We start from the raw sequence: 552,197 nt of genomic DNA on the forward strand, positions 1-552,197 counted from the left end.
TTAAATGCCTGCTGACCGAAATAAACTGTCCTGTGCATGACAATTCAGTTTTTCTGTAACCGAAATTTAGTGGACGGCCTGCTGTTCATAAAATCATTTGAATTGCCTTGACCCACCAGTCCTGTGGAGGCAATTGATGCCTGAGAATGGCCTCCATTGTTTCCTCTGCCTCTGTGTATTTGAAGAAGTTGGGAGCTGTATCAAACAAGTGTGCGATTTCATTCATTATAAAAAATAGATTTTCTATTTTACTGTAGAAAACCTGTCCTGTAATTGGCCCTGTATCTTCTGAAGTGCTGACCTTCTCATTGATCTGAGTTGAAGCAAAAGCATTCACTCTTTTGGCATATTGTTCATGGGTGAATAGCTTCCCTCCGCTGTTCAGTAAGCTAGGGAGTCCTCTGTTCTGCAATACCTGAAATCTCTCCATGAACCTGTTTACCTCAGTGTGCATATCCTGAGCTCTTCTGTCCAATGTTTGCACCAAGTTTCTCAAAGTAAGCACCCTCTTGATTATTTGAATAGTCTCAGTTCTGTTTGTGATTCCAATGGTAGCTAACTGAGAACTTGTCCTATTATTGAGTACATTGATCATTCTGGTGGCCACTTCAGGCATATTGCTCAATGCAGCTCTTGCTCTATGGACCTCCTTTTGTGCTTTTGGGATGAGCTCTAATTGCTCATGGATTGTCTCAATGTATTGCCATTGATTTGTAATAGATTGGCCAATATTGGCCCATATCATTGCTCTGACTTCAGATACAATCTTATCCAATCTGAGCTCTTTTTCCAGCTCTTTGATCCTGTCGTTAAGGGCCTTGATCTCCCTGCCCTTTTCTGCCACTTCTCTTTTTGATTTATCATGTTTATCATTGATCTTGGCCAGCTTTTCCCTGGTCTCATGCAGCTCTGCCATTTGAGCTTCCAGGACTTGTATCTCATTCTTCAGTTTCTGCATGTCTAGGCTTTGTGCCTGTTCTGTATTTGTTGGTGCTGCTGAAGTGGATGTAGCTGTTTGTTCAGTTTGTTGAGATGGAGGCACAGTAGTAGGAGTAGTGTCCTCAAGATTGATGACCGGGGGAGGCTGAGAGGTCTGGCCCTCTTCCCTTTGCTTTAGTGCTGCTTGCAGTGCCGCTTGTGCAGCCTCAGACTCTCCTAATTTCTCTTGGGCCTGCAGAAGTTGTTTATAAATAGAAATCAATAAATCTGTGGTGTCCTTCTCCTGTCTTTGTTTGGCTACCTCATCTGTCTGAGGGTGCATGGTGGCTGGGAGTTTGATTTTCTTCCTCATGGCGGCCAAGTCAGCATCCCTTAATTTCAAGAGTTCCTGTACCCCTGACAGATCTTTGGGATCATGCCCAATTTCAATGATTATGTCTTCCAGGGACCTTATTCTGTTGTCCTTTGCCTGGGATGATGCCTTCTCCAATTCTAGTTGAGAGGCTGTGGCATTGAGACTGCTTTTTAGCTTATAATTTTCCAATGTTTCATCTGCTAATGAGGCATACACCATCTCGCCAGTTTGTTTATGCAGCTCAATTTTATCCATTGGGTGTATGTCTTTGGCCATGACCTCCAGGTTGGTCCTGAGGTAGTCTGAGGCAGATTGAGGGTACAATGATGTGGGCATAAAATGACTCATGATCATTTTTCCTTCACTTACATCAAAGGCAGACATGAGTCTTTGCTGATTGGTGGGAGCCAAGTTTAGCAGATGATTGTACAGCTGTATTTTGATAGGATCACTCCTCCTTTTGATGTCTATAAATTGCTGTTTGATGCTTACTTGTCCTTCTTTCTGCTGGCTGGAGGAGCTAACCTCTCCTCCCATAGTCCTGTCCTGTTCCTGCTGGAAGGAACTTGCTGAAGCTTCTCTGCTGGGTGGGCCCATTCCCAATGCTTGTCCTATTGCTATGTCTTCCTCTGAGAAATCATTTAATCTTTGTCTCTTTTCTCCTTGGTCGATAGATGAAGTGAGGGGAGTTTCTCTATCCCTTTTTCTGCTTAAGTCCTCCTTTTGGGGAGTTTGGAGGACCGAGGTATCAACTGTAGTTTCAGTCCTAGGAGGTACTCTTTGTTGAGCCTGTTGCTCGGTGGTTGTTGGAGTATCAACTATTCTTTCCTGCTGTAAGTTCTGCTGTCTGCCATGTTGCCCTTCTCCTTGCTGCAGATCTTGTTGCTGTTGTTGCTCTGCCTGCTGCTGTTCTTCTTTGTCTGTCTGCTCTTGAGTCACTGGAGGTGACTGCTTTTTCTCTTGATGTGTCTGCTCTGTCTCCATCTCCTTTTCTTTGCCTCTGCTGGATATATTCTCAGTGGCCTTGGCAGTTTGTTGCTTGGCAGTTGAGGAGGATTCAGCTGCTCCCGTTTGTGTGGTTGGAAGTGTGAATACCTGTGGACAAAGCTCAAGGTCAGCCAACTTCTTTAGATTCCTTAGTGCCCTCTCGTTCAGCTCTTCTTGTGACAAGGGCTCTTCTAAGGTTCCTCTCCTCCATTTGTCTTGGTTTGCATATTTTTCAATGTGAGGGATGCTATGGTGATCATAGGCAGATAACTTATATTTGAGCCTCCTCATGGATATGAAATGATTAGGGTCATAGGGTACCCATACGAAACTGGTTTGCAGGCCAAGGGCCTCAAGCATTCTCTCTGCTTCCCTCCATCCTTGCTCCCTCTCATTATAGATAATATGGCCAAGTTGGCTTTTGACCTTCAACTGTGCCTTTTTGCCTTTTCCTGAAAAATGAAGCACATCAACTCTGCCAAATTGTCTAAAGTACTCTAGGGCAAATAGCCTCATAGGCACATACTTGGGTAATTTGAAAGGAGGTAGATCACACCCATATATCCTGATGACAGTGTGGTTTTGGTAGAAGTACCAGTCCCCAATGCTATAAGATTTGGACAGCTGAAGAATTCTCTGCATGTCATCAGTGAGTTTGGGAGGAGGTGAGCTCATCAGCATTGCCATAGTTGGATGGATGAACAGATCCATGAATTCACAGTAAGTATATGGAGACTCAGGTCTAATGTGGAAGACAGATGACCAGTAGACCACTGATCTGGGATTTCCTTGGGCATCCATTCTTTTGATTGAAAAGTGAAACTTCTCATGTTGATGGTACAAGATCAAATGGTAAATGTAGGAGGTGTATCTGAACATCCTATCTCTCCTTAAATTCATCAATTGCTCATGAATCTTGTCTGATATGTAGGTGGCATAGTCATAACAGATTGGTGATTTGCCAGGAGCAAACATAAGCATCAATACTAGCACAGTTGCATCAATATGCTCAATTGAACTATACCCCAAGATGGGAGAAATCATATCTGCAAGGTCTCTGCCCAGCTCATTGAGGTATACATGAAGAATTGGAGGGCCCATCACAATGTTAGTTTTGATGTATAATTGATTAAATTTGACAATTTGAGCATCTGTGAGTTTATCCCCTTGTTTTATCAGGTTTACCAGTGATAAAGGAACCAACTTCTTCTGAGGGTTGAAGCAAAGCATGTCTCTGATTGCTTGAGGGGTAACATAGAAAAGTACTGCACCAGATGGGTCAACAACAGCTCTCTGAGAAACATCATATTGTTCAGCACAGAGGTGGATTAGCTCAGGGAATTGGTCGACCTGAGGGAGCTTAAAAATAGGGAGGAAAGAGTCCCATAAGCCCAATACATCTGTCCCATTTTCATGCTTGGCCTTCAACTCATTCAACAGATGAATGTGGAACTTGCTGCTCATAAGCTTTTCTTCTGAAATTTGGTAATCCATATCTGCCAGGGCTTGCCATTTCAAGTCCTTTTGAGGAGCATTCAGAGGTTGAACATTTAGCACTACAGGTGTCTCCATTGCACAGGAGGATTTTGAATCAAGTGTAAAGTGATTTTGTTTTGAGCAGGACAGCACAGGGGAATGCCTCTGTACCAGGGAGGTTAGATTATCACGAATAGAGAGGGATTCTAGAAAATAGCAGTTGAAATACTATTTATGGCAACTAGGACCAATGTTTGGCTTTTCCTTGTCTCTCTCAATGGTGAAATTTGGTTTAAATGAGCCTGCCGCGATTGCGCAGACAGAACTTAGTTTTTCAACAGAATGTAGGTAGAACAAAGCTCAGCTGGTGTTTTTCGAGGTGGTAGTTGGAAATTGGAAGCTCTGCAGAGGAATCCACTGGTGAATTTATAAGTTTTAACGTCTTTTAAGCTTTCAGAGTGATTTATAGAGAATTGCAGGCGCACGGAGGATAAATGATGAAGAATACCTGGTAAAACAGTGAGCAGAGGTCGTATATGCAGGCTGGACTCGTACGCTGGAGGTCTCCTGGTCGATTTAGCAGGTTGACAGTAAGCTCGGACGTAAACCGCATGCAGCAGAGAGAACGAAAAATGAATGAAAAGAACGTAAAAAATGCGATTTTTGGCCATAATATAGACCTTTAGCAATTTGGCGCCTTTTTGCGATGACGTCAGCATGACGTCATTGGTGGGGTCAAGGTCGGATGACGTCATGCTGACGTCATTGGGTGACGTGGCGAGCTCTGATTGGTCCACGGGGATGATGAGGTGGCAGGACAGATCGGCCAATGGCTGGAGCGAAAGTTGACGTGGCGGCATAGGTGGCGGTGACGTAAGGCGATGGGGAGCTGACGCGGCGAGGACGTAATGCAAGCGGAATGGGGAAACCGGAAACCGGCAGCGGTTTCGTATCGCACCGCTTACGGTACAGTGGCGGTAAACATCAGTTGTACCTCCGACGCACTGTGGCGAGGGCGCGTGGCAGCGGAGTGACGTACCCAAAATACGGCCGTCGGAAGGTATCGCCCGGACAGAGGATCTGCTCCGATATGGATGCTGACCGTCGGATCTGGAGGGCCGGATCCAACGGCCATCGGGGAGGTGACATGACCAGTGTATACGGCAGCGGGCGGAGGCATAAATACGTGTTTTGAATGATTTTTCCAATGTATTTCAAAAATCAAATTATATGCGCAAACTTTGGTTAGGGAATAGAAAGTGGGTTTTTCGGGAATTTTGGCAGTTTCAAAGGGTTTTCATGGGTAAAAGGGTTTTTATAAGGTTTCTCTTGGCAAATAATGGTTTGGTGATTGGAATGACTTGAGGAAAGGGAGGGAAGATGAGTTGTAGGTTCATCCAAGTGGCCAGATGCCACTTTGATCCCTGATATAGGACTTATTGGCTATATTGCCAAGGGGAGGGGTATTTATATAATGCTTGGGGTTTATACACAATGGTGTTAGTACTAATAGGGGAAAGGTAATATAGGGGATTTACATAGTAGAATTAGAGTTAATATGGATGAGAGGGTAAGTGGAGGGGAAACCATTAAGTTTATGTGAAACAAACTTGGTTTTAAGAGTAGATCAAAATGAAAAGATTTTTAGACAAGAAATGTGGCTTCTAAAGATTAAGAACCACCATGAAACCATAGTCTCTTTCATGAATTTTAGCTGATGAGGGGATGTTAGAAATGAAATTGGAGGGGAACGAGGGAAATTAGTCATGCTTCCTGCTGCAATTTGATGAAGAAGAACACCTTTGTCAATTAATTGACTTTGCTTTGATGCACACAGTTACCATCTCTGCAATGGTAGGGATAACCTTTCTGCAATCCCAACTACTTACCCAGCTACTTGCCTAGCATTTTTTATTTCTTCTTGGAGGGTGCACTTGGACTTGCAGACCCTTACTTGCCTTTTCTTTTCTTTGGCTTTTCTTTTTGTTTTTGCTATCTACTTCTACCCTTATTTCTTCCAAGGTCCCAGATTAAGCTGTTGGGAGCCTTTCCTTCTCTACCTGAACTACTTGTCTGCCAAGATTAAACAGTTTGGACAGACTCCTTTCTCTATTCTACAACTGTAAATTTAAACCATGGAATGATCCAGATTAAGCTGTTGAATCATCCATCAAAATTTGAAGCTCATACCATGCTATAAACATAGATTGGGTTCTCTTGGAAATATGTGACCTTTGAGTCATCAAAGCAGAACAAATTTGGACCTTCCATAGCCAATCATGAAATATGAAACCTATTGGTATAGGTATCTAACACACCTATTCAGTTTCCACAACAGTTGAATCCAATGCCTCAAGAATACTTAAAAATTCTTCCTTGTTTCTCAAGGGAGGATACACAAACAACAAAGAAACATGTAGCAGTGTTTTGTAATTTTGCAGAAAAACTCATTGTTGAACACCTGGATGTTGTTTTAAGACTTTTTGTGCAATCCTTGGATGGTGAAGCAAGAAAGTGGTTTAAAGGGCTTCCTAATAACTCTATTCCTACATGGGAAGAGATGGAGCACCAGTTCACCCAGAGATGGGGAGAGAAACGAGACCATGGGTATTCACTTATAGAGTTTAATGCTATTAAAAAGAAATCTGATGAAAGTGTTGTTGAGTTCATCAAAAGGTTCAATAAACTTTACAACAGTCTTCCAGTGGAGATCAAGCCCCCTCCTATTGGTGCAAAAATAACTTTTGCAAGGGCATTTGAATCAGATTTTGGGTTCACATTGAGGGAGAGAAGATCCAAAACCCTTGATCAGATCCAAACTGATGCTTTAGAAATAGAAGAAAATCTGGTGGCTGCAGGTAAAGCACCAGAGGCACAACCTACCCAAGATAAGGGAAAGGCTAAAGTGGAATCCTCTCAAAGTCAAACATTAGAGGATATGAATAATGTGATTAAAAATTTGTCTAATAAATTGATTAAATTGGAATTGGAGAGTAAGAATTCTCAGAGGCAAGTACAACAAAACAGAAACTTTAATCCTCAATATAGAAGACAACCTCTGCAAATTTTGCAGAAGGAGAGAAAAGACCAAGATCAGGTTCAAGCACCACTTTACTTAGAGGTAGATCCTGATGAAGTACTAGAGCATTCCAAGGATCATGATGATCATATTTCCACATTGTATGTAGGAGATGAAGATGAACTAGGTGTTGAGGGAGAAGAATATATTGAAATAGATGCCATTTATGATGAGAATGAAATTGATGAATATTGGAAGCAGTTACTGATTTTATGCAGGCAGAATTACATAAGAAATATGACTTGAGATCAAGAAAAAGATCTAGAATTCAAGAAAATGAAGGTGAGCAGCAAGTTCCAGCTCCCCTACAAAAGGCGACTCCACAAGAACCACAGCCTGCAAAACAATTAAATAAAGGAAAGCAACAGTAGAATACAAATAACAAAACTCAAATACTTCAAGGTGAGTCTTCTCAAGATAAAAGTGATAAAATTACTTTAGAAAAAATTGTTTCCATTCCACAAGAGATTTCAGTGATGAAGAAAAGTGAAGATGAAAATGAAAGGAATACTAAATAGGTTCATGTATTTAGTCTCACTAAAGAGTTAGAAAAAATCAGAATTCAAGTGCCCCTCACAGAGTTGGTTAAAACACCAGTTTACCAAAGAGAGATTGCTAAGTTTATCAACCTATCTCAGAATGTGAATATAAATGACACCGCGAATGTGCAAGAAGATAAACCAGTAGTGGTTTTTGGTCCACATGTCGAGGAGGTAGATTCTTCAACACCTCCTTTCTACATTTCTTTATTGATTCATTATTTCCTCTTGCATAATTGTATGTTTGATTCAAAAGCTTCACATAACCTTATGGCACTATCAGTAATGAAACAACTAAACCTACAAGTTACTAAACCTTATAGAGACTTGTATTCTTTTGTTTCAAATAAAGTCAAGTGTCTCGGGGTCATGAAAGATATGGTGGTGTCATTAGCGCAGATCCCAACTAGAAGCTTAGTAATGAATGTAGTGGTAGCAGATATCCCTGCTAGGTTTCGAATGTTGCTATCTAGGTCATGGGGGGTTAAATTGGGTGGTGTTTTGAAATTGGATTTTACTTATGCTATCATACCAATTTTTGGTGGAGAAGAAAGAAGGTTGTACAAAGAAAAAATATTTGTTAAAACAATCACAAAGAACGGAGCAAGTCATTCACCTGTGTATAGCCAAGAAAAAAATGACTTTTCTTGCTTCATGCTACATGAAAATGAAGAGTTGGCTGAAGATAACCAGAGGCAACTTACTTCAGCCTGTGTAAATACAGAGCTGCAAACAGAAGGGGTGTGGAAGTGCTTCTTTGATGGAGCCTATTCTAAAGAAGGAACATGTGCTAGTTTCCTTTTAATTACACCTGGAGGTAATATGATCCCATTTTCTTTTAAATTGGAGTTCGAAGCAACTAATAATGTGGCAGAATATGAATCCTTGATCATTTCCCTTCAAACAACAAAACAAATGGGAGTCCAATCAATTTCCGTTTTTGGAGATTCAGAGCTGATTATAAAGCAAATAAAGAACCATTGTCAAACAAAACACCCTAGGCTCAGGGCATATAGAAATGAAGTGTGGGATTTAGTTGAGAATTTCTTTGAGGCTTTTAACATACAATTCATTCCAAGAGATGAGAATAGATTAGCAGACTCCTTGGCTGTGGCTGCCAGTACTTTTAGGCCTCCTATAAATCCAAAGCTAAGATATGAGGTTGAAATGAGGCATAGGCCTTCTGTTCCGGATAATATAAAAAATTGGTAGGTTTTTGAGGATGATAAACAGATTAAGGAATTCTTGACTATGATTGAAGATTTTCAGGGCACTAAGATTGATCAAGATGGAGATGAAACAACAGAAGGTGCAGAAGTAAGTGGTTTTAAAAATTCCATAGTTAATCAAAAAATTATTCAATTGAAAGATAATATTCTGCCAAGGGGGCTTGTCCCTCTTGAAATACTTTTTAACTCCAATGATGTAGTTGTTAGTTCAAAGAAAATTCCACAGGATGAGCAGATTCAAGATCACAATATTGGAACCCAGAACGAGCCCAAGTTAGTCAAATTATTTAATGGAGTTCCACTTAATTATAAGGAGAGATATATTGAGATTTCCAGAAAGTACACTGATGTTTTTGCTTGGTCCTATGAGGATCTCAAGACATATGATGTAAGCATTATTCAACACAAGATTCCCTTGAAAGAAGGGATTAAACCATTTAAGCAGAAACTCAGGAAAATCAATCCTTTACTTTTACCATTGATTGAGAAAGAAGTCAAAGAGGTACTTGATGCCAAGTTAATATTTCCACTCTGATACTCTAACTAGGTGGCCAATTTAGTACCTGGAAGGAAGAAAAATGGAGAAATAAGGTTATGTGTGGATTTTAGAAATCTAAATAGGGCTTCCTTAAAAGATAACTATCCATTACCTAAAATGGATCATGTACTGCAGAAGGTAACTGGATCATTCAGAATGTCAATGCTGGATGGGTTCTCTGGGTATAACCAGGTAGCTGTTGATAAAGAAGATCAGAAAAAGATTGCTTTCGCTACTCCTTGGGGAACCTTCATGTATGCTCGAATGCCTTTTGGGTTGATGAATGCAGGTGCAACATTTCAGAGGGCTATGGACATTGCATTTTTGGGTGATAAGTTTGTAGTGATATACTTGGATGACATCACTGTTTTCTCTAAGTCAGATGAGGAGCATCTGGACCATCTTAAAAAGACTTTTGAGAAATGTAGAAAATTTGGGCTTTCTTTGAATCCTAAGAAGTCTATTTTTTCTCTAGAAGAAGGAAAACTGCTGGGGCACATTGTTTCTAGAGATGGAGTGAAGATAGATCCAGCAAGGGTGCAAGCTGTGCAGAAAATACCCCTGCCCAGAAGTAAGAAAGACATTCAATTTTTTTTTGGGAAAAATAATTTTTCTAAGGAGGTTTGTGTCCATGTTATGAAACCAGCTCAAGAAAAGATAGATCAACGCCTTAGAATTCAGCCTCTTCGAGGGGGAAACCTCCTTTACATTACATAAATGAACAATTCTTCGATGATACAAATGAAAAAACCTCCTTTCTATATATAGGAGTCTAAGGAGTCACAATATAATCTAGCCGACCTAACAATAATAATATAAAGCCACAAAAATAACAATAGAGGGATTCTATGGGGCACAGAAATAACAACATGGGGGTAATAGGGGCACAACAATATAAATAAGGGGTATAACTTATCTTTAATAGTGAGCTTGTTGAGCTCCCTATAATCCGGACACATGCGCCATGATCCATCCTTCTTGTGCACCAATACTACTGGAGCAGAGAAAGAACTTTGACTTGGTTGAATTATACCAGCCTCTAGCATTTCTGCAACCTTACGTTCAATTTCACTTTTTTGGACATAGGGATATCTGTACGGCCTGATGTTTGGAGGAACACTTCCTGGAATCAGATGAATAGCATGATCATGATCATGCATAGGTGGGAGACCTTTGGGAGTCTCAAATACCTTGGAATGATTGTCCAGGACTTTTTGGAGATATGGAGAAATAGATGATTCCGATGTGGAAACATCTAGCGAACATAATTGTGCAATTACACCTCTTTGCTCCTTTTTTAGAAGCTTTGTCATACCATTAGAGCTGATTATCTTTTCTGGTTTCCCTGTAATACCCCTTAATTCAACTTCCTTTCCTTCCGTAGAAAATTTGATGAAAAGTTCTTGAAAATTAAAAGCTATTGTACCCAAGGATTGTAGCCATTGGACTCCTAGTACAACATCAGCACCTCCCATTGGAATGGAAAGCATTGGGCTAGTCAATACATATTCTCCTATGGATAGCTTGATATTATGGCACCTTCCAGAGCAATTTATTGTTCCTCCATTTGCAATCATCACTTGACACTCTGGTGCTGGATATAGGAAGCAATTCAATTCTTTTGCTACCCTACAATGAATAAAATTGTGGGTGCTTCCTGAATCAATCAACACTATTACCTTTTTCTTCTTGATTTGTCCTTCTATCTTGATGGTTTGAGGAGTGGTAATTCCCACCAATGCATTACAAGATATGGTCGGATTTATTTGTTCTTCATCTAGGCTTTGTTCTTGGAGTATATCTTCTTCTTTTGACCTTTCTTGCTCCTTTTCTTCTTCCTCTTCACAATCTATGTAGAATAATTTCTTCTCAGCACACTTATGACCTTTAGTGTATTTGCTATCACAACTGTAACAAAGCCCTTTTGCTCTTTTTTCTTTCAAATGTTGTGGTGTCAACCTTATAGGTTGTGGAAGACTAGGGGCAACAACACTTCCGTCTTTATAGTTGTGAGTGGTATGCTTCCTGGTTGCCATAATTTTGCTTTCCATTTTTCTTGCTAACCTGAATGCCTTCTCTAATGAATCAGGTTCCCAAAGGTGAACATCATGTTGGATATTATCCTTTAAAGACCCTATGAACACATCAATCCTATGCTTCTCTGGAATATCTTTTACCATTATGTTCAATTTTTGGAACTCCTCAATGTGCTCCATTAAAGAACCCTTTTGTTTGAGACTTATCAATTGGCTAAAAAAAGTGTTGCTTTTTGTATCTTCATAATGTGCTATCAGTTCTTCCGTAAAAATTGCCCAAGTGATAAATTGTTTACGAGAGCAAAGCCATTGATACCATACAAACTGATTTGGTTCCAAATATACAGTTGTCATACGTACCTTTTGTGTGTTTTGCACATTATTGAGATCGAAGAACTGCTCCATCTGTAATATCCATGTGGCGGGATCCTTGCCATCAAACTTCCTCATATCGATTTTTGGAATATGGTGGGTCTTCGATCCAATATTAGGGTCTATGGAATCATGATTAACATTACTTTTGTTCACATCATGAGTTTCCTTTACAACCTTTTCACCATTAGTAAGTATTTCTTGTAGAAAATTTGTCAAATCTGTCTTCAAATCTGCCATGTCTGTCTTCAAATCTGTCTTCAAATCTGCCATGTCTCTCTTCAAATCTGTCTTCGAATCATCCGTCTTAGCTTCCATGACCTTTATCTTAGATTCCACACCATTTATCTTAGATTCCACGCCATTTATCTTAGCTTCTGTTAGCTTTTGTGAGCGTGAAATTTGTTGCACTTGTTCTTGTAATTTTGATATATCATGTAGCATTTCTTCCTCTTCTTCATGAGTCATGCTAGAGCTTTCAGGTTCCTTACTAGGTGTTTGCATTTTCTTTCATCGGGGCATCAGTTACCGATAATAATGCTTTACTATGCCCTTTGAATTCCGTTAAACCAAGCTTACACAAAAATTTTAAAAAAAACTACACACCTTTTTTTACTTTATAGAAGCCTAATATTGAATCTGATGTATCTCTGTAATTTCGGATCATCCAGTTCTGAAATTGCGACCTGTAGTAGCCTTCTGCGTCCTCTTTCCAATGCCATAAGTCTGACCCAAATTGGATTCTCCAAGGAAGAGTTATGTGAAATCTCCCACAATGACTTGATTTTAGACCAGTTCAGTAGAGCGAACTTGTACGACGTGCCACGAGTCACTGTTTCAACCTTTGGATCTGAAACATGCATACAAGAAACTACAGTCCGTCCTCTTTCTGTACCTTCTTATGAAATTTCAATCCAATCTCCATAGATAAAGTTATGACGATTTTCCCCAGGTCACCTGTTTTGAATGTAATTCAGGAGTCTACAAAAAGACCAACTTCCTCAGATCATATCTCCGCAAATATCGCGCGAAAAGCTGTGAAAGTCAGACCCAAGGTTCAGCGCGATTTCTTCTCAAATGGGTTTTTTTTGCGACTTCGGAAACGTCACAGAAAAAAGTTATAGCGAAAATGCCACGATGACCTGTTTGGAGCAACGAAACCCTAGAATCCAAAGCTCTGATACCAAATGTTATGAAACCAGCTCAAGAAAAGATAGAAAAGATAGATCAACGCCTTAAAATTCAGCCTCTTCGAGGGGGCAACCTCCTTTACATTACATAAATGAACAATTCTTAGATGATACAAATGACAAAACCTCCTTTCTATATATAGGAGTCTAAGGAGTCACAATATAATCCAGCCGACCTAACAATAATAATATAAAGCCACAAAAATAACAATAGAGGGATTCTATGGGGCACAGAAATAACAACATGGGGGTAATAGGGGCACAACAATATAAATAATGGGTATAACTACAATAGTAATGGGGTAATCACTAGTATTATAGGGACCCAACAGTCCAATTATGCTGAAATTGTAAAAGAGATTACCAATATGTTGAAGAAGGAAAATGAAGTGCATTGGACCAAGGAAGCCAGAGAGTCATTCTCCAGGATCAAGGAAGCATTACAAGTAGTTCCAGTTTTAATTAGCCCTAATTATCAAAAGCCCTTTCAAATTTTTTCATTTGCATCATTTAATTCAATAGCTGTTGTTTTGTTACAGAAAAATAATGAAGGAAAAGAGTAGCCAATTGCTTTCTTTAGCAAGATTCTCATATATGCTGAACTCAAGTACAATATCCTTGAAAAATAGGTATATGCTTTGGTAAAAGCCCTAAAGGCCTTCAGGACTTATGTGCTGCAGTCACAGATCATTGCTTATGTGCCAAATGCTGCAGTAAAGGATGTCTTAGTCCAAAGTGATGTGGAAGGAAAAAAAGGAAAATGGATAGCCAAAATCCAAGAGTATGATCTAGACATAAAGCCCACAAAGCTGGTGAAAGGGCAGGGACTGGAAAAGATGTTGACAGAGTCAAATTTTCAGGCATTGGGAATCAACTTGCTAACACCTATAAATGAGGAAATAATTGAAGAAGGTGAAGAAAAATCAAACCCAGGTATGAAGATCCGATATAAATTTTTATGTTCAGAATGGTACAAGCACATAGTTCATTATTTATGTTTTCTCTCTTATCCCCAGTCATTGGATAGAACAAGATATAGAGCATTAAAAATCAAAGCACAACCATATGTGATTGTAGAGGGCAAATTGTATTGGAAGGATCCTGTGGGAATTTTATTGTTATGTTTAATAGAAGATGAATCTATAGAGACCATTAAAGATTATCATGAGAAGTTATGTGGTGGACATTATAGTTGGAAAGCTACTGCACACAAAATCCTCTAGGCAGGATTTTATTGGCCCACCCTATTTGGTGATATATATAAGTTTGTCAGAAGCTGTCAGAAGTGTCAACTTTTTGTTGAGAAGAAGAGGTTAGCTCCCTTTCCATTGATCCCAGTCTTCATAGAAGAACCATTCAGACAATGGGGACTAAACTTTGTTGGAAAAATTAACCCACCTTCAAGTGGACAACACAAGTGGATTCTCACAGCTATTGATTATTTCTCCAAGTGGGTAGAATCTATATCCTACCAAAAAGGCAAATGACCAGGTGGTGATGAAGTTTTCAGAGGAAAACATTTTCAGTAGATTTGGATGCCCTGTCAAAATCATAATTGACAATGCTTAAGTGTTTAGTTCAATTAAGTTTGTTGCTTTTTGTCAGAAGTATAATGTCATTTTATCTCATTCAACAGCTTATTATCCTTAGGGAAATGTATTGGCTGAATCCACTAACAAAACATTGATGAAGATTCTTAAGAAAACTATTGCAGAGAATCAGAAATGCTGGGATTCGAAATTAAATTTTGCTCTTTGGGATGTCCGAGTGACTACAAAAAGGTCTACATGCAAATCACCTTTTGAGTTGGTGTATGGAACTCAAGCTCTTTTCCCTAGTCAACTTGTGAAGCCTGTGATTGCAATGATTCAGGAGGCAAAAGAAGAGCCCAATGCTCTAATAAGAAGGATGCATAAGGTAGTGGAGTTGAGTGAAAGCAGGGATAAGGTAAGAGATAATTTGATTATGTATCAATCAAAAATGAAGGGGATTTTTGACAAAAAAGCCAAAGAAATTGATTTTAAAATTGGAGACCTAGTATTAAGGTGGGATACTAGAAGAGAAGATAAGGGCAAACATGGGAAGTTTGATCCTCTCTGGTATGGCCCATTCAAGATCATAGAAGCAAGGGCAAATAATACATTCTTCCTGGAGAATCTTGATGGTGAAACTTTACAGCTGCCTGTCAATGGGTAGTACCTCAAACATTATTTCCAATTCTGAAGCACAAGCATCCTGTCATTGTAAATACTGGAGTGAATTCATTATAAAAATTCCATAGAATTAAAATTGGCTAAGAAATATGTGACTCCATGCCCGAGGTGAAGGCACTGATCTGCAGTTCTTAGTGCTTCTGTGGCAAAAACACTATCCCCAGGTGGAGCTAGATGTTGTAGCATCCATCGTCATTTAAATTTCATTTTCAATTTTATCACAAAAAATAAAAAATCAAATATTATGTTCTAGAAACAAAATTAAAAGAGAATGTGAAAGTCCGAAAGTAGTGATTTGTTTTATATTATTGATGGCTTTCGAATCTGATATAAGGTGGGGCCCCGACCCATATGTTAAAGTTCGGGTGGTATCTCAAGATTTAAGAAAGTGTGGGTTCGAGAAGCAGGTAAAGTGCTCTATGGGGGAGCAACGAGCACGAGTTATAACTCAGGCTCAACCCCCGCAGTTGACCATGATGTCAAGGCATTTGACCGAGATCTACAGCCTGAGATTGTTGCGAGGGTTCAAGCCCGATGAACATCTCGTACACTCCTTGCCCCCGCAGCAGGCCACCCCCCATCGCTCCACTCCATCTCATCCCCTCCACGTCATCCGCCACCCTCATTCATTACCGTCCACCTCATTCATCGTACCTCGTCACCTCATCTGCCATTTCATTGATTAGTTGCATTAATTACAGGTTTTTCCCCCCGTTTGATTATTATATGTATAAAAGACAAGCAAAACCCCGTCACATTAGTCTTTTGTTCAGTACTAAGCAACCTTGCAGCCAGTTCAACAAACCCGAGTCAGCAACCATCCCGGCAACTGTCATCAACAACAACAGCAATCACCAATCATACTCTCTGTTACTTCTTGTTATCTTATTTTCTTGAGAAGAATGAGGTGTCTTTTACCCTCTAATGTAATATTTTGTAATGACTTTTACTTTAGACAGTTAGAAGGTAGTTAAGCAATTTTGACAGTTTTGGTAGTTACCAACTGTCCCATGATGTATAAAAAGAGGCAAAATTATAGAAAAAAGGTCCGAATTTTGAAGAACCTAGAGACTATGCTATTGTATTTTTGATAAACTGATGATTAATGAAAGAATCAAGAGTTTTCCACACATTGTTGGGTATGATTTTGTAATTTCTCTGTTATGTGTCATCATGTGTCTTCCTTTCTTTAAGTATGGTAATGAAGCTGCAGGTCTTTGTTTACTTATGTGAATGAAGTTAAAATTCCTTAAAAGAGCGCTCCTATATTTAAAGTCCCTACTTCTACATTTCTTCTAAGTTACAGATAATAGTTTCTGTGAAAAACAACATATTGTCTCTAACTTCTAACTTTTCAAAGCATTCTTCACTTAGCATTTATATTCAACTTCATATGTCATTCTGAGACTTTTATATCAGCTAAATATTAAGGATTAAAGTCCAGGTCCTTTAGGCTCTTCACTTGAGGATACATCATACAAATATGTGGCATGAATAATAAAAATTAATGTCTTAAGCACAATTTCTACGCAGACAAGAAATTGGTTTCTTAAGGGACAACAGGTTATAATAATAGGAAGTCAGCTAGATATTCCCAAGAGTCTACTAAAATGACTATATCTTCTAGAATTCATTTACAATGAATTTTAGATCTATCAGCCAGTTCTAGTACAACACGGGTTGGTCTCAAATTGGTATATCTAAGTAACTCAAAGGTTTCCCTGATCATTAGATTTATTGAAGTGCTTAGATCAACCAATGTGTTTGGAATAGTTGTTTCTATAACATGGACAATTACTATCAGATTTCACAGGTCATCATACTTGGTAGGTGGAGTTTCACCCAACATCAATTTTGGAAATATTTCCATGACATGGATAGTGGGAGGATCTCAGGGCTTCCTACCAGGTTTCTTGACACAAAGTTCCCTTACCATTTTTTGTAGAAATTGGGGCATCTCTAATTTCTTGGAGCAACAAATACAGATACACACATTTTTCAATTCCTTCAAAAAATCAGACTCAGATTGTGGAGTAGACTTAGCTACAAATAATTACTCTGGGTAAGGTGGATTCAAAGGAATCTCAATATTAACAAAAACCTTGACTACTTTAGGTCCAATAGTAACAATGGAACCAAATGTTACAAAAGTTCCAGTAGTAACAACAACATCAACTACTACAATGGTCTCAACAGTAACAATGTCATTAGTTGTTACAAAGGCTTCATTCTGTTGTCTATGTAATCATATTTGGTTTGTAATTTTTTCCCTAACTGAGTTATATTATTTATTTCTTGTAATAACAAGGGAAGATCTCAGATTTACTATTCTCCCTAACCACAAATGTACTTCATTACATGCAATACAGGAAATATAATAAGTGGGAAAAAGGGTATTTCAACTTGCCACGTCACCTTATTATTTAGATTTGGGTTAGTTCGTATAGGTAATATAGGAAATAGAGGAGGGTTACTTACTGCTGTATTAGGAGGAAGTTGCAGTTGTTGTTGCTGCACAAGTAACTATATAAGAAATTGTCCTTGAAAAGAGATTTCGTGACATCCTTAAGGCCATGGAAATGGTTGATTTAGAGGAGAAGGCCACTAGGGCCAATGCTTTGAGTACTGAACCATAGGAGGGCTAGGGAAACACCAAGGAACTATGCCGAGGAAACTCCTGAGGATTATACATATTAGGCCAGGTATTAAAAGAATATGAGGGATCTTGAGCCATACCTAGTAGTCGATCTTGCCATGGTTTCTTGGAGCCGATGAAGTATTTTGACTCAACCTCTTCACCTGATTTATTGGATACTTCTTTTAGCCCTAGCAATGATGGGCATTGTATTGTAGAACACTCTTAATCATAGATGTTACAAACTTCCACATTATTAAGTGGGCACTCTCTGAGGGGGTTCTTCTTTCTACAATTAGTTCAGAATATAGACATGGATTTCTCAGCCTTAATCTGTTTCTGTTTTACCTGTAATATGTAAAATTGGGAAGATAGAGAACTGATAATATCGGTTTTAAAATTTTCAAATAGATTACTGATTTTTCCCTTGTTACCCCTCCATTAGTTGATTTCTATATTCTAGTAGAAACATCTAGTGCCAAAAATTTTGTTTCTTGTTCATCCTCTTAAGCTCCTTAAGTAAAGTGCAACTATGTCATCATAAAGTTCTTTTAATATATCTCCCTTTCCCACGAGGTTCAACATATCCAATCATTCATCATTCATTCCATGGATTATAATTGTCTTCAAAATGTCCTTATCCAAATCACTATGCTTGGACCTCTATAAGTTGTATTGAAGGCACTCAATATAGTCTTCCAATCTCTCTTCCTCCCTTTGGGACATTCTGAATAATTATTCCCTTTAATCTCTAGTTTGAAAATAATCCTTATACTTTTCCAAAAAGGTTCTCTTCATGACATTCCGTGAAGAAATGGATGAATCAACAAGTCCCATGAACCATCTCAATGAAACTCCCTTTAGAGTAGCATTAATAATTTTAATTTCTGGGTATTTGAGGTGTAATCATAACTTTGACACAAAATGTTGAATTCAAAGAAACGTGTTTGGATATTCATTGCATGTTCCCTGGAAGTTTGGGAAGGATGATAAAGGAATGTTCTTCAATGGGGCTTGTCTCGGGATGTTCCCAATAGGGAATTCAAAGGCCATAACTAAGTCATCTGCCGTCTTATTCTTCCACAATATTTGATGGTTTTGCAAGACTATTTCAGGTACCTGCTATTCTTTTAGCCGTGAAAGGTTTTTTTATGTGTGCTCAGATCATTTACAACACTTCCTAAGTTTGGGATAGAATTATCAGGAGGCTACTTATTTTCGAGACTTAATTCTTGGTATTCCAAATTATGTCTGTCTATACTTCCCTGTCTTTCCAACAAGTCTTGATATTCTCCCTCCGCTGATACAAACAATTCAAAATTTCTTGGACTGCCTTTGAGGTATAGGGTTCACGATATTTTTCCTCTAAAATATTTTCTCCTAACACAAATGACCCTTGATATTTCATCCTCTGAGGAATATTTTCAGCAACGGATAATTTATGGGATCCTGTTTTCTGGGAATTTGTCTTTGGGGAAAATGATTCCACCTCTACTTTTGAGACCAATCCTTGAATAAATGTTACTCATCCCAGGTCTTGATTTTTCCTTCTTCCATGTCCTCTTTTTCCTACACAATTAGTATTTTTTGGGGCACTATGTTTTTATTCTTCTCTTTTCATGCAACCTATGTGTCCTGACTCCTTATGAGGCCGAGCCCGCTTCATTCTGTCAAAAAGGGATTCGTAGGTTCTTACCTCTCGTCTAATCACCTTGTCACCCCAGGGTCAAGAAGACTTCTAATGTACTCTATTCAACAATGCATCTAGAAAAGAAATAATGCTAGTTATTTTTATGTGCCTTTAATAACCTCCCCGACATTGATGCCAAAATGTTGGGAAAATTATTTGTCTTTTAATAAAATAAATTAATTGCACACACATAATTTTCGACCAGGACGGGTATATGTATTTCAAGGTTATTACACACAATATATGCAATAAACAACTAATAACTAAGATTGATCAATACCTAATTGTTACCAAACTTCTATAATATCATGGCATTCAATCAAACCAAAAGTCGTTGTAACTCTTTACTCTTAGAAAATAGAAGCATCATAGTCAAACCCTTATGCAATTAATCACTCTGCACATGGTAATGGGAATGAAATCACTCTTACATAATAAAATATCACTCATTTATTCTAGATCACTCTTTGCAAGAAAAAGAAATAACACTCCTAGAAATAAATTACATAAACCATTCAATCACAACCACACAACCAACATGCCAATCAAATCAACCCAACCATTGGTTATGTAACACACTGTAACATATAAAACATCAATCAATCTAACATTTTGTTTTAGTAGCAATTCATAAGATTGCAACAATAATTTAATAGTAGCAACACATGATTAGGAAGGAACAATCCAATATCTAAATTGTTACATGAGCAATCTATTTTAGGTGTTTTATGATCTAGTTTTAATAATAAGTAATTGTAATGTATCAATAAGAGTTTGTAACAGTGATAAGTGAAATTACAACAACATTAAACATAGCCTACAAATAAATTAAAATATAACCGTTACACTACCCCTATAACACAACAATCCCTGCTAAAGAGGAGGGCCCTTCCTCCTTAGCATGGAGTTGGTTATTCACCACTCATAGGATAACCCAACAAATGAAAATTAAAACACAAACCCATAAAATATTGCATTAACTTCTGAGAAATTACAAGAAACATATTTATGGAAAATAATGGTGCCACCCCCACACGAGGCAAAGGGTTTCTGTCTTTATATATTTTCATCCAATCTAATCTTGGTGCCAAAATTAGCCATGAGAATCTCTTGATTCTCAAGTTGTCCAAACTAAGAGTCTTTGTTTAACAAATTACAATAGTTTATTGAAAATAAAAGTATTGTTGCAACAATATCTCATTTTAGTGAGAGACCAAAATGGGGAATTATTACTATCACAACTGAGTTGGCTGGATTGTCAAAAGCAGTCCAATCGTGGCTAACACAACAATATTGATTGAATTGGCTAAGTAGCAACACTCCTATTGATACTTGAAAATGGTGCCGAGTGAAACATAGTGTTCATCAATACAAAATAGAGTAGCAACATCATAATAACAACAATAGAGCTTGGCCCAATGTGATGACGCTACAAAATCTTGGAGGATCAACATTGCATCGCCTAGGAATTCATCATAAAGGATTGTATATTAGTTTGCATGTAAAGTGCTTGAAGAAATGGCTAAATGGTTTAATGATTCATGGTATACAAATTGTTTGATGAATTTCCCTAATGAAAATTTTGTTTTGTGGACATCGCGGTCCTGCAATTTCTCCGCCTTAGTGCTTAAGGCAACATAATCTTCCACATCTAGCTTATACATGTTCTTTACACAAATCTCAATCCGCTTCACTTGTCTCGTGCCTATGTGTCTCAAGAATGCTTTTCCTTTGCTGAAGATCATATCATAACCACAGTCTTTCAAAATTGTAACAAAGGTGAGATTTTTCTTTAGGTCCAAAACAAACATGATGAGATGGATAATTTTGTATGCTAGTATGCTAGAGGATAATGATGAGATGTAGGGGCATATGTGCCCCCCATTGTTTTATGTATGGTTATAACATTCTATGGACATGCCGCATGTATTTATAATATTGTACTCTAAACACATTTTGATGATGTGGTTCACCATTTGTTTATTTTATGGATGTCTTCTTATGGGAAGAATAGATAGATACAGTTGGAGAAAGCTAATGGTGGATTGTCGATCTCACTTGGTACCATATATACGAATCAAATGGATTGAATTTCTAGGTTCACATACATGGTGTCACCATACCAAAGAGTGGCTTCAGATATAATGAACTAATGCTCACCGAAATGATAGTGTGGTTGACTAAGAACAATGTCTAAGGGACTAGGTTATTGATGTGAGATGGAGGAATGATTAAATGGATCACCCCTAGAGTGATCTGAAGTGATATGAGACTATAGAGGTTCTTCTAAATGGGGAAGAATAATGTTACTAGAGTCGGCACTACTAGATGCACTAGGAGGGTTGGGGAGAATTGCTTCTCCTGGACTCTCGAAAGTGGATTCCCCTTTACCCAAACATTGAGTGGAAATGTAGTGGCCACAAGGTGGATGTGGTTTGAATTCGTGGGTTCGAAGTAAGGGTTGGTGGGACCAATCATTATAGTGGGAGATAAGGTTCACATATGCATCCTCTGCTATGGGAGACAAATGGCTAGTATATGTGACATTTATCGACGTTGAGACTGAAGTGTCTTCCGAAGAATGTTCGAAAGAAGCACTATAGGAAATTCCTAAAGAGTCTGAATAAATCGATCCCATGGATGATGACAAGTAGAGAATGGGGGTTTATCTATTCACCATCTCGACATCGGGAGGAGGGATCATGATGGTGGGTTGGGAGACCTCCTTTCCTGGCAATTTAGTAGTGCTAGGACCCATAGGTAGAGGGGAAGTGGAATCACTACGAGCGACATATAAATTACGAAGGATTTGAAGTGTATCACGAAAATCTTCGAGATGGGGATGGTGATAAGAATAAGGCCATATTTATCACACAAAGCACAAGGGTGATTTGTGCGCAAGGATTTTCTCTTCTTTATGGACTCAGGTAAGGTGACATGGACCTTAGGAATGTTAGATTCTTGGAAAGTACCAGATACCACATTATTAATATGAGGGAGTTCGGGAAAATTATTGGTGGCATGCCTAACGAAATCACAAAAAGCACATGGAGAAGTAGGCTTTGGCGGTTTAGGAGCAGTGGGAGTTGGTTGGGGTGCCTTGTCTTTGATTCCATTTTTTCTGGGATTTCCCCTCCTCACTAGATGCTTTCGCAATAGGAGTGGCTTCTTGTTGAGGTTTATGTGGAACTGAAGCAAAGGAAGGAGTGGGAACAACTGGTTGAACTAGTGTCAACTATGTGTAATGTTTGAGTTGAGTAGGAGGAGTGTTTGCGGGAGGATCAATGTACCATATTGGGATCCCCAAAGTGATGTTAGGAAGACTCAACGTAGCCATAACAAGGGTATAAAATATTCCTGGTAGCGGGAATAAGAAAGGTATATGACTAGAATGGTAATGACCTTAGGGAAAATATTTGGGATGGTTAAGGCCCAGGGGAATGGTTCTTGGTTGAAAAGGACAAGGAGAGATACTAGTGGAAGGAAACTGGCCAGAAGGAAGTGTACTTGAAGGCTGAGTTGAGTTTGGAGCATGAGGTTGCGGAGGGGCTGGATGTTGTGAAGGCATGCTAGACCACTTATTGTCATCCCGTGACGCTTGGAGCATGAAAACACTTGAAAATATAGGCTCAGAAGGGGTAGGTGGTGGGCCATAATAGGTCCTAAATAACGTGGAATCTTTGTAGACTCCAGGAGAAACATTGGTTAAGGAAGGGATAATATTATTTCCAGTCATCGATGAGATAATTGTTTGAGGAGTGGTCTGAGGCTAAGGGTCATAATAAGTCAACTAAGCAAAGCACATATTTTGAAAGAAAGCAAATGCGAAAGCGGACATGGCATAGATGTAACTATGACCCAACAAGATGTTATAATCTAATGGGGCATCGATGACTTCGATATCAATCAAGACTGTCTTTCCAGCAACAGTGATGGGGTAGTTGCAATATAAACAGAGGGGTTGTGAGGGGTGGCCATCCCAAGCATTAAGAGTGCTAGTGGATGGGGACAGGTTAGGGGAACCCTGTTGCTTCCAAACACTAGAGGCCATCACACAGGTGGATGCACCTTCGCCTATTATACACCACTGGACAATGGAATTTTTTATGGAGACTAGTATTTGAAAGGCAACAGATGAAGGAAGGGGGGATATTCCGCTTTATCAACATCAAATACAATTATACGATTGTTAGAGGGATCCATAATGCCCAAAGTAGATAGTAGATCTTTCCGTTGGGATGGGCACATCTGGAGGAATTCCAACATTGACATGGAAGTAGGAGACTGTGCCAAGTCATCTACTATGTTATAGGTATGGGAGGATTTAGATGAAGCAACATTTCAATGTAATGGACCTTTGGGGATCTTGGAGGGAACCATGACTTTAGGTGTAGGGATCTATAAGGTACCATTTGGTGATGAAAAAGGCTCATTGGAAACTTTGGGTTGGGAATTAGTCGCTGACTTTGTAGGAGGCTTGTCATATTAACGCAACTGAGTCTAGAGGTTGACTTGTTTGGTGTTGACTTCTTCAGAATTCATCATGAGAATCTGGTAATTGTTTTGGCCAGATTTTGAAGGTTGGGAGGTTGCATTACTTTGTGTGGGTTGGGCAGCCACATGTCCTTGATGAAGAAAAGGATTTGTAAGCACAACCGGCTGCGATGAAGCAAGAGGTGGAGCAATGAGTTGAGGTCCTCGAGAATTAGTTGCTTGAGCTTCTCATACTTAGTGTATATGAGGTAAAGGGATCATTCATGAGTATAATGGCCAAAAACTCTGCAACAGGCGTAAGGTTTATTGGTTCTAAGAGCCTTTTTTTTCTTGGGATGTCCACCATATTGATTAGTTGCGGGATTAGGTTGGTCACCCTTAGGGGAATTAGGTTGTTGACCTTGGTTTCCCTGGTCACCTTGAGGTTTCTAATTCTGATAAACTTTCCCCTTGTTCCTTCTCTTGGGGTTAGGGGGATTGGTAGTAATATGATAAGCATACACTTGATTATATGGAGGTGGTTGCTGTTGGGGTAGAGGAGGCCGAGGCGCTGATGGGGGTGGGATTGGAATGTTAGGTGGTGCATAAGGATAGTAAGGATTAATGACAACATTTTGATAACTAGGTCGAGCAACGGCTCGCCCTGACATTGACTGGTGCAGATGACGTTCTTGTACCTTGGTAAGAGTTCACACGCAAAGGATTGGGAGGGGCATAGATGTAAGTGGAACTAGTCCCCCCCCTGGAGTTGACCATAAATCATAGAAGGCTGAGGATATGGTAATGGTTGAAGGTGGGAAAGGGATCCAACGATACCGTAAGCGACATGAGATTCCCCAGTGCATTAGAAACACCAGGTCAAGGGAGATCAGGGAGGATAGTATAAAGATAACCTGACTGAGCATAGATCCGATCATATTTCAAGGCTATCTGGAGAGATTCTTCCTCAGTCTGAGGGAAGTGAGAGGTGACATATTTACCTATGGGGGCTAAGAGAGTTCTTAGAAACCAATCCATATATACATGGTATTAAAACTCAGTGGCTCTACACATGCTCCTCCTTCTGTGCCATTCTTGAACATGGTCAAAAAGGTGGGTGGCATAAGTTTGACGAAAAGAGGTTAAAAGTTCAGTACTTGTGTTGTATCAGAGAGGTATGTAGAAATAGGAAAGAAAAACTTTTGTGAGAGTCGCAAAGGTGGAAAGGGAGGAATGGGGTTGGTCCACATATCATTTGGAAACAACTCCAGTTAGGGTGCGTTGGAAAAGGCGAAGGCGAATGGAGTCTTCAGTAATGAATTAGATTAAAATCACATATGAAAAGAGCAAACATGATTTGTGGGGTATTCTCCAGGATTACCTTCAAACTTAAGAATGTTGGAAGGAATCTTGGTAGGCATAGGAGGAAAATTTGGGTTATAGAGTAGAGGGTCGTTGATGAGCTGGCTGAAATGAGGGAGGCTTAAACCAACCATATAAGGAAGCAAGGGAGGGTTAGTGGCCATACTAGTAGAGGTTTCACCTGTGGGGTTATATTGGTTACCACTTGGGTTTCCACTGCACACATTGGTTCCTGTCATGGTGGTGGTACAGGGTTGGGAAGATGCAGAATCAGAGGAAGAACTGAAAGAATTAGAAGAACTAGAGTCAGTATGGGGACTCAATGGAGGACTAGGAGGATGAACTCTAACTTGATGGGGAGGAGTAAGATGTCCTAAAGGAAACTGAGGGTGAAGGCCACGAAGTCTCCACGACAGATGCTTAGGAGGAACAATGGTCTCAAGAAAAAGATGAATCAATAGACTAAAGGGTGATGATAGGAGAAAAGAATAACAAACAACAAACAAACACTAGTGCAGTGGTGCAAGTGCAAACTAACTATAATGATATGCTACTCTAATTCAAGAAAACACGTCCTATCAAAGAAAAAATGACCTCTAGCCTAAAGGTGATCTAAATCCTCAAACAATTCCTAATTCTACTATTTCATATGACCTTCCAAAATACTTTTTACTTGACGAAATTTGATCCTTGCAAGTAGAGTTGTCTAGAGGAAGGTGGGGTAGAGGACCAACTGCTTGCCCACAACCAGTCCTATAGGGAATTTTCCTAAGATTGGCCACTAAGGTTACCTTTGTCCCATGAGGTGGTCAAGTATTGATCTTCTTGGTGATCAACCACGACTCGTAATTCCCTACCATGGGTTGGGTAGCCCCGAGGAGGACTGCTTGCACCATGATCTAGCCTAATCCCCTCTGAATCAGGTTTTTGACGCACTCCGAATTTGGGCCACGGGATGATGAAGTATCTTAATCTCCAAAATATGTCAACTTCTACGTCTCAATGTAAGTGATTAATGGGTGTTATTAGCAGCATATCCCACTGATACTACACCTAACTACAAAGATTGCTTTGGCCTCGTGCCCAAGTGGGCTTAATCTGTGTGAGTTGGACTATTTAGGTGTAGTGTTTCAAGTCTTGGCTTGGAGGTGTTAACCAAGCTCACGTTCACTTAGGGTGTGTGTATGTGAAAATGATGACTCAAGTGGATGAGTTAATTGAGCATGTTTTATGATGCCATGTGCTGCTAAAAATAATGCGGTGAAAAACTGTAAATAATGCTAAAAATGGACAGTAAAATAAACAACAAATTCAAGCATGCAACCCCCCACCCAAGAAGGAAATCAAGCATCTAATAAAGAGATGGAAAACAAGCAACTCAAAGACACATAAAATGCCCAAAATATCTAATGTCTAAGGGACTGTGATCTAAAGGAAAAGGGATGTTGAAAATGGTGCAAAAAACTAGCAAAAATCAGAGGTGAAAAATTTGGAAAAGGATAGGCAAGAAGCTCCAAAAGCCAGGATACACAAGGGGATCCTAAGGGGAAAGGCAACACTAAAATATAAGGGGAGTAAAATAATGAAGTAACCTATCCATAAGGGTTGTAAAATAGTGGACAAAACCCTAAAAATTAGTGGTTGAAAATGCTACCCTAAACTCCTCAACTCAACAAATCTCTTCCTAAATGGGGTGTAATTTAAACCCTATGGGGATTTTTCCTTCCGCAATGAGAAACTACTAAGTGGATCTAGGCGTAGAGGTGGCTAAGGAAATATTATGAACCCTTGACACATGCAACATTGTCAACAAAACTAGTAAATTATAAGAAATTTTCTGAAAAATGACATAATGCAAAAACTGACCTGAAAAATGCGCTGGCACAGTTTTTATGCAGAAAAGTGTGTCCTGGGCGCATTTATTGGGCTAAAAAGTGTGCTCTTCTCTCTCTTCTCCTGTGCGACAAATTTGAACCAAAATATGTTATTTCCTACTCGGTTGGTACTTGTGACCTACGAAAAGATGCGAAACCCTGACATAAACATAAAATTTTCCAAAAAACAAAAGAGATCTAAAAATAGAAATTGAGAGGGCTAAAAATAGATGGAAAAACATTGAAGACAGTTGAAACAACAATCACAAAGGTTTTGAATTACTACACCACCGGAGTCGCCATTTGTTGATGACTATGTAGCTAATTCCCCAGTGGAGTCGCAATTCTTTAGTATGAACATTATTAGTAAGTGTACCAAAAATACTTCACTTTAGTTGCTAGTGACAAGTAACCCTAACAACAAAAAATGACTGCTTCTATGCTTCAGATATGCAATAAAATGTGATAAAATCTTGCAAGAAAATATATGATGCAAGCTGAAAACATATAATAGTAGTAAATGAAAGTGCAATAACCCAATGGAGGACTTCAAATGAATAATAATTTTATTAAAACACCTTGTGAGGAATATTTACAACATGGGTCTGTAGATCCCCCTCTGTGGGATGGTTCCTTTTGATGTCCTTGTGCTTCAACGATCTGTTCCTCTCTCAATATGTAGATAACCCAAAGCAAGATGGAACTCAAGTGGAATCTCAAATGTTGTGAGATGATAATGGCGACAATGAGAATGATCATGGTGAAGAATGAATGGAAAACCCCTATATTTATAACAAAGTGTTGAGCTAAATTAAGAAATAGAAAATAATAAAATATTATTGACCAAATAAAAATTTAGCCATTGGGAATACTTTATTATATTTTTTGGAGAGGGAAAAGATATTCAAAATGGTCAAATATATTTATTTAGAAAGTGGTTGAAGTAATTAACAAATAAAAATGATTTTATTTATATATATATATATATATATATATATATATATATATATTTATTATTTATTTATTTATTTTATTTATTATTTATTATTTATTTTATTTATTTATTTATTTATTTATTATTATTATTTATTATTTATTTTATTCGTGTGGTTCACGTATACCCATGGTCACTGGGTAGCCGCTACGTCCACGGTTCAACACTGAGTGGACCCCACTCGAAGGGGGTCACACCCCTCGGCCTATTTACTGAACTGACCCCAAGAGCTTCGGGAATTGACCCTGTGACCTCCCGATTGGCGAGGCACTGATTTGACTGATTGAGCTAACTCCTGGGGCTCAACAAATAAAAATGATTTATTAATCACTTTGTGAGAATTAAGAAATAAATAATTATTAAATAATGGTTTAATAATGATCTCATAAGGAAAACATGGAATAAATAAGGAATACAAAATAAATAGTGATTTATTTAAATATTCCAAGGTGATCAAGTTAAAATTAATTAAGCAATAATTATTAAATAATGATTTAATAATTATTTCTAGAGAAAATGAAATAAATAACGGTTTATTCAATTATTCTCACGGGGTTTTTGAATTTTAATGAGAAATAATTTAATAAAAGTGGTTTACTCAATTATTTTCTATGGTGAAAGTGAATTTACCATAGTAAAATTGACCCTACATGGTGTATTTCTATTCACCTAGTATGAAATGGCTAGGTGATCATTTTTTGGGTGATAACACTTCCAACCTTAATGAAGATAATATTTTCTTCCTTAAGAGAAGAAAGACTTTAATTCTGCCTTTCAAATTGCCATTTGACCATCTACATACCTTCATCTTGCAAGACTATTGTTTCAATACTAGATGGAATATATACCAGCCTTAATGCTTCTTCCAAGAACCTTCCTAAATGATGGTTCTTATTGGAAGATCTTAATGATCCTTCTTTGCAATATGACTACCTCTAACATTATGTTAGAAAATGCTTGGATGAACTATAATGTGCAATATGGTCAATCTTCTCATTCTTGTAAGCTAGATGACTTCTTTCAAAGAAATCTGATCATGTAGATTCTAATTCCTCTATTATCATATGCTTCTTTATATGATGCCATGCTTTTACCAAAACCAAGACTCTTTTAGAGAATGCAATGGTTTATTCTACTATACTTTCTACTTTCTAATAAAATAAAGACAAATTGCAAATGAACCTACTAGAGAGGGAGCTCCCTTCAATAGTAAATATCCTTGGGATCTTCTCCTTTTGACTTCTTCTCTTGTTCTCCATTTTCTTTAGCTATGTGAGCTTCACTCATTTCCTTCCTTTTGTTGTTTTTCTTGTTTGGACAATCCCACTTGAAATTTCCATACTCATTGCATCCAAAGTATTGTATCTTGGACATATCTTGTTTTCCTTTGGAGTTTCCAAACTTCCCTTTCTTCTTCTTCTTCTTGTATTTTACAACAAAAGCTTGAGACTTTTCATTTGATTTGGTGTCATACTTTGCCTTTATCCTAGTTTCATATAAGATACATTGATCCCATAATTCATCAAAAGGATTAGTATCCTTTCTTGAGTAGACACTAGTTGCAAAACTGCTCCAATCAGGTGGCAAAGCATTTAATACACAAGTAGTCATTTATGAATCAGGAACGTCTTCTCCAAGCCCTTGTAATTGGTCACTTATTTATGAGCTGTTCATAAGATAAGTGGCCATGTATTCATCATTTACCTTGCTTATTCTATATTGTTGATTCCTCAAGGATATATTTTGACCTGATGTACTTATAGAGTACAACTTTACCAACTTATCATAGATTTCTTTAGATGACTTCAAATTAGCAACAAAGGGAATTAGACGATATTTTATGGATAATAAGAATCCTCAGTGCCCTTACTTCTCCCTTTTTGTATTTTTCTAATTCTTGAGTCTTCTCTTTGTCAGATTGAGTCACTTCACTAAGAACATATGACCTCATTTTTTGTGAGTATCAAATCAATCCTCTTCTTCCATGCTAGGAATTTTTTAACCCAACGAGATTGTTACTTTCCTTTTAAAATGTAGCCATTTGATCTGTAGTATTGTTATAGCTGACTTGTTTGGTGTTAAATTGATCCTTCCGAATCAATTGTTGAGGGCCTTCAAAATATATTTAAAAAAAATCAAAGGAGCTTGATGAAATGTCAATGAATTTCAAATATGGTACAAGTGAAAGTTAAAAAATTTCCTAATTAGACTTTGGGATCCTTAAAAATATGTAAATCATTGATCTTTTGGGAAGGTTGAACAAAATATTGAGATCTTTTTGAAAGAATGACTAGAAAAACACAAAAAAATTCAATATAATTCAAAAAAAGTCTTTTTAAAGTTGTCACCATTTAACATACATGAAATCTCCAATACATGATGATTAAGGAACCAATTTTTTTGAAATGAAAAATCCAAAGGATCTAAAATTAAATTAAAAAAAAAAGAGATTGAATCCTTTTAGAGAGATATCCATTATCCATCATCTTTGTAAGAGATTTAAAGCTTCAAACATAGGCAACCTCCCATGAAATAAAAGGGAAAAAAATTAAAATAGAATGTCCCCCTATTAGATTTTAAGTGCAAGCATAGTATCCAATTGTGATAAGAATACTACACTAGCTACTGTAAGATAGAAAGAGAGAATAAAATAACACTCAAATAAACTACATAGCTAAAGAACCAATTTGAATTCACTTGATAAATCTTGTGTGCATTATTTCTTGACATGAATACATATTTATTGTTGGGTTGTGTTATATTCTTTCCACGACTAGCTACCCTAGTTAACCGAGGGGTTAAAGGGGGGGCAGAGGCCCCCATTTGTTGCGCTGATTGCACAACGAGGGTTTTAGGGGGGCGGTTAGCCCCCCTCTACGGGGTCCAGGGCAGCGCCTCAGGGAAATTTTTTTTTGGACCCCATATTAGGTGGGCGGACCTACTTATGGTTTTGTCCATGGTTTTGGGCGCGATGGTTTTCGGTCCATGGTATTGGATGCTTCGGCATGTATATATATGTATTGTAACATTGAAAGGAACATAATTAAAAATCAATTTGGTAGTCTCGATTTTGGGATCCAGGGGAAAATATCTGTGTATATCTGTTTTATGTGTTATGCTCTCTCTATTGTTTATTTTTTGTGTTTTAGAATTCGTATGCAGGTAATTTTTGTATGGGGTTAAAACCTACATTTATAACACTCCCTTTAGAGGGAACCTACACACACTAAGTTGGGGTTTCATATTGCATGCATGCTAGAAAACATAAAAGCATTTTCCCTATGTAGCAACTAGCCCAAAAATGGAGTTAAGGGTCCTAAAATAGAGTAAAAGTTCATAATATGGTTGATTAAGTATAAAATGAGTCAAAAATAGGTTTGAACTGAATTAATAACTCCCTCATGCAACTCCTAATTCAAACATAGCAATAAAACTTCAAAAATAAGACTAGAAGTCAAAGGACAAGGTGATAAAGTGAGTGGATAAGGTTGTGGACAAGGCAATTTCGAAAAAGAACAGACGAAGTGCATATTCATGGATAAGGAAGTTAGAGAATAGGGAATTAATAATAATGGATGGGAAATAGCCATGTAATTTCCTAGTCAATGCTCAATCACTGCCACAGGTCATCCTAGGTGGCACCCCCATTAAAAATATACTTACAAATAACAGAAAATACTAAAAATAGAAAGTAACCATAAAGGGTAGGGAATGTCAATTAGGTGATGAAAAATGATCAAAAGGGGTTGTAATGTGCATATACCCCCATCCATAAGTGCATGGATTGGAGCTACTTGAGGCTTCAAGAAATGGTGATACACTAGGTAAAGCCATTAACTTATGTAATATATTGCTCAATCATGATCTAAGGAAGAAAAATTGATAACGTGCTTTAAAAAAAGATGCCATTACTTTTAAAGCGTGAACATCTATAAAACCATTCCTTATGAGGGGAACCCTAATTAGTCCAATCTTATGTTTATAGCAATACACCAATTGGATTAAAAGGAAAACAAATGGAGTTTATTTCCTTTCAACATGATCCAATGTTCCATGTTAAATCATAGTCACAAGGTTTATTTATTTAAATTGTGTTTTAAATTTTTTCTATATCATTTATTTGAATATCCATATGGTGTTGCTCCATTACCTACAAGTGTCCACAAAACTAATGGAATCACCTTAGCATCAAGTTTTTTCTCCACTACCAATGATCATTAATATCCTTAGTAGAGATATTTGCATGCCTTCAATATCAGCTAAATTTCATTTCTTGGTCATTTTCCTTTAGTATAATAGTTACTTTAGCAAATGAAAGATAAGAGAAAAGTTGGCCCTTTACAGGCGATTAGGGATGATCCCTATATTGAGGGATTTGATTAGGTTATAATCATATCCCCTTCAGATATTTATCCTTCGATGATTTTTTTGTCACCTTTTACATAGTAATTGTTGCAAATATTCTTATCATTGATGTCAAATATAGGGGTAAACTACAAATGTCCAAAATAAATATTGCAAGATGAATATTGTTTGGATACCTTGATTTTTGGATGCCCGATTTGGATACCCTTTTACTCTAAATACGAGGCTTAAATGGAGCATAGGATATGTGGCTTAAAATCTTATTTTGATACCTTTTCCAATAGTGTATGGTACTACCTCTAACTCCATAGGAATAAGGAGATATAAAATATTTTGTCAGGTCGACCTAGTTAGAAAGTATAGGTCGATCCAACGAGATTTAAAAGTCAACCCCATAAGTGAACATAGAAACACTATAAATAAAGGATGGATGAGTGCATTTTAATATCATCCAAGATATAAGAGATGTGAGGTGTGCAAGAGAAACTTGGGAATACTCTTGGGGTTTTAAAGGTGGAGAAAAAATGTGATTTGTGTAGTGAATGAGTTATCTTGGAAATTTCACTATAACTTTTCTTCTGGGATGTTTTAGATAGTAAAATTTTGAAGAGATAGAGATGATATATTCATTTACATGTTAAAATTTTTAGGCATTGGTTCACTATACTTGCAAATATATGCTTTGAGGAAGTTAGGGTTCCTTAATGCTCTTGAAATATGCTTCAAACAAGTTAATTTGGAATTTTCGTTATAACTTATTTTCTTAGATGTTTCAAAATGTGAAATCTCGACGAGATGGAGGTGATAGAGGTACCTATGGTAGAAGTTTTAGACTTGGTTCTATATCATTCTAGATATATGCCCTATGAAAGTTAGCGTTTCTGAATAGTCCTAAAATCAACTTCAAATAGTTTAGTTTGGAATTTTCGCTATAACTTATTTTTTGGGTTGTTTTAGACTGTGAAATTTTCAGAGATCTATGGAGACATATAACAATACTTTAGGTAAAAAATTTATACTTCTTCGCTATACTTTCAGAGATATTGCTTGTGGAGGTTACAATTTATGAATGATCCTGAAATCAATTTCAATGAGGTTAGCTTAGAATTTTTGTTGTAATTTCTTTTTTGGGACTTTTCAAACAATGAAATTTTAAAAATTTTGAGGATTCATATAGAAGTGTCTAAGGTAAAAATTTTAGAATCAAATTTGAAAAATTGGATATGGGATATGATGTACAAGTTTGTTCTTTGGAAGAGGCCAAAAACAACAAGTTTTGGGAGAAGTAGACCTAGTGAAGGTAGAAAAAACAAGCATACATGGTTAAGAAGAAGCAATAGGTAGACCTAGTGAAGGCATAAGTAGCATGAATACTTAGTGGAATAGGTTGGTTCCTATGAATATTTAGCAGTGGTTTAGTGTCTCTAGTAAGTCGTTACCTATGAATATTTGCAGCGATAGAGATTGGTGTCTCCAGTGTTGGAAAATCAAGAGACTTGTAGATTGTAGATGATTTTCCTTATATTAATAATTACTTGTGATATTTGTTGGTGTCTTATTATTTATTCTAACTTGCTCATCAAGCATATATGAAGATCACAACGACACAAAGTACACAAGATACAAGCTCCAAGCCAGGGAAAAACCCCTCTAAGGGGAAAAACCCATAAATAATGCTTCTATTCTTATAAAATATTCTTACAATGAGACTTCTAATACCCAAATAACAAAGCCCAAAATCCTCCCAAGAACCAAGTCATCCCACCATCAAGATATTCTTCAAGGTAGCTTCAAAAATTCGACCTTGCAACATCACATCCATAATTTTAGCCCCTGTAGCTTCACTTCATCATTTCGACCCTACAATTTCGACCTCCTGCAACTGACAACTACACAAAAACCTTAGTAGTTTCGTACATGTGGAATATGTGCGAGATTATCCCAAGAGACTTTGAATTCTCCTTTTCTTCATCCTTCTAACTCTTTTCCTCCTTTGCTATTGCATATCGAACTTGTGGTAAGTGAGTGCTTCAAATAAATCGAGATCCTTCTATTTATAACCTTCAGTTGACAGTGTTGGAAATCCATCAACCAAGGGGGCCTGCCTAATATGAAGTCCCAATTATACCTCACACCTTTTGGAGAAGGAGGCACAACCTAAAATACGATGGGTTGCCATTATACTTAGAATTTGCCTTAGCTACAATTATCAACATAGGAGATTATGCAAACAAACTTTGAAACAAGAAAGTTGAAACTGTGAGGCATACAATTGCAATGTAATAAGGTGCTTTCACAACAAGGAAATAAGGCGTGAGCCTTTAGAAGAAAATTAATAGTATTATCCTAAAAGAGACATTCAAGAGCATAAGAGGATTGTTATTTAACCTGAAAATAGGTTCACAAGACAACAACAATCTTAAAATCAAGTAACAATTCACGTTCAACATGAACATACCAAAGCCAATGAAATAATTCATTTTCATTAGTATGTGTTAACATAAACATACAATGCAAACAATGAAAGAATAGTCTCACAATCATTCACAACATATGCATGAAAGTGTGATGGATTTGAGAGCTTCAATATCAAATGAAAGTTCCAATATAATTACAATGTTGCCACACTAGTCCCAATAGTGGAACATTAAGTCACCACTTTCTCCTCAAAAGAAATATATTCTCTCCCATGCCAAGATAGGGAAGCCAAGGTGAAAAGTTCAAATCCCAAAAGTCATTTTGCTTGAGTTATGAGGGTGTATTTATAACAAATGAGGTGAATCTCCACCTCCCATGTGAATCTTGACCTTCCTCATGGCTCTTGAGCCTCTATTCTGACTTTTAAAATTCTTATGTGACCTTTAGGATTCTACATGACTTCAAAACTTTTTAGTGACTCTTCATATTCCATGCGGGACCCTTGGTCTTCCACACACTTTAAATTTCCTGATTTTAGCAAATACAATAATTACATTCCACAAATGATGTGGTAAGACATATTGACACATATGACATTGTGTTGACACTTGTACATGCCATGACTTGGCAATGATGACATGGAACTCCATGATGATGTGGTAATGCCAAGCTCTTCTCTTTGATATTATGAATTTGAATTATTCATGATAAATATTTTCTTGTTCTTCATCTACATCCTCCAAAGAATCTGAATGAATATCGAAACCTTCCAAGCCAAAATCTTTTTCTTGATCAAAGATCCCTTTGTGTTCTTCATGATGGTTCTTCCTTGCTTCATAAGTGTTCTATTGTAGCCTCTCCTTGATGGCCTATATTGAGCATTAGTCTGTCATGTTGTAATGATGATACATGCAGATGGATACTACTCATGAAAAGCCAACATTAGTCCAAAAACCACCTATTCTACCTCTTCTTACTCATGGAAGATGCTGATTGAGATGAGGTAACATGTAAGGTTTTTGAGGGGAGGAGGCTGAGAATTGCATAGTTGAGGGCTATAATAACTTAGTGATGCCTCAACTAACTAGAACTGTGAAATGTGTAGTAAAGAAGGGAATGACAAGTCTTGCACAGTGAGGAGGTTCGGGAGGCAAGGTATTGAGCTTATCGAATGTTGATATACAATGAGGAGTGTCCAAGAAGGAAGGGACATAGATTTCATAGTTGGGCATTATAGGGATTGAGGGAAGGCCTCACTGTCCACTGGGACTGCATAATTCATGGTAGGGAGCAAGCCAGGACAAAGGAATGTGTAGTGAGGGATCTCAGTCAGTAGGAGGAGCATAACTAGTCATTGTAAATGCACAATGGACAATTATTGAGAGACATGCTTAGTGAATTGCACATTTGAGGACTTTAGTGACCTAGAAGTGACCTCTTGCTCACTTGAACTAAGAAATGTGAAATAACAGGCATACCTGATGAAGAGATTTGCATAGTTGATCATCTCATAGAGACATGGAGAAAGTGTTGCTCACTGAAACTACACAATGCACAGTAACTGAAGGGTAGGCTTAGGAAACTACGCAATTGGGAAAGTTAGTGACATAATGATGCCTCACTTCCCACTACAGCTATCCAATCTAAAATTCAGGGAAAGAGAGAACATGAATTGCGTAATTGTTAAGGTTAGTCAGCTAGATTGGTGGCCTAGGAATCAAGGTTGCTGAGTGTGATGGTGGAGGGATACTGTCCTGTAAGACTGCACAATTTCAAGAGAAAAGGGTGCCTCATTGTGGCTTAGGATTGCACAATGCATATTTATAGGATGGAGTTAGCTGAAGATTGAGAAAGTTGCGAAGACAATGAAATCTCCAAAATGACTAAGTGTGGGATCAGTAAGACATGAGAGAAGAAGACATGCAAACATGTTTTGAAATGATGATATCACACTCATATAACATCAAAACACATAAAAAGGGTACATAGAACTCAAAATCCACATGCATACCTTGAAGCAACAACAAAGCGACACTTATTTTTAAGCGTGACAGTTAAAACGTCACATTGCAACACTTAGAATATAAGTTACGATAGGAGTGTCAACTGCAACTAGAAAGTGCACTGAGTGGGAGAGTATCTAACACATATTCTGATGATATATAAGATCAAATAATGCAAGAGAGTGTGCTAGAGATGCCTTTACTGATTTTCTAAAATGAAACACATGTAGAAGTATAAACACTTAAAGCAATAGTCGCAACAATAAGAAAATGTGAAAACGACACTTGCAAAAGCTAAAGAAAGTGAAAGTGACAAATTCCAAAGCAAATAAAAATCAAAAGAGACACTTGTTAAAGTGAAATCAAGCAAAAGCACCATTCGTGAAAGTGAAAGTGACACTTGAAAGTAAAGGTGTGGAAAAGCGATAATTGAGAAAACTCACTGAAATGAAGATACACTGTAACCAAGAGAAAGAGGGAGATTGTCAAGTGATATTGCGCACTAACTATCGACATAGATTGCGTAATGCATTTTCTTTGAAGACTACACAGGCAGTGTTATCAAGGAATGTGTAATGCACCACTTCCAGGGATTGTGCAAGCACTATTTTGGAGAATTGCATAATGCCTATTTGCAAGGAAGGGCATTAAATTTCAAGCTTGCTAGAAAATATGCACTTGGGAGTGCATCACAAGGCTAAGGATGTGTAATCGAGTGGATTTTACATGTAGGTTCTCAAAAGAAGACTGGATCACTTGGAAAAACATCAACCAATCATGAAGTGACTAGGAACAATCAAGGAATGACTGATCATATGATCATAAGTAGGCTCCTAAATTCAAGTGTAGGAAATTTTTTGGAGGGTGTTTGTACAATGAAAACACATTATTTAGGGGTCAAATAATCATCCTTTAGGTCGACTTCATCTTTCCTGGGCTGACTTGGTATTGGAGGAATAAATGGCTTTTCTTGACTCAAAATAAATATTTTCTTTTGTTACAAAGAGTCTAAATGGGAATATAAAACACGACGTAAATTCTTCTTTGTCCTAGAAAGACCTAGAAGCACGAAGAATATGCTTTTGACCTAGACTTGATCATGAAACCCATGCTTTGAATAAAATAAAATGTCTTTTCTTTCTTTATACAAAAATATACAATGTCATGATTAGAAAGACCGAAGCTAGTTACAATTTCCAACACCCCCTCTTAACTAGGGAGGTATTCATAATCCCATCATAAAGTAAAAGGAATCTCAATCTTGAAGCATTCTCATAAGAAGAGTTAGATTGATAAGCCATCTGTCAAGCATTTATATCATAACCAACACTGTAATTAAAGGCCTTAACTAGACAAGCTATACTTTGTTCAAGACCATTATGCTAAAAGGTTTTACGTGAGCTACCACATTATCTCTAAGGAATGTACCCCATCCAAATGTTCATCGGGTTTTTGATTTTAAGACTATTATTATCTTGCATTTCTAGTCTTAAATACTCAAAGAATATCAATTCTCTTTTAATACTCTTATCTTGGATACCCTACCCCATCCTCAAAGAGTATTAGTCGACAACTTCTTTCGTTGATTCTACAATCCATAAGAAGTTCCAATCCAAGATGCTTATCCAATCCTTTGGACTCCATTCTTTCCTTATGGGCTTCACTAAAACTTACGACTACTATTCCTTATCTAGTGCATGGCACATAAAGATGAGAACTATCCAACATCACTCCCTCTCAATTAGGGAAGAGATGTCTACCAAACCAAGCTTGTCTCTCAAATACTCAAGATTCTTGTTTGGTAACACTTTAGTTAGAATATCCGCTACTTCATCTGTAGGTAAATAATACAACTCCACGACCTCATCTCATACTAGGATTTTGATGTAGTGGTACTTATTATTTATATGCTTTGTCCTAGCATGAAACATTGGGTATTCTGTCAATCTTATGCAGCTTTCATTGTCACAATGTATGCGAGTAGGGCTAAGTGATCCTTCAAATAATTATGATAATAACTTCTTGAGCCAAATAATTTCCTAACATACTTCACTTGCAACAACATACTCAACTTCAACACTACTCAAAGCAACTGTATCTTTCTTTTTGCGCATTCATGAGACGATGGAAGATCCTAAGTTGAAGCATCCACCTATTGTGCTTCTTCCATCTCTCTAACTACCACCCCAATCAAAATTTGTATATTCCATGAGTTGGATCTCATTACCATTATATCGAAGGTAGCGATGTAAGGTTCCACGCAAATATCGTAGGATATGTTTGGTTGCAATCCAATGATCATGTTTTGGCTCCTTCTACAATTGACTAAGGAAATTTACTGCAAAAAAAATGCTAGGTCTCGTATTTACTAGATATATCAAGGACCCAATCAACTATCTATAGAAATCAAGATCCAACAGACTTGAATTTGAACTCCTTAATTTCTTCATATTGGTAATCATAAGAGTCATCATAGGCTCGCCGTCCATCATGCCAAATTTCTATAGAATCTTGATCATATATTTCCTTTGACCAAGATATATTTCACCTAGATTTTGCCAAACTTCTAGTCCCAAGTAATAATGCATAATCCCTAGATCCTTCTTATCAAATTTGGCTGTTAAATTCTTCTTGCATTCCTGAATTTGATGTTCTACACCTGTAACAAGTAGATCATACACATACAATAGTATGATGATTGGTTCATCCTAGACCACCCTGATGTAGAGGTTAGGATATGCAAAACTCTTGGAAAAACCAAGTCTCAATAGATATGCATCCATTCTTGCATACAAAGCTCTAGGTGCTTGATTTAAGCCATATAGAGCTTTCTTCAGTTTATAGGCATGAGTCTCTAAATGTAAACCTATTCATCAATAGTTCCATTCATAAAAGTTGTCTTAACATCCATTTGATGGATGTTCCATCCCATTGTAGCAGCCAAAGAGATAAGAGATCTGGTTGTTGTATATCTAGCCGTAGGATCAAATGTTTCTTTGTTATCAATATCTTCTTTCTATGAGAAGCCCCTTGCCACAACCCTTGCTCTGGATTTATTAATGCTCCCATCTACAACATTCTTTATTTTATATATTTGTTTTAAAGTGATTATTGATTTGTCGCTTGGTCTAGGAACAATTTCATAGAAATCATTCTTCATAATTAACTGGTATTCTTCCTGCATTGCATTCCTCCACTCTTGATGTTTAGCTCCATCTTCATAGGAGGATGGTTTAGCTTCAATGAACTTCGTCATATATGCTGCATATCCAGAATACCTATTAGGTATTTTACTTTCTTTGACTGTTCCTTTTGTTGTATGTCCTTCTGCTTCTTATAGAGTTGTCCTCAACCAAGAAGGTATCTTACATATTGCAGGAATAACAACTTGTTGAATAGGTTCACTAGGTCCTTCAACATCTTCTTGATTTGATGTAGAATCTTGACCATTATTGTCCCTATATATATCCTAAAAAATGGGTATGTATTCTTCATCAAAATCAATTGGAACATCTTTTGATTTCTTGTAAGCCATATTTTCATCAAAGATGACATCCCAACTTACTTCAATACAAGGTCCTCCTTAATGTAGATTTTGTATGCTTTAGATGAAGCACTATACCCAACAAAGATGCCCTTCAGAATAGTAGGATCCAACTTCTCTCTTTTTTCCATTGGAATATGCATATAAACATGACATCCAAATATTTGAAGATGATCCACACTCAACTTCTTTCTTGTAAATGCTTATTTCGGTGTCATGTTGTTGACAATATTGTGAGGGTTCTGCAAGTAGGTAGTTGTTACACATGCTTCTCCCCATAAAAATTGATGGAGATCTTGATCATGAAGCATGGCCCTGACATATTCTCCAATTGTTCTATTCTTCCTTTCATCCACACCATTCTGTTCAATATTATAAGGAAATATGAGCTCCCTCTTAATCCCCACTTCCTTGCAAAACACTATAAGTTCTTTGTAGGTATATTCTCCACCATTGTTAGATCTCAGAGTCTTGATCTTTCTTTTATCCAGATTCTCCACTTCATTCTTAAATTCTTGAAACTTCTCGAATACCTCATCTCTATTCTTGAGGATATATAACCATGTTTTCCTTAATAAATCACCAACGAAGGTCACATAATATTGATTCCCACCAAGAGATTTTACTACCATAGGACCACATACATCTGAGTGTATGAGATCTAAAACTTCCTTATATCTGGTATAACTTTTTGCAAATGGATTTTTCACATTATTTCTTAGAGCACAACCCTTGCAGGTCCCTTCATGTTCTTCCTTTAATTTGGGGATGCCATTGACCATTGGATTTAGAGATGACAAAATATTGTAATGCAGGTGTCCATACCTTTTATGCCATAGTTCAGAAGGGCTCACATTTAAGTTAACGAGGGCTTGAGATAAAGGTGTAAAAAGTATATATAATTTTCCCTGACGAATCCCAATTACCCTAGCACAATCAATACTAGATTCCTTACCCCAAACCAAAACCTTCCCATCAACAAAAGCAATTCTATCACCCTTATCCTCTAGAAAATAAATATAAAGTAAGTTTTTCTTCAAACCTGGAACATATAAAATATTAGATATCATTTTTTGGGATATAATTGCGTTAAGTAAGTCATTCATCTAAAATATTGTTGAGGTGAATACTTCCACTAGACTCAAGCTCCAACGAAGTTGATCCAATCCCTTTCACTATATAACTCTTCTTATCTCCAAGTTTGATCAAATGAGATAAGGTTCATTTTGACAAAGTCTAGTGTTGACTGCATTCACGTGTCATATGTATAGAAGCACCAATGTCAATAACCCATACATTCTTGTCCTTGAAAGTACTAGACAAATCAGAAAATAAACTTCCATCCGTCATTTCTTTTGTAGCTTGGAGATGATTTAAATATGAAACCCTTGATGGATATAGCGAGATTCCCAAAAAACTTGAAACCATTCTCCATAACCCTTGTCATAGTGCAAAGTAGGATGTGATCTTCAGTATCCTTCTTGCACCTTAGCGTTGATAACATGTTGGAAAATCAAGAGACTGTATATTATAGATGATTTTCCTTATCTTGATAATTATTTGTGATATTTGTTAGCTTCTTATTATTTATTATATCTTGTTCATAAAGCAATTGCCAAACAATGAATATCACAACAAGACAAAGTACACAAGATATAGGATCCAAGCTAGGGAAAAACCACTCGAAGGGGAAAACCTAGGAAGAATGCTTCTCTTCTTATAGAATCTTCTTACAATGAGAATTCTAAGACCCAAGGACCAAATCCCAAAATCATCCCAAGCACCAAGTCAACCCACCAACAAGATCTTCTTCAAGTCAACTTGAAAAATTTGACCCTACAACTTCACATCCAGAATTTCCCCCTTACAACTTCACTTCATAATTTCAATCCTACAATTTCAGCCTCGTGCAACTGGTAGCTACACAAAAACCCTAGCAACCTTGTATGTGTGGACAGAGACATAGATTATCCCAAGAGACTTTGACTTCTCCTTATTTTCTTCATCCTTCCACCTCTTTTCCTCTTTCTCTACTGCAGATCGAACTTGTGATGAGTGAGTGCCTAATAGGAGTAGATATCCTTCTATTTATAGCCTTCTTGAGGAGTCGAATAACCCTCCTTTAGGTTGACTTCATCTTGTCTGGGCCGAATTCGTAGAGGGGATTGGTGTCTCTAGTAGATTCGTGAATACAAATAACTATAATAATAGGTTTGTGCCTACAAATAATTGTAGTAGTGGGGATTGGTGGCTCTAATAGTTTGGTGACTAAAAATATTTGTAATAGTAGGTTGGTGCTTACAAAAATTTATAAAAGGAATTTTCGTGGTCAAGGTTTCCACATAAATATTGTGTTCCATGTTCTACAACTAATAAATTTTATATGTGATTGTTCTCTTATGGTTCATGAATGTTTGAATAACTAAAAAATGTCTTATATTGATTTATCCCCCCTTTTAATATAAGTGTTTTCTCAACAATTGGTATTAGAGTAGAATCATTAAAAAATAATCTAACCACTAGAAGGTATATTTTGGGAGCACATATGGGCAATCTATTTTGGGAGCACATATGGGCAATCTATTTTGGGAGCACATATGGGCAATCAAGAAGGTTTATCCACAAACAAAGACCCATTTTTTGACAGAACAAACTATGTGTTTTTAGTATAAAGATGTGGATTTATCTAATGGCTCTTAAGTTTGATATTTTCCAGTCATTCATGACTGATTATACAATCCCAAAAACTCTTCCAATAGATATGGGTGGGAAGAAGGTTAGTGAACATAATGCAAAATCCATTAACATTATTTTGGGTTGTATATTAGAGTTAGAATTTATCTAGTTGATGCATTGTGAATTGAGTGCATGAGATTTTCACCACATATGAAATGAGGAAATAAAAAGAAAAGCCAACATAGAAGGAAGAAACTTTCAAAGCATCAAAGAAGAAAAAATGACACAAATCCTATGATTGTTCCAACCATGAATCAAATATAGAAGAAGCACAATTTGTGAGAAAGCCAAAAAGAGGATATGGAAAATACAAACATAAGCTACCCTTCAAATGTTTTAATTTTGGTAGAGTAGAAAGTTTTGCTGCTAAATATACATATGTAAAAAGGGAAGATAGTGATGATAAGAATACCATCGTAATAAAACCAAACATTATAGACACAAAAGAGGAAATATACTAAGAAGAAGAGTTTTTACTCTAGAGAGGAGAATAACTTGTTTGAAGAAAGTGATGGATATGTTTTTGGTATTGACAAAGAAGAATTCATATTCATAGACATGGATATAAGTCTAGTGATAAAGAAAATGAAGAAAAAACCAGATTCAAAAGAAGAAAGCATTGATAGGGAAGTGAATCTTGAAGCAGAACCTGTTCATTCCTTAAAAGAAATAGACATGCTCAAGGGAAAGAATACAAAGCAAAAGGAGCAATTTCAAAAATATGAAAAGAAGGATCATGATCTTGATGAAAAAAATTAATATTTATCATCTTAAAGGCTCGATTAGAAGAGCCAAAAAGGATAGAAGAAATGGCGAGAAGCTAACTTAAAGAAAAAGAAGAAAATTGTGAGAATCTAGAAGATGAAATCATTTCCTTAAGAAAGGAACTAGAAAAAACAACTGATCAGTTGAATATAATCTTGAATTTTGGAAATTGTGAAGAAATATTAGATAATTTTCTTATTTTCCAAAGGTCACCATTCATTAAGACATGTCTTGGCTATGACGAAAAACAAAATACCCCCAAGGGAGATGCAAGCATTAAGGTCACAAAGCCTTCAAAAAAGGAAAATGAATAAATCTTAAAAGCTATGTGAATATTCCTAAAGGCTCCATCAACAATGAAAGTAGCAATAGCAAAGGAAATGAGGACCAACATAAACTTGATTCTCCTTGTTGTAACTTTTTTTGACACCCTGGAAGTTACAATTTTTTTCTTTTGAAATTTGCTAATTAATTTCCTTGCCAAACAGAGGGGGCATATGCAAATTTTGGAAAATATGATTATATGTTTTTATAAATTAATTATTTATAATATAAAATTATTATTAAAAATTTAAAATTAATATGGGCTAAGCCCCAACCTCCAAGACTGATATCAAAGTCTACTTTACAAGTAACCAAGTCGCAGACCAATAACAAAAGTCAAATTAAGCCTATTTCCCACTTCACACATTAAACCACGGTAATTTAAATACCTCGAGATGTGTGAAATACTATAGATGTGTGAAATAATAATGGTTGGCGGGGGGTTGCATATTCGACTTTTAACCTACCCCCAGCCTCTCCTTCGAAAAGTTGTATTTCTCATCGATTTCGGACGCCCCTCCAAAACCACCGTTGTAAAACCATTTTTACGTTGGTTTAAATTTAAAAATGTAAGGCGGGAAGTCTATGAGGTATGCAAGCAAATGTCTATATTATAAAGTATGTATCAAGGCAAATAAATGGAGAGAGCATTTTTACAGCGATATTTTTCTTAAATGAGCTTATGGGTGAGAGATTTGAGGTAAGAGGAGGCTGAGTGAAATGAGGTAAAATAAGGATACATATTCTATAAATACGCTTCAATAAAAAACACATGGAGTTTACAATGATAGAAAATGTACCAGAAGAGAGAATTTGGATAAATTCTTATCCAAATATTTTATAGAAGTAAAAAAGGAAAGTAAAATATATTTTACCAATGATGGAAAAACCAGACATGGTTTTCAAAAATGTGGGGAAGCAAAACAACAAATGGTTTTGGGTAAACATTTGTAAATTTCATTTATGATATTCAAAAACAAATAAATGCTACAATGGAGAAGTATTGCAAGACATGGTTTTCAAAACCATGGATGGGTTTAGAGAGCAATATCTTGAGATTTGATTTATGAAATTCATGAGGAAAGGAACATAATACACAGGTTTATGGGTTTTTCAAAACCGCAGGAAGGAATTATTTTTATGGAAATATGAAAATATGATTTTATAGGTGTTGGGAAATATTTTTATTAAAATGTTTTATTCCCAAAAACTTAAAATTAATACTTTTAAAACTAAAGAGTGACAAAAAACCAATGATTTCCAAATAATTTTCTAAATTGTCAACAATGGTTAAGCACTCGAAGGATAATTCAGATAAATTGAATCATCAAATGATTTTATCAAAGGACAAGGAATTAATCAATTTTTATAAAAAGGACTAGTCAACCAGATTATGGCAGAGTTGACTAAGAGTTGTGGACAATTGATAGGTTCTTGGGGAACAAATCCAACAAAGTCAGATTTGAAGGAGTAAAATCAATAGTTGGAGGTTTTTAGCAGATTTCGAGGATCATCTTCAAATTTTCAAGAGGAGAACCCAACAGTCAAGGGATCACATCATATTTTAGAAGCAACATTTTGGGCATCTAAATCAACAGTCAAAGGATTATTTCTGGAATGGGAGGCAAATGGTTTTCCAGAAGTTCAAAATTTCCTGCAGTTTTTCAGAGATTCTTTTTTTTTTGGTTTATTGTTTAGATATTTATTCCAAAAAGCTAGAAACAGTTAGCTTGATGTAATGTTTTATATATTATTTGATTTGTAATGAATAATGGTTGGCTTTTGATGCTAGAACCCTGCCATTTTTGTAAAGACTTTTATTACAAGAATTTAATTAAAGTATTCTAGCTCCAGTTCATGACAAAATTTGTTTTTCCTCTGTATGTTTTTCTAGTGCTTTCATACTTTATTTCTGCATATGTTCAGAGTAACATAGGAGCTAAGGCAAGGATAGGTTAGAGTATCGACCTCCTTGATAGCCTACTGTGAAGTTATTATCATTAGAGATATTAGCTTATTGAATTGTCTGTTTGAAATAAGCTCCTCTGCATCTTTAATTGTCGCCTTCTGTCATCTCTTGAATGTATATTTGTTTGGATGTAGAAGTCTTCTACACACATCTACATATTTGATTGATTAAGTATTCAATATGAATACTTAATTACCTGATTTCTATTATTTTCCTCCACCAAACTCTTTAAGATATGTTTTCTGTCGGAATTAGATGTTGGCACTTTGATTAAGTTTCAACAAGAGAGGGCTTTATTTATGAGCAGAGATTGGATAATTATCAGCAACCACCTACAAAAAATATTTGATCTGGCCCTTATGCTTCAAAGGGTGTTGTCTAGTGACAGTGAACAACATTAAAAAAGGCCTCATAACACCTGAGGGAGACCCATTTGGTTCAACGACCATCTTGAACCTAAAGGCTGGTCGAGTTGGTTTCTCGACATAGTTTCGCATCCAAGAACTGCCTACCAGAAATATGTACATCAGATTGGCGCTGTTGCTGGGGAACTAAGATTGAAACTTTTTTCCTGGGACAAAGACTATACTTGTCCCTTAACGGTGAATAAGAGGTCAGTAGGCTAAATTTTTTCACCTGACGACTCTACATATTAAATCTGGCTTCATACAGGCATACCAAGTCCCAATCATATCCAAAGATTTTCTCTCCTTTATCAGATCCAGAGAGATTAGTTAGAATTGCATCAATTAGACGTAGGTTAAAATCCTCTCTAGATACTTCTGCCTTTGTTCTATCTCAAACACATTCACAATTTGACCCTTTACAGTCAACTCCAACACCTGTTGAATTATCAGATCTTCCTCCAAAAGTTTTAGAACTCCTTTCTAAAGGAGTAGATCTTCAAACTGCACTTCTAGTCCATCAACTTGAAGCTTTTGAAGTTCCTTATTCACATTTCGAACCTATTGATAGTGAAGAAGATCCTAAACTTTCTCTTTCTAAGTATAAACCATTGGATTCTAAATCTTCTTTTGTACATAATTATCCATCTATTTCTACTAAATCTAAAGAGGAATTAAGTATTTATACTAATCCACTAGCTTTTGAGGATCCTGAAAAGGTTCTTCCTAAACTTCAGAAGTTACTTATTAATCTTCAATTCTTTCAGAAACCCAAACCTTCATCTCCTCCTTCTTCTAGTAAATTTATTTCTCCAAAAAAGACAACTCCATCTCATCAAATGGCTAGTATTCCACTAATTGTAGTAGCACATTATGCTACTTTAGTTTTTCCACCTGCAACGCAACTCCATCCTTTTCCTGATGGGTATTTAAAACACTTACCTAGATTTAATCGAGAAACTGTGCCATCTGCTAAAGATCACTTAGTTGCATTCTTAGACTTTGCTGCTAACATGAATATTGAGCATGAGGATGTCTACACTATACTTTTTGTTCAATCCCTTGAAGGAAATGTTAGAATATGGTTCAGACAACTTCAAGTTAATTCAATTAATTCATGGGCTGAACTAGTTAATATTTTCAAAAATCAATGGGGAGTAAAAAAGGATGTTGTTTATTACTTAACATAATTTGAAGACTTAAAAATAAACCTTGGTGAACGCGTCACTGATTTCATTAAGAGATTCAATAAACTCTATAATAAAATGCCCCTTGATTGCAAACCTCTAGTAACTGCTGCTAAGGTTATATTTTCCAAAGATTTTGAAGATGAATTTGTTGTAATGCTTAGGGAGAGGAAATATGGAAATCTAGCAGACATGCAAACAAACACAATCGAAGTTGAGGTTAATAGATCAACATCTGCTAAACTGAAAGCTAAGGTAGAAAAGGTTGAAAAGAGGATGAAAGCTAGAGAAGAAGGTACCTCATCAAAGACTAAAGATGAAGATCATAAAATTGATGAAATAACTTCTCTACTTAGAAATATCTCTAACATAATATCTAGAATGGAAACTCAACCTAGAGCAACCCAACAAGTTGCAAATAGACCACAAGTTCAATATAGAAGACCTTTTCAACCTCAAATTCTGCAAAGGCCAAACAATGATCAACAAATTCAACCTCCCCTAATGATTGATGATCAAGATCCTAAAGAAACTATTCCTGTAAATACAAATGATATCAATTATTTTGAAGATCCATCATCATAGAATGTTATTGTCCCAATTACTCAAGATCAGTCTTTAATTCAAAATCAAGAAAATTCTCAAATTTCCAAGTATCAAGCTTTTTCTGAATTCCTCATTGCTGAATTAAATAGAAGGTATGACCTTAGACCAAGGCCTAGACCTAGTAGACTAGTCAAAAAGGTTACCTTTGATGAACCTCAAGTAAAATAAGCTAAAACACAAACACCATTAATTCAACCACAAAATCAGTCACAAGAACAAAATATTGCTGAAAAATCTGTTCCAACTGTTTTTAATGTTGAAAAAGAGTTAGAGAGAGTTAAAATTCCAATCCCATTATCTGAACTCTCTAAAAATCTAGGTTATAGAAATCAGTCTCTAAATGGATTCAATCTTCAAGTGTTGATGCAGAGGGGGATGTCATTAATTTATAGGATGAAAAACCTCAAGTTGTTTTTGGTCCTAGTTCTGATATGATTGATGAAAGTGTACCTCCCTTTTATGTCACCTTGAAAATTCATGATTACATTTTATATAATTACATGTTATATTATGGTGCTTCCCATAATCTAGTGCCTAAAGTAATCATGGATCAACTTCAATTGAAAATCACTAGACCATATCATGATCTATATACTTTTGATTCTAAGAAAGTACCATGTCTCGGATTAATTAAGGATTTAGTAGTAACACTTGCTAAGATCCTCGTCAAGAGTATAGTCTTAGACATTGTTGTTACATATATTCCCCCAAAATTTGAAATGTTATTACCCAAATCTTGTTGTGCAAAGTTAGGGGGAAGTTTGCAAATGGACATGTCTTATGCTACAATCCTAGTTTATGGAGGTGAACATTTAAGATTATACAAAGAAGTTAGATTCATTAATACAGTTTGTAAAGAAAATCAAGCAATTAATCATCCTATTTATGCATTTGATCAAGATTTTGGATGCTTTACAATAACTCCTAATGATATTCCAAATCCTTAAACCAATATTCAAGAAACTGTCAATACCCCTCAAATTATAAAAATTGACATTTGGAAAATGTACTTTGATGGAGCATTTTCCAAATATGGGGCAGGGGATGGAATTGTACTCATTTTTCTTGATAAGGAAAATATAACCCAATATTTTAAATTAGATTTTGAGGTCACAAACAATGTGGCAAAATATGAAGACCTAATTTTAGGATTGGAGTTAGCCAATAGTCTAAAAGTTAAAAACTTAGCTATATTTGGTGATTTTGAATTAATTGTAAAAAAAATCAGAAACCTCTGTCAAACCAAACATCCTAGGCTTAGAGATGATAGAAATGAAGTTTGGATTGTGCAGATAATTATTTTCAAGCACTTAATATTACATCAATCCCAAGAGAAGAAAATATTCATGCTGATGCTTTGGCTATTTCTATCAGTTATTTTAAAATTCCCAATCCTTTACAATTGCATTATCAAATTGAGGTAAAATACAGACCTTCCATTCCTGACAATCTCAAACACTGGCAGGTTTTTGAAGATGATGAACAGTTAAAAAATTTCTTACAAGTAATAGATGAATTTTCTGCTTTACATGTGGAAGAAGAACACATTAATGAAATCAAATCAAATGAGGGTGATCAAAATTTACATTTAGAACAGAAAATTTCTGATCATGATATCATTTAGTTATCAAATAATTACATTCCAAAAGGATTAGTTCCCCTTGAAAAGCTGTTTGATCATAATGATGTGTCAAAAACTTCATTATTAAATTCACAACAAGAAAATGTTCAGGACTGTAATATTGGTACATATGAAGAAATCATAAATGTTAAAATCTCAGCATGATTGCCTTAAGAAATAAAAGACAAATATATCAATCTTTTTAAAAATGATAAAGATGTACTTGCATGGTCATATAAATAATTGAAAACCTATGACACAATGATTATAGAACATAAAATTCCTCTCAAACCTGAAGCTAAACCATTTCAACAGAAATTAAGAAGAATAAACCTAGTCTTGCTTCCAATCATTGAGAAAGAAATTAAAAATTTATTGGATGCAAAAATAATTGTTCCCTTAAGATACTCTGAATGGATAGCAAACCTAGTACCCATTAGGAAGAAAAATGGTGAAATAAGATTGTGTGTTGACTTTAGGAATATGAACAAATTGTCTTTAAAGGATAATTATCCATTACCAAAAATGGATCAATTACTTCAGAGAGTTTTAGGTTCAAATAGGATTTCAATGTTAGATGACTTTTCTAGATATAACTAGATTTTGGTTAGTCCAGAAGATAGAGAAAAGATGGCATTTACAACTCCTTGGGGTACATTTATGTATGCCAAAATGCCATTTGGTTTAATTAACGTTGGAGAAACATTTCAAAGAGCAATGGATATTGCATTTGTTGGTAAGATCAATAAATTCATTGTCATTTATCTTGATGATTTAACTGTATTTTCTAATTCTGATGAGAAACACTTGAAACACTTGAGAAAAGTTTTTGAAAGATGCAAGAAATATGGGATTTCTCTTAATCCCAAAAAGTCACTTTTTTCCATGAAAGAAGAAAAGCTATTGGGACATATAATTTCGAAGGAAGGACGTGTAATTGACTCAAAAAGAGTCTCAACAATTAAGGTAATCACTTTACCTAGAAACAAAAAGGAAATTCAAACATTTTTAGGAAAAATAATTTTCTTAAGAAGATTTATACCTAATTATGTTGAGATTATGAAAGATAGTACTGACATGCTTAAAAAGGATCATGAATTCAAATGGATAGTACAGGATAAATATTTTTTTTCACAAATCAAGAAATCCATTTCAGAAGCCCCAGTACTAGCTGGTCCAGACTACTCAAAACCCTTTAGTATCTTTTCCTTTGCCTCTAACACTACCTTAGCTGTTGTTTTACTATAAAGAAATGATGAAAAATATGAGAAACTAATTTCCTTTTTCATTAAAGTGATGAGAGATGCTGAGTTGAGCTATGACACCATAGAGAAGCAAGGCTATGCCCTTGTCCAAGCCTTAAAAGCATCCAAGACCTATGTTTTACATTCTCCTGTTATTGCTTATGTCTCCAATAATGCAGTGAAAACAATTTAACACAACCCGATATGGATGGAAAGAGAGGAAGATGGATAACCAAGATACTTTAGTTTGATCTGGATATCATACCCATCAAACTCGTGAAAGGACATGATTTAGCCAAACTTTTGGCCTAATCAAATTGTAAGATTCTTGGTATCAACACTATTTTGCAGATCTCAAATGAGAAGAATCCACAAGAACCTTATCAAATATGAAATGAGGAGAATCCACAAGAACCTTCTCAAATCTCAAATGAGAAGAATCCACAAAAACCTTCTTACAGTTCAGATCCACTATTTTTAGTTCTTTTGTTGTAATATCCCAAATATTTTGGATGATATTATATTTTGTAATAAATTTTTATTTCAGTTTAGATATGTTAGAAATTCGAATTCTATAAATATTTTGTATTTCAAAGAAGAAAGGTGCAACCCTTGTGATCAACCAACAAGCATGCTTGTAATTTTTTGAACTATTTCCGAAGATTAATAGAAGGATTAAGGATTCATTCTGATCAACTTGTGTATCTTTGTGATTTTTTCTGGTATTCAATTATGTTATCATTTTATATTTTCTCTACACATGTTTAAGGTAACACAAAATTCTGGGTAAGATTAGATTGAATATCAATCTATCTAAAATCTCCTGCAAATTTATCATTAATTAAGAAACTATTTGTCTTAGTTAATTACTCTAAATCAATAAATTGTTACCTTCTGTCATCTCTTGCACATGTACTGTTTGGCTATAGAAAATTTCTATAGACATGTGCTATATATAAGAAATTAAACATTCAGTTTGAATATTTGAGGAATTAAATATCTTCTTTACTTCTGCTTGTCATATCATTTTAAATCTTAATTATGTGAAGAATGAAGAATCAACCCTTCTGTTTTCTCAGAAATAATTAAGATTTACATATGTTTAAAAGTTTAAGCATTGGTCATCCATTTAAAATCAAAAACATTATTTTAGATGCTTTGGAATAGTACCATAGCCTAAGACTATCTACAAAGGACAACAGTCCTCACAAGAACAACAACAATGAGTTTAAATGAGTTGTTTCACTAGGAAGGCCTTTAACATCTAGATACCAAAATCTCTTCCTTTGATATTGTTTTTATTGCAATAATTTTGGTCATAAAGCAATAGATTTTAGAAGTAATAATGTGATAGATAGAAATAGAGGATATTGTAAGTACTCAAAGAATGATTATGTGATTAAAAAACTAGAAGTTCTCATGTGTTTGTTGATAGAAACTACAACTCATTTGCTACCCTACTTGATTACAATATTGAATGTTATAAGTGCAATAACATTTGGAATATAACACGTACAATAGAATAAATATAATAAAGTCTCCTAAACAAAACAAGGAAGAAGATGTTATTACCAGACATAGAGAAGAATACACAAAGGTGTGTAAAAGGAAGTGTTATCTCAAAATCAGTTCCTGATAGACTGCTGATCAGGTAGACCTTAAGTAACTATTTCAAACCTACTTTTGGCTGAGGCTTAGCCTCCTCAACCTGAGAGGGCTCTCTCAAAGGATTAATGATTTTTGATTATGAGTAAGATGGCTAACTCTTGTGAAACAAATGTAAAAATGTGAGTGGTGGAAACACAATTAGAAAGTATCCATTGGGCTTATGGAGTCAGATATGCTTCAGTATTGACAGTAAGGTTAGCTCTACATAGAAGTCAGGGCATTTAGAACTCAATGCATGTAGAAAACACCAGAAATACAAAGGACCAACACAGTTTACAAATGCATGAAGGAAATTAGAGCACTGTTAGTGATTTCTAAGTAATCACACATTCATACCACTGTATATAATAGGAAGAGAACAATATAAGACATTCCAAGCATCGAATTCCTTCTGATTCCTGAGAATCAAAGCCAAAGTACTGTATTACTAAAAACAGAGTCTTTACATAAAGCCAAATATGAGAGCTTTTCTGAATAATTTTCCAACCCTAGGTACATTGCTCTCTCTCCTATATATAGAATTCTTTACATAGCTGAGATTCCTCCTCCAGCATGAGGGGAACTCAAATTCTTCTTGCTATGACACCTACTCAAACTTTAACTAACTATTAAATGCAACAAACTGCTAACTAGAAGTTTTAGAGACCTAAGACAATTAGGAGTCTAACTCCACATCATGCTGGTAATAGCATTTATTACAATCAAATCTCGTTCTCTGACAAGTGGTCTCCTTCAGTTTAGCTTTGGTGGATGTTTAAAACTCCTTGCTGGCCCTTAATGTCTCATCTCTTTACTGCTCCTGGAAAGTAGGAAACTGCCCCTGTTTTTCTGCTTTTGGTCTCCTCAAGGATTTTCGAAATCAATTATCCATGCTGTTCTTCTTTGATTACACAGAAATGTATTGGACTGCCATGTTCTTCATGTGTTGTAGACCCTTCCCATATACTCGTATGAAGACAAAACCTCTTCAAAGCTATTTGAAATATCATGGACAATACTAGTTGTGATCATTTGTATAACAAAAAGATTAAAGTTCCTCCGCTTGTTTTGCCCTTGCTGGATGCTTGCATATTGTAAATGATCATTTTCTAAGATTTCTTTTCAAAAATTTTCCCTTTGGTCACTCAGAATTGGTCTATCGAGTTATGATATGCAGCTACAGCAGTTTCGTAGCGCGCTACGAAACTATTGTGCATTATGCATCACCTATAGCAGTTTCATAGCGTGCTACAAAACTGCTGTGTAATCACGAAAACACAATTTTAATATCAAAATTTGACTGTCTTGAGCCTCTTTATATTGAAATGTCCTTTTCAACTGCCCTGAAGCTATTCAAAACTGAATGGAGATGCATCATTCTTCAAGAAAAACTGCAACAAGGTAAATCATCAAAATTTGGGACATAACCTTACTTGCTGTGTGATTTCCTTAAGGAAATCTTTCCCGCTGGCTTAGTTGTATCTTCAAATCCTCAATTTTCCTCTTCATAACTCTAATCCCAGCTCTCAGTCTCGTATTAACTCTTCTGATGAATTTTGCTTCCTTTATTGCAGGGACTGTCCAAGTATAGTATTGGGCATGACAGTCGACCACCTCGGGTATTTGAATTGTTTTGTCTTCCCACAGAGCCTCCATTTTGTTAAAATGAGCTTCCTTGATTGCATGTTTCCTTGAGGCTTTCTTCAGTTTAGCAATTTCCAGGTTTGCTAATTTCAACTTATTTTTTAACTCTTCAACACTATATTCCTCTTGAGGGATAACTGCCTTACCTTTATCTTTTTTATGCAGCTGAGATGATATTTTTGATGAAGTCACGAGTCCTTCATGAGACTGTGCTATCTCCTCTGTTTCACTTGCTTCTAGCAGTGTCTCTTGTACCTGTCTTGAATGCCTCGTCACAGGTCTTCTTGGCTTAAAGACAAATTTAGCAACCGGATCATCAAACTTGAGCTTTTTTGAGGCTTTGATCTTTTTGGTCTTGTCCTTTCCTGATTCTATCAAATCTGCTCGAACCAAGGGAGATTCTTCAATATCAATAGCTTGCAGTAAGTCATTAAGACTTCCCTTTGAAACCGGGCTTTCCTCAGTAACCACTGTCTTGCCTTTTTCCTTAGCTAACTGGCTCCTTGTCATTCTTCTCTGGACTACTTCACCTGTAGATGATTCATGTACACCCTCTCTGATCTGAGTTTTCTCTTTCTGGGACTGTTGGGGTGTGTCTTGGATTATCAGTGGTTTGGTGGGTTCCTTTACCTATTTCCTAGCCTTCAATTTTACAAATCTCCTGGATCTTGTTTCTGCACGATGGCCAGTTGCTGTTGGAGAATCTTTTGCAGCTTGAGGACTGAGACTAGTCTCATTCTTGAAACCAGACATAAACATGAACGTGGGCCAGTCCCTACCTACTTTCTGGAGCTCATGCAAAATGATTAATTTAACTAAGCCGTGATGAAACAATGAGGTCTCACAGGCTTCCCTTTTTAACTGCACCTTGTCACACATTTTGCCTATGCTACGAAACAAGTAGAAAGGTAAATCAAGAGATACCTTTCCTGTGAAATGCAGTAGAAGCTTGAAGTGATATGAATACACCTTATGATACCTCCCCTCACAGGTAAAGTACCTCTGTATGCAGGTAAGTAAATTGGCATATGAGTCCTTGACAAAATTCCTGGGCACAGACTTGTTTAAATCTGAATCAATAAACTCCGGTTTCAAAAATTCCTTGCAGGGGGTCATGTCAAACTTGAAATTTTTAAACCATTTCTCCTGTCCCCTCGGAATCTCAGTGACTGTAGATATGACCTCTGGAGTGATTGGCAATTCAAGCACCCCAACTTTTGAATTCAGTCCTGTGAAATTCAAAGCAAACTCCTTGGTGATTTGCATATGGCCTCCTTGAAGCTTTTCGCAGAAATTCCAACAGCCAACCTGCTTGAATGCGCGTTCAACTTCTCTGTTCTTTAAGATAATGTCTAAACCTTCAGGTTCGCTCCTCAAGCACCTGCCTGACCTGTGCTCCTTTCTTTCTGTAGCCCTCTCCATGGGATTCCAACGGAATAAAAATTTGAAATACTGGCACTGCCTTAATCTTCGATCACTGCCTCTCTTGAAAGCTGCCTCGCTTGAAAACGGCCTCGCTTGATCTTCAGGGAATTCAAATTGAAGGCTTAACAATTTATTTCTCATGCATGAACCCAAACACAAATCATGACTGTGAATACTTGGCTCTTCTTGAAACTTGAAATCTGAGCATACCAAGGTACCTAACGACTCTAATGATGAGGATAAGTGGTTGGACATGATAGGTGAAGTGTATAAGCTGACAAATGATGATGTAAACATAACGGATTTTGATAGATATGATAGCTGAGCAAGATTTGGTACGAATCCGCACGAATCCCCGATTTCGTAGCGCAGCCAGTGCAAAATCTGGGTTTTGCGCTACGAAAACACCTAAACAGAGTTTATGCGCTACGAAAACTCCTAAACAGTTTCGTAACACATAATAACCTTAGAACAAAGCTGATACATGGAAACTAAGGGAGTTATGAGACCAGTGATGAATGAGAATGGATAGTTGACCTTTATTTAACCATACCATCAAGACTCCTAGGACTTAGACACTAAAGAAAACAAAAAATTAAACCTAGACTAGCACCTAACCTTTACAATCAAACTGATGTGAACAATTTGGAAATTGTTTCTTAAGTGATAACAGGAAGGAAGAAGAATAGAAGAAGGAAGAATGCAGACTTGCATTGTATGATAAAAACATAGTAAGCCTATACTACATTTATAGTGGATGTTCAAAACACATGACAAGAGATCAAAGAAAAAAATCATATTAAAGGAATAAAAAGGAGGCAATGTTACATTTATAATGCTTCTGCAAGGATAGTTGGAAAAGGTATGGTCAGTGTTGATGATGGAAATAATAAAACACTCAACGCCACTTGTATGTTGAAGCGTTAAAACAGGATATTCTAAATGTCAGTCAAATGTGTGATCAATATTAAAACCTCATATTTTATTTTAAAGGATGTAAGATAAGGAAATACGGTTAATAATATTGGTGGACAATGCAAACAAAGCCCTAGGAAATGTATATGTCCTCAATGAAGTAAAACGAGAAAATTGTATTATGGGACAAGTAGATGAAAGTTGGTTATGGAATAGAAGGATGGATCACATAAACAATGATAATATAGTAAAACATAGAAAGACACAAGCAATAAGAGATATTCCAAGTATCTCAAAACTTACAAAATTATTTACGAGCCATGTCAGCATGGGAAGCAAACAAGAGTTAGTTTAAAAAAAGGGGTACTCAAAATCAAAGCAATTGGAACTTGTACTCACATACCTCTGTGTGCTAGAAAACACACAAACATTAAAAGGTGGGAGTTATTTTATGTTTCTTATTTATGATTACACAAGAATGATAAGGGTTACATTTCTCAAAGAAAAACTTGAAGCATTTGAGAAGTTTAAAGCTTTCAAATCCCTAGTTGTAAAGGAGATTGATTTAAAAATCAAATGCTTAAGATTAGATAGAGGAGGTGAGTTTACCTCTAATGAATCTTATGAATTATGTGAGAATTGTTAACACCCCAAGAAACTCACCTAGGTTGTATATCAGTGATGCTCGGGAACATTAAAAATTCAACAGTTTTGTTGGATAAAATGATGGATAAATGGAAGATGTGCAGCACCTCTAAGCCAGATAACCACTCCTACTATGATTTACCCCAGGCATGGGTGAAGACCCCCAAACTACAAGGCTTTCAACCACCAACTACTCACGGTTTAAGGTAAAAGTGATAATGAAGAAGACTGATTGCACCAGCAGATGCACAGAGCTCTGTGATGGCCAGCTGCAATCAGTTAGAGGATCTGCACGCCTATTATTCAATAGACAGTGAGGATGATAGCTCTCTGCTATTTGAATAACAACAACCTGCAAACAATTTCAATGAGCCACTAAAGCATAATACAGAGGTGGGATGACAGCCCCTCTGATATCAAACATTTACAACACGTCAATAAATGCAAACAAGCACAACCTAGAACAAGAAGCAGAAGTGAAAAGTGAGCAGGTGACAGCAAAAGAAGCTTGTATTAATGGAAATCAAGACCAGAAGCTGCAGGTCTCATAGTATTAACAGTCTCCAGAAGTTAAAAGGCTACCATAAGCTCTCATTCATCAAACACTCATCAATCCATTACATCTCTGTTCTGAGTATATATACTGCTACAATACAAAATATCTCTACTGAACAATACGTGGAGGAGCCCATAAATGGCCACCAACCACATTTACATTCAAGAATGGGCCCCTGGTATAAATCTGGCCATGCATTGAATAAATTTGTCCTTGTCTGGTGTTCTGCGATCCTTCTAGGGTAGGTGAGACGAAGTATGGGCGAATCCCATAACCACTGAATGCTATGACTGGATCTGTGGAGTCCTATCTCTTCCTCGGCCATACTGTCAATTGAAGGCAGCTGCCTACTGCGCTGTACTGTTGTATGCTTACATTAATGATTTCCGCGCCACTGCAAAACTGCCGCAAAACCTGAAAAATTGGCTTTCGAGGACTTGAAATATATATATTTGGCCTTTTAGAACCCTATCGGGCCCGAACCCCGTCAGCGATCGGCGCTTGCCATAAGCTTCTTTTTGTATTTTCTTTATATAAAGAAAATACACAAAATATATTTAAAACACTATGGGCGCGGACTTTACAGAATATAAAATGGAGTGTTATGGTCATCGGGTTCAGCCCATCGGGTCGGAACACAGCCTATGTGAAGACCTTGTCCACTTTGACAGTCCCGACAGCGAAATGCCGATGCGATATGAGTGAATGCTCCGGACTCGAAATACTATAGCACACAACATTGTATGGCCGTCGGGTCCGGCCCATCGACGGTCATTTATATAAGAAAAGGCCATGCTCCTATTGAAACGCCCGATAGCGATACGCCGACGCGATATCGGCGATCGCTCATCGGTGATGCCACATCATTGTCATTGCCATTGCCACTACCATTCTGCCGATGCGATATGCCGACGCGATATCACCCGCCGATCTGCCTCCTCCAATTTCGACCCGCCGATGCGATCTGGACCGATGATCGGCCAGATCAAACGGCTGTCGCTCATTTGAACTGCTAGGCCTGCGATTTTGAATTTTGCTTGTTTTGGAGTGCTTTAGGCCTCCCGATAGATCATTTCCGCCTTCCCAAGGGCTTTCCTCTCGCAAAATTTTATCGGTGGAAGACCTTTTAGCCCAACATGAGGGTTTTGACAGCATGAATGGATCTTGAGCATGACTATACGTATATTCGTTGCCTTTAAAAGCATTTTGAACCCATTCTTGACCCTTTTACACAACAGCGCTAACACTGGCTCCTTCTGGGGATGAGATCCTCCCTGTGAGGTCTCAAGAACCTGCAGATCAATGCCTTTCCAACAACAACAAATTAGCCAAAATTCCTAGTGTTCCATTGGGCATGGAGTCTACTATGGCTACACTAAAAACTGATAAAAGCGGACTATTTACAGCTTTTAAGGCCAGAAGACCTTAAATCACATAGTTCTTTAGAAACCGCCCATTAACTGGGCCATCAAAAACTGGTTCCCCTCCCATACTTTTCAGTATGAAAGTGTTGTTTCTTTGAATCTGTGCAATGCTGAAAGGGCCTGTCCATAAAGCATCAAACTTACCATGATTGCCTTTCTTCTCTTTAAAAGCATCCCATTTCATGACCAAATCCCCAACCTGGAAATTGTTTCTTTTTGTTTTCTTGTCAAAGGCTTCCTTGACCTTTTGTTGATGTGCTGTAGCTTTTTCAATCAGCTGTTCTCTGATCTGATATAATTCTGTTAAATCAGTGATTCTGTTGGCCATATCATCCTCTTCAATTTGCGCTGTTTGGAGCAACTTTGCCACGGGCAGGGTAAGTTGAATGGGAAAAATAGCATCAGTACCATATACCAACTTGAAAGGAGAGCAGCCTGTAGATCTCTTAATGGTCACTCTGTCCGCCCAAAGTGCATACTTCAGCTTGGCATCCCAATTCTTCTTATTTTCCTCTAACAGCTTCTTTATAATCCTGATCAGACTTTTATTGGAGGACTCTGCTAAACCATTCCCTTGGGGGTAATAGGAGGTGGAATGAACAAGTTTAATGCCCATTGAATCACACATTTCCACCAACTCCTTAGCCTTGAAGGCTGCTGCATTATCTGTTATAAGCTTATGTGGGCAACCAAATCTACTGAAAATGTTTTCTGATAAAAATTTCATTACCACATTATGATCAGCCTTCCTTGTTGGGATTGCTTCAATCCATTTTGTAAAATAATCAGTGGCAACTAATATCCACCTGTGCTGGCCACTGGAATGCGGGTTGATTTCACCAATGAAATCCAAGCCCCACTGCTGAAAAGGTCCTTTAGCAATAATTGGCTTTAGGGGCAGGGATTTCAAATGCTGCTTACCTTCAAATCTCTGGCATCTGTCACAAGATTTAACAAAAGCAAATACATCAGAAAATAAAGAGGGCCAATAATACCCGGCTCTGAGAATCTTTTGGGCTGTGGTTCTCCAATAATGATGTCCTCCACACATGCTGTCATGGAACTGCTGCATAACTTCTATTGACTGCTGTTTATCCAGGCATCTTAAAAGCACTCCAGATGGATCCCTCCAATAAAGCAAGCTACCATTGATGCAATATTTCGTTGCCTTGAGCTTTAACGCTCTTGCTTGACTTTGAGAAAATTCTAAAGGAACTTCTAGCTTTAGCAGGAAATTAATTATTGCAGCATACCAGCTACATGAGGCTAGGTTCTCGGCCACTGACTGTCCTTTCTGCGTTTCAGCTGTTTCATGTTCTTCCATTATACCACTTTCTGTTATATTGAACAAGAAATCAATGTCCAAAGAGCTGCAATTTTCTTAAGCCAATAGTTTAGCAAGTCCCTGACCTCTTACCAGTTTGGTGGGCTTCAGCTCTATGCTGAATTCTATCATTTTTGCAATCCACTTTGCTCTCTTTCCATCAGCATCAGGCTGTGTTAAAACATCCTTTATTGCAGCAGTAGGCACATATGCCACTATTTTGGAATGCAAGATGTATACTCTGAAAGCCTTCAAAGATTTGATAAGAGCATAAGCCTGCTTTTCAATAATATCATACCTTAGTTCAACATCCCTCAGATTCTTGCTGAAAAAGGCAACTGGATGCTCTTGGCCTGCTTCATCTTGCTGCAACAGGACAGCTGCAATGGTATCCTTAGAGGCAAATGAGAAGAGATGAAACTCCTTGCTATAGTCAGGACTCTTTAAAGTCGGAGCTTCTACAATAGCCCTCTTAATGGACTCAAAAGATTTTCTGGCCGCATCAGTCCACTTTACCTCTGCTCCCTTTCTTAACATGGAGGTTATGTGCTTAACCAGCTCTGCAAAATTGGGGATGAACCTCCTCACAAAGTTGATTTTGCCAAGAAATGACTGTATATCCTTCTTTGATCTTGGAAGGGTCAAGGCTCGAATCGCTTTGACTCTTTCTGGGTCGATCTGAACACCTGCAGCAGATACTACGTGTCCCAACAATTTCCCTTCTTCCAAAGCGAATTGGGATTTTTTGGGATTGAGTGAAATCCCAAACCTTCTGCACTTCAAAAACACCTTTCTTAAATGCTGTAAATGATCACGGTGGCTGCCAGAATAAACAGTTATGTCATCAAGATATATCAGCACGAATTTATCCTTTTCACCCACAAAAGCAATATCCATAGCGCGCTGAAAGGTGGCTCCAGCATTCATTAGCCCAAATGGCATTTTTGCATACATGAATGTGCCCCAAGGAGTGGTAAATGCTGTCTTTTCTTGATCATCTGGATGCACAGCGATTTGATTGAAGCCTGAAAACCCATCTATGAAAGACATCACTTTGGCACCTGAGACTTGCTGCAACAAATGCTCCATTTTTGGCAAGGGATAATTATCTTTTTTGGAGCATTTATTTAGATTCCTGAAATCAATGCATAGTCTAATTTCTCCATTCTTCTTCCTCACAACAACCAGATTGGCCACCCATTTAGAATATCTGAGAGGCACTATAATTTTAGCAGCCAACAACTTTTTAATTTCTTTCTCGACCAGAGGAAGGAGCATAGGGTTCATCGGCCTCAGCTTTTGTTTGAAAGGAGTAGTGCCTTTTTCAAGTGGAATTTTATGCTGTATTATACTCCTGTCATATGTTTTCAGATCACTGTACTCCCAAGCGAACACATCAGCAAATTGCCTCATTAATTTGCAATATTCAGCTCTCTGATCAGCAGATAGATTAGTGGAGAGATTTATGAATTTGGGCTGACCTGGACCTCCTATATCATGCTTGCAAACTTGAGACTGATCTTCTTTCTGGGCAGCTTTGTAAGGCACATCATTGTGGTCAAACAATCTTTCAAGAGGAATTAGATCCTTAGGAATATGGTTACTAGGAAGCTGGACTATGCTATTCTTGCCGATTTTATTTCTAAGCTCGGACTTGGGATCTTCTAACAAAGCATCATTGTTTTGGTCAATTTGCATTTCATAGAACTCATCAATGACTTGAAGGAACCTACTTAACTCATCGTCATCATCAAAAACCTTCCAATGGTGGACATTATCAGGCACAGAAAGTCTATACTTCATTTGTACCTGATAAACTAGTTTGGGAGGCGATGGAGGGATGAACAAACTAGCAGAGACAACAAGGGAATCAACAAGCTGATTTTGGGCTCTCGGAATATATGAAATGCAGAAAAAATCAAAGAAGTCTTTGACTCTCCATACCTCATCTCTATAAGCTTTCAGCCTCGGATGCCTTGCTTGGAACATTCTGTTTACTTGCTGAATTATCAGATCAACATCTCCAAATACCTTCAGATTTTTTATTCCTCTATCTTTGGCTTCATGAAGGCCCAACAGTAGTGCTTCATATTCTGCTATGTTGTTTGTCACCTGAAAAACCAGCTTTAGAGATAACTGAACTGTTTCTTGCTGTGGAGACACTAGCACCACCCCTGCTCCTGCAGTCTCCTTGGTACATGCTCCATCAAAGAACATCTCCCAAATCTGACCACCTGTATCATGTTCAGCCTGAGCTGCTGGTTTCCGGATATGCAATGCAGCCTTCTGAGATTCTTCTATTTGGAGGATGCAAGCTCCAAAATCAGTATCCACTGCATATATGGGATGGTTTGTAGGATTCTTCTCATCACTAATAACATATGCCAGCTGTGCTTCTCTATATAACCTCCTGCTTTCTCCTCCAAACACTGGAACAGTTGCATAAGATAGATCATTCTGCAATGTCCCTCCTAGTCTCTTAATCCACCCTCTAGATAACAGCATACCAAACTTAGGAGGAACATCGGCCACCACTATATCCATCATCATACTTTTCATGGGCAGCTGGGTTAGGGTAATGGCCAGATCCTTAATTAATCCAAGGCATTTTACCTTCCTTGAATCAAAAGAGAACAAATCATGATAAGGTCTAGTGATATCAAGGCCTAACTCTTTCATGACAGTTTTAGGCATTAAATTGTGACTGGCCCCTGTGTCTAGCAGGCAGTTGTGGAGGATTTTATCATGGATGGTTAATGAAACATAGAAAGATGGAGAACTATCATCAGCAGGTTCAACCATGGGGCTGAGCACGATAGCAGGCTTGTCATCTTGCAAATTGACAGAGTCAATGGAGGATTGGTTAGGTTCTAGCTCAAGGGCCTGAAGGATGGGCTTCCTAAACATTTCACTCTTGACCAACTCAGCCAGAGGGACAACTATTTTCAGCTTCTAAACTTCTGACTCAAAAATGAAAGATGAGAACAATTTATCCGCAGTTTTCATCTCTTGAACAGGGGCTTTAAGGGTGACAGAATCAGCTGCTGGTCTCCTTTGCCTGGTTTTCTGTGGCACTGTTCCAGCGGCTGCTTCTTGCGCAGTATTTTCTTTGACATTCTTTGCATTGGATCTTAGATTATATCTTTGCTGCTGCTCACCAGATTGCAGAATGGCACCACTGTCCCACCTCTGGCTATTTTGCTCTTGCAGCAATGACTCTTCATATTCGGCCAATGTTAAAAATGCAGCATTACCTTTATCCTCCAAGCAGTGAATTTCATCTTCATCTTCTTCAGATTGTTCCCCCTCCATGACTGCATTCTGAAAGGGAGCTTTTACTTTATGATCTTCTCTTGCTTCTTCACCCCTTTGCATAATCTGTAGCTGCTCATTTGCTTTTCTGAATGGGTTTGGATTTCTTGGGACAAATGTGTTTTGTTGCCTTGTTTTGCCCAAAGACTGATCAACTTTTAACTTAGAAATTTCGGCAGCCAATGACTCTATCATTTTGGTCATTTTGTCTAACTTAGGCTCGGAAGTTGATGCAGTAGAAGAAGAAGCCTCACCTCTCAGCCTTCTTCTGTCACCTTGACTCTTTAACTTTTCTGCTGCCATAATATTTGATTCCACCTCCAAGGCTGCCTCTTGCATATCACCCAGCGTAGCACATCGTCTTTCTCTCAACAATAAGCAAAAGTCAGAATCAAAAGCATTGGCATATGTGAGTTTGGCAGCAGTAGGGGTAGGCTTTACCTCAGCTGGTATTTTACTATACATTCTATTAAATCTTTTATTGAAGTCAGGTAAAGACTCACCCTTTTCTCTTTTCAAGTTTCCAAACTCTGTATGATAATATAGCAAGTCCTTCTTATCTCCCCATTGCTTCAAAAATGCCTCATCTAATGCTTCTATATCTGTTATAAATCTCTGGGGTAATTCTCTAAACCACTTCCTAGCCTCTCCATCAAGACTCTGGACAAAAACTCTCATCCATACATCATTCTCACTTATGTCTAAATTATCAGCATAACTGTAAAAAGCTTCAAGATGTTCTTCTGCTGTGACTCCCTCTGTTCCAGTGAATTTGGGCATATATTTTTGATATTCTCCTGTAGGCATGGCATTTAAAGGTGTAGGCAATATCAAAGGTCCATATCTAGCAGCAACAATCCTTTCAATCCTTGTAGGTGCTTGCTGTCCTGCCATGTTTGGAATATGCGGAAGAATACTAATAGATGGAGCAGTGGGAGATAATGTAATGGATGGGAAAGATATTGGGATGTTTTGGACAGTATGGGAAACTTTCTTCGGACTCAGATTCAAAGGGGAACTAAAGGGAGAAGGAGCTTTATGAGTCTCTGCAGGTATTTCTTCCTTAGCAATACTAGGCTCTAAATCTTCAAATTGTGTATCCTCAACTAAAAACTCCTCATGCAGAGACAAATAAGATTTCTTGGGCTTACCTGATCCTGATGCTCCTTTCTGCGATGTTTTCTTCGGGTTAACAATCTTTTCAGGGTCAGGCACTGGAACAGCTGGAGACTTCTGCGGATTTCTTCTAGTATGCCTCACAAACTGCGCCAGAACTTCAATGTGGAGTCGCCAAAGGATGGCCTTCCTCCAGTGGAGTCGCCAGACAGATGATTACAACCGAACTATGTGTTCAAACCTTGTCTGTCGTCAAAGCTTGAAGCTGTGTCGTCTCCCAGGGAAGTTGAGCTTCGATTCTCCTCTCCCCGGCAACGACGCCAATTAATGTTAACACCCAAGAAACTCACCTAGGTTGTATATCAGTGATGCTCGGGAACATTAAAAATTCAACAGTTTTGTTGGATAAAATGATGGATAAATGGAAGATGTGCAGCACCTCTAAGCCAGATAACCACTCCTACTATGATTTACCCCAGGCATGGGTGAAGACCCCCAAACTACAAGGTTTTCAACCACCAACTACTCACGGTTTAAGGTAAAAGTGATAATGAAGAAGACTGATTGCACCAGCAGATGCACATAGCTCTGTGATGGCCAGCTGCAATCAGTTAGAGGATCTGCACGCCTATTATTCAATAGACAGTGAGGATGACAACTCTCTGCTATTTGAATAACAAAAACCTGCAAACAATTTCAATGAGCCACTAAAGCATAATACAGAGGTGGGATGACAGCCCCTCTGATATCAAACATTTACAGCACATCAATAAATGCAAACAAGCACAGCCTAGAACAAGAAGCAGAAGTGAAAAGTGAGCAGGTGACAGCAAAAGAAGCTTGTATTAATGGAAATCAAGACCAGAAGCTGTAGGTCGCATAGTATTAACAGTCTCCAGAAGTTAAAAGGCTACCATAAGCTCTCATTCATCAAACACTCATCAATCCATTACATCTCTGTTCTGAGTATATATACTGCTACAATACAAAATGTCTCTACTGAACAATACGTGGAGGAGCCCATAAATGGCCACCAACCACATTTACATTCAAGAATGGGCCCCTGGTATAAATCTGGCCATGCATTGAATAAATTTGTCCCTGTCTGGTGCTCTGCGATCCTTCTAGGGTAGGTGAGACGAAGTATGGGCGAATCCCATAACCACTGAATGCTATGACTGGATCTGTGGCGTCCTATCTCTTCCTCGGCCATACTGTCAATTGAAGGCAGCTGCCTACTGCGCTGTACTGTTGTATGCTTACATTAATGATTTCCGCGCCACTGCAAAACTGCCGCAAAACCTGAAAAATTGGCTTTGGAGGACTTGAAATATATATATTTGGCCTTTTAGAACCCTATCGGGCCCGAACCCCGTCAGCGATCGACGCTTGCCATAAGCTTCTTTTTGTATTTTCTTTATATAAAGAAAATACACAAAATATATTTAAAACACTATGGGCGCGGACTTTACAGAATATAAAATGGAGTGTTATGGTCATCGGGTCCGGCCCATCGGGTCGGAACACAGCCTATGTGAAGACCTTGTCCACTTTGACAGTCCCGACAGCGAAATGCCGATGCGATATGAGTGAATGCTCCGGACCCGAAATACTATAGCACACAACGTTGTATGGCCGTCGGGTCCGGCCCATCGGCGGTCATTTATATAAGCAAAGGCCATGCTCCTATTGAAACGCCCGATAGCGATACGCCGACGCGATATCGGCGATCGCTCATCGGTGATGCCACATCATTGTCACTGCCATTGCCACTACCATTCTGTCGATGCGATATGCCGACGCGATATCACCCGCCGATCTGCCTCCTCCAATTTCGATCCGCCGATGCGATCTGGACCGATGATCGGCCAGATCAAATGGCTGTCGCTCATTTGAACTGTTAGGCCTGCGATTTTGAATTTTGCTTGTTTTGGAGTGCTTTAGGCCTCCCGATAGATCATTTCCGCCTTCCCAAGGGCTTTCCCCTCGCAAAATTTTATCGGTGGAAGACCTTTTAGCCCAACATGAGGGTTTTGACAGCATGAATGGATCTTGAGCATGACTATACGTATATTCGTTGCCTTTAAAAGCATTTTGAACCCATTCTTGACCCTTTTGCACAGCAGCGCTAACAAGAATCATGGAATCAAGAGACATTTTATGGCAACAAGGACTCCCAAGAAAAATTGAGTTGTATAAAGGAAGAGCATAATTGTATAGGAAATGGCCAGAATAATGTTGAGTGAAGCTAAACTACCAAACGCCTTTTGGGGAGAAGGAGTCCACATGGTAGCCTACCTTTTGAATAGAGGAAAAATTAGAGTGAACAACAACAAGACACCTTATGAATTATGGAAATGTAGATTACTACAGTGAAATACTTCAAATTATTTGGGAGCAAGTGCTATATAAAGATAAGTGAAGATAATTTAGGAAAAGTTTGATTCCAATAGATGAAAGATATTTCTTGGCTATGCATTTGGAAGCGAGAAATAGAAATGTTACAACAAAATACTGCATAAGGTGGTAGACAATATTGAAGCAAGAGTGGATGAAGCAATGCCTCAAAAATAAAAGTCATAAACAAATGAAAATATAGATGATACAATCTATAGAGAATGAGAAAAGGAAGAAGAAGAGGAATAAGAAAGGAAAGAACAAGAAGAAATAGAATGCCAACATCCAAAGACATGATCCATAGTTGTTAAAAGTATCATCCATAAAATCATATTTTTGGTGATATATATACAAGAGCTCAAACTAGATGAAGATTGGTAAGTACACCAAAACAAGAAAAAATTTCTTTTGTATCCAAAATAAAGCCCAAGAAATTTAAACAAGCTAGTGAATATATGCATTAGGTTAATGCTATGAAATAATAATTAAATTAGATTAAGAATAATTAGACATGGGAACTTGTGCCTATACCAAAAGACAAGAATGATATTGGCACCAAATGGGTCCTCATAAACAAGTTGAAATAAGATGGAAAAATAGTAAGAAATAAATAAATATTGGTTTGTAAAGGATATGATCAAGTTAAGGGTATTAAATTTAAAGAAACCTTTGCTTTAGGTACAATATTATAAGTAATCATAATGTTTTTGGCATTTGCATTTTTCAATAATTTCAAATTTTATCACCTGGATGTCAAGTTAGCGTTTCTAAGTGGAAATATAGAAGAATAAGTATATATTGAAAATCCAAAAGAATTTTAATTGTTAGAAAATGAAGATCAGGTATATAGATAGAAGAAGCACCTTGTAGACTAAAGCAATCTCCCACAACTTGTATTCAAGACTTTACAAGTACCTACAACAAAAGGTTTCAAAAGAGAAGTTGCAGAAAACAATATTTACATCAAAACCAAAAATGAAAATCTATTAATCTTTGTGGTTTATGTGGATGATATCATTTTTGGAAGTAACACTGACATAATGAGTTGAAATTTCGGAGAAAAAAGGAAAAAAAATTGAGATGTCCATGCTTGGAGAGTTGTCATTCTTTCTATGTTTGAATATTCCTCAATCCAACAAAGGCATATTCATTTCTCAGACCAAATACATCAAGCATATGTTTAATAAATTTGGAATGGAATATTGTGCACTAATTAGTACACCCATGATCACAAGATGTAAATTGAGCAAGGATGATGAATCCCCAAAAGAAAATCAAACATTGTACATGTCAGTGATTGGAAACCTACTATATGTGACAACATCAAGGCCGAATATCATGGAAGCAATAGGGTTTGTTGCAATGTTTATATCTGCACCAAAGGACACACATGTGCAAGTAGCAAACATAACATTTAGATATTTGAAGGGACTATTGGACTTTGGCTTGTGGTATTCAATAAGTAAGGAATTCACACTAACAACACATACACACACACATGCATAATGGAAGGATCTATTGATGACAAGAAAAGTACAAGTGGAGGAGCATTCTTTCTAGGAAAATTTCTAGTCTCATGGTTGAGTAAGAAGCAAACTTCAAACTTTCTATCCACAATAGAAGCTGAATTTATTGTAGTAGTAGCATGTTACACACATGTTCTATGGATGAAGTAGACACTAAAGGATATCAAGGTAGCATATGATAAACTAATGTTAATTATCTACAACAACACAAGTGAAATAAACATTTCAATGAATCTTGTTATGCACTTAAAGACAAAGCATTTTCCAATTAAGTACCACTCCCTAAGAAAATAGGTAGCCAAACAAAGTGTCAAGTTGGAGTACATTTCCACAAAGGAATGAGTTGTAGATGTTTTTACCAAACCCCTTCCTAGAGAAACATTTAATATCTAAAATAGAAGTTGGGAGTGATATCCCTCTCATCTTGCGAGTAAAGGGCAGCACAAGATCAAGGGGGGAATTCCTTTTCCATTGATATCAAAGGTGGGGAAGTTTCAGACATGGGAATAATTTTTAGACACAGAGGGTTGCAGATAAAGGGAATATTATAATATTGTTGCAGAAATCAGTAAGGGTTGCCATCAATGAAAATGGGGGAGATTGTTGGAAATATTGTTTGGATACTTAGTTTTTTAATGTCTAGATTGGATACCCTATCAATCAAGGAATTCTATATTTAAATAAATAGTTAAAATGGGAGAATATGATATATCACTGAAAATATTATTCTTAGACCTTTCCAATGATATATGGTACTCCCTCTAACTCCATAGGAATGAGGAGATATGAAAGATGATGTCAGGTAGACCCAACTAGCTTTACAAATTGGCCCCATAAGTGAACACAAATACACTATAAATAAAGGATAAATTAATCAATTTTAAGATCATCCAAACAAGAAGAGACTTGAATTGATCAAGAGAAGCCGTGGAATACTTTTGTGGTTTTAAAGTTTGAGCAAAAATGTGATTTTTTAAGTCAATAAGGCATCTTGGCATTTTCACTATGAATTTTCTTTTGTGATGTTTTAGACCATACAAGTTTTAATAGATCGAGGTGAGATATTCATGTACATGTGTTAAAAATTTCAAGCATTGGTTCACTATACGTTCAAAGATATGCTCTGATGAATTTAGCATTCCTTAATGCTCTTGAAATCACTTCAAACAAGTTTGGAGTTTTCACTATAACTTATTTTATTAGATGTTTTAAACGGTGAAATATTGAGGAGATAAAGGCGATATCTGTAGGTACATATGGTAAAAATTTCATACTTTGGTTAATTAAAAATTTAGATATATACCCTTGTGGAATTTAGGGTTTCTGAATAGTCTTGAAATCATCTTCAAGTAGGTCAGTTTGGCATTTTTGCCATAAACTATTTTATGGGATGTTTCAAATTGTGAAATTTTCTAATACCTATGGAAACATATAGCTTTATCTCAAATAAAAACTTCAGAATTTAGTTTGATATACTTTTGAAGACATGTCTTGTGGAAGTTAAGGTTTCTAAATGATCCTAAAATCGATTTCAAACAAGTTAGCTTGGAAGTTTTGTTGTAAATTAGTTTTCGAGACTTTTCAAGCTATGAAATTCTTAGAGATATGAGGAGACATATAGAAGTTCCTAAAGTAAAAATTTCATAATCATATTTGAAAAATTGGATACATGGCATGTTGTACAAGTTCATTCTTAAGAAGATGAAATAAACAATGAGAAATGGATGAAACAAACTTGGTGAAACCAAGATCAACAAGCAGACCTGGTGAAGGAAAAGGTAGTGAGCAAACCTGATGAAGGTAGAAGTAGCAAGCAGAATTAGTGAAGTAGCTTGCTGCCTATGAATATTTGCAATAGTGGGGTTTGGTGCCTATGGATATTTGCAGTGGTGAGGATTGGTGTCTCTAGTTGGTTAATGCCTACGAATATTTGTAGTAGAGGGGAATGGTATCTCCAATAGGTTGGTGCCTATAAATATTTGTAACAATAAATTGGTACTTACAAAGGATTATAAAAAGAGGTTTTGCGGTTATCTCCCTAAAGGGTTTCCACATAAATCATGTGTTCCATGTTCTACAACTGATAGATCTCATACGTTATTGTTTTCTTATGGTTCTTGAATGTTTGAACAAGAAAAAGCTATATTATATTGATTAACCCTACCTCTCAGTATAAGTGTGTGCTCAACAATAAAGTGATTTTAATGTGAATGGATGGAACCTTTCAATTACTTGATTAATTAACTAACAAATCAAGTTTTCGGGTCATCAAGGAATTAGTCACTAAGAATGTTCCAAGTCCACAACCATTATATAGGATTTGGCACTTCTTAAATTCTTAGTATTATCCTTTCCCTCCAGGGCCATGATAGATAACACATTAGGATTAGTTTACAATACTACGTTGTATGTGCTTGAAGTTTAGAGACCTCGACTAGAAGAAGGGAAAGCATGAGTAAATTTTCATTAGTTAAATGTAAGCAATTATTTAAAAAAAATAGGGCAAAATGAAAGAAATGCAAATTTATAATAATGAAAAAAATCATATATCTCTATGAAAATGGAAAAAACTTGATTCTACAACAAGAAGTGGAAGAACAAACTTGAAATTGTAACTAAAATTAGGAGATTACAAAAAATAAAACCTATTATATACAAGTCAGTTCATTTACTAGAAGAATATCTAACTCCCTTCCATGTTTTGTAATCTATAAGTGCCAAGGGAAATTTTTTAGCCACTTGAAATGGCCCGAGCCAAAGTTCTTCGAGTTTCAATTTTTTTTCTTCAGCATAATTAGGTTTATCCCATTTAAGAACAAGATCACCCACTTCAACATTCTAATCATAGGATGAATGTTTAATAAATCAGTGTGACCATCAACTAATGAACTGAAAATTTATGCCTAGCCTTCTCTCTCTCTCTCTTATTTTAACTTCAATGAAATATCAACTATGTTTTGGAGGGATAATAAACTTTGCCATGCACTGATGAGATAGCTATAACAAAGGTATGACAATATTTGAAGGTAAATGGATTATTTACCATAAAACAAAAATTAAAGGGAAGCCCAATGCAACCTTAGGAGTGACTCAATCTACCCATAGCTTGGCATTAGGAAGTGCATTGTGCCAGTTTAGGTAGTGATCAATAATTGTTTCTTTGGGATATAAATCATTTTTGTTTTGGTGAATTGAATGACATATTTCCCTAAAGGTAATAATTATTTAAATTACATAAAATAATACCCTTCAAAGAAAAATCAATCAACTTTAGTGAAGAAATATATAAATCCTTATCAATTTCTAAACACATAAGAAACACCAAACTGAATTATTAGATGTTGTTCTAGAAACTAAATCAGTTTTGTTTCATTCACATCAGTCAAAGGAACATCTCATATCCATCAAGTGAAGTATTATATAATAGTTAATATATAGTTATGTTATTTTGAAGAGTTGGGATTAATTTCATTAATGATATCCAACCCCATTTCTCAAAAGGTCTATCAATTGTGATTGGTTGCATGGGAATGGTTGGTTTATTATCTTTTCTAGCACACATTTGACAATCTTTTCATCTCCTAACATATGTATGAGCATCATTGAAGAGTGTAGGCCAATGATAAGCAACTCTTAAGATTTTACAAACTGTAGTTTCTCTAAAGAAATTTTCACTAGTGGGTCCATTATGTAAACCATTAGATACTTTTTGATTGTCTCTTTCCCCAAGTGTCATAATATTGTTATGTTATAACTCCTTTAAAAATTAACTTCATTAATCAATTAGTAACATGCTAATTTAGTCCTCAAGGCTCTCTCCTTTTTAGCATGAAGATAACTAGGTTGTAGACCCATGTTGTAAACAATACTTGAATATAAGGATGGATTAGCATAAATTTATTTTTCCCAACCTGTTTCTTTCATATTTGCATCATCATGAGTTACAAACGCAAACTTACAAAGTTCTTGGCCTTGAAAGATAGTAGTAGGTTTAATATAAAGGTTGTGCTCCTCAATAATGATGATTTGTTTTCTTCTCCTTTCACCAAGATTTTTTTTTGTATGTATAATTATCTAACAACTTAATTTGGAATAATCACATTTCTATGGATTTTGAGAATATAATCCATGAATTTCCTAATGGTGTTAATTAAAATGTATGTTTATTTTTCAACTACTAGGTAATTTAATTAAATGTCTTGCAATCTTATGCTTATGAAAATATTGGAAACCCACTTGCTACTTTATCCTTTTTGGTGAGCATAGCAATTAGGAAGTGGTTGGACACAAAAGTGTTTTGGATGAATATTTATAAAAATAAATTTCAATCTATGTCCATGCTGCATCTTTCTTTATCATTTCCTATAGAGGTTTGATGACTTCACAAAATCTGAAACAAACCTCACAATTTTTTTTGACAAAGAAATATTGCATGAATGTATTGTTGTGAGGAAGGGAATCTAATTAATATCCTTAATTTGTTCAAGACTTACTAATATACCATATTTTGAAATTATATGTTAGGGATTTAGTTACAATCCAAAAAAATGGAAAAAAAACTAAAATAAAAATAAAAATCATTGGGATTTAATGAAATCTCATATTTTCTTCATCTTTTGGAAATATATTTTAGACTCTAAAAATTATTAGAGTGTTTCTTGGAGTACATCATTAAGTCAGCTAGATAAACAACTACACTTGATTAATTAGACCTTTGAAGGTGACGTCCATGGCCCACTAAAATGTGGCATAAACTTTTCACAACTTAAAGGTATTCTTGTATTTTCATGTGTTCCCATTTAGTTTAAAATATAGTTTTCACCCCTTCTTGGTTAAATACTAGTGCTTGGTTATAACCATAAATTCATTTAGCAAAGAAAGGATTTCAAAACTAGTTACCAATTGTAATATCTATTCCATGAAATGAACATGATAGTTTTCTTTATAGAAGTTTTCTTTAAATTCCTAAAATCAACTTGAAGTTGGATTTCTCCATTTTCTTCATGATCAATACTAAATTAGATTCACAAGAAGAGTGGCGTACAGGAAAATCTATTTTGGTGTCTAATAGCTTATTCAATTCATTTTGTACTAATGTTCCTAATGTTGGATGAACCTTTCATAGCTTTTGTTGAAATAACTCGGTATCATTATTCATGGGAATGACATGCTGAATAATTTCAGTATCATATGTGTAACATCCCCTAGTAACCTTGCATGAAAATGCATGGAATTAGAATTTTTTTACAGAATTACCAACATGAAACTTTCCAAATTACTATTCCATAATTTTTATTGACTATCAAACCAAATATTCATTATCACATATAGTAACTAAAGGAATAGTAAGTTACATTAACATTAACACCCACTGTTGTAGCATACCATCATAAAATTTCTGATGTAATCCTTACATGATTTCCATGATTCTTTTAACTAATTATTTAATCACGAGATAATATAAACATTTCTTCATGCAAGGAACCACCATTGTAAGATTGACACAATAAGAAAACACATCACTGAACGCTGATATACCTTGGAAACCCCGTAGGGTGAAAACCAACAAACATTTAATTTTATTATTAAATACTTGTGAGGGTGTTCAACCCTCACTCAATGGCTTATAAGAGAGTCCATCCCTTAACCATTTTCATAAAATATTACAAAGAAATATCATTAAAATACAACATATCTAGATAAAATCCATTGCAATCATCATGATATCATTTACCCACAAATATTCAATCTTTATATCTTTGTGGACTAGTTGTTCCATCAATGGACCATCCTGCAACTCACACTCCCTGACTCTACATGGACCAAAAAATCTTTATTTGCCACAATGTTAAACATGGAATATCCTTTGCACAAGTCACCATCCTTTCCTACCATTGTTGTCGTCAACATACTTTGATATCATGATTAAATAAAATATTAATCATCCAATAATTAATCTTTATTAGTGACACTTCAACATCTATTCGTGTGCATACATAAAACAAACAAAATGTCATGAAATGCCTTCTTTAAAATGTCATGATATGCATTAGTAACAAGCATATCACTATCAAGCATCATCTTTCTAACAAAATGCTAACATGATCTTACATGCACTTTCATATTCTTTCCAAAAGAAAGCTAACACACTAGATACTGTTCTTGTGCATGCAAATGCATAACAACCTTTTAAGACAGCTAACCCAACAAGCAATTTTCTTTGTGCATACTAATGTTTTGTTTTTCAAAGGAATTAACGAAATATATTTTATTCTTATGCATGAGAATTCATGTTATTTTCCAAAACCATCTTTTCTACAAGAGAGCTATTTACAATGGCTATTATACATGAAAATGCAAGCTCTATTTCAAGCAAAGCTAACATAATAGTTATAATTTCTTGCATGCAACTACTTGTTTTCTCCAACAAAAAATAACATGATAGCTTGTTCTTCTTGCATGTGAAACATATCTTTCGTTCCAAAGGAAGGTGTTGTAGCTGCTATAACCACCATCCAAAATTTTTCCGATGCTTACATTTTGGAGCCTCCCTTCTGTCCAGAAGAGCTCATCATTCATTGCCGTCAAGTATTCATGTTCCATTAAAGACTTATATTTCCATGCAGTGCTTGTGATAGCTTGTTTTGATCTCGATCGGAACCTTTTCAAACACAAGCCATCTCTTGCCTTGACTTTGCAACTTTGTTAGTCTTCCCTTCAGAAATTCTGCAATATTGGGAGGCAGGCCAACCTCGAGGATATGAATTGTGAAATCTAGAGAGGCAGGCTAGCTTTGAGCTCAGAAATTGTGCAATCTTGGAGGGAAGCCTAGCCTTGAGCTCAGAAACTGTGCAAAGCTATCCTTCCTCTCAGAAACTACACAATTCACCGAGGCAAGGAATTGCCCAAGCCCTTGATCCTGGGAATTGCACAATATCCTTTTCTAGTGTGAAAATTATTTTCCAAAAAAAGTAGAGTTGGAATCCCTAAAAAATAGTAGTTTCCCAATTAATGTCTAGTTAAGTCCACTAAGCTGCTAATTATAACTTTGAGACAAGTGGTGCTTTTTTGTTGATTTTAGGCATGTGCATCATAAGCCCTAACCAACCTAGATCTATTTAATAGATGCCCCTAGAGTTCATTTTCACACTCGATCTTAGAGCTCTAGCCTTCCCAAGGAGATCAAGGAACCTTCGGTGGAGTTTACAACTCTTTTTTAGCTGAGTTTTGCTTTTTTCGCTTTTTGTTGTTTCACTTATATGAGTGTTGTTTTTCTTGCTTATTTTCATAGTTTATAGTTTATTATCATATATTATCTTGTAAAAGTGTTGGTTCGGTCCATCGTTTGGTTTTCACAGGTGTTGCATCAACTTCTTGTTTTTACCCATTAGTGGTCGCTGTTTTGACAACTCCCTATGCATGTTGTTTTTCCTTTTGCATGCTGATCTTATGCACTTGAATTTCACTGATCTATCTTTACTTAGTTATATCCACACTCTTACTTGCATTATCACTCAGATCTTCCACTTTCCTATCATCTTCTCGGGCAAATCTTCTGCTTTACATGGCTAGAAGTTTCCATGTTCAACTACGCATTTCACATCTCCAAGGCTCTGTTGGGTGTGGAGCCTGATTATCTTCTTTATTCAAAGGTATCACTGCATTGTACCCTAGTGCCTAACAGGGCAAAAACACTGCCCTTTTAATCGCCGTCAGGGGGGGTGATGACGATTTAATGAGCCCCCCTCTGGCGGGGGTTCCCCCCGAAGCTAAAAATATATGAAAAATTTCCTTGTAAAATATTGCAATTTCATAGTCAATCTACTTTTTTCATTAGAAAGATGATATGATGGTAGAAGTTAATTGTTTAATTTAGGTTTTTTTGCCCTAAAAGGCAACCAATCGATTTATATGAGGGAATTGTATTGCGGATGCGTGTGTGTATTCTAAGCGACAAAGAGAGAGGAGACTATGTGAGAATGAAGAGGAAATTACAGTGGATATGTTTTAGGTTGTATCTCTTCATTTTTCTAGATAATATAAAAGGACAGAATGGCAGTTTCTCCATGGACGTAGCCCAAACTGGGTGAACCACATATATGCGTGTCTCTCTTGTTTTATGCATTTTCTGTGTTTGTGTTTCTGTAATATTTTATGTGTTCCATTGCTATGTAATATATATTTAACTAACAAATGGTATCAGAGCCGAAGGTCTATTTGGCTAATAAACTCACAGGAGAGAAGGGTTCTCAGTTCGAGTGGGAGCAATGCCAGAAGGTGGTAGGTCTAGGGTTGAGAAATTTAACGACCAAAACTACCAACTGTGGAAGATGCAGATGGAAGATTATATGTATCAGAAAGATCTGTACCTACCATTGAGTGGAAAGGCAAAGAAGTTGATGAGTATGACAAACGTTGAATGGGAGCTTCTCGACAAAAAGGCACTTGGAACAAGACAACTGTGTTTGGCAGCATTAGTGGCATTCAACATTTCAAAGGAAACGACAACAAATGGTTTAATGACGAAATTGGCCAAACTATATGAAAAACCCTCGGCCTCAAACAATGTATTTCTTATGAAGAGTTTATTTAGTATGAAGATGTGAGAAGGTGGATATGGTGCTGATCATTTAAAAGAATTTAATATTGTTACTAGTCAGTTAAGTTATGAAGGGGTAAATTTTGATGATGAAGTTAGGGCTCTATTATTTTTGTGCTCGTTGCTAGAAGGTTGGAATGGTTTAGTTATGACCATTAGTAAATTTGTCTTTGGATATAGTACTTTAAAGTGTAATGATGTTGTTGGTGCCACCCTTAGCGAGGAAATGCGACAAAAAAGCTCCGGTGAGACATTAGGTAATGCTTTGATTGGAGAGACTAGGGGAAGAAAAATGGAAAGAGGAAAGAGCCCAGGATATTGTAGTGAGTCAAGGAAAGGTAGATCCAAGTCTAGATTGGGGATAGTATGCTAGAAATGTGGGAAGGACACCTGAAGAAAGATTGTATGTCTCGGAAGGGAAAAGAAGGAGTCACACAACAAGAAAACAATAATGAATCGAATGTGACAGGTGTCATGTTGCAATATGCTTTGATTATTTCATTAGAAAATATTATTGATGCTTGGGTGGTAGATTCAGGGGCCTCATTCCATGCCACACCTGATAGGAAACATTTTAATAATTATTTTCAAGGAGATTTTGGACTGGTTCATTTGGGTGATGATAAACCTTGTAAAATAATTGGAATGGGTAATTTTTTCATAAAATAATAGAATGTAAACCAATGGCTATTGAAGGAGGTAAGGCATGTTCCAGATCTGAAGAAAAATCTAATTTCAACAGGGAAGTTGGGAGGTGAAGGCTATGTAACTAATTTTATAGATAAAACCTAGAAGGTCACTAAAGGAGCCCTGGTAATAGAAAAAGGAGAAAAGGTTGGTACAATGTATTTATGCAATGGTATTTCTAATTTTGTTAAGTCTTTAAGCTCTATAGGAGTAGACACAACATTGTGGCATCATAGGCTCGGGCACATGGGTGAGAAGGGGATGCATATTCTTCACTCAAGAAATTTGTTGCCAGGTTTGAAGCACGTTGATTTGGATTTTTGTGAAAATTGTGTTTATGGAAAACAAAAGGGAGTCAGATTTCTTAGAGTTGGGAAAGAAAAGAAAACTGAAAAATTAGAGCTTGTGCATAGAGATGTATGGGGACCTTCTCAGGTATCATCTCTCGATGGATCTCGTTATTATGTTACTTTTATTGATGGTGCAACCAAGAAAACCTAGATTTATTGTATTTGAAATAAATCTGATGTATTTGATACATTCAAGAAATGGAAAGCTTTGGTTGAGAATGAGACATGAAAGAAGTTGAAGTCTCTCAGATCAGACAATGGACGTGAATATTGCAGTAAAGAGTTTGATAAGTACTATTCAAATCATGTAATTCACAGAGAGAATATAGTTCCAAGAACACCACAGGAAAATGGTGTGTTAGAAAGGATGAACAAGACAATCATGGAGTATGCAAGGTGCATGATATTGCATGCAGGATTGCCTTTACAATTTTTGGCAGATGCTGTAGATACTTATGTTTATCTAATAAACATAGGGCATTCAAGTTCCTTGGGTAGTGGTATTACAGAGGAGGCACAGATAGGTAAAAAGGTAAACTACTCTTTTTTAAAGAATTTTGGTTGTGAAGCCTTTGTCCACATTAATAAAGAAAATATAACAAATCTTGAGGCAAAATCAAAGAAATGTACCTTCATTGGATATGGTGTTAATGATTTTAGTTATTGCTTATATGATTATGAAAATAAAAAAATCATTAGGAGTAGAGATGTCATATTTAATGAAAAGGTTTTGTATAAGGATCAGATGCAAGAAAAGAAACATGAAAAAGAAAACAAAGAATACACAATTCTTTCCATGAGATCAAAAGAAAAGTAAAGTTGCCTAAAAATCATAATGATCAACAGCCATAACAACAAAAGCTACCAACAAAAGCTACCAAAACAACAACAAACACCTCAAACACCTGAAAGTGGTGTTAGAAGATCTACCAGGATAAGTAGATCCCCTGAACAATACCCTCTTTCATTATATTATGTATTGTTGACTGATTCTGGTGAACTATAATGTTATGAAGAAGCAATGCAGATAGAAACTAGGAAGAAGTGGGAGCTAGCCATGAAAGAAGAGTTGGAATCCTTGGTACATAACCAAACTTGTTATTTAGTCAGGTTTCGTGCATGTAAAACAAAATTGCAAAATAAATGGGTTTACAGGTTGAAGGAAGAAGATGGAGGTAGGAAAAGGTATAAAGCTAGACTTGTGGTGAAGGGGTTTGCACAGAAGAAAGGTATACACTTTGATGAAATATTTTCTCTTGTTGTTAAAGTGACTTCAATAAGAACTATTTTAAGTCTAATAGCAACAAAATATTTACATCTTGAACAAGTAGATGTAAAGACAACCTTTCTCCATGGGGATTTGGAGGAAGAGATATATATGGAACAACCACAAGGATATGAGGTCAAAGGGAAGGAGAAATTAGTGTGAAAATTGAAGAATAGCTTGCATGGCTTAAAACAGGCTCCAATGCAGTGGTATCTAAAATTTGACAGGTTTATGTCTGAACAAGGTTATACTAGTTGTCACTCTAATCATTGTGTTTATCTCAAAAGGCAAAATGATGGTAGCTATATTATATTGATATTGTATGTAGATGACATGCTTGTTGCAGGGTCTAACATATAGGAAATAAATGTTCTCAAAGGAAAATTGGCAAATTAATTTGCAATGAAGGATTTGGGTGCTGCAAAAAAAATCCTTGGTATGAGAATAACTAGAGAAAGGAAAAATCACAAATTAACATTGTCTGAGAGTGGGTACATACAAAAGGTGTTGGAAAGATTTAATATGCAAAACGAAAAACCAGTTAGTACACCTTTGGCTAGCCATTTCAAACTAAGTAAGGAGATGTGTCCCAAGACTCAGGCAGATATGGATTATATATCTAAAGTTCCATATGCATCAACAGTTGGAAGCTTAATGTATGCAATGGTCTGCACAAGGCTCAATATTTCACATGCATTGGGAGTTGTAAGCAGGTATATGAAAAATCCAAGAAAAGAACATTGGATGGAAGTGAAGTGGATTCTCAGGTATTTGAGAGGTACCACAAATCAAGCATTATGCTTTGGTGGTTCAAACATTGCTCTATAGGGATATGTTGATGCATATATGGCAGGTAATAGAGATAACAGGAGGAGCACCACAGGGTATGTGTTTACTGTAGGTGGAACAACTGTCAGCTGGATTTCAAAAATTCAAAGTGTTCTTTTTCTTTCAATGACGAAAGCAGAGTATGTTGCTGATATAAAGGCTAGTAAAGAAATTATTTGGTTGCAAAGGTTTATGGATGAATTGGATAAAAAGCAGGAGATGGGTAGGTTATACAATGATAGTCAGAGTGCCATTTATCTTTCAAAGAACTCAACATTTCATTCCAAGACTAAACATATACAACTCAAGTACCATTTCATATAGCGAGATACATACTAGTCATGTGGAAAAGATACACACTAGCTATAATCCTATAGATATGTTAACAAACGTTGTAACCAGGGGGAACCTGGGATTCTACTTGGTATTCAAGTATGATGATTAAGATGAAAAACAACCAGGTCCAAAGTGGAAGCATTGTCCAACAAATTAAGTAGCAGCGGAGTTGCGATAATCAGTTTCCAAGTGGGATATTGTTGGGTGTGGAGCCTGGTTATCTTGTTTATTCATAGGTATCTCCACATTGTACCCTAGTTCCTAACGGGGGGACAATAATGCCCGTTTAATCGCTGTTAGGGGGGTCCATAGGGGGGTGACAACGATTTTATGAGCCCCCCCTGACAGGGGTTCGGGAGTGTTATGCTCCTATACCAATAGGTGTCATATCTCATGATTGACATTAATGAGCTCTGCAATATGTAAATACCTTTTCTTGCTGCAAAGGTTTTCCATATTGTCAAAAAATCAGAAAATTTAAAAAATGTAAAGAGGGTATGCCCTAAAAGAAAGATCAAAGGGCAAAAAGAATGAAATGGTCAGAGAAAAGAAAAGAAATGAACCCCAAATATAAAGACCAGGAAAGTGTGCAAGTCCAAGTGCCACTAATATTTCATTTTTTGTAAATAGAGTATCATGTGCAGTCTGTTGAACTTTATGCTGTAGTTGATGAATGGCCAAACAACTCAATCTTGGCCAGTTCATGTTTCAATTTTCTTGTTTTAGTGATAGAGAATAAAATCTGTCCAAAATGTTTAATCTTGGCAGATAAATAGTTATGTAGATAAGCAAAGGAGCTCAACAGTTTAATATGAGCCATTGGAAGAAATAAGGGCAGATTTAGATAGGATTCCCATGAAAGGAAAAGAAAATTTGTAAGGGTTTTGCTAGTCTAAGTGCACCTAAAGAAAGAGAAGGAAAAAATGTTACGCAAATTAGGCTGGGTAGGCAGTTTTGGTGTTGCAGAAAGAAACTAGTGATAAGTTTTGTCTCTCAGAATGATTAAATCTTACTTCTATAACAGGTACCATGGCAAAAGCATGATTAACTCCCCCTTCATATTTTCCCAAATCACTTACTAATCTCCTCCCAAAGATATTAAGATCTGCTTAATATGCCTCTTAAATCACTTCATCTCATTTCATAAAAGGCCTAAATAAAACCACATTTTTACTTAGGCACAAAGCCACATTTTTTGTGTAAAACCCTTTTCATTCCCTTAGCTTAAGTTTCTTAACATTAGACTTAGCGCTTGTTCTCAATCATATTCATATTAACCAATAACCCTATTATATCAATCCCTTGTATAAATTCGCCTTTCCCATATATTATTAATATACTAAAAACCCCTATATTCTAATATCCCGCCCCGGTTTAATTATAAACCATATCATTATGTAATTCAGGATTTAAGGGTTTATTTGAAACCTTTAAATAACCTAACCCGCCGTGCAAAACCCAAGAGTTAATTAACATTTGGTTAATTAACAACTTAAACCAACCCCGACAACCAATAATATTACGCCCAATGCGATTAAAAAACGTGGTTAGTTGATGGGCCCCTGCACATTAAACCTCCACTTTATTCATAGCCCGTCCACCGTCAGATCTAGGCTCGCTCATCCAACAGCCCACGATCATATCGTGACCCCCTTCGCCGCCGAAGTTTACCGCCCGGGGAAAGGGTGGTATTGCACTCGTACCCAGGACGCGTGTCGACCTCCCGCCTTGCTCGCTGCCTCCCCGCCCGAAACCGCTTGACCCCATAAGTGGTGCGGGGGGAAACTGCTTACCACCCTCCACTTTGCGACAGGACGTCCCATCACTATGACATCAGCCATGCAATAAATGCCAAAAAACCCCGCCAAACCAAAATTTCACTAAAAACACAGGAAAAGGTCATTTTTGTCATTTTTCTCTGTGAGCAGTCTTCCATGCAAATTACGTCCGGTTGATTGTGCGAGCGTACAATCCACCACCTTCCCAGAGAAACCACAGCGACGCGCTCTGTCATCAGTCATTTCAACCTGCAATTGCACAATTCGTCTCCTAAAGCCAGCTATTTATTCATTCAACTAGTTACCCTGTAATTTCGATTTTCCTCTGGGAATTTTACCTAAAAGAGCCAAATTCAAGCTGAAAACTGTTCATAGTTTCCATACGAGGACACCAGAACTTTTGTTTTGCCCATTTTCTTACAGAAGCCCGACCTCCAGTTTGAAAACACAAGAACCAAACATGGAAGCTCCCGTAGCTCTGAACGTGGCGCCCCTCAATGCGCCTCATAAAGACCTGGATTGGTTACCCTTGGCTGACAGAGATTTTCAAATAAAAGAGCTATCTGGTGATATGAACCATCTCCAGGCATTTTGCCAAATTAGGAATAGTCATCTGAGCAACTCTGATATCTATGGAATATGGGAATCTAATCTTCCCAGGTATTACCTTCCCTCAGTCAATGTGTTCCCAGATATTATTCACCAATGCTGTGCTAACTATGACCCTGTCAGTAAAGTAGTTATGACCCCATCCCAAACTGTTCTCTTTTACATAACTGTTGAATCCATCAATGAAATGTTACATTTCAAACCCACTCAGCCTCTGGCCCCTCTTTCCATGGGATTTTTGCTTGAGCAAGGCTCTCAATTACCCAATTCAGAAATAACCCAGATTGCTCAATTATTCATGAAACCAGATTGCCAGCCCCAAGGCCCACCTCCCTATGTGCATTCCTGGTTTACTGAAATTGGCAAGCTTATTCTTGACATGATATCCTTCATCTTGGGATTCAAAAACAGTGAATTTGTTGATGAGACCATCTTAGTTATGTTGTCAATGTTTACTCCAGGACAACCCCCTGCTGTCAAATATGATTATGCCTCTTTCATTTTTAATAAAATCAATGAGCAATTCATAAATCTGGACAGAGAATAAGTCTTCAAGTACATCTCATTCATATACCACCTTCTGCTATATTATCAACCAGACAACTTTTCATTTCCCATCAGGAAATTGGATTACAAAGGATAGCGGAGGTCTGTGATCTTTTGGACCTCAGTCTTCCACAATGTTTGTTAATCCCCTTATACCTACTGTGAATTCATTGACTTGTTTGTACATCCAACCTCCACTCTATTGATAGGAGCTCCTCCTCCCAGGCTCTCTGGTGATATAAAGAATATTTTACAGCTTTCCAGACAATACAAGATAAGTGACTGGTACCTCTACCAAAATCATACGAAAATCAGAATATATGGCTATGAACTGTGCCCTTTCAAGTTGCCCAAATATGTGCCCATGAGACCATTTGCACTGGAGTATTTCAGGTAGCTTATCAATGCATATTTAACCCACTTTGCAATGCAAAGAAAAAGGCTCAGCTGAGAATTAAAAACCAGTTAGGCCCTTTTATCATCCATAAAAGGGAGGCATGGGAAGATGCTGATAAGATATTAGGGGAAGACTTTAAATTGAAGAAAAGTTTCTGGTGGGTGCCATATGACCTAAATAGCTTTATAAGTGACAGAAAAGTAAGAAACATGCTATCGGCTTATATACATCATAGGATCCCTGAAATTGAACAGTTTGCTAATCAGGATGAGTGGGTAGAGGGTACATTAATAGAAGAAATTACTGAACAAGAAAAGATGGAAAAAGCTATGAAAGATCTTGAAAAGACCCTTGACCTGGACTCTTTTGGACAGGTATCTTTCAAGCTACCTCAGCAAACCAGAGTGGGTACATCCTCTGCTGGAACTTCACAGCAGCCGGTACAAGAAACCAGCGCACCAGTTACAGGGTCTTCTAAGGGCAAGGAAGTGGTAGACACGGAGCAGCAAGCAATGACTGATCAGCAGGGGCAATTTCCTCCAGTCCAAACCAAAGCAGCATAGATTGCTTCATTACAGACTCCTCTAAATGAGGAAAGAGGCAAGAAAAGAGATAGGGAAGAAGCCACACCTATCAATGGGCTTGCAGAACAACCAGGGGAAAAAAGGCAAAGACTCAATCCTCTATCAGAAGAGGAAATCTTTGAAGAAACAACTGAAAGTTTAATAGGGGAAAAGATAGCCAGCCAACAGACATCCCCGGTGGTGGAAACATCAACTAGCTCACATAGGCAGGAGCTAGAAAGGCAACATAGTGTGGAAGTTTCATCCACTAGGCCACCAAGTAAGCAGGCCTCTGACATCAAAAGGACGTTCACAGAGATAAAGGCTGAAAACGACCCACTAAGGCTACTGATTTATAACCAGTATATTAAGATGGACCCCACAAACCAGCAAAGGTTGATGTCTGCCTATGACATTAAGGAGGGCAAAATGATCATGAGTTATTTCAAGCCCAAGGTACAACAACCACAATCAGCAGCTGATTACATCAGGACAAATCTGGAGGTCTTGGCCAAGGATATTCATCCAATGGACCAGATTGAGCTGCATAAACAGACTGGAGAGATGGTCTACTCCACACTAGCTGATAAAGAAATGTTGGCTCATAAATTACAAAACTCCTTGAATAATACCTCTGCTCAACTAGATTTGGAGAAAGCCTCTTCTCTTGCTAAGGACAATAGAATAAAATCCTTGGAAGAAATTATCATTGAACTGGGACATGATCCCAAAGATGCCAAAGGCATAAAGGCACTGATGAAGAAGAAAGAAGAGGACATTTTTGCCCTCAGAAAACAGCTGAAACTGCCTCCTTCTATGCATCCACAGACTGCAGAAGTTGTACAACAGAAATCTGAAGAGGACATGATGGACTTGCTCATGAGACTGAATGAGAGATTAAGTGAGACAGAGCAGGCATTGGAGAAAGCTCTACAAGAAAAGCAGGGAGAGTCAGCCTCCCAGCCACCTGAAGTAGTCCCAACAGTCACTACTGCCCCCTCCACACTTATAACAACATTGCCTCCCATTGTCCCGACATCAACAACAGAGATCATCACAGGTACCTCAACAACAACAACAGCACCAGGCAGCAGTACTACTATGAGTACAGAACAGTTGATAAAAGCCATGGAAGAATTAAAGCTGCAAGTATCAGAATTGAAACTGGTCAAAGAGCAATTGGCAAAGGTGGAAAATAATTATGATAAATCCAAAATGAATGTGGCAGAGAAAACAAGGGAGGTCAAAACATTGGAGAACAAGGTGAGAGCATTAGAAAATGATCTCTCTCTGGATAAACCTCTAGCAGAAATCAAAGGAATTTTGTGGAACAACATTAATCAATCCCTTAGTGATGTGTGGAGGTCTATCCAAGTCATTCATGAGCAGATTGACTTGATAAGAGTGGCCCAAGTGGAGATTCAAAAAACAAGAGCTTTATTAGGACAGATGCCTGAACAAGCTAACCAGCTGATACATTTTTTGAACACCAAGACCAGCGAAGAACTGGAAGCACTGGAAATCAGAGACAAAACATGCACCATTCTAGACATCAAGAGAGTTCTAACCATGAGAACTCTGATGAAAAATTTGGAAAGAAGATGCTAGGACATGCAGGTAGAGATTAATTCTTTCACAGAAAAGTTTACAGTCTTGCATAAAAAAGGTTTGCCAAGTCCTTTGGGAAGTAATGATCGTCTGATGAAACACAAAGACTATGTACTTAAATTGAATACGTATGATGTTGATCAAGTTAATTCATCAACGAGTGCTCCAGGAGAAAAAGCACTTCCATCTGGCCAGGCCCTCTACGACAGCCTGGAAAATTTATTCTACATTGAGCATGAGGTGAAGCATCTGTTCATCATCCACCTAATTTCTTCAGATACACAGAGACTGACAAAAACTTAAGGAAGCTTCAGAGACATAAATTACCAGGACCGGAGTGGTGGCAAAGTATGTTAGAAATTCTATAAACTTATCTTTGGTACCTTGGTGAATTGAAAATTTTAGACCATCTACCATAATGCAGAAGACAAAAATAAATGAGAGTCATACCGGTCAAGGTATATCGGATCACGGCTAAGGAATATCCAGGCAACTATGGAGCAACCATCACGGAATATCAGTGGAGGACAGTTGCAAACCGACTCACAGCAACTACCTCTGGTACATCTCATAAAGATGGAACAGCGAGCACAACATCAATTTATTGCATCAATTTATTGTTCCCCTGTTTCCGAGACTGTCTGTCTCTATCTTTGTAAAACGCATTAATCATCACTAGATATTATTTCTACCAGATATTTTGTAAGATATTTTGAAATTTTTGTATAAATACCCCCCAAGCGAAGTATTTGGGGTTGGTTGGTGGGGTTCATAGTTTCTGACTGTAATATTGAAGTTTTCTGGAATAAAAGGTTGTTGGAACCATTTTTGTCTGGCTTACTGAATGAGGAATTGATGCTAAGGACCATGTTACAAAATTCTTGAATCATCTTGTGGATCAATAAGTCACTTCTAACTTGTGTTTTACAGTTTCTATGTTTATTATATCATCTATGTTTCATGATCTCAATAATAAAGAAAAAGAATAATTCAGAATTTGCTTGATTGCACTTTGTCTTCAATCTTTGTTGTTTTCTATGTTTTCTTCAGAATTAGAATAAATAGTGAATTCTTAATTGCTCCTGTTTCCCCTGATTCTTTCATCTTGAATATTTGCTAAGGAATTCTTAATTGCTCCTTAGCAGTTGTCAGATGATTCTTAATTTCCCTTCATTGACTTTCCATTTGATTTCAGCCTGAATTGCATATTTGAGTACAATGTTATGAAGTTGACTCCATCATGCCCAATGGACTGATTTTCAGTTTACCTCACTGTTCTATTGAATCTCCATCCCTCCAATCCTTGCATTCATAGATAGCCTAGCTAAATAGAGAGAGCCCTTCTGGATGCAGATTGGCTCTGTATCTAAAAGATTTGTGGTTACCTCGTATTCCCTTGGGAACACTCATTGGCGAAACCTGAATCTGCTGTTTATTTCATAAGCTACAGATGGAGAAAGGTAGCCTCCTTTTGTTTTGCTGCTACATCTATCTCTAGTCTAGAACATTGTTTCAAATACTTCAGTCCCTTGTTTCAGTAGATCTTTAGGAAAATTCATAATCTCCTGCCAAAAACATCTTCCCAAAGTTTGTTACACTTATCTCTGCAAACATGGCAAACCGTTATGCTCCCCTGCAACTACCTGCAAATCCAAGGGCTATGCCTCAAGATTATCAAAGCAAAATCACCTATTTTGATGGTATTGGCACTTACATAGCTCAACAACATACCAAGAAAATGACAGATTATTTTGAAAACTATGAGATTGATGATGATGATGTCAGAATGAAAGTCTTTGTTAAAAGTTTAACTGGAGATGTAAGAACCTGGTTTAGAGCACTCCCTGCAAACACTATCGCTGACCCAGAAGCCCTTTATCAGACCTTCTTGAATAGATGGGAAAAGAAGAAAGATCCTCTCCACATTTTATCAGAATACGAAAACTTGAAGAGAGGTCCACAAGAAACTGTTCAAGATTACTGTACCAGATTTAATAATGTATACAATGTTATTCCTCAGAATCTCAGACCTCCTCCAGATTTGGCCTTAATTAAATTCCCTGATGCATTTGATTCTGATATGGCATATCAGCTTAGGGAAAGAGCTCCTCGAAGCTATGAAGACATGCAGAGTATATCTGTCAGTGTTGAGGCCAACTTGATTTCTAAATGAGCTCGAGCTAGAGCTGAAAGGAGGACACCTTTCAAAGAAGAACCTTCTGCATTTGAACAGAAATTAGATGCTATTATCAAAGGCATGGATAGAATTGGTGATAGAGTAGAAACAATTGAGAGGAAATCCCCTTGGGATGGTCAACCAAGCAGCACTGGGAAAAATCCAAATTTCAGAAAAAACCAGAACCCTAATACTGGAAAGAATGGGCTTGCCCAAAACATTAGGCCCCCATTCCAGGAAAATTATGCTGAAGCTTCAACTTCTAGCGAGCCAACAGAAGATACTTAAATTAACTTAATGGGACTCAATAGTGAACAACAAATTTTCTTGACCCAAGATGACCAAGAAGCTTACACTCTTAATCAATTCCAAACTCAAACAGGTGAATCTTTTGATTTTAGGGAGGGATATGATACAACCATTTATGAGGTTCACAAGCAATACAATCTGAGGAGTAGAAGAATAGATGTCCTTGAGGCTAATAAACAGAAAGATACCAAGCAACCTAAAAAAGCTAAGGTCAATAACACACCGGTACAAACCCTCCCTAGAACAGGTCCTATCCCAAATAATCCAATCGTTGAAGATATATCTGTTACAGGGAAAAGTGTCTATATAGAACTGCTCTATCCCACTAAGGTGTGACAACTGCCTTAGAAACAAACAGAGAAAAGCTACTTTAGTTTTTTCCTTTATGAATTATAGATAGAGAGGAACAGAAAGACCAACCTCTGTCTTGCGCTAATCTCCTGATTTGATCCCTCTTTTCTTTGATAGTCCTCACCTACCTGCTCCCTTGCACGCCCAACTTCACAAAGTACCTGTAAGATCACAGAAGCATAGCACTATACAAAGAAATGGATCTATAATCATAAACAATCTAGCATCAGATGTAAATTGACCATACAAATGTAACAAGCATCAATGACACAAAAGCATGGAGGAAAACTCAAATATCTTTTATTGATAAACAAGAAAAGAGCCAAGAGGAGTTACAACCAGTTGTTCTGACCCAGCATCAACCTCCCAGCAAAGAAGCCCCTCTTCACCTCAAACAAAGCTTAGATCACCCAACAATCTGATGTTTGTCTCAAGAAACCAACAACAATTCCTTACAATATGCAAAATTCCAGCCCCTGGATCTCTAGGATGAGGGATCCATATATAGATATCTGTAAGGGGGATGAGTCATCTTGTGATTTGATTAGTGTCTTCTCTCTGATAGTTCTTGCTTCCACTTGGAGACTGATGGCCTCTTACTCATCCTTGGTCGAATTCAGTGAGGCAAGTGTCACAGGAGAAGATTCTGGAAGCTTCCATTGCCTCTCCACCTCGCGGAATGACACTCCCATTTGTCATTTCTCGCCCATCGCACCCCACAGAAGGGACTTCTGAAATGCAACGCACCCTCACAGTGTATTTGGGTGAGATGCAACGCACTTAGCCAGTGGAGCAGCTGCAATGATCCTATTTTGACCAATTCTGAGCAGTTTCTCATGGAGAACTTTTGGGAGAAGCTGTAATCTGTTGACCTTGTTCCTTTAGGGGTTAGAACAACACTTTTTAGGGACTTAGGAGCCCTTGGTTTATGGACATTTCATGCTTGGGGTTGTAGGGCCCAAAAATGTCTATAACAGTTGCCCCCTAAAGTATGAGGCCGTTAACCTTTTGGTGTCGGGTGAAATGCTTTATTATGAGGGTCCGAAGTTCTTTCAATGCTGGGAGGAGACCTGTAATAAGATACAATACAATACATTATCTTCATACTATTTTCATGATCTAGCTGAGGTGGGCATTCCCATGCTCAGCTTTATAAATTCATTTTCATGTACATAGGACAGACAATCGTCTGAGTGTAGACTGATGATTCTGATAGAGCCATCATCCTTTTGAGTGGATGATTATCTGTGCAGCAATGATGTACATTTAATGTCTTTATTTCCCTGAATATATATCGCAGTCCGGATGGATGAAACTAGATCCGGGGTCTTCAATCTCGTCCGATCTTCACTCGAAGTACAAGTCGATCCATGTGAGAAATGTTCTGAAGTCGAACATGGAAATACATCGCTTGCTTACCAGTCAATGATGTAAAATGTTAACAAGCGCGAGAGGAATCACCGATAATGATAATGACCCTCAAGGTACTGCAGTACAATTCACGTGGTGTGAATAAAGGACTTGGCGTCGAACACCACGCAAAATCTTTCGGTCGAAGGCCATTGATGTAAACCTGTCGCCGGAAGTGAGAAACTTGCCATTGAGGCATGCAAGCTTCAAAGTAATGAATGGGGTGTTCCTAGATCAACTTCTTGGATAATGAGCTGATGTCGACAAGAAGTGATCCGTCATAGGAGGGCCTTAATGAATCCCACATCAATGACACGGAACAGAGCAAATGATTTTAATGGAGGTGAAAACGATCTGGTGATATAAGGTTCAGGGTGGCGGTCATGAAAGAATGGAGTATAATGTATGGTAGTGGGTGAGACACAGGTGAATTCTCTGAATGACTTCTCTTGAACATATCACACTGATGTGATGGGTTGGTAGCATTAACCCCAAATGTGGATGGTATGGTGTGACCATGGTGATGTGACCGGTGAATGAAACAACCCAACCCGACTCAGACACGGAGTGGAAGTGTCATGTTCAAGAGCGACTTGCTACCAACAAAGTTTCTTTAAGTTTTCTTCCCAATTTTCCCCAGTCATTGCTGATGTGCTTGATGGTATAATTTGGGGGTGAGCCTAGCGATAGTGAAACTCGTTCTCGTCTATAGACAAGTTTGATGAGTGACAAAGATAACTCGAATTTTAGAGAGTCTGAACCTCCAACCCGACAATACAGACGGAGAGTGGTGTAAGGTGTCTATGCACTTCAACGAGCTGGAGAGGCCAATGGCTCGGCAATACGAGTCAACAAAGGAGACTCGTCTCTTGATTCCAAGTAAGGTTTCCAATCACGACAGTGTTACCTAGTGAAATCACTCTTCGCAGCTGTTCCTCAAAATGGGTAAACAATTGGAGCTGAGCAGTGTTTAACGGGAAGTACTACATTCACGATGGTTATTTAAATAGTTCATCGAGCTTCTTTGCTCATGTCTTATGCGAGCTTGAACTATGTGCTAAAACTGCTCGTTGAATATTTTACGAAAGATTGTACTGTATTTTCAAATGCTTCATCAAACTAGTCAGAAATGAACAATATATGCTTGAAAGCCACTCTTTGAACTACGTAAAAAGTAATGCCATTTTACCATTTCATTTGAACAGCTTTGGAGGTGCATTTTCATCAGCTGACTGTGGACGATTCAGGTAGGAGCTAAACCTGAGCTCTTTCATTTCATGGTTGAGCTTGATTCCTAGTTTTTCTGATGGGCTCGTTCAGCGCAGTGTATCGAAAGGTGCGTTGAATGTCCTGTCTAAAGGCATCTGACATGCAATTGCTGTTGATGGAGAGAAGGAATTTTGCACAATTTTTGATTTTTGCTGTTTCTTACCAAAATCAGGATCTAACTCTTCTCTTGTTTGTTTTTCAGAGATCTTTGGAGTAAGATGACCATTACATGGCGAGAACGTGAGCATGAAGAAGAGGACATGCTTGCCCTACATGATCCAGTTACAGTAAACGCACTGTGGAACTGTGGCTTGCTGAAGTTTTTCTGCATTTCTAGCATGAGACAACAGATCAACTTACTACAGTATTTGCTCGATGCTTGGGATCCTACCAACCAGGTTTTCGAGATCAGGGGTAAATCTATCCCCTTGACTGTAGTAGACATCTATTTCTTGACTGGCTTGTCGAGGCGGGGTGCCCCCATCTCTTTATCAGGTTCGGCCCGAGGAGGTGACTCTGTGAGAGATTATGTTCGCCGGTACTGTAGAGAAGGATCTCAGCCGAGTAAAGACGGAAAGATCATCATCCGTGATGTCACTGACAGGTCCCTCAGGACTATTCTGTTTACTTTTGGTAGGATGGCCGGTGGTGCGGCTCTTCATGTAGCCAACCGATCTTATGTGCAGTATGCCTTGGAATGCCTCCAACCGAAGGTGTTCAACTGGTGCGACACAATACTTCTTGTGATGAAAGAACAGTTGACGAAGATAAAGAGCGGGAGGTTGAAGAACTTTGGGTATGGTTCTATTTTGACCGCCTTTGCCTTGGAGAAGATACCATTGATGCAGTTGCAGTATATTGCACTCGATTTACCTTCACCTACTGAACCACGTATGCAGAGATGGGTTGACCATATGTCTAGGCATGCTGGTCAGTCTCAGATTTCATTTTCTGATACCTTCTTCAGGTGGTTTGATCGTCAGGAGATGGTTTATTCCGAGTATCCATATGCTGGCATGGACTTCCGGGGTGATCCAGATTTAGTACTTCCGGATGGCGAACAGTGGGGCGCCATTGGTAAAATCTTTGATCATATTCCTGTTTATCGTTTTTCATTTATAATGTCCTTGTGCTTTTATTCTATCAAGACTTTAATCAAACTCATGTGTACATGCAGATGTTGGTCCTGTTCGTCTAGTAGCTTGCCTGAGAGTACCAGTTGCCGCCCCAGCAGGAGAGGCTGTCAGAAGGGCTATCCTTCGTGACCTTGATGTGGCCGAGGGCCTCACTCTTGGTATTCCAAATGTGAGGACCGACGAGCTACCTCTGAGGTTATAGCGACATACCACTGGTGTGCCAAGTCGATGGACTCATCTCTTACGCATGATCGCACAGGCTGTGACTTGCTATCACGAGCATCATTAGACTAGGGTGCCCCCTAGCATTTTGAGTTTTTTGGTCATTCGACCGATTTTGTCTTGGTTACAGAACATTATGTGTAAACCATAAACAATTATATATATTTTTGATTTTCGGAGTTTTACTTTGGTTAAGTTACATGATCCAAATGCAAACATTGATGGTATGTTTCTTTTTAAAAATGTTGCAAATGTCTATCTAACACATAATTTGCTAATGAGTCAGTTAGTGTGTTTAAGTTTCTGGAAATGTGCTGATATTGAATAAAATCAAATTGTCTTTCCAAAATTTTAACCCTTAGGAACATGCGATAAATAGTTGGGTTTCGGACGGAATATATACTAGTGAGTTGTAGTATTACGAGTTGTGAGTCTAGCCTGACAATTAGTCAGCGTATACCATGTGTGATGGCATCACAAAGAAGTTCTATCAACGCGCTATATTCACTGATGTTATTTGTTGATCGACCAATACATACCCCTCTGAAACTTACTAACTCGCTGCTTGGATCAAAAATAGCCCAGGCTGCGGAAGATAGGTTCCGCAAACTACGACTCGCTCCGTCGGCATACCCAACACATGACTCCAATAGGTTTGACATCTGCAACAAATGTAAAAAAATGGATTACTTAACCAAAATAATCACTTTAGCGAAAACAAAAACATAACAAAAGCATACAGGTTACCATTACGCATAGTAACGCTTGAGGTACAACCCGTTATGAGGTTGTGCCAGTGGAATTCCGTCATAATCCATTAACTCGTAGGCTCCTTTTGCTAACACTCGTTTAACAATATAGGGGCCCATCCATAAAGACTTAAATTTCCCTGCTCCCAATTTATCGGATTCTTGGTCATAAAGCAAGACCAAGTCACCTTCTGAGAAGACACGGGGTTTGACATTTTTGTCGAATTGCGCCTTGACTCGTTTCTTATGGGCTTCGTTAACCAAAGTGGCATCATGACGGGTTTCATCCAATTGGATTAATTCCAAGAAACGAGCTTCTTCTTCTGAAGTTCCGGGGAGGAGATCAATTGCGAGTTTGAGAGACGAGATTTCGCACTGGATTGGTAAGACTGCTTCCAGGTCATATACCAGTTGGAAAGGTGTAAACCCGGTTGCATTCCTTACCGATGTTCGGTAAGCCCACAAAGCTGAGTACAGGATTAGGTGCCATCTTCTCTTGTGAACTCCAATCATCCTTTGCAGCATGCGCTTCAGGACCTTTTTGATTGCTTCAACTTGTCCGTTGGCTTGCGGATAATATGGAGTAGAGCTGTCGTGAGACAACCCTAGTTTGGCAGCTAATTCGACCATCATGTGATTGTGAAAATGCGATCCATGATCTGTGACTATAGCCTGTGGTACGCCGAATCTGGCGACTACATGATTGAAAAAGAAGAGGGCAGCTGTTTCACCAGTATTATCTAATGTAGGCATCGCCTCGGCCCATTTGGTAAAATAGTCAACTGCGACTATGATATACCCATGCCCCCCAGTCGAGGTGGGGTTACATGTCATGAAATCGATGCCCCATTTGGCGAATGGCTCAACAACAACTATTGGTTGTAGAGGTGCAGGTGGTCTTCTGGTTTTGCTATCGAAAATTTGACAAGCATGGCAACTTCTGACTGCGGTTATGCAATCTTTGAACATTGTTGGCCAGAAGTATCCTGCTCGTAAGATTTTTTGCGCTGTAGCATATCCAGATTGATGCCCCCCACACGCGCCTGAATGACAATCATTCAGGACTTTTTCGGCCTCCTCATGGGTGAGGCACCTTCTCAGAACTGTATCGATACCACGACGGTAAAGTGTATCACCGACGATCATGTAGTCTTTTGCTTGGTATCGAATACGTTTTTGTTCGGAGTGGGAGGTGTTTGGCCTGTATTTTTGGGTTTGGAGATAAATTATTATATCCCCATACCACTCATTGCTTGAAGATATCAGAAACAAACTTTCGTCCACGATTGTTTCTTCGGATGTTTCATTGTTGGACGACGATGGGAGATCGCACAATAATTCTGCGAAAACTAGAGCTTTCTTCGACTTGGATTTTACAAATTCCAGATCAAACTCTTGTAGGATTGCTATCCATTTTGAATATTTGCCCCCCAGCAACTTTCGTGACAATATATAAGTCATGGGGTTGCAATCTGACAGAATGGTAGTTTTTCGAAAGAGGACATAGTGTCGAAATCTCTGTATCGCTTGAACAACTACGAGTGCTAGCTTTTCAACGTAAGAATATTTGCTTTCTGTATCATTTAAGTTTTTACGTAAATAATATATAGGATGTTCAATTCCATCGACTTCTTGAACTAAAACCATTGCGATGGTCGTATCTGCTGCAGCCAGATACAGGTTAAAATCTTTTTGATAATCAGGAGCGTACATTAATGATGCTTTCATTAGGGATTCTTTTAAAGCATCAAAGGAAGCTTGCGCAACCTGATCCCAGACAAAGGGTACTTCCTTTTTCAAAAGACGCGTATAACCTTTAGCAAGTTCGGCGTAATTTGGAATGAACCTCCTCAGAAAGTTTGCTTTCCATTGGAGTTTCTGAATCTGAAGCAAATTCGAAGGTGGAGGCAAATTTATGATTGCCTGGACCTTACATGGGTCGAGACGAATCCCGTCCTTCGAGACTACAAAGCCAAGCAAACGACCAGAACTGACGCAAAACACATTTGTGTGGATTGAGTCGTATCTTGTAGTGTCGGCAACGTAGAAATATCGCTCTCAAATGCTGAGGGTGATCAGTCCGCTTTCGCGAATGAGCCGGAAGGTCGTCGAGGTATGGTTGAACGATGTTTTTGATGTCATGGAAGGCATAATTCATTGCCCTCTGAAACGTCGCCCCTGCGTTCTTTAAACCAAAGGGTAATTTTCGATATGCGAATGTGCCCCACGGACAAATAAATGCAGTCTTTGACTGGTCCTGTGGGTGGATATTTATTTGATTATACCCGGAGAATCCATCCATGAATGAAAAGATTTCGCATCCGACGCATTCATCAATTATCTGGTCAATGAAGGGCATAGGGTAGTTGTCTTTTGGACAAGCTTGATTTACATCCCTATAATCGACGCACACTCGAATTGTTCCTTGTTTTTTTTATAACAGGGACAATATTCGATACCCAATCGGTTAGAGGAACCAGGTAGATGAAACCAGCATGGAGAAGTTTTTCAACTTCTGCCTTAATGGCACCGGCTTTCTTGGGGTGTACCTGCCGTAGCCGTTGTCGTACTGGTTTGACATCTGGATACATCTTAATTTCGTGTTCAATGATACTCAAGTCAATGCCTGGCATTTCACTATATGACCAAGCAAAGACATCTCTGAATTCGCGAAAAAGAGCATTATATATTTCCAGTTCTGAAGTAGAACAACATTTGCCAACATAAATATTCTCTACAACATCTGTTTTGGTCGAGATATTTATGGCGATAGTCTCTTCAATGTTGGACAAGTTTCGCTCAGAATCCACCGTGTTTACAGTATTTGATAGGAAATCAAAGACTGAAGGATGATAAAGGTCATTTTGAGTATCTTCTCCACAATCCAGAAGAAGGGAACAATGGTGGGAATCATTCCATCGCGCCTCTTCAATTACCATTGATTGGACAATTCCTTCGTCGGTGACATGCACTCGCGATTAAGGATCTGAAAGGATACCATATTCTCTAGACCTATCTATCCAAACGCTTGATGAGCGTTGATTTGGGTTTGCCTCCCATGCTAGGAACATTGATTGCTACAATATTTCCGTTGGGCTTGGAGGCAAAACCATCGCATGATCCATGTCGATATTGTTTTCTGAGATCTTTTTAGAAGATATCATATTGCAGGTTCCTACTGACGCTACTTCCGCCAGGTTGATTGGAGGTGGAAGGGTGAAAGTTCCCATTAGTATAGGATCTTTTAGTAGGCCTACTCCGATATTTTGAAGCGAATGGGGGCTTCCATGGATCATGGGAATGCTTCCTGTAACTTGAGAATCATTGGGGAGGAAGTTTTGTTGATCAACGATTGTAATCCCTCCTTGAAAGGGAAATGAAATCTTCCTAAAATAGGTCGAAACAACGGCTGCCATAGCATATATCCATGGTCTTCCTAGTAGGATGTTGTAATCAAGATTGCCATCGATTACTTCAACATCTATTTCTACTGTTTTCCCTCCTAGTTCAACTTTCAAGTTACTTAGAATACCATATGGGGTATATGTCCTTCCATCGAATGCTTTTAATGTCGTCGAAGATCGCGACAAGGTTGGAGATCCTAAAGTTTTCCAGCAACTCATCGACATAATGCATGTAGATGCCCCCTCATCAATAATTGTTCGATGAACAGTTTTGTTGAGGGCTTTCACTTGAACAAGGAAAGCTAGTTGAGCTGGTAATTTAGGATCGTATCCTTTATGGTCGAAGGATACAAGATCGGAATCCTTTGGGTCTATCCCACCAATGGCTGATAATAAAGCCTGCCTTTGGGATGGGCAATTCTGTAGTACTTCAAGAGTCGACATAGCGGATGGCGATTGGGCCAAATCTTCCACTATATTATAATGCTGTGCCGCTCTAGCGCGGGGATTAAACATCGAATTGTGTACTACTCCCTTTGGCGGTTTTATTGTCAATTTAGGAATGATGGGCGGCGCAACTTCTGTCAAAGTTGTTGTCGAACTACTAGGTTGATCTTTATCCTTGTTGTTCGACAGCTGTGGATTCCCATAATCTTTGTTCCTTGTCGATATCAAAGCATCATTTTGCTGTTTTGAAACCGACAACATTAGTACTTGAGACAGGGAAGCATTTCCACTTTCAACCAGATTTCTTCCTGGATTTGGAAATGGATCAGTTAACACTGCGGAGGTTTTTGAATTCTTGAAGAATTTCTTAAGCTCAGCTCTGTGTGGACAATGTGCGGTCCAATGATCCTCATCGCATATAAAGCATGGATTTTTTGGTTTCCTATCTCCAGGAGGGTTTGAAGAAGATTTCTCAGGTGATGATTCCTCCTGTTTCTTCTTCTTCCCTTTGCCTTTCTTCTTGCTCCCTGGTTGTTTGGTTTCTTTGCCTTTATCTGTTGATACGACATTTACTTCCGAAGCAAGAAGTTCATCTTTTGCATTTTGACCTGAAATCTTACGGGCCTTTTTGGATGTAGCCTTTGTCGATTTCGTGTCTGTTGTGCCAATCACGCCATTGCCGGCATGAGATTCATTGTTTGATTTAGGAGGAGGAGGAATTGAGAATTCCGGTCTAGGGGCGTCAGGTATTTTATCGTAGAGCGTGCCAGACTGAGTGTAAATCAAGTCCAAATATTGCGCACGAGCGATGACTTGCTCTTCTGTTACGACTCCCCCCTTTGCCACATCTTCCGTGATGGAAGGTAGTAATGACTTGATAAACCATTCAGCTAAGAGCTGATCAGGAACATACGTTTTTACCATTCTACGACGACGTCGCCATTCATGTATATGATCAGATATGTGAGTGGCCGTTGTCTGTTTGAAATTGGTAAGGAGTTCCGTTCCCGTTTCGTACCTTATTGGTAACTGAAAATGGGTTAAAAAGGTTGTGGCTAAGGTACTGAAGTTGTCGAACGAAGCTCTAGGCAATTCGATGTACCATTTTGCCGCTGGACCCGTTAACGTCCTCTGAAAGAGGCGAAGTCTTATCGAATCATCATTTAGGGTGTTTGATGAACACCATAGATGAAGGTCATCACATGATTCGATGGATCTTCACCCGGATTTCCATTAAATTTAGTAATATCTGATGGAAGTTTATGCGGAATCGCCGGCCACCAAGGGGCGTAAGCGATTGGATCGTTTGTTAACCGATTTAAATCAGGTAACTCTAAAGTTGCCACAAAGGGTAACTGTTGATTCAGGTTAGGTGAAGCATACCTAGGATAAGATGGGATTGCCTGAGCAGTTGGTCTTTGCATACCAGCATAATGCATTTGATGCTGGTATGTTTGGTAAGGTTGGTGGGCATGACCATTGTAAAATGGTTGATTTTGACCGTTTTGAATATACGGCTGTCCACTATTTGCAAAGATTTGTTGCTCAGAACCTTGGTATACTTGTTGGAATTGCGGTTGTTGGTATTGCACTAGCCATGGTTGTGAAGCCATGTGCTGTTGCCCGATACTAACAGTTTGACCAAGATGAGGGGTAATTGTACTCGTCTGAACCTGTGTCATTCCACTAGTCAGCGATTGTGGTTGAGTCGCAGGGTCAAGGGGCTGTTGCATTACAACCTGAGAAACCTGAGGTTGGCATACAATAGGCAGCGCTTGAACTTGCGACACCGTCACAATAGCTGGCGTAGTTGGTATATTTGACGTAGGTAAGCATTGTTGCATCGAGTATACAACTCTTGGTTGTTGAGGTAGTATAGGTACCCAACCGCTTGAGGTAATTCTAGTATAACCTGAATGTTGTTGTGAACTCCCGTATGGATATCCTCCCGGAGGGGATAATGAAAGGGTATACTGCCCCCCATACGGTGGTAATCCAGAACTCAAGGGGATTGTTTGACCTTGGGGGCCGAACTGCCCAAATTGACCTCCAAATGGATCAATTTGTTGAGACTCAACATAAGAGTTTCCGGATATTATTCCGGATGAACAAACGGGAACAGACCATACTGTCGAAATGGCCCCTGAGTGGGCTCCTTCTAGCGGTTGAGAGCTAGTCGGGACAGATGGTATACCGGGGAACATTGTCGGAGTGATAGCAGGGAGTTCTACCGTCGCTGTGTCAGACGACACAGTCCTAGATGTTGACGGTTGTTCAGACATTTGTAGTCTATCCAAAAGATTACCTAGCGATTCTACAGGAACTTCCGCTGGTGGTAGACTAACTTCTGATGAAGAAGGATATAGAGTGATCCCGACTCCAAATTGCGATGGAGTACTCGTTGGAGGATCTTCTACAATCTCTTCTATGGCAATCAGACCAGGTGGAAGGGGAAGACCGTCAGGTCCGTAGAATATTTCTGGTGCCGAAGAAGGTATGGAATCGGCAGCGACAGATGTTTGAAGAGCAAGACTCTCCGAACCGGTTGAAAATGGAACTGGTTCGGTAACACAAGTGTTTACTCTCAGACTAGGATCAGTATTACTGTCCTTCTGTGGCTGCCGAACTTCTTCTGTAGAGGCAGGGGTTCCAGAAATGTTTGGAGTAACCGGAGTCTCTGATGTTGTTGGAACACTTGTTCTAACTTTAACAGGAGATTTGGAACCGGTTAAACGAGTTCGCTTTGTCCGTACTGGCTTCGATTCCGAAGACGAAGATGGTTGACTCGTAAGCCTCCGCGAATGACGGGGTTTCAATTGACTTTCTTCCACGATTGCGGATTACTCAATCAACTAAAATAAAGGGGAAGTATGTTTCCGAATTAAATGAATTTTAGACGCTTTGACACAACTTGTTTTTTCAATTTTTAAGAGTTGAGAAAAAACAAAAGATGACTCTAGTCTCCTTCGATTTTTAATGAGCCTGAAGTGACAAGTGCTCAGATGGACCTTTTCCGTTAAGGAGTCTGAAAAGGAATGAAAGGGACTGCTCTGGAAATCTAGGTAGAGGGATTACCAAACCAATCGCAAAACTGCAGAATACTTTTTACGGTATGGCAGTGAATCTTCCCGAATGCTGTGTTCAGTGCATTGCGATCGATAGGGCGGCAGACACGGCTTCCTATGGATAAAGGATTAAGCCTATTGGGGTCTCCCAAAATATACTCGACGGTACGTGGGAGCACAAGTCCGTACTGGCACTTATCGTCTCAAAGTGGAGGAATCACCCAATCATCAATGAGAACAACAGTTACCAGGCTTTACGACGCCGGAATACGTCTCTAGCCTAGACTTCTAAATGTTGTGCATTAAGTTCCAAAGCGTTGTTAGATTCATTGAATTTATTTTAAGTTGATCTTGTTTATGAAGTTTGCCTTTCGGGTTCACCACGAGATGTTGATGTAATTCCTAAAATGAAATCTAAGATGATAAACAAACTTTTTATCTCCTTTATGCAATGAAAATCCTAGCTACTAGGGAAAAGAAAGACATAATCTTTTCACAAAGAGCAAAGAGCACACTCTAAATGCACTTTCCTAAATCAAGCCAATCAGACTATCTATATGCAAATGCACATGCATGTATTTGTTTTCGACTTTCTTAGTATATGGATGCTAAAAAGAAAGTTGATGCACAAATCTGAATTTCTTTTCAAGCGACAAATATCAACAAGTTTCTTTTTGAAATAAAAAAAAATGGAGACGATCACAACACCTTACGATTTTGAAATGAATACTTGTTCTCGACACTAGAAAATTACAAATTCAGACCAAAAGCAATAGTAACAGGATAATCGACCATCAACAACAATTAAACTCTTTCCTACGATTGAAATCGACACTTGCGAAAGTTTCAAATCAAAGGATGACAGTACGATTACGCTACTTTTGCAAAGGAGAACTGTAAATGACTCAACAAACACACAAAAACATCTACAGTTCTTTTGTACAAAGGAGGCGGAATAACAGCAAGGAAAAGGGGTTTCAAACAGACATATACTGATCACAGGCAGCAAAATTCAAGAATAGAACTGGAAAGAATGATCCACAGAAGCCACAACTGCACAGAGCTAGTCTGATCAGCGCACCTGTAACACAGAGAATCTGAAATGCAGCGCAGGTTGTCCACTCGGGAAGTGCGCTGAAATTCAGAATCTCTGAACAGTACCTACGTTGGGCCAGAAACGAGACTCTGTTCGGGTTCCGGGTCACAGTTTGTAGTTCAGTTCTTGGGTTTTGACCGAGCAAAAAGCAATCAGTAATGCAACAATCAAGGGTAGATCTAAGGAGGATCTAAGAGCTATCACAAGGGCAATCAGATAGTTTGTGAATCAATTGTTTAAATCATAAACAGATCCAGTGGATGGATTGAAGCAGCAGTTATCTACTTTGCATTTGTTATGGCAAATGCAGTTCGAATGCTACTTATAAGTTTATGAAACAAACAACAAAGAATGATAAACAAACAAACTAATTAGCTCCCCAGCGGAGTCACCATTTTGTTACAGGGAAAAGTGTCTATATAGAACTACTCTATCCCACTAAGGTGTGACAGCTGCCTTAGAAACAAACAGAGAAAAGCTACTTTAGTTTTTTCCTTTATGAATTATAGATAGAGAGGAATAGAAAGACCAACCTCTGTCTTGCGCTAATCTCCTGATTTGATCCCTCTCTTCTTTGATAGTCCTCAGCTACCTGCTCCCTTGCACGCCCAGCTTCACAAAGTACCTGTAAGATCACAGAAGCATAGCACTATACAAAGACATGGATCTATAATCATAAACAATCTAGGATCAGATGTAAATTGACCATACAAATGTAACAAGCATCAATGACACAAAAGCATGGAGGAAAAATCAAATAGCTTTTATTGATAAACAAGAAAAGAGCCAAGAGGAGTTACAACCAGTTGTTCTGACCTAGCATCAACCTCCCAGCAAAGAAGCCCCTCTTCACCTCAAACAAAGCTTAGATCACCAAACAATCTGATGTTTGTCTCAAGAAACCAACATCAATTCCTTACAATATGAAAAATTCCAGCCCCTGGATCTCTGGGATGAGGGATCCATATATAGATATCTGTAAGGGGGATGAGTCAACTTGTGATTTGATTAGTGTCTTCTCTCTGATAGTTCTTGCTTCCACTTGGAGACTGATGGCCTCTTACTCATCCTTGGTCGAATTCAGTGAGGCAAGTGTCAAAGGAGAAGATTGTGGAAGCTTCCATTGCCTCTCCACCTCGCGGAATGACACTCCCATTTGTCATTTCTCGCCCATCGCACCCCACAGAAGGGACTTTTGAAATGCAACGCACCCTCACAGTGTATTTGGGTGAGATGCAACGCACTTAGCCAGTGGAGCAGCTGCAATGATCCTGTTTTGACCAATTCTGAGCAGTTTCTCATGGAGAACTTCTGGGAGAAGCTGTAATCTGTTGACCTTGTTCCTTTAGGGGTTAAAACAACACTTTTTAGGGAATTAGGAGCCCTTGGTTTATGGACATTTCATGCTTGGGGTTGTAGGGCCCAAAAATGTCTATAACAATATCAGACAATCAACAACCTGATAAACAACCTTCCACCTCCGCTCCTCCTAAAGGAAAGGTGGAAGAACCTCCAGAAATTGACATAGAAGCAACTTCAACCCATAACAACACTCCTGTAAAAGAAAAAGACACAGAAAATACAGCAGAAAAGGAAAATCTCACTGTCCGAAATGCAAAAATGCAAACAGAAAAACCTTTCAACCTTGAGATCGAAATAGGCAAATTAAAGATAGCCATTCCATTGTCAGAATTGGCTAAGCATGATGTCTACAAAGATCAAATTAGCATATCACTCCAAATTTCAGAGAACAAAGATTCAGTAAATCTCTTTGATGACCAACCTGAACTAATTTTTGGCCCTGAGGGAAATGGAAAAACAGTGGATGGAGGGGTCCCTCCTTTCTATGTAAGTCTGAACATTCATGATAAGATACTTCATAATGCAATGTTTGATTCTGGTGCTTCTCATAACTTAATGCCTAAATCTATAATGGAGTAGTTGGACCTAGATATTACCAGGCCATACAAAGACTTGTTCTTTTTTGATTCAAGCCAGGTCAGATGTCTAGGATTGATCAAAGATTTATGTGTATCATTAGTTCAATACCCTGCCAAGACCATTTTAATGGACGTAGTGGTAGCTGAGATTCCACCAAAATATGGCATGTTGTTGTCTAGATCGTGGGGTGCAAAGCTCCAGGGATCTTTACAATTGGACATGTCCTATGCTACCATTTCAGTATTTGGCCAGCCAAAGAGATTGTACCAAGAAACTTTGATGAAATACGTGGTGAGCAGCCAAGAGAAACCCCAGAATTTTCCCATCTACTCCATGCATTCTGACATGGACTCCTTCATTCTATACAATGCTGAGGTTAATCCTGCAACTAATATCAAGGTTTTACCACTTCAACAAGAAGAGATTATACACCAAAACTCCAGTGTTCAAATTCAAGAAATTTCTGTGAACAATGATATATCAGACACAAAAGAGAAACCAGATGAAACTAAAAATCCAGATTTCCCTAGTAAACAAATTTCCAAGACTCCTGATACTAACTATGAACATGAGATCCTTTGGTACTTGGAATTTGATGGATCTATTAATAAATTAGGGGCAGGAGCAGGAATTTGGGTACATAATTTGGAAAATGATCATGCTGAAGGACATGCTTACAAGTTGAATTTTAGATGCACTAATAATATGGCTGAATACGAAGCCCTCTTGCTAGGACTCAAATTGATTAAAAGTTTAGGGGCAGTTAGGGTATCAATATTGGGAGACTCTGATTTAGTCATTCAACAAATGAAAGGGAACTTCCTCACAAATGATCTCAGATTAAGATCTTACAGAGGGGCAGAAATTGAGATCCTAAATACATTTCTGGAAGCACAGCTTGCCAAAATTCCAAGGAAACATAATTTACGTGCTCACAGTTTGGCAACATTTACCAGAATTTGTAAACTGCCATTTGAACCCAATCATCAGTTTACAGCTGAGATTAAATATAGGCCAACTGTACCTGACAATGTAAAGAACTGGCAAGTGTTTGACAATGATACTCAGATTAACAATTTCTTGACCCTAAAAGAAGAATTTTCCAGCACTAATATAGACACGGACACTGTTTGTGAAGTTGATCAAATAGACAAAATTGAAACAGACATTTCAGCAGAAACTGCAACTCAAATACTTCACCCAACGAAATTTACTAAGGAAGAGTTGCAAGAGCTTAAAAAAATAGACATTGATGAAATTATTGGAGGAGAATCCGAAGTTATTGATTTAAAAGACAACTATTTGCCCACGGGATTAACTCCTTTGGAAGATTTCTTTGATTCTAATGATATTCCAAAGAAACCCAAAATGCAGCCTCTAAACGCAGACATTGAGGACTGTAACATAGGAACTGAAGAAAATCCTAAGATGATAAAACTATCCAAAACTTTGCCTCCTGACCAAAAGCTTAAATATGTTGAATTATTCAAGGAATTCCAGGATGTTTTTGCATGGAGCTATGAAGATCTCAAATCTTATGACACCTCTGTGATTCAACATACGATACCCCTCAAAGAAAATCAGAAGCCATTCAAGCAAAAACTCAGAAGGGTCAACCCTGTACTACTCCCTCTAATTGAAAAAGAAGTCAAAAGAATGTATGAAGCTGGGATAATTGCACCTATCAGGTTTTCAGAATGGGTCTCTAATTTAGTGCCCACTAGGAAGAAAACAGGAGAAATCAGATTGTGTGTTGATTTAAGGAATGTAAATAAGGTTTCTTTAAAAGACCACTACCCCTTACCTAAGATGGACCACATTTTACAAAGGGTAGTAGGTGCCTCTAGAATTTCACTGCTGGATGGGTTTTCAGGCTTCAACCAGATTCTAGTTCATCCTGATGATCAGGAAAAGACTGCTTTTACAACCCCATGGGGAACTTTCAAATATGTGAAAATGCCATTTGGACTCAAGAATGCAGGGGAAACCTTCCAACGTGCAATGGACATAGCTTTTGCTAAAGAAATTCATGATTTTCTAGTCATATACTTAGATGATCTCACTGTGTTTTCCAAATCAGATCAGCAACATCTAGATCATCTGAGACAAGTGTTTTTAACATGCAGAAAGTACGGTATTTCCTTGAATCCTAAAAAATCCTTGTTCAGTCTAGAGGAGGGCAAACTGTTAGGTCATATAATCTCCAAAGATGGCATCAAAATTGATCTTGACAGAATAGAAGCCATTTTGCAAATACCCCACCCCAGAAATGTCAAAGAACTTCAAGCTTTCCTAGGGAAAATTAAATTTTTAAGAAGATTCATACCTAACTTGGCTGAATTAATCAGATTGCTGAACAATATGCTGAAAAAAGATTCCAAGGTTAAATGGACAGTAGAAGCTAAACAAGCATTTGAAGAAATCAAAATGGCTTTAACCAAAACACCAGTCCTTAGAAACCCAAAATTCGATAGAGACTTCATAATATTTTCATTTGCATCTGAACATACTATTGCTGCTATTTTACTACAGAAATATGATCAAGGATGTGAAAAACCCAAAGCCTTTTTTAGTAAAGCGCTCAAGGATGCACTTCTAAAATACCCAATCATGGAAAAACAGGCTTATGCACTTGTGAAAGCTATAAAAGATTTCAGAGTCTACATATTATACTCTCATATAATAGCTTATGTACCAAGCACTGTTGTCAAAGATATCCTGACCCAAGACGGGATTGAAGGCAAAAGAGGTAAGTGGATTGCTACTATATTAGAGTATGATATTGAAATAAAGCCTACAAAGCTTATAAAAGGATAGGGATTGGCTAAACTCATGACTGAAACCAATTGCCAAGCCCTGGTTATCAATGAACTGGATAATGAACAAGAGATGATGACTCCACAAATCAACCAGGCCTTTTTACAATCACCTTGGTATGCTGATATATGTTATGTATTATTAAACCTGCAGGCTCCTCCAAGGTTATCTAGAACAAAGAAAAGGTTCTTAAAAATGAAAGCTTTCAAATTTTGTATTTTATATGGTGCTCTTTTTTGGAAAAATCATGAAGGTGTTCTATTAAATTGTCTAATAAAAGATGAAGCTGACAAGGTACTCAGAGAACTTCATGCAGGGCACTGTGGTGGACATTTGTACTGGAAAGCAACTGCTGACAAAATTCTAAGGGCTGGATTTTACTGGCGCACCTTGTTTGTTGATGTCAAAAAGTTTGTCACTGCTTGCCATAAATGTCAAATTTTTGAAGGCAAGAGGAAACTTTTACCTCTGCCCCTTAGACCAATTTCCACTGAAAGACCATTCCAACAATGGGGTTTAGATTTTATTGGCGAAATCCATCCTCCCTCTTCTGGTCAACATAAATGGATCCTGACTGTTACAGACTATTTCACTAAATGGATAGAAGCCATCCCTTGTAGACAAGCCAATGATTCAGTGATCATACAATTCTTAGAAACCAACATCTTGTCTAGATTTGGCTGCCCTGAAAAAATTATAACTGATAATGCTGCTGCTTTCAAATCCAAGAGAATGATCAGTTTCTGTCATAAGTACCACATCACCTTAGGCCATTCCACAACCTATTACCCTCAAGGTAATGGTCTCGCTGAGTCCTCCAATAAAAGCCTGATCAATATTATTAAGAAAGTGTTGGAAGAAAACAAGAAAAACTGGCATAAAAAGCTTATCAATGCACTATGGGCGGACAGATTAACCACCAAGAGATCCATTGGGACTAGCCCTTATGAGCTATTCTATGGTATGGAGGTTATATTTCCTTCCTCTCTAGGGGTCCCTGTAATAAAATTATTACAAGAAGTTCAGGTATAGCCCAATGACATTCAGAGAAGAATAAATCAGACTATCCATTTGCAGCAAACTAGAGAAGAGGTATACCAAAGATCCCAAGTATTACAAGAAAAACTCAAGAAGATATTTGACAAGAGGACCGAGGTAGAAGATTTTTACCTAGGGGACAAGGTTTTAAAATGGGATTCCAGGAGGGAAGACAAAGGGAAACATGGGAAGTTTGACTTCCTATGGAAAGGACCTTTTATTATTCATGGCTCACAGGGAAACAATACCTACTTTTTGAAGAACCCGGATAATTCAGAAACATAAGATGGACCAGTGAATGGTCGAATGATGAAACACTATTTTGACCCAGTTTGTTGATATATCATGACTCTAACTTGTACATAGCCAAGTTCAGTTTCTGCAGTCTTTTACAGTAATAAGAATAGGAAGGAAAGGGCAGAAAGTTTAGAGAAACAGTTAAGGAATTTTACTATTTTTGTTTTCAGCTCAAGAGAAATGTATATATTTTGCATAATTCTTTTGTACAGTTTTTTACTTTCAGCAAAGAAATATTTCAGAGTGCAGCAAGAATTGTACATAAGGCCATCTGACCTACTGTTCTTGACTTTTTACCAGGAAAAACCATCCCTAAGTGGAGTCAGTGTTATGCTCCTATACCAGTGGGTGTCATATCTCATGATTGACATTAATGAGCTTTGCAATATGTAAATACCTTTTCTTGCTGCAAAGGTTTTCCATATTGTCAAAAAATCAGAAAATTTAAAAAGTGCAAAGAGGGTATGCCCTAAAAGAAAGATCAAAGGGCAAAAAGAATGAAATGGTCAGAAAAAAGAAAAGAAATGAACCCCAAATATAAAGACCAGGAAAGTGTGCAAGTCCAAGTGCCACTAATATTTAATTTTTTGTAAATAGAGTATCATGTGCAGTCTGTTGAACTTTATGCTGTAGTTGATGAATGGCCAAACAGCTCAATCTTGGCCAGTTCATGTTTCAATTTTCTTGTTTTAGTGATAGAGAATAAAATCTGTCCAAAATGTTTAATCTTGGCAGATAAATAGTTAGGTAGAGAAGCAAAGGAGCTCAACAGTTTAATCTGAGCCCTTGGAAGAAATAAGGGAAAACTTAGATAGCATTCCCATGAAAGGAAAAGAAAACTTGTAAGGGTTTTGCTAGTCTAAGTGCACCCAAAGAAAGAGAAGGAAAAAATGTTAGGCAAAGTAGGCTGGGTAGGCAGTTTTGGTGTTGCAGAAAGAAACTAGTGATAAGTTTTATCTCTCAGAATGATTAAATATTACTTCTATCACAGGTACCATGGCAGAAGCATGATTAACTCCCCCTTCATCTTTTCCCAAATCACTTACTAATCTCCTCCCAAATATATTAAGATCTGCTTAATATCCCTCTTAAATCACTTCATCTCATTTCATAAAAGGCCTAAATAAAACCACATTTTTACTTAGGCACAAAGCCACATTTCTTGTGTAAAACCCTTTTCATTCCCTTAGCCTAAGTTTCTTAACATTAGACTTAACGCTTTCTCTCAATCATATTCATATTAACCAATAACCTTATTATATAAATCCCTTGTATAAATTCCCCTTTCCCATATATTATTAATATACTAAAAACCCCTATATTCTAATATCCCACCCCGGTTTAATTATAAACCATATCATTATGTAATTCGGGATTTAAGGGTTTATTTGAAACCTTTAAATAACCTAACCCGCCCACAAAACCCAAGAGTTAATTAACATTTGGTTAATTAACAACTTAAACCAACCCCAACAACCAATAATATTATGCCCGATGTGATTAAAAAACATGGTTAGTTGATGGGCCCCCGCGCATTAAACCTCCATCTTATTCATAGCCCATCCACCGTCAGATCTGGGCCCGCTCATCCAAAGGCCCACGATCATATCGTGACCCCCTCCGCTGCCGAAGTTTACCGCCCGGGGAAAGAGTGGTATTGCGCTCGTACCTAGGATGCGTGTCAACCTCCCGCCTTGCTCGCTACCTCCCCGCCCGAAATCGCTTGACCCCATAAGTGGTGCGGGGGGAAACTGCTTACCACCCTCCGCTTCACGACAGGACGTCCCATCACTATGACGCCATCCATGTAATAAATTCCAAAAAACCCCGCCAAACCAAAATTTCACTAAAAACACAGGAAAAGGTCATTTTTGTCATTTTTCTCTGCGAGCAGTCTTCCATGAAAATTACATCCGGTTGATTGCGTGAACGTACAGTTCGCCACCCTGCCAGAGAAACCACAGCGACGCGCTTTGCCGTTAGTCATTTCAACCTGCAATTGCACAATTTGTCTCCTAAAGCCAGGTATTTATCCATTCGACCAGTTACCCTGTAATTTCGATTTTCTTCTAGGAATTTTACCTAAAAGAGCCAAATTCAAGCTGAAAACAGTCCACAGTTGCCATACAAGGACACCAGAACTGTTGTTTTGCCCATTTTCCTATAGAAGCCTGACCTCCAGTTTGAAAACACAAGAACCAAACATGGAAGCTCCCGTAGCTCTAAACATGGCGCCCCTCAATGCGCCTCATAAAGACCTGGATTGGTTACCCTTGGCTAACAGAGATTTTCAAATAAAAGAGTTATCTGGTGATATGAACCATCTCCAGGAATTTTACCGAATTAGGAATAGTCATCTGAGCAACTCTGATATCTATGGAATATGGGAATCTAATCTTCCCAGGTATTACCTTCCCTCAGTCAATGTGTTCCCAGATATTATTTACCAATGTTGTGCCAACTATGACCCTGTCAGTAAAGTAGTTATGACCCCATCCCAAACTGTTCTCTTTTACATAACTGCTGAATCCATCAATGAAATGTTACAGTTCAAACCCACTCAGCCTCTGGCCCCTCTTTCCATGGGATTTTTGCTTGAGCAAGGCTCTCAATTACCCAATTCAGAAATAACTCGGATTGCTCAATTATTCATGAAACCAGATTGCTAGCCCCAAGGCCCACCTCCCTATGTGCATTCCTGGTTTACTGAAACTGGCAAGCTTATTCTTGACATGATATCCTTCATCTTGGGATTCAAAACCAGTGAATTTTTTGATGAGACCATCTTAGTTATGTTGTCAATGTTTACTCCAGGACAACCCCCTGCTGTCAAATATGATTATGCCTCTTTCATTGCCAATAAAATCAATGAGCAATTCATAAATCTGGACAGAGAAGGAGTCTTCAAGTACACCTCATTCATATACCACCTTCTGCTATATTATCAGCCAGACAACTTTTCATTTCCCATCAGGAAATTGGATTCCAAAGGAGAGCGGAGGTCTATGATCTTTTGGACCTCAATCTTCCACAATGTTTGTGAATCCCCTTATACCTACTGTGAATTCATTGACTTGTTTGTACATCCAACCTCCACTCTATTGATAGGAGCTCCTCCTCCTAGGCTCTCTGGTGATATAAAGAAGATTTTACAGCTTTCCAGACAATACAAGATAGGTGACTGGTACCTCTACCAAAATCATACGGAAATCAGAATATATGGCTGTGAACTGTGCCCTTTCAAGCTGCCCAAATATGTGCCCATGAGACCATTTGCACTGGAGTATTTTAGGCAACTTATCAATGCAGATTTAACCCACTTTTGCAATGCAAAGAAAAAGGCTCAGCTGAGAATTAAAAACCAGTTAGGCCCTTTTATCATCCATAAAAGGGAGGCATGGGAAGATGCTGATAAGATATTAGGGGAAGACCTTAAATTGAAGAAAAGTTTCTGGTGGGTGCCATATGACCCAAATAGCTTTATAAGTGACAAAAAAGTAAGAAACAGGCTATCGTCTTATATACATCATAGGATCCTTGAAATTGAACAGTTTGCTAATAGAGATGAGTGAGTAGAGGGTACATTAATAGAAGAAATTACTGAACAAGAAAAGATGGAAAGAATACTGAACCAGGCAGCAGTACTACTATGAGTACAGAACAATTGATAAAAGCCATGGAAGAATTAAAGCTGCAAGTATCAGAATTGAAACTGGTCAAAGAGCAATTGGCAAAGGTGGAAAAGAATTATGATAAATCCAAAATGAATGTGGCAGAGAAAACAAGGGAGGTCAAAACATTGGAGAATAAGGTGAGAGCATTAGAAAAGGATCTCTCTCTGGATAAACCTCTAGCAGAAATCAAAGGAATTTTGTGGACCAACATCAATCAATCCCTTAGTGATGTGTGGAGGTCTATCCAAGTCATTCATGAGCAGATTGACTTGATAAGAGTGGCCCAAGTGGAGATTCAAAAAATAAGAGCTTTATTAGAATAGATGCCTGAACAAGCTAACTGACTGATACATTTTTTGAACACCAAGACCAACGAAGAATTGGAAGCATTGGAAATCAGAGACAGAACAGGCACCATTCTAGACATCAAGAGAGTTCTAACCATGAGAACTCCGATGCAAAATTTGGAAAGAAGATGCCAGGACATTCTGGTAGAGATTAATTCTTTCACAAAAAAGTTTACAGTCTTGCATAAAAAAGGTTTGCTAAGTCCTTTGGGAAGTAATGATCATCTGATGAAACACAAAGACTATGTACTTAAACTGAATACGTATGCTGTTGATTAAGTTAATTCATCAACGAGTGCTCCGGGAGAAAAAGCACTTCCATCTGGCCAGGCCCTCTACGACAGCCTAGAAAATTTATTCTACATTGAGCACGAGGTGAAGCATCTGTTCACCATCCCACCTAATTTCTTCAAATACACAGAGACTGACGAAACTTTAAGGAAGCTTCAGAGACATAAATTACCAGGACCGGAGTGGTGGCAAAGTATGTTAGAAATTCTATAAACTTATCTTTGGTAACTTGGTGAATTGAAAATTTTAGACCATCTACCATAATGCAGAAGACAGAAATAAATGAGAGTCATACCGGTCAAGGTATATCAGATCACGGCTAAGGAATATCCAGGAAACTACGGAGTAGCCAGCATGGATTATCAGTGGAGGATAGCTGCAAACCGACTCGCAGCAACTTCCTCCGGTACATCTCATAAAGATGGAACAGCCAGCACAACATCAATTTATTGCATCAATTTATTGTTCCACTGTTTCCGAGACTGTCTGTCTCTATCTTTGTAAAATGCATTAATCATCACTAGATATTATTTCTACCAGATATTTTGACATTTTTGTATAAATACCCCCCCAAGTGAAGTATTTGGGGTTGGTTGGTGCGGTTCATAGTTTCTGACTGTAATACTGAAGTTTTCTGGAATAAAAGGACGTTGGAACCATTTTTGTCTGGCTTACTGAATGAGGAATTGATGCTGAGGACCATGTTACAGAATTCTTGAATCATCTCGTGGATCAAAAAGTCCCTTCTAACTTGTGTTTTACAGTTTCTATGTTTATTATAGCATCTATGTTTCATGATCTCAATAATAAAGAAAAAGAAAAAAGAATAATTCAGAATTTGCTTGACTGCACTCTGTCTTCAATCTTTGTTGTTTTCTTCAGAATTAGAATAAACAATGAATTCTTAATTGCTCCTGTTTCCCCTGATTCTTTCATCTTGAATATTTGCTAAGGAATTCTTAATTTCTCCTTAGCAGTATTCATCCATTTTCCCTCTGTCAACATGATGAAGGATTCTTAATTGCCCTTCACCCATTGACTCCATTCCATTTTATTTCAGCCTATGAATTGTTCCATATTTGAGTACTTTGCTTTGCAATACCATCCTCAGTTAGAAACCGAATCTAGGAAGCTATCATTCTTTGACTCCATCATGCCTAATGGACTGAAACTTTTCAGTTTACCTCACTGTTCTATTGAATCTCCATCCCTCCAACCAAACTCAAAACAAAACCCTTGCACTTCATAGCTAGCCTAATATACCTCAAAACAAAGCTAGATTATAAAAAGAGAGCACTCTCTGGATGTAGATTGGATAGAATCTGTATATAAAAGATTGGTCTGTGGTTACCTCGGCCGTATTCCCTTTCTTACAACTTTTGGGAACAACCTGAGTGATAACAGGGGGCAGTGCCCCAGAAGCTAAAAATAGATGAAACATTGCCTTGTAAAATATTGTAATTTCATATTCAATCTGAGCTGTTCATTAGGTAGATGATATGATGGTGGAATTTATTTTTAATTTAGGGTTTTTTTCCCTAGAAGGCAACCCCTCGATTTATATGAGGAAATTTTATTGCCACTGCATATGCATATTCTGAACAAGAAAAGGAGAGGAGACTGTGTGAGCGTGAAGAGGAAATTACAACGGATATGTTGTAGGTTGTAGCTCTTCATTTTGTTGGATACTATGAAAGGAAGGACCTGTTATGCTCCTATACCAATAGGTGTCATATATCATGGTTGACTTGATGAGTTATGTAATATGTTCATACCTTTCCTTGTTGCAAAGGTTTTCCATATTTGCCAAAAAATCAAAAAATTTAAAAAATATAAAGAGGGTATACCCTAAAAGAAAAATCAAAGGGTGAAAAGAATAAAGATGGTAAAAAAAATGAAAGAAAATGAACTCCACCAAAAAGAAAAGACCAAGAAAGTGTGCAAGTCTAAATGCCACTACTTTTTTACTTTTGTACAATAAAAAATTGTGTGCAGATTGTTAACTTATGCCACAATTCAAGAATAGTCAAATAGTTTAAGCTTGACTAGTTCATATTTTCAATTTCATGTTTTAGAAGTAGAGAATAAAATCTGACCAAACTATTTAATCTTGGCAGATAAGTAGATAGGTAGAGTGAATAAAAGGAGCTCAACAGTTTAATTTGAGCCCTTGGATGTAATAAGGCTAGACTTAGATAGATATCTACATGTAAAAGAAAAGAAAGTGTGATAAGGGTTTGCCAGTTTAAGTGCACCCTAATAAAGAAGTAAAAATGCTAGGATAAAGTAGGTAGGGTAAGTAGATGATGGTTGCAGAATAAATGTGTGGTGAATGGTTAAGTTTAATGCTTAAATCTTTTGCTTTCATCACTTGGACAAAGCACAACTCACATTGGAGACAACACATCAAGGAGACAAAGTCAAACTAATTAACTTCCTTACTCCATTTTTCCCAAAAAATTCACTAATTTCCCCTAAGTGCTAAAGGTACCTATAAACAAGTTAGGGGGGATCAGAGCATTTTTTTGACTTTTGGAGGGATCGGACCCTCAGCTCAATAATTTGAAATACCTAAAGCACTTAAACCCCTTCATCAATATTCACCCCTTCATAAAGTCACTCATTCCCTTTATAAAATCTACATGAAACCCTCATATATCATTAGCCTAAGGTATAAGTGTTGTATGATGAAATGCATTTTCGAAAAGCATTAAACTTAGCACTTTCCCATTCATTTGGTCATATTAACCACTAATGTTATTATTTTGTAATTCCCGAATAAAACAACATTACCCACGCTCGTATTATGATATTATAAAAAACCCCAAATTTTTACATATCCTGCCCTGATGGTTAAATATAACCATAATACATCATTAATTGGGATTAATTAGTTAATCTATAACTAATTAAGAGCCCTGACCCCTGCCACATTAAATAAGGATTAATTAACCCCCACGGTTAATTAATAACTTTCCCAACCAATCCTGTTGCTCCCGATATGATTAAAAAATCTTTAATTGTGTTGGGCCCGCACTCATTAAACTCCCGTCACCTTTCATTCCCGATAGCCGTCCGATCAACGTGCCCAGATCCAACGGCTGTCGTGCATATCGCACAACCCTTTGTGACCGCACACTAGCACGCGATCACAAAGTGGTTTTTACACAGTGCCTCTGCCACGCGTCGAACGCTCTATGGAATCGCTAGCCCAACGCTAAATACCACCTTTCCCCATAAGCGGTGTGATAGAAACCACTTACCACCTCCACTAAATGACAAAATGTCTCATCATTCAGTTGCCGCCAATTGTCATTTTCATTCACCCGCCAATACCAACCATTTACCCGTTTAAACACAAAAACCCCAGTTTTGCTCGTTTTCACCTGATTGTGCAGTAAAACCCTATGTAACCCAGCTGCGCCACCTGAAGCCTCTGTTAACCGATTCGAGCATGGTTTACCTCCCAAAAATAATTCTGGACTCACTCCACAGACCTCTCAAGCTCAAATGAAACCTTTTCGACCTCCCCTGCAAGCCAATGCTTTCTTAACAGTTTGTTTTGTTTTACAGGTGATCAGAAGACCACATCCTTGGATAAACAGTCTTAATACTAGTCATAAGACTTGTTTAATCCAAGAGTTTTATTAAATCTATTCAAACAGATATAGAAGATAAAACATACAGTTGAAAGACAAGCAAAGGAAACAAGAAATTAAACGATTTACTGTTGAAACAGACAGTAAAAACCTAAACTACACATTGAAGGTAAAATGACACAATAAAGAACAGTCAAAGTGTATCAGGATTAAAGAGTATCAGATTGAAGACCAAGTCAAGTAAATCAGCTAGCATGAAGATAAACAGTAGGGAAGACAGTTACAAAACATAGTATACAAATTCATGTCAAAGTGAAGATAGATGAAAAAACAGAGCGGTAAAAGTAAAAAGTAAAAAGTAAACAGTAAATAGTAAAATTAAACATGAAGAAATTAAGGGTTAAACAAATATGAAAACACTTTCACCAGCTACAATGAAGTTTATCCAAAGTAAAAGTGAAAAACAATCAAAAGAAGTTTAAGGTTAAAAGATGAAATTAGAGCAAAAATGGTACATTCTTCAGAAATTTCCTGTTTAAGTCATAGTTTTGCAGAAACTATTGTGACCAATCCAAGATGTATTTCAATAAACTGGAGGAGGTTTTTGTTCCTAACAGGATAGTATACAAAAAAATATCTCACTTCTTACACAGGTATTACCAAGAGGGAGATAAGTGCATGTATTCACAACCTATTTTTCAGTTTGTGCAAAGTCCTGTTTTTGACATATTTTTGCAGAGAATATTGTGAATAGCTGGAGACGAATTTTGGGAAACTGAGAGAGGTGTATCTCAAAAACAGTCTTATCTACAAAAACCTCTTTCACTTTTTACATATCTATCACGGATTGAGATATACAAGCGTATCATTGGACCCCAAGTTTGCAGAATTTCTGGGGCAGAATGCACAAAGGAAGGATGCAGTTAGTGACTGGGATGCCTCATCATCAACTAAGAGTTGCTATCAAATTCGAATTTCTCTTCTTTCTCACCATAAATCCATAGAAATAGTGCCAAATAGATTCATTAGTTTTGGATGTCCTTTATTTAAGTTCTATGAATGTAAACAGTTGGAGATATTTGTGAAACTAATCTTGATATTTTTTCAAGATATTTCAGTTTACAATTAGTATAAATACTTCTTCATTGAAGTATTTTGGGGTGGATTCTTAGACATTGCTGTAAAACTGATTACTTTGGAATAAAGTGCTATTGGACAAATCTTGCATGGCTGGATGGATGAAGAATTAATACAAAGGACTTTTCACAGGATTCATGTGTTAAGCACCAGACAAATAAGTATCTATATCTCATGTGTTATTGTTTTCTTGTTTATTATATCAATTGTGTTTCATATCTGAATATTAAAATGAAAAATAATAATTCAGAAAGTGCTTAAGTGCAATTTGTTTTCAATTGTTTTTATTCTAAATGTTTTCTTCTAAACTAGCATAAGCAATGAATTCTTAATTGCTCCTGTTTCCTAGTTTACTCATTTTGATCATTTAGTAAAGAATTCTTAATTGCTCTTTATTGGTGATCATCCAAGTTTCCTCCTCTTAAAATATGTTGAAGGATTCTTAATTGCCCTTCATCCCTTTTAAGTCCTGTCCATCTTTTCAAGTCTCTATTTGTTCCCTGTTTAGCTATCTTGTCCTTTGAAGCCATCCTTTTTTGAAAAACCAAATCCAGTTGAGCCATCTTCTTTTGACTCCATTAGCCCAATGGCCTAAAATATTCAGTCCTATCCCTTTGCTACTGAATTTCACCACCAAACACAATCAAAACCCCCAAGCTTTCATAACTAGCCTAATATCTATATAAACAAAGCTAAATCTTAAAGAGAGAGCCCTCTCTGGATACAGATTGGATAGATTTTGTACCTAAAAGTTGGTTTGTGGTTACCTCGGACCCCTTTCCCTCTTCTTACAACTTCTGGGAAAATTTGAGTGATAACAGGACCGACTGTTTCTCTGTGGACTGTTGTAGGGAAAAGTATCCAATACGGAATGACCCTATCCCACTCTAAGGGTGATAGTACCTCAACAACAACTGACAGCAAAGCTATCTAAGGTTTCTTCTTTATGAAAGTAAAACAGGGGAGAAAGGGATCCACTAACCGATGTCTTTCGCTAATGATTGATCCAATCTTCTCTCCTTGCTGCTTGCTCCCACTCCTTGCTCTTTCACTAGCCCAGCTACAAAAGATCCTGCAAAAAGGCAAGAGAGGGAAACTACAAGAAGCATACATTCATAATTGATTCAAGGATTAGAATAAATCAAATACACAAGTATAACAATACACCATTGAGACACATGCATATAGAAGAACCTCAAATGCTTTATTAATGGAAGAAGTAAAGTTCAAGGAGTGTTACAACCATAAGAGGCCCAATCCAGCAACACCTCCCAGCAGAAAGAAATCTCCTCTTCACCTCCTTCAAAGCAATCACCCAATAGCTCTAAACTCAAACCAACAGCACTTCCTTACATTCACAAAATTCCAGCCTCTCTAGACCTCATGAGAGAGCTCTATATATAGGAGTTTTGGAGAAAGGATGAGTCAGCTTGAGGCTGGCTTCAAGCTGACTAGTGTCCTCTCTCACTTCAGTTATACTTCAGTTCTTGAGTCCACTTGGAGATCCTTGCTTCCACTTGGAGTTTAAGAACCTCTTACTCATCACTAGGCGAATTCCCTGATCCAAGTGTCATTTTGGAAGCTTCCTGGGCATTGACACCTTGAGGAATGACTGTGCCACTTGTCCAATCTCGCTCAGCGCAGGTAGCCTTTGTTGGATTTGACATTCAACGCAGGTACAGAGAGGGGCAGTTGACATTCAGCGCAGATGCTCAGTGGAGCAGTTGACATGATCCAGAAATTGCTTGTTTTTGAGTGTTTTCAGGTGGAGAACTGATTTTCAGTGCTGTGGTTTGCTGACCTTGTTCCTCTAGGGGTAGGAACAACATGTTTAGGGACTTTGGATCCCTTAGATTATGGACATTTCATGCTTCATGCTGCAAGGCAAAAAAATGTCTATAACAGTTGCCCCCTAAAGCATGAGGTCGTTTATCGGGTGAAATGCTTTATCAGGAGGATCCGAAGTTCATTCAATCGCTGAGAGGTGACCTGTAATAAAATACAATACAATACATTATTTTTCATTCTGCTTTCATGATCTAGCTGAGGTGGGCATTCCCATGCTCAGCTTTATAAATTCATTTTGGTACATAGAACAGACGATCGTCTGATGGTAGACTGATAATTCTCTGCTGAAATTATCATCCTTTGAGTAGGATGATCATCTGCTGCAATGATGTACACGACAAATGTCTTTATATCTCCTGAATATATATCGCAGCCCGGATGGATGAAACTAGATCCGGGGTCTTCAAACTCGTTCGATCTTCACTCTAAGTACAAGTCGATCCATGTGAGAACTGCGCTGAAGTCGAACATGGAAAGACATCGCTTGATTACCGGTCAATGATGTAAACCGTTAACAAGCGCGAGAGGAATCACCGATAATGAAAATGATCCTCAAGGTACTGCAGTACAATTCACGTGGTGTGAATAAAGGACTTGGCGTCGAACACCACGCAAAATCTTCTGGTCGAAGGTCATTGATGTATACCTGTCGCCGGAAGTGAGAAACTTGCCATTGAGGCATGCAAGCTTCAAAGTACTGAGGGGGTTGTTCCTAGATCAACTTCTTGGATAATGAGCTGAAGTCGACAAGAAGCGATCCGTCAAAGGAGGGCCTTAATGAATCCCACATCAGTGACACGGAACGGAGCTAATGATTTTAGTGGAGGTGAATACAATCTGTGACATATGATTCAGGGTGGCGATCATGGATGGATGAAGGATAATGTATGGCAGTGGATGGGACACGGTTGACTCTTTCTGAACGACATCTCTTGAACATATAACGACACTGATGCGATGGATCGGTAGCATTACCCCAAATGTGGATGGTTTGGCGAAGACCATGGTGATGAGACCGGTGAATGAAACAACCCAACCCGATGTGGTACGGAGGAAAAGTGTCATGTTCAAGAGCGACTTGCTACCATTAAAGCTTTGAGGTTCTCCCAATTTTTCCCCAGTCATTTCTGACCAGTACCTCTTTATTTTTGTCAAGCTTGAGGAGGATAACATATGCTTGTTCTATAACCTGCCCTTCGGGCAAGCCCATCGCTATGTTTTAACGAGCCTAGCGATAGGGAAACTCGTTCTCGTCTAAAGACAAGTTTGTCGCTATTTAATCATTTTAACGAGTCTAACGACAAGGAAAACTCGGTCCTTTTCATTTTTAGAGAGTCTGAAAAGGTACAGAAAGTTAACTCCAAAATTCCTTTTTCGTCATCAAATCCCTTAAGTCCGAAAAAGTATAAAACAATACAGAAGGGATGAGTTTTCGGTACTTTTAACGAGCCGAACAAAACAAGCGCTCGATCTTTTTGTGCAATAATCCCTCAGGTCCAAAAAGATTAAAATCTAGAGGAGGGATAGCTCTTCCGGTCGTTTAACGAGCTGGGAGGCCAAAACTCGGCGAACTTTTCATATTTTACGAGTCAGATGAAAAGAGCTCAAAGAAGACTCGTCTTTTGAGGAACGAGTGATGAACAGGGATAGCAACTGATTCCAGGTACAGGTTGGAATTTTCCAATCACGGCAGTGTCACGAGGATGGCTAGGTGAAATCACTCTTTGCAGCTGTTCCTCAAAATGGGTAAACAATCATATGGAGGTGAACGATCGGCCAAATGACGGTGGAGGTGACAGGTGCAAACACGACCAAGGCTTTTTATGGCTGATGAATTTACGATCACAATGGTTATTTACCGGTTCATTTTTTCTGGATGAGCTTGAACTCTAAGGGAAAGCCTGCTCACAATCTTATGTTTATTTTTTAACGAGCATGAACTATGTGCTAAAACTGCTCGGATCTTGCGTTTATTTTTTAACGAGCATGAACTTTATGCTAAAACTGCTCGATTATACCAGTCATAAGATAAGAAATGTCTCCTGTGAGATCTCTATTTTTTAAGGAGTTTCATCTTCACTAAGCTTTACTCCATCTCATCCTTTCTTTATGCAAGTTCGGAAACGACCAATCCAAAAAACAGATAAATAACCGCTCTTTGCTTGCACTCCAAAAGGTTTGCATGCCCCCAGGTATAAAATACAATTTCAAGGTTGCCCCTACTTATCCGATAAAACATTTGTTTTAAAGGGTGAGGCTTACCTCTTTCTGGTTACCCAAAGATTGTCTCGTTAATCTTTCAAACAAAACACTTCCTCGGCAATGTCTATCGAAATAGACAAGGGTGAATAACTGTTGTCAAACACGTAACCTTGACAAAAGAATCCTATTCCAGAACAACCCCTCTTCCAAATACGGACGGGGTACGGACTAGTCATATTCTTTCGCGGAAATTCTACCTTATACCCAGGGTTTCTTCTGCCCGAAGCAGACCAGGATGCATGCCCCCTGGGTTCCAGTCCCATCTTTCCGAATCACTCGCATTCATCGGGAAGGAGGACTGGGGGTGGAGACATTTCTTGATTGAAAAGACCATTAAGGGTTGGTATTTGACTATTTGCGATGCGTGATCCCGGAAATGAAAGTTGGTCTACGAGCTTGACCATCCTTCCTTCGTGTGGAAAACACATTACTCTAAAGAGTGAGGAGACTATTGCTCCCATGCAATATATATAGTCTCGTCCAAGGAGTAGGTTATAATCCAAGGGTCCTTGAACGACCATCACGTTCATTTGAACGGTCTTCCCTTTCAATGTAACAGGCACATTGGGGAGGATCCCTAATGGTCGACTGGTTCCTTTATCATAACCCGAGAGATTTCTTATCTCAGGCAAAAGCGCCGGGGAACCCAGTGCTTTCCAAGCAATAGAGGAAAGGATACTCACAGATGCCCCCTCATCAATGATAGTGCCAGCCATTATCATTCTGTATATTTGGACAATGATTCTGAATGGTATACCGGCTGGCAACTGGGGTCTGCCTAGTTGGTTCCAATCAAAGGATACAACCAGGTTGCTTGGTGGTGGGACCGAATATACGGCCGGATATGACCCTGACGATGTTCCTTCCTGCGATAAAGGAATGGGCGCATTGCCCTGATGCTCATCAGAGTCTGTGTTGATGAAAAGAATCTGGATGGTGTCATCCTTATTCTCTTCAGTGAGGGTGTCATTTGAAGATGAATCTTCAATGACGGTGTCATCTGAAGATGAAACTTCTGAAGGGAGAACCGGGTCAACTGCCGTTTCGACCTTTGGACTTTCGTCCGGTCTGGATTCAGTAGGTTCATTTTCAGTGACTGACGCTTCAGCCGACCACTTGAGCGGGCCAGCTGTATTTTCAACCAACGAGGGACTTGGCACGAGTTTTTTGTATCCAGGAGGAAGTTTCAACGGTGAAACCGGACGATCTTCCAAAACTCTTTTCGCTTCGTCTAAGAAGGGACAACAGTGGATGGCGTGATCGCCTTCACACAGTCTGCAGGGAGATCTTACTCCCCCTCTTTGTCTTGAACCTTCACTTTCGCTGGTTGACGGTAAGCATTCAACATGGCTATCAGAGGTTGATGCTCCCGAATTGTGCAAACGAGGGGACCAGTCCCTTAGTATCCGGGGAATACAGGGACAATCTCTATGGAAGTGGTCTCCTCTACATATGACACATGGCGATTTAGGCCCGGTCTGTGCTGTGTGTGGATTTTTGTCAGATGTCTTTTGCTTGCCCCCAGTCGCCTTAGGCTCCTTCTTCTTCTTCTCTCTCTTCTTCTTTTCCTTCTTCTCCATGGGAGCTTGGCTTTTGCCGGCTCTACCTTGCGAAGATGAAGGATTGGAGGAAGAGTTATAGGAAGTAGAAGGCTGGTGGGCAGCTCTAGACTGATCTAACTGTTGACTCGACTGTTCAGGAACCATGGTGTTCTGAACTACATTGGTTGAGAATAGCCAAATTGGCAGGCCAATTGTCAGTCCTGGAAGCGACAATGTGGCCATGTGGGGCGCACCAACTTCTCCCCAAGAGGAGAAAGGACTAGGATTTCCATCATGGGGAATCCCTTGGTTGGGGCGTTCCATGTTCTCAACCTACAGATCAACGCAGGAATAGGAGGTGATTATGTTCCGTTTAAAATAAATTTTATAACGACGCTTTAGACACAACTTGCTTTTTCACTTTTTAAGAGTCGAGAAAAAGCTAAAGATGACTCTAGTCTCCTTCGATGTTTTAACGAGCCCGAAGTGACAAATGCTCGGATGGACTTTTTCAGTTATAGAGTTTGAAAAAGGCCAAAAGAAACTGCTCTGGAGATCTAGGCAGAGGGTGTGCCAAACCTTTCGCGAAACCACAGAATACGTTTTACGGTACGGGTGGTCGATCTTCGTGAATGCTGTGTTCACTGCATTGCGATTAGTAGGGCGGCCGACACGGCTTCCTAAGGATAAAGGCTTTTTCCCTATAGGGGTCTCCCAATATATACGCGACGGTACGTGGGAGCACAAGTCCGTATTGATACTTATCGCTTCACCGTGGAGGAATCACCCAACCACTCAACGCTAAGATATCACGTTTAACGACGCCGGAACACGTCTCTAGCTTAGACCTCTATGTGTTTGCGTTATGTTTCAAAGCGTTGTTATGTAAATTCAATTTATTTTAAGTTGATCTTGTTTAGCAGTTTGCCTTTATGGATCACCACGAGATGTATATACAACTTCCTAAATGCAGTCTAAGATGATAAGCAAGCTTTTCAATCTTTCAACTTTGAAAATCTTAACTACTGAGGGAAAAGAAAGACATCATCTTTTCACACAGATCATAGAGCACACACTAATGCACTTTTCCCTAAATCAACATGCAAGCTGTCAAAATGCACATGCACAATGCAGGTATTTCTTTTCTCTTTCTTAATGTTGATGTATTACAAAAAGAAAGCTGTTGTATAATTTTGAATTCAATTTCAAGTGAATGCAAACAAGCTTGTCCAAAATCAAAAGACACCTTAAGATTTACTTGTTTCGACACTAGAAATATATAAATTCAAACCATATGACGAAAGCAAAAGCTCAATCAGCTATGAACAGCAAACAAACTAACTCTTAAGATCACTACGACACTTATCACAGTTCTGGATCTAAGAGGCCACAGCAAGACTAGTTCGCTTTTCGTTATGGGAAACTGTAAATGATGTAAGAAATACACAAAGAACAAACACAGTTTCTTTATACAACCGAGGCGGAATAGTGGCAAGGAAAGTTGGTTTCAGATAGGTATATTGACTGGTAACAGGCTGCAAAAACAAGGGTGAAAACAGGGCAAGAAACAGCAGGGAACCCCAGTAGCACAAGGCAAGACTGGTTCAGCGCAGGTAGTACACTGTCAGTTTGACATTCAACGCAGGTAGCCCCTTCGGGAACTGCGCTGAAATGCAGACTGCCTTCACAGTACCTGCACTGAAGAACGAAACTTTCGTTTCTCTTGGTTTCCGGGTCACAGATTGCTCAAAAATTCACAGTTTTTGGCCAAATCAGAAGCTATCAATCAAGTACACACTAAAGGGTAATTAGGAGGATGAAAAGCTATCACTAAGAGCTGTTCAGAGTCCTTGTGTATCAGCTCTTCAAACCATAAACATGCCCAGAAACTGAGCTAGAGTAGCTGCCCTCTACTTTGCATTTGAAAGATCCAAATGCAGTTCGATTCGGTACTCCCTGTGTTTATGAAATGAATAGCAAAAACACAAACAACCAACAAGATACGATCCCCAGCGGAGTCGCCAATTTGTTGTAGGGAAAAGTATCCAATACGGAATGACCCTATCCCACTCTAAGGGTGATAGTACCTCAGCAACAACTGACAGCAAAGCTATCTAAGGTTTCTTCTTTATGAAAGTAAAACAGGGGAGAAAGGGATCCACTAACCGATGTCTTTCGCTAATGATTGATCCAATCTTCTCTCCTTGCTGCTTGCTCCCAGCTCCTTGCTCTTTCACTGGCCCAGCTACAAAAGATCCTGCAAAAAGGCAAGAGAGGGAAACTACAAGAAGCATACATTCATAATTGATTCAAGGATTAGAATAAATCAAATACACAAGTATAACAATACACCATTGAGACACATGCATATAGAAGAACCTCAAATGCTTTATTAATGGAAGAAGTAAAGTTCAAGGAGTGTTACAACCATAAGAGGCCCAATCCAGCAACACCTCCCAGCAGAAAGAAATCTCCTCTTCACCTCCTTCAAAGCAATCACCCAATAGCTCTAAACTCAAACCAACAGCACTTCCTTACATTCACAAAATTCCAGCCTCTCTAGACCTCATGAGAGAGCTCTATATATAGGAGTTTTGGAGAAAGGATGAGTCAGCTTGAGGCTGGCTTCAAGCTGACTAGTGTCCTCTCTCACTTCAGTTCTTGAGTCCACTTGGAGATCCTTGCTTCCACTTGGAGTTTAAGAACCTCTTACTCATCACTAGGCGAATTCCCTGATCCAAGTGTCATTTTGGAAGCTTCCTGGGCATTGACACCTTGAGGAATGACTGTGCCACTTGTCCAATCTCGCTCAGCGCAGGTAGCCTTTGTTGGATTTGACATTCAACGCAGGTACAGAGAGGGGCAGTTGACATTCAGCGCAGATGCTCAGTGGAGCAGTTGACATGATCCAGAAATTGCTTGTTTTTGAGTGTTTTCAGGTGGAGAACTGATTTTCAGTGCTGTGGTTTGCTGACCTTGTTCCTCTAGGGGTAGGAACAACATGTTTAGGGACTTTGGATCCCTTAGATTATGGACATTTCATGCTTCATGCTGCAAGGCACAAAAATGTCTATAACATGGACATAGCCCAAACTCGGTGAACCACATATATCTATGTCTCTATTATTTTATGTGTTTTCTATGTTTGTGTTTCTACAATATTTTATGTGTTCCATTGCTCTATAATATATAATTAACTAACAGGCTTAAGCCTCATGCTTGGCCTTTGAGACTACGTAATGCATAGTCCCTTGCTTTCCCAACTACGCATTGTGCAGTTTTAGGGCTCAAGACTCATCCTTCACCACTAAGATTATGCAATGTGCAATCTCTCCCTCAGTCTGCGTAGGCTGAGACTGGTCTCAAGGCTCAAGCCTCTTCCTTAACTGCTGAGTCTATTCTATGAGTAGGTCATGAGGCTGGTCTCTTCCCTCATTTTGGGAATTGTAGAATTTTCCCTTTCAGTCTTGTGCTTGCTACCATGATATTGCTTTATAAGTCATTTTTCTTGAGCTAATTTATGTTTTCCATGAGTGCGTTTTTTTTCTTGATTAGTTATTGTCACTATGGCTCCCAAGAGATCTATCTCAAAGGACACTACATAAAGCAACATTGGGGAGGCAATTAAGAGTACTCCAATGAATTTGCTAGTTTCTCAGACACTCAACTGTTTATAGACAAAGAGTCAGATATTACATGGCAGAAGGTGAATGAGGTATTCCTAGCAAGAAGTTTCAAAGATGATCTTGACGACTAACAAGTTTACATCAATGTCAAAAGGTCAAGATTACACAAGATTGCATGTAGGTACCCATTTTTTCCATTTGTAGAAATTGTCAGTTGGATACTGTTCCATATAGATAACAAGACCATTACTCTTAGAAATTCTTGCGGATAAAAGGTTACCTCCTTCCTAGAACCTGATTACCAACTTATGTATCATTTTCTGATGCCATAATCACTCATGTATTCCCACTTTAATGCAGTCACCAACTACCTGAGCACAAAGGATATCCTTAAAAGTTAGTGAAAGAGCCTTCAAATTCTTCCAAACACCCAACAACACTTACATGAACAAATCTCTCAGGAAGGCTTATCAATACTTAATAAGCTCATTTTGTTGGATCTATGGCCAAAGAAGTACTGAGATCTTTCCAGAAGGTTGGGCATTCTGTCTTAATCAGGTTGTGAATGAAGGAAAACCATTCAACTGGTCGGTTTTTCTAGCTCAAAAATTGATAATTCATGTGACTAATTCTAAGAACCCTCCCAAGGGTAAGCAAGCCAAATTGTACATGTCTGCTTACTTGCTAGATACAATATGTGCTCAGAATTCATTTTCGGGCACGAAGTGGACCTAGTCACCAAGAGAAACTGTCGTGCGCATTTACTGCAAGTTTCTTTTGGAGTGTAGTTACAAAGGAGTAAGTAAAAAGCTAACTGATCACTTCCTCATTCCATTGTACATGTTAATCTTTGAAGAAGATCCACCTTGCATGTCTCGTGGGACAATGGAAGCAGTGTCAGAATTAACAGATTGGTTTGCCTCACCGAATGGCACTTTCCTTAGAGTGTTTGATGGTTAGAAGTCTCCACATCTTCTGCCGAGGTATGCCATCGACAAGTTGGTCATGCAATAAGTTTCCTATCATATTTCCACAGGGTTATCAATAGCTTTGCATAGGAAGAAGAAGACAACTTGGCTTGTTATTCCTTTATAAATTGGATTGTATGAGATCAAGAATTTGAAGGTTGCAGACACCGAAGGCAAGGAGATAAAGAAATTCACATTTGGTCATTTGGACTTCAATCCGTATGATCCTAGGAATGTTTGTAGAGAACATTGTGCGAGGATTTATTTCCAATGGCCAAGTGGGACATTTTACATGCCCGAGGAGGAAGAGATCAAGAATTGTTACAATGCCCCTAAGCCTAGGAACCAATCAGCTTCGTAGGAACATCACAAGTTACTCCTCAGAAAGAAGTCACTCCAGAGGAAGAACCAATAGAAAGGCACAACCTAGTGGGCGAAAAGGGAAAGAGGAAATTTGCACGTAGTCCAATGGAAGAGTAGAGATGCAAGATGAAAGCAGATCCAATCATTCTAAAAGCAGCCATAACAGTAGAAAAGAGGAGGAAACAGAGGAAGAAGGAATAAGAGATGAAGCAGAGGGAAGAACTAGAGCATAAAATATTGGTAGTATAAAGTCATAAACAACAGCAAGAAGAAAGGCAGAGAATAGAAGAAGAAGAAGAAACACGGAAACATGACAAAGAAAAAGAGCAAAACCAACGACTAGAAGAGGAGATAAAATAGTTGCAGGATAAGGAACTTGGTCAAGAAATTGAAGAATTAATTGTGATTCAAGACATGGAGGTGGAACGAGAGCCGCTAAACTAAGATGTTGATCTCATGTTGTGTACTCAGCAGGTCACCATTAAGTCTCCCCCTCCTTCGACAACAGAGCAAGATCCAAGCGAAGAAAAGGAAATTATTCCTCTTGATGATGGTCTAGTCATGGATATGCACAACCTAACTTACGATGAGATTCAGAAGAAGACCATACAAGTTAGAAAGAAACATTTGTCGGGTGCTCTTACATCTCCAGCATTCATTAGCTAAAGGGTGATTGTAATAGATGCTAGAAGAAATCAGAGGCCATTGCTACAATCAACTTAGCCTTTGTATGTGTTAAAAAGTTAATACAAAGTAACTCATGGCCGAGAATAGGAAGATGGAAAAAAACTTGTAGGCTATAAGGCAGAGCAACTAGAGGTACGTTGCAGAGCCTGTATGAGGAGCTTGTCACCGTGCATAAAGTAGTTTTCAGCTTGCACGAAATGCAATAGAAGTGAAAAGATAATTCTAAAGCCCTCAAGGTTGTCCATATAGTTGTCACTATTGTGCATGAGTGGTCAATGCAAGACAAAGGGGCACCGCCTGAATTGGAAAAGAAAATAAAGCAACAGGTAGAGTTGGAGAAAATACAAGTTTGGATGATCATCCAGAGTAACAAACAACTCGCCTCATTCTTTGCCAACATTCAAGTTTCATAGGAATGATTATACAATATCGTAGATTTCATGGTGAAATCACATAAGATCCCTTTAGTTGGCTCACTCATCAAAGCCAAGAGTAGGGATCAAGTCAGGCAGGAGGTTGAAGAATACTTGGACCAGCTTAGGTAGATCACCACCAAGGAAGATATGGAGGTGAACAGGAACAATATGCAAAAGTACATTGGTGGCCCTGTCCAAATCAACACCATGTTGCTCTTGCTGAAGAAGGAAATTCAAACTGGTTCCAAATCAGTCTACCCAGATGTAATGGAGGCTAGACTCCTGTTAGCTTGGTGGGGCCTGACCTGGGTTTGGATTTAATTAGCCAAACAAATTCCTGTACTACTGGCCCTTTCGGCAAAAGCCCATAGAGCGCGGACTAAGGTCTCACCTGAAGCAGTATGGGGGGATGCTGGAACCAAGTTTCCGCACCCTTGAGATGTCTGAGGTGTTGCTTGGGTCCAATTGTAAATCAGATTCACGTAGGTCCCTTTGTGCTCTCTCTTGACCTGCGGTATCTTCGTGATAAGTTACAATCACCCTCGCGCAACCCTAACCAGGGGCTGAGGTGCTTTCGCGCCACTAAGGTAGCGATCTGCGCATTTTCCCTAAGTTCCACCATGGATCTTACTTATCTTCTTTTAACTATTAGCTAACTTTGCGTAAACATATATTTATCTTATATTTGCTTATTCAACACATGCATATAAGTCCACGCAGCAAATAAATAGTAAATGTGCAATTCATACCCAATATACTTCAATGCATAAAATAGGAAAAAGATACACAAAATGATAAGAAACTTCTCTTTATTACTTCTTCAATTATTTACATACTTGACTCACCCTGCGCACTTAGCTGCAGGGGTCCACGCACTCAGCTGCGGACTACTAGGCCTCTATACACTCAGCTGCAGAGCCTTCTCCTACCCTATGACCCAAAGACTCGACTTTTCACTTAGACTTTATGCTTCTATTCCATCAAGATCATATGTCCATTCTATTCTATTTTCTTTACAACTTAGAGCCTTGCTCTATTTATACAATCCCATGGTCCGCGGACCATGGGTAGAACTATCAAGCCGACATTACATTACAAAAGTAAGGGAAAACAACCTTATGAATCAATTAGAACCTTCGCACTCCGTGCCCACAAATCGCGGAGTCTTTACATTGGACTTAGTCAAAACTTGGGCTTTAAGCCCCAAAACTTGCCTTGGGGGATCCCGCGCCCAACAGGCCCCCAACACAAACATTGTGACTCGCCCTCGAGTCACTCTTTGGTGCTGAGATCTTCACGCAGAGACCTCCCAACTCTGCTTGGACCGATGCAAGGTTGGAATCGCACTGAGTGGCTGCCTGCTATATCTCCTGGATGCGTTGTTCAAAGACCGCGGTGTATGAACTGCTTCCCTGTATATGCTCTTGCGTACCCTGCATCTGCACGAGATTTCCTTCAATCGTTGTTGTGATGATAAAGGCCTCATCAATCCATGGTTGGACGCGTGCCTTCAACACCGTTTCTTTGTGTCGCACCGCGTCTACCTGTTCCTTAAGTACCTTGGCCTGTTGCATCCGCGTGAGCCTCTGCGTAAGGGCCACCGTCTGCGCGGTCCGTTTTATGTCGTCATATTGTTGTTGCAGCTCATGCGCCTCTGTTTCCAAGCGCTGTATGTTTGGGTCCTCCCACAGAGCAGTGAGAACCTCGAACGATTCTTCCAACATTTTGGTGCAGTCCTTCACTGCACTACTGATCTCTTCCATGCCCATTTTGATGGCACTGGCGCGCTGTTCCCTCACTGCTGGAGGAGTTGACGGATGCGTCTTCAACCGCAGCTCTTCTATCTGGAGGTTCAACTCCAGCTGAACCTTAGCCATCTCTTCTTGCGCTTCGCAAACCCCTGTTGCTAACCTTTGGATGCGCGCCTCTACTCACGCCTCGGCTGGGAAGGCCAACTCAGGGACCATCTAGCAAGCTTCTTCAAGTACCTGTACCATCTGCCTGTTCTGGGACACGACCTCGTCACGCTGCAAGCTAAACTGCTCTATGTTGATCCTTTTCTCGTTCAACACCTGCAGCGTGCAGCTCTCCCTAGCCTGCAGTTCTGTAGTAACTTTGTCCTGCAGAACATAGAGCATCTCCCGAGGGAGCGCAACCATGTTGATTCCTATCCCCTTCAGCACACTGACCATAGGCCTGTCGGCCTCATTTGTTGTAACTAGTGCCCCCTCTGGCAGTACTATTGTGTTGGTTGTGCGAGCGCGTAGTGTCTCCTCGGCTGCGGCCGTTCCTATTGTGAGGCTGGTCGAGAGAGTACTAGCCTGAGGAGTGCGCACCTGCAACTCCTGAATCTGTGCGTGAAGGGCCCCCAACACAGTCTGATTCTCCTTCGTGAACTGTTGGAGGGCCTCTGTGGTGACATCATGCACTTTTTCCCCTATGTCATGCAGTTCTCCCTGAGTGAGGGTGAGCGGGTCGAAAGAAGTCTTAGACGCTTTTGCCTTCTTTTGCGGCACTACCTTCTCTCTTGAGCGCTGGCGCTTTAACTATGTCGATGTTGTTTGCGGGTCCGTGCCACCCTCCTCTATTTCTGTTTCCATCTCCTGTTCCTGCTCAGGCGAAGGTGACTTTTGGCCCTCGTGCTCTTTTTTTGCTGCCTTTTTCACTTCTACCACGGCCTTCACAGCGTCCTGTGCCTTTGTTGCTGCTGCCTCTTTCCTTCTTTTCTCTGCCAACTGCGCCACCCGTAGTTTGGCCTCCTCCTTCTTTTTCTGTGCAATAGACTTGTCTGCTTCCACCGTGGAGATGTTTGGAGAGCACCACTCTTGCGGCCACGCGTCAAGTACATCGAAGATAACATCATCCGTGGCCATGTACGGTAGTTCATTCCACTTCTTCGCGAGGTCCTTGGGCACCGTGATGTAGATGTGATGGAAGTCTGCCTTGAACTCCGTGAAGCTTTGTAAGCTATTATAGACAGTGGGTGATAGCCACGGCTTGTGGTTAATCCCCATTCTGAGGTTCATCTCCATGAACACCCATAATATTTTACTGTCTCAGATCCTGTGCGCATCTTTAGTGGCCCACAACGAAGCATACTTTGCGGCCTCCAGGAGATCCCTCTCAATTGTGGGGATCTGGCTGTCCTCCGACAATTCCCCAGCCACCGACACTATGGACAGCAGAAGCCACACATAGTGGAAGGTTTTCCCTTGTTCATGTGCCTTGCGACAATTCTCCAAGAACTCCTTGCACAAGTATTCGACCCAGTTAAAATGGACCCCCTCTGCGCACTGTTCGGCAAGTGCCACCACCGGTGCGGGTATCTCATCCACGCGACACTTCCGCATGACCTTACCTGCCAGTATTTGAGTCGCAACTCTGATTTCCTTATTGTTGATACTGGAGATCGCCTAGCCCCTATTTTTCTTCTCCAGTTTATACTTCTTTTTCATGGCCTCCGCGATGGTCAAATCACTGCTTTTTCCTTCCGAAATGTTTTCTGGGTCTTCTCCTTTACAAGGGAGCCTGGTAATTCTATGGATCTGGTGGTCCGTGATGGGGATGGGCTCCTCCAGCCATAAACACCCATCATGCACAAGGTAGAGCAGCTACCTGATGGCGAAGATAGTCACTGGGGTGCGATGGTAGTGTGACACCTAGAGCAGGTTCAACAACCCTGCCTTTTCGAGTCCATGCAACCACTTGCGTGGTTCCAACTCTATAAATCTCGCCGCAGTGTGTTTCTTCGGCTTCATGAGCTACGCGGTCGCCAAGTGAGGGAATTTCTCGTGGTTAGTGAGATCCCAATCTTCAAACTTCAGACTTGGCGCCCATCCTAAGTGTGCTCCTTCGAAAATGATATCATTAGGTAGCAGCGGAGTCTGCAAAGGGCTTTTACTGTCATCCAAGTCCTTGGGCACCTTTTCCTTCCCCTTCCTTGGAGGAACATTTGCGGGTAGCCGGGTTAGAGGGTCCGCACCCTGTGTTTCCTCCTCCATGTCTTTGTCCTCGTCCTCTTCTATCAGGATTTCCTCAAGGTCTTCCTCCTCCTCATCGGTTTCTAAATTAACCGCTTTCCCCTTCTCTTCCATGGTCAATCCAGTTCACAGCGGGTTTCATGGGGGCACGCGTACCAGAATCATGGGCAACTTGTCTTTCTTCGGTCGCGACGTATGTGGTGATTTTGGGATTTCTGCAATTATCTCGGTGCTCTCAGTGGCATTTCCTACTGTCATGGCTTGCGCAGCGTCTTCGATTGTCATTTCTCTGATTTCCCTGGCTTTTTCAGACGTTGCCATTATGTTTGTCCAGAAATATCTCAATTGTTCAACCGGGTGCTCAAACAATGCTCACAATAGGTTAAATAGGTCTAGACTTAGAATACTTGACAACGCAATTCTCAAATGACCAAGTGTTGTTTGTTGGGCAGCCCTTTGTAATTTATAGCGCCTTTTGAATTCGAATTCAACTGTTCCCCCCACATCTGGTCCATTAATGCTCCCTTGGCGGTAAATTTTCCCAAATATTGCCCATAAAGTTCGCCTTAAATGCATGCCACCCACTCCATTTGGTCTCAAGCCAAGCATCATATCGTGAATAGTGATTATAATGGTCACTTTCCAGCCAACTCGCGCAGCAGCGCAACTACCCTTGCGCTATCACAGACCCTGTGACACTTCGCTCCTGCGCGCAATCCCGTCTTTGTGCAGCTCTTGGGCAAAGTAGTTTATAGTCCCGCACCTCCTTTCAACTGCCTGGGGTGCTAAGACTGTGTTTTCCACGGCTAGTCAGGTGGCCGCATCACCTATATATCGCTTCGACCGACTATCGTTTACTCTTCCTGGAAAGAGTTCGTCTTTTAACTTTGCTACCTGTATTGTGCATTTTTCCGTCTTCATCGCGCCATCTTCTGTGATTCTCTTAGTAATACGTGGTCCAATCCAAGGCATCAAAATGATCAATTCTCGGTAGTAGTCTATAAATTTATCAACGTAATCGTGCACATCTTGTTTTATCACCACAGTCTTCTTATCAAAAAAATCCTTTCTCATCCCTTCCTCCAGCTTCTTGACTTCTTCTTCTACCATGGTGCTTTTCTCCCTTAAATGAACTTTTTCATTCATGAGTCCTTGGAGCCTAAGACTACCCTGTTGGATCTCTTCATCATGTCCCAAGTGTTCTTCTTCCTCCAACTACGCGATCCCTTCTTTCAAGGCTCCGCAATCCGTCCTATCTGTGGGTGCTGCTATGCATGGACTAGGCATGATATACTTCATTGTTAATTTATTATTCGCTTCATAAACCAGCCTAGAAGGCATCTGTCTCGTCAGTTTCTTGCACATCGCCCTATAAGCCCATAGGACTGCTGGTACGCGCAGGTCCCAATCACTTCGCTGTGCATTACATACCTTGTTCAGTGCTTTGCATATTTCGTTAAAGGCTTTCGCGTGGATACCCATCTGCATGCTTGTTATTTTCACGCTTTGTCATTCCAACTTGAGGAGCTGGTCGTGCATTCCGCCCCCAACACATATTTATTGATCGTATTTCCCCTCGTGAAGTTCATGTGCATCCGTGCAAGTTGTTTACCATATGCCTGTACCCACCTGGACATATGTGCACATGGATTATCATGGTCATGGCATCTATCTACCGATCGCCCTATATGATTCCCAAACCATGTGCACATCATCCTTTTACATGCATGCCAGTTATCAAAGTTTCCTTTGTGCGTACCCCACCACCTCGCGGGCGTAGCGCACAGTACCCAATTCAAGGCTTCGAAACGTTGTTTCTCCGACACCTCTCCCTCAAATCTATCTAAGAAAGTGTCTACCTCACTTAATCCATCATAAGTAGGCAGATCTCTCATCTTTGTTGATACGTGATCTCATCATCATATTACAGTTAAGTGTGGTTACCTCATGCAACCTGTTCTGCCATCGCTCTATCTCCTCATCCGAATATGAAGGACAGGAGCTTTCATGCTCCCATGAAATCCATCCGTCTGCAGTGGGACTTACCCAATCTTGTTCTCGTGCAGTTATCTTATAGATGCAGTCTAAGTTGTCGTCGCTTTCATAGTCGCACACTGGCTCAGTGTAGCGTGATCCCTCAGCAGGTTCCAAAGGTATCATTACGTGCAGAGACTTCTTCTCAAAAATCATCTTGCACTTCTTCAAGTTAATCACCCCATTCATGTCAGTGGCCCAATCGATTCCCAAGAGCGTAGGGTAGGGATTGCTGTCATCAACAATCTCTATCACCTCAAAGTTGGCTAGTGTGCTCTCTCCTTCAATATCCACCATGATTCCCTGCAATCACCCTAGGGGAATTATCTTTTGTTGGTTTTCCATGTGCAACTGGATAGGAGACCACTGCAGCATCGACCTCCGCATGCGTTCCCACATCTGCTTTAGGAGAATGTTCGCATCCAATCTCAAATCCAGAATTACTTGGTCCATCTCGTACTCGCCAATCTGTGCAGTTAACATCATTTCTCTTCCTGTTCTAGTCTTATGTTTTCCGATCTTCCGACTACGCACGGTTCTCTTTTCGCAGTCCCAATGCATCTGTTAATGAGTTCTTGTAATCCCTTGACCGCCTTACTATTGCGCGGTAGCTTCATACATGTTTCCAGGAACATCGTGAGCATTGATGGGTTCATTTCCGGCTCCGGTCTGTCTTTGCTTCCTGAAGTGGAGGCATCAACAAAGCTCTTCTTCACTTCCATAAAAGTTTCTCAAGCGTGCTCCAAATCAAACTCCGCTTCCTTCGCCGGAGCCTTGCGAACCCAAGTACTTTCTTCGGGTTGTTTGCCTTTATCATCTCCCATCGTAATTCCACTTCGGAGCACAATATTCACATTAGGTTCTTCCTCACATGGCTCAGACCTCATCATTTGCAGGTTCTGAGTCGGGGGAGGTTGTAGCGCTCCCTTGTCGCGTATCCTAGCTATCAGCGTAGGACAATCTTCCGTCTCATGATCGAATAAGGTATAGTACAAACATGATGGACGCATCAGATTCATACAATCGTGGGCATAATGCCCTGGCCCTCCGTAATTGTAGCATATCAGTTGTCTACGACCTCTCCCAGGTCCTCCTCCACCTCGGCCTCGTCTGCGCCCTTGGAATCCGGTTCGCGCCATCCCTACGCCCTGGTCTAAGGGCTGTGTTTTGACCTGAACCCTATAGCTAGGAGTTCTATCCATCATTAGCTCATAACTTCTACATGTGCGCTCATCATGTCCCACTGATCTATAGAAATGACAGAACATCTGTTGCGAGTTCTGCGTGTACTTTTGCAACAAATGGCAGTTGTATGTAGCATTCCTCCTATTTGACAAATCGTGCACCATAGATCAGGCACCGCGCTTGGTCCTGCTTGCACTTCCAGTCTTAACGGCATCGGTCCTCCTCCAGTGAAGTAATTCACGAATACTGGATAGTGGTCTTTATCATGACCCCGACCCTTGCATTTCACACACCACACCTCTTCATGTACTTCTGGTCAGACTGTTTTGTCCTGTTTCAGACTCTGCATCTCAAGGCATAAGTTTTTCAAATGCGCATGGATCTACTAAACTCCCAAATTAGGATCCTATATTGGGGTCTCATGCAACCTCATCGCGATCTCTAAAGTTTCTGCCTGAGTTGTTAACCTTTGCTGCGACAACGCGTTCCTCAAATGCGGTGATAGCGATGCTACAAACCATTCACAGTGTTGTCCATCCGTCAGAGTCATGTTAGCTTTGCGAATCATGCACTTTAGCGTCTAATCTAGCTCCCAAGGCGTCTTGCCTAGTAGCATCGTGATCTCTTTGAACCCAATGATCGACTGTGCTTCTGACTTCAACTTGCTGAACTCCCTAGTTAGCATAGCTTTGATAACCGTGATTCCTGCATTCAGATTATCACTTGAGTGCTTGATGTACCAGGTCAGCGCGTAATCCTACAAATCACTAACCAATGTCTCTTTTTTGATAGCATCGTCTGTAACTCCCTGCACTTCCCATACGGCTTTTACAACGAACCAAAACTGGTTCGGATCTTCATTTCCCACTCCCTTGAACATAGAAAACTTTATTGAGCTCGCCATATTAAAACACGGTGGTGGTGGAGGTGGTATGGGCGAAGATGGAGGCGATGACGGTGAAACTGGCAGTGGTGTGGGTGGGGGTGGTATGTGTGGAATCCTCTGCCTTATCAAATGGATCACACTTCATGGACATACCTTCGCGAGCTCTTCCTCGTCCCCTTGCGAAGGTGAAATCAAGGGGCTAGTCTCTAGTTCCGCACTTCCTTCATTTCTGTAAATTCTCCCACTTCGCGTAGCCCCAAACATCAATGTAACTTCATAATCCGTTTTTCATACAATAACATTTTAATCCAAGTGTTCAGAGACTTTATGTACTTACCTGGCGGTCCTTTGAGAAAGCGTCGCTCTGCCTCGCTATAGTTGACTGAAGTATCTACCGCGAACTCAGTAATGAATCCTCCTATAATCCGATCAAGCCAGTGATAAAAAATGCACATGATCTTATCCTCTGATACTTCCAATCTATGCACCAACTCTGGGGTCCACACAACAGGTCCGTCGTGCTTCCACCTTACTTGGATATTTTCTAGCTTCGCGATCCACTTGTACAACTCAGTAGGGAACTACGCGAAGAAAAGTTCATGGATCTCTTATGTACAGGTAGCAGTCTAACCACTTTTCCTTCAATGGTCGCGGATTCCTATTCTCCTACGCCGCGAATTCGTGAATTTTCCTATCCAACCACCCTTTAATCTTCTTCTTAGTTGGATTCCAGTGATGCGACATCAGACATCTCTATGCAGATTCCGGCAATGAAACCATTTGTTGGCTTGGTGGGGCCTGACCCAGGTTTAGAGTTAATTATCCAAACAAATCCCTGTACTATTGGCCCTTTTGGAAACAGCCCGCGAAGCGCGGACTGAGGTCTTACCCGAAGCAGTATGGGGGGGATGCTGGAACCAAGTTTCCGCACCCTTGAGATGTCAAAGGTGGCACTTGGGTCCAACTGTGAATCAGCTTTGTGCAGGTCCCTTCGCACTCTCTCCTGACCTGCGGTATCTTCGCGATCAATTACAATCACCCTTGCGCAACCCTAACCAGGGGCTGAGGTGCTTTCACACCACTAAGGCAGCGATCTACGTGGTTTCCCTAAGTTCCACCATGGATCTTACTTATCTTCTTTTAACTGTTAGCTAACTTCACGTAAACAGATATTTATCTTATATTTTCTTATTCAACACATGCATATAAGTCTGCACAACAAATAAACAGTAAACGTGCAATTCATACCCAATATACTTCAATGCATAAAATAGGAAAAAGATACACAGAATGATAAGAAACTTCTCTTTATTACTTCTTCAATTGGTTATAGACTCGACTCACCCTGCACACTCAGCTGTGGACTACTAGGCCTCCGCAGACTTAGCTACAGAGCCTTCTTCTACCCTATGACCGAAAGACTCGACTTTTCACTTAGACTTTATGCTTCTATTCCATCAAGATCATCTGTCCATTCTATTCTATTTTCTTTACAACTTAGAGCCTCACTCTATTTATACAATCCCATGGTCCGCGGACCATGGGTAGAACTCTCAAGCCGACATTAAATTACAAAAGTAAGGGTGGACAACCCTATGACTCAATTACAACCTTCACGCTTCGTGCCCACAATCACGGAGTCTTTACATTGGACTTAGTCAAAACTTGGGCTTTAAGCCCGAAAACTTGCCTTGGGGGATCCCCCGCCCAACAAGTCTGCTTCCAGCCTGATCCCATCGCATAGTTTGGGGAAGTCATCACACAGTACAAATATTGACACCAGCATGTGATCGAGAAACTAGAAGTTGAAGTGGCTGAGCTGGAGTTTCCCCAAACTCAAGCTTAAATTGTTTTGTCTTATTAGGTTGTCTAGTTGGGTCTACCCAATTTTGTCTTAGATGGGTATGAGCATATTGTAATATTCTTTTGTAATAAATTGTAAGTGAAATTCCTAGTGTCAATTGTGGAATGTGAAGAGTCACTTTGTAATCAAGTCCAAAGGTCATGGTTGGAGGAAGTAAAACAATCGTAAGGGAAGTCAAAGAGTCACAAAGAGAGATGAATAGTCCCCCATTTTTTTATAAATATACCCTCATTAGTCATGTAAAGGGATTTTGGCCGTGCTTTTGGCTTAGGTGCAGAAGCTTGGGAGTTTTGAGCCTCGACTTCTCCATAGCATAGAGGGAGTATCTTTCTTTGGAGGAGCAGGTGTTGGCTTAATGTTCCACTATTGGGACTAGTGGTTCATCAATTGTATATGTATGCTTGGGACTTTTGCTTTAATAAAAGATCAAATCCGACACATTTTCATACGTATGTTGTGAATATAGTAGGACTATTCTTGTTATGTTTGCAATATATGTTATTTCATTTATGTTAATTCTTATGAACTATTTAATTTGCATTAGTATGAATCTTGTTGAATGCGTGTTGTTGTATATTTCCATCATGGTTAACTTGTGAACTACTTTGTAGGCTAACATGTGATGCCTTTTATGCTCGTTTGTTCCTTTCAAGCTGCGTACTATTACATGCTTCTAAGGGTCTCACTCAATTTCCCTTAATTTTATTAGAACCTTTCATGCATTTCACTTAACCCTTCATAGATCTATACAATTGGTTTGCCAAAGTCACAAATACATCATTCTATGTGTTATCGAAGCCAAAGCATAACATTAAAACCAACTATTTCGGAAACTAGGTCGTATTCTGGATGGGGATCCTATTCCAAATGATGTAAGGTCTAATTGGGACTTCATATTAGGGAGATCCCTTGAATGTTAGTGGATCCAATACCATCAACATTTCTGGCACTAGAAGGAGGGCCAGATGACAAGATGAGCCCGTGAATTCTTTTGTGAACTTTCCTAGCTTTTAATGGCTTCTTCTTATATCTTAACCCCAACATGTTTTTCCAGAACTACAAATTTGAAATTTCCAAGGGGATAACTAATGACTTGTCAAATCTGAAGTTTTATGGCAAGGTGGAACAACCATTCTTGAGCACACCACTCGCTTTCTTAAATTTTACACTCATCACAATATTCATTGTGAGGATACTACTTGCAGGTTGTTCATTGTCACGTTCGAAGCGCACATTAAGGAATGGTGTTACACATTGCCAACTGCTTCTATTCACCGCTGTGAACCGCACCTTTAACATGTATGATTATAAATATGTTTATAGAGAAATCACGCATCTAAGAAAAGCGACTGATGAATCTCTTAACGGTTTTCATGATCGCTTCATTCATTTTTGTTATGAACTTGCTGAAGATGATATTGATTGGAATTTCATGAAAGAGAAGTTCGAATTTCTTGTTCATATTTCAATGAATCCAACATAATATGAATCTTTCAAAAGTCTTCCAACAATACTAGTTAAGGAGCTCTTAAATCCGCGACAAAGGAAGTTGTTGTTCCAAGGGACTCTTCATCTTCTTCTCATCAAACAACTCCATTTATGCAGGGCAAGGTTGGAGAAATTGAGAGTCCATTCATTGATCTACCACCATTTTCTCCCATCCCACATATTCAAAATTTAAATGCAAGTCTGGATTGCGGATTCAATGTTTCTAGTGATGATCTTTCTTTTCATCTTCCATCTGCTGGTTCCTTTGGTCCTCCTGATTGTGAGTTGTTATATCCATCTTTTTCAATCGTTTCTTCTGATGTTAATGAGGATCAAATTCAAGATGGAGTTAGTGTTGTCCAACAAAATTGTGATATCATTTACGATGATTATGTGTGGGATTCCATTTCCAAACAAGAATCATGATTAAAATTGATGTTTCTCCTTTTCTCCCTCTCCCTCATTATCTTGACATCTTCCACGATTATTTTGTGCCTATTGTATCTTTCGAAGAATCTGTTTCTGATAATGTTAATTATGATCACACTCAGGACTCGTGGAATGCCAGTTTTAAATCTGAATTTGGAGAGGGAAAATATTCTCTTCCTGATCTCTCCCATCCATCATCCGATCATTGTGAAAAAACAAAGTGAAATTTTTTGTTTTCAATCTCCCCCTCTCTATGTTTCATCAGATTATGAGGATCCTTTTCTTCCTAATGATGGATTTTCTGATCGTAGCTTTCATGATCTATTCATCAAATCATCTAGTCACACCTCAACATTTTCTACCATCAATTTGTCTAAGCCACTTGTTTTCGATGATCTACCTTATGATTTCTTAGAACAATCGCAAGCTATCGAGACACTTCAGCCCGTGCTGATGGTTATGTCAGGTTCTTGCAGTCTTGATGCTAGGTCGAATCATGATCAAGGTAATGCTTCATATCTCAAGAATCCTCATAATATGGTCACACAATTTGAAAATCAATCTTTCCCACATCCTCCATTTGTTTTGCACGGTCCTATCGCTCAATCATTGGAGGAGTCGTATCTGGCAAGGCTATTAGAAAAACAAATTTTTTCCACTTTCTTTGTGTTTGCCAAGTTTGGAAGTTAAGAAGAATTGTTTTACATGTCATCTTATTGCAATGTGTATGAACACCATCATGCATCCAAAAAATGTTTCGCATATGCTTTCTTGATGTATTTTTCTGTCTACATTTTCAGTCTTTGAATGTTGCAACATGTTGTTATCCATCTTTCTTGCCTAGTGTTAATTTTGAATATCTTTCTTGTTGTTGAATCCCTCACCCATATAGGCCAGTTTATGCTTCGATGGTTACATTGGAAGTTTCATTTTACATGAGCCTGGCCTACTCTCGACTATTTTAGGAGTAGGGGTATGTTTTTTCTTTGTTTTGTTTGGTTTTGATTTGCCTTCAACCCTGCCCCATTTCTTTCTTTTCTGTAACAATATCTTCCACATGAGACTGTGTTTGGTTTTTGAAGCAAGCATGGTGGAGTTTAAGAGGAAATTGTGATACTATCAATGCTTGATTATTTTCTCTCTTTACGTGGGCCTTGCACCTTTTAGTTGATGATACCGTGATAGAAAATATGTTCTTTCTCGGAGAGAACCATAGTGGAATCATGATGCTTGAATATATAACTAGTGCCACCTACTCTAATTGGTTTTAATGATTGGTTGGTTTTGCCTTGTCAACTAAGTTGAGTAGAGTAAGGAGGGGAGGAAACTTTAACAAGTGAATTGTATTTCGGAGGTGTATAAATATCCTTCTCTCAAGGAACAACCTCCTCTGCTCTCAATTAGTCAAGATCCCTCTTCTACCCCATGAAATCAATAAGTGCAGATGCATAGTTCTATGAATAAAATGAAAAAAATAAATAAATGGGGAAAGAAGAGAAAGACTTCCTATGCAGGGAGGTGAAGCAAGCAACTTCGTCGGGGTACTGTCCAGGCTCACTGACAGCGAATAAATGTTTGTGCCGCTGAAGTGACTTCGTCGGGGTACTGTCCAGTCCTGTTGGCAGTGGAGCAACACCAGAGATGAAAACCAATACTCTAACAATCCTTTTCAGTTGTGTATCTATATACTTCCCATCCCTAATTAAAAAAACTAACTTTTACTTGTCCTTGTTAGTGTGTGGCCAGTGAAGAGAACGATAGGGAGTATATCTTTAACTAGAGCTAAGTAACGGAGCTATGGTGATCAATGAGATGAACACTACTTCCTGAAGATTTCGACTTTGTTTACATGTGTTAAGAGCCATACATAGAGCCGAAGTTCTACCAGCATGTTGCCAAGTGTTGTAGTTGCTACAACCACCCTCGAAATTTTTTCCGATGCTTAGATTTTGGAGCCTTGCTTCTGTCAACAAGAACTCATCGTTCACTATCGTCAAGTATTCATGCTATCCTAAAGATAAAAAATTTCCATGCAGTGCTTGTGATGTCTTGTTTTTATCCTGACTAGAACCTTTTCAAACATAATCCATATCTTGCCTTGACTTTGCAACTTTTCGATCCTCCCTTCAGAAATTGCACAATATTGGGAGGCAGACCAACCTTGAGGATATGAATTGTGCAATCTAGAGAGGTAGGCCAACCTTGATCTCAGAAACTACGCAATATTGGAGGGCAGCCCAGCCTTGAGCTCAGAAACTGTGCAAAGCTATCATTCCCCTCAGAAACTGCGCAATTCACTGAGGCAAGGAATTGCCCAAATCCTTGAGCCTAGGAATTGCGTAATATCCTTTTCTAGTGTGAAAGAGTAGTTTCCCAAAAACGTAGAGTTGGCATCCCTAAAAAATAAGAGTTTCCCAATTAATGTCTGGTTAAGTCCACTAAGCTGCTAATTATGACTTTCAGACAAGTGGCACTTTTTCCTTGATTTTAGGCATGCACCTCATAAATCCTAACCAGCCTAGAGCTATTTAATAGAAACCCCTAGAGATTATTTTCACATTTTATCTTGGAGCTCTAGCCTTCCCAAGGAGATCAAGGAACCTTCGGTGGAGTTTGCGTCCGGGTAAATTTTTCTTTTGTCACTTTTTTCTGTCGTTTTTTGTCATTTCACTTCTGCGAGTGTTGTTTTATTTTTATTTTTTCATAGTTACTAGAATTTTATCCTATATTAACTTACACAAGTGTTGGTTCAGTCCGTCGTTCGATTTTTACAAGTGTTGCATCAAATTCTTATTTTTACCCATCATTGGTTGCCATGTCGACGACTCCCTATTCATGTTGTTTTTCCTTTTGCATGTTGATCTTCCGCACTTGATTTTAACTGATATATCGTCTTCCCAGGAAAATTTTCCCCTTTACTTGGCCAACAATTTGCATGTTCAATTACACATTTAGAAACTCTAAGGCTCAAGCCTCATGCTTGGCCTTTGAGACTACGCAATGCACAATCCCTAGATTTCTCAACTGCGCATTGCACATTTCCAGGGCTCAAGCCTCATCATTGGCCACTGAGACTGTGAAATGTGCAATCTCTCCCTTAGTTTGACCAGGCTGAGACTGCACATTGCGTAGTCTCAAGCCTCAATCCTCTCCCTTGACTGCTGAGACTGCACAATGTGCAGTTCATGAGGCCAGTTTCTTCCCTTAGTCCAAGAATTACACAATTTCCCCCCTCAATCTTGTAGTTGCTACCTTGATCTTGCTTTGTGAGTAATTTTTCTTGAGCTACTTTATGTTTTCCATGAGTGTATTTTTCTACTACAGTTTTTGAGAACTTCTCTTGATCAGTTACTGTCACTCTGGCGCCCAAGAGATCTGTCTCAAAGGACACACATAAAAAAACACCGGGGAGGTAGTTATGAGTACTCTAGTGAATTTTCCATTTTTCTAAGACATTCAACTGTTTATAGATAAAGAGTCAGATGTTACATGGGAAAAGTGAATGCGGTATTCTCAGCACGAAGTTTCAAAGAAGACCTTGAAGACCGACAAGTTTACATCAATGTCCAAAGGTCAGGATTACACAAGATTGCATGCAGGTACCCGATTTTTCCATGTGCATACATTTTCAACTGGATACTGTCCCATACAGATAAAAAGACCATGTCTCTTAGAAATTCCAATGGACAAAGGCTTGCCTCTTTCTTGACCCCTGATTACTAGCTTAGGTATCATTTTCAAATGCTAGAATCACTCATGGATTCCCACTTTTATGCGGTCAAAAGCTACCTGAGCACAAAGGATATCGTCAAAAGTTGGGTGAAAGAGCTTTGCAAATTCCAGCAAACACCCAACAACCATTACAAGACCAAATATCTCAGGAAGGCTTATAACTACTTGATAGTCTTATGTTGTCAGATCTATGGTCAAAGTAGTACTAAGACCTTTCCAGAAGGCTAGGCATTCTTTCTTAATTAGGTTATGAATGAAGGAAAACCATTCAACTAGTCAGATTTGTTGGCTCAACAGAGGAGAATTCATGTGACTAATGCTAAGAAACCTCCCAAGGGTAAGTAAGCTATATTCTACATGTCCGCTTACTTGCTGGATGCAATATGAGCTCATAATTCATTTCTTGGCATGAAGTGGACCAGGTCACCAAGAGAAACTGTTGTGCACATTTAATGCAAGCTAATTTAAGAGTGGAGTTATAAAGGAGTAAGAAAATTTGACTGAACACTTCCTCATTCCATTGTACAAGTTAATCTTTAAGGAAGATCCACTTTGCATGTCCCGTGGGGCAATGAAAGTGGTGTCAAAATTAGTAGATTGGTTTGCCTCACTAGATGGCACTTTCCTCATCGTGTTTGGTGGTAAAAAATATCCACATCTTCTGTCGAGGTATGCCATCGACAATTTGGTCATGCAAGAATTTTCTTATCATCTTTCGACAGGGTTATCAATAGTTTTGCACAGGAAGAAGAAGGAACCTTGACCCGTTCTTCCTTTGCGAATTGGATTGTATGAGATCAAGAATTTGAAGGTTGCAGACACCGAAGGAAATGAGATAGAGAAATTCACATTTAGTAATTTGGACTTCAATCCATACGATCCTAGGAATGTTTTCAAAGAACATTGTGCGATAATTCATTTCCAATGGCCAAGCAGGACATTTTACAGATCCGAGGAGGAAGAGATCAAGAATAGTTTCAATGCCTCCAAGTCCCACGAGCTAGTCATCTTTTGATCTGAAAATGAGATATTAGACTAATATTAAGGTATTACAGACTCATGTGCATGGATTTGCCTACATTACTTAGTGCAACGGGTCGATAAGATTGTGAATAATGCAGACAATGAGTAGTAAAGAAGCATAATAGAAAAATACACATAAACACAACAAATTTAATATGGAGTTCACCCAAAACTCTTGGGCTACGTCTCTTGGTCTAGCCTTCAATGGTGGCCTCTCTATTATGTCTTTAAGAGCAGAGTTTTTAAAGTGTGAGCTCAAATTGAGTCTCAATGCAATAGATGCAAACAACAGGAGTTTTGCTTGAATCCGTCAAGCCTCTCTGAGTACACAGACTCTTGCTTTCACTCTCTGTCTCTGTTTTCTCTTTGTCTCAGTTCTGCCCCCTCTGTCTCTGTCAGTTTGTGGGTTTAAAGCCAATCGGCGTTGTCTGTTCATTTCATCTTCTCGGACTTTCTGGCTCCCGGCCTCTGTCCGCTCGAATTCCCCTTATGAGTGTTAGCAATCATGGCATAACGTCTTCATGGGAGGTGGCCACCTGTTCTGCAACAGAAGAGTTCATCGGGGCTTTGAAATCTTCGAAATAGCCATTCCCTGTTTCAACAGAGAAATACATTCAAACACGGGAAAAGTCTACCAAAACACAGTTCATTGGACTTCAAATATTCATAAATCCGCTTTATACTTCTATCGAGTCCACCTTTAATCGCTTATCGCATGTCATAACTGCCCTGTTCCATGGTTTCCCTTTGTATTTTAAAAATACATTAAAACATTGAAAAGTCCCATAAAATGGCTTTAGACGGACTTGAAATATTATGTATTGGCATTTACAAACCCTTTCGGGTCTGGTTTCATCGCATCGGCGCTTCCCTTCGTATTTCGTTTATTTAACGAAAACACAAAATACAAAGGAAAATGCCTTTTTCCGGATCTCAACATTAAATTTGATTCATATCCCCGTCGGGTCTGGTGATCGCATCGCATATACGTAATGGCCCGCTCCTTTGTAATACTCTGACGTGATACTGCGATTGCGACTTGTCGCAATCACATATCGCATAGACCCCCGGGACGTTTGGTAACCACTCCTCTGTAATCGCCAATTGCGATATCGTGATTCAACTTGGGTCATTGATCTACGCGCTTGATCGACGGTCCTCGTTGACCTGTGCCGATCGCGATTGCAACTGTCATATGGTCACCTCCGACAGCCTCCACCTGTCAACGTCAACTATGATATGCTGATCGGATCTAGATCGTTGATCGGCCAGATCCGACGGCTCCTGTACATCACTGTCTAAGCCTCGATAGACCTGTTTTTCACTATTTCCTTATGTTTTTCACTCTCGATAGTGTAATCCTTTTGCGATAGTTTTGATCTTTAAGGAGATTTTGAAGACCTAGGGGGTTTTTTGGATCCATTTTGGTTCACGCCTTCCCACTGAAAAAGCTTTTGGACAACTAAAAGTTAGTTTTCAAGCATCGATCAAGTGAGGATACAGTTTCCTCACTTGTCCAATTTCCATCCATCATGCACTGCTTGGTTTTGAACCTTTGAGTCCAATTCTCAGGTACTCAATATCCCCTCTACGTGTAGTTCTCACCTTCCTGTCCAGAACTGTATCTTCATGCAACTCATTGAGATATTCAGGTAACAAATCATCAATAGAAGGCAATTGACTTTGCTCTTTGGGATCTTCGATTAATGAAGGTTCAAAGAATCTCAAATTCTCTACATTAATGACTGAATAGATATGCATATAAGCTGGAAAATCAAGGCGAAAAGCGTTCTCACCAATTTTCTCAAGTATCTTGAAAGGCCCATACCTTATTGGCTTCAACTTCTTACCTTCACCTTGCATTCTGCCTTTGCTGATGCACAACCAGACTTGATCACCAACTTGGAAGCTATGCTCAATTTGATGCTTATCATGCCTTGCCTTGTACTTGGCCTGGCTGCTTTCTAGTTGTTCCTGCACTGCCTGGTGAATTTCTTGGATCTGTTCAATGAACTTGGTTGCTTTGTCCACATCATTGTGTCCATCAACCGCTATGTCTTTTTCAAAGACAAAATCCAAGGGAGACCTTGGTGTAAAACCAAAACAAGTCTCAAAAGGAGATCTTTGTGTCGAAGAGTGCTTAGCACGATTGTAAGCATGTTTCACATAACACAAATGTTGATCCCAAAGCTTGGGATGCTTGCTGCAATAACCTCTGAGCAACTGGATCACTGTCCTATTGACCACCTCTGTTTGGCCATCGGTTTGTGGATGAAAGGTTGTGCTCTTCTTCAGTATGGTGTCCATAAATTCCCATAGACTTGACCAAAACTTCCCAACAAATTGGGAATCTCGGTCAAATACAATGGAAGTGGGTAACCCAAAATGAACCCAAACATGCTGAAATAACAACTTCGCTGTTTGTTTAGCTGTAGTTTGTTTGTTACAGGGTATTAGAATACACATTTTGCTGAACCTATCCACAATAACATATAAATAGTCATGAACTTTTTTAGATTTTGGCAATCCCCCAACAAAGTCCATGGAAACACTTTCCCAAGGACGAGAAGGAACTAGAAGTGGAGTGTACAAGCCTAATTTTCTATTGCTGGGCTTGATTTTAGCACACATGGTACACCCTTTAATATATCTAGAAACTGTTTCATGCATTTTTGGCCAATAACAGAATCTTTGCAGCTGTGCAACTGTTTTAATTCCCCAAAATGACTTGATATAAGAGAAGTATGTGCTTCCCGAATTATGTTAACTCTTTCAGTTTGTGGAATGCATAGCTTTCCCAAATGATACAAGAGTTGGTCCTTAACATAATAATCCAATTCTTCTACTTGTTTTCCATGACTTAAAGTTGCATATACATCTTTAAAATCTATATCTTGAGCATATTGTTCAATGTAGCTTTCATGCATTACTGAGTGATGCTTAAGTATAGTAGATGCATTTATGATTGGTCTGGACAACATATCTGCAACTTTATTGTGTATTCCCTTCTTATATCTGATGACTAGATGAAATTGCTATAGAACACCCATCCACCTATAGTGTCTTGATTGCTGCAATTTAGTTTGTGAATGAAAATACTAAAGTGGTTTATGATCAATATGTATAATTGTTTCTTTGCCCATTAAGTAATGTTTCCACTTTTTCACACTCTGTATTAATGCTTACAATTCTTTATCATATGTGGGATAATTAACTACTGCAGAATTAAATGTCTCAGAATGATAGCATATGGGTTTACCTTGTTGCATCAACACTGCTCCCATGGCATAGTCACTGGCATCTGTTTCAATCTCAAATGGTCTTTGAAGATCTGGAAATGCTAGTACTGGTGTTGTACTAATTTTTTCTTTCAAGGTGTCGAAGGCTTTCTGCTGTTTTCCTCCCCACTGAAACACCTTGTTCAATCCTGTCAAAGCATGTAAGGGAGCTGCAATCAAGGAAAAGTTAGCAGTGAAATTTCTCCAATATTGTGCTGCTCCTAACTTCTGTAGCAGATTTTGGTTTAGGGCAGTTCACAATGACTTCGACCTTAGAGGGATCTATCTTTAATTCACCACCCCCACAATATGACCCAAATAATTTAAAGATGTTTTGCCAAATTCACATTTTGGTAACTTAACATAGAGATTTTCTCTTTTCAAAACATATAGAGTCTGCTTTACATGCTTCAAATGTTCTTCCCATGTTTTACTATAAACAAGAATGTCATCTAAATTTACAATTACAAAATCATCAATAAAAGGCCTAAGTACATCATTCATAACTCTCATGACAGTGGCAGGAGCATTAGTTAAGCCAAAAGGCATGACCAATCATTCATACAGCCCTTGCTTTGTTTTGAAAGCATTGTTCCATGCATCTTGTTCTGCTACTCTGACCTGATGATAGCCACTACGCAAGTCCAACTTGGAAAAGTAAATTGCTTCTTTCAGTTGATCCAGTAGATCATCAATGCGAGGAAGGAGATAACAATTCTTGATCGTTATTTTATTTAGTGCTCTGAAATCAATGCACATCCTCCACGACCCATCTTTTTTCCTCACCAACACGAATAGAGATCCACATGGTGATGTGCTTGGTCTTATGAACACTTTATCGAGCAGCTCCTATACCTGCTTCTTGATCTATGCATTATCTAAAGTGGATAACCTGTATATTCTGATGTTAGGCAATGGAGCATCTTGCTGCAAATGAATATCATGTACAATTTCCCTTTTGGGTGGCAGACCTTTAGGTTCTTGAAATAGGATATCATATTCTGAAACAACTTTTTCTAAATCAGCTTTTTGTTTAGCATCACAGCCCTCAAATACATTGGTTTTATCAGGGTTCTTTTCCTTTACAACCATTAGTAAAAATTACTTGCATGAATTTACAATTCTTTTCATCTACCCTGAATTTATGAGAGAGTAATTATTTTTGAGTTTATGAGCTCTTACAATATATTCTATTCCATCCTTAGTGAGTTGATACTTATTTTCAGCTCTATAGAAAATGGCTTTTCTATCATACAAGTAAGGACTTCCTAAAACAATTCCACATATATCCAAGGGAACTATATCTAACTCAACCTCATCTACAAATGCTGACCCAATAGCAAACCTAAGTTTACATTGTCTAGTCACTTATAGCTTTCTTTTATCACATACCCATCCTAATGTATATGGTTTCTTGTGAGGTGTTTTTAGTAATCTCAACTTCTTTACAATTGCTTCAGAAATCAAGTTTACTTGTGATCCACTATCAAATAAAGTATCAATCTTTTGATGCTTGGAAATAACTCTAATATGAAAAAGCTCATGACTTTCCCTCTCATTTTCTTCATTATCAATAGTTTGTGCATAATTACTAGTAGATGCTTCAGAATTTTTACCTTTTATACTTGTGGCTGTGACTGTTGTTTCATCACCTGAGTCCGACCCCAAATCTTTCTAAATAGTAGCAGCAATCTTCTTCTTCTTGCCATCGAACTTCTTGGGTTTTAGCTCCGGATGCAAAGACCAACAATGTTTTTCATTGTTTCCATCCTTCTTGCAGTAAGTGCATGAAGGTTTGCCTTTCTGTACAGCGTTTGCCTTCCTCTCTTTCCATTTCAGCTTCCTCTTTTCCTTGTTCTTGCTTGCAGTGGGTTTTGATGATCCCCCAATCTCTGGGTTCACATTCTTGTCTCTGACCTCTAGATGTGTAGCCTAAACAAATACCTCATCTATGTTAGTGGGATTAAACATGAGAATGGTGTGCCTCAAGTAGCTATGCAGACCACCTATATACTTCAACAAGTTTCAGGTGAGTCTAGAGAAATGCCTAGAATTAAATCTCTTTTCCTAAATTCTTGGGTATAGCTTTGTACACTTTGCCCCTTTAATTGGTGAAGAGTTTGCCAACTCATCATTGCTTGCTGCATATAAGCTAGTGGATAGAATTTTTTTTTAATGGCAGAAACAAATTCACTCTAGGTAGAAAGAATTTTACCATGCTTCTTCAAATCAGCTTGTGTCCTGCCTTCCCACCACACTAGGGCAGTTCCTCCAACGTGAAGGCTGGCCAGCTGAATCTTTCTCCTTTCTGAGTCGATGTTATGCACCCTGCAATATACATCAATATGTCTAATCCAGTTATCTAGATTTTCTGCATTTAATTCTCCATCATATATTGGCAAATCAAATTTTACATCTAATTTAATCACAAAAGTCTTCTTCTTTTTATTTTCAGGGCTAAAAGGAGGTGTTGATGGAGGAGGCTCTTCCCCTTTCCCTTTGCCTTCTGAATGGGCAACTAGAAGAGGTTCCTCTACTCCTTTGCTTGTTTGAGATGCTAAAGCTGTTAAGTTATGGTATGTTCTATGCTTATAATAGTTTAATTATTTTCCTTATTATATTCCAAAGATTAGCAATCACACGTACATAAAGTAAAGTGCAGATAGAACATTAAACGATCGACAGAAAACAAGCCAAGACAAGAGACACAAGATGTGGCGGCTAGCCAGGGACAAACCCCACAATGTGTGTGGAAACCCTTTGATCAAATCTTCTTTTATCTTCAATAATTCAGCAGAGAGAAATAGTACAATAAATTTGATTCATATCAGCAGTAGCAAACCCTAGATCAATAGCATCAGCATTAGCGGCTTCATTATCAAACTAGGGCAGACGATATCTTGCAAACCGTTCATCGGATTGACTTCATTCCACCACCAAAAGTTGCGGCTTTCAGAGGAGGTTCAGATGAACCTACAGTGCAGTTCCAAAGAGGAGATCTTATAGGCCGCGCAGGTCAATCTTTACTTTTGTAGTTGCAGCTTCAGTTTCAGCAGTTTCCGGCTTCAAACTAGGCCAGTCGATATCTTGCAAACCGTTCATCGGATTGAATTCATTACACCACCAAAATTTGCGGCTTTCAGAGGAGGTTCAGATGAACCTACAACACAGTTCCAAAGAGGAGATCTTCTAGGCCACGCAAGTCAATCTTTACTTCTGCGGTTGCAGCTTCAAATTCAACAGCTTCCGGCTTCACATGTGTGAGAGAGAGACCCATTTCAGCGCAGTAGAGAAGAGACTCATTTCTGCGTAGTAGAGAGAGAGAGATGTGATGAGATGAGTGCGTCCAAATGAGGAAAAGTCCTCTTATATTTATACACAACGTTGGTGGGTGAATAGATGCGACTATTGGGCTTCTGAGCCTACATGAGTTGTAGGTCGGCTTGATAATAATTCCACAATCAAAATAAATTCATATCTCCATGAATACTTATCGGAATTGGATGATATTTATATCAATCCTACACCTCTCGACAAGAGGAATCTAATAAAAATATTATCAGCCATGAATAAGATGACCCACATGAAGTTTTTCCCTGGTTGCCAATTTTAAAAAAAGGACTTTCCCCCCGGCATTTCTTAAATTCTCGATACATCTCTTCCACCATGGCTCTCATGGTCATGAAACTGTCCATGAACTAAGGTTTTGATCCTAAGGGAATCTCTTCGGCCCTTCTCCTCTGAGCGTAGACTCTTCCAATCTCTGGATTAGTCTCAACAAGCTCTCCTTCTCCTAGTTTGAGCTTTGACCTAGTTAATATTCAACAATCCAGCACAAGCTTGTCTAACCTTAGCAAACCTAAAGCTCTGATACCACTTGATTTGAAAATGAGCTCTTAGACTAATATTAAGGTATTACAGACTCATGTGCATGGATTTTCCTACATTACTTAGTGAAACAGATCGATAAGATTGCGAATAATGCAGACACATAATTTTATTAATCAGAAAGTGTCCTCAGACACGTAATTTTATTAATCAGAAAAAATAATTACATAATTGATTTGCAAGAGCTTACACCCGAACAACCAAACACTCTTGCAATGAGCTATTTATAAGCTCCATGTCCTAACTACCTCTAATTATGGAGCACTTATTAAATAACAAGTGTCCATTTACAATAAATGCTATTCAAACCAACTAGCTAACTAATCTCCTATAATAGAGCCTAAGATACGACACATTTGGAGAGTCATATCTTGTTACAACAATATACTAATTCTAATTGTCTCTAAAATAATTAATCATTCTAGAATAATTATTAATTTAATTTCTTAAATTAATAATTATTTTATTTCAATTTTATAACCTATGATAATAAAGTATTTTTGGATCATCTAACAGACAATTAGTAGTAAAGAAGCATAATAGACAAATACACATAAACGTACCAAATTTAATATGGAGTTCACCCAAAACTCTTGGGCTACATCTCCTGGTCCAACCTTTAGTGATGGCCTCTCTATTATGTCTTCAAGAGCAGAGTTTTACAAAGTGTGAGCTCAAATTGAGTCTCAACACAACAGATGCAAACAACAGGAGTTTTGCTTGAATCCCTCAAGCCTCTCTGAGTACACAGACTCTTGCTTTCTCTCTCTGTATCAGCGCTGCCCCCTCTGTCTCTATCAATCTATGGCTTTAAAGCTAATCGGCGCTGTCTGTTAATTTCCTCTTCTCAGGCTTTCTGGCTCCTGGCCTCTGTCCGCTCGAATACCCCTTATGAGTGTTAGCAATCATGGCATAACGTCTTCAGGGGAGGTGGCCACCTGTTCTGCAACAGAAGAGTCCATTGGGCCTTTGAAATCCCCGAAATAGCCATTCCCTGTTTACACAAAGAAATACATTCAAACACGGGAAAAATCCGCCAAAACACAGTTCATCGGACTTCAAATATTCATAAATCCACTTTATACTTCTATCGGGTCCGCCTTTAATAGCTTATCACATGTCGCAACTGCCTTGTTCAATGGCTTCCCTTTGTATTTTAAAAATACATTAAAACATTGAAAAATCCTATAAAATAGCTTTAGACGGACTTGAAATATTATATATTGGCATTTACAAACCCTTTTAGGTCTGGTTTCATCGCATCGACGCTTCCCTTCGTATTTCATTTATTTAACAAAAAACGCAAAATACAAAGGAAAATGCCTTTTTCCGGATCTCAAAACATATTAAATTTGATTCATATCCCTGTCAAGTCTGGCGATCACATTGCATATACGTAACGACCCTGCTCCTTTGTAATACTCCAACGCGATACTGCGATTGCGACCAACAACCATTACAAGACCAAATATCTCAGGAAGGCTTATAACTACTTGATAGTCTTATCTTGTCAAATCTATGGCCAAAGTAGTACTAAGACCTTTCCAGAAGGTTGGGCATTCTTTCTTAATTAGGTTGTGAATGAAGGAAAACCATTCAACTAGTTAGATTTATTGGCTCAACAGATGAGAATTCATGTGACTAATGCTAAGAAACCTCCCAAGGGTAAGCAAGCCATATTCTACATGTCCGCTTACTTGCTGGATGCAATATGTGCTCAGAATTCATTTCTTGGCATGAAGTGCACCAGGTCACCAAGAAAAACTGTTGTGCACATTTAATGCAAGCTAATTTAAGAGTGGAGTTATAAAGGAGTAATTGAAAAGCTGACTGAACACTTCCTCATTCCATTGTACAAGTTAATCTTTAAGGAAGATCCACTTTGCATGTCCCGTGGGGCAATGAAAGTGGTGTCAAAATTAGTAGATTGGTTTGCCTCACTGGATGGCACTTTCCTCCTAGTGTTTGGTGGTAAAAAATATCTAGATCTTCTGTCGAGGTATGCCATCAACAATTTGGTCATGCAAGAATTTTCTTATCATCTTTCGATAGGGTTATCAATAGTTTTGCATAGGAAGAAGAAGGAACCTTGACCCGTTCTTCCTTTGCGAATTGGATTGTATGAGATTAAGAATTTGAAGGTTGCAGACACTGAAGGAAATGAGATAGAGAAATTCACATTCAGTAATTTGGACTTCAATCTGTACAATCCTAGGAATGTTTGCAAAGAACATTGTGCGATAATTCATTTCCAATGGCCTAGCAGGACATTTTACAGATTCGACCAAGAATAGTTTCAATGCCTCCAAGTCCCACGAGCTAGTCATCTTTGCAGGAACATCACAAGTTACTCCTTAGAAAGAAGTCACTCCAGAGGCAAAACCAATAGAAACGAACAATCTAGTGCGCGAAAAAGGCAAGAGGAAAGTTGCACATAGTCCAATGAAAGAACATAGCTTCAAGATGAAAGCAGATCCAATCATCCTGAAAGTGGCCATAATAGTAGAAAAGTTAGGAAACAAAGGAAGCAGGAAGAAGAGATGAAGCAGAGGGAAGAACAAGAGAAAAAAATCTTGGAAGAAGAAAGGAAACAAGAAAAAGAAGAAGAGAGGCAAAGAATAGAAGAAAAAGAAGCACCACAGAAACAGGCAAAAGAATAAGAGAAAAATCGACTACTAAAAGAGGAGAGAAAATAGTTGCAGGAGAAGGAACTTACTCAAGAAATCAAAGAACTGATTGTGATTCAAGACATGGAGGTGGAACAAGAGCTACTAAACCAAGATGTTTATCTTATGTCGAGTACACAGTAGGTCACCATTCAGTCTCCCCTTCCTCCGATAACAGAACAAGCTCCAAGAGAAGAAGAGGAAATTTTTCCTTGTGATGATGGTCTGGTCATGGATACATACAACCTAACCTACGATGAGCTTCAGAAGAAGATTGTACAAGCGAGAAAGAAAAAATTTCCCGACGATCTTACATCCCTTGCATTCATTAGAGAAAGGGTGATTATAATGGATACTAGAAGAAAACCAGAGGCCATTGCTGTAGCCAACCTGGCCTTTGCGTGTGCTACCAAGTCAAATATAGAATATATCGTGGTTGAGAATAGGCTAATGGAACAGAACTTGCAGGCTGCAAGGCAACAATTTGAGCAGCTCCAAGTAGAGGTCCAAAAAGAAACTCCTACATAGGTATATTTGGAAGAACTTAAGGCAACCATACTTGGTGAAGTATCGAAATTGGGAGAAACCATTCAAAGCCTTTATGAAGAGCTTGTCACCGTGAATAAAGAAGTTTTATGCTTGCACGACATGCAACAAAAGTGAAAATATAATGCTAAAGCCCTCAAGGTTTTCCATACAAGCATTTTTTTCGTGCATGAGTGGTCAATGCAACATAAAGGGGCATCGTATGAATTGGCATAGAAAACAAGGCAACATGAAAAGTTGGAGAAAGCACAAGTTCAGATGATCATCTAGAGTAACAAACATATTGCCTCATTCATCGCCAATATTCAGGCCTCATATGCATGATTATAAAATAGCGTGGATTTCATGGTGAAATCACATAAGATCCCTTCAGTTGGCTCACTCATCGAAGCCAAGCGCAAGAATCAAGTCAGGAAGGAAGTTGAATAATACTTGGACCAACTCAGGGAGATCACTACCAAGGAAGATATGAATGTGAACATGAACAATACGTAGAAGTACATGGGTGACCCTATCTATATCAACGCCATGTTTCTCTCGCTGAAGAAGGAAATTCAAACCAGTTTCAAATCAGTCTACCTAGATGCAATGGAGGCTAGAGTTTGCTTCCAACCTAATCCCATCACACAATTTGGGGAAATCATCACACAATATAATGCTTGGCACCACTATGTGACTGAAAAACCACAAGTTGAAGTGGTTGAGCTAGATTTTCCCCGAACTCAAGCTTAACTTGTTTTGTCTTATTAGGATGTCTAGTTGACTCTAACTAATTTTGTCTTACATGGGTATGAGCATATTGTAATATTCTTTTGTAATAAATTGTAAGTGAAATTCCAAGGGTCAATTGTGGAATGTGAAGAGTCATTTGTAATGAAGTCCAAAGGTCACGGTTGGAGGAAGTCAAACAATCATAAGGGAAGTCAAAGAGTTGCAAAGAGAGATGAATAGTCACCCCTTTTGTTATAAATATACCCTCATTAGTCATGCAAAAGGATTTTGGCTTAAGAACATAAGCTTGGGAGTTTTGAGCCTTGGCTTCTCCATAGCATAAAGGGAGTATCTTTCTTTGGAGGAGAAGGTGTTGGCTTCATGTTACACTATTGGAACTAGTGGTTTTTCAATTGTATATGTATGCTTAGGACTTTCACTTTAATAGAAGCTTAGAGCCGACACGCTTTCATGCATATGTTCTGAATATAGTAGGACTATTCTTTTTATGTTTACAATATATGTCATTTCATTTACGCTGACACTTATGAACTATTTCGTTTGCATTAGTATGAATCTTGTTGAATGCGTGTTGTTGTATATTTCCATCATGGTTAACTTGTGAACTATTTTTCAAGCTAACTTGTGATGTCTTTTATGCTCGTGTGTTCCTTTCAATCTTCTTACTATTATAGGCTTCTAAGGGGCTCACTCACTTTCCCTTCGTTGTGTTAGTACCTTTCATGCATTGCTCTTGACCCTTCACAAAGATATACACTTGTTTCACCGAAGTCACAAAGACATCATTCTATGTGTTATTGCAGCCAAGGTGGGTCCAACACCATCAATAGAAGGTAACTAAATCTTGCATGGAAAAACACTTTTCTTTTCCAAGGGATCAAATACATTACATCCATTCTTTCATGCATACAAACAAACATTTTCCTCTTACCAAAATATCTAACCTAATAACTATATATAATCTTCTCCCGAAAGAAAACTAATACCATAGCTAATCCCCTTATGCATGCAAATGCATATTATTTTCCCGAAAAGAAGGATAACAACATAAATATTATGCAATTTCACCTTTCTTCCCTTTAGTAATCTAATACCAGAACTATTATTTTCCATGCATGCAAGTGCATATGTTTCTCTAAAGAATCTTCCAAAAGGAAGCTTGATGCAATATAGTATGCGATTACAATTTCTCATTTTCAAGAATCTAATACAATACTGCATGCAAGGACATGTTTTCTCTTTTTTTTTAAAGAGTTCTAACACAACAAATATTTCATGAGCATGAATAATAAATCCTTCTCAAATAAAACAAACAATTATCTTTTAGGCAAAGATTTTACGTAAAATATTTCTCAAGAAAGTTACTTATCTCTTTCCGCACAACTCTGGCCTCCCATGCATGTAAATTCACATGTTCATTTCCAGTATATCAAATATAATAGATATTATTCCTATGCACATAAGCACATATTTTCCTTAAGAATCAAATTCTTATCTTTACAAATCTAAGGCATATGCATCATGATAATATTCCCGACAATCTTTTAAATGAAATAATTAGTTTCTTTGTCCTTCCATAAATATAGTTTACATGCATTTTTTAAAATGGATTCTTTATCTTCTTGTATGCTTTCATGAACTTAAATACATGGTAGCTATTTTTTTTGCATGTAAAATTATATATATATTTTCCTTTTTTCAAGAAATTAAATGTAGAGGAGCTATTTATTTGCACACAAACACACACACACACACAAATATATATATATATATATATATATATATATATATATATCTATATCTATATCTATATCTATATCTATATCTATATATTTTCTTTTTCAATAATTCTCATGCAAATATTATCAAGGAAATTAATCATTACAATGAATTTTTCTTTTACCATGGAATCTCTCCAAATATAACCATGGCTATTATTTTATGCAACAAATCATCTGCATTATTTTTCAAGACAATGGTTACTTTCCTTTCTTCTAAATGTAAAAATATTTGTATGCAGATACCTCTTCCAAGAAGAATGATAAGTATACTTATCTTTTTGAACGTATTATCCATAATAACGGTGACCACCATCCCTTAGATTTTCCTTCTGCTCCAAGTGGCACCATAGGTTTTGCCCATAGTCGAGTAGCTAGCACTGCCTTGTGTAGAATCCCTCTTGGGTAAGATGATGCACAAACACCAAAGATGGTAAAGTTGTAGGCTCTGAGCATGTGAGAAATATATTTTGGCACTACAAGTGAGGCTATTTTCCATTAATGTGCATCTCCTTTGATTTATATCTATCTTGCCTTCAAAACTCACTTATATTTCATGCCATATGTATCATTCACCTTGGTCTTCATTAGCTACACAATTTCTTCACCATATCTTTTCCTCTGCGTACATTCCCTTATGCCTTATCTCAACAAAACCAATCCTCAAAAGAAACCTTACTGTATATTTAAAAGTGTAAAATAATGTAATCTAAGCTCTTCTCTCCGCCCTCTTTTGCTCTCTTCCTCCCTTCAAAAAGCAGATCCATCGAATTAAGAAATGACAAAGGGTGGTTACCAAGAATTGTTAACTAATTCTTGACGTAAATTGTCTCACATATTAAATTAATAATATTGAATGTTGGTTTGGGTAATATTTTCCAAAATTATTTTTACATATGTTTTAACGGTGGGGATATTACATGCTCCCCTCATTAAATAAAACATTGTCCTTAGTGTTTATCATCGTATTTTAATCTTGATATATTAATCTAAATAACCCAAAAGGGGATCCTTCCCCTTCAAAATGAAGGATTTCATTTCCAAGGAATACCAATAAGCAAAAATAATAACATTTGATCAATAATCATAAGCATTTATAGTTGCAAAAATATGCAAGTTTTACTTTCCATCATTTAGCCATTATTCAAATTCATAGAAATGAAACAAAATCTCTATACCAACTTACCGTTACTTACCAATTACTCTCGAAAGTCATGATCACTTTTACGCAAACACTCTAAGAATGGTTTAACAACCCATCAACATTCCATTGAAAGCACCCTATAATGTATGACTAACAAATCCAACATAATCATGTTAATCACAACTTTAATCAAACGAAAGCAATGTAAAATAATACTTCAACCACAATATTTTCCACAAGTACTGTATAGATCTCTAATCAAAAATCCAGGAATTTACATAAGTCAGAAAGAATGTTCTCAAATCAATACACCACGTTTAATCAAACGAAATACTTTTAACTATCAATTATTTATGCAATGTAAAATAATACTTCAACCACAATATTTTCCACAAGTACTGAGAGAGTGCATAGACACAATCACTCTAATCAACTTCCTGAAAATGAAGTCGATTACTGCAACCAAGTGCATAGTTGTCATAGCCCCTGCTAAAGACATCCATAAGGTACTTCTACGAGTATTAAGAGAGCACCAAACTCTCCAATCATTGAAATGATTAATAAATGCACCAAGTGCATACTGTCTTAGCCTCCTACTAAATACATTCACAAGATTGGTAATATAATAAAGGAACTTAGACTTCCAGTAATTCCTTTTTGAGAACAAGGCTCCTCTCCTGTCAATATCTACATAAAATTATTGCACAATCATATATATAATTCATTTTTAATACAACACATAACTACTTAGTTAATTTGTTCTACTATGAGAACCACAATGGCAAAATAATGCTCCTCCCAACCAATGGGAATTGGTTTCCACAACCAGATTGAGCTTTTTTTCACATCCAAATAATTTTCTGACAGAGATGATACCAAGTCCATTATGGAATTCCACTAGCCAACCAGCTCATGAATTCCAATGAAAACACAGGGTCTAATACAAGATTCCTCTTGGCAACGTCCTGCCTATTCCTTTGACGACGTCCCATCTATGAGGAATTTTGGGCTTCCTTCAACAGGCTCCAAAATGAACCAAGTTTCCTTAGAATTTTTCCCCTCTTCACCATCTTGGCCAACTCTTTTCCCTTATCGAGATCATTTATCTCTAGGGAGAGCAAATCCGGGCAGGCAACCACCATCAACCTAAGGCCTCTTATCCTTTCACAACTGTTCACAATTGTATGGCATGTAAAATTCCCTTTTAGCATTCTTTCCCATAGTAATTTGCATAATGAACCATATGCAAATTATCATTAAAACAAAAGAAACATTTATGTACATCATGCATTCATACTTGACCCTTAACATGGGTCCACAATATCTAGATTGACAATAAACATAATTGACATACAAGTAGTATACATTTTGTTTTTACAAATAACGTAATCATACATATCATAACATTATAATTTCTCATTTAATGTTGCAATTCACATTGCAACATTTTATCTTCACAGGTTCTCATGTTTCCATTAAGCTACCCTTGCTTAATCCCATCAACAACATTAGTCATAATTATTTTTAATAAAACCATACCTTCTACAAAATATTGTTATACATAAGACATTTTATCAATACATTTAGAATGCATTTTTCATGCATCAATGTTTTCAATAATTCAACATGTAGAAAGGTATTGATTCGGTTGCTTTTCATAAACCATTTTCATGCATTATATCAAGCATAACAAGTAAGGATAAATACTCCTGATGTTACATCCAAGAAACTTTAAATCAAAGTTTTCCATAAAGTTGTTTTTTTCTTTTCAAAACAATAGTTAAGGAGACAATACTTTAATCATTAACATTCCCATAGTTTCTAACTCATGCAACATATCATTTCATTTATGCACATGCATCAATCAACAACTATTAATGCATACTAGCTAACATCACCATCGAATCATCAATTTGTAGAGTTGCGAGGCTTAAACAACAAGGTAATCAACATCTGATCTAATTAATACTATCATTAAGTTGATAAAACCATCTGATAAATCAATTTAATGACATTATTGTATCATGATCCAAGCTTTTGTCACCTTCAAGATATTTTAGTCATAAATATGAAATGTTTAAACAAGTATTCACTTTCACAATTATTTTAGTTTCATGCATATAATATTGTCATGTATAAAAGTATATGCAAATATTCAGTAATGAAGTAACTACCATAATCTCTTATTTACAACTTGCAATAATCTTTAATCAAAACCAATTCATGCATATAAATTTTAATAGTTAGTCATGCAATACTAACTAATTAATGCTACCAACCATATTAATGCAATCATGACAAGACTCAATCAACAAATTGCTATTATAGTGAAGCCTCACTACTTGAATCATTGTTTATTTTTAACATCTAAAGGGGTTCTTTCAGTGTCCTTTAAAACATTTTATTGTCCTCTTCCAGGACACATCCTCCCCCCACTCCCCACCTTTTACATTCATGCACTCATTCTTGTAGTGCATTGTAACTTTAGTCATATTCATTAAAAGTATGATTAATATTTTCATATTTGCAAAGGTTGGTAGTCAATTCCCACTTTCACTCGTGAGTGTTCACAATTGTTCATAGGTGCAACAAAGGTTTTAGATCTTTTATCTTCATAAAGATTCAAATTTTATGAGCACAATTTTACAACAGACTTGATTACTTACTACTCTCCAATGTGGTTATAAACATGCATCATGCATCTCATGTCAAAAGTAGTATACTGCGTAGTTTGTTGGAATCATGCTTGAGATGATGCTCACTGGTATCATACTTCTATTTCTTTTCTGTTAACCAATTCCCATAAGGTGCCAGTGCTACAACCTTTAGCTCAGATACCACTTGTCATATCCCCTGGTAACCTCGCATGATAATGCATGGAATTATAATTTTTCTATTCAAAATTACCAACATGTAACTTTCCAAATTACTATTTCATAATCTTTATTGACTATCAGATCAAATCTTCATCATCACATAGAGTAACTTTAGTAAATGAATAATAAGTTACATTAACATTAACAATCACTGTTGTAGCATACCATCATAAAATTTTTGATGTAATCTCTGCATCATTTCCATTATTTTTTTAACTAATTAGTTAATCACAAGATAATATGAACAGCACGTCATGCAAGGAACCAACATTATAAGATTGGCACAATAAGCTAACACATCATTGAACACTAATATACCCTAGAAACCCCTTAGGGTGAAAACCAACAAACATTTAATTTTATTATTAAATGCTCCTAAGGGTGTTCGCCCCTCACTCAATGGCTTATAAGGGAGTCCATCTCTTTGTGGCCTGATTGTTCCATCAGTGGACCATCTTGCAACTCACACTCCCCGATCTTGCATGGACCAACAAATCTTTACTTGCCACATTGTTAAACATGAACTATCCTTTACACAAGTCACTATCCTTTCCTGCCATTGTTGTGGTCAACACACTTTGATATCATGATTAGATAAAATATTAATCATCCAATACCCAATCTTTAATAGTGACACTTCAACATCTATTCATGTGCATACATAAAAAATAAACAAAATGTCATGAAATGCCTTCTTTAACATCATTGCAAATGCATTAGTAACAATCGTATCACTATCAAACATCATCTTTCCAACAAAATGCTAACATGATATTACATGCAAAAGAACTATCAAACATAGAGCAACTATTTCTTTACATGCAAACATATATATATATATATATATATATATATATATATATATATTTTTCAAGAATTATCATGCAAATATTCCCAAAGAAACTAATTTATCTTTTCACACAAAAATCCCTATGTTCATTTCAAGAAATGACATATATTATTTTTTTTCTAAAGATCATTATAGTGAATTTTTCCTTTACCATGGAATCTCTCCAAAATAAAAATTGTTGTTCTTTAATGCAACGACTCATATGCACTTTTTTTTTCAAGAAAATGGCCACTCTGCTTATTCTAAATTTAAAAAGATTTGTATGCAAACTCTTCTTCCAAGAAGAGTGATAAGTATACTTATCTTTTTGAACTCATTATCCATAATAACGATGACCACCATCCCTTCAGTGCTCCTTCTACTCCAAGTGGCACCATAGGTTTTTCCCATAGTTGAGCAACTAACACCGCCTTATGCAAAATCCCTCTTGGGTAAGATGATGCATAAAAGAAAAAGAGGGTAAAGTTGTAAGTTCTGAGAAAGGGAAATATCTTCTTGCACTACAAGCAAGGCTATTTTCCATTAATGTGCATCTCCTTTGATTTATATATATCTCGCCTTCAAAACTCACTTATATTTCATTCCATATGCATCGTTCACCTTGGTCTTCACTAGCTACACAATTTATTCACCATATCTTTTTCTCTGCATACATTCCCTTCTCTCTTATCAACAAAACAAATCCCCAAAAGCAGCCCTAATGTATATTTAAAAGTGTAAATTAATGTAAATCCAAGCTCTACTCTCTGCCCTCTTTCGCTCTCTTCCTCCCCTTCAAAGAGAAGATCCATCAAATTAAGAAATGAAAAAGGGTAGTTACTAAGAATTGTTAACTAATTATTGACAAAAATTATCTCACATATATTAAATCAATAATATTGAATGTTGGTTTGGGTAATATTTTCCAAAATAATTTTTACATATGTTTTAATGGTGGGGATATTACAATATGTCTTAATATCATCATATGTCCAAAGAAACACACCTTTGTATTTTTTAAACAATTTTACATATTATTTGTTTTTCTCATTTTGTATAAGAAGAGCCAAGATTTACATTTTTTTTTTATTATCTTTTTCAATGCTTAGATTTATAACTTTGTACTTTGTAGAATAGTTGTTTGTTTTGACATTGGTATTTCTCATGAATCTATCTTTCAAATCAAACAACACTTTGAGAGTGACAACATTCTTAGATATTTTATTTCTTTATAGTTTCCATTCCTTAATAGTATTCTAGGGCTTTCAAATATTCTTCATCGTCTATCACAAGATCTTAAAATGTACTCTCATTAGTTGAAAATTGTATTATGTGTTTCTTGTTAGCTTTTAAGGCTACTCTGAAAGTGTTTACACCATGTCTGAGGGTGCTCCATGAGATTTGAGGTACATGGTGTATGATTGCCCCCTAGATGGTTTGTGATGTATTTACACATGATAAATGGTCTATGATGGATTTGCACATTGGATATGGTTTACTCAATGGTTACTTGACTTTAGTTGGTGTTTACATGATATTCTTCCTTGGCGCATTGGAGATCTTTAGGTAGCTTTGGCAGTATTCTAAATGATGGCGACATGGAGATGGATACTTGGTTGAAGAATGCTCTTGCATAGGAGTATAAATTTGTATCCTGAAAGAGGGAATTGAGCCCTAGATAACATGGAGTAACTTGGATGCCTACATGGAATCTTGGAGTTGACTTGGGGGCACCTGAGTTTTAGTAGTGTTCATCCAAGGGGAGTTGACCTAAGCGAGTGCATGACCTATAAAGTACATTGAAGTGATTACAATATTGTAGGAGGAGCACTGGACACACCTCATGAAGTGCCATTACATTTGAAGTCATGCTTGTGGAAAAAATCACATTGGATATTGAAATATGTACCCTCGGAATGTAGCACTCCACATGTATGAGCATACGTGAGTTATTATAGGTTGCTTGTAAAAACATAAACCCACAAAATAAATTTGGCCCATATTTCCTCTCATATATGTAAAGGAAGGGAGGATTCTTTTTCCCTATCATTATTGTAATCTTCTCTTTGTACTTGTCTTCTTGGAGATGCCAAGGTTTATGAGGAAACCCTAGGAAAAAATATGAAAGGGAAGGAGGACATATTTATTGGGAGATTTTTCTTATTAGATACCATGATCTACTTATTGGGTATCTGTTATATTATTTGCATGAATACATTCTTTGCATCATTTTTTTTACAGTTTTCGACATACGATTTTTTGCTAAAAGTGGTTTTGTGTCACATGGTGTTTTTTCTCATGGTTTTGTAGTTTTAGTTAACGAACTATGGTTTTATTCCAAGCCATGGTAAATGGATTGGTGGTTCATGGATTGCACGAGATATATATTCTATTGCAATATTGCACAAATGAATATATATTAAAAAAGTCTTGTCAGTTTTCCCAGTTTGTGTTTCCAAGATAAAATATTTGTGTTAATGTGTGTGTATGCCATTGCTTCTTTTCTATTTTATCAAGAATACATTTGCAACAATTAATTGTATAGGGTTCAAACCTATATTTGGTATCAGATCAATTTTGGCTTCAAGAAGATGCCTTTGTGGCTAAGGGGTTTGGTTCTAGCCTATGGTATACCCTAATACAGTGGGAGATTTGTGGAAGTGATTCTCGTGGTAAAAAGGACATGGAAAATAGTTCAAAGGTAGAGATCAACAAATTTAATGTGTAGAGTTTTGAGTTGTGGAAGCTGAAAATGGAAGAGTTACTGGTTGAAAAGGTTCAAGCAATGAAAGGGGTACGTGAGGCAATTTGGCTCAAGACAATGCTTTCAAATATGCAGATGCAATAAATAGAGCCAACACCCTTATGCAAAAGCATCACCAGTCATCAAAAGCATTTTTGTATTAACTAATGCATTGAAAATATGTGTTTCTCCTCTATAATTTTGTAAGATGCTATATTACAAGTGTAGTAGGAGTCGATGAAATTTCTCTAATATGTAGAAGTCACACAATGAGAACTCTTTCACTAGACCTACCATTCAAATTTGTTGGAGAATTCAAAGTGGAAACTATTAATTCCAATTTTCCTTAAGCTTAATACTTCCTTGTGAAATTTTATTATTCTTCTTGTGTTTATTTATTAGATCTTCTTGATTAAACAAAAATAATAAAGACAATGGACACAAAATTTAGGCTTCAATCCAGGGAAAAACCCCTCTAAGGGGAGAACCCACAAACTCTTCTCTTATAGAATTTTCTTCAAATGAGACAACAAAGACCCAAACCCTAGACCAGGTCCTCCTCCAAGTACCAAGTTAGCCCTTCCAAGAGAACCAAATTCTAGCTGCAACTTCGACCACAACTTCTACCCTGCAATTTCGACCTTATAACTTGATGCAACAACCCTAATCCAACTTCTTCAAGAGTCCTTCCTTGAGAAAGATAGATCCTCCCAAGGTCAACGAGGCTGGATAGCGTATTCTCTCTTCCAAATCCTTGATTTTGCACTTCACTCTCCTTCAATTGAAACCTACAATTTCAACCTTCTTTGTAGCTGTAGAAACCCTAGAACTTCACATGTGTGAGAGAGATAGAGCCAAAAAACAAGTTTTTCCTTGTATTCTTGGACTCCTCTTGCCTATTAAACCTTCGCTCCTCCTTCCTTTCTGCTTCTCTCCTTAGATCAAACATTTTATTGGAAGACTAGACTTATTGATGAGTGAGTGCCAAATGTGGTCGAATATGCTCCTTTATAAAGCCTTTCCAAGGGGCCGAATTCCCTCCTTTACGTCGACTTGAAGCTTCCAAGGCCGACTTGTACTTTGGAGGTTTTCGGGACTTTCTAAACTCAAAATAAATTCTTTTACAAGATACATTTTTCCTGGAAGGGTATTATAAACATGATATTGACTCTCTTGACTCATGAGAATAAATCCTACGACCTAAAAAACCCTAGAAGCATGAAGAACATGCTTTTACCTAGAAGACCATCAATAAAGAACATGAAACCCATGCTTTTACAATAATAAATGTTTCTTTTTTTTATTTTGTCTGTTACATAAGATACATATTGAAATGAGTATAACAACAATTATGAAGACCAAAACTAGTTACATTTCCAACATCCTTTACATCTATGTATCTAGGCTTTCAAGCCTCTATTTTTTTCTAGAATTAATACAAGATAATATTTTATGTAAAAAAAACAAAGAGAGCCAACATCCTTGTTATATGACAATAAAAGGGAAATGAAACTTGACAGAAATATAGAATTCCACAAGCATACCAAACATGTTGAGGTACATTAACACTTCATCAAACAACTTGTAAAGGATGGATCTATTAAGTCATTGTACTATCCAAAGGACCAAACTACAAATGTTCTCACCAAGTCTTTGGGTCCTGAAAAATACAAAGAATTTCAAGATAAGCTTGGTGTAGTTAGTAGATTGACCATTAAAGGAGGGTGTTAAAATAAATATTAGCTTATAATGGTAAATTAGATATTAGACTTATGTATTAATAAATTCAATTTGATTTTAGGTTATTTCATGCTTTTATGTTTTATTTCACTTTATTGTGTTTCTCGATCTATCCCACATTCATAAAGTGGATTGACTCAAATTGTTTGTAATCCTATATAAGAAAGACTTCACTTTCTCATCATGAAATACAATCTGGATAACTATTTTGAGTTATCTTGGTTTCTATATGTGCTTATTTTTAGTAAAAATAAGATTTCCTTGAAGGGTTGAAACTTAATTGGAACATTTTTTTGATCTCTTGACTTGTCTAATGGATTATGGTGGTTAAGAGTTGAAATATTGTCCATTTTTGCTATTGTTTTTAATATATTTCATTATAGACTTAAGGTTGAAAATCTAGAGGGTTGATTTCCAAGAAACCTCTAGTTGAGAAGTGAAATTTATGTTTTGCATTAATAGTTGTTGGTCCATAAATTTATAGATGGTATCAAAGCTTTTGTGGTTGATATCACTCTCGATGTAAGAGGAAGTTTGTATTTTAATGAAAAATTATCTAGGTCTGGTGCTTGATCATGTTGACATGGGATAGGTCATTAATTTGTTCCAATAGATTCCAACATGTTTTCACCTACGATAGGTGGGGGGTCTTTTTCATTGAGAAATTGTTTTCATGATGGTTACAACTATGGTCTCTTACTTTTCATATAACATTTTCTAGTGTTAGCTGGAACGTGGAAAGTGGAGTTTTGTGACATATAGCATATGATAGGTCATTATTATGTAGGTTTTAACATCAAGAGGGAGGCATGAGTGTTGCTTTTTATGATGATGTTATTTATTTTATGAAAGGAGATGGCTCCATTTCCTTTCAAATGCCTTCAAATGATGTTCTTAAATTAGACTAATTCTATTTCTTTCTTGGTTTGAATAAGAACGTTCTTTTAGTTTCTTGTGTAATAATGTACAATGGAGAATTTATTTTGAGGAATAATAGTGCACCATCAATGATTGTAGTCTAGTTAGTTTAAGAACTTTGACTAGAAGACTCAGGGAGGGTGGTTTTTGCAAAGGTACTTGTTAATCCAATGGCACATGTACATTCTAGTGAGAGGCTATATGAGCCTTTAAGTTTTGAAAAGGCTCAAGATCATGTGGGAGTGCACCCAAATATCCAATGAGAAAAAGTATACCTCCTACAAGATAGACTTGTCATATTGCATTGGTTTCTTCTATCTAGGAGCATTCAAATTATCTTGAGGAGAGGTATGGTACCTTGATGGAGGATGATGCTAAGGTGGATTCCAAGTTTACAGTTGATGGGAGTATTGTACAATATAGGGACAAGCTTGTTGAACTCTCAAATAAAGAGAGGAACATGTGATGTTACCCTTGCTTTGCAGTTGATGGGAGTATTGCAAAGTATAGGGATATGGTTGTTGAACTCTCTCAAACAAAGAGAGGCACATGTGATGTTATCCTTGCTTCAAGATTATATATAAATGAGGGATTTTTCCTAATTCAAGTTGTTTTAGTTTTTTGAGGTTTGAGGTGCATGAGAAGGACTCTCACGTTCACATGTTAATAGTCCGAAATGGGTTTTTACTTATACCATGAGCTTGGTATTTCATGATCAATCAACTAACTTTTTCATATTTCTATGTTTGTGACTTTAATAGATGTGATCTAATTGTCTTGGTCTTCTATGGAGTTATAAAATTTTGGAGGAAAATAAACGAAACTACTTTTATTTTCCTTGTATCTTCAACTTACCTCTTTGTAGGTTTACTAAAAGTATCAAGTGTAGTTAGATACAAACAAAGTTTGCTATCACACAAAATATTCAAAATGTTTGGAATATAAAAAATCCATGTGGACAATATATAAATAGTATATAAGTAATTGAAAGTAGAAAATATGATAATGAGAGTACAATTGGGGTCTCATATATATACTTAAGTGGGAGTTCCCATTCATAAAAAGTCACATCCTTTTGGATATGTCCTAAACTAATTATTAATTATATTGTATTAATTGTTATTATCATTATTATTTATATTTATTTTATACATATTTATGTTCATAACATTGTCTTCCCTTTTAGAAATGTTTTATCCTCAAAGCATATTGACAAAAAGGTTTTTATATATGTAGTTTCTCTTGTAATGTCTTTGCGTGATCTTGATATTTTCATGATTGATGATAATAGATGATACGTACTTCCAAGCGCTAAGAAGAAATTTTTAACAATAACATGGTCTAACCATCCCAAATCATTATTCTATAGAAATTTGCATTTATAGGCTTCTAAAGATGAATTGTTATCATAAGAATTTTTGCTAACATCGGTATTGTTCAAAACATAAGTCAATTGGTTCTGTCCTGAGTGATATGGGTTTGTTGATTGGTTGAGATGTATGCACTTTATGATTTGGCTGTTGATAGGGAGTTCTTGTGTCCTGATTTTTCTACTTGTAGCATTTTCTTTACTTATTTTTGGAATATGATCTTTGTATATTGGTGCCATTGGTTTGTTTACTGGATCTTCTCTTGGAATTTCTGTTGTTTGAACTAAGACATGTATGTATGTCTTTACTTCGTTTGGATTTGGATTTAACTGAGTTGTGAGGTTAATGGAATCTATATTTGCTCTCTTTTTTTCAACTTGAATTTCCACATCTGAAGATTTTGATACATCCTTCTCGATAAATTGTTGTATTTTTTTTCCAATGACTTCTTGTCCTTCTGGAGCTTCTTAATTTGTGTAAATAATTTTCCACTATGGTACTTGAGGCGAGAAATTTCTTCATTTTTTTGCGATAATTTTGTCAACTTATTTTTGCATATTTTGCATTTATTTTTGGTTTTCTTTAATAATTAGTTTGCGATATCTTTTATGTCTTATGGTGTTACTAAATATGACTCCAATGTAACGTCCTGTAGTGTTATTCTTTTCTTTTTGTAGGAAACTGTCAAAACTATTTATTTGTATTTAAGATAAATGACCCTAGTGATTCCATCCAAGGTGAAGCAAGAATAATGCCACTATCATCACAAAATAAAGATTTAATGGTGAATTGTGAGACAAAAGTATAGTCCTTAATACTTAGTTGTAAATTCTTGTCATTTTTTTTTCATCCTTATCTATCGTTTCACTTATATTCAACTCAAAAACCAATAATTGGTTAGTAGATTCAATTCTAACATAATTGACATCTTGAGTAGGAGAGATAGAGATAATACCATCCCTTCTTGCAATTATTCCTTTATGTTTAAATAATGCAAAAACAATTTTGCTAAAATTTTTAACTAATCTTCCATTAGTAGTCTCCATTTTACTTTTTCAAACTTCATAATATTTCACTTAATCTTTTAACACTTTTGTGATATAGATATTATTGATATAATACTCTTTTTCCACTTCAAAATAATTATTTTCACTTAAACTTTAAGCCCTCAATTGGAGAGTAACACCTTTTTGCATTATGGCCTGGAGTATGCCGTAAAACTGCTTCTGCTTGGCTAAGAGCTCGTCTTCCTCGGACGTAAGGAAACAGGTTAACGGCCCAAGACCCAGAGGCATCTGGCAGGAGTGAAAGCCTGCTCCCTTACGGACCACCAGCGGGTTATTACAGGTGGCGTGGTTTTCCTTGATAACGGTGATGAGTCAAACCGACATTCGCGGATAGCAGCCAGAGATGGTTGTCCTCACTGTTGGTTTGACACCTGAGTTTGATAGGTTTTGCCACCTTCGGAAAAAAAAAAAAAAAAAAAAAAAAAACACCTTTTTGCATTTCAAAACTTAAATAATGATGAATGTTCCCCCCCCCCCCACACCTTTCTTATCTAATCTTCCTTTTCTTACATGTAGTTTTAAAGATATTTGGAAAAAGTCCCTTTTTTCTTTTACATGCACCCTTTTAACAATTATTGAAAAGATATATATATATATATATATATATGGTTTATGTAGGGATCAACCCTATATGTATCAAAATAAAAATACCACGAGAAGAAAATAACATTAGGAATTCAAATTTATTAAGCACTATTTAACACATCCCTGAATTTCACTTCATTGAACATATCATATAATTTACATATTATTAACTAAAGGCATAATGAAGTCATATAAAAGAATATTATAACAACATAGGTACCGTTCATTAGAAGATGAGATTCAAACTTGACTTGCCACTACTTGTCTTCCTTTTTTGTTGGTCGCTTTTGAGTGTGAATGTCAACATGCTTAATCCGAATGCAGTGACCCACCGGTTGACTTCCCAACCTACTCCTTGGGTACTCTCCTTCCCCGTGGACCCCCAAGCTACAATGGGGTTGTACAATGGAGGAATGTATTAGCTGGTAGAGGAGAGCACTCTTTGGTTCAAGAGTCCCCTCTATAAATTCCTCTATCTCACCAAACTCACTATAGATTGTAGTCACTACTCTGATATAGTCTCATCCATCCAACAATACGGTAAAGAAAAAATTCTTTCTCCCATGGCCTGCCCCTTCTTTTATATGAGTCCTCATAGGTGACACTTGGTCTTTCACGCATAATTAATTATTTTTTATTATCCAATAGTTTGATTATTCACCCACCCATGTGTCACTCTCTCATCAAGGATCTCCAAAATTATTTACTTAAATTTTAATTTAAAAAGAATATTTTTCTTCACCTCAACAAGATTCATATTTCTTCTCCTAGTTGTCTCTTGATCCCCCTTTTTACTCCTTAATTTGTGTTCATTATCAATTGATAAGTCAATATTTGATCCCCTCTCTACTCCCTAATTTAACTCAAGTTATCTCTTAGATGGATATACTTATGTTGGTTGTTGCCACATGGAGGTTCTCTAAATTTCTCTAAAATTTAATTTATTAATCTTATTTTAATTCACCACCCTCTTCTCTTAATTAGGTTTAACTATTTTAGGATTAATATTTATCCTTACATTTATGTCCCTCTTTCCCCTTTTTACCTAATTAAATTACATTATCTACCTAATATTTTCCAACATGGGAAGGGTAGAGTTTTTAAGGAAAAATATTTTATTTCTCCCTATGATCCCCTTAACGCAAGTTATATTCTTGATTTAATTACCTCAGTTCTAATCATCATTTACCACTTGATGTGAATTTACATGGTTTTCATATCTTGATTATATTTATTAATTTATTTATTTTTAATGATTCCAAGGGTGCCAAGTTTGGTTGTGCCCTTCAAGAACTTTCTTTTAAGTTCCAAGGGTGTCATGCCTAACAGTTTATTTGTGATGCCAAGGGTGCCAAGTTGGTCGTGCCCTTCAAGAAATTCCCTTGAAATTCCAAGGGTGCCACACCACTTTCCCTTCAAGCATTTAATGGTTACGAGGGGAAAGTATAGGTGCAACGACAGAGACCAATATCATCTCTTATGTTGCCCGCTATAGTGAGACTAATGGTGTTGGGGATCAAGGAATCCACCTTGATGCGCGCCCCCTAGTAAAATCCTTATGAGCGACCCAACTTTGGGACCTTCCCCCACGACATCGTGATCTTCAAGACGAAGGTGTTTCAACCTTTCCAATCCAAGTTACGGCGAGAGTGCTAGTGGGTGAGATCAGGTCCCACTCCTTCCATGCAGTTCCATCTAATTGTACAACCCCATTACCCATATGTGAGTCATTCAGATAAGCAACTAATATGTGCTTGCAACCACTAACATATCATCAAAATATAGATAAACATATATAGAAGGTTTCAAAAATTGACTTAGAATTTCAAAGACAAAATATAAATTTTCATCAAACCAGGTGTCGTCAACTCGTCATATGCGAGTGCCTTTGGTGGTTTCCTGCAATACTCAATAATCATCAGTAACAAGATTTCTCAGTGTTAGTCATTGTCATAATAGCATCATCAATATCACCTAGTCATTCACATCATTGTTCATTGTGAACCAGAACTAATGCAAGTAGGTAACATAGGGGACACATCCATAATGGCTATCATCATCATAAAATCAATGGAAACATACATATCCATCAAAGCTATCAACATCGTAACATAAATAGAAAACATACCTAACTATCAAAGCTATCATCATCATGATATCAATAGAGAACATACGTATCCTTTACTGCTATCATCATCATAAATTCAATAGAGACCAAACATAACCATTTATGCTACAATCATCATAATATCAATAGAGAACATGTATAACCATTAATGCTACAACCGTCATAATACCAATAGATAACATACATAACCATTAATGCTATCTTCATCATAATATCAATGGAGAACATACATAAACATCACAACCACTAATAATAGAGTCATGTGTCCGGATCCTCAACCTGAGGTCCTCAAAGAATAAAGTGTGGGCCTTAGGGCTAAATAAATGTTAATGTCATATCACTGTCAGTCAACTAGAGCGGGGCACTACAGTTTATTCCACAAACCTAGAATGTTTTTGTAAAAAAATTACCTTTTCTTATTTGTTAATTGCAAACATACAAGTGGCCAAAAGCCTAAATGTGGTTAATGAGTTGCAGAATAGGGAGACCCCAAAATTTTGTGGCCAATGGCTGGATCAAATAACAAAACTCTGATACCAAATTATATGAACAAAGTTTGTTGTCACAAAAATATTCAAAATGATTGGAATATAAAGAAATTCACGTGGGCAATATATACATAGTATATAAGTAATTGATAGTAGAAAATATGATGATGAGAGTGCAATTGGGATCTCATATATATACCTAAGAGGGAGTGCCTATTCATAGAAAGTCATGTCTTTTGGGACATGTCCTATCATAATTATTAATCATTAATTATTATTTTGTTTATTTTATATATATTTATGTTCATAATATAGTTACTCATTATATGTGAAACCTTTTTGAGTCCTTGAACCAAGGCCTCATATTCAATGGTGTTGGTGCATTAAAAATCAAGTCTACAAACATTAAGAGCACTTTACATTCAAGTCAATCAATATACCTCGAATTCCAATGTCTTCTTTGGACTTAGAGCCATTAACATATAATGACCAATAATTAGTTCCTAACTATTCTATAGAAAACATGTGGTGAAAGGTGTTTATTTAGGGTAGCATCGAATGTGCTCTAAGTCTCAAATTTGCAGAGAGACTTGGGCACATGTATTCCAAAGAACCCAGAAAGAGTTTTGGGATATTCCACACAGAAGTGATTTTATTAAAATAATTAATATTTTTAATGGGGTTCCTAAGTTTAAACTTAGGAAAATTAAAATATTAATGGGTATAATCTAATCAGGGGTGAATCTTCTAGAAAAAGCCACAGATCAAGCCAAAATGATTTGAGCCTTTGATTAAGAGTTAATCTAGGCCGTTGGTTGCCCAACATGAAGATATAAGAAGGGGCTTGAGGGTCATTTAAAAAAGGAACCAGACATATACTCTTTTTTTTTTCCCGAAACAAGATTCATAATTTCATAAGGTGAAATTACATGTTGTAGATGCCCATTGGCACATGCTATACCGTAGTTGTCAATCCACTGTTAACTTAGTATTTACAATGAGACCCCTAAGGGCATGCTATGCAGGTCCATGGACCATAATAGAAGATCAAAAATTCACCCTCGTGGGTGCGAAACTGAAGTCCATATTTACATACATTTGCCCATATTTTAACTGTAATACAAAATTTTAACAAAATTGCCGAAAATTTAGGGGATGTTGCCCCTCTGTAGTCTCCCGTCAATGTATGGCCTGTGATAGTAGTGATAGGTTCCAGCCGGAGTATGTTCTGCGATCATCCACTGTCCTAGAGGGCGATGCATCGCTTCTTTCGAAAGCTTGTTTGCACTTTCATTGCGTTCCCTGTAGATATGAGAGCCAGAAATCTGATCAAAATATGTTTTGAAAAAAACAATTTCGTCCATCATAGATCTCAGAGAGTAGCATTACAAACAGTTGCGTCGTTAAACCAATCAGTCACAATCTTAGAGTCCCCAAAATTTTTAAATAGATACTCAATTGCCCAAGAGAAATAGATTTTCTCACTGGTCAAAGTTCGCTTAGAGAGAATCAATTCATAGGGAGCATTGTAGATGAAGGAGAGACAAAGAGGCTTCAACATCAGTCAGGGAGACATGGACAAAGACATAGAGCAACAGAAGGAACATTGCTGGGAAGATTGACGCTAGGAGAGGCAACGCTAGCCTGAATGACGCAGACATTACGCAGGCCAGTCCAGAGGCCAGAGAAATTGAAGTTGGGCAAGCCAGAGAGATGTAGAGGGTCAAGGAACCTCTCTCTTAGGTCAGACACTTGTTCAGGAACATCTATAAATATTTCTCAGTTATATATTGTTGGGTGAAATTTTGTACATGTTGATTTTTGCTGAAGAATAATAAAACCCTCATATGTTGCACCGATTTTCCCATATTGGGTTTTTCCGGGGACAATTGTCCAAAAATAATTGTGTCATTGTGTTTGTATATGTGCCAACATTTTACTTACATTTAATTTATGTAATGTTTTAATTGTGAAGGCTATAGTAGAATATGTTTCGATATTTGTCGTAATAATACAATAGATAACTTATCTATGAAGTAATAAGTAGAAGAAGTCATATTAATCACTGTAGTAGGATTTCCTTTTTAGATTTTTTCACATGGTACCAGAGCTATAGGGAAGCAGAAGAGAAAATCTGGAAGATCCAACACTGAGAAAAGAAGGGAATTCGAAATTCCTGCAAGGGGCAGAAATTCAAAAGCCTTAGAGGATTGAGCAGTTCAAACCAAAGAGGTTGGATTTCGTGGGAAAACTCTCTCTGAGTGAGTCGACAGAGAGGCAAGTCTTTTTGAGTCGAAAATCATCAGTGGTAGAAGGAACAACGTATCAAAAGATTCAGCAAGGAGGATTAATTCAGGTGGGACACAATTTTTCCTACAACAGTTACTGGGATAGGTTAGCGTCATAAATTTGCACAATATGGATACTCAAAATATCCAAGATTTGTCTACCATATTAGATGAAGAATTCACATGCTTAGCTAATTCAACATCAACAGATGTTTGCTATATTGATAGCGGGGCTTCATCTCATATGACTGGAGTACGGGAACATTTCTCGAGTTATCAAGAAGAACAAATGGAATTCCAAATAACTATGGGAAACATAACGAAATGTACTCCAGTAGGGAGAGGCACCATAACTTTTCAGATGAAAGCAGGGATCGACATCCAAGCCACCAATGTTTTGCATGTGCCAGGATTAGGGATGAATCTAATTTAAGTCTCCCAGTTACAGGACAAGGGATATGATGTATACTTCGTCGGGAAGAAAGTATACATTAAGAATCCAGGCTGGAAGAGGAAAAAGAAAATTGGGGTTCGAAGCAACACATTGTATAGGTTGCAGCTCGAATCGCCAATGGCACTGATAGGCAACAACTATAATGGTGAGGAAAAAATTATGGCACAGGTGAATGGGGCACTTACACCATGGAGCACTGAGGATGCTCAGAGAGACTATTACAGGGGTGCCAGTCATAAGCAATGAACATGATGACTTATCCTGAGGATGTGTACTAGGAAAGTATGCTAAAGCAAATTTTTCCAGAAGTAACAATAGAGCAAAGGATGTATTAGGATTAATACACTTAGATATCTGCGGTCCTATGTCCACAAGCCTAGCTCTTAGTGGTGGCAAATACTTCGTCACTTTTATCGATGATTACTCTAGAAAAACCTGGGTCTATTTCTTAAAGACCAAGGATGAGGTCTTTGATCGTTTAGGAGAGTTCAAGGCTCTTGTTGAAAATATGACTGGGAAAACGATAAAGGTATTGTGTTCAGATAACGGTGTAGAATATACAGACAAGGATTTCACAGATTTATGCGCAAAGGAGGGCATCAAAAGAGAGTGGAAAATTCCATATAATACAGAGTAGAATGGAGTGACAGAAAGGAAGAAACGAACTATTGTTGGGGCAGCCAAGGCCATGTTGTATGGTCAGGATCTACCTAAGTATCTATGGGCAGAAGCTTGCAATATGACAATATATATCTATAATAGAACTCCTCATAAAGCATTGGGGAAGAGAACACCCGAAGGGGTGTTCACAGGGAAGAAGCTGGAAGTCAGTGATCTCAGGATATTCGGAAGCGTGGCTTATTGCTAAATTCCAGACGAGAAGCACAAAAAACTGGATCAAACTGTAGAGAAGGGGTATCTCGTAGGATACAACGAGACCTCAAAGGCATATAGAATCAACATTCTAGGCAGCAGGAATATTGTAGTAAGACAGGATGCAAAGTTCATAGAAGATAGAGATTTTCAGGAAATTTCGTGAAATGCCTGCAGAAGATCAATCAGGAGATGTTCCGTTAGTCCAAGAGCAGCAGGGGCGGCAAGAAGGATAGGTAGGAGAGCATACACCTGGGTCAAGTACAGTTACCAGTACTAGTATTTCCTTAGAGGGAGGAAATGTAGATGCTTCTCAACAAACAAAAAAATAAGATCAGGAGGAAGAATTGGTTGAGCCTCCCACCACCAGTGGTAGAACGAGTAGAGAAGTGCAACAGACACTGAAGGATGTAGAGGAGTTTGTTGGAGCTCCTAGAGCCGAGAAAAGGAAACACAAACAACCAAATAGATACCAATCATTGGTAGCTCAGGTTGGAGAGCCCTCTAGCTTTCAGGAAGTTGTTCAACATGAAGTATGGGTGGATTCCACAGTGGAAAAGTACAACTCCATCATGACGAATGATGTCTCGGAAGTAGTACCTAGAACATAAAATATATCAGTTGTAGGTTCAAAATGGATCTACAAGATCAAGTATGTTGTAGACGGCATCATAGAGAAGTACAAGGCAAGGTTCGTGGCAAAGGGGTATGCTTAGAAAGAAGGGATAAACTATGAAGAGACCTTCGCCCCAGTTGCTCGTTACACCTCTATCAGATCTGTTATACCCCTAGCAACTCAAATTGGATGCGAGATTCACCAGATGGACACCAAGATAACATTCTTGAATGGGGTGATAGAAGAAGAGGTGTATATAGAACAACCTGAAGGCTTCAAAACTCATGAGAAGAAGTCTCATGTTTGCGGGTTAAAGAAATCCTTGTACGGGCTCAAGCAGGCACCTAGAGCATGGTATGGTCGAATTGATAGTTACTTGCAGCAGTTGGGATTTGTCAAGAGTGATGATGATCCCAATCTCTACTATTTACTGGTAGAGAATGAGCCACTTATTTTAGTTATATATGTATATGAACTATTTCTAATTTGATCATCTAGGCTCATCTAGGATTGCAAGAAGAATCTTGAAATTGAATTTGACATGAAGGACTTGGGATTGATGCATTATTTTCTGGGGTTGGAAGTTTGGCTGAAGAATGGGGAGATCTTCCTTGGTCAAGGAAGGTATGCTACATGTATTCTAAAGAGATTCATAATGCAGGATTGTCGACCCATGGCTACTCCCATGATCACCAACTGGAAGAAAATAGATGCATCAAAAGATAAAGAAGTAGATCCCACCTTGTACAGACAACTCATTGGGTCACTTATGTATCTGGTCAACACTAGGCCAGACATTTGTTTTGCAGTCAACACTCTTAGTCAGTTCATGGTGGAACCAAAAAGGGTGCATTAGGTAGCAGCAAGGTACATACTTAGGTATGTACGAGGAACAATCGGATATGGGTTGAAGTACTCTAGAGGGGAGGATATCAACTTGAATGGGTTCACCGATGCAGATTGGGCAGGTAATTCAGTAGACTGAAAAAGTACCTCTGGGTACTACTTCAGTATTGGATCAGGGATGATATCTTGGTGTAGCCAGAAGTAGAAATTGGTAGCACTGATTTCAGCAGAAGCAGAATATATGGTAGCCAACACAGCTACGTGCAAACCCATATGGCTCAGAAAATTTCTTGTGAGCCTATTCAGGAAAAGGATGGAGGCGACCAAGGTTTACTGCGATAATCAGAGTTGCATCAAACTCTTTGAGAATCCAGTATTTCATAATCGGTCGAAACATATAGATATCCGTTGTCACTTTATCAAAGACTGTGCTTAGCGTGGGGCAGTACAGCTACAATATGTTCCCACAAGAGAGCAGGTGGTTGATATACTCACAAAGGCTCTCGGAAGAGCTAAGTTTACTCACTTCAAAGAGTAGTTGGGTATGGTTGAAAATCCGTTTCAGCAGTAGGAGCAGGATGTAGTGCAGAGATGGTTGGCAGAGGTAGTGCCAACAACAACATAGATGCAACAATTCAAAGGGAGCTGCAGTACAGATGTAGCATTGACAGTAGTAGTGTCAAAGGAAATAGTACAATTGCAGCAACAACGCAATAGTTGGTGGACAGTATGTTAGACATCAGCAACACAGAGGACGATGCTTCAAAGCCAGAGCAATATGCAATAGCAATGTATTGCTAGAGCACATTCCTTGCTAAGAGGGAGTGTTTATTTTGGGTAGCATCGAATGTGATCTAAGTCTCAAATTTTGCAGGGAGGCTTGGGCATAGGTATTCCAAAGAACCCAGGAAGCGTTTTGGGAAATTCCACCCAGAAGTGATTTTATTAAAATAATAATATTTTTAATGGGGTTCCTAAGTCCAAACTTAGGAAAATTAAAATATTAATGGGTACTAATCTAATCAGGGGTGAATCTTCTAGAAAAAGTCACGAATCAAGCTAAAACGATTTGAGGCTTTGATTAAGATTTAATCTAGGTCGTTGGTTGCCCAACAAGAAGATATAAGAAGGGGATTGAGGGTCATTTGGAAAAGGCACTAGGAAGATACTCAATTGCCCAAGAGGAATCAATTTTCTCACTGGTCGAAGTTCGGTAAGAGAAAATCGATTCAGAGGAAGAGTTGCAGGTGGAGGAGAGACAGAGAGGGTTCAACATCAATCAGGGAGACAAGGACAAAGACACAGAGAAACAGAAGGAACAATGTTGGGTAGATTGATGCTGGGAGAGGCAGCACTGGCTTGAGTGATGCAGGCATTGCGCACGCCGGTCTAGAGGATAGAGAAATTGACAATGGGAAAGCCAGAGAGACACAAAAGGTCAAGGAACCTCTCTCTCGAGTCAAACACTTGTTCAAGAATGCCTGTAAATATTTCTCAGTTTTATACTGCTAGGTGAAATTTTGCACATGTTGATTTTTGCTGAAGAATAATAAAACCCTCATCTTCTGCACCGATTTTCCCACATTGTATTTTTCCAGGGACAATTGTCCAAAAATAACTGTCATTGTGTTTGTATATGTGCCGACATTTTACTTACATTTAATTTCTGTGATGTTTTAATTGTGAAGGCTGCAGTAGAATATGTTTCGATATTTGTTGTAAAAATACAATAGATAAATTATCTTTGAAGTAATAAGTAGAATAAGTCATATTAATCACTGTAGTAGGATTTCCTTTTTAGAAATTTTCACAAAAGGCGTTGAGGAGGGTGCACAATAATAGTTGACAACCTCTACTAATGTCATTATGAATGGAAATGGACAAAAAATCAACTCCTTTTTGAAGACATAATTTGAATTTGACCTACTCATATGAAAATGAGCTTCTAGTTTGCTTCTATTGATGAGTCCGTGGATAATTTTCACCAACCTTCAATTCTTCCTTGAGCTTGCTCGTATAATGTTTAAGCACCCTCAAGTTCTACAACTAAGATAATCATCCTCTATGATAACCAACTGAAGAATGGTCATAGGGAGGAACTTTTCTTTCACATAAAACAATAGCCAAAAAAACATTGCCTTCTAACATAATGTTTACATGCTTGGCAATGGCAACACTACAATTTTATCTTCAAGGGCTTCCAAAATAGAGGGCAATGATATTTGAAATCATTCAAAATGGTTTTTATTTCTTTCTTTTTTCCCATAAGAGGGGACATTTTCTTTTTCTGATCTAGGTGGATATTGGGGGCCACCTACCTATTCCACTAGCTCACAACATAATTTTCCTATTTTGGTAGTTTTCTATTTTTGGCCCTAAACGACGTTTTTTGGGGAAACGGGTCAATGTGACCTTTTGATCTCTTCAATAATTTCTATTTTTCTCCTCGAATAGACCTTTCTAATGAGCTATCGTGCAAGCCAAACAAAGATCGTATGCCAAAATTACGACCCTGGGAGGTTGACATTCCAACTCACCCTAGTAGGGCTCATAAGCCTTTGGCTCTCCATCTCCTAGGGTTGGGGTTTTGGATGTTTATGGTTTGTTATTATTTCTTCATGAAATAAATGTCTTTGACTTTTATTGTAACATAGTTCAAAAGACGTGTAGCTGTCACATCTCTTTTCCGAGATAAGCTACCACTATTCGAGCTATTTTTCTTTCATTCTAGTGTTGGAAGTAATGCTTCCATGTCATGTGTAATTGTCATTGTGAGTCCCTTAGTGTCAGTCTAGGTGTTGATTCCTATATAGTGAGTTGGAGTCATGATCTAGATGTGTAGTCAGTGTGTTATGTTTTATATATATGTAACTGTTGTGATGAATAATATCATAGTGTGATTTGTGTTGTGTTGTATAATCACTATCTCCTCATCTTTCTATTTTCTAACATATAGATGTAAATGATTTTATCATTTCTATTGATTAATTGAAGTTTAGTTTCACTGTATCTTTGCGTTTTAATTTTAAATTTGTATTTTATTTCATTCCCTTCTTTAATCCATATCAATGGTATCATAGCAGTCTACCATTTCTCTATTTTTTTTTGCATGTCCCCAATAAGGATGGGGTATAAATAGTTGAGACTCGAACTACTTGATCCCTTGAAAGACTTATTGATTTTTGTAGCATCAGGAAGTATTCCCACATTCCAATAGGCCACCTAAATCGGCCTAGAAAAATTATGGAAATTAAAATAAAATAAATTCTATTTTTGGGTTTCATGTAGGCTCAAAAAGGGACAAGTCGGTCCCAACATGAAAGGGTGAGTTCCTTGGGGAAAATGTCCCCATTCGAATTTTATATATACACATGATGTGACACTTCATTTGTCTCACTCACTCATAATCTTTCTTATATAGAAGACACTTGTGGGAGCAGAAAAAAAGGAAGAAATGACTAAAGTTTGCATTTGTTTTTGGCACAAATTTGTAGATATTTTATTGTAAACCCACTGAAGAAGAATTTCTCCTAGAAGAAGAGTTGTTGGGTTTTCTCCCAAGTTTGGGTTTCTCACGGAAAATTTATTGTCTCTATTGTGCCTATTGTGCATGGTTGTCTCTTTATGATCTTATTTATTTCTACTATTTTTATTCTCTCTATTGTGCTTATGGTGCATGGTTGTCTCTTTATGATCTTATTTATTTCTACTATTTTTGCTGCATTACTGTTATGATGTGGCAAGTATGATCAAGTCTGAGCGGCCACTAAAAGACGATGGAGTGAAAGGTTTGATATGTGTTGGAAGGAAGACTTATGTTCTAGTGACCAGGCCGAGAATTCTATTTTGCCTCGCCGAGTTTGTTATACACCAAGACAGGTCGTAGGCCTGAACACGGGGCCGAAGGTCGAAGACCTTTCCAAGCAAGACAAGATGAGGGCATCATATTATATGGTCGAGATGCATTAAAGCAAGCATGAGAGTGTGATCTCATATGAAACCAAGTATTTTTTTGAATCAATACAAAGATCAAGTGATGGGATCAAGCAACCTGTAGTCTAGAATCCTAAGAGAGGTGGTTCGACTGACAATCGGGAACAATTGAGTGTGATTCAATGTGTAGATGCAAGTGCGAAGTCTCTTATCCTGGTCCAGACGGGTGGACCATAGATTTTTTCTTACATTTATTCGACCTATTTAAGATCGATCTTCTGAAAATGGTTGAGGATTCCAAGCTTCATGGACATATAAGTCAAAATATTTCATCCACATTTATAGCATTAATACCAAAAAAGAAGGAATCCCTCTCATTTATGGACTACAGGCCCATTTCCCTGTGTAACATTCTTTATAAGATCATCTCTAAAATTATTGTTGTCCGGCTGAGGAATATATTATCTATTCACTTGACCCCTGAACAACATGGATTCCTTAAGGATCGGAACATATTGGAAGTTGTGGCTCTCACACAAGAATGTCTCCATTCCATGCATTCCAAGAAGATTGATGCTGCATTATTAAAAATTGATCTAAAAAAAGCATATGATTGTGTAGACTAGGGTTTTATTAGATGCCTCCTTGCAAAGATTGGCCTAGATGGCAAATGTTCCAGCTGGATTATGGCATGTGTTGTTGATGTTAATTACGCTGTTCTTATAAATGGTATTCCTACTCCATTTTTTACGGCTTCCAGGGGTTTGCGGCAGGGTTGTTCCTTGTCGCCACTTCTTTTCATTCTTGTCATGGACTCTTTGAGTCTTCATATTAAAAGGGTGGTCCATGAAAGGAGATGCCATCCTCTCCCTATTAGCCGGGGCATTTTCATATCTCATAGTTTATTTGTCGATGACATCCTTCTAATCGACGATGCTCTGCAAAGCATCATGGATATGTTTACATGATATATTGGGGAAGTTTCAAAAGGCTACTGGGATGTGTGTTAATGAGGGAAAATTGTCCTTTCATGTTGAGAATATTCATGGGGATCTTATTTCCTTCTTAACTCAACTTTTTAATATCCAAGCTTATCCTATCAAGGATGGGCTGAAATACCTTGGCTATCAACTAAAATCTATTGGCTATTCCACTGCGGATTGGTCATGGATCCCGATCGATTTTACAAGAAAATTGCCAGATGGGAATACAAATGTTTGTCCATGGGTGGCCGTGCGATATTGACCCAGGTTGTGCTGGTTCAAATCATGGTCTATTGGGCACATCTCTTCTACATTCCTGCATCCATTATCAATAGTCTTAATAGAATGACTGCTATCTTCATTTTGGGAGGTCACAGAGACCATAAAAAATATCATTTAGCAAAGCTCGTGATGCTGGCCTGTCCAAAAAAGATGGGGGGCTGGGGCATCATGGACTTAAATCTGTTCTGAAAAGCACTCCTTTGTAAGTCCACGTGGAAGGCTATTTTGGGGGACTCTCTTTGGAGCAAGACCATCATGTCCAAGTATATGGATAATAAAGACATCACTTATTGGTTTAGGCAGGGCACCATTGGAACCTCTTGGGGCTCTGCTATTTGGAGAAGTTTTTGGAGAATTCAACACTTCTTTTTACATAACCCGATATGGAAATTCTAGTCCGGGAAAAAAATTATTATTGGTCTGGACGCCATCGCAGGAGGGGAAGGGACAATTCCCATTTCTCATCAGTTACTTGGGGCATTGCACAATAGGGGGATTATTTTCTGGGACAAGGCCATTCGCAAGTGGGAGGGTGCCATTCCTATATGGAAGTCGGCATGTGAATTGGGCCTTAATGATGCTCTGGGACTCCAATGGAACCTGATCATATCAGCTATGAGGGACAGAGGTATATTTCGTACTGAGGATGAGGACATCCTTATATGGAAGGGGCTTGGTGGAAGATCTTCTGTATATGTTAGGCACATCTATCAACTTCTCCTTCTTTCAGAATCTGAACAAATGACTCACATTTTCCCACTCTCATTATGGAAAACAGGCTGCCCCCTTAAGATCATATTATTTGCTTGGTTAGTCTTCCACAACAAGAATCTTACATGGGAAAATCTCCAAAAAAGGAATTGGAGTGGGCCTGCCATTTGTCCCCTTTGTAGATCAAATTTAGAGAACAACCTACATATTTTTCTACTCTGTCCCCAATCACAGTTGATTTGGCAGAATTTGGCTATCCACTTCGGCCTCAACAGAATCACTTTCCCCTCCATATTAGAAGCTTTTATATGGTGGGGCGACATGAATATTGTCTGGAGACCATTCCTTTGCTGTCCATATGGGCCATTTGGAAATGGCGGAATGCGGCTATATTTAACTAAAAAATGGAGAATCATTATACAATTTTTGAATCAATCCTCTACCAATACAATGCACTGAATCCATCCAATCATAATCGGGATAGAAGTGGGAGGAAGGCTCTATCAATAGATCCAACAGGTGTTTCGCACGCCTATTTTGATGGGGCGGCTCAACATGGATTCCGTGCATGTGGAGTTTATATCATTCCTATAGAAGGGTAGCAGATTGAAATTTATTGGAACGGTGGTGTTGGATCCAATAATAAGCAGAGGTTATGGCACTATCTGGCCTTCTAGCCATCTGTGATTTTCTCAACATTCAGGAGCTGCAAGTTTTTGGCAGTTTTCCACAGGGACGCGTCCCCCAGGGTCGGGTGCGCGCACCCCTCACACTCCACGCACCCGGGATGGGGGGACGTCTGGGGAAACGTTTCCCCACGTCCCCCTTTTGAGGAGACGTGGGGAGATGCAAAGGGGGACGTTTCCCCAGTGTGGGGGATGCGACTCCTCAAAAGGGGGACGCCCCTCAAAATGGGCTATGCGTCCCCTTTAAATTTGCTTGTAAACAATGATTTATGACAGGGGAAACCTAGTATTTGATCATATTGCCTTACTAATGCTATGCAATTCATGGTAATGTTAAATTCTTAAAGTAAAAGTGACATTCTCCTTTTTCTTTCATTTTCATCCTTTTACTTAAATTTTTAACATTACCATGAAATGATTCAGGATGTTTGAGAGTGGTTCTGACCTTATTGGATTTCATATGCGAAAAGTAGAATTTTAGATCTCACTCAAAATCCAGCAGACTTAACAATTTTTCAGGAATTCAGGATTCAATGGATTGCAATGTTTCCATTGCATTTTGTCATGTACAAGGGTATGGAATTAGTATTTAATCAAGAACACCAAGCCCTCTGTGTACTTTAGAGTGACTTTTAGACTTATCACTCCACTGTTTTTGAGTTTAGTTATATCAATTTACTATTTAGCCTTTAGATTTCAGTATATATTATAGTCTATTTTGCTTAGTACTAATTAGATTCTAGAATGATGAATGATGAATTTTAATTTTAAATCAATTTAGAATCTAGAATGATGAATTTAATTTTTAAATCAATGTAAATTCTAGAATGGTGAATAATGAATGATAAATATGTATTAGAGTATTTCATTATTGAATCTCGTGGTCTACGGATGAATCATTTATGTATTAGTAAGGATGATGAATATGGATCAATGTATTTCATTACTTAATTCAATTATGTATGTATCATTGTATTTATGCTTTCATTATTGAATATGAATTTGAAATATATATATATATATATTAAAAAAATTATATACCCTGACGTGCCCCCCTCCCCCCTAAATTTCCCTAAAATTTGAGGGTACTCCCACACGTCCCCCTTGTGCATCTCCCCGCACCCGCGTCTCCCCATCCCAGAGTCTTGGTGGAACATTGGTTTTTGGGGACTCAAAAGTGATTATTGATCATGTTGGGTCTAATCATGTCTTAAAAAACATCAACTTATCAGGATGGTTAAATAGGATTGAGGCAATATTGAACTACAGAAAGGATTACTCTATAAGCCATATTGCCATATTGACAGAGAAAAAAACAAGTTGGCGGATGCTCTATTGAAGAAAGGACTTTCATCTCCACATGAAGTCTGGATGATGAGTATCTCAATGGACAAAAAATCTTTCCAGATTCAGGAATTTATCATGCCGGGTACATAACTCTCTTTTCTCCTCGCCGTCAATTTGGTATGCATCTGGCCCGAGAAATTAGATTTTCTTTTTATCAGGTATTATTTTCATCAATATACAGCCATGTTTATCTGTTGATGCCCCATATTTTGTCTTGATTTGATGCTGAACTTATTGTACATTCTGATGTAGGTCTTGTAGTTTTGGGTTTATGAGAACACCTTCTAATTTTTGGTTTGATTTTCAAATCCAGCGTTATCTTGTGATCAACATATAGTCTTATGATGTACTATTTTTCTGCAATATGGATTTTAATAGAAATATAGCTTTTTTGCAATATGGATTTTAATAGAAATATAGCTTTTTTTTCAATATGGATTTTAATAGAAATATAGCCTTTTTTTCATGCTGAAAAAGATTTGGTATGATTTCATTGTGAATGTTTTCGGATGAAGATAGCATATGGGATGTGGACGTTTATGTTCCAGTGCGATTGGATCAAGTGACTCGATATTTGATGAGTATGTTCATCTCTGACCCGATGTGTTAATATCTTGGTATATTAATAATATTATCTCTGATATGATCAGAGAGTAATGGTATTTTCCTCCATTCGTTGACAATAAAATTGCTGAGCTTTCTAAGAGGGCGGATCGTTGTCGTTCACTCGTCAAGAAGAAACCATGCTGATCAGGGAGTGTGGTGGCGACATTATCCAAGCAAACCCGATGACAAATACAATCTAATTAACGAATGTTTCACTGTCGAATCCAAGGTGTGTTGCGAGTGACGACCAACTACTTTGGTATGTTGTGAAAATAATACCCTACCCTACATGACATGGCACGAGTGAAATCTCGTAGTCTTTCTATGGCTGGCAGTTTGTCCTGATATATGTTCAAGGCTAACGAATAATTGATAGAGAAAACAACCGGGATTAGAGTAGCAATTGAAAGATATTATTAATACTTTTCCTTTCGTTTTACATTTCTCGCGGTTTCTGCTGAATTATGTGGCGATTGGTAAAGGATTGGAGCCACCCTTTCGCTTGTAGCTATGAAAGGTGGTATTGTGATAGTGAGCGATTGAGAGACGATGATCACGATGAATTGTTATGTGCAATCTGTCATGAAATAATTTTCATTGGACAATACACGAAACAATTGCCATGTAATCATCTTTTTCGTAACAGTTGCACCCCAAAATGGTTTTGTTGTCAACTCTCATGCCCACTATGCAGATCTCAGTTTCGGTAATCATGCCTTATTCAACAACGTATCTATGCCTTTATAACCCGCTTTCATCATTTCCCAGGCATAAATTCGTTTAAGAAAAAGATTATAGGTATGTTTCTTCACGAAAAAATGCATATAGGATTAGCAGACTGTCTGTTGCACTGGGATATGCAACTGTGTATTCTAACCAACTGCCATTCATACCATAGTTACCAAATTCGGCCGAATCGGGCTGAAGAATTCGAAAATTCGGCAATTCGGTCCGATTCGGCCATTAATACGCTGAAATTCGGTTCGGACACATAGTCTCCCAAATTTATTTTTAAAATTTTCTTTGATTTGTGTTCTTCAAGAAGTCGTTCCTACTCCATTTTCCATTTTCCGTGCCTTAGTTTCGTCATGCAGTTGTAGATATTCAGTCGTTCCTACTCCATTTTCGATTTTCCGTGCCTTAGTTTCGTCATGCAGTTGTAGATATTGAACGGTTGAACGTAATTCTCCGTTTATATAGATGTTTAAAACTATTGAGCCGTTAAAAACTTAATTTTCCCTGTTTGTTCTGCAATACTCTTGTGATTAATGATTAAAAAATTCAGAGTTCTATTTATATCAAAGTTATTTTGATGCGTTAGTAAATTTGACTTGTTATTAATTTTTACATTGTTTTTAATTTTTACATTGTTTGTTTAATTTTTATATTAAAAATAATAAAGTTCTCTAAAAATATGTATAAAAATTAAATAAATAGTTTTTATATTAAATTTTTATTTTCACAATAAAATAATTTTTTTGTTTTTTTTTTTTATTTTTATTTCTTATTTTCACAATAAAATATTTTTTTCTCTTCTTTTTTAATTTTAATCTCTTTCTTATAATTCTTTGATGAGTGAGTAATGTAATTGGAATTATTTATTCATAATAAAATTGGTTGTAATTTAGTTTTTTAAATTGGTTGTAATTTAGTTTTTTTCTTTTAAGAAATTTGTAAAGAAAATATAGTATGGTTTCTAAATCTTTTAAACAATTAGGAAAACAGCAAGATAGTTCTAATTTGATGATTCTTGATAATTCTAATTTAATGATTTTTTATCTATATTTTATTCAGTTAGTAATTAGGAAATTGTCTAAATATTCGTCATTAAAAATTAAAGCATTAGTTACTATCTTTTGGTACAATTAGGAAAATAGCAAAATATTTCTAATTTGATGATTCTTGATAGTTCTAATTTAATGATTTTTTATCTATATTTTATTCAGTTAGTAATTAGGAAATTGTCTAAATATTGATCATTAAAAATTACAGCATTAGTTACTATCTTTTGATTGACAAAGAGGAATTGTTTCTACTAATTCCAATATCTCATTCACTTCTATTTGAACAATTAGGAAAAAAACAAGAATTCTAATTTGATGATTCTTGATAGTTCTAATTTGATGATTTTTAATTTATATTTTACTTTAGTAATTAAGAAATTGCCTAAATATTTATCATTAAAAACTACAACATTAATTACTATCTTTTGATTGACCAACTTACAATTTTAAGGGTTCCTTTTTTTTAATGTTAAAGAGTTTGTTCCCCCCATTGTATCTTATTCACTTCCATTGAAGAGGAGTTGTTTCTACTAATTTCCATATCTCATTCACTTCCATTCAAGAATAATTGTTTCTACTAATTTCAATGTCTAATTTTATTTGCAACTTCTATAATATAATTAAATTGTTAATTTAGATTATTCAAAATTTAAGAAAAAATGTTATTAATAATGGTGTAAGATGTATATTGACGAATAGTGTAAGATGTATATTGGCGAATTTTTTCCGTATTGAATTTTAGAGAGTCGAATTTTTTTCGTATTGAATCGAATTCGTATTCAAATTCGAATTCGAACTTGGTAACCATGATTCATACAATCCCACTTGAAGAGGTTGGCAAGATTGTGAACAAGTACACACATTCTTGCCGATAAATGATAAAATTGTTCCTAATGTGCTTGATGTGGGTGTTCTCAATTTGCGTGCTTGATAGGTATTCTACATCTCTCCTATTTGATTATTACTATCATTAATGTATTTTCGATTTGCTATTCTCTTGTCTTTGTATTCTTTGCTTGGTTGTAATCATTCCTCCATAACCTCCTAAGTGAGGATTGCAGGTACATAACAAAGGATGCCAAGGCTTTCGTAGCATGTAGAAAAAGTACAAAGCAAAACAAGAAGGATTGTTATTTAGAGATGAGACCCAAGTTCAGAGGGAGCATCCAATTTGAAGTATGCATTGCTTATGCTGAAGAGACGTCAAAATTTAGCATGCAGATGGCAACATGGAATTAAGATTTGAGAAGGTTCTCCTAGAAAGAAGGACAGGATCATGACATGACATTTTCTTTAGTTAGAAGATCTACCTTATATTTTTGAAAAGCATGAAGAAGCCTCACGATTGGAGAAGACCTTGTACTTTGGGCTTGATTGAATGGATCAAGGATGATCCTATATGATTTATCTTTGACAGAGGGAGAAAATGTGAAGAAAGTATTGTCTTCAGAGGGAGCAGTAAAAATCCCTATTTTGACCTCAGAGGGAGTTGACCTCATATTTGATGCAAGACTTTTGAATAATGGATTGTTAGTAGCACCTAGTAAAGGTGACCTGAAAACATCTATGATGATGGACCCTATGAAGATGTGAGATTCAGTTTGCTGGCTCATTTTATGCCTAGTTATAACATTTGGATGAACATGAAATAGTAAGGTAGAGGCTATGTATATTGCAACATGGTTGGCGAGTAGTGAAGCTTTGGTTTATTCCTACTGATGAACCGATAGTTGATATTCTAACAAAGCCTCTATCCTGGGTGCATTGTTTTAGGATCCGTCCGGCTCAGAACTGACTTGGCTGAGTTGGTTCGAGCCGGAAAAAAATTTCAACCCGGCACAAAAAACGGTTCGGTCGGCCGAGTCATGATTGAGTCGGTCGAGTTATAGCATGACTCGGCCAAGTCAGTCATAACTTGTCCGACTCGGCCGGGTCAATCAATGCGGCAAGTAAACCATAAAAACAATGATTTTATATATATATATTTTTAATTTTTAAGGATTTGCTGAGTGTTGGGGACTCCAAGTTGTTTTAACTGAATTTATAGGACTGAATTTTATGAGTGGGTTGCCAGCTATACTTCCACGGGCTTGTAACCTGAAGAAATTGGATTTACAATTTACTCTTTTAAGCACAGAAAATCACTGCGAGTTACTTCGTCTCTGCACTAATCTTGAAGTTCTAGAGGTACATCTATGATATTCAATACTGTTTACTGATTTTGAGTATCATTTTCTATGTTTATTGTCTGAGATGTCCAGGATATGGTAGTTTTCCAGCCTGGAAAGATGTTTGAAACATGGAAATGGGAACACCTTAAAATCACATATAAAATGCATTACAAAGCTGGGAGACATTTCTGGATCTTTTGGACTATACTTTTTGAACATTTTTGTCAAACTTACCATATTGTTGTGTGCAGTGCACAATGGAAAGGAAAGCTACTCAAGATAAATGCTAAACAATAGAAAAGCTTAGAGCTGAAAATTAATCTTTATATTTAGAAAACATAGGCCAAAGCAAAACTATATACAAAGATATATCATTCTATCTTTACATTACTTTGTTGTTTATCTAGGAATTTTGGAATGCCCATTTTGAAGCCTTTCCCTTTGCCCCTATAGGGTACTTTTCAATTTCCTTCAAACCTGGTCAATTTATAGCCACATAAGAGAGTGGGGACACAATTATTAAGCTTTCACCTACCATGTTTTTTGAGTTAGTGAATAACTTTATGAATGTAAGTTTTAATGAGGTTGCATTAGCACTTTTCATCAAATAGTTTCTTGGAGGCAAGGATGATCCTTTCTTTTCTGTCTGTTACCCCCTTATATACCATGAGAATTATCTCAGATTGAAGACCCTGCCTGTGCAGGTTGCACTAGGAGAATGTGTGCTTCTATGTTGGTTTGATGCATATTTTTCATCAAACATCACCTTGTGGCATCATCATTTTTTATGGAGACCTATATCTAGCATGTGAAGGAGTTTATTAAGGATTTTGCTTAGCATCGCACACATTTGATTGACCCTGTTGCTACACAAACTAGCAGGTCTTGTAAAGAGGAAAAATATAGAGGGCACAACAACACCCTTGGAAACATGAATGAAAATCTTTAAAATTATGGTTTTTTATAAAATAAAAATAAATATTTAATGTATTTTTTACAATGACCGAGTCATTGAAATCGAACCGGCCGAGTCAATACCGAGTCGGAGTCGGAGTCGGAGTCGACCCTCGATCGAGTCGGAGTTTTAAAACATTGCCTGGGTGAAATTTGTGTACTTCAGTAACAAATTGGGACTTGTTGATACCTCTCTTAGTGAGAGGAAGAGATGGTGATGTAACAAAGGACAATCATTCTTCCTACATCAGGTGCGTTGACCCGGATTAGGAGGAATGGTCCTCATGACACGATCATTCTAAAGAGTGAGTTCCTTTCAGTGTTTTAGCCCGATCACTTCAAAGAGTGGGCGCCTTTTAATGTTTTGGCACAATCACTCTATAAGAGTGGGTGCCTTTTAGCATTAGGCTCAATTACTCATTGAGTGAGCATGTATAGCATCATGGCCTGGAGTGAGGCCTGTTGAATTAGGGCATGGATTTCCTTTAGGGTTTAGTTGTGGAGATGGAAAACCCCGTGGAATTGTGACGTAGATGTCCTTTAGGGTTTGACCATGCTGATGGCAAACCCTATGGAGTGAGAATGTGGATGTCATCTTGGGTTTGGCCAACCCTGCAAAGTTGGAACATGGATGTTCCCTAAGGTTCGACTGTGGTGATAGCAGACATGTACTAGTCCATCTACCACGAGGTTGAGGCGACGAACGGTTCATGGTGACTAGTTGATGATGTACCATAGGTTAGGTGTGCTAATCTGGATGGTGGTGCCTAGTGGATAATGATGATGTACCATAGGTTAGGTGTGCTAACCTAGATGATGGTACCTAGTGTATATTGATAATGTACCGTGAGTTAGTTGTACTAACCTAGATAATGGTACTGAGTGTATGCTATGATTTTTATAGGTGAAGAGTGTTGACTTGGATGATTGTGATGCTAGTGATTATAATATTAATGATGATGCTTATCTTAATCTGGATCCTTCCTTATAGAATCCTTCAACTTGAGAACATACCTCCCTAGTTAAGAGGGAGTGTTGAATTTTGTAACTATGGTTGGTCTTCATAATGTAAATTTTTATTTATTTTATTTCTAAGCATGTTCTTCATGCTTAGGTCAAAAGAAAATTTTTGTAAAGCATGTTCTTCATGCTCATTTCAAAAGAAGAAAAATTTGAATTTTAAATTTAGATTTTTTGGCTCCATTGAAGCCAAGTCAACCTCATCCTAGTCAAGTTTGCCCCTTCAAGTGATCAATCGACTCAACCATTGGAGGCATCCACTCAACAAGGAAGATGGTTATATATTATCATTTTTTCTCCACCTATTGGCATCTAATTCACACCTCTTTTATGGAAGACTAATTCGACTTTGTTTGAGACAAGGAAAGGTTAATCTGAGGCAAGCGAAGTACTTATCTAAGACAAGAATAATTAAATATGAGGTCAGTGAATAACCCTATCTCTCTGTGATACATGGTTGAATCTGAGGCCAACAAAGTTCACTACGGCCAACGAAGTTATCTCTCTCTAATGAAGACTTGAGTACAAGTTGTGGAGCAAGTTTCTTGGGCCATTTGTTTGACTTGACTAGGAGGATGAACCAAGACAGCCCTAGTGTTTGACTTTGATGTCTATCTCTTTGATTTGATTTATAAGGCATGGATTGTTGGTTTTTTCCCCATGAGGGTTTTCCTAGTGTAAATTCTTGTGTGGTTGTCTCTTCATGTTTTATTGTTGTAGTTCTTTGTGTAATTGTTTTATGATGCATAATAAATATAATAAAGGATCAACCTAAAAGGATTATTATAACAAACAATTATCATATTAGAGAACTACTTAAGATTTCAACACAAACCTAGCACTATTATTATTACTTTGGGTAGAAAATTATACAAAATACCAGAGATAGCCCTGCCTACTGCCATTTCTTTGATCTCTGCTAAGAAATGCAGTAAGATCATCTCCCAAAATGGGAAATTTGATTTCTTCCTAATTCACTTCCAAAGTAAGGGGAGGATACTGGCTTCTAAAAAGGGCTCCTCCAAAAAACAAAATCAAGTGGATAAGGTCGTGGAAGAGTACAAGGACATATTCTCCTCAGCCATGGAAGTACCTTTGCACTATTAGGTCAAGCATTCAATGGACCAGACCCCTTGCACACCTCTACCTAATTATCTAATATACTATCGCTCCCTTCTAGAAAATGAGGAAATCAAGTGGAAAATCCAAGAGCTTCTACAAAAGGGGAACCTCCGACTAAGTTCTTCACTATGTGGGAGCCCAATCATACTCGTGTACAAGACAGATGGGACCTAGAGACTCTACATTGATTATCGGGCTCTGAACAAAATCAAAGTGAAGAACAAATACTCTATTCCATAGATTGATGACCTTTTTTACTAGCTCAAGGGGGCCAAGTACTTCAACAAGATTGACTTGAAGTCTGACTATCACCAAGTTCCAATAGAACCCACAGATGTGTGGAAGACTACGTTCAATTCCAACGAGGGTCTTTTTGAGTGGTTGGTCATGGCCTTCAATTTGATGAATGCCGTTGCAACTTTCATGAGGCTGATGGATGACATCCTGCAACCTTTCACCAACTCGTTCATGGTTGTACATATGGATGATATCCTCATCTTCAACAAGAGTTAGGCATAGCACTTGCAACATATTCGATAGGTCCTTCAAACTCTGCGGCAGTACAAACTATGTGCTAACTTGGAAAAATGCTTCTTTAGCATGGACAAGGTCCAATATCTGGCCTACATTATTGATGAACAAGGTGTGCATGTAGATCCAATTAAGATCCAAGTCATTCGGGACTAGCCGACCTCAACCACTCTAACAAAGCTTCACAGCTTCTTGGGTTGTGCTAATTTCTATCGAAGATTCATGTTGGGATTCTCTCATAACACATGGTCCTTAGGCCAAGTTACCAAGGGTAGAGCAAAAAAAAAGTTTTTTTGGTTCCAGTCATAATAGAAGGCATTCATTGAACTAAAACACCACCTATGCTCTGCACCAATTCTCGCCTTGCTAGACTTACAACAACCATTTGAGATTGAGACAAATGCCTCCGACTATACTATTGGTGCAGTTCTCACACAACAAGGGCATCCAGTGGCCTATCATAGTGAGACACTCTTTGATATTGTTTGAAGGTACCCCACCTATGATAAGGAGATGTATTCTATTGTAGAGGTCTGTCAGCAATTGAAACATTATATTTTGGGGAATGAGACGATCCACATAGATCATCGACCTTTTCAATTTATGCAAACACAAGGGAAGTTACAAAACGATCATCATTAGAAATGATCCACATATCTACAACAACTCCATTTGAACATTAAGTACAAGAAGGGTAGCACCAATCACATTGCACACTTCCTTAGTCAGCCCTCGATTGTGGCATTGAACACGGTTCTCAACTCTTGTGGATAGGACACCTCTAGATGGTCACAACTATATGATACTAACTTGAAATTCGTTGCCACCTACAAGATGTTGATGATTGGAAAACCAGTTCCAGATTTCCACCTTCAAGATGGATTGTTGTGGACATCTTTACATTCCTTCAACTGAGCATGCCAGAGCTAATCTGGGAGGAAAATTATAGTCGGGTAGCAAGACACTTTAGTGTGGAGAAGATAGTGGTGGTACTATAGAAGTATTTTTATTGATCAAAACTCCGACATGATGTATGCAAATATATCAGGCATGACACTATCTGTGCCATTGCAAAACCAACCATTAAGAGGCAAGGCATGTACCCCCCTCTGCCTACTCCTAATAGGCCTTGGGAATCCATCTCCATGGACTATACCAAGCATGGTAATGACTGTGTGTTTGTGGTCATTTATAGATTTTCTAAGATGGTCATATTGGCTGCCTACAAGAAGAGTATCACGCCAAAAGTCACTGCCAAGCTCTTCTTCAAACAGGTGTGGGTACATTTTGGGATCCTGCAAACCATCATAAATATCGAGATAGCAAGTTCCTAAGCACATTCTAGTTGAGCCTCTAGTCATTATTGGACACCAAGCTCACCAAGTCGATTGCCTTCCACCACTAGATTGATGGCTAGACAGAGGTCATTAACATGATGATTGTGCATATATTACACATGTAGAACTCCAAGAATTCACGAACATGATATGATAGTCTCCCGTATGTCCAACACAACTACAACATAGCTCTTCATAGCTCAAATGGCCATAGCCCCTTTCAGGTGGGCCCTGGATTTCAAACATTCTGTCCCATTGATGTTGCACTGCCCCTTGCAACTACATATGAAAAATCTGCACATGTTCAATTCGAAGCCGACAAAGCCACCCATTTTATTGAATGAATTCAGCGCATCCACCAACAAGTTCATGATATCTTGCACAAGGCTAATACTAAGTAAAAACAACATCATGATCAACACCGTGGGCCACATAAGTTTCAAGTGGGTAACAAGGTTTGGTTGCATTTGTAGAAGTAACACCTTACAGGGGCCCATCAAAAGCTTCAAACACTCTACTATGGACCTTAGATCATCACCAAGGACATGGGTGATAACGATTTTAAGCTAAGTATCCCCCCATTCCTTGGCCTACACCCAGTGTTCAATGTGGATTGCCTTCAACCCTACTTTCTATCATTGTTGGACACATTAGAAATTGCAAAACAATTGGCACTGATAGAGCTCAACCCAGATTGCCTTGAACATACCATGATTGATCAGATCACGGAAACACATATTAATAACTCTTGCCAATAGAGAATCCAAATGTATCAAGTTGTCAAAGCAGACTAGCTTTTGCACAAAGGTAAGTGGTTCACCAGGGACCAAGTTTAACATTAGTTTCCTCATCTCATGTAGACACTAAACCCAATGGAGACCATTGCTTCCTAAGGCGGGAGGACTAATCTAGGTGAATATTGGTGGCCATCGACCTATTCCATTGGCTCACACCATAATTTTCCTATTTTGGCAATTTTCTATTTTTGGCAGTTTCAGGGCCCAAATTTCAGGAGTCATTTTGAGGCCATAAATGATGTTTTTTGAGGAACTAGGCCAATGTAACTGATTGATTGATGCTGGTAGTTGGAAGTTGTTCTCCTTGGATAGGTTTTTCTAAAGGGCTATTGTGCGCGTCAAATGAAGATCATATGCCAAAGTTACGACCCCAAGAAGTTGATGTTCCAATTTACCCCATTAGGGCCCATAAGCCTTTGGCACTTCATCTCCTAGGGTTAGAGTTTTGGACGTTTAGAGTTTCTCATTGTTTCTTCATGATAAACAGGCCTTTGAGCCTCATTGCAACACAACTCAGAAGACACATAGCCATCACATCTCTTCTAAGAGATAAGCTACCACCGTTCAAGCTAGTTTGTTGTCATTTTGCATGTAAACAGTTTCAACATTTCTATTTATTAATTGAAGTTCATTTTCATTGTATCTCTGTATTTTGATTTTAAATATATATTTCATTTCGCTCCCTCCTTAAATCTGGATCATTTGCGTTTATAGTGGGATCCACATGCATGTGGCATCCACTAATTGGGTCATTTCATCACATACTTCACACTAAGATATTTCCAATGAGTCATCACACCCCTAATTTGACCTCCTACAACTAAAGTTATAACATGAGATGAGCTTTAACAATTGTTAAATCAATTTGACTTCTCAATATTTATCACATGCACCAGGGGAATGAAAACTTCATTGTCTACATACATGAACATTTCCCTTTGTAATATGCCACATATAGAGACTCTATGTAGAAATAGCCTTGTCCACATCTAATAATGGTTTTGGGACCATGTGCTACCTAATCCCCCACATCTCCACAACCCTCACCCCTCTCCCACCCCATCCTCCACCTTCCCAACCCTGCCATCATATGGCACTATATGATTCCTCCTCACACCACCCGAACCCACCCCATGGTGACCACATGGCACCCTATCATTAGATTATATTAAGGTCTCAACACCAACTCCACTACCATATGTTGTGCCACTCATTATTCAAGGTCATGTGTCAGTGTCTCCTTTGTGCCACCTAATGGGCCATCAATTGGTTGAGACTCTTAGTGGTGAGGCATAGGTAAGTACATCAATGGGACATGTGTTAGTGTCTCCTTTGTGCCATGTAATCTTCTCTCCACTTGTCAATGGGCCATCAATAGGTTAAGATTCTTTGAGGTGAGGCAAAGGTAAGTACATCAATGGGCCATGTGTTAATATCTCATTTGTGCCATATAATTCTCTATTCGCTTATCAATGAGCCATCAATTGGTTGAGACTCTTTGAGGTGAGGTAAAAGTAAGTACATGGAAGAAGTAAATGATACCTTCACCCTTTTCTCTAGTGAAAGAGATGTGAATTAAAAAGGATGAAAAACAAAGAAAGGGTGAAAAAAACTTGGGGCAAAAGTAAGTGAGTGGAGGCAAAGGATGAAAGGTGAAGCAAGACATACCTCCACCCTCCACCCAAAGGGAGGATGAAGTGTGGAGTGGGAAGGTGAAAGATATTGTGGAGGTCAAGTAGTGTTGTGAAGGGGAAGATGATGGGTTGTCCACTACCCTAACTAAACTCCACAAGGACTTGGGGGTAGAGGATGGACTCTCCACTACCCATTTTTGAGCCCAAAATAAAACACCAAGGGCCTTAGCCACAAGACATCTAAGGACTTTGCTCCTAAGGACTCAAGTCCATGAAATTAAAAGGTCTTATGCAGAAAACCTTTAACAAATACAAAAAAGGCAGGAAAACTAGTGAAGAAGAAAGATTTCAAAGAAAGACAAAGAAAAGGGGGAAACCACATGATGGCAGAATTACCAACATAAACTTCTTTGGAATATAAAGTTTTATAAAAGGGTGGAAGCATGAAAATCATTGGCTTGGACATGCAAACATTCATTGCCCATTATGCCCTATTGAGGAGAAAACATGATGACAACCTAAGCCTAATAATGTTGCTTTGAATCCAATGGCCCTCTTCATGTCCCTATATATGGAAGAAAAAAATGGTGTTAATTGTGCATTATTTATAGTTGGAAAACAAATGCAGGAAGTGCAAATTTTGTCACCAATAGAACTATTATTACGAAATTTAACAAGCCTTGGAGAGGGAACCCTACAAGGCTAAAACTAAGCCAAGTGCTAACAATGGGATAGCGGCCAAATGTCACCACAACCATAAACCCCCTACTCTTTATAGACTTTCGCCGATGGAAGGAGTCCTAGTAAGAAGAGATCGCTTATGAAAGATATTCAAAGGGTGGAGAATGTGGCGAACAACTAGGATCTCCATAAGAAAAGACTCAATATTTCGCTCAAGGCTTTATTAGGAAGCAATCCGCTTTCTACAAGAAGGCCTAGAAAGATATGCACAAGACCTAAGGTTCGATAGGATGGGCAAGTGTTGGAGTTCCTAAAATTCAAGGCAAGGAGAAAAGGTTCCTTACGATTAATTTCAACAAGATCAAGGCTTGTGAAACATTCAAGAAAGTCCTCAAGTTGACAGAAGAAAACTAGGGTTTCCCTTTTGGGGAAAACACCTAGGGCAAAGGATTTTATGGATGAAATTAAAGTGGATGCCCACAAAAATGAGAGATCTTGTAGCCAAGACACTCCTGTTGATGTTTAGGCTCTCCAACCACCAAAAATCACCTTCCCTAGAATTTCTCAACAAGCCCTAGTTGACTAATCTAGCCTTAAAAAGATCAAATTTTAAGAGGGAGAAGAGATGGATGAAAAAAGGATTGATCACCAATGGTTTGGACTAGTGCCTTGTCCCTTGGGTATATGGAGTCAAGGATGTTAAAGATAATCCAATCTTGTTCCTAAGGAGGCCGAAATTTGATGCCCTAGCACAAATTTCAAGCATTTACCCACTCAAGGAATAATGGAGTTTATGTGAAGAGCTTCAAAGAGTTTCACCACTAGGACAATTCTTACAATGTCATGTATGATTAATGCATACAATTTTCCTCTAGCTAGCATTCAATTGATATTTAATCAAATTCAAGCACAATTTAGCATGAACTAGAATTAATCATTTCATACATTAGATAGAAATAAAGATCTTCAACAATTGAGAGCACTTACAAGACAATTTTGCAAGAAATGTATCCATTATACCAATAATAACTGCAAAGAATATCCAAAAATCAACTCCAAATGTCAAAGTGCATCCAAGATCCAATATAATCCAAGAGAACAAGTGTGAGTCTCCCTAAGAAGGTCGAAAATCCAAAGTGGGATTATGTGAGATAAATTGACATCTCACAAATATATGAGTCCTAACTCTAATTTTGCCTACAAGCCCCTAAAACTACAAAATAATGTGCAACAAAGCCTCTAAGTCACAGATCAACCTAGTAACCAATGTGATCATAAGATAAATCACCAACATGAGGGTCGAAATGTTGATGTCATGCATGTGTTGGCTCTCTAAGGGCCAACATTGAGGTGTAACAATGTCATGTCAGGTGTAGAGAGCTTCTAAAATCATGATGGAGGGGTTGGTCGCTTTGTCTTGGTGCAAATAATCCTATGGACCCCTAAATATGGTTTAGGGCACAAAATTGGGTCTTATGGGTCTCCAAGAGGCGAAATCTTGTCTCTGCTCCAATATTGAGGGCACTAAAGATGGTACTAGCCCTCCCATGTCTCAAGGTATGAGACAAACCTCATCTGGACCTTGAAGTGCAAACCCAATTGGGGTCATTGGTCTAGGTGCATCATCCCATGGATAATATAGGGCAAAATGTAGAAGTTGTGGGTGTTGAAGGTGCCCATGGCTATAAATGATGCTCTACAAATGTTCGAAGTCACATGGATCTTAGCACACCACCTGTGGGTATCAATATGTCCCTCTAGAGGACCTGGGGCTAGACCCTAGTTAAGTTTCACAAACCTATAGATGGAACCACTTGCCAATTACACACAAGATTTAGTGTCACAACTTTCATCATCAGGTACATTAATCATTAGTGCATCTAAGTGAACCAATCTTGAAAAAAATGGGCATAATAACACTTCATATGTGGCTTCTCTTCCAAAATTAAGGCCTTAGTCACATAATGGTGTTACCTCCTTAGGTAGTGGTGGCTAATAGACAACCCTATTAGGTGTTTCCAACCCCCAAAGAGAAGTGACATGCCCTCAGTCCTCCCTTCAATCGATAGGTGTCATGTGAATAATGATGGAATGGAAGGGCGAAGGGGGGGAGGACTCCATGGCCAACTGCCATGGTCAAAGGGGCTAGCTTTGATGTAATACTTCATCTTGGGTGTATAGATGTGAAGAGGGAGCAATTGTGGATGCATGAGTTACCTCGACCTTTGTTTTTCCACCCCTATATATTGTCTTTTACTTTTTTTTGTTTTTTCCTTGTATTATTGCTTGTAGCTCAAGGAATGAGAGCTTTCTTTGTATGATGTATAACAATTATTACCCCCTTTAGGGTGGGGCATTTAATGACCCATCAGGGGTTGGGATATGCAAGGGTTCCTTGTTTTCTATGAGATGAGAAAACCTTAGCCCAAGGACTAGGGGATGGCCATATGATAGAGGTAGAGCTCATGTTTGGCTTTTTCCCACATGCTAATTTATAAGTTCCATCCATCTTTTGCATTTTGATTTTTCTTTTGGTTTTCTTGTGGCCATTATATGCTTTTTTTTTCTTTTAGTTGTATCAACCTATCTAGGTGCATTTTCAAGCCCTAACCCAGGTATGAGGATGTGTGGGTACCAAATCTCAATGAACCAATGGTTAGTTGACCCGAAGAAGGGAGGTCGAATAAGGGCCCGTAATGTACAGAGGGAAGTGATAAGTGTGGAAAAGGTATATATAGGATGCACTACCTCAATCATGGACTTCCCATTAGTGCCCTTCCTAAAGCCATGGGCCATTAGGGGTGGGGTCCCACTGGACTAGGATAGAAAATTAATCCCCCATTTAAGGTGAGGGAACAAGATTACGACCAAGACCCTTCTTTCTTGTAAGTCACCCCATAATCTATCTCCAAAATGGCCAAATACAAACAAGCATAAGCATCTGATTGTATAACGAATAAAATACCTTTTGATCAGAAACCCACATTCCAACATGTTTTCTTGACAAATGGGTGAGGAAGCATACAACTGATGCAGTTGTCAAAGATATAAATGGCACGTCACAATGGCTACAAAGTGGCTATTAGGGGTTGCTGGCTCCTCGCTGGAAGAGATGAATAGGAGAATTTTTTCCTAAGGGTCACCCACTTTTTTGTGGTAACAAGGACCACTCAAGGCAACGAAACAAGAAGGCCTATAAGGTGTTTACATGTCTAGAAATACTATTTTTCCTTCAAAACTAAATAACTTTAATTGTTGATTATTGAAGGTAGTTTAACAATAAAAGATAAGCAAAATTGCTCCAATCTTATAAATGGTGGTTATGTTGCTTTTATTGTTTAGTAATCATTATAAAAAAAAATTTGGGGAAAAAGTCTACTTGTCACCTAAATATTGCACAAGCCCTAATAATTTTCAAACAAATGATCATAATGATTAGGAAACATGCAAGTCCCAATTCTGATTTTCTTTGAAATATCTAAGAGTTGTCTTTTTTAAACCAATTTGGATTTCATCTCCTAAACCCTAAAGCATGAAAAAAATTTATCCATCTTGAAGAAGATGATAGCGGATTAGCCAACATTTATGAAGGTCTCCCTGACTCTGATGTTCTGAATAAGCCTCATCTCTACACAAGTCAAGGAATAGTTTTATTTTTTGGAACTTCATAGTCAGTCTTAGTCAACTACACTTTCTGGAGATTTGATTGCAACTACACTTTCTGGAGATTTGAATGCAGCCCCGCAGTGAAATGACTACAAGGTATCAAGAATGAGAAAATAAAAATTATTGAAATCCCCAGCAAACTATGCAAAGTGTGATCTGAATTGGATCCATGAAGAATAATCAAAGCACCATGACTGTATCAAATTAGGACAAAACTTCGAATTCAAGAGCACAAAGCGATCAGGAAGACCTTTGAACAGTGGCAGTTGGCAACCAGCGAGGAACAACGAGGACCTCGGTCAAAGCACGTTGACCAAGGCCCTTGGAGACAGCGCAAGAGGCGAAACTAGCACCTGGGAAGCCCGGATCGAGAAAAGGAGGCAGTTTCTGATGCGTAATTAGTGCTTAGCTGGGCAAAACCCCTCAAGAGGGAAAGGCCCCGAGCGCTCGGTTGCATGAGAGCCAGGAAAACCATGGGGAAAAGCGGTAAAGGCTAAAGGCGGGACCCGCGTTCCAAAACTAGCGGTATTTATCGAGGGCACACTTCGGCGGTAAGCGGAATTGGCTAAAACCTAGCGATTCCATTCAGCGCCCCACGCGTGGCAGGCGGAGGAGAGAGAAAACTGCTACTCATCGCGCGCTAACGGTCGAGCAAGTCAACCGCGTGAAATGAGCGAATGGCGTCAGACCTGGGGGCTCCAGATCTAACGGCTGAGATCGCGCCCAATGGGAGAACCGGATTTAACAGGGGATTAAGCCGCGATGAATAAGAATTTGAGGTCCGATTCGACCACTGAGGTGGCGGACGAGTCATTTCCCGATGTAACCGAAACACCGAACCGACGAGGAAGAGCTAGCGCAGTTCGCGAGAGGACAAGTGGCCACTCCCTGTGAGCCGTTGATGAAGACGCAAAGACAGGGAACTCCAAGCGAGCAGCAGCAGGTGACCCGATGGAGGAAGCAGAATCGAGCAGTCATGAGCCAAAGTGGCTTTAAGCCATGAACACACAGAAAACAGGACACCAGAGAGGACATCGAAAGAGAGAATCAGAGAAAGAAGAAGATGAAGATAGAGGACGAAGAGACAATAAAGCAAAGAGCAGAAAGACAGAAAGTCGAGCTGACCTGCAGCATAAGGGAACATCGAGCCATCCATGAGAGGATCTGTTGGGGAACTGAACACCACATTGGGCTCCTTCCATTGAAGACCAGAGAGGTCAAGAGCTGGTAAGGAAAAGAGTCTGTGCACTCTAGTGGCTTGGGGAATCCAAGAACCACCATGCCAAACAATTCTGTTTCAGGAGACTTAGATTGAGCTCCTCATTGTAATTCTCTGCTTTAAAGACACAATAAAAGAAGGCCACCACTGCAAGCTAGACTGGAGATGTAGCCCTGGAGGATAGGGTGAACTCCTTATTAATTGTTGTGTTCTTGTATTTGCTTACTGTGTTTCTCTACTGTTTTCCATATTTCCAGTGTCTGTGTATTTCACAATCTGATCGATCCGTTGCCTAAAATGACATAGACACACACCAGCACATGAGTCTGTAATACCTTCATTCAATAAATCTTTAACTAAGATCACTCAAGGGTGATTTTCAGATCAAAGTGTCTCACCAGAAATTCTCACAACCTTCCCCATTTTATGTTCTCAGTCTATGTTCAAGCTGACTTTTTCTAACGCTGTGAATCTGTCTATAACTAAACCTTCATAATTCCTGCTAATAGGATCAACAACTTTCCTCCCAAGATATACATTGTTCTTACTTGACTCATGGCTGTAGTTCATAACAACAATAATTTCCAAAGTTGCTTCTAACAAAAATGTTTTCCACACAAATGACAGCTTGTATATTTGCAAGATTGCTGCGACCACAGTACCAGGCTCAAAATTTAGAAGATTAAGGGGCAAGGGTGCTTCAGAAAAGTTTGGGAGTTTATAAAAAGTTTGAAAGGTTAGGTAAAGGTTTTAAAATATGGAATGCATATATTTATTTCAAATTATACAGAAATTCAAATTATCCCAGGATTATAATCAACAGAGAATATAAATGAAAATAATCCTACAATTTTAGGTTAAAAAGGAATATGGTAAAGGGAATCTGTCGGGCTCTAAAATAGGATTTGTTTGTCTTTACATCAATGTTTTAGGGGTATTTTTGCATTTTTTTATAGGAAAAGTTTGAACATTCAATCAGGAACAGTCAACCTGGCCCTAAAGGAACAGGGTCCACCTGGACCTAGTAAGTATGGCTGCAACATTAAAGTGGCCAGGGTCAGCACACAGGTCTAGAAATGGAAGGCACATGCATGTGTTGGATAATCATATTCTCACATTGTCGTAGGATCCAAATAACAGGAAAACATCATAACATCAATTAAATAGATGCTTGATAAGCAGTGCTGATAGAGATTTAAGTTGCAATCCATCATACAGCAACAAACACTGAGTGCCTAATAATGTCGGAAACATTTTCAAGATTTGCGTAGGAAAAAGGTAAATACAGTACATAAAAATGAGATACATGAGCACATGTTTATTATCTCTGCTTTTCAGTTTAGATGTCAATTTGGCTAGGGAATGAACAACCTATATAGACAAAGGCTTTCCCAACAGAGTTGTCATGTATATGTAATAATTCTGTAAACATCAATGGCAATCGCTTTTGTATTAGTTACATCATTACATAATTTTACCGGACTCCACATTCTCTATGGCTAAACATCGTACAAAAGGTTTCAAAGTTGGTATCCATAGAACCCATCAGAAAAATCCAAGGAAAACCATCTCTCTTTAGTATTAGAAGCATCAGAGGATGAAAAACATTGTGTCAGAAGAAAGTAAAATACTTTTTGCCAAAACTGGCATTACTAAATATTCAAGAACAATCGCTCAGACTGTACCATCACCAATTTGAGGAAATGCAACAAGATCCAACCACACACTACAAGCCAGTACATCGAAGACATGCTTTCCATAGATCTGAATGGAAACGAAGTATAGTAGGGACAGTGGGAAAACAAACTTTTTATACAACCAAAAAAATCAAAGTTGCTTGAAAAATAAAGAGAGAAAATGAAATTACTCCCATCTTTACAACCATTTTGGATTGTTAACTTCTCTGAATTTCCTGTAGAAACTATAAACAAGACCAGAAATGACACAGCCACTTTACAAATACACACACCAATAGGCTCTCCAGAGTTTTCATCTTATCCCACCTCAGCAGCAAATTCTTCCAGCCACAGATTCCCCGTTCCCCCCCCCTCCAAAAATGGTATAGAAGGACATGCAAGGCCATGCTGACAGTGGTGTGACATCCAAATCCCTAAACTTTCATGGCCTTGCTTGCAAATTACGAACATGATACAGAATTGAGAGACCTGTAACATCTCCTTCAATGTTTCAGAGCAAAGGCTGCTTAGAGACACATTGAATTCTGAAGACAAACAATTTGATAAATTGGTAGAATTTCATTTCTTAGTAAGGACGTATCTAATGAAGTTCCATCTTTGTAAATTATGACAACATAGAATTCTTGCCTAGAGAAGCTGGCGCAGCTGTTCATTTTCTCTTCGGAGGGCTTTCACTTCCTTCAATAAATCTGATTGCTTTTCTAGCACTGAGTTCATCAAGGAGCCCATTTCTGTCTGGACAGTTTAAAAGAGGAATTCCATAAAAGAACAAGTCTCTAGAATACTGTTATACTAGGGCAAAAAAACTAAAATCAAGCTTAGGAATAATTCCATGGTAGATTCTTTTTTTGTAGCAATAAGAATGACAATTACAGTATTACTATACCTGTTGAATGTGAAATTGACGAAGTAATTCAAGGTGAAGGTTTTGCACATCTTCATGGATGGCTCTCTGCACAGAACCAAGACTTTCCTCTAGTGTACGTTGTACCAACTGAAGTGCAAATGATGGTGGACCTTGTGGATTATAATCCAACTGCAATAAAATACTCTCAGAATTCATTTGTGGAGTGCCCATGAAAAAGATTAACATATTCAAACCCTTTTCAAAGATTTGTACATTCCATAAACATTGTCAGACCTCTATGTTAAATGTCAATATTAAGTATTGAATACAGATGCTTCCACTGTGTTCTGTGTATTGTGTACGAGTGTGTGAGAGAGAGAGAGAGAGAGAGAGAGATTCATCACAAGAAAAATGGGAAAAAGATAGCATTCTGTGAAAGAAACATATTCTGTCAACAATTTGTGTCTTGTCAAAAAGCTTATTCCATTGTTTAGTACTAAAACTTTCCTCCATTATTTAGATGGCATATGCCAATAATGCTTGGAAATGTTCAATACAATCTTCCATTCGTCAGAAGGAAAATTGAATATGAAGCAGATACAAACCAATGTTAGCAGAACCGGTAGAACCAGCCAGTCCGACCAGTTTGGGGGTCAAATTGGTCTGGTCCGAGGTTTGGAACCAGAAATGGCTGGTTCCATACCAAACCAGTCTTTTTTCACTTAACCGGCTGATTTTGTACCAAACCAGCTGGATTCGTACAATTTGACCAAAGATGTTCCAAACACAATTTTTTGAAAAAAAAAACAAGAATTTTTGAGTGGGGCAGCCCAATATTCAAGCCTGTGGCTTTAGTATTGCTATGCAAATGTCATTTTTACTTAAATTTTTAAAATTACATGAAATGGCTCAAGATGTTTGAGAGTGGTTCCGACCTCATTGAATTTCATATGGAGAAAGCAGAATTTTAGATCTCACTAAAAATCCAGTGGACTTAAAAGTATTTCAGGATTGGGGTGATTGCAACATTACCATTGGATTTTGTCATGTAATGTTGAGAAATCTAGGGCATAGCAATTAGGTGATTTCTCTTTGATGATAACGACTTGTGGATGTTTTGTACTTCTTTAGATTATGATCTTTTCTTTACTTAGATTATTATTGTGTTCTTCTTCATCAAACAACTACCAATGCATAAACAATAAAGAGACAATAGACACAAAATGTAGGTGATCAGCCAGGGCCAAAACCTCTCCTACTTGAGAGGAAAACCCAAATGAACTCTTCTTCTTATAGAAACTTCAATTGACGAATACCAAGACCAAGTCACAAAGCTTCCTTGATGAGATCCTTCTTCTTTGAGTCAACGATTTGTGAAACCTCTTGCTTCTTCCTCCTTCTCGGCCACCCTTCAGAATTTCGGTCCCTTGAATAGATCTGAAACTTCTCGGCCCTAATTCAGAAAGCGCTAGATTCAATCCTTGAGCAATTTTGACCTTCAACCTTCTTCACTGGAGAGAGAGAGACTCACCTTCCTTAACTCGGCTAGAGGATCTATTAGATGAAGAAATTTCAACCCCCACTCCGGTTATCAGTTTTCCTTATCACTCCATGTATTTAGTTTTAAATCCAAGCATGATAAAAATTCTAAAATCTGGAAATGATAATATTTTTCTGAAAACACAAATTTAGAGATTTCACAACAGCTGAAATTGCAAAAAAAAAACACAGCAAAATTATGACAGCCACACACAGAAAATAACACACTGATTTTTGGTCAATGTGACCCTGGAAAAACCCCCTACAACTCTTGGGGAAAACCAGTTTGAGAGCTCTTCTTTATTTCTGGAAATAATTTTACAGAGAAACTGAAATACACAGTAAAAATTCCAGCAACCACAAATTACAACTTATCTCGATTTTCATGCTTGAACTCCACCTCGAAAATCGTGCCAATCAGCAAACAATCAAAACAAAAAAATTTACAGCAATAAAACAACATTAAATGTTTTACGGCCAGCTTCAAAAAATGTGCTTAGAACTTGCTGTCCCTTTTTCTCAATTTCTGTGCCTTCTCCTGCTGTATGGTTTCTCCTTGGGATGCGTGCCAACAAATGTTGCTGCCCAGATATGTTGAAATGTCTTCTTGCTGCTCTCCTTCATTTCCTCACTGCTCAGAAATTCTTTCCTTGCTCTCTCTTCTCTTTATCTCAAATGCTCATGAAAGAATGAATTGATCTTTTCCTCCTCTTCTCCTTTTATTCTCTAAATGACCTTTTGGGTTACCCTGAGATCTAATGGCTGAGATTTATTTAGATTTAGAGATGAGAATAAATGTGCATTTAATTTTCACTTTCTATTTTTTAACTCACCCACTTAAATAAAGACCCACTTAGCCTTTTATTTCCATTGTCACTTTTTCACTTTCTAATTCTTCATTCAATTTAATAAAGTCACCTTTAAAGTAGAATGTAACTTTACCACTTATGAAGTCACTTTAAATTAGAATGTAACTTTACCACTTATGAAGTCACTTTTAAATTAAATTGATTTTCCCACTTATAAAGTCACTTTATGAGAAAAGTAAAAAATAAATTTGGACACTTTTCCCTAGGCCAAAGATCAAAGCCTTAGGAAACCACTTGTCCTCTGGTACCCAAATTTTAACATTAGACTTCTTCCAAATCTGCCTTCTCAAGATGACTGTAATACCTGAAATACCTCAGCTCTTTCTGCAATAGAGAGTTCTGAGATCTCGCACGTGTGGAGTGTATATTACCACACCAAAAGACTTCACTTTTTCTTGCCTTCTCTTCGTTGGTTACATAGCTCCTTTTCTAGTGACTTCCGCACTTCTTCTTACTTCAGACCTTAACCGAATTTCTTCTTCCCAAATGAATGTCGAGCTGCCCATTTATAGTGGTTGCCCATGAAAATTAGCCGACTTGACTTGAATTATAGGCTGACATGTCCTTTGGTGTAATCCATTACTCCATCTTGAAGGAGATGCTTTAGCTTGGTATTGGAGGGCATTTTTTTTCTTTTAATGACTCGTACAAATATGTAACATGCCCAAAAAGGATCCTTTGTATAGACACTGACTCAATTTGACTTTATGACCAATCCTAAGGGCTCACAATGGGAGCCTTACTTAAAAATAAAATTCCTTGCTCATGAAACCCATGAGACAAGCATTACAATAATAATTTTATTTTTTTCTTCTTTGCATCAATTACATAAAATCACAGCACGTGTCATTATGAATACCGAACCTAGCTACACTTTTCAACATGTACGAGGGTATGGAACTAGCATTTAATCAAGAGCACCAAGCCCTCTATGTACCTTGATGTTAGTGGCATTGGTCGTCGAACTCCTCTATCATGACCCTACTAAAAATGTATCCAACAGTCAAACAAAATCTTGACTTTGACATTCTACATTTTTTCTATCTTATTTTAATGGTTAGAGGGTGCTATTGATAACAAAGATCCCAATATAGGCAATGATTTTGATGATATGTAGGTATTTATTGTAGCATGTTTTTTTCTTTTATGCTAGAGGCCATCTGCCTGTTTGTTGATGTATTTTCTATTCAGAGATGGATTGCACTTGATGCTATTTTGGTTATGTGCAACATTACAAGCTATATAAATGAGATTTTTTTCTTATTTGTGCATAATGGTTTGGATTCATATGGATGCACATGAAGATATATCTTTTTCTTTAAAATTTGAATATTTTATGTGTTTTTGGTCAACTGGTTTTTTTCCAAGTTCCGGTGCAGTTCCAATAACATTGATACAAACAAATAAAATGTTTGAGCTATAATTTATTAAAAATGATTACACAATTGGGGAAACTATGGGTCACAATGGCCATCTTCTGCCAAAACAATTAATTATTGCTAATTTAAGGTTTGTGACTTTGCTAAAAGCCTCAGCTGCTTTTTCCTCAAAGCTTTGGTAGAGAAGTGTAAGATCTCATTTTCCCATAATACTTAATACAATACTCTATTTTCAGCAAAGCTTCTATGTACATGTTTCCAAATTCCCTTCAGGTTCTGATACCATTCACTCCAAGTCAACAAAATAAAATTTCCCACGGGCATTGAGATCTTATATTGTTGTTTAGACATGAGACATGAATTATATCGTGGAGTCATCCTTTATTTGGCAGATCTGAAAAGTGAAACTTGTCAAAGCATCTTTCTGATTTTATATGCCAACTGGTACATATAAATTTCAGAGCAAGTTTCTAATTTCCTCACTTTAACAAGAGTTGTTTGTTAAGTTAACATTATTCCCAGTCTACTTGAAATTCTTCTTTGTATTAACGTGGATCTGCCTGTTGCTCCATTCGATTTGATGCATTTGTCAAGTGTTCCTTTATGATTTGAATATTCTCTTTCTTTTGGCTTATCAATGATAATAGGAACTCTTGACCTTTTACACCACCAAATCTTTTATAACAGTAAAGGGATGCTGGAAATGTGGCATGCAGACATGTTCACCATTCGGTTAAGTTTAGCCATTCATGTCATTGAGTGAGTTTGATTTTTGGGAATCTACATAGCTATCCTTCCAAAGGTATGTTTACTGGTTTTTTTATCCATCCTTAGGTGGGTGGACCGTGGAATAATGTGCTTGTTAATTTTAGGTATGTTCTATGCTTAGAGAAATTTATTTCAATTTTACAGTGAGTTCAATATCTTTTCCAGATTAGCAATCACATCAGCATTAAAGTAAATTGCAGATGGAACATAAACATAGATCGCAGAAGACAAGCCAGGACAAGAGGACACAAGATGTGGTGCCAGCTAGGGACAAACCCCAATGTGGGGAAACCCTTGATCAATTCTTCTTATGTGTTCTTCAATAGTTCAGCAGAGAGAGAAATAGTACATACCTCAGAAGTCAACATTTTGACTTATCAAAATTAAGAGTAGAGATCTTCTCTAAGAAGATGTCACATGAGGTAGTTGATCTGGACTTAGGTGATTCCATCACCTTGCTGTACCTATCACTGTGCTGCACCATGCTGCACTATGCATCACTGTGCTGCAGCACTGTCACTGTGCACTATGCTACACCATCACCATGTCCATCATCACTGCGCTGCACCACTATCACTGTGCACTATGCTACACCATCGCCATGTCCATCATCACTGTGCTGCACCATGCTGCACTATACATCACTGCGCTGCACCACTGTCATTGTGCACTATGCTGCACCATCACCATGTCCATCATCACTGTGCTGCACCACTGTCACTGTGCACTATGCTGCACTGTTTTAGAGATTACCACTGATGTAACCTTCATTGAGATCATGATCTTCAACTCCAAGATCATATCTTGTGCCTGTGCCTTACTGTAGAGTGAGACGATGTATTGTATCAAGGCTAAGGTTGTTACTATTCCTGGAAGTACATCAAGACTGCATCATACTAGATCCGAATGATACCTCTTGAGACTCTATCTCCATTCATAGGTATGCCTAGGATCTCTTGTACATCTCCGAGACCTATTACACCTTTAGAGTTATGGCAAGGCTGTAATACATATACATATACATAGTCTGCTATTCACTGTCTAGTCTTCACCATGATCAACGTATGTCATGACTGCTGCTAGATCATTGTTATACTGAGATAGATATGTCGAGAATATCAACCTGTTGCTGCATCCTTACACATGGTCATGACTGCACCTAAACCCAAGACATTGGTGCAGTCAATACCCTTCTGCGGCTCTCTGTTTTTAGGACAGCGTATAGACTTCTTTTGGACAGCGTTTAACATAAGGATGACAGCGTATAGTTTAGGCATCCCTTCCATGACAATGTATAGGATTTAGGCTCATTTCACGACAGCATATAGGATATAGGTTCCATAGCAGCGTATAGGAATTAGGCTAATTTCATGACAGTGTATAGGATTCTCTATTAGGACAGCGTAGATGCTTAGGGCACTCATTCTATGGCAGCGTATACTCTTAGTGACTCTTCCTTCCACTAAGACCCAAACGAGTGGAGAGGAAGAGATCACAAGAGAAAATGTTTGTTACTCAAATGACTAACAAGCCACCTCCTTTTATACTAAAACGTTGAGCACAAGTGGGGGCAATTTGGTTGCTGGCCGACCTTGACGAATTGTCCCATAACACAAATAAATTCATATCTCCATGAATACTTATTGAAATCGGATGATCTTTAGATCAATCCTACACCTCTCGATGAGAGGAATCCAAGAAAAATATCAGCGGCCATGAATAAAATGACCCACATGGAGTTTGGCCCTAGTTGCCAATTTTAACAGTGCTCAACGCGATCACAGTCCCTTCTTGGTGAAACAATTCTTTCCAGAAAGTGTTTGTAAATTTCAGATCTCAATCACTCACAATTAATTTATTGAAACCTATGTAGTTTGTAATTTTGTAAACATATTTGATGAAAGCACCAAATACTGACGAGCTGTGACTGAACCTTCCAGAAAGACAAAATAGAGTCTATTTTAATTTAGACCTACTACAACAATATAAATTTTCCCTTAAATTATGGATAATCCAGTTATGATTTCACTGTAATTATTCCTTGCATTTGAAGCAGAATATGCAACTGTTGTGGAAAAAAGTTTGAAAGGCTTAGTAAGATGCTCAGTCTAAAGAAACCGGAATGGCCATTGGTGGGCTTTCTTAAATTCCAGCAGATTTTATATACCAGTTCCCATGTCAAAAGTGCCAATCAGTGTTAGTTTTTCAAGTTACTCCAAAAAGTGTTTGCACCATGTTTGGAGGACTTCATGAAATTTGGGGTACATGATATATATTCAGGCCCTGGATGGTCCGAGATGGATTGCAAATCGGAGATGGTCCATAGTGAATTTGTTCAGTTTAGATAGCTTGCTCTGTCGATGCTTTGTTGAGGATTACAACTCGGATAAGGACTTTCGCACATATTCAATGTGAATATGCAAGTAGTTCGAGATATATTCAAAAAGTAATTCTAATTTTGGAAAGAAAGAAATTATATTTTGTAATTCACTTTAGCAAAAAAGTGAATCTTATTTTTAGCAGTTCAGTCTAAAATTGTACTTAGATTAGAAGTAATCTTAAAATAGATTCTCCGCTAAAACTATAAAAACAGGGCAAGGTAGAGGTTTTTAGTATTTGCACACACAATTGAGCAGTTTAGCAGTGGAGAGAGATCAGCCAGCCAGAGAAGAGGCTTTCCTGGGCAGCATGCAGTTCAAGACATCAGTCCACACATTTGTGTACACTGTACAGTCATATGGACAGGATCCATATGGATCCATACAATCATACGAACAAACCCGTACAGGCTGTGGGAGATGGTCCATGATGAATTTGCTCAGTTTAGATAACTTGCTCTGTGGATGCTTTGTTGAGAATTATAACTCGGATAGGGACTTCCGCACATGTTCAATGTGAACTTGCTAGTAGTTCATGTTGAGAAATCCAGGGCAGAGAGATGAGGTGATTTCTCCAGCAATGACAACTACTTATGAAGACTTTTTACTTTTATTAATTATGTTCTTCTTTGACTTGTTTATCATTATATGTTCTTCTTCATCAAACAGCTAACAAACCATAAAGAACAATGAGACAAAGGACACAAGATATAGGCTATCAGCTAGGGCCAAAACTTCTCCAAGCTTGAGAGGAAAACCCACAGAATTCTTCTTCTTATAGAATCTTCCATTGACAAATTCCAAGACCTTTGACCCTTGACCTACAACCCCTCCAAGACCAAGTAAATGCTTCCTTTGAATGAACTTCTTCTTCCCCAAGTTAACACTAGTCAAATCTGTGTCATAGTGTCAAATTTCAGCCCTAACTCAGAGTTTTAGGTGGTTGTAGCAGACCTGCAATTTCGGCTTCTATTGCAGAAACCCTAGGTCACACGTGTGGCTAGAATATGGTTCGATTTGCTTCTTTCTAAACTCGCTTAAGCTTTTTCTGATATTCCTCTTATCGTTTTTCTGAAGGCACTCTATCCTACTTACTCCAATTATCTTGAGTCATTGCAAGCAAATGGAAATCTCAAAGATATTACCTTTTACTCACTTGTGAAAAAATTTGTTGAAAGAGAGAAAGCTTTTGGAAAGAAGACATCCCCTGAATCTCCTAAAGGGACTGTGTACCTTGCTCATAAAGAAAAGAATCCTGCTCAAGATTCTTCCAAAGGAAGAGGTGGTGGAAGAGGAAGAGGAAGATATTTCAAATGCAGGGGGGGCAAACACTCTCAAGGAGAAAAGACAGATTTGCACTGCATACGCTGCAAAAGAAATGGATCACATGATGCCTCTACATGCAAGTTACCATGGGACAAAATTGAGTAGCAAAGAAACCAACAGAAAGGTAACACTAATGACACAGACAAAGGTAAAGCACCTGAAGCCGTTCACTATCTTGTGGCACAATGTAATATTGGAGTAAATGAAGATTTATTTAATGCTTCATTTGCTTCTTGGAAAAATGATTGGTTGCTTGATTCAGGAGCAACTTGCCAAATAGCTCATAGAAAAGATTTTTTTGAAGAATTTACTGACAATGTTTATGGAGTAGTATACTTTGCAGACCAATCAAAAATCAAGCCATCAAGGCTTGGCACAATCAGGCTTAAATTGCATGGTCTTCTAGACTTTCTTCTGCATCATGTTCTCTATCTCCCACAGTTGAAGAGAAACTTCTTGTCCTTGGTTCACATCCACCAACAAGGTCACTCCATTCATATGTTTGATGGCAAACTTGAGGTGAGAAAAGCATCTGACCACTCACTTGTCATGAGGGGAATAGAAAAAGAAAGGCTTCTCAAGCTACAAGGTACCTCTGCTCGTGCACAACATTTCTCATACAATTCTCATTATGAAGAAGGTACACTTCCATCAAGTTTATTATGGCATGCTAGATTTGGACATTTGAACTATGACAGCCTCCGCTTGTTGAAGAAAAATGGTGTTGTTGGTTTGCCTACAATAGCTAAGAAATTTAAGCAATGTGATGCTTGCATTCTAGGAAAGCATAGCAAACAGTGTTTTCATGATTCACATTCATGAGCACATAGAAAACTTGAACTCATTCATTTAGATTTATGTGGTCCAATGCTTGTTCCTTCTGCAAATGGAAATAAATATATGATGACATTTATTGATGACTACACCAAAATGTGTTGGGTTTATTTATTGAAGAACAAATTTGATGCTTTTCAAACATTCAGGAACTTTCATAAATGGATTGAAAATGATGCACAATCTCATATTGGGTCTATTCGCACTGATAATGGAAAAGAATACACACCAAATGAATTTGAAAACTATCTTCGCCAACATGGGATCAAACATCAAATAACTATACCTTATAATCCCCAACAGAATGGTGTAGCTAAAAGAATGAATAGGACAATATTAAATATGGTACGCTCCATGCTCCTCTTCAAAAATGTAAAGATAATGTTTTGGGCTGATGTTGTTTTATGTGTTGCATATATAAAGAATAGATGTCCATCTAATGCTATTAGAAACAAGAATCCATATGAAATGTGGTATGGGCATGTTCCTTCGATAAAGCATCTCATGGTCTTTGGTTCCACTTGTTATGCCTTGATACCAAAGGTACATAGAAACAAACTTGGTGCAAGAAGTTGTAAGCTATGTTACCAGAAACGAGAAACGGGAAACGGAACAGGAAACGAGAACGGTACGAGAAACGAAGTTTGGAGGTTTCGCATATAAGAAACGAGGAGAGAGAAAAACACCATATTAAAGGTGAACAATATAAACAAAGCATTAATCATAAACCTGGAATGTTTCTGCTCATGAAATTGTAAAAAAACAATTGTAAATACTAATTCAGTTTTAAGAAAAAAGTGATAATTTTGTAGATCCAAAAATTTAGCCATCATCAGAATTAGCAACAACTATGATTGACCATTTGCAGGTTGCATGCATGAATTTAGCTTGCCAGCAATGAAAACTTTGTAAACTTTAAAGGTACTTCTCTGGCAACGGGAGATTGGTTTTGTTGTCACATGATAATCTGAAAGAAATAAAGACCTTCAGAATATGTAAAGAGCTCAGAATTAGCAACAACTGGCTTACTGATTTACCACCGTTATAGAGCCAAACTTACAACAAGGAGTATTTAACTGTATATTTATTCGAAAGTGTTGTTCCAGATTGTCATGATAGTACTAGTGCTTTCCCTTGGTTACAATTGCATAGACCATCAGTTTCTTTTGACAAGGTATTCAGGCATTGACTAACGCTGCAATCTTTGTGCTTGGTGATCCAAATTGGCTCAGCTTCCAGCTTCCATGACAATATCCATGTTTTTTTAATGATGTTAACTATTTTTGAATCACCATGTTCAAACAATCTTCTTTCAGAATCTAAATGTTAAAGAAACGAATCTCATAAAGTTGGGAAGAGGTATTGAAGTCAACAAAGTTGCTAAATGTAAGGGTTTGATTTATTCGTTAGCTTAACTATCTCAGTCATCATGTACATCTGGTTGTTCCATATTTGTGGAACACACATGAACTATGTTGTGCCTTCCAGGCAAGCGACAAGCTACAACGTTATGGCTTCTCTTCTCCTTAATGAGTTCAAATTAAAGAGGATGAAACTCAATTAACTGTCCACTCAATTAATTTGAAAAAATTAAATTTAAACCGAGTTCGAAAAAATAAATTTAACTGCAAGTCTATCCGGAAACGGCGAGAAGAAACTGTTTCGTTTCGCGGGAAACTGTTTCTTGCCAGTGAAAACGAAAACGGCCGTTGCAGACGGCGTTTCTAGCATGGTTAGGTTTCTCAGAAGGTTTCTGCCAGAAACGGCGGACATCGTCCCGTTTCTGGTAACTAGGGTTGTAAGTGTATCTTCCTTGGGTATTCAAACACCTCCAAACAATACTGTCTCTATGCTGAAGTCAATAAAAAGTTTGTTGTATCTAGAGATGTAATTTTTCTTGAATCATCCAAAACTGACAATGTTGTTGAGCGACAACTTGATCGCTTGGATAGATTTGCAAATGCAAAATCATTTCAAGAATTTGATAATCAGATTCCACATCTTTAAGGGGGGATTCCTATACTAGATCAACATGTGGAATCTTCTTTTGAAGAACTCTCTCCCCTGCATGAAACTCCAACAACGGATGATGCTTTAAGTGATGTGATTGATAGAATTGGGAGACTCAATCTTGATTTAGTCCCAACTCAATCAACGGAGCAGCATGGACCATCTGAGAAAGGTCCCCCAAAGTGGCTGACAAGGACACTTGAAAGTGTTCATTTTGATGAGGTTGGAAAGACAGGAACTAAAAACTCAAACCGGCAAAATGGAGGTGATGTAGATGACTCTAATTCACCTGTTGATATGGATGTTTCTTATGATTGTGAATTGAATTTGTCTACAAATTTTGAACCAACTTCCCTCAAAGAAGTTGCTTCTCATGAGGAATGGAAAGAAGCGATGCAAAAGGAGTATGATGCTCTCATAAAGAATGGCACTTGGAAGCTAGTTGATCCTCCATTAGGAACCAAACCAATTGGCTGCAAGTGGGTCTACAAGAACAAGTATAAAGCTGATGGCTCACTTGACAAGCATAAAGCCGGGCTTGTGGCAAAAGGTTTTGCACAGAAGGAAGGGGTCGATTATGAAGAGACTTTTGCCCCCACAGCAAAATGGGCTACCATCCGGACACTCTTTGCCTTAGCAGCTCAGAACGGTTGGAAAGTCCATCAAATGGATGTAAAAACTTCTTTCTTGAATGGAGATCTAAAAGAGAATGTTTTTATGTCCCAGCCTGAAGGATTTGCTGTGAAAGGACATGAACATAAAATATGCAAACTTGTGAAATCCTTGTATGGCCTCAAACAAGCACTGCGAGCCTGGTACGAAAAACTAATTGAACGTCTCTTGAAACTCAATTTCAAACATTATGATCTTGAAGATGCAACTTTATTTGTCAAGAAAGTTGGCAAAACAGTTGTATATCTTGTGGTATATGTAGATGATCTTTTAATGACAGGGAACAATGAAAGCTACATTGCATCCATAAAAAAAGAATTGGGGAAAGTTTTGAAATGACTGATTTGGGCTATGTCCATTACTATCTTGGTATTGAAGTAACTCAACATCCAAAGTCCATATTTCTTTCTCAAAAGAAATACATTGGAGATCTGTTGAATAGGTTTGGCATGACAGAATGCAATCCTCTTACTACTCCAATGGAACAAAACTTAAAGCTCACATCTATTGAAGGAAAAGAATTTGAGGATGCAACAAAGTATAGACAACTTGTAGGAAGTCTCAACTACCTAACTACTACCAGACTAGACATTTCGTTTGTTGTTGGAATCCTCTCCAGGTTTATGCAAAAGCCTTGTGAAGGAGAATGGTCTGCTGCAAAAAGAGTTCCAAGGTACTTGAAGGGAACTCAAGACTTTGGAATCAAGTATGCACAGGTGGACGACTTCAGTTTGATTGGATACTCTAATTCAGACTTCGCTGGAGACAAAGAAACTGGGGTATCTACTTCAGGATATGCTATGAGTCTTGGATCAGGAGCTGTCTCCTGGAGATCACGCAAACAATCAGTTCTAGCAGATTCCACAACAGAAGCAGAATACGTGGCAGCAGCTGAGGCAACAAAAGAAATTGTGTGGCTCAGGAAAATTCTCGAAGATTTGCAGGTAAAACAAGTACAATCAACTCCACTCATGATTGACAATACCTCTACAATAAAGGGCGCCAAGAACCCAAAGTTCCATGATCGAACGAAGCACATCAATACTAAATATCGTCTGATTCGACATCATGTTGAGGCCAAAACAATCCATCTCTGTCATTGTTCCACTAATGAGCAAATTGCAGACATCTTCACCAAAGCACTTGGAAGAGAAAAGCTGAACGATTCAGAATGATGCTTGGACTCACCAACATCCCTTCAAATTAAGGGGGGGGAATGTTGACACCTAATAGCAGGATTGGGTGAATAAATATAATTGATGTAAATAAATAATAAGAGATATGAACAGTCATCGAGAGATGAAGTGAACAGTCTCCCTCATATATATAATAAAGACCAACCTGAAGGAATAATATGAACTGAATTTTATGAACTTACTACCTGGCTTGACAAAATGGACCTTCCTTGATCCAAACTTCAGCTTCTTTGAGGGACTGCAATTTTCGGCGTCTTTAGCTGCAGGATGATGCCCTAGACTTCACAAATGTGGAGGAATATTAGCCCAAAACAGATCAGAAAACACTTCGCTCTTCTTCCTTCCTTCTTCGTTGGGTAATAGACTCTTTTTCTTTCTTAGATCAAACTCTTGAATGCTTGAGTGAATGTGCCTTGAGAGAAGCCAAGTTGCTCTTTATATAGCCCTTCTTGAGCCCTCAAAATAGGCTGACTTTTACCTTCTAAAGAGGCCGACTACACTTTTGTAGGCCGACTTGATTCTGTGCATTTGACAAGGTCTTGGAGGGGTATTTGACTGCCTTTAACTCAAATAATTTTCCTTAAATGTAACATGCCCAAGAATAGTTATTCGTTCATGACAATGACTCTTTTAACTTTATAGACTCAATGACAAATCCTAGAAGCTCTCGATGGGAGCTTGACCTAAAATAAATTTCCCTTGAGCATGAAACCCATGCCTCAAGAACAATAATAATAAATTTATTTTTCTCTTCTCATTGAATATATAAAATCAACATTACATATGCCATTATGAAGACTGAACCTAGTTACATATTTCAACACTCCCTCTTAACTAGGGAGGTACTCATAATCCATACAAGGTACTTGGACATTCTCAATTTGAAGAATTCTCATAAGAAGAGTAGGATTGGTAGCCCATTTGTAGAGCATCATATCATCCAGCATTGTCACATAGCAAGGCCTTGAGTAACCGCTCTATCTCTCCACAAGATCCGAGCACAATGTTGGCAAGACCAATGATTTATAGACACCCTCATCACCATCTTTCTCGGAACATACCCTAGCCAGGTTCTCTCAGAGTATGTTCCACTAGGACTATTCTTATCTTGGATTCCCAGTCCCCAAAGAATATCGGTCATCTACGACTACTCTTATCTTAGATGCCCTACCACATCTTCAAAGAGTATCGGATGTCAGATGCTTACCCAATCCTCCATTCTTTCTTCCCAAGTGAAGACAAGAATGATGTGTCTATCTCTCCCTCTCAATCAAAGAGGATATTCCCATTCCAATGAAGTAATGTACCCAAGCTCCCTCTTAACTTGGGACTTGTCCAAGCTCCCTCTTGACCAGGGACTTGCTTCCAACAACTCTCTAGGTGGAGATCATGGGACAACGAGCTGCTTGTAGGACTTCCTCTTTCGATGTCATGGATTTCTTCTTTGATATGGATATTAGTTTTTGTAGCATCGGATGTATGCTAGCCACAAAATTTTGTGGAGAGGCTAAAATACATGAGATCTCCAAAACCCAAAAACCGTTTCTGGAAATTCCACCTAGAAGTGTTTCAATTAGATTATTAATCGATTTTTATATATTTCCTAAGTCTAAACTTAGAAAATATGGTTAATCAATCAGTATTAATTGAGATAAGGTGAGAATCATCTAGAAACTCACACGGATCGATCCAAAGATGATCTTAGCCATTGATTAAGTTTTAATCTTGGTCGTTTGTGCTCCAATAGGGGATTATAAGAGGAAGTCGATGTGGTGATGGAGAAATCATCCAATGCAAATACTTAGTTGCCCAGGCAGTTCGATTTTCTTTGAAACAACAGCTCAACAGAGAAAATAGAGCCAAAGGGTGAGTAGCAAGTGGAAGAGGAGGGCAATAGCATTCAGGAAGGAAGATTTCCAGTTCCCGGAAGAGGGAAGGGAAGGAGGGCCAAAATCTCCATAGGGCCAGTGTAAGCTCTGCGTAGAGGGTGATGCAGGGAGTTCAGCGGAGAGGCTGGGGAAGCGATTTTAGATGCAGAAAATAGTTGTGGGGTGAGAAAATTCTCACGATATTTTTGCCAGTATTTTCCTTAGATTGGATTGTCAGCTGGCCATCTAAATTATCGTACTCAAAATTGTTGTTGAATATTAATAATAAGACCCTCATCTGCTGCAACGGTTTTCCCAAGTTGGGTCCTTGCGGGGGCAATTGTACAAAAACAACTATGTCAAAATTATTGTGTGGTAGAATTTCTTAGTTTCTAGTATTTTATTTTCCATAGTAATTTTTATAGTGAAAATTGCAACTGTGATTTTATTCGTTATCTGTCGTAGCAAATAAACTGCATAATTAAATTTTGAGTTAGAAGAATAATTTCCAGTAGCTGCAATAGATAAAATTTCACATGGTAGCAAAGGATCATTGATCAGCCAGAGAGCTTAGAAGAGAAAATAAGGAATTTCACTGCTCAATGTGGGCAGCAAGTTGAAATGCTCAAGTAGCAGTGCAGTCATTTCGTCAGAAGGCCGAATTACTTGAGGAAGGCCGGTTTTCCTGAGAGAGGAGCAGAAAAATATGATCTTTCTTGAACAAGTGATTCCAGAGGTAGCGGGAGCAACTCAAATTTTCTTGTTCAGCAGATCTCTAGAAGTATGCCAAGAGTTTTTGCAGTGGTTCGCCAGAACAGAGCCAACGTTAGGGTGGAAAAGAGGAATGGCACACTATAGCCATGGACAAAAGTAACATTAAGGAGACTTCAGATTTGTCTTCCAAATTGGAGAACAAATGTGCTTGCTTAGCAGGATCAGCTTCACAGGGAGTATGGTATATAGACAGTGGAGCATCAACGCACATGATAGGGGTTAGAAAATATTTCTCTAGCTACAAAGAGGAGCAGATGGACTTCCAAATTACTATAGGAAACACAACGAAATGTACTCCAATTGGTAGAGGTACCATAGATTTTCAGGGGGAGTCGAGAGCAAGCACCAACGCTACAAATGTATTGCATGTGCCAGGGTTGGGTATGAACCTGATTTCAATATCCCAGTTATAGGATAAGGGGTATGATATTCACTTCGTAGGGAAGAAAGTGTATGTCAAACACCCGAGCTGGAAAATGGTAAAACAAATTGGAGTTTGAAGTAACAAATTGTACCAGTTACAAGTTGATTCTCCAATGGCACTGATAGGTAGTGACAATAGCAGTGAGAAGGAGCTGAATGAGTTATGGCACAGAAGAATGGGACATCTACACCATGGAGCACTCAGCATGCTCAAAGAAACGGTAATAGGGGTTCCAGAACTTGGCACGGAGCTCAATGATGTATGTAGAGGATGCGTGCTTAGGAAGTATGCTAAGGCATCATTTCCAAGAAGTGACAATAGAGCAGATGGCGTGTTAGGACTTACACACTCAGATATTTTCAACCCGATGTCCACTAGAGCTCTCAGCGGTGCCGAATATTTCGTCACCTTTATTGATGATCATTCCAGGAAAACTTGGATCTACTTCTTGAATACCAAGGATGAGTTCTTCAATCGTTTCAGAGTTTAAAGCTCTCGTGGAGAATGAGACAGGGAAGAAGATCAAGGTGCTTCGCTCAGATAACGGTGTAGAGTATATTGATAAAGACTTCACAAATTTTTGTGCAAAGGAGGGCATCAAGAGAGAATGGACAACTCCATATAATCCACAACAGAATGGTGTAGCAAAGCGGAAAAACAGAACCATTGTTCGGGTAGTGAAGGCTATGTTATATGACCAAGATCTACCTAGATTTCTACGGGCAGAGGCATGTAACACGACAGAGTATATTCAGAACAAGACTCCTCATAAAGCATTGGGGAAGAAAACACCAGAAGGAGTCTTCACAGGGAAGAAGCCAGAAGTTAGCCACTTCAGAATTTTTGGCAACATTGCTTATTGCCACGTCCTAGATGATAAACGGACCAAACTGGATCAAACTGCAGAGAAGGGGTTCTTCATTGGGTACAGCGAAACCTCAAAGGCATTCAAAATCTACATTCCTAGCAATAGGAAGATAGTAGTAAGGCGAGACGTGAAGTTCATGGAGGACCGAGCTTTCAGGAGATCTCGTGAGATGCCTGCAAGTGATCATAATCAGTGAGCAGAAGCTCCTTTGGTCCAGCAGCAGGGGCAGCCATAGGGGCAGCCAGTGGGATAGGCAGGAGGACAGTCACAAGGGTCAAGTACTGTGACCAACACAAGTATTTCCTCAGGTGCAGGAAATCCGGGGAGTCCTCAGCAGATGGAGCAACAAAGACAAGCTGAGGAGCTAGCAAAACCTCCCGCTACTAGTGGTCGGGCCAACAGAGAGGTTCGTCAGACATTAAGAGATGCAGAGGATTTTACTGGAACTCCTAGGACGAGCAAAAGACAATGCAAACAGCCTGACAAGTACCAAGCATTGGTGGCTCAGGTTGCAGAACCTTCTAGTTTTCAGGAGGTCGCGCAACATCAGGTGTGGGTAGATGCTATGGTAGAAGGGTATAGCTCTATCATGACAAATGATGTTTGGGAGGTAGTGCCAAGACCAGAAGATAGATCATTTGTAGGTTCAAGATGGATCTATAAGATCAAATATGCGGCAAACGACAGTGTGAAAAGTACAAGGCTAGGTTTGTGGCAAAGGGGTGTGCACAAAAAGAAGGGATAGATTATGAGGAGACCTTCGCCCCAGTTGCCAGATACACTTTTATCCGGTCAGTTATATCTCTAGCAGCTCAAATGGGATGGCAGATTCACCAGATGGACGTCAAGACAACCTTCTTGAACGGGGTGATAGAGGAAGAAGTGTACATAGAACAACCAGAGGGCTTTGAGACTCAAGAGAGGTGCATGCATGTGTACAAATTGACTCTATACGGACTCAAGAAAGCTCCTAGGGCATGGTATGGTAGAATTGACACCTACTTGTAGCAGTAGGGATTCGTCCAGAGTGACGCAGATCCCAGCCTTTACTATTTGATGTTAGAGGGTGAGCCTCTCATTCTAGTTTTGTATGTGGATGATCTCTTTTTGACAAGATCATCAGGGTTCATAGAGGATTGCAAGAGGAACCTGGCAACAGAACTTGACATGAAGGATTTGGGGTTGATGCACTATTTTCTAGGATTGGAAGTGTGGCAGAAGGATGGGGAGATCTTCCTCGGGAAAGGAAGATATGCTACAAATATTCTAAAGAGGTTCAGAATATAGGATTGTAGACCCATGTCTACACCCATGATTACCAACTAGAAGAAGATAAATGCATCAGATGACAAGGATGTCAACCCCACCTTGTATAGACAGTGCATTGGGTTTCTCATGTATCTGGTGAACACTAGGTTAGATATCTGCTTTGCAATCAATACCCTTAGTTAGTTTTAGTCAGTTCATGGTAGAATCGAAAAGGGTACATTAGGTAGCTGCGAGGCATATTCTGAGGTATATTTGTGACACACTCGAGTATAGGTTGAAATATACTCGAGGAGATGAGGTCAGACTTTGTCGGTACACAGATGCAGATTGGGTAGGCAGTTCAGTGGACAGGAAAAGTACCTCTAGGTTAGGGATGGTTTCTTAGTGTCGCAAGAAGCAGAATTCAGTAGCACTGAGCTCTGCAGAAGTAGAGTATATGGCAGCCAGCGCAGCTACGTGCATAGCTATATGGCTTCGGAAGCTACTAATAAGCTTGTTCAGGCAGAGGATAGAAGCGACCAACGTTTATTGTGATAATCAAAGTTGCATAAAGCTCTCTGAAAATCTAGTGTTTCATGACAGGTCAAAGCACATCGATATTCAGTGTCACTTCATCAGAGATTGTGTACAACATGGAGTAGTCCAACTACAATATGTTCCCACAGAAGAGCAGGTTGCAGATATACTCATGAAAGCTCTAGGGAGACCTAAGTTCGTCTATTTTAGAGAACATATGGGTATGGTGGAGAACCTGTTTCAGTAGCAGCAATAGGCTATTTTGGATGCTTCTTAGTTGCAACAGCAACAATTGACAGGGAGTTGCAGTGTTGGCAACAGTTCAACAAGGTCAACAGCAACACAGATGCAGTGTTGGCAATAGTTCAGCAAGGTCAGCAGCAACACAGATGCAGTGTATATCAGGGTTTGCAATGGTTGGTGGATAGTATGGTCAGACATCAGTAGCGTGACAGGAGATGATGCAAAGACAGGGTGTGCAGTAGCACTAGAACACATTCCTGGCAAAGAGGGTGTGTTAGTTTTTGTAGCATCAGATGTGTTCTAGGCACGAAATTTTGTGGAGAGGCTAGAAAACATGAGATCTCTAAAACCTAGAAATCATTTTTGGAAATTCCACCTAGAAGTGTCTCAATTAGATTATTAATCAATTTTTAAATATTTCCTAAGTCTAAATTTAGGGAATATGGTTAATTAATCAATATTAATTGACATAAGGTGAGAATCATCTAGAAACTCACACGGATCGATCTAGAGATGATCCTAGCCATTGATTAAGTTTTACTCTTGGTCGTTGGTCCTCCAATAGTGGATTATTAGAGGAAGTCAACGTGGTGATGGAGAAATCATCCAATGCATATACTCAGTTGCCCAGGCAGTTCGATTTTCTCATAAACAGCAGCCTAGTAGAGAAGATAGAGCTAGAGGGTGAGTAGCAAGTGGAAGAGGAAGGCAGTAGCATTCTGGGAGGAAGATTTCCAGTTCCCAAAAGAGGCAAGGGAAGGAAGACTGAAATCTCCACAAGGCCAGTGTAAGCTCTGCGCAGAGGTTGGGGAAGCGGTTTCTGAGGCATAAAATAGTTGTGGGGTGAGAGAAAATTCTCACAATATTTTTGCCAGTATTTTCCTCAGATTAGATTGCCACTTGGGCATCTAAATTATTATACTCAGAATTGTTGTTGAATATTAATAATAAAACCCTCATCTGCTGCAACGATTTTCCCAAATTGGGCTTTTCCGGGGACAATTGTCAAAAACACCTGTGTCAAAATTATTGTGTGCTAGAATTTCTCAGTTTCCAGTATTTTATTTTCCACGGTATATTTTATGTTGAAAATTGCAGCTATGATTTTATTCGTTATTTGCAGTAGCAAATAAACTGCAAAATAATTTTTGAATTAGAAGAATAATTTCGAGCGGCTGTAATAGATAAAATTTCACAATAGAGCCTACATTGTTTTGGGACATCTTCGTAGGGCACAAACCATCCATCACTTTCATTCATGAATCTTGTTAGTCATGTCATCCTTCTTTTCATTGGAAAGTGATTCATTAGTCCATATCTGGCCTTCCTTCATGCATTGCTACCTTCTTCATGTCATATTTCCTTCAAGAACTTTCATCCTACCACATGAACATCAGTTGCAGATCTTCCCTTAGCAACCCTGCATTAACCCTTCCAGATATCGTTCAAGAATAGAAAATGAATATTAAATCAAGATTACCTTTGTGATGGTCTTTCATCATGACATCTCCTTGCTTGCATCAACCACCTGTAAACATATTGAGACATCTCTTTCTTTTCCATATTTTATCAGGATTTTCATATCTTTCCCATGGAAATATCATAGTCAAATCTTTTAGTCCTTGGATGTTGATTGCCTTCTCCATAGTTGCATTTTTCATGATCTCTTCCTTTCATTTCTTCCTAGGAATTTCCAATCATAGTTCCTTCAACTTTGTCAACCACCTCATATTTCATATGAGGACATATTATGTTGATTTCATCTAGTCAATGTGTGAACCATGTCTTCATGCATCCTTTTCAAAGGAGAAGATATTTTCTTTTGATTATTCTCATGAGGTAGAGCAATTATCTTACTACTTGCAAGTATATGACATGACTCGATTTTATCAAATATAAGAATACATACCTCATCTTCTTTCTTTAGGTCATCTAGACTTCCTTCAACAGCTTCCTTGAAAGAACTTCAATCACCGTAACCTGCTTCACTTCTTTTGACATCATACTATCATTCCATGAATCCCATACAAGGTGGAGTTCTCAGCGAGACACTTGCTTCTTCCAATAAGTGAACCTTCCGATGAAGATTCCAACAGAGGATCTTGATCATCCTTATCCAGCAAATGCTCCTCTTGAACGATGTTTGATGAGCTTTATACTAGTACTACTTATGCTTCTAATGAGGTTACCAAGAGCTACATCCTTCTATAGGTAGCTTGCCATAGACTTCTATTTCAACTATCTTTCATGCTTCTCTATGCTGATGTCACGAGCCCTTGCTCTCAATTGTATGCTTCTATGATGCCACGATGCATCCTATCATGCTTCTTAGTAATCCCTATCATGATAGCTGTACAACAAAAAACTTGAAAAGAACTAGGTGAGGAAGAGTATCTCAATCGTAGTAGAGATCTTTTACTTCCTCCTTGGATTTCTTCTTTTCAACTTCCTCCACTTCTTCAGTGATATGGGCTTCTTCTCTTCCTCTTTTGTTGTTGTCCTTCTTGAGTTTAGGACAATCTCTCTTGTAGTGCCCATATTCTTGACATCCGTAGCATTGAACCTTTTCCATATTCTTCTTTCTTTTCTAAGGACCAAATTTCCCAAACTTCCCTTTTCTTTTCGTCATAGCAGCATATGCTTGAGTTTGCTCATTTTATCCTACATCAGATTTTTCCTTCAACCTGATTTCTTCAATTTTGCATAGTGACCACAGATCATTGAATGGAGTAACTTCCTTCTTCCCATAGATACTTGATGTGAAGTTGCCCCATTCTTCCGGTAGTGCATTGAGCACTATGGTAGTCATCTCTTTATCAGACATTATCTCTCCCAATTCTTGTATTTGATCTCTTATTTTAGATATCCTCATAAAGTATGAGTCTATTCCTTCTTCTTTTGATATCTTCATCTTGTAGAGTTCTTGTCTTAACGAGATTATTCCTCCTGCAATGCTTACGAAGAACAATTCTACAAGTTTGTTATATATTTCTTTTGATGTTTCTAATTTTGATACATAGGGAATGAGGAGATCCTTGATGGATTCTATGAGAATCCTTTGAGCCCTTATTTCCCCTTTCATATACCTAGCAAGTGCTTGAGCATCTTCCTTTGGAGGTTTGGTGATTTGGCCCTCAACATGCTCCATGACTTCATTTTCTATAAGGTTCAGATCTGTCCTCTTCTTCCATGCAGGAAATTTTGAAGCTCCAACTAGTTTGTTGCTTTCCTTGCAAAAAGACATTTTGACAGATTCAAATGTAGACATAAATATACTTACTTGTGACGATGCTCTTTCAACCTGTTGCCTTCTTGAATTTGATGATGATATAGATAATAGAAAACTTCTTGATGAAGATGGTTTTCTTCAAAAGTGATCCTTGACTCCAGAGAGAGGGAGATCACCTAGAATCTTTTGATGATGCCAACAACTCCTTTCTTCTTGCTTTCCTTGGATGAGTATACTTCAAGATGCTTTGCTTTGTAGATCTCTTTAATTTGAGTAAAGGTAGGGTCTTTTATGGTCTCCTTCCTTGAGATGATGATTTGAGCTAGATTCCCAAGAATGCTTCAAGTATAGACACTTTCCTTGAATGAGCTAGAGTATTTGATACCTTTCTTCAAGACAATGATGTAGTCCTTGTCTTCGAAAAGCCTTGGAGATGATAGGATCTTCTTGACACTTTGATGCCCTTGATACCTTTCTAGAACTTCAATTCTTGAATGATTGAGCTTCCTTTCCTTGATTTGTCACCTTAGCTCTGATACCATGTTGAGAAATCCAGGGCAAAGAGATAAGGTGATTTCTCCGGGAATGACAATTGCTTATGAAGACTTTTTATTTTTATTAATTAGGTTCTTCTTTGACTTGTTTATTATTATATGTTATTCTTCTTCAAACAATTGCCAAACCATAAAAGACAACGAGACAAAGGACACAAGATATAGGCTATCATCCAAGGCCAAAACCTCTCCAACTTGAGAGGAAAACCCACAGAATTATTCTTCTTATAGAATCTTCAATTGACAAATTCCAAGATCTTTGACCCTTAACCTACAACCCCTCCAAGACCAAGTCAATGCTTCCTCTGAATGAACTTCTTCTCCAAGTCAACACTAGTCAAATTTGTGTCATAGCTTCAAATTTCGGCCCTAACTCAGAATTTTAGGTGGTTGTAGCAGACCTGCAATTTCAGCTTCTGTTGCAGAAACCCTAGGTCACGAGTGTGGATGGAATATGGTTTGATTTGCTTCTTTCTGACTTCTCTTAGCTTTTTCTTCTCTTCATGATTATTTGGCTTACCAAATGGACCTTCCTTGACCCAAACTTCAGCTTCTTTGAGGGACTGCAATTTTCAACTTCTTTAGCTGCAGGATGATGCCCTAGACTTCGCACGTATGGGGGAATATTAGCCCAAAACAAATCAGAAAACACTTTGCTCTTCTTCCTTCCTTCTTTGTTGGGTAATAAACTCTTTTTCTTGCTTAGATTGAACTCTTATATGCTTGAGTGAATGTGTCTTGAGAGAGGTCGAGTTGCTCTTTATATAGCCCTTCTTGAGCCCTCAAAATAGGCCAACTTTTACCTTCTAGAGAGGCCGACTGCACTTTTGTAGGCTGACTTGATTCTTTGCATTTGACAAGGTCTTGGAGGGGTATTTGACTTTGTCTTTGACTCAAATAATTTTCCTTACAATATGTAACATGCCCAAGAAGGGTTATTCATACATGACAATGACTCTTTTGACTTTATAGACTCAATAACAAATCCTAGAAGCTCTCAATCAGAGCTTGACCTAAAATAAATTTCCCTTGAGCATGAAACCCATGCCTGAACAAGAATAATAATAAATTTATTTTTCTCTTTTCATTGAATACATAAAATCAACATTACATATGCCATTATGAAGACCGAACCTAGTTACATATTTCAATAGTTCAAGATAATTTTGAAAAGTAATTTGAATTTTGGAATGTTGATGTTATTGGCTCAGACAAGTGCTTTTGCATAGGCTCAATGTCTAGCATGCATAATATGTTGGATTCCCTCGTTAGGTGCTTGCTTGAAAGGAGTTAATGATTATTATATTTATGATCAGTGTTATCAGAAGTTAGAATCGAACAAGTTATGGCAAAACCGGCCAGTTCGACCGGTTTGGAGGCAAAACTGGTCCGAACTGAAAATTACCAGTTCAGTACCGAACCGGTCAAGACTGGTTTGGTGACCGATTCCGTCAGTCCGTGGGGCCCATAGCCTCGTGGCCAGGCCAATAAAAACATCATTTTTTTTAATTGGTTTCTCTATTTTCTAAACCTAATCTAGGCCCCCCCATAAAGCTATTTAAACACCCCCACCCCCTCTATTTTACTCACTATTCATTCGTGTCTCATGCAATTCTTCAGCTGAGTTCGATGAGGAGAATTTGGAGAGTTTTTTGTAGGGTTGTTCTGAGGGAGATTTTTTGTAGATTTTAAGAGTTGATAAGAGTCTTGGAGAGTTGCTGGGTTGGAAGATTTTTGAGCTATTTCAAAGATTTATTTTTTCCCAAAGATCTTTGGGTTTTCTTCCGTGGTTTTTGCAGTAGGTGGAAATTTTATTTATTTATTTTGTTGGGGTTGCTACATCACTGATTTTGGAGTTGATTTTCTACAAAATATTTAGAGGGTAAATCAAGGAAATTTCTGCCCTTTTTTTGTTCTATTTTTCTCCAAAAATCAGCTATTTTTTTCTCATAAAAATTAAAAACCCAGGTGTTTTTATGCAGATTTGTAGGGGCTGTTCCAGAGAAGATTTTGGAGCTAATTTTCTTTGGAAAATTAAGAGGGAAATTCAAGGCATTTTTTTTCAACCATTAATGTTCTATTTTTCTTCAAAAATCTATTTTTTCTGCCCTTAAAATTTTAAAACCCTAGTTTTTTTTTGGCAGAATTCAGAATTTCAGATTTGTAACTTTTTGTTGGAAAAAAAATTGTGGCTGTTATTTTTTTCTATTTTTTTCTCAACAATTATTGTAATTTGCAAGGTTATTTTGAGAGATTTCGTTGACAAATTTCTGAGGGAGATTTTGGAGTTGATTGAAGAGTTTATTTTCAGATTGGTTGGAGCTTCTTCTCTTCTTATAATTTACAAATCTTCTTCAAGTATTTCATTGTTTCTAATCCTCTTTTATTTTTCTCTAAAAAAAATGTCATAAAATTCTAAAATCCATAGGGTTTTCTATGCAGATTTTTCTTTTCTTCCCCATAGCCCTCAAAAACAAAATTATCCAGCTTGGGTTCACTGTCATTTAAATGAACAAGGAGTAAAAGTCTGCAACCATTGTGAGAGAAAAGTTAAGGTTGGGGGGTCCATAGAATCAAAGAACACTTAGCACATTGGAGAGGGCAAGTAAAACCTTGTGAAAATGTTTCTGATGATCTCAAAGCAGAGATGCAAAGTTTAATTGAAGCCTAAAATGAAGAGAAGGGGAAAAACAAAAGACTTAAAAACGATATAGCCTAAGTTGCAAGAAACATAGGGTAGGAGGTCGTTTCCGTACGGAAACGGAAAACGAAACCCTGAAACGCATGTGGTACAGCCGTGAAACACGTTTCCAGCCATACTGGCACGTTTCTCGATGCGGAAACGTGGCCAGTACGGCTAGAAACGTGTTTCACTGTCGTACGATGACGTTTCCACTTGTAACTTGTGTTTTTTTCTTTTTCTTTTTTATTTGTTTTCTAATTCATTATTAAGTTTTCCTAATGACTTCTAGTTGCTTCTAGATGTCTGTTTAAAGTTATAAAAGTGAACTTTGTCTCATTCTCTCATCACACTATTCAGCAAGTCGTTTCTCTTGGAGACTGGCAATTTTAGCAAAGGAGAAGAGAGGAAGAGAGCAGTTGTTTCAGCTAGGGTGTTTTGAGTAGTGAGAAAAGTAGATTTCAGTAGCAAGAGCAAGAGAAAGAGATTTCAACCGCAAATTTGGAGTGCAGAGTTTCCGGCTACGACATTCTTGGCTTTTGGCCTCAGCTACAGCCATATTTCTCCTCTTTTTTGGCATTTTGGGGTAGTTTCAGCTACAAAAAATTAACTTGGGTAAGCAACATTCATTTTGTTAGTTTTTTCCTACTATTTCTTCAATTTTTCTAGGGTTTATGCTGCCAAAAATATGAAAAACGTTTTTTATTTACAGATTTGTTTTTTTAATTTATTTTTGCAGCAATGGCTTCCAACCAAAGTGCAGCTGCAAGTTCAAGCCCTAGGGCCAACCCAAGGGCTGAATATTATCCTCTTTGGAGGCATGTGACGAAGCTTCAAAGATGTGCAGGTGGTGGCTCATGGGAATGGCGATGCAATCTTTGCAATAATTCGTACAAGGGCTCCTACCCAAGAGTGAAGGCACATCTTTTGCATGGAGGAGGACAGGGGATTGCAGGTTGCACAAAAACAACAGATCCATTGGCAAGGAGGGCATATCAAAGAGAGCAAGATGAGGCGGATGGTACTAAGAGAAGGCATGATGACCTTACTCAAGCTACTCCTCAAGCTCCATCTAACATTGAGCCAAGGATTGTAGTTGAAGCAAGAAAGAGGAGAGTCGGTCCCACTCAACAACATGAACAACCAGCGCCCAAAAATACCAGAGGGGCATCCCTTTCAATTCAGGATAGCAAAATTGCTAAATTGGTGAATGTGCAAGCAAGAGAAGAAACTGATTCCAGAGTGGCTAGGTGTATTTATGCATGTGGCATTCCATTCAATTTTGTTTGCTCTCCTTATTGGCAAGATATGATAAGGGCGATTAACAAAGCTCCTCAAGGGTACAAGGGGCCCAACTATGAGAAAGTCAGAACCCAGCTTCTCAAAAATGAGAAGGAGCTTGTGGAGGATATTTTATCTCCAATTCGTTCTTCTTGGAGTAGCTCTGGGGTAACCATAGTCTCAGAAGGATGGACAAATACAAGGCACAGACCATTGATAAATATCATTGCCACTTCCCCCAAAGGAGCAATGTTTATCAAGGTAGAAGACTGCTCAGGAGAGGTGAAAGATGCACAATTTATTGTTGATGTTATTATAAAAGCTATTGAACAAATAAGGCCTAACAGGGTGGTGCAAGTTATCATGGATAATGCACCAGTTTGCAAAGTTGCAGGTTTAATTATTGAGGGGAGGTATGACCACATCTATTGGACACCATGCATTGTCCATAATCTGAATCTGATCTTAGAGGAGATCAACAACAAAGTTTCCTGGATAAAGGAACTCACAGGGGAAGCAAGGGAGATTGTCAAATTCATCACCAACCACCACCAATCTCAAGCCATATTTCGAGAGTACTCCAAATTGGAGTTGTTAAAAGTCGTTGAGACAAGATATGCCTCAAACTTCCTGATGTTCCGCTGCCTTGTTGAGGTTAAGCATGCATTAGTTTCTATGGTGGTGAGTCAACTTTGGATTGAGTGGAGACAAGCAAATTCAGAGCGGAGATCTATGGTGCGTAGATTGTGCTTTGATGAGGATTGGTGGAGCAAGGTAGATTTCTTGCTAAAGTTCACAACCCTTGCATTTGAGCTTCTCCGGAGTGCTAACACTGACCAACCTTTCTTAGGAGAGGTATATGATGGTATGGATTCCATGGTTGAGAAAACTATGGAAATCATTTCACAAGAGTCTCCACAACTTTTGTTTGTTGATGATCAATTTGTCGGCTTGGTCAAGAAAATCATTGTCGATAGGTGGAACAATTTCAACACTTCATTGCACACTTTAGCACGTGCTTTGAAGCCCAAATTTTATGATGAGGAGCTTATTGCTCAAAGCAATGGGAAGAGGAAGGCACCCCATAAGGATAGACAGGTGGCTAATGGGGTGAAAAAAGCCCTTATGAGAATGTTTCATTCTCATCTACACAGGGAGGTAAAAGAGGAATTTACCAGTTTTGCTACAGGAATAGATGATTACGCAGATATATTAGCTTTGGAGGAGAGAAGCACCATGAATCCAGTTCGGCGGTGGATTTGTCATGGAGCAAATGATGTACATTTGCAAAACCTTGCCATTAGTATTCTTTCACAAGTGGCAAGCTCTTCAGCAGCAGAAAGGAAATGGAGCACTTATGGTTTTATTCATCTATGAAGCGCAATAGGTTGGGCTCACAGAAGGTAGAGGATCTTGTTTATGTGCACTCCAACCTTCACCTTGCATCTCGTAGGGGTCCAGAATACAACAACGGTCCTTCTAAAGAATGGGATGTGGATGCAGAAAATCCTGATTTGGATCTCTCTCTTGCTGCCCTGAATATTGAGGCCGAGTCTGTAAGTGGAATTGGCGCATCATCTTCTTCAGCAACACCATCCACTATTGAGCATTGTACTGCTTCTATTTTTGATGAGGATTGTTATGATGAGGATTAGTCTTTTGTCTCTATAGTTCTTGCATCCTTATAGTCTTTATTGTACTTGCAACCTCATATATTAATATAAATAAAGGCTGATTTTGAGATTTGGATATATAATAAAGGTTGCTTTTGGATATTCCGATATTTTTATTTTCATTATGTGATCATTCATGAGTAAATGTGATGTAAATTTAATCTTAATGTTTAAATGTAATAAATTATAATGTATCATTTATGCTTTATGATTGCATATATATATATATATATATATATATATTTGCGTTTCCCCGTTTCCAAAATTTGGGGAGGTCGCGTTTTGTACCCGTACCCCATTTCGTGCAACCTTGGATATAGCCAAAAGTCAAAAGGATGATGCTATGTTTAGTGACCCTGATTTTCAAGAATATGTGTCTAGTTTTGAAGATTCCTCTAGTTTCCTTGCTAAAGTTGGAGAGGGTAGTTCAAGTGGTTTAAACTCGAAGAGGATAACATCCCATAAAGGGATTGACTCTTTCTTTGTATCACGCACCACACCTGATTCTCAACCAACCCTTGATGCTAAATAGAAAAAAATAGAGGACGTGGCATATGAATGCATTGCTAGATGGTGGTATGATGCAGACATACCTTTTAATGCTACTAATTCTGCATATTATCAGCCCATGACTGATGTTATAGCTTCATGTGGAGAAGGCTTCAGAGGCCCTAGCTTTCATGATATCAGAGGGCCACTTTTACAAAATGAGGTCCAAAGAATAGAAGAGTATCTTATAGAGTTCAAGCAATCATGGACTAAAACAGGATGCACAATTATGTCTGATGGATGGACCAAGATCCTACATAAAACAGGAAATTGATACTCAAAGAGAAGTTGAGGACCATCAACCAGGGTAAGGCAGAAGATGTGACTTCATATCTCACCAGAGTTCGACTTGCCAGAGATAAGCTAGCTACAATGGGTGATAAGCCCAGTGATGATGAGAAGTGCAAATAGCACTTAATGGATTTACCGAGTGGAGTGTTTTCACCGAGGTGATCAATTGGTGAGATAAACTTCGAAACTGGGAATGCCTTTGGAGCAACTTTACTCAGGAGGAGCTTAGACTCAACTTGGTTAGTGGGAGCAGCAGCAACAACAAGACACTGAAGGTTGAAAGGGAGCAAGAAAACATTGCCCTAGCAGGACAGGGGATAGCGAAGAAGGGTTCAAGCAAGGTACCAAGCTCAAAAGGGGACAAGAAGAAGAAGGACCTATCTAAGGTCAAGTGTTATGGTTGTCACGAGTTTGGCCATTATGTCAACGATTACCCATTGAGGAAGAAGAAGGGCAAGAAGCAAGTTGTAGCTTTAGCAGATGCAGATGAGCTCTCTAGTAGGATGGATTAAGAGTTTGCTTTGATCGCTTGCTTGACTAGCTCAACTTCACAAGGTGTCTAGTACATAGACAGTGGAGTGTCATTTCATATGACAGGAGTTAGAGAGTACTTCTCTAGTTACAAGGAGGAGGACATCAAGTTCCAGATTCAAATGGGGAACAAGTCCAAGTGCACTCCTGTAGCACGAGGGACTGTTCTATTTCAGAGGGAGAATGACAAGCAGATACCTATCCATGATGTGTTGCATGTGCCAGGACTAGGGATGAACTTGATCTCTATATCAGTCCTTCAGGACATAGGCTACAATGTTCTCTTTAGAAGGGCGAAGGTGTTGTTGAAGCACAAGGATTAGAGGTCACCTATAGTAGTTGGGGTGAGTGGCGGTCGATTATACAGGTTGCAATTAAACACAACCAAGGTGTTAGAAAATCAGAAAGGTGGAAAGGTTTTCTTATCTTGATTATTACTTGTGATTTCTTTACAATCTTATTAACTTCTTTTTATGTCTTATTTTATCTTCTTATCATCAAGCAACTACCAAAACATAAATGCATGAAGATCAAAACAACAAAGGAGACGGGATATAGGCTCTCAGCGAGTGCAAAAGCCCTCTTCTAAGGGAAAACCCAAAAATTCTCTTCTTCTTTTAGAACCAAATCAAATTAGACAATCAAGACCCTTGACCAAGACAAAGATCTCCTCCAATACACCATGTCAACCTCCCAAGATAGTCCTTCCAATCAGCTTCCAATCAACAATAGTCGACCTTCTTCAATACTGCATCAACCATAAATTTTGGCCCTACTGCATCAGAATTTCACCCTTACTGCAGACCTGCAATTTCGGCCCCTTCCTGCAACCCAAAATCTTGCACGTGTGAGCTAGAAACAAGAGAAAATGTGCTTCTTTCCTTCACTAGAGTTTCTTCTCGTTCTTCAAGCCTTTGTCACCTTCTTTTCTTGCCTTTGCATTCCCTTTCAATTGAACTTCACTTGGAAAGTTGCTCAAATAGGTCGAATTGCACTTATATATATAGTCTCTTCAAGGTGATTGAATCCCTTCAATGAGGTCAACTTGTATTCTTTTGAGGTTGACTTGGTGGAGGAGTGACAAGTGACACCTTTTACATAAAAAATAATTTTCTTCTTTGATACAATGAGCCCAAGAAGGATCTAGTACATAATGACAAGGGCAATGACGCAAACCCTAGAAGCACTCAATGGGTGCTTTGACATTGAAACAAAATAAATAAAGCATGAAACCCATGCTTATAAATAATTTTTCTTTGACCAAAATATTTTTCTTTCTTTTGAGAAATACATAAGAATTACATTATGTCATGAGCTAGAAAACAATTATGAAGACCAATACTAGTTACATTTTTCAACACAAATCACTAGTTAGCAGCGACAGTCTGAGAAACCAAGGGGAGCTATGGCATAGGAGGATGGGCCATCTTCATCATGGAGCACTTCAAATGCTTCATGAGACAGTAACATGCATTCAGGAGGTGAGCACAGAGCACGGCAATGTATGTAGAGGATGTGTGTTGGGGAGGTTTGCCAAGGCATCTTTTCCAAGGAGTGACAACAGATCACAGGGTATTTTAGACCTTGTACATTCATACATATATGGGTTAATGTCAACGAAATCTCTCAAAGGGTATGAGTAATTTTGTACTTTTATTGACGATTTCTCCAAGAACCTGGATCTATCTCTTGAAGACCAAGGATGAGGCCTTCAGTTGCTTTCAGGAGTATAAGGCTCTAGTGGAAAATGCGACATGTAGAAAGATTTGTACTCTTCGGTCAGACAATGGAGGTGAGTACACCAACAAGGAGTCCAGGAGTTCTATACTAGGGTAGGAATTAGGACAAAGTAGACGATTCCTAACAACCCACAACAGAATGGGGTTGCAAAGGGGAAGAACCGGTCTATTTCGGAGGCAACGCGAGCAATGTTGTATGATGAGGATCTGCTGAGAAATCTATGGGGCAGTAGTTAGGATGATTTCTCTTTGAATGATAATTGCTTGTGATGTCTTCCTACTTTTTATTACTTAATAGCTTCTTCTTTTATTATTATGTTCGTTTATCATCAAACAACTATCAAAACCAAGAAGAACAATAATACACAAGACCACAAGCTATAGGCTGCAAGCCAAGGCCAAAACCTCTCCACTTGATAGGAAAACTCGTAAATCTCCTTTATAAATGATTCAATTGAACAATTCCACGAACTCTAGACCAAGACCCATACCCTTCCAAGACCAAGTCCGACCTCTCCTGACGATGTGCTTCTTTTGCCCAAGTCAAATACAGTCAAATCTCTTCCAGTAGCACAATTGCAATCCCCAGCTTCAAAATTTCGGCCTTTAGTGCAGGTCAGAAATTTTCAGCCATGTGCAATTGCTACTACATCCACACGTGTGAGCGATATTAGCCTTCCAAGGCCTCCCAGCAACTTCGCTTGATTTCCTCCCTTGTCTATGGCTAGTAGGTGACCTATTAGGTCCTTCTTCCAACAACTTTGATCCTCTTCCAGTAGATAGAAAATTTCGACCTTGAAGCAACAAACCCTAGCTTTCATTCTTCGCACGTGAGAGAGAATTAGCCCAAAAACTTCTTTTCTTCGTCCACTTTCTTCTTCGCTAGCCTTCTTGTGCTTCTCCTTTGCTTGAATGAAATGAGAATGTGAATATGTCCAAAGGAGGTCAAGTTCCCTCCTTTATATAGGCTTCTCAAGGTCAATGTGGCTCCTCAAATTAGGCCGACTTGCAAGCTACCAGGCCGACTTGTTCTTGAAGGGTATTTTGACACTTCCAATTACAAAATTAATTTTCTTTACAAGTTATAATGTGCCCGATGGAGTCTTCAACTTATGACAATGACTCTTTTGACTTCTTAACTTATGACAAACCCTAGAAGCACTAAATGGGTGTTTGACCTCTAAAATAAAAGGCCTTGAGAATGAAACCAATGCTCCAAAAATAATAATTTTCCTTTCATCTTACAAAATACAAGAATCAAAAGCACATTTCATATTTATGAAGACCAAACCTAGTTACACATTTTTCAACACTCCCTCTTAACTAGGGAGGTATTCATAAATGGTACATGGACATTCTCAATCTGAAGAGATCTCATAAGAAGAGTCGGATTGGTAACCCATTTGTTTAGCACAGTGTTTTTAAAACCGTTTTCAAAAACCGGTTACCGGTCAAACCGGCCGGTTAGCAAGATGGCCGGTCTGAACCAGCCAAAAAACCCGGTTCTATATGGCATTTCACCTTTTTTTGGCCCTAACCGGTGAAAACCGGCCGGTTTAGGACAGAACCGGCTGGTTTGTATCAAACCGGCCGGTTTTTGGCATGTCCACCGAACCATGCAAAAAGGCGGATTTTGACTGTGGTTTAGGGGTTTTGGGGGGGAGGTAAAGGTGTTTTCCCTCCAAAAACACCCTCTCCAAGCTATAAGAGACCCCTCTCACTCTCATTTGTCTCACACAACTGATTTGGAGTGTTTGTGAGTGTTTGTGAGTTTGTTTGTGAGCTTGGAGAGTGGAGTTTTTGCTGAAGTAGTCATCTTGGAGTTGGATTGGAGCTATTTTGGAGATAGTGTGTAGCTGTCAGTGGAGTTTCCATCTTCAAGAGGAGGCTAAGGGAGCTAGTTTGCATTTCCAGGTAAGGATTTGCACTTGATAATTCCTCATTTGTGTCTGTTGTCCATGAATTTTTTTTTAATTGTTATAAACTTCTCACTTCTATGATCTATCATGTATGCTATAAACTCTCTAGCTCTATGCTATCAAATTTTGTAGCTTGAGCCTTGCATGTGCATTTGTTTTCCTACATTTATCTTTGGTTTTCCATGTTGCTTAGCTGCAATTTTATTTTTAAATGGCAAATTTCTTTGCAAATTGTTATTATTTCAAGCAAACATGGCTCCAAAAGGAAAGGGCAGTGCATGGGCTCATTGTGATGTAATTGATGGAAAAATGATATGCAAATTATGCCATAAATCTATTGGAGGTGGGGGTATTCTTAGGTTGAAACAACACTTGGCTGGGATAAGAGGCCAAGTAAAGCCATGTGATGCACCAAATGCACAGTTAGGTCCTATTAGGGCAGAATACATTTCCAAGCTTGAAAAATTTTATGAGGATAAGGCTAGGGAGAAGGCCATCCAAGATTACATTGCAAGGAAGAGGGAATTATTAGAAGCCATGAAAGAGAGTGGGTATGATGATTATGAGATTCAAAACTCCACTTCTATCCCTTCCACCAATGACCCCTTTCACTATGTTCATCCTTCTGTTGGCCAACCATCAAAAGGAACAAAGAGAACAGACATCCAAAGTTATTTCTCATCTTCTGCCAACATTGCCTCTTCTAATCCCACTTCCTCCCAGCCAAGTTCTCAACCCACTTTGGATCAACATTGGAAAAGACAATGCAAAGAAACTTCTCACCAATACATTGCTAGATGGTGGTATGATTCAGATATCCCATTAAATGCTGCTCGCTCACCTTATTACCAAGCTATGTGGGACTCTGTTATCGCTGCAGGAAAGGGCTTCAAAGGCCCTAGTATGCATGACTTGAGGGGAGCTCTTTTGCAAAAAGAGATATCTTGCATTGATGAGTATTTGGTTGATTTTAAAGATTCATGGCTCAAAACAGGTTGTTCCATTATGTCAGATGGATGGTCCGATGGAAAGAACCGCACTATCATTAATTTCCTTGTTTCTTGCCCTCAAGGAACCATGTTTTTGAAATCAGTTGATGCATCTGATAAGGTAAAGGATGCAATCCTTCTATTTGAGCTTTTGGATAACGTTATTCAGGAAGTTGGGGAGCAGCATGTTGTGCAGGTCATCACTGATAATGCATCAAACTATGTTCTTGCTGGAAAGATGGTTGAGGCCAAATATAAGACCATATTTTGGACTCCATGTGCTGCACACTACATAGACCTCATGCTTGAAGATATAGGCAAAGTGGAGTGGGTAAAAAACACTGTAGAGCAAGCCAAGTGCATTACAAAATACATTTACAACCACTCATGGGTATTGAACCTAATGAGGAAACACACTAGAGGCAAAGAGCTTGTTAGGCCTGCAATTACGAGATTTGCAACTCACTTCCTCACGTTGCAATGTCTCAATGGTCAACATAAAAACTTGCAGAAAATGTTTTCCTCTGAAGAATGGTCTGAATCTCGGTGGGCTCGTAGACCAGATGGAAAAGACACAAAAAAGAAAGTGTTAGACACTTATTTTTGGAAAAGGTCTGTAGAGCTTGTGAAAATTACCGAGCCCCTTGTTAAGGTGCTAAGGTTGGTGAATGGGGAAAGATTGGCCATGGGCTACATTTATGAAGCTATGGATCAGGCAAAGGAGCAGATACGGGCAGCTTACAAGGACAGGTTAGCTAAATATGGCCGTATATGGGAGATCATTGATAACAGATGGAACAATCAACTCCATCGTCCTATACATGCAGCTGGGTATTTTTTGAACCCAAGGTATCACTATAAAAATCGGCTAGGAGATCAGCATGATGGGGAGGTCAGAGCTGGATTGATTGATTGCTTGGAGCGCATGGTCCCTAACCATGTAGACCAGTTGGAAATACATAGACAACTTACTATTTTCAATATGGCAAGTGGTACTTTTGGCAAAAACTTGGCAAAGATGGCAAGAGATGTGGACCAACCAGGTAAGCAATTCCAATTTCCATTTTGTTTTTCTTTTCAAGTTAAAATTGTTTACTTTCTTTACAATTCAAATTATAAACTAAGTTACTAATTAATGTCTTTTTCTTTGCAGCACATTGGTGGGAGTCATTTGGTGGCCAGTGTCCTCAATTGCAAAGGTTTGCAATTAGAGTCCTCAGTCAAACTTACAGTACTTTAGGTTGTGAGCGCAATTGGTCTGTTTTTTAGCGCATACACACGAAGAAGAGAAATCGTTTGGAACAAAAACGGTTAAATGATCTTGTTTTTGTGCAATACAACCTTTGACTGAGGAGGAACCAAATGATGAGAAAATCACCTGATCTAGATCCCATTGTGTTGGACGATATTGATCCAACATCAGAATGGGTGGAGGAGACTGAAGATCATGTGTTTGAGGCTGATTTTGATATCGACATGGCTTTAGCGGGGGATGAGGCAGATATGTGGCCGCATCAGAACCAGGATCAGTAGCGGCATCAAGGAAAGGCAAAGAACCAATGGAAGGCACTAGTCTTGCAGGTCGACAAACCCGTGCTTCCATTAGGTCCACTTCTATTGTCATTGGTGGCATTGATACTGAGGTTGCAGATCAGGCTGAGGCATCCTCAGACTCTGAACCAGATGATGTCTATGTAGCTCCTGATGATGATCCTGTGTCTAGTAGTGGTGATGGACTTGATGATTGATCATGTGTACACTGTAGACTTGTAGTAGGCCAATGGCCTCATAGCTTGCAGCATTGTTTTTGGACTTTATAGGCCATTTAGAGCCTCATTTCTTATGTATTTTGCTATTTTTTCGATGATATGTATTGTACTCGGTGCCATTTTGATATATTCACCTTTACATGGTATATAAATGAGCAAACTTTGCATATTTTGTCTCTATTGGCTTGGAATCATGGTTTTACATCTTAAAAATAGTTTTGTTTCATTAAAAATTAATTATTTAATGTATTTTTTAAAACCGGTTCGTCTAGACCAAACCAGTCCCAATTAGACCGGTTCCGGTCGGTAAACCGATTCATTAGGTGGACCGGTCCGGTCACCGGTTCCGGTTTTAAAAACATTGGTTTAGCATCATAGCAACCAGCATCGTCACATAACAATGCCTTGATTAACATCTCTATCCCTCCACAAGATCAGAGCACAATGTTGGCGAGACCAATGATTTATAGACACAACCATGATCACTGTCTCTCAAGGCATATACCCCACCCGAGTGTTCATAGAGCGTGTCCTTCTTGGACTATTCTTATTTTGGATAGCTAGTCCTCCAAGAATATCAATCCTCGACTACTCTTATCTTGGATGCCCTACCTCATCCTCAAAGAGTATTTATCAGTTTTCCTCATCACTCCATGCATTTAGTTTTAAATCCAAGCATGATAAAAATTCTAAAATCTGGAAATGACAATAATTTTCTGAAAACACAAATTTAGAGATTTCACAACTGCTGAAATTGCAGAAACAAAACACAGCAAAAATATGACAGCCACACACAGAAAATCGTGCCAATAAGCAAATAGCCAAAACAGAAATTTTTACAGCAATAAAACAACATTAAATGTTGTACGACCATCCTCGAAAAACGTGCCCAGAATTTGTTGTCCCTCTTCCTCGATTTCTGTGCCTTTCTCCTGTTGTACAGTTTTTCCTTGGGATGCGTGCCAATAAATGTCGCTGCCCAGATTTGCTGAAATGTCTTCTTGCTTCTCTCCTTCACTTCCTCATTGCTCAGAAATTTTTTCCTTGCTCTCTTTTCTCTCTCTCTCAAATGCTCATGAAAGAATGAATGATCTTTTCCTCCTCTTCTCCTTTTATTCTCTAAATGACCTTTTGGGTTACCCTAATATCTAATGGCTGAGAGTCATTTAGATCTAGGGATGAGAATAAATGTGCATTTAATTCTCACTTTCTATTTTTTTAACTCACCCACTTAAATAAAGACCCACTTAGCCTTTTATTTCCATATTCACTTTTTCACTTTCTAATTCTTCATTGAGTTTAATAAAGTCGCCTTTGTAAGAAATACTGGGGGGGGCGGGGGTGAATAAGTATTTCTTTTCAATCGTTATTTTTTTGTTAAATCATTTATATTTAGAACACAAAAATAAATAACAGGAATAAATGCTTTTATTAATATAATCTTTGCAATAAATCAAGTACAATGTATATAGGGCTTCAACCAGTTGCCAAGCACCAACTTGGACTTTTTGTGAGGCTCCAACCTCCAAAGCACCAACCCTGTCTTGTCAAGGCACCAGCCTTGGATTCAGGAGCACCAACTCCCAGGACACCAATCCTTCCAGTTTTGAGGCACCAACCCCAAGGACTCCAACCCTCTGCTGTAAATTGTCTGGATCTGTTTGGTAGTAATTCTCTGCTCCCAAGCCTATTGGACCTACGACTTACTTTTGTCCTCCTGCTTCTTCCACATTTGCCAGACCTTCGACTTCCTCTGTTTCTTACAGTTCGTCGGCCTGTAAACTTTCCTTGTTCTCTGTTATATATGCCTAATACCCCTGACCTTTGGCTTCCTTTTCGCTCGCTTGATCTTCGACTTCCTCCGCCTCTTTGAGTTCACCAAGGGACGCGTTCATTTGGAAGAGAGGCCGAATTACAAAAGTGTTGCATATTAAAACTATATCAGAGAGGCCCTTTTTAATATTCATACAATAGACATTAATTGTTCACGGAAATCGCATCACAAGAGAGGTTATACCCATATTGGAGATCCCACGTGCTGCGTCATTCCTTTAATCGCAATCGCAACTTTCGGAGGTCTTTTACAAGTCGTGCCCATAACATACTCTGTCCTCCGATATCAACATCATCGATCTTCACATATCAACATAGTTAAAACCATATAATGGGTGGTCCCACCAGCCACATCATCACCTTAATCGCAATCGCAGTTTTTCGGAGGTTTGCACATAACATAGTGATTCTGCTACTGCCGATGGAGCGGATGCGATGCGATCTTAAGCAGTTGTTAATAAACCCATCGGGTCCACAACCTTATCGCAATCGGCGGTTTACCATCGTTACATTTCTTCAAGACTTGCGATATGCGACGGATGCGATATTCCAATAAGCTTCTTTTGATAACTCAATCGGGTCCACAACTTATATCGCAATGGGCAGTCCGGCGATGTCAACTCTTTTGAACTTTGCGATTCAACGGATGCGATATTTTAGTTAAGCCATGCTATAATGGTGTAGCGGGTCCGCAATGCTATCGCAATCGCAGTTTTTCAAGTGGCATTCCTTTAAGACTTGCGATGTGAAGGTTCTGATACACGCGGATGAGATATTACAATAGGGCGGTTTATAATGGAGCGATCGGGTCCACACCTTATATCGCAGTCGGGGGATTCAATGTGACAAGCCTTCATACCTTGCGATGCGATATTAATTAGGGCGTGTTGCCATAACATGTTTCGGGTCCGCAGTACATATCCTCGCTGAATATTGCCGATATTGATTTCTCTGATGCGTTGTGAACTTTTAAAGGGTTTACACGGTTTGTTCCTTCCTTCGATATTTCTCCTTAATTCCTTCGATATGGCTCTTGGGTTCTCGCTCCTGTGACTTCTCTTCACTCTTCCGCTCTTCCGATAGCTCTTCTTTCTATGATGTGTTCCTCTTTTTGGCTCTTTCCTCGCTGCGTGTTCCTCTTTGCTCCTTTCGATATTTCATGTGATATCTCTGATATGGCTCCTCTGATGTTAACTCCTCTGTTACTCTGCAATACTCCTCGGATATTTCATGCGATATCTTTGATATGGCTTCTCTGTTAACACTGTTTATGCACCTCCGTTGATGTGTTCCTCTTTGCTTCTCGTGGCTTCCAATGACCTCTTCCGATGGCTTCCTTGATGGCTTTGCTCCTTGGCTTCTTGCTCCTGTTTCTTCACGGATCTACTCTGCTTCTCCTTGGCTTCATATCATCATTTAGTATCCTAGAATATTGCCATATTGACATTAATGACAATCTAGATCAACGGCCTTTAAATTAGAATGTAACTTTACCACTTCTAAAGTCACTTTTAAATTAGAATGTAACTTTACCACTTATAAAGTCACTTTTAAATTAGAATGTAACCTTACCACTTATAAATTCACTTTTAAATTAAATTGACTTTACCACTTATAAAGTCACTTTAGGAGTAAAGTACAAATAAATTTGGACACTTTTCCCTAGGCAACAGATCAAAGCCTTAGGGAACCACTTGTCCTTTGGTACCCAAATTTTAACACTCCCTCTTACCGAGGAAAGTGTTCCTCACCACTCCCATCTTGTCTCTGAAGTAGACATGCTTGCCCCGTGGTAAGGCTTTGGTGAAAATGTCCGCTACCTGCTCATTTGTGGAAATGTACTCAAGCTCGACAGCTCCCTTTTGGACAATCTCTAATGAAGTGATACTTGATCTCAATATGCTTTGACCTGTCATGAAAAACTGGATTCTCTGTGAGTTTTATGCAACTCTGATTATCACAGTAAATTACTGAAGGTCTCAATGCCTGACCAAATAGACCAAACAACATCTTGCGAAGCCATATGGCCTCACAACTAGCCAAACTAACAGCGATATACTCTGCCTTAGCTTAACTCAATGCAACTGACTATTGTTTCCGACTGATCCACAACACAATTGTCGAACCTAACCCAAAACAACACCCGAAAGTACTCTTCCTATCTGAAGCACAACCTGCCCAATCTGAATCCATGTACCCTGCCAGTCTCACTCCATCACCCTGTCTGTAATCTAGACCAAAATCCACAATCCCCTGCAAGTAATGAAGAATGTGTTTTGCCACCACCCAGTGCACTCTTCTGGGCTCACACATGAACTGACTCATAGTGTTAACTGCAAAACATATATCTAGTCGAGTGTTGATCAAATACATCAAACAACCAATCAACTGTTTGTATAGAGTATGATCCACCAACTCGGAATCAGAAGCGTGAAGCTTCTTCCAGTTAGTGATCATAAGTGTAGACATGGGTTTGCAGTCCTCCGTGTGAAATCTGCTAAGAATATCCATAATGTACTTCCCTTGTCCCGGGAAGAAATGCCCCTCCTCCTGCCACACCTCCAATCCCAAAAAATAATGCATCAAGCCGATATCCTTCATCTCAAACTCTGAAGCAAGATCTCTCTTGCAGCCCTCAATGAGTCTCTCTGCACTAGTGATGATCAAGTCATCAACATACAACACCAAAATGAGAGGCTCCTCACCCACCACAATGAAGTATAGGTTCGGATCAGCCTCACTCTTTGTGAAACCCAATTGTTGCAAGTATGTATCAATCCTCGAGTACCAAGCTCTAGGAGCTTGCTTCAGGCCATAGAGTGCCTTTTTCAATCTGCATACATGGGACTCCTTTCCATGCACCTCAAAGCCCTGCGGCTACTCAATATAAACCTCCTCCTGAATGAAGCCATTGAGAAATGCGGTCTTCACATCCATTTGGTGGATCTTCCAACCCATCTCTGCTGCAATTGATATAATGGAGCGAATAGATGCATACCGAGCTACGGGAGCGAAGGTCTCCTCATAGTCAACTCCCTCTACCTGTGAGAACCCTCTCACCACAAATCGAGCCTTGAACTTCTTGATGTTGCCATCTGCAACATGTTTTATCTTGTAGAGCCATTTAGAAGTAACAACTGATTTACCTTCAGGCCTCGGCACTACCTCCCAAACATCGTTCTTCATAATAGAAGAATACTCCTCCATCATGACCTCTCTCCAGACCTATTGGTTGGCTGCCTCCTCATAACTAGATGGCTCGGAGTCAACAATGCTTGTTACCAATGCTATGTAACTACAAAACCGCTCAAGTGGTTTACTCTCTCTAACCTGTCTCTTTGGCCCAGCAACTAATGTGGCCTGGCGCAAGGTATCTTGAAGCCACTTGGGCTTCCTCTTCCCTGAGCATACTTCTCCCACCGGAGTGAAAGAATCCTCATCATCATCATAAGCCTAAACTCTTGAAGGCCTATCAATTGACCTCATGCCTAAATCTGTGCCTGTAGATGTTGAAGTATCGTGCGAACTGTCCATTAGTGGACTACCCTGTGAACTGCTTTGCGGACTGCCCTGCATGCTTCCCGAGGAAGCATGCATCTGAGTCTAAGAGCCACTGCTTACTGATGGACCTGACGCTGTAATCGGTATACCTCTTGATCCCTGACCACCGGATCCCTGTGACTGACTCAGCTACTCCTGAGGGTCTGGTGACTCTAGATACTCTAACTCCCATGACCTCCTGAAAGCTCTCTCCTCCTCGAACTTCACATCCCGCCTGACAACCACTTTCCTCTGCACAGGAATATAAATCTAATGCTATAACCTACAAAGATGCCCTTGTCTGCAGTGGGCTCTAGCTTGGTCCTATTCTCCTTGGGGACATAGGAATATGTAAGGCACCCAAAGATACGAAAGTGCCCAACATCAGGCTTCTTTGTAGAAAAAGCCTCTTCCGGAGTCGCATTCCCCGAGGCACGATGTGGACTCCTGTTCTGCAAGTACACAACAGTGTTGTAGGCCTCTGCCCACAAAAATAAAGGTAACCCCTGATCATGAAGCATGGCTTCGGCAGCCCCTGCAATGGATCTGTTCTTCCTCTCTGCAACCCCATTCTGCTGGGGGTAGTAAGGAACTGTGAACTCCCTCCTAATGCCTGCCTCAGCACAAAAATCAACAAAATCACCAAGGGTATACTCTCCTCCATTGTTCGACCTGAGGACCTTGATCTTCCTACCCGTCTGGGTCTCCACAAGAGCTTTGAACTCTTGAAACCGCTTGAAGACCTCATTCTTGGTCTTCAACAAATAAATCCAGGTCTTCCTAGAGTGGTCATCAATGAATAAAAAATAGTGCTCATAACCACTCAAGGATACATGAGACATCCAACCACCACATCGGTATGAATCAAGTCAAGGATCCCGGTCGCTCTACTGTCACTGCTGGGAAAAGGGGATCTGGCAAACTTCCCCATAGCACATCCTCTGCATACATCAAGGTGATCAGAACTAAAATCTGGCACACCAGTGGTGATCTCCCGCAATGTACTCAAGGCCCCATGACACATATGCCCCATCCTGCGGTGCCAAATCTCACACAACTCTAAACTGCTAGATCTATTGTAGGTCCTATCTCGGGTGCTGCTACTCAATGCCATCAGGGGCTAGAATGAGAACTTGTACACCTTGGCACGGTGCACACCAATCTCTCTAGCTGAAGAAGTTGGAGTTCCCCTAGGATATATAAGCACCTACCCTCTCCTGAACAACACACCATACCCTCTATCCTCAAGTGCTGAGACGGATATCAGGTTCTTCTTCATTCCAGGCACATATAGAACATCTGACACTTTCAAGGGAGGTTTGGGTCCCCTATCAAATGTCAATGTCCCCACACCAACTGCTCTAACAATGCTGTTATCACCAAGTACTACCTCCATATCAGTATCACCCTCTGAAAGCTCTGAGAAGTACTCTCTGACTCCTGTCATGTGGCAGGAAGCGCCACTGTCAACATACCAAATGCTAGAAGATGCTCTGCTAGTAGCGGGGAATGCACACTCCCTCTGAACCTGTATGGCAAGTGATCCTGCACTAGTGGCCTCACAAGCTATGAACCCAAACTCCCGATCAAATCTCTCTGAGAAGTTCTCTATCTCTGCAGAAGTTTCCATGGGTTTGTCTTTCCCTTTCTTGTTCTTCTTCTCCGGACACACAACAACATAGTGTCCTAACTTTTGACAATTCCAACATTCGACTTTGGAATAGTCCTTCTCCTTGTTCCGCTGCTTGCCTTTACCTTTGCTTTTGCCTCCACTGTTGGAAGCTTGCTCCTTTGCTCTGCCCTTCTTGCCTCTTGCTAGCAATGCCACATTGTCATCCTCCTCCACCTGTCTGGCTACCCCAAGATGGTTCTTTCTGATCTCATTCTTAATGCAATCATCCCACAACCTCTCCCAATCGGGAAGGTTTTCCCGTGCAACAATGCCATCCACAAAATTCTCCCAAGTCTTGGGAACACCATTCAAAGCAATTCTCACTAACTCAATGGGTGCAATGATCTCACTTACAGCTGTCAACTCATTTCTCACTGAAGTGATATTTGTGAGGTATGTTGTAGCACTGTCAGTCTTAGCCATTTTAATGGCCTTCAACTTCTCCTTTAAGACCATTTTTTGTTTTCATTTGAGCTTTGGTAAGGATTGGTCAAGGTTGTCCACATCTCATGTGCATAAGTCTTTCCTCTCACATGAGGAATGACATGGTCTTTGATTCCTTCCAGAATCAATCTTTTTGCCTTAGCATTCTTTTTGTTAAACTCTGCCAACTGTACAGGGTCAGCAGGTACTGCTACTGGGTTCTGTGTGGTATTTACCATAATGCCCCAGACTTTTGCTTCCTCAAAGATGCTCTGGATTCTCTCCTTCCATGCACTGTAGTTGTTCTGCCCATCCAACCTGTCTTCAACTCTCAAACCCAAAGACATGTTTCATTGTCCTGCCAAACTGAAATTTTCAAATCTGTGGTAAGGTTTATGTTTTCTGTGTAAAATCAGCTTGCTGTAATTTTCACTTTGTTGTCCCAAACTGCACTTTTCAGCCAACCAAACTCTGATACCATGAAGAAATTTCAACCCCACTCCGGTTATCAGTGTTCCTTATCACTCCATGCGTTTAGTTTTAAATCCAAGCATGATAAAAATTCTAAAATCTGGAAATGACATAATTTTCTGAAAACACAAATTTAGAGATTTCACAACTGCTGAAATTGCAGAAATAAAAATAGCAAAAATATGATAGCGCCACACAGAAAATAACACAGTAATTTTTGGTCAATGTGACCCTGGAAAAACCCCCTACAACTCTTGGGGAAAACCAGTTTGAGAGCACTTCTTTATTTTTGAAAATGCTTTTACAAAGAAACTGAAATACACAGTAAAAATTCCAGCAACCACAAATTACAACTTATCTCAATTTTCGTGCGTGAACTCCGCCTTGAAAATTGTGCCAATTAGCAAACAACCAAAACATAAATTTTTACAACATTAAATGTTGTACGGCCAGCCTCGAAAAACGTGCCCATAATTTGTTGTTCCTCTTCCTCGATTTCTATGTCTTTCTCCTGTTGTACGGTTTTTCCTTGGGATGCATGCCAATAAATGTTGCTGCCCAAATTTGCTGAAATGTCTTCTTGCTGCTCTCATTCACTTCCTTACTGCTCAGAAATTTTTTCTTTGCTCACTTTTCTCGTTCTCTCAAATGCTCATGAAAGAATGAATGATCTTTTCCTCTTCTCTTCTCCATTTATTCTCTAAATGACCTTTTGGGTTACCCTAAGATCTAATCGCTGAGTTACATTTAGATCTAGGGATAAAAATAAATGTGCATTTAATTCTCACTTTCTATTTTTTAACTCGCCCACTTAAATAAAGACCCACTTAACCTTTTATTTCCATAGTCACTTTTTCACTTTCTAATTCTTCATTGAGTTTAATTAACTCACCTTTAAATTAGAATATAACTTTATCACTTCTAAAGTCACTTTTAAATTAGAATATAACTTTACCACTTATAAAGTCATTTTTAAATTAGAATGTAACTTTACCACTTATAAAGTCACCTTAGGAGAAAAGTACAAATAAATTTGGACACTTTTCCCTAGGCCAAAGATCAAAGCCTTAGGGAACCACTTGTCCTCTGGCACCCAAATTTTAACAGTGAAGACAAGAATGATGTGTCTATCTTGTGAAAAATTTAAGTCTGAAATCCTATTGCAGCAACTGGTATTATTTCTTTTATTCGTCAATTAAATTAGTCATTTATTGCTACGACAACAACAAAATAAACACACTGCAATCTTCACAAAAATATTGCGGAAAATAGTAGCGCTTGAAAATGAGAAATTCTAGCACACATAAAATTTGAAACAATTATTTTTGGACAAAAGTCCCCAGAAAATCCCAACTTGGGAAAACCAGTGCAGCAGCTGAGGCTTTTATATTATTAAGAAGTAATGAATTTATCTTAGTACAATCTGGATGACGAATACTGGGTATCATGCAGAGAAAATACCAGCGAAAATATCTTGAGGGAAATTACCCTCACTCTGAGCAATCCTGGCACTTGACTACCACTAAAAATCAAGTCGTCCACCTAGCCCTGTGTAGCTTCTGCATCACCCTGGCGTAGTATGCTACACGCTCATTCCGCACTCGCGTTGTCTGCACTCGCATCGCGCACATTGTGTTGCCTACACTTGCGTTGCCCGCACTAGCTCTGTCTGCACTCGCATTGCCCACGCTAGCTGCCTGCACTCGTTCTGCTTAGAACAACTGAAAATCATGCCTGCTACTGTTCAGGAAAACACTTCTTTGGCCTTCTGGAACCTCTGCTCAGCCTTTGGAACTAAAAACAACTTCTTCCTTCAGCAAATCGAACTACCCTCTGAAGCTTTTGTGCTACCTTTATGCAACTTCCTAGAAAAATTTCGGCTTCTCTGCAAATGCACTCACTGGATCTGGAAATCTCCTCTGGCTTCACTATCCCTACCCCTCTCTGTCTCTTCTTCCTTTTGGCTCAAATTCTTCCAGCCACTGCCTGTGGAAAATCGAATTGCCCAAGGAAACCGATCTTTGTGTCTCCACGAGCGTGTTCTCCATCTACCCATTGACTTCCTGTTATAATCTTCTGTTGGACCTCCAATGGCCAAGATTAAAATTTAATCAAGGGCCCAAGTTATTTCTTAATCGATCCATGTGAGGTTCTAGATGATTCACACCTTATCTCAATTAATTTTGATTAATTAACCGAATTTCCTAAGTTTAGAATTAGGAAATATTAAAAGATAGGCTAATAATCTAACTGAGACACATCTAGGTGGAATTTCCAGAAACAATTTCTAGGTTATGGAGAGCTCATGTGTTTTAGCCTCTCCACAATGTTTCGAGACTAGAACACCTCCGATGCTACAAAAATTAACACTCCCTCTTAGCGAGGAAGTCGTTCTAGTGTTGCACCATTGTTGCTACAACACCCTTTCTCTGTATCACCCCTCTAACACTGTTGATGTCTGGCCACTTCCCAAAAACCACTACACAACTCTAATGTTGCATCTGTGTTGTTGCTGACACTATCATATTGTTGCCAACTTTGCATCTACATTGCAACTCCCTCTCATCTATTGATGTTGCAATTGCAACTAAGAAGCATCCAAAATACTAAAAGAATTGTGTCTCATGCTGCATTTGTCTGTTGAGTTCTTATTGCTACTAGCCCTTGCACTTTCCACTACGGAATCTACGTTGTTGTTGACTCTGCTACTTAACCTCTTGCTTTGTTGCCAACACTACACTGTGCTCCTTTGCACCTGACTTCTACTAGTCTGCCACTATCACTCGAGAATCTGACTGCATTTATGACATTGATCCATCCTGCTACTGTATATTGTGGGCCCCCATAGCCAGTTAATGATCCATGAGCAAGACCCCTCAATGGACCCTGCCCAATCTCTGTAACTCTGGGACTACAACTCCATGTCACCCCACCTCTCTCCTGGAGGTATGGTTGCAAACATGGCAAAGTCTTATCTAATCATATTGTTGTTGCTACTGCTTTGTTGATGCTCCCACACTGCTCCTGCAACTACTGCAATAACGAGTCTGATCTCCCCAGATTCTGAAACGCTAGCTTCCACAGGGCTGCATCCTCTAAAGCTAGACTCCCTCTGAGTCTCGATCTCCCTATGGGAAATCCCTCTGCTCCCTCCTGGAAGCTCACATTGTCCTCCTGTACTAGAAACTAGACTGTGTAGCTCTGGGTTAGGAATCTTCTGGCTGGAATTGCGCCTGCATACTGCAACTGGGCAATTCGCACTTCCCGTGTCACTGAAGTTAGTTCTGCAATTGTCTTGTGAAAATTCTATCATTGCAACAACTGATTTACATTACCTACTTATTTTCCAATAAGTTATTTATGAAATTCCTTCAATAAACATTAAAATAAATTACACTGCAAATATCACACCATAATACAGAAACAAACACATGCACAAGAATCAACACAGATATTTTGGACAACAGTCCCCGGAAAAACCCAATGTGGAAAAACCGGTGCAGCAAGGGAGGATTTAATTATTCAGCAGTTCTTTAGTACAACAGGGTGCCAAACTAGCTTACCCAATAGAGACAAAAGTTCTCCAGCACTTCTCCCAGTCTCAACATCAGACTGGCTGACCTCTGCGTAGCTCCCAGACACTCTGCGTCAGCCCCTCCCTCTCTGCGTCAGCACTGGGCCTCTCTCCGTCACCCACACAGGCCCTCCAATGACTGCACAGTCTATTGCTGCCTCTGCGTCTTCTTGAGAAGCCCTGCGCTGATCTTTTAATGTTGCTCCCGACTCTCTATTCCGTACTTGCTGCCTCCTGCTACTCTCCAAACCACTAGTTCAAATTTCTCAGCTAACCCTGCTCCAAAAATCAAACTCACTGGTCTCCCTCAGTATGTTCTCCAATTGATCCTAAAGCCTCTTCTTATACTTTTCTCGTTGGTCCATCAACAACCGAGATTAAATCTCTAATCAACGGCTAAGATTAGATTTGGCTTGATCCACGACTTTTGGACCCTTCTAACCTAGTTTTCTATTAATACCCATTAAAATTTTATTTTTCCTAAGTTTAGACTTAGGAACTCCATTAAAAATATTAATTATGTTAATATCTCCCAAACCAATTAGAATCTGCCCAAACCATTTCGAAGCTTGGAGATCTCATGTGCTTTAGCCTCTCCACCAATTTTCATAGCTAGAGCACATCCGATGCTACCCCAAATCAACACTCCCTCTTAGCGAGGACTGTGCTCTAGTAATACTCTTCACTGAGTATCACCCTGATCATCCAGCATCGGTCCCTGTGTTGATGCTAGGCCTCCCTGCCCAACATCCTTTGCACTGTTGCATCTTGTACTGCTGCTCATGGTTCTGCCACTGCCACTGTTACATCTGTACAGCAGCTCCCTCTGCATCCATGCTGTTGTTGGTCCTTTCTTCCAACACTGCATCTTCACTACAACTCCCTCAGCCACATTGCACCGTGCTACTGCTGACTGCTATAGCACTGCAACATCACCCCCATTTCTACTACTGAAATAGATTCTTTATCATCCCCATCTTTTCCCTGAAATAATCAAACTTTGTTCTTCCAAGGGCCTTGGTGAGGATGTCTGCCACCTGTTGCCCTGTTGGAGTGTAGCTCAACTGTACAAATCTTCGTTGGACACAGTCTCTGACAAAGTGACACCGGATATCAATATGCTTTGACCGATCATGAAACACTATATTCTAAAAGAGTTTGATGCAACCTTGATTATCGCACATGATCCTGGTCGCCTCCATTTTTCTTCGGAATAGGTTCACAAGCAGTTTTCTAAGCCATATGGCCTCACACAAAACTGTGCTTGCCGCCATATATTCTGCCTCAGATCAGCTCAGAGCCACGAACTTTAGTTTCCTACTGCACTACTAGGAGGTCATTCCTGATCCAATGTTGAAACAGTACATAGAGGTACTTTTCCGATCCACTGAACTTCCTACCCAATCTGCATCAGAAAATCCACTCAATATGATATCCTTACTCTTGGTGTACAAGTGGTGTACAAGAGTCCATAATGGACTATTCCCTGTAAATACCTGAGAACATGTTTGGTTGCTACCCAGTGCGCCCTCTTCGGTTCCACCATGAACTGGCTGAGAGTGTTGACAGCGTAGCAAATGTTTGGCCTGGTATTAACCAGATACATCAAGGACCCTATGAGCTGCCTGTATAAGGTGGGATCAACATCCTTGTCTTCTAATGCATCAATCTTCTTCCAGTTGGTGATCATTGGAGTAGCCATGGGTCTACAGTCCTCCATCCTGAATCTCTTTAGGATTTCTGTAGCATATCTCCCTTGCCCAAGGAAGATTTCTCCCTTTTGCTGCCAAACTTCCAACCCTAGGAAATAATGCATTCGTCCCAAATCCTTCATATCGAATTCTGTGGCTAGATTCTTCTTGCAGTCCCCGATGAGCCTAGATGATCATGTCAGAAAGAGATCATCCACATACAATACTAAGATTAGCGGCTCATTCTCTACAACCAGATAGTAGAGATTTGGATCTGCGTCACTCTTGACAAATCCCATCTTCTGCAAGTAGCCATCAATTCGACCATACCATGCTCTAGGTGCATGTTTCAGCCCATACAAGGCTTTCTTCAACCTGCATACATGAGACTTCTTCTCATGTGTCTCAAAGCCCTCTGGTTGTTCAATGTATACCTCTTCTTCTATCACCCCATTCAGAAATGTCGTTTTGACATCCATTTGATGAATCTCCCACCCCATCTGTGTTGCAAGAGATATCACGGTTCTAATAGATGTATACCTGGCTACCAGGGTGAAGGTCTCTTCGTAGTCAATTCCTTCCTTCTAAGCATACCCCTTAGCCACAAACCTGGCTTTATATTTCTCTACACTATCGTCTGCAGTGTATTTGATCTTGTAGATCCATATCGAACCTACCACTGATCTACTTTGAGGCCTTGGCACTACCTCCCAGACATTGTTCACCATTATGGAGTTGTACTCCTATACCATCACATCTAGCTAAACTTTATGTTGAGCTGCCTCCTAGAAACTGGCAAGCTCCCCATCCTGAGCTACTAATGCCTGATATCTATCTGGCTGTTTTCACTCCGTCTTATTGTTTCTTGGCGCACTGATGAAGTCCTCTGCATCTCGCAGAATCTGGCGAAGTTCCCTGCTAGTTCTTTGTTAAATTATGGTATGTTCTATGCTTAGAGCAGTTTACTTATTTTTCTTCTTATTAGCCACAAATTAGCAATCACATATACATTAAGTAAAGTGCAGATAGAACATTAAATGATCAATAGAAAACAAGCCAAGACAAGAGACACAAGATGTGGCGGCGAGCCAGGGACAAACCCCAATGCGGGGAAACCCTTTGATCAAAGCTTCTTTTATCTTCAATAGTTCAGCAGAGAGAAATAGTACAAAATTTGAATTCTGTAATTTTATATCAGCAGCAGCAAACCCTAGATCAGCAAAGTCAAACTTGGTCAAACTTGCTGAAATTGACCTCTAAAATACTTGGTCAATTTCCGGTCAACTTGTTCTCGAACAACCTGAAGAAACAACCCTTGAATAGCCCCAAAAGTTCAGTTAATTTGCAGATTTCTTAAGTCAACTTGCAGCCCTAAACTAGGGCAGTCAACACCGGTCAAACAAGAGGTCAGATCACCTCGATTTTCGTGCCAAAAATTGCAGCCTTCTAAGAGAGGCAACCACACCCAATCCACACTTCAAGAAGGTCAATGCTTGGTCAACGCAGGTCAAAGAGATGACCAGCTGCCCTAGCGTCCTCCTTTCTGCGTCTTCCTTGCCCTAGGATGTCTTCCTTTCAGCCACACGTGTGAGAGAGAGAGAGGCTCCTTTTATGCGTAGGCGAGAGAGAGAGAAGATGAATGAATTGAATTGTCCAAATGAGGAGAATGCTCCTCTATGCAAACGTTGAGGTTGAATAAACATGACTGTTGGGCTTCTGAGCCTACATAAGTTTGTTGGCCGACCTTGACAATTTGTCCATAATCAAAATAAATTCATATCTCCATAAATACTTATCGGAATCGGATGATCTTTAGATCAATCCTACACCTCTCGATGAGAGGAATCTAGGAAAAATATCAAAAGCCATAAATAAGGTGATCCACATGGAGTTTGGCCCTAGTTGCCAATTTTAACATTCTTCCTCTGCCAGCAGGTGCTTCTGTTAGCTCCTCCTCATCCTGTGAATCTTCCTGATCCGAGGAAGAATTCTTTACTTCCGTTGGTTGAAGAGGTTTAACCAACGGCTCCTCTTTTGGCTGCTCCTTGAAAGGCATTTCACGAGATTTTCTGAAAGCCCTGTCCTCCATGAACTTCACATCTCGTTGAACCACTAACTTCCTGCTCCCTGGAAGATAGATTCTATATGCCTTAGCATTCTCACTATATCCCACTAGATACCCTTTTTCCGCAATTTGATCCAGCTTTTTCCTCCTTTTCTCGAGTACGCAACAATATGCTAAACTCCCAAATATCCTAAAATGACTGACTTCAGGCGTTTTCCCTGTGAAAACTTTTTCTGGAGTAATCTTGCCCAATGCCCAATGAGGAATCCTATTCTGAACATAGACTGTTGTGTTGCATGCTTCCGCCCACGGGAATTTTGGCATATCTTGATCATACATCATGGCCCTAGCTGCTTCTACAATAGTCCTGTTCTTCCTTTCTGCTACTCCATTCTGCTCTGGATTGTAAGGAGTTGTCCACTCTCTTCTGATGCCCTCCTTACCGCAAAACTCACTGAAGTCCTTATCGACATACTCTCCACCATTATCTAAGCGCAAAACTTGTATTTTCTTCTGAGTCAGATTCTCCACCAAAGCCTTGAACTCTTTGAATCGACAGAAAACCTCGTCCTTGGTTTTTAGAAAATAAATCCAAGTTTTCCTTGAGTGGTCATCAATGAAGGTAAGGAAGTACTCGGCACCACTAAGAGCTTTAGTGGACATAGGTCTGCAGATATCTGAGTGTATCAATCCTAGTACACTCTTGGCCTTGTTTTTACTTCTAGGAAATACTGCTTTGGCATACCTTCCTAGGGCACATCCTCTGCATACATCATCTCGTTCCGTACTAAGATCCAAAACTCCTACTACAGTGCTCCCGAGAATTCTCAGAGCCCCATGGTGCAAATATCCCATGCTTTTGTGCCATAGTTCGTTCAAATCTTTGTCTCCATGACTACCTATTAGTGCCATTGGTGATTCTAGTTGTAGTCTATACAACCTGTTACTTTTGATCCCGATCTGCACTTTCTTTTTCCAACTCGGGTGTTTGACGTATACCTTCTCCTTAATGAAGAAGACGTCATAGCCTTTGCCTTGAAGTTGCGGCGCGAAAAGTAAGTTCATCCCCAATCCTGGTACATGAAGCACATTGGTAGCACGGAACCGCTCTCCCGATTCTGTTTGAAAAACTATGGTACCCCTCCCTACTGAAGTACACTTTGCCTTGTTCCCCATGATGATCTGAAAGTTCATCTTCTCCTCCCGATAATCTAAGAAACATTCTCGGATTCGCGTCATATGCCAAGAGGCTCCACTGTTTATATACCATACCTCTGATGACGCAGAACTAGTCATACAAGCCACTTCTTCTTCCAACCTGGAAGCCAACATAGAGAAATCGAAATCACTTTCTCTTGTGCAATTTTCTGAAAATCTGTGCGAGTCTCCTGACGTAGATGCCTCTGCATCATGGTCTCGACCCATAATTGATTTTCCCTTCCTGTCTCTGATTACTTGCTCTGATACCATGTGAAAATTCTATCACTGCAACAACTGATTTACTTTACCTACTTATTTTCCAATAAGTTATTTATGAAATTCCTTCAATAAACATTAAAATAAATTTTGTTGCAGATATCACACCATAATACAGAAACAAACACATGCACAAGAATCAACACATCGACACAGATATTTTGGACAATAGTCCCCGAAAAAACCCAATGTGGGAAAACTGGTGCAGCAAGGGAGTATTTTATTATTCAGCAACTATTCAGTACAACAGGGTGCCAAACTGGCTTACCCAACAGAGAGAAAAATTCTCCTGCACTTCTCCCAGTCTCAGCGTCAGCCTGCCTGACCTCTGTGTAGCTCCCATACACTCTGCGTCAGCCACTGCCTCTTTGCGTCAACACTGGGCCTCTCTGCGTCACCCACGCAAGCCCTCTAGTGATTGCGCAGTCCGCTGTTGTCTCTCCAACCTCTGCGTTGATCTTCTGATGCTGCTCCCAACTCTCTGTTCTGTACTTACTGCCTCCTGTTGCTCTCCAGACCACTAGTTCGAATTTCTCAGCTAACCCCACTACAGAAATCGAATTAACTCGTTTCCCTCAGTATGTTCTCCAACTGACCCTCAAGCCTCTTCTTATACTTTTCTCGTTGGTCCATCGACGGTCGAGATTAAATCTCTAATCAACAGCTAAGATTAGATTTGGCTTGATCCATGACCTTTGGACCCTTCTAACCCAGTTTTATATTAATACCCATTAATATTTTATTTTTCCTAAGTTTAGACTTAGGAACTCCATTAAAAATATTAATTATTTTAATATCTCCCAAACCAGTTAGGATCTGCCCAAACCATTTTTGGGTCTTGGAGATCTCATGTGCTTTAGCCTCTCCACCAATTTTCATGGCTAGAGCACATCCGATGCTACCCCAAATCAACATGTCTCTCGGATACTAACTGCAACTAGCATTGCAATTGTCCAATGACATATTGTGTTTGTTGACACTTCCTGCTGCTAGGATGTTGTGCACTCCTGTAGCAAAGGTGATGGTCTCGCTACAACAATTTAGAATTGATCTGACTAATCTCCTTGTTGCAATGGCGCTAGACCTTGCCCATCTAGCACACAAGAGTCTCATATTCCTCCTGGATTTGGTGCCCAACTATCCCCCATTCAAGCCTAGTCCCTGGCTGGGACCATTCGCTTTGCAACTCACACTGAATAACTCATACTTACTACGCACCTACCTCCATCAACTGGAAGTCGATCTGTTGCCCAAATCTGCATTCTGGCTAACTTGCATGGCCTCCTATGGATATCTCGTATGGACATCTCTACAAAGCTGCAAAATCCGCGAAACTCAAAAAATGGAGAAATAAAATAAAATAAACTAGAATATCCTCCTGTTTTCCTACTCGGCTATTTGTTCTAAAACTCTTCTCTGCCTCACTCTACCCTTCGCTGCTTTCTGGGACTGCTCGCTCAGCTGTTCCAAATGTCCTTCTCTGAAAAACTGGCACACGAACTAAAACCCCAGCAACTCGAACTGGTTGCTTCTAGCAAATTCGCACTGCCTTCTACAACTGGAAAATTATGCATCTCCTCCAAAAAATTGAAATTGGAAACACTCTAGGAAAATTTGGAAATTCCTCCCTCTGTGTATGCTTTTCTCTTCCAATCAGCGCTGATTTTGCTACTGAAAACCGCTGCAAAAACCTTTTTGCGCCCAAACAAAGAATTTGCCCAGCGAAAAATCTAAGTTACAATTGCTCCCTCTACTTGCTGGAATCACTAAATCTGGTAAGTCGAATTTTTCTGCCAACCTACGCTGAAAAATCGATATGCCTAGCAATTCGATCTGCCTGGCTTACGCTCTATGTAGCCTCCAAAAATTTGTCCTGCTACACCTTCTGAACAGTGAATTTATTGATTCGCTTTTGAGTTTCCCTATCTGATCAATCACACTCTAACACCATGTGAAAATTTCAAGTCTGAAATCCTATTGCAGCAACTGGTATTATTTCTTCTAACTATGAATTAAATTAATAGTTTATTGCTACGACAACAGTGAAATAAACACATTGCAATCTTCACAAAAGTACTACGGAAAATAATAGCACTGGAAACTGAGAAATGCTAACACACAAAATTTGACACAATTATTTTTGGACAAAAGTCCCTGGAAAAACTCAACTTGCGAAAATTGGTGTAGCAACTGAGGGTTTTATATTATTAAGCAACAGTGAATTTATCTTAGTACAATCTGGATGTCGAATACTAGTTATCCTGCAAAGAAAATACTGGAGAAAATATCTAGAGGCAAATTACCATCACTCCAAGCAATCCCGGCACTTGACTACCACTGAAAATCAAGTTGTCCACCTAGCCCTGTGTAGCTTTTGTGTCACTCTGGCATAGTCTGCTAGACACTCAGCTCGCACTCGCGCTGTCTGCACTCGTGTTGCCCGCACTCGCACTGCCTGCACTCATGTTGCCCGCACTCACATTGCCTGCACTCACTCTGCTAGAAACAACTGAAAATCAAGCCATCATGCCTGCTACTGACTGGGAAAACGCTTCTCCGGCCCTCTGGAACCTCTACCCGGCCTTTGGAGCTGAAAATGTTTTCTTCCTTCAGCAAATAGCACTGCCCTCTAAAGCTTGTGCGTTGCCTCCGCACAGCTTCCTGGAGAAATTTTGGCCTCTCTGCAAATGCACTCATCGGATTTGGAAATCTCCTCCGGCTTCATTGTCCCTGCCCTTTTCTGTCTTTGCTTCCTTCTAGCTCGAAATCTTCTGGTTGTTGCCTCTGGAAAATTGAACTACCCAAAAAATCGATCTCTATGTCTCCACAAGCATGTTCTCCATCCACCCATCAACTTCTTATAATCTTTTGTTGGACCTCCAATGGCCAAGATTAAAACTTAATCAAGGACCCAAATTATTTTGTAGATACGCGTGAGTTTCTACATGATTCACACCTTATCTCAATTAATTTTGATTAACTAACTAGATTTTCTAAGTTTAAACTTAGGAAAATTAAAAAATAGGCTAATAATCTAATTGAGACACTTCTAGATGGAATTTCCAGAAACGATTTCTAGGTTATGGAGAGCCCATGTGTTTTAGCCTCTCCACAAAGTTTCGAGACTAGAACACCTCTGATGCTACAAAAACTAACATATCTCTCCCTCTCAACTAGGGAGGATATATCAACCAGACCAAACTTGTCTCTCAAATATACAATCTTCTTATTAGGAAGAGATTTTGTCAATATCTCAGCTACCTGCTCATCAGTGGAGATATACTGTAGTTGCAACTTGCAACACATCGTATTGTACTAGCTTTTGAATGTAGTGATACTTGTTTATATGCTTTGTCTTTCCATGAAACACTGAGTCTTCATACAATCTTATACAACTAGTGTTATCACAATGTATCATTGTAGGGTCTATTAGTCCTTTAAACAAGTCAAACAACAACATCCTCAACCAAACCGCTCTTCTACTTACTTCACAAGCTACAATGTATTTCGCCTCAACACTACTTAAAGCAACCAATTCTTGTTTTTCGCTCATCCATGAGATCATGGAAGATCCCAAACTAAAACATCTTCTTGTAGTGCCCCTTCCATCCCGCTCACTGGATCCCCAATCGGAATCTGTATATCCAATCAAGTAGACATCATTCCTCCTTTCATATTTCAGAGAGTAGTGGATTGTACCTTACTAATATCTCAGAATGTGATCGGTTGTTATCCAATGATCATGCTCTGATTCAACTTGGAACTGACTGAAAACATTTACTACAAAACATGTATGGTCAAGTATTCACCAAGTACATCAGTGATCCAATCAATTGTCTATATCTAGTCGCATCCTCCGGGATTGATTCATAACTCCTTAGTCTTTTCAAGTTTGTGATCATCGATGTTGTCATTGGTTTGCAATCCATCATGTCAAACCTCCTCAACATTTCCATCACATATTTCCCCTTACCTAGATAGATCTCATCAGGTCCCTGCCAGATTTCTAGTCCCAAATAGTAGTGCATCAGCATAAGATCCTTGATATCGAATTTTGTTGTTAGTTACCTCTTGCATTCTTGGATTCGACCTTCCACACTTGTCAAGAGAAGACCATCCACATACAGAAGAGTAATCACAGACTAACCTTTTACAACCTTGATGTAGAGATTTGGACCAGCAAAACTCTTAATGAAGCCCAATCTTTGTAGGTATGCATCCATCCTAACATACCATGCTCTTGGTGCTTACTTAAGACCATATAATGCCTTTTTCAACCTGCAAACATAAGCCTCTCTATCTTTGACTTCAAATCCCAAGGGTTGCTCTATATAGACTTCTTCATCAATTGTGCCATTTAGGAATGCAGTCTTGACATCCATTTGATGTATATTTCATCCCATCGATGTTGCCAAAGAGACCAGTGAGTGTATAGTTGTATACCTTGTTGTTGGAGCAAATGTCTCTTCATAATCGATGTCTTCTTGTTGATAGAAGCCCCTAGCCACAAATCTTGCCTTATACTTGTCAATACTTCCATCTGTCGCATATTTAATTTTGTAAAGCCGCATGGAAGTTACCACAAAATTGTCTTCAGGCCTAGGTATGATCTCCCACACCCCATTCTTCATTATCGATTGATATTCTTCATTCATGGCATCTTTCCATTCTTGATGATTGACAACTTCTTCAAAAGTAGATGGCTCTGCTTCTATTAACATTGTCATATAAGTTGCATAACCTGAATATATTTTGGGCTTCTTACTTTCTCTAAATGTGCCTTTAGCTGCTCCATGACCCTTTGCATCTAATAGAGCAGATTTCAACCAGTAAGGTTTCTTTCTAGTCTCGGCGATTACCATAGGTTGTATAGGTTCACTGGGACCTTCATCATCATGATTTGATTCTTCTTCCTCCCTAGTAACTTCCTCTTCAAATACTAGAAGTTCTTCATCATCAGAGTCCATACGAAGATCCTTTGATTTCTTCAATGCAATACTTTCATCAAATAACACAGCTCGACTAACTTTTATTAGGTGTCCTTTTATGTAGATCCTATAGGCCATAGAAGAATTACTATAGCCAACAAATGTTCCCTTCATGCCTAATGGATCCAACTTATTTCTCGTCCTTTGGTATATGAATATAGACAGGACAACCGAAAAATCGAAGATAATCCATGCTTGGTTTCTTCCCAGTGAATGCTTCTTCAGGAGTCATGTTATCTAGTGACCTGTGGAGACTTCGACTTTGTATGTATACAGTTGTCTTTGTAGCTTCATCCCACAGAAATTTCGACAAATCTTGACCATGTAGCATAGCTTTTACACTTTCTTCAATGGATCGATTCTTTCGTTTTGCAACTCCATTTTGTTCGGGATTATATGGGACTATCAGCGCCCTCTTAATCCCAGACTCCTTACAGAAGGCTATAATTTCCTTGGATGTGTATTCTCCACCATTATCAGACCTTAATATCATGATTCTCCTTTTTGTAAGGTTCTCTACTTCAGGTTCGAATTCTTGAAATTTGATAAATCTTTCATCCTTAGATTTCATTAAGTAAACCCAAGTTTTCCTTGAATGGTCATCCATGAATGTGACATAATATAAATGACCTCTATGTGACTTTGGAGTCATAGGACCACAAACATCAAAATGAATAAGATCCAAGCTTTCTTTTGACCTTGAAGCACTACTTCCAAATGGTCTCTTGGTGTTCTTACCCAAATGCACATCCCTTGCATACTCCTTCATGATCTTCTTTTAGTTTGGGGATGCCATTCACTATTCAATTTAGGGTTGGTACGATTTTGTAGTGAAGAAGACCAAATCTTCTATGCCAAAGTTCACATGGGCTAACTTCAATGTGAACCAAAACTTGAGCGAGGAGAGTTAATAATCTATAAAGTCTTCCTTCATAGATTCGAATCATTCTTGCATCTTCTATGCTTGAGTTTTTACCCCATACTACAACCTTTCCATCAATGAAAGCAACTCTATCACCCTTGTCTTCTATACATGAAATGGAAGGTAAATTCTTATGCAAACTTGGAACAAACAAGATATTGTTGAGTTGAATGTTTCCTCCATTCTCTAGCTCAAGTGAAGTTGATCCAATTCCTCTCACAAGGTAGCTTTTATTGTCACCAAGCTCTTCGGAGTAAGAGGAATTTCCTTTTGATAATGTCTTAATTGCTTGTGCTGACCAGTCATATATCTGGATGCTCCACTGTCGATCACCCAGCTATTCTCACCTTGAAATGTGCCAGTGAGTGTTGAGAATAGTCCTTCATCCTTTGTAGATGTCTTGGTCACTTCCTTCTTAAAAGAAAATAGGAGATCCCATACTTTTTGATGTCCTTCTTGAGTTGACTTCCCACCCTCGTACACTCTTCTAGGATCTTCTTCAGTGTAGTAGACATCTTCATTATGCCCTTAGCCAACCTTAGCTCTGATACCATGTTGAGAAATCTATAGGGCAGTAGTTAGGATCATTTCTCTTTCAATGATAATTGCTTGTGATGTCTTTTTACTTTTTCTTACTTATTAGCTTATTCTTTTATTATTATGTCCGCTTATCATCAAACAGCTACCAAAACCAAGAAGAACAATAATACACAAGAACACAGGGTATAGGCTACAAGTCAAGACCAAAACCTCTCCACTTGAGAGGAAAACATGTAAATCTCTTCTCTTCTTATAGATTTTTCAATTGACAAATTCCAAGACCACTAGAACAAGACCAATACCCTTCCAAGACCAAGTCTGACCTCTCTTGATGATGTGCTTCCTTTGCCCAAGTCAAAGCCAGACAATTCTCTTCTAGCAGCACAACTTCGATCCCAGCGTCAGAATTTCAACCTAAACTGCAAGTCTGAAATTGAATTTCAACCTAAACTGCAAGTCTGAAATTTTGGGCCCCCTACAACTGCTTTTGCATCCACACGTGTGAGCAAAATTAGCCTTCCAAGGCCTCCCAACAACTTCGCTTGACTTGCTTCCTTGTCTAGGGATAGTAGGTGAATTATTAGGCCCTTCATCAAGCAACTTAGATCCTTTTCCAGTAGATAGAAAATTTTGACCTTGAAGCAACAAACCCTAACTTTCCTTCTTTGCACGTGTGAGAGAGAATTAGCCCAAAAAATTCTTTTCTTCGTCCTCTTTCTTCTTTGCTAGCCTTCATGTGCTTCTCCTTTGCTTGAATGAGATGAGAATGCGAATGTGTCCAAAGGAGGTCGAGTTCCCTCCTTTATATAGGCTTCTCAAGGTGTATGTGGCTCCTCAAATTAGGTTGACTTCTCAGCTGCCAGGACGACTTGGTCTTGAAGGGCATTTTGACACTTATAACTACAAAAATAATTTTCTTTACAAGTTCCAATGTGCCCGATGGGGTCTTCAACTTATGACAATGACTCTTTTGATTTCTTGACCTAGGACAAACCCTAGAAGCGCTCAATGGGTGCTTGACCTCTAAAATAAAAGACCTTGAGCATGAAACCCCTGCTCCAAAAATAATAATTTTTCTTCCATTTTACAAAATACAAGAATCAAAAGTACATTTCATATTTACGAAGGCCAAACCTAGCTACACATTTCAACAGGATCTCCCATGCTATCTATGGTTAGAGGCATGCAGTACAACAATTAATATTCAGAACAAGGTCCCACAGAGTCTGCTTGGCAAGATGACTCTCGAGTAAGCTTTCACCAGGAAAAGGCCAGATGTCGGTCATTTCACGATATTTGGTTGCCTAGCGTATTGTCACATTCCAAGAGACACGTTCAAAACTAGATCATACTGCAAAGTGAGGTTACTTCATTGGCTACAGCGAAACCTCGAAGGAATACAGGATCTTCATCCTAGGGGCCAGGAGGATTATACTCAGGCAGGATGTCAAGTTCATGGACGACAAGGCGTACAAAATGTCCAAAGAGTTGTCAACAGCTGAAGATTAGAGTGAGCAGCCAACAGAATCACCCAAAGTTAAGCAGCAGAATCAGGGGAAGCAATTGAGCACGAGTACAGTGACCAATACGAGCACAAGTTCAAGTGCGAGTGCTCCTAAAGCTTCACAGAGTATGGAGCAACAAATGCAACAGATCAGGGAGATGCATCCGGAGGATATGGAGGTGGATATTCCTAACTCCACTGTTGGCAGGAAGAACTGAGACATTCAGGCTACACTCAGAGGTGCTCAGGATTTTGTGGGAACTCCTAGGATGGGCAAGAGAGTAGAGACAAGCACAAAGGTACATTGCCTACATGGAGTTGGTCAGTGAATTGGTGGATAGCGAGCCTTCCAACTATATGCTATGGTAGAGGAGTATTCTTCGACGATGCAAAACAATATGTGGGAGGTAGTACCGAGACTGGCAGACAAGGCAATGTTTGGATCACACTGGATCTACAAGATCAAGCACAACGCAGAGTTGCCAGCAGTTGAAGATCAAAGTGCGTAGCCAGCAAAAGCACCTAGAGTTGAGCAGCACAATCAGGGGTAGCAGTAGAGCACGAGTACAGTGACCAGTGCTCCTGAAGCTTCATAAAGTATGGAGCAACACATGCAGCAGATCAGCGAGATGCATCAAGAGGATATGGAGGCAAATATTCCTAACTCCATTGTTGGCAGGAGGAACCAAGACGTTCAGGCTACACTCAGAAATGATCAGGAAATTGTGGGAACTCTTAGCACGGGCAAGAGATAGTGGAGACAACCATAGGTACACTGGTTACATGGCGTTGGTCAGTCAGTTGGTGGACATCGAGCCTTCAAACTATATGCTATGGTAGAGTAATATTCTTCGATCATGCAGAACCATGTGTGGGAGGTAGTACTGAGACCAACATACAAGGCGACGGTTGGATCACGCTGGATCTACAAGATCAAGCATGGTGCAGATGACAACATCAAGAAATACAAAGCTTGGTTCATGGCCAAAGGGTTCTCTTAGAAGGAGGGAATATATTTTGAGGAGACTTTTGCTCATGTGGCTAGGAACACATCTATATGAGCCATGATCTCATTAGCAGCACAGATGAGATGGTAGATCCATCAAATGGATGTCAAGATGGCGTTCCTGAATGGTTAACTGGAGGAGGTCTACATAGAACAACCAGAGGGATTTTCGGCACACAGAAGAGAGACCCACGTGTGCAGGATGAAGAGAGCAATGTATAGGCTCAAGTAGGCTCCCAAGGTGTCGTATGAGCCAATTTTGCACGAAGCAGGCACATTTTTTAGAAGCGAAGCGTTGAAAACGTTATTTCCAAAAATCTAGGAAGCGAAGCATCTTAGAAGCATATATATATATATATATATATATATATATATATATATATATATGCATTTATGTTAAAAAAGAACATCCAAAAACCTAAATTAGTTGTAGAAGATTTGAAAACATGCATATGTGTACATAAATCAAGATAGATATGGCATCCATTGTACATCAATGATTAATTATTCCATAATCAACCATCTAGATTCTAGCAATCACAAACATACATCAAATTTTTAAGCATTAGCAATTTAGCATATCATAAAACAAAAAACATTTAGAAGATAAAATCATAAAACATTTAAATAACGTATCTAGCAAGTGAGCAACTATCAACATGAGTCATGTCCAAAAATCAATAATAATGTTTACAAAATAGGTCACTTGGCCACCACCAAGTACACACAGAACTAGGAAGAGTAAGACAGAAAAGTTCAAACTCACAACAATACTACAAATCTAATGTATGACAAAAGTAGTAAATTGTGAATATATCTACATATCTCTCCTCCTACCACGACCAGTATGTGAGCCTACGAGTGGTGGCAGTGAAGAAGGTGGTTGTGGAAGTGGAACTAATGAAGATGAAGCCCTTACCGTTGGTGTTGAAGCATGGAACCTGGGAACCATGGGACAGATGGGGGTGGCATCTTAACTCGATCATCATCATCCTGGATAACAACATCCACCAATTTCTCTAATCGCAACTCTCCATCCTCCAAATAGGCCTCCTTTGGATATTTGTCCCAAAGCTTAAGGTCTTTATTACTCTAGGATGGAAGAATAAGAGCTCTAACACCTCTCTGCAGAAGAAATGTTTACCCCCTGTGATAGCACCTGCAATGCCAAAGTTTGTAGAAGTGGAGTAGCACCTCCATGCATGTTCCACCACTCAAGAGAAGATAAATTCTCTTGATCTCTAATTGCATGATTGCCCCCAAATGGACCAGTTCCAAGCATATAGTTTCTCAAATGTTTTCGTAGCATGGCAGACTCCTCACTAGGGACTAATTTATCCAATGTTTTCATATAGCCAAATCGAACCTCTGGATCTAGGTGTGGTTTTCTCATGCTCCCCCCAGGTGTTGGTGTTGAAAGCCATGATGTATGATAGTACTTAGGTGTCAAAACATATGCTAAGGCATGCAATGGAATGTTTGGCATTTCCCATCGGTTTTCACCTTTGCAAGAATATAATTGTGCAACGTAATATCTCTAGGCTCAACAATGTCTTTAATTTGCCCCAACATGTTATCCATTTACTCATACACCCCCCAATTATTGGCCGATCTGAATCTGCAAACTAGATCATGTAATAAATTGGTTTGGTGAATTGCAAAACATATTTAATCTGTGACCAAAAGTAATTGTCAAGAATAGTGCCCCTGAATAGATTAGCACCATCTCTATCAGTGTTAATGTCATCCCATGATTGAGATGTTACCATATTAGTTAAAGCTTATCTCACCTTCACTAGCCGCCTAAAGGTGAGATAATAACTTGCAAACCTTGTTTTTGAAAGTTTAAGCAACTGCAACTTGCAGTAAATGTCATAAAAGTAGTTTACCCTTGTATGCCCTATGATGAATTTAATGAGTTGCTTCCCTTTCTTGTAAAGCACACTAATCCATCCACATTCTTTACGCTTCACAATATCAGGAATCAAAAGGTTCAATGTGTGCACCAAGCACCAAAACCAAAAGATGTGTGGATGAGAATGCTCAATAACTTTTCCTGTTGCCTTATAATTTGTTGCATTATCAATGATCACTTGAACAACATTATTAGGACCAACATCTTTGATTGATTTCAATAGGAGATCTGCAATGTTTTTGGAGGTTGCACTAATGGAGGAGCCGTGACATCTGGACTAAGTAGCTGTTGATGATGTAGAAGCCTTACTTGATGATGATGGTTGGGAAGGCTGTGGAGGTCGTATGTGATGAGGAAGGCTATGAATATTTATGGGATGGGAATGGATTCTAGTAGATTTCTAGTTTTGTATTCTTAGGTTTTCAGGGGCCTTTCTACTCTTCTTCGAGTTGTTGCTCATGCTTGGATTGATAGTAGGCCCAACACTAATCAATGGTATGGCCAGATCTCTGATGGTACTCACAACATTTGTTTAGATCTGGTCTAGGTTAACCCAATGGATGGTAGTTCCAAGGTTTCTCCTACTACTGCTAAGGTGGAGTAGTGGTAGCTAGCTACGAAGTGGTTGAGTCAACCCCGGAGATTAGTCCCATTCTTATTCCCTTCCCAACGGAAACAACTAGTAGTGTAGTTCTTACACTACAGCTAAGGAATCAATATCTATTCTATCTCTATTGTGGAAATATGGAGAATAATTACATCTATAGCTTACCCTATCTCTTACCATTGTTGTATTAGCATTAGTAGCCTAGGGGATTTATAGCGGATGAGAGTAGCGCTAACAGAAACACCAAGAATGTGTATCAAATGTTGGTTTCTAACATTTGTCCACCCATCTGATACAATGGATACCCCACAATCCACCCCCTCATTTGTAAAACGTGTCAAAGCTCTTTATGTTGGAAAATGTGCAATGTGATAACATATTAATTCAATTTTCTTTTACCTCAATATTTTCTTGTGAACTTAGTTAATCTTCCATTTCTTTAGTTAGATCTTTTCATCAAACAAATATCAAGAACAAAACAATAACAATAGAGGACACATAAATTAGGCTCTCGACTAGGGCAAAACCCCCTCCAAGGGGAAAACAAGGTAAACTCTTCTCTTCTCATAGAATCTGCTTCAAAATGAAACACAAAGGCCCAAACCCTAGACGAAGTCCTTTTCTAAGTACCAAGTCAGCCCTCCAACAAGTCTTTCCCTAATTCTACATTAACTAACTTCACCACTGCAACTCGTTCTGTAACTTCAATCCTGCAATTTCGGCCTTGTAACTTCTTTGGAAACCCCAATCCAGCCTCCTCCAGAGACCTTCCTAGAGCAAGACAACTCTTCCTAAGGCCAACAAGGTCAAGGTAGGGTATTCTTCCTTCCAGCTACAAGATTCAGCACTTCGTCCTACTCCAACTCGAACCTGCAACTTCGGCCTCTTTCAGTAGCACCAGAAACCCTAGAACGTCACACGTGTGAGAGAGATAGAGCCCAAAACAAAGATTTATCCTTCTTGAATTCTTCTTGCCTCCTAGACCTTCGCTCGCCTTTTCTGCTTCTCCCAGCTACAAATCGAACTTCCTTCTTGATAGGTTGAATTTATGGACGAGTGAGTGTTAAATGAGGTCAAACTACTCCTTTATATAGCCTTTCCAGGTGGTCAAATTCCCTCCTTTAGGTCGACTTGTATTTTTGGAGTTTCCAGGACTATCTAGACACAAAAATATTCTTTTTACAATTACATTTTTCTCGAAAAAGTCTTATAAACATGATGTTGACTCCTTTGACTCATGACAATAAATCCTAAGACCTAACAAACCCTAGAAACATGAATAACATGCTTTTACCTAGAATACCATCAATAAAGAGCATGAAACCCATGCTTTAATAATAATAATAACTTTTTCTTTTCTTTTGTTTGTTACATACGATACATATTGAAATGAGTACAACAACAATTATAAAGACCGAAACTAGTTACATTTTCAACATTTTGAACCTTTTCTTTGTCTCTTTCTAATAACTTAGTTCTAGCTTTCTCATAGTTGGGGCTCTTGTATCCTTTTGCGGCTTCATTCATTCCCTTACCCATATCATGCTGATAGGGAGAGTGAAGCACATTGAATCGTACACCGCAAGCACAAAGAAATTGGACCACCTTTCCATCCACATCATCCCTCCCAGCAACATTCAGGAAATATGCTATTGTTCTTCTATTTTCAGAGGTTACAAAAGCACCATGAGGAGATAAGCTACTAAATCTAGAGGTTTCACTTGATTCAGAATGAGTTTTTTGTTTTTTGTTTTTCTATTGTGCAACCTCCTATTTCAACATATTTTCTTCTTTGTTCCATTAAAATTTTAGAGCAAATTGTTATCCCCACCAGACCCTTTTTCTCATCATTGTCCATCACCCCACAAAGATGCCTCCTCACACGGGTATGAACCAGTATATAGTTTTTCTCCATGACAACCATGAGGGCACACAAACTTGTAGCTTCCACTACCTTCCCCCCTCAAGTTTCGTCACATAAATCCACAAGGGTGTCAATGCTTTCCCCTCATGCATTTCAGTGTCCTCTACAAACCCTTCCTCCTCATAATCAATTGGATCACTCATATGGGTACCACTATCGTCTTCTTTTTCCCTTCTATTCCTACTCCCCAACACCATCATGCAAACCAAAAGTGGACTGATACATATAAGCCAAAAGAACACCATTCTAGAATATGAATCTAGATGGACAACCTGCAATGAAGCAAGAAAAAAGAATGGGAAAGAGTAGGAGAGGGTGGAGAAAACAAACAAACAACAATGACAAAAATGAGGGAGTTTGGGGTTTGCACTTACCTTTTTAGCTCTTGTACATGGCAGTCCTTCTTTACTCCTCCAAGTTCCTCCTCCTCACTCCTCCTAGCTCCTCCTCTTTCACTCCTCCAAGCTCTCTTCTCCTCTCTTCTCCAAGCTCTCCAAAGATGCAAGAATGAGGAAAAGAGAGGGGAAAATGGCCTTTAACCCCATCCACCTTTTCCCTAACTCACCATAAACCCACCCCCAACTCAAGTTAGAGTGTTATGCAACCAGATCACAAAACAAAACAAAAGATAGATCAACAACTTGAAATTTAGCCTCTTCGATGGGGCAACCTCCTTTACATCACATAAATGAACAATTCTTGGACGATTCAAATGACTATTGGAATTTCTAAGTCTAACTGTTAGAAATCCTCTCTGAAACTGCATTCACTGCCCCTCAGCTGCAACTCTGATCACTCCTTCGATTTCCTCAGCAAGCCCTGCCCCAGAAAATCGAATCACTGACCCTCAAACCTCTTCTTATACTTTTCTCGTTGACAATTCAACGACCGAGATTAAGTCCCTAATCAACGACTAAGATTAGATCTGGCTTGATCCATGACTTTTGGACCATTCTAACTCAGTTTTATATTAATTCACATTAATAGTATATTTTCCCTAAGTTTAGACCTAGGGAACTCCATTAAAAATATTAATTATTTTAATATCTCCCAAACTGGTTAGATTCTACCCAAACCATTTCTGGGTCTTGGAGATCTCATGTGCTTCCACCTCTCCACCAATTTTCGGGGCTACAGCACATCCGATGCTACCTCAAATCAACACTCCCTCTTAGCGAGGACTGTGCTCTAGTAATACTCCTCACTCAGCATCAGCCTGATCATCCATCATCGATTCCTGTGTTGATGCTAGGCTTGTTGCCCATCATCTGCACTGCTGCATCAAGTACTGCGACCCATGGCCCTGCCACTGCCACTGCTACATCCGTACGGCCGCTCTCTCTCATCAAGCTGCATCGTGCTACCCATAGCACTACCACTGCTAACTGCTGCACTGCAACTCAATTACTAAGAAGTATGTAACTGATCTCCCAACTCTAACATCCCTTTCAATCTAGAGACACTCTTGATGCTGAAACTCCCTCTATCACTAACAAGTGCTCCTTCTTTGACCTCTGCGCTGCTGCAACAACTCCATGCATCTCACAATGTTGCCTCACGTTGTCCTGGGACACCTGCACTATATCTCCCTCTGTCGCTCCATTTGCATCTGTCTCTAACGACATCTTCCAAACCTGCTACTCTTCGGGGCTTCCGTAGCAAGGTATAATCCAAGAGGTTGGGTACCCCGAGGATCCTGCCCCTCATCGTCTGTAGTTCCTCTGACTACAGCTCCATGTCTCCCCACTTCCTCTCAAGTGGCGTATGAGAACTCATGGCATAGTCATCATTTGTCTCCACTTCTTTCTCCGCCCTTGCTGGCACAGCCTTGGTCTCAGAAGCCTCTCCCTTGCAATTCTTCCTCGGACACTGGCTCGCATAGTGACCCAGTTCCCCACAGTGGAAGCATTTGACATTGGAGAGGTCCTTCTTCCGTTTCTCCTGCTTTCCCTCAGATGTTAGGGGAGCATCCTCCTCTTCCTCCTTGATTCCGATCCCCTTGCCACTGCTTCCCGCCTTGGTTAGCCTTCTAATCTCTTCTTGATGAAGAGTCGCCCCCAGTTCCTCCCAATCTGGAAGGGTCAACCTACCCAGTATGCTCTGGACAAATACCTCCCAATCCTTTGAGATGTGTTCAATGCGGTCCTCACCAACATCTCCCCATCCGACGTGGCCCCTATGGAAGTCAGTTGAGCCAGGATCTCCTTCAATCAATCGAGGAAGGTGTCTATCTGTTCTCCCTTCTTCATCTGGTATGACTACAGCTGATTTTCTAGTAGCATCTCCCTCTACACGGAAGGATGCTAATACAATTTCGTCAGGGCCTCCCACATAGCATTTGTCGTGTCCTTTTCGGCAATATGTGGTACTACATTGTCCTTGACCCCATCAAGAATGATGCTCTTGGCCCTCGCCATTGCCTCCTCGCACTTTTCGTTCTCAACCGGGTCAACTAGGATCGCTATCGTGTTCAAGGCAAAGTGCTTGAGACGATTCTTGTCTAGAACGGACAAGATCTTGGCCTTCCAGACTACAAAGTTTGAGGCTCTGTCCAATCTGTCCTGATCTCTTACCCCATTCACTTCCATTTCACTGCTCATCTTTCGACTCTTTCGAGTCTCTCTACTTCCCTCCTGGAAGTTCTCAGTGTGACTCCCTCTAAGCCTCGATTTCCCTCCTAGAAACCCCTCTGCCAATGTCGAAATGCCCCCACACTGATCGTTAGTGCAACTACACCACTGATCCAGATTTCTTGGCTAGAAATCCTCGGCAACAACTCCCTCCTTGGTCTTGCCCTGTTAGGTATGTTCTAACCATAGTACCCCACCAGCTTCACTCTGCAACTTACCCACAACCTCCTATGCCTCAGCAAACTGAAGGTCAGAGCCTCTAGGCTCTGCGTAATCCCGGCACAAGCAAAACCTGCACCTCCTAGTCACGGGCGTTAATCCTTTATGACTGACAAAGATGATCGGGCACTGCGTAGGTCAGGTCTGCTCCTCTCTGCCACTGTGTTGATCCTCTTCCCGACTCGAACTGATGACGCAGGCACTGTGTCACCCCTTCCTTGTTGCTTTTCTGCTAGGAACAACTTCTGTCACTCGGGACAGTTGTTTCTGTTGTTGTTGCTCTACTCGGCTGATGCCCTCAGTTATCCTGTGATCTGCAACCACGCTCTGATACCATGTTGGAATTTCTAAGTCTAACTATTAGAAATCCTTCATGTACTTTCTAATTTATTTCTTCCTACTTGTTCTGTTAATTAACAAGTTATTTACCATGTAAATACTGAAAATAAATACAAGTACAGTCTCAAGACATACAAATCATCAACTGAAGGAAAAACAAGCACACAAGTGAATTATTTTTGGACTAATGTCCACTGAAAAACCCAATGCGGGAAAATTGGTGTAGCTATCTGAGGGTTTTATTATTAAGCAGTTTTAGAATACAATCTAGGTACCATAAATGGCTCACCCAATAGAGAATGACCTCAGCAATAGTACCTCTCAGTCGGAGACAGATATCAGCCCCAATTTGCCCCACGAAATCTCCCGTGTTAACCTCTAGGGTCTGCGTCAGCCTCTCTGGCCCAGCATCTACCCAACTTCAGCCTCTTTAGCCCAGCATTAGCCTCTCTAGCCCAACGTCAGCCTCTCTAGGCTTTGCGTCAGCCTCTAGAGCCTCTACATCTCCCACGTTGGCCTTCCTCAGGCTCTGCACAGCTCCTGGCTGCCTCTAGTTGCTTCTGCATGGCCTCTAGCTGGCTCTGCGTCAACCCTCTCCCGGCTCCTGCGCTGATGCTCCCGGTAATATATCTCTGCCTCTCTGCTACTGCATTCACTGCCCCTCAGTTGCAACTCTGGTCACTCCTTCGATTTCCTCAGCAAGCCCTACCCCAGAAAATCGAATTCTTGATCAACTCGGTGTGTTCTCCAACTGACCCTCAAGCCTCTTCTTATACTTTTCTCGTTGACAATTTAACAGTTGAGATTAAGTACCTAATCAACAGCTAAATTAGATCAGCTTGATCCATGACTTTTGGACCCTTCTAACTCAGTTTTATATTAATTCACATTAATATTTTATTTTCCCTAAGTTTAGACTTAGGGTCTCCATTAAAAATATTAATTATTTTAATATCTCCCAAACTAGTTAGATTCTGCCTAAACCATTTCTGGGTCTTGGAGATCTCATGTGATTTAGCCTCTCCACCAATTTTCGTGGCTAGAGCACATCCGATGCTACCCCAAATCAACAATGACATGACCTCCTCGGTATATATAAGAGTCTAAGGGGTCACAATAAAATCAGAGCCTACATAACAATAATAATGTAAGGGCACAACAATAACAATAGTGGCTTCTATGGGGCACAACAATAACAATATGGGGGCTACACGAGCACAACAATAAGAATAAGGGGGCTACACTAATATTTTAGGGACCTAACCTAGAGCCACACAAAAATTAAAAAATTTAAATAAAAAAAGGCAGCGTTTGTGGCACTGTCTATCGGTCCTCTGATCCGCTCAGGATCCATCCAAATCTGTGCCAGATCCATCGTGGATCCAAGGCAGATCCTTGTTCGAAACCACGGATCCGAAATTTGGAACCACAGATCAAGCCCGCGCAATTTTGAATTTCCAGGAATCAGCCCAATCCGGTGGAAACGTGGATCCAATTTTTAGATCTGTAATTCCGCCCAAGGATCCATACAGGACGTTGTTATGTCCTTGGATCCTTGGGGGGGAAGGATTGTGCAACGCTGGTATGAGTGCATCAACAAATACTTGCGGGGCATGGGCTTTGTGAAGAGTGACGTGGATGCAAACCTATACTACTTGGTGGTTGAGGGAGATGTTCTCATTCTTGTCCTATATGTGGACGACTTGTTTTTGACAAGTTCACTAGGGCTCATTGAGGAGTGCAAGAGGGACCTTGCAATGGAGTTCGAGATGAAGGATTTGGGGTTCATGCACTAATTTCTAGGCATCGAGGTATGGAAAATGGATGGCGAGATTTTCCATGGTTAAGGGAAATACTGCATAGAGATCCTGACGAGATTTGGGATGGAAGATTGCAAGGCCATGACTACACCCATGATCATGAATTAGAGGAAGATAGAGGCATCCAAGGAGAAGGATGTGGACCCCACCTTGTACAAGCAGCTAATAGGCTCTCTCATGTATTTGGTCAACACCTGGCCAAACATATCATATGTAGTTCACTCTGAGTCAGTTCATGGTGGAGCCGAAGAGAGTGGATTGGGTAGTAGCAAAACATGTGCTGAGGTATTTGCATGGCACAATCGAGTATGGGATCAGATATGCTCGAGGTGATGATGTCCAATTGGTGGGCTATACTAATTCATACTGGGCACAGAACATAATATATCGAAATAGCACTTAAGGGTGTTGCTTCATGTTAAAATTGGCAACTAGGGCCAAACTCCATGTGGGTCACCTTATTAATGGCAGCTGATATTTTTCTTGGATCCCTCTCATCGAGAAGTGTAGGATTGATCTAAAGATCATCCGATTCTGATAAGTATTCATGGAGATATGAATTTATTTGTGTTATGGGAAAATTCGTCAAGGTCGGCCAGCGACCAAATAAACCCCACATGTGCTCAACGTTTTAGTATAAATAGAGGTGCCTTGAAAGTCATTTGGATACACTCACTTGGGATCTCTTCCTCTCTACTTGTCTTTGGGTTTTGGTGGGAGGAGAGATCCTAAGGGACAATGCTGCCCTAATGGAGAAAGGGTCTACGCTATCATAGGAGATGCCCTAGAAGGCTCTACGTTGTCATGGAGGACAGCCCTTATGACAACAGCAGCAAGGAAATTTGCCCATGGAGATCGATTTGCACAAGAGGATAGATTTTCCAGTAGAGGTCGAGATTTTTCAGTAGAGGCCAAGTTTTTTTTCCCAGCAAGTGTAAGTCACCAAGAGGGTTGAGTTTCTCAGCTAGGTCGCACATGTGAGTCGAAACTAGCTTTAGAGGGAGGCCAAATTGGTTTTGGTAGAAACAATAGCTTTCACGAGGTCAGGGCGACTTATAGAAGTGATCAGAAAAATTTTCTAGAGGTTTTCCATCTTACGACATGTTGAAGTTTCTAGGTCTACCAGTTAGAAACCCTCCATGCATTTTACTGATTTATTCCTACCTACTTGTTCCGTTATTTAACAAGTTATTTACAATGTAAACACTGAAAAATAAACACTAGTGCATGCTCAACATATTACAGACCATCAACTGAAGGAAACAAAAACAAGCACACAAAATGACATCGTTATTTTTGAACCAATGTCCCCGGAAAAACCCAATGCAGGAAAATCGGTGCAGTTATCTGAGGGTTTTCTTATTAAACTATTTCAGAGTACAGTCTGGGTGCCAAATCTGGCTTACCCAACAGAGAATGCCCTTGGCAGTAGTACCTCTCAGTCTTAGACAAATGTCCCGGCTGAAACCCCGGATAAACCCTCTAGCAGTTCCTCAACTCCAATCTGCCCCAGAAACCCTAGCATCTGCCTTTTTGGACTGCGTCAGCCTCTCTTTGCCCAGTGCTGGCCCTGCGTCACCCTGAATGGGCCTGCGTCAGCCTTCTGGCCCTCTGCATCAGCAACGTTGGCCTCTCTGAAGCACTGCGCAACTCCTGGCTGCCTCTGTGTAGCCCTGCGTGAGCCCTGGCTGCTACTGGGTCACTCTCTCTGGCTCTTGCGCTGATCTCCTAGCACTATCTCTGCCTCTCTGTCTCTCTGTACTCACTGCCCCTCAACTGCAACTCTGATAACTGATTCTATCTCTCTTAGCAAACCCCGCTCTAGAGAATAGAATGACTCATCATCTGGTGTACTCTCCAAATGACCCTCAAGCCTCTTCTTGTACTTTTCTCGTTGACATATCAACGGTCGAGATTAAGTCCCTAATCAACGGCTAAGATTAGATCTGGCTTGATCCATGTCTTTTGGACCATTCTAACACAGTTTTATATTAATCCACATTAATATTTTAATTTCCCTAAGTTTAGACTTAGGGACTCCATTAAAAATATTAATTATTTTAATATCTCCCTAACTGTTTAGAATCTGCCCAAACCCTTTCTGGGTATTGGAGATCTCATGTGCCCTAACCTCTCCACCAAATTTCGTGGCTAGAGCACATCCGATGCTACCCCAAATCAACATGACAACCATTTGTAAGATTTTTGCTAAAAAATTAATAATTAAAACCCTCATTTGCTGAACTGGTTTTCCCTTCGGGGTTTTTCCAAGGACATTTGTCCAAAAATACTGGTGTTCAATATCTGTGTGTGTGTGTGTGCATATATTTCTCAATTGTGTGGTATTTATTTTTCAGTGAAGTTGCAATTGTGTTTTATTCAGCATTTGTCGCAAGTATTTTGCAATTAACAAATAATCTGAAAATATAGGAGAAAAATATCAAGTAACTGCAAAAGTATTTAAGATTTCACAGATACATAGGGAGTCAATAGGTGTAAGTGTAGACACTTTCCTTATAAAGAGGATGTCTTACTTTTTCAAGCTACCCCAAAAGTGTTTACACCATTTTTGGGGTGCTTCACAATATTTTTGCTACCTGGTGTATGTTCAACCCCTGGATGGTCTGAGATGGATTAGCACATGGGAGGCAATTCCATGATGGATTTGCACAATTAAGATAGCATGCTCAATGGATGCTTGACCTTGTTGGATTGGTATTCTTCCCTTAGACGTTGGATATATCTTAACAATATGGTGGACACACTTCATGATGGACACATGGAGATTTCACTTACTTGTAGAATGTCCTACATGGAAGGAGGAGCATTGTGCATCTTGGAGAAGGGCATCACTTCCTAGATGGCATAAGTTTGCTAGGATTCGTGTTTGGAGCCTTGGAGTTAGTTCAAGGACACTAGGGTTATGACAATGTTCCTACAAGAGTTGCCTAACCTGATGGAGTAAATTGCATAGGAGGTTTGATGGATGTTGTGAAGACTTGTGGAATTTCGTTGTGTAGCTCCATCATCTTGGAGCCCTTATTGTGTATGACATCAATGATCACGTTGAAGCATCACATGTACTTTTGAGTGGAGTGTTTCACTTTTGTTGGCCTACAAGCGCTCATTGTAGGTTGCTTGTAAGGGCTTCAATTGACACTGTATTGTTGGCATCCTTCACCTTTCATGTAAATAGAGGAAGACGAGAGTCCTTGTAATCAAAACACAGCATTGTATCTCTTCTCTTTATACTTAGATTCATGGAGGAAGTCACTAGGGTTGCTTCGTGAAGCCTAGATAGAGTTATGAAGTTTGCAGTAGACATCTTCATTTGGAGTTTGCTCTTATGACTAGGGTTTCCTCTTGTAGAGGAGATGTTGTTGATGATCACTCATCTCTTTCTCTCTTGGCTCTTCACTTGTACCTGATCTCTCTCTCTCTCTCTCAGCCACTAGGATGTGTTGAATAAGGTTGTCATTGATGTCAATATGTTGATGCAAGCCCTAGGTAGAAGTCCGAAGCTTGATAATTGAATCCCTAGCAAGCATGATCATAATGACTAATAGAGTTGCCATGGTTGAAATAAGGGAGACATTTTCAAGCCTGATAATTTAAGCCCTAGCAAGCATGATCATAATGACTAATAGAGTTGCCATGGTTGAAATAAAGGATACATTTTTAAGATCATGAATGCAACCCTACTCTTTTCTTTGGGTAACTTTGAAGCTTGAACAGACAGCTTGGAGCCCCACTCTTTTCTTTTCGTAACTTTGAAGCTTGAACAAGCAGCTGGGAGGTCCACTTGACATTGAAACTATAAAGGTTAAGATGGCAGCCATATTCTAAACCTATGGGGTATAAACATGGAATCTAGGCTAGTTGCAATATTCACAATTCATGAATATCTACGACCTCCTTCACTTTGATTAGCTATGGTGGCGAACAGCGAAACAAATTTAGTTGCTAGTATATGCTCATGCTCATAATTATCAAATAAATTCTATTTCAAACAACAGTGAAAGGGCATCAAGTCAAATTAATAAATATCAAACTAAGAATTGCACAAAGACATACTACAATTCGGCTCAAATACAAGTCAGCTCTTCCAAACAGACATAACTGTTCAAGGAGTTGATTAATATAAATAAGAAATACTTTGACCTCTATTGAAAAGAATTCGATCAAGGAATCACAGAGAGGAGCTCGGGTCTGAAATAGAAATTTTTAGGGTTTATATCACATGAACTTGAGAACTGGTTAAATGAGAAAAACGTGAATTTTATTCCTGGTTTTTTGTAAAGTCTTTCTGGGCTGTTTTTATTGATTTTGTGGCATCTTCCGATCAGTTCAGAGTATTATGTCAACCTTCTTGTTGCACTAAAACTTGGCTCTTTTACTACAAGATATTCCAACCTATCTTCAAGCACTCCTCAGTCTTTAATTGACTCAGAACTCGGCCAAACAGTGGTCTGCAATCTTGCCTCCTGTAACAGATCTTCTCTGAGTTCGTACCTGTGCTTTGAAATCGGCTCTGTGACTTAAAATTCAGAACTGTGGTTTGAGGAACGTATGACATTCGCACCTGTTGTTGGAGATACTACTTGAAGTCCTGTTGAGCAACTTGTAAAAATCCTATTGGGCAGTTTTTGAAGCCATCATTGAAGAGTTGCTTTTGTGCATCGCACCTATTGTTGGAGACACTTCTGAAGTGCTATTGAGCAGCTTGTAAAGTGCCTATTGTGCAGACCTTGAAGCCATCGTTGAAGAGTTGCTTTTGTGCAGTGTTGGAGCAGACTTAAGACCTGCAACTCTAATTGAAGCAGATTAAGTAGCAGAGCTGGTGTATACTGTATCTTTGGAGCAAAACTTTTGAATCCTGTTGAAGGTATAACAGAGCATTGGAAGTAGATCTGAGACACTTGTTGAAGATTGTTAAAGACATACCTTGGAACATTTGAAATATTCCCATAGAACTGTTGAAGACCTCTTGATGACTTATGGAAGCAGCTTGAAGAAAACCTGTTGTGCAGGCTATTGAAGACACCTTCGAGCGGCATTGTTGAAGCCCTGATGAAGTAGCTTTAAAGAAGATTGTTTGTGCAGACATGAAGAGTCCTGGAGATATATAGAAGACCTTGATGAACTAGCCCCTGAAGCATTTTGTAGACTATTTGAGGCATTTGTTGAAGCAGAACTTGGAGTTATTTTCAGGACTTGTTGAAGAAGATATTGGAAGTCCTGAAGCAGCACTAAAACCATCTTGAAGCAGAGGGTTGCAGCCCTAGAGGATTGTAGTCCTCACACAAGGTTGGAGCCATGTTGAAAAACAGGTCAGAGCCTGAATTGTTGAAAGGATTGGAGTCTTCAAATAGACCAAGTTGGAGCTTGGTATAGTACAGGTTGGGGCCTGGTTTGAAATCATTGTTTTACAAACTTTCGAAACCGAAACGGCCGAGTCGAACCGAGTTGAAGCCTTGATTAGAAAAACCAGTTCATGACTGACTCGGCCGAGTTATTGCATGACTTCAGTCATGACTCGGTCATTTTGCACATTGAGTCATTAAATTCAGCCAGTCACCCAAAGAAACAACGATTGGCTGATTGTTGGGGACTCCAAGGTGTTTTCTAAATTGGTTAAGTGCTATTTGGGGTCCATGTATTGATATGATGTTCAAATTTCATGGTATGTTAAATTCTTAAAGTAAAAGTGACATTCTCCTTAATCTTCATTTTCATCCTTTTACTTAAATTTTTAACATTACCATGAATGACTCAGGATGTTTAAGAGTGGTTCCAGCCTCATTGGATTTCATATGGAGAAAGTAGAATTTTAGATTTCATTCAAAATCCAGCAGACTTATCATTTTTTCAGGGTTTTAGGATTGGAGGATTGCAATGTTTCCATTGAATTTTGTCATGTATTAGGGTATGGAACTCGTATTTAATCAAGAGCACCAATCCCTCTGTGTACCTTGATGTTAGTGACATTGGTTGTTGAACTCCTCTGGGATTCCTGGAGCTTCTGAAAATGTCGCTTCTGACAAGTAACACTGAGCTAGATGATGTTGGCAACTCTAGCAGTAGCCAGTACTGGTCATTGATGGGGCCCTTGTCTGACTCTGATGATGATGATCCAGAGATTGGTCGAGATGATCTTGGCTCCTCTGGCAGTAGCTACTAGCCTCCTTGGTTATTTGTATTTTGTTTTGACTCTCGAGTCTTTGATCATGTATGACAGACTACAGTTGACTATGTATTTACTATTGCCATTGGGTACCACCGTACCATTTTGATATAATGGATTGGTTCATGAGCCTACTTTGATCATATGTTGTCTTCCATGTATATTATAATGTTGTGTACTTGAATGAAAATCTTTAAAATTATGTTTAAAATATTTAAAATTATGGTATTTTTTACAACGACCGAGTCATTGAAATCGTCATTACCGAGTCGGAGTCCGAGTCGGAGTCGATCCTCGGCCGAGTCCGAGTCCGAGTCCGAGTTGTAAAACATTGTTTGAAATAGAATATTGGAGTCTTCGTCTAGGGTTGGAGCCCTGAAGAAATTTTGTTGTAAAAGAGGATTGGAGTCCTCGTCATTCTTATTAAAAAAATTATTATTTTATTGTACATCTTGTGTTCTGTTTTTACCAAGTGATCTTAACTGGTATAAGATAACAACTTAAAAGAAATATTGATTCACCGTCCCCCCTCCTCTCAGTATTTCGAACAGGATGTCCTGGTCTTCTTGGAGTTTTATTAGAGCATCTTTAAGGTCTAGGGTTAGGGTTTATCCTTTGGAGATTACGGTTTTGTGATAAAACCCTAGGATAGCTTTGTTGGAGAAGAAAGAGGAGGACAACTTGATTTGGAGAATGTGTTGGAGTGATCTTGCATATTTTAGCTCCTTGATTAAGCTAAAGTTTTCATGTTTTCCCTAACTTGTATTTTGGAGAGAAAGTGAGCTTGTACTAGCCTTGAGAGAGGGCTTGGGTGTGTACATGTACTTCATCTTGAGTATATATATGAAGTTTTCAACTCTCCAGAACTCATGCATTTTCCAGATTTTACTTCCAGCCATATAAGTTCTTCATGTATTGTTATGTACAGCTACATATGTCTTGATGATTTGACACTAGTAAAAGAACATTAGTTGGGTGATGTAAAATTTTCATTGAGGAATCGAACAGGCTGTTTTACTGCTGTTATACCTGTTGTTGCAATGTTGTTATAATTCCTGCAAAAGTGAATTTTCAAAGTTGGTTTATGTGGGATAAGTTTCCCTGGAAGTCTGGATAAAAGATACCAAACACCTTGGATAAGTTGCCCTAGAAGGCTGGAACTTAACAAAGTTGTTTGGTATCTTTTCTTCTTGAATTGCTAGGAATATGGACTGTTTCGAAGTGAAATATTGTACTCTTTCTGCCACTGCTTTATACAATATTTCACAGCAGCCCTAAGACTGAGAATTCATGAGGTTAAGGTCTGGGAAACCTCTAGTCAAAGAGGTGAGATTTCTGTTTTGCATTAAAATCGGAGCAATCTCCAGGCAGAAATTTCACAATCAGCATCTGAAACATCTTTATATTGACAATAACATTTGGGAAATTAATTGAGCAAATCTAGCACATGAAATAATGATGAAACAAGGCATGCACCCAGTTCCCATGAATTGCAGTAAGTTAAGATGAGGTTTTATAAATGTTGAGAAATAAAAATGCTTCATTTATTTTTACTTTTTGGCAGCTTCTTTAGGACTAGGTTATTTACAGTGCCCTTGGCGATAATTTATTTTGATAAGTCTGCTTATTCTAGGCTAGGGTCACGAAAAGATGAAGATTTATTTTTGTCTTCACTCACCAATGTTGTCACGATTCTGTACTACAATAAAGATGTAAAGGAATCAGACAATTCAACTTGGAAATGGAATCTTTCTTTCATATATTGCTGTTGAATTTAACAAATTTGAACATAAAATGGTTTGGTTAATAATCTCCAATGAGAGAAATTGCATCTACATAGTTAGTTCTCATCTACTTCATTCTCAACAAACAGCCAAAGAAATTTCTCGCTGACATACTTGTGAGAATATTTCCAATACCGCAGAAGCACATACTTACATTAGCTGGTATAGAAGATGATATCGTAGCTGAAGTAACATCTGATCTTGAGAACATAGCATTTTCAGAGTCCTTTTTGCCATCGGAAGGAGCATCTGGTCCTGTTTTCTCCTCCCTTCTCTCTGTACCTGTTTTCTTTTGTTTTGGTGAACCTGCATTTGGCAATGCTCCATCACCGGGCAAAGAAACACCTCTGGGCAAGTTTGCATTTGCTTTTCTGTCAACATAGGCCATGTATCTCCTTGGTAGCCCCATAGGTAACGATGTGGAAGTTTCACTATTTGATGGTACTATTATGCTTTTTGATCCCAACGAAGATGAGATTCCACTCACTGGAAGAACGGGCAAAGTTTCAGAAGTCCCAGCATTCTCTATGTTTGGAAACTCCACTCCTGTCACATGAGAAGTATTAAAGTTCATATTTGCAGAGTAGTCTGCTGTACCAGAGGTGGTAGATGGTAACGTATCCTGAGGGTTATAAGAAACTGTTGCTGATAAAATACTATTGGAATCTGAAGGTGCAGAAGAGGCAAATCTTGATACATTATGAACAGACTGTTGACGCAAGTTGAATCTATCAGTCGGTAGATCTCCTCCCCAAGCTTCCGGTGGTGTAACAGACGGAGATCTGTCACCCTTCAAAGATATCCCTGGTGTAGGAGTAGCTAATTGTGAAGACGAAACCTTACTCAAGGAATCTTCCTGCACAGGATATAAAGGAGATCAAAGTTGCAAAAATCACAAATCTATGAATCATGTATTAGCAATCCAGATGGAGAAGATCAAGAGATGACATTAATATAAGCTTGCAGATTTAATATGAATGCACTGTCTTAAATATTTCCATGTGTCCAAGTTGCAACTATATAAACATTATAGGATTTAACAATCACCAGCCCAAATGTAGAAGATCAAGAGATGGCATTAATATAAGCTTGCAAATTTAACATGACTGCATTGTCTTAAATGTTTCCATGTGTCCAAGTTCCAACCATATAAACATTATAGGCTTTAACAATTAGCTAGTACACTTTAATATGTTTACAACTTCGTATGCAGATTTGGTAGCTTCTTCAAACCCACTGACATGACAACCCTTCCTGGCCTCTGCTCCTAAGAAAGGAAACTCCTAAAATTTACATAGATTTTGTCAAATCATTGCTCCGAAGCCCAGACCAGCTGTCAAAACTCACCATTAAAACAACCCTTCCCTTTGACCCATCCCCATTTAAGAAATTGCTGAGTTTTACAGATTTTTTTGTCAAAATGCACTGCTTTGAAGCTCCTAACAGGCATTGCCCAAGGATTTTCAAACTTCCTTTTGGCTACATATTAGGTAATACAGATCCAAATTTCTGCTCCATAGGATAAATGGACTGCACACATAATTACCTTATAACACATTAAGGTATATATATGCAAGAATATGGCAATATGCATAAGGTCTGGAAGAAATATTGTACCGTTGACCTTTCCAAGACAAGGGATACAAAAAAAAAAAGAATTTGGAAGAAATAAAAAAAAAAATGATTCAAAAATCACAAATAACAATCCGAAAAAGACAAGGAAAAATCCAATCAAATATATGTAACTCAAGCTTAATGTACTTGCACTTTTAGACTTTTGAGGTAAGATTCTAAGGGCATGCTGGGTATGTTGAAATTTGGGTAGCTCAGAAGGTATTCCCAAGTGGAGAAAACCCACAAAAAGGAGTTTGTTGGGCAAGGTACCCAAGTTTGAGGGTTTTGACCCAAAGGAGTGAACTTAAAATAAAGAATATGAATTTATTTTGATCTTGAGTCATGTAGGCTCAGGTCGGCCATCAAGGCCAAGGAGCATGACCATTGGGGTTTCCACCCCTTAAACAATTATATATAGAGACCGATGGAGAGGTCAAATCATAAGATGGAAGGACTCATCTTGGGAGAGAAAGATCAAGCCCTAAAGAGAGCCGCAGCCTAACAAGAAAAGGATATCTGTCCCAGGAAGCCTAATTTGGAAGACAATCTGTTCTAGAGGAGCCAAGGCAGAGTTCTGTCAAGCTAAATGAGAGCCAAGGTCTATTGAGGTTATTTTGGGCTGACAGACGCTAGTTAAGTGTCTGGTTAAGGCTACCAAGAGGTCTATTCTGCGCAGGCCAGGGCCGCAGGCCTAGCCACAGGGCCGAGGGCTGCAGAAGTAAAGGACAAGGCAGGCCGAGGGGTTAGACGGCTGCTGGAAGTAAACCATTGGCTGGACAGGAGGCTAGAAGGACTGGTTAGGGCCTCAGTATGTAGAGAAGTCTGATAGCAGATTTTTCTGAGTTGACCAAGGGCTGAACAGAGCTTAGAGGAGGGTTGGCTGAGTGTATTAGGGCTGTGAAATTGCTACAGCAACTAGTCTGTGGGATGAAGAGATAAGCCCAAGACTTATGAAGTTGATTAAGGGGCTGCTAAGGAAGACTGAACAACAGGACAGTAGGCTGAAGGGAGCAGTCTGCTGGTGATCGGTAACCATAAGCCTAAAGGAGTTCGCTAAGGCTACAGCCTACAAGGAAGTTGATCTGATGTCTGAAGGAGCTGAACCTATGAACAAAGGAAGACTGTAGCAACCAAAGGACAGGAGCTACAGCAAGGACAGTAGTGGTATTGAGGTCAGTGGCCTAAAGGAACAGCCTAGTTAATTAAATACTTTCTGATTGTGATATTTAGGCGAAGGATAGCTGATTGTGTTCATTTGTTGGGCAGATGAGGACCTGGTGGACTAGGCCTCAGCCCTCGGATTTTGGTCAAAGATTTGACTGTGTATTATAGTATTGTAATAGGGTTTGTAAAGGGCCATGATCTCTGGTATGGGAGCCCTAGTGTTTTCTTATTGATGGTCTAATGAGAAACATAATTTTGGGCCATAAATCTTGTGTACTATTATTGATCTGTTTGCTCTTATATTCCGTTGTGCAAAGTGCTTCATAGTTGAGCAGCTCTAGTGTGTTTATGTGCTTAGTTAAGTCATAGACCAGACCTAAGGATGCCAGGTTATTTCAACATGGCATAAGAGCTACCTTCAAGGGCAGTTGGATCGGAGTGTGCACAGGTTTCAGCTCAAGGAGGGAGCTGTGAAATTGTTGCAGGAAGCAGCAATATTGCCTAGACATGGAGCAGAAGGTTCAATTAAAAACATGGAGATGTGGTCTTGACTGGTTTGGTGATGAGGCAGGGTGGAGGTTATGGTGGATAGGTGGAGAGTCGAGACTCGGCACACAGCACTATGTTGTGTGGCAGGTTGTTGATGATGGACTTTCGTTGACTTGTCAAAGTATGTTGAGACAGTTCAAGGACTGCTTTGGCATGGACAAGGTAGCTTCATGTGGTTGGCAGGTTGATCGCAAGTTAATATCTTCATTGGATTGCAAAGTTGTACATCTGGCAGTGGAGCCATGTGCATATGAGGTATTTGACCCAAGACAACGAGGACACTTGCAGATTTGAGTTATGGTGGTCTAGAGTGGATTACGCCCAGTGTTCAACTGCAGCTTGGGACTGACCTTGAAAGGACACAAGTTCAATTGCAGAGGAGATTTTGTAGGCTCAGAGGGAGTCTGGCTTCAGAGGGAGACTGTGAGGGAAAGTCGGCCACCCAGTGGAAGTCTAACCTTCTAGTTCAAGCAAGAGAGTGGAGTCTTCCAGGCCATGCAAGGACAGTCACAAACCATGCGAGGACAGTCATGGTGGTGCAAGGAATGTCGTAGCTCATGCAAGGACAGTTATGGTGCACACTAGGAAACTCATGGTACATGCAAGGATAGTCATGAACCATTCAAGGGAAGACGTCGCACATGCAAGGACAATCATGGTCTTGCAAGGAAATTCATGGAGCTGAAAATTTCAAAAAGTGATGCAAATACCTTCCTCACTAAGAGGGAGTGTTGAAATTTGGGTAGCTCAGAAGGTATTTTCGAGTGGAGAAAATTCACAAAAAGGAGTTTGTTGGGAAAGGCACCCAAGTTTGGGGGTTTTTACCCAAAGGAGTGGGCTTAAAACAAAGAAAACAAATTTATTTTGATTTTAAGTCATGTAGGCTCAGGTCGGCCAGCAAGGACAAGAGACACGACAGTTGGGGTTTCCACCCCTTAAACAAGTATATATAGTGACCAATGGAGAGGTCAAATCATAAGGTGGAAGCACTCATCTTGTGAGAGAAAGATCAAGCCCTAAGGAGTGCCCAGCCTAAGAAGAAAACGATATTTGTCCCAGGAAGCCGAATTTGGAGTACTATTTGTTCTAGAGGAGCCGAGGTAGAGTTCTGTCAAGTTGAATGAGAGCCAAGGTCTCTGGAGGTTATTTTGGAATGTCTAAGGCTAGTTAAGGGTCTAGTTAAGGCTACCGAGAAGTCTGTTCTACGCAGGCCAGGGCCGTAGGCCATAAGCCTGGCCACAGGGCCGCATATGTAAAGGATAGGGTAGGCTGGGGGGTGAAAAGGCTACTGGAAGTAAAACATTGGCTGGACAGGAAGCTAGTGTCGAAAAATCAAAGCAATTATTTTAGGGTTTGATTCTCCTTTCTTGATAATTACTTGTGAGTGTTGGCTTATTTTACTTCTTTATTATCTTATCTTTCATCAAGCAATTACCATATTATGTGTGTATGAAGATCACAAAACAAGAGACACAAGATATAGGCACATGCCAGGGCAAAACCCCCCTCGAGGGGAAAACCCAGTCAAGATAATTCTTCCTTTCAATAGTATTCTTTGAGACTCTTCACCCTAGACCAAGACCAGACTTTCCCTCCACACCAAGTTAGCCTCCCAGATCTTCGACCCCTTCCAGCAACTTCGACTAGGCAGCAGCGTCCGGCAACAGCGAAACTTGGGAGACTTTGGCTTCCCGGCAACAGACTTCGCACCGTTTCTCAACTACAAGAAAACTTCGCACTTTTTCCCAGCTACAAGAGATTTCGAACTTGTGTGAGAGAATGATGCTCCAAATGAATTCGATGAACTCCCTTTTATAGGTTTCATGTGGGGTCGAATAGGGTCTTTAGACCAACTTGATCTTCTTCTAAGCCGACATGGTGTGGAGGTTACATAATTCATATTTGACTCAATACTTAACCTTTTTACATGATTCAAAAGCCCAAGAAGGGTCTCTTTAAATGTACAATGACTCTATAGACTCAAAATAAATCCTAGAAGTCCTCAATGGGGACTTTGACCCAAAACATGGTAACCCAACCATGAAACCCATGCTTTAACAAGTCACAATAATAATAATAATAAATTATTTTCTTTATTCTTTTGACAAGTACATTACATGATGACTCAAGTACATTATTGAAGACCAAATATAGTTACATTTTCTAACAGCTAGAAGGACTGGTGAGGGCCTCAGTAAGTAAGAAATGGGCTGGCTGAGGTAGAGAAGTCTGATAGCAGAGTTTTTTCAGTTGACCAAGGGCTGAGCAGAGCCTAGAGGAGGACTGGCTGAGTGTAATAGGGCTGTGAAATTGCTACAGCAAGTATTCTGTGAGCTGAAGAGATAAGCGCAAGACATAAGAATCTGATTAAGGGGCTTCTAAGGAAGATTGAACAGCAGGACAGTAGGCTAAAGGGAGCAGTCTGCTGGCGATTGGTAGCCATAAGCTTAAAGGAGATGGCTAAGGCTACAAGGCTGATCTGAAGTCTGAAGGAGCAGAACCTATGAATAAAGGAAGACTGTAGCAGCCAAGGACAGGAGCTAGAGCAAGGACAGCAGTGCTACTGAAGTAAGTGGGCTAAAGGAACAGCCCAGGTAAGTAAGCACTTGCTGATTGTGATTTGTAGGCAAAGGACAGCTGATTGTATTCATCTGTTGGGCAGATGAAGACCTGATGGACTAGGCCTCTGCCCTAGGGTTTTGGTCAAAGATTTGCCTGTGTCCTATAACATTGTATCAGGGTTTGTAAAGGGCCATGATCCCTTGTACGGGTGCCCTGGTGCTTTTTTATAGAGGGACTAATGAGAAACATAATTTTGGGGCATAAACCTTGTGTACTATTATTGATCTGTTTGTTGTTATATTCCGCTGTGAAAAGTGCTTAATAGTTGAGCATCTCTAGTGTGTTTATGTACTTGGTTAAGTCATAGACCTGACCTAGGATGCAAGGAAATTTCAACAGGGTTATTGGTACAGCCATAGTCACACTTGGTTCAGGCATCAGTGATCACCCACCACATGTTTCTGCATAAAGGCCGAATGAGAATATATGCCCAGGATTGACAGATAGCTCAGAGGAAGGATTATCCTGTATTTCAGGGACATATTATTCATTATTGTGGAGGCATTCAAAGACAAAAGGAAACTGGAAAAACAATAGAATGGTTAACAACTCTATTAACATTTGATGACTGCTCTTTGTACCAATGTTGCGAAAATAGCAATCGGTATTAAATCGGCGAGGGTCTGAAATCGGAAAAAATTGTAAAAATCGGGATAAAATCGGTAAAAATCGGCAAAAAATCGGCAAAATTAAAAAAATTATAAAAAATGCAAAAATCAAGATTTTTTGAAAAAATTGGGATTAAATCGCGATTTTTTCAAAATGAAAAAATCACTGATTTAATCAGCCGATTTAATCGTTTCAGCGAAAAAATTGTGATTTTTTGAAAAAATCGTGATTTTTTGAAAAAATCGTGATTTTTTGAAAAAATCGTGATTTTCACAACACTGCTTTATACCCATGGACAAATGTCCTATGTAAATAACAAGAATAATCTACATGAAACAAACACTCCCAGCTCTCTTTCCTATTTCCTTCTGTTGGCATTACTAGTTGTAGTTAAGGGCTTGCAGCAAGCAAACACTGGATGAAAAGAAAATCACAATGTACAAGATACAATAGTGCATAACATGCTCAATTTAGACGTTAAAATCCAAACATTTGTGTATTGTTGACAACTTTAGACATCGAACTTACCATAAAAGGTGAACAGTTTGCATTGTTGACAACATGAGATAACCATTGAGTATAATGCACAGAATTAACAAAGATAATAAAAGATTAGTGAACTGCACATGGGAGCAATAAGAAAAGATACTTTTGTCAATTTTCAGGGAATGACCACAAAAGTTAGTAAATGGGACTAGAGTATAATCCAGTGCAAATACATAGTGGGAGTGCAACAGAAACTCCTATCACTAATCCATTAAAAAGCAAAATAACTAGACAATAGCAACTAGAATCAATACAAGTATAATGTCAGTGTTAAGCATAATAAATAAGGATGACAAAAGGACTACCTGTTTCCAGTCAAAAGGTAGCATCTCAAAGCATGTCAGGTATAGAAACAGAAAGAGAGCAAGGAAAGAATGGCCATAAAAATGTGAAAAGCACAACATAAAAGGAAAATGACAGCCCAAATTGCAACAGTACAATTTGACTGTAAAGGCATCTGAGGAAACCAAGTAATGGTGAAACAAACAAACACAATTTTGAAATTCTCTTTCTGGATGATGATCTCATAGAGGATATTCCAGTAAAGGATGAAAAAACCAGGTACATTGATCTTCAATGAGGTAAACAACACTAGTAGGATGAAGAATTGGAACACAAGAAAAGCAAATGGACAAAGTGTACAGAATAATACAAGCTCATTGCAACCACAGTTGCAATCCATTCTTACATCCAACAATGAACAGAGACAGTAAACCAGTTCATGAGCCTTAAGAAAATTCAAAGACTACAAAGCCAAGGCACTCTACAATTGATCATTGCATCACTCTTAGGCACTTCATCGAAAAAGTATGGGGCATTCAAGGTGGGCAAGCCTTTTGTTGCTTTGTTAATTTCAAAAAAGCTTTTGACAATGTTCCTAGGGATAAGATTTGGAGAAGAATGGAAGAGCTTGGAATCCCAAATGAATATAGAGCTGCTGTCCACAAACTGTATGAGAAAATTCGGGCTAAAATCAGAACTAAAGAGGGATTTTCGGAATGCTTTGGTAGTGACATTGGGGTCAAGCAGGGGTGTCCCCTTTCCCCCACTCTATTTGGTTTATATATTGATAAGCTAGAAGAATGGCTAAACAAAACCAGTGGAGAGGGTATTCAACTAGCGGGGTATGTGGTGAAGCTACTTTTGTATGCTGATGATCTTATCTTAATTGCAAAATCTTCCCATGGTTTGAGAGAGCATTTGAAGGCCTTAGAGCTCTTTTGTCAGGAGGTTGGGATGCAAGTAAACACTAGCAAAACCAAAGTCATGATCTTCTCTTTGAAATGGAAAAAGCAACAAGTTAGCTTCATATTTGAGGAAAAACCCCTGGAGATAGTGGAAGAGTACAAGTACCTAGGAATTGTTTTTCACAACAAGCTCAGTTGGGAGACATGCATAACTAAAAGGATCCAAGGGGGTTGGAGAGCTTCTTACCTTCTTCAGAACAGATGCAGGAAAGCAGAATTATGGGACTAGAGAACCAAGAAAACTCTTTTTGGAGTGTTGGTTACCTCGGTTTTCCTATATGGATGTGAAGTTTGGGGGAGCAGCATGTCAAATCACAAGTGGAGACAGCTAGAAAGAATTCAAAAGCACTTAATCATTAGTAACCTCAAAGTCAAGTCAACAGTCCCATATGAGATCCTGCTAGCTGAGGCTGGAATGTTCCCGATGGAGGCTTCAACAATCATCCGTTTGTTAAGTTATCTAAAAAAGGTGGAAAGAATGGAGGCACATCGTTGGCCCAAGATGATTGCCGCAAAGGAGCTAAAGCGTAGGAAGAAAACTTGGAGGAAGAAAAATGACAAATGGATGAGCAAATGGGGAATTAATTGGCAAGATTGTCCTAATTCTAAAGAGGAGATAAAAAATTGGGTGTTTGAAAAATTCAGGACTGCCATGTGGGAAAAACAGGTTGGCAGAAAAAAAGCGATATATGTCAAAAACTTCAACCCATCACAATCGCATGAAGAAAAGACTTATTTGAGTGTCGCAATCAAGGGAAAGGCTAAAATTTTAATAGCGCAGTTGAGGACCAGATCTCACCATCTTAGGTGCGAAACAGGTAGATGGATAATCCCCAAGGAAGAGTGGGAAGAAAGAATTTGTATCTTTTGCAGGACAAGAGCGGTTGAAACCGAGTGGCACTTCATCATGGAATGTCCAGCTTATGAGGACATTCGTAATCAGTTTGAAAGTGGTCTAAAGGTGGACAGTTTGAGCACGCTGTTTGAGGAAGCAAAGCTTCACAAAACTGCAATCAAAATTCACAGCAAAAGGGCTGCTCTAGAGGGAAACTTCAGAGTGTGATGTCTTGTCTGATGTGGAGTTTGGGCCCCTTAGACTGTTGGGTCTAGTGGACGTCATTAAAAATATATCTATCTATCTATCTATCTATAACTGATCAAAAAGCCATCGCCATTGGCATCATTGTGTAGAGGGAAAACAAGGGTACACATTCGGCAACATTCTATTTTTTTAATTCCTACTCCCAAAGTAAAATTTTCCATTGAATTTCTCCTCTAAGGTGGTTGCACAAGCTCACATAGGCTCTTTCTAAGATGGTCATTTTGGCATCAGGCAACAAATGGAGAGAAGGAGAAGAGCTTCAAAGTTCAAACTGCTTAAGAATACTAGGGATGTTTAAGAACAATGCCTCCCAAAATAGGCAAGTATTTGCATGGAGTTTCTTGTTCATGGTTCAGTAGGTAAATAGTATTTCTGCAGTCTAAATATAAATGATTTCAACACAACAACAGGATATATCATATGATATTTACAATGCATGTACTTTTATATTCAATAATAATTTGCATGCAAAAAAATTTATACATCTTCCCCATCAGGAAAAGTGAATAAATATTAAATATACATACTTGTTTTGTGCTTAATCTCCGGTCAAAAGTTAAATAAGATTCAGAACCAAGTTCATCAACTGAGGGGAATCTCCGAATAGCACTTGGGGGCGATGGGATCCACGCAAGCTTTCTAGGATTGTCACCCAGAGCACCTTCTTTCTTTGAATCTTCACGATTGTCCCAGAAGCTACCAACTGAAGGAGTGATTGGCTGAACATCCACCAAAGGAGAAAAGACCTCCATGTCATCCTTAAAACTAAAATTATTTCGAGTCTGCAATCTTGAAACTGTCCCATTAGTCCGTAAGTGATTTCCACCTTGATACTCTTCTCCTGGTGATGATCGAACTGATGCGACACTTATACCACTCACAGAAATTGGAGAACCCTCTGTCGTGCTGAAAGCAAAACGCCCAGAAGTACGAGCAGGAGTGGTTGACATGGAAGTAGAACCATGGGATATGCTTGTTGAAGCAGGAAGTGGATCCGGCATTAGAATTGAATCTTCTCCTGCAGCTCCCAGAAGAGCAGACTCAAGTGAACAGTTGGCCTCATTAACAAGTATTGGTTTTGACCGCTGCCAGCATAAACTTGTAACTGCCTGGTAAAATAATTCATAACTTAGCAATTACAATGATATTATATTGAATGCTGAACAATAAGAAGAAATGTCGAAAGAATTGAAAATTGGAGCTTACAATACCAGAAAGCAACAAGAGATCTATCAGTGGTATTCAGAAAATTATCAAAAAGATATGTGCTTGCATATTCACCAATTTCCTGGTTACTTCCATAAGAGTTATATATATATATATATATATATAGATAGATAGATAGATACACACACACACTAAGATGTAATTACCTTTATATCATGGTGAATTGAAAAAACCAATGAACTTATATGCATTACTAATAGCTGATACAATTAAAATTCAAAAGCTAGATCCATATAAAAGGTAAGGGAAAGAAAGATACTTTAGATTCACAGAGAACAGAAGATGCATGGGAAAAGTTCAAGATAACAGAAGACTGACAAGAAGGTAAAGTCTCTTGTAAAATCAAAGGTAAATTAGTAAGACTAAAATGTGACCAAAATGACAAAGGAATTCTGCATGCCAAACAGATAAGATAAGATAAATTAACTTTATTAATATCCATGAAAAACCAAAAAATGTAGGCCAATGGGACTCAAAAGGTGTTAATTTTCGGATAACAATGGTATGTTCTATGCTTAGAGCAATTTTACTTCAATTTCTTTATTAGCCCAATATGAATATCCAGTTTAGCAATCACATCAACATGATAATAAAATGCAGATAGAACATAAACAATAACAGTAGAAGACAATCCAAGGCAATAAGACATAAGATATGGCACCAGCCAGGGACAAACCCCAATGTGGGGAAGCCCTTGATCAGTTCTTCTTATAATTCTTCAAAACTTCAGTAGAGAGAGAGAGAGTACAATGTATAATATTCACTAGCCCAATTACAGTGAAAATCTGATCAGTCAAATAACAAAAACAGAAAGCCCTAACCAGAAAGTCAACACTGGTCAATAGGGCAGAATTCTTCCTCAATTCAGCTTAGTCAATCCCAGTCAATTTCGGCCTCCAACAGCAAGTCCAAACAGCCCAAAAGCAGTCCAAAAACTCCAGTCAAACCTGGTCAACAAAGGTCAATGCTGCAGCCAGCCCTAGCACAGTTAACGCTGGTCAAACAGGAGTCAAATCTGCCTCAGATTTTGTGCCCAGAACTGCAGCCTGCTCAAACAGAAATCCTCCACCCAAAACCGCACCAAAACAGGTCAACGCAAGTAAAAATCACCTCTGCAATTTCGGTCAACTCTGGTCAATGGCTGAAACAGAAAACCCTTCCTTTCCTTTGCACGTGTGGAGAGTAGCCTCTGAATTTCGTACCCAATCAATGAAGGAGAGAGAAGATGTGAGTGAGTGAAGTGTCCAAAATGAGGAGGAGGCATCATGTATTTATATGAAAACTTTGAGGATGAATAGACGTGACTGTTGGGCTTCTGAGCCTACATGAGTTTGTTGGCTGACCTTGACAATTTGTCCATAATCAGAATAAATTCAAAATTCCATTTGTACATGTCAGAATCGGATGATCTTTAGATCAATCCTACACCTCTCGGAGAGAAGAATCCAAGAAAAATGTGAGCTGCCTCATATGAACTGTCCAATGTGAAGTTTGGCCCTAGTTGCCAAAATTAACAAAAGGACAACCCAATAGCAACAAAAGCTACTAGGAAAATACTAAAAGCATAAGCCTAGAGATTGGATGCATCATGCAACATGATAAAGCATGATAAAGAGCTATGCATCAACATAAGTAGGTGGGAAACGAGAGGGCAAAGAGGTGGCCCCAACAACCACATTGTCATCCATCTTGTAACGTCAACCACAGAGAATGGAAGTCCAAGATTGAGAGGACCTAACTATGAGACTTTGGGAGGGAGTCAAGAATGATCCTCTATGACTCTAATAACTCTCAGGCCACCGAAGATAACCAAGTAGTGGCAAACTAACCTCCTAAGGACAAAGATCAAGAGATTATCCTGTGGAACTCCTCAAAAGTCTCGTGCAAGCAGGTCTACTAGTTGAAGGTTGAGAAGACATATGTCGTCCCACTAAACTAGTGTCGAAAGTGTCCTAGATCTCTTCTTGTCGCTTCCTACCACCAACAAGCAAGATAGAGAGAAAGAGGGAAGTGATTCACCCTAATTTGGTCCATTTGAGTAGGTCCTTGTAAGAATTGTTTCATGTATACTAACACCTCCCTCATAAAGACAGCTACACATCTTTGATCTATATAAATGAAGAAGGCAGTTAGGAATCCCCTCATCTCATAATAAATTAGACACCTAAGGATGAGGTGCTCTTCCAATTTTATCTCATGTAGATGACATAGTCAACAACTCCTCTCCAACAACAAAATGTGATCATACGTCTCAACCTAGCACTAGTGAGAAAAAATCTTGAATTGGCAAAGAGGAATCTTTGGTCTATGCATCCAGTGTCTCTAAGACTTAAGTATATGTATGCATAAGATTGTCCCTTAGTTGCATGAAGTCCTAAAAGTACAAAGCCATCTTAGGGTTGAGACCCTTATGTAGCAAGGTCCAACTAACTTGAATATACTAACCATAAATATCCTCTCTAATCATCATACTCATCCAAAGAATACCTTAAAGGGGGAAAGTGATCAATATAGATGCCAACAAGATAAAGAAAAAAACAGACCTCAAGGAATCAACATCACATCTACCCAAATGGCCCTATAGAAATAATCTTCTCTATTGAACAAGAAGCCAAGAAGGGGTACCTCTCTCTCCTGGAAGCCAGGTCATCCAAAGTCTACACCTTATGGAGAACAAACTTATGTCTGAAAACAATCTCGAGACACAAAAAGGGTGGACCTCAAAATATATGTAGATGATGACATGAAGAACCATTTGTCTGCAATGAAATATATCCCACAAGAGTGCCTAGACTCTCTCAATCCTTAGCCAACCATCAACAAGCTAGGTCCCTAGATCTCAAAACCATAAAGCACAGTAAATCTTATGATCATGTCCAAGAGGTGCACCTTGGATGTCAAATGTCCTCAAAGTGTCTCTAAAAGCATTTGCACTCAAGCTTCATGAAAAACTCAATCCCTCAAAAATACCTTCCCAACCTATAATTCGGCCTCCTCTCTCCTAGAATTGTACGGCCTACGCACTAGAATAAAATATTGCCCTTCACCTAGGCCATACAATCCCCCTGCACAAGCATTCAAGTTGAGTTTTGGATTCCTTGCAAATTTGACCTCCTTTCCCCAATATCTCGACCCCTTCAGAATTCTCTCACCAAAATTTCCTTGTCACAACTTATCTATCTCTTTAGCCTAGAGTCTCTCACTGTCCACTGAAGAAATCTCTCTCTTAATGATTCAATGTGTCCTCCTCCCTTAGGCTTTCTTTTATAATTATCATTGAGCCAAAACCCTAACCGTCAATCTCCAAAGTGATGGATGGCTAGGATTAAACCGTAACCCACTTAGATCAATGGTTGAGATTAGATCTAATTCACTAAAGTGATTAAATCATTTTTCCTTGGAAAACTTTAGCCCAATAGCCAACACTTATTGCTTAATCAATCAATAGGCTTTTCATAAGTTAAACTTAGGAAATAAATCATAAAATTCACTTACTCAACATGAGCAAGTACCTAGAGAGTATTGGACCACACTTCCACACTTGACACCTAGTCTATGCAGTGGTACATGTCTACTACTACATCAATAGCACTTTGTTACCACAAAATCTGGCACCTTGGTGCAAAGACACATTATGTATTCTAAGTTAAGGGCAACAATGGGGTCCACCACAACTACTACAATAGTAGCAATGCCCCTATTGTTTTGTGGATGGACTTTTATCCCCACAAGGGAGGCTTTCCTAACAGGTCTCGGATATTAAGTAACACAAGGATTCCTATGCTAAATACTGTTATGAAACCAGCTCAAGAAAAGATAGAAAAGATAGATACGCGCCTTAGAATTCAGCCTCTTCGAGGGGGCAACCTCCTTTACATTACATAAATGAACAATTCTTGGATGATACAAATGAAAAGACCTCATTTCTATATATGAGTCTAAGAGTTCATAACATAATCAAAGCCGACATAACAATAATAATGTAAGGGCACAATAATAACAATAGTGGGCTTCTATGTGGCACAATAGTAACAATATGGGCACTACATGGGTACATCAATATAATAAGTGGGTTGTACTAATAACAATAAGGGGTTACACTAGTAGTATAGGGGCTCCATCTGAAGTATCCAATTTACCGGATCCTTGCCATTAAACTTCTTCATCTTGCTTTTTCTTGATTTTAGGAGCTCAATCTTGAAACGACTGTAACTCTGTACTTTCGGATCTTTAAGTTCTGAAATTGCAACCTATAGTAGCCCTCTGTGTCATCTTTCCAATGCCACCAGTCTGATCCAACTTGGATTCTCCAAGGAAGAGTTATGCAAAATCTCCCAAGATGACCTGATTATAGACTAGTTCATTAGAGCGAACTTGTACGACATGCCACGAGTCACTGTTTCGACCTTTGGATCTGAAAAAGATATACAAGAAACTACAATCCGTCCTATTTTTGTACCTTCTTACAAAATTTCAATCCGATACTCAGAGAGAAAGTTATGACGATTTTCCTCAGGTCACCTGTTTGGAATGTAATTTAGGAGTCTGCAAAAAGACCAACTTCCTCAGATCATATCTCCACAAATATAGCGTGAAAAGCTCTGAAATTCGGACCCGAGATTCAGCGCAATTTCTTCTCAAATGGGTTTCTTTTTAGCTTCTGAAACATCGCAGAAGAAAAGTTATAGCGAAAATTCCACGATGACCTGTTTGGAGCAGCAAAACCCTAGAATCCAAAGCTCTAATACCAAATGTTATGAAACCAGCTCAAGAAAAGATAGATCAACGCCTTAGAATTCAGCCTCTTCGAGGGGGCAACCTCCTTTACATTACATAAATGAACAATTCTTGGATGATACAGATGAAAAGACCTCCTTTCTATATATAGGAGTCTAAGGGGTCATAACATAATCAGAACTGACATAACAATAATAATGTAAGGGCACAATAATAACAATAGTGGGCTTCTATGTGGCACAAAGTAACAATATGGGCACTACATGGGTGCATCAATATAATAAGTGGGTTGTACTAATAACAATAAGGGGTTACACTAGTAGTATAGGGGCCTAACAAATACCCTCGAAGGATCCTATTATATAGACACGCCAAACTAAACTTCAATAATGTAGGGCTCTAGGGCAAATGATGTAGCGAGTCCAAAGAACCTATGGTTAAGTCTAGAGGGCTAAGGTAGATCCTACAGATGCTCAAATAGATTCCAAACACATGCTACGTTGAATTTAATGATTTTCAAAAAGGTATAAAGTGATGGAAAATGAAAGATCAATGCCTTGGCTTATCAAATAATTTATGGGCATATGGAATTGGACAAGGTGTGATCCAATGGCTGAAGACCTTGATTGGAGAGACCACGAGAGAGAAGAGCATGTCAATCAAACCCTAGAGATTCCCAATCATAGGAGATTTAAGGTCAAGGAATGCAATTCTAGTTTCATTGATGGATACTAAGTGACAAACCTTGCAAAGGAGATTTTAGAGCCATAAAATGTTCACCATATCATGAAAATTTCATAGACACCCTAATTCTACAACCTTGCAAAATGGAAGAAGATACTCACTATAGAATAGCACAATTCACAAGAGCATCACTTTATCAATCCAAGAAAATTCATCCAAACAATTTTATCCTCCCAATGTCAATTTTCTTAACTTGAAATATCCATAGCCAAATTTTTATGAGAGAAAAATCGCTGAAATTTCAGATTGCTATGGGATTTCTCCCCCAAACCTCCATGAGAAAATGGAAGCAAGTGCACCTCTATTTATAAAGGAGGTGCTCAACTTCTCTCATAATAAAATATTAATTTTCTCAGCTAAAATCCCCTAAGTTAGCCGAAGGAGGGGCAAAAGGCCCTCTCTACAAATTAATTAATATAAAATACATTGAAGGGCACTTATGCCACATGTATAAAAATGAAGGGGAATAAGCCCTTAAAGAGTGATCTTCTCTTCAAATTATGGGAAACAAAGGGGTACCAGTGCAGCGTCCAGCCTCCAAAGGCCCCTCAACGGCATAACAGCACTCCCAAGGGCTGGTTTCATTCAGCAAAAGACCAAGCCATATGCCAAAATTTCGTTTAAGGCTGTCAAGTGGGCTATCAAGGCACATGCTTCAGCCTTCAATTGGGCTGCATTATTTAACCCAACCCACAAAAGATGCAAACAAATCAACCAATTGATGCTGCCCATTTCATACAGGTCACATGCTGTCATAAAGGTACACCATCTACATATGCAATCAATCCTCAATGCCCTCCAACAGGGGTCCTTTCCAATTCATAACAGGCCTAACAGGTCAGCCTTTTACTTCCTCAAAACAAATACACCTCTTATGATTAGGTAAGGCTTGATCCATTTGTGAGATCGGCCAAGGCATCCAAGTCATATTTCATTTGAAAGTTATGCTCAAGTCAGCCCATTTGTTTAACTTCCAGTGTTCCCACATATATAAAATAGATGCATCTGAGTGCTGGTCTGAGGATCTTAAACTCGGTCTGGTGAGGCAAAATTTCACTGCTCTACTACAGGATGCAAGTATAGCCTAAACTTATGACCAAGGAGTTGCAAAACGTGCTCCCATGTATGACACTTCAAAATTTATCAAACGCACTGTATACCAAGCTCAAGACATCCATTTTCCCTCTGTGTTGACATCCATTTTCCCTCTGCTTCACTACCTGAGCATTGATTTCTCCAGTTACAAAGGCAAAGTTGCATAGAGAAATTTAGGTGCATAAACGGTCCTTTGTTCCATTTGCTAACTACCAGATCACACCTCCAGATCACAAGACCTTCAATGTCATGTCACAGGACAAAAGAGATCAGTAGCAGCACACAGAGATTCCTTATATCATTAGTAAAATATGAATCAGATGGCAGCTTTGGGAAGTCTTCTTCATCTCCCACTGCTGTATATCAGCATACAGAGAAAGCAACAGTCCTTTCCTAAGTTTGAGAGCAGGTTGCGACATTTTGAATGCTAGACATTCCCAGTGGTGTACTACTGGAAAACACTACATTCTTCACCTAATGAAACCCATCATTTTTACCAGTAAACTGATAGGTAAAAGTCTCCATGTTAGCAAACTCTCTGTCATAGTCTGGACTCCACAACTATCACAACATATATTCCAATCTATGTTTCAAGCCTCTCTAAAATTTCATAATACCTTATGTTTGAGTCTAGAACTTTAAGAAATTGCAAAGTGTCATGCCCTGACAAGGGCAGCGTGATTTGCAATATGATCTAGAATACTCATTAAAAATTGGCTAAACCAGAAGCGAAACCTGATCAACTCAACCCTCACACTTCCATACCAAGCCTTGAACCGCATTGAACACTCATTTCCTAACGAACTGGTCAATTTGGTATGTGTTAATTTTAGATAACAATGGTATGTTCTATGCTTAAGAGCAATTTTAACTCAATTTTCTTATTAGCCAATATCAATATCCAGTTTAGCAATCACATCAACATGATAGTAAAACGCAGATAGAACATAAACAATAATAGTAGAAGACAAGCCAAGACAAGAGGACACAAGATATGGCACCAGCCAGGGACAAACTCCAATATGGGGAAACCCTTGATCAATTCTTCTTATTATTCTTCAAAAATTCTGAAGAGAGAGAGAGTACAATATACAATATTCACTTGTCCAATCAAAGTGAAATCTGACCAGTCAAACAGCAGTAACAGAAAGCCCTAACCAGAAAGTCAACGTTGGTCAACAGGGCAAATTTTGACCTCCAAAACAGCTCGGTCAAACTCGGTCAACTCGGCCTCCAACAGCTAGTCAAATCAGCGCAAAAACAGTATAAAAATATCCGGTCAAATCTGGTCAACAAAAGTCAATGCTGCAGCAAATCCTTCTGCAGTCAACGCTGGTCAAACAGCCTCGATTTCTGTGCCCAGAAATGCGGCCTACCCAAACAGAGATCTCCCTTACAAAAACACATTCAAAATAGGTCAACACTGGTCAAAATAGCCTTCCTGCAACTTCGGTCAACGCTGGTCAAAATAGCCTTCCTGCAACTTCGGTCAACGCTGGTCAATGCAGGGACAGAACCCCTTCCTTCGCATGTGTGGAGAGCTGCCCTAGAAATTCGTACCCAATCAATGAAGGAGAGAGAAGAAATGAGTGTGAGATGAGATGCCAAAATGAGGAGGAGGCTCCTTGTATTTATATGCAACGTTGTGGGCTTGAGGGTGCAAATTAGATCGCTGGCCGACCTTGACAATTTGTCCATAATCAAAATAAATTCATAGTTCCATTTGTACATGTCAGAATGGGATGATCTTTAGATCAATCTTACAACTCTTGGAGAGAGGAATCCAATAAAGATATCAGTTGCCTCATATGAGCTGTCCAAGGTGAAGTTTGGCCCTAGTTGCCAAATTTAACACTCCCTCTCAACTAGGGAGAACTAAACCTACCAAACTGTCCGACAATCTGTACCATTCCTATCTCTGCTCTGCTGAACCATGAAGAAAGAAGAAATGATTAAGATTGTATCATATCATTCTGTTGAAGAAAAGTGTAACTAGGTTCGGTCTTCATAATGACATGTAATTATGATTAATGTAAATGATGTAATGAAAGAGAATAAATTTATTTTTGTGTGCCTTGTTGCATGCAATGTTACTTAGGAGCGGGATCGAAAGTGGGGAGCGGGAGCGAAAATGGGAGCGGGAGTGACATTTTCAAAAGCTCCCGGTTTAGGAGCGAATCCCAGAGCGTTTTTTATATTATATATATTTTTTATATTTTGATACATATATGTAAACAAAAACATGTAGAATAATGAATTAGATATAAAAAACATAAAAAAAAACATAGATTGAACCATACAACAACAATCATCTAGAAGTTATAATCTTCATCAACCACGTCCACAAGTTAGTTACACAGTGACATACAACATATTGAGTCTCATGATTCATCAATCATAAAGTTTCAAGCTTTCAAAATTCAATATATAACATTTATCATCATTGATCACCAAAGTTGTACTTGTAAGCTAAGTGTAACCATTACAACAAATAATATCTAACATGAAATGAAATGTTATAAAATGAAATGAAATGAAACAACTTTCAACTTTCATGAAGCATCATATTTATAATTCATTACTAATGAGTTATAATTGCCAACTTCAAACTTAAATTGTCATATATTGTTTAAAAAATATCATAATAAATATGAAAGAGTCAATAGTTATAAAAGTTACTAGAAACTAGAAAAGAGAAGTAAATCTATTATCTATTTCTTATGCTTGGGCCTCTTGCCACCACGAGAAATGTCTAATTTTTTAGTCTTGTTGGAAAATCAGGGTCTTTGTCATTAATATCACCCTCTAAGCATTAATATGCAGAAGTATCTTTGTCATTACCTCTGTATCTGTATAGGGATCTTTGTCATTAATATCACCCTCTAAGCATTAACATAAGATAGAACAAGCATAGCATGTCAAGTCAAGATTTTGTTTGAGTGATGCGTACATTTTTAGGAGGGTCATGATAGAGGAGTTCGACAACCAATGTCACTAACATCAAGGCACATAGAGGGATTGGTGCTCTTGATTAAATACGAGTTCCATACCCTAATACATGACAATATTCAATGGAAACATTGCAATCCCCCAATCCTGAAATCCTAAAAAACTGATTAGTCTGTTGGATTTTGAATGAAATCTAAAATTCTACTTTCTCCATATGAAATCTAATGAGGCCGGAACCACTCTCAAACATCCTGAGTCATTTCATGGTAATGTTAAAAATTTAAGTAAAAGGATGAAAATGAATATTAAGGAGAATGTCACTTTTACCTTAAGAATTTAACATTACCATGAATAGCATATCAATACTAGGGCCTAGACTTGATCATTAAGCTGCCCTACTCAAAAATTATTTGTTTCTTTCAAAAAAAATTGCATTTCAAACATTATTACAAAAAAAAAATTGCAAAATAAGCAAAACGCTCCCGAAAAGGCAGGGAGCGAAATTTTTTTTAGGGAGCACGCTCCCGAAATCGCTCCCATTTCGGGAGCGATTTCGGGAGCGCGCTCATGACTCGCTCCCGAGTCACTCCCGCCCGGAGCGCGGATTGGGAGGGGGAGGGGGGGGGGGGGGGGGGGAGCGCTCCCCCGCAACTCTGGTTGCATGGGTTTCATGAGCAAGAAGTGTCATAGGTCAAAGACTTCTTCTTGATGTCTTTAGGATTTGTCATAATGTCAAAGAGTCATGTCATGTATGAAGAAGCTCTTCATGAGCCTATGTAAAAAGTATTCAAGCCTAGAGCAGCCCTCCAAGACCAAGCTCAATCCTCCAAAGCAAGCACAAAGAAGTTTGCAAGCAAAACGACAAGGAGAACATCATGTCGGCCTCAAATCGAGTTAAATAAATTAAGAACAGTCATGTCACCTCAAAGAAATAGACACAATGGTTCATAAATTCAAGTCGGCTTATTTTGGGAGGACAAACTACTATAAATACCTGGCTTGGGTCTGTGCAAAAAAAGACACACAGAACTCGCATTTCTCTGAAACATTCGGATGGGTATAAGGTTTGAAATCCGCAGTACAGGAGGGCAGAATAGAGCTCGGATGCCTCTACACTTGCATGGGTAATTATAGTGGGTAATTACAGTCATTGTACCTCGTAAATCTCTGAGATTTCGTTGAAGTACTCTAGTCATCAAGCTCGAGCTATATTGTTAAAGTCTCGGTGAATATCACAGTGGAAAAGGACTCGAACCTGCCTCCTAACAGCCTTGGCATACATGTATCTCGATAAACATTCTAGATGCAGTGACATGTTTGGCGATCACTGTCTCAACATATTAAACATAGCCACAGTCAAGATCTCGGTGAAATAGTAGTCATGATTTTGTTCTTTTATGAAGACAAGGTCATGATCTCGGTTATGATGAAGACAAGATCCTGATCCCTATCTCGATGTAGCTATCATAAAGACCTTGTTGTTATGATCTCAATAAAGGTACAACAATGGTGACCTCAATGAAGGTACAACAATGATGATCTCAATGAAGGAGCAACAAGGATGATTTCAGTGAAGGTGCAGCAGTGGTGCAACTGTGATGACATCAATGATGCAATGATGATGACCTCAGTATAGCAGCAGTGATGATGATGATATCAGCAGTAACAGAGAAGAGGATTGGTGTCTTGGTCTTGGAGTGGCAGAATAGGTCAAGGGCCATGGTCTTGGTATTCGTCAATTGGAATCTCTATAAGAAGAATTTTGTGTGGGTTTTCCTCTCCAAGAGGGAGAGGTTTTGGCCCTGGCAGAAAGCCAAACATCTTGTGTTCTTGTCTCTTTGTTTTTTATAGTAGTTTGATGAAGCAAACACACACACTAATAATAATAAGAAGATCAAGCTAAGATAAAATTGCAAAAGCACTTCACAAATTGTTATCATGCTAAGAAGAATCTCATTAATTCTCCATGCCCTAGATTTTTCAACATATTCTCCACTGACCCGAACTCAATCTCCAATAATAGAGAGTGTGCCGTACCACTCTTAACTGACCCGAAGTCAGTTTCCATCGATCCCATATCAATATCAACATCCTAGCATAGGGAGTACGGTAGTACACAATGCATCCATCAGTAGTACTATGGTCCCTATCCACATTTCCCTACTCATTGACCAGATGAGAGGTACTTCCCATGAGTCCCAGACTGCATGGGTAGGATGTGTCGGTAAGAGAAGGTGAACCACCTATCCTGCTCATATGCCATAGGAGAAGGTGAACCACTCATCCTATGCATATGTCAACATGGGGTATCACAAGGGAAGGTGAACCACTCACCCTGTACATCGTGCACCATTAGGGGAAGGTGAACCACTCAACCTATAGTCGCTCATCACTCCATGAAGTACTCCAAGCCCCCTTGGAGCTCCCAAAGCTCAATATCCATCCCTTAAGAGGGTCTCTCCATGACTCCAAGTCGTTCACGAAAGGTTAAGAATTTGACCTTCCCTATGGGCTTCATAAGAATATCGACAGCCTAATCATCAATCCCAATGTGTTGGATCCTTATTGCTCCCCGTTCTACCATATCCCGAATAAAGTGGTACTTGATATCAATATGCTTGGAGCGGTCATGAAACATGGGATTCTTAAAAAGACGAATCCCACTCTGGTTGTTGCAGAAGATCACGGTGGTATCCAGCACATGTCCAAATAGCTCACTAAAGAGCTTCCTCAACCAAATCGCTTCACAGGATGCCACACTAGCAGCAATGTATTCAGCCTCAGTGGTGCTCAAGGCAACCGACTTCTGATTCCTGCTCATTCATGATATCGAGGCAGAACCTAGAGAGAAGCAACATCCAGATGTGCTTTTACGATCCACCGCATTGCCAACCCAGTCTGCATCACAATAACCATGGAGCCTCACATTCCCAACAATGTATCTCAGTCCATAAGTGATTGTACCTTGAAGATATATCAAGAGATTCTTGGCAGCAATCCAATGTATGTGATGAGGCTCAATCATAAACTGACTCAATGTATTCACTGCAAAACATATGTCCGGACAGGAGTTCACGAAGAACATCAGGGCCCCCATGAGTTGACGATACTTAGAAGGATTTCCCAAATCAGGCCCAGCAGCACTTCTGCATAACTTCTTGAAGTTAAGTTCCATCGGAGTAGTCATAGACTTGTAGTCCACCATCCCAAATCTTTCAAGTAGCTTCACAATGTATTTTCCTTGAGAAAGAAAAATCTCACCTGGCTTTTGCCAAACCTCCAACCTTAGGAAGTAATGCATCAATCTTGCGTCCTTCATCTAGAATTCGGAAGCCAACGCCTTCTTACATTGATGAATAAAAGGGTCTGCACCTGTCAGAAAGAGATCATCCACATAGAGTACCAAGATAAGAGGTCCATCATTCTCAACCTTAAATTAAAGGTTCGGATCAGCTTCACTTCTTGTAAATCCTAGCTTCATTAGCTAGCTATCGATCCTCTCGTACCAAGCCCGAGGTGCTTGCTTCAAACCATAGAGGGATTTCTTCAACCTGCATACATGTGTCTGACGATCTTGAACTTTGAATCCCTCAAGTTGTTCTACATAGACTTCCTCCTTAAGTGAACCATGCAAGAAGGCAGTCTTGACATCCATCTAGTGTAGATTCCATCCTTGCGAGGCAACAAGGGCTATAATCAGACGGATGGCGGTGTAGCGAGCAACTAGTGCAAATATCTCATCATAATCTACACCTCCCTTTTGAGAGAAGCCTCGAGCAACAAATTTGTCCTTGAACTTTTCAGCACTTCCATCAGCTCCATGCTTGATCTTGTAGAGCCATTGCGAGGTGACAACAGATTTGTCCTTGGGTTTAGGGACCACATCCCAAACATCATTCTTCATAATCGACTCATACTCTTCGTTCATTGCATCCTTCCAAACTTGGTGCTTTGTGTTGAAGGAAATGTAACTAAGTTTGGTCTTCATATATGTACTTTTGATATTTGTATTTATTCAAGAAAAGAAATATTATTTTATAATGTGTCAATGAGTTTCTTGCTCATTGAAGTAGGTCTAGCACATGTTAAAGTGCTATGGGTAAATCAAAAGGTCAAAAGAATTATGTTAAAGACCTTAAGGGTATGTTACATTGTATAAGAGTCAAAGAAGTAACCTCCAAGCAAAGTCAAGTCCCCTCCTATGCAAAGGCACCATCAAAGACTCTCCTTCAAGCAGGTGACACCACCAAAGAAACCATTTGAAGCAAGCATAACACGTCGATCTGCAAACAATATACATGTCGGCCTTCTAGTCGGCCTAAAAGGAGGGACAATCCTCTATAAATAGAGGTTGTCCACTCCATTACAACGTCCACCAAGCAGCTCTGAAATCTACGAAGAGAAGAGGCTAGAAAAAGGGTAACAAAGGACGAAGAAGAGGTCTTCTAGGGAAATGAAGGAAGGAGGAGAAAAGTCGAAGTGGAAAGGACTGTTTTCTAGGGTTAATATAGTCACACGTGCGAGAAAAGATAGGACAGTCTACGGTTATATCAGCAGTAAGATCACAGTCACATGTTCATCATTGTTTGGGTTAGAAATTAGGCCTACAAGGCCTCTCAAGGCAAGCGAAGAAGACTCTCTCTCTATCAAAGGTAAAAGGACCCTAATTCTCTAGGGTACCTCTCTCACATGTGAGAATTAGGGCTACAGCATTGTCACACTAAGGAAGAACAAAGTGTTGGAAGAAGGACGAAGTGCTAGGGAATGAAGTGCCGGAAGGAGGTGAACGAAGTGCCGGGGAAACATAGTGCAAAGAAAAGAAGGACTTGACTTGTGCTTGGAGGATCTTCTAGTCAAGGGTCTAGGGTTTGGCATTGATCAAGAAAGAAGCTTCAATAAGAGAAAACTTACCAAAGGGTTTTCCTCTCAAGAGAAGAAAGTTTGGACTTGGCAGAGAGCCCACATTTGTGTTCTTGTCTTTATGTTTTTGGTAACAGTTTGATGAAAACACACATACCAATAATAAGAAGAATATGAAGCAAAGATCAAGCCTATTTGGGTTCGGCTTCCGGGATTGCCCTTCCAATTCTAGTCGGAGGACATATTTCAAAGCATAGGCAACACCCTCGGCACATACCTTGAACACGATAGATCATACTTATCTACTGGAATGATGGCATTTGCCAAGGTATTGGTACATCTGGACACAAGGGGGGGCCTCCAGGAACACATCACATTACAATGGAGATCATTCTCTCGACAACAAACTCTGGATTACGAAGGGGTCCCGTTCGGTTGCAGACGATGCCATAATGTGGGACATTTATTCAAGGACTGCCCTTTGAATAGGAAGGCGCGAGATGGAGAAAGGAGAAGGTCAATCTGCAAAGAACTCACACACAAAGGGAAGCCCCCACTCGGCTAAGGAGGCAGTAAAATTGGCACAGGCTGCTGCAGAGAAAGCACCCTCAAAAGGAGGCCAGGAAGAAGCGTGGGAAAGCACCAATCGAGCCACCCTCTCCTCCTCTGACCAGAGCAAGGGCAGCTGCCAAGGCTGGATTCTCCACGGGTACATTGGATTCATCCTCCTCCTCTGCTTTTACTACTGCTTCATCATTTTGCATTGCATCAAATAATGTTCAGAACTCTAACCCCTACAATATACCTCCCATTACCCTGACATGCCCTCTAAAACCCCCTTCTCCCTCCTTATCTTGTACCCCGCCATCTTTCCCTAAAGATCCCCCAGCCATCACTTCCATCCCTGTACCTGTCCCTCCATCTTCTAGATACCCTCTTCGTTCCTAGACTCAATCTCAGGCTCCTGATTCCCTGGGCATCGGTCTGATTTCCTCTCTCCCACCTCTGAAACAACCTCGAGGCAGACCCTCCTCCTTATCAAAAGCCATTCTTCAAGCTGGGGAAGAGATTGTCGCTGGCAGGCAACACTCCATTGATTGGCTACTTAGAGCAGTGTATACCCTTGTGCACCCCCCTCCATGAAGATGCTATCCTTCAACTGTCAAGGTTGGCTAGCCCTGGGAAAAAACTAGCCTTGCGAAGACTGCTAAAATCTGACATGATCGATGTCCTCTTTCTACAAGGAACCCTGCGTCAGGCTAGTGTTATCACACACCTACTCAAATCTTGGCTACCTGGGTAGACTTTTCACTCTCTTGATGTAATTGGTCGCTCAGGGGGGCTTGGCCCTGGGGATAAACACCCGATCCATCAGAATCTGTAACATATGGGGAAGCTCTAGGCACATCAGGCCATACATCTACTCTTCTGAACTTGATACAGAGCTCAGGATCATTAATATTTATGGTCCTTGTCACAATAGGGAAGAATTCTGGAACAGGCAACTACACTCTCAAATATTGCAACAGGATAAGTTCATTTTTTTTTTTGGGGGGGGGGACCTAAATTTTTCCATTGGTTTTGCGGAATCATGGGGGCATAATGCACAAACGGACACTCTCAAGGAATTTTTTGAGAACATACTGGAGGAACATAATCTTATTGATATCCCCTCAACCAAAATTCAACCTACTTGGAGAAACCACAGATCAGGAGAGGACAGCCTATCCAGGAGACTTGATCGGTTCCTCATTAAGGAGTGCCTACTGAACATGGGTCATAGAATTAGACAGTGGGTTGGTTCAGGGGGCATATCGGATCATAGGCCAATTTACCTGGAAATAAGGGGAGAAATGAATAAACCTAGAGCCCCCTTCAAATTCAACTCTTCATGGCTAAGAGATGCAGACTACATCAGGCTAGTCACTAAATTCTGGAAGCTTCACCCCCCAATGGCAAGAGGGAACATCACAGAAGGGTTTGCACACAATCTGAGAGAACTGAAGAATCTTTCCAAAATATGGGCCGACACGCAGCGAACCCTAGAGGACCTTATCCTCAAGACTACTGAAGAAGAAATAGAGGCTTTTGAGAATGAACATGGAGGGATCTATTCCTCCCCAGAACATAAAGACAAAATTACATCCCTACTAGCAAAAAGGAGTCAGATACTTAAGGATCAAGAGGAAAGTTGGCGACTGAGAACCAGAGCCATTTAGCTTATGGAAGGGGGTGATAATACTAAATTCTACCACAAATTTGCGAATGGGCGCAAGGCTATTAATACAATTTGGCAGCTAACAGATGAGCAGGTAGAATCAGTGAATACCTTCCCAAGATTAGCTGCCCTGGCTACATCTCATTTTAGGAATATTTACAAGGCCCCTCAAAATGCTACTCTAGCAGAAGTTATGCGTACAGCTCAGTTGTTTCCCAAGTTCGTCGACCAGGAGGATGCATTGGAACTAACAAAGGAAGTCATTTTGGGAGAGATTGAAGCCACCCTAAAATTGTTCAAACGAGACAAAAGCCCAGCCCCGGATGGATGGAATGTGGAATTGTATCTGGCTTTTTTTTTAACTCTTGGAGGGGACCTCTTAAGTGTTATAGAGGAATGTAGAACCATCGGAAAGATGTATGAGGCCTACAACTCAACCTTCATCGCTCTCATCCCCAAATCTGACAATCCCACCTCCTTCAATGACTTAAAGAAATTTACGATAAGCTAGTAGAGCTATTATCGGTATCCACAGCTGAAGAAGTGATATCTCTAACAAATGAATTGTACAAGATGAAGATATCAAAGGAAGGAATAGCTCCCTACTTCATGAAGATCTCTGAGATGAGGGATCAACTTCAAGAGCTTGGGGAAGTCATGTCTGACAGAGAAATGACAACTGTAGTACTCAATGCTCTACCTGAGGATTGGGGCAACTTCACATCAAGCATATATGCCAAGAAGGAAGCAACCACACTCAGTGAAATGTGGTCTCTATGCAAGACAGAGGAAACCAGACTTAAAGCAAAAGAAGATGTGGGATCAAAGGAGCAAGCATTTGCTACCATGGCCAAGAGAAAGGGAAAATTTGGCAAATTTGGTCCACAAAGAACAAACAACAAAGACATGTCCAAAATCCAATGCTATGGATGCCAAGAATATGGATACTACAAGAGGAATTGTCCTAAGGTTAAGAAGACAACAACAACAAAAGAAAAAGGGAGGAAGCTCACATGACTTAAGAGGTGAAAGAAGAAGAAAAGAAGCAAAAGAAGGAAGATCCTCTGGATCTCTACTATGACTAAGTCAAACTCTTTACTTAAAGTCTTCTTTCAAGGTTTTGAGTAGGATAGGAGCATGTAGGAATAAAATAAAAATTGCATGGCTAGAAACATCTTCTAGAATCTAGAAGCATGAAGTACATAGAGTTCTAGATACTCATGTAGAAGTAGCATTTATAATGAGAACAAAATGCATGGTTAGAAATATCTTCTAGAATATAGGAGCATGGTAGATATAGCTCAAGATATTCATGTAGAAGGAGCATACCTAGTATAGGACCTCATCCATGATGAAAGAAAATTAATCATGATTAAGAATATTAGAAGACCTCCATCATCAAAAGAAAAGAAACATTTGCAAGGCAAGGATCTTTAAGATCCTATCATGGACTGTTCAAAAGAAGGTTCATGAACTAAAGCAAATCTCTCATTGGGAAACCCATTCATGGGATTTAATAAAAGGATAATATGCAGGCAAGCTAAGATGAAGCAAGAACGGCCACACCAAGGACAACCAAATGAAGCTAAGATGATCAAAGGAGAATCAAGATGAGGTATGTATGCATCAAATTTTAGTCATGTTATCATATGTATATTATTGAGTCATCGGAATAGTTCTATAACATGATCAAGTATGAAAGGATCTCTTTCACCAAGGACATGCTCGAAGGCATGTACTACAATGCAATGAAGGTCAACAAAAGGATATGCTCACATAAGGAGTATAATATTGTTGACTAAGAAGCAAGAAGAAATGTTGACTAGTCCAGGAAGCAAGCAATGAAGAAGTTCTCTCACAAGGAGCATAAGGTGGTTGACCAATCTATCCAAGAAGAAGCAAATGAAGAAAGAGATCAAGCATGTGAAGAACACCATGATCACAAAGAATCACTATCTGAAAAAGAACCATTGAAGATATCTCCCAAAAGAAGGCAGGACAACTCTGACAAAGGAAGGAAGGACCCTTGACACCTATGAAGGCCTTGGAGATATGAAAGATGCAGATAATTGATTCTACTCTACAAAGATGTCATGATGAAGAAGCCATCCAACAAAAGCACCATTTAATGTTGAAGCAATATCAGGATGAAGTCATGATGGGCTACTAGGTCGAAGCATGTAAACAAGCAAGTACAACGAAGCATCCATGAGAAGAGTATTTCAAAGCATGGACAGATGACAAAGGAGTAGCCAGATGACAAAAAAACTTGATGTATGACAAGAAAGCCACTTTCCACGAAGGAAGCAATGACATGACAAATCAGGAAGGAAAGTGATCGATGGATGGTGCCCTACCTAGAAGAAGTTCGAACAAAGACTTCATGACATCAAAGAAAGGAAGGAGATCAAGCAGCTGAAGGACCCACAAAGAAGAAGTTACTAATGAATAAAAGAGTCCCTAGTTAAGAGGGAGCTCTGACAATTCCCTGTTCAAGAGGGAGTTTTGGATCACCCCTGATTACAAAGGAGTGACAATTGTGTTTTTCCATTTCATGTGTCAAGCACTAGACCAGGACTAACAGTCGTATGTCTAGATGAAGGCCATGAATCGAAATGTAGACACAAGATAGACACAACATTCTTGACTTCACTTGGGAAGAAAGAATGGGAGGATTGAATAATCATATGGCATCCAATACTCTTTGAGGATGTGTAGGGCATCCAAAACAAGAGTAGGCAAGAGGTCCGATATTCTTTGAGGGTTGGGAACCCAAGACAAGAATAGTCCTAGAAGGTCATACTCAATGAACACCTGGGTGGGTATGTATAAGTCATTGGTCTCGCCAACATTGTGCTCTGATCTATTGAGAGATAGAGCTGTCAGTCAAGGCCTTGCTGTGGAAACAATGTTGTTTATTATGATGCTATAACAGATGGATTGCAAATCCGGTTTCTCTTATGTAAATTCTTCAAGATTGAAACATAGCCAAACACCTTGTAATGTTGTGTGAATACCTCCCTAGTTAAGAGGGATTGTTGAAGGAAATGTAACTAGGTTCGGTATTCATATATGTAGTTTTGATGTTTGTATTTATTCAAGAAAAGAAATATTATTTTATAATATGTGTCAATGAGTTTCTTGCTCATTGAAGTAGGTCTAGCACATTTAAAGTGTTACAGGCAAATCAAAAAGGTCAAAAGAATTATGTTGAAGGCCTTAAGCATATGTTACATTGTATAAGAGTCAAAGTAACCTCCAACCAAAGTCAAGTCCCCTCCTATGCAAACGCACCATCAAAGACTCTCCTTCAAGCATGTGACACCACCAAAGAAACCATCCAAAGCAAGCATAACAAGTGAGCCTGCAAACAGTCTACATGTCAACCTTCTAGTCGGCCTAAAAGGAGAGAACATCCTCTATATATAGAGGTTGTCCACTCCATTACAACATCCACCAAGCAGCTCTAAAATCTTCGAAGAGAAGAGGCTAGAAAAAGGGTAATAAAGGACGAAGAAGAGGTCTTCTAGGGCAATGAAGGAAGGAGGAGAAAAGCCGAAGTGGAAAGGATTGTTTTCTAGGGTTAATACAATCATACGTGCGAGAAAAGATAGGACAGTCTGCGGTTATATCAATAGTAAGGTCACAGTCACATGTTCATCATTGTTTGGGTTAGAAATTAGGCCTACAAGGCCTCTCAAGGCAAGCGAAGAAGACTCTCTCTCTATCGAAGGTAAAAGGACCCTAATTCTCTAGGGTACCTCTCTCACGTGCGAGAATTAGGGCTGCAATGTTGTCACACTAAGGAAGAACGAAGTGCCAGAAGGAGGTGAATGAAGTGTCGGGGAAACATAGTGCAGAGAAAAGAAGGACTTGACTTGTGCTTGGAGGATCTTCTCGTTAAGGGTCTAGGGTTTGGCATTGATCAAGAAAGAAGGTTCAATAAGAGAAAACTCACTGAAGGGTTTTCCTCTCAAAAGAAGAGAGGTTTTGGCCCTGGCAGAGAGCCAACATTTGTATTCTTGTCTTTATGTTTTTGGTAGCAGTTTGATGAAAACATACACACTAATAATAAGAAGAAGATCAAGCTAAGATAATTGTAAAAGTGCTTCACAAATTGTTATCAAGTCAAGAAAAATCACACTACACCTAATTGCCCTAGATTTTTCAACACTTTGCAGCTTCTTTGAATGTGCAAGGCTTAGATTGAGCAATAGTGCTCATTGCAATTAAATACCCTTGATACCTATTCAACTTCTTGCTTTCAAGAAATGTCCCCCTAGGTGCAACATGTCTCTTGGCATCTTCGAGAGTCTCCCTAAGCCATGAGGGTCTCCTTTTTGAGGAGCAGCACCCATGAGGGGGTGGATCAATGGGATCCACTGGTCCTTCAGCATCGGGCATCGGCTCATCTTGCGATTCTCCCTACTTTCCTAAATCTGCTTCTTTGTCTTTCCTTGGAAGAGGAAGGTTACTAATCTTCCCAAGGGCAGCATCCTCATTGAAAGTGACATCGTGACTTATCTCCACTTCTCTTTGGCTAGGAACATAGCTTATATATGCCTTAGAAGTTTCACTATAGCCCACAAATGTTCGTTTCTTCCCAGAAGCATCCAATTTGCTTCTCTTTTCTTTTGGCACGTGAAAATATACGGGACTACCAAAAATTCTAAAGTGAGAAACATCAGGTTTCTTACTAGTGAAAACTTCTTCGGGAGTTTTGGAGACCAACGCTTCCTGACAGCATCTATTTTGAACATACACGACAGTGTTTGCCGCTTCGACCCATAAGAACTTCGGAAGGCTTTGATCATGAAGCATGGCATGAGTGGCTTCTACAATAGAACGATTCTTTCTTTTAGCAAAACCATTTTGCTCAGGAGTATATGCGGTAGTAGTCTCCCTCTTAATGCCAGCTTCTCTACAATAATTATTGAACTCATTTGATTCATATTCGGTTTCATTATCAGTCCTAAATATTTTGATCTTCTTCCCGATTTGATTTTCGACCAAAGCTTTGAAAGAACAGAACCATGAGAATACTTCGTCCTCCTTCTTCAAGAAATATATCCAAGTCTTGCGAGAAAAATCATCCATAAAGATAGCATGATATAAATATCCTCCCAATGAATTCACGGGCATCATACCAGAGAGATTAGAATGAACCAATTGCAATATGTCAGTATTCTTGCTATCACTTGAGGGGAATGGTCCCCTTTTATGGTTTCCTTCGACACACCCCTGACAAACACCTTCATGTTCTACTTTAAATTCGGGCATACCTGTCACCATCTTCCCCACATCGAGTACAGCCATATAATGTAGATGAGAAAACCTTTGGTGCCATAATTCGGATTGAATTGATGTGTCGCAAGACATAGCTCCTAATGGACTTCCTCCAACTTGATATAAGCTATCAATCCTGAATCCAAGTGTAAATACATCTTTGAAATTTTTATTCCACACATGTACCTTTCCATCGATGAATGCCACCTTGAATCCTTTGTCCTCCATCGTCGAGATAGATACCAGGTTCTTCTTTAGATCAAGTACATATAGTACTTCTTGTAGATGAATGGTGTTACCTTGATTCAATTGAAGGGTAACATTCCCAACTCCCTTCACGGGATAGGTGGCATTGTCTCCAAGGATAATTTCCAAATTTGTATCCTTTTCAATTAGATTTGAAAGAGCTACTTTATACCCAGTGAAGTGCCTCGAGGCACCACTATCAATCAACCAATTTCCCAAAGTGTCCGGAGGAGATGTAATGGAGAGGGCAGATATAAGATAAAATTATTTTTTGTTTGTTAACAACAACATTAGATTCATCATACCTGGTGTTTCTAGATCTCTTGGGAGAGCAACCATTTCCTTGATGAGGAGCGGGAGCATTCCTTTTTCCTTGGTTGTTGAATCTGCCATTCCTTTGATTGTTGTTGCCCCTAAAATTGTTGTTGTTGTGGTTGTCATCATCATGAGGTGTATCCCATCTATTAGGACACTCCCTAGCATAGTGGCCAAACTTGTTGCAAATGAAGCATCTTCCCTTCCTTCCATTTTTCAAACCCGGCATTCCTTGACATTGCTTCTTTGAACCTGCATTGTTCTTCATTTTAGCATGAGCAGAGAATGCAGTAGGAGCATTCCTATTTCAAGGCATATCTAGTTCCATCATCCTTGTTTCTTCTTGAGAGCATCTAGTCAGCAATTCTTCAAAACCTTGAATCCTGTCGTTATTAAGAATAGTGGTGTTCAACACATTTCATTCACGAGGGAGTCCTCCAAGGGCAATGAGAGTAAGCTCCCTATCAGCGATAGCTTCTCCAATCGAAAGAAGAACATTTTTTATCTTCATTTCTTCCCTTCTTTATATCCTTTAGCTAGTTCTTGAGGAAAAGAACTTGGTTTGCATTGCTAAATTTGAACACGCCAACCAACCTATCATATATCTCCTTTGACGTGTTCAAATCGGAGATGTAAGCAACTAAATGCTTATGAATAGAATCCCTGATGATCTTCATGGCTTTAACTTCACCTTTCTTGTACTTTGTCTTAGCAGCGACCGGTGCATTTGAAGGAGGTTCCGAAATCTTTCCCTACACATAATCCATAACATCTTGTTCTTCTCAAGTCAAATCAAGAGAAATCTTCCATGCATGATAATCAGACTTATCATGAAGCTTGTCATCAGGCTTGAAGTATGATGTGGAAGCCATTGAGTCTTGTCCTTGATCAGTGATTGCTCCTCTTAGTGATTGCTCTTCTCACTCTTGCTTGGGCTTTGTCTTCACCTCAGCGTTGATACCGTGTTAATTTTAGATAACAATGGTATGTTCTATGCTTAAGAGCAATTTTACTTCAATTTTCTTATTAGCCCAATATCAATATCCAATTTAGCAATCACATCAACATGATAGTAAAATGCTGATAGAACATAAACAATAATAGTAGAAGACAAGCCAAAACAAGGGGACACAAGATATGGCACCAACCAGGGACAAACCCCAATGTGGGGAAACCCTTGATCATTTGCAAACCTCTGGATTTCTCAACAGATGTTTCCCCATGAACAATGCTGAATTAACTAACGGTCGGGGTCTATAGAAGGGCCAGCCTGAGGAAGTTTTAGCCGCAAGGTTGCAGGACAGGGCCACAGAGCCATAGGTCAAGGCTGCAGGGCCGCACAGCCGAGCCCTATTACATTGAAGACAGTTGAGGCTTATTACAGTCCATTACCATGGTTAATTTAGGAGATAACTCAGGGTCTGTAAATCAAGGGCAGATTAGGGTCTTCTACAACCAGTTAAGTTCTGGTAGCCATCTCCCGCAACAGTGAGCTAGTGAAATACAGCTACGGTCAGACTAAATGTCTGATTGACGTGACAGTAAGTCAAATAACAGAGATATGTCATGAAACATTGGAGGAAAGGACAAGGATTCCGGATCTCTGTCGGACCAACAGTGAGTTGTTAACAGTGTATTGTTTGTTGCTCGATCTCAGACACAGAGTTATAATTGGTATAGTCACAGTAGAATTTGGTAGAAGAGCTTAATATTGATCTTGAAATCAGAATTAAATTTTATTGGTTGAGGAATTTACTGCTTCGGTGGGCAGACAGTCCTAACTTGTGTGTTTGTTGAAGAATCATATCTTTGTTAGAGATACTTATTATTGTGGAAATCTTTGTGATATTTCAATGATATCTACTGTTGAATAAATGAATATTGTTGTTCTATAATCTTGTTGATTTATGGTAACCCTAGACAAACATAGAATACTAAGGGCTAAAATCACCCTAGGACATTACAATGTTTGATTGATTGATTCAAAAGATGCATTCACGAAGTCTTATTTATAGGCTCTTGATGGTTATTAAGAAACGCTAATAAGTGTTTATTAACTACAAACACTTAATGTTATAAACCAGTAGCATGGCATACCGGCTACATGCAATATTGCACACAATATACTCATGCACTGACAATATTCTACCTTGCAATGTTTTATCCAATACCAAAACTTCTCCTGCCTTTATGGCCTGTAACTATTTCTTGGACCACAATCTAAACTTATCATGGACCCCTTCTATCCTGCAACACGATTTAGCTAACAATATCATCTAACCCTTGACGCAATGATTCATCTCAAATCTTTCTACTTTTGGGAACATTATCAAGCCCAAAACACAACAGTTCATCTTCACTACTAAATTTAATGAGACATAATTTGGCCTTATATGGATGTGCTTATTGCTTGTTGTAAAATTATTGCAGTTAATGGACTTATAACAACTTTTCTCCAAAAAGTAAATATGTTTGTTGTCTTGGTAGAATGCAACCTCTACAAAAAATTTAGGATGTAACCTACATTCACCTAATCGTAGCCAAAATTGTTCAGAATATCTTCAACATTCAAATAGATACTCTAAAGCACATCCTTATAATCCTTAAAAACTCTTTTTTAACTTTTGCAAAAATTAAAGACTATGTTGACTCTACTCATATATAAGAGAACCTAGTAATGAATTATCCAACCATAAGCATTCTGTAGAAATTTCTCATTTCCCACCCCGGTTTTCAGTTTCTCCTTATCTCTCCCATATAGTTAAATGCCTTTCCCATAACCATACATTTAACAAGCTGGAAAAAATAAATTTGCTAAAAACACAAATTTTGGAAATTTTACAGAATGTTGGAAATTGTAGAAATAAAAATCAGCAGTAATAAACAGCCATTAAAACACATTTAAACACTGAGATTTTTGGTCAATGTGACCCTGGAAAAACCCCCTACAACTCTTGGGGAAAACCAGTTTGAGAGCTCTTCCTTATTTCTGGAAAATGCCTTTTTACAGTAAGAGAAATATTCAGCAAAAATCAGCAAGCAAACTTTTACAACTTATCTCAGCCTTGCTGAAACTCAGCCTTGCTGAAACTCCGCCCTGCTGAAACTCCGTTGTTGAAACTCCGCAGCTCACTGTCCAGAAATCTCTCTTGCTCTCTTGCTCTCCTTCTCTCAATCTGCTCATGAAAGAATGAATGACATTTTCCTCATTTTCCTCCTTTAATCTAACCCCAAGTGACTTTTGGGTGATCCCTAAATCCAATGGCTGAAATAGATTGAGATCTAAGGCTGAGATTAAATGCTCATTTAAATCTCACTTTTTATTTTTTAATTCACCCCACTTTAATAAAGACCCACTTAGTCATTTATTTCCAAAGTCACTTTTCCTTTCTAATTTTTCATTGACTTTATAGAAGTCACTTTAAAATTAGACTTAGTAACTTTATCACTTAAAATCACTTTTAAATTAGATTTAACATCATAAAATTATAAAGTCACTTTAGGAGAAAAATTAAATTCTTTTGGACACTTTTCCCTAGGCCAAAGATCAAAGCCTAAGGGAACCACCTGTGCTCTGGTACCAAATTTCAACACTCCCTCTTACCGAGGAAGGTGTTCCTCACCACACCCATCTTGTCTCTGAAGTAGACATGCTTGCCCCGTGGTAAGGCTTTGGTAAGAATATCTGCAACCTGCTCATCAATGGAAATATACTCAAGCTTCACAGCTCCCTTCTAAACATAGTCTCTGATGAAATGATATCTGATCCCGATATGCTTTGACCTGTCATGAAATACTGGATTCTCCGTGAGTTTAATGCAACTCTGATTATCACAGTAAATCACTGAAGGTCTCAACGGCTGACTAAATAAGCCAAACAACATCTTACAAAGCCAGATAGCCTCACAACTAGCTAGACTGGCTGCCATATACTCTGCTTCCGCTGAACTCAATGCTCCTGACTGCTGCTTCCGGCTGAACAATGACACTACTGCTGAACCCAACCCAAAACAGCACCCTGAAGTGCTCTTCCTATCAGAAGCACAACCTGACCAATCAAAATCAGTGTATCCTGCCAATCTCACTCCATCTCCCTGCCAATATGCATCTATCCTGGAGTACCAAGCTCTGGGAGCTTGCTTCAGGCCATAAAGGGCCTTCTTCAGTCTGCACACATGGGATTCCTTCCCATGCACCTCAAAGCCCTGTGGCTGCTCAATGTACACCTCCTCCTGTATGAAGCCACTGAGAAACGCAGTCTTGACATCCATCTGGTGGATCTTCCAACCCATCTCTGCTGCTATCGATATAATGGAGCGGATCGAAGTATATCGAGCCACGGGAGCGAAGGTTTCCTCATAATCAACTCCCTCTACCTGAGAGAACCCTCTAGCCACAAACCTTGCTTTGAATTTCTCAATGCTGCCATCTGCAGCATGCTTTACCTTGTAAAGCCATCTGGAAGTAACCACGGATTTGCCCTCAGGCCTCGGCACCACCTCCCAAACATCATTCTTCATGATAGAAGAATACTCCTCCTGCATGGCCTCTCTCCAGACCTGCTGGCTAGCTGCCTCCTCATAGCTAGAAGGCTCAGAGTCAAGGATGTTGGTAACCATCGCCATATAGCTACAAAACCGCTCAGGTGGTCTACTCTCTCTGACCGGCCTCTTCGGCTCAGCAACAGATGAGGCATCTCTCAAGGTGTCCTGAAGCCACTTGGGCTTCCTCTTCCTTGAGCGCACTTCTCCCACCGGAGAATGAAACTCCTCCTCCTCATCATCATTAGGAGCCTGAACTCCTGACTGTCTGTCTGCTGTCCTCATGCCTGCACCTGAACCTTTAGAAGCTAAGGTACCGTGTGAACTGTCCATCAGTGGACTCCCTAGTGAATTGCTTTGTGAACTGCTCTGCATGTTGCCCGGAGCACCACCCCTCTGGCTCGGTGAGCCACTACTCACTGACGGACCTGACATCCTCATAGATGTACCTCCTGATCCTCCTGATCCCTGCCCACTGGATCCCTGCGACTGACTCAACTGCTGCTGAGGGTCTGGCTGATCCAGATACTCTAACTCCCGTGACCTCCTAAAGACCCTGTCCTCCTCGAACTTCACATCCCGTCTGACAACTCTCCTCTGTGCAGGAATGTAAATCCGAAAGGCCTTTAAGGTCTCATTGTAGCCCACAAAGATACCCTTCTCTACGATGGGCTCTAGTTTGGTCCTCTTCTCCTTGGGTATATAGGAGTATGTAATGCATCCAAAGATATGAAGATGACCAATATCAGGCTTCTTCCCAGAGAAAGCCTCCTCCGGAGTCATGTGCCCCAAGGCACGATGCGGACTCCTGTTCTGCAAGTAAACAGCTGTGTTGCACACCTCTGCCCACAAGAACAATGGCAACCCCTGATCATGTAACATGGCTTTGGCAGCCCCTATGATGGATCTGTTCTTCCTCTCTGCAACCCCGTTCTGCTGGGGGTTGTAAAGAACAGTGAACTCCCTCCTAATGCCTGCCTTCGCACAATAGTCAACAAACTCTCCAAGGGTGTACTCTCCTCCATTGTCCGACCTCAGGGACTTGATCTTTCGACCTATCTGTGTCTCCACAAGAGCTCTGAAATCCTGAAACCGCTTGAAGACCTCACTCTTGGTCTTCAAAAAATAAATCTAGGTCCTCCTGGAGTGATCATCAATGAATAAAACATAGTACTCATGTCCACTCAAGGAAACATGAGACATCTGACCGCTCACATCGAAATGAATCAAATCAAGTATCCCAGTCGCTCTGCTATCACTGCTGGGAAAAGGGGATTTGGCAAACTTGCCCATCGCACAACCTCTGCAAGTATCAAAGTGATCAGTACTGAAATCTGGCACACCTGTAGTGATCTCCCGCAATGTCCTCAAGGCTCCATGATACATATGTCCCATCCTGCGGTGCCAAATCTCACACAGTTCAAAACTGCTAGCTCTGCTGTCGGTACTACTACTCAATGCCAAAAGGGGCTGGAATGCAAACTTGTACACCTTTGCATGGCGTACACCTATCACTCTAGCTGAATCAGCTGGAGTGCCCCTGGGATACATCAACACCTGTCCTCCCCTGAACAGTACCTCATATCCTCTGTCCTCCAAAGCTGAGACAGATATGAGGTTCTTCCTCATCCCTGGCACATAAATAACATCTGACACTTTCAAGGGAGGTTTGGACTCCCTCTGAAATGTCAGTGTCCCCACCCCGACTGCTCTAACAACTCTGTCATCACCGAGTACTACCTCTATATCAGTGCCACTCTCTGAAAGCTCTGAGAAGTACTCACGGACACCTGTCATGTGACGTGAAGCCCCACTGTCCACATACCAGATACCTGAAAATGCTCGGCGAATCGAGGGAAAAGCATGCTCCCTCTGAACCTGTGTGGCAGGTGATCCTGCACTAGAGGACTCACACGTAGTGAACGCAAACTCCCGGTCAAAACGACCTGCAAAGTCCTCAATCTCTGCTGAAGCTGCCACGTCCTGGTTCTTCCTCTTCTTCTTCTTCTTCTCCGGACACACAACTGCATAGTGTCCCATCTTTTGACAATTCCAACACTTCACCTTGGAATAGTCCTTCTGTGTGTTCCCCTGTTTACCTTTACCTTTGCCTTTGCCCCCACCACTGCTTGTGGAAGCCTACTTCTTCCCTTTGTCTTTCTTGCCTCCTGCCACCAGTGCTACATCCTCATCCTGCTCAACTGGCTTGGCTGCCCCAAGCTAACCTTTCCTGATCTCTGTCTGAATGCAATCATCCCAAAACCTCTCCCATGTGGGAAGGGTCTCACGTGCACAAACCCCATCAGCAAAGTTCAACCATGAACAGGGGAGGCCATTCACTGCAATCCGCACCAACTCAGTGGGTGGAATGGCCTCTCCAATCACTGCCAACTCATCTCTCACATTAGTAATCTTTGTGAGATATCCAGCTGCACTATCATTACCCATCTTAATGTTCTTCAGCTTCTCCTTCAGGACCATCTTCCGGTTCTCATTGGTACTCTGGTAGAGATTGGACAATGTTGTCCACATCTCATGGGCATTGCTCTTTCCTCTCACATGAGGAATGCAATGGTCTTTGATTCCGTCTAGAATCAGCCTCTTACCCTTGTTGTTCTTTTCATTATAAGTTGTCAACTGAGTAGCATCAATAGGTACAACAACAGGGTTCTGTGTGGTATACACCATGATATAACAGACTTCTGCCTCCTCAAAGATACTCTGCATTCTCTCCTTCCAAACGTTGTAATTTGTATGCCCATCCAGCCTATCCTCCACCCTCAATCCCAATGACATCCTGTTGTCCTAAAACTGAAAAATAGCACTGTTGTAGTAAAAATAAAACTGTTGTTTATGAAAAAATCAGCTTGCTGGAATTTTCTGAGTGAAAAAATCAGCGGCTATAATTTTTCTTTTTGTTGTCCCAAACTGTCCTTCAGCACTCAAGCTCTGATACCATGTAGAAATTTCTCATTTCCCAACCCGGTTTTCAGTTTCTCCTTATTTCTCCCATATCGTTAAATGCTCTTTCCCATAACCATACATTTAACAAGCTGGAAAAAATAAATTTGCTGAAAACACAAATTCTGGAAATTTTACAGAATGCTGGAAATTGCAAAAATAAAAATCAACAGTAATAAACAGCCATTAAAACACATTTAAACACTGAGATTTTTGGTCAATGTGACCCTGGAAAAACCCCCTACAACTCTTGGGGAAAACCAGTTTGAGAGCTCTTCTTTATTTCTGGAAAATGCCTTTTTACAGTAAGAGAAATATTCAGCAAAAATCAGCAAGCAAACTTTTACAACTTATCTCAGCCTTGCTGAAACTCAGCCTTGCTGAAACTCCGCCCTGCTGAAACTCCGCTGTACAGACTTGCTGAAACTCCGCCCTGCTGAAACTCCGCTGCTGAAACTCCGCTCTGCTGAAACTCCGCTGCTGAAACTCCGCAGCTCACTGTCCAGAAATCTCCCTTGCTCTCTTGCTCTCCTTCTCTCAATCTGCTCATGAAAGAATGAATGACATTTTCCTCATTTTCGTCTAATCTAACCCCAAGTGACTTTTGGGTGATCCAAGTGACTTTTGGGTGATCCCTAAATCCAATGGCTGAAATAGATTGAGATCTAAGGCTGAAATTAAATGCTCATTTAAATCTCACTTTTTATTTTTTAATTCACCCCACTTTAACAAAGACCCACTTAGTCATTTAGTTCCAAAGTCGTTTTTCCTTTCTAATTTTTCATTGACTTTATAAAAGTCACTTTAAAATTAGACTTAGTAACTTTATCACTTAAAGTCACTTTTAAATTAGATTTAACTTTATAAAATTAGAAAGTCACTTTAAGAGAAAAATTAAATTTTTTTGGACACTTTTCCCTAGGCCAAAGATCAAATCCTAAGGGAACCACCTGTCCTCCGATACCAAATTTCAACACATTCTTCTTCTCTTTCATCTCTTGGAGGTTCCTGTTGACACCTAATCCTTGTGATTGGGTGAATTATTGTAAATAGATAAATAGGAAATATAAACAGTCATCGGGAGACGAACTGAACAGTCCCTCCCTCATGTATATAATGAGGACCTACCTGATGGAATAATACAGTCAAATTATTTTTGCCTTATGGAGTTACTGCCTGGCCTAACATGGTATCAGAGCCAGCTTCTTTTTAGCTTTTATGTCCCTTGTAACTCCCAGTCTGCTCTCCATATAGCTGAGCTGCTGCTCCATATAATTAGCTGTCCCCTCCATACTGTCCACATTGTCCAGCGCTGTCCATGTTGTCCTAACTGTCCATAAACGTTTGCTTTTCTTACATGGTTTCATAAAATACAAAAAAGGCACTGTTCTGACATAGTAATTTTAGCACTGTCAATCCACAGTGTTTTGCTCAAAAAGCGTCCTCTTCACGGTTATTCTCGCTACGGTTTTCACACTTGCGTTCAAACACCATTGTTGTTCATTGTTTTTTGTATGCATATTGACTGGATTGTACGACGGTTGAAATCTTCGTATTTTGCGATTCCTCCCAATTTGACTAGGATTGTCAAGAGAATTCTGCAGAACATCGAAGCTATGCACACCGTCAATATCGATCCTGGCGAGCAGAAGGCGACTGTTAAAGGAACACTGGTGTCGGGCTGCTTGTGATTGCGTTTTACATCTATTACAATTTTGTCAATCATAGCTTGCTTCCTCCAGATCCCTCTTTGGATTGAATCGGAGAATATCCACATTCCAAACCCTTTCTCATGTCTTTAATCATTTTATGAAAAGTTGCAGATAATTTATGCCTGGAGCTAGCTGTTAGTGGTTCTAATACACATCGACTTGTAGGACATCCTGTATCAATCCTTTGATATTGTATGCCATCGTCATCATCATAACTGTTGTGTTTTTCTGAAAGTGGCAATGGCATGGATGGCCTCACTGCTACCTGCATTGATGATTTCTCTTGGACAGCATGATCACGTTGGATCTGATATTGTTTTATACCCGGTTCATCAGAGGTAGCAACAGAGAGCTCCACATCTTTTCCAATCAGTTTTGTTTGTGAGGAAAAGTATCCTACAGTTTAAACTCTCATTCATTTAACGTGCGCTATTCGATTGGTTGGTACATAAGATTAATTTATCTGTGGGTTTTGGCTGGTTTTGGGATTCGACCATTATTTTTTTGTGCGCCAGCCATTGATCTTTATTGATATCTCTGTCTATCTGAAAATAAGTTTAATGATCGAGTTGTGACACAATATCTGAGAGTCCAAATATGTCTGTTCTACGTTCTTCGGCCTTTTGGTGGATGCAGTGCTTTATGTTGTTGAGGGTATTTTTTGGACTTAGTATACTGCAATATTCCAGATGAATGCAAATTGATATTTGAGTTTGTTGTCCAATCATATCAGAATTATATTTTTTTTCCATTAAGAATAAAAGTTTTGCAGCAGAAGTTTTTTTTTGCTACAGTATGCATTCAATCATATCCATGGTGGGAATAGTTCTCATTGGCAAGGAGAACTATCCTGAATGGTCCCGGATGATAAAACACACCCTCATTTTCAATGAGTTGTGGAAAGGAGTGTGTGTCGGAGAAGGAGACAATGAACCAGTACAGCCTACCTCAGACAAAGAGCTCGTCATTTGGGAAAACAAGAACAGCAAAGCTTATGCATTAATCGCTGCATCTGTAAATGAAGAGGTGAGTCGCCATATTTCGTCATATTCAACAGCCTTTGAAGCCTTACAAAAGCTGAAAGAACTCTATGACTCACATTCTGCACTTGAATTTGTTCAACTCATGATTAAACTCTTCACTCTTGAACTGCAAAATAATGATCCTCTTGCTCTTGCATCTGAAGTAAAGTCTATAATGCGTGGTATCAAATCCACTAAGGTTGAATTGGATATTCCTCTTATTGCTTTTCTCAAGGCACTTTATCCTACTTACTCCAATTATCTTGAGTCGTTGCAAGCAAATGGAAATCTCAAAGATATAACCTTTGACTCTCTTGTGAAAAAGTTTGCTGAAAGAGAGAAAGCTTTTGGAAAGAAGACAGCCCCTAAATCTTTTGAAGAGACTGTGTGCGTGGATCATAAAGAAAAGCATCCTGCTCAAGATTCTACAAGAGGAAAAGGTGGACGAAGAGGAAGAGGAAGATATTTCAGAGGCAGGGGGGGCAGACATTCTCAAGGAGAAAAGGCAGATTTGCACTGTATTCGCTGCAAAAGAAATGGATCACATGATGCCTCTATATGCAAGCTACCATGGGACAAAATTGAGCAGAAAAGAAACCAACAGAAAGGTAAAACTGATGATACAGACAAAGGTAAAGCACCTGAATCCGCTCACTATGTTGTGGCACAACGTAACATTGGAATAAATGAAGATTTATTTAATGCTTCACTTGCTTCTTGGAAAAATGATTGGTTTCTTGATTCAGGAGCAACCTGCCACATGACTCATAGAAAAGATTTTTTTGAAGATTTCACTGACAATGTTGATGGAGCAGTATACTTTGCAGATCAATCAAAAATCAAGCCATCAGGGCTTGGCACAATCAGGCTTAAACTGCCCAGTTTTCCAGACTTTCTTTTGCATCATGTTCTATATCTCCCACAGCTCAAGAGAAACTTGTTGTCCTTGGTCCACATCCACCAGCAAGGTCACTCCATTCATATGTTTGATGGCAAGCTTGAGGTAAGAAAATCATCTGACCACTCACTTGTCATGAGGGGAATAGAAGAAGAAAGGCTTATCAAGCTGCAAGGAACCTCTACTCATGCACAACATTTCTCATACAATTCTCATCATGAAGAAGGTACACTTCCATCAAGTTTATTATGGCATGCTAGATTTGGACATTTGAACTATGACAGTCTCCGCTTGTTGAAGAAAAATGGTGTTGCTGGTTTGCCTACAATTCCTAGGAAACTTAAGCAATGTGATGCTTGCATTCTAGGAAAGCATAGCAAACAGTCTTTTCATGATTCACATTCAAGAGCACATAGGAAACTTGAACTCATTCATTCAGATTTATGTGGTCCAATGCCTGTTCCTTCTGCAAATGGAAATAAATATATCATGACATTTATTGATGACTACACTAGAATGTGTTGGGTTTATTTATTGAAGAACAAATCTGATGCTTTTCAAACATTCAAGAATTTTCATAAATGGATTGAAAATGATGCACAATCTCATATTGGTTCTATTCGCACTGATAATGGAAAAGAATACACATCAAATGAATTTGAAAACTATCTTCGCCAACATGGGATCAAACATCAAACAATTGTGCCTTATAATCCCCAACAGAATGGTGTAGCTGAAAGAATGAATAGGACAATCTTAAATATGGTACGATCCATGCTCTTCTTCAAAAATGTAAAGATAATGTTTTGGGCTGATGTTGTTCTATGTGTTGAATATATAAAGAATAGATGTCCATCTAATGCTATAAGAAACAAGACTCCTTATGAAATGTAGTATGGACATGTTCCTTCGATAAAGCATCTCAGGGTCATTGGTTCCACCTGCTATGCCTTGATACCAAAGGTACATAGAACCAAACTTGGTGCTAGAAGTCGTAAGTGTCTCTTCCTGGGGTATTCAAACACCTCCAAAGCATACCGCCTCTATGATGAAGTAAATAAGAAATTTGTTGTATCTAGAAATGTAATTTTCCTTGAATCATCCAAAACTGACAATGTTGTTGAGCGGCAACTTGATCACTAGGATAGATTCGCAAAAGCAAAATCATTTCAAGAATTTGATAATCAGATTCCACATCTTGAAGGGGGGATTCCTATACTAAATCAACATGTGGAATCTTCTTCTGAAGAACACACTCCCCCACATGAAACTCCAACAACAGATGATGCTTTAAGTGATGTAATTGATAGAATTGGGAGACTCAATCTTGATTCAGTCCCAACTCAAGCAACAGAGCAGCCTGGACCATCTGAGAAAGGTCCTCCAAAGTGGCTGACAAAGACACTCGAAAGTGTTCATCCTAATGAAGTTGGAAAGACAGGAACCAGAAATTCAAACCGACAAAATGGAGGTGATGTAGATGACTCTAATTCACCTGTTGATATGGATGTTTCTTATGATTGTGAATTGAACTTGTCTACAGATTTTGAACCAACTTCCTTCAAAGAAGCTGCTTCTCACGATTAATGGAAAGAAGCGATGCAAAAGGATTATGATGCCCTCATAAAGAACGGCACTTGAACGCTAGTTGATCCTCCATTAAGAACCAAACCAATTGGCTGCAAGTGGGTCTACAAGAACAAGTATAAAGCTGATGGCTCACATGACAAACACAAAGTTAGGCTTGTGGCAAAAGGTTTTGCACAGAAGGAAGGGATCAATTATGAGGAGACTTTTGCCCCCACAGCAAAATGAGCTACCATCCGGACACTCTTTGCACTAGCAGCTCAGAACGGTTGGAAAGTCCATCAAATGGATGTAAAAACTGCTTTCTTGAATGGAGATCTAAAAGAGAATGTTTTTATGTCCCAACCTGAAAGATTTGTTGTGAAAGGACATGAACATAAAGTATGCAAACTTGTGAAGTCTTTGTATGGCCTCAAACAAGCACCGCGAGCCTGGTATGAAAAACTAACTGAGCATCTTCTGAAACTCAATTTCAAACATTTTGATCTTGATGATGCAACTTTATTTGTCAAGAAAGTTGGCAAAACATTTGTATATCTTGTGGTATATCTAGATGATCTTTTGATGACAGGGAACAATGAAAGCTACATTGCATCCATAAAGAAGGAATTGGGGAAAAGTTTTGAAATGACTGATTTGGGCTATGTTCATTACTATCTTGGCATTGAAGTAACCCAACATCCAAAGTCCATATTTCTTTCTCAAAAGAAATACATTGGAGATCTGTTGAACAGGTTTGGCATGACAGAGTGCAATCCTCTTGCTACTCCAATGGAACAAAACTTAAAGCTCACATCTATTGAAGGAAAGGAATTTGAGGATGCAACAAAGTATAGACAACTTGTAGGAAGTCTCAAATACTTAGCTACTACCAGACCAGACATTTCGTTTGTTGTTGGAATCCTCTCCAGGTTTATGCAAAAGCCTTGTGAAGGACATTGGTCTGCTGCAAAAAGAGTTCTAAGGTACTTGAAGGGAACTCAAGACTTTCGAATCAAGTATACAAAGGTGGACGACTTCAGTTTGATTGGATACTCTGATTCAGACTTCGATGGAGACAAAGAAACTGGGGTATCAACTTCAGGATATGCTATGAGTCTTGGATCAGGAGCTGTCTCCTGGAGATCACGCAAACAATCAGTTCCAGCAGATTCCATAACAGAAGCAGAATACGTGGCACTAGCTGAAGCAACAAAAGAAATTGTGTGGCTCAGGAAAATTCTTGAAGATTTGTAGGTAAAACAAGTACAATCAACTCCACTCATGATTGACAATACCTCTGCAATAAAGTTGGCCAAGAACCCAAAGTTCCATGATCGAACGAAGCACATCAATACTAAATATCATCTGATTCGACATCATGTTGAGGCCAAAACAATCCATCTCCGTCATTGTTCCATAAATGAGCAAATTGCAGACATCTTCACCAAAGAGATTGGAAGGGAAAAGCTTGAACGATTCAGAATGATGCTTGGACTCACCAACATCCCTTCAGATTAAGGGGGGGAATGTTGACACCTAATCCTTGTGATTGGGTGAATTATTGTAAATAGATAAATAGGAAATATGAACAGTCATCGGGAGACGAACTGAACAGTCTCTCCCTCATGTATATAATGAGGACCTACCTAATGGAATAATACAGTCAAATTATTTCTGCCTTATGGAGTTACTGCCTGCCCTGACAATTCCACTCCCATCATTGTACTACTAGTGCCTCAGAAATGCCTCTTAGGTCATAGTAGGGGCATATAGACAAGCCATTGATCCATGAATACATACTTCCTTTACAATTTTATTGGCAACCTTAGGGGTTGCCTACAATTTCAAGCCTCCCAACGTGCTTTTAGAAGCCTTCGCTGCAATTGGGACTAAAAGTTGCATGCCCCGTTATCACCCGACACTTCCATCAATTGAATGTGGGGCTTTAACTTTCTTTTTGCTAGCAAATCTTGGACATGAGACACTTTCTCAAATAAATAGTGTTATTTTTTTGTTAATTTTTTTTAACTTCTTCAACTACTATCAACAAAAGAAAAAATTATAGTAAACAAGGCTAACATCATCTTGCTTCAGTGTCACAAATGAGAGATAGATTTTAGTAAAAAAAGGGAGAAGGTGAAGTCGGAATCAATCTAATGACCACTTCTAGGGTTATTAGAAAACTCTATTGTTGCTGAGCACACATGTCGCCCCTATGGGGGGCGGGGTATTAATCACTCATTCAGAATCATTGTGGCTAGAAGAACCTCTAGACAAGCCACTCGTAGACCCAGCAATTGCAAGGAACAATCAGCAATAGTCAGCAGCGACAAAGGAACAGGGGGTGTGTTGAAGAAAGTATAACTAGGTTAGGTCTTCATAATGACATGATCTTTGTAAATGATGAAATAAAAGAAATAAAATTATTTTTGTATGCCTTGCCACATGGATTTCATGAGCAAGAGGTTTATTTGTTAGCGGCTCCCATTGAGAGCCTTCGGATTTATTCAAAGAGTCAATGTCATATGAAGAAGCTCTTCTTGAGCCTATGTTTAATGTATAGAAATGTGTATAAGCCCTCCAAAGACAAGCACAATCCCTCTTGAAGAAGTCAGCCTCCAAACGATATAAAAAGAAGTCATGTCGGCTCATATAAGTAGACACGAAGGTTCACTCTCTCATATCGGCTTATATGCATGACTAACCACTATAAATAGGCATGTAAGATCCGCATTACAGGCAGAACAGGAACTCGGATGCCTCTGAAACTTCGGTGGTAATTACAGTGAGTAATTACAGTCTTAAGACCTCACAAATCTCAGAGATCTCTGTTCTTCGGATGGGTACCACACAGATGAATTTTTCGGTCTCCTCATTGTCTTAATGAATACAGTCTCGGTGATCACAGTCATCACTGAAGCAGCATTACAGTCTCGGCATATTTGTGAAGAGGAGGATCTTGAAGTGACACTCTGTCTCGGCCTACATTCTAGATGCATTCATAATCTCGGCATAGAAGTAATCATGTAGACAGTCATGATCTTGATGGAGGCATAGCTACAAGGTCATAATCTCAGTGAATCTAGGTGCAGCTCTCATATATACATACATATCTCAGTGCACAGATCTCATTGTTTTGGTGTAGATCTCGATGAAGGTGCAGCAGAGTTGCAACAGTGATGATCTTGGTGATGGCCTCAGTGTTGCAGCAATAATGATCTCGATGGTGCATTAGTAATGGCCTCAGTGTAGCAGCAGTGATGATGATGATCTCAGCAGTGACAAAGAAGAGGATTGGTGTCTTGGTCTTGGAGTGGCCTAATAGGTCAAGGGTCATGATCTTGGTATTTGTCAATTGGAATCTCTATAAGAAGAATTTTGTGCGGGTTTTCCTCTCAAAGAGTGAGAGGTTTTGGCCTTGGCAGAAAGCCAACATCTTGTGTTATTGTCTCTTTTGTTTTGGTAACTATTTGATGGACTAAGAAGACACACTCTAATAATAACAAGAGAAGATTGTGTTAATAAGAAAAGTTAAAAATACCTCACAAATAGTTATCATGGCGAGAAGAATCTCATTAACTTCATTTGCCCTAGATTCTTCAACATGGTATCAGAGCTAAGGTGTTGAAGTCAAAGGAAGGGCATAAAAGAGACATTCAAGGATCAAGCTTCAAGAAGGGCATCAAAGCAAGTTGAAGGGCTTTGTGTTTCAAAACCTATATCAAAGATTGAAGAATCAGTCTACAACGACAAGGGTTTTTGTCTATATAATCAAGGAGATAGTCTACAACAGCAAGACAATTCAGGATAAGTACTACAGTGAGACTGATTTGATCCTTATCTAAAGTTCTCGGATAATTTCATAGTCTCATACTACCCACAATCTCGGTGTCAGGATCAAGTAATCTCAATCAAAAGATGAAGCGTCAGAACTCGGGTACATGGCAACAGTTTTGGTGCCTCCCACAGTTTCGGTCTATGTCATACAGTGATCTCAATAATAACATGATCTCATCATACCAGTGATAGTCACTACCTCAGATTGAATCCTTTTCTATAAAGAATGCAGTCTTGACAACTTAGATTCATGATGCATACTCGATGGCATATTGAGATCGATCATCTACAGCATAGCGCTCAGAAATAGGTCTAGGTACTATAAGGTGATCGTAGCAAGTAACCTTGATGCTCTATGATTCTACACAATGCTGCATACTACAAGGTTCACTTGTGTGATAGCAATACAGTGCCATCTCAAATCATAAGGATCAAATGTATAAGTCATAGTAACTTGAAGGCAAGCTACCTATTGTTACAACAAGGATCTCATCCGGAGGAAGCATCTGCTTCCACCACTTTCAACATGATCAAGGTGAAGATTTTATCTTCACATCTCAAGTAAGTATTTTTCATTAATCAGTTTGGTAAAATGATTTCATGATTGCAAGGAAATCTATAGGTTGGATGGGTCATCAAAGGTCCTTCATGGAATAAGGAGGATTGTCATAATTCTCACAAATAAGAGAAGTCAGTGAACATATCAAGGAAAAAGGTCTCCTTTGAATTCATGGGAGGGAACTCTTAAGGTGCTCTCATCCCTATGTAACAGGAGAGGAGACATAAAAGAGATATACGAAATACTAGAAGATATATTCTCTGAATAATGCAGAAAAGAAGGTCATGTCACTTAGACCTGATCTACACAAAGTTTAAGGTATCAAAGAATGAAGGGATATCTTCACAATATCTCAATTGGGAGATCTGGGCAAGATGATAAGAAGATAATCATCGTTGTTCTTAAATACACTAACTAATAAGCAAGGTAACAAGTGTCCTTGGGACAAGAAAGTTACCTCATTTAACAACTTGTGGTATCTATGCAAGATAGAAAAAGGACAAGTTGTGGGCAAAAGTGTTAAAGGCTAAAGGACTCAAACATTTGCAGAAAGGAAAGGGAAGTTTTGTCCTCAAGCAAAACAGAACAGTATAGCTAAGATTCAATGCTATGAAAAGCTCATATAACCAGAAAGATGGAGGAAGCTGAAGAAAAAGATCAAGGAAAGAGGGAGCAACAGATCTCTACTATGTTTGAGATGGTCTCCTTCACAAAAGGGTCCTGTCATAAGCTCCTAAATCTTTTGTTATAGATATGACCATAATAATAAGATGCATCGTGGCATCATGGAAGCATTAGAAACAAGAGCTCATGACATCACCATGGGAATCATGAAGGACACAATCCATGGCAGTGAAACATGAAGGATATAGCTCTTGGGAACCTCATTGGACATTGAAGGAAAGGAAGAAGTCATCCAGGACAAGACTAATCATACATCAAGTCAAAAAGGAAACATCTGCCAGATGGGGATATGCAAGATCCTCAAGATTCTCTAATGGAATCCTCATTGGAGGGTTCACTAATTTAGAGAGGAAGCAAGTGTTTCATCAGAAACTCCAACTTGTGGAATTCATAGATGATGTTATGAGAGAAGAAGCAGATTTAGGGGTTGAAGACACTTCAATCAACGAAGTTGCTAAAAGAAGCCTAGATGACCTAAAGGTAAAATGAGGTATGTATGCTTGTATGTAATATTATAAAGTCATGTCGTATGGTTGCAGGTAAATTGGATCACTACTTCTATCTTGAGAAGCATGATCAAGAGAAAAAGGATCTCCTCCTCTGAAAGGATGCAGGAAGGCATAAGTCACACTAGATGAAGTCAACATAATATGTCCTCATATGAAGTATGAGGTGGTTGACTACAATTAAGAAATTCTGATTGGAAGCTCATGGGAATGGACTGTGTGACGAAGGAAGAGATCGTGAGATATGCAACCATGATGAAGGTGATCAACATCCAAAAGACCAAGAAGATTTCACTATGAAATCTCCCGGAAAGATATGAAGACTCTGATGAAAATCTGAAAAAGATGAAGACCCTTGACAATGGATATCTTTGGGAGATGTGTCAATATGTATTCAGGATGCTGATACCTATAGGAAGATGTCATGATGAAGAGCCATCTCCTAAGGTACGATTTGATTTAATGTTATGTTTTGATTTCTTGAAATAATATCTGGATGATTTCATGCAGGGCTACTGGAACAAGAGTTGTAAGTACAAGTACAACTAGCATTCAAGTGGTGGATGGAAATTCCTGAAAGAAACATGATGAGGAAGAAGTAGCCATATGACAAAGGTTCCAAATATGTATCAAAAAGGCCACTTTCCATAAAGAAACGAATAACATGACAAACCAAGAAGGAAAGTGTTGGATGGCTAATGCCTTGCAAGGAAGAAGCTCAACTGAATTTCATGACATCAAGGAAAGAAATTGATCAAGTAGCTCAAGGACCCACGAAGAAGAAGTTGTTGATGAAAAGCAGAATCCCTAGTTAAGAGGATGCTCTGACAAGTCCCTAATTAAGAGAGAGCTTGGGCAAGTTCCTGGTCAGAGGGAACTTGGGTACATTCCTTTACAGGAATGAGCATATCTTCCCTAGTTAAGAGGGAGAGATAGACACAACATTCTTGTCTTCATCTAGGAAGAAAGAATGGAAGGATTGGGTAAGCATCTGGCATCCGATGCTCTTTGAGGATGTGTAGGGCATCCAAGATAAGAGTAGGCAAGAGGACCGATATTCTTTGAGGGCTTGGAACCCAAGATAAGAATAGTCCTAGAAGGTCATACTCAATTAACACCCGTGTGGGTATGTACCTTGAGAGACAATTATGAAGGTGTCTATAGTCATTGGTCTCGCCAACATTGTGCTCTAATCTAATGAGAGATAGAGTTGTCAGTCAAGGCCTTGTTGTGGAAACAATGTTAATGCTATACAGATGGGTTACCAATCCGATTCTTCTTATGAGAAATTCTTCAGATTGAGAGTAACCAAGTACCATTATGAATACCTCCCTAGTTAAGAGGGAGCGTTGAAGAAAGTATAACTAGGTTCGGTCTTCGTAATGACATGATCTTTGTAATTGATGAAATAAAAGAAATAAAATTATTTTTGTATGCCTTGCCACATGGATTTCATGAGCAAGAGGTTTATTTGTTAGTAGCTCCAATTGAGAGCCTTCGGATTTATTCAAAGAATCAATGTCATATGAAGAAGCTCTTCTTGAGCCTAGGTTTAATATATAGAAATGTGTAGAAGCCCTCCAAAGACAAGCACAATCCCTCTTGAAGAAGTCAACCTCCAAACGATATAAAAAGAAGTCATGTCGGCTCACATAAGGAGACACAACAGTTCACTCTCTCATGTCGGCTTATATGCATGACTAACCATTATAAATAGGTGTGTAAGATCCACATTACAGGCAAAACAGGAACTCGGATGCCTCTTAAACTTTGGTGGTAATTACAATCTTAAGACCTTGCAAATCTCAAAGATCTTTGTTCTTCGGATGGGTACCACAGAGATGAATTTTTCAGTCTCCTCATTGTCTTAATGAATACAGTCTCAGCCTCCCCACAGTCTCATTGATCGCAGTCATCACTGAAGCAACATTACAGTCTCAGCATATTTGTGAAGAGGAGGATTTTGAAGTGACACTCTATGTCTCGGCCAACATTCTAGATGTAGTCATAATCTCAGCATAGCTACAAGGTCATGATCTTGATGGAGGCATAGCTACAAGGTCATAATCTCAGTGAATCTAGGTGCAGATCTCACATATACATACATATCTCAGTGCACAGATCTCGTTGTTTTGGTGTAGATCTCGATGAAGGTGCAACAGAGTTGCAGCAATGATGATCTTGGTGATGGCTTCAGTGTTGCAGCAGTAATGATCTCGATGGTGCATTAGTAATGGCCTCGGTGTAGCAGCAGTGATGATGATGATCTCAGCAGTGACAAAGAAGAGGATTGGTGTCTTGGGCTTGGAGTGGCATGATAGGTCAAGTGTCATGGTCTTGGTATTCGTCAATTGGTATCTCTATAGAAAAATTTTGTGCGGGATTTCTTCTCAAAGAGTGAGAGGTTTTGGCCCTAGCAGAAAATCAACATCTTGTGTTCTGTCTCTTTTGTTTTGGTAACTATTTGATGGACTAAGAAGACACACTCTAATAATAACAAGAGAAGATTGTGTTAATAAGAAAAGTTTAAAATACCTCACAAATAGTTATCATGGCGAGAAGAATCTCATTAACTTCATTTGCACTAGATTCTTCAGCAGGGAGGAGGGAAAGAATGAAACAAATCAAGAGAATCCACATGCCAAGCACTCAGAAAATATAGGTACATGCCTCCCACAAACAGCAAAAGCCCCAATGTATGAAATTATGTCGGATAAAGTGGGGGAAAAAATATAGTATATGAAGCACCACGCATTAATTTTCAAATTTCTGAGCATATAGCCCGCAAAGTGAATTCTCCTGGGTTGGATCAAAAAAAAATTGACAGACAAAGCGAGATATGGAACATAAACTAGGATCGAACGGTTTCTTCACATTCATCTTTAACAGCGTAGAGGACATATGTCGAATATTCCAAGGACCCTACTTCCTCAATTCTCCTAGGTTGGATCAGAAAAAAAAGATTGACAGACAAAGGGAGATATGGAACTTAAACTAGGGTCGAAGGGTTTCTTCACATTCATCTTTAACAGCATAGAGGACAGATGCTGAATATTCCAAGGACCCTACTTCCTCAATTCTGCAGGGCTATACATGAAACCCTAGATTGAAAGGTTTAACCCTAACAAAGAGGACTTCAATTCATCCCATGTCTGGTTGCGTCTATACTCTTTGCCACAGGAATTTTTGGAAACAGACATACTGGAAGACATTGGAAACACCATCGATTCCTTCATTATAATCTCAAAAACCACCAAATTGGGAAAATACACATCATACGCCAAACTATGTGTCTATTTATTGATTTGGCAACTTAGTGACGAATTCCAACCATTACATTGAATTCCTCTTTTCAAGAGGACCAAAATTGCCTTTGGAAGCACTCAATTCGGATAAGGAAAAGTGGATTTTTGAGGTCAAGCCCACAAACACAAAATTGTCAAGGTCGGCCTTGGTTCAAAAGACACATCTTAAGGATAAGATGGCACCCCTCAAGTTGCATAAAGTACAAGATGAGTCCTCATTTGGCACCTCATCAACTCATAACATATCTCCTCTCTCCTCATTTGATTGGTTCGTACAGCTCAGAATTGCAAGTTATCTCTCACACGTGCAAGGGACAGAAGTCATTTTCTAATTGATCCAAATTTCAGAACTGTTTCTGGGCATTGACCAGCATTGACAAGGGGTTGTTTGATCCAAATTGGATCCATGAAGATTATTAAAGAGCCATGGTTGTATCAAAACAGGGCAGACTTCGAATTATGAGCATAGAGCGATCAAGAAGACCTCTGGACAATGGCAGTTTGCAGCCAACGAGGAATGACAAGGACCTCGGTCAAAGCGCGCTGACCGAGGCCCATGGAGACTGCGCAGGAGGCAAAACTGGCACTTGGGAAGCCCGGATCGGGAAAAGGAGGCCATTTCTGATGCGCGATTAGTGCTAATCGTGCATCACTAGGCAAAACCCCTCGAGAAGGAAAAGCCCCAAAGCACTCGGTCGCATGGAAGCCGAGAAAACCGTGGGTAAAGCACTAAGGCGAAAGGTGAGTCTCGCGCTCCAAAACCAGTAGTATATCAAGGGCATCCTTGGGCGGTAAGCGGATTTGGAGAAAAACAAGCGATTCCATTTAGCGCCTAACGCGTCGCAGGCGAATGAGAGAGAAAACCACCGCTCATCGGGCGCTAACAGTCGAACAAGTCAACCGCGCGAAATGAGCGAATGTCGTAGGATTTGGGGGCTCCAGATCTGATGGTGGAGATTGCACCCGATGGAGAAACCAGATTTGACAGGGGAATTAAGCCGTGACATAAAGAAGTTTGACGTCTGATTTGACCGCTGAGTTGGCGGATGACTCATTCCACAGTGTAACCGAAAAACCGAACCGTTGAGGAAGAGATGGCGCAGTTCATGAGAGGACAAGTGGCCACTCCCTGTGAGACGTTGGCGAAGATGCAGAGGCAGGGAACTCCAAGCGAACAGCAGCAGGCGAACCGAAGGGGCAGAAGAGGAAGTGAGCAGTCATGAGACAGACTGGCTTTTAGCCATGAACAGACAAAAAACATAACACAGGGAAAAGAGAAAGCGAGAGCAAAGGAAAGACAGTAAAGCAAGAAGCAGAAAAACAGAGAGACAGAAAGCTTGAGAGGTTCAAGCGATCCCTGAGAGGATCTGTCGGGAATTGAGCATCACATTGGGCTCCTTCCATTAAAGACCAGAGAGGTCAAGATTTGGTAAGGACAGAGTCTGTGCACTCTAGTGGCTTGGGGAATCCAAGAACCACCCTACCAAACATTATTCTGTTTCAGGAGACTCAAATTGAGCTCCTCATTGTAAACCTCTGCTTTAAAGACACAATAAGAGAAGGCCACCACTGAAAGCTGGACCGGAGATGTAGCTCTGGAGAATAGGGTGAACTCCTTATTAATTGTTGTGTTCTTGCATTTGCTTACTGTGTTTTCCTTACTGTTTTCCATTTTTCCAGTGTCTGTGTATTTTGCAATCTGATCGATCCGTCGCCTAAAATAACATAGACACCCACACTAGCACATGACTCTGTAATACCTTCATTCATTAATTATTTAACTGAGATCACTCAAGAGTGATTTTCAGATCAAGTGGTATCAAAGCTCTACGCTGTTAAGGTTAGACAAGCTTGTGTTGGTTTCGCTGTTGAATGCTAACTAGATCAAAGCTCAAGTTAGGAGAAGGAGAGTTGGTTGAAATCCTGAAATTGGGAGAGTCTATCCTCAGAAGACAATGTCAGAAGAAGGTTCTATAGGACTAGACCCTAAATTCATAGACAGTTTTCTAGCCATAAAGTCCATGGTAGAGGAAATGTATAGAGATTTTAGAAAACATAAGGAGGAATATTCATCAAGCTTCAAGCAAGACAAAGGAGAAGATGAGTCTCACTTCCATGACCACTCAAAAGGAAAAGGAAAAGAGGAAAGCTTTCTCACACCTCCTAATAGCCCTGAACACAAAAAGAAAGCATCTTTGATCAAACTAGATGTTAAATTTGATTTACCTATATATGATGGAGAGTTGAATGCAGAAAAGTTGGACAATTGGATTAGACAAATTGATGTTTATTGCAGAGTGCAGAGTATTGATTCAGACAAGAGCAAGATTCAGCTGGCAAGCCTACGCCTTGGAGGCACTGCCTTGGTTTGGTGGGAAGGCAGGACCCAAGCTGACATGAAGAGACATGGTAAGACTATCTCTGTCTGGAGTGAATTTGTTTCTGCAATCAAAAAGCAGTTCTATCCATTGGCCTACATGCAGCAAGCCATGATGAGTTGGCAAACTCTTCGACAGTTGAAAGGGAAAAGTGTGCAAGGGTACACTCAAGAATTTAGAAAGAGAGCATTGATTATAGGAATCTCACTAAACTCACCTGAGACTCTGTTTAAGTACATTAGTGGTCTACACAGCTACATGAGACACGCTATCCTCATGTTTAATCCCACTAGTATAGATGAGGTATCTGTACAAGCTACTCATCTAGAAGCTAGAGGAAAGAATGGAAGTCCAAAAGTTGGGGAGCATCCCAACCCACTACAAGCAAGAATAAGGAGAAAAGAAAGCAGAAATGGAAAGCAAGGAAGGCTAACACTGCACAGAAAAGCAAGGCTTCATGCACGCACTGTAAAAAGGATGGGCATGATGATGAGCACTGTTGGATTCTGCATTCAGAGCTGAGACCTAAGAAGTTCGAGGGCAAGAAGAAGAAGACTGTTGTAGCTATTCAGAAGGATTTGGGGTCAGACTCAGGAGATGAGACAACTATTGCAACCACAAGTATAAAAGGTAAGAATTCTGAAGCAACTACCAGTAATTCTACACAATCTATTATTGATGAAGAAAATGAGAGAAAAAAACATGAGCTTTTCCATATTCGAGTTATTTCCAAACATCAAAAGATTGATACTTTGTTTGATAGTGGCTCACAAGTAAATTTAATTTCTGAAGCAATTGTAAAGAAGTTGGGATTAATAACTACACCTCACAAGAAACCATACCCATTAAGATGGTTGAACGACAAAGCACAACTGCAAGTGACTATACAGTGCAAACTCAAGTTTTCTTTTGGATTAGCATTTGTAGACTAGGTTGAGTTAGACATAAATCCTTTGGATATATGTGGAATTGTTTTAGAAAGTCCTTACTTGTATGATAAAAAGGCTATTTTATATAGAGCTAAGAACAAGTATCTACTTGTTAAAGATGGAATCGAATACTTTGTAAGAGCTCATAAGCTCAAGAATAATTATATTCTCATAAACTCAGCGCAGATGAAACGAATGATAAATTCATGTAAACAATTCTTACTGATGGTTGTAAAGGAAAAGAAACCTGATAAAACCAATGTATTTGAAGGCTGTAATGCTAAACCACAAGCTGATTTAGAAAAGGTTGTTTCAGAGTATGATATCTTATTTCAAGAACCTAAAGGTCTGCCACCCAAAAAGGAAATAGTGCATGATATTATTTTGCAGCAAGATGCTCCATTTCCTAACATTGGAATGTACAAGTTGTCTGCTTTAGAGAATGTTGAAATCAAAAAGCAGGTGCAGGAGTTGCTCGAGAAAAGATTCATCAGACCTAGCACATCACCATGTGGGTCACCAATCGTTTTGGTGAGAAAGAAAGATGGCTCGTGGAAAATGTGCATTGATTACCGAGCACTGAATAAGATAACAATCAAAAATCGTTATCCCCTTCTTCGCATAGATGATCTTTTGGATCAATTGAAGGAAGTTGTTTATTTTTCCAAGCTAGACTTGCACAGTGGATACTATCAGGTCAGAGTTGCAGAACAAGATGCATGGAAGACTGTTTTCAAAACAAAGCAAGAATTGTATGAGTGGCTGGTTATGCCTTTTGGCTTAACTAATGCTCCTGCTACTTTCATGAGATTAATGAATGATGTAATTAGACCTTTTCTTGATGATTTTGTTATTGTGTATCTGGATGACATTCTGATATTTAGCAAAACATGGGAAGAACACTTAAAACATGTTAAGCAGACACTAGATGTTTTGAAAAGAGAAAAACTTTATGTTAAACTCTCAAAATGTGAATTTGGCAAAACATCTCTAAATTATTTGGGTCATATAGTAGGGGGTGGTGAATTGAAGATAGATCCCTCTAAGGTGGCAGTCATTGTGAACTGGCCTAAACCCAAATCTGCTACAGAGATTAGAAGCTTCTTAGGAGCAGCACAATATTGGAGATAGTTCATTTCTAACTTTTCCTTAATTGCAGCTCCCTTACATGCTTTCACAGGATTGAACAAGGTGTTTCAGTGGGGAGGCAAACAGCAGAAAGCCTTCGACACCTTGAAAGAAAAGATTAGTACAGCACCTGTACTAGCACTGCCTGATCTTCAAAGACCATTTGAGATACAAATAAATGCCAGTGACTATGCCATGGGAGCAGTGCTGACACAGCACGGTAAACCCATATGTTATCATTCTGAGACATTTAATTCTGCAGTAGTTAACTATCCTACATATGATAAAGAATTGTATGCATTAGTGCAGAGTGTGAAAAAGTGGAAACATTACTTAATGGGCAAAGAGACAATAATACATACTGATCATCAACCACTTCAATATCTACACTCCCAAACTAAGCTGCAGCAATCAAGACACTATAGATGGATGGGTTTTCTACAATAGTTTCATTTAGTCATCAGATATAAAAAGGGCATACATAATAAAGTTGCAGACATGTTATCTAGACCCATTATAAGTGCATCTAATATACTTAAGCATAATTATGTGTTACATGAAAGTTACATTGAACAATATGCTAAAGACATAGACTTTAAAGATGTATATGCAACTTTAAGTCAAGGCAGAAGAGTAGAAGAATTAAACTATCATGTAAAGAACCGACTCTTGTACCATTGTGGGAAGTTATGCATTCCACAAACTGAAAGAGTAAAGATAATTCGAGAAGCCCACACTTCTCTAATATCAGGTCACTTTGGGGTAAGTAAAACAGTTGCACAGCTGCAAATATTTTGTTATTGGCCAAAAATGAATGAGACAGTTTCTAGATATGTAAGAGGGTGTACTATGTGTGCTAAGAGCAAGCCCAGCAATAGAAAACTAGGCTTGTACACTCCATTACCAGTTCCTTCTCACCCCTGGGAAAGTATTTCCATGGATTTTGTTGGAGGACTGCCTAAATCTAGGAAAGGTCATGATTATCTATATGTTGTTGTGGATAGGTTCAGCAAAATGTGCGTTTTGATACCTTGTAATAAACAAATTACAGCTAAACAAACTGCAAAACTGTTCTTTGAACATGTATGGGTTCATTTTGGATTACCCATTTCCTTTATATCTGATCGAGACACCCGATTTGTGGGGAAGTTTTGGTCAAGTCTGTGGGAACTGATAGACACCAAACTGAAGAAAAGCACAGTTTTTCATCCATAAACTGATGGCCAGACAAAAGTAGTTAACAGGACAGTGATCCAGTTACTCAAGGGATATTGCAGCAAACATCCTAAGCTTTGGGATGAACACTTGTGTTATGTGCAACATGCTTACAATAGAGCAAAACATTCTTCTACACAGAGATCTCCTTTTGAGACCTGTTTTGGTTTCACACCAAGGTCTTCTTTGGATTTTGTCTTTGGTAAAGACACCACAGTTGAGGGACACAATGATGTGGACGGGGCAACTAGGTTCATTGAACAGATCCAAGAGATCCACCAGGCAATACAGGAACAGCTGGAAAAGAGCCAAGCCAAATACAAGGCAAGGCATGACAAGTATCGCATGGAGCATAGTTTCCAAGTTGGTGACCAAGTTTAGCTGTACATCAGCAAGGACAGGATGCAAGGTGAAGGTAAAAAGCTAAAGCCCATCAAGTATGGACCTTTTAGGATACTTGAGAAGATTGGTGAGAATATTTTTCACCTTGATCTGCCAGCTTACATGCACATCTACTCAGTCGTGAATACAGATTGCTTAAGATTGTTTGAACCCTCATTGATTGAGGATCCCAAAGAGCAGATTCAATTGCCTTCTATTGATGACTTGCTACCTGAATATCCTAATGAATTGTAGGAATACATAGTGCAGGACAGGAAGGTGAGGACAACGCACAGGGGAGATGTTGAGTACCTCATAGTTGGGCTCAAGCATTCAAAGACGAGCAGTGCAAAGTGGATAGAGATTGGACAAGTGAGACAGTTGTACCTTCACTTAGTAGATGCTTAAAAAACCAACTTTTGGTAGTCCAAAAGCTTCTTTAGTGTGAAGGCCGTGATTCGAATTGGATCCACGAAGATTATTAAAGAGCCATGGCTGTATCAAAACAAGGCAGACTTCGAATTATGAGCACAGAGCAATCAGGAAGACCTCTGGACAATGGCAGTTTGCAGCCAGCGAGGAACGATGAGGACCTCGGTCAAAACGCGCTGACCGAGGCCCATGGAGACCGCGCAGGAGGCAAAACTGGCACTTGGAAAGCCTAGATCGGGAAAAGGAGGCCATTTATGATGCGCAATTAGCGCTAATCGCGCATCGCTGGGCAAAACCCTTTGAGAAGGAAAAGCCCTAAAGCACTTGGTCGCATGGAAGCTGGGAAAACCGTGGGGAAAGCGATAAGGCGAAAGGCGGGTCCCACACTCCAAAACCGACAGCATATCGGGGGCATCCTTGGGCGGTAAGCAGATTTGGAGAAAAACGAGCGATTCCATTCAGTGCCCGACGCGTGGCAGGCGGATGAGAGAAAACCACCGCTCATCACGCACTAACAATCGAGCAAGTCAACCGCGCGAAATGAGCGAATGTCGTAGGATCTGGGGGCTCCAGATCTGACGGTGGAGATTGCGCCCGATGGAGAAACCGGATTTGAAAAGGGAATTAAGCCGCAGCATAGAGAAGTTTGACGTCCGATTTGACCATTGAGTTGGCGGATGACTCATTCCACAGTGTAACCGAAAAACCGAACCGTTGAAGAAGAGTTGGCGCAGTTCGTGAGAGGACAAGTGGGCATGCCCTGTGAGACGTTGGCGAAGACGCAGAGGCAGGGAACTCCAAGCGAACAACAGCAGGCGAACCGAAGGGGCGGAAGAGGAAGCGAGCAGTCATGAGACAAATTGGCTTTTAGCCATGAACAGACAGAAAACAGAACACAGGGAAAAGAGAACGAAGACAGAGAAAGCGAGAGCAAAGAAAAGACAGTAAAGTAAGAAGCAGAAAAACAGAGAGCCGAGCTGACCTGCAGCATAAGGCAGCATCGAGCAGACAGAAAGCTTGAGAGGTTCAAGCGATCCCTGAGAGGATCTGTCGGGAATTGAGCACCACATTGGGCTCCTTCCATTAAAGACCATAGAGGTCAAGATTTGGTAAGGACAGAGTCTGTGCACTCTAGTGGCTTGGGGAATCCAAGAACCACCCTACCAAACATTATTCTATTTCAGGAGACTCAAATTGAACTCCTCATTGTAAACCTCTGCTTTAAAGACACAATAAGAGAAGGCCACCACTGAAAGGTGGACCGGAGATGTAACCCTGGAGAATAGGGTGAACTCCTTATTAATTGTTGTGTTCTTGCATTTGCTTACTGTGTTTTCCTTACTGTTTTCCATTTTTCCAGTGTTTGTGTATTTTGCAATCTAATCAATCTGTTGCCTAAAATAACATAGACACACACACCAGCACATGACTCTGTAATACCTTCATTCATTAATTATTTAACTGGGATCACTCAAGAGTGATTTTCAGATCACTGTTCGACCATCTTTGATTTGTGTTTTTGGGTGGAATATCTCTGTTTCTCTAGGCCGCATTGGAGGGCACACAGATCGAGGAAATCTGGGCAGGTTGACTGATGTTGACTTCAGGGTTGACCGCAGTAGCAAGTGCAGACTTTGACAGAGTTTGACTGGCTGATTTGGGACTGTTTTGGGCTGACTTTGACAAGCATTCTAGGCCGCATTTATTGCTACCTTGACCAAGCTCTTTTGGAAGGTTGATCATTGACTTTGTGGACTGGTTAGGGCCAACTTCACTGCTGTTGACTTGGACAGAACTACAGTTGACTTTTGTTGGCTCTCTTTTGGATAATAGCTTGGCATATTGATTTGACAAAATATTGGATATTGGATATCGGCCAGTCAAAGTTTGACTTTGCATCTTGGATGATGTACTCTATTTGTTGAACATTTGAAGACAATCTAATAGAAGAAGAATTGCACAGGGTTTCCCCCTTGTGGGATTTTTCCCTGGTCATTGACCAAATATTGTGTCTCTTATCTCTTGGTTCTCTTTCATTGTGCATTTGTATAATTGTCCTATCTACTATTGCTCTATTGTCATTGGTTGATTGAAGAAGTGGAAATTGTTAAATTGCATGCTATTAGATATTGTTGAAGTAATAGTTGCAGCATAGAACAATTGATGAAAAATTAACACTATCCGGGCCTCACCAAAGCCTTACTAGCAAAGCATTAAAATAAATTATCATGATGATATATGGGAGCAATCCATAGAATAGGAAAAAATTCCCTTCAAATGTCAAATATGCCATGAATATGGGCATCTATTCAAAGAATGCGCCCAGAATCAAAGTTAAACGGCAACGCTGGCAAGGCAACTGGAAGATGATGAAGGATTCACCAGGCTCTCCAACAGGAAAAAAGCAGCAAGGAAAGGAATAACATATCCCTCAACATCAAAGGAAGCAAACAATAATAAATATTCAACACTCTCAACGAAAAAAGATACTCCATGGGACCAAGAAAAACACGGATTAGGAAATCAAGAGCAAGAAACTGCCTTGGAAAACATTCAATAACATGAAGAAAATCAAAAAGCGCAACCAAAGCAAAAAGGAAATACGGAAGATGTAATAATTATCAAAGAAGGAGGAACAGGAAAATTAAGAACAAGTTCGTAGAGGAATCAATACGAATTGGTTGTACGATGTACACAGTAGAGAAATTTGACGTAGAAGAGGTTGTATGGATCATGTCCAAATACAATTTGTTGGAAAAGACCATACGATAGATGGTGCAAAGTAGGTTAAATCCGAAATAGAATTAAAAAAAAAAAAAAAAAGCCATACAAATTCGACCATACCCACATCTAAAGGGAAACCATGAATGAGAAGAACAAATGGTCGTACAGTTCCAATCTAGGCTTATAGAGGGTTGAAAAGACACATGGAACTGCTGAATTGTAGAGGAATGAAGATAAACGCAAAAGAAAATTGCAAATTACTTAGAAATGACAATCTGCAGAGACAAAGTGTAGTTGACCAATTTCGTATAAGGCGAGAATTAGAAATTGAGCAGGAAATGGTTGGAAGGTAGATCAAGAAAAAACAATCCCAACAAAAAAAATTCACCCAAAAAGACCTCTCCATTCAAAATTTATGAGGTTTGGAAGATAGCACAAACCTGGAAAATAAAAAATAAAATAAAAAACAGGCTTGGTAATTACCAAACCTAAATATGCCCAAAACACTTTAGGATAAAAAATAAGAATTAAATTTACCTAGGCTATGGTAGGCTAGGAAAATTAATTAGATTTTGGAAAAATACAAGACAAATTCAATGAGTGAATAACAAATCTTGACTAATTTCCCTGTTCTAGAGCCAATGGCAAGGTCAGAATTGTGAAAAAAATGTCTTGAAATAATGAGATTTGCTCAAATCCAATGAAACCCTAATAGTTGTCCAGATATGAATGCAAATATATAAGAGAAGGGAGCCCAAATGCACAAACCTACTGAAGTCTGATGCAAAAAAGTTCAATAATGAACTTATTCAAGGAAATAGAGCTCGATAACCTGCGTTGATACCATGTTAGATTTGATAAATATGCACTAACATATGATGAATATCTACACGATCTAATCTCCTATGATAGCATCAGAAAAACAATAAATAAACAATGCAAGACAAAAGAAGGGAGAGACAAGGAATTATGTGGTAAAACCCCAGTCTGGGGAAACATCCACAAAAGTTGTTCTCTTATTCTCTAGGCAAGCTCTGCAATCATAAAAGGTTGTACCCCACACATTTGCTCTCATGCACACTCAATAGAGTCTCTTTTACCTCAATTATATATGAGTGGGTAAAAGGAGAATAGTTCCCATCATACATGTGGAATAAAACCTTTTTAAAATATTGTGAGTTATTGAATCATAACTTTGGTCAAAAGACCACTAGGCAATCATTAATACATTCACATTCTAACAAAGCCTAGGATGTTGTTGAAAATAACACTGAGAGGGGGGGTGAATCATTGTTATCAATTTAACAATTTTTCATTTCCATAAACAAATTGAAATACGCTACTTCTGTTAATTAAACCTGCGTATATACGCAACTGTGTTTAGAGAAAAACACGTATATCTTGCAGAATTCTAGTTTAGTTAGTTGATCTTAATATGTGTATCAGAACCATAAAACAGTAATCAAGTGCAGTAAACAGTACAAGCAATCACACACATGAACACAAAATATAAGGTGGAAACCCAATGTGGGTGAAAACCACCTGCTGCAATTCGTCTCTATCTTCCTTTAATAAGAAACTTCTTTTTACAGTATTTCTGTATTGGTGCAATCTTATACTAGTACGCACGCTTCTACCTGCAAAAGGCTACCAGCTTCTCTCGTTCTCCAGCTTCTCCTGGAAGGGAGCTACAACCCCCTTAGCTCTTGTACTAGCTGATGTACTAGTACGTAGGTGTTGACCTAACAAAGGCTACAATCTTCTCTTTTCTTCCAGGGACCACGTTTCATAAATTTTCAGACTGGATCCATCAATAGCATCAATCAAACATCAAATATATCTGCATCAACCAATCTCCTTTGCACCAACCAAAACTAAATCAAACAATCACTTCTCAGAATATTGTAACCAGAAACCAATCCTGAACCCAGAACACTGCAGCAATAAACAGAAGTAGCTAAAACATATTTTATGAGACGTACGCTACTTCAATATGTATAACTTGCGTGCATACGCTGTTATATTAAGGCAAACCTGCATATACGCAGTTTTGAAATACTGAACCAACGTGTATACGCGTCTTTTCTATGCGGAACCTGCGTACAGATCTATAAAAGATAATTTACCCTTTTCAAATATTCAGACATCAGTTATACCCAGATCATCAGATTTATAGATCAAGTCATGCGCCAAATATAACAAATCAAAATCACACAAAGATACTTCTCTTCAAGCCTTGAGATCTTGACCCATCAATAGAACTTATCCTTCTTCTAGCGCTCAGGTTCCTCCTTGATTCAGATCCAGCTATGCACCATTACCCAAAGACCAGTATTCTAGATCTTGTTCTTCATAAGATATTCGATCCTTGAGTGCCTTTGCCTAATGATCTCCTTACCCTTTTATAGTCTTAGGCCTTACTCAATTCCATGGTCCAAAACCATATAGAATCAATACCTTGGACCCAATACCTGGGGTCAATACTTCAGACCAAATACCATGGACCAACACCAAAATACCATGGACCAAATACCATGGAACAAAACCAAGTTTTCCAAACTGTACGCGCTTTCCTGTGCATGAAAGTGTGTGTATATGCATATGCGCCTTTTGGTCTGTGAACTTGCGTGTATACGCGGCTTCGTCAACGGGAACCTGCGTATACCTCATTTTCCTTTATTCTGAGAGCTTGTGAACCTGAACTATCATATGAGTGATTTGCCGAGTGAGTTGCCATCAAGGACAATACTTGTGCCATAGTGCCAAGCCTGTGTCATAATGCCAACAATCTCCCCCTTTGGACTTGATGGCAACCCCAAGTCACTCTCCCCCTTTGTCATCAGAGGCAAAGGATTATGATCCCCCTACGTACATGCTGAAATCTCTGCTCTGCTGAAGTGTGTTGTTCATGCTTCCCCTGACTGTAAGCAAGGTCTGCAAAAAAATGTTCTACAAGAAGAACATGACTCTATACATCATAAATGACCTTCCTATCACCACCGACTCATACATACATCCATCCCCCAACTAAATGAGGATATACCATACTTGATTCATTCACCCAACCAAGTGGGGATATACCAAAAAAAATGATAAACAAGAGTATTACATCATCCATCCCAGGCATAGTGGGGAAACACGATAGGTCGTTGCATGAACTTGATAATAAAAGAAATACATGATATAGAGACCAAATATCTAGGACAAGACTATGATAGTTATCAGCAACTATCATCTGCAACATCTGTCAATCACCATCCGACCCATCAACCATGATCTCCCTCTGTACATGTTCCGCCTGAATCAAAAACAACTATGAAGTTGTACCAAGATCTTCTTAAGATAATGCCAACAATGCACTATTAGAAGTATATGCTCCCCCTGAACCTGTGCCAGATGATCAGACCCACATCAGACTCTTTTCATCCTGAGTCTAGCCCACTGATATTCTTCAAACCAACATATACACGTTTGTATCCACAGAAACTGGCGTATGTACGCGGATCCTCTTCATGAAACTCGCGTACAACCACTGTTCTCTGAACAGATAAGTGTCAACAGCAATATGATACATCAACTACTCCCAACTTCTGTCTGAGGTATTCAAATGTCTCTCTTGGCAGTGGTTTGGTGAATATATCAGCAACCTGTTCCTTGGAGGGAACATACTCCAATTTGACTTTTTGTTCAAGCACTTGTTCCCGAAGAAAATGATATTTGATAAGTATGTGCTTGGTCTTGGAATGCATCACAGGATTCTTTGAAATGCCGATTGCACTTGTATTATCGCATAGAATGGAGATGGGTGGAGTACAAGTGATTTGGATGTCTTGCACTGTTTGCATCATCCAAAGAAGTTGTGTGCAACAAGATGCAGCAGCCACATATTCTGCTTCAGCTGTAGATAATGCAATTGAACTTTGTTTCTTGCTAAACCAAGACACTAATCTGGAACCCATAAAGAATGCACCACCACTAGTGCTTTTTCTGTCATCCACGCTTCCTGCCCAATCTGCATCTGTATATGCATGAAGTGTGAGATCTGTATCTCTAGGATACCATAAGCCATAGTTTTGAGTTCCTTGAAGATATTTGAAAATTCTTTTAACTGCTTGAAGGTGTGCTTCCTTTGGATTTGCCTGAAATCTTCCAACGATTCCCACTGCATGCATGATGTCTGGTCGGGTACCTGTCAAATAGAGCAGACTACCATTCATGGATCTATAAGTTGGTTGATGTACTGCTGTTGATTCATCATTTGCGCTGAAGCTGCATCCTGTTACCATATGGGTACATCCTGGTTTGGAATCCTCCATGCCATATTTCTTCAAGATCTGCTTGAGGTACTTGGTTTGTGATAGAAAGATACCGTCTTTGTTTTGTTGGACTTGTAAACCAAGAAAATATGTGAGCTCACCAAGTAGGGACATTTCAAATTCTTTCTGTATTACCAAAGAAAATTTTTGTCTCATGGTTTCTTCATTGCTACCAAAGATGCTATCATCAACATACACAACAAGTATTAGCAATTTATCATTGTCAATTTTTATATATAGATTGTTATCTATTGATCCTTTTGAAAAACATTGTTGATGGAGGTATTTGTCCAAACGATAATACCAAGCCCTTGGAGGCCGTTTAAGGCCATAAAGAGCCTTTTTGAGTCTGCATACAAGTTTTGGATCATTCCCAAGGATGAATCCATCTGGTTTCTCAATATACACTTCTTCTTCTAAGTCTCCATTCAGAAAGGCAAATTTCACATCCATTTGATATACTTTTAACTTTTGAAAGCTATAAAGAGCAAGGAACATTCTTATGGCTTCAAGTCTAGCAACTAGTGCAAAAGTTTCTTCAAAGTTTACACCTTCTTGTTGTGCATACCCTTTACAAACAACTCTGGCCTTGTTTCTAATAACATCTCCATTTTCATTCAGCTTGTTTTTGAATATCCATTTGGTCCCTATGACATTCTTATCATTAGGTCTAGGAACCAATTCCCAGGTGTTATTCTTTTCAATCTGCTCAAGTTCTTCATTCATGGCCTTGATCCAGCATTCATCTTTGCATGCTTCACTTACATTTCGTGGTTCGACGGAGGAGAGCAATGCTAGATAACTTGAAGCTTCTGTAATAGTTCTTCTTGTTTGAACACCTGCCTCTTTCTACCCCAAAATTTGAGTCTCTGGATGATTCTTCTAGACGTACCTGGATGGAGTCTTTTCTTCTACCCTTATCTGTTCTTCTAGTGCCTCATAGGTTTCTTCTTCATCATTAGTCTGATTTGAAGTTGAAGGATAGTCCCCTTCATCTTCAAGATCTTCAGTTATTATCTGCTTTGGATTGCCACCTGCTTCATCAACCACCACATCAATACTTTCAAAAAAAATTCCAAGTCTTTTATTGTAACACTTATATCCTTTACTTCGAGAAGAGTAACCAAGGAGAATGCCTCCATCTGCTCTAGGTTCAAACTTGCCAAGCTTTTCATCAGTCCTTTTGATGTAACATTTGCTTCCAAAAACTTTGAAGTATTTTACCATAGGAGTCTTACCATACCAAAGTTCATGAGGAGTTTGAGTGTTGTTTACCCGGACATTTGTTTTGTTGAGAATAGTAACGATAGCAAATGTAGCTTCACCCCAGAAGGTTGCAGGAGTTCCAGACTCATCAAGCATAGCACAAACCATTTGTTGAACAATTCTGTTCATCCTTTCCACCACTCCATTTTGCTGAGGAGTCCTTGCAGTAGAGAATTCCCTTCTTATTCCATGTTCTTCACAAAAGTCAAAAAATTCATCCGAGGTAAATTCCCCTCCTCGATCAAACCTAAGGCATTTGATTCTGCGATCTGATTTATTTTCAACCAAGGCTTTGAAAGCTTTGAATTTTTCGAAATATTTGTCTTTATGCTTCAAAAGTCCTATCCAACACATCTTAGAAAAGTCGTCAATGAACAATATAAAGTATTCTTCTCCACGAGGTGACTTTTTCCTTGATGGACCACACAAATCAGTATGGACAAGTTCAAGTGGCTTACTCGCTGATCCTTCCTTCTCAGGGAAATGTGTTCTAGTTTGCTTACCAAACTAACATGATTTGCATACTGTATTGTCTGGAATTCTGATGTCAGGAAGATCGCGAACAGCCTGATATTTGCATGCTTTCCTTATCTGAGGGAAGCTTAGATGCCCCAATCTTCTGTGCCATAGCCAGTGTTCATCATTTTCGCTTAGATAACATTGTTGTTGTCCTCCCTTAAGTATGTATAAATTATTTGGAGTTCTTATGCCTTTGATCACTATTTCTCTTGTATCAAGCTCACGAACAATACATCCATTTGATCGAAATACTACCTCATTTCCTTGATCACACATTTGCTTAACACTCAATAGATTATGCTTTAAGCCATCAACATACATAAATTTCCAGCTTTGACCTTTTCTTTCAAAAGAACAGAGCGTTTACCTTTTATGAGAGCAGGGGTGTCATTTCCAAATGAAACCTTCCTTTCCTTTTCTAAGGCACTATATGGCTGAAGTTTTTCTTTATCACCTGTAATATGTTTCGAGCATCCACTGTCGATGTACCACTGATTTTCCTGTCCTTCCGCATATAAGGCTATACCACATCTTTCTGGTTGCGGTTCTTTCTTTCTCCATGTTTTGGGACCCAATGAAGCTTGCTCCTTTTGAGATGTTTGCCGAAACTTACTCCTGCATTCAGAATCTTCATGACCGAAGTTGTTACAAATAGAGCATTCTATTTCATTTTCAAGAGCAGAAAAGTTATTGTAGGTCCTCTTCATGATCCCAGTCACACTCCTTTGATTTCGTGCTTCTCTAGTCATGATGGTCTTGTAGGCAACACATTGAGCAGCTTTGTGTCCAAAGTTATGACAAGAGAAACATTGGCCATTAAAAAAATTCCTACGATGATCAAATATACCGACCAGGTGATTGTAGTTTTCATTGACATTCATTCTTGAGGCAAATTGAGAATGATTTACCTGCAGTTGGTTGTAGTTTCTGTTCATCCTTGAAGTAGATTGACCCCGATTTACCTGGTGATCCGCTTTACGCCTTTGCTGACTATTGTCAACCTGTTCACTTCTCCTTGCTGCATCAAGATAACTTTCGGAGGTGGATGGCTTCTGTGCTTGAGATACTTTTTCAGTATATCCAAGACCTGTCTTGATTAGAGGAGAATGATGCACTTTGACAATCTCATCTAAATTTTTAGATCCTTTAGCAAATCTAAGATTAAGAGCTTTTGTTTTCTCAATATCTTTTCTAAGTCCCATAATTTCACGTTCTAACTTTTCAATGTGTTGTTCCCTTTCAGCAAGTTGGAATGTCAAAGTATCTATAATCATACTCTTTTCTTCTAAACAAATTTGAAGTTTAGAAATATCTTCATAGAGATCATCTTCATCTATAACATCCAAGAAATCATCATCTTCAAAAGCCATCAAAAGTCTATAATCATTTCCATGTTCATCTTCATCACTATTTGAAAGTCCATCGTTGTCTTCATGTGTATAATAGTTCTTCTTAATTACATTCTGTTTTCTGTTCCATTTAACTGGTTCCTTACCTTTATCAAACTTATCTTTATGAGGACATTTGGCTGCATAGTGACCGACTCTTCCACAAGCAAAGCATTGGAAAGGTAGCTTACCTTTGAATCTTCCAAAACCCCGTTGAAGGTTTTTAACAAAGTTTGATTCTTCCTCTCCTTCTGACGTATGTCCTGACTCACTGTATTCTCATTTCGAAAGCAGTTAGGATTTCGTGCAGCTGTGACATGGTAATACTCTGAAGATTCTGCTTTTCTTCTATGGCAGAAACTTTTGATTCAAACTTAGAAGACAAAGATCTTAAAACCTTTTCGACTAAAGTAACTTCTTCTATCTCTTCACCCAAGTTTTTCATGCAATTAACAATCTCATCTATACGTAAGAAATAATTAGCCACACTTTCATCATTGTGCATTCTGAGAGTTTCATATTGAATTCTGAGAGATTGTAGTTTTGCACGTTTTACCTGATCGTCTCCTTCATAGCTTAGAATGATCTTGTCCCATATTTCTTTGGCGGTTTTGCGCTGCATAACCTTGACGAATTCTGATTGAGATAGACTCCCCAATATAGTATTGACTGCCTTTGCATTTGTTTCATATTGCTTTTTACCAACTGTATCTGTAGGAGTTGTTGATGGGAAAGTGTATCCTCCTTCCACAATATCCCAAACTTCTGCACCACGAGATTGAAGATAGGTTGTGGTTCTTACCTTCAAATAGACGAAGTTGCTCCCATCAAAGATTGGTGGCCTGATGGATGCCTCTTTTTCGTAGTTGCTCATGATGATAGATCTTCCTTCAAGCGATCAAGCTTCTGCTGAAGGACCTGCTCTAATACCAATTGTTGAAAATAATACTTGGGGGGGGGGGTGAATCAGTATTATCAATTTAACAATTTTTCATTTCCATAAACAAATTGAAATACGCTACTTCTGTTAATTAAACCTGCGTATATACGCAACTGTGTTTAGAGAAAAACACGTATATCTTGCAGACTTCTAGTTTAGTTAGTTGATCTTAATATGTGTATCAAAACCATAAAACAGTAATCAAGTGCAGTAAACAGTACAGGAAAACACACACATGAACACAAAATATAAGGTGGAAACCCAATGTGGGTGAAAACCACCTGCTGCAATTCGTCTCTATCTTCCTTTAATAAGAAACTTTTTTTTACAATATTTCTGTATCGGTGCAATCTTATACCAGTACGCACGCTTCTACCTGCAGAAGGCTACCACCTTCTCTCATTCTTCAGCTTCTCCTGGAAGGGAGCTACAACCCTCTTAGCTCTTGTACTAGCTGATGTACTAGTACGTAGGTGCTGACCTACAAAAGGCTACAACCTTCTCTTTTCTTCCTGGGACCACGTTTCATAAATTTTCAGACTGGATCCATCAATAGCATCAATCAAACATCAAATATATCTGCATCAACCAATCTCCTTTGCACCAACCAAAACTAAATCAAACAATCACTTCTTTGAATATTGTAACAAGAATACAGTAACAGTAACCAGAAACCAATCCTGAACACAGAACACAGCAGCAATAAACAAAAGTAGCTAAAACATATTTTATGAGACGTACGCTACTTCAATATGTATAACCTGCGTGCATACGCTGTTATATTAAGGCAAACCTGCGTATACGCAGTTTTGAAATACCGAACCAGCGTGTATACACGCCTTTTCTATGCGGAACCTGCGTACAGATCTATAAAAGATAATTTACTCTTTTCAAATATTCAGACATCAGTTATACCCAGATCATCAGATTTATAGATCAAGTCATGCGCCAAATATAACAGATCAAAATCACACAAAGATACTTCTCTTCAAGCCTTGAGATCTTGACCCATCAATAGAACTTATCCTTCTTCTAGCACTAAGGTTCCTCCTTGATTCAGATCCAACTATGCACCATTACCCAAAGACCAGTATTCTAGATCTTGTTCTTCATAAGATATTCGATCCTTGAGTGTCTTTGCCTAATGATCTCCTTCTCCTTTTATAGTCTTAGGCCTTAATACCATAGTCCAAAACCATATAGAATCAATACCTTGGACCCAATACCTGGAGTCAATACTTCGGACCAAATACCACAAACCAAAACCAAGTTTGCCAAACTATACGCATTTTTCTATGCATGAAAGTGTGTGTATACGCATACGCGCCTTTTGGTCTATGAACTCGCGTGTATACGCGGCTTCGTCAACGAGAACCTGCATATACCTCTTTTTCCTTTATTCTAAAAGCTTGTGAGCCTGAACTGTCATCTGAGTGATTTGCCGAGTGAGTTGCCATCAAGGACAATCACTGTGCCATAGTGCCAAGCTTGTGTCATAATGCCAACAGATGTTTCAAAAAAAATTACAGAGTTTATCTTTAGAAAGCTCAATCAATTTAAATTCAAAGTTGCTCATTGAATGTTTTCCTACAAGTTTCCTCCAATATATAAATCCCATGGGGCAACTGGATCAATTAGCAAATTGCAGACTCTGCTAGCATATTTCCTCTCAATATAGATCGAAACACTATTTTGCTAGATGCTATGAACAGGAGTCATTCCCTCCCCCCGTGTGCTGTCAAACCCTGTGTCAGGCACCTGGATTCTCCAGAGACACCCTTCCTTAGTGTCCAACATGTCTGGGAGAAATGTCCCGTGCAAGACATGTGTCCCTTAGTGCCTAACAATATGGATTCAGGACACCCAAAAATGTTCAAAAATTTTAAAAATGTGTGCTGCCATGTCAAAAAATGTGTCCCCGAGTATGTTTGAGTTTTATTTTCTAAATATTCAAAAAAATTATAGATTTGTCTGTATTCTATTTCTGTGTTTTTAATAGTTATATAGATGTATAGATAGATAAATGGATATATTTATGACACATGCATCACCTGTATCCTATTTTGGGGGTTTATGTGTATGTGTCCGACACTGGAATCCCCATGTAAGATGACCTACGTTAGATGTATATAGTAACACAAGAGAAAAGATGCAATATCTTTGAGAATACCACAGCTGATTAATATATGTTTTCATAGTCTAACACTTGCCAAAGTTTGATCTACTGTATCCTCGTGTTGGTAGAGCAAACGGGTATGAAACGGCACTAAAACATTTCCGATTCATTTCAGTATTTTTGGAAACACGGGATCCTATTTCTGAAACATTTTGGGCACTTTAAGGGTTTCGGATCCGGTTCCAGAAATCGTAATCCTTATCCGGATTTCCAGAAACGGATCCACACGGAAAAGCCTTGAGAAGACGTCGCTACTGGGAGGAGGCCGTCCCAAGACTCCTGCATTCTCAAGAAAGAATTTGAAATTTCAGTGTCACGACTATCCCAGATAACAACCAATGACCTCTGAGACACTACCACCTGAGACGTAGGCAAAGGTATAGAACCACCAGAGATATGCATTGTCAACCTTGCAGCAGCCAACCTGATAGTTTCAACAATCCCTTGGAATATATGGCTCTTCCTCTTCTTTTTGTGTCTCTGCTCAATGCTCAACTGTCCTTCAATTCCCATGCTACCTTTTTGCGCATCCATCTTATCATTAGTGCCAACCCAAGAAATAGTAGTTCCAATCATAGTAGAAGAAACAGAACTTAGAAGAAGCCAGAGGTCAGTTCATTTTATAAGGAACAAAATGTGCTACTGAACTCCCATCATTAAGGGTCTCACGAATAGGTTCAGGCACAACAAAGGGAGAAAATGACAATTTAGACTCACATTTTGCTTGAGGAGTTACCCAGCGTAATGATAGATTGCAAGAAGTCCAATAAGCTGTGCTTCCCATTACACATTTTCCAGGCTGTGGGGTTAGAGAAATATGCCTTGATGGAGTGATTTTAGGAGAATCCAGGTAAAGGTTCCTTGCAACATTGGTTAGTTGAACTTCTTCATGAATAGGAGTTGACATACTCCATACAGGAGATGGTGAACTAAATGGAGATGGTAAACTCATAATGGCTGATGGATTGTCCATATACCCAGGTCCCAACCCTGTCCATATTAGGAAAGCTTACCAATCTGCTAACTGAAGAATGACCTTTTGCGGCTGCCAAGTGAACTGACCTCATGCCCATAACTACTGAATCAGACAAACTCATGGCCGGGCTTACAATCCTCATAACACCTTCAAACATAGTGCTAGCTAAAACTAATGACACAATCAATAGTGAAGTTTTGAGATTGTGCACCTCATAAGCATTACTAAATATTTTCCCATGAACTTTCTCTCAAGACCCCTGATGATTATGTATTTTTAAATATAGAATCTAGATTCTAAAAGTTGAATGGTAATATGAATTTTTTATTTTGTCATACATATATATATGCCGTTTCCTTGCCATATCATATCCAGATTTTTTGAAAATTCACCATATCCGTTTCAAACCCTGTTCCCATATCCGTTTCAGTGCAACTTAGCCTTATTGTTTAGAAAGGATTTATCATTATTGAATAAACTCAAATTGCTCCTCTAGTTGACAAAAATCGAGGGGGGCAGGTGCCCTTCACAAAAACACCATCTATCAACTACCATATCCATGATAGAAAATATCCCCATTTTCCTTTTATAACAAATATTTGCAAAAAATTATCTGGGCTATTGTACCATGCTAATCTTGAGTTGGGTTTGTGTGTGTGCACATATATCCAGGAATATTAATTTTGACAGCACAGCTTTGCTGGTTAATTGAGTTCCAGAAATGACACCAACTTGGTAAATGCATTAAGGTGCAAGAAATAAGTGTGGGCATTTCAAGAAACAAATCAAATTAACTCATTTTAAAGACCTTAGATCTAATATTGTTAAAGATGACCCTACCTCTGAGTTATTGTAAGCACGAAGAATTGTGAAAGGTTGTGGTTTCCCACGGACATCATAAAATACAACCCGACCAGTATTAGTCCCCGCTGCTAGAATCAAACCATCATCCTTGAAAGCCAGTGAGGAAAAGGGTGCTTCACATGGAGTGCAATACGCTGGCTTTTTCATTCCTGGATCAAACGTGTACAGCTTCTTGTCCAATCCCACACTGACAACCATCTGCATATTTTAAAAAACTCAAGGAGCGTAACTTTTTGTTATGAATACAACTAAAATGAAAAAGCGAACTTGATAATTTTACATTCTGGATTTTGGAGCTTTTCATATATCTTTTACCCCCTTACATCACTAAAGACAATTGATAAGAATGGCTCAATATGAATAAGCATGAACCTTGTCATTTGAAGGTGAAAAACAAACACCAGTGGTGGGTGCTGAATGTTGTTTCAGCCAAGAAACCTGTAAAACCAAAATATGAAGCAAAGTCAAACATGTCAAAACAAAATATAAAACAAATTAAAACTTAAATGGTCTTCCATGAGTTAAAACAAAGGAACCTCCCAAACATGTTAACCTTTGTACAAGGTAAATCTGACCACAATTATCTCCCTCTTCATATTCAACATTCACTGAAGTCATGGATATACTTGAACACATACAGGACTAAAAGGTGGCAGAAAAATACATGTCAGATATAGGTTATATTTCAGGACAGAATTAGTAACAAATGCAAGTACTTCACAACATAGGATCTTTAGAAGTAATCAATCCTTATGCAAGAGATAAAATGTCGTGACACAGTTGGATAAATATGCATCTATTATTGTTACCAATCACAACTAGGGAGATCCACAGCTCTTGCATTCAGTTTTAAAAATCTTTGCGTTCTCCTAGAGCGATCTTCAATTGCCTATGTAGTGACAGACAGGATCTGAAGAACGGATCAGAAGGGAAAGCTAGGAGAAACAGAATATCTAAGATTGCATCACTTAGACAGCACCACAGCCCATGCAAAGTCATTCTGCCAGTTTCCTTCCTTCACATTTTAATCTTAATTTGGTGCAGTGTTACTTGGGAGCAGGAGCGAAAGCGGGGAGCGGGAGCGAAAACGGGAGCGAGAGCGAAAACGAGAGCGGGAGCGACATTTTCAGAAGCTCCCTGTTTGGGAGCGAATCCCGGAGCATTTTTTATATAATATATATATTTTATATTTTTTATATTTTAATACATATGTCAACAAAAACATGTAGAATAATGAATTAGATATAAAAAACATAGATTGAACCATATAACAACAATCATCTAGAAGTTATAATCTTCATCAACCACGTCCACAAGTTAGTAACATAGTAACATACAACATATTGAGTCTCATGATTTACCAATCTTAAAGTTTCAAGCTTTCAAAATTCAATATATAACATTTATCATCATTGATCACCAAAGTTGTACTTGTAAGCTAAGTGTAACCATTACAACAAATAATATCTAACATGAAATAAAATGTTAAAAATGAAATGAAATGAAACAACTTTCAACTTTCATGAAGCATCATATTCATAATTCATTACTAATGAGTTATAATTGCCAACTTCATACTTAAATTGTCATATATTGTTTAGAAACATATCATAATAAATATGAAAGAGTCAATAGTTATAAAAGCTACTAGAAACTAGAAAAGAGAAGTAAATCTATTATCTATTTCTTATGCTTGGGCCTCTTGCCACCACGAGAAATGTCTGATTTTTTAGTCTTGTTGGAAAATCAGGATCTTTGTCATTGATATCACCCTCTAAGCATTAATATCCAGAGATATCTTTGTCATTACCTCTGTATCTGTACAGGGATCTTTGTCATTAATATCACCCTCTAAGAATTAACATAAGATAGAAAAAGCATAGCATGTCAAGTCAAGATTTTGTTTGAGTGATGCATACATTTTTAGGAGGGTCATGATAGAGGAGTTCGACAACCAATGTCACTAACATCAAGTTACATAGAGGGATTCATGCTCTTGATTAAATACGAGTTCCATACCCTAATACATAACAAAATTCAATGGAAACATTGCAATCCCCCAATCCTGAAATCCTGAAAAACTGATAAGTCTGCTGGATTTTGAATGAAATCTAAAATTCTACTTTCTCCATATGAAATCCAATGAGGCCGGAACCACTCTCAAACATCCTGAGTCATTTCATGGTAATGTTAAAAATTTAAGTAAAAGGATGATTTTCATCCTTTTACTTTAAGAATTTAACATTACCATGAATAGCATATCAATACTAGGGCCTAGACTTGATCATCCCGCTCAAAAATTATTTGTTTCTTTCAAAAAAAAATTGCATTTTGAACATTACTACGAAAAAAAATTGCAAAAAAGGCAAAACGCTCCCAAAAAGGCAAGGAGCGAAAAACATTTTAGGGAGCAATTTCGGGAGCGCGCTCCCGACCCTCTCCCGCCCAGAGCGCAAATTGGGAGCGAGATCGGGGGGGGCTCCCCCGCAACACTGATTTGGTGTTTGATGACTGACAACAATGAGCATTGGCTGGCTCTTAAAGCACGCATTGCATGTTAATGTTAAGGATTCTTTACCTTGGCTACCTCAAAAATAATGCATGTCTGAAAATAAATTCTCACTCAACGTACATCAGAAGTTCAATCATATAATTTAGGAAATGTGTTTCTTTATAGCATTGGATAAATGAAATAATTTTCTTTGTTAACGAAAGAATATATATAGGACCAGTATTTATCATCCAACAGATTAAATTTACATATGTCATTAGTCCAAGAGTAGTCAGATAAAACTGATACTAGACCTATGGAAGAAGTTGAGGACAATAGAATCATCAAAAGCTATACATAGGATTAAACTTTGTTGAGAAGCAAAATTGGATTAGATAACATAGAACTTTTGTTCCATAGGCTGTTTCCAAAACACTGATGTTGCACTAGTTGTTGGGACCGCGGAACAGCAAAGACAAGGGGACATGTCCCCTACAAGGCTAAAGCACACCCCTAAATTTTTCAGGGGACAGAGGGCTGGGGCTAGCAATAATATATCTATATATATATATAGATATATATATATAGCATCGGATGGTGTTCTAATCTCAAACTTGGTGGAGAGGCTGAAACACACAAGATCTCCAAATCCCAGAAATCGTTTCTGGAAACTCCACCTAGAGATAGCTCAATTGAACTAATTCAACATCATTCAAATTTTTCTTACGTCTAACTTAGGAAAACGGGTTAATTAATAGAGAAAATTATCTACAAACTCATATGGATCAACTTAGAGATGATCTCAACCATCGATTAAGATTTAATCTTGACCGTTGAAGTCTCAACTGGAGATTATAAGAGGAGGTTGATGGAGAACACACTAGTTGAGCGAGTTTCCTTGGAAGTTTGATTTTACAAAGAGCACCATTCAGCCGGAAGAATTCGAGCAAGATAGCGGACACGATGATAGTGAGGGGCAGAGTCAGTGAGTCCAGACGAAGTTTTCCAGTTCCGGAGAGTCAACTATAGGAGGGAAGAGTTTCCATAGTGGGGTTGCATCGAGCCTGCGCAAAAGCTTCAGAGGCAAAGTTCGATTTGGCCAGACAGAGGGTCGATTCAGTTGTTGGAGGGTGGGAGAATTTCCAAAAGGGCCAGTAAGTCATTCTTAGAGGCAGAGTTGGGCAAATGGCTTGATCAGTTGCGCAGCGGTGACATAAGGGATTTTCGTGTGGGCTATTTATGCCAATTGTGGAGCTGGATCAGTTCCGGGTGAGACAAAATTTGTCTCACTAATTTTTGGGAAAAATTTATCTTGTAGAGGATTACCAGTTAGGGAATCCAATTGTACTCAAAATTTCTCACTGTTGCATAATAATAAAACCCTCAGTTGCGCCCGTTTTCCTGCATTGGGCTTTTCCGGGTACAATTGTCCAAAGATAATTATGTCACCTTTATGTGTGTGTGCAACCATATTTCTCAATTTCCAACATTTTAATTTTCCTCAGCATTTTATGGTGAAAATTGAAGTTGTGATTTTATTAGTTGTTTGTCGTAACCAGTGTTGTTATCGCGCTTTTTTCGGAAGACCGCATAAAACGCGCGTTTTATCCCAAAAAATCACCGGATTTTTTTTTTAACGCTTTTTTCCGAAAAAATCGCCGAGGGCGCGAGCAGCGGGCTTTTAATAAGAAAAAAGGAAATTTTTTAAGTCATTTCTGACTGTCGCCGCGCGGAGGAGGAGGAGAAGAGCTGAAGGGTTTGGGTCGACTTTGGGAGCGAATCCAAGTGTTTTTAGGAGAAATCCAAGACAAGATCACCAATTTGTCCATAAAAACGGTATGTAGATTAATTTTTTTTTGTTTTGCTTCTTTAAAAACTTTATTTTTCATTGTTTTTAAAGAATTTTTTGTAATTTTTCATTGATTTGGGATGGGTAATTTGTTATGACTATGAGAACCAATTTTTTTTTTTTTTTTTCATTTTTTTTAAACATTGTTTATGTTTTTTGAATTTTCATTGTTTTTTGGCATTTGGTTGGGTAACTTGGGTTTGGAAATTGGGATTTTGGAAATAATTAACTTGTAATTTTGTAAATGCTAAATTGTAATTTGTATTATGTAATCCTAAATTCCTATTTCCTAATCCTTATTTTTCCATAGGTTTGCAAATTCAAAATTCAAAAACAAACATGCCAAGGAAATTGGATCCTTTCTGGAAATATGGTGAACCTAAAGCTCCGAATGATAGACAAAACTTGAATTGCAAGTTGTGTGGAAAGGAGATAAGCGGGGGGGTGTACAGGTTGAAGTACCACCTTGCACAAATCCCTGGACGTGATGTGGGGCCCTGTATAAATACAAATCCTGAACTTATCCAAAGAGCCATGAGAGCATTGGGAGAATTAGAGCAAACTAGAGAGGCCAAAGAAGAACTCAAAAGGCAACTAAGAAGGTTAGCTGAAGGAAGTGGACCAAGTGGCATTGGTTCTACTGCAGCGTCAGTCAATCCGGTCGCTGCATCATCATTTTTTGTTCCTCGAACCACACCTGGTTCACAACCAACTATCGGTTCAATGCTAAAAAGTACTGAAAAAGAACAAGCTGATAGGTTGATGGCAAAATTTCTCCTCTGGAGTGATATTCCTTTCAGCATTGTAAGGAATAATCCATTTTTCCAACCTGTTGTTGATGCTATTGCCAGTGTTGGCCCGGGGTACAAAATCCCTTCTCTTCATGATTTCAGAGGCCGGATTCTTCAAGAGGAAAAGCGTGACTGCACCCAAAGATTGGAGGATTTTAGGGCATCATGGGCACAAACAGGATGCACTGTTATGTCAGATGGTTGGACTGACCAAAAGGGGAGAACCCTTATAAACTTCTTGGTTAGTTGTCCCAAGGGGACTATGTTTATCAAATCTATTGATGCAACTCATCAAATCAAAGATGCAAGAACTTTATGTGATTTGCTGGATGTGTTTATTTTGGAGGTGGGTGCAGAAAATGTTGTCCAAGTCATAACGGACAATGCTGCAAATTATGTTGCTGCTGGTAGAATGCTTATGGACAGGCATCCTACTTTATTTTGGACACCTTGTGCTGCCCATTGTATTGATTTGATGTTAGAGGACATAGGGAAAATTCCCTTTGTCAAAGATATTGTTGACTCATCAAAAAGCATCACAAAATTTATATATAATCATACATCTGTGCTTAGCTTGATGAGAAGATTCACCAACAACAAAGAGTTGGTGCGCCCCGCCATTACACGGTTTGCGACGAGTTTCATATCTCTTCAATCCCTTTTGAATTCTATGTGGGATTTGAAGAGAATGTTTCTTTCAGAGGAGTGGCGTGCTTCGTCAATGAGCCGCAAACCAGAAGGAGAGGCGGTATGCAGACTAGTTTCATACCAGGAAGACTTCTGGGCGGGAGTGCAGGAGGTGTGCGCCGTTACTGAACCTTTGGTAAAGGTTCTTCGGTTGGTTGATGGTGAGAAGCCCGCAATGGGCTATTTGTATGAAGCCATGGACAGGGCCAAAGAAGCCATTCGGTCCTACTATGATGATAAGGGAGATGATGGGTTTCAGAAACAACTCCTTCTATGGGAAGTGATTGATGAGCGATGGAACAACACACTCCATCGTCCCATTCATGCTGCTGGGCTTTTCCTGAACCCTGCATTTTCTTATGCATGTGGGTTTGATTTTGATGCTGAGGTCGTGGAAGGATTATTAACCTGTGTCCAGAAGATGGTGAGATCTCCAGAACAACGTATAGAGATCTCTAGACAAATTGAGACATATAAGATGTCAGGTGGCACATTTGGCTTTGAGATGGCTGTCACTGATAGGACGATTAAAATGCCAGGTATTTTTTAGTTTGTACTTTGTAACTTTGTTTCAAATTTCATTGTCTCTTCAAATTCCATTTTTTTCTTATGTTTATTTAAAATTTTATTTGTAATTTTGTTGTAGACGCATGGTGGAAGATGTATGGTGGCAGAGTACCCCTTTTGCAAAAGCTTGCCGTACGCATCCTCAGCCAAACATGCAGCTCCTCAGGATGTGAGCGCAATTGGAGTGTATTTGAAAAAATACACAACAAGAAGCGCAATAGGTTAACACTTAAACATTTAAAATATTGCAAATTTCCAAATAAATTTTTGAATTCATTAAAGTTTGAAACAATATTTTTTTTATAATATTAATTATTAATTATTATTTCATGAACTTTGTACAGGTTGGAGTCCCATAGACTTAATGACATGGTCTATGTCTACTACAATCTTCGATTGTGGGTGAGACAACTAGAGAGGACACCTGATACGGAAGCCATCTCATTGGATGGGATTGACACCACTGCTGAATGGAGGGTTGAGACCGAGAGGCCTCTCATGGATCCCACTGATGATTGGTTAGTGCAGGATGAGGGGGAGGAGGAGGGGGGGGAGGAGGAGCAGGAGGAGCAGGAGCAGGAGCAGGAGGAGGAGCAGGTGGAGGAGGAGGAGCAGGAGGAGGAGGTGACACCGCCTACCCGGGCTACCACTACCACCAGTAGAGGACATGGTCTCCGTCTACCTCAGCCTCCTGTAGCTGCTACTACTAGTTCTTCAGCTTCTAGAGCACGTCAGACTCCACTGCCATTTCCACCAGCACAGGCACCAGCTTCTACATCTAGAGGGAAAGAGAAAGTTGTGCCATTTTCTCGCAAGAGGGGCAGAGGAAATCAATAGGATTAGACTTTCATTTTATTGTATATGACATTATGACATGATGAGATACATTATCATATTTTTTGTTGATATTTTGAGGCTGAGTTGGGACTCAGGACTTACTATTCAGGACATGATTCAATGTTATGTGTGATTTTAGCGCTAGAAATGATATTAAACATCTTATATATTAGTTTTTTTATCATATTTATGTGTCAATGTATTTATTTTATGTTGTAGATGGTTTAGATATTAAAAAATTTGAAAAAAAATGAATATTTCTGTGCCAAACGCTTTTTTCCCGCTTTTTTCCGCTTTTTTCCCGCTTTTGCCGATTTTTTCCGCTTTATTCCCGGCGCCGATTTAATTCCGATCGCGCTTTTAACAACATTGGTCGTAACAAATAAATTGCATAATTAAATTTACAATTAAAAAAATAATTTCCAATTGTTGCAATAGTTGAGATTTTCACATGGTATCAGAGATAGTTTGACGGACAAGAGGCTCAAAGATGACGAGGGAGAAATTCGTTGTTCATAGGGAAAAATTCGTTGTTCAGAGGGAATAGTAGCACAATTTTTTCCAGGGGTTGCGTAGTGCCTAGCCAGGCAGTGCGAATTGTTGGACAAGGTTCGATTTTCCAGTTGTAGGTTGCAGGAAAGTTTGATTTGTCAGGGGAAAGTGATTCCAGCAGGTAGAGGTGAGCAGCACAGTTTTTTTCGCAGAGCAGATTCCTTGTTTGGGTGCAAAAAGGTTTTGCAGTAGCAGAATCAGCGTCGAGTGGAAGAGAAATTGCAAACACACAGGGAGTTTCTCTCAAAGGGTTTCTAGCTTCAAAAATCCAAATTTCCTAGTTGCAGCAAGCAATAGCAACAAGCAGATTTTCTCACTCCAGGAAGGAGCATGAATCGCAGTGCTAGCAACCTAGAAGGTGAAAGAGGGAGACATTCTTCCTAGGTCGAGCTTTTGCATTGATGGCTTTAGTAGGACTGTGAGATCAAGACAGATTAGAGGGCGCGTCGAACTATTTTATCTGGAAGGCCATGATGGCATTTCTGCTAGATGAATATCGTTTGAATATGTACGCAGAACAACTTGTATCTGTGCCTATAGATACAGACCAGCTAGCTAATTACAATAAGGAGATGGCCAGGGAAAAGCAGTTGATTCTCAATGGAGTTTGAGATCATATTGTCTCACACGTTGCGGCCAAGAATACAGCCAAAGAAATGTGGGATATTATTGCCTCACTATATCAGAATTTTTCTGAGCAATGGAAGATGTTCTTGAAGGAAAAGTTGGTGAATGTTCATATGCAGAAAGGTGAAGGCATCAACCCCTTTCTAACCAGAATTCAAGATATCTGGGATGAGCTTGCAGCCGTAGGAGAGCCGCCTCTAGTTACAGAACTTGTGTGTTTGGCCTGTTACCCACCATTTTGTGGGTGATATCCCTACGAGAATTTTTTCCTCCAAGATGGTCCTCAGGCGACAGCCAGCATCCCCTTGCAACCACTAGCTAGCTCATTGTGCCATTTCTCCGCCACCTGAGCCAACCATGTGGTCCCTCGCTGATCTGCCATGATTGTATGTTTGAAGGTGGGCCTCCCAAACCTAAATGTATGCCTTGTCATTTGGTAATTAGGTATTGTAGTTTGCTTATCATTGACACTTCTGGGCATGGATTAATGGGGCGATTCGGCAGAAAGAATGGGTTAGGTTTGTGTTCTTGTCCCCTAGACCCCTTTTGGATACTAACCTTGCATTCTAGTCCCGTGGGATCTCTTTTACTGACCATTTGGCTCTAGGGATGGTATTTCATGGGAAACCCCGATTCTGGTTGTGTGGCCCTGCTCCCTTATCCACTTATATTACCCTCTTTCCACTCATTATTACCCTATTCATAATTTCTCCCACCCGGGTCCACATTCCTCCATTCCCTTGCCCCTTTCCCTTGCCCACACCTTGGGTCATGGACTAGAACGATGCCCGGAGGTTGATGTAGCTAAAAAGAAAGATAAAATCGTATTTGACCACATTCAACACGAAAATGTACCACAAAATGCAAAAGATGGTCGAGACAAACATATTTAGCATGTGGGTAAAAGCCAATAGATAAGCTCTACCCCATCATCATGGCCATCACCCTAGTTCCTACAGATTCTATAGCTTGCCCCTTTCCCTTGCCCACACCTTGGGTCATGGCCTGGAACGATGCCCAGAGGTTGATGTAGCTAATAAGAAAGATAAAATCATATTTGACCACATTCAACACGAAAATGTACCACAAAATGCAAAAGATGGTCGAGACAAACATATTTAGCACGTGGGAAAAAGCCAATAGATGAGCTCTACCCCATCATCATGGCCATCACCCTAGTTCCTACAGATTCTATGAACCTCCTTCATCGTATAGGAACCCATGATTGTCCCAACCACTAGTGGCCAATGAACTGCCCTACTTTAAAAGGGGGTATTCACTGCTATATCTTATGCATCATGCTCTTACCCCTTGAACCTCGAGCAGTTAATCAAAGAAAATCATAAAAAGCAAAAGGCATATAAAGAAGGGTGGAAAAATCAAGGTCGAGGCACCTCATGTACCACAGTTGCTCCCTCTTATACATTATAATCCCAATTGTGGGCTTCCCTTTTATTAGCTACCCTTGCACCCCAACATGTGGCCTAGGGCTTCCCCTTCTCATCCCCTACTTCATTCACCTATCTGTCACATGCCACCACATTTTAAAGGATGTACCTTGAATATATTATCCCCTATAGAAGTAGAAACCACCTAATAGGATACTTGGTTAGCCCCATTTGGAGTTTAGGAGACATTGGCACATCCCGAAGCGATTATGGAAGGGCATGCCATTATGAAGTCCCCATTGTGGTCCATGATTGGTAAGCTCATTTACTCGATTTCTCTAATGACTTGGTGTACTGGAAGGTTAAGGCACGCATTGAATCTTATGCGGGATTGCAGATGGTCTCCATCTTGTGTTTGGTCTCCCTATATTAAGTCCTAATCCTCCAGAGGGCTACATTGGCACATGTAGGGTGTGTGTTAAGAGCCATGGGCCTCCACAATAGTAGACATCACTCCATGGATCCCCGAGGATAGTCAAAAATGCTTGAGATATTCCCATTGCACGAGGAAGATGCACCTGGTTTATTTTTGGCTAGCGGGCCCCACAGATGTATGACGCACTTGGCAGCTGACCCAGGAGTTGTAAGACGATGTGGCATCCCCTACATCAACATCAAAGCCCTTGCAGATGATCTACAGGCATCTTTGACTCATTTGGAGACCCATGAGGTTATTGTTGTGCCCCCACACCCATTGGGAGCACCACAAGTTTATTGTTTGGAGAACAAAGGTTCAACCCCTTGTCCATCACTTTTGAGGGTCCTACTCTTCATTATTGCACCCATGGACCTCATTAGGCCTCTTCGAGGGCCCTAAGACATTCATAGATTATTATTTGGCCTCTTAGAGGGCCCTAAGACATTCATAGATTATTATTTGACCTCTTGAGAGGCTTATTCTTTCATTTATGAGCTAGCTTGGTGGGCTTGTCACCAAAAATTAGATTATTAGAACATTATTTTATTTTTGGGGCTTATGTAGGCCAGGGAGGCTAATTCGAACTCCTCATTAGTGTATAAATACAATGAGATGAGTTCATTATCTCATCATCACTTTGGATTGGATCTTTTCTCTCTCTTAAGAATTTCACACTTTTTCTAGAGGATGAATTGGAGCTTTATGGATGAATTTTGATGTGTGGATATTGGTCTATCTTATCTTGGAGCTTTTCCTTTGTCAATTGTGGATGGTTGGATATATTTTGTTCCATGTAACAACATGATTTTAATGTTATTCTTGTTTTGCTTTGTCATATACATTGGACTGGGATTCTTGCTATGTTTAGGGCTAATCGTTGCATGCATTTACTGCTTTAAATTGTGGGATTTTGTCTCTATTATAGCATCTCTCAATGTATGGGCCATGTAATGTGAACGAAATCTCCTAAGGATAATTCTATCAACGAATTAACCTTGATAAGCCATCTCCTTTGCACATCGAAGTATAAAAGTTGCGAGATTGCTTCTCATTGACCTAGAAGGCTAGCGATGTAGTCTTGAAACCTCCTTGACCAAGAACCAAAGGCCCTCACTCATATTCATCATAGACTCCATTCTCCCAAGGCTAAGGCACTGATCTACCAAGAGGTGGTCACCTAAAATCACATATTTTCACCTTTTCCCAGGTCTAGCCAAGTTGGGTCACCTAGGGCATCATTTTCCCGACAAACTATCCCTCCAAAAAGTTTGATCTCCTAGGATCTCCTACGCTGGTGTCTCCTCAAGACCTCCTCCAATTTTCAATCCATTCTAACAGTGGAGTTGGGAGAAAATCCAAACACTAGCTCCGAGATCAAACTTTGCCTTAGCATCCCCAAGGTTAGTACCTCATAGGATCAATTCAACACCTTCAAGTGAAAATTATTTCTTTGATCCTTTCCCCCACCTTGTCTAGGGTAAGAACATCATTGGTTTCCATACTCTTTCCTCCTACCCTAGACTGGGTCCACTTGGTCCCATGTGGTCCCGTTCCTTTGAAAAGACAATTCTTCAAGAAACATCCGGGATAATAATTTCATCAAGGATTTTAGGGATTAGGAAACTCTTTCACAAGTCATATCCCATAAACCTAACCCTCAAATCCTCCCTTCCTTTCCTAGAATACATTGTACCTTGCTTAGAAAGAAAGCAAGCTCCATCCTTCAAGCTCTTCTGGGAAAGGGATTATTTGGGTCACTCATATCCATTCATTGATTTATCCCTCATCAAAGACTCCATAATATACCGGGTCTCCTCCCATCGGTGAAAGTCTGTAAATAGAAGGGAGCCTTAGCTAAGGTGACAGTGGACCAAGTCTCCATTTGTTGCCCTTGGTCTAACATTTTCCCTTGGCCATCGAGGAATGGGAGAACTTCGTTTAGGGCATTCTAGGATGAAATCAGTTACCTAAGTGGCACTAGATGTGAGCAGATCTCACATGAGGAGATTAAGCAAACTCTATTAAAGAACTCCATTAGCGGCAGAAGCAACAAAGGATCGAAGGCTGTGAGGGAGGAAGAAAATGTGACCCTTGCATCGAAAGGGAAAGCAAAAGGTCTCAGTCAAGGACAAGGCTCGCAGGGAGAGAAGAAAATGAAGAATGATCTATCTATTGAAGAAAATGTAACTAGGTTCGGTTTTTATTATGACTTGTAATTAGAATATTATCTAAAAGAAAAACTATTATTCCTTGCATCATGGGTTTCATGAGCAAGATGTGTTTACCATAGGTCAAAGACTTCTTCTTGATGTCTTTAGGATTTTAAGTCTCATCATAAGTATAATAAAAGTCATAAGGTCAAAAGATTACGCTCCAAGAACTAGTGTCACTATCCTCGTGCAAGTCGGCTCTACAAAAAGACAGTGATCTCCTTAATGATATGTCGGCCTACCTTTAAGGCACTCATCTCAGCCTAATGTATCATAGATGATCTATATATATAAGGAGTGACGTTGAGTCAACGAACAAGTCTTCGAATCATTCATGATGTTCAACGAAGATTGTACACATACACAGCGGTATCTCGGTGAAGTGATCAAGGGTAATATCAAGGTCTCGAAAGTCTATCTCGGAGGTCTATACAGCGATAACTCTCGGAAGACTGAACATTACTATTGAAGAACTGTATATATATATAGATATATATATATATATATATACAGTGACTGCGTTCAGTATAACCCTTGGTAGTGGGCTATCTCATCATTATCTTAAAAAAAAAGGGAGCATGAAGGATTGTCTCAATGACAGTAACATAAATGAAGCAACTTATTTCAGAGCAAAGATCTGCGGCAGCCAAAGAAAGGAGCCAAGGACTGTGACTAGACAGTGAAGAAACAAGGTGACTGAGAACTGAAGGAGGACAGTGATATGAAAACTATGGATTGCAGGTCAAACAGTGCAGAGGATAGTGACAAACATCTTGGAGGTAATCATGTGTCAAAGGGTCTTGATATTCGTCAACTAAACATCTATAAGAAGAGATTGAACGGTTTTCCTCTCAAGAGGAGAGGTTTTAGCCCTGGCTTAAAATCCAAAACATTGTGTCATTGTCCTATTGTTTTGGTTGCTATTTGATGTACTGAACACACACAATAATAAGGATCCAAGATAATATAAGAAGATGTACACAAGTAGTAATCAAGTAAGAGAATTTGTAATAAACAAAATGCCCTTAAATTCTCAACATGGTATTAGAGCTATGGTTCAATCAAGGGCAGTCAATACAGTGATATTAGGACACCTAATGTAAGGATTAGTCCTCTTGTGGCATTATCATCTCGGCATACATTCAACCTTCTCGGATCAAGTCATAGAAAGGAATTGGGTGCTAATTTAGGCGATATGATCTCGCTGTGAAATCACAGTCTCCCTCTTGACACTATTTCAAGATTATAGTGAAGATCTTTTTCTGACAATCTCAGCAATACTACATGATCTCATGACTACAATGCGGACCTTTATAACTGGATGACATATCTTAGTGTGGACCTAACAAGGTGAAGGAGGAGAATACACTGTCTCAGCATTTCTGTGATCACAACGCAATCACAGTCTCGGCTTCCTCATGATCACAGTCCTCAACAGAGTCATATAAAACGCAATCACTATAATCGTGGATGGAGCAATACACCTCGGCATATGTACAATCTCTAGATCCCAGTTCTTCGATAGGTAATACAATAAGGATCTCTGAGCAGGCAGAAAACACAACGGATGATCTAAATGATCTCACAAGTGCTCTCTTGACAAACTAAATGCAGTGATCTCGCAGTGTACCCTCCGCATAAACTATACTTTCAGAAACTCAGGCAGACAGTCTCTCTATACAGTGCCTCTCTACACAAAGACATCATTGTCTCGGTACAGCGTCATAACAATATACTTGTCACAGTCTCAGATCTTGAACAGCATGATGCCCAAATCATAACATAAGTCTCCCTACATCACTATGATAGTTTGACTAATGCTCAATGAAGGTGTTTGCTGATGCACTCTGAGGAATACTGAGTGTGATAAATTCCACTTGTGCAAAAGCAGTATCACTAGCATGTCAACGATATGCTCAAATACCTTAAAGATAAATTAGGAGTCAAAATGATCTCAAGGTCACGAAGCGGTTTTAGTAATGTCAATGTCATGGTGCTAGAAGGTCTCCAAGTAAGTCTTGATAAAAGGATACTAGTGATGGGCAGCTCAAGCAAAGGAAGCATCAAGGTGAAGATCTCCTCTTCACATGCCAAGTAGCTATCTTTCATGTTTAATTAATTTTTGGTTTAATGACTTTGTTTTGCAAGGAAATAGAAATACTGGAGGAAAGTCATAGTCCTCATGGAAAAGGTCCTTGCATAGAATTAGGAGGATTGTCATAATCCTCATAGAAAAGAGAAGTCATTGATGTCTATGGAGAGATCTCTGACAGTCAAGCAGTGCTTGAATGCATCAAGAGACGCACAGGATTCATATGAAATCACTCAAAGGTCCTCCCATGCCTATGTAGCAGAAGAGGAGACATAAAGAGATAAGAACAAAATCCATGACAGTGAAACATGAAGGGAACCTACTAAGACATTGAAGGAAAGAAAGAAGTCATCCAGGACAAGTCTCATCATACATCAAGTCAAAAGGAAACATCTGCTAGATGAGGATATACAAGATCCTCAAGATTCTCTGATAGAATCCCAATCGAAGGATTCACTAATCTAGAGAGAAAGCAAGTGTTTCATCAAGAACTCAAACTCATGGAATTCATGGATGATGTCATGGTGACATAAGAAAAGCAGAAGCAGATCAAGGGGTTGAAGTCACTTCAATCAAGGCAGTCGCTGGAAGGAGCCTAGATGACCTAACGGTAAAATAAGGTATGCATACTTATGTTTAAATTTTATAATGTCATGTTGTATGGTTGCAGATAATGTGGATCGTTACTTCTATCTTAAGAAGCATGATCAAGGGAAAAGGATCTCCTCCTCTGAAAGGATGCAAAAAGACATAAGTCAAACTAGATGAAATCAACATAATATGTCCTCATATAAAGTATGAGGTGGTTGACTACGATTACAGAACTCTAATTAGAAACCCCGAAGAATGAAATGTGTGAGAAAGGAAGAGATCGTGAGCTATGCAACCATGATGAAAGCAAACAATATCCAAAGACCAAGAAGAGTTGACTAGGAAATCTCTCGAAAAGATATGAAGACTCTAATGGAAGTCTGGAAAAGATAGAAACCCTTGACAACATATATCTTTGGGAAGATGTGTCAACATGAATGAAGGTTGCTGATATCTACAAAAATATGTCATGATGAAGAGCCACCTAGTAAGGTACGAATTGATTTAATGATATTTTGATTTCTTGAATAATATTTGGATAAGTTCATGCAGGGCTACTTACAAGTACAACTAGCATTCATGTGATGAATGGAAGAAGCATGATGAGAAAGTAGTAGTCATATGACGAAGGTTCCAGATATGAAGAAGGCCACTTTCCATGAAGAAAGGAATGACATGATGAACTAAGGAGGAAAGTGATCAATGACTATTGCCCTACAAGGAAGAAGTTCAAATAATTTTCATGACATCAAGGAGAGAAGTTGATCAAGTCGTTGAAGGACCCACAAAGAAGAAGTTGTTGATGTATAGAAGAGTCCCTTGTTAAGAGGGAGATTTGACAAATCCCTAATTAAGAGGGAGCCTGGATTGAGTCACTCCTGATTAAAAGGGAGCGATAAATGCATTTTTCATTTCATGTGTCATGCACTGGACCAGGACTAACAGCCGTAAGTCTTAGTGAAGGCGTAGACACATGATAGACACAACGTTCTTGTCTTCACATGGGAAGAAAGAATGGAAAATTGGATAATCATCTGGCATCCAATGCTCTTTGAGGATGTGTAGGGCATCCAATGCTCTTTGAGGATGTGTAGGGCATCCAAGATAAGAGTAGGCAAGAGGACCAATATTCTTTGAGGGTTGGGAACCCAAGATAAGAATAGTCCTAGAAGGTCATACTTAGTGAACACCCGGGTGGGTATGTACCTTGAGAGACAATGATAAAGGTGTCTATAATCATTGGTCTCGCCAACATTGTGCTCTGATCTATTGAGAGATAGAGTTGTTAGTAAAGGCCTTGCTATGTGACAATGTTGGTTATAATGATGCTATACAGATGGATTACTAGTCTAACTCTTCTTATGAGATATTTTTAGTATTGAGAATAGCCATGTACCATTTAATGAATACCTCCCTAGTTAAGAGGGAGTGTTGAAGAAAATGTAACTAGGTTCGGTTTTCATTATGACTTGTAATTATAATATTATGTAAAAGAAAAATTATTATTCCTTGCATCATGGGTTTCATGAACAAGATGTGTTTACCATAGGTCAAAGACTTCTTCTTGATGTCTTTAGGATTTTATGTCTCATCATAAGTATTATAAAATTCATAAGGTCAAAAGATTATGCTCCAAGAACAAGTGTCACTATCCTCGTGCAAGTCGGCGCTACAAAAAGACATGATCTCCTTGATGATATGTCAGCCTACTTTTGAGGCACTCATGTCGGCCTAATGTATCATAGATGATCTATATATATAAGGAGTGACGTTGAGACAATGAACAAGTCTTCAAATCATTCATGATAGTCAATGAAGATTGCAAGCATACACAGTGATATCTCGGTGAAGTGATCAAGGGTAATATCAAGCTCTCGGAAGTCTATCTCGAAGGTCACGCTGAAGCATCCATTAACCCTGGATTAGAACATAACCATAGTTCCCTTGACCGGATCTACATTATACAGTGATAACTCTCGAAAGTTTGAACATTACTATTGAAGAACTGTATATATATATATATATACACACACATACAGTGACTACGTTCGGTATAGCCCTCAATGGTGGGTTGTCTCATCATTATCTTAAAAAAAAGGGAGCATGAAGGACTATCTCAAAGACAGTAACATAAATGAAGCAACTTATTTATGAGCGAAGACCTGTGGCAGCCAAAGAAAGGAGCCGAGGACTGTGATTAGACAACGAAGAAACAAGGAGACAGAGAACTGAAGGAGGACAATGATATCAAGACTATGGATTGCAGGCCAAACAGTGCAGAGGATAGTGACAAACATCTTGGAGGTAATCCTGGGTCAATTTTGTCAATGGTCTTAACCAGTGTTGTTAAAAGCGCGATTTTATCGTGCTTTTTTCAAAAAATCGCGATTTTTTCACCTTAACGCATAAATCGCGCGTTTTATCCCAAAAAATCGGCGGATTTTTTTATAGCGCTTTTTTCGAAAAAAAGCGCGCTTTTTATGGAAAAAAGCGGCGAGGCGCGGGGCAGCGGGTTATAATAACCAAAATGCGATTTTTTTTTATGTCATTTTTGACTTGGGCGCGCGTTGGAGGAGGAGAAGTGTTGGGAGAGAGGAGCTGAAGGGTTTGGAAGCAAATCCAAGTGCTTGTTGGAGAATTTCAAGAGGAGATCACAAATTTCTCCATAAAAACGGTATGTAGATTATTTTTTTTTTGTTTTCCTTGTTTAAAAACTTTGTTTTTCATTGTTTTTGGTTGGCAAATTTCATATGGGCAGTGGGCACCATTTTCCTTTTGTTTTTAAAAAATTTATTGTATTTTTTCATTGATTTGGGATGGGTAACTTGGTATGAGTATGGGAACCAATTTTATTTTATTTTTCATTTTTTTTAAACATTGTTTATGTTTTTTCATTGTTTTTTGGCATTGGCATTTGGTTGGGTAACTTGGGTTTGGAAATTGGGATTTTGGAAATAATTAACTTGTAATTTTGTAAATGCTAAATTGTAATTTGTATTATGTAATCCTAAATTCCTATTTCCTAATCCTTATTTTTCCATAGGTTTGCAAATTCAAAATTCAAAAACAAACATGCCAAGGAAATTGGATCCTTTCTGGGAATATGGTGAACCTAAAGCTTCGAATGATAGACAAAACTTGAATTGCAAGTTGTGTGGAAAGGAGATAAGCGGGGGGGTGTACAGGTTGAAGTACCACCTTGCACAAATCCCTGGACGTGATGTGGGGCCCTGTATAAATACAAATCCTGAACTTATCCAAAGAGCCATGAGAGCATTGGGAGAATTAGAGCACACTAGAGAGGCCAAAGAAGAACTCAAAAGGCAACTAAGAAGGTCAGCTGAAGGAAGTGGACCAAGTGGCACTGGTTCTACTGCAGCGTCAGTCAATCCGGTAGCTGCATCATCATTTTTTGTTCCTCGAACCACACCTGGTTCACAACCAACTATCGGTTCAATGCTAAAAAGAACTGAAAAAGAACAAGCTGATAGGTTGATGGAAAAATTTCTCCTCTGGAGTGATATTCCTTTCAGCATTGTAAGGAATAATCCATTTTTCCAACCTACTGTTGATGCTATTGCCAGTGTTGGCCCAGGGTACAAAATCCCTTCTTATCATGATTTCAGAGGCCGGATTCTTCAAGAGGAAAAGCGTGACTGCACCCAAAGATTGGAGGATTTTAGGGCATCATGGGCACAAACAGGATGCACTGTTATGTCAGATGGTTGGACTGACCAAAAGGGGAGAACCCTTATAAACTTCTTGGTTAGTTGTCCCAAGGGGACTATGTTTATCAAATCTATTGATGCAACTCATCAAATCAAAGATGCAAGAACTTTGTGATTTGCTGGATGTGTTTATTTTGGAGGTGGGTGCAGAAAATGTTGTCCAAGTCATAACGGACAATGCTGCAAATTATGTTGCTGCTGGTAGAATGCTTATGGACAGGCATCCTACTTTATTTTGGACACCTTGTGCTGCCCATTGTATTGATTTGATGTTAGAGGACATAGGGAAAATTCCCTTTGTCAAAGATATTGTTGACTCATCAAAAAGCATCACAAAATTTATATATAATCATACATCTGTGCTTAGCTTGATGAGAAGATTCACCAACAACAAAGAGTTGTTGCGCCCCGCCATTACACGGTTTGCGACGAGTTTCATATCTCTTCAATCCCTTTTGAATTCTATGTGGGATTTGAAGAGAATGTTTCTTTCAGAGGAGTGGCGTGCTTCGTCAATGAGCCGCAAACCAGAAGGAGAGGCGGTATGCAAACTAGTTTCATACCAGGAAGACTTCTGGGCGGGAGTGCAGGAGGTGTGCGCCGTTACTGAACCTTTGGTAAAGGTTCTTCGGTTGGTTGATGGTGAGAAGCCCGCAATGGGCTATTTGTATGAAGCCATGGACAGGGCCAAAGAAGCCATTCGGTCCTACTATGATGATAAGGGAGATGATGGGTTTCAGAAACAACTCCTATGGGAAGTGATTGATGAGCGATGGAACAACACACTCCATCGTCCCATTCATGCTGCTGGGCTTTTCCTAAACCCTGCATTTTCTTATGCATGTGGGTTTGATTTTGATGCTGAGGTCGTGGAAGGATTATTAACCTGTGTCCAGAAGATGGTGAGATCTCCATAACAACGTATAGAGATCTCTAGACAAATTGAGACATATAAGATGTCAGGTGGCACATTTGGCTTTGAGATGGCTGTCATTGATAGGACGATTAAAATGCCAAGTATTTTTTAGTTTGTACTTTGTAACTTTGTTTCAAATTTCATTGTCTCTTCAAATTCCATTTTTTTCTTATGTTTATTTAAAATTTTATTTGTAATTTTGTTGTAGACGCATGGTGGAAGATGTATGGTGGCAGAGTACCCCTTTTGCAAAAGCTTGCCGTACGCATCCTCAGCCAAACATGCAGCTCCTCAGGATGTGAGCGCAATTGGAGTGTATTTGAAAAAATACACAACAAGAAGCGCAATAGGTTAACACTTAAACATTTAAAATATTGCAAATTTCCAAATAAATTTTTGAATTCATTAAAGTTTTAAACAATATTTTTTTATAATATTAATTATTAATTATTATTTCATGAACTTTGTACAGGTTGGAGTCCCATAGACTTAATGACATGGTCTATGTCTACTACAATCTTCGATTATGGGTGAGGCAACTAGAGAGGACACCTGATATGGAAGCCATCTCATTGGATGGGATTGACACCACTGCTGAATGGAGGGTTGAGACCGAGAGGCCTCTCATGGATCCCACTGATGATTGGTTAGTGCAGGATGAGGGGGAGGAGGAGGGGGAGGAGGAGGAGGAGGAGCAGGAGCAGGAGCAGGTGGAGGAGGAGGAGCAGGAGGAGGAGGTGACACTGCCTACCCGGGCTACCACTACCACCAGTAGAGGACGTGGTCTCCGTCTACCTCAGCCTCCTGTAGCTGCTACTACTAGTTCTTCAGCTTCTAGAGCACGTCAGACTCCACTGCCATTTCCACCAGCACAGGCACCAGCTTCTACATCTAGAGGGAAAGAGAAAGCTGTGCCATTTTCTCGCAAAAGGGGCAGAGGAAATCAATAGGATTAGACTTTCATTTTATTGTATATGACATTATGACATGATGAGATACATTATCATATTTTTTGTTGATATTTTGAGGCTGAGTTGGGACTCAGGACTTACTATTCAGGACATGATTCAATGTTATGTGTGATTTTAGCGCTAGAAATGATATTAAACATCTTATATATTAGTTTTTTTATCATATTTATGTGTCAATGTATTTATTTTATGTTGTAGATGGTTTAGATATTAAAAAAATTGAAAAAAAATGAAAAAAAATGAATATTTTTGTGCCAAACGCTTTTTTCCCGCTTTTTTCCGCTTTTTTCCCGCTTTTGCCGATTTTTTCCGCTTTATTCCCGGTGCCGATTTAATCCCGCTCGCGCTTTTAACAACATTGGTCTTAACATTCGTCAACTAAACATCTATATGAAGAGATTGAAGGGTTTTCCTCTCAAGAGGAGAGGTTTTAGCCCTAGCTTAAAAGCCTAAACATTGTGTCATTGTCTTATTGTTTTGGTTTCTATTTGATGTACTAAACACACACAATAATAAGGATCTAAGATAATATAAGAAGATGTAGACAAGTAGTAATCAAGTAAGAGAATTTGTAATAAACAAAATGCCCTTAAATTCTCAACACTATCTAAGATCAAGTGCTTCAGGTGTGGCGAGTTTAGGCACTACAATACTCAATGTCCTTAGAAGAAGAAGGACAAGAAGATGAAGTAGGATCAGGCGGCAACATCCATAAAGATAGATCAGTTGTCTTCCAAATTGGAGGACCAATTCGCACTGTATGTTGCTATACCTCCAGGTGAGAGGTGGGGAGACATTAAGTTCTAGACTCCAAGGTTGCACAAAGCTAGGCAGGGTCCATAGAGGAGAAGTAGTTGCAATTTACTCCTCACATGGATCATTACGCTTGCTATAGGAGCCCACAACATTCAGTAGCATGAGTATCAATGTCAGTTGGCGCAGTCCATTCCAAAGTGACAGCAGTGAGATGTTGAGGAGCATAGACCAGTGCAGGAGGCATAGAGCAAAGTCAAAAATAGTGCAAATTTCCCAGTAGAGAGTGCAGAGGCTAGTACTAGCCAAAGACTTAGGAGACAGTTGCAGCATGTGAGAGTTGATTCAGTATTTTGGATGTTTCTGAGTTGCAGTAGCAGCAACAACAGTGAGAGGGAGTGTTAATTAGGTTGCAGTGCAGATGCAGAGTTAGCAATAGTACAAGATGTACAGTGTAGTGTCAGCAACAGCACAGATGCAGTGTGGTTCAACTACAATCAATAGCAGATGAACTAGAGTTAGCGCAGTGGTTGGTGGACAGTGGCAGGCAGCTACAGTTGTCAAACATCAATAGCGTGGATGGGAGAATGATGTAGAGACAGGGTGTTGTAGCAGTGCAACGCTTGAGAACACCTTCCTCACTAAGAGGGAGTGTTAGCTTTTGTAGCATCAGATCGTGTTCTAGTCTCAAACTTAGAGGCTAAAACACAAGAGATCTCCAAAACCCAGGAATTGTTTCTGGAAATTCCACCTAAAGATAGCTCAATTAAATTAATTGACCATCATTTAAATTTTCCCAAGTCTAACTTAGTAAAACAAGTGAATTAATAGGAATTAATTGAGAAAGGTGAGAATTCTCTAGAAACTCACATGGATTGACTTATAGATGATCTCAGCCATCGATTAAGATTTAATATTGGTCATTGAAGTCTTAACTGGAGATTAGAAGAGGTCATTGGGAATGATTTAGAACACACTGGGAGAGCGCGTTTCCTTGGAAGTTCAATTTTCTAGAGAGCAGCATTCAGCCTGAAGAATTCAAGCCAGAGAGGGGACGCAGAGATAATGAGAGGCAAAGTCGGTGAGTCCGGAGGAATTTTTCCAGTTCCAGAGAGTCAGCTACAGGAGGGTTGAGTTTCCTCAATGGGATTGCGCATAGCCTGCGTAGAAGATTCAGAGGCAGAGTTTGATTTGGCCAAATGAAGGATCGATTCAGCTGCTGGAGACCAGGAGAATTGTCGGAAGGGCCAATGAGTATTCTTAGAGGCAAAGTTGGGCAAACGGCTTGATCAGTTGCAACTACTAGGCAGAACGTTCAAGGGCCTACATAGGGCTGACGCAAGTGCTTTTCGTGTGGCCTATTTATGCCAGTTGTGGAGCTAGATCACTGTCAGGTGAGAAAAAATTTCTCACTAATTTTTGTGGCCAGTTTATCTTGTAGAGAATTGCCAGTACGGGCATCCAGTTGTACTCAGAATTTCTCACTGCAGCATAATTATAAAACCCTTAGTTGTTGCATCGGTTTTCCCGCATTGGATTTTTCTAGGGACAATTGTCCAAAAATAGTTCTCATTTTTATGTGTGCGCTAAGCATATTTCTCAGTTTCCAACATTTTTATTTCCCACAACGTTTTATGGTGAGAATTGCAGTTGTGATTTTATTCGTTGTTTGTCGTAGCAAATAAACTGCATAATTAAATTTACAATTAGAAGAATAATTTCTAGTTGTTATAGTTCAAATTTTCACAAGATATATATATATATATAGAATTTATCATAACGTTTATAGTTGTTATATTATAACAAGCTATATTTTATAGTATTATGCACAACCCTTACACTTCCCAGTTCTGGAAAAGCTTGGCAAATTTAAAAAAGGATTAATTGACATTCCATTATTGGCCCTGTTACCCACCAAAAGTGGGTAACGCTAGAAGAAAATTTTCTCATATTCATCTCTTCCAGCTAGCAACCAGCAGCCACCTTGAGTCGATGTAACATGACATTCATATCTTCGCCCCCTACATTAGTCATATGTCTCATCGCCCATTTGCCAAGAGCACATGTTGGAAGCTGTTAGGCCAGGAGGTAACTCCTCAAATGAAATTGTGTTTATTCATTAAGATTGCTCATGGTTATATACATGAGGGAGAGACTCTTGGGCTTGACCTCCCGATGGCTTTTTATTTTCCATTATTTACTATTTACATTATTTACAAGTGTTCACCCAATCCCAATGATTAGGTGTCAACATTGCCCCCCTTTAATTTGAAGGGTTGTTAGTGAGTCCAAGCATCGTTCTGAATCTTTCAAGATTTTTTCTTCCAAACGCTTTGGTGAAGATGCCTGCAATCTGCTCATTAGTGGAACAATGGCGTAGATGGATTGTCTTGGCCTCAACATGATGTCGAATCAGATGGTATTTTGTATTGATGTGCTTCGTTCGATCATGGAACTTTGGGTTCTTGGCCAACTTTATTGCAGAGGTGTTGTCAATCATGAGTGGAGTTGAATGTACTTGTTTTACCTGCAAATCTTCTAGAATTTTCCTGAGCCACACAATTTCTTTTGTTGCCTCAGCTACTGCCACATATTCTGCCTCTGTTGTGGAATCTGTTGGAACTGATTGTTTGCGTGATCTCCAGGAGACAGCGCTTGATCCTGTTGACACCTAATCCGAAACGGATGAGGTGAAGCCGGACAGTCATCTAGAAGATGAACTGATCCGTTTCTGTACATGTATAAATAACAATAGTTGAATGAATAATATCATAAGTTGATTTGCGCTCATTAATTTCTGACCTAACCTGGCCTGACATGGTATCAGAGCACAGGTCCCAGGCTTCAGAAATAGCGTAACTCCTCCTGCCTCATAAAACCTCTGCTCCCTGGCGCACCAGCGCTGCATACGCTCTCTGCTCTTCTGACATCCCTTCTGACATAGCTGCATACGCCCTCCCTTTCGCTGCGTTGAGGTCCGTTGCTGTATGTGGAAGTCGTGGAAAGGTCTCCGCCAGGTTACCATACTATCAAGGAAACGGTAACGTGTTATTGTAAGAAGAACTGCGTTAAGGTATTGACTGTATTGAAGCTGTGTTAATATATTAAGAGCTGGTTTAAACGTATTGAAGACTGCTTTCAGATTTTTTAATGGTTGAGTGCGTATCTTCTGTTGAAACCTGTTATGTTATTGAAGCCTGAGTTTATGGTATAAAACTGTGACTGCGCCTTTACGCTGTGGTGACTGCGCCTTTCTAGTCTCAACCACTGGTATGAGCCCCTGCAAATAAAAATGTGGTGAAGGCTCGGCGGTGTGCGTTGAAGAGAGCCCGTTGTGTAGAGCGTAAGCCCTAAGGTGAATGCTGCTGTGTGAAAGCAGCGTAGTTTCTTGTAGCTGTTCTGTTTGAGTCTGGCAGCGTTGGCGGGTCTATGGTATTACCAGCAGCCAACACCTGTTTGAAGTAACTGATTTGTATAGACATGAAACTTGTGGACGCCGAGGGTCTCTGGAGATTCATAGTGGAAAGCAAACGAAGTCCGTGGTGACGTTCTGAACGGTGGTAGTGACTGCGCCTTTTTTTTTTCTTTTAACTGGATGCCTACTTTAATGGCAAGCTAACACTGCGTGTTTTAAATGCTGAATGCCTATTTTTTAAATAAAGCTAACACTGAGTTGATATATGAGAACTGTGTTTGTGTGAAGACAAGGCCGACACTTGTGTTCTGGACAGCGGCTACCATGCCGTGAAGACAAGGCCGAGAAATGTGTTTGTGTAAATGACAAGGCCGAGAATGGTATTTCACATTGGACTCAGATGAAGATGATACCCTCGAAACTCTGCAACAGAAACATGGAAAGATGTCTGTGATGAATGGTATCAAAGCGTTTTCATGCAATCTATATATGTGAGCGCCCTTTTTTACTGCTAGAACAGTGATATACATTTGTGTGAAAAGTAATATGTATATGAGCGCACTCCTTTTAAAACAGTGATAAAACACTGATATACATTGATGTATGAGCGCCCTTCTCTTAAAACAGTGATATACATGTGAGAAGTGATATGTATATGAGCGCTAATTTTTTTTCTCAGATATTGATATATGGAAAAGCAGTGAGGGTCCTTATTTTTTTTTAAACAGTAATACAGTCATATATGTGAGCAGTCTTTGAGCAGTGAACAGTGTATTGAGCACCCTTGTTATATATATACTGTTGCATAAGGCAATCATATAAGGATTTTTTTTCTCTCAAACAGAAGTATATTTTGGCAGAGATTTTTTTTTTTCTTCACAGAATGCATTCAATCATTTCAATGGTCGGAATAGTTCTCACTGGCAAGGAGAACTATTCTGAATGGTCTCGGATGGTGAAACACACCCTCATCTACAATGAGCTGTGGAAAGGAGTGTGTGTTGGAGAAGAAGACAAAGACCCTGTGCAGCCCACATCAGACAAAGAACTCGCCATTTGGGAAAACAAGAACAGCAAAGCCTTTGCATTGATCGCAGCATCTGTAAATGAGGAAGTAAGTCGTCATATTTCATCCTATTCCACTGCCTTTGAAGCTTTACAAAAGCTGAAAGAACTCTATGATACACATTCTGCACTTGAAGTTGTTCAGCTCATGATTAAACTCTTCACTCTTGAACTGAAAAATAATGATCCTCTTACTCTTGCTTCTGAAATAAAATCTATAGTGCATGACATTAAATCCACTAAGGTTGAGCTGGATATCTCTCTTATTGCCTTTCTCAAAGCACTCTATCCTACCTACTCTAACTATCTTGAGTCTTTACAAGCAAATGGAAATCTTAAAGATATAACCTTTGACACTCTTGTGAAAAAGTTTGCTGAAAGAGAGAAAGCCTTTGGAAAGAAAACAGTCCCTGAATCTTCTGAAGAGACTGTTTGCCTTGCTCATAAAGAAAAGCAGCCTGCTCAAGATTCTACAAGAGGAAGAGGTGGACGAAGAGGAAGAGGAAGATACTTCAGAGGCAGGGGGGGCAGACATCCTCAAGCAGAAAAGGCAGATCTGCATTGCATTCGCTGCAAACGAAATGGATCACATGATGCCTCTACATGCAAGCTACCATGGGACAAAGTTGAGCAGAGAAGAAATCAGCAGAAAGGTAAAACTGATGACTCAGACAAAGGTAAAGCACCCGAATCTGCACACTATATTGAGGCACAATGTAATATTGGAGTAAATGAAGATTTGTTTAATGCTTCACTTGCTTCTTCGAAAAATGACTGGTTGCTTGATTCAGGAGCAACCTGTCATATGACTCATAGAAGAGATTTCTTTGAAGATTTCACTAACAATGTTGATGGAGCAGTATACTTTGCAGATCAGTCAAAAATCAAGCCATCAGGGCTTGGCACAATCAGGCTTAAACTGCCTGGTCTTCCAGACTTTCTTCTGGATCATGTTCTATATCTCCCACAGCTGAAGAGAAACTTGCTGTCCCTGGTTCACATCCGCCAGCAAGGTCACTCCATTCACATGTTTGATGGCAAGCTTGAGGTAAGAAAGGCATCTGACCACTCACTTGTCATGAGGGGTATAGAAGAAGAAAGACTCCTTAAACTGCAAGGAACCTCTGCTCATGCACAGCATTTCTCATATATTTCTCATCATGAAGAATGTACACTTCCATCAAGTTTATTATGGCATGCTAGATTTGGGCATTTAAACTATGATAGTCTCCGCTTGTTGAAGAAAAATGGTGTTGCTGGTTTGCCTACAATTCCTAGAAAACATAAACAATGTGATGCTTGCATTCTAGGAAAGCATAGCAAACAGTCTTTTCATGATTCACATTCAAGAGCACATAGGAAGCTTGAACTTATTCATTCAGATTTATGTGGTCCAATGCCTGTTCCTTCTGCAAATGGAAATAAATATATCATGACATTTATTGATGATTACACCAGAATGTGTTGGGTTTACTTATTGAAGAACAAATCTGATGCTTTTCAAACATTTAAGAATTTTCATAAGTGGATTGAAAATGATGCACAATCTCATATTGGGTCTATTCGCACTGATAATGGAAAAGAATATACATCAAATGAATTTGAACACTATCTTCGCCAACATGGGATTAAACATCAAACAACTGTGCCTTATAATCCTCAACAGAATGGTGTAGCTGAAAGAATGAACAGAACAATTTTGAATATGGTACGATCTATGCTTTTCTTCAAAAATGTAAAGACAATGTTTTGGGCTGATGCTGTTCTATGTGCTGCATATATAAAGAATAGATGTCCATCTAGTGCTATAAGAAACAAGACTCCTTATGAATTGTGGTATGGACATGTTCCTTCGGTAAAACATCTCAGGATATTTGGTTCCACCTGTTATGCTTTAATACCAAAGGTACATAGAAACAAACTTGATGCAAGAAGTCGTAAGTGTATCTTCCTGGGGTATTCAAACACATCTAAAGCATACCGCCTTTATGATGAAGTAAATAAAAAGTTTGTTTTATCTAGAGATGTCATTTTTCTTGAATCATCCAAATCTGACAATGTTGTTGAGCGGCAACTTGATCGCTTGGATAGATTCACAAAACAGAAATCATTTCAAGAGTTTGATAATCAGATTCCACATCTTGAAGGGGGGATTCCTATACTAGATCAACATGTGGAATCTTCTTCTGAAGAACAATCTCCCCTGCATGACACTCCAACAACGGATGATGCTTTAAGTGATGTAATTGATAGAATTGGGAGACTCAATCTTGATTCAGACCCAACTCAATCAACAGAACAGCCTGGACCATCTCAGAAAGGTCCCCCAAAGTGGCTGACAAAGACACTTGAAAGTGTTCATCCTGATGAAATTGGAAAAACAGGAACCCGAAATTCAAATCGACAAGATGGAGGTGATGTAGATAACTCTAATTCACATGTTGATATGGATGTTACTTATGATTGTGAATTGAACTTGTCTACAGATTTTGAACCAACTTCCTTCAAAGAAGCAGCTTCTTATGATGAATGGAAAGAAGCGATGCAGAAGGAGTATGATGCCCTCATAAAGAATGGCACTTGGAAGCTGGTTGATCCTCCATTTGGAACCAAACCAATTGGCTGCAAGTGGGTCTACAAGAACAAGTACAAAGCTGATGGCTCACTTGACAAGCACAAAGCTAGGCTTGTGGCAAAAGGTTTTGCACAGAAAGAAGGGGTCGATTACGAGGAAACTTTTGCTCCCACAGCAAAATGGGCCACCATCCGGACACTCTTTGCACTAGCTGCTCAGAACGGTTGGAAAGTCCATCAAATGGATGTAAAAACTGCATTCTTGAATGGAGATCTAAAAGAGAATGTTTTTATGTCCCAGCCTGAAGGATTTGCTGTGAAAGGACATGAAAACAAAGTATGCAAACTTGTGAAGTCCTTGTATGGCCTCAAACAAGCACCACGAGCCTGGTATGAAAAACTAACTGAGCATCTTCTGAAACTCAACTTCAAACATTTTGATCTTGATGATGCAACTTTATTTGTCAAGAAAGTTGGCAAAACAGTTGTATATCTTGTGGTATATGTAGATGATCTTTTAATGACAGGGAACAATGAAAGCTATATTGCATCCATAAAGAAAGAATTAGGAAAATTTTTTGAAATGACTGATTTGGGCTATGTTCATTACTATCTTGGCATTGAAGTAACCCAACATCCAAAGTCCATATTTCTTTCTCAAAAGAAATACATTGGAGATTTGTTATACAGATTTGGCATGACAGAGTGCAATCCCCTTTCTACTCCAATGGAACAAAACTTGAAGCTCACATCTACTGAAGGAAAGGAATTTGAGGATGCAACAAGGTATAGACAGCTTGTAGGAAGTCTCATCTACCTCACTACTACCAGACCAGACATTTCATTTGCTGTTGGAATCCTCTCCAGGTTTATGCAAAAGCCTTGTGAGGGACATTGGTCTGCTGCAAAAAGAGTTCTAAGGTACTTGAAGGGAACTCAAGACCTTGGAATCAAGTATACACAGGTGGAGGACTTCAACTTGATTGGATACTCTGATTCAGACTTCGATGGAGACAAAGAAACTGGGGTATCTACTTCAGGATATGCTATGAGTCTTGGATCAGGAGCTGTCTCCTGGAGATCACGCAAACAATCAGTACCAGCAGATTCCACAACAGAAGCAGAATACGTGGCAGCAGCTGAAGCAACGAAAGAAATTGTGTGGCTCAGGAAAATTCTTGAAGATTTGCAAGTAAAACAAATACAATCTACTCCACTCATGATTGATAACACATCTGCAATAAAGTTGGCCAAGAATCCAAAGTTCCATGATCGTACTAAGCACATCAATACTAAATATCATCTGATCCGACATCATGTTGAGGCCAAAACAATCCATCTCCGTCATTGTTCCACGAACGAGCAAATTGCAGACATCTTCACCAAAGCGCTTGGAAGAGAAAAGCTTGAAAGATTCAGAACGATGCTTGGACTCACCAACATCCCTTCAGATTAAGGGGGGGAATGTTGACACCTAATCCGAAACGGATGAGGTGAAGCCGGACAGTCATCTAGAAGATGAACTGATCCGTTTCTGTACATGTATAAATAACAATAGTTGAATGAATAATATCATCAAGTTGATTTGCGCTCATTAATTTCTGACCTAACCTGGCCTGACAGATCCAAGACTCATAGCATAACCTGAAGTAGATACCCCAGTTTCTTTGTCTCCATCGAAGTCTAAATCTGAGTATCCAATCAAGTTGAAGTCGCCCACTTGTGTATACTTGAGTCCAAATTCTTGGGTTCCCTTCAAGTACTTTAGAACTTTTTTTGCAGCAGACCAATGTCCCTCACAAGGCTTTTGCATAAACCTGGAGAGGATTCCAACAGAAAATGAAATGTTTGGTTTGGTAGTAGTCAGGTAGTTGAGACTTCCTACAAGTTGTCTATACTTTGTTGCATCCTCAAATTCTTTTCCTTCAATGGATGTGAGCTTTAAGTTTTCTTCCATTGGAGTAGTCAGAGGATTGCACTCTGCCATGCCAAATCTGTTCAACAGATCTCCAATGTACTTTTTTTGAGAGAGGAATATAGACTTCGGATGTTGAGTTACTTCAAATACCAAGATAGTAGTGAAGATAGCCCAAGTCAATCATTTCAAAACCTTTCCTCAATTCTTTCTTTATGGATGCAATGTAGCTCTCATTGTTCTCTGTCATCAAAAGATCATCTACATATACCACAAAATATACAATTGTTTTGCCAACTTTCTTGACAAACAAAGTTGCGTCATCAAGATCATAATGTTTGAAGTTGAGTTTCAGAAGATGCTCAGTTAACTTTTCATACCAGGCTCGCGATGCTTGTTTGAGGCCATACAAGGATTTCACAAGTTTGCATACTTTATGTTCATGTCCCTTCACAACAAATCCTTCAGGCTAGGACACAAAAACATTCTCTTTCAGATCTCCATTCAAGAAAGCAGTTTTTACATCCATTTGATGGACTTTCCAACCGTTTTGAGTTGTTAGGGCAAAGAGTGTCCGAATGGTAGCCCATTTTGTTGTGGGGGCAAAAGTCTCGTCATAATCAACCCCTTCCTTCTGTGCAAAACCTTTTGCCACAAGCCTGCCTTTGTGCTTGTCAAATGAGCCATCAGCTTTATACTTGTTCTTGTAGACCCACTTGCAACCAATTGGTTTGGTTCCCAATGGAGGATCAACCAGCTTCTAAGTGCCATTCTTTATCAAGGCATCATACTCATTTTGCATCGCTTCTTTCCATTCATCATGAGAAGCGGCTTCTTTGAAGGAAGTTGGTTCAAAATCTGTAGACAAATTCAGTTCACAATCATAAGAAACATCCATATCAACAGGTGAATCAAAATCATCTACATCACCTCCATTTTGCCTAGTTGAATTTCTTGTTCCTGTTTTTCCAACCTCATCAGGATGAACACTTTCAAGTGTCTTTGTCAGCCACTTTGGGGGATCTTTCTGAGATGGTCCAAGCTGCTCAATTGATTGAATTGGGACTGAATCAAGATTGAGTCTCCCAATTCTATCAATCACAACACTCAAAGTATCATCAGTGGTTGGAGTTTCATGTGGGGGAGAGAGTGTTTCAGAAGAAGATTCAACAAATTGATCTAGAATAGGAATCCCCCCTTCAAGATGTGAAATCTGATTATCAAATTCTTGAAATGATTTTGCATGTCCGAATCTATCCAAGTGATCAAGTCGCTGCTCAACAACATTGTCAGCTTTGGAAAATTCAAGAAAGATTACTTCTCTAGATACAACAAACTTTTTATTAACTTCATCATAGAAACGGTATGCTTTGGAGGTATTTGAATACCCCAAGAAGATACACTTACGACTCTTTGCACCAAGTTTGTTTCTATGTACCTTTGGTATCAAGGCATAACAGGTGGAATCAAAGACCCTGAGATGCTTTACTGAAGGAACATGGCCGTACCACATTTCATAAGGAGTCTTGTTTCTAATAGCATTAGATGGACAACTATTCTTTACATATATAGCACATAGAACTGCATCAGCCCAAAACATCAATTTTACATTCTTGAAAAACATCATGGAACGTACCATATTTAAGATTGACCTATTCATTATTTCAGCTACTTCGTTCTATTGGGGATTATAAGGCACAGTTGTTTGATGTTTGATCCCATGCTGGTGAAGATAGTTTTCAAATTCATTTGAAGTGTATTCTTTTCCATTATCAATGAGAATAGAGCCAATATTAGATTGTGCATCATTTTCAATCCATGTATGAAAGTTCTTGAATGTTTGAAAAGCATCAGATTTGTTATTCAATAAATATACCCAACACATTTTGGTGTAGTCATCAATAAATGTCATCATATATTTATTTCCATTTGCAAAAAGAACAGGCATTGGACCGCATAAATCTGAATGAATGAGTTCAAGTTTTGTGTGTGTTCTGTAATGTGAATCATGAAAATATTGTTTGCTATGCTTTCCTAGAATGCAAGCATCACATTGCTTAAGTTTCCTAGGAATTGTAGGCAAACCAGTAACACCATTTTTCTTCAACAAGCGAAGGTTGTCATAGTCCAAGTGTCCAAATCTAGCATGGCATAAAAGACCTAATGGAAATGTACCTTCATCATAATGAGAACTGTATGAGAAATTTTGTGCGCAAACAGAGGTACCTTGCAGCTTGAGAAGCCTTTCTTCTTCTATCCCCGTCATGACAAGTGAGTGATCTGATGCTTTCCTCAACTCAACCTTGCCATCAAACATATGAATGGAGTATCCTTGCTGGTGAATGTGGACCAAGGACATCAAGTTTCTCCTCAGCTGTGGGAGATATAAAACATTATGCAGAAGAAAGTCGAAAGACTAGGCAATTTGAGCCTGATTGTGCCAAGCCCTGATGGCTTGAGTTTTGATTTGTCTGCAAAGTATACTGCTCCATCAACATTGTCAGTAAATTCTTCAAAAAAATCTCTTCTAAAAGTCATGTGGCAAGTTGCTCCTGAATCAAGCAACCAATCATTTTTCCAAGAAGCAAGTGAAGCATTAAACAAGTCTTCATTTACTCCAATATTACAATGTGCCACAACATAGTGAGCAGATTCAGGTGCTTTACCTTTCTCTTTGTCATTGGTTTTACCTTTGGGTTGATTTCTTTCCTGCTCAATTATGTCCCAAGGCAACTTGCATGTGGATGCATCATGTGATCCATCTCTATTGCAATGTATGCAATGAAGATCAGACTTTTCTCCTTGAGAGTGTCTGCCCCCCCTGCCTCTGAAATTTCTTCTTCCTCTTCCTCTTCCTCCACCTCTTCCTTTGGAAGAATCTTGAGCATGATTCTTCTCTCTATGTGCAGGAAACACAGCTTCTTCAGAAGACTGAGGAGTTGTCTTCTTGCCAAAAGATTTCTCTCTCTCAGCAAATTTATTTACAAGGGAGTCAAAGGTAATTTCTTTGAGGTTTCAATTTGCTTGCAATGAATCAAGATATCAAGATAATTTTAATAAGTGGGATAAAGTGCCTTGACAAAAGCTATCAGAGGAATGTCTAGTTCAACATTAGTAACTTTGATATCATGCATAATAGATTTTACTTCTAATGCAAGAGCAAGAGGATCATCATTTTGTAATTCAAGGCCGAACAATTGAATCATCAATTGGACAACTTCAAGCACAAAGTGTGAGTCATAGAGTTCCTTCAATTTTTGTAAGGCTTCAAAAGCATTCGAAAATGGTGAAATATGGCGACTCACCTCTTCATTTACAAACGCTGCATTCAAGGCATAGGCCTTGTTGTTCTTGTTTTCCCAAATGGCAAATTCCTTGTCTGAGGTAGGCTTTGCCGGTTCATTATCTCCTTCTCCTACACAAACTCCTTTCCACAACTCATTGAAAAGGAGTGTGTATTTGATCTTCCGAGTCCACTTAGGACAGTTCTCCTTCCCGGTGAGAACCACTCCCACAATAGATATCAATGAATGCATTTTAAAATCAGTGTACTGTAAAAAAAATTGCAATTCTTGTGGCAAAAATGCACTTTTGGTGGTAATTTCTTGTAAAAAAACACTATGATATATATAGGACAGAGGTATGATTTGGGGAAGGCGGTATATACTATATGGGGAAGGGAGTATTTGGGGAAGGTGATATATGTAACATGATATATATATGTATATATATATATATATATATATATATAGATTACAACGGATATATATAAGAGATATGACCGAGCGCTAAGAGTAGTATGATAACAGTGATACCATTCAACGTATTATGGACAGCGTGGAGGTGATGCCATATATGGTGTATTCAACGTATACCAGCATACAAAACGGATATATGGAATCGATATACCAGCATACAAAATGAGGAGGAGGTCACAATATATGGAATCGATAAACAAGCATACCAGGTGTGAAGAGTGTTTTATCTTCCTGCGTGGAGGCACCAAGTCTGAGACCCACAAAGCAGCAAAGGCGAACAGTCGGGGGCAACCACATTCAAACACTCCACCCACAGTTGAAGGAGTCAACAAGATTTGCAGAAGGAGGAGTCAACAGCGTATGCGTATGGGAGCAGCGTATGCACCATGGCCACGAGGTATGCCTGTAGAAGTGAGTTAGAAGAGCTTCTGCCATATCAGCAATGGATGGCAAGGAAATTCAAGGTCGCAGTGTTCATGTTAACTGTATGGCACAGCAAGTGGTGGGAAGTGTGAGTAAGGAAAACAAAACAGTGCGCAAGGGTATAGACTGGACGAGAGTTGAGAACGTAGTTGCAGAGCACGCTGGTGGAGGGAGAGTGTATGGAGGTTGAGGCGTGTATGGCACAGTAAGGAAAACAAAACGACTGTTGGCACCCACAACAAGTAAGGAAAACAAAGCAAACGGTGGGAACTGCTTGCAGCGCTGACAAAACGCATGAACATATGACACGTTTTCCCTGTAGGAAACAATTAGTATGGGTGGCAACATACCAGTCGAAGGAGCATCCAGAGAGCAAAGTATAGGAATGAAGAATAGGGCAGACTGCAGAAATGGAAGAAGGGAGTTACAAGGGCAGGAAAGCTAAAAATAGAACTAGCTTTGATACCATGTCAGGCGAGGAGGTAACTCCTCAAATGAAATTGTGTTTATTCATTAAGATTTCTCATGGTTATATACATGAGTGAGTGACTCTTGGGCTTCACCTCCTGATGGCTCCTTATTTTCCATTATTTACTATTTACATTATTTACAAGTGTTCACCCAATCCCGATGATTAGGTGTCAACAAAAGCCGAGCTTCTGATTAAAAGGTACTTTATTCATTTTCCAATCAGGTGTCTATGCTTGTTTGTATTTGGGCATTTTGACATGGATTATGGGGTAACTTGGAAGAAAGAAGGGTCTTGGTCGTGATCTTGTTCCCTCACCTTAAATGGGGGGTTAATTTTCAATCCTAGTCCAATGGGACCTCCCCTAATGGCCCAATGGGTATAGGAGGGGCACTACTTGGGAAGCCATGATTGAGATAGCGTAGCCCCATCTCTCCCTATTCCATACTTACCACTTTCCATCTTACATTATGAGCCCCTATTCCACCTCCCTTCTTCGGGTTCAACTAACCATTGGTTCTCTGGGATTTGGCACCCACACATCCTCATACTTGGGTAGGGACTGGAAATATATCCTTGGAGGTTGATGCAGCTAAAAGAAACAGAAAGAACGTATGGTGGCCACAAGAAAAACAAAAGAACAGTCAAAATGCAAAAGATGGTCGAGACTTGCAAATTAGCATGTGGGCATAAACCAAGGATGAGCTCTACCTCTCTCATATGGCCATCACCCGATTCCTAAGCCAATGTTGCCCTATGTCATGGAAGACATGGAACCCTTGCATGTCCCAACCACTAATGGGCAATGAACTGCTCATCCCAAAGGGGGTAACAATTGTTATATATCATATAAATCAAGTTCCTATTCCTTAAGCTACAAGCAGTAACACAAAGAAGAATCAAGAAAAATTAAAAGGCATATAGAAGGGTGCAAAAACAAACGTCGAGGTAACTCATGCATCCACAATTGCTCCCTCCTCACATCTATACACCCAGGATGAGGTACTCCATCATAGCCAGTCCCTTTGACCATGGCACTTGGCCATGAAGTCTTTTCCCCTCTGTTCCATCATTATTCACATGGCACCTATCGATTGAAGGGTGGACCAAGGACATGTCACTTCCCCTTGGGGGTTGAGAACACCTAATAGGATAATCTATTAACCACTCCTACCTAGGGAGGTAACACCATTACATGACTAAGGCCCCAATTTTGGAAGAGAAGCCTTATATGAAGTGTTAATTTGCCCATTTCTTTCAAGCTTGGTTCACTTAGATGCAATAATGATTAATGTACCTAATGGTGAAAGTTGTAGCATTGGATATTGTGTGTAATTGGTAGGTGGTTCCATCCATAGGTCTAGGCAACTTAACTAGGGTCCAGGTCCTCCAGAGGGGCATATTGACACCCACAGGTGATGCATTGAGAGCCCTAGGACTCCAAAAAGATGTAGAGAAACATTCATATCCATAGGCACCTTCAACACCCACATCGTTCCTGCATTTTGCTTTATTATTCACGGGATGATGCACCTGGACCAGCATGCCCTAGCCAGCTTAGCAGTGATCACATGGTTTGGCAGTTGATCCAGGGCCCAGATGAGGTTTGCCTGACACCTTGAGACGTGGTAGGACTAGCACCATCTTCAGAGCCCTCAATGTTGGAACAGAATTAGGCATTCACACCACTAGGAGACCCATGAGACCCAGTTTTGTGCCGCAAACCCACATTTGGGGACTACGGGATGATTTTCACAAAGATCTAGTGGCGTAACACTAGATTATGATTTTAGAGGCCCTCTACACTTGTCATGGCACTTGAGGAGCCCAACACAAGCCAAAGAAGGGCAATCCACTACCATGACGTCATCATTTTGGTCACTTTACACAACTAGATATATTTATGTTTTAATGAAAGATACAAGCCTCAAGGTCGACTTGGGACCTTGCTTGTATTTTCCCCATTATTTTATTGCTTGAGGGGCTTGTAGGCTAAAAATAGGCCTTAGTTAGTCACATATAAATTAGAAATCACTTCATTGTGATCTCTCATCATCACACAATGGAATTTCAGCCCCCTTAGAGGAACTTGCACTTGATCTTTTGTGGGTGTGTTGAGCAAAGTTGTCATTGGTTTCAAAGCCCTAAGATTGATCCCTAGCCCTAGGAATAAATCCCTAACTCTAGGAATGATGGCAAAGAGCTTAGAATGATATCATAGCCCTAGAATGAATGTGAAACCATGTGATAACAGTTCAACAGAAGCCCTAAGAATCCAACAAGAGGTGTTGCAAAAGGGTTTAAGCACTCAAAGGCAAAGATAACAGCGAGAAGAAGCCATCCAAGGAAATCAAAAAATAAGTGGTCAAAGTCAAGGCAAATACAAGGGAAAGCTACATCATCACGTAGCCCTCAACGAGACCTTTCCAACGGTAGGTGGCATGCCTCCTAACTTCTCATGGTTGACGAGAAATGAATTTTTAAAGTTAACATTAAAATCACATCCAGTGGACATGATGGTTCAGCCAAAAGACAAGCTATACCAATTTCCCCTTTCATATCAATTTTTCGATCCTGAGGCCTGTGGGTTATGGCCCACAAACCTATCAGAAGCATTATTCGTGGCCTTAGCCTTTAAAAACCAGGACCATACGACTTAGTCGATTTTTCTTTATAAATCGGGACCACAACACTTTATCGGAAATACACAGGATTATGCGGAAAACCCTGCTGCCAAAAGCATAAGGTCGGATCTCAAATCTTATACACCCACCACTATAACTCCATTGGGTCCGCTCTTTAATCGCTCCAATCCTTTCCGCCGACCTTTCCGATCTCCGATTATCGGCTATCGCTATATCGGAGTTTCGGCATATCGCATAATCACATATCAGCATATCCACTGTCCTTCGCTTGACCTCTGCAATTAGCGATCAGCGATTAGATCGCGACCATCGATCCCGACTCCAATCCGACGGTCCTCATTCAATCGCAAAATCACTATCGCATCATCTCTTTGGCCCGTTCCGATATCGTTCCAATGGTTTCGTCGATGCGATATTAATAGGTCTCTGTATTAAAACACGATCCCTCTGCCATACTTTGTTTATGCACGATATCACAATTAACTCGCTTATCTTTGGATCGCCATCGATCCTTCAGTGATCGATGGTCGATCAAAACCTGCAATACTGAACATTTAGACTATCTATACGATAACACACAAGCGCACACAATATCAACACAAAGCACACTTTTATATTAACACGATATGATTATAGATCTAAGGCATTTCAGCCTTAGAATGAGTTCTCCTCTCGACTACATTTTGAACACTCTGTTTACAAATCGTTATCTATTTCTCTGTTGTCTCTCTCTCTTTTATTGAACACACAAATTCATCGTATATAAAAGAAATATTGGATCGGATCACTGAAAGGATCCGATTAGATCTCTCCATGATTTCCTCTAACAAAAGCCCTAAAGCTCGCTATATGAATACATATGGCAGATTACATTTAATTAATCCCATCAAAATAGCACTATTAAAACAGAATTTGTCCCCTATTTAGCTCCGATGGTCCACGTCTCCTCCTTCTCCGCTTTGGATTCCTCCTTTAATTATAAGTGCTCAGATGCTCCTGCATCAGACTCCTGAGGCACAAAAAATTATGACCTCCTGGTCATATGCTTCTCCTTATCCTTAGCAATTCTACCCACTTCTCAGTGGAACTGCCTTCATGATCTTCTATGAACTGCAACCAACCTCTGCAATAACAGTCTTCTCTGCTACACGATACCTCACCAAGCTTTCTACTCTGAGCTTTAGTCTTTTGGCATCCTTCTGGTTCTCTCCTCTAGAACCAATTGAGCACTCTTTGCTCTAGGTTGCTGCAAGTCTTCTCACCTTCCGCTGCCGCTATTTGCACGACAGTAAAAACCATAAACTCACCATACTTCAACAACTGTACCTCTTCTCCTTCTGCTTGCAAATTCTTCCTCCTCACAAGAAATCTTCTTCCCTTTCCCTACTCTGATACCAAATGATGAAAGGAGATTTTGGGGTATACCAATTTCCCCTTTCATATCAATATTTCGATCCTCAGGCCTGTGGGTTATGGCCCACAAACCTATCGGAAGCGTTATTCGTGGCCTTAGCCTTTAAAAACCGAGACCATACGACAGTAGATTTTTCTTTATAAATCGGGACCACAACACTTTATCGGAAATACACAGGATTACACGGAAAACCCCACTGCCGAAAGCATAAGGTCGGATCTCAAATATTATACACCCGCCACTATAACTCCGTCGGGTCCGCTCTTTAATCTCTCCAATCCTTTCCCCCGACCTTTCCGATCTCCGATTATCGGCTATCGCTATATCGAAGTTTCAGCATATCGCATAATCGCATATCGGCATATCCACTGTCCTTCGCTTGACCTCTGCGATTAGCGATCAACGATTAGATCGTGACCATCAATATTGACTCTGATCCGACGGTCCTCGTTCAATCGCAAAACCACTATCGCATCATCTCTTCGGCCCGTTCCGATATCGTTCCAATGGTTTCGTCGATGCGATATTAATAGATCTCTGTATTAAAACACGATCTCTTTGCCATACTATGTTTATGCACGATATCACAGTTAACTCATTTATCTTTGGATTGCCATCGATCCTTCAGTGATTGATGGTCGATCAAAACCTGCAACACTGGACATTTAGACTATCTATACAATAACACACAAGCACACACAATATCAACACAAAGCACACTTTTATATTAACACGATATGATTACAGATCTAAAGCATTTCAGCCTTAAAACGTGTTCTCCTCTTGACTACATTTTGAACACTCTGTTTACAAATCGTTATCTATTTCTCTGTTGTCTCTCTCTCTCTTTTATTGAACACACAGGTTTATCATATATATAAGAAATATTGGATCGGATCACTAGAAGGATCCGATCAGATCTCTCCGTGATTTCCTCTAACAAAAGCCCTAAAGCTCGCTATATGAATACATATGGCAAATTACATTTAATTAAGTCCATCAAACTAGCTCTATTAAAACAAAATTTGTCCCCTGTTTAGCTCTGATGGTCTACGTCTCCTCCTTCTTCGCTTTGGATTCCTCCTTTAATTATGAGTGCTCGGATGCTCCTGCATCAGCCCTCAAGACAACGTGTAAACTCATATAAATTTCCCTCAAGAAACATGTAGCTAGTTTAACCACCAATCAGCGCTGCAGTCTGAGATCAAGATCTTTGCAATCAAACGTGGAATATCTTTGTGATTAAGGCATGCTAGGCCTATGGTCAAATGAGGGATATCTTTGTGGTTTAGAAGGCTGAGATGGTCAAACTATTTAAGGTCTATTCTTGTGGCATTCTCTGTGGATACATCTCGTTTTGTTGTACCTTGAAGAGAGCATGAATTTTTGGGTTATTTGTTGTGGAAGAAGATCGGAATTTTTATGAAATGTTGCCCTATTTGTAGGACATAGGTGCAAACTAGTTTTTGTGCAAACCACTGGGTCTATTCACAGGGTACTGAAATTATTTCTTTCTACATTTTTGGAGTAGGTCGAGTCCATTGAGGGGGTTGGATGGTAACCATTATCAGGGCGCATCATCGGTTGAGATTTCTTTGCATTTTTTAGATGACATCTGTTGAAACAGGGTTGGTCGGTACCCTAGTTTAGTGACAGACCTTTGGAGGCTGAGTCTATTAAATGTTGTTGAATTGTTACATGACTATGAGTTAGGCCGCAAGTCTAATCTTTAGACAAGTTGACCATTGAAGTATACTTGAAGACTCCATGCCCAAGGATATGTTAGAGGATTCTTGCACCTACATAGATCAGATATGATCAGAGCTTTTAAGCTCTTTCTTCTTTCTCTTCTTCTTCATTATACTCAGATTCCGCAAGCCGCAAGGATATTGTAAAGTGATGCTAGCATGATGAAATAGAGTCATGTAATAGGCCTAGGTAGCTTAGGACTTTGTTATCAAGTGAGTTCACTCTAGGGAGTTTTTTTACTTGATTAATTATTTGTGTTTTTCGGCACTTAATAATTAATTGAGTTTTTTCTCCCAATTATGACCCCAAAGTTGGAGTGCAGCTTGATAGCGAGGCCTTAAGTGAGTCCTAGTGTCTAAAGTCAATGTATATTAACATGTTAGGTCACTCATAAATTTTCGCGGAATTTGATTAGGTCTAGGTATCATTTTTTAAATTATTAAAATTTCCTGCAAAACGGATTTTTTAATAAATTGTATATGTACATTGTAATAATGTGATGTCTAGAGAAGTTGTAGGGGGTATGAGTAGTCAGAATTGGACTTATACACCTCAACTTTCTACTAAGACACACATTGAAGGGTAAAAAATAAATTATAAACACTCAAAACCCACTTTTCTTAAGTCTAAAGGAAAATGTGGCAATAAAATAGCCAGAAAATAAATAAATGGAGAAAAATAAATATACCCACATGCCAATTGAGGTGGAAATGACATGGAAAAGCACTCAAGTCATCAAGCCAAGTTAAGGTGACAAGTTGGAGATTGAGTGGGCATCCACATGGCACAAGATTAAAGCACATGGGAAATTGTTGGTGTGCCAGAATCAAGGGAGCGCACATCCATTTGGGAGCTCAACGAACTATGGAATAATTGATAAATATTTGATGGAGATTAATGTGGAGATATGTCTCCACAACATGCCTAATACATTACACTTGTACGTTGCATATTCCCTTAGCTCTACGCACAGCCAGTTTAGCACCTACATATAGCACTCTTGGCAGCCATACGAACAGCAAATTCGGGCTCAATTTTGAGAGGTGGCACAACAGGGATTATTGACTGAGATTTTCATGGGGTTTGCTCTCTTTTCCACCCACCAATCTCCACCCTTGGCAGCAACAAGAAGGAACTAGATTTTGCACATGAGGAATGAGAAGAATAACGCTGCCACCTCCCAGATTTGGCTTTTGCACTTCGCATTTGGAGCTCCAATCAGCGAATACAAATTTCCTTGAGGTGTTCTCCATTTCTCCACTTGGGATTGGGGATTACATTGGGATTTTCTCCCATTCTCCTATTTAAATGAGCCATTGGCTCCTATTCTCCCAGGACAAAAACGAGATCTTGTGCTTGGGGAGACTATCGTGATTTGTACACTTACAATTTGATGCAATAAAAGACTTTGGGGTTCAACTATGAGGTGTTATTCTTCTATTGATGTGGTATAATTCTTGATCATGAGCTTCATTTTCTATTGGTAATGTTGTGTTTATTATTTCCATATGCTTGCTAAAGATTTGTTAGTGTAGAGCTATCTTGCACTAGCATTTGGTTTTAGAGATTTATTCTAGATAAGGAATGTTTTAGTAGATTTTCATATAAATCTCTAAGATTTCTTTCTCATTATATTTTTCTAACCCATGTGGATCTAATGATTCTATTTGAAGTTTTGTAGAAAAAATTTGGATCAAGTCTCAAGCGTGAGGGGACATTCTTGGAGGAATCAACCCACTCTTGAGAATGAACATGGAAGAACCCACATTGTGATATCCCAAAGTTTTATCATTCGATTTGTGTTTGCAAGGGTTTCTTTGGCTTGGGCTTGTCATCAAGTCTACTCCATTTCAATCATTTCTTTTAAATGTTGTGCTTACATTGATTTTATTTGCTAATAAGAGAATGTTGTAGGTTAGGGAAGGAGAGGAGTCTTCCTCTTATTCCTTGGTCTAGCTTTGTAGACTATTTGTAGATATTGATACCTCATTTTTGGGTGCATTTTCAACTAACCTTGGGGATTTGTTTTGCAGAAAATTCAGCTTGTTGATGAGTTTTTCTCACCCTTTTGTTTGGCAATTTTCCATTCTTGCAATTTATTATTATCTTTAAAGACATATTTTACATGCAAGTGTTATGATTTCACTTTAAGCATATTACTTCTTGCAAGTATATTTGCACTGGTTTACTCACATATAATTTTCTTGTAGGATTTATCTTGTTGAATTCATTTGTGTTATCTACATTGTTAATACTTAAGTGCTCATGGTTATTTGAACTTGTTTATCATTCATTTGTTTTCATGTTATCTTTCAAGTAGTTGAATGGTGAATATTCTAATGTATTAACTATCTCCTAGAACTTGTTACCTTAATATGCTTTCCTTTAGAATCCATCCTTAGGGTCCACCCCCCTTCGCTTTAGCTAGGAGAGAACCTAGACGGAGAGAGTTGGAAATAGCTGACAACCCCTTCTCTTAGCTTTGCCACCAAGGCCACACCTAGTGGGGTTGAGGATTTTTCCCACATTAACTTATGTGTGTACGCAAGGTGGCAACAAGACAGATAGGCTAAACCGCATCAGCAAAAGAGGAGAGTCGTGGGTGTTTAGTAAAGTGCACATTGAGGAGGATTAGGGCAATGAGAAGCCCAAACAGTGGAAGTTGCAAGCGCGGGGAGTGCATTCACTAGTAAAGAAAGAGTTTTATTGATTGTGTACAGCAGAACCAAGGAGGATACCCTTAGCAGTAGGGCAGGACCGAGTGCATTCCTAACTTGTGATAAAGGTTAAGTTTGTTGAAGGAACAAGCGTAATGTATTATGGAGTGTAGAGTCTTTACCCGCAATAGTGATAGAGGACACTTGCAGGAGATAAGGGCTTGTGAAGGAGTTGCATTGCTAGAGGGTACTGTGATTACTCTAACCACTAACATCAAGGAGTGGGAAGGCCTGAGGTAAGACCTATAGCAAAGAACTTGATAGCAGGTGTTTAACGGAGTTAGACCACATGCCTACTTGTGGACAGACAGGGATAGTTTGCAAGTAAAACTATACTAAGCTATAATGGCAAAAAGTACAGTGGCAGTGGTAGAACCAAAGGCGACAATTGCAGGCCAGTGATAGCGGTAGTATTCAAAACCCGCTGGTTTGAATCAGAAACCAGTCAAACCGCCTGGTTCATTAGCAAACTCCACCGGGCCAATAGAAAAACCTGGTTAGACTTCCCTCCTCACTGGTTTTTTGGTCAAATTGGGCATAAGTCAGTCGTTTATGACGGAACCAGCCTGTTTTCTCATAAACCGGTCGGTTCACTGCCAGGCCAATTGCGGACCCAACAAAAAGTGGTTTTGTGAGTTTTGAAGCCATTTTGAGGGAAAGTTGGGCATGTTTCCCTCCAAAAACAGCCCGTCCAAGAAAAGCATGTCTCCCCTCTCCTTTTCCTCACACATCTCAATCCTAGCAACGCTGGCAATCAATGGTATTGTTAAATTCTTAAAGTAAAAGGATGAAAATGAAAGATATCATCATTTTACTTAAAATTTTAACATTTCCATGAAATGACTCAGGATGTTTGAGTGTGGTTTTGACCTCATTGAATGTCATATGGAGAAACTAGAATTTTAGATTTCACTCAAAATTCAGTAGACTTAATGGTTTTCAGGATTTCATGGTTTGGGATTTTGCAATGTTTCCATTTGATTCTATCACGCGTTAGGGTATTAGATTGGCATTTGATCAAGAGAATGAAGCCCTTTAAGAACCTTGATGTTGGTGGCATTGATTTTTTAACTCTGCTGATGTTGGTGGTATTGATTGTTGAACTCCTCTACATGGCCTTAACAAAAATGTAGCTTTCACTCAAAGGAAAATAACTGGTTAGGCATGTGAAGCTTTTTCTACCACATTATTTTTCTACCACATTATAAGGTTGAGGAGATGAAACCTTCACTCAAACCAAAATCTACTAGCAGTGATGAGTTTGAACATGATGAGGAGTGATCATGTCGATCACTGATATGTAGAGTTGCAGTAGGCCAAAGGCCCCATTGCTTGTAGCATTGTTTTTGGACTCTAGAGGCCATTTAGAGCCTCATTGTTTATGTCTTTTGTTGTTGATATGTATTGCACTTGGTGCCATTTTGACATATTCACCTTTACATGGTATATAGATGACCAAACTTTGCATATATTGTCTATATTGGTTTGGAATCATGGTTTGAAATCTTAAAAATAGTTTTTTCATTAAAATTTGATTATTTCATGTATTTTTTAAAGACCAGTTCATTGAGATCTGATCAATCCCAGTTTTACCGGTTCCAGTTTGAAACCCGGTTTGAATACTATGGTGACAGCAAGGTGAGCAATACCAGGGGGTCATGCTGCAGAAGATAATCTAAGGACAGTTGAAGACAAGGCAAGTGCAGGATAGTCATTGTGATTAGGTTTAAAGGAGCAAACCTGAGGATTGCATGGTTGATGATGATTCACTGAAGATTTAAGGACCAAAAAGTTGCTAACCACAGATCCAAGAAACAAATTGAGGCTGAGTTGGTGCTCAGCTAGGAGATTGGTGTCTCCTATGGGTTGGTGCCAACGAATTCTGCTGAGTTGGTGCTCAGTCTAGGGGATTGGTGTCTCCTATAGGTCGGTGCCTACGAAGTCTTGAAGATTTGTGTTTTCAGCAGGTCAGTGCCTGCAAAGTTGTAATTCAGTAGGTTAGTGCTTACGTACAAGAGTAACAAGAGTTGGTCCTCTCGAACAGTTTATTGATTACAAAAGTTTACATATTCAATCTTGTGTCTCATATGTTGCTTGACATTGACTGTTTAAAGTGATGAAAATTGTCAATTAGCTAAAGACTGATCCCCCTCCCCCCTCTTTCAGTATTTCCAACAACAGGTCCCTGTGCAATATAGCAAAGCTCTAAAGACACCATAGCCCAAAGCTCATTTTGCAAGTGATGTTAATAACAATGGAGAAAAGTTCCATGACCTTACCATGGAAGAAAGCATTCACAACTAGCAATTTTTGTTATAGGGTTTGTACCCAATATTTCAAGGTGAAAAACACAATGTATTTATTATTATCTAGAAAACCCTGATTGTTGTTAGTCTGGAGCATTCGACCTGTAGAAATCTCTGAAAAAAAATCTGAAGAGTAGGAGATAAACTATTAAATCACCTTGGGAGAGCGACCAGTTGTGTCCCACATGTGTATTGATCCATCATCTCCTGCTGTGACCAAAATATGTCTGCTTGTTCGAGAATAATCCAACACTCTAAGAACCTATTCTAGGAAATCCAGAAACCATATGTCAAAAATATTATAGCTTCATACGAGAAAATTATGTTGATTGGTTATAAATGCATTGTACTGAAACAAAAGAAGAGGGGGGATGAAAACAACATAATACAAACAAAGGACAAGGCCTCAAAAAAAGTGTCATACAATAATAATGGAAATTTTAAAGAAAATATGATGTAACTGCAGCATTAACTATTACTGATTCATTTTAAACAAGAAAAATGCACCTGCTCATGTGGATCTTTTAGCTCTGCAGCCCGTGCTCCAGAAGCAAGATTATGAAGAATCAGATCCCCCTTGAGACTGATAGAGGCCAGATGCTCATCTTTGCAATTATACATAACACCTGTAATTGTATCTGTGTGCCCTTTTAACCATTTAATGCATCTTCTCCGCTGCAGATCCCATACCCTAACAACTTTCCCTGTGCCACCTGAGCAAAGGTATCTTGAACCTTTGCTACTGAAGCAAATAGCTAGTATTGACTCCTGTAAAAGCAAATAAGTATTTATGGCATACTGCAACCTCTATATTTAAAAGTACTGTTATAATTAATACAATCGTGAGAAAGAATATACTGGTATAATTAACAAGCATGAGAAATAATGTACTGTTATAATTTATACAATCATGAAAATAATGTACTGTTATGATTAATTAAAACATGAGAAAGAATGGAAGTATCGTAACATGGTCCTAAAAGGATGTGACAAGTATGAAAACCAACAATGACGCCATCATTGAGAATTAAATAGCTTAACCCCAGACCTATTAAGTGCCGAGTGGAATCAAAAAACTCTGATGTGCAAACCTGTACATTTCAAAGAATCAAGATTGAGATGGATCAGTGTGAGTGTGTGTGTCTGGTTAGTCAACCATTTTTATGACAGTAGGAGCGTTGCACACAAGAAACACATGCAAACATCTGCCCCCACCCAGGCTGTAGAGCACCTCATTTTTCTCATCACAAAGAGCCCACTTTGCTGGGAAGAATTGGCATTGTCTACAAGTATTTATAACACAGCTATGTGTGCATTTGTGTGGGCTCAACTATAAAGTATTTGACTTAGACAGTTTTTATGCATCCACCGCAACTTTTTTTGGTTTCATTATGCTTGGGAAGAAGGAGAGAAGAAAAGGCATACATGACGTTTTTAACATGTCCATGCATTTTTGGCCATTAAGACTGGAAAATTAATATGTGTTGCTCCACTCTGCTCTCTTTAAAGGATATGTGAAACCACATTGAGTTTAATTTGGTGAAGTCAAAATCGTGTAGCCTGAAGGAAGATGGTTGTTTCAATGTTAAAAATGATAATATCTAATGGAGGTCATATAAGCATCACTAGAAGATGGAAATAAAACATAGTAAGGTCATAAGAGTGAATGTTTTGCTCATCAAATTTTCCCTTGAAGTTTTTCCAAGAGGCTATTGAGCTCTACATAAATTTGGCATGTCTGTTAAAACCACTGGAATTGGTGTTCCAACTCGCCTATCCTCTCACACGAAGGCAAGATTACCCAATCACCATGGTTTTCAACCTTGAGATGCTTTTGAAGAGGTATTTAGAACTAGTTGAGACATATTTGACTCTCAAACCAATCACTATCCTTGGGCCCAAGCTAAAGGAACATTTCAAACTCTCCACCCTTGCCAAGCTAGTTTTGTAACAGGTAAAAGACCTTATTCCATACTCCTTGTTGAAGTTGGGGTTTCAATCTCCCCTTAACTGATGGAAGGACTAGAAAACTCGATAAATGGGCATAGGTGATTGTGACATAAACATGTGCTAGACACACAAATTAAAAAACTTTATAGACTCAAGCTAAACAATCTACTTGTGTCTTCAAAGTTAGTAGTGTCTGGAAACTTTAGTGAAGCTGAAAAAGGCCACCTTTGAATGGTCCTTCATTTTAGGTTGGCTTAACAGTTCATCTTGGAAATCACTTGACCCCTATGCCCTTTCTGTTAGTAGCCTGAAAGCCTTGAACATATATTTTGATTTTAACATTACCAAGTTAGCCTAGAAGTGGGTCTCAAAATTAGGTGGCCAGCTCCTCCATGCTCCCCTTTCATGGAAACCTGCCATGTTGAAGGACAAAATGTTGGAAATATGGTAGCCATGGTCAGTATTTTGAAATTTTCAATATGAAAAAAAGGAAAATTCGAATTTGAATTTATGCCTCCAAATTACTTAAGTCGGCCTCCTATTATTCAAGTCAGTTGGGCCCCTAAGAGGCACCCATTTGACCCCTTTGAAGACTATATAAAGGAGACCTCCTCTTCTCATTTGTACATCGACTTGTGTCTTGACTATCTCTGATCCAGCGAAATTAGAAGCAGAAGAAAGGGGCCGAAATCAGGAAGGCTTGGCACTTCATTTTGTTCTTGGTTACTGATTTGGCTATTATCTTGATGTTGCTATTTCTGATGTATTGATGAACTCTCAACTCTCTCTCTCTCTCATCAGGAAAGATTTTTGGGTTTTCCCCTTGTGGGTTTTGCCCTAGCCTCGGGCCTAATTTTTGTGTCTCCTCATTGTCTCATGGTTACTTTCTACTGCTCTTTCATGTTATTGGTTGAAATTTTCTTCTGTATAACTGCTTGATGATGCTATGTGGAATTAATGTTACTTAAATCATTAGAAGAATTTATCTGTTGAAGAAAATTGTTCTAGCTTGTGCCCTAGAAATATCAACATCATATCAGAGCCAGGTTGAAGACCAATTAGACATATCTCTTGTTCTGCCCTCGCTTATGGAGAACTGGAAGACCAAGTAGAAGATGAAGGTAATTTCCAGACCTAAGACTCTCATTCTCTGTGAAAAGTTGTGAAGTTCTGAGGCGAGAATATATGAAGTTCTAAGGCTAGAATGTCTATATATATATATATATATATATATATATATATATATATATAGTTGCACTGTGGATATGCAAAACCATGCAAATCATTACACTGTGGAATGATGTGAGGCACTGTTGCGGGGGAGCGCCCCCCCCCCCTTCGAACCCGCTCCCGAAGCGCGCTCCGGTCGGGAGCGCACTCCCCAAATCGCTCCCGGACGGGAGCGATTTTCGGGAGCGCGCTCCCGTAAAAAAATTTGCGCTCCCTGGTCTATGAGGGAGCGCTTCAGGGAGCGATCGCTCCCGCGATCCCGGAGCGCTTTTTAATGCCCGGGAGCGATCGGGGAGCGATCGCTCCCTGATCGCTCCCGGGCATTAAAAAACGCTCCGGGAGCGAATTTTAAAATTCCGGGAGCGGTTCGGCGGAAAAAAATTCCGCCGGACCCGAAAAAACAAAAAAAATTAACTAATTTTTTTTGGTTTATAAGCCCAATGGGCCAAAAAAAAATCATTTCAATGAGATTGAGCTTGAGCTTGAGAGCTGAGGAAGAGCAAAGGAGCAAGGAGCAAGAGCTGAGGAGCAAGGAGCCAGAGCTGAGGAGCGAGGAGCAAGTGCCAAGGAGCGAGGAGCAAGCTTGCAGAGGTAAGTAACTTAATCATTTAGTTAGTTTAGTTGGTTAGGTAGTTAGTTTGTTTAGTTTAATTTACCTGTTTGAGTTTAAAGATCATTAATTTAAATTAAATTAATAAATTAAATGAATTAATCCCAATAAACTAAATTAATTTGCAGATTCAAGACTCAAACCCTACAAACATCAAACACGATGGACCTGGGGATTTTTATTGGCATTTTCCTCTTCCTGGTCCCTTTTCTGGTTATTATGGTGGTGGAGAGTAGGAAACGGAGGGGGCCTGAAACTGAAGAGGTGGATGAAGAAGCCGGAGGAAGTCAAATAGGTGAAAACCCCAGTGAGGAGGATGTGGAGGAGGGTGAACATGAGGGTCAAAAAACTAAACAAGACCAAACTCCATTGTGGAAATATGTTCAGAGGCCTGAAACAGGGAGAGGGGGTGGAACCACTAAATTTCATTGCCCCCATTGCAACACTGATTTCACAGGCTCATACACCCGTTTGAGAAGACACCTTTGCGGGAAAAGGGCATGGGATGGAGAGAAACAAATAGGAATCAGAACTTGCGACGCGGTGTCAACAGCAGATAGAGCCAAATACATAAAGGAAGAGGAGGACGCCCAATACAAAGCAAAAAGATCAAGGGGTTTCTTTGAAAGCTCACAAAGAACTCCTTCAGCATCCTCCCAAGGCAGTGGATATGGACATGGAGGCTCAGGGTCATCATCTTTACGCCGTAGAACCATATCAGATTTCCTTGATGAGGGGTGTAGGAATGATGTGGATTCAAAAATTTACAGGTTCCTCTATGCAAATGGGATACCATTCAATGTTCTACGCTCACCTTATTGGCACGAAATGGTTTCTGCCATAAATGATGCCCCTAAAGGATACAAGAGCCCTGGGTATGACAAGGCAAGAACAGTTGGCCTTGATCATGAAAAAGCAAAAATATCACATTCTTTGAATAAAATGACAAGTTCTTGGACTGACAATGGGGTGTCCATTGTATCTGATGGATGGACAAATGTAAAAGGCAAGCCATTGATAAGTGTTCTTGCTGTGTCCCGAAGTGGTCCCATTTTTCTAGCTGCACATGATTACTCAGACAAGTTCAAGACCGCTATCAACATTGCAGAAGCATTGCTTGAAACAATTGAGCGTATTGGCCCATACAATGTCATCCAAGTCATCACTGATAATGCTCCTAATTGTAAGGCAGTGGGAGCAATTATTGAGGATAGATACCCGAACATATTTTGGTCTGGATGTTTGGTTCACACATTGAACCTTCTGTTGCATGATATTGTCAAAAACAAAAATGAACAATACCAATGGATTGGTGATTTGTACAAGAGAGGAAAAAAAATGATAAAATTTATTACAAATCATAGCAATACCCATGGCCTTTTCCGCAGTCACTCGAGATTGGAGTTGCTGAAGATTGCGAGGACTAGATTTGGTAGCTATTACCTCACCTTCAGGCGCCTTTTGAAGGTAAGAGAGGGTTTAGCTAGCATGGTATCAAGTCCAAATTGGCAGGTGTTAAAGGAAAGGGCTACAAATGTAGCTGACATTGCAGGTTTTGAAACGGTGGAGGAGGCCGCTCTTGATGGGCAGTTTTGGACAACTGTGAGACAGGTATTGGATTTCACCAAGCCAATTTATAACATGATTCGGTTTGCAGATACAGACAAACCAGTGATTGGCGAGGTGTATGAGCAAATGGATACCATGTTGGGGGAAATAAAAGACATTGTTAATAACAGAGATCCCGACTTGTACAATCTGATTCACGATTGTGTGTGTGAACGGTGGAAAAGGCTTAACCTTCCACTACATTGCTTGGCGTATATCCTTACGCCAAAATACTACTCAGATTCTTGGTTGGGCAAACCTGCAGCAGGGGGTGGTGTTAGGACCAAACCCCATTTAGATCGAGAGGTAACTAAAGGATATCTGGATGCATTAGAAAAGTTGGTGCCTGACAGGGAGGAATGTGCAGCTGTGCGCCTTGAAATAGGCAGATACTTCACTGGCAGTGGTTTGTATGGTAACTTCCATGCAATGGACGACAAAGATAAATTTGATTCTATCACATGGTGGGAAACATATGGCGGCGACGGACTTTTGCGAAAATTGGCATTGAAAGTTCTTGCACAGGTTGTAAATTCTTCTTCTGCAGAGAGGTGTTGGAGCACCTACAGTTATATACATAATGTGAAAAGAAACAGGCTCAACGAAAACCGAGCAGAAAGCTTGGTTTATGTGCACTACAATTTGAGGTTGTTGAGCCATTACTGTGATCGGGCTAATGAAGATCCCACATATAAAATTTGGGACAATCACCCTGAGGACGACAATTTGGAGGATGGCATTGTACATATGGAAGAACTAGAAGATGAGCTTGTACGGGATGAAGCTGAAGCAGCTGCAGCAGCCATGCCACCTCCACCTCCACCATCCAGTAGCAGTTCTCGTGGCCCGAGTCTTGTTCCATTGCTGTCGCCACCTCCATCGACACCCTCGCGTGGAGGCTCTAGTTCTGGTCGTCGGTCTGGGCGGGAGACTCCTAGAAGACCGCCACGAGCTACTTATACTCCTGGAGACTCTCGTGGCAAGGGCCACTTGTAGATTTACAGTTTACTTGTCTTTTTTAGTTTCTATTAGACTTGTCACTTTAGTTTTCATAACTGTTCAGTGTTGAGTTTTGAGTCCTTGACTCTTGACTCTTGACTCTTTCATATCATTATGACATTATGATATTTTTTGTAAACATTATATCACTGTGACAATGAAAATTTGAAGTTTGAAGTTGGGCCTTGGCAATTATAACTCATTGGTAATGATTGTGAATTATGAATATGATGCTTTGTGAAAGACTAAAGTTGTTTCATTTCATCTCATTATTCATGTTTCATTTTATAAATTTTTAACATTTCATATCATGTTAACAGTTAGAAGTTAGGACTTAGAAATATCTTCGATATTACTTCTTGTAATGGTTAAACTTGGCTTACAAGTACAACTTGTTACTTTGGTGATCAATGATGATAAATGTTATTGAATTGAATGTTATTTTAATTTATTATTTTACTAAGGTTGATGACGATTATAATTTCTAGATGATTGATGTGATATGGTTCAATGATCAATTTATGTTTTTTTATGTTTTTTATGTATATTTCATCATTCTACATGTTTTTGTTGACATATATGTATCAAAAATTAAAAAATATAAAAAATATATATATTTTTAAAAAATCGCTCCGGGATTCGCTCCCAAACCGGGAGCTTCTGAAAATGGTCGCTCCCGCTCCCGCTCCCCGCTCCCGCTCCCGCTCCCAAGTAACACTGATGTGAGGTAATAAGGCCGAGAATCGTTGTTGAATCACTGTGTTAAGTCCAGTGGCTCTGGTGCAATGCAAAGTTCTTGAAGATTTAAAGAGGTTTGACTTGACATCGTCATAGTAATCCAAGTTCTCTCTATAGTAATGGGTTGAGATCCCTGTGTCATGTCTATATATATATATAAGTTGCACTGTGGATATGCAAAACCATGCAAATCATTACACTGCGGAATGATGCAAGGTAATAAGGCCGAGAATCGTTGTTGTATCTCTGTGTTAAGTCCAGTGGCTCCTGTGCAATGCAATGTTCTTGAAGATTTAAAGAGGTTTTACTTGACATCGTCATAGTAATCCAAGCTCTCTCTATAGTAATGGGTTGAGATCCCTGTGTCCTGTCTCTAAGAAGGAGTAAACATCTGAATCTATTCTATGAAGTTGTGATAAGTCTGAATTGCATATAACCTCTTAGTGGCATTTATAATTTGTGCTTCTCTGTGGCACTGCAAGCTTCTCTGTGGCATGGTAAGCAAGCTTCTTTGAGGCACATTGCAAGTAGTCTAAGGCACATTGCACTGTGGAAATTTGCGGACCTGAGGAAGTCCAAGCCTAATCAAGCATCTGAGAACTTTAGTACTGTTAGTCATTCCAGCCTCATAATCCGATCCAAGTTTGCCATCTCTGAGCCTCGTCTCCATGGTATAATGGACAAATCTTATCTAGTATATTTCTGTGGATAAAGTATTGTCCGAAATGAAGCAAAGGTGTTTAATGAGGTCAAACAAGTCTAGATCGAAATCAAAAAGTGTTAATTTTAGGTATGCTCTATGCTTAGAGCAATTTATTTCAATTTTCACAGTTAGCTCAATATCTTTTCCTGATTAGCAATCACATCAGCATTAAAGTAAATTCTAGATAGAACATAAACATAGATCGCAGAAAAAAATCCAAGACAAAAGGACACAAGATGTGGCGCTAGCCAGGGAGAAACCCCAATGTGGAGAAACCCTTGATCAATTCTTCTTATATGTTCTTCAATAGTTCAGCAGAGAGAGAGCGAGAGAGAGAGAGATAGTACATATACAACAGAAGTCAACACTTTGACTTTATCTAAATAAGAGCATAGATCATCTCTAAGAAGATGATACAAGAGGTAGCTGAACTCAGTTGAAGGCAATTTGCTTCAACTGATTTTCCCAGGGGACTCCATCACCATGCAGCACCTATCATTGTGTTGCTTTTCATCATCATGCTACACCTCACCGTGCTGCACCATGCTGCACCCATGTGCCACCACTGCACCATGTTGCCACACTGCTGTCCCATGTGGTATGCTGAACCATGTTGTCATACGGCATGTCTCATGTGCTTACAACACCATGCTTGCTGCTGTCCCAAGTGGCATGCTGTACCTTGCTGCTGTCCTAATGAGTTTGCAGCATCATGCTTTCGCTGCTGTCCCATTGTAGCCTTGCTGCCACATGTCATTGTAGCTGTTCCAATTGTGCCTTTGCTGCCATGTCATAGTTGCTGTTCCAATTGTGCCTTTGCTGCCATGTCATAGTTGCTGTCCCAATTGTGCCTTTGCTGCCATGTCTTAGCTGCTGTCCCAATTGTAGCCTTGCTGCCACAATTGCAGCTGTTCCAATTGTGCCTTTGCTGCCATGTCAGCCATCCATTGCTGCTCCTCTGATTGCTTGTTGTCCCACTGTTTGTTGCACCAAGCACCATGCCTAGCTGTCCCATTTATCTAGCTGCCAACATACCATACATGTATGTACTGGCTCACTGTTCGAGGTCCACTCCTATGCTGCCACATAGGCCTGGTTAGGGCATCATTACAGTCCCATATCCTGCCTTCAATTCTGCCCAGATCTGCTGTTAAGGAGTGTGGTTGCCCTTTGTTAGGAGGCTGACCCTTCTTGCTGTGGTTCTGGGCAGTCTAGCCCTCTTTAACAACTTCGGCCTGCCTGTAATTATAGCGGCACCCTACAGCAAGACTGTGTAGGGTTGCGGCTACCCTTCCATGGATCTGCACCCTTCCAAAGTGCCCTCAAATCAGTGATTTAATCCTATGACTGCGGCTCTTCCAGCAAGGGAACTCGGCCCTCCTTCACCCTGAAACAGGCCCTAAACCAACAGCGTTTAGCCCTTAAGGGCTTGGCCTAGCACACCACATACTCGGCCTCCATTAGGGCAACTCGGACCCCAAAACAATCCTCCTATTCCACGCTGTTTCAGCCTCCTTATGCTGCGGCTAGGGCATGCTGTTATCCTCCTTGACTGCATCTTAGTAGGGACCAGCATATATGGCTATAGGTCTCCTTCTAGGCTGCGTAGAGGCCAACGTATAGGCTAGGGCATCCTCCTCCTAGATCTCTCTTCCACTAAAACCCAAAGCGAGTGGAGAGAAATCAAGAGAGCAGTGTGTGTAGAAATGATCATCAAGTCACCTCTTTTTATACTAAATCGTGGAGCACATGTGTGGGTTATTTGGTTGCTGGCCGACCTTGACGAATTGTCTTATAACTCAATTAAATTCATAACTCCATGAATACACCTCTCGGTCAGAGGGATCGGATGATCTTTAGATCAATCCTACACCTCTCGATGAGAGGGATCCAAGAAAAATATCAGCTGCCATAAATAAGATGACCCATATGGAGTTTGGCCCTAGTTGCCAATTTTAACAAGTCACTCCTCTCACTCTAGCATTTGATCCAAGTTCTCAGCATAAATTCAAAGGTTTGTGAAGAGATCCCAAGGTTCTGAGCATGAAATTTGAATTCTCTCAATGGTTGTGATAAAGCAAAGCACTGTGGAATAGTTCGAGAAGAACTCTGAGTGTGCCATCACAGTGGAACGATGACAAGTTTTCTATAAATCTGAGTCCCTGTGGTAATCCAAAAGTTTGTAATTGTTCAGTGGTATGGTTGTATTTCTGTGGTTTGTGCAAAAGTTGTGAATGAAATCCATTATATATGATAATATTCATTCGAAGGTAAGTACTGACATCTCGCTGTGATACTATTGTTGTGCAAATGTGGTAAGAAGTTTGAGCCTCCTCCTCCCTATATTCCAGTATCTAACCTTCTGAAGTCAAGGAGTAATCAATCTCGATGAAGGCTGAAGTTGTTCGAATATCCAGTAACACTGTGAAGTACAACTTATGGCACCCAATCTACAGTGGTATTGTTGTATCTATATTTGAGATAAGTTACAAGCTTCAGGTCTATTTGGGATCACTATTGAACAAAATATTTCCTGTGCATAAGTAATAAAGTATATGGTGACATCCAAAGGCCAAGAATTCCTAGTCCATCTCTGCATGCCCACTAGTCCGAACTCATCTCTGTGACACAAATCCATAAAAGATTTAGATCTATGGTACTGAGATTCCTTGAAGGGCACTCTATTCTATACATAAAGTACGACATCACACTGAATAAGGCCAACCTAGAAGCCGACACTTATATGTCCTAGGATCCAAGACAATTATATATTTTTGAAAGCCATACTCCTCTACAACTCTTCAAGTATATGATCAGGACTAATGTAATGATTATTGAAGTTTCACTAATAATCTCCCTTGAGCAGTCAACAATGATGGGTGGCTCAGTATCTCAAGTTGCAAGTCTGCAAAATAGTGTCAGGACACTGCTTTGGAATTTCAAGTACGGAGCAAAAGGGTCTGCTAAATCTGTATATGTTACTTGTTTCCTGAAGTCCAATTTCTCTATTGATGATTTCCTAAACTTCTGGCATAAATATCTGAAAATAAGTCTTGACCTGAATAATGAAATTTATTACAAAAGGCAATGCAGTTGATACATTGTGACCTGAAGCATGTAGCTTTAGACAATGGAAATAAATTCAAGGATGTCAAGATTACTCCATTTGCAAAGCATCCTTCCCTTCTAAGCCTTAAGTCTGATCAGAATATTGCTAAGGATTTGAGACTTAATGAAATTGCAATATCTAGGGTTTGAAAGGCTAAATGTCTAACCAGACACTTGGAATGTTTTGGGTTTGCAAAACTCTAGTAAGGGTTTGATCAAGAAAGCTGTTACAAATAATATATATATATATAATTGTAATAATGATTAGTAAATTATTAATTACTTAAATAAAGAGGCATGTCTAAGGAGACACGACCGCTCGTGAAAGGGTGCTTAGCAAGCTACATATCAGGACCATTCAGAACAGAAACAACAAACTAATGTTCCAAAGAATATTGATGTAACCTCAATCTAGTCCTATGATGACAATTCGTTACAAAATTCCAGTGATCAGAATATTCCACAGAAGATTAATCTATGATGGTCTGATCCCTTCTCAGTGCGACAGTTTTGTTTGTCACTTAGAAGATCATATCAACTTGTATCGACGAAGATGACAGTTCCGAGACGAGAAGACATTCGAAACCGAAAAAGAGATCAAGCCTTTTGCATCAACAAGCTTTGAGGACAAAGCTTTTTTGAGAAGGAAGGCAATGTTACGAATAAAATATATATATATATATATAATTGTAATAATGATTAATTAATTATTAGTTAGTTAAACAAAGAGGCATGTCTAAGGAGACATGACCGCTCGTGAAAGGGTGCTTACCTGCCTATATATACAGGGCCCTCATTCTCAATTGTAACATCATTCTTATTCATACATTTTTATATATTCTTGTATCTCAATGGAGATCTACATATTCCAAGTCTTTTGGATTATTTAACTAGAAGAACGAACTTTGTTCGTTCCAAAAACTCTAGGGTTTGTGAAACCCTAGGATTGTCGATGTTGAAAATAAATGAAGTTGAAAAAGAATGCAAGGATGTTGATATCGAAAATGAGAATGATGAAGATAAGTGTTACTCATCTAGGATTTGTACACCCTAGATTGAACTTGAAGAATTATAAGGGTTCCAAGTCAAAACCCTAGCTATACAAATTGCAAACCCTAGCCAAACAGTTGTTAACCCTATCTAGATGAAAAGGGTTGAGAAAGCCATGGGCTTATGAATTGATTGCATCTGCTTGAAAGAAGAAACCCTGGCTCCTAGAAAATTTGATATCTTGATGATGAGGTTGATTTGCATGTTGGATGCAAGAAGGCGAAAGATTAAGAGGGAGTTGACATGTTCTCAAAAGATAAGTATCTTGTATTTCTTTTAATTTTAGTCGTTATTGATGATGTCGACTCTTTGATGATGACATGGACACGATGATGTGAACTCCTTGGTGATGATGTGGACCGAGTCACTTTTTAATGTTGGTGATGATATAGACTCCTTGATGATGTGGATTCCTTGATGATGTGAACGAGGTTAACTCCTTGATGATGTGGACGAAGTTAACTCCTTGATGTTGTGGACAAGGTTCACTGGATTTGCAAAGGCTGAGATCAAGAGGGAGTTGACACATTCTCAAGAGATAGGTACTTTCTTGTTTCATTACGAGTCTCTTGTCTTTATTTATCTTGTTTGGTTGTATTTCGTCTTCCATGGCCTCCTAGCGATGATTACAGATACATAATGAAGGTTGTCAGGCTATGGCAATTGTTGGGAATGGATGGAAGAACAATGTGACAAGAAGACTCATGATTGGATGAACTTTGTACTTAGAGGGAGTGCTATGAATAAAATATTCATCAACATCAATTAATATATAAACATTAAATAACAAATATTAATAATAATAATTAATTAATGTCCCATTAATTATGAAGGGACATTGGTCAAAAGATGTGAGCTTCTATCTTCATGGCTAGTCAAAGCCTATATAGGCACACTGCCACGAAGAATTGTAACCACCATTCAAATACAATATACCTATTACTCTTACATTCTACACATACAATTACCTTCTTATGCATTGGTTTTCTTCACAATAGTGGTATCAGAGCCAATGGACTAAATAGCTTGTTGATTGAATTGGTGAGAAGACTCGTGTTGTTCCCGACAAATTTGTTGTTCTCGGCGAGTGATTTTGTTGTTCAGGTGCGTATGCCTTGTGTTCATGTGCAGAATCTATGTAAAGCAGCGTTGGAAGTGTAGAATAATCGTGTTGCCTAAGAACCTGCGTGTCAAGCATGGAGCTAAGAAGCAATCGTGTGTCGATCTGCATAGACCAACATTGCAGGAAAGTACGTGTGGAGCATCCGACCACTGAGTTACAGCCAGTGTTTGAAGTGAAGATGGCATAGAGGACCTATATTAAAAACTTCATGCATTGACTTGGGCATATAATTTCAGCGTTTCAACCAAGTCGGAATTGGATGCACGCAGACTGGGTCAAATGACGGCTCCGTTCAATTTTAATATGTAGCACTACATGTTACATTATATATTATAATTCATATTACTATATAGTACATAATAATAATAAATCAATATATAATTTAATTATTATTATTATTATTATTATTATATATATTAATATATTATTGAATTAAACAAAACAAAACAAAAATTGGGTCCACAAAGAAAAAGAGGAACAAAATGGGAAGTAGCAATGATGATACGAATTCAAGGAGAATCGTGGAAGAAATCGACAGAATGCGCCAACACCTTGACAACGTCGAAAGGAAACAAGATGAACTAGGAAAAGACCAAGAGAGGATAATTAGCACTCAAGACCAAATGGCAATTGATATCAAAAAAATACAAAGCATGATGACCCTGTTTATGGGAGGATTCAATCCACCCTTTAATCCCTTAAGCACACAAGAGTCACCACAAAGCCCCAAGACGCCAGAAGGTGAAGTTTTTCCAAGTCATGAGTTCCCGTCAATGCACGAAGTCCCACAAATACTGCATATACAGTTCCAAGGAAGTCAGTACTATACAAAATTTCCCGAAAGAAACTTCCACATAATTAAAAGGGAATTACCTAAGTACGATGGTAAGGACCATAAGGGTGCCATTGTGTGGGTAAATAAAATGGACGCCATCTTCGGAGCAAACCCGCCAATAGGTGAACAAGAGAAGGTCATGACCGCATCCAACAACCTAGAAGCTGAAGCGTATGATTGGTTCTTGTGGTGGTCCAACATATGTGAAGCTCATGCATTTAATTGGAAAAAAATTGTGGAAGCCCTGCTCAAAAGGTTCCATGACGAAGAAGAAGACGATGTTTACGAAATATTCGTTCACCTCAAACAAAAAGGAACTGTAAGTGAATACACCCACGAATGGGAAGTATTAGCTATAAGACAAAGAGGGTTTTCCGACGAAGAGCTGCTAAAAATGTATAGATGTGGCCTTAAAGAGTATATTCGAGAAGAATTAAAACTATATAAACCCAAAACCATTGAAGAAGCTAGACATGCAGCAATAATTATTGAGAGAAAACATAAGCTCAAAATGTCATCATTCAAGGAAGATGAAGACCAACAACAACACTCGGGAAAAAAAACTAACAAATGTAGGTATTGTGGAGACAAATGGACATCAGGACACAGATGCCTTAACAAGAAATTATATACTTATGAAGTCGAAAAGGAATCAGACGCTTTAAGTAATTAGCCAGATTAAAAAATAATAATAATAATTGTCGCAAATGTGGAGAAAATTGGACGTCGGGATATAAATGTGAAGGCGCATCCCTGCGCTACTATAAAAAAGTACCTGGGAAGCAAATTGAAGTACAAGAACGTGATGAAGGAATTGTTGTCACACACAGTGAAGATTCAGATTCTGAGGAACTGTCATTAGCTGCAATCTCATGTGACTGGAAAAACCTTGATGAAAATAGTAACTCTTCCAGAGATCAAGAACAACAAGCAACTGCAAAATACGTTCCACCACATCTTCGAAAGAAGAGCCAATCTCCAAGAAGGAACATTAAGCTTACTACACCATCAACAAACATGAGGAGGAGACTATGTCCTAAAACCCTAAATCTCAAGGGACTCATAAAAGGCAGAAATGTCAATATACTTATAGATTATGGTAGTACTCACAATTGTATAAACATCGATCTTGCTAAACAACTTGATCTTTGTATATGCCCAATCAAGGAAGTGACCATGTCTGTCGCTACTGGGAAAAAATTCAAGGAAATAGGAGAATTTCATAAAGTTACAATCCAAATACAAGAGTTGGAGCTACAAATACATCTATTTGCCCTACCACTCAAAGAAATGGATGTAGTTCTAGGTGCATAATGGTTAATACAACTAGGGAGCTATATTACAAACCTCGAAGAACAATTCATGGAGTTTAACTGGCAAGGAAAACATTATAAATTAAATGGTGTTAACACTCCTGGCTCCAAGGAAGATACAATTACTCAAGAAGATTGCACCAGTCAATGAAAGGATGCCATCCCATAGAAACAATGTTCAACTAGAGGAAACCCTTCTGGTTATGCTTTGAGGACAAAGCATCTCTAAAGGGGGTGGCAATGTTATGAATAAAATATTCATAAACATCAATTAATAAATAAACATTAAATAACAAATATTAATAATAATTATTATTTAAATTAATTAATGTCCCATTAATTATGAAGGGACATTGGTCAAAAGATGTGACCTTCTATCTTCGTGACCAGTCAATGCCTATATAGGCACACCGCCACGAAGAATTATAACCACTATTCAAATTTTATCAATAATACAATTTACCTATTACTCTTACATTCTACACATACAATTACATTCTTATGCACTGGTTTTCTTCACAACAGGGAGTAGACAAGATCAGCCTGATTGAAGCATGTTTTGATCCATGATGTAAAGAAGTCAGGTGTGACTTCCAATATGAAGATGGTTAGAGTGATGTTGATCCAAATCTGCTAAAGATGAGTCTGTGACTTTTTTGCTATGATAAGGGCTGAGGACCTCTTCAGTGTAAGAGGGAGTCGATTGAAGAATTGTAAGATTGAAAGTGTGGCACGAGCCTGGTGAAATTCTTGCTAAGGTTGTGGCATGATGGAATATGAGTTCATGGACACTTGATGAAAAATTTGAGGAAGCTACGAGACTTTGTTGTTGACTTGGTTGATTCTCTGATTAGATCGTTGAACCACCTGATGCATGGAATTGCTCTCTAATTGGACTGGATGTATTAAAGAAAGAAAGAACACTTATGGGTGTTGTGCTGGTATGAATGACACGGATGTTTCTGTTGCATATTCTAATGATTGCATCTGTAAGAAGCCACTTGTTGTTTGTTGGATTCGACCATGGTTGCTAATGTTTGCTTTTGTGAGAAGCCCCAGCTGAAGTTGAATGAATAGTTGGATGGTGTTGTCTACTAGAATGTTCGATCAAGTGTTGAAATCCACCATGGCTACTTTTTTGCTATTCAGCAGTTTGTTGATGTTTGCTTCTGTAAGAAGCCTGGAATGGATAAGAATTCCTCTTGGAGAGGGAGCACTAATTATATAGCATCATATTCCTTAGGTTGCGGCTATGAGACCAATGGATTGGTCAAGGATATTGTCACTCCCTGAGGTCAATTGACCGTGAGACCATGAGTCTGGTCGAGGAGATTAGCTTTGAGGCATAGAATGATCCCTTAGGTCATGATGATTGTGTGCCCAGTTTGGTCGGGGACATTGATTTTGTCATCTCTCCCTTAAGCAATTGTTGTGAGACCTATGGATTGGTCGAGGAGATTGATCTCAAGTTCTCTCCCTTAGGTTGTGGACCGTGAGACTATATAATCAAGGATTGAGATAAGGATCCCCCCCTAGGTAGTGGACAGAGAGACCTTGTTTCTGCTCGGGGAGATGTACCCTGTGCATATGCTTGGTTTGGCCCCATTAATTGATCCTACTGGTCAGTAGGGCACTAACCTAGATGCCATAGGGTTGTGGGTTTTGGTATGTGTTGGATGTTATGTATCTTTCCTTTTGATGAGACTAATGATCTCTCCTTTAGGTTGTGGACCGAGAGACCTATGGATTGGTCAAGGAGATTGATCTTGAGAGAGAATGAAATGTACCTTCCTGGCTAAGAGGGAGTGTTGGAAATATGGTAGCCATGGTTGGTATTTTCATCATGAAAATAAAAAGGGAAATTTGAATTTGAATTTATGCCTCCAAATTACTTAAGTCAGCCTCTTATTCTTCAAGTTGGTTGGGCCCCTAAGAGGCACCCATTAGACCCCCTTTTAAGACTATATAAAGGAGATCTCTTCTCATTTGCACATCGACTTGTGTCTTGACTATCTCTGATCCAACGATTTAGAAGCAGAACAAGGGGGCCAAAAATCAAAAGGAGGGCTTGGCACTTCATCTTGTTCTTGGTTATTGGTTTGGCTATTATCTTGACGTTGCTATTTATGATGTATTGATGAACTCTAAACTTTCTCTCTCATAAGGAAAGATTTTTGGGTTTTGCCCAAGCCTCAGGCCTAATTTGTGTCCTTTGTCTCATTGTCTCATGGTTACTTTCTACTGCTCTTTCATGTTATTGGGTTAAATTTTCTTCTGTATAGTTGCTTGATGATGCTGTGGAATTAATGCTAATTAAATCATTAGAAGTAGTTATATGTTGAAGAAAATTGTTCTAGCTTGTCCCCCAGAAATATCAACACATTACCCTAAACTCTTGAGTTTCATGTTGTCGCACAACTCATTGCAATTGAATTTTTGTTTTTAATCTAGAAATAAATGGAATGGAATTTTGTTTAAAGCCCAAGCAAATAAGGCTCTTTTATGGGTCAACAATATGTTTAATCTAGAAATAAATGGAATGGAATTTTGTTTAAAGCCCAAGCAAATAAGGCTTTTTTATGGGTCAACAATATATTTTACTTCTGCTAATATTTCACTACAAATCACTGTGTTGCTTGAAAGTTGAACTACATGTGCACAATTGTGCCAACTCTTGGAGTACTAGGATGGGAAAACATGCACCATAAGAATGGAGCCCCCTGCCAAGTCTCTCACCCATTTTGCTCAGTCAAGGCAACGTCAATGGAAAAGGGGAAGGTTTCAACATACGGCTACAAAAGCCATGAAGGAGAGGATAGAGCATCACCACAATTGACCACAAAACTCTCCTACAATACCATTAAATGATAAATCCCTTATTCTTGCACTAGTTGGGATGATGTCGTAACTTGTACATGAGATGGAGCCAATGAATGACCAGTCTTATCCCTCCAAGAATAATAAGAACGATCCTTGCCCTTGTTACACTTCATTTTGCATGAGGTCTACACTAGTGAATTTTTTCACTACCCTTGTGATTCTCATCACAAAGACAGCTCCTACAAGTCAATGGAGATTCGAATGGACTTCACTTGTTGATCTTCACTTGGTTGCTTAATTTGTTGATGACATGGATAATGTGTTAGGTATCGTGATGGTGTTTTGCATGGTATAGTTCCCTGTCATAGAGAGATAGCATCATACTTGGTCATGTGACGTTCTATGTCTCCTTCTTTTTCTAGATGATTGGATATGAAGATACATTGATCCCTTGGTGAAACATCCTCGAACTTTGGGGCTAGGTACATATTGTATTTGCATATTCATTTGGGTGGCTTCATCATGGCATAGATCATTTAGCATACACCTTTTCTACATATGGTTTATTACTTGAACGAATGGTTTTGAGCATCGTTAGAGCTCCTTTTTGTTAGAAAATCGGAAAGGAAAAAAGATCTCCTTATGTTGATAATTACTTGTGAAATCATAGTGTTCTTATTAACTTCTTTATGTTCTTCCTTTATATTTGTTTCATCAAGCAATTACCAAAAGCAAAACATGAAGTTAAATGGACACCAGATGTAAGCACTCAGTCAGGGCTAAAGCCCCTATATAGGTAAAAACCCAGTCAAAGAACTCTTCCTTCAGTAGATTCAAAATGAGATAGACCGAGACCCTAGACCCAAAGGCCTTTCTCCTCCACCAAGTCAACCTTTAAACTATTCCTCCAACCTTCAAAGATCGACTGCATCAAGGACAGATTTCGACCCTACTGCATCAGAATTTCGGCCCAGCGTCAAGACTACAATTTTGGCCCTTGTGCAGCTTCAATTCCTTCGCACGTGTGAGACAAGAGAGAGAGAATTTCGACTTCCTTAGTTAGATAAAGACTTCCTTCACTAGCCCTTTCCTTATTCTTCCTTGAAATTTGCACCCTTTATTGCTTCCAGCTATTGCAATTTGAACTTGTTGAATGCGTGACTCAAATGAGGTCGAGTTGCTCCAATATATAGTAAGTTTGTGAGGTCGATTTCCCTTGTTGAGGCCGACTTGTCCTTCCTTGAGGCCAACTTGGTGGAGGAGGCCTAGAAGACCTATTTTATAATAAAATAAATTTATTTCTTGACAAATTAATCCCAAGAAGGGTTCTTTACATTATGACATGGACAAGGTGTCAAGGACACTTGACATCAACCCTAGAAGCATGTAATGGAAGCTTTGACCTATAAACAATTGACCCAAGCATGAAACCCATGCTTTAATAAGTCAATTTCTTCAATAATAAAAATTATTTTTCTTTCTTTAGACAAATACATGACTTATATACAATTATGAACATCGACGATAGTTACATTCTTCAACACTTTTCTCCACCACCCTAGCTCTTATGGATTATATTCATACATAGGATGGTTACTTGTGTTATGAAGCATGTTTTTATGTAAAGCACTCCCCTTCTTGGGTCACATTTAGAGGCACATGTACACTTATCAAAACTTTGTGCACATTTTGATGAGCCTGCCCTACTTCTTCATGAATTAGTTGGACTCTTGGTGACTTGGCATATGATTTATGGCTTATTCTTCCTTGGAACTTCCATTGTGCACATCTCCTCATACATTGTTGGTTCACAAATGGCATCATGTAGAAGTCTTTTGCACACAAGTGGAGGCATATTATTGGATTAAGGAGAAGTTGTCCCTTCCTTTAATGGAGATGGTTGAGTATTATTGATGTTCCACATGTTGAAGCCTTTTCTTATGGATTCACTTGCCTGATTTGAGGATGATGTCCATCTTTTCTCTTCCATAACTTTATTTATGGACCTACCTCTTGGAGCATTCACACGTCCTATCTTCGATGAGTTGACTTGGTACATGCTTTAGGAGGAGGATGGCATCCACCTTAGAACACTTTTCATTGCACATTCTTCTATGTTATTGATGAGGATGTCCACTATTGAGGGTTTATTCATTACATTATTTATGACCTTAAATGAATCATTCTACTTATTGAGACTTCATTTCACATATTTATACACATTTATTGGAGGACATCCACTTTGGGAGTTTCTATTCACTACTTGTTGATGAACGTCTCACTTAGAGAGTAATACATGCCACATTATGAGGATCTTCTTACACATTTCACCTTGGACAAGATCCAGGAGAACCCAAACCATAGATCTAAGGTCTCATTTGTTAGAATATGTTGTCATTGATGTCAAAGGTGTTGTTGGCATTAGGAGGATGTCGGACAAGTGTTGACAAAGGTGTTGTCATTAAACGACAAAGCTCATTGAGATTGTTAAGAACATGATGTCAAAAGAGTTCTCATTGAGTGGCCATGATTATTGATGTCACGGGAAGATTAACAAGCATGTCAAAGGCATTGATAAAGGTGCCTAACATCACTAATATTTGGAGCCATTTCTAGTGAAGATGTGCTCATTGGCTCTTGAAAGTGGCCTAGACGGATAGTGCTTGAAAAGAGCTTTCCAACAGTATATTGAAGTCTGAAAAAGACCTCCTGGATGAAAATATATGGTTGGTCAAATTTATGAAGGTGAAAGTCAAAGTTTGGTTCAGGCCAAGGGCCCCTCAACACAATCAACGTACATATGGCAGCCACGTAGGCACACAAGTGGACCATATGGACCAATATAAGCTCAGGAGGGACAGCGGTGGTCCCCATAGAGTCCATGTAACCCCGGTAGATGTTCCCCGAAAGTTTCTAAGATAAGTGCAAGTTATTTCTCCAAGATGACAGGGCACCGGGAGGATGTGGCGAAGGACACAGACAGCAGAGCAGGGGGTGATTGGCAAGATTTGATAGTGCGGGAGGACTCCATAGGCCACGTAACCTAGGAAGTATTTCCCAGGGAGTTCCAAACGGAGCACAAAGCAAAATTCCTGGGATGACGAAGCGTCGAGAGGACGTGGCGAAAGACAGGTGAAGCATGGTGATATGGCATAGGCACAGTGATCGAGTGACGTGGCGTGGCAAGAAGCAATTGGCGAGAGTTGGAGAGCAGAGGACCCCACGGGACACATCACCCCAGAGGTCTGTCCCCGAAATATCCAAAGGGAGCATGAGTCCAAATCTCCGAGGTAACAGAGCTAGGGAGACGGAAATATTCTTGTCGGATGAAGCCAAAATTTCCGTCAGGCCAGTTCTTTTTTATTAAAGAAATTATCGAAAACACTGGCTCGAGACCCCCTTCTATCGTACGATGATGTGGACATTGGACAACATGGACAAATCAACAAAAGACACATGGCGTGTTTTGATTGGCTGCTTGAAATGATGTGGAGCCATGGGGCAGCATGATGTTAGCATTTGAAAGTTCCAAGACACGTGGCACCAATGAGGACGTGACACGTGGCATGCAAATTTGGTGTTTTCTAGTGGCCATATAGGCCAAAAGCAAGAGACACGCGACATCCTTGCACAGGTGGCAGACATGTAATGCTAGCAATTTTCTTATTGGTCTGTGTGTAAAAGAATGTTGAATGAATTAATTCACATGGAGCAAACAGCTCAATGATAATACAAAGATATTTACAAGAATAGAAACATCAGGTTTCTATGTAGAATATCGAACAAACAGTTTCATCTAAGAAACTGCTAAAAGAATAAGAATAGAAACATCTAAAAGACTGAGCATTACTAAATAGAAATATAGAGATATATTCTAATACCCTCCCTTAATGCTCAATCTATTTACAACACCAATAGACCCGCGAAATTTTACAAATTTATCAGGACCAAGAGGCTTGGTAAAGATATCGGCGGGCTGCTCTGTGGTGGGAACATAGTGCAACTGAACTGAGCCGTCTTCAACCAACTGTCGAATGTAGTGGCAGTGAGTTTCCACATGCTTTGTTCGTTCATGAAAGACAGGATTCTTGGCAAGTTTGAGCACTCCCTGATTATCACAAAACAAAGAAGTAGGCCCTGTCTGAAAAACATGCATATCTGCAAGCATACGACGAAGCCAAACTGCCTCACAGGCTGCCTTAACTGCTCCCCGATACTCTGCTTCTGTTGAGGAGAGAGCCACAACCTGTTGCTTCTTACTAGTCCAAGTAACAGCTCCAGATCCTAGACTAAACACATACCCAGCTGTAGATTTACGGTCATCAACCGAACCGGCCCAGTCAGAGTCAGTGTAGCCACTGAGAGTAGAAGTGGAGCTGTGAGTATATAAGAGGGCATAATCAGAAGTACCACGCACATATCGTAGCACCCGCTTTGCTGCTATCCAATGATCAGCTTTAGGAGCTGACATAAAGCGAGAAATGTAGCTTACTGCAAAACTGATGTCAGGTCTGGTAGCAGTAAGATAGATGAGACTGCCCACTAATTGCCTGAATAAAGTTTCATCCACAAGAGGAGAGGATGACTGTGCTGAAAGTTTGAGCCCGGGTTCCATAGGAGTCGTGGCCGGTTTGCAATCCTGCATTCTGAACCTTTCCACAAGATTTTTGGCATACTTGGACTGAGAAAGAAAGATCTGATTTTCAGTCTGCCATACTTCAACCCCCAGACAGTAATGAAGAAGTCCCAAGTCTGTCATCTCAAAAGTTCTGCATAGATCTTGTTTGATCCCATGGATCAAATGTGCAGAGCTGCCAGTAATGATAAGATCATCCACATAGACAACTACAAACAAGATATCATCATCAGTATGCTTGATATACAGGTTTGCATCAGATGGACTCCTCTGAAAACCTTGATTTGTCAGATACTGATCAATTTTTATGTACCAAGCCCGAGGAGCTTGTTTCAATCCATAGATGGCTTTAACTAACCGACACACTTTCTGTTCTTGACCAGCAACCTTGAATCCTGGAGGCTGCGTCATGTAGACTTCTTCTTGGAGATCACCATTTAGGAAAGCACTTTTTACATCCATCTGATGAACTTTCCAATTGAACTGAGCTGTTAGGGCAAGCACAAGCCTGATAGTACTCATCTTGGCTGTAGGAGCAAAAGTCTCCTCATAGTCGATGCCTTCCTGCTGTGAAAATCCTCGAGCCACAAGCCGAGCTTTATACTTGTCTAAGGTTCCATCAGCTTTGTATTTGACTTTATACACCCATTTGCAGCCTATGGGTTTTTTGTCTGCGGGAAGATCAGAGAGAGCCCATGTGTGATTCTTCTGAAGACTCTGAAATTCTGCTTCCATAGCCTGTTCCCACTCAGATATACCCTTAGCTTCTGAATATGTTTGAGGCTCAAAAGTACTGTGAAGGTTAGCCATAAGAGCAAAATTGACTGTAGACTGTTGTCTGTTCTTATGCCTAGAAGTTCTACCTTCAAGGAGCTCATTGTCCCGGAGATCACCTATGGTTTTAGCCCACCATTTTGGCCGAAGAGAAGAAGAACCAATATCAGGATTAGAGGGACCAATATCAGGAGGAAGAGAAGCAGGCTCAAGAGCAATAGGGATAGCAAGAGGGGGATTAGCTTCTGGAGGAAGCTCAGATAGAGTAGTATCAAATCTTGATGCTACATCATCCCTCCCATCAGATGGACTGACTGGAAGAAGAACACTGTGAGGCGGATCCTCAGAACGCTGCTCAGAAGAAGACTGAAAGAATCCTCTGTCTTCATCAAATACTACATCTCGACTGAAGCTAAGTCGACCAGTGGCTATATCTATCAGCCTATAAGCCTTGTGATGATCACTGTATCCTGTCATCATGAGTTTCTGACTTTTGGAATCCAACTTAGATCGCTTAGCAGATGGAATCCAAACATATGCAACTGAGCCAAAAACTTTGAGATGACTGATCTTAGGCTTACGACCAGACCACACTTCTTCAGGAGTCTTCCCTTTAACAGCCTGAGTAGGGGATCGGTTAAGAAGGTAAACAGCAGTAAATACTGCTTCAGCCCAGAATTTGTTTGGAACACTCCGGTGTTGTAACATGGAACGAGCCATTTCAACAACCGTGCGATTGCGACGCTCGACAACACTGTTCTGCTGGGGAGTGTAAGGTGTGGTGAATTGACGTTTGATGCCATGAATATCACAGAAGTTGGCAAAAGCTGAGGAACAAAATTCCCCCCCATTGTCGGTCCTAAGGGTCATGATATTACAACCAGATTCGTTTTCAACTAAAGTTTTAAACTTCTGAAAGGTACTAAGAGCATCAGATTTATTTTTTAAAAAATACACCCACATCTTTCGACTAAAGTCATCTACAATAAGTAAAAAGTATTTGCAAGCAGTTATAGAAGCTGTATTCATAGGCCCACAAATATCAGCATGAAGTAACTGAAGTACCTGGGATGCGCGCCAAGATTCTCCATTTTTGAATGATGACCGATGTTGCTTTCCCGCTTGACAGGCGCTGCATACCCCCAACTGCTGAGTCTGAATATCAGGTAATCCTGACACAAGTCCCTCCCGAGAGAGCTGAGAGAGATACTGCATATTGAGATGCCCATATCGCTGATGCCATAGAGTACTGATGGGAGAGACACGAGCTGCTAGTGCCACTTCTGGAAAGTCACCAGTGTCAAGTAGCCTGTATAGACCATGGTCCTCGAGGCCAGTAGCAATTGTCAGACTGGTCTCCCTGTCAATGATGGAGCACTTGTGTGCACTGAACATAACATCAAGCTGAGGAGAATTCCTCATAATCTGACTGACAGAGAGCAGATTAATCTCCATACCAGGAACATAGTATACATTTAGAAATATGAGCGTGCGTCCACCAGACTGAATTTGAACTGTACCCCTGCCAGCAACAGTGTACTTTTCACCTCCACCAAATACAACTGAATCACTGAAAGGTGAAAAGTCAATAAACCAGTCACGCCTGTGAGAGAAGTGGCGTGATGCACCAGAATCAATGTACCATGCAGAGGAAGGTACATGTTCTGAAGACCTTTTAGCCATAAAGGCGTAAAAGGCAGAATCTGTCTGCTCGGAATGTTCTGCAACATTCGCTGTCTGATGTGACCCTCCCTGTTTCTTTTGTTCAGCAGCAATCCTCTGCCTGCAGTCTTTCTTCATGTGACCGAACTTGTGACAGTAATTACACTGTACACTTTTCTTCCTGTTAGGATCAAAAGACTGAGATGATCCTCTCTGCTGAAAAGACTGAGAGGACTGATATTTTGCAGCAAATGCATTTTCCAAGGGCACTGATGAAGTACCACTACCAAACTACTGTTTCCACCTATCTTGCTGCAGAAGTTTGGTACATAAATCTGAAAACTTCAGATCAACATTTGTGGTTGTAATGTTGAGTGTTTCAATGAAGTGTTCATAAGATTTTGGTAGACTCTTCAGGGTAATGACTACCATATCTTCTTCCTCCATGGTCCGACCAATGGCGTCGAGCTGATCTCGAATGTCTTTAATTTTGTTGAGATGTTCCTGTAAAGACATATGTTCATCCATCATGATGGAGAACAACTGATTTTTTAGAAAAAAAGCTCTGCTTTTATCAGATGTCTCATGCAATTCTTTCAACTGTTCCCAGATTTCAGCAGCTGTCTTGCCAGAAGGGATCTGTGGTAACTGATCATCAGCTACAGAGAGCTTGAGAAGCATAACAGCCTCTCGATTTCGATCATCAAATTTATCTTGATCGGTCCCGGCTGTACCTGGACGAAGCTCTTTGCCCAAAATGAGTTGATCAAGACGCCTGTACTCAAAAATGGTCAGCAGTCTTTGTTTCCAAATGTTATAGTTGCTGCCATTAAACCGTTGATTTCCTTCTAACATCAGATTGGTAAGTGTGGCCATTTTCTCAAAGAGAATACAAAAGTATGACACACAAGAACAATGTAGCTGACTGCTTATGCTGGTGAAAATTTAAAGAACGGACTTTCAGCTGTCTAAAACAATAGTAGTACTGCTAATACAGTTCTGAGAATACAGTTTGCCTCAAGAAAATGCCGGTCTACCATAAGAGTATACTGATGCAATAAACAGATGTCACAGGTCTGAGTTTGTAATGAAGACTGTCAGGATCACACACAAAAAAAATTTCCGCTGATTGGTAACCCACTGCCGGCAATCAGAACCATACATACAACAAATACAAAATTTGAAATACGGACCCACATATGCTGTCTCAGTTTCACGTTTATACTGCTGGTAAATACCACGGATATATTGGCCCACAAAAAAAAATACGCAGATCTGAAACAAATACGATCTATGCTTCCGGCAAACACCACAGATGTATTGGCCCACGTGAGCTTCACGTCACGTCTCAGGTATATACGTCTCAGGTATATACGAGTTTCAGGAATGAACCAAGGTTTTCAAGTATCCACGGGTCTGCAGTATATATTAACCACCTGCGAGATTTGTATCCACGGATTTTTTTTTAAATATATATATAACAGGTTTCAACTGTATCCACGGAATGAACCACAGTTTGCAAATATATATTCGCGGGTCGGCAGAATATATCCACGGGTTTCAAAAGAAATATATATTAACCACGGGCAACCAGAACTGCTGATAAAACAATCCGGCAAACACCACGGATTGGTAACGCTGAAAAATTTAAATAGTATCGAACCACGTTGGCCCACGTGAGCTATCACACCTTCACGTTACGCCTAAACTGAAAAACGACTCAGGATTCACCGGAATATATATATATATGGATCACGGTTTAACTGCCATGGGTTATCAGCATACGGTTTATCACAGGTTTCAACGGAATATATATCGACCACGATTTTTTTTTTTTTTTCAAAAAATTCAGCTGCTACGGGTTATCAAATACGGGCCAGAAATATAATCACAGGTTTCAGAACAACTGCAAAAAATTATAATCACAGGATGTGGAATTATATAATCACCACGGATTTTGACTGCAAAAATTATACTCACGGGTTTCGGAAATATAAATAACCACGGGGTTTCAGAAATATATATCCACTCCAATATATATCTTCTCAGATTTCAAATGAGTATCCACAGACTTCAAATATAGATCCTCAGGCTTCAGAAAGAATATCCACGAGTTTTATAAAAAAAATGCGTATCCACGGGTTTGACAGTCTTGAAACTAATAATCACGAATTTTCCCGCAGATATAATTTTCAAACCACGATTCTGTCTTTCAAAAAACACAAGTGAGTTTTGAGAGAAAACACCTGGATCATGAATGCTGAGAAATTCCTCGATGTGGTCGAGTAGCTGCCAGGTGAAGAAGAAGATAGCCGGATCCACGATTCCCAGCAAAACTGGCCAGTAAAAAAAATCCCGCTCCCACGAAGATAGTCACCGCCACAAAGTTATTTCTTTAATAAACTGATCATGCAAGAGAAGAATCCATTTCTGTATCGAGATGGACGACTGTAAGCTTTTATCACAGCGAGCAAAGCCGAGGCTAAGACTCAGTGAAGGCTGCCTGGCTTACAGAGGGCTCGACCTTAGAAAGGACTCAAGAGATTTCGATGCAAAGAGAAATACTGTTCAAGAAAAAATCTCTTAACCTTGCTCTGATACCATAAAAGAATGTTGAATGAATTAATTCACATGGAGCAAACAGCTCAATGATAATACAAAGATATTTACAAGAATAGAAACATCAGGTTTCTATGTAGAATATCGAACAAACAGTTTCATCTAAGAAACTGCTAAAAGAATAAGAATAGAAACATCTAAAAGACTGAGCATTACTAAATAGAAATATAGAGATATATTCTAATAGTGTGTACACGTGACGGTCCCACAGGGACACGCAACCCCGAAAGAAATCACCCCAAAAATTTTGGAGGGCACACAGGCTGAAAATCCAGGGAGATAATGTTGAGACATGATGGCATTGAGCTAGTGTAAGACATCATCCCAACAATTTTGTGATTGGTGTATGTAAGTGGCGCGAGGTCCAACCAAGACACATCACCCCAGAGGATTGACTCCAACATTTTGGAAACGAAGGACATTGAGTTATTTTCGAGAAATAAAAGCCAAGGGCCAAGGTTTGCACGAAGACTTGGTTTTGTGTGTGCGAAGTGACCAAAGGCATGAAGGTTTATTCATAGTGTTAAGCCCTCAGGGCTATAGTGCAAAGGGGCCCAGCCGATGGATATTGTTGGAAAATGCAATATGGCATCTATTAATTCAAATTTTCCTTAACCTTAATAATTGCTTGTGAACTTTATTTATCTTTTTTGTGTTTTATTTACTAGTTCTTCTTCATCAAACAATTATCAAGAACAAAATAGTAAAGACAATGGACATAGAAATTCGGCTCCAAGCCAGGGAAAAAAGTTAATTTTGGCAGCTTAGTGACAAATTCCAATCATTGGACTAAATTCCACATTCCAAGAGGACCAATTCTGACCTTTGAAGCACTAGATACAGATAAGGGAAAGTGTTTTTTTGATGTGAAGCCCACAATATGACATTTGATTATGTCGGCTTGGAGGCTAACTAGCCCTCATCCAACACCTATAAATTAAGGACAACTCAAGCTCATTTGGACACCAACCATCACACACTTCTCTCTCTTCTTGGGTTCGATCTATCTGAAATTTGTAGGGCTTCTCTCACATATGCGAAGGTGAAAGAGGATGAAATTACAGGTGGCAAAAATTTAAAGTTGACTGCAACTTTGACCAGCGTTGACTTTGACTTTCTGTGCTAAATTTTGGTTCGATCTTTTCAGGGTATTTATGTTTGGGTGGACCACTCTTTTTGGCACAAAAACCAAGGTGATCTGGGCACTTTGAGTTGGGCAGATCATAGAGAAAATTCGTGGACTTTGACCACAGAGATTCTCTCTTTTGACAGAGTTTGACTGAGTTTTTTTTACTATTTTGGGTTGACTTTGACCAACAATTAGGGCTAAATTTGACTGTTGTTGACCGAGCTCAAGGAATGTTTGACCATTGACTGGTGGACTGGTTAGGGTATGTTGACTATTGTTGACTTTTTCAAAATTGCAGACTTTTGACAGTTGACTAGATTTGACTATATACTCATATTTTGGATATTGGTTGGTTGGACAGTTGACAAGTCAACATTTTGACTTTGATTTTGTTTATGGATTTGGGTTGATTGTACTCTCTGCTAAACATTTGAACACAATCTAATAGAAGAAGAATTTCAAATGGTTTTCCCCCTTGTGGGGTTTTTCCTTGGTCTTTGACCAAATTGGTGTCTCTTGTTAATGTGTTGTTTATCTCCTATTGTCATTGCCTTTACTATTCTATCTTCAATTACTATTGATGATTGGAAGAATCAATTATTGTTGCAAAGATTGCTAATTGAAGAATTGAATTGGGCTAAAGTAATTGATACTGCATAGAGCAGTGTAAAAATTAACACAAAACCCCTCCAAGGGGAAAACCCAGAAAATTTCTTCTCTTCTTATAGAATCTGCTTCAAATGAGACAACAAAGACCCAAACCCTAGACCAAGTCCTCCTCCAACTACCAAGTCATCCCTTCAATTTAGGTCAGATCAAACAATGCTTAATCTTGATTTAACTAGCTTCCAACGTCATCTTCAGCCCCCAGCTTCAACTTCGTCCTGCAACTTCGATCTTGTAGCTGCTACAAAAACCCTAATTCCGGCACAAGACAGTCCTTCAAGAGATCCTCCTTTGAGCAAGATAATGTCACCCAAGGTCAACGAAGTCAAATCAGAGTACTCGTTCTTTTAGCAACTTGATCCTACAACTTGATCTTTTGCAATTTCGACCTTTTGAAGCTATGGAAACCCTAGACTTCGCACATGAGAGAGAGATAGAGTCCAAAAACAAATTCTCCTTCCTTTTCTTAGATTCTCCTTGCCTTCTAGACCTTCACTCTTCATTTCTTGCTTCTAACTTCAGATCGAACTTCTTCTTGAGAGATCGAACTTTTGTGTGAGTGAATGCCAGATGAGGTCGAATCTGCTTCTATTTATAGCCTTTCCAAGGGGTCGAATTCCTTCCTTTAGGCTTGTTACCCACCACCTGCGGGTAGTGCATATCGGTGAAATTTTTTCTCCTAGATGGTCCTCAACCGATAGCAAGTAGCCCCTTGCAACCACTAGATAGCTCAATGTGCCATTGTCTCTGCCACCTAAGCCAGCCACGTGGTCCCTCAATCACTTGTCATGATTGCATGTTTTGAAGGTGGGCCTCCCGACCCCAAAGGCATGACCTTTCATTGGTTTTGTTGAGTAATTTTGTTTACTTTTCATGGGCACTTTTGGGCATGGATTGGTGGGGGGATTCGGCGTAAAGAGTGGGTTAGGTCTGTATTCTTGTCTCCAATACCCGATTATGTGGTTACCATTGTATCCTAATCCCATGGGATCTCCTTTACAGGCCATTAGCTTCAGGGTTGGAAATACATGAGAAATCTCAATTTTGGTTACACGGTCTCGCTTTCGGATACCACCTACATCACTCCCCTTCCATTCATTTTAGCCTCGTTCATCTATTTTCCCATCCGGGTCCACATGTCTCCTTTGGGTCCACATAAGTTTAGCCTCCCCTTCCCCTTATCCACACCTTCAATCGAGCCTCCAAAGGTTGATGCAGCTAAAAAGAAAAGAAAAAGCATAATTCGGCCACTCTCAACAGGAAATGTACCACAAAATGCAAAAGATGGTTGGGACATACAAATTTAGCATGTGGGCAAAAGCAAAACATGAGCTCTACCCCTTGTCCATGGTCATCACCCTAGTTCCTACGGGCCCTAAATGAGCCCTATCCATCATTAAGGAACCCATGATTTTCCCAACCTGTAGTGGATGATGAACTGCCTCACCTTAAGGGGGAATCCATTGCTATATATTACACGTCATGCTCTCATCCCTTTAAGCCCCAAGCAGTTATGAAGAAAAATCAATCAAATGCAAAAGGTATATGAAGAAGGGTGGAAAAACAAAGGTCAAGATAACTCATACCACGATTTGCTCCCTCCTACACTCATGTACCGAAGTGTGGACCTCCCTTATTATAGCTACCCTTGTACCATGACATGTAGTCTAGATGATTCCCCTGATCCCTACTTTGTTTCATTACTACATCATTTGCCACCTGCCACTTGAGGGATGTACTATGGACATGTCCCCCCCTTTAAAGGTTGAAACCACCTAATAGGGTCCTTGATTAACCCCCTATTGAGCTTGGAGACACTTGTACATGCCAAAGCCCACTATGGAAGGCCATGCCACCATGAAGTGCCCCATTGATTCCATGACTTGTAAGCTCTTTTACTTCATTATTCTGATGGTTTGTTGTATTGGAGAACAAGGGGACGCATTGGATCTTATTCAGGATTGCAGGTTGGTCTCCATTTGAGGCTTGGTCTTTTTATACAGGGTCCTAGCCCTCCAAAGGGCCACATTAGCACTTGTAGGGTGAGTGTTGAGAGCCATGGGCTCCACCATAGCAGAGAGTACTTCATGGATCCCCAACACCACTCATTGATTGCTCATGTTCCACCTTTTGGATGAGGATGATGCACCTGGTTCACCATGCCCAACCGACTCCACATACACACCATACACTTGGCAAATATTCCAAGGTCCAGAGGATGTCTCCCGCTGCAGAGGGAGGGCTTATGTCATCATCCTAGCCCTTACAGATGGTCTACAAGCATTTTCGATCCACTTGGAGACCCATGAGGATGTCCTTGTGCCCCCACACCCACTTGGGAGCACCACAGGTTCTTGTTTGGAAAACAAGGGACTAGCCCCTTGTCCACTATGTTTGGAGTCTAGTTCTCAATCATGGCACCCCTTGGACTTCATTAGGCCTCCTCAAAGGCCCATCGACTCAGTTTGTTCATCATTTGAGCCTCTTGAGGGGCTTCTTATTATGTTATTGAGCTATTTGGTGGGCTTGTCACCAAAAGTATTGTTATTATGCACATTATTTTATTTTAGGGGCTAAATTAGGCCAATTTAGCTAAATCGAATTCATTAGAGAAGTGTATAAATAGAAGTGAGATGATTCATTTTCATCATCATCCCTTGGATTGGATTTGCTCTTCTGAGATTTTCACTAACCCTTTTGGAGGAGGAGTTTGGATGTTATGGATGAATTTTGATCTTTGGATATCTTTCTCTTATCTTGGAGCTTTATTATTGGCATAATATGATGACTGGATATAATTTTTTGCACATGTAAAGTACTCTTTTAATGCTTATTCTTGTCATTTTCTTTTGTCACATGAATGTTGCTGGAATTTTCGCTATACAAGTATGAAATTTACAGCTGCTCTATAAGAAATTGTGGGAATTTTTGTTCTTTATAGCATTGCATCATGTCATGGGCCATGTATGAATGGGTGAATGTTCCTAGAAATAATTTATGTTAAATACATCTCAATAAATCATCATTTATTGAAAACCGAAGTATAAATTCCTTGCAGCAGTTGTTCTCATGCTCTAAACGCCATGTGAAGTTGTTGAACGCCTCGTTGATTGGGTGAATTCTTCCCAAACCATAAATTCTCCTTCGACTCCATTTCTCCCAAAGGAAAAGGAACTAATCCTCCATTGTTGATCATTTTCAACACTTGTTCTTTTCACCTCCCTCTTTTTCTAAACCTAACCTACATAGGTCACCTAGGGCATCACTTATCTCACAATTTATCCATCCAAACACTTCGATTTTTGGTCCAAAACTGCACTGAGGTTTGCTATAGAGGCCCTCCAAATTTGAAGCAAATCCGACGGTGGGATCTCAAGATATAGCAAGCCCTAACTCAAGGACCATTTCTTACCCTAGTTTTCCCTTGGCTAGTGTCATCATTAGGATCATTGAATTCAAACCTCAAAGAAAATTTGTCCTTTGATCCTCTTCTCCTCCCTAATTAGGTCAAGCCCCTCATTAGGCGATCAACTCCATACCCTTGATCTAATTTTGGGTCCACTTGGTCTCGTGTGGTCCCACAACCTATTGACGCCAATTCCACAAAAAACAATTCTCCATAAGGATTTCTAGGCCTAGGAATCATCTTTGCTAGATATATTCTCAAACTCGAGCCTTGAGAATCCTCTTAGCCCTTCCTAGAGAGCATATCACCTTGCTTCTCAAGCAAGAAAGCCATATAATTGAGTCTCTCTAGTGAATAGGCCTTAGGAATCACTCCTTGCTCTCTCATTGTTCCACTCATCCAATGATTCCCCTTTATATTGGGTCTCCTCCCATCAGTGAAAGTCTGTAAAGAGCAGGGAGCTTCAACTCAAGTGACAGTGGGTTATTGCTCCATTGTTGCCCTTGACCTAGTAGTTGCTCTATAGGATACCCTCCTAAGACCACTGCTAGTTTGAGCGGTAACAAGGTCGACTTGTAGCTGCCAACGCTGATTTGTACCTTCTAGACTCAAAATAAATTCTTTTACAAGGTACATCTCACCCAGAAGGGTCTTATAATCATAATGTTGACTCTCTTGACTCATGACAATATATCATATGAACTAATAAACCCTAGAAGCATGAAGAACATGTTTTTACCTAAAAGACCATCAATAAGGAGCATGAAGCCCATGATTTTAAAATAATAACATTTTCTTTTCTTCTTTTGTTTGTTACATAAGATACATATTGAAATGAGTACAATAAAAAATTATGAAGACCGAAACTAGTTACATTTCCAACACTCCCTCTTAACTAGGGAGGTATTGATAATTGTACAACCAGTACAACATTATTCTCAAACTGAAGAGTAGTCATAAGAAGAGTCGGATTAATAAGCCAATTATAAGCATCAACATTATAACCAGCATTGTCATTGAGGCCTAACTTGAAAAGCTCAACTTCATTTGAGAGCATTATGCTAGGTGGCTTTGCGTGTGATACCGCACACTACCTCTAAGGCACACACCCCATCCGGATGTTCACTAGGTATGCCCTTTTAGGACTATTCTTATCTTCGATTTCCAATCTTGAATCCTCAGAGAATATCGGCCATTTACAACTACTCTTATCTTGGATACATGTCCTATCCTCAAAGAGTATCGGTACCTTTCCTTTCTTGGATTGTTTATCCTCAACGAAACCACAAATGCTTTATCCAATCCTCCACCATTCTCCCTTCATGGCCTTCACTTAGACTTATGTTTATTAGTCCTGGTCAAGTGCATGACACATGAAGAAGACAATGCACATGCCATGTTCATCACCACTCCCTCTCAACCAGAGAGGATATCCCTATTCCCTCTTGACTAGGAAATAGATCCTCGCTCCTGTTCAAGGGGACTCCTTTGCTCCCTCTCAAATATAAAGGAGATCCCTGACCCCTTTCAAATATGGGAAGTCATAACCACAAGCTCTCTAGCTTGTTTCCATAAGAATATCAGCTACATGTTCTTTCTGGAGATAGTTGCATGCCTCCCCCTTTCCTTCGTATCTCGGTATCATAGAGTCATCTTCTTCCTTTCATTTTGTGACAGGGTCAATCTTGCACATCACTTTCATCTTGTCATTATCAATGAAGGAATTATATTGAGTTTTACTGATCTTCCAACTAATCATAGTTCCTTCATAAAAGTGATCTTTTTTGTACAAACTTGAACTTCTAATTATCTCTTCGTAATGCTACCTTTCAATTCCAAGTTGATGATTCAAACATCTTGGCTACATGATTTCCAAAACCATATATTCAATCCATACAGTTAAACTTGCCTCAACTGTCATCATGTATTCCTGCAATATCCTTCCAGGTAGCAAAACAATATCTTAGCCAGATAACCAATAAGAAATATTAATATTAGACTTACCTCACCATGATGACCTTCTTATAAAAACATCAACATCCTCGTGGTCCATCTTCACAAGAGTCTTCCTCCATGCATCATAGTGCCCAAGGATCGAACTTGATTACGAAGTTACAACATTCTTCAAAGACTATACTAGATGTTGAACACCAATCTATACATTCTAGTGAGAAAGTCTTAATCTTTTTATTCATTCTAGAGTAAGTCAAATTCATTTTTATGCAGATTACAACCAAATGAAAGATTCAACACGGGCATGTTTTATGACTGACCTACCCAAGAGTTACTTTAAATATGCATTCCTATTCTTCCATACAATCTGTTGAGAAACCTATGGCAGCTAGATTGGGGTGACTTCTCTTGATTTTGATAATTGTTTGTGATGTTCCTTTACTTAAACTTGGTGTACTTGTAATTAGCTTTTTTTCACTTGATTATTATAGTGTTCTTATCATCAAACAACTACCAAACTATGAAGATCAATAGAACAAATGGACACAAGATATAGGCTACTAGCCAAGGCCAAAACTTCTTCTAGAGAGGAAAACTCAAAAAAAATCTTCTCTTCTTATAGAATCTTCTAATGAAAAATTCCAAGACCTTTAGACCTAAGACAGAGAACCCTCCAAGAACAAGTCAGCCTTCTTCTTGATGAGCTTATTTCTCACAAAGTTAACCCAAGTCAAATTGCTTCAAAAAAGTTGCAACTTCTCTCTCAACCGCAGGTTCGCAACTGCAATTCTTGGCCTTACTGCAGAAACCCTAATTCGCATGTGTGGATGAAATATGGTAAAATAAGTTTCCTTCGCTTAGAGAGCTTCTTTTTCCTTAGTAGCTCAACTTCCAAACTTGATCCTTTTGAACCCAAACTTCACCCTTTTATGATGACTGCAATTTCAGTTTTGCTACAACAAAGTGATGCCCTAGTTCCTCGCATGTGTGAGAGAGAATGATAGAGAAATTTCAAATTTTGGTTCTTCTTGTTATATCCTTGTCTTCTCTTGTTCTTCGCTCCTTTTTCTTATTTTGATCGAACTTCTTGATGATCCTTCAAATGAGGTTTGTTGTTTTTCCACAACCTTGGTGTCTAGGATAGAATCTTAAATCACTGACACTACCAAACCAAGAATCACAACGAAGCTACTTTGCACAGCGGAATATAAACAACAGTAAATCTACTAGTGCACAAACTGTACACAACTTTTTACACAATTTTGTGCAATAATCCAACTTTGTTATATTAATCAAGCTGAATAATACAACAATATAGGGCTCTCGTACCAGGGATAATGGCCCTCATACATCCACCGATACAAGACTGGGGCTTGGTGTCAATCAATTGACTACCAATCTACCCTCAACAAGACACTTTGACCATCTCACTGATGTAGCATGCACTCAAAGCTCCACTCGGTCGCACCCTGTACTTGTCAAGTCCTTCAGCTCCTGATCTGCAGCATCTACCTTTATCAATGCTCCAAATCCATCTGGCCACTGAACCTCGACTATCCAATTTGCTCACCAATTGTGCCTTAATCGATCAAGGGCACAACACATCAAGACTCCTATCTAGTTGTTCGCAACTCCTTTTGTGAACAACTCTTATTTGCCTACTGTTGCTCCTCAGCTACTCAAGGACTTCTGCCCACTATAGTCTTCCTGTGCTACTCCAATGAAGACTAACATAGGGGACAGAGGGCTGCCACCTATCACTGCAAGATGCCCATCTCTCACAACGAACACGGGCTAGGAGGACTGCCCATCTCTTGTTGTAGATGTCCTTCGCCACACACAAGTCTAGGGTTGCACAACTACTCCTATGGCTAATCAAACCTTGAGCTCAACAACTGCTACTCTAGCAACTAATTTTGTCCATCAAAGTGTTGCACACCGGGTTCCAACTTGGGCACTATCATGCTGCCCTCCAACAGACCATAAATGTCCAATCCACTATCCACTCTCGTGGTACCCTCCAATAGACCACGAGTGACCAATCCTTGTTATAGCATCTGCTCCTGGTTAGGTCATCCAACCACCTAGGAAACCCTTCCTCTTGGCTGCTAACAGACTTCCAAATTATCCTCTCCTAGGACACCATCCACTAGCATCAATTCAACCTTAACACATCAATACAATATATACCTCACCTTGAGCAGCTTTTGCGTCACCCTGATGCAATCTGGTACACGCTCAGTGCTCACTCGCGTTCCTGCACTCGCATTCCTGCATTTGTGTGTTCTTGCACTTGTGCGTTTCGGCACTTGTGCGTTCCTGCACTCGCGCATTTCTGCACTCCCGCGTTTCTGCACTCACGTTCCTGCACTCATGTTGCCCACACTCGAGTTGCTTGCACTCACACTACCTTTCTTGATGTGTAGACTATGAAAGATGCTTCTTGGATGTGTTAAATGACTCCTCCACCTTATATTTATACACAATACAAGGGCTCCATCAAATCACATGTGTGGGCTTGACAACTTGTCACAAGGTCTCTAAACGCCTAGCCGACCTTGACCAAACCCACACATTAACTTCAAAAATTCATATCTCAAGTTCTAGACCTCGGATTTGAGTGATTTTCGATGCTCCCGGTTGCTCTCAGGATCCTCTATCACCTCAAATCATCACATGTCCAAAACTCCTCATGGATTCACACCCATATGCTCGGGTGCAAATCCCACAGACTTCGATTTCATGCCCACAAGACACACTTGTGTTCTAACTCCTCCACAACCCTTAAGCCTAGGGTTTGGAGTACCTCCCATGCTAAAAATCTCAACACTCCCTCTTAGCGAGGGAGGTACTTCCAACACTAGGAAATCTCCATCAACATCATTTTGGGACACTAGCCCATCTAGCGTCCATCACTGCAACATACTCTATAGAATGAACCTTGCAATCTCAGTAGTGTCTCTGCCTCATCACATCTGAACCTGAAGATCCCAAACCTCCATAGGGTTGCTCCCTTTGAGGCTAGACTCCCTCTGAGCCTACACGATCTCCACTGGCTCAGTCCTACAAGCACTCATCCTCCTGGATCAAACACCACTCGTGCAAATCCCTCCAATAACGGATATGCAACATCATGATCCGATGAAGACTCAAGCCTGTCAATTTGTAGTCCATCACATGAAGCCATCTCGATCATCCTGATCTCATCCATGCCAAAGAAACCCTCAAGTTGTCCCAACCAACCATAACAAGTCATGGGAAGGGCACGATCAACAACCTATACTACAACAAATTGTTGTTCAACAGGCTCACCACCAATCCACCTGAACTCCCAACCAATCTCACTGCTAAGCCAGTCAAGACCACATTTCCATGTCTTCAATGGAATCTTCTGCTCCATGATCTAGACACCCACAACTCCCTCTGAGTTGCTTCATTGTGCACTCTCTGATTCATTGTCCCTCAAAGTAGCTCAAACACACTCTGATACCATGTTGTTTTTCCACGACCTTGGTGTCAAGCATAGAATCTTAAATCACTGATGCTACCAAACCAAGAATCACAACGAAGCTACTTTGCACAATGGAATATAAACAACAGTAAATCTACTAGTGCACAAACTATACATAACTTTTCACACAAATTTGTACAATAACCCAACTTCGTTATATTAAACAAACTAAATAATACAACAGTCTAAGGCTCTCGTACCAGGGATAATGGCCCTCATACATCCACTAATACGAGATACAAAATTGGGGCTTGGTGTCAATCCATCAACAACCAATTTACCCTCAACAAGATACTCTGACCATCTGGCTGATGTAGCATGTGCTCACAGGTCCTCTCGGTTGTCCCCCATACCTGCCCAATCCTTCGACTCCCGATCTACAGCCTCTCCCTCTATCAATGCTCCAAATCCATCTAACCACTAAAGCTCGGATATCCAATCTACTCATTAGTTATGCCTTAGTCCATCAAGGGCACAACACATCAAGACTCATGTCTAGTTGTTCACTACTCTGTTTGTGAACAACTCTCATCTACCCATTGTTGCTCCTCAGTTACTTAGGGACTTTTGCCCACTATAGTCTTCCTACGCTGCTCCAATGAAGACTAACATGAGGCATAGAGGGCTACCACCTATCACTGCAAGATGCCCATCTCTCACAATGAACACGGGCTAGGAGGACTACCCATCTTCTGTTGTAGATGTCCTTCTCCACACACAAGTAAAGGGTTGCACAATTGCTCCTCTAGTTGATCAAACCTTGAGCTCAACAAATGCCACTCTAGCAGCTACTTTTGTCCATCAAAGTGCTGCACACTGGGCTCCAACTTGGGCACTATCACGTTGCCCTCCAACAAACCATAAATGCCCAATCCACTATCCACACTTGGTCCACTCTCACGTTGCCCTCCAACAGACCACGAGTGACCAATCCTTGTTGTAGCATCTGCTTCTGGTTAGGGCATCCAACCACCTAGGAAACCCTTCCTCTTGGCTGCTAACAGACTTCCAAACTATCCTCTCCTAGGACACCATCCACTAGCATCAATTCAACCTTAACACATCAATACAATACATACCTAGCCCTGCGTGTTGAAATTTTACGACTAAAAAAAGTTTCCTACAACCCCAACCCGGTTTTAATTTCACCTTATCACTCCCATTCAGTTAAATGCCCTTTCCCATAAACATACATTCAACATATAGAATTCTGGAATTGAAATTTTCAGATTAAAACACATGGGACTTTGAACACTCGCTGAAAATAAATATGGGCATAAACAGACCAGCAACACACATAAAAATACACACAGATTTTTGGTCAACTTAGACCCAGGCAAAACCCCTTCAATCTTTTGCGAGGAAAACCTGTTAGAGAGTTCTTCAAATTTATTTATCTTTCAAGTTCAGGAAAAATACATTTGCAGACAAAACAAAACAGCAAAACACAACTTATCTCTTCAGCCCAAAACTCCTTGAAAATCGTGCCCACTTTGCCTCGATTTTTGTGCCCATTTGAAGTTGAAAATATGTATTGTATAGATACGACTGTACTGACTGTACTGGTTTCCGTACCACTGTATGGAATGTTTCAAAAAAATCTCCAAAACTTATCTCAAACGGTGTGCATCTCATAGCATTAAATGATGTTCGTACTATACATTTTCGATGTCCTCTATGCCTGGATTTTCGTGCCCAACGTTGCCCAAAAATCACTCCTTGATCTTGCAGCAACAAATTTCTCCTTCATAACTTTTCTCTAGCTCTCAACCTCCTTTCTCCAATCTGCTCATGGAGAATGAACACAGTCTCTCTTTTCTTTTCCCCCTTTGTTTCCCTAAATGACTTTTGGGCAACCCTAAATCTAATGTCTCAGATTCATTTAAATCAAGGGATGAGAATAAATGTGCATTTAATTCTCACTTTCTATTTTTAACTCACCCATTAAATAAAGTACCCACATTGTACTTTATGTCTAAAGTCACTTTTCACTTTATAATTTAACATTGACTTCACTTATAAAGTCACTTTCACTTTATAAAGTCACACTTACCGAAAAAATCATTTTGTACACTTTTCCCTAGGTAGAGACTAACCCATGGGAAACCACGAGGTACATTAAAAATCAACACTCCCTTTTACCGAGGAAAGTGTTTCTCACCACACCCATCTTGTCCCTGAAATGGACATGCTTGCCTCTTGGAAAGGACTTGTGAGAACATCAGCCACCTGCTCATCTGTTGATATATACTCTAGCTTCACTGCCCCCTTCTGAACATAGTCCCTGATGAAATGATATCTGATGTCAATGTGTTTTGACCTGTCATGAAACACTGGATTCTCCATGAGTTTAATGCAACTCTGATTATAACAGTGAATAACCGTCATCTCAACTTCGGATCAAATAGGCCATACAACAACTTGCGAAGCCAAATGGCCTCACAACTAGCCTGGCTAGTAGCCATATACTCAGCGTCACAAGAGCTCAAAGAAACTGACTTTTGCTTTCGACTGAACTACAACACAACTGCCGAACCCAATCCGAAGCAACACCCTAAAGTGCTTTTCCTGTCAGAAGCATAGCCTGCCCAATCTGCATCTGTGTAACTTGCTAACCTCACTCCATCTCCCTGCCTATAGTCCAGACCATAATCAATAGTCCCCTGTACGTAGCGAAGAATGTGTTTTGCAGCTACCCAATGCACCCTCCTGGGCTCAACCATGAACTAGCTAAGTGTGTTCAATGCAAAGCATATATCTGGCCTAGTGTTGACCAGATACATCAAGGACCCAATAAGTTGCCTATACAATGTGGGATCCACCAAACTAGAGTTTGAGGCATGAAGGTTCTTTCAGTTAGTGATCATAGGTGTAGACATGGGTCTACAATCTGCCATGTGAAATCTGCTCAACACATCCACAGCATATTGCCCCTGCCCTAGAAAGATATGCCCCTCCTCCTCCCACACCTCAAGCCCCAAAAAGTAAAGCATCAGCGCAATGTCCTTCATCTCAAACTCCATAGCAAGATCCTCCTTGCAACCCCTAATCAGTCTCTTTGCCCCAGTAATGAACAAGTCAACATACAGCATAAGAATAACTGGATCATCCCCTACAACAATGTAGTATAGGTTCGGATCTGCATCACTCTTCGTGAAACCCATCTACTGCAAGTAAGTATCAATCCTCGAATACCAAGCTCTCGGAGCTTGCTTAAGTCTGTAGAGTGCTCGCCTCAACCGGCATACATGGGTCTCCCGCCCAAGTACCTCAAAGCCCTGTGGCTACTCAACATACACCTCCTCCTCTATAACTCCATTCAGAAATGTGGTCTTCACATCCATCTGATGGATCTGCCAACCCATTTCTACAGCAATAGAAATAAGGGACCAGATAGAAGTGTACCGAGCTACGGGAGCGAAGGTCTCATCATAGTCAACTCCCTCTATCTGTGAGAACCCTCTAGCCACAAACCTCACCTTGAACTTCTCAATGCTGCCATCCGCAGCATGCTTGATCTTGTAGAGCCACCTGGAAGTCACAACTGACTTGCCCTCAAGCCTAGGCACCACTTCCCAGACATTGTTCTTAATGATAGAGGCATACTCCTCCACCATAGCCTCTCTCCATACCTCCTGGCTGGCAGCCTCCTCATAGCTAGTAGGCTCAAAGTCAACAATGTTGGTAGCCTTGGCTACATAACTGCAAAACCACTCAGGTGGCACACTCTCCCTGTTTACCCTCTTCGGAGGACCAACGGACTTTGCTTCCTTCAAGGTGTCTGGAAACCACTTGGGCCTCCTCTTCCTTGAAGAAGCTTCCCCATAGGGAACCTCATCCTCTGCCCCCCAGTCTAGTGAACCTGAAGGTCTGCCAACTGATCCTGGTGTGCCAGTACCAGCAACTGTCCTCAAAGAAGCTATACTGGCACCTATGCCTATGTCAACTGAAGTGCCATGTGAACTCTGTACCAGTGAACTCCCTAAAGAAGTGCTCGGTGAACTCGCCACTGGTGCCCCAAATGTCACTGACACTAAAGTACCTCCTGTACCAATCGATCCAAAACCCTGAGGTCCTGCTCCCTGTACCTGACCTCCCTGCTGAGGAGAAGTTTGTGACTCTCTCTCATCATACTCCTGTGATCTCTGATAGGCCCTCTCCTCCTCGAACTTCACATCCCTCCTAATCACCACTCTCCGTTTAGAAGGAATGAAGATCCAATAAACCTTTGAAGTCTAATTGTAACCCATAAAGATACCCTTCTCTGCCATGGGTTCCAGCTTCGTCCTCTGCTCCTTGGGGATATAAGAATATGTGAGACATCCAAAGATACGAAGATGTCCCACATGAGGCTTCTCTCCAGTGAAAGCCTCCTCTGGAGTCATATTCAACAATACTCTGTGAGGACTCCTGTTCTGAAGATAAATAGTGGTATTGCAAGCCTCAGCGCACAAAAACAAAGGCAACCCCTGATCATGAATCATCGCTCTAGCAGCCCCAACAATAGCTCTGTTCTTCCTTTCAGACACCCCATTCTGCTGGGGGTTGTAAGGAACCGTGAACTCTCTCCTAATGCCCTCCTGTGCACAAAAGTCAAAAAACCCACCATCGGTATACTCACCACCATTGTCTAACCTCAAGACTCGGATCTTCGTACCTGTCTGCTTTTCCACAAGAGCTTTGAACTCTTTAAAGCGACTGAAGACCTCACCCTTGGTCTTCAAGAAATATATCCAAGTCCTCCTAGAGTAGTCATCAATGAATATAACATAATACTCATAACCACCCAAAGACACATGAGACATACGACCACTAACATCAGTATGAATCAAGTCTAGTATACATGTAGATCTGTTGTCGCTCGCTGGGAATGGTAACTTGGTGTACTTGCCCAAAGCACACCCTCTATAGACCTCATAATGATCAACACTAAAATCAGGAACTCCAGTAGTGATCTCCCTCAGTACTCTCAAAGCTCCATGATGCATATGTGCCATCCTCCGGTGACATAGCTCGCACAAGTCTCTATTGTTGGTGGTACAACTGTGAGTGCTATCAGATGTGCTACTCACCAATGCTCCTGCCGACTAAAAACTGAACCTGTATAGTTTCCCAAACCAAACTCCAATCACTTTGGCCAAAGTGATGGAAGCTCCCGTGGGATGCATCAATACCTGCACTCCTAAAAAGTGACGTCAAACCCCTTCTCCTCCATAGCAGACACTGAAATCAAATTATTTTTCATCCCCGAAATATACAAAACATCCGTGACCTTCAAAGGAGGCAAAGACTCCCTCTCAAAAGTCACAATCCCCACACCAACAACTCTCACAGTGCGGTCATCTCCTAGTACAATCTCAATCTCAAGTGCCCTCTCTGCAAGCTCTGAAAAGAACTCCCGTGCACCTGTCATATGGCAGGAAGCCCGTTGTCTGTGTACCACACATCGAATGATGTACTACTACTAGATGTAGAAGTAATAAATGCAAAGTCCTGGTCAAACTGTGAAGAAAATTGCTCCACCTCTGTTGAAGCTAGAGTACCCTTCTTCCCCTTGTTCTTCCTCTCAGGACACACAGCAGCATAGTGTCCATCTTTTGACATGCCCAACATCTGACTTTGGACATATCTGTATCTTTCTTCGTCTTCTTCTCTTTTCCCTTAGCCCCATTTGATGAGGCCCCTTTCTTGGCCTTCCCTTTGTTCTTCCCCCTGGTTGTCAAGGCTACATCCTCCTCATTTGCTATCTTCACCCCACCACTTCCAGTCTTCTATATCTCATGTTGCACACAATCATCCCAGAATCTGTCCCAATTGGGAAGATTCTCCCTAGAGGTAACAGCATCTCCAAAGACCTCCCGAGACTTAGGAAGTCCCGCTACAACTATCCTGACTAACTCTGTGGGTGCAACTGCCTCACCAATAGCAGTCAAATCATCACTTACCTATTTGACCCTACCAAGATAATGAACTACACTTTCAACCTTTATCAACCTGATGTTCTTCAATTGTTCATTGAGTACCATCTTCCTGCTCTCATTGGTACTCTGCTAGAAAGTGGTTCGAGCTATCCACATCTTATATCCATGTGTGTTTCCTCTCACCTAAGGAACCACATGATCCTTCAAACTATCCATTAAAATCCTTTTTGCCTTTGCATTATTTTTTGTGAATTCAGCAAGTTCATCTACAGCAGTAGGAGGTACAACCACTTGCCGCACTATGTCCCAAACTGCTGCCTCAAACACTGTCTAAATTTTGTCCTTCCAAACGGCATAGTTGGATATCCCATCCAATCTGTCCTCTATCCTTAAGAACATGGCCATGACTGCTGTCCAAAATTTACAAAACCAAGAAAATGGAGAAATGAACTTTCCAGCACACCTTGTTGTCCCAAAAGTTCAGTATGTGTGAAATTTCACCTTGCTGTCCCAAAATATCAGTGTGTTGTCTAAACTGAGTTTGTTGTCCAAAAATTCAGTTTGTTGTCCAAACCACTGTTTGTCATCCCAAACTATTGTCTACTGTTTAAACTGCAATTTTCAGCCTGTAGCTCTGATACCATGTTGAAATTTGATGACAAAAAAAAATTTCCTGCAATCCCAACCCAATTTTAATTTCACCTTATCACTCTCATTCAATTAAATGCCCTTTCCCATAAACATACATTCAACACATAGAATTTTGGAATTGAAATTTTCAGATTAAAACACATGGGACTATCAACACATGCTGAAAATAAATATGGACATAAACAAACCAGCAACACGCATAAAAATACACACAGATTTTTTTATCAACTTAGACCCAGGCAAAACCCCTTCAATCTTCTCCAGGGAAAACCTGTCAGAGAGCTCTTCAAATTTATTTATCTTTCAAGTTCAAGAAAAATACATTTGCAGACAAAACAAAACAGCAAAATACAACTTATCTCTTCAGCCCAAAACTCCTTGAAAACTGTTCCCACTTTGCCTCGATTTTCGTGCCCACTTTACCTCAATTTTCATGCCCACTTGAATCTGACAATATGTATTATATGGAAATGACTGTACGAACTGTACTGTACTGTACGGATTCCGTACAACATATACGGATTTTTGTGCCATTGTACGAACTGTACGGATTTTTCAAAAAAATCTCAAAAACTTCTCTCGAACAATGTGAAGCTCATAGCATTAAATGATGTTTGTATTGTACCTTATGTTGTCCTCTATGCCTTGATTTTTGTGCCCAGCTTTCCCTAGAAATCACCCCAGCTTGCTGCAACAAATTTGAAATTTCTCCTTCAGAAATCTTCTCCAACTCTCAACCTCCTTTCTCCAATCTGCTCATGAAGAATGAATGCAGTGTCTCTTTTCTTTTCCCCCTTTTGTTTCCCTAAATGACTTTTGGGCAACCCTAAGATCTAATGGCTTAGATTCATTTAGATCAAGGAATGGGAATAAATGTGCATTTAATTCTCTCTTTCTATTTTTTAACTCACCCATTAAATAAAGTACCCACATTGTACTTTATGTCTAAAGTCACTTTTCACTTTATAATTTAACATTGACTTCACCACTTATAAAGTCACATTCACTTTATAAAGTCACACTTAGGAAAAGAATTATTTTGGACACTTTTCCCTAAGTAGAGAGACTAACCCATGGGAAACTACTTGTCCAAGGTACATCAAAAATCAACACTGCACAGCTTCTGCATCACCCTAGTGCAATCTGCTACACGCTCAGCCCTCACTTGTGTTGCCTGCACTCGAGTTCCTACACTCGTGTTCTTGCACTTGCGCGTCCCTGCACTCGCACGTTCCTACAATTGTGCATTCTTGCACTCGTGGGTTCCTGCACTTGCGCGTTCCTACACTCGCACGTTCCTACACTTGGGCGTTCCTACACTTGCGTTCTTGCCCTCGTGCTGCCCACACTCGAGCTGCCTGAACTCACGTTGCCTTTCTTGATGTGTAGATTATAAAAGATGCTTCTTGAATGTGTTAAATGACTCTCCTCCACCTTATATTTATACACAATACAAGGGCTCCATCAAATCACATGTGTGGGCTTGACAACTTGTCACAAGGTCTCTAAATGCCTAGCTGACCTTGACCAAACCCATACATTAACTTCAAAAATTCATATCTCAAGTTCTAGACCTCGGATTTGAGTGATTTTCAATGCTCCCAATTGCTCTCAGGATCCTCTATCACCTCAAATCATCACATGTCCAAAACTCCTCATGGATTCACACCCATATGCTTGGGTGCAAAGCCCACAGGCTTGGGTTTCACGCCCACAAGCCACACTTGTGTGCCAACTCCTCCACAACCCTCAAGCATAGGGTTTGGAGTACCTCCTAGGCTACAAATCTCAACAAGGTTGAGTGCTTCTTATATATACCCTTTCTGTGAGGCTCGAATAGCCCTTAATGAGGTCGACTTCATCTCTGCAATCCGACTTGTTCTCTTGTAGGTTGAATTGGTCTCTTGTAGGTCGACTTGGTCTTGGAGGGAGACTATGAGACTTTTTGACTCTAAATAAATTCTTTGACTTGATACAAAATGCCCAATAGGGTCTTAGTACATATGACAATGACTCTTTGACTCCTTGACTCTATGACAAAACCCTAGAAGCACACAATGGGTGCTTGACCTAAAACAATTTGACCTAGAGCATGAAACCCATGCTTTAAAATAATAATAATAAATTTTCTTTTCTCCTTACATCAAATACATAAAATCAATAGTACATAGAATATTATGAAGACCAAACCTAGTTACATTTTCCAACACTCCCTCTTAACTAGGGAAGTATTCATAATAACAATGGTACAAGCACATTCTTATACTAAAGAATTCTCATAAGAAGATTCGGATTGGTAAGCCATCTCATAAGCTATCTTTTCAGGTTATATTAGTGCATCTCATCATCTCAACCAGCAATGTCATATAGCAAGGCCTTGACTAACAGCTCTATCTCTCCACTAGATTAGAGCACAACGTTGGGGAGACAATGACTTATAGACACCTTCATCATTTTCTCTCAAGGCACATCCTCATCAGGATGTTAACAAGGTTTGTCCTTTTAGGACCATTCCTGTCTTGGATTTACACAGCCTCAAGGAATCTCCTCTTCAATTACTCTTACCTATTAGATGCCCTACCTCACCCTCAAAGAGGATCGGTATTGGTCTCAGATGCTTACCCAATTCTCCACTCTTTCTTCATGATATGAAGACAAGAATGATGTGTCTATCTCTCCATCTCAACTAGGGAGGATCTACTCATTCCTTTACATGAAAGGAATATACCCAAGCTCCCTCTTAACTAGGGACTTGATTCCGACAACAACATACATTCTTTTGTAGAGATCATGGTACTATCAGCTGCTTGTAGGGCTCGTCTTTCTACATTATCATGCCATGAATAAACTTCAGCTTCTTCATCATGAGGACATCTTCTTTCATTTCTTTGTAGGTCTTCGGCCATCTTCTTCATCAATTTCCATAGTGTTGAACCACGTAATGCTAGTCGTGTCATCCTTCTTTTCATCGGAAAGTGACCTTTGTCATCATCTGGCTATCCTTCATACTACTACCTCTTCCAAGTCATGTTCTTTTCAGAATCATCTATCAAAATTTTGTCTACTAGTTGTAGGTGAATTTCTACAACCTTTTGTCAGTAGCTATGTTCCAATTCAACTAGATGCTTTCAAAAATCAAAAATGAACATCAAAAAATAGAATTACCTCTTCATGATGGCCTTTCGTCATGACATTTGTTTTTGTAACATCAACATATTTTCTTTATGAATCCATCTCCAAGGCTTCCATTATTGAGGTTATCCTTCTTCATTGTACTCATTAGGGTCTTCATAACTTCTTCACATACTCCTTTCTTTAACATAGTTCCCTCTTATTAGAAACCTTATGGCCCACCTCCTTATATTCTACAGGAGGTCTTCATAACTTCTTTATGGAGATGTCATAGCCAATCCTTTTAATATTAGATGTTGATTAAGTAGTTGTAGACACATCTTCACAAACTCTTCTTTCAACTTCTTCACATACTGCTTCCTTGGGATCTCTACACATAGTTGTTCTTGCATAGAAACAACTTGTTGTCTGTCACCTCATATGAGGTCATATGATGTTGATTCTCTTATGTCATAATGTAGAAGAGGTCAAGGCATATTGTTTTATGCCTTTATATATCATTCAGAAGGAAGAGTTCCTTCTTCTTCAATCATGCTCATGAGATAGAGTATTCTAATCGTTTTATTTGCAACTAAGTGATGACATGACTTTATCTATCTATTAAAATTACCAAATACATGCGTACCTCTTCCTTCATGTGATCATCTAGACTTCCTTTAGCAGCTTCCTTTTCCTTGCTTGAAGATGGAGAAATACTTCACTAAATTGTCAAGTTGCACTTCTTTGTCACCATATCTTCATTCTTCTAAACTGTGGATTCCACATTAGGTGGAATGTAGACTTATCTATGTAACACTTGCTTCTTATAAGTAGAGGTGAACCATTCCAACAAAGATTCTAATGGAGGGTCTCGATGATCCCTTTTCTGCAAATGTTTCTTCTTTCTAGTGAAGACAAGGTGTGATGATCTCTTTATCTTGCTAGATGACTTGCTTCAACCATGTAAAATGTTGTTTTGCTACCTTTTCAAGTTTCTAATAATGATATCATCTTATCACTACTACAATGCATCCTACCATACCTATACTACTTCTATCACGACTATTGACTTGAAAATAAACTTAAAATATGAGAGACCTTTAGTAGTATAGGTTTTTCACTTCTTTGTTTTCTTCTCATTCGGTTCTTCTACTCCTTTAGTCACATGGGCTTCACTTATTTCTTTCCTTTTCTTGTTACTCTTCTTGAGTTTAAGACAATTCCTTTTGAAGTGCCCATATTCATTACATTCATACCATTGTATCTTAGACATGTCAATTTTCTTTTGAAATTTCTTTCGGCGCTCAAATTTTTCAAACTTCCCTTTCCTCGTCAAAATTGCATATGCTTGTGTTTGTTCATTTGATCCAACATCATTCTTTGCCTTTAATCTGGTTTCTTCAATCTTACATAATGGCCATAGATCATTGAATTGAGTAGTTTCCTTCTTTCCATAGATACTTGATACAAAATTGCCCCATTCATCTGGTAGTAAATTAAGTACAAGAGTGGTCATTTATGGATCTAACATTGTTTCTCCTAGCTCTTGTAGTTTATCTCTTATTTCACACACCTTCATTAGATATGAGGCTACCCCTTCTTCCTTTGATACTTTCATTTTGTATAATTCGGTTCTTAAAGGTATTATTTCCCCTGCAATAATTACAGTGAACAATTCCACCAACTTGTCATAGATTTATTTAGATGTCTTCAATTTTGCTACATAGAAATGAGAGAAATATTGATAGATTTAATGAAGATTCCTTGAGCCCTTACTTCTCCTTTCATATACTTTGATAGTGCTTGAGATTGCTCTTGTGGAAGTTTGGAGATTGAGCACTTGACATATTCAATAACTTCATTTTCTATGAGGATCAAATCTATTCTCTTTTTCCATGCAAGGTAGTTTGATGTACCAACAAGTTTATTGTTCTCCTTGCAGAAAAGTATTCATTTGATTTGTAGGTTGAGACATAAATATAAAATACTTACTTGATAAATGAAGATGCCTCCTTGTTGATATCTTCCACTAGATGCTTCCTTGGTGATCTTCCTTCTTCAAAAAGACAATGCTACTTCTTCAACATAAGAGGAGATGATCTTCTTCAAAGATGTTTGAAATGTGATCCTTTCTTCAACAAGAGGGAGATCTCTTTGATTTCTTTGATGATGAAGTGTCCTTCTTGCTTCCTTTGGATGTAGAATGTGAGAGACATCTCAAGATGCTTCAAATGTGTAGAGTCCTTCTTTTAAGATGGAGGGAGGGTCATTGAGGTCTTTCTTTTCAATGGTTCTTCCTTCAAGATGATATGATTCTTCTGATGTGATGATTGGGTCTCCTTGATGCTCCTCTTCTTTATTTGGCCCTTATGTCCGCTATCAATTGCCTTATCTTCCCTTACTTAGTTTATTATGCGCTTATCTATCTATCTATTCGATCTATAAGGGCTTTCCCTTTTGGACAAGGATACATACACCAAGCCAAGTAGATCATCTCAAGCAAGCTACTTTCTTTCTTTATTTAAGGCACTCACCTCTCGTTTTCCTTTCCAGAAGTACCCTATTCCTTCCATGCAAGTTGAAGAAAGCCAGATTGTTTTTCACTTTGTGGGTTTCTTACCATGACCTTTGGGTATCATTTTCAATTGAATGATCTTCAAGTTGTCTATCCTTGTCACCTTAGCTCTGATACCATGTTGAGAAATCTATGGCAGCTAGATTAGGGTGATTTCCCTTGATTTTGATAATTGTTTGTGATGTTATTTTACTTAAACTTTATGTACTTGTAATTAGCTTATTTTTCACTTGATTATTATAGTGTTCTTATCATCAAACAACCAGCAAACTATGAAGATAAGTAGAACAAATGGGCACAAGATGTAGGTTGTTAGCCAGGGCCAAAACCTTTCCTAGAGAGGAAAACCCACAAAAAATCTTCTCTTCTTATAGAATCTTCAAATGATGAATTCCAAGACCTTTAGACCCAAGACAGAGACCCCTCCAAGACCATGTCAATCGTCTTCTTGATGAGTTTATTTCTCACAAAGTTAACCCAAGTCAAACTGCTTCAAAAATGTTGCAACTTCTCTCTTGACCTTAAGTTCAAACCTGCAACTTCTTGACTACAATTTTCGCCCTTACTGCGGAAACCCTAATTCGCGCGTGCGGATGAAATATGGTAAAATGAGTTTCCTTCTTCCTTCGCTTAAAGATCTTCTTCTTCCTTGGTAACTCGGCTTCCAAACTTGATCCTCTTCAACCCAAACTTCAACCTTTTATGATGATTGCAATTTCAGTTTTGTTGCAACAAAGTGATGCCCTAGTTCCTCGCACGTGTGAGAGAGAACAATAGAGAAACTTCAAATTTTATTTTTTCTTGTTATCTCCTTGTCTTCTCTTGTTCTTCGCTCCTTTTTCTTGCTTTGATCAAACTTCTTGATGATCCTTCAAATGAGGTCGAGTGGTTCTTATATATACCCTTTCAATGAGGCTCGAATAGCCCTTAATGAAGCCAACTTCATCTCTGCAAGCCGACTTGTTCTCTTGTTGGCCGACTTGGTCTTGGAGGGAGACAATGACACTTTTTGACTCTACATAAATTCTTTGACTTGATATAAAATGCCCAATAGGGCCTTAGTACATATGACAATGACTCTTTGACTCCTTGACTCTATGACAAAACCTAGAAGCACACAATGGGTGATTGACCTAACACAATTTGTCCTAGAGCATGAAACCCATGCTTTAAAATAATAATAATAAATTTTCTTCTCTTTACATCAAATACATAAAATCAATAGTACATAGAATATTATGAAGACCGAACCTAGTTACATTTTCCACCACAATCATCTAGCTATTTGTTCTTCAACTTGACCAACTACATTCCTTCATCCTTCAAGAGTATTGTTTCCATACTATATGGAATATATACTAACCTTGTCAGAATGCTTCTTCCAAGAAGCTTCCAAAATGATGTTTCTTATAGGATCTTGAAGATCCACCTTAGCAAAATGACTACCTCTAACATAAAGTTAGAGAATGCCTAGATGAACAATAATATGCAAAATGGTTCAATCTTCTCAATCTTTGAAGACTAGATGATCTCCACAAAGTAACTCAATCAAGTAGACTCTAAATCTTCTACTATCACATGCTACGATCTATGATACAATGATTTTCCAACAAAACTCTTCTAAAGTACACAACTATGCATGCTATTCTAAAAGAAAGACAATCTTCATAAAGAACTTGATAGAGATGATGCCTTCTTCATTAGAAAAGATCTTTGACATCTTCTTTCCCAGGCTTCTTCTCATGTTCTCCTATCTCCTCAGCTGTGTGAGCTTTGCTTCTCTCCTTTCTTCTGTTGTTCTGCTTGTTTGGACAATCCCTCTTAAAGTGTCCAAATTCATTGCATCCAAAGCATTGAACCTTGGACATATCTGGCTTATTCTTGGACTTTCCAAACTTTCCCTTCTTCAGCTTCTTGTTTCTTGCAATAAAGGCTTGAGATTGTTCATTTGATTCAAAATGATCCTTTGCCTTGACCCTAGTCTCCTCCAAGATACATTGAGCCCACAACTCATCAAAAGGAGTAGAGTCTTTCTTAGAGTAGATGCTAGTTGCAAAACTCCATTCTAGTGGCAAGGCATTCAGTACACAAATGGTCATTTCGGAGTTAGAAATTGTCTCCCCAAGCCCATGCAACTGATCTCTTATCTGTGAAATCTTCATCAGGTAGGAGGCCATGTCTTCATCCTTCGATTTCTTTATTCTGTATAGTTGGTTTCTCAAAGAAATCTTTTGACCTGATGTGCTTATAGAGTACAAATTTACTAGCTTGTCATACATAGCCTTAGAAGTCTTCAAATTAGCAACAAATGGAACAAGATGATCCTTAATGGATTCCACAATGATCCTTTGTGCCCTTACTTCTCCTTTCTTGTATTTTTCTAGTTCTTGAGTCTTGTCTTTGCTAGGTTCAGCAACTTCACCGAGGACATATTCCATTACTTCATGTTCTATAAGTGCCAAATCAATCCTTTTCTTCCATGCTAGGAAATTTGTTGAGCCAACGAGCTTATTGCTTTCCTTGCAGAAACAACCCATACAAGTTGTAGATTCAGACATAGAGTAATAATATGATACTTACTTGTCAACCAAAAGTCTTTCCTTCTTTGATGATGTCTCCAACTCTCTTGATACTTTCAAGATCTTCAAAGAGAATTCAATGATGTCCTAGAAAAATGTCTTCTAGGATACCTTCAACAACAGCGTCAAAAGTGATGAATGATTCCTTGATGCTTCCTTCAAAAGTGTCTTCCAATGAGCCTTCTTGTGATCTTCCTTCTCAAGCTTCCCTTTGATGAGAGCTTTAATAAGTCTTCTTTCTTCTTTCAATAAGAGTTTGATCTTTTTGCAAGTGATTCCCCTTAGCAAATCCTTTGTGTCCACGAGATGATCTTCTCAGTTGCCTTCTCTTGTTCACCTTAGCTTTGATTACATGTTGGAAAATGTAATATTGCACCTATTCATTCAGATTTTCCTTGACCTTAATAATTGCTTGTGAACTTTATTTATCTTCTTGTGTTTTCTTTATTAGTTCTTCTTCATCATACAATTATCAAGAGCAATATAGTAAAGACAATGGACACAGAAATTAGGCTCCAAGCCAAGGGAAAACCTAGAAAATCTCTTCTCTTCTTATAGAATCTGCTTCAAATGAGACAATAAAGACCCAAACCCTAGACCAAATTCTCCTCCAAGTACCAAGTCAGCACTTCAAATTATGTCAAATCAAACTAGGCTTAATCCTGCTTTAACCAACTTCAACTTCGACCCCCAGCGTCCACTCTACAACTTCATCCTGCAATTTCGATCTTGTAGCTATTGCAAAAACCCTAATTCTGGCACAAGACAGTCCTTCAAGAGATCCTCCTTTGAGAAAGGTAATGTCTCCAAAGGTCAACGAAGTCAAATCAAAACACTCACTCTTCCAGCAACTTGATCTCCTGAAATTTCAAACCTGCAATTTTGACCTTCTTTGCGATGTGGAAAAAGTCGAAGTCGGGATTAAATCGGCAAGGGTCCAGAAGTTGAAAAAGTCGTTAAAGTCGGGATTTTTTTGAAAAAGTCGGCAAAATTAAAAAAAAAAATACAAAAATATTCATTTTTTTTAAATCCTGACTTTTTCAATAAAATCCCAATTTTTTCAAAAAAAAACTAAAAAATCGTTAAAGAAACTACCTCATTCACGACTTTTTGGAAAAAGTCCCGATTTAATCCCGACTTTTTCGATTTAATCCCGACTTTTTCAACTAAGAAAAAATCGGCAAAAAATCCGCTGATTTTATCGGCCAGCCAAAAAAATCGCAATTTGGGGATTTAATCCCGATTTTTTCCCGACTTTTTCCACACTGCTTCTTTGAAGCTGCAGAAACCCAAGATTTCACAAGTGTGAGAGTGAGAGCCCAAAAACAAACTTTCCATTTTCTTCTTGGATTCTCCTTGCCTTCTAGACCTTCGCTCTTCCTTTCTTGCTTCTCCCAACTTCAGATCGAACTTCTTGAGAGATCGAACTTGCGTGTGAGTGAGTGCCAGATGATATTGAATTCCTTCCTTTAGGCCGACTTGTACTTTGGAGGTTTCCAGGACCTTCTAGACTCAAAATAAATTCTTTTACAAGGTAAATCTTGCCCAAAAGGGTCTTATAATCATGATGTTGACTCTCTTGACTCATGACAATATATCCTATGACCTAACAAACCATAGAAGCATGAAGAACATGCTTTTACCTAGAAGACCATCAATAAGGAGCATGAAACCCATGCTTTTAAAATAATAAATTTTTCTTTTCTTTTTTTGTTTGTTACATAAGATACATATTGGCGACTGAAACTAGTTACATTCCCAAAAGATATATGTGATAGTTTCATGTGGATAAGCTCTCGGGCCAGTGACCAATCTACAGTTTTGATGGCTTATAACAAAGCGCCTATGGGCCTTACATGAACGAGTCGACAACTTTGGCGGTGTGAGCAATATTTGGTGGCTTATTTGATAGCCATGCCAAAATTGGCAGTACAATAGAGTTAATTAGCACTATGTGAACGAGTTGGCAATTGTTTGGCAGAGCACAGACAGTTTGGCGGCATATTTGTAAAATTGGCCAAATCTGATAGTTCACCAAATTTAGAAATTCACTGCTAAATCCTGTAGAATTCTAGAATTGAGAATATTATTAGAATAACTCAGAGATTGAGATCAGGATCAGAGATTAAAGACTAATTGAACACATCAAGAGGACATACCAGAAGGAGATAAACATGAAGATAATGAGATCAAAACCTCTATTAAGTGCAATTTAAGAGTGGAACTCAACTAAAGTTCAAATTCTAAAAATATCAGCTCAATTCCTTTATAAGCATAATCGAACAACCAAAATATCAACTCAATTCCTTTATAAGAAAAATCGAACAACCAAGTTGGTGGTTGTTGGTGCAATGAAATGCTTAATGTTAGTATGCATCAAGGGTGAATCAAAATTCAGACTTGGTATCTGAAAGGTATTTTAGAATGCAAAGAATGCATTGCTAATATTGGTGATATTGGTTTTAACAGTGTTTTTGGTGTATGCAGCAAAGGTCAGAAATCAGTGAATAATATAAAAGTGTCTTTATGATGGCTGAGGTTTTGAGAGAGGTGATTTGAGGTGCTTGAGGCATGTATGCAGCAAGGTGGTGTTTTAGAAGGACAGAGAAGAGTTTATCTATGCAAGGAAGGCATTGAGGTATAGCAGTAAGGAAATTTTGTTTGAACCAAGAAAGTCTTGTTGATCTAAGTTTGAAAATTAATAAAAGATGGATCAGCATGGCTAGCAAGTGGTAGCTTGCATTCCAGAGGTTGTAGCTCCTTCCAGTAGTGGCTGGAAAATTATCAAGGGTGTAGGAGCTTCCTTTCAGTGGTAGTTGATAAATTGGGGAGTGGTAGCCTTCTTCAGCTGGCAGCCTAACAAACCTGCAAGTAGAAGCTTGCAAGGCAGTGATGAAAAAGCTAGTTGTAGCTTGTCTTGGATGAAGGAATGAAGAAGAAGACTTGTTTCTTTTCATGTTGCATGTGAATGATAATGATTATGTTGATATGCCCTTCATATAATGATTGTTGCTCTTACATTAATGGTTGTTAAATTGCTTGAAAAGTTTAATTTGGCAATAGTTGTACAATTTGGTCACACTATTGATTCACACCCCCCCTTCTCAGTAATATCCTGGTTCCTAACATTAGTGCATCTTTTGAGGGTATCTTAGCTTCAAAGGAAATTACCTTTTGATAGAGTGCTCAGATTTTCACTAGATTAGTGTCATTAGATGCAAAGTGACCACAGGATTTCAAAATGTGGCCATAATAGAAATTTTGACAAAAAAATTTGCAATTATGTTGTTTTCAAAATTTGCCACCACAAAATCCTCACCATATTTTGACCATGCATTTCAGGAGCACCCTACCTTTATTGCTTGAGAGCTTTTACTATTTTGGGAGATCATTATTGATATATGCCCATGGAGGGGAGCATCCTATCTCTTGAGATCACAAGGCACACCATTTTATGCCATATTGATAGGACATTTCACATTGGAGAACCTTATGAAGGTTGTTGCTTAACCAGCTCCTTTATTTTATTATTGTTGACTTGTCTCAAAGAGTAGGTTATATGAGAGCATTATTGTATTGTATCATTGCTACTTTTGGTAATGAAGTTGTTGAATAGAATATTTTATTATATTAATTGGAGAGATTAGTGGATCGAGAAAAACAAAAATATGATTTTATTGTAAAAGAGGATGGAGCTAGACTCTATTTATAGAGTAGCTCTCTTCATTGGTAATCATGGTTGGATTGTTGGAGCTTCTCCAGCTTCAAACTTAATGGATACATCTTTCTTTGAGAATATTTGATGTATAAGGGTTCTATCTTTGATGAGTACATGAATATTTTGGTGCTTAAAGATGGAAGTGGTGTAGATTCTTCTATGTAGGCAAGGATAGCAACTTGATCCATTGAAGGGTAAATGAAAATCTATCACTTGGAAGGAGTTTATTGTAGTAACACCTCTTCTCTCCTTTGTATCTTAGTCTTTGATGATTATTAGTTTGCTTTATATATCTTAAGGAATTCTAACAAACTTACTAACTTCAATTTCTAGGGTAAAGTTGCATTGCTAGTTGAAGAATCATCCTTTTGAAGCCTTCCCACCACATTCACCAACTTTGCATCTGCAGCTTTCTCTCCAACTGTTTATTGGAAATACTGAGAGCGAGGGTGAATCAGTATTTCTTTCAATTGTTATATTATGTCAGTTAAGATCTTTTACAATATCAAGCACAAGATATACCAGAACACAAGAAATAAAACAAAAATAGCTTATGTAAATATAGTTCAAATGATGAGGACGCCAATCCTCCTAGGCAAATCCAGGCACCAACCTGGTCTATATGAACACACCAATCCTCCTAGGTTCCAACCTTTATATATACATCAAAACTTAACCAGAATACTTCCTTCAAGATGTCCCCAAAGCTGCTCCAAGGATGGCTTTCAAAGATGACTTCTAGATTGCTTCAAAGACTCTTCAAAAATCCTCAAGGGTTGGTCCAATGTTTGCTCCAAAAGGCTTCAAGGTTGTGTTGATCTCTAGTAGCATCAAATGTGCTCTAAGCCTCAAAATTTGCAGGGAGACTACGACACATGTATTCCAAAATACCCAGAAATCGTTTTGGGAAATTCCCCCCAGAGACAATTTTATTAAAACAATTAATTATTTTTAATGGATGCGTAAGTCTAAACTTAGGAAATTAAAATAATTAAAGGGTATTAATTAAACTGGGGGTGAAACTTTGAGAAGAAGACGAGGATCAAGTCAAAATGATCTGAGCCATTGATTAGAATCTAATCTGGGTCATTGATTGATCAACAAGAGGATTATAAGAAGAGGCTTGATGGGCATTTGGAAGATACATCAAGAGAGATTAGAGATCAATTTTCTCAAGAGAGTAGTGCAACAGTTGCCGAAGAGGTCATCTAGGAGATTTCTTGCAATAAGGGGCAAGGTAGTTTTTCTGGGGGAAGTTTTCCTAGTCCGAAGAGTGCAAGGCAGAGAGTGGTTTGGAGACGCAATGCAATGCCACGTAGAGCCATGTTGTGGCAGCACAGAGCTTCAAAGGGAGTCTGTATTTCTGTTGGGGAACAATCAGGATCAAGTGTTGGAGCCGGGGTGTTAGACCGAGAGGACATAGGGCCGAAGTTTCCAGCAAGCATAAGATCAAGAGTTGGTGCAACACAATCCCAGCAGCAGTAACGCAGTAGTTGCATAGGTGTGACGCAGTGCTACGCAGTAACTACGAAGAGGCAGTGCAAAGGCTCATCTCTAGTGTAGATCAATGTCGGATTTTCCAGTGACAGGGTGAGATCGCCTCACTATCTTCTTGTCTGGTTTGATCTCTATATAGGATTGCCAGTTTGGGCATCCGAAGAATTGTATTCAAAAACTACTGCATAATAATACAAACCCTCAATTGTTGCACCGGTTTTCCTGCATCGGGTATTTCCGGGGACATTTGTCCAAAAACAACAGAGCCACTTCTGTGTGTTATTTCTTCTTGCTCGGTTCTTGTTTCCGCATATTATTTACATTGTGAAGGCTGTAGTTATATTTAATTCAATGTTTACTGTGTAATACTGTAAATAACTTGTAAGAGAATTAGCAAGCAGGAGAAATAAAATCAGATTGTTGTAGTAGGGATTTAGAGTTCGCCGAATTTTCACAGATTGCACCAACAAGCTAGTCCAAATTCTACTCCAAAAGGCTTCAATATTGCTCCCAAAGGATTGGTCGAAAGTATTCTCCAGTAGGCCTCAATATATGTCCAAGAAGTGCTTCAAAATTCTTCCAAGATCACTTCTAGAAGCTGATCCAAACACTACTTAAAGGCTGCTCCAAAATTACTTCAAAGGCAGCTCCAAAAGGCTCTCCAACATCTACTCCAAAAGTGTTGAAATGTGTAACTAGATTCAGTCTTCATAAATATGAAATGTACTATTGATTCTTGTATATTGTAAAAAGAAAGAAAAATAATTATTGTTATTTTTGTAGCATGGGTTTCATGCTCAAGATCATTTTATTTAGAGGTGAAAACACATTGAGTGCTTCTAGGGTTTTTTCTAGTATCAAGAACTCAATAGAGTCATTGTCATATGAAGAAGACCCCATTGGGCACATTGTAGCATGTCAAAAGAATTATTTTTGTATTTAAAAGTATCAAAAAACCCTCCAAGACCAAGTCGGCTTGGCAGCTAAGAAGTCGGCCTCATTAGGGCATATCGTCTCCTTGGAAGCCTATATATAGGAGGGAACTCGGCCTCCTATGAACACTCACTCATTCCTCATCATAGAAGTGAAGAAGAGGTAGAAGAAAGGCAAGCGAAGAAGGATATAAGGACGAAGGACGAAGTGTTTAGGTTATTTCTCTCTCACACACACACGTGTGAAGATAAGGTTACGGTTTTGCATCTGCAAGGTCGAAGTTGTGAAAATTGCAGCCTTCATCCTCTTGTTCTTGTGTACAATTGATCCTAATGTTTTGGCTGTTGTTTGATGATAAGAACAATATAATAATAAGAGAAGAAGCTAATAAGTAAGAAAAAGTAAAAATACATCGCAAGCAGTTATCAAGTATAAGAGAAATCATCCTAATTGCAGCCCTATAAATTTCTCAACATGATATCAAAGCTAAGGTTGACAAAGGGCATGATGAAGATCACTACATCATTGAAGAAGTCATTGAAGCAGTTTTCTATGATGGCAAGTCACCTCAAGCAAGGCATCAAAGCATTTTTGAATCTCCTATTATCTATGAAGAATCATATGACCAAGACTTCTCCTACAAAAGACGAAGGGTTATTCTCAGCACTAACAGGTACGTTTGAAGATGAAAATATATGGGTAATTGACAGTGGAGCATCCAAACATATGACAAGTGAGCACAAACAACTAAAGACCCTATCTAGAGGAAAATCTTCCTACTCTGTTGAACTTGGAGATAAGAAGAGCTATCTTGTAAGAGGAATTGGATCAACTTCGTTGGAGCTGGAGAATGGAGGAAACATACATCTCAACAACATTCTATTTGTACCAGGTTTGCAAAAGAATTTACTTTCTATTTCATGTCTAGAAGGGAGATAGAGTCACTTTTATAGATGGAAAGGTTATGCTATGGGATAAAGGATTTAGCATCAACAATGCAAAAGTCATTCGAATTCGTGAAGGAGGACTCTACAGGTTACTAAAACCTCTCTCTCTCAAGCTTCAGTTCACATTGAAGTTAGTCCATGTGAACTTTGACATAGAAGGTTTGGACACCTTCACTACAAAATCTTACCAACTCTAAATTCAATGGTGAATGGCATCCCTGAACTTAAGGAGGATCATGAAGGAGTGTGCAAGGGATGTGCATTAGGTAAAAATGTTAAGAAACCATTTGGAAGCAGTGCTTCAAGATCAAAAGAAATCCTGGATCTCATTCACTCTGATGTCTGTGGTCCTATGTCTACAAAGTCTCTTGGAGGTCATCTATATTATGTAACTTTCATTGATGACCACTCAAGGAAAACTTGGATCTATTTGTTGAAATCCAAGGATGAAGTATTTGAAAATTTTCAAGAATTCAAAGCAGAAGTAGAAAATCTTATAGAAAGAAGGATAAAGGTACTAAGATATGATAATGGAGGAGAATACACTTCAAAGGAGATCATAGCTTTTTATAAGGAGGTTGGAATGAAGGAGCTAATAGTTCCATATAATCCAGAGCAAAATAGCAGCACGAAAGAATCGCCTGATTAAGGAAAGTGTTAGAGCCATGTTACATGATCAAGACTTGCCTAAATTTTTGTGGGTTGAAGGAACAAAATTGTTGTCTACATTCAAAATCGAAGTCCTCGCATATCACTAGACAAAATGACTCCTGAAGAAGCATTCACTGGGAAGAAACTGTGTGAAGACAATCTCTAGCTATTTGGCTGTCCTATCTACATTCACATTCCGAAAGATAAAATAAAGAAGTTGGATCCTACAAGCATGAAGGGTATATTTGTTGGTTATAGTAACACTTAAAAGGCATATAGGATCTACATAAAGGAAGGGCATCGAATTGAAGTAAGAAGAGATGTGATCTTTGATGAAAGTATTTCATTCAAGAAACCTAAGGATCTCCTGAATGACTCTGATGATGAAGAACTTCCAATATTTGAAGAATCCCTGGGGAGGAAGAAGTTTCAAATCATGAAGAAGAAGGTCCCAATGAACATGTGTTGCAAGTCATCATCCCTGAAAATAGAAAGAGACCTAATTGGTTGAAGTCTACTCTTCTAGATGTGGAAGGACATGGAGCAGCCAAGGGTATGTTCAGGGAAAGTATGAAGCCTAAAGATATTCAAGGTATGCAACCTATATGACAAAGTTAATTGAGGAAAAACCATCCACCTTTGAAGATGTTTTCAAACATCAAGAATGCAAAGATGCTATGAATCAAGAATATCAATCAATAATGACGAATGGAGTTTGGGAAATCGTTCCTAGGTCGGAAGACAAATCTGTAGTAACTTCCAAGTGGCTTTACAAGATTAAACATGCAACAGATGGAAGTATTGATAAATATAAGAAAAGATTTCTGGCTAGGGGTTTCTCCCAACAAGAAGGCATCGATTATGAAGAGACATTTGCAGTTGCACCGATACCTAGGTATACAACTATTCAATCATTGGTCTCTTTGGCAGCATCGACGGGATGGAACATCCTTCAAATGGATGTCAAGACACCATTCCTGAATGGTACTATCAATGAAGAAGTCTATATAGAACAACTCTTGGGATTTCAAATGAATGATAGACAGACTCATGTTTGCAGACTAAAGAAGCCACTTAATGGCCTTAAGCAAGCTCCAAGGTCTTGGTATGCAAGGATGGACACATATCTACAAAGATTGGGCTTCTCGAAGATTTATGTTGATCTCAATATCTATATCAAGGTTCTGAAGGGTGAACCTGTAATTATTCTTCTATATGTGGATGATCTTCTCATGACAAGTGTGGAAGATCGTATTCAAGAGTGCAAAAAGCAATTAGCGGCAGAATTCGGAATGAAGGATCTAGGGTTGATGCACTATTACTTGGGGTTGGAAGTTTGGCAAGGACCTGATGAGATATATCTAGGTCAAGGAAAATATGTGATTAAGATGTTGCAAAGGTTTGACATGATGGATTGCAAACCTATGACAACCCCTATGATCACAAATTTGAAGAGGCTAAGAAGTTTTGATTCAAGCCCTGTGGATCCGACAAGGTATAGGCAATTGGTTGGCTCTCTAATGTATTTGGTGAATACTCGACCAGACATTTGTTTTGCAATGAATATTCTCATTCAGTTCCAGATAGAGCCCAAGTATGACCATTAGATAGCAACCAAGCATATACTGAGATATCTGCGACGAACAATCCACTGTTGCCTGAAGTATGAGAGAAAGAATAATGTCCAATTTGTTGAATTTCCACGATCTTGGGTCTAGGTTAGAATCTTAAAATCTTTGATGCTACCAAACCAAGAATCTCAACAAGAACTACTTTGCACAGCGCAAAATATAAAGCAGTAAATCACATATGCACAAGTATACACAATTTTTTCTAACAAAATTGTACAACAATGTACAACCCAATCTTCGTTATATTAAACCAAATCTGAATAATACAACAGCCTATGGTATACAAGATACAATGACAAACATGCTGCACAGACTCTATGTCGTATCTTGTCCTGTCAGTCCTTCGCTTCCGTACTGCACACTAGCTGCCCCTTAATCCTTCAAAGGTCAACACATCAAGACTCCAACAGGGCTGCCACCAAACACTGTTGCAACTCACTTCTGTTGCATGTACACGGGCTGATCCAATCTTCTCTCTAGGCTGGCCAATACCTGAGCTCCAATCTGCCTTCTAGTAACCTCTTTCGTCCATCAAAGAGCTACTCATAAGACCCCAAACTTCACCCAATCTTCAGCTATCTTCGTCACTTCAAGACTACTAGTCTAGGGCTACTTTGGGTAGCCAACATACTACCCTCAACCAAATCAATGGCTCCCAATTCTTCACTGCAAAATTTGCACCTATGAAGGCTCTCGATCACCCAATCAAGCCTCCAACTTGGCTCCCACAGGCTGCTCAACAATCTAATCCAAATTGACCCTTAAAACATGGATCCAACACCTACAAGATGCACCAAAATGCATACCTTCAACTCACTCTTTGAGGTCTACTCCTATGCTGCAACCTAGGCCTGGTTAGGGCTTCACTACAATCCCTTTTCCAACCTTCAATTATGTCCAGATTTGTTCCCTAGGAGTGTGGTTGCCCTTTGTTAGGAGGTTGTCCCTCTTTGTTGTAATTATGGTTAGTCACTAGCCCTTACCACAAACTCGGCCTACCTTAAATTGCCTGCTACAGCAAGGCTCCACAGGCCTATGGCAGCCTTGTTTAGGGTCTACCTGCCCTCCAAATGGCCCTCAAACAGCGCAATCTTGTGCTCCTTTGCCTCGGCCTTCAAGAACAAGTCCTTGACCCTCCTATCAGCACTTCAGCTTCCTGAAATAGGATCTAAAATAGCCCTCAATGCCCACGCTGTCCTGCTCTCCTTTGTTGCAGCCAAAACAGAGATCTTTTCCTTCTTAACGAGCTTGTCACTTGTGTGTTGCACTTCTTGGATTGTTTAAAGTGACCTCTAACACCTTCTATTTATACACCAATAGAAGGGCTCCTCCAACAGCATTCAAGGTTGTCCAACTTGTCAAGAGGCTTATTTGACTCAAGTCGACCTTGACACTTATGGTGCAAACCCATTCATGAACTTCAAAAATTCATATCTCCATTTCTACAACTCAGAATCGGAAGATTCTCATTGCGTTAGATTCATCTTGCCAAGAGCTATCATCCTCATCCATCACACGTTGAAATGTGCTCATGGTTTTGGCCCAAATCCCAATGGGTGCAAAACCCCTACCTTGTGTTCCAAGCACACAAGTGACTCTTGTGGCGCTTTGTCCTCCAATCACCGAACCCTAGGGCTTGGAGTTCCTCCCAAGATACTCAAAAATCAACACTCCCTCTTAGCGAAGGGGGTACTTCCAAGACTAGGAAGTAACTCATCATCATCATCACTACTCGCAAAACTCGCCCAACTCTTGGCGCTCAAAATTGCAGCAATCCTTATTCTGTGAACTACGCCTCTCTCGAAAGTGTCACTATCACTGCTAGAAGAACCCTGCTTCTTCTTCTTTTCCTGTAACGCCTTCCACTCTCTCCATGATTCCTTCTTGGGAGCTATAGGAGCACGCTTGCTCCGCACTGACCACGCGCTCTTCTTAAACTACGTTGTCTCCCTCTGAGCCTGCAATCTCCCTCTCGAACTTGACTCCCTCTAAGTCTCTGGAACCTGGACCTTCTTCTCGGGAACTTGTACTTGCTCCTCTAAAGCCTGCACCTGCTTCTCTGGAACCTGCACTTGCTCCACCTGCTTCTTCCCATGATCCATAGGCTTGCCCGTTAGCCTGTATAGACCATGCACTCTAATTCCAAGCACAATCCCATCGGAGCTAGAGCCTCTAGGTCTGAGTCTTGCCTTCCCATCCTGGAACAAGACCTCAAACCCCTTCTTCTCGATCACCAAGACAGAAATCACACTATATCTGAGCCCTGGTACAAACATTACATCCTAGACCCGCATCACTCGTCATGTCTCCATCCTAAATGGCACAACTCTCGATCCTCGAATCTCCTTTTGACTCTTGTCACCCAACACCATGTACAACTTCGAGTCCCATTCAGCTAGAGTCTCAAAAACTTCTTGTGACCCTGTCATATGTTTCGTTGCACCACTGTCCACGTACCATCCATCCTCATCGACAGTACCCTACGAGAAATGAGAGATCATCGCAAAGTCCTTCTCCTCCAATCTCTCGGTGAGAACATCTATCTCAGTAGAAGTGGAAACACCGACGACCTGGTTTCCTTTCTTCTTCTCGTCATCTAACTTCTTCTTCATCGGACATCTCGATGAAAAATGACCCATCTCACCACAGTTGAAACACTTGACCTTACTCAAGTCCTTCTGCTTACCCTTCATTCGCGCTGCAAGTGCCATGTCATCATCGAAAGTTTTCTTCTTTGGATGAAGATCCTCGTCTCGCAACTCTTCCTGAATGAAGTTGTCCCACAGCCTATTCCAGTCTGGCAACTTTTCTCTAGCAACAATCCCTTTGATGAAGGGCTTCCATTCCTCAGTGAACCCTTTCAAGGCAATCCTCACCATATCTCCATCTGAAATAGTCACATCGACGACAGCAAGCTCATCTTTGACCTGAGACAATCTCGTCAGATACGAAGTCGCACCTTCACCCTTTATCATCTTGGTCGACTTCAACTTATCCTCTAATACCAATACCCAGTTCTCGTTCTTATTCTAGAATAAATTCTAAAGAGTCGTCCACATCTCATGTACGATGTTCTTCCCGGACATATGAGGTATTAGGGCATCCTTCACACCATCAAGGATGATCAATCTCTCCCTCGTATCCAAATCCTCGTACAATTCAATCTCCTTCGGGTCAGTTGGATTCTTGATGGCTTTCTTGGCGAACTCCCAGATCCTATTGACCTACAAGACCAACTTGATCCTTTCCTTCCATGGACTATAGTTGGACAACCCCTCCAACCTGTCCTCATACCGGATACCAGCTTGCAACTTCCACATTGTCACCTACAATGTGACCAACTCCCTCTTAAGTTGTACTTTGTTGTGCACAAATCCGATTCACTAACTTTCAAAGTAACTCAGACATGCTCTAAAACCATGTTGAATTTCCACGATCTTGGGTCTAGGTTAGAATCTTAAAATCTATGATGCTACCAAACCAAGAATCTCAACAAGAACTACTTTGCAGAGCGAAAAATATAAAGCAATAAATCACATATGCACAAAGTATACACAATCTTTTTTAACAAAAATGTACAATAATGTACAACCCAACCTTTGTTATATTAAACCAAATCTGAATAATACAACAGTCTATGGTATACAAGATACAATGACAAACATGTTGCACAGACTTTGTCGTATCTTGTCCTGTTGGTCCTTCACTTCTGTACTGCTCACTAGCTGCCCCTTAGTCCTTCAAAGGACAACACATGGAGACTCCAGGAGGGTTGCCACTTAACACTACTACAAGTCACTTTTGTTGCATGTACACAAGCTGATCCAATCTGCTCTCTAGGTTGGCCAATACCTGAGCTCTAATTTGCCTTCTCGTAGCCTCTTTCGTCCATCAAAGAGCTACTCATAAGGCTCCAAAATTCACCCAATCTTCAGCTATCTTTGTCACTTCAAGTCTACTAGTCTAGGGCTACTTTGGGTAGCCAACATACTGCCCTCCACCAAATCAATGGCTCCCAATTCTTCACTGCAAGATTTGCACCTATGAAGGCTCTCGATCACCCAATCAAGCCTCCAACTTGGCTCCCACAAGCTGCTCAACAATCTAATCCAAACTGACCCTTAAAACATGGATCCAACACCTACAAGATGCACCAAAATGCATACCTTCAGCTCACTCTTTGAGGTATACTCCTATGCCGCAACCTAGGCCTGGTTAAGGCTTCACTACAGTCCCTTTTCCAATCTTCAATTCTGCTCAGATTTGTTCCCTAGGAGTGTGGTTGCCCTTTATTAGGAGGTTGTCCCTCTTTGCTGTAATTATGGGCAGTCACTAACCCTTACCACAAACTCGGCCTACCTTAAATTGCTTGCGGCCTGCTACAGCAACGCTCCACAGGCCTACGACAACCTTGTTTAGGGTCTGCCTGCCCTCCAAATGGCCCTCAAACAGCCAATCTTGTGCTCCTCTGGCTCGGCCTTCAAGAACAGGTCCTCGACCCTCCTATCAACACTTCAGCGTCTTGAAATAGGCTCTAAAATAGCCCTCAATGCCCACGTTGTCCTGTTCTCCTTTGTTGCGGCCAAAACAGAGATCTTTTCCTTCTTAACGAGCTTGTCACTTGTTGTGTGTTGCACTTCTTGAACTGTTTAAAGTGACCTCCAACACCTTCTATTTATACACCAATAGAAGGGCTCCACCAACATCATTCAAGGTTATCCTACTTGTCAAGAGGCTTATTTGACTCAAGTCGACCTTAACACTTATGGTGCAAACCCATTCATGAACTTCAAAAATTCATATCTCCATTTCTACAACTCAGAATTGGATGATTCTAGTTGCGTTGGCCCAAATCCCGATAGGTGCAAAACCCTACTTTGGGTTCCAAGCCCACAAATGACTCTTGTAGCGCTTTGTCCTTCAATCCCTGAACCCTAGGGCTTGGAGTACCTCCCAAGATACTCAAAAATCAACACAATTGATTGGATATACAAATTTTGATTGGGGAGGCATTGAGACAGATGGAAGAAGCACAACTAGAGGATGTTTTAGTTTGTGATCCTCTATGATATCATGGATGAGTAGAAAGCAAGAGTCAATTACTTTGAGTAGTGCTAAGGCTGAATATATTGCAACATGTGAAGTAAGCAGAGAAGTTGTCTGGTTGAGGAAGTTGTTGTCCGACTTGTTTGAAGGACCGATGGACCCTACAGTTATACATTGTGATAACACCAGTTGCATAAGGTTGTCTAAAGACCCAGTGTTCCATGGAAAGAAAAAACACATAAAAAACAAGTATCATTACATACGAAATTTGGTGCAAGATGGAGTGTTGCAACTACAATATATCTCCACTGATGAGCAAGTAGCTGACATTTTGACAAAATCTCTTCCTAATAAGAAGCTTGTGTATTTGAGAGACAAGCTTGGATTGGTTGATATATCCTCCCTAGTTGAGAGAGAGAGATAGACACATCGTTCTTGTCTTCACTTTGTGAAGAAAGAATCGAGGATTGGGTAAGAATCTAGTTTCTGATACTCTTTGAGGATGAGGTAGGGCATCCAATAGGTAAGAGTAGTCGAAGATGAAATTTCTTGCAGATGTATTATTCCAAGACAAAAATTATCCTAAAAGAACATACCCTTTGAACACCCGGGTGGGGTATGTGCCTTGAGAAACAATAATGATGGTGTCTATCAGACATTGGTCTCGCCAGCATTGTGCTCTAATCTTGTTGAGATATAGAGCTATTAGTCAAGACCTTGCTATGTGACAATGTTGTTTCGTATGATGAGATGCAAAGAGATAAGTTGAAATGATAGCTTATAAGATGGCTTACCAATCTGACTATTCTTATGAGATCTCTTCAATTTGAGAATGTCATTGTACATTATGGATACCTCCCTAGTTAAGAGGAAGTGTTAAAATGTGTAACTAGGTTCGGTCTTCATAAATATGAAATGTACTCTTGATTCTTGTATATTGTAAAAAGAAAGAAAAATTATTATTATTATTTTTGTAGCATGGGTTTCATGCTCAAGATCATTTTATTTAGAGGTGAAGCACCCATTGAGTTCTTCTAGGGTTTTTCCTAGTGTCAAGAACTCAATAAAGTCATTACCATATGAAGAAGACCCCATTGGGCACATTGTAACATGTCAAAAGAATTATTTTTGTATTTGAAAGTGTCAAAAATACCCTCCAAGACCAAGTCGGCCTCATTAGGGGATATCATCCTCCTTGGAAGCCTATAAATAGGAGGGAACTGGACCTCCTATGGACACTCACTCATTCCTCATCATCCAAGCAAAATAGAGGCAGAAGAAAGGCAAGCGAAGAAGGACGAAGGACGAAGTGTTTGGGTTATTTCTCTCTCTCTCTCTCTCTCTCTCTCTCTCTCTCGTGTGAAGATAAGACTAGGGTTTTGCAGCTGCAAGGTCAAAGTTGTGAAAATTGCAGAAAGAAGGTCGAAGAAAGGACCACCAGGTCACCTACAAGTCCTAGAAAGAGAATCAACCCAAGCGAAGGTCAAGGAAGCCTTGGAAGCCCTAAATTTGCTCACACATGTGGAAGCAACAACTATTGCAGGGGACGAAAATTTTAGACCTGCAGTGGAGTCCAAAATTCTGTCACTGGGGGTCGAAATTGTGCAGGTGGAAGAGATTTGACTGGGTTTGTCTTGGATAGAAGAAGCACATCATTTGTAAGGTCTGGCTTGGTCTTGGAAGGGTATTGGTCTTGGTATAGAGTTCTTGGAATTCGTCATTTGAAGAATCTATAAGAAGAGAAGAGATTTGAGGGTTTTCCTATCAAGTGGAGAGGTTTTGGCCCTGGCATGCAGCATACATCCTGTGTTCTTGTGTACTGTTGATCTTCATGTTTAGGGTTTAGGGATGAGGTGCCCCTGGCATGCCCTGTACTATCTCTGGAGTCTACGCTGCCTCTACGCTATCCCACCGTCAACCCTCTCAGGCACAGGGTCATGCAACTGGGGAATCAATCAGTAGCCCAAAGTCACTACTCTCAGCCTCCCGGTCTCACACCCCGGCTTTCGACTACTGAAACTGACTCTCTGCTCTAATTTTCGACTTTGTCTCTCTCCCTCTACGTGGCCCTTATGGCCCTACATCAAGGCTACTAGATCCCTCTCTGCCTCTCTCTGTTGATGATTCTCCGACTGAGAATCTCTCTCTCCGGAAGTTGCTATCCATGCCCCTCAACTGCAAGAAATCTTCTCAATCGATTTTTCCTCCTGAGAACTTCTCACTTCAAAAAATCAATTTCTTGATCGATCTTGGTGTGTCTTCCAAATGACCCTCAAGCCCCTTCTTATATCTTCCTGTTGGACAACCAACGACCTAGATTAAATCTTAATCAAAGGCTCAGATTGTTTTGGCTTGATCCGTGTCTTTTTCTAGAAGTTTCACCCATGATTAGATTAATACCCATTAATATTTTAATTTTCCTAAGTTTAGACTTAGGAATCCCATTAAAAATATTAATTATTTTAATAAAATCACTTCTGGGTGGAATTTCCCAAAACGCTTTCTGGGTTCTTTGGAATACATGTGCCCAAGCCTCCCTGCAAAATTTGAGGCTTAGAGCACATCCGATGCTCACCCAAATCAACACTCCCTCTTAGCGAGGAATGTGCTCTAGCAATACACTGCTACTGCATACTGCTCTGACTTTGAAGCATCGTCCTCTGCGTTGTTGATGTCTGACATGCTGTCCACCAACTACTGCGTTGTTGCTACTGTTGTACTGCTGCCTTTGACATTGCCACTATCAATGTTACATATCTACTACATCTCCCTCTCAAATGTTGTATCTACTATGCTGCTAGCACTGCCACTGCTAACACTGCATCTATATTTGTTAAAATTGGCAACTAGGGCCAAACTCCACATGGCTCATCTTATTTATGACAGCTGGTATTTTTCTTGGATTCCTCTCTCCGATAGGTGTAGGATTGATCTAAAGATCATCCGATTCTGACATGTGCAAATGAAGTTATGAATTTATTTTGATTATGGTCAAATTGTCAAGGTCGGCCAACAAACTTATGTAGGCTCAAAAGCCTAACAGTCACATCTATTCATCCTCAACGTTGCATATAAATAGAAGGTGACTTAGCCTCATTTGGACACATTCATCTTCACACTTATCTCTCTCTCCTCATTGATTAGGTACAGATTTCTGGGCCTCTCTCTCTCCACACGTCCAAAATTTCAGGAGGCCGAAATTTCAAGAGGCCGAAATTTCAGGAGCGAAATTTTAGGAGAGCGAAATTTCAAGAGTCCGAAATTTCAGGAGAGCGAAATTTTAGGAGGCCAAAATTTCAGGAGAGCGAAATTTTAGGAGGCCAAAATTTCAGGAGAGTGAAATTTCAAGAGGCCGAAATTTCAGGAGACCGAATTTCTAGACAATTTGACCAAGCGTTGACCAGCATGCGTTGACCTCCTTTGACTGCGTTTTGTGAGGGCTATCTTTGTTTGGGCAGGCTGCATTTTTGGGCACAGAAATCGAGGCTAAATGCTGACTGTTGACCAATATTAACTGCAGCTATGGCTGACCGCAGGTGGGTTGTTTGACCAGACTTTGACTGGGCTGAATTTGACTATTTTGAGGGTTGTTTTATCTTGATGTTTGGAGGCTAAAGTTGACTGAAGTTGACCGATTTGCTGAGGGTCAAATCTGCCCTATTGACCAGTGTTGACTTTTTGGGTTAGGGCTCTTTTGCTGCTATTTTAAATTATCAAATTTGTAAATTGTACTATCTCTCTCTGTTGAACTATTGAAGACTAAAAGAAGATTTGATCAAGGGTTTCCCCACATTGGGGTTTGTCCCTGGCTGGTGGCACATCTTGTGTCCTCTTGTCTTGGCTTGTCTTCTATTATTTATGTTTATGTTCTATCTACATCTTACTATCATGTTGATGAGATTGCTAATATGAATATTGATACTAGGCTAATAAAGAAATTGAAGTAAAATTGCTCTAAAGCATAGAACATACCATTGTTGCCTTAAATTAACAGTATTGCAACTCAGTTGCTGAGAGAAGCAACTGAAAACACTCAAAACTGGACAAGTACCCAATGGATACACCTCGGTGCTAAAAGCCTGACTGCTGCTAGTCCCATGTTGTCTTCTAAAGCCACTGCGTTGGTGAAGCTCTGCAATGTGACTCCATGCATTGCTGCCTCTCTACTCTACGTTGCTCAAGCTCTGGCGCTGCTAACTATTGAATCTGTCGAATCAACACTCCATGGCACCAACTGAAAACTCCTCCATCCTACTACTACTGATCATGGGCTCTCGTAGCAAGGTGATGATCCAAGAGGTGGGCTCCTCAAGGATCCTGCCCATCTGTAGCTCTATCGAACTACAATTCTATATCAACCAACCTCCCTCCTGGAGGTATCCTGGCTATCATGGCGAACTCCTCCTCCCGTTCAATCTTTGCGATTGCAACCTTAGGATCATGCTTCTCATCCTTGTGCTTCTTCTTCAAAGGACACTGCGATGCATAGTGGCCCATCTCGCCACATCTCAAACACTTCACCTTGGAGACGCCCTTCTTTCATCTCTATTGCCCCTGTTGTCCCTTCGATGCAAGGGTTGTGTTATCCTCCTCCTCTACTTTGGGCTTCAACCCACTACTGCTGCTGCTTCCGTCAAGTTTGACCTTGACCAGTTCTCTCCTTAGCTCTTCTTGTTTCAAAGTTGCCCACATCTCGTCCCAATTTGGCAGTGTTTCTCTGCCCAGAATACTCTAGACGAAGACTTTCCATTCATCCGAGATGAAATTTAGAGCCAGTCTCACTAACTCTGAACCCTGAGGTGTGTATCCCGCAGCCGACAACTCATCACAAGTCTCCTTCAGTTTCGTGAGGAATGGATCCACACGTTCTCCCTTCTGCATTTGCGCAAATCTCAACTTCTGTTCTAAGTACATTTTTCGTTGCTCTTCCCTAATACAATGTGGCCAAGGCATCCCACATCTCCTTAGCAGACCCTCTGCTAGCAGCGTGACATACCACATGATCCTTGACTCCATCCAGGATCATCCGCTTCGCCTTCGCCATCTCAGCTCTGTACTTCTTCAACGGATCTACATCCGCAGGGACAGCTACCACACTATCAACATACGTCTTGAGGGCATTCTCATCTAGAAGGAAAGACATTCTAGCCTTCCAAATGACGTAGTTGGAAGCCCCGTCCAACCTGTCATGATCCCTCAAACCATTGGTTTCCATATCCTCCGAAAATTGTCAAACAACTCCCTCTTTCTCCCTACCGCGTAGCTTCTAGGCCAGCTTACGCACTCCCTGATGGAGCTGGTAAGTCTGCTTCTCCTCTGCTACCCAGTAATTGAGAAATATTAATTTCCTCGGCAAGATATCACTAAGGAAGTATTCCCTCACTGCGATTTGCTTCCTCCTTCTGACGGCTTTTCTGCCCCGCACTCAGCTTACAGACTGCGTCCCTCTAGCTTTGTGCTGAAGCTCTACGTGGCTCCTTCTGCCTCAGAAAATTCTCGATCTGGCAGTCTTACCTCTCTATCGGCTCACTCAGAGAGAGATACCCACGAAAATATAGCCCTCCTGGCCCTCTACCTCAGCAAATTCTCGATCTGGCAATCTCACCTCTCTGTCGGCTCACTCAGAGAGAGACACCCACAAAAATATAGCCCTCCTGGCTGGAACTGCGCAATCCCTCAGGGGATTCGAATTGCTACTTGTTGCAGCGAGTTGGCCCTTACTTCATTGCTAGATCTGCTCTTACAAGTTTCACATCAATAGCTCTAATACGATGTGAAAATTCCTAGATCTAACAATCTCTGGAATCCTACTACAACCAACTGAATCTACTTCACCTAGATTGTAAATTACATTACAAACTTATTTCAAATTTCTTCTTGAAACATTGAAGTAAATTATTGAAGCAGCCTGCACCAAATTAAATATGATTCTGAAACATAGAAACTAAGCAAGGAAAATAGAAACACATAGGACATTGTTATTTTTGGACAATAGTCCCCAAAAAAACCCAATGCAGGAAAACCGATGCAACAACTCTGAGGGCTTATTATTATTAAGTAGTAGCAAAATCTGAATACATCTTTGAATACCTCACAGGGTTATTCAGTTACAGAGAGAAACACTGGCAAAAGCTTTGTGAGATTACTCACACAATCACTGAGAAAAATTCTCGGTTGTTCTCGCTGCTAGATGAGGTGCCCCTGGCAGGCCCTGCGTTGCCTCTACGTTGTCCCAGCGTCAACCCTCTTAGGCACAGCGTCACCCAACTGGGGAATCGATCAGTAGCCCAGAGTCACTGCTCTCAACCTCCCGGTCTCACACCCCGGCTTCCGGCTGTTGAAACTGACTCTCTACTCTAATTTTCGAGTCTCTCTCTCTCCCTCTGCGTGGCCCTTATGGCCCTGCATCAGCCTTTGCGTCAAGGCTACTAGATCACTCTCTGCCTCTCTCTGTTGATGATTCTCTGACTGAGAATCTCTCTCTCCGGAAGCTGTTATCCCTGCCCCTCAACTGCAAGAAATCTTCTCAATTGATTTTTCCTCCTGAGAACTTCTCAGTTCAGAAAATCAATTTCTTGATCTCTCTTGGTGTGTCTTCCAAATGACCCTCAAGCCCCTTCTTATATCTTCCTGTTGGACAACCAACGTCCTAGATTAAATCTTAATCAAAGGCTCAGATTGTTTTGGTTTGATCCGTCTCTTTTTCTAGAAGTTCCACCCATGATTAGATTAATACCCATTAATATTTTAATTTTCCTAGGTTTAGACTTCGGAACCCCATTAAAAATATTAATTATTTTAATAAAATCACTTCTGGGTGGAATTTCCCAAAACGCTTTCTGGGTTCTTTGGAATACATGTGCCCAAGCCTCCCTGCAAAATTTGAGGCTTAGAGCACATCCGATGCTACCCCAAATCAACATTACGAAGATTGATGCACTCAATGGCAAAAACATGACTCTCTCCCCAACCCAATTATGGACAAACTCCTTAATTTTCTTCAAAAGATTAACCCTAAGGCAGACACTATGTTGAGGCCCAAGGTTAAAAAAACTAGTCAACTCATGGCAGATGAAAGCCCAAAATGCATGGCAATATGCTCCAAGAAGCCCCAAAACTGCATTTGGAGCCCAAGGAGACAACATCACTAAGGTGTTTCGGCATATTCAAGGCCCCCAAGCAAGAATATCAGCACAGTGAGCTTTTCCTTGAAGGAGAATGAGAAAGAACCCTTTGTCAATAAACAGATCATTGAACAACGTTAGTGGTAAGGCTCTTAGACCTCCTTTACCCAAAGCCATTACCAAAATCTCACGTCGGACACAGCTAATGAGGTAACTTAACAAAATAAACCATTTAGACTCATCACAAACAACAATATATTCATCAATGTTATTATCAGCAGGAATGCCATTGCTTTCTAATACACCTTTGGGGCAAACTTAAGAAGTCTTTGAAGCATGGCCATTGCTACCATCGTCAATGATAACCAAAGCTCCAGAATTATCTGATTCAGCAACCAAGGTATCTGAAAGAGGGCCAGCCATAATGAGGTCCCTTCCTGCTTTTGGGAAGCAGGTAGTGCCACTAAGAGCCACCATACAGCAGTCATCCGTCAAAGGGTAGTAAATGCTGCAGGGACAGGCTGTTAATGTCAGAATCGAAAGAAATAAATCCTTACATGCTAACATGTGGCAACCCTCAACTACATTAGAGATTTACTAATTTAACATCTCAAATACAGACATATGTTGCCTACTGAATGCAGAAACTCATTCCAGAATCAAAGGTGTGAAGAACCTTCGACCAAGTAGCCATGTCTCGGACGGAAAAAAGAGGGAAAGAAATTACATTGATAAACTGGGAACTACAGCATAAATTATATCTGAAGAAAATCCATATAAGTGTCTAGACTCTAAACTAACTGTAAAAACAACAAAAAATAGCATGCAATAAAGTGTAGTAAAACAATGGAGCAGTAAAGCAACAATCTACAATTGTAAGCAATTGAGAGAGTTATTTATCTACATTAACAGAATAAAATTCCAGAGAAAATGCTTAAGGTTGTCATCAAGTTAAGTAATTGCAAAACTCCTTTTGTCAAGAAATTAATGTGCCATGGTTTAAACGAGAAACTGTTATGATGAGCTTGTTGTCCTTTCTTTGGCTCTCAATATGAGTATCAGTTCTATAAAGTATGAAAACCTAGTCACCAAAAAAGTGTTGCAAACTTCCCAATTTTATCGCGAAAAAATCATGGAATCGCAATTTTTTGGCATAGCAGATGTTTGCCGATTTTTACCGATATTTTGGTGGTATCCTAATTTTGCCGATTTTCTCCAATATTTTGGTGGTATCTTAATTTTGCCAATTTTTAACAATGTTTTCTTCATTTTTACAATTTTTTGGTTTTCCATGCCCTTGCCGATTTTATCCTGATGCCGAATGTTTGCAATTGCACCAATAATAGAGTTATGTACAACTGATCTTTGTCGCTGACAAAAACCAAACCTAGTCACCCTGCTACTCTGAACAAAAAGTAACATTTGCTTCTAAATTCATAATCAGACTTATAGATTTAAAGCAGAAATAGTGCAAACCCAGTTTTGGTTCTTTCGAGTTTGTTTTCAGTTTTGGTTCTTTCAAGTTTGTTTTTCAGTAAGTTTGCTCTCACTTTATTAACTCGCAGAAGTGCCTTGAAACTTGTTTGTCATTGCCATTTCAAGTTCTGCGTATACTAGCAGTGAAGGAATTACTATAGTGAGGAAAGATTTAAGATTCATTATCTCAGTTCCCCGGAGAATCAGCGGATGCATTACATTTAACGTGTTAGTTAATCAACACATATTAGGTAGAGGAAAATACTGTTTCACGACGAAATGGATCGGTTCCAAAGGATTGTCAACAGTAGGAAATTGCTAAAAATTGTGACTCTAATGGATAACAAGGTTGGCACCTTTAAAAAATGCATCCATGTGACTCTAATGATACAATAGGTAGGAAGCATAATAATTAAAAAAAACAGCACTTATTGGATCATTATGGTCACATGGATGCCTTGCTGGCATCGTTCTTGTTTTTTTTCCTTTCCAACAGTAATGTCATATGGATGTGAGCATTTTTTTATTTATGATGAATTTTAAGACTATAGATGAGATTATTAAAACTTTTTTATTCTTAAAATCACATAATTTATCCATTTTTCAGTACATGGGTTCAGTGAAGTGATTTTTTCCGTATGTGAGGTCCTCTGTACTGAATGAATACATGGTATAACCTGCAAGCCCTAACCCTAACCAGCAAGACGATTGTTCTGAAACCCTGATTCAAACAATTCAATGACCGGCATTGCTTTGGAATGATTCAATTTTAACAAAAGCAACCAAAATTCGAACTTACAACGAATTTTTTGACGAACTTACATCGACATAGTCGCCCAAGTCATTGCCGGATTGTGGCACAGCTCCCACGGTCTGCCCGTTCTTCATCCATAGTGAAATTTTCCGATCTTCCCCGGCACTCGCAACAACAAGATCTGCGTCATCGAAACAGATTTTAAAACTGGAATTATGGAATAATGATAAATGCGGAGTGCAGAATGGTTTAGGGATGAATTACTGACTGGTGTGATTCCATTTGGCGCAGTTTACTTGGCAGGAAGGAGTGGGAGTGTAATGGAAGGCGCACGGGTCCCCTGTCTCCACCGATACGTTGAATAATTTCACAGTGTCACCTCCACACGCAGCCAGAAGCGATTCTCCGCTCGTCGCCATGATCTGTGCAGCCTTTGGCCCTCTCCTCACCTCGATTCTTCCATCTCCGCGGGCTTCGCTCTCCTCTGCTTTGCTGTGGGGATTGTATGCTCGACGAAAGTACCAACAAATGGTTTTAGTTCAAACACTTCACTACATTGCCTTTTTCAAATTTTTCACATTTTGCGGAACATTGATATAAAAGCATTCTTGAAGTTACTTTTTGAAAATAAAAAATAAAAATAGTTCAAGGTGAGCTGAAGAGTTGTTAAACTGGAAAGTGGAGTGATTCTCGTGAATTTGGTGGGAGAAATACCTTTTCCCGACCTCTCAATTTAAAAACTTGAATGTTGTATATTGTATTAAAAATAAATAAACAAAATACTCTTTCACATGGAGTAAAAGTAAATTTGGTACATCATCACGATTTTAATAATGTGAATGTTGTATATTCATATTCTATCATATTTAAAAACATTAAAACATAGAAGAGTAAATTTGGTACATTATACTAAAATGTTTGGAAAAAAAAAATTGAATATTATATATTCATATTTTTTTATATTTAAAAGCATTAAACATGGAAGAGTAAACTTGATACATTATAATAAAATGTTTGGAAAAAAAAAATTGATTGTAAGTATTTTTTTTATTGATGCGATAGTATTTTTTTAGGGCTTTTGTACTAACATTGTTAATAGTGTTTAGTATTATTTTTTTATAGGTGGTTTTTGGTGTGAAATTATTATAATGTGATGTTGGAGGTTATTTTGTTATAGAGTTATATCCCTGTGATTTTATTTCACATTAAAACTTTCTTCTAATTTGTGTATGTTAACATTGTTATTTGGTTTGTGTTTCATGATTATTTATGCATTCATGACAATTGTGAGATGAAAATGGTGTAGGTTTTAACCTTGTATAGCTAATTGTTACGAGCATATTCTTAATAAAAAATAAAAAAGATATAATGTCATACACACATATTAATATGGAGATTTTATTTTGGAAAACCAAAATCAAGGAAAGGCAAAAATATTTTTCAGTATATGTTGTCTTTATAGTGTTAAAGTACAATATTTATATCCTGCGGCAACCATAAACTAGCAATTCATTTAACCTAGATTAGAATACAATCATAGTTCCACAACCAAAATTACAAAACCATAAGTTGAACCACCATGCACCATAAAACTACTGAAAGTGATAATTATGTGTTGAGAACCCCCAAAAAACAAATGGTAAAAATAATGGGGTGTTACCCCCAAACCCCCGCACATGGGGGCTTTCACCCCCTTGTGACCCCCCAACTATGTCTGGCACAACAAATCTCATGTGTGTATAGTCGTGCAAAGAATATAACACATACCCGACATTCTCCTACTTCTCGTTTCATTTGCGTAAAGGGGGTTGCAATAGTACATGATCAACAATCCAGGGAATAATGCCCATTATTTCTCTACATCAAGAGAACTCTTCATTGTTCATGTATTTTGTTAATGAATCTACAACATTCTTAAAAGTATCCACCTTTACGAGTAGCACCTTCTTGTCTTCAATCATATCTCTCAGAAAGTGATATTGAACATCAATATGCTTTGTCCTAAAATGATAAGTTAGATTCTTCACCATATTGCACTTTGACGATCACAATCTATTCTTACAGCTTGTTGTACCAACCCAATACCTAAACATAATATTTATAACTATACTACTTCCTTACTTGCATGAGTGGCTACCATGTATTCAACTTTTGCAGTTGAGAGAGCCACTACATATTGTATCTTGCTCATCCAACCAATTGCTCCTCCAAATAGGTTAAACACATACCCACTTGTAGGTCTTCTATGATCTAGGTCTCCAACCCAATACATCAACAAAGTCATGTATGTCCAACACTCTGTCAAATCATGGTCTTCCTTGGTAACGCATTCCATAGCTAGTAGTGCCATGTAAATACATGAAAATCCTATTTTCTAATGTCTAGTGCTCCTTATCTAGTTTTCATATATACCTGCTCAATATTCCCATTGCATGTGTAATGTTAAATCTAGTGCATACCATTGCATGCATCGAACTTACAACTACATTGCCTTATGGAACAGAAGACATGTCCTCTTCATCTTCCTATGTCTTAGGACATTAAACTATAAATAATTATACACCTACAGGAATAGGGACCTCTACTGGTTTACATTCCTAGATATTGAATCTTTGCAATATTGTCATGGCATATTTCCTTTAATTTAACTAGAGTTTCTAGTTTTCCATATCCCTTTTAATTTCCATGCCCAAAATGAAATTTGCAACATCAAGATCCTTCATGTCAAATTTAGTGGATAACTAAATTTTCACTTCCTGGATGATTTCCCTATCATTTCCAATTAGCAAACTAGCATCCACATACAAAACCAAATAATTAACATGATCATTGTTATGCAACCAGCTCACAAAATAGAATAAAGAGATAGATCAACGACTTCAAAAGTAGCCTCTTCGAGGGTGCAACCTCCTTTACATTACACAAATGAACAATTATTGGACGATACAAATGACAAGACCTCCTTTCTATATATATGAGTCTAAGAGGTCACAACATAATCAGAGCCAACATAACAATAATAATGTAAGGGCATAACAATAATAATAGTGGGCTTCTATGGGGCACAATAATAACAATATGGGGACAACATGGGCACGACAATAACAATAAGGGGCTACAATGACAATAATAATAAGGGAATACACTAGTATTATAGGGACCTAACATGCCCTTCTCCTTCAAAAAAGTGTTGTCCTTAACACTTAAGTAGTTCTGGATGCTTCTGTATAAAATTCTCATCCTCCCATGTGGAATCTTCAGTAGGTAAATTCTTCCACTTTATGAGATACTCTGAAATTGATCGATTTCGTAGTTGTCGAGTTCTTGTTTTTGTGACTGCTTCAGGTTCCAATATGATTTTTCCTTCCTTGTTCTGCCAATATTGTTTGAACTGGGAGCTTGTTACCTATAACCTTCTTTAAGCATGAAACATGGAAAACTAGGTGCACTTGGGAAGATGCAGGAAGTTCTAATTTGTATGCCATAGTACCAATCTTTTGCAACACCTTGTAGGTACCACAATACTTTGGTGATAATTTATTATTCTTCTTAGCTTACTTGAGGGACATTTTCTTGTATGGTTGTAGTCGTACAAATACCCAATCACCTACACCAAAATTCTTTCGATGCGATGTTGATATGCCCGTTGCTTCATTCTATTATGCGCCAAAGTGAGGTTATCCTTTAAGAGTTGGAGAACTTTTTGTTGATGCTCGATGTGATCTTCCACTACTTGAACCTTAGAATTTTCTCTTAAATATGATGTGATGGACGATGGATGATATCCATAAAGTGCCATAAATGGGGTCATTTTTGTTGCAGTATGGAAGGAAGTGTTATACCACCATTCAGCCAGAGGCAACCATTTGACCCATTGTACTTGCTTATCAGATACAAAGCAACGAAGATATCCTTCCAAACATTTGTTCACTATCTCTGTTTGCCCATCAGATTGAGGATGATAAGATGAGCTATGAGCTAATTGAGTACCCAAACAAGAAAATAATTATGTCCAAAAAATTCCAGTGAAAATAGGATCTTTGTTGCTTACAATAATCTTTGGGTTTCCATGTAGCTTTTGAATTGTTTCCATAAATGAAGTAGAAATTGTATTGGCTTTAAATGAATGAGATAATGCACAAAAGTGTGCATACTTGGTAAGTCTATCAACTACCACCATGATGACACTCTTTCCTTTGGACTTGGGTAAACCTGTGATAAAATCCATTGAAAACTCCTCCCAACGTTGACTTGGAATGGATAAAGGTTGTAAAATACCTGGGGTTTTAATTGTCTCAACTTTATTTTGTTGGCAAACCAAACATTCTACCACAAACTTTTAAATATCAAATTTAAAGCCATCCCAAAAAAAATCCTTCTTGACCCTGTGGCAAGTTTTTAAAAATCCTGAATGCCCTCCTAATGGAGAGGTGTGCAATTCTAGAAGAATCTTTTATTTGAGTTGGGAATTCTTACAGAGGTATAAGCAATCTTTGTACCATAACAAATCATTTTTCCAGCTAAATATATCATATGTACTGGGATCTTGTTGCAACTTTTGAACGAGTGCCCATACTTCTTCGTCATTCTTCCATTCATCCCTTGCTTCATTTATCCAATTTGGTTGGATAATAGAAATGGCACAAAGCAATGCTTCTACATCCTCATCCTTTCTTGAGAGTGCATCTGCAACAACATTTTTCTTCCCTTTTTTGTAGATGATTTTAAAGTCATAACCCAACATCTTTGTGACCCATTTTTGCTTCTCTTCTGAAGATAATCTTTGTTCTAAAAAGTATTTAAGACTATCATGATCCATTTTTACCTTGAAGTGTCTTTCCATTAGGTAAGGTCGCCATTTCTTAAGTGCATGTAGTATTGCCAACATTTCCTTCTCATAAATAGCTTGGTGTAAATACTTTCCTTTGATTGGACGACTTTCGAAAGTAATAGGTCTTTCTTCTTGCATTCAAACAACACCAATTCCATTTCCTGAGCCATCACATTCCACAATAAAGGTTTTTGTGAAGTCTAGTGTAGCTAAGACCGGTGCTTGGCACATTGCCTCTTTAAGATATTCAAAGGCCTTCGTTGCTTCTGGAGTCCAAGAAAATGCATCTTTCTTTAGTAATGTTGTTAGAGGTGTTGTTGTTCTCCCATAATTCTTAACAAACTTGTGATAATACCCTGTCAACCCGAGAAATCCTCGCATATGCTTTATGGATGTGGGGATTTTCCATTCCTTAATGGCTTTAATTTTGCTAGGGTCTACCTTAACACCTTCATGAGATATAATATGACCAAAATATTCCACCTCTTGTACTCCAAAGAAACATTTGGAGGTTTTTGCATATAATTGTTTCTCCTCCAATAATTTGAGCACTCTGCCAACATGTTGAACATCATCCTTCCAAAACTTGTTGTAGATTGGTATATCATCAAAAAATACTAACACAAATTTTCTAAGGAAGCGTTCGAAAATGGAATTCATCAAACCTTGAAATGTAGAAGGTGCACTGGTAAGGCCAAAAGGCATGACCAAAAATTCATAATGACCCTCATGAGTTCTAAATGTTGTTTTTGGAATGTCTTCAATCTTCATTCTGATTTGATGATATCCTGAACGAAGGTCCAAATTAGTGAAGTAAATTTCTCCATGCAATTCATCCAATAATTCATCAATGACGGGAATGGGAAATTTATCTTTAATAGTGAGCTTGTTGAGCTCCCTATAATCCAGACACATGCCTTATGATCCATCCTTCTTGTGCACCAATACTACTGGAGCAGAGAAAGAACTTTGACTAGCTTGAATTATACCAGACTCTATCATTTCTTCAACCATATGTTCAATTTCACTCTTTTGGGCATAGGGATATCTGTAAGGCCCGATATTTGGAGGAACACTTCCTGGAATCAAATGAATAGCATGATCAAGATCACGAATAGGTGGGATGCCTTTGGGAGTCTCAAATACCTTAGAATGATTGTCCAAGACCTTTTGGAGATTTGGAGAAATAGATGATTTTGATGTGGGAACCTCTAGCGAATATAATTGTGCAATTACACCTCATTATTCTTTCTTTAGAAGCTTTGTCATGCCATTAGAGTTGATTATCTTTCTCAGTTTCCCTATGATGCCCCTTAATTCAACTTCCTTTCCTTCCGAAAAAATTTCAAGAAAATTTCTTGAAAATTAAAAGCTATCATACCCAAAGTTTGTAGCCATTGGACTCCTAGTACAACATCAGCACCACCCATTGGAATCGAAAGCATTGGACTATTCAACACATATTCTCCCATGGATAGCTTGATATTATGGCACTTTCTAGAGCAATTTATGGTTCCTCCATTTCCAACCATCACTTGACACTCTGGTGTTGGATATAGGAATAAATTCAATTCCTTGGCTATCTTACAATGAATAAAATTATGGGTACTACCCGAATCAATCAACATTATTACCTTTTTCTTCTTGATATGTACTTCTATCTTGATAGTTTGAGGAGTGATAATTCTGGCCAATGCATTACAAGATATGGTCTGATTCATTTCTTCTTTCTCTATGGTTTTTTCCTGGTGTGTATCCTCTTATTTTGTTGTTTCTTGTTCCTTTTCTTCCTCCTCTTCACAATCTATGTAAAATAATTTCTTCTCAGCACACTTATGACCTTAGGTGTATTTATTATCACAACTGTAACAAAGCCATTTTGCTCTTTTTTCTTCCAATCATTGTGGTGTCAACCTTGTAGGTTGTGGATGGCTAGGAGCAACAACACTTCCATCTTTATAGGTGTGAGTGGTAGGCTTCATTGTTGCCATAATTTTGCTTTCAATTTTTCTTGCTAACCTGATTGCCTTCTCTAATGAATCAGGTTCCTAAAGGCAAACCTCATGTTGGATGTTATCCTTTAAAGTCCCTATGAACACATCGATCCTATGCTCCTCTGGAATATCTTTTACCCTTATATTCAATTTTTGGAAGCCCTCAATGTGCTCCACCATTGAACCATTTTGTTTTAGATTTATCAATTGGCTAAAAAAAGGTGTTGATTTTTGTATCCTCCTAATGTGATATCATTTCTTCCGTAAAACTGTTCAAGTGACAAATTTTTTACGAGAGCAAAGTCATCGATACCATACAAACTTATTGGGTTCCAAATATAAAGTTGTAATGTGTACCTTTTGTGTGTTTTGCACATTATGGAGATCGAAATATTGCTACATCTGTAGTATCCATGTTACGGGATCCTTGCCATCAAACTTCCTCATATCGATCTTTGGAACATGGTCGGTCTTCAATCCAACTTTAGAGTCTATGAAATCATGACTAACATTTCTTTTGTTCTCATCATGAGTTTTCTTTACTACCCTTTCGCCATTAGTAAGCATTTCTTATAGCAACTTTGTCAAATCTATCTTCAAATCTTCCATGTTGCCTTTAAGTTTTGCTTCTATACCATCCATCTTAGCTTCCATTCCATTCTTTAAACCATCCATCTTAGCTTCAGTTACTTTTTGTGAGAGCGAAATTTGTTGCACTTGGTCTCGTAATTTTGATATATCATGTTGCATTTCTTCCTCTTCTTCATGTGTCATAGTAGAGATTTCAAGTTTCTTACTAGGTGTTTCCATTTTCTTTCTTCGGGTCATCAATGAATGATAATTATGCTTCACAATTCCCTTTGAATCACTTCAAACTACTTTCTCAAACAAAACTTATGCAAATTTATAAAAAAAAAAATACTACACACCCCCTTTTTTTGTTTGTTTGTATGAGCTCGATCTTGAAACGACTGTAACTTTGTAATTTCTTATTTCGAAGTTCTGAAATTTCGGCCTGTGATAGCCCTCTAAGTCCTCTTTCCAACCCTACAAGTTTGATCATGATTGGATTCTCCAATAAAAAGTCATGCCCAATCTTACGCGATGATCTAATTATAGACTGATTCAGTAGAGCAAACTTGTACGACATGCCACGTGTCACTGTTTTGATATTTGACTCTAAAAACGATACCCAACAAACTATAGTCCATCCTCTTTTTGTTAACTTTTATGAAATTTTAATCTGATGCTCAGAGAGAAAGTTATGACGATTTTCCCAAGGTGACTTGTTTGAGATCGAATTCGGGAGCCTGCAAAAAATTTAACGTCCTCAATTCATATCTCTGAAATATAGCGAGCTAAGATCTGAAATTTGGTTACAAGTTTTATCACGATTTCGGCTCAAATGGGTTTTAATTTCAGCTTCTAAAGCTTCGTAGAAAAAAGTTATAGCAAAAATGCCACGATGACTTGTTTGAAGCAACGAAACCCTAGAATCCAAACCTCTGATACCAATTGTTATGCAACGAGCTCACAAAATAGAAGAAAGAGATAGATCAATGACTTCAAAAGTAGCCTCTTCGAGGGGGAAACCTCCTTTAAATTACACAAATGAACAACTCTTGGATGATACAAATGACAAGACCTCCTTTCTATATATAGGAGTCTAAGAGGTCACAACATAATCAGAGCCGACATAACAATAATAATAGTGGGCTTCTATGGGGCACAATAATAACAATATGGGGACAACATGGGCACAACAATAACAATAAGGGGCTATAATGATAATAATAATAAGGGAATACACTAGTATTATAGGGACCTACAATCAACAACTAATTTGAAATACACATAGTGATTTACTTTGCTCATTATGAAGCCAAGTCCCAATATATAAGTAACAATTTTTTTATACCACATTCTTGATGATTGCTTTAACCTATATGGGAACTTTTTTAGTTTGTAAACAACACTTTCTTCCCTTCACTGCAAAGCCTTATGAATGTTTCATGGAGATTTCTTATTCTAGATCCCCATGTAGGAATGTTGCCTTCACGTCCATTTATTCTACTTCAAAATTAAAACAACAACAATATATAAAATAAACCTAATAGAAGTTAAATTGGCAATGAGAGAAAAAGTCTCACCAAAATCAATTGCCTCTACTTGGGAATAACCTTTTGCTACTAACCAAGCTTTGTATTTCTCCAATACTCTCAACAAGTTTGGAATTTATCTAAGTCTACTTTATGTCCTTTTGTGGTGACACAGGACAAAGATTCTTTAATTAATTATGTTCAATATTGGGTTAATGATTCTAGAATTTCAATATATCGATCATTTCCTATTGTCCTTATTCACTCCATATGGCGAGTTTGAAATATGGCTCTTTTTCAAGATACACATATCCTATTTGAAGTGGTGATGGGGTCTATCGAGTTCACTATTAATTTTTTCAAAGCTAAACTAAAAATTAAGAAGTTGTATGTTCCAAGAATGCCCCCTTTATATCACTCAATCCCTTGGGGATTATTTGACGGGGCTAACTAAGGAGACCCTCCTATCAGTGGAGCTAGTGTTGTGTTATTCTTAAATGAACATCATTTTTTGCATATCAAATATGATTTAGGCTAGGGAACAAACATGAGACTTGAATTTTCAGCTCTTTGGGCTCTTGTCTATGTGGCCAACCAAAATATGTCAAGCACCTACAAATTTTGGGGGATTCAAAACTTGTTGTGGATAGGATTTGAAATAGAGTCGGCATAGTGGCCCCTCATTTGGGTCACATTTTGCAGGGTATCAAACAAGTCTTAGACAGGTTGGATTGTTTCTTTTACAACCATATATAGTGTGAACTCAATACCCTGTAAAATAGGCTCTCCAAGGAGGCTATCTAGCTCATTCCATGAGTGTTGGAATACCAAGAGTATATGAATGATAATCTTTTGGGGGTTGTCTCCCTCCATATATTATTTTATGTCTTACTTATTGTTGTATTTTTCTAATTGTATATGTAAACAATTTGATAATGCTGTCTGGAAAATGATTGGGATATCTCTTTGGTTCTATCCTTATGGCCATATTTCATAGATAAGGATTGAATTGAGCTTTTTAAAGCCTGCACAATGTATATTTTCCACTGCGAAAATACAAAGATTTTTTCCTGAGGAAAAAAGCTTTATATTTCTCCACTTTACCTTCTACATACAACTTCTTCTTAAACACCCATTTGCTACTAATATGATTCCTTCCAGCAGGAAACTCTACTAGATATCGAGCCTCATTTTTGTCTAAGGATGGTATTTCTTCAATCATGGCCTTTTCCTAAAGTTTTCCATCATCCAAATTCATTGCCTCCTTAGCAGTTCTAAGATCATCATCAATAATAACAAAGCAAACTTAGATAGAAATCAGGTGGCGTATAGCTTTCTCGTTACATTTTTCTTGAACTAATGTACTCAATACTGGAGTATTTGGTTCTTGTAATTCTAACTCTTCTTCTCCTATGGAATTTGATTCATCATCCTTCAATTCAAATTATATCTTCTTTGGTTCTTTCTCTCTTAATTAGAATTCATACTTGACAACAATTTTTATTTCTCTAAATACTACATCTCGACTATTTAGGTTCCAAAGCTTGTAACCTTTCAAACAACCTTCATATCCAATAAAGATGCACTTTTCAACCTTCTTATCCATATTACTCTTATTCTCCATTAGAATATGTACATAAGCATCACAACCACATGTCATGCGATGTTCAAGATGGGGTTTCTTACCAACCCACACCTCACGTGGAGCCTTGCTATTCAATGATGATGAGGGTGATATATTTACTAAGTAACACATAATGTCCGCTACCTTTACCATGAATTCATATCCTCATCCGACGCCACTAAGCATGCTCCTTGATTTTTCCATCAATGACTTGTTCATAATTTATGCAACTCCATTTTGTTAAGGTGCGTATGAAGTAGTATTCTACTTAGCTAAACCACACTTGTTATATAATTCTTCAAATTCATTCCCACAAAATTATCTACCATTGCATGTCATCAACACCTTAATTTTCTTCTTAGTTTGATTTTCCATAAGAACCTTGAACTCTTTCAATTTGTCAAAGACTTTAGATTTCTTCTTGATGAAATCAATCCATGTATTTCTCAAGAAGTCAAATATAAATGAGAGATAGTATACAAATTTACCTAGTGATGGAACCAACAAAGGTCCAAGCGTATCACTATGCACTAGTTGTAATAGTTCCTCGATCATTGTAGCACCAAAGAAGAATTTGACTTGATTTTACTTCCCATATAAGCAATGTTCACACAAATCAAAATCCAAAGAGAAATTAGACATACTTTCTACCATACCATTATCATGTAATACTTGAAGGCCCTTCTCTCCAAGATGTCATAGTCTTTGATGCCACAACATAGCCTTTTCTCTAGATACTATAGGATTTTTTCCTTCTTATCCTCCAATATTAGAAGCAACAAAATCATTGCACGTATCACAAATAGTGTTTCTCAGTAGCTTATACAAAGTTCCAATTTTACATTTGCATCACTCATCTTGTTCACAAAAATCAATTTTTTGGCCAATCCTAGAATGTGCAAAATACTAGGGAGTGTTCTAGTCCTTCCATCCATGCGCTTCAACTTGAATTTACCTCATCCTCTAATTATGGTTGTTGAGTCATCTCTTAGGACAAATTCACTACCATGATACCTTTCATACATGCAAAACCACTCTATTTGAATAATTACATGAAAATATGCACATGATTAAACTAGTCATGCCTCATGATCTGCATGTGTACTTGAAGAAGGAAAGTACACCTCCCATCCTTCATTGAGGAGGTTTTCGCTTATGCAGAAGGAGCATCATTAAACTCCTTCCCTTTCTCTTCAATTTTGGATCTACAATCTTTCTTGCAGTGCCCCTGCTTTCCACATTTCCAACATACTTCTTTGAATTTTCCTAGAGATTTAGATCTTCCTTTAGATTTAGATCTCCCACTTGATGACTTATTTTTATTTCTATTGTGGGAGCATCCTATTGCAAACAAGGAATCTACATTCCAACTTCCAAGTTTTTCCATCCCATCTCATTTGATAATAAGGACGAGACTATTTCATCGAAACTTAAAGTAGTTACATTACTACCTATGGCAACAACCAGTCTATCCCACGAGTCTGGCAAAGAACACAATGATACACTTATCTTCATATAGAATATTACTATCAACAAACAATAATTGACTTGCCATAGTATTGAAGGCATTCAAATGCTCTATTATTGAGTCTTCATCCTTCATCCTTAGGTTATACAACTTATTCAATAGGAAGCATTTTTCTACCATGGACTTATACTAATACATAGCCCCTAACTTGTTCCATAATGCCTTTATTGTAGCTTCTCCTGAACATTTAGTACTACTAAATCTGAGAGATATAATTGTATTGTGCTCTTTTCCTTCCAATCCAACTTGGTCCAATCTCTTGTTGACGTCTTCGTCAATGCAGTACTTGTATCCACAATGATCCATTGATATTTTCCACCAACAAATCTTCCATTTTGAGCTTTCACAACTCATATCTCCACCCATTGAATTTCTCAGTCTCCATATTTGAACTGCTTGCCATGTCCTTTCACCACAAAATTCGATGTCACAGATCTCCCACTATAATAAGGTTTTCCATGAGCCTGAGCCAAATTGCTTAGCCACAAAGGTGTCCCCTTGAAGCCAAACTACTCTGATACCAAATGTTGGTTTTAACCGTGTATAGTTAATTGTTGCAAACAAATTCTTAATAAAAACCAAAATAATGCATTGGCACACACACACACACACACACATTAACTCGTAGATTTTACCCTAGAAACACAAACCAAGAAAACAAAAAAGTCTTTGAAGTATACAATGTATTTACATTGTTACAATACAACATGTATATCCTAGAGAACCTGGAAACCACTAATCTATTTATGTTATATTATAATACAATTATAGTTCCTTAACCAGAGTTACAAAACCATGTGCTAAACCATCATGCATCACAAAATTGCTAAAAGTGAAAACTATGTATGGAAACCCACCAAAAAGAAAATGCAAAAAACCACCCAAAAAAATCGAGGACATTACTCTTGATCCTTCCCACAAGGGGGCTTCACCCCACTTTGACTCCCCTATTATGCTTGGTGCAATGAATCACTTGTGGGGATAGTTGTGCAAAGAATATAACATATACCCAAAAATGATTTATAAGGTATCACATGTGCCAAAAACTTTAATAATTTTAATGCTAACTTTGGGATGTAAGTGTTTGTAGTTCAGTTGTAATGAAGATGTCCACTTTGGTGACAATTATTAATGATAATGATTTGCAATGAAGTTTATCACAAACCATGATTAACGTGGAGGTGGATCCATGGCATAGGTCTCTATGTATACATTTTCTATATAACGAGTGATGAGGATCCTTGAGAGGAATATTGAAGGGTTTTGAATGGATGATCTAAGTGCGCGTCTCTTGCGAAATTATTGTCAAGGCAATGATGTTTCCTTTAATGGTTCTATTTCAAAAGTTGTTGATATGTCACTTAGGTTAAGCTCAAAATTAATGCTCCTAGAGATGGAACAATTCTCAAACTTTTTTCCATTACGAATTATAGGCCATCAAACCCTCAACAACAAACATGGATGAGTGGGTCCAAATTTTTATCATAGTTATGTGAAGGTGAGGTTTCTATGTACTTATTTTATAGGGGCTTTTATATTGCAATTTTAGTATAGTGAAAGACGAAACCTTGGATTTGGAGTTATTTAAGACCTTCCATCACATCTAGATTTGTTGATTTTGACCACGTCTAGGTGGAAGTTGTCACGACATCAGTGAAGGCCCATATTCCAAATATGTCATCTCACCTTTGGGTCAAAGAGGATTTTCAATATATTGGAAATATCTTTAATAGGTTTTATTTTTGGGAGGGAAATCAAAATACTAAAGATTATTGCTTACACCATAATTTGTAGATTTAGCTCTAAACAAAGGTTGACAAGAATCAAATAAGTAAGATTTGTTTAAGACAAGGGAGGCAACCTTGAACTATGTTAATTTATCAAAAACACAAGAACATTATTATGCTTATCCTTTCAAATATTTGAATCTCTTGACATTATAGAATGTATTGCAAAATTATGTGTATGATTTATATATGGTTCGTTTTAAAAGTAGTATAAACCTTTGTTTTGTAAATGTGTATGCATGCATATTTATTGTTTTTATACAGATATATACAAATATTATTAGATTGGTCACTTAATATGATAATTTGTTGGATTTTATATTTTTTTAAATAACAATCTATGTGATAATCTAGGAAAAACTTCATTTAATTTTATCAAGGGCTTCATTGGTTGATCTATAAAGGGTGGTGATGTACACCATTTAACCATCAAATAAACTAGATAAACACGTTGGTTAAGAGTCATTTAGGTTATTTGAATCATTAGTGTGTGTTTAGCCATTATTTGATGTCATAATTGTGATGTGCACCTCTAAAGGATATCTCCACAAGGTTTTGGATGTTTTGGGTTATTTATATTGTGCATTTAGTTTATTTATGCATGAATAAGTATATGGGCTTAATTGATGATGATGATCTTAGAATTGCTAAGGAGGCAATGAATTTGGATGATGGAAAACTTTAGGAAAAGGCCATGATTGAAGAAATACCATCCTTAGACAAAAATGAGGCTCGATATCTAGTAGAGTTTCCTGCTGGAAGGAATCATATTAGTAGCAAATGGGTGTTTAAGAAGAAGTTGTATGTAGAAGGTAAAGTGGAGAAATATAAAGTTTTTTTCCTCCGGAAAAAAATCTTTGTATTTTCGCAGTGGAAAATATACATTGTGCAGGCTTTAAAAAGCTCAATTCAATCCTTATCTATGAAAAAGCTGCTGCACTGCGCGCGTTTGCCTGAACCCCGTGCCTCTGAACACAGATCTACTTCGGCCTAGGCCTTTGCCCAGCCATGGGCCCTTCGGATCTGTCCCACGAGGATCCTGATCCGCAAAGAGCGTTCTCTGAACTGGTGAAGTCCCTCCCCCCGCAACGACCCAGACCTGTTACCACGAAATTTGTCAAGAAACTCGATGTGCTGCAGGAAGTTCAACTGCCGCCAACTATTCCCCGTATGGCAGCACTTTCCCTTGCCGAGAAAGGATTAATCGGGCAGTTTATAGGGCTTTGGCCATCGCCCAGAACAGTTCAAAGATGGGTCGAGCGAAATTGGTCAGACAAGATCCAAGGGAAAATATCCATCAGATTTTGTGGCAAAGGGTATTACACATTTCATTTTGAATCAAAGGAGGACAAAGATCTGATATTAAGGAACGGGCCATACTTCATGGACTCAAGGGGACTCTATCTCAACAAATGGACCCCAGATTTCGACCCAGAACTGGATATCCCAAGTGTTGTTCCAGTCTGGGTTAGCCTACCTCACCTTCCTCTGCACTGCTGGGGGGATGACTCAGTCAAGGCAATAGGAATGTTGTTGGCAAGTACATCGATCGTAGTGAGCCCAAGGACAACATGCAAGCATGCGCAAGGATCTGTGTTGAAGTGGATCTAGGTCGAGGATTGCCGGAAGCGATAAAGCTGAAAGTGGACGATTGGAGCCATATCCAGCAGCTGGACTACGAACAGATTCCTTTTAAATGCAAGGTATGTCACGAATACGGACATTTCGCTAATAGATGCACAAAAGTTGTTAATGTAGACAATGAAGAGCAGGATGGCCACTGGGAAACTGTCAAAAAGAAGAAACCATCCCCCCCCCCCCCCTCCAAGCCTTCCTTGGATCCTGAAATCCTTGGACCATCCAATCCGCGCCCTTCCTCCTCTTCCCCTTTACCCTCAGATCTTCAAACCCCAGAACCGCCCCTTCCTCCCTCTACCAATCCCTTCGCTATCCTCTCTGAGGTAGAATCTGCCCCAGACAACCCCTCCTCTGAACCCCCAATCTCTCAGCAACCTCCTTCCTTCTCCTCTCAGCCCCCTCCTGATCCTCTTTCATCCAGAATCACCAGAAGTTCTTCTAAGGAACATGGAGCAGCTAGTGATGTTTTGAAAAAACAAGGACCGGGCAAAAAATCAGCCAGGCAACAGAGGGATGAGAGCGCCCAAAAAGATATAGTTATGGGCACGTAAACCCCAATAGAATCCTTCATTCTTGGGCATCAGGAAAAAAGAAACAAGCAGTAAAGGCCAAGAGAGGCGAGCACCTCTCCACACGCCCAATGTCTCATGATGAAAATTCTTTCTTGGAACAACAGGGGTTTAGGGCACCCCTCCAAGCTAGCTGCCCTCAGAGAACTAATTCACAATGAAAAACTAGAAATCATGTTAATACAGGAAACAAAACAAGATCAGCACGAGATGAAAAAAATAATAAGCCAACAGAGACAGTTTTTTGGAAGCATCAGCGAAGCCAGAGGAGCCTCCGGAGGCACTGTAACCATATGGGACAACAACAAATGGGTTTGCAGCTCTACAAACATTCAGCAGAACTGGATCAAAACCACCCTCGACAGCAGAACAGGCAGTCAAACAGTAACCATTTACAACGTTTATGCTCCCAACCATTACAGAGAAAAAGAAATCTGTTGGGATGATCTGAAGGCAAGCATAGAAGGGGAACAAAACAACAATCTCATAGTTGCAGGAGATTTCAATCTGATCCTTCACGCCAATGAAAAAAGAGGAGGAACTTTCACTCCAGATCCTTCCAGAGGTCGGCTAGAAACCATCATCCGGAAGCACGATTTAGTTGATGTTATCCCCAAAAATCGCAGATACTCCTGGAGCAATCGAAAGATCGGTGTTGGTAACATAATGGAACGATTAGATAGATTTCTTATCAATATAGCTTTCCTCTCCTCTTTCTCAACGGGATACGCTAATATTCTCAACACATCGGCCTCTAATCATTACCCTATTACGTTGACTCTACAAAATCACTGCCCTCTTGGTCCCATCCCCTTTAAATACAACCCTCTTTGGAACCGGATGCCAGCAACTAGAGAAGTGGTCCAAACGACATGGATCCAACATGTCGAAGGCTCACCAAGCTTTATTTGGGAATCAAAGCTTAAAAGAGTCAAGCAGGCACTAAAAGATTGGGCTAGGGACAACTATCAGGAACCAGAAGAGAACAAAAAGAAAGTCAAAAGAGAGCTAGAAGATGTTCAGCAAAAAGTAGAAGCACAAGGACTATCTCAGCAAAACAAAGATCACAAAAGCAACTTATATGCACAGCTAAGCCAAATTAACAAGGAGGAAGAGATAAAATGGTGCCTAAAATCTAGGCAACTTTGGCTTCAAGCAGGGGATAAAAACACAACATACTTCCACAAACAAGCTACTGTTAGAAAGCTCAGGAATACAGTAAGCATAATCACGGATAATGAAGGAAATCGATACAGCACTCAGGAAACTATAAAGAAAGCTGCCACCAAGCATTACAGGGATCTACTAACTGAAAGTAAAGAGGAGGAAGACTATTCAAATTTGCTCCAGCATCTGCCCAAAGGGGTTACTCAAGAAATGAACAACAAGCTCAGCAAAGATATAGAGGAAGAGGAGGTCAAGGCAGCTATCTGGAGCTTGCATCCTGATAATGCTCCAGGTCCGGATGGATTCCCCATCTGCTTCTTTAGGGAGTATTGGACAATGATAAAAAAAGACCTGATAAAGATGATCCGTTGGGTGATGAAAAAAGGAAAGATAGGAGGATTCACTAACTCCACTTATCTTGCTCTCATACCTAAAGAAAACCGCCCCTCCTCCTTTTCTAGATTCCGACCCATTTCTTTATGTAACTCGTCCTATAAAATTATAACCAAAATCTTAGCAACCAGGCTCAAACCTCTTCTTCCCTCCTTGATTTCTGAAAATCAAGGAGGCTTCCTCCCCAACAGGCATATCACCGACTCCATTCTTCTTGTCCAAGAAGCCATCCACTCAAGCTTAACTATGAGAGAAAAAGGATTTGTCTTAAAACTGGATCTTGCAAATGCCTTCGACAAAGTAAGACACTCCTTCCTTTTTGTTGTCTTATACAAAATGGGATTCGAGCCATCCTTCATCACCATGATTGTAGCCTGCATTTCTGGGCCCTGGATATCCCCCCTGATCAACGGGAGGCCCTGTGAAGCTTTCCAATCCTCTCGGGGGCTAAGACAGGGCTGCCCCCTATCTCCTTACCTGTTCATCCTCATGGTTGAATCCTTCAGCCAAGCCTTAGATTACAATCGCAGAGTAGGGCTCATTACTGGCGTCAAATTTGGGAATGGAGCAAAGAACATTAACCATTCTCAGTTTTCTGATGACACCTTGTTAATTGGGGGAGCATCTACCACAATAGCAAGGTGATTCAAGAAAATCCTGGAACAATTCATGGAGTATTCCGAAGGCAAAGTCAATCAGCTCAAAAGCTGCATCTATGGATGGAACACTGCAAATCATGTTATACACAGCATTGCAAGCATATTTGGAGTCACATGCAACCTGGAATGGACCCACTTTTCCTATTTAGGTATGCCTGTAAGCATGGGGCCCTTGAAGGCTGAAACCTGGAATGGAATCCTTGACAAGATTAAGAGGAAAGTGCAGCAATGGGGTACAGTGTGGCTTAATCCAGCAGGCAAGCTTATTCTCCTTAAATCAGGTATTGCTTCACTTCCTATCTATCGCTTTTCTTTATATCAAGCTCCAGCTATTTTTCATCATAAAATGGAAGTTGCTCTTAGACATTTCCTCTGGCAAGGGGGGAAAACTGATAAGAATAAGTTCAACTTAGTTAGCTGGAAAAATGTAATCCAAACCCAAGACAGAGGCGGGCTTGGCATCAGATCACCAAAGCTCCTAAATCTGGCCTTTGGCGCAAAAATTATATGGAGACTGATCACAGGACCTACAGTGTGGTGGAAAAAGGTACTGGAGGTAAAATACTTGAGCTGTCCAAGACAACAACTTTTAGACACCAACATTCCTAACAGAGAATCCACAAAAATCTGGAAACTTTGCAAGAAGGCTCTTCCACTTATGCATCAAAATATCTCGAAAGTCCCTGGCGGGGGAACCAGCATTAAGTTTGGAACAGACAAAATTCTGGGGCAGCAACCTCTGGGCATGAATGCAGAGGCAACTCCTGTTATAAACTGGCTTAACAATAAAGGATTATACCATTTGTCTCAAATCTCAAGTTGGGACTCCCTCTCCCATGTTTGGATTGGCTGGAATTTTCCTGAGCTTCCCAATGCATTAGAATCTAGTTTCAACTCTCTGAAGATGCTCCTTCACAGCAAGGCTCCCATTCAAGAAGGTGAAATGGATGGGTTTCGATGGGATGCATCTGGAACAAATTATACAGTTAAAGCCGGTCATCAATACCTCTGTAATAGCATCTATCAAATAAGCCTTTGGAATCATTGGAAAATAGTATGGCGAGCAGAGGCTCCTCCAAAAATAAAATTCTTCATCTGGCTCTTACTGAAAGGTAAAATTCTAACAGCTGAAAATCTAAGAAGAAGAGGCATTATTGGTCCATCCAGATGTCCGAACTGTTGCAAATCAGAGGAAACGATGCACCACTTATTCATAGAGTGTCCAGTTGCTGTTGGCTGTTGGGGGAAAATGGCCTTAATCGGAAATATAAATTGGGAGCCCCAGCCCACTATAGCAGAGACATTATATAAATGGAGGAAAGAATGCCCCTGGAAAGAGAAAAGAAGTAGTTTGGTGAAAAGAGTATGGAACACCCTCCCAAACACTCTACTCTGGTGCATCTGGCTAGCTCGAAACCATAAAGTCTTCTAGGATAAAGGATCAAGCATACGTAAAATTTGCTACAAAGCTAAAACACTCGCTCTGGAAACAATCTCAAGTAACACCACCGGCAAGATTGATGCAGCAAACTATAGCATAGAGGAGCGAAACTTAATCAGTTACATCCTGGAGAACAATCCCAATGCTCAGGAAGCCCGCAGGAGGGAGACTCAGGCAAAAGGAGAAGTCAGTACATGGAAACTGAGACTAAAAGAAGAGGAATTTGCTAACTGGATATGCAACTGTAACATCTTCCACTTATTTTTCGATGGGGCATCCAAGTCAAATCCGGGTCTAGCCGGAGCAGGAGGGCTGATTTGTAATGCCAATGGAGAATGTATTCTCCATTATGAATGGGGTCTCGGGAAGAACTCTAACAACAGAGCTGAAGCATTAGCTCTGTTCCAGGGCCTCACCCAGTTAAGTAAGCTAGGAATAAAAAAGGCGAAGGTTTTTGGGGACTCCTCAGTCGTTATTCGTCTCATGGTGCATCAGCAGAATACACCAAATACTCTCCTTCAGCAAATTAACAGACGCAACCAGATCCTCCATCAGGCAATGGAAGATATCAAATACTACCATATTCTCCGTAAATTGAATAAAAAAGCGGATGAGCGTGCCAACAAAGCATGCGAAAGACCCATCGGCATTCTGAGCTGTAACTCCAGCGAGTCCTTCCAACCCTTGCCATGACTCAGTCACATCTCCTCAGCAGCAAGCATTGCATCACTGACAGAATCACTGCGATGAATCATGCGATCTGGGCCGACAGCAGAACAGCTTATGGTATAAAGATTTTGAATAGATATGAAATTCGTGAAACGCTCAAGGGCATTGAAAGTCTCAATATCCCAGCCGGTAAACGTCTTCTCGGACCCGATCCTCGAGCCTTGCAGGATACGCTCCAGTCCTTACTGTAGATACACCATATCTCCAACGCGATAAGCATGACCCCTTCCCGCCTTCGATCTACGCACTCTCCTCCTATTTATTGTTCCTCAAATCGCTCTTTTCATCACTCTATGCTCTGTTACCTCTGCGAGCAACAGTTCTTTAAAGTCCCCTCTGTCTCGTCTTCATCAACGATTTGTTGTGTTTCCCTCAGAAGCTATCCCTACTCCCTCCGCGCCTATCAGAACCTCTGGACAGCCCCTCCCTGCTCCTGTTTGACCATCAACGCCTTCAAGCAAGCTCGTGCTCCCCTGTTTTTTGTTTCTTTTATTGTTGCAGGGATTCTGGATAGCAACAACCCTGAAGCAAGCATGGCTCACTCCGAGGATTGCTTCCATTGTGCGGACCTACAAGCGGAACTGGAGGAAGTAAGGGCGCAACAACGCACCTTGGAGAATCAGGTCAGGAACCTGGAGACCAGAATGGAGGATCAATATCGCACCATCAATGATAAATACAGAGCAGAGATAGATCTCTTTCTGCATAGGGTAGCCTCTCTCCATGAGCAATTTAGAAATCTGTTGAACCGTTGTAGCCATGCTGAGGAATCCATAGCAATACTGCAGTATATGATGGACAAAAAGAACAAAGCAGCAACTAGTTCCTCGAGTGCTAAGCAGATAGAACCGGACCCAAATCTAGAAGAGTCCACGGCAAAGCAGATAAGCCACATAGAAATAGATTAAAGATGTTATGCAATTGTAAATTTTTGTCATTTCAATATGTAAGAATCTATAGCAGCTCAGGAAGCTTTAGAGGTAAAACCAGCAGAACAAGGATCAAGGAAAGATCCCATTTTGTAATTCCTTTGATCCAAATCACCAAGAAAATATTGTACTCCAGGAGAACTGACTCCTCTTTTTTCAGCCTTTAATATAGCAACCGAATTTGTCAAAAAAAAAAAGTACATGGGCTTAGGCCCGTGGGCAAGGCAATTCACCTAACTTTGTTCAGCTCTATGGAGCTCCAAGAGGTTATGAGTTCAAACGAAATGTCATGTTAGTGGAGGTCATAAAAGCTCATTATCATGGCATAGGATGTACTTGGTTCTAAAATAGGGTATTTCTATACATGCAAACATGCCACAATGTTATTTTAAAATATGTCAAAAGACTAGTCTAATGTAGGATAATGGCTTAGAACATTTAGTTGCCCATTGAAAAAAAAATGATTGAGTAGGTTTTGCATTGTGTAGGGGTAGAATATGTGAATTAGGCACCTATAAATGTGTCAAATTATGTTCATTGATCACATGAGGCTATTAAAATTCTAACACCTTATGGAAGCTTACACGCCATCATTATGCACCTCTATAACCAAGAGTTGGTGATTTAAAGGGCTATTTGGCACTGTGACATGAGAGTGATGTCACGAGCGTTTGTAGGTATGGATGTACCACTATTTTGAAGTGATGTACCTTGTTTTTTTATGAATTTATCTAATGACTTATCCCCTCATGTGCCTATCTAAATGATGGATTCTTTTTCCCATTATGCTTATTTTGTTTCCTATAAAAAAATCATATATTTTATTTCAATAAGAAAATAAATTAAATCCTTCAAGTGTCGAGGTACATCATGATCATATCACTAAGAGATTGAAAATGATATATCAATAGAAAAGGGACCACCCTACTAATCATTTTCAATAAGCATCCACATATATTCCTTCATTTTTCTAGGAACAAGATCGATTGTCTAATATTAACCCTCCCAAAAATGGAGTTTACAAAAATATTATCATCAACATATATATGTATCATAAAGTTACTTTAATGGTATGCATATGTCATCATATAATTATGCTTATTGTTTCAATATTAGCTCAACATAATGGTTATTCGATGTCAATAAGGATGGAAATGATATTAATAGACATTGTTTCTATTCTATCTTGAACTATATTTTTAGGAAATTAACACAAGGTTTTGAGCGATACCTCCTTTATCCTTAAAAATTGGCAATGGTAGCCTCATTGACCTCATTAAACCTTTTTTGGATCCATGTGTGAATATTGATCTCATTTAGAACCGATAAATGATTATATTGTTGAGATAAAACTGGTGCATACTAGGGTGTGATACGATGAAAATCCAAGTAAGATGAGATAAAAGATTAGTTCCATGGACATGTTGATAATTTTTTTTCACCAAGATGCACCTATCTAAGGTTAGATGTGCAAAGGTTCAAAGATAGATACATATTTAAGAACAATACTAGATTTTCTTGGCGTGATTCCCTAGACTTTGTATGAATGATTGCAATAGTTTGCAGAGTTCTCTTTGTCTCCTTGGTGCCTTGAGTAGGCTAATAAGTGGATTGCATTGAATTGGCTAAAAGTAGGGTGATGTAATCATGAAACCACACACATAATTTAATTTTGGTTTAGAGGCATTGAGAAAAGGTTTATTCTTGAATTTGCATGTGAACATTCTCTATGTTTTTCTACGGTATTGGAAGATATCAATAAAGGTTTGTGTGGAAGTCATGGTTTAAATGAAGATGGTGTAAATGAAGATATTGATGGTGATGAAGGGATTGTTGATTACCCCAGAAGAGATGGGGACGTTGTTGATTAATACCAATGGTAGATGGTTGTTTATTATCAAAATTTAGGATGCTTTGAGGAGCTTTGTTCATACATGTTAGTCCAAGTTGTTCCATTTTGACTTTGAATATGATGTTAGGACATGATCCTTTATCTATAGGGTGGAAATACACTTTATCAACAATTTACATGGAAATGCAAAAGAGAGGATTATTTTGCACATTCCTAAAAGGGTCGGCATCAACTACTTTATCCTCTAGGCCCCCCTCCATTGAAGGTATAACACACTAGTTTGGAAATCCCTAGGAGACAACCATTTCTTAGATAGTGAGATGATAACCAATGCATTATTAAGATTCACTTGTTGCTTGGGAGATGTAATGACATCAAACATTGTTATGTTGGCTTTAGTTGATACTAGATTTAATATAATATTGAATGAGGGGAATTTAGTGCTAGAAACAAAGTTTTTTAGCACTAAGCAACAATATTAGTTTGTCATTTTTTAATACAAGTGGTGGAGTTTTTAGCCTTGAAGGAACTTCCCACAATTTTACTTGGGACAACAACACATCTTGTTGTGGAGGTAAATCCCCTCTGCGGACAGAGGCGATCCCTACTAGCCCAAATGGGGTCTAGCAACAATCAAACAACGCTAACACGCAGGTTCCTAATTGCAAATCAAAGACCGATGATGAGGGCCTACCTGGATTCCAACGCTAATATTTGTAGAAGAGTCGTCGCTCCCGTTCCTTTGCTCCGGCTGGTCACAATCCCCACGATCCTCGTGAACAGACACCTGCACATGCAAAGAACGACACAAACACAAGCATAAAATCCAATAGATGCAACTATATATCAGTCAGAAAGGATATAACTCAATCATCATTACAAAGACAATAAGAGTGGAACCATAATGATAGTCGTCTATTATTGATAAACAACAAAGAAGAATACAACCATAGTTTTGACGTCAAATCCTCCTTTGGCTGGGTGATCAGCAACACATGCCTTGCAAAGCTTGTTGGGAATGGGGAACAAGCCTCTCTCTCCTTGGTTACTTGGACAAGAATCTCCTCACTTTAGATTTAGCTTCATGGGAATGAAGAAGGCTTCTTGTAGCATGAGCTTAGCAATTCTCAGACTTTGGGACTTAGAATTTGGAACTTGGAGACTAACTTGTCAAAGGCAAAAGGACAAGCTTTTATAGATAGAGGAGAAGGAGTTAGGGTCATCCACAAGATTCATGGGATTGGCTTTATCACTAAGAAGCTTCCATGAGAGGTGGTGTTATCACTGAAAATTTTGTTGCCAAAATTGCTCAGACTAGCTTAAGGACAAACTGTTCCCGCAGCGCATAGATTCTTTTAGCAGTTTCGCAGCGCAACATGTTTAGGTGATTTCGTAGCGCATAATTCATAATTTTGCACTGGCTGCGCTACGAAATTGGGGAAATGAGTTCATTGCCTGATGTCGTGAGGCAAGCTAGATTCAGGGAAGCAAAGCAACACCTTCAACGAAGATTTAGCTCATTAGGTGTCGTCGTAAGCTCAGGTTGCAAAACGGGTTCAGACAGATTTGAGAGAGATGTTGCAAGTTTCCAGGTGTGTTACATTGGTGATGAACAGGGACATGCTGCTGTGGTGAATGGAAGTGTTTGTTTTTCATCTTTCAGGGATGGGCCCATTGCTTTGGTTGATTATGAAGATGAAGACGATGATTCTCCAGTGCCAGAGAGTGTTACTAAAGAAGTTACTGATGTACAATCTATAAGCTCAGTGTCTTCTGCTACTACTCCAAGGGACAACTCTTTGGGACCTGAAGCAATTGGTTCTGAAAGCCCCAAACGAAAATTGGTTACAGAAGATTCCAGTGATGGTGATCCTGGTTCTCTAAAGAAGCGTAGACTACAAGAAAATGCAAAAGATGTTTCTTCGTCGACGGATTTGATAGATTGTTTCCAGCAAAGCGTGCCCAAGGAAAACTGTGCTCTGGAAACAATTGATGGAAAAGATGAAGTTCTCAAAGTCGGTGATGCTGGGGCAGATGGCTCGAAAAATGAAACAGGCTCGAAAATTGAAACAGGAGAATTTGTTGTTTCAAGGGAAAACTTAAATGGTCACGAAATCAACATCATTGAAGCAAGAGAAGGCAGTGGAAACATACCATCAATATCTAATGAGGCCTCTGTTGAGTCTTGAAAATGTCATTCATTTCCATTACACTTTCACTATTATGTCCATTATATCACCTCCATTTCACCTCCATTTCACTACTATGTCACCACATTCATCCCACTTTCATTATCATTGGGCTACCTTTATGTTTTTCCAATATTTATTATTTCTAAGCCTTTTAAGTGAATTTGTGGTTAAACATTAGAAAATAATGTGCATATGCTTATACCTAACAAATGGGTTGAGTTTGTTGACATGTGTAGGTTGAAAGGAGACTTCTAGAAGACCCTTATGTGGCACTCTAAGGCCAAATTCGAATTTGGTTGGAAAGAATCATGGGATCATGAGGATATGTGTCACATCTCCTAATTGTATTGTAACTCTAAAAGACATGTGTCTTATCAGTTCCTATTTTGATTAGGACTCTAGAGGTAGAGGGAGAGATTCATGGATTATCATTAATGAGATGGCTCTCATCTTTTTGTATAAATAGGAGGTCTCTCTCCTTCATTAGTTAGTCTCTCTTTTAGTCTTTCCTTTAGTATTTTCTTAGTCCTTTTAGCTTGTTAGTCTCATGGCTTTTAAAAGCTTTTGTACTTTGCACTTTTGAAGAAATTGAATAAAGCTTTGATGTTCTCAACATGGAAGGAGATGTGAAGTAGATGTCATGGAGCATATTAGGATGTAAGTAGATTAGATTTCATTTTGTAAATATTGCTTTGTAGAATGTAAGGTAGATTAGATTTTCATTCATGCAATTTTAATTTATGCAAGTGTGTTTAATTTTGCTTTGATTTCATAGGTAGTAGGGGGCCCCTGCCTTGTACAGTTTGAATTACTGCATTTTATTTTCTCCCGGGATTATGTGTGTTGTATTTGCTTTAATATCTAATGGTAGTTGCAGTTGTCTTATTCATAGTGCTGCCCTTTTTATTCTGTTTTCTAGATTAGCTTTTAGTTTAGTTTTACAAGTTGTATGCTAACTAATTTATGGTCTCTTTATCAGGAATTATTTATCTTTAAGAGAACCGAATACTAATGAATTGCAGCTTGTTTTGAAGTAGTCTTGGCTTGTAGCACTAATTCTTTTTCCACTTGTTACACATAATCATGTATGTAGGAAGCAGTATGATGGAAAAGGCATAGTAGTGTTATAATTTGTCATTTAGAGTTTTTATCATTTCTTGGATTTGTCTTTAGCTACTTCCTAATCGTGTTTTACACAGTACTATGTGATAGAAGCAGGGAGTTAGGAAGAGATAACCATTATCATCAGTCCTTGAAGTGATTTTCTTATTTCTTTTATTTGCAGCAATATGAGTAGTGACTAATGCCATTAGAATGTGGTCATTTACTTTCAAGTCATTTCAAGTTCTTTGCTTTCAGTTTCATTTCAAGTTATTTCTTTCAAGCTCTTTCTTTGCAAGTTTAAAGTTTGATTACTTTCTAGACTTATTTCTAACTACTTCTTAATCGTGTTTAACATAGTACTATATGTTGAAGCAGGGAGTTAGGAAGAGTTGAACATTATAACTGGTCTTTAAAGTGGTTTTTCTTACTTGTCACCTTAGAGCTTGATTACTTTTTGGACTTATTTCTGACTACTTCTTAATCGTGCTTAACATAGTACTATATGTTGAAAGCAGAAGGTTAGGAAGAGTTGAACATTATAACTTTATAAAACAACGAAGTAAGAAAGAGGTTAACTAAGCACATATAGTGCACCACACTTCATCAGTTTACGATACCCGGATTGATAATTTATGTAGAGCAATTTAAGACATTAAATTGACTAAACATTACAGTTGGGGGGTATGTTGAGTCTTGAAAATGTCATTCATTTCCATTACACTTTCACTATTATGTCCATTATATCACCTCCATTTCACCTCCATTTCACTACTATGTCACCACATTCATCCCACTTTCATTATCATTGGGCTACCTTTATGTTTTTCCAATATTTATTATTTCTAAGCCTTTTAAGTGAATTTGTGGTTAAACATTAGAAAATAATGTGCATATGCTTATACCTAACAAATGGGTTGAGTTTGTTGACATGTGTAGGTTGAAAGGAGACTTCTAGAAGACCCTTATGTGGCACTCTAAGGCCAAATTCGAATTTGGTTGGAAAGAATCATGGGATCATGAGGATATGTGTCACATCTCCTAATTGTATTGTAACTCTAAAAGACATGTGTCTTATCAGTTCCTATTTTGATTAGGACTCTAGAGGTAGAGGGAGAGATTCATGGATTATCATTAATGAGATGGCTCTCATCTTTTTGTATAAATAGGAGGTCTCTCTCCTTCATTAGTTAGTCTCTCTTTTAGTCTTTCCTTTAGTATTTTCTTAGTCCTTTTAGCTTGTTAGTCTCATGGCTTTTGAAAGCTTTTGTACTTTGCACTTTTGAAGAAATTGAATAAAGCTTTGATGTTCTCAACATGGAAGGAGATGTGAAGTAGATGTCATGGAGCATATTAGGATGTAAGTAGATTAGATTTCATTTTGTAAATATTGCTTTGTAGAATGTAAGGTAGATTAGATTTTCATTCATGCAATTTTAATTTATGCAAGTGTGTTTAATTTTGCTTTGATTTCATAGGTAGTAGGGGGCCCTGCCTTGTACAGTTTGAATTACTGCATTTTATTTTCTCCCGGATTGTGTGTGTTGTATTTGCTTTAATATCTAATGGTAGTTGCAGTTGTCTTATTCATAGTGCTGCCCTTTTTATTCTGTTTTCTAGATTAGCTTTTAGTTTAGTTTTACAAGTTGTATGCTAACTAATTTATGGTCTCTTTATCATGAATTATTTATCTTTAAGAGAACCGAATACTAATGAATTGCAGCTTGTTTTGAAGTAGTCTTGGCTTGTAGCACTAATTCTTTTTCCACTTGTTACACATAATCATGTATGTAGGAAGCAGTATGATGGAAAAGGCATAGTAGTGTTATAATTTGTCATTTAGAGTTTTTATCATTTCTTGGATTTGTCTTTAGCTACTTCCTAATCGTGTTTTACACAGTACTATGTGATAGAAGCAGGGAGTTAGGAAGAGATAACCATTATCATCAGTCCTTGAAGTGATTTTCTTATTTCTTTTATTTGCAGCAATATGAGTAGTGACTAATGCCATTAGAATGTGGTCATTTACTTTCAAGTCATTTCAAGTTCTTTGCTTTCAGTTTCATTTCAAGTTATTTCTTTCAAGCTATTTCTTTGCAAGTTTAAAGTTTGATTACTTTCTAGACTTATTTCTAACTACTTCTTAATCGTGTTTAACATAGTACTATATGTTGAAGCAGGGAGTTAGGAAGAGTTGAACATTATAACTGGTCTTTAAAGTGGTTTTTCTTACTTGTCACCTTAGAGCTTGATTACTTTTTGGACTTATTTCTGACTACTTCTTAATCGTGCTTAACATAGTACTATATGTTGAAAGCAGAAGGTTAGGAAGAGTTGAACATTATAACTTTATAAAACAACGAAGTAAGAAAGAGGTTAACTAAGCACATATAGTGCACCACACTTCATCAGTTCACGATACCCGGATTGATAATTTATGTAGAGCAATTTAAGACATTAAATTGACTAAACAGCCTCTGAATTGGACAGGTCAGAAAATGTTGTCAAATTAAAGAATCCATTGAAAGGCAAAACTAGTGAAGGGAAACTTAATGCATCATCAGAGATAGTGAAGTCTGGCTCTGCTTCTCCAGAGCCTTATACTGTTTGATAATCATGGTCCTGCGTTTCAGTCACTATTTATCATGCGTATCTTTGATTGCTCCTTCTAAAACCAACGGTGACATCTATTTATCCCAGTCCCAAGCTAATGGAAACTGCGACTGAAGTGACATCCAGGTTTTTAAAGAGTGACAGCCACAATTTGAAGTATATGGGTATTGATGCACTTGGTAGAGTCATTAAGGTCAACCCTGACTTCGCAGAAGAACATCAATCGGCAGTGATCGATTGCTTAGAGGATCAGGATGATTCACTTAAACGGAGGACATTGGATTTACTTTATAAAATGACAAAGTCCAGCAACGTTGAAGTAATTGCAGAACGCATGATCAGCTACATGATCAGCATCAATGACTCTCACTATAAAACAGGAATAGCATCAAGATCCATCGAACTTGCAGAACGCTTTGCACCAAGCAATCATTAGTTCATTCAGACTATGAATAAAGTCTTTGAGCACGCTGGAGACCTGGTAAATATTAAAGTGGCACTTAATTTAATGCGACGGATTGCTGAAGGTTCTGGTGAAGATGATGAGGATGCTGATAGCCAATTGAGATCTTCTGCTGTGGATTCATATTTGCAGATACTTGGAGAGCCGAAACTTCCATCTATTCTTTTGCAAGTAATATGCTGGGTTTTAGGACAGTATGGAACAGCTGATGGGAAATACTCTGCGCAATATATTATAGGAAAATTATGTGATGTGGCCGAGGCTCATTCGGGGGATAATGTGGTCATGGGTTATGCTACAACTGCCATCATGAAGATCTGTGCTTTTGAAATCACAGCTGGAAAGAAAGTGGAAAAACAAGTGGAAGCAGAGTTAGTATCAAAAGAAATTGGGTGCCATCTGTTGCAAGTTTCTGAGGCGGTGAATTTTGTTCTTTTTTATTTACGAGGCTTTACTAGGTCATCTCTTATTAACGCAGTACAATGTCCATATTCGTGGGCAAAATCTCCCGAAAAGCTGCTGCAGCGGGATACATATTGGATATTAGCAATCCTGTTCCTGGTTTTGAGAATACTTCAGTTTCTATTCCCAAAGCTATTAATATGGGCAGAGAAGGTTTGATAGATACTGCTGTTGTAATGAAGCACATAATGAAGGATTGGGATGCATTTTCATCTTTTGTCTTGGCAATACTTGGAAGTTCCCATCAGGGATCATTGAGAGCTCAAAAAGCCATTAATGAGCTCTTTCTTGTGTTTAACATATGTTATACTGGAATACCGAGTATCAAATATCGATTTCCTGGGGAGGCATCTGGCAATTCTGATTGCATGAATTTGATTACTCAAATAGGATCCCTCATCAGGGATATGCATAGTGTGAATTGGCGATATAACCTGATGGCACATAGAATGCTTTTGCTGCTGGCACTTCCTTCACGTAATAATTTTGATTTGCCATCAAAGACAAGGAAGGAAATTGCTTGTCACTTTTTATTGCTTCTCAATAGCCATCTTCCTCCAGTAAGGGTGCTTGCGGCTGCATCCCTTGTTCTTCTTCTGCAAGCATCCCCTAACAGGAAATCAGTTAGTGACAACATGTTGCATTCTGGATTGTCAAATGCAATTGCTAGTTCTTCCTTTAAGGGTGTTTTGAATCCAATCATTCAGGTAGAAGGTTTTGTCAATGACATGCTGAATGGTTTATCTTATGATCATGTTTTTCCTGATGCAAACAACCCAAACAGCCAGGCAATGACTATGTCCCAAAGTATTCGAGATAAATCGGTGAATGGATGGTTGGAAGCTTTTTATGCTCCATGGCCGCGCTCAAGAAACTGGATTGACCTCTTAAAAGGAGAAGCATTTGTACCTGGTTTTGCCAAGTTATTTAAATGTCTTGTTAAAGAGTGTGGAGAAACAGTACTCCAATCCTTGCAGAGCCCTTTAGAAGAGTTACTGGAAAAGGAAGGGATGGGAAAACTATACCATTGTTGCGGCAAAAAAATTATGGATTGCCTTGCTGAACCATTACCTAGTACAGTTCCAACTCGCATGGTGGCTAAAAGGTTTGATCTTCTATGTGCGACTTTAGTAGAGATGTCTCCTTCCTCCATGTCAACTTCAGAAATCGACTTACAAGATAAATTATTAGAGGAGGTTTTGAATTGCTTGGATCATTCTGTTGCTCAGGCAACTCTGAGCAGCAAGAGGATATAAAATGGATGGAAACTGTGTTCTATGAAGATTTCAGAAACAGGGTACATACAGAGGCGTCTTGTGAAAGCTATGGAGGATATCATAAGTTTAATTTGAAGTATAACCCCTGTGGACAAAGTAGACTCAGAGGAATTTTCCTAAAGCAAGACAATCTCATTCAAGGTCGTTTTCTTGCTGATCTAGAGGCAAGTAAATATCTCAGGGCAAAGACAAGCGGTTTAAACAATTCAGCAGTTTCGTAGCGCGCTACGAAACTGCTGTAGGTGGTGATTTTAAACGCAGAGCAGCTATTTTGATTATAAGAACGGGAATTTTGAAAGAGAGACACCTGTCCATCAATACAGACTACAACACATCAGAAACATGGCAGCGTTCCATACCTTGGGTTATTAAAGAGACTTGAAGTACATGCTGCTGCATATTCGAAGTGATGGGGGACCAGAACCGAAAAGTAAGGGATATTCTCAGCCAACACGGAGCAGATTAAAGCCTTCAGTATCCAAAACCAGCATGAAGCATTAACTGCTCATTTCAGCCATCTCAGCCAAACGGAAAGGAAGCCAGGTGTCAAAGCTACAAGGAGGAATCATTCTACGAAGGAGATAGACTTAGAGTTATAATCAAATTAGGACTCTTTAGAATTTCAGTTAGCACTTATTGTATTAAATAGTTTGTTGCAAAGCAGATAGGGGTCATTAGTGACAGTCATCGAGCTCCCCTCATGCTGGAGGAGGAAGCTCTAAGTAGTTAGAAGTATGTTTCTATATATAGAGGAATCATCTATGTAATGAGGGTTGGATATTTGAGAAAACAGAGTGTTATTTTGGCTTGTGTACAAACTCATTTTAAGTAATACAAGTGACTGCTTTTCTTCTCAGGATTCATACAGTGTTTCAAATGCTCAAGATATGTGGTTTTGTTTTATCCTTTATGTTTTTACAGTTGTATAGATACACAATCACTCAGAATTCACTTTGCTGCTCTGATTTCCTGTGTGTATTTATAAGCTGAGGTTTCTATGAGATGTGTGTTGAGTATTTAAACATTACATGCCCTGACTTCTATGAATGAGTAGTGTTATAGTTTACTGAAGGATGATTGACTCCATGAGCCCAATGGAAGTCTTTGTAATGTCTGTCCAGCCAACATATTTGTTAAATTTACTTTGCAAGAGTTAGCCATCTCATCAATAGTCAAAATCAATAACCTTTTGAGAGAGCCCTCTCAGGCTAAGGAGGCTAAGCCTTAGTCAAAAGTCTGGTTTGGAATAGTTACACAGAGTCTACCTGGTAAGCAGCCTTCCAGTGCTTGATTTTGTGATAACAGGTGGAGAACTACTTCCCTTCTATGGAGATTCGGAGCCCAACTGAACTAACTCAAGATGGAATCAATTCATGAATAGGTTAGGAAGAACCTTCATAAGTTTGTTTGTTAAAAACTTTACCCAACTGGGCTGGCGCGAGTGCGACTCTGAGACAGAGTGCCAGCTGGCGCGCCCTCTTTGGAGGATTTCCCCTATTGGCGCGAGTGATACACAGTGGAACCGCGCCAATGGAAAAAGGGCTATTTTTATGGGTATTTTGCAGAAGGTGTCTTTAGGGCATATGAAGTACATACTCAAGGGGATACAATGCAAGTGTTTTCAGGTTATGTCACTTCTCACAAGTCCCGGAATAAGTCCTCCAATGTGCAGGAGAAGGGGTAACAGGGATGGTGACAAATTACTGTGTAACAGATGCCCCCTAAAGCATGAAGCCCGAGAGAGAGAGGGGTGAAATGCTTTACAAGAACATGGCCAACTGAAAACACTGCCGCCGGAGAACCTGCATGAAGAAGTACAACTGATATCTCAAGTACATGATATATGTGGTATGGGCACAACCATCCATAGCAGAGTACATAAAAATCCAGATCCAAGGTATGGGCACAGCCATCCAGTAAGGATCGATAAGTAGACTCAAGCATGGTCGCAGCCATCTAGTGAATGAGTCATGTAATGATCATAATAATCCACAAAATCACAACCTGGATCTTAATAGACAAAATCCAGGGTCTTGCGCTCCATCTTGACCCGAAAAAAGTACAAGTTCAAGCATGCGAATATGGGAGTCGAAGTCGAACATGCAAGAACAACATCTGATTACCAGTCAATGATGAAAACTGTTAACAGATGCGAGAGGTACCACCAATAATGACAATGGTCCTCAAGGTACTATAGGTACAATCTACGGCGTGCGAATCAGTGAGCCGGCATCGAACACCCGTAGAATCATTCGATCGGAGGCCAATGATGAAAACCTCGCGTCGAACATGAAGAACCTGCCATTGAGGCATGCAGGCTCCAAGGCACCTAAAGGAGTCTTTAGGTCAACTTCCTGGATAATGAGCTGAAGTTGATAGGAAGTGACCTTGATCGAAGGTGGGCCATAATGTTTCCCACATCATCGACACGAGACAGAGAAAGATAAGATGTTTTTTGTGAGGTATCAGAGGGAGGTTGAGTATTCTGTAGAGGTCAACTTCTCTTGAACATATTGGCGGCATGACAGTGGACTTGGCAGTATTTGACATCAAATGATCAAGGGTCATGGTGACGAGGTAATGAGTAGATGAGAGGTCAAACAGGATAACCCAAACCCATGGAGGCAAGTGTAAAAACAAGATGAGATGTCCCCACCCAGACACGAATGCAAACAAGTGCCATGTTCAAGAGCGACATACTGCCGACACGACAATAATTGTGGTTCCATTTTCCCCACCATTGCTGGCGAGTACCCTGGTTATTTTTTGATGACAAGCTTGACGGGGATAGCATATGCTTGAAAGGTGTCATTTCGACGGAATCCGATGTCATTAAGTTTTAACGAGTTTGACAAAAGAAAAACTTGGCGTCTTTTCATGTTTAGAGAGTTTGAAAAGACAACAGAAAAGTAAACTCCAGGGGGGTCCTTTTTCGTAAAGTTGTGTCTCTCGAGCTCGAAAAAATAGAAAACAATGCTCGAAAGAACCGCCTGACCATTACGATCGAGGATTAATTTTCATGATTAGTGACTTCGACCTGAAAAAGTAAAAAAGCGATCGAAATCATGTCGTTTCGTAACCGTTAACGAGCCTGAAACGACAAGGGCCCGACAATCTTTTCGTCTTTACATGGTCAGAAAAGAGTTTAAAGGCGACCGCCTCTTATTTACGTTTAAAGAGTCAAGAGGAATAACTCGGCAATCTTTTCATATTTAGACGGTCAGAAAAGAGCTAAAAGCAGACCTCCATTTTTATTCTCTTTAACGAGTCAAAAAGGGAAAATACTCGGCAATCTTTTCATATTTTACGAGTCAGAAAAGAGCTTAAAGGTGACTCATCCTAGAGGAACGAGTGGTATAAAGGGTAGTAACTGGTTCCAGCAATGGTGGAACTACTCAAAACATATAATGGTCAAGAGGCTGGCTAACAAAACCACTCATAACTGTGGTCCCTCAGGAAAGGTAAAACAACCAAGTGAAAGCATATGATCGGCCAAAGAGGTGGTGGCTATGGAATGAAAACAACCAAGGCTCATCTAGCAGAATTTAGCGGATAAACGACAATCACAAGATGTAAATCGGGTATGGGTTCATTTTTACACAAGCTTGAACCATGGAGAACTTTGCTTGGATTCTGTTTCATGTTTACACAAGCTTGAAACGAAAAACTATGCTTGTTATGAGTTCGCATGCCCCCAGCATAATGACGCAAATCGAGGTACATGCCCCCTAAGAATCATTGCATTCAACGAGGTGGATGGAATGAAGGTTCACTTTCGAGATCTTGGAAAGACTCGACTTGGATTTTACGAGATCTTAATCAAAGACTCGATTTGGAAAGGGAGTTGTTTCATTTTTTAATGAGGTTGAAAGAACTATCCTCATAACCCTTGTTTCATTTTTTAACGAGGTCGACATAAGATCAAAACTATCCTCGTAACCCTTGTTTCATTTTTTAACGAGCTTGACACAAGATCAGGAACTATGCTCGACCAGACCCAGTTTCATTTTTTAAGGAGCTTGACATAGGAAAGTGAACTATGCTCCGCATAACCTAGTTTCATTTTTTAAGGAGCTTGACACAGGAAAGGAACTATGTTCCGACCAGACCCAGTTTCTTTTTTTAAGGAGCTTGACATAGGAAAGGAACTATGCTCCGACCGAACTTCATAATAATGAACAGGAAGTCGTTGCTTCCAAGAGTGCCACTCCTGGTGGAAGGACAACCTCTTGGAAGTCAGGACCCAATGCCCCCAGGACACTATGCACGACAACATCATTGGATACAGGCACGGGATAAGTGGCCACGTAGTTGACCTGTGGTGGGGCAGATACAACTGGTGGATAAAAACCAGGAGGGGATGGCAGCTGCGCAGGAGGCACCGGGGGACTAAAGAACGATAATTGATCTATAGTGACAATTCTTCCGTCGTGTGGAAAACAAACCACACGGAAAAGTGAAGAGACAAGGGCCCCCATGGCATAAACATAGTCACGGCCAAGGAGAAGACTGAAATCTGGAGCACCTTGGGTAACCAGTACGTCTATATAGACGGTTTTGCCTCCCAAAGTAACAGGAAACTTCGGGAGGATCCCTAACGGTTGACTGGTTCCTCCGTCAAACGCCAACAGATTCTGTGCGACTGGCACAAGCTGTGGGGAGCCCAAAGCTTGCCAAGTAGTGAAAGGCATGAGACTGACAGACGCACCCTCATCCAAGACAGTGCCAGGTACTGCCTTATCATAGGCATGTACTGTAATCTGGAAAGGCACATGGGATGGAAGGCGAAATGTAGTCAAATGACTCCAGTCGAAGGAAACGACTGAACTACTTGGTGGGGGAATCGTATGATTGCCCCCCTACTCTAAGGGGACCGAAGAAGGACTCTCAGGATTAGTTGGAACAAGAGAGTCATTTTCGGATTCAGGAGAATCTGAGGAGATGAGAAGAACATGGGCATGATGCTCTTCCGAAACAGAGTGATTAACAGGTTGTGAACCCAAGTCGATACTCTCTCTGACCAATGGTTGGTCTGGAGCAGGCTTGGCACAGCCAGGTTCGGAAGGAGGAGGACATACAATAGAAGAATCTAAGTCGATCTCTTTGTCCATAAGGAGGGGGTCAGAAGAGAGCCTCTGATAACCAACAGGGAGTTGGGGTGAAGAAGCTGTAAGACTTTCCAAAACAGCGGAAGCTTTATCCATGAGCGGACAAAGGTGAAGGGGATGATTGCCTTCACATAGTCTACAAGGGATTCGAATCTTCCCTTTCTTCTGAATGTTGTCAGTTGATAGGGTGTCATCGCCATGAGCTTTAGAGGACGATGAGGGACGAGCCGAGTCATGAGACCATACTTCTATGATCCTGGGAATACCAGGACAATCACGAAGAAGATGGTCACCCTTGCACAATCTACAAGGAAATTTGACCTTCCGCGGAGGAGCAGAAGGTGGCTCGACTTGAGTTGTACTTTTAACCTCTCGCTTAGGAGACTTCTTCTTCTTCGTCTTCTTCTTCTTCTTCTTAGCCACCTGGTTACTTGAATCCAGACTTTCACCAGGCGAAGTAGAAGATGAGGACGCAGAAATAGGCGAAGAAGGGGAGAGGTCCATCTTAGAATCAACATGATGTTGTTCGGGTGGAGGAACTGATTGACCAGCAGTTGAGACGGTAGGGACCAGAGAGGTTGAGAACAACCAAACAGGCAACCCAACAGTTAACCCAGGAAGGGACAACGTTGCCATGTAAGGAGCACCAACATTTCCAAAAGGAGGGAAATGACCAGGATTCCCATCGGAGGGGATGCCTGGGTTGGTAAACTCTGGAAAAGTTGTCATCACAAACGAGAAAGAACCCTACTCAAGCTAACGCAAACAAGATCTAACTGGGTAAATGTGAATCGTGGCCGAATAAATTTTAAGACACAAGGACATAACTTGACCTTTTCATCTTTAAAGAGTCGAGAAAAGGACAAAAAGATGACTCTAGTTGCCTTCGAATGTTTAGTGAGCCCAAAGTGACAAATGCTCAGATGGACCTTTTCTTTTAGGGAGTCTGAAAAGGAACGAAAGTGACTACTCTGGAGAGCTAGGCAAAAGGGTTTACCAAACAAATCCGTAAAACTGCATATACACCTTGGCAGTCATATGAAAACCAAGGACTTTCCGTACGGCAGTCAATCTTCCCAAATGCTGTGTTCAGTGCGTTACGGCTTGTAAGACGGCAGACACGGCTTCCTATGGATAAAGGATGATAACCTAGTGGGGTCTCCCCATATACTCGACGGTACGTGGGAGCTCAAATCCGTGCTAGACCACTATTGCGTCATGGAAGGAGGAATCACCCAACCTTGAGTGAAACAAAAGTGACTAGGTTTAACGACGCCAGAGCACGTCTCTAGCCTAGACCTCTAAATGTGTGCGTTATGTTCCAATGCGTTGTTAGATTCATTCAATTCATTTTAAAGTTGATCTTGGATTATGTTTCAATTTTTAGGCCCTACCATATGTAATCTCTCAAAATTCCCTAAATGCAAATTATATGCCAAAATATGTCATTTCATTCGATGAATGCTAATTACGAGAGGGTTTGAGAGCTTTCATGCAAACGAAATGATCACAAAACAACAAAGAACTTCCCTAATGCAGCTAATGGAAATTAACAAACTTTTCTTTAAGATCACTAATCACTAATCAAAATGAAAAGTTCTAATTCTCATTAACAAATACAAAGCAAAAGAGTAAAAACACAAATTTCACTCAATGCAAACACATTCAGTTCCCTAAATCACAAAGCAAACCTCCAAAGAACGAGAAAAGTCCCAAAGACACCAATGAGCTGTGTAATCTAGGCTCAAAGTGAAACAAAGCGGAATTCAAGTGAAAACAAAGCAAGTCACCCAAATAACGCAATAAAACGATTAACAACCACTAAACGAGTGCAAGGGAGCAATCAGAAAGTTGACTGGACTAATAGAAGACCAAAACTCCTAAGGAAGGCTCGACACACAAAGCCACTAGATGCCCTAGGGCTAGAAATGTGAAATCGATAGAAAATGGCAAACATCCAAAGGGTAAAGGTAATCTATGCACAATTCACTTGAAAAGTATGCAAATGTAATCTATGCACATTCTAAAAATGAGAATTCTAATTATGCAAGTGTGATCTATGCAAGAGAATTCTCAAACACAAGATGATTCTAATGTAATCCAAGAACCAATCAAGTGCAAATCAAGAAAATTGGGTGAGAGTTCCAAAGATCAAAAAATAAAAACACTCAAAGGCGATTAACACTCATACACAATTTGGGAATTTTTTTTGCAAAAACAAAAGCAAAAAGATGCAAAATTGTGAAAAGACTGGGACAAACCTCCAAGTAATGACCAAAGGAAATCAAATTAAGAATTTCTCAAAAAAGATACTCAAAACTAGTCAAACAAGACTCCAACACACTCAAGTAGTCGAAAAAAGGTACCCAGAACAAAAACCAAGCTCAGGAGGCTCAGAAACAAGCAAACTTCAAAAGTTCCCAGGCCTGGCGTGACTGTCAGGCTGAAAATAGCGCCTTTCAGTGATTGGCACGGGTTGTCAATGTGCAACTGGCGCCAACGGGCGCGACTGTAACGCTATAAAAGCGCGCCAGCAGAGTTTGCTACGGAAAAATAAAAAACAAACGAGCCAAAGCTAAGTCAACAGTACACAGGTACACCAAAGAGCAAGAAGCAACACAGGGATTCAACCCAAAAAGCTAATCAAGCAGGAGAAACCAAGAAACAACCAAGAAACAAGGCAAGTTCCAAGCCGTTCAGTTCGTAAACCAAACCAGAGATGGACTGAAGTGGCGTTGATCTACTTTGCTAATGCGGAGCAATAGCGTTTCGAAGGCTATCTGGCCGTACTTCAGGTTCCGTCTAAAGTTTACAAATCAAACAACAAGGCAAAAAGCCAACACCCCAGCGGAGTCGCCAAATTGTTGTGGAGGTAAATCCCCTCTGCGGACAGAGGCGATCCCTACTAGCCCAAATGGGGTCTAGCAACAATCAAACAACGCTAACACGCAGGTTCCTAATTGCAAATCAAAGACCGATGATGAGGACCTACCTGGATTCCAACGCTAATATTTGTAGAAGAGTCGTCGCTCCCATTCCTTTGCTCCGGCTGGTCACAATCCCCACGATCCTCGTGAACGGACACTTGCACATGCAAAGAACGACACAAACATAAGCATAAAATCCAATAGATGCAACTATATATCAGTCAGAAAGGATATAACTCAATCATCATTACAAAGACAATAAGAGTGGAACCATAATGATAGTCGTCTATTATTGATAAACAACAAAGAAGAATACAACCATAGTTCTGACGTCAAATCCTCCTTTGGCTGGGTGATCAGCAACACATGCCTTGCAAAGCTTGTTGGGAATGGGGAACAAGCCTCTCTCTCCTTGGTTACTTGGACAAGAATCTCCTCACTTTAGATTTAGCTTCATGGGAATGAAGAAGGCTTCTTGTAGCATGAGCTTAGCAATTCTCAGACTTTGGGACTTAGAATTTGGAACTTGGAGACTAACTTGTCAAAGGCAAAAGGACAAGCTTTTATAGATAGAGGAGAAGGAGTTAGGGTCATCCACAAGATTCATGGGATTGGCTTTATCACTAAGAAGCTTCCATGAGAGGTGGAGAACTACTTCCCTTCTATGGAGATTCGAAGCCCAACTGAACTAACTCAAGATGGAATCAGTTCATGAATAGGTTAGGAAGAACCTTCGTAAGTTTGTTTGTTAAAAACTTTACCCAACTGGGCTGGCGCGAGTGCGACTCTGAGACAGAGCGCCAGCTGGCGCGCCCTCTTTGGAGGATTTCCCCTATTGGCGCGAGTGATACACAGTGGAACCGCACCAATGGAAAAAGGGCTATTTTTATGGGTATTTTGCGGAAGGTGTCTTTAGGGCATATGAAGTACATACTCAAGGGGATACAATGCAAGTGTTTTCAGGTTATGTCACTTCTCACAAGTCCCGAAATAAGTCCTCCAATGTGCAGGAGAAGGGGTAACAGGGACGGTGACAAATTACTGTGTAACACATCTATTTTTGTTTTGGGCCTAGAGGGCTGATTTATAGTTGTAATAAAAAAACCCTCACATCTTCATCAGGATAGTGAAGGGTTGCAACAATATTCATAAGTTTTGTGTTATGAAAGCATTCTCTTATGAGCCTAAAACTTCACAAGAATCTATAATTATTTTCTTCACAAAATTTGCACCATAAGTGAGAAGGGGGTTGGTTTGGATAGAAATATTAAGAGGGTGGTTCAGGGGGAGGTTGAAAAGATATCCCAAGGTTGAATTAGTAACTACCCTTCTTTCAAAGGAGATCATTGCATTGTTCATATCTTGAATTAGTTGTAACATTGCAACCATGTTAGCGTTCTTCTCTAGCTCTTCTAAAAGAAAAATTATAAGGATTGTTCTTCAAACTCCAAACAAATTTGTGGGGTTGACCCTAAATTATTGAAATTATTCTCCTTTATATAATTTTGGTATGTAAGAGGTGGAGTGTTAGAAGAGTGCATCATGGTTGCTTGGTTGGTGGGCACAATCACTTCTTGAAAAAGATTGTACAACTTGGTAAAGTGTAGATTAAAGGTTTTGATAGTCACTTGGCTTATAAGATGGATTATTATAACTCTTCACCAAGTTGACAAGGATGTAGATTTTGAATTTTCCCAAAGATGGAATTGAATCAATGAGAAAATTCAACCCACGTGGGGGAAAATTTAAGTCACAAAACCATGTTACGCTCTTCGTTTTAAGAAATTAAAAAATAGCCACATGCGTGCATAATTATCATGTCTATTATTGCAAGCATTTGACAAACACTCAAATGTTCATTATTATAGCACGTTCACCCACAAATCTCAACAAGTGCTCTTTGAGTTTAGGCAAAGGCATGATAGTATGTGCATGGTTAAAGGGAGATGGCACATGACATGGAGCGGCATTAACACCTCTTCGAATTTAAACAATCCACACTTACAAATTCATTTTCAAGGGTTGATATTAGATTGCACTGGTCTATAGTGGCTATACATGATGTGGGTAGGGAAAGAAGCAAAACATGGGAATTTCTACCTTCACCAATATTCATTGTGGTCATTTTAGTGTGTGAATGACTAGTTGAGGTTTTGATGTGCAAGGGACTAGAGATATCAACATTAGAATTTGACAAGGAATGGACAAGGTCGTTCTAAAGGCATTGAAGGATCCTTCTTCATCTCCAAATCATAGCTAAAGTTTTATCCTCTATATATTCAACCTCTAGTCTTTGGGACTACCTAGGAGGAGTGAACATATACTATGCAAATTAAATTCCTAATTCTAGGAGGATGAAGAACTCTAAATATCTCTAAGAGGTCTCTTCTCTCTTCGATGTCAATGTTCCTAGAGATGACCTCCCCAAAAGATTGTAACTACTCTTAACAATCAACATTATCAAGGATGAAATTAAACAAAGAATAAAACATGATAGTTTGGTCAACAAAATTAGTAGAAGCCAGGTTGGAATCACATAGGCGAAGTTGTGATAGAGAGTAAGTAATTCCTAATCCACTTAATATAATGGGGAAAGTCTAGCATATTGTTGCCAACAAGTCTAAATTCTATCTCAGTAAATATAAATTATGGGGTAACAATTCTGCATGAAATCAGGTTAAAGTGTTGATTTTGGAATTTTGATTATGGGAATCAAGAAATATTTAGATTGAATCCTATTAGATATAGTCATAAAAATTAGGGAGAGAAAATAACTATAAAAGACGAAGCAAAAGTAATAAAATATGACAACAATCACGATTAGTGAATTGAACTAGGTCCCAATTACATTAAAAAATATGGTGATGCTCAAAACAAAATAAATCAAACATCAACTACCAATCACTCTTATGGACATTGGGATTGGTACCGAGGTTTAAAACCCTAAACAAGCCTCACCTTTCCTCGTGAATTCCCCATGAAGTGTGCTAACGAGGAAGTGAGAAAAATGGAGGACGTATAAAGAAAAAATATTTAACGATTCTTCTTACTTGTCACAATTTTTATTTTCTAACTTATAAAATTTTATGAATTGTTTAATCTTACAAAGGAACTTTAAATGAATAGTACAAATGAAACAATCAACAAGGAGGCCTTTAAAACTAATTTTGAATCTCAAAAAATTGAGAAAATTTGCGTATCAACAAGGCCGCATAGCTAGCGTTCCTTGCCGCTTAGTTTAATTATTGAATTTTGAAAGGTATGAACCAATAGCCACATTTTAACAAGGGCTACATTAGAGATACTCTCCCTTAGTTTAAATATAGTTGAATTAGTGTTAAAAATGATCAATAATGGGCAAATTATAAGCCTTAGTTTTTTTTTTGTGCAAAGCCTTGAGTTGATTGTATTAACCTTCATTTAATCATATTTTCATAATAATGGGAAAAGTATAAGCCATAGTTTTAAATTTTATGTGCAAAGGGTTGAGTTTGATTGTATTAGCCTTCAATTAATCATCTTTTTTAAGTTCCTTGTTTCATAACTAATATTCTTTTGTCCAAATCATTTTACAAATTCACAAAGTTTTCAAAGTAGAACAATCATAATGTAAGACCACGATGTTATTAAATTGAAACATTTTCATACTTATTTAAGGTGGTAAAACCAAGTGTCTTACACAATCACAAAAATGTCTAATTTGAAACATCCAAATAATCCTAATTTGTGTTATACTAATTGCATATTGATTTTTATTTTTAAATATAGCTAACATGTTTTTTATTGATTATCTCAGAAATGACATGTGTAGACTCTCAGTGGAGCACTAAAGAAATTACAACTCTCTTATATTGGTTATAGAATGCTCTTTTCCACACAATAATTTATTATTATTATTTAAATAGAAATTATATGACACTTTTAAGTAGTATTTGGTGAATGGGGATAGCGTGACGAACAGCTAGGGTTGAAAGTCTGTAGCAGGCGTTGAAATCCATGGAAGGGTGGGGAGGAGGGAGCTCCACTCCCTCCTACAAGTAGGATGTTTCCAGTCGAGGTAAGAAGCCAATGGAAGAGGTCTTGTTGAAGAAGGGAAAGAGAGTAGGGAAGAAGAGCAAGAGGGAGTCAAAGATCAGGAGAATAAATGCACAAAAGAAAAGGGGGAAAAAGACAAGGAAAAGGGAGCAAAAACCAAGGCACAGAAGGGACCTTGTAAACCCAAAACTGAGGTCACACCCAGAGTAGTTCTGAATGATCCTGCTCTGCAGGCACACAGGGACCACATGCGGACTTATGCTATCATTTGTAAATTCATGGGAGTATGGCCCACTGAAAAAGCTTTACAGACATGGATTAAATACCATTGGAAACCAAAAGGGAGCATTGACCTACATCTTGGGTCAAAAGGATTCTTTACTGTGGTCTTCACAAACATTGAGGATAAAGACAGAGTGTTTGAAGGAGGGCCCTACTTCTTCGTAGCTGCTGGCCTCTATATGAGGCCATGGATGATGAACTTTGTCCCGGAGCGGGAGACTTTCACATCAGTTCCAGTTTGGGTAAGACTTTACTCCCTTCCTCTTGATTACTGGCAAACAGAATCGTTAACAGCCATAGGTAATAAATTAGGACGTTTTGTCAAAGCTTCTGAAGCCACTAGAAAAGGAAAATACACTTCCTTTGCACGAATCTGTGTGGAAATGGATCTCTCCGGAGCTCTACCGGATGAGGTGATCTTAGAAGTTTTTGATGAAGAATGGGTGCAAACAGTAGATTATGAACATATTCCCTTTAGATGTCGCAGATGCCATGAGCATGGACACCTTTTCAGGGATTGCCCTCTCAGTAAAATAGAGAATAAGAGCAAAGCTTCCACAATGAAAGATACAGAAAGCTTTCAAAAAGTGAGCCATAGAGGAAAAGGGGGCAAAAGGGGACTTAAGCAACATCAAGCAGAAGGGCCTCAAGTTAAGCTGAACAGGTTCCAAGTTCTCGAGGAAGAAGATGAGATGATAAAAGTAGATCAGGGAATGGAGGCAAGTCCAGAGGAGAAGGAGACAGAGGAAGACAAAGACCAAACAAAGAATAATAATATACAGAAAGAGGCTATGATGAGCGATGTAGAACTGGATATGGACCAGGATATGACCCAGAGCGAGATGGAAATGGAGGACCACGAACTTTAGGAGATTCTGGATAGAGAGCACCTAGATTTGGAAGGGTTCTTGAAACAGGGAACCATGGGAGGGTTGGACTTGTTACCTCAAGAAGAGTTCTCTAGAGTACAACAACTGTACCTATGGAAAACCCAGGCTAAAGGAGAGGACAGGCAAGGTAACATGGCAAAACAGGGTAACGAAGGTGTGAAATATTTAAAAAACACCCCAGGATTAGCACCTAGAGGCCCAGGAAAGAAAAGAGGCAGAAAAAAGCAGAATGAGCTGCTGATGGAATGTGGAAAGCTAATGATAGATTCAGGTAAGGTGAAAGACCTAACCAGTTACTCTTTCAAAAATCTTTAATGATGAAGTTCACTTCTTGGAACATCAGGGGTCTAGGTAGTAAAAGGAAGAAAAGCTTACTTAGTAACAGAATGAAACAAGAAGCTCCGGATATTATTTTTATCCCGGAAACTAAATGTTCCATTCAGAGAATAAAAGAACTTTATAGCAAATGGCTCAATCGATTTGAGTTTCTAGAAGTCAAGGCAGAAAACACAACAGGAGGCATTCTCACTCTTTGGAATCCCCTAAAGATTGGTATAATAGATGTTGAGGCTTCTAGAAATTATTTATCAGTGGTTATTCAACCTGTGGGGGACAGGGAGACCTATCTGGTCACGAATGTTTATGGCCCTCAGAGAATGGATGACAAACTCAGGTTTCTAGATTCTCTTATGGATCTCAGAGAAAGATATGTAGAGATACCATGGATTATGGGAGGGGACTTCAACATGATCAAATCACTATCGGAGAAAAAAGGGGGCACCAGAACTCTAAACAAAGATTCCTTAGCTTTTCAATCTTTTATGGATACTATGAAGCTGGTTGACATTGTTTCGAGTAATGGTCTCTTTACTTGGAACAATAGAAGAGGCGGAGAGTCCCTTGTTGCCTCAAAGTTAGACAGATTTATCATCTCAGAGGACCTTATACTCAATGATAAAGGAATGGAAGCAAGGACTCTCCCCTATGGAGGATCCGATCACTGGCCAATTCAACTGGAGATCAGAGGCATTGGTACTCCCAGGAATAGACCTTTTAGATTTGAGAATATCTGGCTCACCCATCCAGATTTCATCAACAACATTTCAAGTTGGTGGTCTGAAGATTTGCATATTCAGGGTACAAGTATGTTTCTTCTTCACAAAAGACTAAAACATATCAAGCTCAGGCTAAAAGATTGGAACAAGAATGAATTTGGCAATATTTTTGAAGGAAAAAAAGCTGTCGAAAACAAATTGCAGATTCTCAACCAATCCCTTATCAAAGATGGCTTTGATAAAGTCAGCAATGATAGAGCCACCAAACTTTAGCAAGATTGGAGAACTTATGTAAACAAGAAGAAATATTTTGGAGACAAAAATCTAGAGTGCAATGGCTAAAAGAAGGAGAACAAAACACCAGATTTTTCCACAGATCAACCTTGGAAAACGAGCACATAATAGAATCTCATCGATCAAGGATAAGGGAGGGCAACTGCTTAGCACCCACGAAGAAATAGAAGCTATGTTAGTTCAACACTTTCGTGGGATTGTAAAGGAAACCATTCCAAACAGAGAGCCTTTCATCAAGGATCTAACAAGACATATACCAAGACTAGTGTCCAGAGAGGATAATTTCAACCTCAATAGGCCAGTAATGGAAGAGGAAATCAGTGAAGTCCTCAAGGAAATGCAGAATGGTAAAGCGCCGGGCCTTGATGGTTTTAATGTGGATTTCTTTAAAGCTTGTTGGAATATTGTTAAACAGGACATTCTAAATGTCGTAGAGGATTCCAAGAGGAATAGAACTATTCTGAAGGCACTCAACACCTCCTTCATCTCTCTGATCCCTAAACAGGACAATGCCCTAACTCCAAACAAGTTTAGACCCATAGCATTGTGCAATGTGGTTTACAAGATCATATCCAAGGTTGTGGCCAATAGACTCAAACCTCTTCTCCCCACTCTTGTGTCTAGGGAACAATCTGGTTATGTGGAAGGCAAACAAATTCTCAACAACATCATTCAAGCATAAGAAGTGGTGCACTCACTGACTAGCAACAGGAAGGCTGGAATGATCATGTAGCTGGACCTAGTCAAAGCCTTTGATAAGTTGAACTGGACCTATATAAGGAGGGTTCTTATTGCTTTTGGGTTTGATCATAATTGGGTTAGATGGGTCATGGCTCTGGTAACTTCTTCCAGCTTTTCAATTTTGGTAAATGGTTCTCCCTCCGAGATTTTTATTCCCTCAAGAGGCCTCAGGCAGGGAGATCCACTCTCTCCCTTTCTCTTTATACTCATGATGGAAGGACTTGGTAGATCGATTAAGCAGGCAAAAGAAGAAGGCAAAATCAAGGGTCTTCAACTTTCTGAGAATGGACAGACCTTGACTCATCAACAATTTGTGGATGATACCATGTTGCAGGGAATCCCCATAGTCAAAGAAGCTTTGGCATACAAACAACTTCTAAGTGACTTTGCCATGGCCACAGGTATGGAGGTTAATCTTTCCAAATCTAAGATCTTTTTCTTTAATACCGATATTGCTATTCAAAGGAATATCTCCAGAATTCTAGGCTTTCAAAGGGATTCTCTACCTTCAAAATATTTGGGAGTCCCTCTAACTGCTAAACCTCTACATAAGAGCATATGGGAGCCAGTGATTAATAAGATGCAGGACAAAATCAGGAATTGGACCATCAGATCTTTAAACTTGGCTGGCAGGTTGGTGCTTACAAAGGTTGTTCTCCAATCTATCCCAGTTTTCATGCTATCAGCACTCCCAGCACCAAAAGGAGTCTTACAACAATTCAGAACCATTCAAAGAGACTTCCTTTGGGGTAAGGGGGAGAAAAAAAGGAAATGGGCCTTGGTTGCTTGGGAAAAGATTTGCAAACCCAAAAATCATGGAGGTCTTGGTTTGGATGATCCAGAGGTTCTAAGTAGGGCTTTAGGGGCTAAATTATGGTGGAGATGGGTCAAAGAACCAAAGGCTCAGTGGGCTAGTATCTGGACAGAAAAATATGCCAGCACTTGGCAAATTAACGATCATATAAGGATGTTTGGAAATATAAAGGGCTCATACATCTGGAATAAGGCCTGGGAGAATAGAGGCTTAGTACAAAAGAATAGCTTCTGGGAAATCAGAGAGGGGGATCTGGCACTATTTTGGGAAGATAAGTGGCAACAAGAACCAACACTGCTAAAAGAGGAATTTGTGGACCTCAAGAGAGAGACAAACATCATAGGGTTATCAAAGGTAAAATATTTTTGGGACCAAACCAATAATGCAGGCAAATGGAGAAATTGGAGGAACATGGTTTACAGGGAAGATAGCCCCTTGAAAGCTAAAGTAGAGGCTCTTATGCAGGTGTTGGAACAAAGGAAGATTCTAAGGATAGGGGGGCATGACCAGTTAAGGTGGGGCAACAACAATGAGGGCACCTTTAATCTTAAGGAGGCAAAATGCATACTCCTTGAGATGGATTCTCTTGCTCCGGATAGAATTTGGCAGAATCTGTGGAGACATCAAGGCTGGATGAAGATTAAACTCTTCATGTGGCTAGTTTATCATAAGAAAATCCTGACATGGGATAACATAAGGAAAAGGGGTGTTCTGGGGCCTTCTAGATGCCAGCTCTGTGAGGCCCAAGAGGAAACCATGGAACACCTCCTCAATAATTGTATCTTCACCTCTAATTTGTGGGATTCTTTCGCCAACATCTTCCAAAAGACCGACAGGGATAAAGGGAGCATCATCAACACCCTAACCAATTGGAGGCGAAATTATTCAGATTATGAAATTCTTGGCTCAGCTTGGGCTCTTACGCCCAGCTTCATCATTTGGAATGTCTGGAAAGAAAGGAACAAGAGAATTTTCCAAAATGAAAAAAGACCCTTCCAATGTCTTTTTGAGCAAACCTTGGCACAACTTAAGGAAATGGTTGGTACCATTGTGCGATATCCCCCTAAGAATCCACCTACAGATGCTGATATGAGGATTCTAAGACAGTTGGGCATGCAGGGGCTTATTTTGCAGGACCTGAACAGAAAGGTTAAGTTAATGGATACTGAGCAGGACTTCTGGCATCCTCCCCCTATGGGCTTTCTGAAATATAACATAGATGGGGCCTCTAAAGGAAACCCGGGCACTGCGGGCTTTGGAGGGGTGTTAAGGGATGAAACAGGTAATATTCTTTCCATCTTCCATGGCCATTTGGGCAGAGCCACAAATAACATAGCAGAATCCATGGCTATGGAGCAGTGCTTAGAACTCCTGGTGCAGGATAATCGGCAAAATGTGATTATCGAAGCTGACTCTGAGTTAATCATCAACACAGTCAAAAGAATTAGTTGGGGCTCGGAGCCGGAGAAGGTTTCAAAACACTGGAGGTTGATCCAGGTCTTTCAAAGGATCCAGCTCCACCTCAGAGGCCTACGCACGGTAAGTTTTAACCATGTGCGTAGGAAGGCCAACAAACTGGCAGATCTACTGGCTAATCAAGGAGTGAAGTGTACCAATAACAGGGTCGCGATGGGCTGGCAAGGGTTGCCTCAGGATGGACTCAAGGAACAGTGCGATTGCCAAGCCGATGAAGATATGAAGGTGTATCGTAACAATACCATGGTGGCTCAGTCCAATTAATTTGGTTTAGTTATGAGTTACAAGTTTTTCCTATTTTTGTTCTTTCTTGGGTTGCTCGACAGTTTCTGCGGCCCAGGTAGTTGGTCGGAGGGATGGGATTTTACTTCACATGGGCTCACAAATGGGTGCAAAGGAGAAGGTGGGAGCGACCGGAATCCAGGCATAAGTGGTGGCCGGAATATTCCTGATTCTCTATACAAGGAAGCTAATCCACTCGTAGAGTGTTTTTCGGCGTATCAGGGGCCTCTCGGGCGGCAAGCGATTTTTAAGATTTGGGAGCGATCCCACTCATCATGCTACACGTGGCCGAAGGTGGGTTAGTTTACCGCCCCTATCGCACGTTAACTAGTAGCACTTTTGATCCATGCGATATGATCCTCGGCCGTCGGATCAAGCTCAGTGGATCAACAACTAAGATTCATCGTGCATGTCAGGGGGTCCATAAGGTTAAAAGGTGGACTTCTAAGCATTGAGATATTTTCCTCTACCGTTGGATCAAGTTGGGAGGATCTACGGTCAGGAACCTCCGCGCATGTTGGTGGGTCCATACTGTTAATTGGCGGCAGTCTTGGCACAACGATGTCCTCCTCTGCCGTTGGATCGGGCAAGGAGTACTAATGGTGGAGATCAAAGGCTTTGTCCCCCATCTGGATTTGGTGGGTAGATTTTATGGCCTTGGTACTATTTGCTTTTGAGGGTGGCGCTGTTTTGTGGGTAGGGTTCGGAGTTATCACACTTAACTCAAGACCCTTGGTTTTTTAGAAAGTAGTTTTGGCTAGGTCCATGAACCCATGTAGATGGTTGTATTCTATGTAAATATTTTTCCGATTTAATGATAATGAAGGTACGACTCTTGCTTTAGCAAAAAAAAAGTAGTATTTGGTGAATTATCATGTAATATGGTGTTATTCATGGCTTTTGGATTAATGAAGTATTTGATTCTCATTTTATTGCACAATTTGAGGTTACTACGAAGTTGAAATGTCATTAAAAAATGACATAATGACTTAATAGGTGGAAGAAATGTTGCACTAATAATTTTCTGAGTTTTTTCTGGTATATGAACAATGGACTTTCTCTAAATCATAATATTTAATCTTAATTGTAGTGTCTCTCTTGTGGATCGAGTTTATTGTAAAAAAAACATTCTCTCAAAAATAAGCTCATTTTTGTCATTTTAAATATTTAAATTTCCGATAAACATTAAAACAAAATTAAACTATATTATTTAATTATATATATCATTTATATATTTAGTACGTTTTCATTGACTTCGAAGATATCATGATAACATAAGTTATGGTAATTCAGATAGAAAAAAAAAAGTGTGCTATGATAACTCAAGGAAAAAAACAAATTATATATATAATTTTTTTTTATTAAAATTAAATTAATTATTTTTACACAAAATTAATTTAGTGTTTAATAACACTCATAATCTTAGTAGTGGTATATATGTCATTGTTGAATGATTTGGTATTTATTAATCAATTAAGCTAATTCTAAAAACTTATTGGAATAAATTAGTTGTGTTGTAATGTTTTCATAAATTAATTAATATAATTGGATAATGAAAAGTTAAAATTTTGATAATGAAATTTTGTTATTTCAAAAATTTTGATATTTAAAATTATTTTTTTGTTACAATAACTTCATTTTTTTTTTAATTTTAATAATTGAAATTTATAATTCTACTGATTAGTCAACTTTTTTATCAAAATTGTTTTAAATATATATATAAAAATAATAAAATTTATTTGTTACATACGTAATATAATCTATTTTAAAATGATTTTTTTTACGACATTTTTTTCTGATTAATTTTAGCCAAAATTTGGCAGAGATTTTTATAAACTTGAGTTTAAGTTGTTTAACTTGTGGAATTCAAGCACCCAGAGGTTTTTCAGGTGTTGAATCTATCTATGCATTCAAAAATGCATTTTAAATAACAAAAATTCACATTCTTTCTTGAAATTGCTTTGTCTTTGTTTATAAGTTAGTCTACCCAATTTTAAAATAATAAGTTTGGAATTTCAATCTTATTTGTTAAAAAATATCAATTAATTAAATAAAAATCTTATTAAAAGATCTAAATATTGAATACCAAAAATTATAATCCCAAAATAATATTTCCTAGATTTCAATTTAAATTCTATAGTTAATAAATTAATAGTTTGAATTATCAAACTGTGAATCTACTTAATTTCAAAATTGAATATCCATAGATTATAATGTCGTTGTCTACTGAGGTGGTAAATTTGCCCAAATTCGACCTTTTTTTCTCAACAAATATGACATGAGTGTTTGAATTCTTGAATCTTGTATTTGATGGTGGAAACGGATTTAGCGTAGCAAAAAACATTGTGGCACCCTAAATCTTGAAACCTGACAACTATGACCAGCAAGGCTGGAATTTCAAATATTTTTTGCCCGTCAAATGAAAATTTGATGACGTTTTTGCCTTTTTCATGCCTTCATTTTATGTTCTACTCAAAATTGTGAATGTCGATCTCCGCTTGTCTGGAAATTCTCTTTCAACTACTCATGCATCTCAACTTTCATTGATCTCGTTCCGAGAGTGTCATGTTTTTTCGTAAGTTAACATATGTGTTTTGAGATAGCACACAACTATATTTTTAAGATTTTACAAATCTTTTCAGCTTTAGAGGTAATAGTTTTGATTATGTACTTCAATTTTAACATGTGTAAGGCACTAAAGAAGACCACATAGTTAGGATGATGAGGATCCTCAACTACCATTGGATGAGATGGAGTTATGCATCCCTCCAATGATATGAAAGTGGCAATTTTGTATCAAGAGGAAAATAATAAATAAAAGTAAATATTTGTGGAAGAACCATGGCCCATCACAAATGACTTTTTCGTTAAGCCCAATCATGACACTTTTGATCTTGTAGCTACAATATACGATAGCTTGTGTTTAAAGTAACAATGATTATGTATATTGTTAATGCAACCCAACATAAATTAATGTTTTTAATGATTTTCTAGTACTAAAACTTGTGCATATGATTTTTATTTTTTCTACAAGATTTTAGTGAGAATTTGAATGTTTAATAACTTGTATATGCTTCTCGTATTGTAAGTTTCAAAATGACTTATAATGCTCTTTTATGGTTATTTTTTTAATGAAATGTTGGTTTACATATTGTTGTATTAATTGTGATATAAGTAATTTTACGAACAAAACATAACCTAAAGCATAAATTAGTGCCCTGAAACAAGAAGAATTAGTTGAATGAAACTAATACCCTAATACAACAACACAAATTAAGTTCAACAAAAACCCTAAAACAACAAGAGTTAATTAAACAAAACTAATACTATAATACAATAATAGCAACTAACATAGATTAGTACCCTCAAATAACAATAGCTTGTGGAACAAACATAATACCTTAATTCAAAAACACTTCAATTTATAATAATTGATGGAGACACTCTCTAGTACATTATGGAGAGATGTTGTAATGTTTACCATTTTGACTTACTAAAAATAAAACATATTTAAATTAAATTGAGAATAAAATTAAATAAAAAAAAAAACTAAAAATTCTACAACCCATGGTTTTTTCCATTGTATTTTTAACCCATGATTTTTTTGTCAAAGTATTCTTTTTTAATATTATTTATTTAAAAGCTAATAATTAAACTAGCCTAGATTCATTGTAACTTTGCATCTACTAATCTCAGAGAGATGAAATCCTTCATCTACTCATCTTTGAGAGATGAAATCTCAAATCTCATTCTTGAGTGCAAATCTCTTTTTGAAAAATAGACCTAATGCTTGTCGGCACTTGTTAAGTTAGGAATTAAAAATGAATCTACACTTATGATATGACAACCCGAGTATTGAATACAGTAACTTCATCATTTATATAACTTTTAACACTCAACTTATGATAATATCTTAAGTTACTAACAAATTATTGAGCCTAGAGGCTCATTCTACAATCATGTATAATGTGTAACCCTGTCCGTCCATCAAAGTTGAAATTTTGCTAGTATTAACCAAAAAAAATAAATCTAAATAAAAATAAAAAATTAAATAACCATACAAAACATTTAAATAATGCCTACTCTCATCTCATGTTAAATCCGTATTTAAATTAAAATCTATGTTAATTATAAAGTTAATGATAAAATGCGACAATCTATTGTTGCAACAGTAATACAAACCGAATGTAGTTTTATGTTCATAATAACTAAATGTATGCAGAAGAATAACCAGCCAGCCGACTGGTCATAGTAATTGCTTATTTGGTATTGCAAACCAAAAATTAAATTCTACTTCGTATTGGGTATTACAAAAGAAAAATTAAACGCAAATATGTCAGGACAATGAATGAAATAAACCTGTAGTCAAAGATTGAATAACGTTTGCAGTGCAGAGTAGAGTAGTAGAATGGCAGATAGAAGTAAAGGAAGTGTGCTTAGTTGCCTTTTCGTCTACGCCATTTGATCTTCTTAACAGGTTACAAAACCCTATTTCCTTGTCTTCTCAAACATTCCTGTTCACATAAGAAATATGTGATTTCCAGTCCCAATGGATGCGGAGGATAGCACCTTATATTTGAAACCAAAGTATTTGTGGAAAGCAAAGACAGAAGAACTGAGGAAAAAATATAACGGTTGAAATTGAACGGAGGAAAAATTATTGCTTGGCCTCCTTAAACTAGAGATAGCTATGAATCAACAGAATCAGAATAGACCCTTTAGGTTTGAGGCATTTTGGCTGAGAGATCCCAAATTTATAGAAAAAATGAAGACTTGGTGGAAGGAAAATGAGAACGGGAGGGAAGGAAGAAATAAAATGCACACTCTCCAACTAAGATTAAAAGATCTAAAAGGAATGATTAAATAGTGGAATGGAGAAGAATTTGGAAATATTCATAAGGATAAGGAACAATTGCAGATTTCAATGGAAAAATACAACAAAAAATCATAGACGAAAGAAGAAGTGAAGAATTAGCTGAAGAAGAAGGACCGGTGCTAAATAAAATAGAGGAAAGAAGAAAACAAGAGTAAATCTTATGGAAACAAAAATCCAGAATCCAATGGTTAAAAGAAGGAGAGAGAAATAGAAAATTCTTCCATAAGGCAATGATACAACACCGACGACGAAACAAAATATTCTTCCTAAAAGATAAGCAAGGCAACAGGTTAAGCCAGAAAGCAGAATTGGAGAATCTGATAGTGCAGCACTTCAAAGAAATCCTAATAGAACCCAACATCAATAGGGAGGATGACATTGATAAAATAAGTCAAAACATCCCCAAAATTGTAAATAGAGAACAAAATTTGTCTCTCCTAAGAGTCATAAAAGAAGTTGAGGTGGAAGAGGCAGTAAAGGGAATGGCAAAGAACAAAGCACCCGGGCCAGATGGATTTACCTCAGAATTATTTCAAGCCACATGGAGCTTCATGAGCCAGGACATAGTGAATGCAGTAGAAGAGTCCCACTGCACCAAAAGAATGCACTCGGATTTAAATGCTACTTTCCTAGCTCTGATACCAAAGACAGAAAAAACAGAAGAGCCTCAAGGGTTCCATCTGATAGCGCTCTGCAATGTGATATATAAAATTCTAGCTACAATCATGGTGAACCGTCTCAAACCAATACTATCAGAGTTGATATCCCCGGAACAGACGGGGTTCATAAAAGGCAGACAAATAGTAGATGGTATAATAGTAGCACAAGAAGCAATTCATTCATTGAAGAATTCAAAAACCAAAGGAATGATGATAAAAATCGACCTCGCAAAAGCTTATGATAGATTAAGCTGGAGATACCTGCAACGTATACTCAAGGCTTACGACTTTGATGACAGATGGATTAACTGGGTAATGTCAATGATCACTACGCCAGTAATGTCAATTCTATTAAACGAATCTCCAACAGAAGCCTTCAATCCATCCAGAGGACTCAGGCAGGGCGATCTGCTATCACCGTTCCTGTTCATCCTTGCAGCGGATGGACTTGGAAGACTTATAAAAGCAAAAGTTAACAGCGAACAACTGAAGGGATTAAGACTATGGGGAAATGACCTACCTCTAACTCATCAACAGTTTGTTGACGATGTTATGTTATACGAACAGACAACTCTTAAAGAAGCAAAAAAAATAATGGAAATTCTTAAAGAATTCACAAGGGCCTCGGGAACAGAGGTAAGCAAAGAAAAATCGGAAATTTATTTCTTCAACACCCAGAATGCCTCCCAAGTGTTCCTTGCAAGAACCATGGGATTTAGAATCAACAAATTCCCAACTAAGTACTTAGGCATCCAACTAAATGATAAGCAAAACATAATTTCTAATTGGGGAATCTTGATAAAGAAGTTGCAAAAGAAAATGGAAAAATGGACTTTCAGTGCCCTCAATACTTTGAGTCGTATAATTTTGCTCAAATCGGTACTTCAATCCCTACCGATATATCAACTGACTAGCCAAGCTACACCCAAAACAATATGTCAAAAAATGGTAGATATGTTTAAAAAATTTCTATGGCAAGGGACGAGCAAGATAAAAAAGTGGGCGCTTCTACCCTGGAAGTGGCTAAGAAAACCCTTAACAGAAGGAGGTCTAGGAATGAGAGACCCATATACCCTGAACCAGGTAATGGGAGCAAAGCTTTGGTGGCGATGGATACAAGGAGGAGAAGACCTATGGAAAAAGATATGGGAAAGAAAATATGAGATGCCCAGGTCTCCAAAAGGCAAGTTGAGAAGCCAAACAAAAAAAAAAGAAGAAAAAAAAACAAAACAAACCAAAAAAAGAAAAAGAAAAAAAAGGCTCAGCAATCTGGAATTGGCAAGAGCCAACAGGGATTTGATAAGAGAGCACAATTTTTGGGAAATAAGAGAGGGGGACAAAGCAAACTTCTAGGAAGAGGCTTGGAAATAGAGAGACAAACTCAACCAAGTACCTCAACTCCAAGAGATACACCAGTTCACCACACAGACTAAGAGGGGTGCAGTACGAAACTATTGGAGCTTGGAAATGGACGGATACTAGAGAAGGTGGAAAAAAAGGAAGATTGGCCAGACGCGCCAGAAACAACTCAATGGGGAATATATGTAAAAGAAATGGAAGCAAGGAAAATTTCGGCCAAAGCAGGGACGGACACTATCAGATGGGGAAAGAGAATTAAAGGAATGTTCACAATAGCTGAAGGATACTATCTAAAAGAAGGATATAACAAAAACCCATAAACAAAAAAATGGGACAACATTTGGAAAACAAAAACTTGGCCGAAGGTAGAATTTTCACCTGGACCTTGAGCCACGGGTGAGCTCTAACTTGGGACCAGCTAAGGAAAAAAGGAACACAAGGACCTTTGCGTTGTGCTCTCTGCCAAGTATAAGAAGAAACCATGGAGCACATAACTAACGACTACAAAGTTAGCAACAACCTATGGAGACAACACCATGATATTTTTGAAATTAGTGACAAAGATAAAAACAATATCAAAATAACAATAGAAAAATGGCGGAACAAACCTTACCAAAATACAATCTTGAACAGAGCCTGGAAACTTTCATTAGGATTCGTTCTATGGAACATTTGGAAAGAGAGAAACCGTCTAACCTTCAAGGAAGATGGTAGAGCAAAGGACGATATATCAAACCAAATCACCCAGAATATAAGGGAGACCATTCTCACAGAGAAATGGTATGAGGAAGATTGGAAAGTCGACCAGACAGAGGCAAGAATAATGGCTCGCCTGCAACTAAAGTCAAGCATGACGAAAGTTACACCAGGGCTTCATTAAGTTGAATTTCGACGAGGCAGCGAAGGGTAACCCAGGAGGTAGAGGAGGAGGAGGAGTCTTTAGAGACGACAGGGGAAGGACACTCAGAATTTACGCAATGGATTGCGGCAATGCAACCAACAATGAAGTTGGGCTTCATGCACTGAGAAGAGGACTAGAGATCGCCACAAGGGAGAAGTACCAAAAGTTGCAGGTGGAAGGAGATGCGAAACTAGTGGTAGACATCGTGAAACAACTACAAAATGGCACTTCAGCGGAAAAAATGAGTCGAAGTTGGAGAATGGCCTGGTTAGTGGAGGAAATAAGCGACTCACTGTGAAAGGTAGCCTACATCCTTCCCACCCATGTGAGAAGAAAGGGAAATGAACCATCAGAAAGCCTGGCGAATTGGGGATGTAGAAATGGAGGAAGGCCACTAGATGAAAGTGAAGCCGAGCTAAGCCAGAAGGAGGAAATGGCGGACCTAAGACAACTACTCAAAAAGAGTAAGGAAGGAAATACGAACATGAGAGCAAATCTAGAGAGACCGCGGAGGAGAGATCAGGAAGAAGGAAGAGGATAGCTGGAGGAAAGGACAGATGCAGAGAATGAAGTGAGAAGACAGGCAATCGGGCAGCTGATGGAGCAGGGCAGGGAAGGTACGCACCCCGAGAGTACGAGGGAGAGAAAGAACCAAACTGACAGAGAGGAGGGCAGGATAGAGAACAGAGAGGCGGGCAGAGGAAGGACACCAAGTGGCAGAATGAGGTTAGAAGTGACACGACAAGAGCAGCTGGGAGAAGGTGGGAATTAATGAAGGACATCGGGAGAAAGGACAGGAGGGCAGCATCCCGAGACAAGCTCGAAGGGATCCGTGCCGGTAACCAAGACAACCAGATGCCAGTAAGGGTTAAGGGTCAGAGTAAGAGAGAGATTAAAACCAAAGAAAACTTGCAAACAGCTCTTTGCATGTAGACAAAGACGAGGAAAGGTGGCGAGAAGGGAGGTGGTAGCAGAGGGAAGACACAGGCAGCAACTGGAAGAAGCAACCGCCCGACAAGCAGGTATGTAGCCCCTTCACCCCCAAAACTCTAGCATCATCGAGTCTCTGTAGCAGGAAGATTGATAATCAGCTTAGCTTCCGGTTTAAGATAGGCAAAAACAAGGGAAAAGCCTCCAGAATTCCCAGAGCAGTTGACACCATTCCTACAGACCATAGGCAATTCCTGAACAGAGAAAAAGGGAGGCAAGAGCTAACACCCAGAAAGGGAGAGGGCCAGCCTACAAAATCAGCCAGCAGTATCCCCCGAAGGCTCTCGATCCAGGCCAGGCTCGTAGGAATGGAGGGATTGTGACAGTAGCTATTAGGGAAGAAACCTGGGAAGGGAAAAGCCTAAGGACCAGAGGAATGTCGAAATTCAGGCGTCCTAAGGGGGAAGAGAGGAGCTGCACCAGGAACCCTATAGATACGTCTGAGAAACCCCAGGGAAGGTGGGAAAAGAAAATTACCTTGATCCCATCTGAGGAGGAAAACTCGGGACTGAGGAGAAAGGAATGGAAGGGCTTAGAAAGCTGTAAAGGGGGGGTTAAGGGAAGAAAACCTAAGAGAAACCTGACCCTGAAAAAGAAATTAACAGTCACAAAACCCAAACCACCTGGAAACAAGGAGGTAGATGGTACACAAACCCTGGCTGGAAACCAGAAGATAGAAGGCACAAACAAAGGAAAGAAAAAGAGCAATTGGGGAATTGAACTCTGTCAAAACCATAAAGCTGATGAATGCATCGATTTTGTGATAGGTAATCCAATACACCGGAGTAAGAACTCTGACCAAGACAAAACACACGAGACGCAAGACAGTAGCGTCCAAACAGGGAGAAAAATGGCCCCCAACAAAGGAAACAGAGGAACCAAGAAGGAGGAGGGAACAAGCGAACAACAAAAAAAAAGAGGCAGGAAACCTGATGGGGAACACATGAAGAAATCATCGACGCCTACATGGAAAGAAATCTGCCAGAAGTCAGAGCTCAGATTGTGAGTTGGTAGAGAGATTTAAATGCCACTTTGAAATACCGAGATATCCCCATGGATGAATGGGAAAGCATGGTGCCAAACCCAGGGTCCACTCGAGGGAGGCACTCACTGTTCAAGAAAACCATACAACAATACTGGATTATGAAGAACGTGGTGGATCGGGCCATGACCCTACACCAAGAGCATGTAGCGGAGAAGAAACAGAGCCACAAAATCAGAACAAAGAAAATGACCCAGTCTGTGCAGAACTATTATAGGAGATAGCGGCAATCCAGATCCAGACATACAGAAACAATCTAGTACTGGGTAGAATTGAACAGACTCTGACAGACCTGAAATGGAGAATTGAGCAGTGAAGTGAGATGCCAGGATCCAGTGCAAAGGCACCTGCACCAGTAACATCCTCTGATGAGGAGTGACACAGTGAACTAGTTGGATTCAAAAATGGTTTTGACTATGAACAATATAATTATGTTTATTTTGATAAGTAGAGTTAGTAGAATAGACAACCAATACAATGCTGCTAGATGGATAGCAATGAAATTATTTAAATTTTGGACAGGATTTAAAGCTGACAAGTGGATACCTGGTTTCCTTCGGGCAGGAAAACCACCTACAGCAACAAATGGTTGTGAAAAGTTCTTTTGAAAATAGAAATAAATAGAGATCTGCCAAGTTTACAAAAAAAAAAAAAGAGAATAAAATTTGAAGCAATTAAAAACAATACACCTTAATGTTATATTTTAGAAAGATTTGCCTACATGTTGTTTGAATTTATGGGAAGATATTTATTGTTAGGTATGTGTTATATTCTTTGCATGACTATCCCCAAGCGCGGTATGTTGCGCCAAGCGTAATGGGAGGATGGAGCACTCAATTTTTTTTGGGTAGTTTTTTTGCATCTGTTTTTGGTGGTTTTTAGTACACGGTTTTTGCTTCTAGTGGTTTTCTGGTGGATGGTAATTCAACCCATGGTTTTGTAATTCCGCTTAAGGAACTATGGTTCTATTATAGTCCAAGGGTGATGGATTAGGGTCTATAAATTCCATGAGATATACATATTGTATTGTAACATTGAAAATATATAATGTACTGATCTTTTTTTTTTTTCCTCATTTAGGTTTCAAGGGTAAATTTTTGTGTTAAATGTGTTTGTGTGTGCCATTATATATATTATATTTTCATTAAGAATTTCTATACAACAATTATTTGCATAGAGTTAAAACTAACATTTGGTATCTGAGTAGTTTGGCTACAAGGGGATATATTTTTGGCTAAGAGTTTTGGGTTGGGCTAGTTGAAAACCTTATTATAGTGGGAGATATGTGGTATCGATTCTTACAAAGGATATAACGAGTAGTTCAAAGATAGAGATCAAGAAATTCAATGCGCATAGTTTTGAGTTGTGGAAGATCAAAATGGAAGGTCTATTCGTGGACAAATATCAATGGATCATAGTGGATTTAGGTACTATGACACCCCCTTTTCATTTCCCCAAATTTTGTGGTGTAATTAAATATTTATGATGTGATGTTGATCTAAAAATCACTCGTGAGTGATCTCAGTGAATTAATTAATGAAGGTATTACAAACTCATGTGCGGGTGTGTGTTTATATTATCTTAGGCAACGGATCGATAAGATTGCAAAATAAATAGACACTGGAAAATAGTAAGAGAAACACAGCAAGCAAAACAGAACACAACAAAATTTAATAAGGAGTTCACCCAATCCTCCTAGGCTACATCTCCGGTCTAGCTTTCAGTGGTGGCCTTCTTTTATTGTGTCTTTAAGCAGAGTTTTTACAATGAGGAGCTCAATTTGAGTCTCCTGAAACAGATGATGCTTAGTAGGGTGGTTCTTGGATTCCCCAAGCCACTAGAGTGCACAGACTCCCCCTTACTAAGTCTCGACCTCAACTTGTTTGAATGGGATGAGTACAATTTGGTACTCAGTTCCCGACAAATATCCTCACAGGGATTGCTTGAACCTCTCAAGCCTGGTTCTGCCTGCTCGATGCTGCCTTAGCTCTGCAGGTTAGCTCAACTCTCTGTTCTCTACTTCTGTCTCTCTATCTCCTTTCTTCTCTTTTCACCTATTCTATGTCTTTTTTTTTGTTCGTGGCTTAAAGCCAAATTGTCTCATGACTGTTCGCTTCCTCTTTCGTCTCTTCGGATCGCCTGCTGCTGTCCGCTTGGAATTCCCTGCCTCTGCGTCATTGCCACTGTGTAACGTTTCACAGAGAGGTGGCCACATGTCCCCTTACAAACTGTGCCAGCTCTTCCTCAAACGGTTCGTTATTTCGGTTATGCCGCGAAATGATTCATCCGCTAGCTCAACGGTCAAACTAGACTTCAACTTTTATGCGCCGTAGTTTATTTTCTCCTGTCGAATCCGGTTCCCCATCGGGCGCAATCTCTGCCGTTAGATCTGGGGCCTCCAAATTCTGTGGTTATCGCACTTATCACGCGATTAACTTGTTCAGACATTAGCCCGCTATGAGAGCGGTTTTCTCTCTCATCCGCTGGACACACGTCAATCAACGTATGGAGTCGTTGGGTCCTCTGACAAACCCGCTTACCGCCTGAAACGCCTCCGATATTCCACTGTTTTGGAGCACGGGACTCGCCTTTTAGTTTAGCGCTTTTCCCACAGTTTTTGGCTTTCCTTGTGATCAAGCGCTCGGGCTATTCTATTTCGAGGGGTTTTGCCCAGTGATGCGTGATTAACGCTTCAGAAACAACCTCCGTTTTCTGATCTAGATCTCCCAATTGCTAGTTTGTGTCTTGCGCGGTCTCCAAGGGCCTCGGTCAGCGTGCTTTGACCGAGGTCCTCGTTGTTCCGTGATGGCAACAACTGCCATTTTCTAGAGGTCTTTCCTGATAGCTCACTGTTCACAATTTTTGAAGTCTGTCATGATTTGATACAGTCACAGAACTCTGATAATTTTCATGTATCCAATTCGGATCACGGCCTTCCCACTGAAAAAGCTTTTGGACCACCAAAAGTTAGTTTTCAAGCATCGACTAAGTGAGGGTACAACTGTCTCACTTGTCCAATCTCTATCCATTTTGCACTGCTTGGTTTTGAACCCTTGAGTCCAACTCTAAGGTACTCAACATCTCCCCTACGCGTCATCCTTACCTTCCTGTCCAAAACTGTGTCTTCCTGCAATTCATTAAGATATTCAGGTAACAGGTCATCAACAGAAGGCAATTGACTCTATTCTTCGGGATCCTCAATTAGTGAGGGTTCAAACAATCTCAAGCAATCTGCATTCACGATTGAGTAGATGTGCATGTAAGCTGGTAGATCAAGGCGAAAAGCATTCTCACCAATTTTCTCAAGTATCTTGAAGGGTCCATACCTGATAGGCTTTAGCTTTTTACCTTCACCTTGCATCCTGTCCTTGCTGATATACAGCTAGATGTGGTCACCAACTTGCCATCCAATGCTTGTCATGCCTTGCCTTGTATTTGGCCTGGCTCTTTTCCAGTTGTTCCTGTACTGCCTGGTGGATCTCTTGGATTTGTTCAATGAACCTAGTTGCCTTGTCCACATCACTGTGTCCCTCAACTGTTGTGTCCTTACCAAAGACAAAATCCAAAGGAGACCTTGGTGTGAAACCAAAACAGGTCTCAAAAGGAGATCTCTGTGTAGAAGAGTGTTTGGCTAGGTTGTAAGCATGCTACACATAACACAAATGTTCATCCCAAAGCTTAGGATGCTTGCTGCAATATCCCCTGAGCAACTGGATCACTGTCTTGTTGACTACTTCTGTCTGGCCATCGATTTGTGGATGGAAAGCTGTGTTTTTCTTCAATTTGGTGTCCATCAGTTCCCACAAACTTGACCAAAAGTCCCCACAAATTGGGTGTCTCGATCGGATACAGTGGAAGTGGGTAATCCAAAATGAACCCATACATGTTGAAAGAACAGTTTTGCAATTTGTTCAGCTATAATTTGTTTATTACAAGGTATCAAAATACACATTTTGTTGAACCTATCCACAACAACATACAGATAATCATGACCTTTCCTAGATTTAGGCAGTCTAGTGGGCTCCAGTATTGCAACAATAATGCTGCAACTCCTGGGACTCCCTTCTTTACTCTTATCAACCTGGTAGTTCGTAACAAACTTGGAAGCGACGGTGCTGTATGCACAAGTACTAGTTCTTGCCGCAGCTATCACTTGGTCAGTTGGCACAAGTCCGCTAGGGGCTCAAGCCAACTTCTATGAGCTCTTAGAAGAAGCTTTGTACCTGATGGATGGAAGCTAACTCAAAGGAAGCTGATCTACTTGCAGAAAGAAACTGAAAGCCAAAGAGTAACATAAACCCTAACAAACCCTAATTCTACCAACTAGTCCTACTGATGCAGAGGAGAGGATGCAAACTGTTGAAAAAGATGCCATTACTTCTACAAAGGTAAAATGCACATGCCTATGCTATCTCTATCTGCAGAACCTATCTTTTTGTATTTTTGAATAAGTTATCAGAATTATCATACATGTGCTTTTAACAGGCTTTTCGCTGTGCAGGGGTGGATCAAGGAAGGGGAATGCTTGGAAAAGGTTGGGAAGGCGCAAAGAAGGTCTAAGGAGTCCCTAACACCCTTCCAGAGAGTTTCACAAAGTTTGGCTATCCAGCAACCTCACTTGTGAGCTTCTACAGGAAGTCTGCAGGGGTTCTACAAGATGTTTCAGGGATTTCTACAGGATGTTCAGAAATTTCTACAGGATGTTCTAAAATTGGATTTTAAAGGATGGGTGAGTGAAAGAGGATGCATGAATGGATAGAGAGGTAGGGTAGGGGTCTGAGATGGCCCAATAATTGATGGATGAAGTGATGAGGGGGTGTGGACAGCTAACTTGACTTAAGGAAGGCTAAGGTAATGGAAGGGCAAGAGGGTAGGGTTACGTGGACAGAAGAGTAGTTGTGAGATGAGGAGGCTAACTAGGGGATGGAGCAGCTAGCTTGGATGAAGCTTAGGTGGATGAGAGAAAGATGGATATGCCCTGCACAGTGTGTACTTAACTGAATCGACCAAATCCTGCATACAATCAAAATCTTAGCTAATCTATCCGAACTGTCAACGAAACAAATGAACAACAGCTTTATTTCCAAAGAGAACCATGTACAACACTTAATCAAAGAAACATCTAAAAGGTCTGAACGCATGACTAACTTCTACAAATGAAGACATTACACCAAAGATTGCATGGTCAAGCAAACTAGTGTTTTTGTTGAGCAGCACTGTTTCTACAATTCCAGCCCCTGATCCAATAAGGGAGAGGTGAAACTGAGAGTGCAGGCAACCCTTTTCTGGAGCTTTATCAATTCTTATCTTATCAATCTATTCTACACATCTGAAGCAATTCTATTCCTCAACAATGACCTACTTAACCAACACAACTAAATCTAGCTCAACAAAACTACGTTTCAAATGCATAAAAGGAAAATCACAGTGCTGAAAGAAAGAAAGAAACAATACAAAGAAGGAGGCCCTAGGCTCTCAGGTTGGGCCCAACCCCAAGAGCTATGGCTCCTATAAAAAACTCAGAGCTGATATCAAATCTGACTGCTTCCCATTATCAAAAAATAATCATAAGTCAAGAGTTATGCCAATAATGGCTACAAAAGAACAAAACAGAGCTAGCAGCACTGTAGTGCAAAATGTGCAAGAGTTTTTCAAAAGTCCTTTTTGAAGGCTAAGGCCTTAACATTTATACACTACGAGGCCCTAGCTGGCCTCCTAAATCTATGGGACTTGGCTGCCCAAACTGTGAGTGAACAACTCCTTCCAAGAAATCTGTTTGGCTGCCTTCTAGATCCGGTTTTGGTGGCCTTTGGAGCTCGGAGTTGGGGGTGAAGATCCCGAGGGAGGCTATTTAATGCCATAGACAACCCCCCTACGAATCCTCAACCCAAGCTTGGCTGTCTCCTAGCCCATGTCTACTCGGTTTTGCTCCAACATGTGTCAAAAAATCCTGAAATGAGCACGTGTTAGCCACCTAGGAATAGTGACTACCCTTATTCGTACAAATGACATAAACATACTAAAAAATAATGCATAAGTTATGAAAAATGAAGGATTGAACAAGGGTAGTTAGGCCAAATGAGCCCAAAATGTTACCAAATTTGGGCTCATCACAGTCCTGCAACAAAATCCATGGAAACAGTTTCCCAAGGATGAGAAGGAACTGGCAATGGAGTGTACAAGCCTAGTTTTCTGTTGCTGGGCTTGCTTTTAGCACACATAGTACACCCTCTTACATATCTAGAAACTGTCTCATTCATTTTTTGCCAATAACAAAATCTTTGCAGCTGTGCAACTGTTTTACTTACCCAAGGTGACCTGATATTAGAGAAGTGTGTGCTTCTCGAATTATGTTTACTCTTTCAGTTTGTGGAATGCATAACTTCCCACAATGATATAAGTGTCGGTCCTTTATATGATAATCCAATTCTTCCATTCGTTTGCCTTGACTTAAAGTTGCATATACATCTTTGAAATCTATATCTTGAGCATATTGTTGAATGTAGCTTCCATGTAACATAGAATTATGCTTAAGTATAGTAGATGCATTTATAATGGGTCTAGATAACATATCTGCAACTTTATTGTGTATGCCCTTTTTATATCCGATGACCAGATGAAACTGTTGTAGAAAAACCCATCCATCTATAGTGTCTTGATTGCTGCAACTTAGTTTGGTAGTGTAGATATTGAAGTGGTTGATGATCAGTATGTATTACTGTCTCTTTATGCACATTAAGTAATGTTTTCACTTTTTCACACTCTGTCCTAATGCATACAATTCTTTATCATATGTAGGACATTAACTACTGCAGAATTAAATGTCTCA

General features: G+C 39.2%; 3 protein-coding genes across 3 annotated transcripts; 2 read left to right on the forward strand and 1 right to left on the reverse strand.

Annotated features, from left to right (window-relative positions):
* Nucleotides 1-206,635: 206,635 nt before the first annotated feature.
* NEDD1 (Transducin/WD40 repeat-like superfamily protein) lies at nucleotides 206,636-486,882 on the reverse strand. The gene is made up of 11 exons (XM_089384111.1): nucleotides 486,558-486,882; nucleotides 486,358-486,470; nucleotides 409,740-410,000; nucleotides 409,390-409,494; nucleotides 363,627-363,692; nucleotides 363,231-363,452; nucleotides 296,879-297,460; nucleotides 287,053-287,754; nucleotides 207,674-207,823; nucleotides 207,415-207,522; nucleotides 206,636-207,311 (listed from the first exon to the last, which is right to left on the reverse strand). Exons 1-10 carry the CDS (start codon nucleotides 486,706-486,708, stop codon nucleotides 207,415-207,417), a joined length of 2,460 nt encoding a protein of 819 aa, XP_089240237.1. The 5' UTR covers nucleotides 486,709-486,882; the 3' UTR covers nucleotides 206,636-207,311.
* Nucleotides 368,357-370,634, forward strand: LOC149218655 (uncharacterized). Its single transcript, XM_089383644.1, has 3 exons — nucleotides 368,357-369,611; nucleotides 369,719-369,860; nucleotides 369,984-370,634. Exons 1-3 carry the CDS (start codon nucleotides 368,357-368,359, stop codon nucleotides 370,474-370,476), a joined length of 1,890 nt encoding a protein of 629 aa, XP_089239770.1. The 3' UTR covers nucleotides 370,477-370,634.
* Nucleotides 486,883-501,160: 14,278 nt separating the features above from the next.
* On the forward strand, nucleotides 501,161-506,712 carry LOC149218656 (uncharacterized). Its single transcript, XM_089386608.1, has 5 exons — nucleotides 501,161-501,619; nucleotides 502,546-503,852; nucleotides 504,426-504,560; nucleotides 504,669-505,690; nucleotides 506,048-506,712. The coding sequence occupies exons 1-5, from the start codon at nucleotides 501,161-501,163 to the stop codon at nucleotides 506,710-506,712; spliced, it is 3,588 nt and encodes a 1,195-aa protein (XP_089242734.1).
* Nucleotides 506,713-552,197: the final 45,485 nt, after the last annotated feature.

This window comes from Pinus tabuliformis, chromosome Q (assembly GCF_031772625.1).
Source record: "Pinus tabuliformis cultivar Carrire ecotype Pingquan chromosome Q, CPIR1, whole genome shotgun sequence".
Taxonomy (NCBI): domain Eukaryota; kingdom Viridiplantae; phylum Streptophyta; class Pinopsida; order Pinales; family Pinaceae; genus Pinus; species Pinus tabuliformis.

Coding starts and splice junctions, on each gene's coding strand:
- LOC149218655 (XM_089383644.1), top strand. CDS start 368,357: ATGGCAAAATTTCTCCTCTGGAGTGATATTCCTTTCAGCATTGTAAGG. Junction 369,612..369,718: donor TAGGACGATTAAAATGCCAG/GTATTTTTTAGT, acceptor ATTTTGTTGTAG/ACGCATGGTGGAAGATGTAT. Junction 369,861..369,983: donor CACAACAAGAAGCGCAATAG/GTTAACACTTAA, acceptor AACTTTGTACAG/GTTGGAGTCCCATAGACTTA.
- LOC149218656 (XM_089386608.1), top strand. CDS start 501,161: ATGGGCCCTTCGGATCTGTCCCACGAGGATCCTGATCCGCAAAGAGCG. Junction 503,853..504,425: donor CCCATCTGCTTCTTTAGGGA/GTATTGGACAAT, acceptor TGAATCCTTCAG/CCAAGCCTTAGATTACAATC. Junction 504,561..504,668: donor GCATCTACCACAATAGCAAG/GTGATTCAAGAA, acceptor TGTTATACACAG/CATTGCAAGCATATTTGGAG.
- NEDD1 (XM_089384111.1), bottom strand. CDS start 486,708: ATGGCGACGAGCGGAGAATCGCTTCTGGCTGCGTGTGGAGGTGACACT. Junction 207,824..287,052: donor CATCTTCTATACCAGCTAAT/GTAAGTATGTGC, acceptor ATTTTATTGCAG/TTGGATTATAATCCACAAGG. Junction 207,523..207,673: donor GTCAATTTCACATTCAACAG/GTATAGTAATAC, acceptor TAAACTGTCCAG/ACAGAAATGGGCTCCTTGAT.